The sequence below is a fragment of the Lemur catta genome, chromosome 2 (genome assembly GCF_020740605.2).
Source record: "Lemur catta isolate mLemCat1 chromosome 2, mLemCat1.pri, whole genome shotgun sequence".
In the NCBI taxonomy this organism is placed as follows: Eukaryota; Metazoa; Chordata; class Mammalia; order Primates; family Lemuridae; genus Lemur; species Lemur catta.
This window is the reverse complement of record NC_059129.1, coordinates 26,741,140-27,308,000: the sequence shown is the minus strand read 5'-3', so window position 1 is coordinate 27,308,000 and position 566,861 is coordinate 26,741,140. Positions and strand designations below refer to the sequence as shown.

Below are 566,861 nucleotides of genomic sequence, written 5' to 3'. Positions count from 1 at the left end.
AGCCGGGACCTCACCCTTGGGGGCACGAGGGCGAGGCCGGAAGGGGGGGGGGATGCTGGCTGGGTCCCAGCTGCCTGCCTCTGGGAGGTGCAAATGGCCCTGATGGGTTTATTATCCTGAGCAGACACATCCGGCTCCTGCCCTGGAGGAAATCCTCAAGTACCATGTGGGGCAGCCAGGTTGGGAGGTGCAGGCTGGGGACAGGGACAAACAGACTTCCAACCTCTGTGAGTTAAGCCGTGGCCTCTCCACAGCCTTTTCAGAGCAGCCATGAGCCCTGACTCTGGGGCTGGGTGTCCCTGGACAGGTCACTCACCCTCTCTGGGCCTCAGTTTTCCATTATGTAAAAAGCAAAGGTCAAATGAAGTGAACTCTAAGATCCTGCACTCCACAAACCTTCACCCACGCCCTGTGTGGGTCAGGCCCTGGCAGGAAACAGATGGCGAGCTGTCTCGCTGGGCAAACGAGAGCGTCTGCAGGGGTGTGGGCAGCGTCAGGGGAACCAAGGAGAGAGGGTGACCCAGGACTAGCTCTAATGGGGCCATAAGCACTCCCTGGGCTGCGGGGAGGAAGGGAGTGGTGTTTCCCAAACCAGCCAACAGCAGCCATGGGTGACGGTCCCCAGCAGGAGCGGGGACTGTAGGTAAAGGGATGAAGCCCCCCGAGGGGGTGGGCTCTGCCCTCCTGCCTTTGATCACGTGCTGGGGCCTCCGCCAGCCATACCTCACCAGAGGCCAGAGGGCAGGGCATCTGAGGGGTGCTGTCCGTGGAGCTCAGCCTCCTGGCCACAGAGCAGGACAGAGAAGGGTGAGAAATGGCTGCCTTTGTGCCCATCCTGTGGAATCAGACCCTTCCCGCCTTCTGCTCTCCTGACCGGAGGCGGCAGACAGGGCTGCAGAGCCTGGGTAGGGGCGTGCAGAGGGGACTCTGCAGGGGCCAACCCCTGAGTCTCAGAGGACAGGGTGATTGTGCCAGCTGGAGAGGGTAGGGCCCCCAAATGTCCCCTTCACTACCTCCCTGCCTCTCCCTTGAGAACACCTCCTCTCTGAAGCCCTCCCGGGAAGAACTGACCCACATGCTCCAGGACTTCAAAGTGGGGCGTGTGGAGTCCTTGCTCCTCACCCCATCTGGAGTAAACACCCTGTGCAGCGGAGCTTACCACTCCCCCCCACCCCCACCGTCCTACATCCTTGGCCCCTGGCAGTTTCTGACTGAACATCCCAGAGGCCCCTCGTGCCAGCATGCCACCCCCACAGCCGAGCCTGGAGCTGTCCCAGCCCCATCTGTCCTCCTGGTTCCCTGGTCTTCCTGTCCCTAGGACAGACCCAGCCACCCTCTCTCCCTGACCACAGGCCCCCACTGGTGACACATACCCCTTCCTCCGACAGACGCAGCCTGGCCACAGAGACATAAGCTGCCACCATGGGGCCTGCCCCATGCTGAGTCCAGAGCCCGCCACGGGGTGGGTGAGATTCTCCCCTGGCCTGAGTTCCCCATGGGAAGCCCGGCCATGCCAGGGCTGCCCGTCTGCACTCTTCGGGTCTGGGAGTCCAGGCCTGGCTGGAGGGAAGGGCCTGAGCCAGGGTGCAGGGCCCCTTAAAGCCACTGACCATTTTCCCCACGGAGTAGAGAGGGAGCCATGTCGTGGGACCTGCTCCCAGGGACGGTGGATGTCGGGGGCCCCAGTCCTGGCCCTGCCTGACCCGCCCTGGGCCTCAGCCTCCTCACCCATGAAAAGGATGGACGGGAGGGAAAAGGATGCCCAGCTCTGGCCCTCGGGTCACTCAGTCCCTCCCCATTCACTCACTCACTCAGCAGACAGTCGCAGACTCCAGCCAGCCATGCTGGGCACTGACACATGCAGTCCTGGCCCTCAAGGCCAGCCCATCTCAGTGGCAGCCAGATATGCACAGAGGTGACGGGGGCCCTCAGGGGACAGAAAGGCACACCTGTCTGCTGATCTTGTCTGGGGGTTGTTTGAAGGAGGACCATAGGGGTGGTCTTGAAGGATGGGCAAGAGGCCAGCGGGTGGAGGGGCGTGGGGGGCACTACAGGGTGGCAGGGGCTGGCAGGTGACGCTGGCTCTCTCCCACTGACCACAGGGAGTGGCCACACCAGCCCACTCAGCACTCCAACTCTCAAACAAATTCTCAGGACAAACCTGGGAAAACAGACTTGGGGACATGAACTTGGGCCATGAAATGACATCCAGTGTGCTATGCGTCACCAGACATCAGCCTGATAAATGGACAAACAATAGGGCGGGGGACCTGGTGCACTTCCATCTGTCTCTCTCTGTCCCCTCTCTTTGTCTCCCACTCTTTTCTTGTCCCTGTTTTTAGCTCTGAGAAGCCATGGGAACACGTCTCATATCCCGGGCGAAGCTGTCTGAGCTGGTCCAGACACGGGCACGACCTACCACCTCCCAAAAAGCACAAGATATAGTAGAATCAGGAAGCTGCTCTGCTCCGGGCCCCGCGGGGAAAGGGGCAAAATGAAGCAGGAATGAGAAGGGAGAAAGAACAGGTGTCAGGGACAGAAACCACCCATAGCTGTCCCCTGAAGCCGGCGGGTGCAGGGGAGTCACCCCTCTAGCCCCCTCCCCTGCAGGCCCTGTCCCCAGCCTCTCTCCAGACACCCCACTCCCCCCTGCAGCAGGAGCCAGGTACCCTGAGGGGGCCGCTGTGGGAAACTAGGCAACTCCCCACTTGTCCACACGGTGTGTGTGGGGGCCCCTCCCAGAACCCATTGATGACCCCTGGCTGAAATGCAGGCTGTCCTCGGGACCCCCCTGGGGACTTTCAGGGACGCTGGGACTTTGTTGTAGGGGCTGAAATGCCTGCCTGCTGGGCAGGTTTAAGCTGTGCAGTCAGACCCAGGGTTCCTGTGTCATGAGAATGACGGCCATTCTGTACCACCCTCCACCCACCTGCCACCCCCTTCGCTTGGAACCCAAGCTTCCTCGCCCTCCAAGCCCAGCTGAAATGCCCTCTCCTCCTCCTGCCCACGACCCTTCCACCTCAAGTGGTTTGTCCTCCTCTGAACCACGACTTCAAGAATATCTCCTGCTGCCCAAGACCCAGGCTTGAAATCTGTCCCTGGTGGGGCGAAGGGACTGAGACAGACAGGGAGCAGCGGACAGAGAGACGTGGAGACTCGGATGCCTTTGCCAGCCACCCTGGAAAATTCAGCCGAGCCTAGGCAGGTGAGGGTGACTCCGGTGACCGCAGCACAGCACATCCTGCGTGACAGGAGCTGGGCCACACAGTCCCCATGTGTGAGCCCTGAAGGCCTTGGGGCCATCACATGATTAACTTCCTTTCACAGATGACGAAAAGCAGGGGCGGGGTAAGTGCCATCAGGGTGGGGAACACAGGGAAGCCAGCTGGGGGCGGGGTGCTGAGGGGTCTCCAGGGGTCTCGGCGCCCAGCAAGTGGAGAAGGAAAGGAGGCCTGGAGGTGGCAGGAGCAGCCCAGACATGTGGACGCTGCTGAGGAACAAGTCCCAGAGCCTGCAGGAGCCTGCATGCAGGGGACCGAGGGGGCTGGGCAGGCGGGGGCCGCTATGGGAGGGGTCTGGGGGCCAGGATTGCACCCAGAGGGCTGCAGGGTGAGTCATGAGTGCACGCTGGGAGTTTGCAAAGCAGACTGAAGAACCGTGGTGTGGGGGGAACTGGCCGGGCTGTCCAGCCCTCCCCGCCTCGGCCCTGCAGACCTGCGGAGGCTCCCTGAGGACTGAGTCCCCACCCAGGACGGCACCCCCTGCCCGGGACCCTCAGATCTCTGGTCCCTAGCGGCAGCCTTGGGTGGTCCCCTGTTCCCCACTCCCACCCACAGCTTCCTCAGCAGGAGGAGGAGGCAGGGCATTTCCACTCCCTTTCTGGAAGGTTCAGAAGGTTAACGAGTGCAAAGCACGTAACTCCATTCCGGGGGACGAACTTCTGGGAAGAGAGGAACCTGGGTCTGGGCTGAAGGCCAAGGGCGGGGTGGGGGATGGCACCTCTGGCCACGGCGCCTGTCCACTGGCTGCCCCAGAGCCCTGCCTGGGCCCCTCTGACCAGCCACCGACTGCAGAGGGGTCTCTGTGAGTGTCGGAGACGCTGGCTGGGTCCTTCTCTGCCTCATACAGCGTGGGAGGCCCCTTCTCCCGCCGTGGGCCTGCTCCAGCTTGGAACACTCCGGAGGTGGACGCTCAGGGCAGGGGAGGGTGTGGCCGATGTGGCCTTGGTTGTCCCCAACTCACCTGCCTTGGCTCCAAGGCTCGGTGGCCAGGGTGAATGGAAGAACAGGTCCTGAGTCCCACCTGGAGCCTGGAGAGACGCCAGGCCCATACTAAGGTCCCAAGAAGTTAAAAGCTGCCCGGGCTCAAGCAGAGAGCCTGGACCTTGAGCCCACATCTCTAGACTCAGTCCCCAAAGTGGGGACATTTGTCCCTAAGCTGTTCTTTCCAGCCCACCTTTCTGTGAGTCCCAGGCTGCGTGTGGCCACTGGGTACAGGAAGAGCTTGGCCACAGTTCCTGTCCTGGGGTCAGGGTGGCCAGGCCACAGAGGAACAGACCCCAAGCCCTCAGCCCACAGGAAGTACGTTCTGTGTCCCCTTGGGGCAAAGGGCTCCCTCCTTGTTGGCCAAGCCAGTGGGCCCTTCAGCTGTGAGGGGTATGTCCAGGACACACAGGGGCAGGGGCAGAAAGCTGCCCTGCTTGCTAGACAAAGGCTGAAGGATCTGTAGTTTCTGTTACTGGACCCAGGAGGAGACGGAGGAGAGACCTGGTTGGTCCCTGGGGAGGGGATAGGGATAGGTGCGAAATGCTGGCCTGCTTAGGATTCGGTGTTCGTTCTTTTCTTTCTTTCTTTCTTTCTTTTCTTTCTTTCTTTTTCTTTCATTATTTTATTTTATTTTATTTTTTTAAGACAGAGTCTCACTCTGTTGCCCGGGCTAGAGTGCCGTGGCGTCAGCCTCGCTCACAGCAACCTCAAACTCCTGGGCTCAAGCAATCCTCCTGCCTCAGCCTCCCGAGTAGCTGGGACTACAGGCATGCGCCACCATGCCCGGCTCATTTTTTTCTATATATATATTTAGCTGTCCAGATAATTTCTTTCTTTCTTTCTTTCTTTTTTTTTTTTTAGTAGAGACGGGGGGGTCTCACTCTTGCTCAGGCTGGTCTCGAACTCCTGACCTTGAGCAATCCTCCTGCCTTGGCCTCCCAGAGTGCTAGGATTATAGGCGTGAGCCACCGCGCCTGGCCTGGATTCGGTGTTCTTGTGCCTGCCCTACGACCCAGCAATTCCCCAAGAGAAGCGAGTGTTTAGTGCCCCAAAAGGCATGTGGGAGAACATTCATGGCAGCCCCCAGTGGGAAACAGCACAAACATCCATCCGGGTGCATGGACAGGAAACTGCAGGACTTCCTCCCGCGTGGTGGGACACGCTTTGCAACAGAGAATGGATGGATTATCCGCACACGCCACAGCATGGATGGCTCTCCCGGGCGTTGTGCTGAGTAAGGGAGCCAGGTGAGAGGAAGGTGCACCGTGGGACTCCTTCCACACACACAGCAAAAGCAGGCGACAGTTCTCGAGTCAGGAAAGAGGCTATCCCTGGGGGTGGTGGCGACTGGACGAGGAAGTGTCCTGGGGCTGGGTGTTCTGGGTGGTCATCTGGGACATGGTGACCAGGTGTAGGCATGTGTAAAACTTCATCGAGCTGTTCACTTAAGACTCGTGCACTTTGCTGTATGCAGCAGAGCCCGCGTGTATCCAGCAAGCACCAGGGAACGGTCCAGAGAGCTGCAGGCCAGCAAGACACTGGGTGGCGTCCAGTGTGTGTCCTGCGACAGCCATGCAGAAGCGGGGGCAGAGATGCCAGGGGACAGTGAGGGTCCTATGGGGGCAGCTAGGGCAGGGGGACCCCAGTGAGCTGAGGGCTGAGAGCGTCCAGAGGCCAGGGCCACAGTTACTGCCGGGCACAGGAGCTGTGGGAGCAGCGGGGCGGGGGCCGGGGGTGGGGGGGTGGAGACGGTGCCTAGAGGGGCTGCTGGATGTGAGGGGTGCATGGGGACTCTCTGGGCGGGAGCCGCCACCTCCACCCCCCTGTGCCCCACTGTGGCTCCATCCTGAGTCCTGGTTCCTGTCTGCCGGGCCATGGCCCTGTCCCAGGCTGGGGGGTGGCCTCGGCGCCAGAAGCCATGACAGGTTTATGTTCCAGCCGCAGCCTCTCTGGCCCAGTCCCAAGTCCCCTAGCTCTAGCTCACACACACATTTTTCTTCCTGTGGAGCCAGGACAGGCCTGGCCAGGGCTCCATGAGGACTGGTCCCGCATGGGGTGCCGGACGCCAGGGTCTCCTTGGAATCAATGCTGGGCCATCTCTGCTCAGGGAGTGCCCTCAGAACCGTGTCTGCCTCGTCTGCCCCCACTTCCTAGCCCAGCCCTTCTCCTTCCAGCCTAGACTGGCACCACCTCCTCCAGGAAGCCCACTCGGAGCACCTCCAGTCTCTGTGGAAGGAAGGTGTCCTGGGTTGCACCCAGAGACTGTGGCAGAGATATGAACCCAAGACTTTAGATTCCCAGCTGTGGGCTGGCAGGCGACACACAGGACTCTTGGTTTTTTACTTGCCTTCCTATGCCTCAGTTTCCCACTTTGGGAAGGAGCAGTGGTTTTCACCCACAGGGGCTGGGGCTGAGTGGGTTGAAGGACTGCAGCTCCAGGAAGTCTCAGAGGAAGGGGCATCAGAGCCTAAGACCACACAGAAAATCTCTCTTTCTGGAAGGCTGAGCTCCTCTTGCCAGCCACGCCCTGCCCACGTTTAGGATCGCAGCTCCTCAGGGCACCTCCCTCAGGTGACACCTGTGACCTGCCTTGTGCCTGCCTCTGCCCACCTTGGCCTGTGCTGAAGACCCTTCTCAGCCACCCCAGGGGACAGTCAACCTGTTCCCACCCCCAACACAAGGGGTCCCTGGGGAGCACTGGGGACAACACTCCCTTTCCTCTGCCCCACCTCTGTATTTTGGCTTTCTGACTTCCTGTCTCTGCTTCTGACTGTCATCTGTCTCCCTCTCTGTGTCTCTGTCTTTCTCTCTGAGCAGGGTCTTTCTCTCCATCCTCCCAGGGAGGTTGGGGGGCCGTGCTAGGACTGGGTGACATCATCAATGTGACCTTACAGCTCCTTGGCTCTGAAGTGGAGGGGACAGCATTTAGCCCCGGGGTCCTTGGTGAGGCTCCAGGGCATCCAGGCATGGCAGGTGCAGAGTCGGGGCTCAGTCCTGGTTCCCACATTTATGAGGGGGACATGGTGAGAGCAGCCCTGCTCCTGCCAGGACAAATGAGAGGACATCCTGAAGCGCTTGCCTCCTCTGAGGTCTGGTGACCAAGCAGCTCCTGGCATGCTCTGTTCCCAGCCACCATTGCCCCACTTTACAGATTAGGCAAATGAGGCTCAGAGAGGGAGAGTAACTTGCCCACAGTCACACAGCAGGTCCTGTCATAGTAGTGGAGCCAGGATGTGAACTCAGTCATCTAGCTCCAGAGCCCACACTCTTCACTGTGGGCCTTGGTTTTAAAACCAGTATTCACTGCTGTCTGAACGGGGCGGGTGTCTAGATTGGTGGGGCAGGGGGAAGCCAGAGACAGCCCCTTGCAGCCAGTGAATGCCTCCTGGCCTGCCCCTCCAGATTTCCCACAGATGGCCAGGCTTCTTGACACGGCTGTCACTTGGCCAGCTGGGGGTCACTGTGCCCCTGGGTCCAGTCCAGACTCCCGTGCCCAGAATTTGCACATCCCATTCGTAGCTGGGGCCCTGTGGCCTTTGTAGGGGGCTGTGCCCCCCCCACCTTCTGCACCTGTCACCTAGCTTCCTCCCCACTCCCTGTTCCTCCTCTTATCCCCTCTTCTGGGCCTTCCCTCCCACAGCAATGCCCCTGGTCCCATCTTCCCAGGTCCTGCCTCCTCCCCTCTCAGACGTCCTCTCTGGGGGCCCTGGGCCAAGCCTGACAGGGGAGAAGGAAAGGTGGCCCAAGAAGGCCTTTCCTCTGGGCAGGGGCGGGCAGTTGTCTCCAGCAGGCCCCGTGGGCACAAGGCCTCCAGCCTCCAACTCATAAAAATCCTTGAGGTCTAAGAAAGGAAAATGCCCTGGCTCCAAAATATTAAAACCACAAAATTAAAAACTAGGAAATGTTTACTGAAACGTCTTCTAAATGTAACATCATGTCCGCTTCAGCCATTGCTGAAGGTCACATTTTCTCACTCCGGAAGAATCCCCAAGATTCCCAGGAATGCACGATGTTTGTAGAGAAACCAAGGCCAGCAGCAAAGCCAACGAGTTACTTGTCCCCAAATAGCTCCAAAAGCTACGTTATAAAATTCTTTCCAAATATTTTTACAGTCAGAATACGTGGATAAATTTGGGGTATTGGTGCACTTTTTATTGTGGTAAAAAACCACATAACATAAAATTTGCCATCATAATAGTTTTTAAGTGTATAGTAATGTTAATTATATGCACATTGTTGTGCAACAGATTTCTAGAACGTTTTCATCTCCCAAAACTGAAACCCTAAACCCCTTGGACGACTCCCTTTCCTCCTCCCTCCAGCCCATGGTAGTCACTAGTCCACGTTCTGCTCCTATGAATTTTACTATTCCAGATGCCTGACATAGCTGGGATCATGCAATATTTGTCTTTGTTTGTGACTCGCTTATTTCACTTAGTATAATGTCTTCAAGGATGGTCCATGTTGTCGCACGAGTCAGAACTTCCTTCCTTTTTAAGGCTGAATGATATTCCATTGCGTGTCTATATATACACCACATGTTGTTGATTCATTCATCTGTCGGCCATTTAGCTCGCTTCTACCACTCGCCTATTGTGATAACACTGTAATGAACATGGAAATACAAACCTCTCTTGGAGATCCTGTTTTCAGTTCTTTTGGATATAAACCCACTCAATTCAATTGTGATCAGACCCTCACCATTGCCTAAGGCTCTTTGCCCCAAGGGACCTAGGTGGGGGTGGGGAGCTGGTCCTGGAGGTTCTTCCAGGGCTCTCCCAGTGGGTGCTTGAAGTCCCAACTCTTGCAACTGAAACACTTTTTCTTTCAGCGTTGTTGATCTGCTTTGAATTGCAAAAGCATACATTGAAACTCAAGAGATGGCCCCTGTCCTGGGCCCTGGGTGCTCTGTGATTTTTGTGAGCCCTAAGCACTTTTGACTTGCATGTGTCAAGATATTCAAATTTATATTTTACGATTGCTTTGGTATAAAGAGAGATACCAGCCAGGCCGGATTCATTATTATATAGTCATTACAATTATATTCATTTTTTTCCTTCTGATCCTGAAAGAAATTAAAATGTTTTGTGGATCTGTAAAAATAAGTGGGTGGGGACACTCCAGTCAACTGCCCATGTGGGTGAGGGGCACAGGAAGTTGGGGTGGGAAGGAGACACACAGGGCAACACATCACAACGTGCCACCCACTGCAGTTCCCAAACCCAAGACCTCCACATCCCTCCGCGGTTCCAAACCCTTCCCTGGCAGAGGCCAAGCTCACCCTGGCAGCCAAGGCCACCACTGGCTGGGTCCTGTCTGCTTCTCCAGTCTCATGTTCCGTCAGCCTCCTGCACCTGCCTTTTGGATGTTTCCAGAACACCCCAGCCACCATCATGCCTGCACACGTTCCTCATGCTGTACATTCCCTCCCCATCGTGCACAGCTCCAATCCTTCCAGACCCAGCTCAAATGGCACCTTCCCTCTTAAAAGCCCCAAAGTCCCCTTCCTCCTCTACGTTCTCATTTATTTCCCTGCAGTAGCACTCACCCACCCTTTCATATCCATCCTTATGTTCAAGTTCAACCATGAACCCCCTTGAGGGCAGGGACCATGGCTGGTGCAAGGGTCCTGGCACACAGCAGGTGCCCAAGGAATGCTGAGTGAATGAATGAATGAAGAGGGGAAATAGCAAATGAGGGCAGTGGTCTGCTGAGCAAAGGAGTCTCCTCTGTGGCCCAACAGAGAAGGAGGGTCTGGACAGCATGGCAGAGCCAGGGCCGAGCTCCGGCTCCCTCCCCACCCTCTGACTCACCCCCTCCCCGGAGACCAGTTTCTGGGAACGCACTGAGAGCTTGGCTCATCTCCCTGGCTGGATCCTGTGTTGATGATATTCTGCCCCAGGAGTCCCCGCGCTCACACACAGGCTGTGCACCCAAGCCACAGGGGCGATGCCGAGGGAAGGGCCTCAAGTGTCAGCGGGGGCTGAGGAGGGCCGGCAGAATGGCAGGAGCCAAAGGCAGCCCCCAGGCATGGAGCCTCCCCCCTTCCTCCTGCAGGAGAGTGCAGCTGCAGGAGTCCGGGCATGTCAGGGAATCTCAAGGAAACGGGGTGATGATACCTACTGCACAGGTTGTCATGAGAATCAAATGAGGAAACTATTTGGGTGCCAAGAGTCCAGGTGACATCTAGTAGGTGTTAAAGGCTGTCATCTGGGGTGGTACATGCAGAAATTCCAGATCCTGCAGTGAATATTGTCACTCTGTGGGCTGCCCAGCAGAGGAACCCCTTCCTCCATGGGGGGGGGGGAGCGGGGGGCTCTCCCCTCCCCCTCCCAGCACAGATGCTGACAACTGGTCTCTGGCTGTCCCAGCCTCAGTGTGGCGTGGGATGCAGAATGCAGCAGTTGCAGCACCAGCACCCTGCATCCAGTGCTCATGTGAGATGGGGTCCTGGGGCCAGAGCCACCAGCAGCCACTTGTATAACAGGATTTAGGGCGTTGTTCTTGGCTACATACAGCCTCTGGGCCTGGTTATCTGGCCCTTCCAGAGAATCGGTGACACACCCGATAGCCATCTAATGAACCCTTCGGTGTTTATTCGGAGCTGGTTGGCTGCTTGGAACCAGAACCCAGGGAAGCATGGCCCAGCAAAGCAGGGGGCCGGGGCGGGGGTGGGGGGGGGCATGGCAGCCATCATTTAGACTCTAGTGCTCAGGAGAAGGGAGAATTCGGTTTGTTTATGTCACTTTGTGCAGCCCCGAGTACAGGGTGGGCTACACTCTGGGAGCTACACTCTAGAAGGGCTGGTGACCAGGTCAGGGTGGGGTCTAGAACTCCTGTCGGGGAAGGGGAGCCTGGCTTGGAACACAGGAGGCTGAAGAGTCTGGGGGGAGGGTGGGTTGTGCCAGCTGCACTATTCTGGGGAGACCAGCCATGGTTTGGGCCGCAGTGGCTGCTCTGGAGGCTCAGCAGGGTGGAAGGCCCAGCCTTGCCCCCAGCTGCCTCTGGAGGAGGAGGTGAGCCTCCCAGGACTGGGGGTGGGCAAGCAGGGGGCCTAAGGCAGACAGCAGAAGCCGTGGTGGGGAAGGAGCCTTCAGTGTGGGCTTCCCTGGGCCATCCTTGGGGTGTGCGTCTCTCACCTAGGTGAAGGGACTCACATGCAGCAGATCCTCACACTGGACTTGGCAGAGGCCGTCCCTGCCCACCCTCCACCAACCAGGCCTTGGAGAAAGCCCAAGCTTGGGGGAGTGAGCCCCCACTCTCCCAAGAAGCCAACATAGCATCTTCCCATCTCCCACTGGCCTGGCCCAAACCCAGGGGTGGGGAGGCGGGGGTGGGGACAGGCCTAGGGGATGATGAAGCCAGAGGGGGCAGTATCAAGGATGGCTGATGGCAGCCCTGATAAACCACCTAAAACGAGCCATAAGTACCCTGAGAAGAGATGATTTTCTACGTTCACATAAAGATCGCACAATTGATGAGGAGCGGGCCGGTAGGGCATGGGGGAGCTGGCACTCTCTGTATGCTGGTGGCCCCGTACATGGGAACAGCCAGCGCATCAAGAAACCTGGCAAATCCTACGGACATCCTGTATGCATGTCTTCTGGCCCGAAGAGTCCATTTCTAGGAATTTATCCTCAGCTCCATTCACTCACATGCAAAACGCCTGAGCCACGCTTTTGTCTGGTCAAAGCAAATGATGGCAACAACCTGCCCGGCCACTAACAGGGGACCGGGACCTGTCAAAGAGACGTCTGCACAATGGCAAAGAGAACGGGGTGCTTTTTGACGTATAGAGCTGCATGGTTCTCCAAGATAAAATAAATGAAGCTGTAAGTGTAAACAGTAAGCTACTATTTGTGTATAAAAGAAAAAATGTATATATCTGCTGATGAATTATAACCAAAGACTGTTACCAGAAGGCTTCACAAGGAACTGGGAACAGAAGATGCCTCGGGGGAGGGAATTAGTGTGGCTGGAAGACACTCTTCCTTGTAAGTGCTGCAAACATTCAATAGCTTTTGAATTTGGCAAAGTGTGCGTGTAGCGTACAAATAACAAAATAGAAAAAGAAAACAACGTAACGGAAACTGGAATCTGTGCGAGACACGCTCACACAGATTTTCCTGTGTACCTTTGGCAGGTGTTACTGCTCCCGTCACCTCTCTGCAGGAACCAGTTCATAGACTCTCAGGCAACCGGCCGGGGTCACCCTGCAAGGGCGTAGTGGGGCTGGGGCTGGGACCCAAGTATGCCCTCACGCTTAGGGCAGTGCCCTGGAGGGCGGGGTCCAGCTGCTCAGGGCCGGTCACTGCTGTGCCAGTCCCAAGACTGAACCACGGTGGCAGACAATTCTAGAGACTCGGCTCTGGACAGAGCCTGGGAGAGGGATTGTGCTCCAGTGGAAAGACCCGCCATCAGGGAGTCCTGGGGAGGCCTTGCCGGGGTCCACCTGTGTGACCTCCTGACCTCCAGCAGGTAATCTTCCCTCTGCGAACCTGAGCCCCTCACCCACGTTCCCACTGCGGTTGGGGGGGTGTTGAATGCAGAAGGAGTAAATGAGGTGACAATTGAGAAAGGCCCTTCCTCCCAAGCAGGTGCACAAAAACCAAAACCAAAACGGGTCTTTTAGACTTGAATGACAGCTCCCAAAGCCTCCGGGCTGCCTTGGCTGTCGCCCCCTCCCTCTGGATCCAGGTGGCTCCCGCACCAGCCCTCGCACTGCTGGCTGCGTCCGTCCGCTCGCTCACGCGTCCAGCTCACGCCTACGCAGCAGACTCGGGAGGCCCCGGCAGTCCCGGCTGCGGGGACCCGCCTCCTCGTCGCACGCCCCCCGACCCGCGTGTCCCCACCCACAAGGCAGACCCGCCCCCCGCGCGCTTCGGCACTGGCGCTCGGACCACGCCCGCTGCCCACCCGCACCCACGGCTCGGGCCACCGGGAATCCCGCGCCCACCCTCGCCCCGGTGGCGCCCCCTCCCTCGCCAGCGCCTCCGCGCAGGCCCCGCCCCTCACGCCCCAGGCGGCCAATGAGCGCCACTACTCGGCCCCGCCCCGCCCCAGCCCGGGGAACCCCGGCCGCTGATTGGCCTGCCGGGGCTCAGTGTCCCCCGCACGTGGGGAGGGGGCGGGGGTGAATGAAGTGGAAGCGATTCCCCCGCCCCCGCGCTCGCCTAGCTGCCCGGCTCGGCGCGTCCCCCGCGGCGCCCAGTCCAGCGCCCGCCGCCCGCCTTCCCGGACCCTGCCGTCCGGCTCCCCCGGGCCAGGACCCCGCGTCGCGAACCCGCGATGGCCAAGCGCAGCTCGCTGTCCATCCGCATCGTGGAGGGAAAGAACCTGCCCGCCAAGGACATGTGAGCGCGGCGGAGGGTGGGAGCCCCAACTTTCCCGGGAAGGGCGCTGCCACCCTTACGCCTGACTCTTCTGGGGTCTGCCCGCAAGTGGAGCAGCGGCGAGAGTGTGGGAGTGTGGCCGCGGTGGGGGACGGGCAGGGAAAATGGGGACAGTGAGATTTACTACGAGCTCCAGACAGCAAATGACAACGGGGGGGAGAGTGTCACAGAGGGCTGGGGACTGCGGAGGGGGCGGGGATCTGTCAGCGGGCTTAGTGAGGAAGCGCCGCGGCTCACAAGGAGAAGGGGCTTTGATGGGACAGGAGCTGGAGCGCGGGGAGATGTCGCAGGGGAGACGTCTTGATGAAGTGTCCCGGGTGTGGCTGGAGGGGGTGGGGTGCCCCCTTACAAACGAGGGTCTGCTTTAGTATTACGTACAGAGCCCTTAGTACCCTGGAGTGTGCACCTGAAACAGGCCCTGTGGCCCTGGGGCTGTCCCTGGGCTTCCTGCTGTGCACGTGGGCCGGGGAAGGTTCTGGCCTGAATAGTGGGTACAGGTCAGGTGCCAGACGGTGGGAGGGGGCTGGGCGGTAATTGTAACTTCAGCCCACTTGTGCCTGGGGCTTTATCTGAGATGTCCTGTTAATCCGCCAATGACCCGGCAGGCAGTGCTCATCCTTCCACTTTACAGATGAGGAAACTGAGGCTCAGAGACCTGAAATGCTGGCTCCGAGTGGCAGAGCAAGGTCTTGAATCTGGGGCTCCTAACAGGTGCTGACATCTAGGGATTACCCGGCCCCTGGCCAGATTTGAGAAGGTTTCAGGAGCCCCTTGTCCCACCCTTCTCAGTAGGTCCCAGGGCTAAGTCCCTGAGCTTTCCCATGTGCAGCCTCAGGCAGCTCAGTGTGCCCTAAACCTCAGTTTCCCCTTCTGTAAACTAGGGGCTGAAAGCTCTCTATAGGGAAGGGTGGAAAGCTCAAAGCTCCAGGGGCATTGGCTGCCTGGAGGAGTTGGGGAGGGGCGGGGAAGGGGAGCCCAGAGAAGGAGGAGGCATTGGGTCCAAAGTCTGCTGGGCTGGAGCCTTCCCACCCCTGGGGCTCCCGGATGCAGAGAAGTGGCCAGGAGGGGTGAGGGGGTGGGGTAGGGGTGGGTATCTGTCTCCCGGTACAGTGGCCGCTGTGAGCTTCCCCGCACTGCTCGCTCAGTGCCACCGCAAGCAGTTCCAGTTCAAGGCCCCCTGGGCCTGAGGAGGCCGAGCTCAGCAGTTGCCATGGCAATGGGTGAGGGAGGGGGGTGGGGGATCTCAAGGTGGGTTTCTGTGCTTGAGGAGAAGTGGGGTGGCAGCTGGGAATGAGTTTTGTGGGGCGGGAAGGCAGACTAGCTCTGAGAAGGGTCTCAGCCCCCAGGCCCAGCCTCTAAGCACCAGCCCACCCCACTGGCTCAGTAACTAGGTCATCTTGGCCTCCTCTGGCTGGTGGCGGCTGGGAGGAGCAGCCCCTCCGTCTGTCGCCTCCCTCCCCATCTCTGAAGCAGCTGGCCCTAGTGGCTGACTCCAGGCTCTCCCCAGCCCAGGGCAGTGAAAGTCTTGGGCTGTGCCTACCTGGGAGCCCAGGTGCCTGATTGCCTCCCCAGCCCTGCCTCTGCACAGCCCAGGGCCAGGGGCAAGGGGCCTCATCCCCCCCGGGGGAGGGGTGCCTCCTAATCTCTTTCCTCCCCCTGCCCCCTTGTCTGCCCTACTTGCCACCTCTCCCTTCCTTCCTCCTGGTGGCTGGTGGACACAGCCCTGACCTGTCAACCATCTCTTAAACTATCATAGACTCAGCCCCTCCCTCCCTCCCCTTTGGACAGCTGCGCTTCACAGCTCTGCCCCACATATGGGTGGGGCCAAATGTGGGGCCTCTGCCTTGCTACTCCCCTCCAGAGTTCTCCAGAAAACTCCTATTCATCCTTCAGGGCCCTTCTCAAACTTGTCCTCCTCCCCAGGGCTTTCCCTGGCGCCCTGGGCAGGGTTCATGGCTGTGGGTCGGCTGGAGGCAGCCCTTGGTGTGGCACTTCCTCCTTCGGGAGCTGCCTGACTGTGAGGACAGGGATGGTGGCTCATTCATTTTGGCACTCCCAGTACCCTGAGGGACCTGGTCTGTAGTAGGGGGAACGAGAGGTGTTGAGGACCGTCCCATTAATCCTCTTATTAGCTGTATACGGTAGATAGCCTCAGTTTGCAGATGAGGAAACTGAGGCTCGGGATGTAGAAATCGCTTGCCCAGGTGACACAGCAAGTAGGTAGAGGAGTCAGGATTCAAACGCCCTCTGTCTGCTGCGGACAGGCCAAGAATCCTAGCTCACCCAAGGCTGCGAGCTTGTCATGGGGCTCAAGGGGACTGACTGAGCCTCGGAAATCTCATGCAAAACATCTGGCTGCAGGGACAGCAGGGATTTGGGGATCACAGGAGGCTGTGACCAACTGCCAGAGCCTCGCTGTGCCTCACCAGCCCCCGGTCTGTCTCCTGAGCAGCATTCCCTCCCCCCAGGGCTGGCACACTTCTGAGGACGGGGAGCTCACCACCTCTCATTGTGGCCCATCTGAGGAGGGAGTCATCCTCACACGCCTGCCACCTGCCTCCCTACCACTTCCACTCATGGGTTTTTATTCTTCTTCAGGGTGCAGAGCTCAGCTGTGCGCCCCATCGCCAGCAGCTTCCAGCGCCTGCCTGCTCTGCTACACTCCTTCCCACTGCCTCCCATCCCTGGGCACCTGGGTCAGCTGGGCAGGAGCCAAGGCTCATGGTGACCAGTGGCCCCTGGCTCCCATGCCCAGTGGCCCTGGGGACAGGCCCAGGGCTATTTCAGGGTTTTCCCTGGTCCTCCCCCCTCCATAGCCTAGAAATTGCCAAGGCCCTAAATATAGAGGCCCTGCAAGGAGCCAGGCTGGGCCGGTGGCGACTGGCTTGCAGAAGGAGAAGTGGGAAAGGGGCCCAGCCCAGGGGCCTCACCAGGCAGAAGGCGCTAGGCAGACTTGGGTCCCAGCAGCTCAGTAAGGGACCATGGTTGGGCCTAGGTCTTTAAACTTGGCCTTGGCCCACTGTTGGCACTGGCCCCTTCCCACCCCTCTGATCCAGCCACCCAGCTCATCGCAGTCCTTGCACACCGGAGTTCTGTTCCTGGCTCCAGGCCTGTGCCCACTCCGGTGATGCTGCCTGCACCACGCCCCAGGCCTCACCATTCATTCGTGTGTTCATTCACCGCGTGAGAGCTGAGCGGCGGGCAGTGCTGGGGTGGACAAGAGTTTGCCTGGCCTAAGGGTCCCCCAGGTCAGGAAGCAGAAGCAGCCCAGTGGTGGGGGACAGCCCAGAGAGGTCCCCCATTGCTTCAGCCAGCACTGATCGCTCCCTGCTTCTTCTGAGCTCCTTGAACAAATACGCGTGTGGCTCCGGGGTCCTGCAGCCCAGCATCTGGGGGGCACAGGGGCCTCATCGCTTGAGCCCCGGAGTCCCCTGGCTTTGGGCCGGTGGGATGCAAGCTGGGGTGTTCACAGGAGACTTCCTGCAGAGGGGCTCTTGAATGATGGGGGTGGAGGTTACAGGCAGAGGACAGAGTCTCGGAAGTGTTAGCGTTTACTGAGCACCTCCAAGGGGCTGGCCCTGTCATGTCATCTAAGGGACCCAGGGCAGCTGCCTGTGAGCTGGCATTACAATTCCCACTTTATAGGCGGGAAAACAGCCTGGGCAGACATTTCCTGTCTATGTCGGGAGAGCCTCTGTGCCCCGAGTGGCTTCCTCTGCAGGAAGAGCCCCTTTTGAGAAGGGAAGCAGAACTTGGAGTTCCCCAATCTGGGACATAGAAATACACTTCCGTGTTATGGATGGAAGTAGGGAGGAACAGTTCTAGAGACAGTCGTCATTCCCCTTTTTGCCTAGTGTCAGCCCTGGGTCTGGCTGGAGGCCCCTCTCAACCCCAGGGACCTGCCACCAACCTGAGCAGTCCCCGTTCCTCCTTTCCCGGATGGCTGGGAGTTCTCCAGGGTGGACTGTTGTATTTGTTCATTCGATCACTCGTTCATTGATTCGTCCATTCACCCCTTTCTCGTGCCAAGCCCTGTCCTGGGCCCTGGGGACACAAAAGTGGTCCCCACCCTCAGGGAGTTCGTAGCAGGTGGGAGGCAGCTGATGACATACATCACTAACTGCACTGGGATGGAGGGGGAGGCAGTGTGAGCCCGGGGCAGACCCTTCCTCTTTGTCTTCAGGTCAGGGGAGGGGGCAGGGGAGGGCTGGCAGGAGGGTTGGCAGGAGCAAAGGCTGGGGGGAGAGCCAGGCGCTAGCCTTTGGTGTGGAGGGTAGGGGTGCAGGAGCTTGCCTGGGCCCGTTGCTTGGACTCTGTTTTCGGGCGGGGCAGGCATGGGGTGGGAGTGGGCAGGAAGTAGGGGCATCCTTTCCCAAGCATCCCCTCCCTCTCACCTCCTCCCTCTGTCCCCTCCCTTTCTCTCCCCTCCTCCTCTCTCTCCCCTTCCCTGTCTCTCCCCCCTCCTCCCAAACCCCTGCATATAGGGGTGCAGCTTCCTGCCTTTCCCTCACCACCCCCCCTCCCAGGCTGAGGGTGGGGGCACAGTGTTTTGGCCCGTGGAGCTTTGGGCTCCAGCCCAGGATGAGGCACCTCCTCCCCCTGCGCCCTGTCTTGGGGGCTCCCACCTCCCCTCCCCCCAGGGGAGGGAAGGGCACTGCTGGAGTCCCCATCCTTGGCCCCGCCCCTGCTGGCTTCCCTGCAGCCTCGCCCCCCGCCCATCTGTCTTGCAGCACTGGCAGCAGCGACCCCTACTGCATCGTGAAGGTGGACAATGAGCCCATCATCAGGTACCGCCCACGCCCCAGCCCCCCCACTCCCAAAGCGCTGTGCATTTTGCGGGAAGGGGTGAGGGCGGGGAGCGCCTATGCCCCTGGGTCCCCCCACAATGCCTGCCGCACCAGCTAGGACGTGAGAAAGAGCTGCCAGTAACTCAGTGGGGACTCAGCCGACTCCGTTCATCTTTACAATCCTTACAGCCCCCAAGAGAGACAGATGATGACGATGACAATTAGTAACCACAGCTATTGAGTATGGAGCGCTGTCTCTGCCAGGCCCCATGCTAACCCTTTCCCAGCCTGCTTCATTCTTACCCTGAGCTAGATACTATATCATCAGACCCCAATTTCAGATGAGGAAACTGAGGCTCAGGGACACTGAGTAACTTGCTCAAGGTTGCATACCTTGAGTGGCAAAGCCAGCCTGGAGCCCAAGTCTGGCTGATCCCAGAGCCTGATGTCTGGGCGGGGTCTTTGCTGTCCTGGCCCCTCCCCACCCAGACCCCTGCCTCCAAGTCCATGGCCAGAACCGCTCTGTTGTTCTGCCCACCTGAGTGCCCGTTGCCCACCCCTCACCGAGTCTGCAGACTTCCAATTCTTGCCCCTCTGAAGGCAAAGAGGCACTTTCTCGAGGGTCTCCAAACCAGGGTTGCCAAGGAGGGAGGGGTGTGATGGGTCTGATTATCCCAGTACATACACGGAAACTGAGGCCCCAGAGTTCAGGTGACCTGCCTGAGAAGTGGTTGGCATGAGAGTGGTCCCCTGAGCCTTCATCTGGGTCCTCCCCCACCCCCTGCTGAGTCCGGAGAGGCAAGACTGTGACCCTCAGTGGTGTGAGGCTGGGAGGCCAGGCTTGTGGTGCCAGCTACTGCCAGCTGTGGTCTCAGTTTCCCCAAATGTAAAATGGCACGTTAGAGGCAGCCCTGTGTCCCACCCAGGGCAGGGAGGGAGGCCAGGGACTGGCGGCTGGCGCTGGGCGGTGGGGTCTGATGAGGAAGCATCGGAGGCAGAGCCCATTGTTGCTGGGGTGGGGTGGGGAGATTCGAGGAAGGTGGGCTCACATCTTGCAGCCCTGCCTTGCCCCAACCCAGGGCCTGGGGGTGGCCTCGTGGGTGGCCCGGTGGGTGCTGAGGGTCCTCTCCTTCAGGACAGCCACCGTGTGGAAGACCCTGTGCCCCTTCTGGGGTGAGGAGTATCAGGTGCACTTGCCACCCACCTTCCACGCTGTGGCCTTCTACGTCATGGACGAGGACGCCCTCAGGTGGGTGCCGCCACTCTTCAGCTGGGGCCGGACGCCGCCATCTACCCGGATCCCCGGCCGTTTCCCTGCCAGGACCACTGGTCCCCTTGCAGCCTGGAGGGAGGCAGAGCCCCGAGGGCCTGGGAGGGGGCAGGGCAGGGATTCGTAGGGCACGAGCTGCATCACATGGTGCATGTGCAGGCTACAGGCACAGGTGCGTGTGGGGGCATGAGCTGTGAAATGGGCACTCAGCATGAGCTTGGCATGTGTGTGGGCACACATGTTGGTCCATGTACAGAAATACCACGTGCCCGTTCAGTGTCCGGAATCCAGAAGCCACAGGTCCCCCCTCCATTGAGCTACACTGCAAGTGACTGGAGTGTCTACCTCCCTGCTCCCCACAGGGGACCCTGAACTTGGTGGGTGGGGGTGCTTGGTTCTTGGGGAGCAGGTGCCACAGCCCTGCCCGGCTCTGGCTCCATCTCCACCCTCTAGCCGGGACGACGTCATCGGGAAGGTCTGCCTTACACGGGACACGCTGGCCTCTCACCCTAAGGGTAAGATCCCCGGGAGGGAGGCCACGGCTCACTCCTGCGTCTCCCCTGTCTCCCCGCCCCGGTGTGCGCACCCTCTGGCTTCTGTCCCCCTCAGAGACCTTCCCTCCCAGCTCCCTCGGTCCCATGCTCAGGGAAGGCCATCTCTACGCTCCCCAGAGCCTGGGCCTGTGTGTGTTCTGCCCACTTTGGGACTTTGCTTCCCTGGGTGGAGAGGGGCTGCTGCTGAGGGGTCTGAGGCCTGCCCCTCATTCCTCACTGCTGAGGTGTAGGGGCCCCTCCTCCAGTTGGGATAGCGCCTTCTGTACCCCATGGGGTCTGCCGGGGCCCCGGCGCCCCTCTGTCCTAAGTCTAAGGGGTTGGCCTGGAGCCAGTCAAGGCCGTAGAGCCCGTTGGATGTTTCCTGGGGATGCAGACATTGTTTTGAGGGCCGGCCCTGCCCCAGCCTCACTGTGTGACCTTGGGCAGGTCTTGTCTTCTCTGAGGGTTCAGATCAGGAGTTCCTGGATGCTTCAGGCACTGCGCCCGAGCCTCGGTGACCCTCTCACCGGCTTCCCCGGCACACACCTGCTCCTGTCTGTGAGGCTGGGGCAGGCACAGGGGTGGCGGCAGGCTTTGCTGACTCATGGAACCTCTCTGCCCCAGCCAGGCCAGAGGCCTCTCCTGCCTGCAGCCCCAGCCAGCCCCTCTGGGGTCCAGAGGCCCCAGTGAGGCCCTTCCTCAGGGTCCCATGCAGCTTCCCCACCTGGCCTCAGACCCTCCTCTCAGCCGCCCTAGGGGAGAGCCACTCTCCTCTTATTTTAAGATGGAGAAACTGAGGATAGTCCCATGATGAGATGGGGTCAGGACTGCTGAATGCATCGTGGCACAGTGGTTTAGGAGCAGACCCTCACTTAGATTCCAATCCCAGCTCCTCCACCTGCTGCTGTCCAGCCTCCGACCCCCAGTTTCCCCATCTGTCACTGGGGAAGGCAGCCCCTGCCTCGAGGGTGCTCGAGAGGATTCCGAGGCGATTATGGAGGGGCCACGTGGTGCCTGGCAGGGCTGAGGGTGAAGGGTTGGCGGGAAAGGGCCTGGCCCCTGGCTCAGCTGCAGCCCCACAGGTTTCAGCGGGTGGGCCCACCTGACGGAGGTTGACCCCGATGAGGAGGTGCAGGGCGAGATCCACCTGCGGCTGGAGGTGGTGCCAGGGCCCCGGGCTCGCCGGCTGCGCTGCTCCGTACTGGAGGCCAGGTGAGATGGGGGGCTGGGGCGTGGTATGGGGCCCATGAAACCAGCGAAAGCCCCTGAGGAGCCTCCGCTCCCCGCACCCCTGCCTCTTAGCCCAGGGCCTCCTCCCATCAAAGCGTGCTCCCAAGAGAGGGTCTGGGAGGGTTTCCTGACCTGGAGATGTTTCCTGGGTGATCTCTAGGAAACTCGGGGGACATGTCCCTTAAAGGAGTGGGTGATATTCTAACGGTGGAACTTTAGGCATCGTAGAGCAGTGGGGTTGGGGTGCAGGGGCACCCTGAACTGTGACCCCAGTGCCCCAGCACCAAGGCTGGGCTTCCCCCCGGTTTAACCCCAATGTGAACTTGGCCTGGTATGTGTGTGTGTGTAGGTCCTCGGTGGGGTTCAGGGGTGAAAAGAGTTGCTGAAAATCTCCAGATGGGCAGGGTAGGGGTTCTCTCCAGGAGGGACAGTGGCTTGGCTGGCTCAGTGGGCCTGAGTCACCTGTGCCAGGGCCACCCCCGCCCCACTTGCAGGGTATTTTTAGCTGCAGGCTCCACTCCCGTCTGGGCCTGGGTGTGAGTCACAGTCCGTGAGAAGTGCCTTCCTTTCTGGCTCCAAACCCACCTCCCTGGAGTCCCTCCCTGCCTCTGGGGCAGGAGGGCAGCCCCCCGCCAGCCAGGGCCTGTGGAGCACTGTGTCCCCCACCCGGGGGCGGTCAGCCTGGCTGGGAGGAAGATTTCTTTCTGGCAAATGAGGGGTGTGGGTTGGATGTGCACGGGGGCGCGTTCTGTGGCTGCCCCAGCTTTATTTTTGCCCTGGGAAAATGGGAATGGATGGAAAATGTCTGGAACTGGGCAGAGCCGCAGCCATGCCCCCACGCTCACTCATTCTCCCGCCCCCCTTCCACCCCTACTCCCCTGGCTCCTCCGCGCCCTCAGCCCTGCCTGGCACCAGGCTGTCTGGGACACGGGCATGCACAAGTGTGCACCCACTCACACGCATGGCCAGGCTCTGGGACTTCAGGGCTGCTTCTCCCAGGCGCGCATCCCCTCCCATGGACATGGCAACACCAAATCATTTCTCCCCGGCCGTCCCCTCCCTCCAGGAACCTCTCAGCCCTCTCCTTTCCAGACGGTTGGGGACACAGTGGCTGGGCCAGTCTGGCTGCCCCTTGGCAAGTCCCAGCAGAGGGAGGGGTGTGTCCAGGCCTCTCCGGGCTGTCCTCAGTGCCAAGACCCCTGCTGGAGTCCTGAGACATCCCCGGTTGCAGCAGAGGAAGAAAGAGCACGTTTTCCTTATGTTTCTGGGCACATTCTCTAGGCCAAACCTTGGAGTTCTATTGCACAGTTTCCAGGGGGAAAGGAAGGCAGGCACGAAAGGCTTAAAACTTAAAATATCGAGAGGAAACAGGCAGAATGATGATGTTTATAGTAAACAGGAGAAGCATGGGCTTTGCCGTTCCTCCGCAAAGGGTTCTGCGCTGGAGGTGACCGGACTTGGGCTTCGTGAAGCTCCATCTGTGGGGAGGGAAGGACGGTCTGTCAGTGCATTACTGACATACCCCGAGGAGGAGGACATTACTGGGCCTTCTGGAAGGCCATCATCGCACCTGGCCTCAGTGGGGTAGGGGAGGAAACTGAGGGTCAGAGAGGTCGCCCCGGCTGCAGGCTGCCCTGGGAACAGAGGGCAGGGGGCTCAGCCTGGGCTGTCCCCCGGTGGCACTTGCCTCCCTGCACCCCCAGAGCAAAGGGCAGCAGCTGCCTGATCAGATGGAGCCTCGGCCTCCACCTTGGGGGAGTCCTGGCCACATGGGGGACACTGGGGAGACGGCTGTGGGAACAGAGGCCCAGAGGGGGAGGGGCCAGGGTGCACCCAGGCCTTTTCCAGCCCGGTGTGGCTACCTCCCAGTGGAGACAAGCTGGGGGGGCTCAGGTGACAAGTGGGTGAACCTCTCCCCCCCAACCAGGGACCTAGCCCCCAAGGATCGGAATGGCGCATCTGACCCCTTCGTCCGAGTACGCTACAACGGCCGGACGCAGGAGACCTCGGTGAGAAGGCCAGTGGGCCGGGCGGGGACAGGAGGCTCAGGGCCGTGCCGGCCCTGTCCTCAGCATCACCTGGGAGGTCAGATTGGGACCGCAGTCTCACAGAGCAGGCCCAGAGAAGGGGGCGACCTCTCTGGGGGGACACAGCAGGTCTCAGCCCCGCTAATGCCAACCCCTTTCACCCCGGCCATACTGGGGGTAGGGCAGGGTTTGAGACAGGCCGAGTGGGGTTAACCTGGAAAGTCCAATGGCAGCCCACCCTGCCTTCCCCACCCCCCAGGAACAACCAGGGCCGTGGGCTCAGTCCTGAGGGAGGGTGCCACGGTCTGGGTTCTCAATGCCGTGGGGCCTTGGACAAGTCCCTTTGCTACCCTGGGCTTCAGTTTTCCCTGTCTGAGAAATGGGTGCGGACTTGGACAGGACATTTTGACCTCTGCTATTGCAAAGCCTCCAAGGCAAGGAGTCTGCGGGGAACCAGGGAGGTGTTTGGGGTGGCTCTGCCTTTGGCCTGGGGAGCCCTGTGGAGTCAGCCCCAACCCCTCCTTCCCTTCTCTGGGCAGATTGTGAAGAAATCATGCTACCCACGCTGGAACGAGACCTTTGAGTTTGAGCTGGAGGAGAGAGCAGCGGAGGTGCTGTGTGTGGAGGCCTGGGACTGGGACCTCGTCAGCCGAAACGACTTCCTGGGCAAAGTGAGCACTGCCCCAGGGTGCACCTGCTGCCTTCAGCACCTGGCCCCCCTTCCAGCCAACCCACCGTCAGGGACCTCCCTCCAGCTTCCCCAGAGAATGACACTCAGGAAGCCGGGCACTCCCTAGAACCAGCAACTGGCCCCCACTGCTGCCGGTGCTCAGGGACCCTTGGAAGGGACTCCTCCCCACTAACAGAACAGTAGTTTGCAAGGAAGAGACCCGAGTGTCCCAGCCCCAGCATGACACCCTCCCCCACCCGTCTGCCCTGCCCCAGGTGGTGTTCAATGTCCAGAGAATTCGGGTGGCCCAGCAGGAGGAGGGCTGGTTCCGGCTGCAGCCTGACCAGTCCAAGAGCCTCCGGGACAAGTGAGTGCTGGGGACTTGGCAGCAGGGCTGGGGGCTGAGATTCGAGAGTTGGCTTCAGGCAGGCAGGGCAGGTGGGGGCTCAGGGGTCAGGGGACAGAGCCCCAGGGTTCCTTCAGCCCTCAGCCTGCCAGGCCAGGATCCCTCTCCTCCAGGCTGCACCCACCTCCTGTCCCTTCCCACAGCCCTGCGCTCAGCCCTGTCCTCTGAGCTTGGAGGCAGTCCAGGTCCTCTGTTTTCTGCCTTCTGGCAGTTTCTAGAACACGTGCTCAGACCTTTTCCCGAGGGTTTCCCTGCAGATGTCAGAGCAGGGTTTAAGTCCCCAGAGCTGGTGTCCCTGAGCCATACCTCTGAGTCACTCCCCAAGATTCTCCAGGCATAGGGCTGCCAGGTAGAAGACAGCACACCCCGCTAAAGCTGAATTTCAGGTAAACAGCGAGTACTTCTTTAATATAAGAATGACCATGAAATATTCGAGACATACTCTAAAAATACTCAAATGTAACTGAGTGTCTTGGGTTTTTATTTCACCAAATCTGGCAGCCTAGCTGGGACCTGGCCTGCTTGCTGTGTCCCCACAGCCCTTGGGTGGCTCAGTGTTGTCTCCCTGCAGAAGGCCCCAGACCCCCCATGCCCACCCTTAGCAGGGCAGGTGGACGGATGTGCGTCCAGCATGAGGGCTTTTCCGATGAACCAGACAGGGGCCCGTTTTGATGCCTGTGGGTGTGTGAAACGTGTGCTGGGCGGGGGCAGGGGGGTCTTGGAGGATGTTAAGCCTCGGTCCACACACACCCCCCAGGAGGGGTCAGAACAAGAAAGCGTGGAAGTGAGATCTGATGTGGCGAGTTGCTTGAGCTGCTTGAGCCTTAGTTTCCCTGGCAGGTTGTTATGGGGTTGGGGATTTGCTTCCAGTGTAAAGTGTTCACAAGAAGCCGCTATTATCTGGGAGTTTATAGATTCGAGATCGGGGAGCCCTGTATGCACAAGTGGGTCAAGCTTGGGGGCCGCAGGAGCCTGGAGGTGGCAAGGAACCAGGCTTTGAAGACAGACGGAGGTTCCATGAGTACAGAGGCAGGAAGGGCTTTCAGACAGAAGAAATAAGCAGTAGGGGCAGCGCCTGGGAGAGCAGCGCAGGGAACCCACACAGGACAGATGGAGGGCAGGAGCAGAGAGGTGGGGAGGCTGGCCCCGAGGGGGGGACGGACACGTGGAGGGGGGCACAGCCGAGGACAGCCTGGGTCCCTCGTGGAGAGGTCACAGGCTGCACTTTCCAGGGGCAACCTGGGCTCCTTGCAGCTGGAGGTGCGGCTGCGGGACGAGACGGTGCTGCCCTCTGGCTGCTACCAGCCCCTGGTGCAGCTGCTGTGCCACGAGGTGAAGCTGGGCGCCCAGGTGAGGGGGCTCTGGGGGGAGGTGGGAGGGTCTGTCCTCCCTGTCCTTCTGAACCCATTCTGCAGAGCAGGACATGGAGTTCTCAGGATGTAAGGAGCTGGCCAGTGCCCAGGGCCCCACCCCCAGCCATTCCTTGGGATAAGTGCCCCCTTCTCCATGGTGCTCCAAGGTCCTCAGAGTGAAGGTTCGGGTTCCCCTGTGCCTCTCCCACCCCTGCCTCTCCCTGCCGCCTCCTGCAGGGCCCAGGGCAGCTGATCCCACTCATCGAGGAGACGACCAGCACTGAGTGCCGCCAGGATGTGGCCACCAACCTGCTCAAGCTCTTCCTGGGGCAGGGGCTGGCCAAGGACTTTCTGGACCTGCTGTTCCAGCTGGAGCTGCGGCGCACCAGTGAGGCCTGGGAGGGAGCCAGTCCCGGGGTGCGGGGTGGGGGCAGGGAGTGGGGAATCTGCAGGGGGCAGATGGGACAGGTGGGGGAGGGGAGAGATGGAGCAAAGGACAGAGGTGGGACCGTGGCAAGGAGGCCTTTTACTGAAGGGCTCGCTTACAGCCCCATCCCGAGGGTCCTCTGTCCTCCTCCCCACAAAGCCTTGTCCCAGCGCCCTCCACCCACTGGAACCTCTGCTTGTAGGTGAAGCCAACACCTTGTTCCGGAGCAATTCTCTGGCCTCAAAGTCCATGGAGTCTTTTCTGAAGGTGGGTCTGCATGGCATACTGTCCTCGTTTTATAGATGATAACCGTGAGGTTCAGAGAGGCCAAGAGACAGAGTTGGAGCCGAAACTCAAGTATTCTGTCTCAGTGTCCAGGGCCCTCTAAGGTTAAGAATTTCATTCATTCATTCATTCATTCATGGAGAAGCAGTGTGTAGAGCTGCCCTGCTTATGTAGCTGGCTCCTTTTGGGCAGATACCGCAGCAGAGGGTGCAGGGGTGGCTGCTGGGAAAGGGCCGCTGGAGGGGGGACGGGACCAATGCGGCTCGTGATGGCCCCCAGGTGGCTGGGATGCGGTACCTGCACGGCATCGTGGGCCCCATCATCGACAAGGTGTTTGAGGAGAAGAAGTACGTGGAGCTGGACCCCAGCAAAGTGGAAGTTAAGGATGTAGGGTGAGGTCGGGTAATCCCTGGGGGTGCCGTGGGTGGGGGGTGCGGGTTCAGGCCCTGTCTGTGAGTGTGTGTTCGTGGCTCTTTCTGCCTGGGTTTACCTGTCGCTTCTCTGCCCACCTGTGTGTCGTTTCTGTGTCCGTGTCTCGGCGGAGGCCTTCTGGCGCTTGTGTCTGCGGGATCCCTGTCCGCGTGGCGTGCGGGCGCTCACCGCACCCCTCTCTGCCGCCCCGCCCTGGCCCACGCAGGTGCTCGGGGCTGCACCGCCCGCAGACCGAGGCCGAGGTGCTGGAGCAGAGCGCGCAGACGCTGCGCGCCCACCTGGGGGCGCTGCTGAGCGCACTCAGTCGCTCGGTGCGCGCCTGTCCCGCCGTGGTGCGCGCTACCTTCCGCCAGCTCTTCCGGCGCGTGCGCGAGCGCTTCCCGGGCGCCCAGCACGAGGTGCGCCCTCTGCCGGCCGGGTTGGGGACAGAGCGGCGGGGAGGTGGGGGAAGGCGGGCAGAGGGGCGGGGATGCAGTCACAAGGGCGGGGGCCGCCGGGCACCCAGGCCCAGGGGAACTCATGCTCTCCCGCACCCCTCCAGAACGTGCCATTCATTGCCGTCACCAGCTTCCTGTGCCTGCGCTTCTTTTCTCCCGCCATCATGTCGCCCAAGCTCTTCCACCTGCGGGAGCGCCACGCGGACGCCCGCACCAGCCGCACCCTGCTCCTGCTGGCCAAGGTGCGGGCCTGCGGACCGGGGCGGGAGGCCCGGCCGGGTGTTGCAGCGGGGCCCCGCCTGGCCTGCACTACGTCCCCTACTGGCTTGGGGAAGGCCTTGCGACGAGGCTGCTGATACTCTCACACGGTTACTGTACCTGACAGTGTGCAAAGCTTTCTCGTGGTCGCCTCACCTGAGCCCCATCTCGTAGATAAGGGAACAGGCCGGCCAGGGGTCGGAGGCTGCCCAAGGGCGCACAGCCTTTCGGTGCTGAACTGGGGCCTTCCAACCCGAGTCTACATACTCCCAGGCTGGGGCACCCAGTGTAGCAGAGTCTGAGATTAAACTTGCAGAGAAGGTCACTAGATTGGGTCCAAATGGTCTCAATTATCAGGACCTCAGAGGCCATGATCCATCCCTGATCCCCCGGGGGGCTGAAGTGGGCCCGTGGGCAGGGCTTCTGCCGCCTTTGCCTCCATCGCTACAGCTGAAGCAGAGGCTTGCGAGGGTGTTGGGGGCCTGCAGTGGCCAGGGCCCTGTCCCAGCAGAGCCTGGTCCTTCGTGCTGTCACCCCCAGGCGGTCCAGAACGTGGGCAACATGGACACGCCAGCTTCCAGGGCCAAGGAGGCTTGGATGGAGCCGCTGCAGCCCACCGTACGCCAAGGCGTGGCGCAGCTGAAGGACTTCATCGCCAAGCTCGTGGACATCGAGGAGAAGGACGGTGGGCGCTTCCCCGCGCGGCCCCGCCCACAGCCTCCTGCTTGCGTTTGCCCCGCCCACCGCCTGCTACTGGCGTTTGCTCCGCCCCAGCCCCGCCCCCTCACTGGGCTCCCCTCTCCCCTCCCTCCCTGCCCCGCCCCCCTACAGAGCTGGACCTGCAGCGGACGCTGAGCTTGCAGGCGCCACCCGTGAAGGAGGGGCCGCTCTTCATCCACAGGACCAAGGGCAAGGGCCCCCTCACGTCGTCATCCTTCAAGAAGCTCCACTTCTCCCTCACCACCGAGGCCCTCAGCTTCGCCAAGACGCCCAGCTCCAAGGTGGGCAAGCAGGGAAGATGGCAAGAGGGGCTCCGGGAGATTATAGCACCCTAGAGGCACCTGTCCCCTTCCTGAGAGTGCACCTGAGGTCCACCAGGGTCAGAGAAGAAAGCCTGGCTAGGACCAGGTTTCTGGTGTCCTTACTGTTGGTCAGCTACCAGGCCACTCCAGACCAAGAGTATAAGGCCCCTCTGCCGCAAAGCACGTGGGGCAGGCAGTGACTGTGGCGTCCAGCCCTGGCTTCTTGGTCAGGTGCATGGGGTGTGGCACTGAGAGAGGCCAGGACAAGCATTGAGTCCTGGGTTCCAGCCCTGGATCAGCCATGTGTACTTAGAGAAAGTGTCTCAATCTGAGCGTTGGTTTCTTGGTCTGTAAGTTTAGGAAGACGGTCCTTACCTGGTTGTTGAGAGTTAGATGAGATGATGTCTCTAGGGTCCTAACCCGGGGCCTGGCGTAGTACAGTGCAGGCAGATGGTGTTAAAGACACTGTGTCACTTGGGTTGGTCTCCTGCAAGCTATGTTCTCCCAAGAAGGGCTAAGGACGCTTCCTCAATGTACCTGTTGACCCCTTGCTGGGCTGGCCACCCCCAGTCATCCAGGCTATGGGGCTGGTCTGCCAGGGGTGCCCAGCCCCAAGCAGGTGAAGGTGGGGCTGGGGTAGGTGAAGGAGTTTGTCACCCCCTGCTGTGAAGGAGCCAGCTGAGGGATCCCACCAGACGAGGGGCCCAGCCTTTGCCCCACCAAAGACCCCTCAGATTCTAATTACTACGCATCCCCATCCCCAGGATTGAAAGGTTTTCCCACATGGGTGTTATTTAATTCCGGTCCCCGTTTTTGCCCATTGTCAACCTCTGATAGTCAGTCAGGTGGCCTGTCAGTCTGAGACAGCTGGGGCCACCGTTGTGGCCTTCCCCGTGGTTGGCCTCTGCCCCAGCAGTAGAAGCCCCATCCCTCCCGAGGAGCTTGCAGAGGTGGGGAGCATTTGCAGTGTCCTGTTGGGGCCATTCTGAGTGTGCCTACTGCGGGTCAGGCACCTGTCATCTGCCACCTACTCTTCTCTCCGGCCTTGCCCGAGTGCTGGTGTCATTCTCATTTCACAGAAACCGAGACGCACAAGTGCAAAGGGACTTGTCCAAAGTCCCCCAGTAGGCTGTGGTGGAGCGGAGATGTGTGCCTGTGTCTGCCTCACTCTGCAGCCGGGTTCCCCCCATGGGAACCCCAAGACTGCACGGTAGCCAGTAGCTCCGACCCTCGGGAGTTATGGGGGGAACGTATGAGGCAGGAGTGAGCCATGGTGTGAACAGTGCTCGTGAAGACTAGGAGTGAGGAGGAGGCTGGGACAACCTGGGAAGGCTTCCTGGCAGAGGCAGGAGTGTAGAAGTGCCGAATCTTAGTCCTGGAAGGGATCTCACAGATCATCTTGTCCAGCCCTCTGTGGGTCATGGATCACCTCTCTAAGATCCCCCAAAGACTCGATTTGCATGTTACTGATGACAGGCAGCTCACTACCACTAAAGTAGCTTATTCTGTTTTTGCAGCTCTCTGCTAGAAAGTTTTTTGCCTGGAGTTGAAGCCCACTTTGCTGTGGCTTTCTTCTCTGATCCGTGCTCTGCTCCTCTGCTCTAATGCAGCAGAGACCGTAACTCTGTTTTCTAGAACCTAACCCCTGAGCTTTCTAGCCATTCCACAGGGAAATGGATGGCAAGTCTTTGCCTCTGTCTCCGTGGCATCTGTGCATCCCCCTGTGCAGTGCCACCCTGCTGCCCCCTTCCTGCCACCTCTCCAGTGGGCACGGCCCCAGCATGGGCAGCAAACCCTCTTGGCTGGGCAGAGGGTCCTGCCACCTCTTTTGTCCTTTGGCAGACCCCACACGAGGCAGCTCAAACGTGTGTCCCTGCTCCTCCCAAGTCATGGCATTGCCCCTGCTCTGTTTGTTCCTAAGGCCAGTGGGGGCGGTGGGCTTGGATGCCAAGCTGGGGAGTGTGGGTGTTATCCTGAGGGCCATGGGGACCTGCCATTCGGATGGCGAGGGGCCAAGGTGCCTTCTGGAGGGAGGATGCCAGAGGCAAGGGGGAGGGAGGCTGAGGGTGGGGGCTGGGGGCATAGATTCAGCATTAGCAGGTTAGGGGCTGTTCAGCAACATGTGTACTTTAGATTCGATAATGACAGGAGGGACGAGGGAAGAGATATGGCTTGCAGAGCCTAGGAAAACAAAGGTGGTTGGAGAATTAGTAAGTGCAAAGGCACAGGGCCTGGCCCGTCGCAGGCCTGACTTTGTAGCCCAAGGAATGCGGGGTGTCCAGACGCCGTTCCAGAGCCCAGAGCTCCCAGGCCTGCCGGGAGCCCCTGAGAGGCCCCCCTCCTTCCTTCCCAGTCACCGGGCACACGGTCACCATCAGTCCTGGCTCTGCCCTGGCTGAGGCCACTCACAGAGCAGGCTCCGGGGAGCAGTAGGCACTCCGGGTCCCCTCCACCACCCCTGGTGCTGCGGAAAGGGAGGCTGAGGCCCAGAGGCAGGGAGGGGAGTGGCCCCGGCCAGAAACCTGAGTCCCCCTTCCCTGCCTGCCCCAGAAAAGTGCCTTCATCAGGCTGGCGAACATCCGGGCGGCAGAGAAGGTGGAAGAGAAGAGCTTCGGCAGCTCGCACGTCATGCAGGTCATCTACACGGACGACGCGGGCAGGCCGCAGACCGCCTACCTGCAGTGCAAGGTGCGGCTCGGGCGGGTGGGCTGGCGTGAGGAGGGAGCGAGGCCATGGCCCGTGTCTTTCCACGGGCTCCCGCATGTAGGTCTGCGTGTGGTCCAGTGCGTGGACAGCTGTGTCCCTGTGATTCGGAGCTTGCACGTGGCACCCGTTTGTGGGAAACTGTATTTCCAGGAGTCTGAGTGGGTGCCCGTGTGTTTCGTGTGTGTATCACCGTGTGACAGTCACACATTATGCACGTGTTTGGCTGTGGGTACTGCCTGTCCGGTACCTTCCTCATCTGTTCATTTATTAGTCATTCGTTTATTTACAAAATACCTATGGAGCACCTACTAGGTCCCAGGTGCAACACAAGGTGATGGGACACGGTGGCAGACAGAGCAGAGTGCCCACCCTCATGGAGATTTTATCCCAGGGGAGAAGGTGGACCAATAAGTAAATATTGAAAGTGTCCAATGGCAATGTGCCTCGAGGGGAACCGCAGGAGGCTAAGCGAGAAGAGGAGGGAACAGAGGGGGTGCAGCGGGGAGGGGTGCTGCTTTATAAAGGGTGGTCAGGGAGGGCCTGTGACAGGTGGCATTGAGCAGTACCTTGTGAGGGGCCAACCAGACAAGTATCTGGGCAGGGACACACGGAACAGGGAACGGTTGAAGGGGCCTTGTATTCCTCCCGGGAGTGACTGTCCTTGGCTGGTGGGGAGGAGGTCACAGGCCATCCCCCAGGGCTGTACCCTTTAGGGGTTCCCTTTTGGGTCAGGCCACAGGGAAAAGTGGTGACAGCAGGGCCACCACATATGCTTGGCAGGTTCTGGGATACCCACAGGCATGGCGGAGGGGCCGGTGGTGGCTGGAATCCAGCCCACGCTCTGCTGAGCAGGCCACATGCCCAGCACACGCTGGAGCAAGGGCCACCTTTCCCAACTTATGGCTGCTGGGAACGTGGCGCTGGAGCAGTTCGAGAGCTACAGGGAAGGAGGGCTTCCTGGAGGAGGTGACTTCTCAATGGGCCACCCCCTTCCGTGTCCCCTGCAGTGTGTGAATGAGCTGAACCAGTGGCTGTCTGCGCTGCGGAAAGTGAGCATCAACAACTCTGGCCTGCTGGGCTCCTACCACCCCGGCATCTTCCGTGGGGACAAGTGGAGTTGCTGCCACCAGAAAGACAGGACAGGTGGGTGCGGAGGCCTGGGCCCCATGCTCTGCGTCAGTCCTGGCAGGCCTCAGGCCAGTGCATGGGGCCCTTGTGCCCTGCCTGTGTGCCTGGGGGACCCAGCCTGAGGAAAGCCCGCCCCTCCGCGTGCTCTGGGCAGAGACGGTTGGAGACCAGGTAGTTTGGGAAACGCCAAGCGATGTGTGGGATGCACGGGAGTGAGTATGTGGAAGGCTCCGAAGAGGCCTGAAAACCCATTAGAAGCCCGTTTCTAATGCTGTGTAACCCTGCTAGCACTTCCCAAACTTATCTGACAGGGAACCCTGGGGAACCCTCCTCTTGCCCAGTGAGCTCCTTGCAGACTCAGTGTCTCAAGGAACACGCTTTAGGCATTCCCTACTGAGGAGAACCAAAGAGAGCCCCAAGTCAGCACACTGCCACACTGGCAGCCTGATACCGGAGCTGTGGCTGGGGGTGGGGTGGCTGGGCCTTGGGTACTGGAGGGACACAGGCAGGAGCTTCTAGAAGGACTCTTGGTGATAATGGAAATGGTGTGTATTCACACTGTCCAATACTCCAGTCACTAGCACCTGTGGCTGTTGAGCATTTGAAGTATGGCTAGCGTAGCTGGAGAGCTGAGTTTTAATTTTTTTAAACCTTTTCTTAATTTTAACGAACTTAGCCTCATGTAGCTACCCTCTTGGACAGCACAGTTCTAGAACTTTTGAGATCTTCCCCCCCGCCCCTTATCCCCACCTGCTTATAGAGCAGTACATGGAGCCCCCTGGCCTTCAGGCTAGGCCAAGCCTCTGTCCCCAGGGCCCAGCGTGGCAGAGGCCACTGCTCTGGTCCTGCCCTGATTTGTGGTTGAGCAGTGGGTGGGGATGGCCTTTGGTGACTCTTTGCAAGGGCACTGCTGGCTGGTTGACTTGACCTGCAGCTTCTGGCTGTAACTGTCACAGACACACCCTTGTTATCGGTGAAGTGGGGCCTACCGTGGCCCAAGAGGCAGGACCTGTTATCCCATTTCATGGAGGAGAAACTGAGGCCTTAGAGAAGGCAGGTGACTCAACCAAGGTCATAAAGCCAGCAAGTGGCAGGGCCAGCTCATTCCAAGGCACAACCCCCCATGGCCCACCTCACCATGATCTCACAGTTCCAGGCTGCTCCCTGCCTCCTCCGAGGCAGGAAACCTTCCAGCAAGTTGTGTATCCTGCCCAACTCCCTGGCTCTGTAGTAACGTGTCCCGTGGTTCAGGAGCTGAATCTGAGATGAGCCTCTGTCCCCAGAAGGTGGGGAAAGTACCAGGCCATACTTTCTGCCCAGCTCTGTACTGGGGGCCCCTGAGTCCATACCTCTGCTTCCCTGGGCCTCAGTTTCCCCATATGTACTGCCAGGAAGTTGGACGTGGTGGTCCCATAGTGCCTGCTCATAACTCTGCCTTCTCTCTGCCACCAGATCGGGGCTGTGATAAGACCCGGTCTCGGGTGACCCTGCAGGAGTGGAACGATCCTCTTGACCATGACCTTGAGGCCCAGCTCATCTACCGACACCTGCTGGGTGTGGAGCCCGCCCTGCGGTGAGGAGGCTCGTGCAGGGGCTGCGAATCCCACGCAGGAGAGCCTGCGTGGCCCCGGGGATATGCACACCAGGGCTGGAACTGGGATTTAGGCTCGGGGCTGCTGCTCCCTGGTGGCTGGCCACCTCTCTGCTAATTGCGCCCAGCACCTTCCCACCCCACAGCCACGTTTGGCCGGGGCCCCAGAATACCTCTGCAACACAGGGCTCTCAGGTTAGGATGGAGAACCCAAGGGTCAGAGCCGGGGCTGCTTCCTGGCATGGGCTGAGCCTGTCTTCCGACCTGCCCAGCCAGCTCACAGGGCCCTCGGAGTGTAGGCCCTGCCCTCTGCCAGCTCCCGGGTTCCTTGGTCAGCTTGCTTAATCCAGTGGCTCTTGGCCCTGGCTGTAGCTTAGAAAAAACAGGATGCCTGGCCCCCGTCAGCTGGGAATCTCTAAGGGTGGGGCCCGGGCTTCCTGAGAGCTCAGCTTCCCTGAGCCTGCTGAGTGGGGCTCTTCTCCCCCACACCCCTGCATTCTGGGTCCTCCTGGCTCCTCATCAACTCCTCCAGGGTTTATCTCTTTCCTGAAAAACCTTTGAAGCTGGCGCCGTCTGTCTGGAAACATCTGCTCCCCTGTGAGCTGCAGCCACTTTGCGGCCACCTCCTCTCTGATGGTGTGGCCCTGGCTCGCTGCCCCGCCACGCCCCAGCACCTATTCCTGCCGCCTTGTTCCGTGACTTCATCCTCCGCTAGGGAATGCGTGCACCACCCCCACCTGGACCCTCACACCCACGGCCACGCCCTAGCACTTGCCCTCCTCCTCCTCCTCCTCTTCATTTGCAAGGCTCCATTTTAACTTCACATGTGAACTCATTTAATAGTCACAGTCACCGACCCAGGTCGCTGCTCTTATGATCCACGCTTAAGCCAGAAGTGGCAGAGTGGAGATTTGAACCCAAGTCCTCTGGCTCCGGTGCCCTTGGTCCTGACCACCTGTGCACCTGCCGTCCTGAGAACGTTCTCACCCCATCCCAGCTCACTTCCTCTGGATCCAGCCCACCAGGACCTCTGATCCACCAGCGCCCGCTTATACCCACTGTCTGTGGTCCCCGGCTGTGCTGGCTTCCTGTGGCTTCTTTAGCAAATGAGTACAAACTTGGTGGCTGAAAGCAACACAGATTTATTCCCTTACAGTTCTGGGTGTTGGCAGGGCTGGTTCCTCCTCTTGGTGACTGTAAGGGAGAATCTGTTTCCTGGCCGTTTGCAGCTTCTGGAAACCACTTACCTCCCTGGGCGCAGGATCTCCGAAGTGCATCACTCTTCTCTGCTTCCGTTCTCTTGTCATCTTCCTGTAACTTTCCTGCCTCCCTTTCATAGATGCTTGTGGTCACGTTTGCGGCCCACCTGGAGGATCCTCTGCCCAACTCAGGATCCTTAAGCACATCTGCAAAGTCCCTTTTGCCATGTCAGGTGACAGTCCCTACCATGTCAGGTTCCAGGGACTAGAGCCTGGTTATCCTGGGAGGCCACTGTCCAGCTTGGCCCCTGCCCGCCTGCTGCCCTCACGTCCCCAGCCTATACCCAGGCAGCTCATCGAAAATTGCGTTTCCTGGAGGAAACTGTTTTTGAGGGTCCCACTTTACGTTTTCTACCCACATCTTTGCCCAGTGCTCCTCCCGCCAGTCCTGTGGCCGGTTGCTCAGTTGGGTTGCCGTCTGTCACACTCTGTCCCTGCTCACCCCTTCGGCACATGGTCCCAGCCCCACATTGTCTGTGCCACTTTGTCCCTAAACACAGGCACGACCCACAGGTGAGTGCTCGTCTTCCCACAGCCTGGCCCACGCCCACCTTTGTCACCTGCACCTGCGTTTCCCGCCTGCTCGTTCTGTGGATGAGCCAGGTCATCCCCCAAGGCCCCTGCCCACTGCGTCCTTCACGCAGGGGCTGTGCTGCTGCTGGGGTCGCCCCTTCCACCTTCAGGGATTTTTCTGTCTCTCCTGGGTCATTTCCTCAGCCCCCAAACACTCTGTCCCCCGTCTTAAGAAACGAGCCCTCCCTTGACCTCACATTCCTTGCAAATATGGCTGCTTTTTCCATTTGCTTCCTTGAGGTCAAAACTTTTTTTTTTTTTTTTTTTGAGACAGGGTCTTGCTCTGTCACCCAGTGCAGTGGCTCACGCCTGTAATCCTAGCCCTTTGGGAGGCCAAGGCAGGAGGATTGCTTGAGCTTAGGGGTTCGAACATAACAAGACCTCACCTCTACAAAACATTTAAAAATTAAGGCCAGGCGCGGTGGCTCACGCCTGTAATCCTAGCCCGCTGGGAGGCCGAGGCAGGTGGATCGCTCAAGGTCAGGAGTTCGAGACCAGCCTGAGCAAGAGCGAGACCCTGTTTCTACTAAAAATAGAAAGAAATTATCTGGACAACTAAAAATATATATAGAAAAAATTAGCTGGGCATGGTGGCTCATGCCTGTAGTCCCAGCTACTCAGGAGGCTGAGGCAGGAGGTTCGCTTAAGCCCAGTAGTTTGAGGTTGCTGTGAGCTAGGCTGACGCCACGGCACTCACTCTAGCCCGGGCAACAAAGTGAGACTCTGTCTCAAAAAAAAAAAAAAAATTAGCCGGGCATGGTGGCACGCACCTGTATCACAGCTACTCGGGAGGCTGAGGCAGGAGGATCACTTGAGCCCAGGAATTGGAGGTTGCTGTGAGCTGTGATGATGCCACTGCACTCCAGCCTGGGCAACAGAGTGAGACCATATCTCTAAAAAGAAAAAAAAAAAGGCCAGGGAACAGTGAAAAGGACTGAGCCAGAATGCCTACACAAAGGACTTTGAGCAGAGATCCACCCAGCTCTCATCCTCCCTCCTGTAAACACACGGGGAACGCACCTGTAAGGGCCCGGGGTCTTTGGTGAGCCCTGTTAGGAAAATGTCATTGTCTCCTGTTCCGTAAGAAGGAAATTCACTCTGTGGCCAGCTAGGGGACTTTCAGGCCCCACTTGGCTATTTCCCACGGGCCCTGCAATGTGAGAGTGACGGGCCGAGCTTGGTTTTCAAGGGCCCCTCTGATTACCCACGGTGGCGGGGGAAGAGGAAGGAACTGGGAAGGTGACCAGGGGCTCCTGTTGCGTCTTTGGAGATTGAGAGTCAGTTCCTGCCCCTGGAGCCATCTGCAACTCAGGAGGCCCACGCTGGGTCACCAGCCTTCCTAGCAAGGGTGCCGGGAGCCCTGGCAGGGTGGGCTGTGGCCACAGGCCCTCACTCTGCCCTCCCCCACAGGGAGAAGCTCCAGGAACCAGGCAGGAGCACAGAGGCAGGCGTTGCACCCACGGGCCCTGGCCAAGGTAGGTCCCTCCCGTCTGGGACTCCCTCTTCGTCCCCAGCCACCTTCAGAGATGCGTGGGTGAGGAACCCCGGCCCACTCCCAGGGCCCTCTGGCCTCCGAGGCCCTGCCTGCCACCCTCACGGCCACATCTGCCTCCAGCTCCCGAGGACCCGCTGGCCCAGCTGCTCCGGGTGCTGCAGGACCTCCGGGAGGCCCACAGCTCCAGCCTGGCCGGCCTCCCACCCTCGGAGCCCACCCGCCTCCTGGAGCTGCAGACGTGAGGCCCACCCTGCATTCCCACGCCGAGCCCCCTGCCAGGCGCTTGGAGACCCCCGAGGAGCCCTGTGGATCCTCCCCCCAGGCCCCTCGCTGGGCAGGGCGAGTGGGGGGAGCCAAGTCCACAGCTGACAAGCTTGGGCCCGTCGTGGCTGACCTGACGTCTCGGGACTGCGGAGGCTCCCGCTCCTCTGTGAGGCCTGGCCGCTGCCTGTGTCCCCTACAGCCATCGCTGCCACTGGCCTGGACTCTCCAGGGACCCTCCTCTCCCGCCTAGGATAGACCCAGCCAGAAACCAGCCCTCGGAAGGTCCATGCCCGGGTGGGCAGGGAGGTGGGAGCACGGGCCCCAGGGGGCCAGGCCAAGACCTCAGCACCCCTCACTCCTGGCCACCACCCCACTCGCTCCCCTCTCCCTCCCGCTCACCTGCCACCGACAGTAAACCTGCTGAGACTGCTGAGGCTCCGGGGTCTTGTGAGGGGGTCTGGGGGGACAGTGGCCCTGGGGTAACCTCAGAGGCTGCCGGTGGGTGTGGCCGAGGATGGGTCCAACAGCGTGGCCTCTGGGCACCTCTGTCCCCCTTCTCTGGTTCCCACATCTGGGGCGGGGGCTCCTTTTCTCCCCCCCCCCATGCCCCTGGGTCCCGCCCCTCCCTCCCCACAGGCCACAGAGCCCCGTGTGTCCTGCCAGCCGTTCTCTCCTCAGGGCAGCCCCCTCCAGGCTGTCCCTGAAGATGGCACAGCAGGGGCGGGGCTGGGAACCTTGAATCTTGAGTGGTGGCCTGGCCCTGGCAGCGAGCATCCTTCCCTCTGGGCTGGGAGTGTTGGCCACGTGGGGGGTCCTGGCTTCCCCCAGTGGCGTCTTGCCAGGCTGAGCTCCCAGCAGCATCCACAGTGACCTGGCTCAGGGTGGGGAGAAGGCCGTGGACCTCCCCCCGCATCCACTGCTTCCCCGTAAGGCCCTCCCCTGCCTTGGTCATGCAGTCACCTCCCCCACCCTCTGACCCAGACCCCAAAGGTCCCCCGTTGCCCCATTCCTGGCCCCGAGAGGTTTGTCCGATGCCCCCATCAACAGAGGCCCCACTGGTCTGACTGTTGGCAAAGCTTGACTCTGGGCCAGTCCCCGCTCTTGGGGGACAGGGCGTGCTGGGGGCTAGTCTGCCTTTCCTGGTCAGTCCCCTCTGAGGCCCCCCAGCTGCCCACCAAGCCCTGCCCCCTGCCCAAGGGGAGCCTCCACTGCCTCTGTGGGGCAGGGGTGACGGGCCACTGGCTCACACCGCTGAAGTGGCCCTGGGGTGGCTGGAGCAGCAGGGGACGGGGGCAGGGCTTCCATCCCTCCTTACCCCGCCCCGTGGTGCCCCTCCTGTGGCCGACCTGCTGCCCACATACAGGGTGAGCAGCCTTTGTGCCTGTGAGGGCACGGAAGCCCCTGAGGCCTCCAGCCCCAGCCTCCTGCTGCCCCCACCTCCCAAAGCCTCTCTCCCTGCCCCGCCAGCGCCCCCTGGCTTCAGCCTCACTCCTGACCACAGCGGCTAATAGACAAAGCGGACCTCCAGGTGGGCCCTGTTCTAGCGTTTTGCTTCTGTGAATTCATTAATTCCTCACCTATTATCCTATTGTCATCTCCATTTATTGTAGCCCCTGGGAATATAAGGTGCGAGAGGTAATTTGCCCAAGATCACAAGGCTGTGACACATGGACAGAGGAGTTGGGCTTTGAACTTAGGCAGCCAGCTCAGAGCTCAAATGTGTTGTTTGAAATCACTTTCAGTTGTAAGATTTAGGATAGAAGGATGAACGTTATAGATTAAAAGAGACGTGAGATTTTGGAACTAGATAGTGGTGATGGTTGCGCATGGAGAATGTAATTAATGCCACTGAGCTGAAAACGTAAAAATGGGTAAAATGGCAAATTTTATGTTGTACTATTTTACTGCAATAAAAAAAAGACTTAAAAGACTTTTTAGCAACCATTTGCAACAAAAACAAAATGTTGAAGGCTGGGTGTGGTGGCACGCACCTGTAAGTCCCAGCTACTCTGGAGACGGAGGCAGGAGGATCACTTGAGCCCAGGAGTTCAAGGCTGCCGTGATCCTGCCTGTGAATAGCCACTGCACTCCAGCCTGGGGGACACAGGGAGACCTTGTCTCTAAAAAACAAATGAGGTGTGAAATGACATCTTTATGAGACCACTGGAAATTTTGACACTAATTGACTATAGGATGATAGGAATTATTGTTAATTTCTTAAAGGTGTGATAAGATATTTCAATTGTGAGTGATTGCCCAGGCTGGAGTGCAGTGGCCTCATCATAGTTCGTAGCAGCCTCAAACTCCTAGGCTGAAGTGATTCTCTTGCCTCTGCCTCCTGAGTAGCTGGGATTACAGGCGTGTGCCATCACCTCTGGCTAATTTTTTAAATTTTTTGTAGAGGTGGGGTCTTGCTATGTTGCCCAGGCTAGTCTTCAACTCCTAGCCTCAAACGATCTTCCTGCTTCAGCCTCCCAAAGTTGTAGGATTGCAGGCAACCAGCAGATTGTGAGTGTTTTAGGAGCCTTTATCTTTCAGAGATACACACTTGAATATTGATGGATAAATGATAGGAGTGTTTGGGATTTGCTTCAAAATAACCCAGAGGCAGGGGTGGTGGAGGTAGAGACGGGAAAACAGTGGCCATAAACTGATACTTACTAAAGTGGAAGTGAGGAGTGTGCGGGGCTTCATTATACCACAGTCTACCTCTGTGTATCTTTGAACATTTCAAGAATAAAAAGTTCAAAAAGCCCACATGCCCTAGTCCTACCAGAAACTTACCCGCTGCAGACCTTCAGCCAGCGAGGCCCAGGATCTGTGTTTAACACCAGGTATGCATATTCCACAGGCTGCAGGAAGAGCTGTGAGTCTTCACGAACAGTCCTAGCACATGCATATTGGACCAGCATGTAGCATATTGGACCCGCGTTCACCTTGGGGTGGAGACTTAATGTTTGAATGTGTGACAGTTAGGTCCTAAACATCAAAAGGTGAAGGAGGAACACAAAGTCACTCAAGTAAACCAGCCAGAACCAGTCTGTGGTGGGACATCTCTTATCAGGAGAAAGTTCCAGAAATCAGTCTTTTGTCCAGTGAAAGCTGTGGAATAAGGGGGTCAGTTAGCATCTGGTGGCAGATGAGCTGCAATGGTCTCTTTTTTTTTTTTTTTTTGCAATGGTTTGTATGTTGCTCATTGAGAAGCCAGTGCTTGTTTAGTTGCTAGAGGGAAAAACCTTGTGGCAGTTAGCACATAGCTCATTCTTTAAGTGCAGGGGTGCGTGACTTAACCCTCGCCTGGCACAGCTTTAGGCTGTGTTTATAATTTGGGATCTTGTAGCCACAGAGTCTACTCTTATGTCCATTCAGTCAAATGGTCTCTATTTTAACATTCCTGCTGGTCAGTTGTGTCTAAACCACATGGAGTGAGGGGTATAATGAGACATGTGTGACCTCCAGTCTTGTCATGGCCAGGAACTCAGGTTTAAGGTTTCTATGGTGTCCCATTGGCCAAGGAGGGGGTCCATTCAGTGGCTTGGGGGCTTAGGATTTTATTTTTAATTCTTACCTTGATACCACAATCCCACGGACTCCATGAGGCTTTTTGCAGGGCCGGGTCTCTCCCCTCCCTTCCTGGCCTAAGGCCTGGGTGCAGGGGTAGCTGAGCCTGCCATACCCCCGACCCTAACCCCAAATTACCAACACTCAGTTCTCTGGCTACTTCTTAGGGTTTCACAAACGTCCTCATGCCTTTTGGATGTTCTGGGGTTTCAAGGACCTAGCGTTGAAGGACTGGTGTTCACCACAGGGCGAGCACCCTGGGAATCCCTGGGTGGGTACCTGCTTCTCTCATCCTCTGGGCCCACCCCTTAGGAAACGAGCAAGTTCGCAACAATCACCTCCTGACAAAGCCTTGCCAAAGTATAATTTTCAAATATGTAAAAGAAAAAAGATTCATACAAATACAGAATGAACATACATCAAAAATCTATTACAGCTGGGTAAGGTGGCCACACCTGTAATCCCAGCACTTTAGGAGGCTAAGGCAGAAGGATCACTTGAGGCCAGGAGTTTGAGACCAGCCTGGGCAATATAGCTAGACCCCATCTCTACAAAAAAATTAAAAACTAGCCAGGTATGGTGTGTACCTGTAGTCCCAGCTACTTGGGAGGCTGAGGCAGGAGGGTCACTTAAGCCCAGGAGTTTGAGGTTGCAGTGAGCTATGATGAGGCCACTGCACTCTAGCACGGGTGACACAGTGAGACCCTGTCTCAAAAGAAAAAAAAGACCTATTGCACGTCAATTCAGAAGGTATTGTTTTGGAAAGCAGATTCATAGAACATTCTGAGAAGCTGAGTACATGTATTTGTAAGCATTTTGAGAGAAGAATGCTAGAATGAGATTGTGATGTTAGATATAAAACTGGTTAATGGAGTTTTCTTCTCTGTGGGATAGAAATCTACAGGTTAATAAATAACTTCAATGTCTGGGCTCTAATTAAACAATAAATAACAAAGTCAAGGCCAAGTACAGTGGCTCACACCTGTAATCCTAGCACTTTGGCAGGCTGAAGTGGGAAGATCACTGGAGGCCAGGAGTTCCAGACCAGCTTGAGCAAGAGTGAGATCCCATCTCTACAAAAAATAGAAAAATTACCTGGGCCTGGTGGCACGTGCCTGTAGTCCCAGCTACTCGGGAGGCTGAGGTAGGAGGATCGCTTGAGCCCAGAAATTTGAGGTTACAGTGAGCTATGATGAGGCTACTGCACTCCAGCCCAGGCAACAGCAAGACCTGTCTCAAAAAAAAAAAAGTCAAACACAGGCACAGTCCCCGCAATTAGGATCAGAAAACTTTCTCGAAAGGACCAGGCATGCAGGTCTCAGTCACAACCACTATGCCATGTAGCAGGAAAGCATCCACAGGTGATGTGCAAACACGTGGGCATGATGTACTCCAATAAAACTTTATTTACAAGCACAGGCAGGATTTGGTCCCTAGACCCCAGTAGTCTGCCAGCCTCTGCCCTAGATAATAAAATAACCTTGGGTCAGGCCTGTCCAACAATGTCTCCAGTATGACACTTTCAGAATGTGTCACACACTGCCCTTTCACTTTATGTCCAAGGCTGGATAATTTTACTTAACACCCCATGTTCCAGCAACCCTTTCTGCAGTTGTGCCAGGCAGACCCATCCTCCTTAGTCTCATAAGAGATGGGAATGGTCACTTCACCTTCTTTTGGATCAGCCCAGTATCGAGCCACCGAAGACTCTGCAGGTTGACAACTTCTGGGGCCCAGGGTCTCATGTTGGTGTGGGAAGGAAAGGGCAAGTGTCGTCACAACTCCCCAGGAGAGAACAGACTTCCACAGTGGCTGGGGGTGAAGCCCCTGGTAGATGAAAATCCTGTCCCCACTCTACCCTAGCCCAGGTAAGGGTGGCCAGCCTCATCACCTCCAGGCCTCTGCAATCCTCGTAAGAGTAGCATCCTTGACCCAAACTTTTCCAGGGTGACCCAGAGGGTGGGGGTTACAACCCCAGGGAATCATTTTCTATTCCGCATCAGTTAAAGAGGTGCCCGCCCACTTGGCCTGGAGAGTCAGGTTCTGGGTGGGGCCCTGGCAGAGTAACATTTCCTCACCCGGGGCTCAGGTGGGATTGGTCCTGCCCCATAAGTGGTGGTGGAAATTCCAGATTTCCTTGGAGGCTCCACAGCTGCTGCCCAGCCCTGGAGAAGCAGCTGCCAAGCCATTAGTTAGGGCTCCAATAGCTAATGAGCCCCTAGTTCCTGTCGCTTCAAACAACTCAGGTAGGGCCTTTATAGTCTGCAAAATATCAACCAACCAAACGGGATGATACACTTAGCCTTCCGAGCGCTTGTCTCACCCCTGTCTACTACACCTGCCTCCTCTGCCGGCCCTCACCCAATTGTCCCTCGTGACTAAGAAGCTAGTGACAACCCAGCTAGGGCTCGTGGCGCAGTGCGCGCAGGCAGCCTAGGCAGGAGGCGCATCCACACACCCGCCTCCAGCCTCTGACTTTCTGCAGCTGCCACCGCTGCCAGCCACAGCTGCTCACTACCCCACGCCTCCATTCTCTACTCAGGGGGTCTCCTGCTGGGTATTCCAGTGGCACATTTCCAAAGAGAGATCATGGGATATGGGCAGCGGAGAGAGACACAGCCTGGGGTTCCCGCTCAGCCTGGGCGAGAAAATCTGCCCCAGCAGAGCGGCTCTCCCAGCGCTCCGGGTATGCGCCGAAGGCTTCCTACGGCCGGAGGCACGAAGCGGGCCTTCGGTGACGACGCATGCGCAGAGCCACCGGCCTCCCTCGGGCTTCTCTCGCGCCTGCGCTAGATCCTCCAGTCCGATAGGGGGCGATGAGACAATCCTTACCCGGGTTTGGCACCGCCGCCGTGACCCGGAAGAGGTCACTTAATAGGACTCTGGAGGTCGTGGAAGCGGCTGTTGGGAGTCTGGACGCTGCTGCGGCGCTAGCATGAACGCTCCTCCAGCCTTCGAGTCGTTCCTGCTCTTCGAGGGCGAGAAGAAGTAAGTGGGGCCGGCCGGGGCCGGGGAAGGTCTGGCCGAGGCTCGCGAGCCCTCGACCGTCGGCTGTCTGCCCTGCGGGTCCTGTGGTTCTCCCGCCGGTCCTCCGGTCGGGGACGGAAGCGGCTTTTGCTTGAGCAACATGTTAGCCTGGGCCGGGAGCGGTGGCGCGCGCCTGTAATCCTAACACTCTTGTGAGGCCGAGGCAGGAGGATTGCTTGAGGTCAGGAGCTCGAGACCAGCCTGAGCAAGAGCGAGACCCCATCTCTACTAAAAGTAGAAAAAGTAGCCGGGCGTGGTGGTGTGAGCCTGTAGTCCCAGGTACTCCGGAGGCTGAGGCAGGAGGATCACTTGAGCCCAGGGGTTTGAAGTTGCAGTGAGCTACGATGACGCTACTGCACTTTACCGCGGTGACAGAGTGAGACTCAGTCTCAAAAATAAATAAGTAAATAAAAAGGTCGGCCTGTGTCTGCCAAGCTTAAGGCAGTCCTGCGCGGTTAGTGGCGAGTGTACTCATTTTGTAGAGGAGGAAACTGAGGCTCAGACAAGTTGAGTAACTTGCCCCAGGCACGCAGGAAGTGGCGGGGCTTGTATTCGAACCCAGATTGTCTGCCTCCAAAGTCCTTTTCCTCTGGGATCTGGCAGCCTCCCCACTGGTCTCCCACCACCTCCAACTTCCATGTGACAGCCGGAGTGATGTCTCTAAAGTCCACATCTGATCTGTCACTCGCTTGTTTAAAGCCTGCTGTGACTCCTCACCGCCGGCTGGTTGAAGGAGCCTAGTGCTCAGACAGCCTGGGCTTGCCTTCTGTATCCCCCACTTAATGAGACTCTTATTTTTGGGCAAGTGACGAGCTCTGTCTGAAGCCATTTCCTCACTGGGAAAATGGGTTTATTACTGTATTTGAACATGGGATTTTTTTCTGTTAGATGAGATTAAGTGAGGTAATTTGTGTAAAGTACTTACTCCAGAGCTAAGCACATAGAAGTCAGCTTAAATATTGTCTCTTGTTACTAATATTTGTAGTAGCCTGGAATGTAGAGTCTTATGACCTGCACTTCAGCCTCCCTTTAGAGCAGACTCTCAACTGGGGACCATCTTGCCCTCCAAGGGACATTTGGCAAAAATGGAAAGATTTTTGGTTGTCATAGGGGCTACTACTAGCATCTACTGGGTGGATCTTGAGATGCTGCTAATGTCCTACAGTGTACAAAACAGCTCCCCACAGAAAAGAATTATCTGGCCTAGAATGTCAGTGGTGTCAAGACTGAGAAACTCTGCTTTAGGAAAAAGGAGCAGTCCGGGGTGGGTGAGGGCACAAGAGTGGGGTTAGCTGGGGTCAGTGTAGACACAGTGCTGCTCTGAGTCAGAGAGGTCTTCGTGGGATGAACCGATTGAGACAATCCTGGAGGTGGCATGTGGAGGCAGCACGTGAGCCCGCCTCCAAGGGCAGGGTTTAGCCCCTGCCCCTTATCTGTGGCCTCTGCCTTTTTCTAGGATCACCATTAACAAGGACACCAAGGTACCCAATGCCTGTTTGTTCACCATCAACAAAGAAGACCACACACTAGGAAACATTATTAAATCGTAAGTTCCAGCCCAGGCTCTCAGGGGGTGTGTTTAATGGGGCTCTTTAGGGCAAGGCACAAGTTCCATAAGATTTTCTTTAGTCTCTCTGGGTGCTTGCTCTGGCATTTCACAATCCTGGTACCGTTTTTCCAAGGGGACACTGAACCGTATCTGTTCACCTAAGCCACATTTTTGTATTGGCTTATTGATCTAACTAAAGTGAGTGGGTGTGTAGCAAGTTACAGAAAAGTAGGCTACTTGTGTTGTCATGCTAGTGAGCACTGAGAAGCAGTCAAGGTTAGCTCTCCCTACCCTACCCGTTAGTGACCTGGCTGCCACAGAACAAGGGAGAGAATTGGAAGAGGTGTTCTGTGGCTGTCCAGGGCCCCTGCTGGGCCCCACACGTCGGCTGGTGGGTGTTTGCTCACACCAGTAAAGTCCTGGAAGGGGGTGCTCAGAGATGCAACTGCCACTCTGGCCCTGGAACTTGTTACTTCACTGCAGATGTGGCTCTTCCCTCAGGTGCCATTGGTGAAGCCAGGCCTTTCCCAGGCTTGCGTGTTGGAGGCCGAGGGTCTCCTGGTGCAGTAGGGTGTGGGGATGTCCATTGCTGCCCGGAGGACTCCTGCCCAGTGTCCCCACCCATGCAAAGGCCCCTCTCATGGTGCTCACACTTGACTCTGAGCTGCTCTAGAAGAGACCCCCGTGTGCCAGGGCACATACACGACGCAGCCTTGTAGAACAGGGCCCAGTGTGCGTGGACAGCCCCCGCCAGCCTGTGCTGCCTGGAGGACTTGTTTCCATCTCCCCGACTGCTCAGAGCCTCACCCTTCTCGCCGCCCCATTGATGTGCTGAGCAGATGCTCTTTTTGGGTTGGTTTACTGAACGCTGGCTGGACATGACTGCGCAGGGTCCCTCATTTCCACTGAGGGAAGAGGTTGCTGGAAACCCTATTCACAGCTAGGTCTTTGATCCTCATGGATGCAGGGGGCACGGGGGTGTGGGTGGGGTGGTATGTCTTCTTGAAAAGTGTTTTACTTGAAGATTTAGGGGAAGAGAAAACTCTTTGGCTGGAAAGCCTCAAGGCATGAGCTGGGGGCTGCCTGGTAGCCTTGAGGCCTGGCTTGGATCAGAGGCTCAGCCTCCCTCACACTGCCTGTCCCTGCATATCAGACAGCTGCTGAAGGACCCACAGGTGCTCTTTGCTGGCTACAAAGTCCCCCACCCCTTGGAGCACAAGATCATCATCCGCGTGCAGACCACACCGGACTACAGCCCCCAGGAGGCCTTCACCAATGCCATCACCGACCTCATCAGCGAGCTGTCCCTTCTGGAAGAGCGGTTCCGGGTAGGAGCCTGGGGTGCAGCTGAGGGGTGGGGGTGGGTGGCTGGAGGTGCCAGTGTGCCCAGAGCTGCAGTGTCCACAGGCCATGCCTAGGCTGCTTCTTTGGGGGCATTTTGGGGGAGGGGGTGGCAATGACAGAGCAGGGATGTATAGACTGAGGGTTTATGGAGTTAGGCCTATGGCCTGCCATGTCCCATGGGTGGGGACTTTACCTAATGCTCCAGAGTCCCTCGTGTGCTCTCATGGTCCCTGCAGAGACAGGAAACCTACTGCCCTTTGGGGCTGCTCTTCCAAGTCCCTCAGCTAGTGCTATAGGCTCTGGTTTGTAAGGCCTGGCTACTTCCAGGCATTCTTCTGTCTAGCAGGCAGCTCATCCCAGGGTGGTATTGTACCTGGTCAGGGGGCCTCAGAGTCTAGAACAATTTAGAGCGGGAAAGAGCCCTGGCTTGTGAGATGTTCAGTGTCGAAGCTGTGTGCGCACCAGGATGCGCCCCTGCTACACAACTCCAGCTCTAGGCTGTGGAGAATGGGGTGGGCTGGGCCAGCTCAGAGGCGCCCTTTGCCCAGCTCCCTCGAGCTGGCTGGGGCCTGGTTTGCTGCCTCGGCTTAGTGTCCTGTGGAGCATAGCCGATGGCTGCCCTCGGGAGGGCATGGCAGCAGCTTCTCCTTGGACTTTGGTTAGGGGATGCTGGGTTTTTTTCCACCATCCTTGCCCTGGCCGTGCAGCTAAGTCGCTGCCTTCTTCTCTCCTAGGTGGCCATTAAAGACAAGCAAGAAGGAATTGAGTAGTGGGGCTGCAAGGACTTTTGCCTGGCCTGTAAGCGCAGTTCCTACTTGGCACCAGGCAGAGGAGAGCGGCCAGTCATAGCTGTGGCGGCTGTGACCCTCCTTGGAGCCATCTGTGAGCCCCTCACCCCTGATGTACATACATTCTGTTTTATTTTCCTAATAAAGTATGGCAGGAAAAGACTCAGCCGTGGGCATAAGCACGTGGACTGTCAGGCTCGCTGGAGGCAGATGACCTGTTTCAGACACGTTCTGGGACATTTCAAAGAGTAGATTGGCCCAGAGACCTTGATTTCTGTCTGAGAGGTTGGCAGGGACAAACTCATGCTGGACCAAAACTTAGGAACCTGGGGGTGCTGCTGGGAGGCAGTCTTGGGCAGAAGGGAGAACTGTGAGAACCCTTGACCTTCCATGCATCTCTCTTCTAGAAGCCTCCGCTGCCAGGTTTGCCTGTCTTAAGGTGGGACCCACGCAGCTGCAGACAGCTCTCCACAGGCTCTCGTCCACAGAATTTAATACAAATATTCACTGATAAAAATACCACCCCTGCCCAAAAGCTGAATAAGTTAAGTTGTGTCCCTGGTACTTTGCAGTAGAGGCAGGAGCTCCCGTTGGAGGCTACTGTCTCTTCCAGATGGCGACAATGTTGGAGTCCGTCAGAGCCGTGAGGTAGGTAAAGGTGGGGTTGGCCACCACCATGTTCACCATGGTCTTGGTCACCGTCTGGCTGTGGGCCCAGGGCTGTGGCCACTTAAGGATCTGGTGGGAAGAAAGGGGGTTGGGCACCTGCCTCCCAGAGACCAGGCCTGCACGCTGCACAGCGCCAGCCCTGGCCTGAGGAGGGGTGAGCCGGGCAGTACCTGCGTAGGGGCCTGCGGGGCGGCTGGCAGAGGAGGCGGCTGCTTCAGGACGCTCCTGACATCGTAGATCCACACGCTGCCCTCCTCATCCCCGCACAGCACAATGCCCTCATCTGCCAGGACAAGGTGGGAGCCTAAGGTGGGGCGGAGCTCCAGGAGGAGTGGGTGGGAGGGGGCGGGCAGGGGGCTCACCAGGGCAGGCGCTGAGCGAGAAGTAGGCCAGCTCGGTGCGGGACCACTGCAGCCGGGCCAGGACGACCACTGCCACTGTGGACTGGCAGCCCCGGCCCACCCATGTCTGCCTCCAGCTCCAAAGGCAGATGGTGCCCAGGCCGTTCCCCTTGGAGGCTGTGGGGGAAAGAGAACTGTGTTGGGCCCCTCCCCAACACCTGTTCCCCGCTGGAGATGCCTCAGAAGCCCTTGGGCCTAAACCCTGGCCCAGGGAGAAGCCACCCATCTGGGTGCCCGGAAGCCAGGCTGTCCCCCGGGCTGGGCTCACTCACCCACAACATCGTCATTCACGAATGCCAGCCCGTCCACTCTCCGTGCAGATGCCTCGGAGCCCTCAGCGAAGACGAACTCCACCTCACACACCCTGCGGGCGGAAGACATGGGCTGCCTACTCCTTGCACGGGCAAAGAGCTGCCCTGGGCACATGCTCTGGGCCAGGTCCTGTGTGGAGGTTGGAAGATGTGACCAAAAGGACGTTTTCCTGGCACTGGAGGGGGTCAGCCTTGCCCTGGAAGGTGGGGCCAGCAGCTCTGTGTCCTGAGTCACAATAGTGGGAGCCCAGACGCGTGAGGGGTGGGCAGTGTAGTCAGGAAAGGTTCTGGAGCAAGCTGGTGCCTCTGGGACTGAGTGTGAGGTGAGCAGGGTGCACCAGGGTCCCAGCAGGGCAGGTGTCCCCAGGCCTGCGCTGGGGCTTGGCCAGTGTGGGTGGGGTTTGCTCTGCCTGGAGGCAGGGGGAGTGGCTGCTGAGCACGTTGGGGGCGGAGTATCACTTCTGCTTGGAAAGGCCACCAGGCAGCTGTCCGAGTGCTGAAGAGGCCAGCCTGGAGCCAGAAAAGCAGCCCAGCACCCAACTATGGGACAGGCACAAGCCATGGCAGCAGCAGGGGAGTAGGCGAATCAGATGTATCGGGCACGGGGGAGAAACTCCACAGGACATGGCAACCAGGCAGGCATACAGAGGGACAAAGGGGGCGAGGCCTGGCAGGACGCTGCCACCTCTCTGCCGAGGCTTTGCTGCTTTATTCCACGTTGTAACTACTTCACTCCTGCTACTCACTCTACCATCCCTCCTGGGCTGTTCATTATACTTCTTACCATGGCCAACAAAGCCCAGTGTGCCCGGGCTGCCTCGCCACCTCACTCTGGACAACTTGCAGCTGTCCTGCCAAGCAGTGGCCAAATAGCTGCATGGTCAGCCAGCTCTCCCCACCACTGGCCCTTTGCATATGCCGTTCTGTGAGCACCGTCCCTCCCTCTGCTCGGCTGACTCCCCGGCAGGGCCCCTTGGGAGGAAAGCGTGAGCCCTAGAACTTATACATTTGTCCCTGGTCACCTCAGCAGAGTCCCCTTGCCCCCGCCCCATCACTGTTTCCTCTGTAGCTGACATCACACTTTGTGGGGTTTTAACTGGCTTTGCTTAGTGCCTGTCTCTCCCACTAGGCTGGGGGGGCCCAGGAGGACGGGGACGCCAGGCCAGGCACTGTGTCAGGGGGTCACATGGTCCTTCTGAGAACCTAGCAGAAGGTGGGGACAGGCCAGCTCTGCAAAAAGGCCTCTGAAAACAGCCCATAGGGCAGAGGGTGTGGTGTGCCCTGGCTGATGTGAGCCCACCTTGGTGACAGCCGCCCAGCTTTCGAGACACTCTTGCCCGCAGCCTCACCTCTTCTTCTGGGGCTGGTCCAGCCGCACATCCCAGCAGCAGCAGCCCCCCTCGCAGCCAGCCATCAGATAGGCATCCGGGCAGGAGGCGACGGGGCAGAGGCGCAGCGGGATGGAGGTGGTGTCGAGAGTGAGCAGCTGGCTGGCGGCGGGCCAGGGGGAGAACGTGAGTCTGTGGACCCACACACCCCGCCCCCAGCCACTGGCCTCCCCAGGCCTGCCTGAAGCATCACCTGGCCTGGAATTCGTAGTCGTCGTTGGGCACCCCGATGTCCCAGAGGATGATCCGCTTGTCATACGAGGCCGCTGAGGACAGGGTGGGGAAGGCAAGGGGAGAGGTGGCCCTGAGGAGGCCCTGCTCTCTCCTGTAGGCTGAGCCCATGGTCCCAAGGCCAGCCCCTCGGGCAGGGAGGAAGGCCCGAGGCTAGGAGACAGGAAGACTCATAGGCCCAGGATCCTGGTCGTCCTGCTCTAACCTAACGTGCCTGGCACCGGCAGCCTCTCTTGCAGCTCATGCCTCACCCCTGGTTCGCCACACCTGGAGGGCCAGGGCTGTCCCCCCAGGTCACTGACAAGGGAAACTCCAAGACCACAGAGCAGACTGGGGACAAAGCCAGGATCCGAAGCCTGGCCAGCTGACTGAAGCCATGTCGCTTCCTACCAAAGCCAGAGCCAGACAGAGAGGCCCAGAATTGGGCCTAGCAGCCACCGAGCTCCCTACCGTCCCAGCGGGGAGCACTGTGCCATCACGGCAACGGGACAGTGGTGCTGGCGGAGCCCTGGGGTGAGGGGAGAGGGTCTTACTGAAGAGATGGGTCTCGTGGGTGGGGCTGAAACAGAGGGTGGCGATGGCCTTCTTGTGGGCCCGGATGACTCCGCAGCAGAAGCCGGCCCGCACGTGCAGCAGACGGACCTGGCCCCGCAGGCCCGCGGCCGCCAGCACACTCCAGCGCTTCTTGTGGCCGGTCTGCGTGACCACCATCAGGGCCGTCCAGGCCACGGAGAAGAACTCCTGGGCCGGGTAGGGGGTAGAGGAAGCAGTTACTAGGCGTGACTGCTAGAGCTACAGGTGTGACCACACATGCAGGCCTGGGCCCGGAGCAATGAGGCCCAGCACAAAATCAAAAGGTGGTGAGGAGAGGACTGAGCCTGGACCCCCACCCCAGCCTCCCATCCCGGGAGCAGGCGTGTACCCGCCACCCCTGCACTCACCTCGCCAGGCGCCTTGTACTTGTGCAGCACGATGCCCGTCTGGCAGTCTATCACGCACACGGCCTCCCCGCCACACGTGGCCACCGTCTGAGACATGGCCCCTGAATGTCCAGTTTGCAGGGGTCAGCTGAGTGGCAACGACATCTGTGAAGCTCCTCCCTGCAAACCCCTCCTCCCGGCCTTGAGGCGGCATCTTCACCTGTCTCTCCTAACTCCTCCATCATCCACGCTGTCCCCTCCGTTTCTGTGGCCCTTGCCCTTCCCGGTGCCCACCTGCCCAAGGACGTACCCTCCTCCCAGGCCGGCTCGAAGGCGCAGGCCCACAGCTGAGTCTTGAGGTCATCGGGGCTGTTGTTCTTACTGTGGCACTGCAGGAAGTGCAGGGGCTCCAGCTTCAGGGCAGGCTGTGGGGACAGAGTGGGGGTCATGGCTGCCCCAGTCCTGGCTTGCCCGCTACACACTCTCTGCCACCCCATTAGCTTACCTGGCCACCATCAGAGCCCATAAGGCTGCCCTCCACCTGGGCTGACAGGGAGGCGCACGCCCGCTTGTTGGGAGACAGGTTGAGGGGGACATCATCTGGCCGTTTCAAGGCCATCAGCCTGGCCTGTGGAGGGGGTGGTGTGACCATAGGCCCATCCGCCCAGGGCTTTCTTCCTTCGCATCTCAGGCTGGACCGCACCTTCCCATGAGGGCAAGAGGCCAGGGCTGGCCTGGGCTCACAGAGGGAGCTAACTCAGTCACTGGCAGCCACTTCCTGGGCTCATTTCCAGGACCCCCTGTTTGCTTCCCCAGACACAAGGGCTAAGGCAGGTCTCAGAGTCCTGGGGGCCACACTCACCCTGGGCTTCCGGGCAGCTGCAGCTTTTGGGCGCCTCTCTGGGTTGTCTGCCTCATGTACCAAGGTCCCACCGGAGGCCACCAGCTCCTCAGAGATCATCTGTACCTGGGGAGGGCCAAGCTGTCAGGGTCAGGAAGCCGGACACAGTCCTGGTGTCCCCAGTCCCTCCCCAGATGCCTGCTCAGAGGGAGCCTGTGCTTCCCAAGTTGCGGAAGGGTCTCCCCAGCCAATAGGGCTGCTTTCCCTGACCCACCCCACTCCCACAGCCCCTCAGCCCCTCATGATAAGGGACCTCCAGGGTAGCTTAGGGCCATGGGAGCCAGCAAGGGGCAGGAGAACTGACTCCCAGTCCAATGGGATGAAGACATACCCTCCACTGGGTGAACTCGCTGAGGGACTCGGGCCCGTAGCGGACATCCCTGACGGCAGACTTCACAAAGTCCGCCTGGGCCTTCTCAGCCTTCTCTTCAGGGCCCACTGCAGCCATGAACTTCTCCCAGTGAGCTGTGACCTGGCATGAGAGGGACCAGATCCAGGCCCAGCCCACCCCAGCTCTCCTGGACCCCTGTCGGCAGCCTCATGGCTGCAGGTATCTCAGTCTCACTGCCTGCTGGAAGCCTCCCTGAACCACAGCCTCTCCTCTGCAGGTTGCACAAACCTCAGCACCACACATGTCAGAAACATCCCAGGAAAAGGTACTTGGAGAGTGTCTCAGCCTCCCCTGCTGGGCCCTGCAAGGCAGGACCACAGCCAGGCTTAGAGCATGTCAGGCAAGGCACTGTCGGGGCAAAGAGCCCCTGTCAGTCACCCTCCTCAATATCCTCCAAATGTCCGATGCTGTCACTCCCTCCGTGACACCTCCTAGAGCTCCCAAGTACTCCACAACGAACTGCCTGTCCCCTTACCCTGTTGGCCAGTTCCCGGTTCAGATTCTCCACCTGAGAGCAAGTCAAAGACGCATCTTTGCCATTGACCTTACGGAGCTTGGGCAGGAGAAAGGAGACCTTCAGGTTGTCATTGACCTGGGGGGTGAAGGAGCAGGGGCTCAGGGGCTGATAAGCCTAAGCCCAAGGGTCCTGGCCCCTGGCTCAGGGCTGGTGGGGGCCCCCACTTACTGTCAGGAAGGGGTTGCCCTCCAGGCTGAGCTCCTCAAGCTGCAGGAACTGGCACAAGGCGGTGACATCCCTCAGCTGGTTGTTGCCACAGCGGAGGATGCGCAGGTGGGACAGGCCCAGGTTGTCAGGCAGAGTCTCCAGCTGGTTGTTGGAGAGGTCCAGCTCCTGCAGCTGCGTCAGGCGGCACATGAGCTTGGGGTCCAAGTGCTCTGAGATCAGCTTCAGCCCAGACAGGCTGGGCGGGGGCAGACAGGAAGGGCTCAGGGGTTGGCAGGCTGCTCAGCCCACACCAACCCCCGCCTCGGGAGGCTTTTCCACTTGAATGGCCTGTGCATGTGCAGTCTCCCCCCTACCCCCTTTGAAAAAAATCTTGTAGGTACTTTAGAACCAGGGGCCACATAGCCCCGTCCGGGATGCACTTCCTGATCCTCTGGGGATTCCTCTGGATTCCCTGTCCCTCAGTGATCTCTCTCGGCAAGACTATGTCCCCAGCTACCAGGAGCCCACCCAGCAAGCGGGTAGGGCAGCGATCTTGCGCATCTCATAACGAGAAGACGTCAGGCACTACTCTGGCAAACAAACAGGGCGACAACCGGGACGGGAAGAAAGTGGGGAAGGGTCCCAGCTTTGCTTCCCGATCGCCCGGCGACCCACGCCGCGGTGGCGGGAGTTGGGATCCCGGCTCCGCGGACACAGCCTCACCCCCGGCCGGCTCTTACTCCAGGATCCGGATCTTCCCCAGACGGTCGCTCCTGGGTCGCCCGCGCTGCATGAGCAGCCGCGCCGAGAGGGGGCCCATAGCGAGGAGGCACGACCCACGATGGCTCGGTCGGCGGCGCTGGCGTCTGGCAGAGCCCGCGTCTCCCGAGTCCGCCGCTGGCGTCTGCGAGTGGCTGAGCACCGGAGGTGATGCCGCGCCAAGTCCGCTAGTGACTGCGACCGGAAGGAAGCGGAGCCGAGACCTCGTTCCCCGCCTGCGGACTATAACTCCCAGCGGCCCCCGCGGCCCCGCGCCTGCGCTCTGGCCACCCAGACACAGCAATGGCGGCGGCGGCGGCTGCTGAGGCGCCAGAGGTCTTTCAGCAGTGCGGTTGCAAGGGCATCCGGACTTGTCTGATCTGCGAGCGGCTCCGTGGTGACCTGCCCTGGCAGGTCCCCCCGGGGGTAAGGGCCGGGAGAGGGACCGCGCTGACAGACTCCGTTTTTCATACGGCGAAACTGAGGCCCAGCCTGGTCGTGAGACAGGCTCGGGTTCAAAGCCTGTCAGGGGCTGTTGCGGTAAGGGTGTTGCGGGCTGAGTCTTGTGAGTGAGAAAGGGGCTGGCACGTGCGTGGGTCCGACCGCAGCTCGCCTGTGTGCCTTTGGGGGGCGTCTGTCAGCAAACCTCGACTTCGCCCCTCGGGTCAGGTGCTGGGGGAGGTCAGCGGCGCGAGGGGTAAACGACGGGGAAAGGGCGGAGGGTACTGGATACTGGACCACGGTGTCTAAAGGCCATAGACAGAAATGGGCACGGGGGCAATTAATTCCAGTTTACTAATGAAAAAGCTCGGAGCGTTTAGACTGACCTCAAAGTGTCGCGGTCGGTTGCAGGGGCGTGTCCGCCCGGGAACTGCGTGGCTGGAGGCCTTGGGTAGGAAGGCGGAGCGATGCCTCAAGTGAGGGAGGCGAGGCTGCAGAGGTCGAGGGGCTCTGACCACAGAGGGTCCCCCGTGTGTCAGCTGGACTTGTCCCGAAGGCCATGGAGAGCTCCTGAAGGGGTTTCAAAGGAGTGGCCAGGTCCAATGTGAATTTTAGACAGATTCCGGGAGAGGAGTGGGGCAGAAACCACGGTGTAGAAGCTGGGAGGCCGGCAAGGAAACCGCCCAGTGTTCGTGGTAAAAGTGCCCAAGATCCCGTGGAAAACAGGATGGGACGCCTCAGAAATTAAACATAAAATTACTTATAATCCTGCAATCCCACTTCTGGGTATATATCCAAGAGAACTGAAAGCAAAGTCGTGAAGAAATATTTTGACCTCCAGGTTCATAGCAACATTATCCACCTTAGCTAAAATATGGAAGCAACCCAGTGGCCTTGACTGACAGGGGAATGGATAAACGAAATGTGATACATTCACACAAAGGATTATTCAGCCTTAATAGGGAAGAAAATTCTGACACATGCTACAAACATGGATGAACCTTGAGGACACTATGCTAAGAGAAAGAAGCCAGTCACAAAAAGCAAGTACTATATGATTCCTGTCATATGGGTACCTAGAGTAGCCATAGTCACAGAGACAGAAAGTAGAAGGGTTGTTGCCAGGGGATGGGGACGGGGAGAGAGGAATTATTGTTTAATGGGGACAGAGTTTCAGTTTTACAGGATAAAAAAGTTCTGGAGGAGGATGGTGGTGCCGGCTGCACAACAATGTGAATGAGCTGATGAACTTTTTTTTTTTTTTTTAAATTATGGAATGTCTGAACTGTACCAGTGGTCATGGGTGTGAAGACACAGGACACTGTGTAGGGGACACCATCCCAGCCTGATAGCTGTGGGACAAGGAGAGTGAGATGTCCAGGATGCCTCCCTGGTTTTAACGTGCCCCATGGGAGGGGCCCAGGAGATGGAGGAGATAGTGGTCCAAAGCTCAGGAGGTGTCTGAGCTGCAGTCAGAGGCTGGTGATGAAGCTTTAGGAGGGAATGAAAGCCCCAGAGAGGAAAAAAAAAAAAACAGAGGGCCCACAGCTAGGGATGGGAGAGGAAGAAGAGCAAGGCCACAGAGGCCAGGCCTGAGTTCTGGAGGCTGCTGAGGTCCTTGCTGGGTGGCTCTGGCCAGAACCTGCAACATCTGTGCCTCTAGCTCACACACAGGGATGGTTATGGTACACTCCTCCTAGCATTGTCCTGAGGGTGAAACTATTAATAGATAATTCATATAAAACACTTAATGCTGTGGATGCAAATATTAGCTATTTCATTAACTCTTTTTAGTGCAGGGAGCCAGAAGAGGAGAGTGCAGCTGAAGCCAAAGGAGAGATTTAAGAAGTAGTCATTGGCAGCGTGATTTGGGGTCTGCCTGGAGGACAGAGTGAGGGGGAGAGGCTGGGGCGCTGAGGAGTTTGGCTGAAGGCTCAGCTCAGAGGGGAGAGCAGAGCGAGGCCCAGGAAAGGCAACACTCAGACTCGAGATAGGCCCGGGCCAGCCCCACCTAAAGAGGCTGGGTGCACAGATACGGGCCAGGGAAGGGCGGTTGGGTCCTCCTGGAAGCAGCTGTTGAGACAGTGAGGAGTGCAGGGGTGCACATGTGTGCGTGTGATGGGTACGAACAGGAAGAGGAAGAGGGCAGGGGCAGGGACAGATGCCTCCCCCTGGCCTCCCAACAGGTGCCACTCACCCCGTGGACAGCCTGGAGGCCCCAGCTCTAGGATGAGCAGGTTTCTCAACCCCCTGGCCTGGCTGGATGTTTTCACACAGGTGTGCTCCTTCAGTCCTCCTGAGGCTGGGGAGGACAGACGATGCCCCGCAGAAACAAGGAACAGTGCGGGTGTGCAGGCTGCTCCCTGGCTGTGCAGCCTTGGGCCAGCTCCTTAACTTTGCTGAGCCACCTTTGTAAAATGCAGAATGAAAATAGGATTGTGCAGAGGCTCTTCCTTTTACAGAGGCAGAGCCTGAGAAGGAAGCTGGAGTTGTTCACTCAAGAGGGCTGCAGGCCTTCCTTGGGGCAGCCTGGGGCAGGGGTTCTGCCTTCCAAGGTGGCTTCTGGGGAGGGCTGAGCCATCAGAAACCCACTCAGAGGCAGCCGGCCAGGCAGGGACTGTGCTCACAAGGGCCCTCTGGATGACACACGCGTGCCAGGTGAAGGAGGTTTGCCATGGCTTTAGGACCTGTGCTTCTTTTGCAGAAAACACACCGTTTCATTTACTGCTCGGACACTGGCTGGGCCGTGGGCGCCGAGGAGTCTGACTTTGAGGGCTGGGCCTTCCCCTTCCCGGGAGTGATGCTGATAGAGGACTTCGTGACCCGGGAGGAAGAAGCTGAGATGGTACGTCTCATGGACCTGGAGCCCTGGAAGCTCTCACAGTCTGGGCGGAGGAAGCAGGTAAGCCAGGCCCTAGCTGGGGGGCAGGGGAGAAGGCCGGGCCAGACTGAGGGACAGTCCCATTGCTCAGAGTCCTCTGTAGCCACACCCCACGCACCCCCAGGATTGGTAGTGGATACGCCTCCCCAACCTTGGGGCTGTGCGTAGTCAGGGTCGCTGCAGAGTGTGTTCTAGTTTTAGAACATTTTCATATGCAGAAATAAGCCCCATACCCATTAGCAGTCACTCCCCATTGCCCCCGCCCGTGGCAACCAGCAAGCTGCTTACTGTCTCCTTGGCGTCTGCCTCCTCCTGCCAGAACGTCCCATCCTTAAAGTCAGGGCTTTGCTTTGCCTTGGTCACTGTGATCGAATTCTTCAGACCTAGTCTGTGGTAGACATTCCTGTAAACTCAGACACTTCCTCACCTCCCTTTGTCTTCATCCTTCAGGACTACGGCCCCAAAGTCAACTTTCGGAAACAGAAGCTGAAGATCGAGGGCTTCCAAGGCCTCCCCAGCTTTAGCCGGGAGGTGGTGCGGAGGATGGGCCTCTACCCTGGGCTGGAGGGCTTCCGGCCGGTCGAGCAGTGCAACCTGGACTACTGCCCCGAGCGGGGCTCTGCCATCGACTCCCACTTGGATGACGCCTGGCTGTGGGGGGAGCGGCTGGTGAGCCTCAACCTCCTGTCCCCGACCGTGCTGTCCATGTGCCGCGAGGCACCCGGGAGCCTCCTGCTCTGCTCAGCCCCGTCAGCCGCCCCAGACGCCATGGTGGACAGCGTGATAGCCCCCAGCAGGTCCGTGCTGTGCCAGGAGGTGGAGGTGGCAATCCCCTTACCCCGCCGCTCCCTGCTGGTGCTCACGGGGGCCGCGCGGCACCAGTGGAAGCACGCCATCCACCGCAGACACATCAAGGCCCGCCGCGTCTGTGCCACCTTCAGGGAGCTGTCCGCCGAGTTCTGTCCCGGAGGGCGGCAGCAAGAACTGGGCCACGAACTCCTGCAAATCGCTCTCTCCTTCCAAGGAAGACCCGTGTGAGTTCCACCCTGGGGACAGGAGCAGGCGCTGGGCCTGGCCGGAGTCGCTGGCCCCCGAGTTGGCCATTCTTGGGATTGAAGTGGGGAGCCCAGCGCAGGGCTTTTTTCCAAGCTCGTTAGGTTTCAGGAGAAGACATCTGACCCCTGACACCACAGGCAGCGTGAGCCCTGCCCAGGCACTGGTTCTGGTGGGAATACACCTCAGTCAGTCCCCTCGACCTGTGCTGTGGCCACTCTGCTCCGGTTATTTGACTTGACACAGTTAGGGGAGAGTGGGATAGTTTGAACTTTAAAAACGTTGAGAACATTTAAAACCATTTTGTTCTTTATCTGTCTCTCTTACTGAGGCTTCCTGCTATCCCACCGTCCAGTCCCTTCATTTGGGGAGCGTTTTGGATTGCAGAATGGAATTGGTAGAGGATTTGAAGTTCAGAGTTGGGGACAGCTTTGAGCCAGGCTCAGCCTGGGTCATACTGGAGCCTTGGGGTGGGGGCTGTGACGAGGGCAGGGAAGTCTGAGAGCCTGGCCCCCCTCCCACAATGCTGTTAGCAAGCTGGGGAAAGGCGCCTACCTGCCAGGACACCACAAGGTGGTTCACTCTGTGGCTCTGGTGCGGTGTGGGGTGCTTACCTGGATGGACGGCTGCCCAGGTGCGCCAGCGGCCAGGTGAGGAGCAGGCTGAGGCGGCTGAAGGGGTGGCTGTGAGCTGGACCCTATGGCTAGCCCTCTGTCCTGCGCTCATGAAACAAACACACCCAGCTCACCGCCATGTGCCGGGAGCCGAATTTGGGGGAACAGAGCCTCATCACATGGTCATCACCGTGCAGCAAGGTCACTCCAGAACCTTCCCAGAGCTGTCTGGCAGGGGAGCTGCTGGCTGCCCAGCTACTGAGCCGCTGGTGAGGTCTGAAGAACCCTGTGAAGACCCAGTGGAGAGGCTGCCCAGCTGCTGGGGGCGGGTGGGGTGGGGTGGGCGCCTAGACCACCCTGGCTGGGAGCGCGGCTTCTTCCCAGTGTCAGGACCCCACGCAGGTCCCTCAGTGGCATGCAGATGCCAGCTGGGCCTGGGGGTCTACTCTAGAGGGGGTTGTACGGAGTCCCTGCCCCTGACAGCAGGCGCCCCCTGGGCAGAGCCTGCGAGCTGCTCTGCGGGAAACCCACACTCGGGGAACGCTGCACGCGGAGGCCAGGAGAGGCCTGGTGAGGCTTGGGGAGCCATTAAGCAAAGACAACTGTTTTCCCCAGCGTCCCTCAGATATACTTTGGGAAACATTTGTTGCATGATGGGTCGGTGGTGACCCCAGAGTTGAGTCTGTCCTGGAAGCCGTGACGTGAAGACCACTAGGCCCCACATGCCTGCTGTCTCCACAGTCACGCCTCGCCCGGCTGGATGGGGCAGGAGGGTGCCACGCTGGGATGCTTCCGCCACAGCCTGGCTCCTGGTGCGCCGCCCCGCACACTTCTGAAGGGCCGGGCCCTGCTGCCACCACCTGCGGGTACCACCACCTGCTTACCTCGCGTTGGCTAAGTGGCCTCACACATCCTCCAGCACGTTCCTGAGGCAGCAGGCCTGTGTTGTGCAACTGGGCTGTCTGCTCTGATGCTCCTGCAGTCTCAGCAAGGGGAAGGCAAGAGTCCCCTGTGGGGGACTCACTAATACAGAAGTGTCCACTCTAGGGCAGCTTCCTGTGGCGTCCTGCTCCCAAGTAAGCCGAGGGGTAGCTCAGCCGACCTCAGCCTGCCCTTTGCCAGAGCTTTGTTTGGAGTGGTGGGTGGTGAGGTCCGGGCTGGTCCTAACTCAGGAGCGGGAGGGGACAGAGCTCAGTCCCAGGAGCATTCTCTGGGGCTACTACTGCCTAGATTGGCATTGAATCTGCCTGTCCCATGTCCCACAGCAACCCCCAGGCGGCCAGCAGGTGGCCCAGAAAGAGGGCTTAGCAAGGAGCCTCTGGGCTTGGTCCTGTCCCAGCCCTGCCCTGCACTGCCGGGCCCCACTCAGGCTCTGTGGACTGTACCCGCTAACTTTCCAGAGCCATCAAGTCAAGACAAAAGCCTTCTCTCAATGGGTGTGCAGGGGAAAGTGGGTCCCACCACGGCAGGCTTGCTGGGCTCACTGCAGGAGTGGCCCACGGAGCCAACAGCAACTGTGCCCTGCCCTTGACAGGGGTGTGGGGCGGGATTTTCTCTAAGGAAGCTGCACCCCCACTTCAAGTGCTGCCTTGCTCGAGGCAGGGTGGGCCCCTGGACCGGCAGGCACAGGTGCTGCCGGTTGCTTTGCACACCTGATTCCCAGGAGCCTCTGGGTTAAAGTGCCAGAAAATTAAAACTATGGGGCAGAAATTCTTTCCTAGAAGGGGGGCCCTCAGCAGGTGACTGTTAGGAAACACAGCATGTCGGGGTGCTTCCTCGTCAGCGCCACCAGCCCGTGGGAGGACCTGCATGCACCTGGACAGCCTGGGCCCCGGCCCCAGAGCCACGGGGACCTGGGGCTGGAGAATGCCCCAAACAACCAGAACTTCAGTGGTTTTTCTGGACAGCTTCGGGGGTGGCTTAGGGGGACGTTCAAACCAACCCTGTTTAGATGGGCTCTGTTGGCACTCAGCCACCCACATGGGGCTGCCTTTTCCTGTTTCCGGAAAGAGAGGGCCCTGCCTGGGAATCGGCAGGCAGAGGCCCTCACTAACTGTTGGGGACAGTGTGTCTGGTGTGAGCACCCTGACTCTCCATTCTAGAGATGTCCACGTCCCTCACCAGGGCAGCCTGTTAAGGACACCAGCCAGTGACTGGACACAGGAGGTGGCAGGTGGGGTCCAGGAGAAGGGCCCTTGTGCCAAGTTGGGGGTCACCCATGCAGCAGACACGGGAGAAGGACCAGGGGTGCAGCATGTCCCCTGCCTGCAGGGTCCTGCCAAGAACTGAAAGCGCTTTCAACAGCTTTACTGGTTTATTCAGTTCAATCCAGGGCAACTGTTTTAAGAACCCACACACGGGACACGGGGTGTGTTCGCCACACATGATCTGCGTAATGTCATGCATAAACAATCAGCACGAGACAGTAACAGCTGCAGGTGAACTCTGACCCACTCAGGCTGCTGTGGTTTTGTCCTCAACAGACCTTCCTAGAAGACGCTAAAACACATTCTGCCTTCTAAGTTTCTAAAATAGAAACAGTTGCTTCTCGAGACTTGTGTCAGTGCTAAATCAGAGTGCGCTCCACATCGGAAGGGCCTCCGCGTGTCTGGAGCAACGGGACGGCTCTGCTGGAAACTAGGGCAAGCCCACGATGGCTCCAGCGCGGCCGGCGGCACCTCGCCACGGCAGAGGCTATGGTTCTTAGAACGCTCTTCGAAATCAGGCTAAACCTCCAAAAACCAAATTTCTAACCTGCAAGTGGCTTCTGCAGCTCCCGACGACAGCTCCCCCTCCGACTCCCCGCAAGCTCTGGGGTGACCCTGGGGCTTCACCTCCTGACAAGCACGGCCCGTGCCCACAGTCGGGTCTGCCCCACGCGGCAGAACCGGACAGGCCGGAGCTGGGAGAGCACTGTCTAGGTGAAACCAGAGAACGAGAAACTACAAGGCCGTCACTCTGATCAGAGCATTAAAGACGCGTACGTGGCATTGTCTCTACCCACAGGGCACCATCACTGGGCACCTGGTGTGTGGGGACCAGGTGTAACACTAGCCCCTGGCTGGCCCTGGAGGTGTCCTTTCCACAGACCGAGCCTGGCGCTCTGTGGGCTGGGGCACCAGATGGCCCGGGAAGGTGAGCAGCAGGAGAGGGCCCAGCACGGCCCTCTGAAAAGGCTCAGGCCTGCTGTCCCCAGCCTTGCAGAGCCACCACTCAGATGAGCCAGCCCGTCTTGTCCCTGCCAGGACACAAGGCAGCCGTCTTGGAGTGACACTGACATTCTTTACCGAAGCAAACACGTATCAAACCAGAAGAGCCTTTCGGCTCCAGGGAAGTACAGACATGCGCTAGAAGGCAAGCGAGTCACAGACCGATGTCTGCAGGGGCCAAAAAGGTCACACCCTTTGGAAGGCGCAGGGCTCTTGTCTGGCCCCACAGGGCACAATGTCCAGTCTCCCCAAAGATGCCACAACATACAATGGGGCTTCTCGGCACAGCTCCCTGAGGCCCCCGGCGCCTCTGAGCTGTGTATTAAGGTCTCTGTTCTCAACGGTACGTGACACCCCAGAGACCTCATCCGGGCCTTCCGGAATCCCACAGCCCAGATAGCCCAGACCCCGCAGAGATATTACAGTTACAAGAAATGTAATCAGAGCATGATCAAGCCCAATGACTATGAGAACAAAAGACAAAGTGTCCCTCTCCAGGTTACTGCTGGGGACTGGGGTCAACACAGTTTCTAACAGCGGCTCAGGGCGCAGCACGCTCCTACGTCAGCTGCTGCTGTGGCGTGTGCGCACGCATGTCCCAAGAACACAGGGGCAGGTCTCATAGGTACCTTAAGTGAAAATGCCAGACCCGACACCACACAGCTGGGTCAGCGAGTGTACGGGGACCCTGTGCTGGCCGAGAGGCCTGGAGGGCCCAGCAGGTGTGGGGCCTGCAGTTGGTGTCCTAGCAAGGAGGGCCTGCATTTGGCCCCTGGACCCACCACCCACAGGCTAGGCCAGGCCAAGCCAATGGCCTTGTCTAAACAGGAAGCCCCCAGGCTGTCCCCTCCTGCCACCTGGGGCCACGGGCAGCAGCAACCTGGGCAGACTTCCAGACTGCGGGTCCTTTCCCCAACCTGGTGGCTTTGCCGAGTCCATGTGGCCTGGGCTCCAGGCTGGCTGGGAAAAGAGAACCTGAGCCGAGTGCGCCTCGGATACCCCTCAATTAGTCTCCCTCAGTGGACACCTCACGCTGATGCCCACAGACATGCCTCCCTGACCCTGGCCAGGCCTCCCACCCTTGGGATCTCCCCAGGGCCTGGCAACTGATATTAACTGCAGCACCCACCCCACCTGCTGCGCTGTGTGCCCCAAGCTGCTGCCTCCCCCCAAAGCCAGGTACCCACCTCCCTCCAGGGCTAGAGGGAGGAAACACCAAGCTGTCCTCCTGCGCCCAGCTGACTGCCACAGTCCCCGCCTCATCACCATCGGACATGCTGCTCCCCTCTGAACTCACGCCCCTGCCCAGCCGCTCCCTTCCCCGGCCGGCTGCACGTTCCAGGTCCCAGAGAGTCCCTTGGCCACTGGGTACTGCTCACAGCCCTTCCTGAGACAGGGCCTGGGGATGGATCCCCTGGAGCCTCTTCCGCTTGCCCCGACCCAGGAAATCCCAGGGCCCAGGAATCAGCCTTTCTTTGCCCCCTAAGCTCTCAGCAACACAGTGTCTTGGTTAACTACCAGACGTTCCATCTCAGGGAAAATCATCCGGGTTGTTACATTAAGACAGGAGTAGAACTTTGGTCTTGAACCATCTGGCAGTGTCTAAGCAGCCTGGGGAGCGGTTTGCATTGTTGAGTCTCCCCAAAGCAAGCAGTTTTCATTTGGCTGCCAGGCACTGGCCCAGCCACTCACACGACCTGCAGGCTGCGCTCGTGCCCGTCCAGCTGCACCTTGAGCTTGTGCAGCTCCTCGATCTCGCGGTTGTGGCGCTCCGTCTTGTGGCGCACCAGCGAGCGGTAGAAGTGGATGGTGAAGACCACGAAGATGAGGCCCACGGGCACCATGATGATGGTGGACACCAGGGCGGCCTGCCAGCCCGTGTGGCTGCCGGGGCCAGGCGGGCGCCTGGCGTCCACGGGGAGGAACTTGATCCAGCAGAGCAGCACCACCTCGGCCAGGAAGAGCAGGATGCCCAGCACGGTGGAGAAGCCCCAGGCCAGCTCTATGTAGGGGTGCATGCGCTCGTGCGGCGACTCGCTGATGGAGTTGAGGTTGTGGATGTTGCTCACGGCCTCCACGTTGGGCAGGATGCACGTGCTGATGAGCAGGGCAAACAGGTGCACGGCCACCAGCACCGTGGTGCAGGCGCTGAAGGCGATGAGCAGCGGCCGCGGGTACTGGTACTGCGTCTCCAGCTGCACCTCCACCATGGCCACCTGCCAGGAAGAGCGGGGCTGGGCGGGGAGGGCAGGGCAGGCTGCACCCCCACCACGGCCACCTGCCAGGAAGAGCGGGGCTGGGCGGGGAGGGCAGGGCAGGCTGCACCCCCACCACGGCCACCTGCCAGGAAGAGCGGGGCTGGGCGGGGAGGGCAGGGCAGGCTGCACCTCCACCATGGCCACCTGCCAGGAAGAGCGGGGCTGGGCGGGGAGGGCAGGGCAGGCTGCACCCCCACCACGGCCACCTGCCAGGCAGTGTGGAGGGCTGCGGGCACCCACGGACTTACCTACCTGGGGACTCACCCATGTTCTGGGCCCTTGAAGACCAGAGAACCTGTTCTTGATACTTAAATATTTCAAACTTTCCTTTTTCTGTCTAGCTAAAGAAGATCACACTAAGGAAAAATCTAAAGTACAGAAGAAAGTAAGGACGCACAGGTGATCACCCCCAGGTGCCTTCCTAGACCCAGAAGCGGGGACGCCTCTGCGGTGCCAGCTAGCACCCAGGGCACAGGCCCACCGCCCTGGGCGTGGTCTGCGCAGCTTTGCTGATGTCACAGCTAGGCTGAAGCTGGCTTAGCTGCAAAAAAATGGCTGTTTTTCAAAAAATAAAAACTGACCTTTTGAAAGGTAAAAAGGGAGACTCTTAATGGTCCCCGGACTCGGAGCTGCACCCCCGGACGGCCTCGTACAGACCACACGGGGCATCTCGCAGCTGAGGCCAGAAGCTGGGGGAGAGCTGCGTCTCCGAAGGCCAGGAAAGCGGGGTGAGGCGAGGGGAGCAGCCGTGGGAAGGAGCCGGGGCTGGGCCGAGGGAGAGAAATCGGCAGCCGCGGGCAGGGGACACCAGCGGGTGAGGCCTGAAACGGACGCGCCGAGCACCGTGGCCTCTGTGTGTCATCTGGAACCCTGCAGCCGCAGCCCAGTGCCCTCCCTCCAGGGCTGCCAGGGTTTGTTATAAGCATTTTTAAAACTATGTTCCTGTACTACGCTTTGGTGAAATAAAAATTATTTTTAAATGAAAGGAAGAAAAAGCCCCAAAGAGGGAACCGGAAGCCCCAGCTTACCTCTGCGGCAGGCGGTGCCTACAGCCACTGCCGCCTGCTCACCATGCACCCAAGGGGTTTTCACAGCGTGCCCTTCCCGCACTCCCCCTGCAGTCAGACCAAGGCCACACCCAGTGGTGCCCTCCCGGGCCCCCACCTGCCCCCAGCACTGTGGATCCCCTCCCCGCCCCTCACCCCAGGGGAGGGTTTAGTCCAGGCCCAGCAAGGACTGCAGGGGAGCCAAGCACCTTCTCCCGGGCAGCCAAAGAAGCCAGACTAGTCAAAGAAGGGGGCAGGGAGGCAAAAAGAAAAAGACTGGGGAAGGTTTTTCCACCCACAGTGTTTGCCTCCTAGATCAGCCATCTCTGTTTTTAAATATATATAAGAGGATTTCATAACTTTTAGCAACTACTGCCTCTTGGGGAACCTTATCCCTTCACCTCACCTTCAATGATGATGGAATACTAGGTAGATAGAAGAGGATATGGCAGTCCTAGTGGACCAGAGCTGAATAGCAACTCAATAATGCTATGGCTGGGCCACTGTCAAAAATATCTAAAAGACAGTAGTCACAATACAACACTGAGGGGTGGTCTCTTCTCAGTGCCCCTGTGGCTCTGGGTGGGCTCTTACTACCACAAAGAATATGGCCCAACAAAAGAATATCACAAACTACACAGGGTTCCAAGAAGGAACTAAGTAGAATAAAAGGTAGGAGATGCAGTCTACAAAGAGTGGTTGTGTTCTACCTCCAGAGAAGAGGCCCAAAGGCCATTTTCACTGTGTTTACGCAGAGATTTTATGAGGGGCCTCGGATCACTGGTTCTCTGTTAGGGGAAGGCTAAACATGAGGAAATAAGCTAATGGCTAGGCCTAAGTGCTTGCTATCGAACAAAGGAACAGCTTTGCAATTCTAATTAGGGAATACATAATATAAACAAGGGGCCCCGCCTAGCAAACTGCGGTTTTTACTGCTCCGTGTCCCTGCCCCAATTCAGCTGGGATTTCTGATGATCTGCGTCTGTCACTTATTTCCCCCAAGCTGCCCCGAGTCTGAAGAACGATCTGATTGAATAGTGGTAGATTAATCTAATCAATTGAGGGGGCACACGCCGGCTTCCCCGTGCAGCCTTCATATCCACGGCTTCTGAATATGTAGATGCAACCAACCGCATAGCAAAAATACTGGGCGGGGGAAGGACCACTATAAAAAATAATACAAATAAGAAGTCAATACAGTATAACCACTCACACAGCATTTACACTGTATTAGGTGTTCTAAGTAATCTAGAGATGACTTAGAGTGTACAGGAGGCTGTGCGTAGGCTATGTGCAAATGCCACACGTGGACTCAAGCACCTGTGGATTTTGGTACCCCTGGGGGTCCTGGAACCCATCCCTCCAGGATGCCAAGGGATGGCTGCATACTCTGTGATGGCCAGTGCACGTCAGGCTGGGGCAGTCTCCAGGAGGAAACTTCTAGAAGAGAGAGCAAAGGCACTTCTGGAATGTGCCTCCAAACTGCTTAAGGAAGCACTTGCTGGTAGAGAGGAGATACTCATCAATGAGCAGGAAATGACTGATTACAGGAGAATGGGACTGCCCCCAGGCCAGGCCAAGCTGGGTGATCAGATTCCCACCTCTACTATTCTCATTCTAACACCACTGCATACCCCCAAGGGCAGTCATGAAGTCTCAAACTCATCCTCCAGGATTCACATGTCCTGTTTTATAGCTTTATTCACAGGGCTTGTTTTCAAATTTTATTTAGTGATCTTGAAGCCTCAGTCTTGGGGGAGCATTTTGCTGACTCAAAAACTGTAAAGCTGGGCCGGGCATGGTGGCTCACGCCTGTAATCCTTAGCCCTCTGGGAGGCCGAGGTGGGTGGATCGCTCGACGTCAGGAGTTCGAGACCAGCCTGAGCGAGACCCCGTCTCTACTAAAAATAGAAATAAAAATTATCTGGACAACTAAAAATATATAAAGAAAAAATTAGCCGGGCATGGTGGCGCATGCCTGTAGTCCCAGCTACTCAGGAGGCTGAGGCAGAAGGATCCCTTAAGCCCAGGAGTTTGAGGTTGCTGTGAGCTAGGCTGACGCCACGGCACTCACTCTAGCCCGGGCAACAGAGTGAGACTCTGTCTTAAAAAAAAACAAAACTGTAAAGCTGTCAAAAGTTTGCAAAGCCAAATATTTGCAAGGCCAAGGTCTAAAAAAGACAGCTGCAGCCAAGAAAGGATTTCCAAAACCCAGGCCCCACACAGAAAGGAAACCACCTGTGTTAAGTACTTAAGAGTTAATTTTTCAAAGGTGGGGGGTAGCACCAGCCAGAAAAATTTAATGCAATATAATTCTTCTGTCATGTAAAAAACAGCTTCAATTTAATAGTGACATCTAAACTTCTCACACATTCCTTAAAATTAAGATTGAGAAAATAGTCTTTTTTTTTTAATGGGATGAAAACCATGGAACAAAGTCATTCCGCGCCAAAGTTGTACACCCTATAACTATACACTTCGGCAATATGTTAAAAAATAAAACACAAAACCTAAATAAGCCTTGCTTTAAACTACAGACCTAAACACAAAACTAGGTGACCTCTGCCCCGCCTTGTACAAAGCCTCAGCCTGACTATGAAACGTCTCATTTGTCCAAGAGTGGCCCATACCGATGACTGAGCAGGCCCTTGTGGCCACAGTGGCTCGCTATCAGCTTATTATTTTCAATTGTCCTACCAGTTTAACAGCTGAGGCTCTGGGCTATAGAAAACAGTTGTTTTTACATAAAGAAAGAAATGGCTTCCGGCCCAACAAGACATCTGAGCACTCTGTTGCTTCTCACTCCCTCTCCTCAACCTCTGAAACGATTCCCCCAGGGGATGTGGGTTTGGAGTCAACAGGAGATAGGCTTTGCCCCCAGACTGATTTTTGTCCTAGGGGATGACACTTGGGGGATGACTCAGGGAAACTGACAGCTGGGAGCCAGGCCAGAGGTTCTGCTTCGTCACCCCGGAGGCCACATTCAGGGGACAAGTCTGCATCCCTAACTGGGCTAAACTGAGCAAGCCCCAATCTGCGAGTCCCGACTCAAATCTCTCAGATTTCCAAATTCTTGGGTGGTGCCTGAGATGGGGCAGACGTGGGTCCCTCTCCCCAGGAAACCCTGGACACGGAAACACTGAAGCTGTTTTAATTACCCTGCACCAACCTCCTTGCTAAGCAAATACTTTCCATGCACAGAAGGAGGGAACTTTCTGAGGACTCAGGGCCTTGGAATCCCACCCTCCATCCTCCCCGCACAGCCTCCCTCCACCCCACCGCCCAAAGAACAGCCCTCTTGGAGGAGCTGGGACACGGGCAGACACTTCCCAGTGGTCCGTCCTGGCTGCCAGGGGCCCGGAGGGAGCACTCTGCCCCATATGACCGGCTGAGCTCCCCCCACGGGCTGCACTCACCATAGCGAAGCCCGAAAGGAGGGCTGAGGTCCTGCTGGAGGCCTTGAGCTTGGCCCTGCTCAGGTACAGCTTCCTCCAGGACAGGGCCTGCACCGAGTGGTGATTGGAGGTGACCAGTTCCAGGTAGCTGCGGCGGACCCAGTCGCGGTAATCCATGCCCTTGTGGCCAGGCTCGGAGCAGGCAGGAGTGGAGGGGTCCACAGGCACGTTGAGCTCAGCGCTCATGGTTGGAGCCAGGCTAGGGAAGGGAGAGAGACACGCTCAGGCCGCCGAGAAGGTTTCTGTGGCCTTGAAAAGCCAGGCTCAGGCTGGGCTCGGTGGCTCACACCTGTAATCCTAGCACTCAGGGAGGCCGAGGTGGGAGGATCAGTTAAGGTCAGGAGTTCCAAACCAGCCTCAGCAAGAGCAAGACGCTGTCTCTACTAAAAATAGAAATAAAGTAGCCACGCAACTTAGCCAGAAAAATATAGCTGGGCGTGGTAGTGCACACCTGTAGTCCCAGCTACTTGGGAGGCTGAGGCAGGAGGATTGCTTGAGCCCAGGAGTCTGAGGTTGCTGTGAGCTAGGCTGACACCACAGCACTCCAGCCCGGGCAACAGAGCGAGACTGTGTCTCAAAAAAAAAAATAAATAAATAAAGCCAGACTCCAAGCCCATTTAATATTCCCCGGGCCCTGCCGTACAGGCCTCATGTCAGAGACGTAGGGGTTCAAAGCGAGTGTGGGTGTGGGGCCCTGGTCTCCAAAGCAGTCCCCAAACCAAACGTGGGGGCCACCTGCAGGAACGGAAGCTCAGGCGTGCATTCCCGGTGCCGCTGCAGCGAGGTCATCCGTCCGCAAAGCTGGAACCCAGCCTCCTGGTGGCCAGAAAGGCTCCAGTCAGGTGTGGCCAAAAGTCCCTACTGAATCCTGTGACTCGCACTTATCCTCACGGCACAGCAGCTGTGGCGTTTAGAAAGAGCCTGGCACCGAAGGTCAAAACACCTGGCTTTGAGTCGCCTGCGTGATTCTGAGCGTAACAGCTGACCTCGGACCTCACGCCCTCATGTTCAGAACCACTCCCACCTGCGGGACTTTTGAGCAAGATGGCACACCTGGGGACCCAAACCTGCTTTCAACGTCCAGGTGCCAACCATGGAATAAACACTTCCAAGTAGCTGCTAGTTTCTCAAATCTAACTTAAATTTTAATCAGTACAGATTACCTTCAAAAAATACTGGGTTTATAAGACTAAAGTAAAACCACATCCAGGCTGCAGTGGAACCATTCCACAAAATGAAAACTAAATCCACCAACTGACACGGTACATTTTAAGGAGAAACAGACGCTGGAGACGCCCGGACTCGTACCTGGTAGACCTCTGGTTTGATAGTAACAAGGACTGGATATCAGAAAGACTAATCTGTCAAGATCTGTGAATTTAAACCCAAATCTCCACTAATCCAAACAGGGGATTGGCAGTCTCATGTGGCCCAAGGGGCTGGCCTGGCAGCAACACGCCGGGATCCAGCGCTAATTAATCTGCAGGGCACACTCCAAGGGCACAGGCACCTTGCGGCGTACTTGGCATCAGAAAGTAACTTCTCTGTTCAGACCCCCACAGGCTCCATGGAGAGCCTACTTTAGCTACTGCAAACAGATCAGCGTTTCTAGGGCCCAGGGAGTGCGTGGATGGGTGGGACCGGGGGTGTTTACAAGGGTCAGCAGCTGAGGAAATGCCCCAGACTTCGTCCATCCATGCCAGCCTCCAGCAGGGCTTAACAAGAAGGTGCTGGAGGTGGGGAAAGGTGTCTCTTGCGGTGCCAGGCTGCAGGGCCACAGCTTCCACTGCCCGACAGTATTCCCGGGAACAGTTCTGTACTCTCTTATCTCTGCCAGGGGATGCCAATTACCAGGTCATTTGTAGGAATGCCAGCTCGGGTGCTCGGTCCCATCTCAGCCAGCAGCACTGCGTTCAAGCACTTCCATCCCCGGAACGTCCCTTCCCTTGGGGAGAATTCAGAGAAGTGCTGCTCATTAAACCAATCCGTTGGTTAGCTCCACATAACTGAAAATGTCACAATTTGGAAATGCATTTTCGCCTCTCCCCCCGCCTCCCCCATATAGGACGGAATTGAGCCTGCAGGTCTGAGGAAGACGGTACACAGAGTTAGGGGTCAGACGGTGAGGGGCTGACCTCTGCTACCCCTCAAGCATCTCTCCTTCCTCCCTCCTGCATCCCACGGACGCTTCCTGCACTTGGTTTGAAGGCAGCAAAGGTGAAAGAGGCAAGAATCTCACTGCCCAGTGCGGGAGCAGGATAAGGGGGCGACTCTCTTCCAAAGAGCTCAGTGCCACAGTGGATAGCTAGGGCGGCAGGGGAAAGGTCCCCCGCAGGCAACACCAGGGGGCAGGCAACACCAGGGAGGGTATGAGGACATAGCAGGTAGTGAAGGCAGTCTTGGCCAAGAGGGACCCCCCCCCTCAAAGACAAGGTGCTGCCCCCATGGAAGGGTCCTGAGAGGCAGGAAGACAAGCTCCAGGCACATTTGGGATGGCTCCGATCCTCCAGGGGACAGGGCGGGAAGGCTGGCTGCCTGAGGGGGGGTGCAGGGAGATGTGTGTGGAAGACACTTGGGGCTTAGGGCCAGTGGGCCCTGCAGCACGACTCTGCTGGCTTCTCTCCAGCGGCGTCCAGCTGTAGGGGGGCATGGAAGGAGCTGGTGATGCAACAGTCTGGGAACTGCTGGGTCAGTCTTGTTTGGGACCACAGCTCAACCCAGGGAATGTTCGGCAGGCTGGGAGGCAGGGGAGGGCCTGGTGGCCTCCAAAGGGACAAGGGTGAAGAAGAGGGATGTCCGGGGGCCATCAGTGAACGTAGGCCAGGCTCAAGTCTGAGAGTGGAGACGGAGCACTCAGACAATGAGGTCTGAGGGTGGCCTCCAGGGAGCGGCCAGGGCAGTGCTGGCTCTGCAGATGTCCCCAGAGTGGGCGGGGCTGGGAAGGAAGGGCTGGTTGTCTGCCTGGAGCTGGGTCTTGAGACAGGCCTGCAGGTCCTGAAGGTAAAGAAGCCGCCGCCTCCAGAGAGCGCATGCAGGGCAGGACGTGTTCAAATCCATCCTTTAGCTCCCAGCGGCCGACCTTGTGCCAGGCCTCACGGCCCAAGGGGAGGGGCAGAGTCTGGTCCCCACACCCTGGAGCTCAGGCAGCAGGTGGGGTGGGGCCAGAAGGAGCCCTGCATTTCTGCCAGGTGGCACAGGCTCCAAAGGATGCGCTCCTGGGTGAAGCTTGTGGGTTTGTTTCGTTGTTTTTATAACGAGCAGTCAGAGAAAAGAGTTCTTGTAGGATAGCGGTGACCGTCTCTCTAAAGATGAGTGATTCTCCCCGGCAGGTCTGTTAGAAATATTCCCAGTGGGGAGGTTTTGGAGTTGGCCTGTCTTGACTTCCTCTAAACATCTGGGGCACGGGCAATGGCGAGTGTCTGTCACACAGGCGCGCGGGGCGGGGGCCTCCCGGAGGTGACCACCTGCATCCCTGTCCCTTCCCCTGGGAAGCCCCAGCGGCTGCAGGACCCGCACTCGGCTGGGCCCCTGCCCTCCGAATCCTCTCGGCGCCGCACCCCGCCCGGGATCCCGCGGGCTGGGGACACCTGGCGGCCCCGCAACCCCGCGGCGGTCCTCTCTTCCTTCCGCTCCATCCCGAGCCTGCCCAGGAGGAAGCCGCGTCCCTCCCCTGGCGAGGGTCCCCGGTCCAATTCCGGCCCCCCCAGCTGCCCCCCGCCAACCCCCGCGGCCAAGGGAGGGGAAGGCGCGGGACGGCCGCGGAGCACTCACCGGAGCTGCCTTGCCCGCCCCGCCCGGCGCCGGCTCCCAGCTCGCGGCAGGCGGCGGTGGCGCGGCCGTGCGGCCCCGTGGCCGGGCCTGGGCGCCGAGCGCGGCCCCCTCCCTCCTTCCGCCGGTCGCCCGGAGTCCCCCCTCCCCCCGGCCCCGCCTCCGCCGGCCGCCGCAGCCGCTGCCATGGCAACGGCGCGCCGCCGTCACGTGACCGGCCCGCGGGGGTGCTGAGGCCACGTCACCCTCCGGGCCGGGAGGGGCGGAGCTCGAGGGGCCTCCTCGGGGAGAGCGGGGGGAGGGGGTCCCCGCCCTGCGGCCCCGCACCCGCCGGGACCACCCCAGGGCAGCGCGCGGGGGAGTGCGGGGCGCCGGGGGGACTGCGAGCCGCGCGCACCCCCCTGCCCCGGCCCGGGGTCACCGGGAGTGGCCTCACGGTGGCGACGGGGCGCGCGGGAGGACTGGGCCCGGCCCCCGCGACAGACCAGGAGCTGGGCTTCCTCTGCCCCTGGGTCTGAGCGCAGAATGGGAGCCGGGGTTGGCGGGGTGAGCCTCGAGGGCCGCCTGGCACCGGCGAGTGGCCGCGTGGAGGGCTGGGGCGTGGGCACAGGGCGGGCAGGCGAGGTGGGCAGGGTGGGGGACGGGTGGAAGGGGAGGCTCCGTCTGGCCGCCCGCGTCTGCCCAGGCGCACGATGGCACCAGGCAGGGCTGGCTGGGGGTCGCCCGGACCGCACCGGCCCAGCGACAGCAGCGGGGACCCAAGCCTGGCGCAGCGCGCTCGTTCTCCTGGCTGTTGGCAGATGGCCCTGAAGGGTTTGTGCCCAGCCCCTTGTGTTTGCTACTGCAGATAAACTCTGCGGTTTTACCACCGGGATGTTCAAACAGTAAAGTTCTTATCAGGAAGTGCACGAGTGATTCACCGAAGGCGAGACGGGTTCCTATCAGCCTTCGGTGCCACACGGCCCCCTGGTATCCTTCCTGCGAGCCTGGTAGGCTGCTGCGTGCCCTACATAGGATTTTTCCATCTGTCACACCAGCATTGGACCGTGACACATTTATCCAATCGCAAGAAAAATTCCACTCGTGTCAACCAATCCAAGTTTTCTGACATTTGGAAGAGTAGATGTTGCAGATGTCAGGCTAAATCCATTTACACTTCAAGCTGCACTGTTTTTTGAGCCGAGGCTGGAGTGCAGTGGCACTATCACACCTAACTGCAACCTCAAACTCGGGGCCTCAAATGATCCTCCCGCCTCAGCCTCCCAAAATGCTGGGATTACAGGTGTGAGCCACCGTAGTGGCCATTGCTGGGAGCTGGAATGATACTTTTTAATCCAGGAGGGCATTTAGAAACTAATAAACCAGGTTTCCCCCTCCTGGTTACTGATGTAACAGACAGGGTAGGCCCTAACAAGGGCATAAGAAAATCCCAGGTTGACTCCTGCCCCTCCCACCTTACCCCTATATATGGTTATGGGAAAGATACTGTTTGCATTTCAGGGGCAAAGTTCCCCAAATGCAGTCATACCGTGGCTTTCAAATGTGGAGCTCTTGGTAAAAGGAAATGGAAAACAGGAAGAAAACACTTTGCAAACTGCAGCAGTTGCATCATAGATGAACATCCTCTCGGCAAGGGAGGCCTTGGCTTGTTGAATGCTCACTCTTGCAGCCTGACTTAGCTCATCCTTGAGAAAGCTTCCCATGCCAGCGTGCCTCCGCCCCCAGGCACGTTTATCCAGCTTGCAGCGACAGAAGCAAAATGCAAGTCATAATTACCAGTGCTTTTCAGAGCTAGTTTCCTAACCAAACACGGAGAATGGCTTTTCCCTAAATGTTTTTTCCCTAAAAGACTGAGGAGGGTGACAGCACCATGTTGAAAGATCTTACAATTACAAAACTAATATTAATAGTAGGAGGGGCCCCCTCAGGTGCACAGGTAGTGGAGTGGGAGTTACACAGAGGGGAAGGAGGTTCAGGTCAAGGTGCACAAGTGCCAGCCACCCAGCCACCCAGCCCGGTTGTCCGGGCTGCAGTCTGGGCAATTTCCCTAATTGGCTGACCTGGGCAAGTCACTTCCTATCCTACGGCCTCAGCTACCCCACATTTGCAAAAGACCGGTTCTTAGTGGCACACGTGGAGGGTCAGCCACCTTCTAGTCCTGCCTGTGGATGCACATCCCCTCTGTTAGTGGACCGTGGTCCTTGCTTTCCTCTGGACCCCAGGTCTTACCACTGAGGATGGCCTCCCAGTTAGTGTGGCTTGTGTCCCCTGACGTGTTAGTTCTAGCCCCTTGGCCACTCACTCCTATGACCTAGCGCCTGTCCTCACCCAATGTCCACCTTCTGACCTTTGTCACTCCAGTCCCCACTACTCCCCCTCCCCCTCCCTCTTCCTCTGAGCCTGATGCCCCCCAGCCACCCTGCTGCCACTGTCTCACCTTCTTTAACCTCCTGTCACCACCTTTCTCCACTTCATGGCCAGCCTTCTCGAGACAGCTTCATTTGGCCATTTCCTCCTCAGCCCGCTGCAGTCTAGATGGTGTTGCCAACCCCAGAGGATGTTTAGCCGTCAGCCTTGTCTGCCACTGGGGGCCCCTCCCTCGTCAGGAAACACCCTCCTTGCTTAGCTCTGGTGACTCTGTTTGTCCCCTCTGCCATCTCCTGGATACACGTGTTCCTCAGGGTTGTCTGGGTCCCCTCTCTTCTCTACACTCCTGACTGGTCTCATCCACCCGTTGTTTCAAGGACCATGGCAGCCTGACGACCCCCAGTCATCGCCCCCAGCCCTGATCTCTCTTCCCAGCCTGGGGGACATCTCTGCAGCACCTGTCCCTGGGGCCCTCAACTTCATGGTGCCCACAAATGAGTCTGTCATCTTTCCCTCGCAGGCTTGCCCCACCTCCATCATCCCCTCAGCTGGTGACACTAAATCTCAAGTCATCCTGGACTCCTCCCCTCCCCAGCAGGTCCTGTGAATTCTTTCCTGGAGGTCTCTGGCGTCCACACTAACTCAGGCCCTCGCCACCTCTGGCCTGCACAACTGCAGGGCCCCCATCTGTCCCCTTCCAGTCTGTTCTCTGCACTGCACAGTCAAAGGTCCCCCTCGCGTCTCTCCATTCCAGCCCCACCCCTCAGAGGTTACTCGTGGCCTGGCTGATAAAGTCCAGTCCTGTAACAGGGTCTAGAGGCCACGGCAGGGTGTCTGCTGCCCCTCTGCTCTCTGGGGGCTCTGGCACTGCTGAGCCACCTCAGAGCTCAGCTCAGCCCCTCCCTGAGGCCTGGGTCAGGTGCCCACTCGGCACCCAGCGCCACACTCATCAGACCTTGTTCTTGATCAGACCTGGAGCTCGGTGTCTTGCTCGCCGTCCTCCCAGTGCCTAGAACTGGGCTTGGGAGCCCTCTGGGTTTGGCTCTTAGTGGGTGCTCAGTAAGCACCTGCTACATTCTGCGGAATAAGGACACTACAAACTGCCTCACGGGACTTGTTCCAGGATAATTTCTAAGAGAGTTCTCTTTACTGAAATATATGTTAATATATGGTAATTGCAGCTCACTTTAGTTAAGTATGCCAGATAGTAAACATACACTCCAAAGGGGAGGAGGAGAAAACATGCCTGTTCCCATGATGATTGCAAAGGAACTGGATTGTGTAATATTTCTATTTCCAAAAGTCAGTAGGATATCACTCCTCTAACTCAATTTAGTAATTTTTGTTTTTTCCAAAAGGTTATGTTGAAAACAGGGAAATAAATTTAAAACAGTAACAGTACTTAATATGCTGCAAACCAGTGTTTCTCAAGGCAAGGGGGTGGGGGGGTGAGGCTTGCGCAGTGGAACCGGGGCACCTGTTTAAAATGCGTATTTGGGTCTGAACTGTAAGGACTCGATCTCTGGGGCATCACCAGGGGATCTGGATTTTTAAGCAGTCTTTTCCTGCCATGCAAGCAGTTTTTCAGGTGGGAAGAACTTCCCTGTCTGCTTTCAGCCACTGGCATTGGCTCAATCACTTAGCGACATTCACGCTAAGCATCAGTTATGTCCTGAGCGCTGTGGTGGCACTAGGGATGCAGCAAGAACCGGGACGGGCAAGGTCCTTGCTCTCAGGGAGCTGAGGGCCGTGGGGTGCTGGGGTGGCAGGGGCTAGATGAACGAACGAGTGACAGGTCCAGACGGACAGTGGTGGGTGGATGGAAAGGCCTCTCCAAGGAGGAGACATTTGAGCTGAGGCCTTAGAGGAGGAGGCAGAACACGTGCGGAGTCCCTGAGGCAGGTATGAGTGTGGAGATGGGGCCATCGGGAGCAAGGGTAAAGGGCGGCTCAGGAGGAGGGATGAGAAAGAGGCAGGGGTGGACAGGGGGGCCTGGCACCTCTGTTTTATTCCAGGTGTGAGGGAAGCCAGCAGGGATTTAGCACAGAGGGTGACAAGATCTGGTGTCTGTTTTTAAAGGGTCACTCTGGCTGCTGTATAGGGAGCAGGCTGGGGGCACAGCACCCACCCAGGCCAGAGCTGCTGGTGGTGCGCACAGGGGACATGGGGGGGCGGACAGGGCAAAGGCGCGAGAGGCAGCAGCCCTGCCCTGCTGATGCGTGGCTGTGGGGAGGCGCTGAGACAAACAGGAACCAGGGATGACCCTGACTCCCGACTACTAGGTGAGGAGCCCAAGAACTGGACAGCACTGGTGCAACTTACCAAGGTGGGAGGCAGAGGAGGAAAAGGCTTAGGGACTGAGATGCGGGTTTTTCTTACACTGAGCTCTCAGGGCCCATGAGACATCGGAGGAGAAATGCCACATTGGCAGATGACACGAGTCTGGGGCTCCAAAGGGAAGTCGAAGCCACAGACAGACTCAGAAGGCACCAGTGAGGGTGGAAGCCAAAGCCACAGGCTCCTGGGGCCCGAGTGAACAGAGGACAGAAGGCAGCACTCCGGGTCACCCGCGCGTAGGAGTCTGAGCAGAGGAGCAGAAGGCAAGTTGGGAGGGGACAGTCAGGAATGCTGAGAGCCTGGAGAACTGCACAGAATGCCACTAGGGGGCTGGATTTGGCAAGACTAGGATGATAGGGATGCAAACTTGGAGTGGGATGAGGGGTGAAGGGGCAGAAGCAAGCAGAGAACTCTGGGAGTTTGGCTGAGGGGGGAGGAGAAAAATGGGGGGTGGCTGGAGGAGAACATGGAGACAGGGCGTTTGTTATTTCACACAGGGGACACCAGAGCTCATCTGTCTGCAGACGGGAGTGGGCCAGAGGTTCAGGAGATGAGGCAGGAACCGCCCTGCACTGGACCAGGAGGGAAGCAGAGCACGGCCCAGGTGCGGTGGGCTGGGAGGTGTGCGGTGGGCGGGGAGGGGTGGGCCCACGAGCTTAGGCCTTCTCTTGAGCTCTGACACAGTCACCTAGGAGGGGGGAGGACATGCAAAGACTTCACGTAGAAAGTGGGAGAGTTTAAGCATCAGCAGCCAGTGCTGGGTTCCTGTGACAGTTCTGGTCCTACTCAAAGTGGGACTGACTAGTACAGCTGCCGGATTCTCCAGGTTACCACGGCAGGAAGCAATAAAGCCCATTTCCTTGACTTAGGAAACACTTATCCCTGTAATTCCAGGCTTCCTCACACACGCTCCGGGCCTATGAACACACACACACACACACACACACGAGCCGATCTTCATTGTCTGCAGTAGTTATACTCTATAAAGTCACCATGAACAGCAAATACCGAACCACTGCTCCTAGGGGAAATACAGGGTTAGGTTCCTGTGAGCCACTGATCACATTTACAGCAAGCGATCAATACATAACCTTGTTTTATGTGTGTTTCTGCTTAAAGACACCTTATTTACTATCTATTGTTCATTCATTAACACTGGACTCAGGGCCAACAACACGTAACTCAAGCCTGAACAGAGCTTACCTAATGCACCTACTTTCTGCATAAGGCACGTCACAGCCTGCTCGCGCTTAGGGACAGAGCACAGCACTTTGGCACTATGCTCGGGGCCCATTTTAAACAGCAAAATCACGAAGGAAAAGCAAAAAAAAAAAATGCCCCAAACTGGACACTAAATAGACCATGACAAGGAGTATGAGCTGAAACAAGAAAGCAGAGTATCACCTCCTTCAACCTCAGCTGGGAACATAGATATGTCTCACTTGAATTTTTTGATAGTCTCCACATGTCTGCAGATGAGTGTGAAAGCACTGTATTGATTTTGGGGTTACAAATAAATTTTAGTGAATAGGCAGATTCACAAATATGGAATCTATGAATAATGAGGATCAACTATACTTGAAACTATTTTATGATATGCTATTATTACGCACACACACAACCCCCAATGCACCAGAGAGCTCATTAAAGGAGGGGCCTACAGCCCACAGCCCTGGCACCGAAAGAGCAGCACCCGGGCACCCCTCCCTGCCAAGCCCGGGCTGCACACAGCTTCCCCTCAGAGTAGCACACTGGTAAGCGAGACGCTGGAGTCACACGGCTGGGTTCAAATCCCAGCTCCACCACTTACTTGCTGGGTCTCCTGGGCAAGTTTCCATATCTCTGTGTGTTTATAAATCTTGTCTGGCCTATCCTAAGGGCAATCTAATTGAAGGGCAAAGAGTATTCTAATAGAAATAACGAGGCCTGACACAGGCTGTCTCTCGAAAAGCTCAGTGTATGTTTGTTGAGTAAGTGAATGAATGAGAGAAGGCTACCCTGTCCATTACATCAGCCTTCTTCTACATGAGGTTTTCTCGAATAACCAAGTCATGTTATATACACCTTTGTGCTCAATTCCAGACTTCTCCCCACCCTCGAGCCATCAACAAGGGCATTACTTCACAATTCTCCCCTAGTCATGGCTTTTGTTGGGGGGCAGGGGCTTTCAGTATCACCCACTCCCTTATCAGTGACATCTGTTTGTTCCTCTTTTCCCAAACAAATAACGTCTTGAACGAAGACTTAGAGTCATTCAACCTAAGGTACTGATGACCCCTTAAAAATGGTGAGAAACTGGCCAAGCACGGTGGCTCATGCCTGTAATCCTAAAGTTCTGGGAGGCTGAGATGGGAGGATCACTTGAGGACAGCCTGGGCAAAAGCGAGATCCTGTCTCTACAAAAAGTAGGAAAGTTAGCTGGGCATGGTGGCATGTGCCTGTAGTCCCAGCTACTTGGGAGGCTGAGGTGGGAGGATCGCTGGAGCCCAGGAGTTCGAGGCTGCAGTGAGCTATGATGAGGCCACTGCAGTCTAGCCTGGGTGACAGAGAGAGACCCTGTGTGAAAAAAAAAAAAAAGGCTGGGTGTGGTGGCTCAAGCCTGTAATCCTAGCACTTTGGGAGGCTGAGGTGTGAGGATTGCTTGAGGCCAAGAGTTCTGAGTCCAAACTGAGTGAGACCCCATTTCTACTGAAAACAAAAAAATTGCCAGGCGTGGTGTTGCACCTGTAGTCCCAGCTACTCTGGAGGACTGAGGCAGGAGGATTGCTTGGGCCCAGAGGTTTGAAGTTGCTATGAGCTATGATCACACCACTGCACTCTAGCCTGGGCAACAGAGCAAGACCCTGTCTCAAACAAACAACAACAAAAAAACAAAGGTCTGAAACTGCTACAGGCCATGCCCTGCCTAAATATCATCTTTTGAAATCTAGTAAGGGTATAAAACATCAGCCTCGGGCCGGGTGTGGTGGCTCACGCCTGTAATCCCAGCACTCTGGGAGGCCGAGGTAGGTGGATCGCTCGAGGTCAGGAGTTCGAGGCCAGGCTGAGCAAGAGCAAGACCCCGTCTCTACTAAAAAATAGAAACAAATTATCTGGCCAACTAAAAATATATACAGAAAAAATTAGCCAGGCATGGTGGCGCATACCTGTAGTCCCAGCTACTCGGGAGGCTGAGACAGTAGGATCGCTTAAGCCCAGGAGTTTGAGGTTGCTGTGAGCTAGGCTGATGCCACGGCACTCACTCTAGTCCGGGCAACAGAGCAAGACTCTGGCTCAAAAAAAAAAAAAAAAAAAAAAAATCAGCCTCTGTCCTGGCATCCTGCCCATCCTTTAGTCATTTGCCCACCCAGCCAACACACATCTGCCAAGTGAACTGGCAGAGGCAGGAGGGACCTGCCCACATCACCTGACTCGGCAGACACAGCGTCAGGACTCAAACCCAAGTCTCCGGGCTGTAGGCTCTGGCACCCCTGACATCCTAGGCTACGAGAGAATGCCCATGAGCTCCAGGTGCAGACTCAAAGTAAGAGTTGTGACACACAGGGGAGGTATAGAAACCAACAGTCCAAAGACAGGGGAACTAAGGACAAAACACAAAACTAACCAGCCGGTCCCTGACAAAAGAGAAACACAGGTTTCAACATGCACAGTCAGGGTGGGTGCTAATTTATTAGGGCTGAGTCTCCATTTCAGCTTCCTGGGGAAAAAAATTCCTGTGACTTGAACGTCTGAAGGGACAGAAGTTATATTACAGATGTTATTCAGAGTGAGTCCAGGGAAATCTATACTAGGGAAGTAAAAGTAAAATGTTTCTTGGTTTCCCTTCACTCAAAATCACTATTTCCTTAATTTCATCAAAGTGTATAAAAGGCACAAAATATAGTAATACTTAGGACCTTGGAGTTGGAGATAAATTATCCAAAAATGGAGAAAATATTCTAATTAGAGACTGTGTTTGTTGCCCCCGTTGGCCTGAAAGCACCTGAGGTCAAAGGTCAAAGGCTACCTGGCTCCACCCTGGCCTGTGGAAGTTGGTTTGGGGCTGCATTCACTCTAGGACACACAGCCCAAGTTCTGCACCCACATCCCCAGCTCTGGTGACCCAGTGGAAAGCCCCGAGGGCTTCAGTCATGCAGGTCCCATCGTCAAGTCTCTCTTGGCCGCTTTACTGTTTAGACCCCCTTTGACCTTGGCATGACAATGCAGCCTTTGGCTGACAGTCGCCCCAGCTGGGCTAGGAGTCCCTGTGCCCTCCACTCTGCCTCAGCCTGGCCGATTCTCCTCCTGCTTATTTTCCTAGCCACCGACTGTTTGCCCCGCAGCTCTGTTCACACACCAGGCTCCCTTCCTGTGGCCCAGCCTGGTGAGAGCCCCTGGCCCGCACCTCCCCGGCCACCACGCAGCGCTTCCCAGCACACACTGCGCGCTGGCGGCTGCAGGCGCTCCCTGCTGAAAGGAACAGGGGTCAGGGGCCGGCAGTGTGGTTCAGCCCCCAGGCCAAGGCCATTTCCTTCCCCAGGTCAGGGAATGGGTCCAGGTAACAGGGCCTGTTGACTCTTGAGGCCCCATTGCCACAGTGTCATTTCACAGCCTTCCCTGCAGCGTTTGTAATTCGTGATTCACATGTCTGAACAAAACCTAAAGGTTTTCTGTTCTTTACTAAGTAAATGTTCCCTTCACAGAAACCAGCCCCAAACTCATCACCGCTGAAATATGCGAGGACAGGCACCAGCTAGCAGCAGGTCAGGCACTGTCCCCTTTCAGCAGGCGCGTGGATGAGCTCCGGCAGGCGGTGCCCTCGAGTGTCCAGGAGCGCCGCGTCATCCACAGGCTCCAAGTCCTGCTCACAGGCAGGACTTCGAGCGGCTCAGAAGGGTCCCATTTGTTCTCTATCCAGGGGTCCTTGGGAGGGAAGCTGAGCCAAACAGGGCCTCCTTTCCCTCTGCGCACAGCACGAGCCAGGTGCTGGACAGCTGCGGCGGCAGACTTGGTCATCGCCCCATGATGAAGCTGGGCTCGTCTTCCTCTTCCTCCTCCTCCGTTCCAGACGCCTCCTCAGAGCTACTAGACTGCTGCTCCCAGGGCTGGCTGGATCCTGTAACCACACAACATTCAGATCACAGATGTACAGATCTGCTTGGAGAGTCAAGGGCGCTTTAAAGGAGGGGTGCTGACGGAGAATTAGGAACTACTTGTTCCTGGACAGAGGCAGCCTCATGCCCACCAGGCCCCAAAGCCTGGTCACAATTCTGGGTCACAGAATTGATCTACCGCTGCTCACAGGCGCACCCCATCCTTACCAAAAGGTCCAGCAGCACACACAAGTGACACCCCATAAATCAGGCCCTGCTGCGTTTTATATGGCTCCTACCACCTACAATGTCCGCCACCTTGGCAGGTGACTCCCCCCCAAGCTCTTCTGCATGTAATGCTTGGCTGACAGCACTCCTGAAGTCTCACGTTCTCACTGCAGTAGGCGAAAGGATTTTCAGGAATTGTGTAGAAGAGGACTCTGCCCACAGCAAATACGCCAGCTTCCTGGCTCTTCCCCAGAGTCCCAGAACCACACCCCCACCTCCACCCTCGCCACTCCACGGGCAGCTCTTGAGTGCAGCTGAGCTGGCCAAAAGCAGTGTATAAAGACAACTTGTCCCCAAATCCTCCTCTTCCCCTCTTCATGGGAACAGGGGAATGGGTGAGAGTTGGAAAGAGACAACATCAGAACTACAAAGCAGAAGGTGGCCCAGCTCAGGGGGTCCAGGCAGCCACCTGCAGGCAGAGTGGCCTCACCAACTCACAACCAGGTGGGCTCACCTGGGACAACCAGTGGCTCCTCCCTGCAAATGTGCAAAGCTCACTCCAGCCACCCCACACCCTCCCCACCAACACACCCAGAGCTTTGCTACTGCTGTGCTGCTACAGGGTCAAAGAGCTTCAAGGTGGGAGGCCTTGTGCCGCCTAGAATTCACTTTCATACCCTAGGATGGGGCAGTAAAAAGAACACTCACTGCAATGGGTAGAAATCATCTGTGAGATATAACTTAATTTGGGGTCTCCCTTCCTCTCAACCTCATGTCAGACAGAATGAGAAGTTTCTAAAGTTCAAATGGTGAGGATACTTTAATAGCTAATATTTGTTGAACACCTACTATGTGCCAGGCACTATGCTAAGTCTACATATAGTATCTTGTTTATTTCTAACAATAGCCTACGAGGTGAGGACCACTATCATATTAATAGATCCATTTTATAGATGAAGAAAATAAAGCCAAGACAGGTTAAATAGTTTGCTGCTTAAGATGCAGTAAGACAAAGACCCAGGATTCAAACCCAGACTGCCTGACTCTTTAGGTCTCTGCCTACATCACCTGCAGGAGCTGCATAAGGAAACTGAGGCAGAAGCAAAAGGTGGAGCCAGGGGCGAGGTGTGCATGCTATGGAGAGACTGAGTAGAAGACCAGAGAAGGATCAAAAGCCCCTCTGAGCTCCCTGGACAGGCAGGGCTGGGCTCACCAAGCTGTGGCACCTTGTGGCATGCATGGGAAAGGACAATGTTTCTATGGCACGTGGGGCACCCGGACAGGATGCTCACTGCCTGGGGCAAATGGTCCAAGGTCTTGGGCACTGTCTCCACCTTGAAGGCTGGGGGTGGGGAGGTAGGTCAGATATTCTGTCTCCTGGAGCCCACTCCCCATGCACTAGCTGGGGAGCTCTGCCCTAGAACTTGGGCTCCAAGGTGGAAACTGGCAAATACGTTCCACTTTGTTCCCAAGTCACATTCTGCCCATTTGAAGCCTAAGAACCACCACGCGCTCGCACAGGTCTGAACGCAGCAGGACAAGAGCACAGGATCTGATCTTTAATTCTGATCCTAATCAATCAGTAACACACCGATTGACTAGGATGTTCGTGGAATGCGGTGTGACAGAGGAGGGCTCAAAGCATTCCTTATGGCTGAAAAGCCTCCGAGAATGCAATACAGGCTCAGTATGCCTTATCTGAAATGCTTGGGACCAGAGATGTTCTGGATTTTGGATTTTTTCAGATTTTGGAATACTTGCATGTACATAATGAGATATCTTGGGGATGGGACCTAAATCTAAACACAAAATTCATTTATGTTTCATATATACCTTTTACACATAGCCTGAAGGTAATTTTACATAATATTTTTAAAGGTGCCTATCTCAGCCACCCATGTGGATGTCCTGTGGGTGTCTGGAGTCACCACCACTCCTGGCTCTGTGTTCAGAGTAACTAAGCAGCCCGGCAGCATCACCAGAGTCCCTGTCTCAGCTGTTAAACAGATGGCAACAGGCTTTTGGTCTCCACCTACGACGCTGTGTTTTGATTAAAGGTTACTGCATACTGTATTTTATTGTTTTAGTTGAGAAGAAACATCAGTAGTAGTCGAGGGACCAGGAAGCGTGTCCTCTAGGGATAAGGAGGCATTCTGCGGGATGGCTTTTTAAAATGTTTCCTCCAGAGTCATCTGCTTCTAACAAAGGTTTTTTTTTTTTTTTTTTTACAAGTCTCTCTTTGGTGCTATCAACTGACATGACTTCTTGTTCTGCATGAATGCACGCTGCTCTTGTCCTTTTAAGCCCATCACACATTTCTGCCATGTCATCTATAGGTACTTCCTCTGCAGCCTTAACATCATCATTGTCATTATCATGATCACCTTGAGTCAGAGCCATTTCAGCTGTTTCACTATTGATCAGTAAATGAATAACTGCAACCTCATTTTCGATGTTAAAAACTTCAATATTCACTTCTTCCAACTTGCTGATGGACTCTGAAGGTGTATGTTCTGCATATATAAGGAGGTCGGACATCATTTTTTCTCACTTGACATATGGAATCCTTCAGAGTTACCACCCTGTTCAACATCATCACTGCACACAGTTGCAGGCCAGCATGTGCCAGGCATGCATAATTGAGTCTTCAGTCACTGTGTTCCAAGTGTTGGCAACAGCACGTACAGCATCCTTCGTGGTAAGCTCCTTTTGAAAACTTACCCACGCCTTATTCACTGCTGCTAGTGTGCTGTTTAAGAAAGTGGTTTTATATTTAATTTTCATTGATCTAAGGACACTCTGGTCACATGGCTGAATTAATAAGTCACATTTGGGGGAAGTACATGGCATAAACATTATTTCTGATGAGAATTTTAGATGGAGCATGCACAGGACAGTTGTCAAGGAATAACAAAATCTTGTAGTTGTCATCCAGCCCAGCTTCCTTGCAGCGAGCTTGAGTCACTGCTATAAAATGTGAAACCAATCAGAAAGCATGTCCCTGGTGATCCACACCTTTTGCTAGCGCAATAACGGACTGGTAAGAAATTCACTCCTTGAAAACAATGAGGACACGAGCTTTTGCCTGTCACAGCAGGTTTACACGTACGTGTGCTTGCTGCATTAGCACACCCCAGAAGTTATATTCTGTCCTTGGCATCCTTCATTCCTGTAGGGGCTGTCTCAGCTGTAGGCAGTGTCTTTCAGGGACAATAATGCCAAATGTTTCATCAGCATCACGGACCTGTTCTGGTGTCAGATTTTCATCAGCAATGACCTTGGCAAACTCATCAATGAATTTCTCTACTGCTTTTGAGATCAGCATATGCTACCACATATATATGCTACCACATATACCACAAAGATATGGATAACCCCATATCTTTAAAAATTTAATGCCATGTCTTTTCTTAAATTTCTGCAACCAGCCTGTTGAATATTCACGGTTCTCTTCAATTTTCAGTTCATCATGATAGATCTTTGCTTCTTTTCTGATCAGCACACCATTAAGTGACGTGTGTTCACTGTGACACAAATTCACACTTTCAATACACAATCAAGATTTTCATTTTTAGCTTTATGCAGTACTTTTTATTTTTCATTAACTTCTTTTTTATTTTTAATTTATTTTTAGAGAACGGGTCTTGCTATGTTGCCCAGGTTGGACTCAAACTCCTAGGCTCGAGAGATCCTCCCACTTCAGCCTCCTGAGTAGGTGGGACTGTGGGTACTCACCATTGTGCCTGGCTATTTTTCATTAACTTGTTTGTCACTTTCAGTACAGAACTTCAATAGTTTATCCTTCTGTTTCTTCAGGTCATATATGTGGTCATACCAACACCATACTCTTCTATAAGATGTTTTACACTTACACCACTGTCTAGTTTCTTCAAGCACTTAACTTTCTATGCTATAAATAAATGCTTCCTCTTTTTCTTATCACTGTTAGCCCAGAGGGGTATCCACAGGCCTTTTCAACAATGTCTTCACACCACAGAGCAGAGAATAAGCAACAAGAAAACCCACAGTTGAATAATGCACATAGGTCTTGGGTCCATGTGGGGCATCATGGGGAACCTGTGCTGGCACATCTGGCCTGGACGTGTGTCATTTTATTACCGTGTGTAGGTGTGCCTGGATGGGGGAATCTGCACATGTGCAGAAAAGTCATGTCGCAGCTGAAGGGGGCTGGGAGGGTCTTTTTTCCCTTAGGGACACTGAATAAACTGTGTGTTGTGTGTCTGCATTTTGACTGTGACCCATCACATGAGATCAGGTGGGGAATTTTCCATTTGTGGTGTCATGTCGGTGCTCAAAAAGTTTTGAATTTTGGAGCATTCCAGATTCAGACTTTTGGGTTAGGGATGCTCAACCTGTACCTCACTGACAATAAACACAGGGGATTCACGTGTGTGTGGGAAACGTGTTGTCGGGGTCTAGAGGCACCACTCTCAAAGAGGAGAAACCTACAAACCTGGTGCGTATTCAAGTCACTTGGTAATTCAATAAAATTAATTCACCCAATTCAGTCTTTGAACATAATAAATAAATAGTAATAAATTATAAAGTGCTTACTTCTTGCCAGCTACTATGCTTAATGCTGACGATAAGAGAATTGAAAAGATACTGTCCCAAATTAAAACAACGAGATATAACACATATATTAGAGTGGCTAAAGTTCAAAGAAACTGAAAATATGAATTGCTGGTGAGGATGTCAAATAACAGGAACTTTCATTGCTGGTCAGAGTGCAAAATGTTACTGCCACTTTGGAAGACAGTTTGGCAGTATCTTACAAAGCTAAACAAGGTTAATCTTATCATACAATTCAGCAACCACACTCCTAGGTATTTACTAGATTGATTTGAAACTAATCACACAAAAATTAGCACACAAATGTTTGCTGCAGCTTTGATATTTATAATCATCAAAACCTGGATGTAAGCAAGATGTCCTTTAATAGGAGAATTAATAAACAACCTGTGGTAATCCAGACAATGGAATATTCAGTAACAGAAAGGAATGAGGTATTTAGCCACACAAAGACACAGATGAATCTGAAAGCACTCTACTAAGTGAAAGAAGGCAACCTGCAAAGGCTACAGTGTATACTATACAATTCTAACTATGCGACATTGTAGAAAAGGCAAAACTACAGAGATGGTAAACAGATGAGGGATTGCCAGGGGTTGGGAGTGGGGAGAAGGTTGAATAGGTGAAGCATGGGGGATTTTTTTAGGCCAGTGTCACTATTCTATATGATACTGTAACAGTGGATACTTGATACTATGCATTTGACAAAACCCATAGAACTTTATAGCACAAAGAATTCAACCTTAATTATGCAAATTTCAAAAAGTCATTTAGGAAGTCAGGAATCCCAGGGTAGAATGCAAAAGGTGACACACGAATCCAACTATATTACAACTGTATGAAATGGCCTCTATGAAGGGGGCACAGGGAAAAGTGCTGATCTAAGTAATTTTGGAAATGAGTGGGGTCTGTAAGGCTGAAGGCAAAAGGAACTGCACGCAGTGCTGTACTCTAGTTAATGAAGTCATTTTCCATTGGGTAACAGCAAACAGTTCTGAAGCCACTATCCATGCATACTAGAACTGAACCATTAAAGCAAATGGATGGCAGACAGTGGTAGCAAAGTTACTCACTGTTCGAGGAGGTGGTTATAGACAAACTAGTGGAGAGGCTAGAATGATCTATGTGGTAACAGTCAGAGTTGGAGATATCAGTATGAACTCATGTTTAGCTCAATATGGATATGGATGGTTACATATGTTGGTATTTACAGATACACATCTACAACACTGGTTAGTACACACACGTTTATTTCCTTGCTCTATCAGTTGTGAGAGCCTAAAAATAACATTGCAGTAGCAAAGAGGAAACCTAGTCCTGAGGTCTTGGTTTCTAATACCATTCTTCCAATAATAGGAGCCAGGGCTTCTTAGACAAATGGCTGATTTTAGTCCTAGGGCAGGGAATACAGAGGATGAGTCTGGAATATTTTGTAGTGCCAGACAGTAAGGAAGTTCTAAAAAAGAAAACAACAAAAAGCCAAAAAAAGCAATGATGGGACTTTGTCAAAGGGACACAGGAGCCAACTGAAAGAGCTCCCAACGGCCAAAGCTGGAATAATTTCAGCAATAAGATAAATAGCATAGTACTGATGATAACCTAAAGCATAAAATAAATATCTATGAGTCCATACTGATATAAAGAAATGATTAAATAAATAAATGCAGAGAAGTAAGTCTCATGTGCAGAATTTCGAATAATGTATTTGGACACTCTGCCGTCACAAGGAGGAGCACAGCTAACCTGCTCCTTAAGGGTGGGCTGCACAGTGACCTCCTTCCACAAAGTATGGGACATGGGGAAGGGTAAGTTCATAGTGGAGAAACCTGACAAACACTACCTCAGCCAGGTGATCAAGGTTAACATCAACGTTAGTAAGCCATCTTGACAGTCTACAGCCTTGATCTGTGACTGAGAATGGCACTTACCCTCTGTGGTCTTCCTCCCCAAAACACACAGCCCCAGTCCAATCATGAGAAACACAGAGAAACCCCCACGAGGGACATTTTACAGAATACCTGACCCAAGTAGAGTCTGAGAAGCCGTCACAGCCAACAGGAGCCAGGAACCCCAGAAGCTGCAACTAGGCTTCAGGCAGGATTGCCTCTTGGGTAAGTGCGGGTCCCAGGGATCAAATCCCAGCCTGCCACCCACACCCTCTGAATCTCTGCAGCCACCAGCACTTGGTGCCCAAGGTCTGTCATTCATAAAATGGGGATAACAGCACCACTGACTGCCTCACAGGGCTGCTATGAGGAATGGGTTAGCCAATGCATACAAAACACTTAGAACTAGGGCTACATAACAAATGCTCAATAAATGCTGGCTATTGTTGTTATATAAGCAGAAGAATGAATGACAGTTTATGCTTTATATTATAGAAGAGCTTTGGACACTATACATAGGTGGGTGGCATGGGGGGTGGGGTGGGAAGAGAGTAGAGGCTGCCACCATGGTCCAGCAAGGTCTCTAGCTATATATATATATATATATATATTTAAGACTAGTTAAGTGCAGTAGTGAGGAGGGGGAAAGTAGTAAAACAAGGTGTTGAATCTGTAACTGACTGTGAACAATCAAGTGAGATAACTCACTACCTTCGGACCAGCTCTCTATCTATATTTTAAAGTTTGTTTTTTCTAAATTCCCAATAAGACCTTGACTTCCTCTCACATACATCATTCTTACCCACGTGGAAGAAGAATAATTTTTAAAAGCCAGTGATGGCAAGAATATGGAAAACACAGTTGCACACCACTGATGGCAGTGAAAACTGGTGCTATTCCTTTGGAAAGTAACTCACAATACATTTCCAGAGCCTAAAGTTCTTTTTATGCTCTTGTGATCCAGTAATTCCTATTGTTGTAAATTTATTTTAATTCACTCCTCCCACCCCCCCCCCCGCCCAGAAAATGGGAAGAGAGGCAGGTACAGGGTTGTTCACCAAAGTGCCTCCTACAGAAGCCAAGAACCGGAATCAACCTACTGTCTCATAGAAGGAAAAGGGTCAGGTATACCACTGCATGCCAACTGCTGGATATTATGTCACTGAAAAAATTATGAAGAAATGGAAATGCTTACAATGTTAAAAATAAACAAAATGGAAAACCTCCTACAGTATGCTTGTAACTGTGTACAAACGAGTGTACAGGGGGAGACTAAAAGAAAATGGATAGAAAGAAAGGTCACCTATTCAGATGATGATATTTGAGCTTGTCCCATGATTTCCTTCCACTACTCTTATACTACTGTTTACACAATATTTTAAAATCCAGGAACCTGAGATTTTCTTCACAGATTACACGCATAATGGGTAAAATGCCAATGAGTGCAACAGAAGCAAATGCTAACTTTTTTTTTGTCGTGACAGCCTACCATTGAATAACTTTTTCCCCTACCAGATGAATGAATAGACTAGAAAAAAATCCTGTACTGTGGAAATGTAAAGACATGGGAACTTGTGATACATATTATGTGATAAAATTAGGATGACTATAAATATATAATAAACATCATAAACACCATATTATATTAATATATATTTGTTTAAATATTTATAAAATAGAAATAAGTTTACATATGAAAAAGTTAAAATCAAAGAAATAAAATGTTAAAGTTATTTTTAGTAGGAATTACGGATAACTTTTAGTTTTGACTTTGTTCTTTTCTACACATTCTAAAAATTTCTAAAATGATCATATAGTACCTTTATTCTCAAAAGACACAAAAGATATGGATAGTTTTCCAACATAGTATATTTAAGAATTTTGGCTTTGAAATAAACAGTTCGATCCAAAACACATATTAAGTACCCTCTAGACATCAGACACCTGCCTCTAGATTAGTAGTTCTCAGTTGGGGGCAATTCTGTCCCCCTCCACGACTAGGGGACATCTGGCAATGTCTGGAGGCATCCTTGACTGCCGATGACTGGGATGGAGGTGGGTGCTACGGGCATCTAGTGGGTAATGACTAGGATGCTGTTAAACATCCTGCAATGAACAGGACCGGCTGCCCCCTACCCGGCCCCTCCAACAATTATTCAGCCTAAAACATCAGTAGTGCTGAAGCTGAGAAACTCTGCCCTAGATATACCTAGTAACAAATCACCTTTAGTCACCCTGGATTTCTTTGGTAGGCAGGCCTATGTTAGGATAAGTAACGCTGGTGTTAGAATACATCATTTTGGGATTTTAAGGCTTTATAATAATCCCAATCAGCTCAGCGCCATCCAGTAGTATCATTCAGACATGAGTCCTACACTGCAGGGTGTCTTCCCTGAGTTACTGGGCCAGCACAGGAAAGAACTGGGGATACTTCCTCTCCAACAACAGAACAGAACTCCCAGCCAGCCCTTACTGCTTTGTATAACAGCCAAAAAAGCTTGCATGATCTACCCCCAAAACCCAACAGTGCGTGCGCCAAAGCCACCTTGTGGCACAACTCAGTATTACCACATTAATTTCCACTCATTTCAACTGGACAACTAGAAAATCTTATTTACTCTTTCTTTCACAAAATGAAATATAGGGAGGAAATTGAGAAGGCGAGATAAACGGCCTTCACACCATTTTTATGACAGTTATCCCTAGAACACTATTCTATCCTGCTCATTTGGTACACAGCATGTACAACCATGTAGTGTTAATCATTTTTTAATATGTTCAGGTGCTAACTTCCCAATTAAGTATAAGAACAGGGCCTGTGTACTTTAACAATGACTTCCAAATTGGTTAGACTGCAGCCCACAGCCCACACAGAAACTGAAAGAAAATTTCACAAAACAATACTTATTCAGAGTGTGATGCACTGTGACATTTTCTAGTCTTATTTTATTCATGTTTTAGAAAGGTTGCTGCAACCTCTAAACTGATTTCATGACCCAGAGATTAAAGGATCACACCTTCGGTTTGAAAACTGCCACCATGGTGCAACTCCATGATGGGACACGGGCACAGAATTTTACATTTGTGTTAGGACCGCGAAGCTCATGACAGAGGAAGACACAGGGCTGTTTTCAACAGGAGCGTCTGGATGAAGTCTATCTGAAAGTACTAAAACCAGCTATGGGCTCATAAACATTTTATAGCCTTGGACAAACTAGGGAACAGTAACTGAAAACTGCATTACTGCACGAATCTCATGTCTATGGGGAGTTAGAAAAGGGGATTTAAGAAACCTCAGATTTAGTTCAAAATAGGCACTGAAAAAAAATTAAAAAAAGAAAGAAAGAAACCCCAGCTCTTTCGTGGCTATGACACCAAAGGTACAGGCAACAAAAGGAAAAACAGAAAAATTGGACTTCGTGAAAATTAAGAAATTTTATGCATCAAAAGACAGTATCAACAGAGTAAAAAGGCAGCCCACAGAATGGGAGAAAATATTTGCAAATACACATCTGATGAGGGATTAACATGCAGAAAATATAGGGAACTCCTAAGACTCAAGAACATAAGAACAAATAACCCAAAATGGGCAACAGACTAAAATAGACATTTCTCCAAAGAAGATATACAAATGGCTGTTAAGCACATGAAAAGATGCTCAACATCACGAATCATTAGGGAAACACAAAGCAAAACTACAATGAGATACCACTTCACACCCATTAGGATAGTTAATTAAAAGAAAACAACAACAGAAAATAAGTGTTGGTAAGGATGTGAAGAGATGGAAACCCTTGTGCTCTGTTGGTGGGGATGTAAAATGGTTCAGTCACTATGAAAACAGCATGGTAGCACTTCAAAACTTAAAAACAGAAGCACCAGACTGGGCGCAGTGGCTCACGCCTGTAATCCTAGCACTCTGGAGGCCGAGGCGGGAGGATTGCTTGAGGTCAAGAGTTCCGAGACCAGCTCTGAGCAAGAGTGAGAGCCCGTCTCTACTAAAAATAGAAAGAAATTATTTGGACAGCTAAAAATATATATAGAAAAAAATTAGCTGGGCATGGTGGCACATGCCTGTAGTCCCAGCTACTTGGGAGGCTGAGGCAGGAGGATTGCTTGAGCCCAGGAGTCTGAGGTTGCTGTGAGCTAGGCTGATGCCACGGCACTCTAGCCAGGGCAAAAGAGCAAGACTCTGTCTCAAAACAAACAAACAAAAAACACAGAAGCACCAGATGATGCAGCAGTTCCACTTTGGGGTACATACCCAAAAGGACGTGGGCAGCTATTTGTGCACCCAGGCTCTCAGCAGCATCACTCACAATAATGAAAAGGTGCAAACAAGGCAGTGTCCATAGATGAATGAATGGGTAAACAAAATGTAGTATACACATATAATGGAATACTACTCAAGCCTTAAAAGGAAGAAAAATCTGACACACATTACAACATGAGTGAATCTTGAGGACGTTGTGAGAAGTGAAATAAGCCAGTCACAAAAAGACAACTCCTGTATGAGTCCAGTTATATAAGGTACTTAGAGTAATCAAATTCACAGAGACAGAATAGAATGGTAGTGGCCAGGGGCTGCGGGGAGGGAGGATGAGGAGTTGTTTGATGGGGAGAAAGTTTAAATTTGGGAAGATGATAAGAGTTCTGGAGATGGTGGTGATGGTAACACAACGTTATTGATGTACTTAATGCCACTAAACTGTACACTTAAATGGTTAAAGTAGTAAATTATGTTATGAATATTATACCGCAGTAAAAAAAAAATGCGGGGGCGAACCCCAGCTGTGTGATGCTGTCACTGTCCCCTTCAATTCTAGAATCCATTACTAAAAAGTTAATATATGATTTCAAAGAGCCAATACAGGTTCATTAAGTACAAACTCACAACAAAATGAGCTGAGTTTCTTGTTCTAAAAAGGTTCTTAGATTTACTGGTTAGGAATACCCCCAAATATGACATATCTTAATGACGGCAAGGCATGTGACAAAGTCATCAAAATGTAGAATTTTAGATCTAGAAGAGCTTATCATTTTGCAAGTTAAAAAAAAAAAAAAAATCCAAACAGAAGCCAGAAGCTTGAGGTCACCAAGAGAGCTAGAGTGAGAGCTGAGCCTCGAACGTAGGTCTGCTGTACTTATCTGATAGTCTCAAATAACCTCTACTGTCTCCTCTGACACCCCTGTGGGTGTGATGAAGGAAATGGTGAGTCTGGCTGACTATTAGCTGGAGAACCACTCTGCCCGCAGCGCTTTGGGTCAGCGTCAGCCTAGACAGAGATCTCCAGGAGCTGCCAGAGCGCTCTGTCCTCAGCCCCGTCTAGCTCAAAATTTTTACCAACAAAAAAGGAAGTATGTTGATCAAACTTTCCCAAGACAACACAGGAAAGATATGGTAACATGCTGGACTCCAGAATCAGAATTCAAAAGGTTTCTGGAAGCCTGAATTGATAGACCAATAAGACCAAGATGAGATGCAAAAGAGCTATATGTAAAGTCCTGTATTTAGACTGAAAAACCAATTAGAGGGTTCCAGTTCTATAAGCTGGAGCAAGCTTCAAATGTAATGGTATAGGGAGGTTGAAATTTAAAGGGATAGCTGGGCATGGTGGCTCACAACTGTAATCCCAGCACTTTGGGAGGCTGAGGTGGGAGGATCACTTGAGGCCAGGAGTTCAGGACCAGCCTGGGCAACATAGCAAGACCCCCTCTCTACAAAAAAAATTAAAAAAAAATTTTTTTTAAAGGATAGAAGCACTTCCACAAGAGCACAGTAAGGCTATCCAAAGATCTGCTCCTTCACCAAAGCAAGAAGAACACTGGTAAAAATTATAAAAATCAAGTTTTTCAGAACTCTGGGAATGCTCTCTGGATTGAGAAAAACACCTGAATCTCAGTAAGGACAGTGCACTCTGTGGCATTTTAATTTCCCCTTTCCTCTCCCCACCTCTGAGTAGCCCTGAAAACCAAGAGCCTCACAACCATAGTAGCTGGAAAAACCAGCAGCCACCGGAGGAGGCAGAGCCCGTTGGGAGCTCCTCAGAAGTTCCACCCCCAGAGCAATGTCCCTATTTGACCGGTCTGGCAGCTCCCTGGAAACTTGTACCCATGAGGCTTGTCTTCAACTGACCTGGCTCAGAGCTGGGCTCAGTGTGAACAGCTTTGTCCCCAGGGTGTTTGTCAAAACCAATCAGTGACAACTGTAGAACATCGTTGCTCGGAGGCAGCAATAACAGTCGAAGTAAACAACAAACTGACCAAAAAGCTCACAAGGAAAAGCTGGGACTCTAGAAGGCCACATGCATGTGCGCAGCAGTGCACGTGCCCAAGAAAGACCTGCAAAGGCCCTGCTCTGTCACTCCGCTGCCCCTGAGGCTTTGTGCAAGCAGGAAGGGAAGGCTGAAGCCAGTGGTAAACCGCCTGCAGGGCGCAGAAGGTGTGCGCCAACACACACAGAGCCCCCCGGCAAAGCCTGGGAGACTTACCGGTTCAAGGCATTTAAGGAAACCTCTAATCTTCAGCTGACCACTAAGACCAGACAAGTGCCACCTTGTTCCCCTTCCTCCTGCTCTGAACACAAGTGTGGTGCCAGGAGCTGTGGCAGCCACCTCACACCCTCATGGTGAAGGCCGAGAGAAGTGCGGGGTGAAGTGCAGGGCACTGGCCACACTGCTGAGCCACAGCAGGCTGCCACCTACCACCAGATTTCTCATCACGTAAAAAACCTAACTCTTCTTTGGCTAAGCACTGTTAGCCGAATTTTGTTTCTTTTAGCCAAAAGCATTCTTAACTAACCCAGCAAGTACCTCAATAACTCAATCAGAGGCAAAGAGATACAAAAAGACTTCTGCTAGGAAGCTGGGACAGCCTCTCAATCTTTCTTCCTGGACTAGAATGAGGCAGGATGCAGCCCTGGACAGCTACTATAGGTACCTCAAAACCACAACAAGGCACAAGCCTGCCTGCCAACAGGAGGCCAGGGGACAGAGGGAGAGACATCAATAACCAATGTCACCAAGTTCCCTTGCCAGCCATGCCTAAAGAAAGGTCTGTCCTGGACCTAACATGAGCCAGTATTTTTCTTTCTTTCTTTTTCTCAGAGACAGGGTCTTGCTCTGTCATCTAGGCTGGAGTGCAGTGGCCTAATCATAGCTCACTGCCAGCCTCGAACTCCTGGGCTCTAGGGATCCTCTCGCCTCCCTCGCTGGGATAACAGGTATGAGCCACTGTGCCTGGCCTATATCTTTCTTTTTTGCTTAAGCCAGTTTGGCTTCCTGACACTTGCAATTAAACAAGTTCTAACTAATACAAACAGGATGTTATTTCTTCAGTGGCCAGCCAACCAGCCCCAAACCCTAAATCTCAGTGTTTCTTAACAGTTCAGCTACTGTGACCAATACTAAGAGGCTAAGACAAAGAAAAGTGGGCACCGCTCACCTTCTTCTTGTTTCTTCTGATCAAGTTTCATCTTCTTTGCCAATAATTTCTTCTCTTTCAACTTCTGGCTACAAATGTAAAACAAATACATTGATCTTTTAACTGCCTAAAAATTTATATATTTTAGAAAATAAACATCTACTTATGGTATCTTTAAAAGCTATATTAACACAAACATTACGATAACAAAATAAAAGAAATACTTTCTCATGATTCTGCCACTCCAACATTATCAAGCAGCTTTCATCATGAATCAAGATCAAATCCCGGGAGTCCTCAGGCAATTAAAGCAATCTCAGAAATACTGGAGATGCTTTTTCACTCCAAGATATTTAGAAACTATTTTTACAATCCTGCCCAGCTCTCTAAAAGTTGTGGGACCATTTATGTAAAATCCGTATGCACATGTGTGTATACACAGACACACACACACACACACACACACACACACACACACACACACACACACACACACACACACACACAGAGTCTGTATAAACAGGCAGTCACTTAGGGAAGTCAAGGACCCTGATTTAAGGAACAAGCTAAATGGGAAGTGTGGGTACAGCACTTTGTTACACCTGATATTAAAATACAGAAGTGAAAGAAACACAGAAATCAACGTGATCACCGAAGTCCTGACTTCCAAGCTTTGGGAGATCTGTAACAAACTGGAGGGTGAAGAGGGACCTGCTCTCTGCTCGGGTACCGGAAGCAAAGTCATTCCTCTACTGGGCTGCGTCACTGTAGGTTGTTAACACCCACAATCTCTAATGATCACACAGGTGAGCTTTGGCCTGCAAGGACCCGGCTCATCCATCAACCACCCACTGTCCTATTCCCTGTCCTAAGTCTCACTTCGGGTATGGGAGGCCACGACCTCTTACCGCTTCTTCCGCCGCTTTGCAGTCTGCTCCTCCGCAGCAATTTTATTCTTTTCCAGTCTCTTCTGGAACTCTGCATCCAATTTTTGCTGCAGAACACCCACATTGTTTAGACACATTCTGGTCTGGGTGGACTTTAGGAGGTTTCACTAGGGCAAGGTATGAAGGCTCTAGAAGTCACACCACTGGGGGGGCTATGGGAACCACCCAGGTCCCCAGGGCCACTCAGGGCAGGTAATCAGTATATGGCTGATGGCAAAGTAACTCCTTCAGTTGACTGAGATACTGCTCAGGCACAACAAAACATAAAAGAGAAAGTGTGAGAGGGAACACAGAGGACTTCTTGAGGGCAGAGGCTGTTCTGATTGTCTGTTTAGCCAGGGCCTGGGACACTGATGGAGCTCATCAGACGGAATGGCCAGAGGGCCAGAACTATGTAATTTTCAAGCTCTGCAGTTACCTAATAACACACACCATCTGCTGCCAACACTGTCTACTAAACACACACATATGTGTTGTACTAATATTATTTGTTCTCAGCAGTTCTGTTTCCAGGCCTCAGTTTCCTCATCTATAAAATGGGGGCAATTATAACTCCTCTCTCCCAGAGGAAGAATAATAAGATCATCTACAGAAATGCACCTGTAAACTACAAAGACATCTAGTGCTATAAAGTGTCATTTCTCATTTCTTCCAGTCATAGCCATAAAGGCCAATGGGGTATAAAAGGAGACCGCAAAGAAAGGGCAAAAAATATCCCTTCAGGAAGGAATCAGCTTTAAATAGAGGACAACCAGAAAGCAAGCAACTTAAATCTAAACGCACTTGGTTTGTTTAGAAGCTAAGCTGTAAACGTCTTGCTCTGTGCTAAAGAAGATGAATTTACCAGCAAGTGAACTAAACAGAGATAAACAGACAGCCCCAGTTGGCTGCCGCACCTGGCAGAGGCAAGGTCTCAGGCAGGAGTAAGTCAGACCAGGCTGGCGGTGACAACTGCCTGGCAGTCACTGGAAAAAGATCAGGGTTGCTTGCCTCTTTGTATCTGTACGAATGTCAGGTTTCTGAAACATTTTTCTGTATTTTCTCTGGAGGGTAAACCAATATATAAAAACTTCAGACTAACTTATGGTGTTTGAGGCAACAACCTGCTTGATTTCCTCCCCTCTAAAGTAGTTTAAAAATAAAAGTTTCTCAAAAAGCAGTGCAGGATGTAGAAAAAAAGAAAAAAAAAAAAAGAAAAGTGTTTCTAAGTGTTTCTGATAGTTTCTATATGCAGATCATTATTTCTGACAGTGGCAAACTCACTACAGTGACCTGGCATAGCTGTGTGACAAGCCACCTGAACCTTCCCACTAAGATTGAGAATGTCACCACCAGAAGATGGCAGTAGCTACAGAACAACCACCAACATCTAGGGGCCAAGAAAGGCTTCAGGACAAGCAAATGTTAGTTGAAAACTAGCACAAAAATGACCTCATTCTGTTCCAAAACCAGAAGGATTTTTTCTAACTCAGTTTTGGTCATTCCAATAAATTCTTACATATTTTCTTCTGTATCTTGGCTGTCTCTTGGTTTAATATTTTCTCTAATGTCTTATTTTGAAAATGTCAAACACAGAAAAGTTAAAAAAAATTATGTGATACCTATACCCACTACTTTGATTCAACAATTACCATTTTGCTGTACTTTCTTTATCACACACCCATCTATGTATACTTCTATTTATCCATCAATCAATCTTATTTTTTTGGTGCATTCCAAAGTCAGCTGCAGACATCAGGACATTCCATTCTTAAACAATTAAGCATGCACATCATTAAAAAGGGCTTAGTATTTGTTGACGGTTCTTTTCGTTTTCCTTTTAAGGTAATACATAGAACAAAATGCCCAGATCTTGAGTGCACAGTTTGATCATCCCAGAAAGTCCCCTCATGCCTCTTCCTAGTCAACCCCTGATCTTACTCCCTAGAGACAACCACTGTCCTGACTTTTCCTCACACAGACTAGTTTTACCTGTTCTAGAACTCCAGTCACACAATATGGTCTCTTTTGTGCCAGACCTCTTTCACTTAGCCTGTTTTAAAGAATCATCCCAGTTGTTGCATGCATCAGTAGCTTGTTCCTTTTTATTGCTATGTAGTACTCTATTTTATGAATGTTTAATTTTTAAAAGCCTTTTGTTTCTTTATATAGGTAGAAATTCTCTAGAGTCTGATTTCCTTTTTCACCAAATTATTGGAAAGCCAAATGCTATTGGGCCAAGTGTCATCCTCTCTCATAAAAAGCTGACAAATAACTATCATTTTGAATGATCTGAATCTCTCTTGTATGTACAAATGTGCTCTATGAAATAACAGGCACCATGGCTATACCGAGGAAAAGGACTTTTTTGGTGCATGTTCTAGATTAATAACAAAGAGCGATTCCTCATGTAGTGCCGGGAGAAGTCAGACGTATATTTGGGAAATCAAAAGGAATTAGCCAAATAACATTTGATTTTTATTAATAATAATTTTATTAATGGATTTTTATCAATAATATTAATTATTGATTTTATGAAAAATGAGCAAATAATAGGAGCACCATACAAAAGTCAGCATATTTTCTCCTGACTCTCACAAATAATCAGTTAAAAAGTTTAAGGGGTCACCCAGCACCATGGCAGTCCAAAAACTTAGAACACCTTTGAACAAATGTGGGGAGAGGGAGTCAAAAATCTCTACGAATCATCATTGAGAGATACAAAAGGAGTTAAACAAATGAAAAAAAGATACAAAGATTCTAGATGAGATGGGTAAACACTATAGCATCCATTCTAATTCAAGGTAAATTACAGATTCAACTCAATTCTAGCCAAAAATCAAGTAAGATTTTTGGTGGGGATTAAATAGCTCCAAAATTCAATTACAAAAATAAAAGGAGTAAAATGCCCCGAGAGCACTTCTTTTACAGAGTATCAGGAGAGATGTTTCTGGCCCCTTCAGCCAAGTAATAGAAAGCTTAACAGCTCTTAGAGCACAATTTCTTAAGCAATTCTTGAGCTCTTAAAATAATTTATTATTTGACATCTATCATGAAAAATGCCAGCCCCAAAGTTAGAAAACCCAAATCCTCAAAGGAGGATTGAAAGCACACTACTTATTCACACCAAACACACAAGCTAAATGCATTTAGGCATTTAGCCAAAAAGAGAACAGAGAAGTAACAACCCAGGGAGTGGGAGACCCTGCTTGCTGTTTCCTGACATAGCAAATGGCCTAGCAGGGAGAGGGGATGCTGTCGTGCCCTGCCATACACAAGGAAGAGTCCCACCCTTGTCCCTCTCCTGGTGTGAGCATCCTGCTGTGATGAAGCTGACCTGGGTCACCTGGACCCTGCTTTCCAAGCCAACTGTAAGGGCAGACCTCACACAAGCCCCAGTCAGCGTATCTACTCTTCTTCAAACACTTTTCTCTAAAGGCTAAAAATACACGTTGTCCAAAAAGGGCTCAGCCAGCCTCTTGGCTCACTGACCTTTTCAGCCATGGCATCCATGTAGTCCTGGCGCTGGTATTCTCTCCGGCGCAAATGCCTGTACACATGGAACTCTCCACTGCCGGCCCCAGCACTTGAACCTACAGCCAGAACAGTCCAGAGTTCTAGATGAAATCCAGTCACCAACACAGGCTACCCTTAAACAAAAGGAAGAAACTGAAGTAATGGAAGAGACTAGGCCTTTCTCCCCCCGGCACCCCAGAACTAGCCCAGTGCCTGGCATGGTGCAGGCATCATTATTTGTTGCAGGAATACTGAATATAAAGTCACTAAAAATCCCACTTTAATGTAGTTTTTTTTTTTTTTTTTTGAGGCAGAGTCTCACTCTGTTGCCCGGGCTAGAGTGCCGTGGTGCCAGCCTAGCTCACAGCAACCTCAAACTCCTGAGCTCAAGCAATCCTTCTGCCTCAGCCTCCCAAGTAGCTGGGACTACAGGCATGCGCCACCATGCCTAGCTAATTTTTTCTATATATTTTTAGTTGGCCTGCTAATTTCTTTCTATTTTTTTTTTTTTTAGTAGAGACAGGGTCTCACTCTTGCTCAGGCTGGTCTCGAACTCCTGACCTCAAGCTATCCACCTGCCTCGGCCTCTCAGAGGGCTAGGATTACGGGCGTGAGCCACTGCGCCCCGGCCTTTAATGTAGTACTGAGAGGAGGAGCAGACCATGGTTCAGTGACCTCCTCCCTTTCCATGATTTCACATTTGACATGCTTGATTTCTAGTGAGCTGAAACCATGTTCATGTTACATTAAATGAAAAGAAGTGGGTTACAAAATAGTATGATTAGAACAGTCATATTTTTGTAAAAGCATTGCTATAGTGGGGATGTTTGGCTCCCCAACCTCATGTTAAAATTTGATCCCAGTGTTGGAGGTGGGGCCAAATGGGAGGTGTTTGGGTCATGGGGGTAGATCCCTCATGAATGGCTTAGACTTGTCCTCCTAATAATGAGTGAGTTCTTGCTCTATTAGTTCCCATGAGAGCTGGTTGTTCAAAAGAACCTTGTACCTCCCTTCCCTCTCTGCTTTCTTTCTCACCATGTGGTCTCTACACATGCCAGTTTCCCTTCCCCTTCTGCAATAAATGGAAGCAGCTTAAAGCCATCACAGATGCAGATGCTGGCACATGCTTCTGGTATAGCTTGTAGAACTGTGAGCCAAATAAACCTCTTTTCTTTATAAATCACCCAGCCTCAAGTACTCCTTTGTAGCTACACTAAAAGAACTAAGACAAGCATTTTCTCTTTTTTTCTTTTTTTTGAGACAGGGTCTCACTCTGTCACCCAGGCTGGAGTGCAGGGGTGCAATCACAGCTCACTGTAACTTTGAACTCCTGGGCTTAAGCAATCCTCCTGCCTCAGCCTCCAGAGTAGCTAGGATTACAGGTGCATGCCACCACACCTGGCTAATTTTTAAAATTTTTTTGTAGAGACAGGGTCTCACTATATTGCCCAGGCTGGTCTCAAACTCCTGGCCTCAAGCAATCTTCCTGCCTCAGTCTACCAAAATTACTGGGATTACAGCTGGGATTACAGGCTCAAGCCAACACATCTGACCCACTTTTTTCTAAAATGAGCAGTTTTGACTATAAAGAGGTTTGGAAGGCTATATCAGAATGTTACAAGTGGAACAATAGAATGACAGGTGGTTCTAACTTTTTATACCTCTATTTATTATTTTTTATTTACAATTACAGGCATACCTCATTTTATTGCACTATGCTTTATTGTGTTTTACAAATTGAAGGTCTGTGGCAACCCTGAATCAAGCAAGTCTATTGTTGCCATTTTTCCAACAGCATGTGTTCACTTCATGTCTGTGTCACATTTTGGTAATTCCCTCACAATATTTCAAACTTTTTCACTATTATATCTGTGATCTGTGATCTTTGATGTTATTATTGTAATTGTTTTGGGGTGCCACAAAGTGCATCCATATAAGACTGAATCCATAAATGTTACATGTGTTCTGACTGCACCACCAATGATTGTACCCCTTTCTCTCTTTCCTTAGGCCTCCCTATTCCCTGAGACACGACAATATTCAAATTAGGCCAACTGATAACCCTACAAAGGCCTCTAAGAGTTCAAGTGAAAGGAATAATCACAAGTCTCTCACCTTAAATCAAAAGCTAGCAATGATTAAGCTTAAATGAGGAAGGCATATCAAAAGCAACAGGCCAAAAGCTAGGCCTCTTGCACTAACAGTGAACCAAGTTGTGAATGCAAAGGAAGAGTTCTTGAAGGAAATCAAAATTGCTACTCCAGTAAACATACAAATAAGAAAATGAAACAGCCTTATTGCTAATGTGGAGAAAATTTTAGTGGTCTGGATAGAAGATCAAACTAGCTACAGTATTCCTTTAAGCTGAATCTTAATCCATAGCAAGTCCCTATCTTCAATTCTGTGAAGGCTGAGAGGGTAAGGAAGCTACGAGAGAGAAGTCTGAAGCTAGCAGAGGTTGGTTCATGGGGTTTAAGGAAAGAAACCATCTCTATAACATAAAAGCATATATAAGGCGGGGCAAGTGCAGTGGCTCACACCTGTACCTGTAATCCTAGCACTTTAGGAGGCTAAGGTGGGAGGACTGCTTGAAGCCACGAGTTTGAGACCAGCCTGGGCAACATATCAAGACCCCATCTCTACAAAAAACAAACAAAAAAACTAGCTGGGTGTGTGGTATGCACCTGTAGCCCTAGCTACTCAGGAAGCTGAGCTGGGAGGATCACTTGAGCCCAGGAGTTTGAGGTTGCAGTGAGCTACAATTGCACCACTGTGCTCCAGCCTGGGCAACAGAGTGAGGTCCTGCCTCAAAAAAAAAGTGTAAGGTGAAGCAGTAAGTGTGATATAGAAGCTGCAGCAAGTTATCCAGAAGATCTAGCTAAGATCATTAATGAAGGTGGGTAAACTAAACAACAGATTTTCAATGTAAGATGAAATAGCTTTATATTGGAAGATGCCATCTAGGACTTTCAAAGCTAGAGAGAAATCAATGCCTGGCTTCAAAGCTTCAAAGGACAGACTGACTCCTTTCTTAAAGGCTAATGCAGCTGATGACTTTAATTTGAAGGTAATGGTCATTTACCATTCAGAAAATCCTAGGGTAGGCCGGGCGCGGTGGCTCACGCCTGTAATCCTAGCCCTCTGGGAGGCCGAGGCGGGTGGATCGCTCGAGGTCGGGAGTTTGAGACCAGCCTGAGCAAGACCCCGTCTCTACTAAAAAATAGAAATAGAAAATTTATCTGGCCAACCAAAATATATATATAGAAAAAAATTAGCCGGGCATGGTGGCGCATGCCTGTAGTCCCAGCTACTCGGGAGGCTGAGGCAGTAGGATCGCTTAAGCCCAGGAGTTTGAGGTTGCTGTGAGCAAGGCTGACGCCACAGCACTCACTCTAGCCCGGGCAACAAAGTGACATTCTGTCTCAAAAAAAAAAAAAAAAAAAGAAAATCCTAGGGTCCTTAACAATTATGCTAAATCTACTCACCTGTGCTCCATAAATAGAACAACAAAGCCTGGATGACAGCACATGTTTGCTTTATTGAATATTTTAAGCCCACCATTGAGACCTACTGCTCAGAAAAAAGATTCCTTTCAAAATATTACTGCTCATTGACAATGCCACTTGGTCACTCCAAAGCTCTGGAGAGATGTACAAGGAGATAAATGTTACTTTCATGGCTGTGAACACAACATCTATTCTGCAGCTCATGGATCAAGGATTTTGACTTTTAAGTTCTACTCTTTAAGAAATAGATTTCAGGTCTATTTCTTATGGTGGCTCATGCCTATAATCCCAGCACTTTGGGAAATGAGGCAGGAGGATCACTTGAGGAATTCAAGACCAACCTGGGCAACACAGTGGAACCCCCTCTCTACAAAAAATATTTTTTTAATAAAAGAAATAGATTTTGTAATAGCTGCCATAGATAGTGATTCCTCTGATGGAATGGAAATGGAAAGCCATCTGGAAAGGATTCACCATTCTAGACACTATTAACAACATTTGTGATTCATGGGAGGAGGTCAAAATATCCATATTAACAGGAGTTTAGAAGAAGTTGATTCCAACCCTCATGGATGACCATGAGAGGACCAAGACTTCAGTGGAGAAAAGAATTGCAGATGTGGTGGAAATAGCAAGAGAACTAGAATTAGAAGCAGAGCCTGAAGATACGACTGAATTGCCACAATCTCACGATCAAACTTGAATATGTGAGGACTTGTTTCTTATAGATGAGCAAAGTGGTTTCTTGAGATAAAATCTACTCCTGGTGAAGTGATGCCATGACCATTGTTGAAGTGACAATAAAGGATTTAGAATATTCCATAAGCTTAGCTGATAAAGCAGTGGCAACAAAGTGTGAGAAGACTGACTCTAGATCTGAAAGTTCTACTGTAGGTAAAATACTATCAAACAGAATCACAAGCTACAAGGAAATCTTTTGTGAAGGGAATAGTCAATTGATATGTCAAACTTCATTGCTGTCTTATTGTAAGAAATTGCCACAGCCACCCTAACCTTCAATAACCATCACCTTGATCAGTCAGCAGCCATCAAGACTGAGGCAAGACCCTCCACCAGCAAAAAGATTATGACTTGCTCAAGGCTCACGTGATCATTAGCATTTTTCAGCAATAAAGTTTTTTTTTTTTTTTTTTTTTTGAGACAGATTGTCACTTTGTTGCCCTGGCTAGAGTGAGTGCCGTGGCGTCAGCCTAGCTCACAGCAACCTCAAACTCCTGGGCTTAAGCAATCCTACTGCCTCAGGCTCCCGAGTAGCTGGAACTACAGGCATGCGCCACCATGCCCGGCTAACTTTTTCTATATATATTTTAGTTGGCCAGATAATTTCTTTCTATTTTTAGTAGAGACGGGGGTCTCACTCTTGCTCAGGCTGGTCTCGAACTCCTGACCTCGAGTGATCCACCCGCCTCGGCCTCCCAGAGTGCTAGGATTACAGGCGTGAGCCACCACGCCCGGCCTGCAATAAAGTATTTTTAAATTATGGTACACATACTGTTTTTCAGGCATAATGCTACTGCACACTTAACAGACTACAGTATAGTGTAAACATAACTTTTATATGCACTGGGAAACCAAAAAATTTGTGACTCACTTTATTGTGGTGGTTGGGAACCCAACACATACTATCTGAGGTATGCCTGTAGTATATGCTAATTTATAATTCAACAAAATAATAAAACTATTTCCATTTGGAAAAAAATACAATTCATTAAGAACAGTGCAGAAGAAAATTCCCTAGTGCCAAACCATAAACAACCATACCCCTTCAGTGTAAAAGCAAAATATTGGACGAGTGAACATTTTTTTTCCTGTCAGAGATCTAATTAACAAATACTAACCGCAGGATTTTTATATCCACCTTTAAAAATTATATTTACACACACACAAATGACATTACCCATTACATCTCGGACAAATTCTGGGGGCGGTCGAGGTGCCCATTCACTCATTTTTTCTGGAATTGGAACTGCTTTGTCCTGAAACATTTAAACATGAAAGCATTTGTAAGTGTAAACCTGTTGACAAAGTTACACCTCTTATGACCAAAGATTTTTAATTCGATTAGTTAAGTAGGCTGCTTTGCTCCTTGGACCCAGAGCTGATTTTATGTTCTTTCCTCTGACTTGGCTTTACTTCACCCTGTATGCTCTGGGGTATAACAGCCCACACCTTCCCACAGCAGAACTCAGAAGCCTAAGCCACCGTTTATAGGTAGAAACCTCCAACCTTAACACTACTAGAGGAGAAAAGTCAAGCCTTTCCTTTCTACTGAAAGGTATAAGAGACCGTCTCACCAAATTGTTTTTATGATTGAGCGGACAGAGGCCAAGACCGGGGAAGGAAGGAGGAGAGGAGTGATTTGCTCCAAGTGTCTCGGCCAGTCTATCCCACAATCAGAAGAAATAAACCCTTTTGTTAACCCACAGATTCTATCTTTTCAGCCTAACGCTTTAGTTTACAGAAAGTTAAACTAGAAAGGGTCTTAGAGCACAGAAAGCCGCTCCACAGAGCCTCCATCCAAGGCTGGGGTCTAACAGAGGACAGACGCGAAGCTCACTATCTCCAGGACAGCCTACTCTTTCCCAAGAACTGCTCTAGGGCGCCGAATACTGAGTTTCTGAGTCTGGAGGCAGGAAAGGTGGGCCCGCGGCTCCGAGAGGCGCCGGAGCGGAAGGTGGTCAGCCTCGGACGGCCTGTGAAGCCCAGGCCTTGTCTCACCGGGTTCTTCATGAGCCGCTCCAGCTTGAGCCTCTGCTCCTCTGCCGCATTCTTGGGGATGATGAGCGCCTGCGGCTCTTTCTTCGGCCTCGGCGGTCGTACCGAGGAGGCTGCTGAGCTCGCCATGACAGCTTTCCAGCTTCGCCCCGCGAGCGACGGCGGCGGCGCGCACGTATGACGACAGAGCCGCGCGCCGGCAGCGCACGCGCAGTCTCCGAGCGGGGGGGCGGGGCTAGGGCGGAGTTACACGCCGGAAGCAGCCTGCTGAATATTCATGAGCCCGAGGCCGAAGTGAGTTATTTTGATAAAAGCTGCCTGGCTTCATTTCCTGTTTCCGAACAAATCAGTGCAACTCGAAGCCCTTGTCCCTGGGGGAGTGGGGGCCCTCAGTGCCTGAGAGACCCGGCCGTTGCCGACCTCTCCAGTCCCTGTGGGCGACGTCGCGCCACCGCACAGGGCTCTCAGCACCTCCTCCTGCTCTGCCTCTGGGCTTTGTCTTGGCGATTCCTTGAGTCTGGTCCCCTCCTCTATTTCTGACAATCTCCTGTTTATATTAGACAGCGCAAACATGTCACGGAGCTCCCCGAAGACTGGGGCCTGTCTCCTTTGTCCCCGCTGGATTACGCCGTACCTGGCCTCCAGCAAATACACCTCTGCGAGTGAGATGAGCCTTTCTTAGGAGAGAGAAAAGCCGCGCTCACATCTGGGAGCTGGCCAGGCATTCATTCACAGCTAGGCTTTGGTGTCTGCTGAACGTAAATAATTTACCAGGACACTAGCTAGCATCACTCAAGGCCATTCTGCAACCGTGATGGAGCAAGACATAGACCTCTGCGATCATGTTTAAACTCATAATTCATATGAAAACAAGAAATTGTTCGTATTAGAAAAAGACCAAACATCTCCCTATTCTAGCTAATAGGAGTGACTGCTGCTTCTTTACAGCTTTAGACATGACTCATTCCTCTCGTGTTAAATATTGTGGAGGTTGAGTTTAAATGTCAACTTGCCTGGGCCATGGAGAGCCCAAATACTTGGTCAAACACTATGCTGGGTGTATCTGGGAGGGTGTTTCCGGATGAGATTAACATTTAAATCGGTCACCTAAGTAAAGTAGATTCCCCTTTCTAACGTCAATGGTCCTCATGCAATCAGTTGAAGGCCTGAATAATTCAGAACAAAAAAGCTGATCCTCCTCCAAGTAAGAGAGAATTCTTACTGTCTTATGGCTTCAGAACTAAGATATTGGTGGAACTAAAACATTGGCTTTTCATGGGTCTCAAGGCTGCAAGCCTTCAGACTGGGACTGCGACATTGGCTCTCCTAGTTCCCAGGGCTTCCAATGTGAACTGGAGTTACACCCTTGGCTCTCTACCTTACCCTGCAGATCTTGGGACTTGTCAGCCTCTATAATCGCACAAACCAATTCCTTTTTAAATACATCCTGTTGGTTCCGTTTCTCTGGAGAACCCTAATACAAATATTTATTAAGATGTCTAATTATAGAATTGTCCTCACTTCCTGACAGCATCTAATCCAGAGTAAAAGCTCACTTACTTGAATCCTCCCCCAAATCTCCTAACAAGAGCCCAAATCCTATAATGAGCCCTTTCCAGCACCCTCTAACTGAGGTAAGTGTAGTCTCCCTTTTTGCAACAAGCAGTAAACCCAATTTGCTCAAATACGGGTTGTGTTCCTGGAAGTCTTCACAGTTGGTTTTCTTGTTTGTCATTTGTCATCCCCCAGATGTCTTGTTCACTGCTGTATCCCAGTGTCTGGGGCAAGGCCTGGCCCCACAGCAAGGCGCTCAATAAACATTTCCTGGGTGAACATGGGATCTTGGGAGCAGGCACCTCAGGTGCTGCTGCTGCCTGCTCAGCCCTGGACAGCACTCCCACTGGGTCCCCAGGGGGATGAACAGGTAGACAAGTGGATGGTACCCAAGGGCACTGTTAGTTCTCTAAAGGTCATTCCTGGCTGCCTAATAGTAGGTGGTTTTCTAGGGGCCAGGAGTGAGGAATTAGGGGAAGTTCTTGAGTGGCCCAGGTCTGCCATTGAAACCTGGGGAGGGCTTAGCCTGGGTGGCATCATGCACACAAACTCACCCAACATCACACTTCCTAGCAAACTGGTACCTCACCTTTCTCCAAGCACTCCACAAAACAGAGAATGTACCTGGAGTGTCTTTTCCTCCCTAGAGTATTCCCAAACAGCTTTCTTAAGTTGGTTTAAATGCTGCCTCCTCCTTGAAGCCTTCTCTGATTTCCCTTCTCCACCTCCCACCTCCAGGCAATAAGTTGCTCCCTTCTTGGTGCTCCCCCTGCTCTGGGTCCCAGTGGCCAGTGTGTTGGTTACCACAGCACCCTTACCATCTGCCTTCCCACAGGCCTTGGGGGAGGATTGGACCAGAATCCCAGCATCTAACCCTGGCCTGGCATAGAGTGGGTGCTTCCAGAATGCTTACAAACAGGGGAATAAAAAAATAAATGAAGAGTGAATGAATGAATGTGTCAATGAGATGACCAAGTGATGGACAAATGAATGAATAAGGAAGTTAACTGAGTGCAAGAAAGAATGAATCAACACTGAGTAAATAAATGGACATTCGGTGAATGAATGAACACACAAGTCAGTGGAAGAGCAGAGAGTTACAGAACCAGGAATGGGGGGCAGGCCAGGTGCAGCAACTCACGCCTGTAATCCTAGCTTTCCAGGAGGCCAAGGGGGGAAGATAGCTGCAGGTCAGGGGTTCCACACCAGCCTGAGCACAGTGACACCCGATCTCTTATCCGGAGAAACAAAAAACAAACAAACAAAAGAATAAAAAAACACTAAAAAACCAGGAATGCGGAGCAGAGTCTGGTTGGCAGGGGTCTCCCTGGCACCCCCAGCTCAGGGTCTGGCACAGAGCTGGTGCTTGGCAGATAGCTCTGGATGGAGGTTAAGCAATGAATGAATGCACAAAGGTGGGGGAGTTAAGGCATGTGGGTGCAAAAGAGCTGGTAATGTTTAAGTCTGGTCTAAGTTGTTGACATGTTTATCATCCCAATTTTAAGAGAAGGAACTGAGGCCCGGAGGAGAAAGTGACTGGCTCAGGGACACACAGGCTCAAACCCAGTGGTCTGGCCAAGGGTTCATGAGGGCCTGAGTGATTGTGTGGCTCAAGAGAGGATGGGACAAGGCCCCCAGTGGACCCTAGTGGGTGCTGTTCCTGTGGCACCTTCCTAGGGCTAAGGCTAGACTTGAGGTCCTGCTCCCTGAGATGAAGGTCACTTATCTCAACCACCGGATGCCCCACAAAAGGGGACTCAGACCCAGAGTGCCACCCTATCTGCCACCAGAGGGCAGTAAAGCCCCACCCAGGCCAGGCAGGTCCCAGCCATCGGGCGCCTTAAATCCACCTTCCCTGAAACCCAGAACTAGGCACCCAGGGAGCAAGGTCTACCCTCCAGAAGAAACTAGAACTTTGGAAACTGGCAGGCCTGGTGCCAAAGTCTGGCTTCACCTATCCTGGGCTTGGGCAAGCAACTTAACCTTTCTAAGGCTGTTTGCTTATGCACAAAATGGGCACAAGCGAACCTACCTTTGACACTGGCCTGTGGATAAAATGATGTGTGGATGTGCACAGCACAGTGCCTGATACTCAAAAGTAAGGTCACCACCTGTCCCAGTTTGGTCTCAGGACTGAGGGGGGTCCCAGGACATGGGACTTTCAGTGCTAAAACTAGGAGAGTCTCGGGCAAGCCAGGACAGTTGGTCACCCTGGAGGAGCAGACACTCCTACCTCAATCCTTTGGGTGGCAGTTGATAAGGTACTGAAACAGTAAAGCTTTTTACACATATCCCATAATTTGAGTTTCTCACTAAATAGTGAATCAATGGTCTTTCCACAATGGTCCTGCTGTTGATGATGAGAGAATAGATTCACCAATGGGATAAAAACAAAGATGGAATATACCCGCTTTGGAAGAGTTTGTCACTCGCTTATAAAGAAGAGCATACATTTACCATGCAACCCAACAATCTCACTCCTAGGCATGTACCCTAGAGAAATGAAAATACCTGTCCACTGAAAGACCTGTACGTGAATACATAAAGCAGCTTTATTCATAATTGCCAAGCACTGGAAAAAACCCATACGGCCAACAAATTGTGATCTGTCCATGCAGTGAAAGGCAGAAACTGTTGACATCTGCGACAACATGGATGAATCTCAAAAGCTTTTGAGTGAAGTTAGTTCTAAAAAGCTACATACAGCCTGGCCAGGCGCAGTGGCTCACACCTGTAATCCCAGCACTTTGGGAGGCTGAGGCAGGAGGATCACTTGAGGCCAGTAGTTTGGGGCCAGCCTGGACAACATACCAAGACCCCCATCTCTATAAAAATTTTTAAATAAATTCACCAGGTGTGGTGATGTGTGCCTATAGTCCCAGCTACTTGGGAGGCTGAGCCAGGAGGATCATTTGAGCCCAGGAGGTTTTGTGGTTGCAGTGAGCTATGATGATGCCAATGTGCTCTAGCCTGGGCAACAGAGCAAGACCCTGTCTCAAAATAAAAATAAAAAATAAAAGGCTACAACCTGAATGATTCCACTTACTTGACATTCTGGAAAAGCCAAAATGATAGGGACAGAAAACAGACCAGCTGTTACCAGGGGCCAAGGGTAGGAGGAGGGGATTGACTTCAAAGAGCCCAAGGGAACTTATTTGGGTGATGGGAATGTTCTAGATCTGGATTGTGGTGGTGTTTATGTGACCATATACGTTTGTCAAACTCATGGAACCATATAATTTAAAAGGGCGAATTTAATTGTATGAAAATTGTACCTCAATAAACTTGACCTAATAAAGAACGGTTGACTTGCCAGGTTGCCGGGGAGCGAAACCTCCATTGTCTGGGTGGCTTTGGGGCGAGGTCTAGCCTTTAGCCCACTGTGCCCACCCAAGGTCAGGCCCTGTAAATCTGCCCTGTCCAGTGTGGGGCCAAGGGTTGGGGCAATAAGCTCTCCAAAGCCCAGAGGCCAATGTGAATGAAGCCCCCACACTTCTACCTCCGGGCCCCACACACCCACGGAGCGGAGTCCAGGTTGCTCTGGCTGAGGCTGCCGACACCCCTCGGCAAGGCCCCCTCTGAGTCAGGCCACACCAAGCAATGGCAGGAGGTGCTTGGAGCTGCAGCTGGCATGATCGCCACCCTGCAGAGCTCCCAGTCTGAATCACTGAAACACCTCCCTATCTCTGAACTTGGACCCCCAAGGTTGGGGGACCCTGGGGTCTGCCGCTTGAAGGGTCCGGCAGGACAGACACATCACCCTGCCTGGGCTGGCCCATGCCTGTGCTGGTCCCTTCAGCTCTCTCAGCCCCTGACACTGCCTGTCCCACCTGTGCCCGCACACTCTCCCTGGGTGACCCACGAATACGTGGATCACACACAAATCCTCTGCTGAGTTCCACATACCTGAGCAGGCCACACTCAAAATGCCCCCAAATCCAGTGAGAATCAGAACCGCTAACCTTGTGGTCTAGCTTTTCGTAAACTGGGTCCTTATTATCTCATTAAATTATCACTAGAACCTTATGAGATAGATACTATATTTAACTTTTATATTGTGAAATAAAACATACACACAGAAAAATATACAAAAAGAAAACATATAGCTCAATGAATGATCACAAAGCAAATACCCACGTGATATTAAGTAGCACATTGCCTGTACCCAGTGCCCCACCCCCACCCTGCAAACCACACCTGTGTCCCTTTCCCCCAAAGGTAACTGTTCTCCTGACTTTAAAAGCAATTGCTCTCTTGCTTTCTCTTGTATTTTTATATGTTTACCACCTAAGCATCACCTCTAAAACCCTAGTTTAGTTTTTCCTGGTTTTGGAACTCTTCATACTTGGAATCAATCAGAAAGTATTTTAAATATCTTCTGTGTCTCACCTGTCGTATTAGTATTTTGTCAAAAAGAAGCTTTTCATTCTATGTAGTCAAATTTATCATTATTTCTTTTGTTGGAGGATTTTTGTGTCCTGTTTTTTAATTTTAATTTTAATTTTTTTCTTACCACAAGATTGTAAAGAAACTTCTATATTATCTTTCTGATGCTTCATTGCCTTGCCTTTCATGTATTGATCTACAATTCACTTAAAATTGCTTATTGGATTTGGTGTAAAGGCCTAATTTCATTTTTTCCATATCGATGTTGAATTTTCCCAGAACCGTTTATTTGAAGAGGCTGCCTTTTTTCATGGCCCTAGTGCTTCACCCCAAATCTTCTCGGCACAAATTTTACTGTGGCTTTTGCCGTTGGTGAGTAGCTTAGCTCAGGTGTGTCCTGACAGCGCCCGGCCTCAGGTGCACTGCATAACTCGTTTCACAGCCCGGGGCCCCCTTGGTAACTCACCCGTGTGAAGCTCTGAAATTGCGAGGGAGTTAACGTTACCCGGGCAGTGCCTAACCAATGGTGTGCAGGAGTTGGTGGGTAATTGGGTCTCTCTTCCTTCTCCTCTGTTTTAATCTTCCTGGTCTCCTACTGTCCAGCCCTTTGGGGTCACTGTCCAAAATAAACCGCTCACACTTCTGGAAGGAACCTGGGCACAGGACATTGGTTCTGGAAGTAGCTCAAACAAGCAGCCCCTCAGGATGGTACTGTGGAATTGGATCGTGCGCTGGCCGGGCCGCAGTAAGGACCCTTTGCCGGTGGTGAGTAGAAAGGTGGTCCCTGGTGTGGGCTAGCAGCGTGGTTGATAGTACTCCCGCTTGTGATAGATTGAGTTGAGATGTGGCTAGATGGTGAAGCATTCTTGGCTTATGTGCCAACCGGTGGCACTTACAAGGCACGGGAGCAAAGGCAAGTGTAGGGACCGTTCTGCTGGTTGCTTTCTGTTAACTGTTTTAGAAGCCTTGAAAGGAGAAGAAATGCAGGCCCAGGTTAGCCCACCGCCAACTCGAGACAGGCTGTGGCAGTCAGCAGGCCTCCAAGGTGGCAGTTGCCGCAGAGGAAGCATTTAACACCAGGGAGACAAGACAGCTTGTCTGTGGAGGTCGTCCAGTCTCTGTCCTAAGGCACTCGGTGATTGTGCGGTTGGTCCCTGAATGGAGTGGCCACGTGCAGGGCTGAAGGCTGCGCACGGGCGCTACCGCAGGGGCTCCCTCTCCCCAAGGCTGATATATTAATATTTACTGCTGCTGCTGCTGCTGCATGTCCACACTGAATGGCCCTTGATAATAGCACTACCCTATGAGGAGCCCAGCCAACCTCTTGGTGACAAGAGTATTACATTGGCCGCCTTTCATCCTGGAGGCGGCATTGATTTGTTTTCCTGTAACTGATATTGTACCGGATATGAGCTTGCCTTTCCTACCTGCAGTATCTCTGCCAGCACCGGCATTCAAGGGCTTGCAAAATGCATCCAATTTGCTGGCAAGGGGTTCTGCACATCATCTCTTCAGACCAAGGATCATTTTAGGGCAGAGAAGATGCAACATCATGAGAGGAATATATACCACAATACCAAAAGCAGCTGAACCAGTTGAGCATGGAGTGGACTATCAGGGGCAGTGCCCTGAGAGTTTGCAGTAATATTCTCCAGGATGCAAGGTGTGCGTGGAACCTACACTGATGTATGGCGCTGCAGCCCCTGTAGTTAGAAGTCACAGGTTAGGGAACCAAAGGGTGGAAGTAGGAGCGGCCCCTGTCACTACCAGTCCAGCGACTCCCTTGGGGAACTTACACTTCTCTTTAGACTCAGGCTCAGTGGGGTGAGAAATTGTGATTTCTGGGTGTGGAAGAAACACTGGAGAACAAGTGAGGGTCCCGGGGATTTAAAGCTGTGATTGCCACCTGCTCACTTGGGGTTCTTCATTCCAGTGAAACAGCAGCCAAAGGAAGGGGTGGGAATAATTGACATTGCTTTGCAGGAGGCACTAGCTTGCTGCTACACCACCAGGTTACGGAGGAGGACATCCAGTATGTGAGGGATTTGTCGGGGACCATTTCTTGAGGCTTCCACATCCAGGGATAACTGGAAATGGATAAATGACAAGGGTAAAGCAGCTTAGGGACCTGATTTCTCAGGAACGGGAGTCTAGGTGACTCCAGGATGTCAAGGTTCTGGCCATGGGAGAGGGAAATCTGGACTGGAGGGTGGAGCGGGAGGTTGATGCATCTCAGCTGTGGCTCCGGGACCAGGTAGAGCAGTGAGGACTACAGGCTGTCTCATCACCCCTCCGTTAGAAGGTCTTCCGTAGGGATTGTGGCCAGGCATCATCCAGGGCTCTGTGATGGAGAGGAATAAAGGGAAGATATGACTGGGTTGGAGAGCTGGGAGGGCTGGATTGTACTGGAAGCACCTGTGCCCACTGCACGTCTTTGGACCCCAACCAGCTTCCTAGAGGCTTAATCCGGGACATCTTGTCTTAGCCTGATTGCGTATCTCTTGCTTTCTGCCCTGTGGCTTGCTTGGCACTCAAGCATTTACAAACCTTGAAGTGCAAGGGCACAGCCCATGAGGCAATTCTTGAGTCGTTGGGGACAAGAAATGATGGAAAGTTACTCCCTTCCTCTATTTTTGGGCAGACAATTCTGAGGCACGTTCTACACAGCTCCTCAGAGCTCCATCACCATCACAGTGGGATCAAACCCAGTGACTCACACTGATGTCTAGCTCTGTGTGTTAGCTTTCCCCCCTTCCTTCTTTCAACCTTCTCAGTCATGTACTCCTGTTTCCTGGGACCACCCCCAGGATGAAATACCTGCACGCAAGCCCTTGTCTCAGCTCTGCTTCCTGTGGAACACAGGCGTAGGTAATTTAGAGGTGGGCAATTTAGAGGTGTATTTTTAAACTTCCACATGTATGGGGATTTCCTAGTTGTCTTTTTTGTGATTGACTTCTAGCTTATTTGAATTGTGGTCAGAGAACATGCTCAGATGACTTCAATCCTTTGAAAGGTGTTAAGACTACTTTATGGCCCAGTGTGTAATTTGTGTGAATGTTTTGTGTATCCTGGAAGAGAACTTGCAATCTGCAATTAGTTTTCCATGTGCAGGGATATCTGCCCATAAATGTTTAACAACTGGCTTCCTGGGGAAAGGGAATAAAACTCTGATTTGTAGCCCTTGCCTACCATGCTATAAATACTCCCATTATGGTCAACTGCAAGCTACCAGTGTGATAGCAACTGGCTTGCAAACATCTTGAAAATTTAAATTTGGCTCTCGCAAGAGGATACAAGCCAGCTCCAGCACACCACTGTGACTATATATGTCCATACATTTAAGTTGTTCAAATTTTCTATATCCTTCTAATTATTTGTTCTATCGGTTTCTGTTAAAAAGTCTGTTAAAATCTCCTACTGTTTGGGATTTTGCTATTTATCCTGGTAGATCTGTTAATTTTTGCTTTATTCATTTTAAGACAATATTAGTAGATACAAATGTAGACTTGTTATATTTTCCTGGTGAATTTAACTTTTTATTATAGTGAAGAGTTACCTTTATCTTGAGGAATGATTTCACCTTAAAGTTTTCTTTGTCTGATACTATCTCTGTATCAATTTACTCTCTGTTGTTGTTTGTGAGCTATGTCCTTTCGCCACCTTTTTACTTTTAACCTTTCTGTATTATTATGCTTCATATTTGTCTCATGGAAACACCAGATAATTAGGTTTAAAAAATATATATAAACAATAGCAATCTTCGTCTTTTAATTAGAAATTTTAGTCAACGTGTATTTAATATAAATTTATAGATTTAAAAATATGTTACTATGTGATTTTATTTGTCCTTATAGTTCATATTTCTTTTTTTCTTACCTTTCTTGCATGCTTTTTGATCATTTGAGTATTTTTACTTCATTTTGTGCCCCACCTTTAGTTTAGAATTTATACACACTTTTATGATTCTGTTAGCAGTTGCCCTAGAGATTGCAATATATTACAGACTTATGAAAATCTAAAGTTAAATGGTAGTTTTACCCTCTTCAAGGCAAGACCAGGCAAAGACCTTAGAAAGCCTTAACTTTTTGTTTATTCTGGTTGGAGTTTGTGAGGTTTCTTGAATTTGTGACTTGATGTCTTTCATCACTTTCTCTGCCATGGTGTTGCTTCAGATATTGCTTCTGTTTCATTCTTTCTTTATTCTCCTTCTGGGACTCCAATTTCACATATGTTAGAAGGTATATCACAGCTTATCACCTTCATATATTGTATCTTTGCTTTTGTATTTTCAGACTTTTGTTTCTTCATATTTCATTCTGTATATTTTCTTCTGATATGTTTTCCAGTTGACCAATACTTTCTTCATCTGTATATAATTTGTTATGAAACCCGTCCATTAAACCCTTAGGTTATTGTACTTTTAGTTCTACAATTTCTGTTCTTTTTAAAATCTGCTGTGCCCTTTTTATAGTTCCCAGTTCTCTGCTAAAGTTCTGAAACTTGTCTTTTATTTTCTTGAACATGATAAGCATATTAATATTTTTTTTGCTGATAACTCCAATATTTGAAAGCCCTGCATACCTGTTTTTATTATCTGTTGTTTCTGCTGGATTTCCTCCATGATATCCTGTCTTTTAGTGTGCTTGTTTATTTTAATTTTTAATGGGTATTTAGTGTTATATTAACTACCTCCAGAGAGGATTTAAATTTGCTTCTGCCAGGGTACACATTGCTAGTGCTTGAGCGTTCTAGCAGTCTGTGATTGCCTTCATTCAATTTCAGGAATTGAGATGATTAGAAGCTGGACTTCAGTCCATGTGACGGCTGCTCTATTTCTGGTTCACGCTGACTCCTAGGATGCAGCCTTTTGTGGTTTTCACTCCAAAGCACAGAGACTTTAATAGGGCCCCCAGCCTTGGCAGGTCTCATATTCAAATAATTGTTCACTAGCCCAATAAGGCTGTCAAAAGGCTGCTCAGCCTTTTAGACATTCGGCATCTCTTCCAAATTGGCAGGCAACTCCAGGAAAAGTCGTTTGAAATGCTGGGCTCACCTCTCCGGATTTCTGTCTGTTCCCAGACCTTAGCCTTATAATTCTTCACTGCCTTTGTAACATTCCAATGCCTTTAAGCAGATTTAAAATATTTGGACCAGCTTTCTAACTTACTCAGTGAGTGAGTGAGTTGGAGATACTTTAATGTGCCATTACCAGGAATGAAAGTCTTAGTAGACACTATTTTTTTAATCTCTATCTTTTTAGATAAGGAAACTGGGCTCAAAGAGGTTAAGTAACCTGCCCAAAGTCACATAGGAGTAAATGATGGTACTGGTTCGAACATAATATCTGACTCCAAAGCCTGTGTGCTGAATTATTATAGTATTAGTATAATGCCACTAGGCAGCCCACCTGCTTGGCTTAAAGTTCCTTGTGCATTGGTCTCTGCTTTCTCCCTGCAACTGGCCTCACCTTCCCCTTCTCTGTTCCCCAGGGACCCCATAGAACCCATCCATACCTCTGTGGCCTCTCCTTTAGCCTCATTCAACATCATGCAGGTCTCTCCCCAGGGACAGGGCAGAACTGTGCAGAAAACAGAAGTTCAGGTGCGATCAGGGCACAGTGAGATGGGGGTGGGATTAGACGTTGCCTCCCTTTACCGGGGCTTTGGGTAGCAGTTGAGTTCGCATGCTCTTTATTTGGAAACTCTCCACCCCTTGCTGACTCATATTTGGCTTGAGTCAACTCACACTCTCAGGATTTGCACCTTTATCTCCTGAGGCTGCTATAGAATGGGAGGGGCCACATGAAGCACCTGACAATTCTCTCTGCTGAATTTCCTTGTGTGAGGACACCTCTGTCTCACCAGCTGGCCCAGATGATCTTGGACCGGGAATGTGACTGGCTCCTCAGAGCTTCCTGGCAGCCCCAGTGTGAGCAGCAGGGTCACATCCTTGTCCTTAAGGGCTTCCCACACTTCGCCCCTTTCACAGGGAAAAGAGGCCATCAGTCATAAAGGCTGTGTCTGAAAAAAATATATGGCAATAACCTAAATGTCCCTTGGTGGATGAATGGATAAATAAAATGTGATATACATTAATATATGTTATATATTGCATTATATATATATATATATATATATATATATATACACACACACACACACACACACACCATGGAATATTATTCAGCCTTAAAAATGAAATCCTGCCAGGTGTGACAACATGGATGAACCTAGAGGGTATTATGCTAAGTGGAATAAACCAGACAGAAAAAGACAATTGCCGCAGGATCTCAGTTATACGTGGGATCTGGAATAGTCAACCTCAGGAAGCAGACAATAGGATGGTGGTTGCCAGCGGATGGCGAGAGGGGCATATGGGGCAAGGTTGTTCAGAGGGTACAAAGTTTCAGTTATGTAAGATGAAATAATTCTAGAGATCTAATGGTGACTAGAATCAACAACACTTTATTGTACACTTAAAATTTGCTAAGAGGATGGATCTTAAATGAAATTTTCTCACCACACACACAAACACACATAAATGGTAACTGTGTGAGGTGTTGGATATGTTAATTAGCTGGATTGTGGGGATCATTTCACAACATATATCAAAACATCACGTTATACACCTTAGATATACATAATTTTTTTTTGAGACAGGGTCTCACTCTGTTGCCCAGTAAGGAGAGCAGTGATGCAGTCAATTGTTCACTGTAACCTCAAACTGCTGGGCTCAAGAGATCCTCCTGCCTCAGCCTCCTGAGTAGCTGTGACTATAGGTGTACGTCCCATGCCCAGTAATTTTTTAAATTTTTTGTAGAGATGAGATCTTGCTATGTTGCCCAGCCTGGTCTCAAACTCCTGGCCTCAAGCGATCCTCCCACCTTGGGCTCCCAAAGCACTGGGATTACAGGTGTGAGCCAACTGTGCCCAACCTAGATATATACAATTTTTATATGTCAATGATTCCTCAAAGCTGTTAAAGAAATAACACCCAAGCACAGTAGTGTGCACCTGTAGTCCCAGTCACTCAGGAGGCGGAGGCAGGAGGGTTACTTGAGCCCAGGAGTTTGAAGCTAGCCTTAGCAACATAGTAAGATCTCATTTCTTCAAACTAAATAACAGTGTATACTGGTGTATCTAACATATGTAGAAATAAACTATATTACAACAAAAATGGCAGAGAGAGGGAGATGTAAATGAAATTATACTGTTGTATAGTTCTCACATTTTTCTCGAAGTGGTAAAACACTAATTCAGGATGCATTCATTGTAATACAGTCAAATATGTATTATAATCCCCAGATTAAGAATTAGAAAAAGTATGAAAAGGCATAAAGGATATAAAATAGAATAAAAATTATATTCAATTCATCCAAAAGATTAAAGGAAAGGAAAACCAGAAGGGCTGAATAGAAAACAGATAGCAAGATAATAGACAATCATATTAAATGTAGTCTCTTAAATTCTCCAATGGAAAGAGATTGTCAGACTGGATTAATGAAAAAACAAGAAAGCAATCATACTATTTTTTTTTACAAGCAACACACTTTAAATATAAGCACAGAGACAGATTGAAAATAAAAGGTTGCAGAAAGATATACCCTGCACACAGCAACTATGAGAAAGCTGGTGTGGCTACATTATTAACCAAGCAGGTTATAATACCAAGATCACTACCAAAGATAAAGAGGGACATTTCTCAATAATAAAAGGGTCAATTCATCAAAAAGACATAATCCTAAATGTGTATGGGTCTAATAACAGAACTGAACATACAAGGAGAACAAAAACCTGGCAGAACTAAAAGGAGAAGTAAGCAAACCCACAGTCATGGTTGTAAATTTTAATGCCGCTCCCTTGGCAATTGATTTTCTAAAAAGAACACAAAGGCACTGGTAAGGATATGGAAGAATTGAACAATACTCTCAACCATCTTGACCTAATTGACATATATAGAACATTCCACCCTACAACAGCAGAGTACACATTTTCTTCAAGAGTACTTGGAACAGTCACCAAGATAGACCATATTCTTGGGCCACAGAACAAATCTCAATTTATTTCAAAAGGTTGAAATCGTACAGAGTGTATTTTCAGACCACAATGGGCAGGTCCTCCTATTAGCCTGTTGTTTGGAGCCCTCTCTGCATGAGATGCATTCTACTGGGGACATTCTGTTCTGATGTGACTGTCCAGGACACCACATTACATTTCATTGTCATGTCTCCTTAGGCTCCTCTTGGCTGTGTGAGTTTCTCAGACTTTCCTTATTTTTGATGACTTTGGCAGTTCTGAGAAGTGCTGGTCAGGTATTTTGTGAGATGTCCCTCTGTTGGGATTTGTCTGATATTTTTTTCTTGATTAGACTGGGGTTACATTTGATGTGCCTCAATTCATTGCTGTCATTATTCTTTTTTTGAGGCTCAGATTGTTGCATTTTTGGCTGGCTGGAGCCTCTTCAAGTCAACTCCCGTGTCCTTTTAGAAAGACCTTGGTCGTCTTTGATTTCTTGGATTTCTGGCATGACTAGATTTTGTAGGCTCTTTCTCTGCATTTCTTGCCACAAACCTGGGATCAGCCATTTCTCCAGGGAGCCCTAATTCCTTTTAGAGAGAATGATTTAAAGACCATAGTCAGGCACGAGGGATGCTCTTGCCACTGGGTTGTTGCTGTCGTTCCTGAACATTTTCTGTGGACAGAGCTGGAAAAGAAATATTTTAGAAAGTAAAAAAGCAAATTATGAGTACATGCCAATATTTCCCCCTTAAAGTTAAAATCATACGGTTTTAACTTCTTTGGTTTAACATTTGTATCTCTTTTTTCTTCATCTTGGTTGCTAATAATGTGATCACTGTTATTTATTTGCTTTCCATTCCATATATAAAATAAATTGAAAATAGTAATGCCAGTGCTATTGCTAATAATATGATCACTGAGTGCCGTTTAAGATTTCTTTGCAGTTCTTTTGTCCTGAGGGGCTATTCCCCTAGGAAAGCGCTGTCAAACTGCTGTGTTTAATTGTGCCTCCGACTTGGCACACACTCGGGGTATTTGTTTCATGTTGGCACCCATTGTTAGGAATTGCTTTGTGGCGTTTTCTTTCTCATGGCTTGCCAAGAGAAGGGAAAACAGACTCCAACTGGTAGCCCTGGGTGCTTGCTCAAAGGAAGCCTTTTTACTCTCAGTTCACAAAGGAAAAACTCTTGAATCAATGTTGATCAGACTTCCACTGCGCCCTCGCCCAAGGCCCGAACTTCTGGAGAACAGGGTTCCCTCTGAGGTGGGAAGTCAGGGGAGCCGACGGGGTTCCAGGGAAGAGGTTGGTGTCAGCCAGCAGTTCAGCACAGATCTGAACAAAATCACTGTGCAAAACAGAACAAAACAGAATTACTATGCTTCATAGAAGATGCACTCTCTGAAACATTTACTATCATTTTCTTCTTTCAAGGAAAAAATCTAGTAGATTTGATAGCAAAGCGTTGCAAGATAAAAACTTATGCAGTGGATGATCTCCCCCTGCCACGGGATAAAAACTTAGGCAGGTGCCATTGTCCTTCTTGCTCCTGAAGGGGTATAAGTTCACTTTACGTCACAAAACACAGTCCCAAGTCAGAGCCAGTTATGAGTCCACCTCAGATTCACTCAGGAATGTCAACAGGGCTGACAGATTTGGCTGTTAAAGAGACAACGAACTCTTTTTAGTGTCAGGCGGTTTATTATTCACATAGACAGCAACAGCAAGGTCGGCAAAGGTGTCAGCCCCCTCTGTCCTTTGTTCAACAGGATGGGACCAGGTGACAATGTGGCACGGTTGTACCCTATGGCTGAGACACCAGTTTCGTGTTAGAGCTGAGCAGTTTGCTGGGCTGCAGCTACCCCGTAAGACAGGTGAGGCCGAAAGCCTCATGATGTGAAACGGCCTGAAGACGGTCCTCGTGGAAGAGAGGGGCACCTTCTCCGAATCTCCCTCTGTCCTCATGTTCTGGGAGGCCGCAGGGCACTCTGCCAAGGCGTGGGTCAGCGGTGGTCAGGCCTTGCCTGCATGGCCGATGTAGAGACACGCGTGGCCTCCAGGACACTGGGGAGAAAACATGCCCCTTGCGAGGGTTAACACTTCTTTTCCTCCCCCTCTAAGGCGAGCGTGCAGTCAGTCCAGGAAGGCGATTGTGGGTGGATTCAGCCTCCATGTCCCTGCTTGCATCCTTCCCTGCTTATAGCTGCTGTTTTGACCCCGACAGGGTCACAAGGGAGGAGGTGGAAGAGGTACGAGGGTGAGGGAGTCCCCGCATGGCTGATGCCTCCCCATTTTCTGATGCTGGCCAAAGTCCAGAGCTGATCCTCCTCTTTCGGGGGAACTCTCCAGTAGCCTTCAGAGGATCTGACGCTGGGTCTCTTTGATCCACAGCAAGTACTTGCGTCTGCCCTTCCCAGATAGACTCTAGAGGTGCAGCCTCCTCTGTGCTGAGGCCACAGGCTGCTTTAGCTTTTCCAGACACGAAATGGAGAACAGTTCACTCTCTTTTAAAAATTTCAATAGATTTGGGGGGTACAAATAGTTTTTGTTACATGGATAAATTGTGTCATGGTGAAGTCAGGGCTTTTAGTGTACCTGTCACCCGAATAGTGTTACTTTGTACCCAATAGGTAATTTTTCATCCCTCCCCCTCCCACACAGTCGCCCACGTCCATTACACCACTGTCCGTGGCCACACTTACCCGTCGCTTAGCTCTCGTGTAGAAGTGAGAACACGTGCTATTTGTTTTTCTGTTGCTGAGATACTTCACTTAGGATAATAGTCTCCAGTTCCATCCGAGTTGCTATAAAAGACATTATTTCATTCTTTTTTGATGGCTGAGAGTATTCCAGGGTGTGTGTGTCTGTGTCTTTATCCACTCATCAGCTGATGGGCACTTAGGTTGATGCCCTACCTTTGCAAATGTGAATCGTGCTGCAGTAAACATATGGGTGCAGGTGTCTTTTTGATACAACGGCTTCTTTTCCTTGGGGTAGATACCCAGTAGTGGGATTGCTGTGAATGGTAGGTCTACTTCTAGTTCTTCGAGGCATCTCCTCTGTTCTGTTTTTCATAGAGGTTGTACTAATTTACATTTGCACCAACAGTGCATAAATGTTCCCTTTTCACTGTGTCTGAGCCAACATCTATTGTTTTTTGACTTTTTAATGGTGGCCATTCTGACAGGGGTAAGGTGGTATCTCATTGTGGTTTTAATTTGCACTTCTCTGATGATTAATGATGTTGAGCATTTTTTCATATGTTTATTGGCCATTTGCATATTTTCTTTTGAAAACTGGCTATTCATGTCTTTTACCCATAGAACAGTTCCCTCTTGCTTGACTGCAGGGAGCATGTCTAGCTCTCCAGAGGGAAGAGCATAAGAAGCTCTGCCCACCATCCCACCTCCTTGGGAGAGACTGGGTTTCCCCTCCCTTTTCTCCCAAAACCTTTATACTTGAAGTGGGTGACTGGATTCAGGAGACACAGAATCAGCTGTGACTATCTCCTTTGTAAATTTTGCATTTGATGATCTAGCTCTGGAAGTTCACATCTTTTGCAATTTTGAGTTTCAGTGGAAAATTTTAATACCACATTATTCACATGCTAAAATATTTGTCCCTTTTGAGTATCATAGACTCATGGTCTTTCACAAACTGAGCTACTCCATTGATCATAATTTTATTTTTGTATTTATTTTTTTGAATTTTTAAATTTAAATTTTTAAATTTTATCATATTTCTTTTAGAGACAGGGTCTTGCTCTGTCCCCTAGGCTGGAGTTCAATGGCACCTCATTAGAACCTGGGAGGTGATGTGAAACATCCTAACAACTGCATAGCTCATAGCTCACTGCAGCTTCTAACTGGCCTCAAGCAATCCTCCCACCTCGGCCTCCCAGAATGCTAGGGTTATAGGTGCAAGCCACTGTGCCCAGCCTCTTCTTGTTTTTGATGCTCAGATTGCCACTCTTTGGCCAGTGGATGTCCCTTTAAGCTGGCTCTTTGTTTTTTATAGTGCTATATCTCCAATTAGCCTTTCAAAACACTCTTGCTTTTTGACAGCAAGATGTTCTAGGCCCATTTTAAGGTTCTCTGCCTCAAACATGGAATCTGTTACTCTTTGCAAGGAGCCTCGGCCCTGTATTATTCAAACATCCTATTAGAGACCAAAATATGGGCCATAGGAATACATATTTTTATGGTTTCACAAGAATATTGAGAGCATTGTGGGATGACAGAACAAAAAAAATTACTGGCCAGGCACAGCAGCTCACGCCTGTAATCCTAGCACTCTGGGAGGCCGAGGAGGGAGGATGGCTTGAGGTCAGGAGTTTGAGAACAGCCTGAGCAAAGAGTAAGACCCCATCTGTACTAAAAATAGAAAAGATTAGCTGGGTGTGGTGGCGCATGCCAGTAGTCCTAGCTACTTGGGAGGCTGAGGCAGGAGGATCACTTGAGCCCAGGACTTTGAGGTTGCTGCGAGCTAGGCTGACGCCACAGCACTCTACCCAGGGCAACAGAGGGAGGCTCTGTCTCAAAAAATCCAAAAATTATGTTTTATTTAAAAACAAAGCTCATAAAAAAAACCCCCAAAACAAAGCTCATGAATTTATGCAGATATTTTAAACTTAATTATAATTTACTAAGCCCTTTCTTATAATAATATGTCTTTTATTTTCCCTTTTCTGAGGTAGACTCTTTTCTCTGTAATATAGAACATCTTTTTACTACATTTTATGTATTTTGCTTTAAAATATTATAACAAGCCATGAGTTTAATAATGTTATCTAAAGCTTTGGAAGCTTTAATTTTCTAAAACAAAATTATCGAAGAATATTATAAAAAAATATCCATAATCCTTTAGTTGTTGTACTATTTCACTTTTTTTTTTTTTTTTTTTTGAGACAGAGCCTCACTCTGTCGCCCTGGGTGGGGGTACAGTGGTGTCATCATAGCTCACTGCAACCTCCAACTCCTGGGCTCAAGCAATCCTCTTCCTTCAGCCTCCCAAGTCGCTGGGACTACAGGCACATGCCACTGTGCCCGGCTACATTTTCTGTTTTTAGTAGAGACAGGGTCTCGCTCTTGCTCTGGCTGGTCTCGAACATCTGAGCTCAAGTGATCCTCCTGCCTCGGCCTCCCAGAGTGCTGGGATTACACTGCGCCCGGCCTACTATTTCACTTTAACAGCTTTATTGAGGTAAAATTGACATATAATAAGCTGCATGTTCCAAGTGTATAATTTGGTAAACTCTGACATGTATTAATACTACAATGTGAAACCATTACCACATGGAAGATGACGAACATCAGCGTTATCCCTCAGAAGTTTGTTCAGACCCTTTTATTTTTTTGTATTTGCTTTTATTGTTAATTTTTTTCACTCAGATGCTTCTTTCTAATGAATTGACCACTCTATTTCCGAGATGGCCAACAGACTATAGAAACGGAATTCAACAGGTTCTTGCTTGAAACCACCAACTTCAGCAAACTGCTGGCCTTGATCCAGGGCCAAATGTCAGACCCTGTTAAATCCCTTCCTTTTGCCCATTTCCTCCTCAGCCTCCCACCCCTTTCCCCAGGCAACCACTGATCTGCTTCCTCCTGCTACAGATTGCATTTTCTAGAATTTTGTATAAATGGCTTCGTACAGTATGTACTCTCTTTTTGTCTTGCTACTTTCACTCAAGAATTGAGATTCATCCAAGTTGTTATTTACATCAATAGTCCGTTCCTTATTATTGATGGGTAGTATTCCATTGCAAGGATATAGCATAATTTGTTTATCTGCTTACTTATTGATATGTGTCGTTTCCAAGTTTTGGTTGTTACAAACAAGACTGCTGAGAACATTCATGTGCAAGTTGTGTGGACATATGATTTCATTTATCTTAGTTAAATACCTAGGAGCGGAATGGCTGAATTTTATGGTATTTATATTTTTCACTTTTTAAGAAGCCACTACACTGTTTTCCAAACTGTTTTAAGCATTTTGCATTTTCACCAGGGGAAGGTGAGAAGTGTAGTTGTTCTATATCCTAACAATTGGGATGGTCAGTCTTCCTAATTTTAGATGTTATAACAGGTGTGTGTTGGTATCTCATGATTTAATTTGCATTTCTCTAATGACTAATAAGCATCCTTTCATGTGCTTATTGCCATCTATACATCTTTTTGTTTTGGTGAAGTGTCATTAAGTGTTTGGTAGAATTCACCAGTGAAACCATCTGGGCCTGGAGTTTTCTTTGTGGGAAGAGTTTTAAACTTTTCAATTTCTTTAATAAATATAGGGCTATTAGGTTATCTACTTTTTCCTAGAATGAGCTTGGGTAATTAATTTTTTCCAGAGAATTTGCCTGTTTTCTCTAAGTTGTTGAGTTTATTGGTGTAAGTTGTTCATAATATCCCCTTATTTATACATCTGTGGAATCTATAGTGACATTGTCTCTTTCATTCTTTATATTCATTATTTGTGTCATTTTTCGTTTGTTCTGATTAGTCTGAATAAAGGTTTATGAAGTTTGTTGATCTCCAAGAACCTGCTTTTTTAGGCTGGATGTGGTAGCTCACACCTGTGTAATCCTAGCACTCAGGGAGGCCGAGGTGGGAGGATCACTTGAGGTCAGGAGTTTGAGACCAGTCTCAGCAAGAACGAGACTCCATCTCTACTAAAAATAGAAAGAAATTAGCCAGGCAACTAACACAGAAAAATTAGCCAGGCGTGGTGGCACATACCTGTAGTCCCAGCTACTGGGGAGGCTGAGGCAGGAGGATCACTTGAGCCCAGGAGTTGGAGGTTGCTGTGAGCTAGGCTGATGCCATGACACTCTATCCTGGGCAACAGAGTGAGACTCTGTCTCAAAAACAAACAAACAAACAAACAAAAAAGAAAACACAACAAAAAAAACCTTGATGTCAGGAGTTTGAGACCAAGAACCTGCTTTTGGTTTCATTTATTTTTCTCTATTGATTTTCCCACTGATCTTTAGTATTTCCATTCTTCTACTTGCTTGGGGTTTTATTAGGTCTTCTTTTCTTAGTTTCTTAAACTTGAAGCTAAGATAATTGATTTTAGAACTTTGTTGTTTTCTAACATAGCATTTAGTGCTATAAATTTCTTCCTAAATACTGTTTTAGTGGCATCCCATATCTTCTGATATGCTGTGCTTTATTTTATTTTATTTTTTTTAAAGACAGGGTCTTGCTCTGTCACCCAGGCTAGAGTGCAGTGGTGTCATCATAGCTCACTTCAACCTCAAATTCCTGACCTCAAGTGACGATCCTTCTGCCTTAGCCTCCCTAGTAGGTGGGGCTACAGGTGAGAACCACCATACCTGGGTAATTTTTCTATTTTTTGTAGAGATGAGGTCTCACTCTTGCTCAGGCTGGTCTTGAACTCCTGGCCTCAAACAATCCTACCATCTTGGCCTCCCAAAATGCTAGCATTACAGGTGTGAGCCACCTCACCTGGCCTCTAATTTCCTTTTTAATTTATTCTTTGATCCATTGAGAAGTACATTATTTAATTTTCAAATATTTAGGGGCATTTTCTAAAGATCTTTCTGTTATTGGCTTCTAGTTTAATTACATGTGGTCATTTTGTATGACTTGAATTCTTTTGAATTTATTGAGACTTGTTTCATGGCCCAGAATATAGTCTGTCTTAGTAAATGTTCAGTGTGCACTTGGTAAAATTATTTATTGAAATCACCTCTTAATGGTCCTACCTCTTAATACCATCACAATAGCAATTAAATTTCAACATGTTTTGGAGGTGACATTCAAACCATAGCAATTGGTGAACAAATATCTGTTCAAATTTCTGCTTTCAATTCTTTTGGATACATATTAACAGGAGTGACATTACTGGCTTATGTGGTAGTTCTATGTTTATGTTTTTGTGAGGTTTTTTTTTTTTTTGTTTGTTTTTGAGACAGAGTCTCACTCTGTTGCCCAGACTAGAGTGCCATGGCGTCAGCCTAGCTCACAGCAACCTCAAACTCCTGGGCTCGAGCAATCCTACTGCCTCAGCCTCCTGAGTAGTTGGAACTACAGGCATGCGCCACCATGCCTGGCTAATTTTTTCTCCATATATTTTTTTGGTTGTCCAGCTAATTTCTTTCTATTTTTAGTAGAGAAGGGGTCTCGCTCTTGCTCAGGCTGGTCTTGAACTCCTGAGCTCAAACGATCCGCCCGCCTCAGTCTCCCAGAGTGCTATGTTTATGTTTTTGAAAAGCTGCCAAAATGTTTTGCACAGTGGCTGCACCATTTTACATTTCCACCAGCACTACAGAAGAGTTCCAATTTCTCCATATTCTCACCAACATTTGTCATTTTCCTTTTTTTTCCAAAACATTATAGCCATCCTAATAGACGTGAAGTGGTAGCTCATGGTGGTTTTGATTTGCATTTCCCTGATTATTAATAATATTGAGCATCTTTTCATGTGCTTATTTGCTATTTGTATATCTTTTTTGGAGAAATGTCTATTCAAGTCCTTTTCCCATTTTCAAATTGGATCATTTGTTTTTTATAGTTGAGTTGTGAGTATTCTTTTTTGAGACAGAGTCTCACTCTGTTGCCCCGGCTAGAGTGCTGTGGCGTCAGCTTAGCTCACAGCAACCTCAAACTCATGGGCTTAAGCAATCTTCCTGCCTCAGCCTCCTGAGTAGCTGAGACTACACGCATGTGCCATTATGCCCAGCTACTTTTTTCTATATTTAGTAGAGATGGGGTTTCGCTCTGGCTTAGGCTGGTCTTGAACTGAGCTCAAGTGATCCTCCCACCTCAGCCTCCCAGAGTGCTAGGCTTACAGGCATGAGCCACCACACCTGGCCCATGAGTGTTCTTTATATATTCTGGATATTAAGCCTTTGTTATAAATATAATTTACAAATATTTTATCCCATCCTGTAGATTGTCCTTTTGCTTTTTGATAGTATCCTTTGACGAACAAAAGTTCTTAATTTTGATGAACTCTAATTTATTTATTTATTTATTTTTGCCTGTGTTTTTGGTATCATAACCATTAAATTGTTGCCAAATTCAATGTCATGAATTTCCACAGTGTTTTCTTCAAAACTTTTATAGTTTTACCTTTTAAGTTTAGGTGTTTGATCCATTTGGAGTTAATTTTTATATATGGTGTAAGGTAAGGCTCCAACCTTATTTCTAATTTTAGTTATTTGTTTTTTTTTCTTTGCGAGTCTAGCTAAAAGTTTGTCAATTTTGTCTATTTTCCAAGAGCCAATTTTTTGTCATTAGTTTTCTATATATTTTGCCTCCATTTTTTTTCAAAATATTATTGCTGGGCATAGAAATTTCAGGTTGGCAGTTATAAAGATGTCAATCTACTGTCTTCATTATTTCTGATGAGAAAATTGTTGTCATCCTTATTTTTGTTCCCATATACCTAATGTGCCTTTTTTCTTTGGCAAATTTTAAGATTTTTCTCTTTATCACTGATTTTAAGCAATTTGATTATGATGTGTCTTGATGTAATTTTTTTTCATGTTTTGTGCACTTAAGACTTGTTGAGTTTCTTGGGTCTGTAGGTTTACAGTTTGCATCCAATTTGTTAAAAAAATGTTAGCTCTTATTTCTTCCATGTTTTGGTTTCTCTTTCTCTCTCCTCTCCCTACTTTTGGGAACTCCAGGTACACATATACTGGGTGCTTGGGGTTATCTCACAGTTCACCGATGCTCTATTCGGATTTTTTTTTTTTTTTTTGAGACAGAGTCTCACTCTGTTACCCAGGCTAGAGTGCCGTGGCATCAGCTTAGCTCACAGCAACCTCAAACTCCTGGGCTCAAGCGATCCTACTGCCTCAGCCTCCCAAGTAGCTAGGATTACAGGCGTGTGCCACCATGCCCGGCTAATTTTTTCTATATATATTTTTAGTTGGCCATATAATTTCTTTCTATTTTTAGTAGAGACGGGGTCTCACTCTTGCTCAGAGCTGGTCTCGAACTCCTGACCCCCAGCGATCCTCCTGCCTCAGCCTCCCAGAGTGCTAGAATTACAGGCGTGAGCCACCACACCCAGCCTTGTTCATTTTTTTTTAAACAGCTTGTTTTATGTAATTAATATTATGGTAAAATATATATAAATAAAATTTGACATTATAACCATTTTAAGTGTACAGCTTGATGGTATTAATTACAGTTACAATTGTATGCAATCATCACTGCTCTCCATTTCTAAAACATTTCATCACCCCAAATAGAAACTCTGTAGCCATTAGGCAACAGTTCCGCATTCCTTCCTCCATCCAGTCCCTGATAACCTCCAATCTGCTTTCTGTCTTTGTGTATTTGCCTGTTCTAGATAGTTTATGTAAGTGGAATCATACAATATTTGTTCTTTTGTGTCTGGTCTGTTCACTTTTATGCAGTCTTTTTTCTCTGTGTTTCATTCTGGATAGTTTCTATGGCTATGCCTTCAAGTTTGGTAATCTTTTCTTCTGCAGTGGCTACTCTGCCATTAAGCCCATCTTGTGTATTTTTCTTCTCAGTCATTGTGGTTTTCATCTCTAGACGTTTGATTTGGACCTTTGTTATATCTTCCACATTTCTACTTAATAAATTCAATCCTTAACATACTCAATTCCATATGTTCCTGAATAAATGGAATATAGTTATAACAGGTATTTTAATATCCTTGTCTACCAAGTCTATCATCAGTGTCATTTCTGGGTCAGTTTCAGTTGATTAATTTTTCTTCTCGTTATGAGTTGTATTTTCCTCTTTCTTCTCATGCCTGGTAATTTTAAATTGGACGCCAGACCTTGTGACTTTTACCTTGTTGGATGCTGGCTATTTTTGTATTTTTATGAATATTTGTGAGTGCTGTTTTGGGATTCAGTTAAGTTATTGAAAACAGTTTGTTCTTTTTAGGTCTTGCTTTCAAACTTTCTTAAGTGGAACCAGAGCTGTTTTGTCTAAGGTTAATTCTCCCTCCTACCAAGAAATGACCTCCTTCACACTTTAACCAATGTGCTTTGAATTTGGAGGTTTTCCACTCTGGCTATTGAAAGCATGCACTATGTTTGGCCTGTGTGGGCAATGGGCACTGTACGCTCCAATCCTTCCAGGTGGTTCTCTCCCTGGCCTCGGGGAGTTTCTTCATATGCATGTGGTGGTTAATACATTACTCAACTGAATACTCAGGGAGGGTCCTCTACAAGCCTCCAGAATTCCCTCAAAGTGCAGCTCTCTCCTTTCTGGTACTTGCCCTGTGTACTCTAGCCATTTTGGCTTTCTGAACTTCTGGCCCTGTTTATTCAACCTGGAGAGGCTGCTGGGCTCCTCCTTGGTCCCCCCTCTCTGTGTTGCAGCCTGAAAACTTTCTCCAGTCAGTGAGCTGGAGGAACTGCAGGGCTCACCTCATTCATTTCCTGTCTTTCAGTGATCGCTGCTCTTCATTGCATCATGTCCAGTGTCTCCAGTGCTCCTGTTTCAGGATGGAGGGCCAGTGTGTCCTGTGACCCCAGTTTTTTTTTTTTTTTTGAGACAGAGTCATACTCTGTTGCCTGGGCTAGAGTGCCATGGGGTCAGCTTAGCTCACAGAAACCTTAAACTCCTGGGCTCAAGCAATCCTCCTGCCTCAGCCTCCCGAGTAGCTGGGACTACTGGCATGGGCCACCATGCCCAGCTAATTTTTTCTATTTTTAGTTGTTTGGCTAATTTCTTTCTATTTTTAGTAGAGACGGGGTCTCACTCTTGCTGAGTCTGGTCTCGAACTCCTGAGCTCAAGTGTTCCTCCCACCTCTGCCTTCCAGAGTGCTAGGGCATGAGCCACCATGCCCAGCCATCCGTGACCCCATCTTGATAGAAGAAGACACCTACAACCTTAACTCTGTCCTTTCACGTATCTACCATTTCATCTTAAACTTTAGAAGAACTAGTGCGGTTTTCTAATCATCAGGTTGCATACATATGGGGTGCATGTGTGTGTGTGTGTTGGGGGGGTATTGATTATGAATTTTATTTTTGGCCTGAATGCCTTAGAATAAGATTTACAGCATACAGGTCTATAGGTTTGTTACTTGAAAAGAAAAATTCTAGTCTTCCCCTAAGAGGACACTAGGAAATCGAAGGAATAAGGCACCAAATATTTCAAATATTCTACTTGAGATATTAAGTGCCCAAATTAGTAAAGCAATAAAATAGAGAACAGTGATTAAAACTAAGGTATAAACTTTTGGAGGTATATTTAAGTCATCTTTTACCTCTTTATTTCCGTGGCAAGGTAGATACATACGTGTGTGTATATACGTACGTGTATACTGCTGTTTATCTTTTCTTAGACACTTTTGGTGTTTATAGTTAATGTTTTAGTGACCGTTAGATAAATACTGATGCAAATTTCTAAAAGTTAAACAACACTGTCAGAAAATCCAATTGTAATAATATTAAATAAAATTAAGTATCAGAAATATGTCAAATAGTACATTTTAAAAACTACATAAAGGCTGGGTCAAGGGGGCGGGAATAAGGAGTTCGTGTTTAATGTGTGTAGAGTATCAGTTTGGGATGATGGAAAAGTTCTGGAAATGGATAGTGGTAACGGCTGCTCAACAATGTGAATGTACCTAATGTCACTGAGTGTACAATCAAAAATGGTTAAAATGGTAACTTTTATTTTTTCTTGAGATGGAGTCTCACTCTGTTGCCTGGCCTAGAGTGCCACAGCATCAGCCTAGCTCACAGCAACCTCAAACTCCTGGGCTCAGGTGATCCTCCTGTCTCGGCCTCTCAAGTAGCTGAGGCTACAGGCGTGTGCCAGCACGCCTGGCTAAGTTTTTCTATTTTTTAGTAGAGATGGGTTCCCACTCTTGCTCAGGCTGGAAAATGGTAACTTTTATATCATGTACATTTTACCACATACACAAAAAAACTACAGCAAGAAAGTTTAGGTGAAACAATTTATGTAGGTCCATAGGATGTTTTTACTCTTATCTGAGTTCCTCAAGAGTCAATTCATAAAGATACCACCAGCATACTTGGTATACATTTTAGTTTCCAACCCATGCTTGTATTTTACTTATATACTCTCTAATGTCAATTTGGTTGGTGGTACACTTCACAGTTAAAAAAAAATTAGCATTCATATTTCAGCCCAGGTAACATAATGACATGGTCTCTAGAAAAAAAAAAAAAAGGCAGAGAAAAGTGAGATAGTTACGACCATGGGCACTGTGGCTGATGCTATCTTCCAAAGATAAATATCTACAAGAATAGTTACAAGAATCTCTTCCATCGCATAGGCTCTTTTAGAACCTTACCACTTCCTCATAAAGAGATGGAGTCTGATTCCCTTCCCCCTGAGGTCTGGGTAGGCTGCAACCAACTGTGCAGAAGTGACACCACTTCATTTTCAATCTTAGGTCATAACATAGTATCTCATTTCTGGCTGGAATACTTAAAACTTGTTCTTTTTTTTTTTTTGCCTGGGACAGGGTCTTGTTCTGTTTCCCAGGCTAGAGTGCAGTGGCATCATCATAGCTCACTGCAACCTCAAATTCCTGGCCTTAAGCGATCCTTCTGCCTTGGCCTCCCAAGTAGCTGGGACTACAGGTACATGCTACCATGCCTGGCTAATTTTTTTTATTTTTTTTAAATTTATTTTTATTTATTTATTTTTTTGAGACATTGTCTCACTCTGTTGCCCAGGTTAGACTGCTGTGGCATCAGCTTAGCTCACAGCAACCTCAAACTCCTAGGCTCAAGCAATCTTCCTGCCTCAGTCTCCCAAGTAGCTGGGACTACAGGTGCGCACCACCACACTTGGGTAATTTTTTCTATTTTTAGTAGAGACGGGGTCTCACTGTTGCTCAGGCTGGTCTTGAACTCCTGACCTCAAGTGATCCTCCCGTCTTGGCCTCCCAGAGTGCTAGGATTACAGGCGTGAGCCACCATACCTGGCCTGTGATGGTGCAGTTACTACGTATGCAACACTAGGAGTGCAGCACGACGTATTTAATTCATGAAAAGATTTTGATGTTTTCACCAAAGTTAAGATAGAAAGAAATTAGCTGGACAACTAAAAATAGAATAAATTAGCCGGGCATGGTGGCGCATGCCTGGTAGTCCCAGCTACTTGGGAGGCTGAGGCAGGAGGATCGATTGAGCCCAGGAGTTTGAGGTTGCTGTGAGCTATGATGACGCCACTGTACTCTAGCCTGGGGAGACAGTGTGAGACTATGTCTCAGAAATAAATTAAATAAATAAAAATAAAAAAAGATGCATCTGCCGTCCTGTCGGTAGGAGGCTTTTGCACTGCCCGCCTCTCCCCCAGAAAGCTCTAGGATCGGGGATTTCTAATCTCTTTTGTGCCTCAGGCCCCCAGCAGTCTGGGGAAGTCTATAATACGCTGCTCAGAATAATATTTAAAATGCATGAAATAAAATGCGTAGACTTGTGAAGGAAACCAATTATACTGAAATTCAGCCCAAATATTAAATACAATCAAAAAGGAATCAAAATATTTTTTAAAATTTGTGATATGGTAACGTACACGCATGCTTCTTTATTAACACTTTAAATAACACGCCCTAACAGCAGCTCTCATAACTACTATAATTTCGAAGGATGATGAGTATAAATGATACTTCAGAGTTTCTGCAGCAACCTAGACGTGCTGTGAAAAGATCCCCGATTTCTACTGGTGGCAAAGTGACAGCTGCTGCTGACACCGCTGCGGTTTCTCCTTACATGAAAGAAACATAATTTTTCAGTTAGAGGTTCATTAAAATACAGACATAATTTTATTCTCATCCAAGTTTATGAACTTACTGATTTTATCTGTGAACCATCCCAGGGCCTCAGGTCAACAGCCCTGCTCTCAAGAGTGGAGACACATAAAAGTATTTGAAATTAAGCATTCAGAAATGGCAGAGAGACAACAGTGTGATGTTGAATTCACCACCCACCATCAAAAAAGTCCTCAGCTGGACCCCAACTGTATAAGCTAACCTTCTGACTCTATGGGGGGTTTTTGTTTTTTTGAGTTTTCTTTATTTTTTTGAGATAGGTTCTCACTCTGTCACCCAGGCTGGAGTGCGGTGGCATAATCATAGCTCATTGTAAGCTCAAACTCTCCTGGGCTCAAGTGATCCTCCTGCCTCAGCCTCCTGAGTAGCTGGGACTACAGGCACCCACCACACTTGCCTAAAATACTTTTACCATTTCTAGGATAATCCATGGATCTCAATATTCAAAATTGAAATGGCTTTGCAAGACCCCAATAAAGTATAACTGTACATTAAGCTGATTTATAAATTGCTAATATTTATGTTTTAATAATGATATATTTTTGGCAAAAGACAGTCTTACTGGAGTTGAGCTAAACGAAATGAAATAGAAGGAGGGCAAGATCCCCAAAGCAGCTGTTATCAGCGAATTGTCCTCCAAGGCTGAGGTCAGATTGGGAGGGGGCATCTTTGTGGGTTGCTTTAAAATCTTATCTGGAAGTCATAGCTGCAGCCATGAGCCTCCAAGTTTGAAAGTCAAGGCCCAAAATTTTATAAGAAAACATGGCTTTTAAGAGTTTTGTCTGGTTATAAAAGATAATTAATAAATATATGCTATAATAGAACAGGCAATATAACATTTCTCAGCTTGAAGACCTCTTTATTTGAGGATGCTAAATACTTTTTATGTATTCATTAATGTTTCACTTATCTGTAGTAATTTTTATTTCCTCTCTGTGGTGATGGTGTAGTTACTTATTTTTACTGTTTTATTTTTAATTTTCTTTCTTTCTTTCTTTCTCTCTTTTTTTTTTTTTTGAGACATTATCTTGCTCTGGTTGCCTGGGCTAGACTGCAGTGGCGTCATCATAGCTCACAGCAACCTCAAACTCCTGGGCTCAATTGATCCTCCTGCCTCAGCCTCCTGAGTAGCTGGGACTTCAGGCACACGCCACCATGCCTGGCTAATTTTTTCTATTTTTAGTAGAGATGGGGTCTCACTCTTGCTCAGGCTGGTCTCGAACTCCTGAGCTCAAGAGATCCTCTTGCCTTGGCCTCCCAGTGTGCTAGGAGTACAGGCGTGAGCCACTGAGCCCGGCCTGTTTTTCTTTTTAAAGGATTTTGGGAGAATGATTGAAATTAATTACTCAAAATTTGCATTGATGCATCATTTTACTGTCACTTAATACTAGGCATATAAGAGCCCCTGTAGGTCCGAGGAAATTTATTTCTTCTACCCTCAAGGGGCTCGAACTTGCCTAGCTTAGAAGTACCCACCAGAGGCTAAGGTGAGCTCAGGGAGGACAGAAACCTCCATGGAGCAGACAGGTAAAACTTCTCCTGACCTTCATTTTCAGTAAGAATATAGGCTGTGGGAGTGGGGCCCCCCAATCCAAAAAAAAAAAAAAAAAAAAAAAACCACACACACACACAAAAAGAAAAGGAAGTATAAAAGAAATACCCACCAGTAGGAACTGTTTATTTCAATCATCCCTGATTCGCCAATTCCATTTCTGAAGGAACTTGCTGCCTTCAGAGCCAGAAAATGCCTGATTCTGTTTTGATGGGACAGGGACAGGTGTGGCCCTCTACCCTACTCCAGCAGACGTACCTCGATCCCGTGGGAATGAGCTACCTGGAGCAAGCTTAGCCTCATGTCGGGAGGCAGCATGTGGACATTTGTCCTGCTTTTGGTTTGGCTGGAGGACAACGGAGGCAGGATCCATGCAGTCAGGCCTGGGCGCCCTCCCAGGGAGACCCTGCACCCTTGGTTCAACTTGGAGTCCTCTGAGACTGGGGGCACCCTTGGTCCAGCTCAGTGGGCCCACCGCAGCCTCAGCCTGGACCTGCCTCTGGGGCCAGCACCCCCCTTCCCGCCCAGGAAAGCACAGCAGTGGTAGTGCCCGAGCTCTTCGCCTTGCCCCTCTGTGGCTCATGTAGGGAGACGCCTAACCCCATCTCTTCCCTGAGGGACAAGCCGTGAGCTCTGACGGCCAGGTGTGCACGGCTGTGATGCTGGGCTAGGAGGACACCAGACCCTGGGAGTCCCTTGCTGGAGACAGCAGGATGTCTCTTCCCCTCTTCTAGGCACAGTAATTAGATTCCATGTTCTCTGCAGCCCCTCTTGGTGGAGCTATCCAAGTGGGTCCTGCAGGGACAACCTGTCCACCAAGTGACATCCCCCGAGCCACCCTTCCCCACCCCACCCCACCCCCAGCCTCTCTACCGATGAGCTTTCCTCCATCGGTGTCCTCCTCTTCCTCCTCCTCTTCCTCTGCTACCCCGGCCCACCCCTCGCCCCTTGCCCACACTTATCGCAGCCACCGTGGCCCTCTGGCCCCCCTCTAGTCCATCCTCGCCCCACCCTCTGGCCTCCCACTTCTAACTGGCACTGGCTCCCTGGCACCTTCCATTTTAAACCAAACCACCTGGCCCGGCGTTCAAGGCTCTTACCACCTTGCTGCCCCTTGTACCTCATATCCCCCCACCAGCGCCATCGCAGTCAGCAAGGACACCTGCGGGCTCAGCCCTCCGCCCAGCCCTCTGTTGCTGGGTGTGCTTGGCTGCCCATCCAGTTACCCCACGGGCCTGGCCTGGCACTGAGTGGGCAGCTGAAATGCTTATTGAGGAGCAAATGAAACCACCCTGAAAATGCCACTGCCATTTGTGCAATTGCTGTGGTTCCACCAGGGCCCCCTACTACATCTGGGCTTTTGGAAGCACCGTGTTGAGTGACATGCCTATGGCTCTCGCCTTGGTGGCCACAATGGGAGGAGAGCTCCCTTTTCACTCACCTACTGCTGTGGCGCCTTCCTGCCACTCCCCTAGGGAGAACCCGGAGGGTCACCTTGTCACCTTCTCCTGCCATTCTCCCCTGAAGTCACTGTAACCTGGGAACATTGCAGGTACAGTGCCTGACCGCTGCCTCTGAGCCCCCCACTCAGTGAGGGCAACAGCCATCTGTCCCTTTTGTCTCCTTCTGTGCCCAGATTCCGTTTTGAGCACTCAGCATGTAGTGTCCTCTGAAGTGGCCACTGTATCATAAGGGACGGACAAAAGGGCCCGAAGGTTGGCACACTGGATTCAAATCATAAGTCCACCCTCGAAGCCACCTCTGAACCTTTCCACAGGGCACATCCCCTGAGCGGCGAGGATGAAGTGTCAGGCTTGGAGGCGGTGCCATCTGAACCAACGCAGCAAAACAGAGCTCCTGTTCTCTGCCCAGCCCACGCCTCACCCGAGGCCCCTCTGCTCCTGTTGGAGTGGGATGGGAGCTTGCAGTTGGCCTGGCACAGACCCTACACCACCAGGGCAAGGGGCAGGGGGGGCTCCTGCCACAACTGAATGGAGGTGCTGGAAGCCGAGGAAGCAGGATGTTCTCTTGAGCAGCAGGAGGTGTCGCTCCATCACTTGCTCGTAAGTTCGTACGTTGGGACAGTAGCTGGAGCAGTAAAGCCCTGGGAGGCACCTCAGGGTGCTACTGGCCCCTATTATGGGAAAGGGGCTATGGGTGCCTCTGTTGTAGCCCCGAGAGGTTTAGCTGTCTGGGAGTCTGAAACATACATCACTGGACCATGCCCTGAAAGGGCACTCCTGGGCAGGGGGACAGTGGGTCTGTGGCCCTAGGGTGGGGGTAGAGTTGGACTGGCGGAGGGGCAGGTGGGCTTTGGCTCAGCAGGAACAAGATCGTTCTCAGATGGAGCTCCGCCTGCAGGTTGGACAGCTGGGAAGGTGAGCAGGCCATGTCTCCAGAGCCTGGGGACGCTGGCGCTCTGCCTGCGGGCAGGCAGGGGGGCGGGTGGGGAGGTCTAGGTCACTTCTAAGTTTGAGTCCATGTCAGAGCTGGGAACCCCAGCCTTTCCCATTACCCAATCTCCCCAGGGGCGCATGTGGAGACATCCTGCCCCTCCTCCCTGTCCACACCGCCAGATTCACTGATCTGCCCAAGGACACCCTAATTGTCCCAGCCAGGGCCCAGCTCCTCATCTGGGCATTCAAGGCCCCATGACTCGGGCCCTCTCCGCAACCCTGACCCCTGGGCAGCCTGCCCGTGCTGTTGGGCCCTCATTCAGGTGCTGTCTGATGCCCAGCAGGCGGCCCCTCGGCAGTCCCCCCACATCTGAGCTGGGTGGGGGCCGGGCAGACGCCAGGCCACGCTGGGCTCGAGGGGCCCCTGCAGGGCCTGAACGGGAGGAGCTGCCTTCCCCGCGGTGCCCGAGGCCAGGGCGGGAGCAAGGACGACAGGAGGGCGGGGTGCAGTCCCTAAAACAGGCTCTTTAATAACATTATGTCTTCACTGAAGAGCTTGGCGCCTCCCCCCAGCGCGGCGGGCGCTAGTAGAAGGAGTACTGGTTCTCGACGGCGCGCGCGCGGCCCCCCGCCGCCTCCGGGGGCTCCTCGGCGCCCCCGGCCGTGGCCTCCAGCAGGCGCTCGGCGCTGTCGCTGCGGCCGCGCGCGCTGAGCGGGCCGTCGGCGGGGCGCGGGGGTCCGGACGCGGCCGAGGACGACGAGGCGGACGACGAGGAGGCAGTGGCGGCGGCGTCGGAGGGCGAGGCTGGCGGGCAGGGGGCGGCGGCGAGGCTGGCGAAGTAGTGCTGGCCGGCCGGCTCGCTCCAGCAGGCGGGGGGGCGCGGGCGCGGCGCTGGGCGCGGGCCCCGGCTCTGCAACGGAGGCAGCAGGGCATCGGCACGGGGTGCGGGGTCGGGGTCGGGGAGGCAGGACGGTACAGAGCCCGGAGTCCCACCGGGAGGCAGGGCCGGAGGTGAGGGTTCCTGGTGGCAGTCTACCCCCTCGGGTGCCTAATGACGTGGCCGCGTGCACATGCCACACACGCATGCACGTGCGCATCTGTCCCCGTGCTGTGCCGGACAGCCTCACCCACCCGCCCACACCGCCTTTCCCCGGCAGCTCCGCACTGAGCCCGGCGCTGCTCGAGAGCGCCCCCTCCCCGTGCCAGGAACCACTGGCTGTGGGCGCTACTTCGGCCCCCATTCCTGACGCCCGATTGCGGGGCTGGGGAAAGGGAGGGCACACCTGAGGCCGTGGGCCAGGACACCTGGTGCCCACCCCACCCAGCTGGCGCTGCTGGATCACACCCGCCAGGCAGGGGCGTCTTACCAGGCGGGGGGCCCTGGGCCCGCACATAGCTGCGCAGGGTGATGTCAGCGGAGCCCCCCGACTCCAGCGGGATGGGGTGCGTGTGGAAGTGGCGGAGCATGTCAAGCACGGACTGGAACCACAGGTGTTGCACGTGGCACTGGCCGTGGCCATTCAGGGACAGGCGCAGGTGCTGTGGGCACAGATAGGCATGGTCAGTGGTGGGGTTTTTGGGATGAGGGAGTCTCATAGAGGCCACAGGGGGCTGAGTCAGCTCTGGGCCCCTTACCTGTGAAACCCACCTGTGGGGGGGGGGGGGGGACAGAGGCAGGACAGAAGGGAGCATGCATTTGTCCTGACACTGGGAACACACACACTGTGGGCCTATGTCCTTCACACCCCTCATCTGTAGCCCCCAACACCCCAGAAGATAGGAATTACTGTTCCCATATTAGAGATGAGGAAACCAAGGCCCGGGGATGGGGAGTGACTCGCCTATCAGCACAGAGCTGGGAAGAGAACTCCTGTTGTGATTCCCCAGCCGGGGAGGCCAGGGCTCTGCCCTCTGACCCTGCAGAGCCAAAGCCCAGAGGGGTGGGAAGCACACGGCTGGCGGGGGGAGGAGTGACTGCACATGCTCCTTACCTGTGCAGCTATGGAGCACCTGGAGCAAGTTCCTCCCTGGGGCTCCAGGGCCCACATGAGGCACGCCCCCCCGCAGAGCAAGAGGCCACAGGCTTGTGGTCTCTAGTGGTGACCTACTGGCCTCTGGCTCAGCCCTGTTTTGCTCAACAGGCATCCCACACGAGGAAAGGTGACTATCTCAGGTGTGTGTGGCAATAGGGAAGGTAGTGGGAGGGGTTTGAGGGTGTGCACATGGTCTCAAGCCCAGAAGGGGAGCTGGCCTCATTGCCTACAACATAAAGGACACAGGAGCCCTGGGGTGGGGGCAGTGGTCCCAGAGTGAGTTCTGCCACCCAGCAGGGGGAGAAGCTGCCAGGAACACTCAGAGCTGTGCTGGGGGCATCACCTGCGGCCCAGGGCAGGGACTTAGCCTGAGAAGAGCAGCCACGCAGGGTCCTGCCACAGCCTTGTATCTGGGCCCAGGGCAGAGCTGGGACCCAGGGGTGGGTGGAAACAAGGACGGTACATCCCAATCTTCTGGAAAACCTCCCAGACATTCTGAAAGCGAAAAGAGCTGCCTCTGGAAGGCAGTGATCTTCCTTCCCAGGAGGTGTGGAAGCAGGACGTTGCAGTTCCTGCTTTACCCTACCACTGACTTATTGGGCCTTGGGCGGTCACCTCCACGCTGGGAGAAGAGCAGCCAGGCTGAGAGGTGAGGTTCAAGGCTGGGTCTTGTCCCAGGAAGGAGAGGCGCCTCTGCCCACACTGTGTTCCCTCGTGCACCATGGTGGGCTGGCTGGCCACCATCCCAGCCTCTGGCTTGGGCACGAGTCAGATCCAAGCCCTCCAGGAGAGGCTGCCTGGGGCGGTGCTGGCCAAGAAGTAAAGTGTGAGCCACCAGGGATGGCGTTAAGTGCCTGGTTGTTGGAAGAACTGGTAAGGGTGGCTGAGTGCCAAGGAGGTGTCCTGGGGGAGGTGCTACCTGCTCCACGGTGGGGCAACACTGCCAAGGAGACACCCAGGGAGCCACCAGAGGGCCTGTGCTGGGGGGCTAGGGGAGCTGGGAGCCCCCAGACAGACACTGGATATCAGCTGCAGGCCCAGAGCGGGAGTCCTGGGGTGCCCCCTCCAGCCTGGGCTGACGGGAAAGTGAGTCCTGGGAGGAGCCAGGGCTGGGTCTGTTTCCTTAGCGGAAACATGGCATGGCCGGGGGGGGGGGGGGGGGCCACTGAGGTTCCTGCCCTCTCTGGCCACACCGTCCCCCCGTAATCGTTTGACTTTTCTGTCATATTTTCCTTTACACTTTAGGTCATTGTAGCACGCGATTCCCTTCCTTGAGAGTTTGCCATTTGGGCACACTGTTGTACCTCTGCTCAGGCTGATCTTGTCCGGGTCACCCTTTCCTCTTGTCTTCAACAATTCTCCCTCCCCTGCACGTCTCAGATCAGGGTCCCTTTCCAACACTGACCCCCCAGGCCCTGCCCACCTGTGTGTGCTTCCCATCCATGTCCCTGGCTGAGCACAGAGGGTTTGGTGGCTTGACCTTAGCAGGGAAGAAGAGGGGTTCCCAGGGGTGGGTAGGGCTCTGAAGGCCTTGGCTGAGCCCAGCCTGGCATTGAGGTGGTTCTGGGTGGAAACTCAGAAGCTCCAGAGCTATAGGACCCCTGAGGCATAAGGCCCAAAGGACTTGCAAAGTCAGGTTAGTAGAGGGGCCCGGCCTCCTGTGGGCTTGGGCGCCAGCAGGTGGCTTCCTGCAGCCCCTCAGAAAGGTGTGGGAGGGCCACAGCCTCAGGACCAGAGTCACCTCAGCCCTTGCCCCCCAGGACTAGCTGCTCCACCCCCGTGCCTGGCCCCCCATGCATACTTGCCTTGGCCTTGCCCTGGAAGTTGAAGGTCAGCACATACTCCCCGGGCCGCGTCTCGCTTTGGCGGATCACGAAGAGGCCGTGGTTTCGGGGCCCACCTGCCAGCACCAGCTGCGCTGCCTTGACCCGTGACAGCGTCCCGTGGAACCAGGGGTAGTCGGAGAGCTCCAGCTCAGGCTCAACCTCAGGATCTGGCTCTGTCCCCTCCTCCCCTGGGGGGTGACAGTGTGAGGGGCGAGGGGGACAAATAAGCAAATGAGAAAAGGGAAGGAACATCTTGCTGGTATTTTACACGTCAAACACGGTTTGAATACTTCCGTAACTAGGCAGGGAGCTGACCCAACTCACTAGTTAAGCACATGAGGTAAAGTGAGGCACAGAGTGGGGCTGGACTATCCTGGGTCACTCTGTAAGTCAGCAACAAACCTGGGAACAAATCCAGTCACCTGGTACTAACCCTTGGCTTCACCCCCTTGCACCCCCTTCTGGGAGCATTTTCTATTGAAACCAGGTCCAGCGGGAAGGGCCGGGTTCCCAGCTGGCCTCCGAAAGCCAAAACTGTGGAGTCCAGTGAAGGACCTGGTCGGATGAGATGTCACAGCTTCTGAGGCTTAGCAAGGACTTTGGAGGGAGGCCAGGGGCTGGGGTGAGGGCCCAGGAGAGGAGGACAGGGGGAGTTAGTCTGCCCCCCACCAGCACCTGCATTATTGCTGTCACTGCTGCCGCCGCCCGGGGATTCTAGAGTCTGTAGGAAGGTCTCTAGTGGGACGTGGATCAGGGATTCTCCAACGGCATCTCGAGCTCGGCTGTGGGGGGCTGTCACCACGGCACCCATGGCTGCTGTTGTCTCTGGGGGCCGGGGCACGTCTGCTGCTGAGGAAGTGGCAGGTAAGCAGCATGTCCCTGTATCTGTCTACCACCTCCAACCCCGTCCCCCACTGCTCTGTCCAGCTCTGCCACCACCTACCATCTGTCAGGAGCTCACAGCTGCAGGAGGCCACGCGGCTGGCTAGACAGCCTCCCCGGGCACAGGAGAGTTCGGCGTCTTCCTCACTGTCACTGTGGAGGTGAGAAGGCACAACCACGTCCTGCCATGGGACTTGGACCCAGGACCCAGGCTGCTTACGGAGCCAGGCGGTGGCTGGTGGTCTCACGACCAGCATCAGCCCTATACTGCCCTCTGCTCACCTGGGGTCCCTCTGCCTTCATGCTGCTGTGGCTACCATGCGAGTGATGAGCCACCAAGTGGGAACAGTTCCCCTGGAAGCCACATGAGCCCTGCCCACTAACCCCAAGGAACGGGCCGCATCCTGGGATCCCACGGAGACCTTCAAATTCGGGGAAGGCATGGTGGGGAGCAAGGCCTGGGCAGCTCCCTTCCCTGCCTGGGGACTTTGTCTCCCCATCTGTGACACAAGGTGCCTGGCACCCTGCCAGCTCTAAAATTCTGCAAAGTGAGGTTCACCTTCACAGGGGCCGGGGAAAGCGTTTGCAGCGCAGATGGTAGGGAGGGTGGCAGAGGAGGGATTACAGCCACTTTGGGGACCCAGGCCTGGGAGGCGCTCGGGATCTTAATTGTGCTTCCTTAAATGAAGCTGTTAATTAGGAAGCAGAGGCCCCTCCCCCGGGGCTTGGCTCACCCCATTAGCCCGAAGAACTGCTGCCAATGCTCAGCCTGCTGGCCATCCTGTTCCTGCAACTCTCGGCCTGGGATCGCTCCTGGACCGTGGCGCCGGCCTCCCTGCTGCTCTTCCTGTACACTGCTGACCGTAACTGCCCTCTGCTTATTACCAGCCATGGCTCCCACGGCCCGACCAACAGCTTCCTGGGCTCTCACCAAAAGCCCTCCTCGCCAGCTACTGCGAAGGCCTTGATGTTCCCTGCAAGTCCCCGGCCCTTGTACACTTCCACACCATTTGTTAAGCTGTTCTCTCTGCCCTCCCCTCCCCCTTTGCCTGGCTCAGGTCCACTCTTTATATTTAAGCCTCAGGTTAGGTGAGCCCCTCTACCAGCAAGCCTTCCCTGAGCCAGGCGTTGGGATAGGGGCCTGGCCCCAGCCCCTTGGACTCACCCCCATCACTGCCCATCTCCCAGTGGTCTGAGGTTCCCCTGGGGTGAGGACAAGACTTGGTTCAACTTCTTTCCAGGTCCTCAGGCCCTGGCCCTGCAGAGCAGGCCTTATAGAGCCTGGTGGGGGTGGGGGTGGGGGTGACCCTGGCTGGCACCAACCTTGCTTGGACTGTGATGAGAAAAGCCCATTTCTCAAGGTCAGCACCTGCCCTGCCAGTGAAGGCTGGACCAAGGGCACAGCCAGCCTGTCCACCCATCCTAGGGCCACCTGGATACTCACCCGGGGTCCACACAGCCCTGGATGTCAGCTACCCACGAGTGCTTCTGCAGCGAGTCGATGGTCTCCAGGATGTACTCGGCCCCGTTCTCCACCTGGGGAGGAGGGTGGCAGGGTGTCCAGATCACAGTTGGCCCTCCAACCTCCTCTACCCTCAGCAGGGGTCTCTAGCCCCCAGGGCAAAGGGCCAGAATGGCTCATGCTAGCCCTTTCCCACCAGGGCTTGCAGGCATGAGCAAAGGGAAGACAGGTGAGTCATCATTAGGCACTACTCCAAACTCGGGCCAGGGTCCCAGGGGCACACCCTACAGCTTAGCTCGCATCCTCAGCAGCCCCTCCCTCCTGGACCCCCCAGGGGTGAGGTCCAGCCCACTGAGCTCAGGTCCTCAGGCCCTGGAGACCACCTCTAACCCCTCTCTGAATGGATGGGGAAGCTGAGGCCCAGGACAGGGCTGGCAGGTGGGCCCTCTGCCTCAGGGCTCCTGAGCATGATGCACAGCTCAGTGGCCACCCAGCAGGTGAGTGCCAGGTGGCCAGGGGCTGTGTCCTCAGCTGCCGGTCTGGGCGACTCAGGGTATGGGGTGGGCAAATGTTTGCTAAATGAATAAGTGAGCTCATGACTAAACAAATAGGATAAAAACACAAACCCAGTCGGGAGCCTGGAAGAGGGTGGGGGCCTCACACAGCTTCAAGTGGCAGAACCAGGCCTCCCGGGGGACAGTGCCTCACAAACACTCTCTGATCCTTTGAGGAAGCACGGGGACCACAGCCCTAGCAGCCTGGAGCCCTGTCCTCAGTAAGCCCAGCAGGCCACCCCAGTGACGTGGGGCCTGGGAAAAGGACGGGCTGCCCCTAGACCCACCAGGGTGCCTCCCTGCCCACCCTCGGTGCCTTTGTGCCCTCCCTGGGACCGGGCCGGTTCCCACACTCCAGTGCCCTGCGATGACGGGAACATTTGCATAACTGCTGCAGGCTGGCCACTAGTGGGATGGGCGTGTGCTGGCTCCAGAAGGGGAGCAGGGAAGTGAAACTCTGAAGAGCTTCACCCAGGCCCAGGAGGAGGGAACAAGGGGCCCAGATGTTGGGCAACTGCAGGGGCACCTGGGTCTGGAGCCCAGACCTGGGTTCAAGTCCTAGCTGCGTGCCAGACATCTGTGTAGGGCCCTGGGCCTCCCCCTTCCCCATCAGGGCACCTTCCCCCTTCCCCTGCCCGGCTCCTGGCCGGGCTCTGGGGCCTGGCATTAGCCCCCTTACCCTCACTCCCCCTGTGGTAACCTCAAGTTGTACCACCTACGAGGGAGGTGGCCTGGGGTAGCCAGAGGCCCTTCAGGGCTGGGTGGGGCCTCACCTTGAGCACGAACGTGTTGTCCTTCTCTGGCATCTCCAGGGGCATGGTGGTACGGACCTCGATGATGGCCGAGAGAGGGATGCTGACCTTGGGCCTGGAGGCCTGGGAGGCCAGAGGAAGGGCAGTGAGAGAGTGGCCCCATGGCCCCCTGACACCCCCTCTGATCCCCTTCCCACTCCCAGGGACCAGAGCGGCCCTCAGCTCAGCCTGCTGTGGCCGCCCTGGCACAGAGGTGTTCCAGTCCCATTTTACAGACTGAAGTTGAGGGAGGAGTTCCTGAAACCCAAAGGGACACCTCCTGTTGTCACATAGCAAGTCAGGGACAGAACTGGGATTGACACGAGTCTCCTGCTTCCAAGACCCGAGTGGTGACACCCTATCCCCGGCTGCCCTCTGCCCAGTACACCCACCAGATCTGTGGTTTTCACACTTTTGACCTTGACCCATAGTAAGAAATGTATTTGACATTGTGGCCCAGTACACACATGTATAGGCAAAAATACCCCTGAAACAAATGTTTCACCAGACAGTATTTACCCTTCCTGTGTGTGATGGAGTGTGATATTTTCTATTCTATTCTCGTTCATTAAAAAAACATGCTGGTCTCCTACTTCAGACTAGACTTTCCAGAGCAGGGCCCTGAACCTCTGACTCAGAACAGGGCTTGTCGTTTCCAGGTGTGGGTAAAAGGGACAAGGCTGTGGGCTTTCGCCAAGGTGAGCTGGCAGGGCTCCCTGGGACAGCCACTCTGGGCCTGGCCTACGTGTTCTGCCCCAAAACTCCTGGCCATGGCCCTGAGGCCACTGGGGCTGGCCTGAGACTGGGATTCCTGGCAGGGCTCGGGCTCTGGGACAGGGACTTTCTTAGGAGGAAAGGGAAGCGGCCACACATTTGGTGGGCAGGCGGAAGGGAATTCCTGGCAGCACTGGCCACTGGCCAGTGGGTGCAGGGCTGAGCTTGGAGCAGTGACTGAGGGGCCTGGCTGACCCCTTGTGAGGCCACACCAGCCAGGGAGCTTGGGGGCAGGGCAGACAGAGGTCTGCAGGGAAGGCCTGCACTGGGGGTGCTGTGGCTCCTCAGCCTGGTGTCCGAGGCCCGTCTGTCCTGGTCCAGCTGCCTCCCTCCTGCTCCGGCCACAAGTCACTGTACCCCCTTCCCTGAGTGGTCAGCCGATTGCACAACTCTAGGCTTTGCTCACTCACCTTGTGCCTCCAGAGGTGCCTGTCCCCGGGCCCCTGCCACCTGGAGAGCACTTAGGCAGCCCAAGCTTCGCCTGCTTGGGGCCCCAGAACACCTAGCGCTCACCCCATCAACTGCTCCTGCAAATACCGGTTTCCTGGTGGCTCCCCAAAGGCAGGGGCCAGCCTCTTCGCTCCTTGGGTCCCCAGGGTTGGCATGGCATGGGGATATGAGGGGAGCTGGGGTTCAGAGACTCTTCCTGCAGAGGTGAGGGGGCAGGGAGCCAGAGACCTGACTCACAGCTGTGACATCAAGGACTGCGTGACAAGGAAGTCTCAGGGTCCGGAAAATGGCCCCTGAGCCAGCAGATCCCAAGCTCCTGACTGCTCCAAAGGTGCAGCTGGGCCTTCCAGGGTGAGAGGAGATCTGGACTGTGGGTGGGTGACAGCAGGGGACGCCAGCAAGGCTGCCCTGTGGGGCTCGCTCACCTGGGAAGCTCATCTCCTGGGACCAGATACATTTGGGAAACACAATTGCAGCTCTTACCCGTGGTACGATCCACCTTCCCACCGGGACCACTCCTGAACACCCCAAAATACCCCCCATTTGCATGACAAAAAGGAGAAGGGCCCAGTGACCCCTCAAGAACCCTGCCCTCTGCCAGCAGTGACGGTGAGGGGCTCTGTAGGGAGGAAGGGAGAGGGCGCCAGCTGCTGCATCCCCTCCCCCTCGGGCAGCAGAGCGGCTATTTACAGACAGGCAGCTGTGACTGCCACTCGGGCTGAGGCAGTGAAGCCCTGGGCCTCTGCCCCTGCCCTTCGGGTGACCCCAAGCAAGCCCCACCCCTTGCTGGGCCTCGGTCTCCCTGCCGACAAGGAGTGGAGTTGGGCTTGGTGGTCTATGATCTCTCTCAGGGACCTAAACGGGGAGCCTGGGCGGGCAAAAAGCCCTTGGGAAGTCTAGGGGTCCTGGGACTTGGGGAGAAAGCTCTTCAGAGAGTAAGAGTGTTTCTGGGAAGTCACCTCTCCAGGCCCATGTGGCTCATTGGCACCCCACCTTGGGGAGCCCACACTCCTGCACCTGCAGGCAACGAGGCAGGGAGGGGCACCCAGAGTCACCCACAGACTGAGACATGGAAAGTGAGCCAAGGGTTTAAGGGTGACTAAGAGGGCACCTGGGGACAGAGTGGGCCCTGAAGAGGGCAGGTGCCTGGGCGGTGCCCGGGGTGCTGCCAGTGGCTATACCAGCACGACCTCCCACCTGCCTGAACCTCCCAGTGTGCAAGGAGCTCCCACCTCCATGCTCCTTCCATTCGCAGGACCCCAGGCTGGTGGGTATAATTAGCCCAGCTCTGCCACCCACTGGCTGTGTGACTTTGGATAGGTCATATCCCCAGTTTGTACTCTGTGACCTGGGTGGGGACCACGTGCTCAGCTTGCCTGGGTACCGGGAGGACGAGGGCTGGACAGCAGGTGGGCTCTCAGAAAGTGGGCACTATTGTTAACAATCATTCCCACCTTCCAAACAAGGCAGGTGTGCCAACCCAGACAGACGCCTTGGGGGCTGCCCTCAAGGGGGGGACGGGCTGGTGCTCCCAGGTGAGCAGTGACACTGGTGACAGCCAGAAAGAAGCCGACCTTTCCCCTGGCCAGAAAAGGGTGTCCCGCGTAGGGGCTGGGCTGGAGACTGACAGCTGAGCTGGGGATGTGCAGATCCCCTCGGAGTCAGACACGGACCTCCCGGGGAGTCCTCCCTGGGTGTGCTGTCATTCCCTGCCCTCGTCCCTGCAGGCCTCAGCTCTGGGAGGTGCCAGCCGTCCTGGGGCCGCAGGTGAGGAGCAAAGGAGGGCCGGCAGCCGGGCTTTTCAACACCACTGCCAACAGTGCCCTAGAACCGCTCGTGTAGCCAGAGGGCCTTTCTTCCACTCAGAGAGAAACGGGCCTGAGGGGCGACTTGTCCAAGAGGCAGCACTGGGCCCACGTCCCAGGCTCCTGCACCAAATACCGCATCCTGGCAACCAGACCAGGCCATGGGGTCCCCGGAGCCAGTCCCTGGTGCCCTCAGCTGCTGCCCACGCGCCTCCTCGGTCCCCCTCGGGGTGGGGTACTAACCTTGGGTGGCACGAAGAACTCGAGGCGGAAGCGCTCCCCGGCGACGGCCCTACGCAGGAGCAGGCGGCACTTCTGCCACTGGGCGGCGCCCCCGGGGCCCGCGGCCGCGTCGTCGGCCACCATGAAGCGCAGCGCGCCCTCGCGCTGGATGTCCACCAGCTCCACCTTGGCCGCCAGCGTCCGCGACAGCCGCAAGCGCCGCGTCCACTTGTCACGCGGCTCGGCTGGGGGCTCGGCGGCCCGTGGGGCAGCGCCAGCGTCGGGCTCGGGCGAGGCGCGCCGGTGCCACATGTCGCGCACGCCGTCCACCACGCACAGGCTCATGTTGCGCAGAGAGAAGCCCTTGCGGACGCGGGCCTTGGTCGCCGCGTGCGTGGACACGTCCTCCGAGCTCCGCGAGTGGCCGTAGGCCGCCGCCTTGAGGGCCGGGGTCTCCGCCGCCTCGGGCTCCATGGCGTCGGCGCGCCCGGCCACCAGCACGCGGCGCACCTCCTCGCCAAACACGTCCAGGAAGTTGGCGGCGAAGTGGCGGGAGAAGGAGGCCCCAGCGTCGGGCGTGTCGTAGGCCGGGTTGTCCCGCAGGAAGCGGCAGAACTTGTGCGCGAAGTCCACGGCGGCCGCCTGCGCGTGCAGCTCGCAGAACTGCCGCCAGTCCGGGACCGGCACCGGGACCGGGGCAGCTGCGGCGGGGCCGGGGGCGGCACCATTCATGGCTCCCGTCCCATCGCAGCCACCTGTGGCTGCGGGCGAGAAAAGCGCCCAGTGACTTTCGGGTCTCTCACCAGCGCCTGTCCTCCCCCTGCGGTTCCCCTGCCCGCAAGGACGCCCTGTGACCGTGCGCGCACGCGTGTGCTGGGGGCTACGCACGCAGCCTCCAAGCCACGTGGATGCGTGAAAAGACAAGATACACCTGGGGAGGCCCAAGGTGGCGTCTGCAGGAGCGGAGCCCCTGCACTCACTCGCTCCCCCTACAGCAGTCTCAGGGAACTTCAGGGTCACTTGTGGCCTGGCAGAGGAGCCTGGGATGACAGATGCCTTCAAGTTGGGTCCCTGGGAGCCTCCAGTGACCTCATTTCCCTCGATAACCTCTTTTGGGAGTCCCCAAAGCTGGGTGGACAGGAAGAGTCTTATGCAGTCCTGTTGGCTCTACCTTTGAAATATGCCAAGAGCCCAACTCCTCCTCCTCCTTCCCCATCCAGGCTGCTGTCCTGGCCTCCCCACAACCCCTTCTCTTGCCTGCAGTACTTCCTTCACCTACTTCTTCACTGGCACCCGGATCCTGATTTCATCCCCCTAAAGTCTGTTCTCCACCCAGGAGCCCGGTCATCACTCCTAAAACACAAGACAGATCAGGTCCCTCCTCTGCTCAAAATCCTGCAATAGCTCCCATTATGCTCAGAGTAAAAGCCAAAGCCCTACCCACGGCCCCCGAGGCCTGACATAATCTGCCTCCATTTACCTTTCTGGGCAAATCTCCTGCCACTCTCCCCTGGCTGCACTGCCTCCTTGCCATTCCAGGCACACGCCAGCCACATTCCCACCTCAGGGCCTTTGCACGTGCCTGGAATGTTCTTTCTTCCATACTTCCTCCCCTCCTTTGGGGTTCTGTTCAAGTGTCTTGCCCGCTAGCTTTCCCTGACCACTCTTTTGAGAACAGTAGATGCCCCACGCCCTTTGGCACTCTCTGTGCCCTCTGCTTGCCTCTTTTCTCCATTGTGCTTATTGCCATCTGACATACCGTATATTTATTAATAGTTTTGCTTGGTCGTGTGTCCTCCTCTGCCCCCACCTTCCCCTGGGAATGCCACTTTCACAAGGCAGGGATTCTGACAGTCCTATAAATGGCTGTGTCTCCAGTGCTGGGCATATGGCAGTCACTCAGGAAACACTGACTGAATGAATGAACAAGTGAATGTGTTCAGCACACCAGGCATGTCACAGCTGTCACCGTCTAAGCCCCCACACCAGGCCTGAAGACACTCAGCTTGTTAGTGACAGGACAGGTCCAGGATTCCTACCCAGGTCTCTATCACTGTGGGACTCAGGGGTCACCTCCCAGTGTAGATCAAATACAGTAGTCCCCCCCTTATCCAAGGGGGATACCTGAAACTGTAGATAGTATGGAATCCTATATACACTAGAATTTGGGGTTTTTTTTTGATACAGGGTCTCACTCTGCTGCCCAGGCTGGAGTGCAGGCACAATCATAGCTCACTCCAGCCTTGAACTCCTGGGCTCAAGTGGTCCTGTTTCAGCCTCCCTAGTAGCTAGGACTACAAGCGTGTGACACCATGCTGGCTAATTTCTTTGTTTTGCTATTTATTGTAGAAACTGCAACTTGTTATGTTGCTCAGGCTGGTCTTGAACTTCTGGCCTCAAGTGATCCTCCCACCTTGGCCTCCCAAAGTGCTAGGATTACAGGCACAGCACAAGCCACCACACCCGTCCCACTATGGATTTTTGATCTAATAACCGAGACAGCTCCTAAGTGACTAATGGGCAGGTGGCATATACAGCGTGGATACACTGGACAAAGGGATGATTCATGTCACAGGCACGAAGGAGTGGGATGGTGCAAGATTTCATCTTGCTACTCAGAACGGTGTACAATTTAAAACTTATGAATGTTTACTTCTAGAATTTTCTATTTAATATTTTGAGACCTCAGTTTAACACAGGTAAATGTAACGCCAGAAAGCAAACCCTCAGATAAGGGGAAATTACTGTATGGCAATTTTTTTTTTTTGCCTTTTAAGGACCTGGTGTCTACAACAAGCATGACCAATTTTTTGTGCTGGCTTTGTTTGAAGGCCCTGCCACCTCGAGACTTTTTAATTCTTTCCACCACAGTGGCCTGCATGCTTCTACTTGAATTCTCGCATTCCGGAATCCTTTTCCCTCCAGAGTTCCTGTCCAAATCTGACCTTGAAGAGGCCCCAATCCAGGAACCCCAGCTGTCTACTCACCCCAGCTTCCTCCTCCTTGTTCCAGGCCTTTCCGTCCTTCACTACTCTGGATCGCCAAACTATGTGGTGTGGGTCTAGTCAATCGCTTGGGGCCTTGCCTACTTGTTCCCCAATGTGGCCATCAGCCCTGGGGGCACAGGCCCAGCCCGCAGTGTGCAAAACACCCCTCTGTCCAGGCCAGAGTGAACAATACCAATGGCAAATAAGTGGGGTGATGTGGCCCTGCCCTGGGGAGCCCCTGTGTGAGGGGGCCAGCCTAGTGTTAGGGAGAAGGGACCGCCCTTTCGAAGAACTGCGATGGAGGGTCATGCCCTCACCTGCCCTCCCAGGATCCTCAGTTCCCGGCATGCCCCTCCTTTGCAGCTGCTGGGAGCACCATCTCATCTCTCCTCTGGGATCGAAACCCTGTAATTAAATGCCAGGTAAAAATAGCTGCCCTACTTCTATGAGATCATTTTCAGGGCCTCTGGGCCATAGGGCACTGTGGGAATTCCCTCTCTCCTCGGGGCAGCCTTGGCCATCGACCTGCAGTCAATAACCACAGGCAGCCCCAGGGAGGAAGCAGGGCCTCCTGACGGAGCTGCTTAGCACCTGGACAGGTTTCCAAACCAGTGGTCTCCTGGGAGCCTCCTGCCTTGGTACCGGGGGGAGGGGAGCAGGGAGTTAGGAAGGTTTCCTTCAAGAGGTGGGGCCTGCATTGGGCCTCATGCCCGCAAAAAGGGCGAGGAGGGCACTGCAGGCCTTTTAAGCAACGACTTGGAGGCAGGACTTATCAGGACATTGGGAGTGGGGTGGTGGCGGTGGTGGTGTTCAGAGCCCATAAGGGTTGCGGTAGAGTGGGGGCTGAGACACCCATGAGCTTTGCTCATGCCTGGTCTTTTTCCTGCCCTGCTCTTCTTTTTTCACCTGGCTAACTCCTAATCACCCTTCAATAACTAATCCAGAAGCCACCGCCTCCAGGAAGCCTTCCCTGACACTACCACCCCTGTCTCCCCAACCCAGGTTGGCACAAGTGTTTCCTCTGAGCTCCCACAGTCCTCTCCAATATGTCCCTCTAGCATGGTGCCAGCTGTAGGGTGCTCCAAGTATCTGTTTCCATGTCTCTCTCCCCATCTGGCATAGGCAGTCCTCAGGGACAGAAGGTAGGCCTGAGTCATATCCCAGGCTCCTGGCACTTGCTCCTTCCCCTGGGGGTAGAGGCAGAAATGCACCTGCCACCACCACCATGGCCTCCAGGGATTATGGTGAGCCCAGGCTGAGGCCTTGGTCTGACCCTTGGGGGTGGCATTTCCTGGGGTGGAGGTGGGGCTGCAGCTGAGCCCAGGAGGCCCTGTTCCTGTGTGCCAAGCCCATCCATTTACCCAGCAGGCCAGTGCTCCCCAGGGTCACCTCTTTCCTGTACCACTGGGACTAGCGGGGTTGGGGGAGGGCAGAGCAGGTGACATGGTAGCCTGGGAAGGGTAGACGTGCCTATGTGAGATAATTAAGCCCTATGTGGGGCCGGCAGGAAGTCAGCACCAGTGCAGTGTTCTCAGGCATCAATCTCTGTCTCTCCCAGCTCTTCCCACCAGCTGGCAAAACCCTTGGCAGGGAGAAGGCACAGAGTTGGGGGACAAGGCCCTGGGGGAGGCTCTCACAGGTGGGTCTCAACTAGCCCTCACTGGAGGTGGGGGTGGAACTCAGAGAGGAATCTGCCAAGGGTATGGGAGATACGGCCACGTGCTAGGCAGGGACTGGCCTGGGAGGCACTAGGAGGTTGGGATGCCCTGCCCTGCCCTGCAGGCTGACTAGGAGCACGTGGGGCAATGCTTGGCACAGCAGCCCTGTGTCCCCTGGGACCAGTCTGGGCTACACAGAAGTAGCAGGGGTTGACTAGCCAGAGGCCAAAGTCACCAAGCAGCAGGGCCAGCAGGGAGCCCCCCACTTGGTTACAGACAGGGAGAGGAAGCCCAGACATGGCTCTCTGCAGAGGGGAGGCTGCAAGCCACAAGGAAGAGAGCCTGGCCATGGGAGGGGCAGGGATGTGCCATCCCCAGCTGCCCTTGGGACCAGAACTGGGGAGGAGACCAGGTGCAGGGACCTCCGCTGACTTGGGCTCAAGACCTGACCCCACTGCTCCCAGAGTGAGTGACGTTGACCACACCCCTAGTCTCTGAGCCTCACTTTCCTCACTTAAATGGAAAGGAGAGACTGCCCCTCCCTGGAAGGATGGCACAGGCAGTGGTCCCTGCAATGCTATAATCCATGTGCAGTCATGGGCAAGGCCGGGGCTTCCCGAACCTCTGGGTGGGGCCAGGAAGTGTTTCAGCTTTCTCTAGGGACCAGGCATTGTGACATTCAATCAATCAGACAGAGCCCTCTGTCACTGTGTAAGTGACCTCAGATCCAGATGCAGGGAAAGCAGGGCCTGAGGGGGAGGGGAACCAGACGCCTGAAGCTGGGTGGCCCACCTTGCTCCTGCCCCGACTGCCCGACTGCCCGGAGGCTGTGAATGGAATCCAGCCAGCCTTGGGCTCTCCCCGTCCTTAGAAGTTCCCACCTCCCAACCTCCCGTGACCACTCTTCTGCCTACACTGCCTTACTCAGTCCTCCTGGGCCTTTAGACTGTGTCAAACCCTTTCTTCTTCCAGGAAGCCTTCCCCTGCACTGCCCACCCCCACTTCCTGAGCTCCTATTGTCTCTGTGCCCCTTGACTCCCTTGTTTCTGTGGTCAGGGTCCCATTTCTGTCCTTGTGGCCCCAGGATGCCAGAAAAGACCAGCTGAGCCAGTGTGGGGCAGTGCTGGACTGGGCACTGGGAGATCTATCTTGGCCCCTGTGTCTTCCAGGGCCTCAGCTTCCCCATCAGGGAAAGGGGGTGCTGGAGCAGTGGCCCCTATTCTGATGCACTAGTGATGGCCCTTAGACACTGAAGACTGGGAGTCTGCTGTCATCCCACTGGGACTGGGGCCAGGTAAGGGGTTGCCTCACACCTTCCTAGGCTTCTCTTGAGGATGGGGGTTGGAGACAAAGGGAGCCCAGCTGGGTCCCCTACGCTGCTGGCCCCCATGGGGCACTGGGTGGGCAGACCACCCTTCCCCAACTCATCAGCCCATGGTTTTTCTAGGCTCAGCTGGGCATCTGGCTTCTCCTGAAAAATGTTTTTTGTTCCCGTCTCGGATGGGATAGGGCTTCGGAGGGTCGGTGCAGGGGATGGAGGGAGGGAAGGGCGAGCCTAGTCGAGTCCCTGCTCATCGCCTTTCCAAGCCATGGCCTCTCCTTACCCCATGACCAGGAAGCCAGGCGGGAGACCCCCGCCCCCAACCCGGCTAGACGTGGTCCAGCCGATGCAGGCTCGGCAGGGGGAGGGGGCAGCCGGCTTTCCGGTGGTAAAAATAGCACTGACAATTGGAGATGGCAAAAAAAAAGGGCCGATCTTCAGCCCCCGCCGGCGCACAGTTCCGGACCCCACGGCCCGGTCATTCCTTAAAATATTGATGAGTTCGTCTCGCCGCCCCCGGCTAATGGGCCGACGACGACCAATCGATGCGCCGCGCAGTGGGCAGCGGCCCTGGGGGCGGAGCGAGGCCCGAGCCCCGCCCACACCCAGCCGGGCACCCCCTGTACCCTCCTCACCACAGGAGGCTGCGGAGCCCCCGGGAGAGGAAGGACCGTCTGCGGTGTCGCAGCGCAGACTAGCGACCCAGCACCCTGAAAGGCTGCCCGGGCAGGGGGTAGGCAGCATCCCGCACGCCAAGATGCCCCCTTCCTCCTGCGCCCTCCCTCAGCTCCGTGCTCAGAGCAGCACCCAGACAGCCAAGAGCGCGCAGGGGGGATGATCAGAACTAAGGGTCCTCTGTTCTGGGCTGGGGTGGCCAGCACCGCCCACCGCCAATGAACCATTCACAATGCGGGAAACTGAGGCTTTCTTGCGTTGGGGCTCCAGAACACAACTCACTCTGCTCTCCTCCACCCTCTGGGAAGCTGGCCCCACCATGCCTGCTATGTCCTCTACCCTCCCGGCTCCTCAGGACCCTGGGAGCACTGGCCTGGCCTGGCCCACCAGCCTCACACTTTACAACGCAGGCTCCTTCCATCCTGCTGTCCCTCCAGCTGCCCCCCTGGTCTCTGTGGGGCAGTCCCTTCCACCCCTCCCCATGCAGGACAAAGATAACCTTTGGGCAGGCCATCCCTCCAGCCTGGAGTGACTTCCACCCACTGACTGAGTACGAGTCTTCCTCTCCCCTGAGGATGAAGGGACAGAACACACAGGGCACATTCTGTTTCACTGCTGGGTATGTGGGCGTTGTTCTCAGGTCCGCCCTGCTCATCACCTCCCTGGAGACCAAGTCCCCCACAAGGCAGGCTCTGAACCAGGGCCTCCAGCCAGGACAAGGATGTGGCTGAATTTCCCAGCCCTTCCCCCCCAGAATAACTGTGCTCACCCCACGACCCTGGCAGAAGGCAGCAGTGGGCATGATTTCTGGTCTTAACACCCTTGCATCTACTGGGACTTTGCTGCAGAGTGGCAGTGTCCGAGCAGTGACAGGGACAGGTATGGATTAAGAGCCTTTGGAACCTATAGCCCTGTATGGGTGGGTGGGGCACCCAGTTGTCCTGGCTTTCTGAACATCAGTTTCCATGGCTGCTCTTCCATACAGGACACCCTCATGCCTCTCACATAACTCTCAGCCTTTGCCACCATGGGAGGGTGGGGCCCTTCTGCTGAGCCCCTAGCTTTTACTGACACCCCAACCTTGACAAGCCCGGCTGGCTCTGGGGCCTGCAGACCCTCAGTCCCAGGGGTCCCCCAGCTATAACTGACAGCTGCTCCCCATCACAGGGAACCCCACTGCCTCAGCATCTCCCGATGTCCACATCTGGTCATTTGACACGATGGGACAGTGGAGTGGTTAAAAGCCTGAGATCTGGAGCCAGACTGTCTGGGTTTGAATCCCAGCTCCCCTGCTTCCTAGCCATGTGAACTGTTGGCCTCCTGGAGCCTCAGTTTCCCTATTTGGTAAGAGCAGCATCAACCTCACGGGGCTGTCATGAAGACAAATAAGTAGTCTGCTGAAAAATTAAAGCTCCTCTGCTTCTACTTCCTAAGTATCTTGCGTGCATTCCCTCCTTCCCTCTGACTGCTCTGGGCAGACGGCTGCGGAACCCCCTCCCTGCCCCCAGCACACGAACCCAGGCTCCACAGTGTGGCCAAGGTCAGCTTTCTGGAACCCACATCTAACTGGGCCATGCCCCTGTTTAAAACCCTTCTCCCCTCACATCTTTCCCGCAAGGAAGAGAGGATTCTCTGCCGCACAGATGAAGAAATGGGGTCCTGGCAAGGGAGGCGACTAGCCCATCAACCGCTGCATCTGCACTGGCTCCCACACTGCGTCAGGCCCCTTGCAGGTGGGTCCCGGGCTGCGGAACAGGCAGAGGGGAGTGTGCAGCCACATTCCAGATTTGTCCCTTTCTGAAGCATATGCCACTCTTAGCAGGGACCTGTTCTTGGGGAGCTTCCCCTCTAAGGGCACAGTGGGGGGACCCAGTCCTTGCTTCAGGAAGGGAGGTGCCCACCCTTAGAGGAGGGGCACTCTGAGGGGCTGTGGGGTAGGGGAACCAAGAGCTGGGCCCTGCAGGAAGTAGGGGTCAGATGAGAAGGGAGTGGGGGCTAGGGTGACGAGCTAAGCTAGGGCCTAGGGGCTCAGCAGGTAGGCCCACCCTCCTTCAGGAGCGGCCCGTGCTGGACAGTTCCTGGATGGGCTCTGTAGGTGGAGAGCAGGCTGGGCTGGCTCCAGCTGCACTGGTTCTGCTTTCTCCCACCCCAACCTGCCCTCCTGGGGTTGCCCCCTCTCCAGCCTTGGCCTGAGCCTCTCTGCTTCTTCTCTTCCAATGTCATGGACCTCACCTAGGCCCTGGCCCAGCCCCCCAAAACTGCAGGATGTGCCCCCCTCAATCCCTACCACTCAGCCTACCAGTCTGCCTTCCGGCTTCTTCATGACACGTATACCAGTGACTCTTAACTGAGACCCCCGGTGGCTCCCCTCAGCTCTGAGCATCCCAGAACTCTGGGGACTGCAGGGTCATAAGGGTCCCTGGGCCCTTTGAGCTCCTCAACTCCCAGCCTGGCTGATCTCCAGGTACCTCAGACTCACCACATCCAAGTTCTAATACATCCTCTTCCTCCAACCCCTGCTTTTCCTCTGCTCGGAGTTCCAGCATCCTGCCCAGCATTGTCCCACCTATTGCCACTCCTCTGCCCCAATACCTGGCAGGCCTCAAGCCTGTGGAGGCCTCAGAAATGCCCCTCCTCTATCCTGTCCCCACCTCCACCCTTGCTCTCTGCCCCTCCGCTACACCACATGGCTGTGGCCTGTCTCCGGCACCAGACTGTGAGTCCCTGGCTGGCTGTTCTACCTACCCTGTCCTCAGAGGGTTGGAAGTGTCTGGAGAATGGAGCACAAACCCTGCTTCACCCAGAGGAACCAAAACATGCTGTGCTTTCACACGGCGATGCCCGGCCTGCTCTGCCCCAACAGTGTGGGCTGTGGCCTCATGTTGAGGAGTCACACCTGCTATCCTCTAAGACACCACAAAAACAGACCCAACCAGGTGAGCAGGGAAGAGAAACCACCTCAGGGCCCTCTGACCCCACATGGACAGTGTGAATCAACAGGCTGCAAGACTGGACCACAGCCCCATGGCGCCAGCAGCCAGGAGGCTGGAGGCACCTAACCCCCTAATTCCCTACAACCCAGGCTGGGCAGACAGTTCAAGGAGTAAGACCCAGGCTCTTGTCAGAGAGAAGTGGTTTGGAGCCCTGGCTCGTTGGCCAAGGGACACTGGGCAAGTCATTTCACACCCCTCAATTTGTTTCTATGAAATGGGGATAATAATAGTACCAAACCCACAGGGTTGTTGTGAAGATCACAAGAGAAACGACACTGATGCCCCTAGCCTGGCACGAGTCAGGTCGAAACTGAACGCTCACCCCTGGGAGGCCTAGGCTCCATGTGGGTGGGGGCCCTGCTTCGAACACCCTGGAGGGAAGCCCCCCATGGGGTGTGTGTTCAGTTCTCCCTAGGAGATCCACGCTGTGTAGGCAGGAGGAGTTCAGAAACTTTAGACAGGATTTTCGCAACAAGGATAAGAATTAACGCATGTGCATTAACCCTCCGTTACCTAGAAGCTTTCAACTAAGCAGCATCAGAAGCTCTTGCCACCTGCATTCACACCCTCCAGGCGGTGGGGGTGTTCCTGGACGTCGGTGGGCCAGACTTCTAGGGAGAACAGTAGAAGGAAGCAGCTGGTAGGAAATTCTGCTTCCAAGACCCCCCAAAATGTCCTGATTCAAGGTAGCCTAAAAGTATTGCCTCAGCGGCTGCCAGACCTCTCCCAAAGTTCCTGGAGCTGAAAAGTTCTAGGTCATTCCCCAAATCAGTGGCTTCCTGCATGAAGCAGGGGGGCAGGAGGGAAGAGATTTGTTCAAGGTGGGGCAGAGTAGGGGGGCTTCATTCAGATCAAGAGGCAGCCAAAGTCTCCTGGGGAAACCACGCCCCTCCGCCCCCCCCCCGCCCCGCCCTCCCAGAGGAGTTCGCTTACTCCAGGCTCCGGGATCTGTGTTGGAGGGAGGCAACTCTTGCCAGCACCGGCCCTACTTTACAGGGTAGATAATGTCTCAGAGATCATTGGTAGGGTTCAACCCAGATCTGACAGCCGACCCTGAGGCTCTCCCGCACCGACATCGATGTGAACGTAGATTAGGGCTTATTCATGTTCACGGTCTCGCCTGAGGCTGCCCGGTCTGCCTTGCCTGGCTCCTGAGAGCCCCAGTCACTGCAGACTTCTCTTCCTGAAGGCCCCACTTCGGGGATGCTGGGGGCCCCGATGGGTCCCCTGACTCTGCTGGTTTCAGCCCGCTGGGCTGGCGCGGTTCCGGCCTCGCTAGGTTCATCAATGCCCACAGGTTCATCAATGGCCGAGGCCGAAGGGCCTGAATGGAGGGCACGAATCCGCCTCTTCTTAAAGGCGCCGGCTTCTCGGTCACCCTCGGCGATCCTCCCCACTATCGGGGGCTGCAGGAGAGCTCCCCGGGTGGGCGGGTCGAGAAAGGGGGCCTGGGCCAAACGGAGGGCGTGCCAGCCCAGAGACCGTGGCCCGAATGGGGTCCTTCCCGACCCGCCCCCCGCAGTAGCTCTCACTCTCATTCTAGGTTGACCCCCCTCCTCTAGGGAAGAGACCTGGGAGACCCCTCCCCAAGCCAGAGACCCCTTCTCCAGGGGGCCCGCGGCGCTCGCCCCACCGCCCGGCCGGGGCCCTAGGAGGGGGCGGGGGTGCAGCTGCTACGGAGGCAGCTCAGCCGCTCCCGCCCCTCCAGGGATGGGGGTCGGGGAGCCGATTCCAGCCGGGGACGCATCCCCTCTCTCGCTCGCCCTCCTCCCTCCCACCCGCGCACACAAAGACGACACGCGCGGACCGGGGCGCGTGCGGCCGCTCTCCCCCGGGCAGCGGTGCGCGCACACACGCACGTCCTCGGGGACGGACCGGGTCCGGCGTGAGGGACCAGGGGACGGGGAACTGAGGACAAGCAGGCCATACCTACAGGCGCGCAGCTGCGGCCGCGCGGGCCGGGGCGCCGGCGGAGCGCTGCCCGGACCGCGGCCGGGTTCCCGGGGCCCGGCGGCTCATGGCCCGCGGCGGGCTGAGCTCCCTCCAGGCGGGAGCCGGGGGCGGCGGCTGCTCCCTCCCGCGTCCACAACCTCCAAGGCTCGTGCGCTCCTCGCGGTCCCGGCGCGGCCCCCGCGCGGCTCTCCTGCTGCCGAGCCCAGCCCCGCGCGGCGCGCGCCCCGCCCGCGCCCCCTCCCGCCCCCCGCCCGAGCCGCGCGCGCCTCCGGCCCCGCCCCCGCCTCGAGCCCCGCCCCCGCCCGCCCGCCTCGCGCCGCGCCGGCCCCGCCCTCGCCGCGCCCCCCCGCCTTCCGCGGAGCCCGAGCGGCGCCCGCGGCCGAAGCGCGCTCACTCCCGGCGACTGCGGGGCGGAGACTGGCCGGCCCCGGGGCCCAGAGGGGTTAGGAACGGGCCCGGAGCCGCCCATGTGGAGCGGGGGTCCGCGTGTCGCAGAGCCAGCCTCAGGCAGGCGCTGGAATCCCCTCGGCGCGGAGGCGACCCCCGGAGCCAGGGGTAGTGGCCGCGGGGGCGTGGCGGGTGCGGCCGGGTGGGTGTCCTGCGTGGTGGGGTTTGCAGGACGTGGACGCCCTCGGAGCGCCCCTCGGTGACGGGCACTCCGCGGGGGCCATCGCCAGACCCTCCGCCGGGGACAATGGGAGCCTCGAGGAGGCCTAGATGTCGCAACGGGGGAAGTCGGCGTCTGGTTCTCATAAATCCCGAGGACAAGCACCACGCCCCCTCCCTCCAGTCCTCCCGAGGCGGGAAATCGCCGGGGACCACAGGGCGGGGCAGACCTCATGAGTGCGGCGCACCGACCACCCAACTTTCACAGTGTTGGGGATACTGGTGCCACCGGAGAGGTGTCAGAGGTCATAGTGGGGTGGGGTGAAGGGGGACCACAGCCCTGGCTTCCTCACCCCTGCTTGGATCCAGAACCCGGCCTAAGTTAGGTTAGAGATGAGTCGGGCTAAGAAAACCGAGTCCTGCTGGGCTCTGCAGGCACTTGTGGTGTGACCCCTGGTGCTGCGTTGGGGCAGGGGCTCCAGCAGGCCGGGAAGGGGTCTGAGGAGATGGGGGAGGGCATCCGTGTGAACAGAGGAGTGGAAGGGGCCGCTTAGGGAAAGACCTGTTCCTTGCTCCTGGGGAGAGCTGGGGAAGCCCCCCGAGTGCCTTCTTCCCTCCTCTCCTCCTTGCCCTCAGCCCCCACAGGCGGTTAGGCCCGCTTCTCCCTGCCCCCGCCTCCGGCAGCTCTGTGGTCTGCCATGGTCTCCCTGCTAGCTGGGACTTCCTCCATCTGTTGTCCTCCCTGACCCATACTGACCTTTGACCTTTGTGGAGAGCCCTTTAACCTTTCCTCCATTTCACATCTCTCATTTCCCAGGAAGCAGAGCGGCCAGGATTTTTACCCCCTTCTTATGCATGGAAAGGGTGGGGTCTCGAGGGTCGAAGGTGGGGACTGGCCCAGAGCCCTCACCTGCTGCCCCAAGCCCTGCCTGCTGCCCTCCACCGGGCACTGAAACACGGTCAGCCCCGTCCCTGTCACACACACCCCCGCGGCTCCCTCGGCAAGACCTGGCAAACAAACACTTAATGAAAGCTTAGGCAGTGGTCCAGCCTTCGATCCGAGCTGCACGCGGGCCTGGATACCCGGCTGGGAACCAGGACACCTATGAATGAGGCTGGGAAGGGAGGGGGGGTGAAGGGTTGACTGCCCACAGTGGGAGAGAGGGAGGCTCCACACCCTGGGCCGCCTGGCCCCCACCCTCCCCAGAGAGGGGAGAGCCTAGGGCACAGTGGACTAACCTGGTTCCCAGTGGGGGGCTGAGCTCTGCTGCTGGGCTGCCAGTGGCCAGAGAGGGTCCTCGGATGGGAAGCCCTGGGCAGGACAGTAGCTCTGATCCATCCTCAGGGAGGAGGAAGTGAGGAGGGGATGGCTTCAGAGTGACTTGGACCTGCAATGAGGAACTGATGGGAGATGTGGAAGTGGTGGTGGGGGTGGAGGGGGCGTGGTTGGCCAAGAACAGCTGTCATAGGGGACAGGAATGAGGGTCAGGGAGGACAGGTTCATCCTGGGTCCCCGAGGGCAGGAGGCTCTTGGGCCTTGGAGGAAGTTCTGACCAGATGATGAGGGGTGCTGGGGGTGGGATCCCAAAGAGGGACTCCTGGGTGCACAAGCTCTAGACTGTTCAGGACAAAAACTGAGACAAAGCTAGCACAGGGGACCCTGGCCTGGTGGGCTGCAGGGTAGGAACTGGGTTTGGAGCCAGTCTCGTGGGCCACGTGGATGGTGGGGTAATGCCAACCAATACAGACCAAGAGGAAGTGCTCCTCCAACTGAGGCTGAAGGGACTGACACAGTGGGACTGGGCTGGGTGTGAGGTCACTTGTGCAAAGCTGGTGCTCGGGGACTTGGTAGGCACAGAGTCTGCAGAGCCTAGCAAGCAGGGGCCCAAGAGAAAGGGGCGCGCTTCAGACATGGCTCCAGGGCACCCAGAAGGGAAGCAGGGATTCCCCAGGAACTGACGTGGATCCCCAAGACGCGTCATACGCCCAACCACAGCATGACGGGTGGCTTTTGAGAAAAGCAATGGATTTCCCTTTTTGACGGTGCTGCTTGCTTGCTCAGGAAAACTCAGACATTGTGGGTTTGGGTTTCAGCAAAGCTCTGGACCCACTCACGGAATTCCTGGGAACAGGAAGCGGGGGAGAGATGTCCTGTGTGCCAGGGCCATGCCCCACATCAGCACACCAGCTGCGAGGTCAGCCCCTGGTCTGACGCTGGGGGTGCTGCAGGCGCCTACCAGCCCCCGGTATCCCCAGCGTCCCGGGGCTCCAGGACCACAGAGCACAGGGCACGAGTGTGACTGCAACAATGGTTTATTCCGAATGTGCAAAGCTGAGCATGCAAGCGCAAATCTAACTTAGGAAGACCTGCCAGTGGCCCTGAGAGGTGGCCGTGCTAGGGTGGCCCACGGCCAGTTCTGCTTGGTCCAGAAGTGCTTGGGCCCTCAGCCCAGTCCCTGGGTCTGAAAAGCCTGGGGCATGGGGGGCTCACTGGAGACTCTCCCTCACCTAGAAACCAGCATATCTTGCTAAAGAAAAAAGCAGAAATCATAGGCTGGGGGCAGGGAGGGGTAACAGAAACTGCGCCCCCTGCTGGGGCTCCTCCTCTTGGGGTGGGGGTGGTGGGCAGACTAGGTCTTGTCAAACCTTATGTCCTCTTGGGGGTATGGCCGATGACAAAGGCAGGCCAGGGGGACTGAAAGCCTGCTGGCCTAGAAGGCAGGGCCTTCCATCTCTTGGGGGAGGGGGCCGGGATCCTGGGGAGCCCCAGGGGACCCGAGAGCCCTGCTGCAGGCAGGCCCAGGGAATCCAAACCGGATTAACCACAGCCAGAATTGGTGGTAACTCGATCAGCGTCACAGCTGGGGGTCTCTGCCACCAGGGCTAGAGATCAGGCTGTGAGCAGAGCCCAGGCTGGTCGCCAGCCTGAGGTGGGGCCCTTGGCTCTGCCTGGAGGCTGTCTGGAACTAGGGGCCCTGATGTGGTTGACACATTTTTTCAGGGGGCCCACGGGGACCCGGGACTTCTGGCAGCTGTTGGGCAGAGGACAAGGGCAGTTTCTGTGGGGGGTCTTCAGGGGAGTCTAAGTCATTAGAAGCAGCTGAGCAAGCAGGGGAGGGGCATGCAGCCGTCACTGTCGTGGGGAAGGCCCAGGGGTCACTGCCACAAGTCACCAGCTGCCGCCCCGTTGTCATTCTCGTGGAACTTGTGCAGGTGGTCGGCGAACCTGGGGGGCAGAGAAACCTTTGCTGAGGGCGAGTGTAAAAGGAAAGAAATGTGTATGGGGGGCTGGACGGGTACAGTGTGACAGGGTGGGGGTGGGGGAGGGGGTGTGGTAAGGGTAGGGGAAGAGCAGAATGGGGGGCAGGGTGGGGCGCTGAGGAGCAGGGGACACGATAGAGGGGCTCGGGGTGCCATAGGGTGGCGCTGAGGGGCTTGGTGTGGGTGGGCCCAGGTGGGTGTGCTCACTTCTTGGCACAGAAGGTGGCGCAGTCCCTCTCCATGCTCTCGCTCCACGCCAGCTTGTAGAGCACCTGGGTAGGCGGAGACACCGTGAGCTGTGGACCCTGCCTCACGGCCACTCCTGCGGCCCCCCTGTGGGCCCTGGGCCTGGCCTCTGGGGACATAAAGGTTCTCGAGGCCCAGTCCCCAGGGCGGGTGGGCCTTACAGACATTTCACAGATGGTCAGACAGGCCCAGACAAGCACACAACATCCCTAACATGGTGGGTGGACCCTTGGCAGGGCCAGGACCCGCTGGGCCGGGGGTCAGAGCTGGGGCCCAGGCTAGCCCTGCTTGGCTGGGGGTGGGGGTCCCTGAGGCTGGAGGCTGTCACAGACGCAGCCCTCCCCTCTCCTCCCCACACTTGGCAGACATGGAGGCGTCACCAGGCCTCTGCGTGTTCTCTGCCCCCAAACCACATGCTCCCCTGCAGCGAAGACGTCCCTTTTCTGTGCAGCCAACCTGGCTGTGCCTTGGTGGAGCTCATTACCCTGCTCCCACCTGCCTCTCGGGCTCCCACCGCAAGCAACCCTTCTTTCCACCAAGCCCTCCAGGACCAGGTCCCTGGGTGTGGCCAGCCAGGCCTCTTCCACACAGCACAGGGCCAGTGCCCTCATCCCCAGGGTGGGCCAAGGCCCTTGAAGGGGAGAGGAGTGGCCCAGGGCTGGGGGTTTCGGCTTGGGGAAGGCCCAGGGGCCAGGCCACGGCAACAGGGTTCCTGCTGCCCTGGAGGTCAGGGGTCGGTGTCTGCAGTCCTGGCCCGCTGTCTGGACACTCACCAGGAAGACCAAGCAGTGCAGGAACAGCGTGTAGAAGAAGCCGATGGTGCGGGCCATCTTGTTGGAGAGAACCAGGCGCCCCTGGGGAGCAGCAAGGGGTGGGTGGGGAGGGGCTGGCCTCACCCACCCCAAAGGGCTGCCTCGGCTCCCCCAGAGAGAGCCCAGGGCAGCGAGGGGCAGGCAGCTGGGCGCCCACTCTGCCTTACAGGCGAGGAGCTCCTGCTATGGGAATTCTGAGGAATGGTGCCCCCTGCAGCCCAATTCCAGAACCTACTGGGACTCCCACTGTCGGAGTTGCTGTCTGGGAGGGGGAGAGACCCTGTCCTGGGTCACACAGCCACCCTTGGCAGGGCCTGTGAGGGGACACTGGGGTCCCTCGGGCTTCTCCAGCCTGGGCTGGAGGGCAGGTGACAAGGTGCCCAGAGACAGAGGCTCAGGCCTGTCCCAGGTGGCACAGGGAGGGACTCACCATGCTGAGTGTGGCCTTGTCCCAGGGGCTCAGGCTCAGGTACTTCCTCTGCCGCTCCTGAAGGGGGAGGGACGATGAGAAAAGGACCCCAAAGGACCCCTGGGGCCCTGGCTGGGTGCAGAGAGGGGTCCTGCCGATCCACAGGCTGCCCTGCTCCGCTGTTCCCGCAGAACCCTGGGGCTGCCGGGCCTCACTGGGTGCCCAGTCCCACTCAGCGTGACACTCTTGGCTCCCCTGACACTTGTGTGAGCCCCTCCTCCCCTCTGCCTTGGCCCATGCTGCCTGTGGGAAAGTTCTTCTGCAGGGGAGGGAAGCTGGGGGGTCCCACCACCCATCCCTTGACACTGGGAGCTGAAACCGGGTCTTTGCCTGCCTGCTCCCCCAATGCACCCCAGGTTAACTCATTCACTGCCGTACACCCTTGGGTAGCCATGAGTAGGCGCTCCTGGCTGGGAGCCGTGAGTGAACAGGTGAGGGCAGGTGGGGCGGAGAACAGGGGGGGCCAGATGCCAAGTGTCAGAGGCCAGGTGAGAGCAGGGGTCTCACGGGCTTCCCTGGGCGGCCCACCCCCCGCCGGGCTGGGTTCACAGACCCGCTTGCTGAAGGAGGAGAAGGGGTCCAGGCGCTCCTCGTACTGGGACGAGTACCGCAGCTCGGTGTCATCGCTGCCACCACCCTGCACAGAGAGGGAAGGAGAGAGACCCAGTCTGTCATCTGGGGCCCAGCAGAAGGCCCAGTGCCTGAAGGAAGGCAAGTTGACGGAATCACCGCACAGCCTCAGTTCCCTCATCTGCAAAAGGGAGGGAGGTAAGGGAGGAAGTACCAGATCCCAGAGCTGGGAGAGGGTGCCAGGGTGACAATGTGAATGCGGCTGGTGCCTTGTGCCACGGGGCATCAAGTTCTCCCACCAGGGTTGGTGCCACAGCACCCCTGGGCACATACGGGGAACTAAGGCCCTAACAGGGGCTGGAAGGTACAAGAAAGACAGGGCTGGGCAGCAGTGCAGGCGGCTACGGAGGTGGACAGGCACTGGGGACGGGAAAGGGCCCAGTTTGCAGAGTCTGGGCGCCCTCTGGTGGCCCATGCGCAGCGCAGAACGGTGTGGAAGGGGCTCCTGGCTGGGTGGCTCTGCCCTGGTGGCCCTGCCAGGACAGTGAGCTCCAGGCCCTTCTGCTGCCCACCCTGTCTCCCCTCAGTCCCAGAAAGGGTGTCCTTGCATGACGTGGTCCTGGGGGCTGAGGGAAGCTGCAGACAGGCCTTCCTGGCCCAGAACGCAGTGGGTAAGTTTCTGCTCCATTCTCTTGATTGGTTTTTGGGGCATTAGACAAAATTCTGTTTTTTATAATTTTTTGCATACCGATTCCCCAGAGTCTGTCCTGCACGCTCAACACTCAGATCCTGGGGTCAGCTAGTGGGTCACCCCCATTTCACAGAGGGGCTGCTGCCGCTCATGGGCCTGGGGCTCTATGGCCTCCGCCTCTTGCTGTACTTTGCACCTCCCGGTCTGGCTTCACTCTGGCAGCCTCTCCCAGCTTAGGGAGGACAGCTGGGGGTGGGGGTCATAGACCCCCAGGTGACAGTTGGGGGGTTGCATGGGCCTCTGGGGGTCTGGTGCTACCCAGCAGGTCATGGCCCCCAATGCTCCTGCCTCGAGTGCCCTGACCAGCCTCTCCCTGCCTGGTCCGCCCGGGGTTGACACTGGGGAGGGCGCTCACCCGGCCAGGGTAGCTCTGCAGGAACTTGATCTTCTCAAAGAGCTTGATGTTGTCGGCTCGCAGGCTGTCCAGCTCGCTCTGCAGGGCCTGGAGTGTGTGCTGGGCCAGGCGGTTCTCCTGTGGGGGCCGGGCAGGGGGCAGGGGTTGGGGAGAGGCCTCAGGCACAGGTACTGCTCGGTCTGCCTGGAGGCCCTCCTGTGCCCACGGCCTCCTCCTTGCCCTGCCAGACTCTGCTCACAGCTGCCCGCTCTGAGAAGTCCCCCTTCCCCTCCTGTGGCCCCACCCCAGGCAGAAGTCACAGTTCCTGGTTCAGCCTTCTTCATATTTTGTTTGTTTTGGTATTGTCAGCCTTTTAAAAAATTATTATTGATATATAACCTATATAACATAAACGTCACCATTTTAAAGTGTACAATTCAGTCATTTTTAGTATTATCGTGATGTTACACAACCATCCCCACAACCTAATTCCAGAACATTTTTATCACCCCAATAGGAAACCCCAAACCCGCTGGCAGTCCCTCCCCATTCCTTGGCAACCACGAGTCTACCTTCTGTCTCCGTGCATTTGCCTATTCTGGACATTTCACACGCAGGGAATCACACACTGCGTGGTTTTAATGTTTACCAATCTCGGGGCAAGGGGAAATGCGATCTCATTTTGCAATTGCTTCAAATGCTTGAATAGGTGTTTCCTTCACACTATTCAAAATTGAAGCAGTACAGAAAAAGTACATAAGAGTATGGCAGTTTACTGCCAAATTAAACATAATTACCACATGCTCCAGTAATCCCACTTCTGGGTATATATCCAAAGGAACTGAAAGCAGGGTCATGACGAAATATTTGTGCCCCCACGTTCACGGTAGCGTTATGCACATTAGCTACGAGGTGGAAGCAACCCCAGTGTCTGTGGACAAGTGAGTGGATAAGCAAAGTGTGTAGATACACACAAGAGCATGTTACTCAGCCTTAGTAAGCAGGGACATGCTGACACGTGCTGCAACGTGGACTAACCAGGAGGAATCATCATGCTGAGTGAATCAAGCCAGTCGTAAAAAGACAAACACTGTGTGATTCCACTCATGTGAGGTGCTTAAAGTAGTCTAATTCGCAGAGACAGAAAGAATGGGGGTTGCCAGGGGTATGGGGAGGCATTGGGAATTGTTGCTTAGTGGGTCTGGAGTTTCAGTTTTGCAAGAGGAGAAGCGTTCTGGGGTGGGACGGCGGTGATGGCTGTAAAGGATGTGATGGACCTATGACCACTATTCGGTTAAGGATGGCCGAAGATGGTTAAGATAGCAAATTTTATGTTATGTTAGTTTATTTTACCATAATTTAAAAACAAGTGCTTGGTAAAAAGTCTAGATTTTTAAAGCAAAAAAAAAAAAAATTATTTCACCTACTTAATCTAACCTGAAGGGTTTCTTTTAAGGGCTGCATAGTATTCCACAATGTGGCTGTCCCCAGAAGGGGTGTTCCCTGTCCACTGCTCATACAGGCAGCCCCGAGGGGGACAGTCCTGTTGGTCCCTCTTGCTCCGGAGCCCAGATCACAGAGGGTCCCACTGGATCTGACTCCCCCTTGTCACTGCACCAGTCCTGGGCCCAGCCTGTGGGAGGAGTGAAAACTCCCTGGCTCTGTTCCCACTGGGAGAGCATTCCGGGGCAGGGGCCTTGGCTGGCTCTGAATGATTGAGGGGGGGTCTGCAGAGTCCCCAAGGGCAGGACAGAGCCACCTCCAGGTGCTCCTGTGGTCTGTCACCCAGAAGCTCTGCACTTCTGGATCTAGTGTCTATGCCCTCTGGGGATGGCCTGGCCTTGGCATCCCCGAAACCCTTTACTGCTGCTCCTTTCACTCTCTGTCCCCGACCCTCTAGCTTCTGTCCACTGTTCCATCTTCTTCCGGGGACCACATCCATCCTGCTGGCGCTGCAGCTGCCATCCATGTGTCAACAGCGCCCACATGGCGGCACCCCTCTGCGGTCTACAGGTGCCTCACTGGTGTCAAACGTCGGAACTGGTCATCTGCAAAGACCAGCTCCTTCTTCACGGTGCCCCTCTAGGGAGGCCACCAGCAGGCGCTCAGCAGCCAGCAGGGTCTATGTGCACCTCCCTCTCCCGACCCCGCACGGCTCTCCTGACATCCTGTGCTGTTCATCTTTCTAGGGCTTCACAGACCATCCTCTCTCCAGTACCCCCCTACCCCGGTTCTCCACTCTGTCACCCGATTTAGATGTTCCTCCCTGGATGATGGTCACCACTCCCTGGTCCTCTTCCTGGGCAGCCTTCTCTCTTGAGCTGGCTGCCCAAGTGACCCTTCCTACCCTGCATTTGTGCAATGTCACTGCCCTACTTATAGCCTTTGTTGGGGCCCCTGCCTGCAGGGGGAGGCCACACGCTCCACCCTGGCGGGATGGCACAGGATGACACTTGCCTAGAGACTCCATGTCTTGTTTCCTATGACTCCTTCCTGCAGCCCTGGAATGACCTGCACTTCCTTCTGGCTCATTGGCCCCTGTCTCCTCTGCCCTGAGTGTCAGATTCTTCTTTCAAAGCCCAGCATGGCACAGCCTCCTCCAGGAAGCCCTCCCTGACTGCACAGAATAAATCTCATCCCACGGCGGCGTACGGTTTACACATATCTTTGTCCCCCAAGCCCATGTCTTTCCCCATTGTGTCCTCAGGTCCAAGGGGCTTCGGGGAGACAAGGACATGACTCACAGCCTCCAGCTCCTGGTTCCGGGCACGGAAGCGCTCCCTCTGGCTGGAGATGATGGAAAGCAACGAATCCACCTGGCCCTCTGGGAGGGTGCCACTGGCTGGGGCCATGGGTCCTAGCAGGTAGAGGAAAGTGTCTTGAAGTGGCAGGAGGCAGAGCCCAGCAGGAGGCCCTTGGGTTGGGTGGCCCCAGCCAAGTGCCATGGGGTAGAGGCCACGTGGTGTCTGACCACTTGGTGCTGAGCAGCTCAGGGAAGAGGCGGGACAGTTGGGGTGATCTGGGAGGGGTGACGATGGGATGGGTGGGCTGACCCGACCTGACAATTGGGGCCTGGGGAGGGCCCAGCTCTCCCATCTGCACTATCAGAGGACCAGGCCCAGGGCTCCCGTCCCCATCCCTCTGTCCTCAGATCTGTGACCCTGCAGCTGTCAGCCTGGGCCCCCAGGCCCTGGGGAAGCAGAGGGACACAGAGGGAACTGGGAGCCACGGGACACCCCCCACCCCATATCCTGCCCTTAGTCCCTGAGGGGCTGCCTCCCCTGCAGCGCTGTGCGCCAGTCTGGCTGCACTTCCGCACCAGGCCTCAGCTCACCACCTCCCAGCAGCCTTTTCAAAAAATGTATTTTATTTTAATTAATTCAATCAATTTTTAAATTAAATTTATTTACAGGCAAGACCCCTGTCACCCAGGAGTGGCTGCTATTCACAGGCATGATCATGCACACTGCATCCTTGAACTCATGAGCTCAAGTGAGCCTCCCCTCTCAGCCTCCTGAGTAGCTGGGGCTACAGGTATGTGCCATCACGCTCAGCTAATTTTTAAAAATGTTTCTCAGAGATGACAGGGTCTCACTATGTTGCCCAGGCTGGTCCTGAACTCCTGGCCTCAAGTGATCTTCCTGTCTCAGCCTCCCAAGTTGCTGGGACTACAGGTGTGAGCCAGCAAGCCTGGGTGCCACTTGCCAGCCTTTAATAGGCCACTGGCAGGGGGTCAGCCCCCAAGTTGGGGGGGGGTGTCAGGCTACGGCCCAGAGCGGGCAGGTGGGGGACTCACCCACCTTTTGAAGGTTGCTGCTGCATTGCTGCGGTGGGGGGCCCTGGCCTTCTCTGGGGGAGGGGGTGCTCTTTGGGGATCCGGCTCTCGGGCTGCACCACCTGGTCCCTCTTCCCCTCCCGACCCTGCCCCTCACCATAGAATAGGGCGGTGGCCTCTTTGATGGGCTCCGGGATCTTCTCCAGGCTGTGCTCGGCGGCACCCTACACGTGAGAGGAAGCAACTGGGGCTGGTGCCTCCACACGGTGGGCACAGACTACACCCTTTCAGGGTGGCCGTGCAAAATGGCAGGGGCAGGTGGGTGGCAGGAGCAGGGGGGGCTGTCTGGCCGTGGGGCCTGGATCTGACACCGGAGTGGGCTACCCAGGAGAGAAGGCTGGGTCTGAGTCACTCCCGAGGCCAGAGCTCAGCAGCAGGGCTGTCCTCCGCCGCTGCGCCCTGACAGGCATCAGATGGCTGGGTGACCCCGACCTGCAGCCAGCCTGCTGTGTGACCTGGGGACCCCGCTTCTCCCCCTGAGCCCAGTTCCTCATCTGTAGAATGAGCAGTGGGTGAGCTGATGCCCCTGAGGGTCCTTTAGCTGTGGCATGGGTGTGGAATCCCGGCCTTGCAGCTGCCCAGGCTCTCAGGGCAGAGGTCCCAGCCTGTACCTGGACACAGGGTGCTTTGTGCCAGCTTGAGGAAGCCCTGTGGCCTATGCCCTGTGGCCCTGGCACCGCAAACTGGGGGGAAGGTGGCCTGCATGGAGTGAGCAGGCAAAACCCAGTGGTTGTGGGTGACAGCCCTTCCGGGTCTTGGCGAGGGGCAAGCTGACCCCAGCTGCCTGAGACATGCCGGCTTGCCTGGTAAGTCGGGCTTTGCTGAGGCTGAAAGGACACTGGGCAGGAGGCGGTGCTCAAGGGGGTGGGGTGGGCTCACCTCGGCGTCGGGCCGCTGGATGGACTGGACGGTGCTGAGGTCCTGCTCCAAGCGGGCGATCAGCTCTCTCTGTTCAGCGGCTGTGGCCACAGCCTCGGTGACGTGGACCTGCAGCTCCGCACAGCGCCCTGTGGCCAGAGGAAGACGTGGTTGTCAGAGGGCGCCTGGTGGGACCCTGGTGGGACCCTTGGTGCCTCCCCCCTCGGCCTCTCAGACCCATGGTCCGGAAGCAGGACCGCCGCGGTGCTGTGGGAGCACTGGCTGTTCCCTCCCCACCCGCCACTGCCTGGAAGACCCGATTAGACCCAGTCGTCATGGTCTCAGAGGCACTCCTGGCCCAGGCACGCTCTGCATTCAGGAAATTTCCTGGGTCGGGGAAGGAGCTCAGGGTGGGGATCGGGAGAAACAGGTGCACCTGGCTCTGTCCATGACCGGCTGGGTGACAGTGGCAGCCCCTTGCCCTCTCCAGGTCTCCCTTTGCCTCTGTGACGCAAGGCAAGGAGCCCCACGCTTCTGCCAGGGCTGATGCCCAGGATAGTGTCCGGAGGGAGGCCGGGGGCGGGAGAGGCAGAGAAAGGCTTGGGAGGTGCAGTGGGCCACCTCTGGGCCGGCTGCAGAACTGGGTCCAGCCGCAATAGTGGGGACACTGGCAGGGGTGGGGATGGGGTGGCTCCCAGGAGTCCCCTGACCCACAGCTCTGTCCCCCATCCAAGTGACCAGGTCGTCTTTGCAACAAGGGAAATCCAAATGGATTCCATCTGGAGACTTCCCCGCCCTGTAGGGGGGTGGGAGGTGTGGGGTTAGTTCTCCAAACCCAGGCCTTTGGGTGCCTTCTGCAGCCATTGCCAGGGACAGCAGCAGCGGCCTGGGAGCCAGGCAGCCCCAAGGGTGAGGTCTGGCTCGACTTCTGGTGGACTGTGTGGCTCTGGGCAGGTTGATCACCCTTGCTGGCCCCCCTTTGGAAAATGGTGACAAAAGCCTTGCTCAGGGTGAGCTATTGGGGCTGCAGAAAGGACAACCGAGGCCCAGGCAAGGCAGACTGCACAGCCACCAGGGGGCACTGTGGCCTCAGAAATGCCCAGAGGCTCTAGGCTGTGGACAGTGCCAGGGACATGGCTGCTGTGGCCTCCTTAGCCGACTTGCCCCTCACCCCATGGCCCGCTGGCCAGGTGCCCACCTGGCCCTGGCTGGACTTGGCACCCTGGGCCAGGGTGGGGCAGCCCCGCTCACCCCCACCTGCTCCATCTCGTGGGTGCCTGTGGCACACCAAGCCCTTAGCTCAGTGAGGATGATCCCATTTTACAGACGGAGAACTGAGGCTTCCAAACCCAAGGGTGTCCGGCCCAAGCTACATCTAAGCCCATCTGCACACAAGAGTCTCTCCTCCTCCCCGAATGGATTTCTTCCTTCAGAGGTTCGCTACACCTGGCGGGTAGGTGGTGTCCTGGGAGTGAGGTGGGAAGTGCGGGAGGGGCTGGCAGGACTGCGGAGCCAGGGCTGGGGTCTGGCCCTGCGTCACCGACAGGGGAGCCCTCGCTGGGGAGAGGCCCAGAGAGACCACAAATGCCATGACCCACTGGTCTGGGCGTAGGGTCCTTGGGCCCAGGCTGGCAGGACCGGACGGCAGAGCTGGCACACACGCTTAGGACGGGGGCTGGACGGAAGCTGGGGTGAGACGTAGGGAGAGGAAACCGCCAGAAAGCTATCAGGACCTTGGGTGATATTAATGGGGGCAAAGAGCCTGGATTGAAGGAGGGGACGGGTGTCCACAGGAACAGGCACGAACAGGAACACATCCGAGAACAGTGCCGGGACCGATCCCATGGGGTGGGGGTGGACAGACTTCTGGGACAAGTGGAGGGTGCTGGGCCCAGGGAAGGCTCAGGGAAGCAGAACCCCATCAGGGATGAGGACCCAGGGGACAGAGGGACAGGGCTGAGGTGGGAACCCATGGAGAGGTGGCTGCTGCCCAGCCAGAGTGAGCCTTGGCCCTGGAGGTGTGCACGTGGCATGAGGGTCAGATAAAATGCAGGTGAGGTGATCCCTTGGACTGCCTGTTTCCTCTGCCATGGGTCTGTGGCCTCCCGGCGTGGTCTCGGCCAGAGCCACCCATGGGCACAGGGAGGATGACAGGGTGCCTAGGCCTGCTGCTGCGGGGGTGGGCACACGGTGTCATGTGCACACGTGACACTCTGTGCAGGTGCCAGGGCCCTGGGAACAAACTGTCCATCCCTAGGCTGCCCCCGCCTGGCTGGTGCCCAGCCACTCTGGCCAGGGCCGGTGTGTTAAGCTGGCCTGGGGGGCAGCCACTGCCACTGCTGCAAGTGCTCTGGGCACTGGGTCAGCCACTGAGGGGGTCTCAGGGTGCAGAGCTGAGTGGCTGGGGAAGCCATCCCTGAAGAGGTAGCTCAGGGTGATCCTAAGGGCTGGCAGGGTGTGTGGGCAGAAGTGGGGGACAGCTGCCTGTGTGACACAGGGCAGAGGCTGGGCAAGGAGGGCAGCGGAGGCCCCAGAGTGAGGCTGAAGTGAAGGCCCTGGGTGGGGACGATGGAGAACTCGAGTCTGCAGGGGCAGGGGCTGGGCACTGTCCTGGAGCCCAGCTGGGTCCCAGCAGGGACCATCACTTCACCCTGAGGGGGTGAGGAGGCCAGGAGACCGGCTGTGTGGGCTTCCTGGAGGGAGGGGCCTCAGTGACAGATCCTACTCAGAGAAGACATGGGCCACACCTGCATGGGAGGGGCCCCCGGCCACCACCCCTGCCTCCCTCTGCCTCATCTGCTGGAGTTCAGAACACGCAGACCAAGCACTTGGGGTCACATCTCTGGGTGGCCATTTGGTGTCAAGGTCTGGAATCTTCTAGAACTAGGCCTGAATTCTGGCCCTGCCTTAGGAATTTCATGACCTTGGGCAAGTTCTTCAACCTGGGCAGCACAGGGCCCTGGGCAAGGCGGTAGACGGTACAGGTGAGAGTCACAGACCCCATCACCGCACAGAGCCCAGAGGGGAGGCCCAGGCTGGATCCGGCCTCCTGAATGGGCTGGGGGTGGGCGGCAGCGTGGAGTGGCTCTGCTGAGTGTGAAGTGGGACAGCTCAGGGGACGTGTGCGGTGGGCTGGACCTGTGGGCCTGGAGCTCGAGAAGCAGGCCAGCGGGACCCAGGCCCAGGGGTGGTGGCAGCAGACAGGGAAGCCCAGGGAGACTGCCATAGTGAGTGGCCAGAACCGCCTGTGGGGACCCCCAAAGGGGTCTCACAAGGACCCTAAGAAGAGGTGGCAGGAAGCAGGGGAGAAACCAGGCCTGGGGGCGTGTGCTCAAGGGAGGGGACCTCGAGAAGTGCAGAGCACGTGGACTAGAGCAGGTGCTGCTGGGAAAAAGGCTGATGGGGGGCAAAGGCGGCATCTCGAGGGTGACGGGGGCGTGCACGGAAAGGTGGCTGAGTGAGGAGGGCCCAAGGCTGGCCCCCTCCCCTTAGGAAAGTCTGTGGAAGCTTCTGGGAGAATCTGGAAAGGCTCCCCAGAGCACGCACTGCTCAGGGGAAGACGAAATCAAAGCACTATCAAGTAGGACTTCCGGAAGCTGCGCTTGCACCTCTCCAAGTCCAGGCATGATTTCTGACTGTGGGTGGATTAAATCGCAATTGGAACCGGATGGCAAGGCCTGGGGGCGTCACACCTATGGTTTTCCCAGAGGCAGGGGCCTGTCAGTGCCATCGTTTCTCTGCTTGGAGAGTGCTGAGGGGAGCCGGGCTGCTCCCACACCTGCCCCTCCCTGCCTCTGCACCTGTGTGTCCCCACAGATCACCAGAGGTGACCCTGAGCCCTGCCCCTGCCTGCCCGGGCCAGCCCCTCACTGCTACACAAGGGTGTCCCCAGCCAATCGCCACACTCTGTGGCAGCACCAGCTCTTGCTCCTTGTTTGCGCAGCATGCAGGCGTGTTGTTCTCCCAGCAGGAACACGCGCACACACACACACATGCACACACACGCACACACACACACACACACGCACACACACACGCACATACACACACACGCGCGCGCACACACACACACCCCTTCTCCTGACCCCACCGCTCCCTCCAGCAAAACTCCTTGGAGTTGCCTGTTGTCAAGTGTCCAGTTCCTCTCCTCCAACTCCTTCAGCCCTTCCCATCAGACTCTGACACCCCCCCATCCCAATTGTCCTTGCCCAGGTCCCCGACGACCTCCGCACATTATCACGTCCTCATTTCTCAGCTCTCATCTCAGCTGCTGCGTTGGCAGCTGGTTTCCAGGTCACTGACCCTCTGGGCCTCCTCCCGGCTGGCCGCTCCTTCTCCGATTCCTTGGCTGCTTCCTCCCCCTCTTCACCCTGCCTCCCCGCCAAGCTCTGGCCACTGCTGCATGGGCCATCCCGCGATGCCTCCATCCTTCCTCTCACCCACTCTGGCCCCCTTGAACACCACCGACAACCCTCCAGTGTGGATCTCCAGTCCACACCGCTCCTGGGACCCCTCCTCTGCTTGATGTCTAACTGGCATTTCAACCTTAGCAGATCCGAATTTAAGCCTGGCCGCCTCTCCCCAAGTCTGCCTCCCCCAGGCACGACCCCCTGTTGCCCAGCCACAGGAGGGGCGCCCTTGGACCTGACCCAGCTCTCTGGGGAGGCCCAGCTAAACTTTGGGGGCTCAGACCAAACCCTCGGGACGGCCTCGCTCTTCTCTCTCACGCCTTGCACTGAACCTGTCTTGTGTCCCATTTTTGGCTCTGCCTTCAAAACACACCCAGAATCCAATCCCTTTTCACCACTGCCAGCTGCCTCTCACCTCCGTGATGGCAGCAGCCTCCTCGCTGGCCTCCCTCCTTCACCTGAGGTCTAGTCACCAAGCAGCAGCCGGAGAGAGCCTTTTAAAGAGCGACCTTGCAGGGGCCTGGCATGCAGTGGCCGTAAACAGCAGCCTTCTCAGTAGTGCACACAATTTGTTGTTTGTCTGAGTCGCCCTAAGGGACCTCGGAGACAGCCCTTTCCAATGGACATTCATGTCTCTGACCTCGTGCTGTCCCCAGTCTAGGCTCCAGGGCACCATGGCCAGGGTTTAACCTGGCCAAGTTGTCATGTCCACCTGCACCAAGTTGCAAAACAAGGAGCATGTGATTAAAGCCCTGTGCAAGGCCAAGTTCAAGATCCCTGGCCACCAGAAGATCCACATCTCAAAGAAGTGAGGCTTTACCAAGTTTAATGCGAATGAATCTTAAGACGTGGTGGCTGAGAGGTGGCTCATCCCAGACGGTTGTGGGGTCAAATGCATCCCCACTTGTGGCCCCCTGGACAAGTAGCAGCCCCTGCCCCTCCTTACTCATGCCCCCCAATAAATCCTACTTCCTGTCCAAAAAAAAAGTGAGACCAGACCATCCTCTGTTCACATCCTCCAACGACTCACACATTGCTCAGAGTGGAAGCCGAAGCCCCTATGGTGGCCCCCCTCCCCCTCATCTCCTTGACCTCATCTCCTCCCACTCTTGCCTGTGGTCACAGTGCTGCCTGCAGCCACGCTGGCTTCCAGGAACATTTGCACCACAGGACCTTTGCACCTGCTATCCCTGCTGCCTAGAATGTTCTTCCTGCAGACATCTGCACGGCTTATTCCCTCGCCTCTGTCAAGACTGTTCAGGTGCTAGCTTTTCAGGGAGGCCTATTCTGACCACCCAATTTAAAACTCTGACCCCTCTACTTCCTCTTCCAATCCTCCTTACTCTATTTTTCTTCCATAACATTTATCACCTTCTAAACGACTATCTGAGTCACTTATTTATCATGTCTCCTGTCTGTCTCCTCCCCCTGGCAGGTAAGCTCCTTGTCTGTCCTGTTTATAACCTGAGCGCTAAGGCAGCAGCACGTGGTCAGCCCTCGGGATGTACTGGCTGACGGCTCAGTGGATTCTACCCAGCAGGGAAGCATCTGTCTCCTGCAGGTGGAAGGTTGCACAGGGATTCCCAGGGCTGCAGGGTCTCCCAGGTTGGGGCACAGCTGGCTGGGCACAGGCAGCAAGAGCCAGGCAGGGCCAGCTGGTCCTCTATGGGTCCCGCCATCTATAACTGCTTAGGCCTCACTTGGACCCTTCCAGGCCCTGTCCTGGCGTTGGGGCTGCAGCCCAAGGGTGACCCTACACCCACGTGCTGATTATATATTTGTTGGAGGGGCGTGGGGGGCACTTTTTCCCCGGCTGGGACCCCCTTACCCCAAGCATGGCTGCAGACATTCTCAAGGACACTGGAGTCCCAGACGTCCAGATATCAAGCCTCACCCGGACAGCTGCCCTCCTCCCTCCAGACCTGGCTTTGTTTTTATCAACGACGCGGTGGAGTTGGCCTGAGAGGACATTGCGTGCTCCCACCTGCACTGTCCTTCCCCAGCGCAGCTGCGGTGGCTCCATGCTGCTTCCTTGCCCCTGCACACGCTGCCCTGGTGTGGCCTGTGTCGCCTGCCTGGCAAATGCCTCTCCCTCTTTCCAGGCCACTGCCCCACGGGGTTCTCCAGGCCTTCCCCAAGTCGGTGCTCAGTGGCTCCCCCACCAATACAAACAACAGGACCTGGGCCTTGGTGTTCTGCACCCTGTTCTGTCGCCCCTGTCTTGAGTTGCATGTGAGCAACTCGAGGCCACCGGACACCCAGCCTGGAGCAGGTCCCCAGCACAGAGCAGAAGGAGCTACAAGAGGGAGGTGGCCTTAGCGGGCTGGGCGTTGCTGCCGTGTGTGCCCTGCTCCACCCTGGACCTCAGCTCTGCTGACACTTGGGGCCAGGTCATTCTTTGCTTTAGGGCCTGTCCCATGCTGGTAGGAAGTCTGGCAGCATTCCTGGCCTCTACTTTCTAGGTGCCAGTAGCACCTTCCAGTTGTAACAACCAAAAAATGTCTCCAGACATTGCCAAGTGTCCTGAGGGGCAAAGTCTCCCCCAGCTGCCCCAGAGACTCTCTTAGGGGCTCTAGTCTCCTTGTAATAGGGCAGGGGCGAGCCATGAGAGATGCTGAATCAGCCGGATCTCAAAGAGGAAACTGGCTACCATGGCAGGCACAGCCCCTGCCCACCAAAGTGAGGAGCAGGGAGGGTCCTCCCTCAGCTGGTGGCTGAGTCCAGGGGTGGCAGCCTCAGCCACCAAGGAACCAGAAACGTTAGTTTCCTGACCTGGGCCAGGGTCTTGGCCCAGAGCCTGCAGGGGGCTGAAGAGAGGGCTGTGGGTGAGGACTCAGCTGCCCCACCCGAGTGCCCATCAGTCCCTCATGGGTCTCACTGGGGCGACAGGCCTGGCCGCCGCCCGTCCTCTGGGTGACCCTTGAGGAGCGCCTGGTTCCGAGTAGGCTGAGTCAGAGACTGGCCAGGAGCCGGGGACGACTCCTGCCCTAGCACAAGGTGCAAACGACTTTGACCGGAGGCAGCTGCTCCCGCCACCAGCAGACGATGGAAATCACGCTCTCGCAGACAACCACCTCAACTCACGCGTACTTAGGCGCTGTGCGGACACTCGGTCCTCCCAGCAGCCCTGTGAGTCTGACACTTTATATCCCCTTTACAGAGACGGAAATGGAAGCACAAGGAAGTTAAATCCATTCACTCTTTCAGAGCGATTTCCTGAGTGTCGACTAAGACTTGCCCAAGGTCACTCGCTAGCCGGTAAGACATTGCTGGGTCCCTGGTGCTGCACCGTCCGACCACAGAGACGCCTGGTGCCTCCCTGAGCAATGCGGGGTGTCCTCAAACCCTGCTCCCTGGAGGCCCCACCACTGCCCCAAGCAGAGCAGCCCTGCTACTACTTGCCCACAAACCATTTTGCATGGGGGGGAAGGCTCTTCCTACTGACATTCTGAGTCTGAGCTTGGGAAAGGCAGGAACCGCAGAAATTTCTGCCCAAGCCTGGGCCCAGACTGTATCTCCCACTTCTATTGAGGTAGGTAACCCCACACCGGTGAGTCAGGAGCGGATTGATGGCCTGTCCACCAGCCAGGAGTCCTGCCAACATAACAACAGTTCTCGGGAGCCCTTCGAGTCCCCAGGTTGGCTCCCCACACGCAGGCCCAGGCCTCTGCCACCTTCTGGGGACCAGTGATGAGCTGAAGCAGAGACCAGCGAGCTGCATGGCTCCCAAAGCTGGCATGCCAGGGCCATGGGGGACGTGTAACACCCCCAGGGCCACCACTCGGAGGGCCTTTTAAACCCAAGCAGACAGGATTGTTGCGGACGACTCATAGGTTCTGATATATTTTAAAGTCACATAGCATCACCCTGTACATGTGCAACTGTACTCCTAAGAGCATCGATAAGGGCACACAATTTTGTTCAGACCCACTTACCCTCGGGGAAGGGAGAAAGGCCAGGCAAGGGGAGGCTGGCGGGTTGCCTGGCGTGGGGGCACCACCCAGCCACAGGTGGCGTATAAGATCTCGTTCCCTTTCTCTGGCCCTGCAAAACCACGTGCAATTGTAGTTTTGCACAATGAAATCTCACTTTAAAGGCACCTGAGGAGACTTTTTGGGTAAAAAGACTTTGTGCTAAGTGGGGTTTTTTTTTTTTTTACATCTTCTATTTTAATTTGGTTAACTGATCTTTAAAAAGTGGGGGCATACCTAAACTAGCCAACAGAAAAGTTAGCTGAGTTAGATTAAGTTTGTCAAATGCCCGACTGGCAGAGCTCTTACAATTTTATGTGAATTTCTCCCATGGGAGGGGGCTGGCATTTGGGCACAACGCTCTCGCAACACCATGTCTCTGAGCGACTGGATGAGACGCTGGCCTGCGGGGGCACTTGGCACCTGGGGGCATCTCCACCCCAGGCTCTGGGGGTCTCCCGCTGGAGGGACGATCAAAGGTGGCTTAACTCACTGAGGGGCTCACACTTCAGTGGCGCATGCGGGAGCTTCGCATACTGAAATCTTCAAATCAATGCACGACCAAGTAATACTCCCGCCACCCCTACAAACTAATCACACATCGGAAGACAACAATGCTTTTCCAACCCGGTAGATCTCACGACGGGAACACCCCGAGTCACAAGCGTGCGCAGCAGCCCAGCAGCCGGCCCCGCAGAGCTCTCCCTCCTCCAGCGAGCGCTGTCTGGAGAGGCCCCTTCTTAGCAGCCTTGTCATTCCAGAGACCCACAAGCCACTGTCCCCTCTTCCCCTTCCCACTCACTTGCCGGCGTTCACCAGCTCATCCTTCACCTCAGGACTTGGGGACAGAGCAAGACCCCCCCCAAAGGCGGCGGAGGCCAGGCCCTGGCCATCTGCAGGCCACTCACAGAGGTACCTGGCTGTGGTCCTGGTTGCCCAAGCACCACTTGCTGGGCTGCTACCACGAGCCGGGTGCAGCACCCAGCACCACCGGCCACCACTCCTGGCCCTCACGACAAACCTGTGACACAGGTGACGGTGTCTCCATTTTACAAACAAGGAAGCAGATGACGGGTGGGTAAGTGCTGGGTTCAAGGGTACACAAACAGTGAGGGTGACAACGGCAGGTGGGAATGCAGGCCCCGATGGAGCACTGACTGTGCGCTGAGTGGAGAACCGAGAGTGGCGCCTGTCGGTGCCCCAGCACCTGCGCCGCCTACCCCAGGTTTCTGCCCGGAAGCCACGTGCCAGAGGAAGCTCTGGAAGGTGGAAGGACAGCTACCTCGGGTAGTGGCAATTCTCGAGGTGCCCTTTGGACCCGGCATGACAGTGTTTGCTGCTTTTCCTCAGGCCAGAGCCCTTGAAATAAACACAACCCACACATTCTTGTGTTTGTATAAAAGATATTTACTTCAATTATCACACCTAGGGTGCTAGTGAATAATAATAATACATGGTGTGAGTTTCATACAGTGATATTGCTTCTCCATATCATATAGGGACCGTTGTACAGTGCTGAGAACAAACATCGTATGGCTAACCAAAGACAGAAGGGACAGCGCCGAGCGGCCGACGGGTGCCTCCCCCACCCCCACGCCAGCCAGATCAACTTTGACTCTTAATGTTGAAAACAAATAGCAAGAAATAAAATGTTATCAGAGATGAGTCACAGCAACACAACAGAGGCTTCTCAAAGCTATTTGTACAAAAATGACGCCTTTTTTCTTTTTTCTTTTTGGTCAATTGGGGGGTCTCTGTGAGGATTAAAAAAAAAATCTGTGATTGTGAGTATTAACAAACGAGCTCTAAAAACACCTAAGACTTAGTGCGTTACAGAAAATATAAAATACTGCTAAAATGTAAGACACCACAATCCACTAGGGGGAGCTGAGCTTATTAAGAGCTGTCCGGAAGATTCGGCCACCCTGTGCGCGCGTCTTGTGCTGTTAGTAGTCTGGACAGGAGCGTGGCGCTGCCCGCTGTCACGGCAAGTAGTTATTGCACAAACGCAAAGAGCTAGGTCTCTTACTCAATGGAAAGGGACGTGGGGAAAACCATCTTTTTTTTTTTCTCCATTTTCATTTTATAATAAGCTATTCTCAAATGCTTTAAGAATTTTGAATGAATTCTCACGTCTCCAAAATGCACAGCATTTTCTGAGGGGGTCTCAGATCGGGGGGACATGAGATGCCCATTTTCTCAAGGAAAGAGGTGGAAAATGGTTCGAGAGAGAGAGAGAGAGAGAGAGAGAGAGAGAGAGAAATGCATAGACTAATTAGAAAAAATGGAAACCCTTTGGCGGGTTAGGGGCAGGTGTTTCATTGGAGGGCTTTCTTTCGAAGAAGAGAACAAAATCGGGACCCCCCCCCAACAATGTCAGGGAAGGGGAAGAGTCATGGCCTGGAAGGAAGTGCTCTGCCGAGTGATTCAGGGGTCGGTGGGTCCTTTGCCAGGGGAGCCAGCTGTCTGGCCCCACCTGGGGGTGCGCAGGGCCCCTGCCTTGGCCCGGTGGGAGCTTCCTTCTGCTGGGCCCGGGGGGCTCAAGGCGGCCCCACCTCACCCTCACACTCGATCAGCAAGCATCTGGATGTCTCCCTGGCCATGCCACTGGCCATAGAAAGCTTTGTCCACATCCAACCTTCTTCCACATTTAACCACATTACAAGGGAAAGGGGCTCCCCGCCCATGACCTCCCAGGTGAGTCCTCAAGCCACAGCCGGTACTAAGAAACACTGTTGCTTCGAAAGATGGTTTTGACCAACTTTGTATGCAAGAAAAAGAACAACAACAACAACAACAACAACAACAACAAAAACCAACCAAAACATATCAACCCATGTGAACCTTGCAAGGAAACACTCTCTCACTTGGACGGGACCGTCTGCACCAGGCCGCTGTGCCCTCTCCGACCAGGGCTCGCCACAACTTCATGAACCCAGAAGTCTTACCAGAGGCTCTAGGAGGCTTTGGGGAACTGAACTTGGCTTTTCTAAGTTTCCTCTGCAGCTCCTTGCGAGAGTGTCCTTGACCCCGGCACTCCCTTCCATTGGTAGATTTTTGTTCATAAACTCTCTCGTGTGAAAAGTTAGACACATAGAGACCACCAGTTTTTGAGTGGCTACTCTGGCGACAGGTGTTTGACTCTGCTGGAGAAAGCCCCTCTGCCCCCCTCAGACAATTCCCCAGACGCTTCAGTTCTCTCAGGCAGAGGACAGTAACCACTGGAGTGATAGCAAAAAGCATTTATAACAACAACAACACAAAACAACAATACACTCCTGATACGTACTTAAATGATTAACCTAATAATAAATAGAAGAGGATAGAAATAATTTTTTTTTTTCCCTCAAAGAAACATCCTTTTATAATTATCCTCATGCACACTGGCAGGTCAGTAGCAGTCAGTCCATCTCAACGAGACAAGGTTAAGTGCTGGAAGGGACGGCTGTAGTCTCAGACACTCAGGAAGGGTCTCAGCTGCGGAATCACGAGCCCCCGCCACCCTGCCTCACCGGGCCAGCGCTTCCGGCCAGAGCCCGTGGCCCCCGCACGCCCAGCTCAGTGGTCAGCGACAGGCAGGCTGGGAGACTGAGGTGGGTGGGGGGGGCGGCCTGTTTTCCCTTCGGTTCATGAACAAACGGAACTACAGTGAACATACTCATCCACAACCTGAATCGTCCTGGTCTAAAGCTTACTTTGAGTTCATTTGGTGTGCAATACGTTATCTTTTAAAAATGAAGAAAAATGATTTCTATTGCACAGAGCTTTTACACATAGTCATGCATTTAAGTGCTTTCTGTTTAAAGCAAACTACAAAAAAAAAAAAAAAAAAAAAAGAAGAAAAAGGAGGAAAAAGGAATTTATAAAACAAAAGCAGCTCCGCGCCACTTCAATGCGTCTTGCTGAATGGTGTCTGGTTTCACCAACGGAAGTCCCAAGGCTTCCGCACACACTGTGCTTCTGATTATTTCCATAGGGATGTAGCCGTGACATTGGGATATAAGGCACCTTTCCTTTCTGATCACAGAAAGCTTGATACATAGCATACAGCATATTTTGTGGTAGAAATTAAAGCCTAAACACTACAGAAATTACAGTAACGCAGACTACACTTCTTAACAATTATTGAATAAACTAAAATGATCCATGAAAAGGAACTCAAAGGCATTTTAAAAGTTTAATAACAGGGGGATGGGGAAGTGCACATTTATGCATAGCCTCACGTCTTTCTCTCACCAGCCTTTTTTCAGGATTTTTTCGCCTACAATGCCCAACTTTTAAAGTTAGCATTTTGGAGTAGACTAGGCGCTTTGGAAATGTCTTGTTAAAGCTAAATGTCACTTCATCCAAAAATGAAAACTCGAGATGATGCCACTGACAGCGTGGACATGGTCGGTATCTTTGGAGGGGAGGTGGCGGTGGGTGAGGCCGGGGCAGGAGGGGCGGTTCCCAGGAGTGGGGTGCACAGGAGAAAGTCGCATTTCCTTCTACGCGCCCTCCCATCCCCGGCCAGGGGTGAGGTGCACAGGCCGTCAGGGCTTCTGGGGTGAGGAAGACTCCGGGCTGGGGCTCAGTTTACATTTGGCTTCCTGCACCCCACACTCCGGCTTCTGTCCTGACGGACCCCGAGGGTCCTGGCCTTAGCTTCTAGCCCATCTCTAAGGGTTTCACAGCCTGAATCTTCTTTAATTTTATTGGGAACTCATGTTCCCTTTCCCCCAGTGGTTTTCATCTACAAAAAAAGCAAAACCTGAAGGGACTGGAAATAGAATTGTCAAACTGGTGCACCCTCCTAGCACGCAAGTGTGCCGGCCAAACCGGCACTGCACACCGGGAGATGAAACCATGTCACTTTAGAGTCCCAGGCCGCTACCTCACCACTTTGGGGACGAGCCCTGCCCTGGTGGTCACAAAGGCTTCCTTAATGTTGTCGAGGCCCAAATGAAACTGCAGAAGTGCTGGCAGGGATTTCTAAATGTGAGCTTTTCCTGGTAGATGCCCAAGTACACGATGACAGCACAAATCCTCAGGATGCCACTTCCAAATTTTCTCCCTCAGGAGAACACTTTGGCCACCAGAGTGGGTGGACCCGTATCCAACCAGCAGCCCTGGGAGCTGGTTTTCTGCAGCACTGGATGGAAACTGGCAATGTTCTTCTGGGGAGAAAGGGTCGTGTGACTGTAGGCTGGGCCTGCAGGCTGGAGAGAGCCATCTACCCCTTTCTGTCCTTGAGATATTTGATGTTTGCAAAAGTGAGCTTCCAGCGAAGCCAAAACCATGACCCCCAGTGCCAGACACAATTGACACTAGACAGCTACAGCATCCCCCAGTGCCAGGTAGGATCCTGGGGACGCGTCCTCATGTGGCCACGCTGGGGCAGCCCAGGGTGAGGAAAATGGCTGTGATAGATCTTAACAGCTGAGCAGGAAAGCAAAGGCAGACCAAAGACAAGGCCCTCTGAGGCCTGAGACCACCTCCCTGCTTGCAAAGGAAACAGCTGCTGGAGCTTTAGGAACAGGTGGAAGTCAAGAGAAAAATCCATGTGCCTTGCAGAGCACAGCTGTCTGTCCATGTTGTGCTCACAGAAGAGACAAAAAGCCTGCCCACCAGGCCAAGAGATGCTCACGTGTGCCATGCGGTAGCTCTCCCACCCACCCCCAAGCCCACGTGCCTCACAGCTCTGCGGGGTGTGGTTCTGAGTGACATCACATGGCAAGCACAGGCCAGTGAGGTAGAAGGGGATGATGAGTGTGAAGATGAGGGAGGGCATCCAAGGAGGGATGCCCCCCCCACCACCGAGGCGTGGCAGGAGCCAAGCCTCCAGCCTAAAGTACCATAGCTAACAGCTCTCCCTGCACAGCTGGCCTGAGGCCCCAGAAAGCTGGGCCTTGGAAGGACTGAGGGCAGACTTCGGATTTTACTGGGCTGCCGAGAAGTGCACGTCATAGTGCATTTAAGGCAAAGGCCATTGTCCCTCAGCTCAAGATCCAGTAGGTCACTATCACCACTTTACTTTGTGCTAGTCCCCGAGGGACATGTGTGTTTTTCCCCTGGCCCTGCTGCTATTCTTCAGGGAGATCTGTTTTTCTAAAATCAGATGAATGAGAAACATTGCACAGAGTGTCAACAGAGTTCATCAATCACCCCTGTATAAAAGGACATGAGTTCAGGAGAAACAAAGAAATCCAGTCCAACTTCAGTCAGGAAGGCACCTGCCTGTGACTGAGCTCATCTGGTGACTCCTGTTCCCATCTCTCTTCAGGCACAACTGTGGCACATGGTCTTAGGATCGTTAGCCACTTTTCTGGATTACAGCACGACCTGCTTCCTGCTCAGTTTTCTCGTGAGCTGCATGCCTGACCTTAGCACTGGCCAAGAAGGCAGATGGGGTGCGCAAGAGCTTGCCATCTGGTCCTGGGGGGGGGGGGGGGCCACAGAGAGAGCACAGAGGAACACTCAGCCCAGAGCTCTGTCACACTCTGGGCCTTGACCACCAACCAGCAGACCTGCACGGCCACGTCAGACAGGATGGTTTTTAAGTGGGGAGGAAACAAAGACGCCAACAGGAAGGAAACCGGGCAGGGAGGCATTTGTGCTTTGGAAGGACAAGGGAACTGTCCCAGCGAGGCCGGGAACTGTTATCTTTGCCTCAATTACTTTCATAGACAGAGCAGTGGGGTTTGATAGCCGTCCTATGAGTCATGATCCTGGCATTTCTCGGAGATTTCTCCCAAGCCTGCATCCTGCCCTGATCCTGCCCCTGCAGACCCTGCCCTGGAGATGACCAAAGCCACCTCACAGGGTCATGCTTCTCGGGCAGGGCGGCGAGGAGAACAGAGTTGAGCTACAACGGCCTTGATGAGCCTTTCTAAAGAAGAGAGATCTGGTGAACAGAAACCACAGACATCTTGACGGATCCAGAAGTTCAAGAGGGGAGGTCACCTGGGAGCTAGGTGGGGACAGAAGACTCTCTTTCCTGGGGTGGAAATGAGTGGGCCACAGGTCTAGGACAGAACCTACATGCCTGCCACCTCGGATACCACAAAGGAACGTGGGCAGGAACCAAGGGCCAAGAGGCTAAATGTGAACACTGATTTTATGCTGAGCCTCCACTTAGCCTGCTAAGTAATGGCAAAAACCTTAAGTTATGAACACTGCCTCCAATTAACAAAAAGAAGCCATTTCAAATGGTATAATGGAGCTTGTAATTAAGTGTTAGTGTTTTATATGGAACCGTTTCCCCCAGGGGAGAGGTACAAATCAGCTTTTTAAACTGATAGAGCGTAAAGAGGAGGAGGGTCGGCTGCCTGCTACTGCTTGGAACGCCAGCCAGCGGAAGGGAGACCACACCAAGAGGACACTGTTCAAGGCACTTGAATATTGCTTATCAAGATGAAAGATTAACCCTTAGACTCAGACTGAGGGGCCCAAAGAGGAGGGGGTGCGCCCCCCTCCACAGGTTGCTGTGTTATTTAGTGGCAGCTCTTAGAAGTATTACAGACAGTGCTAGCTTAACACAAAAGATTGTAAGGTTTGAATCTCAAAAGAAAAATAAATAATACAGGAAAAAATAAAACCACAGAACTGCAAGCAAAATTTAACCAACTGATTGTATCGAGCACCCAGATGTAAGTCTGGCAAAAAAGACAGAATGGAAATCAACAATAACCTAGTTAGAAATTAAAATAAAAAAAAATAAAAATAACAAAAATGACTAAATTGCTTGGAAGGGCCAAAGTGGCTGTTTTAGACTGTTACTATTTGGCCACTAGGATGGAGAAATCTATGTTTTTTTCAATTTCCTCGGATTTAACACCTTTGTAAATAACAGTCATGCCTTTAAAACTAAAACACTAGCCTACGATTTCCTGTTAACTCCCTGCTTTTCATTCTAACGAAAATTAGATGATATTTAGAGATTCATCACACATGATGACAAAAGTCCCTCGAGGTTTTCGTGGAGAGGACACCACAGTTCTGTCGGCGGCTCTGCTTCTCACTGTCCTAAGGGTCACTGATGCAAACTCACTCTTCTGAATGCACCTGAATCGAGCCAGATGTGGATCCATTTCCCCTTAAGCTCCTCCATTTTGAATTCTCTCCTCACTGAACCGATTTCAAGTTCAGAAATGATGCAACCATCAAAAGACAAACAAAACAAATGGCCTGCCTCCCAGCCTCCTAGAGCCTTCTGAAAACTTCTCATTCATGAAAAGGCATTGTCTTTAGTGTAGTGACTCTTAAAATTTGTGAAAACTTGAACTAAGTGCTGCAGTTGCAGGTTAAAAGACTGTAAATGAAATACATAATCTCTAAAACATCATGCAAGAAATGTGGTTGCACATCTTACAGTCAAAGTCCTACAAGTTAATTAATAACAAGCACACTGAGGTGTAATAGCGGGAGCATACCTTTAAAATTATAACTCCCTCCCACCCCCCCAAATCAAAAAAAGTAATATTAATTAAACTTAAGAAATAATGAATGCACCATTAAAAATGTCATCCAAAGATGTTGACCTAAGACAAAGGTTTCAATGATACACAATACGGTCAAAAAGTTTTCAATCAGTAATATACAGTATGACAACTACATCTTGTAAATTATACCCAATACTGCCGGCAGTCTATCCCTCTAAAGAATATTTGCCCCTTTCATCCCTTCCTAACAATCAGATAATAAAATACAGCACCTATAAATAAGCAAAAAAAAATATATATATATATACCGAAATCATCTATTGTTAGTTTAAAGATATGGCAATAAAGGAGTCTAAATTAGCAAACTTGTAGAAGCCATAACTGATAAAACAGCTTATTGAAAAAAGGTGGCAGTAATGCACTCTATGTGTGCACAGGTACTTAAGAAAATACACAGACGTATAAAATTGCACACACACACACGCACGCACACACTCATCCACCTCTATTCTCACGCATATACACATAGACAACAGGAGGAATCAGAGACAAGTTAGACTTCTGATTTGTACTTAGACTGCCTTAAACTGTGCATAAAAGAACTTTCTAAGAGGTGAACTGAATGCAGGGCAAACGGTCTGGCATGGAAGTGAAGAGCATCAACGAGTTGGTGTGAGTTTGGGCCATCTCTACAGGGGTGGGAGCGGAGCCCAGAGTGCCACGTTCTCTCTTCTGCAGGGAAGGAAGCTTCCCACGAGTTCAACAGGGTCATCAGTGCTTGTGGTGGGAAGAAAGGGGAAGAGAGAGTGCGCAAGAGCCCTGCCCAGGCCCAGAGAGCATCTTCCCTGGGAAGGCTCAGTCCATCAGGTGCCCAGAAGAGTGGTGTGAGGTGAGGTGCCTTCTGTGCCCAGGAAAGACTCGTAGACCGCTGTCTACACAGAACTGCCCGCTGTGACCTTGCTGGCCTACTCTTTCCTCCTTTCTTTCAATGCTCACACATGTGCAGACGCATGGACACAGACAGACACCATAAATTAAACAAAATGAACAGGTACATGCTACAGTTCTAACTTGTCTCCTAAACCTCCGAGATATGAGGTCTGATCAGCGTGCTCTGCGGTTAGAGGTTAAAAAGCAGATTATAAAATACCTAGATTCGGATCTTTTCTTTTTGTCCTGATTTGGCCTAGAATGGAGTGTATTAAACAAACTCTGGTCAGCAAAAGCCCAGAGTCAGTTAAAGCTATGGATCAATGTGCACTACATGTCAGGATTCTATTCACGTACAAGAAAACACTACATCAGCTACCACAAAATCAGATATTTTCCTGATGTGACTTTTCTTTTTGTTAAAAAATATGTGGAGTAAATGTGTTTTATTTTAATTCAAAGTTTCAAACGAGAAGATTCTTTTCTTGAAAATATTTAGGAATCCAAACTAGTGTGTTTAGAGTCGGTTTGACTGTGCAATCTCTTAGTGGCAACTGAACAGCTACAAAAACTTTCTTTTTTAATTTTTCTGAAAAATCCCCCCCCCCTTTTTTTCCTGGTTTAAGAAGATAATAGTGTATTATCGCTCTGAAGCCATTAGATGGCAGATAAAAAGCCCCCTTTTAATATGTGGGTTTGACTTTTTTTTTTTTAAAGCCCACACGAAAGAGGAGGGCGCAAGGCAAAGCTGTAAGAGTTATTCCAGAACCTGTGGAAATCACTTAGGGCAATAAAAAAAACACTTCAGGGTACAAAAAAGCTCGACTACACATTTCCGTTTTCTTCCTTGAAAACACGACATAGATTGGGCTTAATGCTCCTTTGTTTTCTATATGCACCTTGGCCTATGGCGATTTTGCCCTGTGGCCCGCAGGGCGTAAGTGCGCAACACGGTCCCGGCCGCGGAGTCGGCGCCCGCCCCGGCCCGGCTCGGCCCGGCTCGGCCCAACTCGGCCCGGCTCGGCCGGATCCGGCTTGGCCCGGCTGGCGGGGCGGGCGGCGCCCTCTCAGAACTCCCATTCGATGGGCTCCTCCCGGCTGGCGGCCTTCTCCAGGCGGTGGATTATGCTGTTCAAGTTCGCGGCCTTCTTCTTCCTCAGGGGGTTGTCTCGCGAGTCCCTGGCGCCCGCCGCCTCGGGCAGGCCGAAGAGGCTCTGCAGGGAGCTGGGCCTGCGGGCGGCCGCGGGCGCGCTGGTGCTTGGCAAGGCGGAACTCCTCGGGGCGCCGTCCCGGGCCGCGCCGGGGCCCTCCCCGGGCGGGGCGGCTGAGGTAGCGGCGTCCTCCCCGGCCGCGGGCGCGGCGGGGTTTGGCAGGGGCCCCGGGCCGTCGGCGGGGCCCTCGGGCGGCGGCCGGGGCCGGCCCTCCTCGTCCGCGTCTTCCGGACCCGGGGTCCCCGAGGGCGGCGGCTCGGCCTTCTCCGCGGGCCGCGGCGCCTCCTCCCGCTGCGCCTCGGCCGGTCCTCCCTGAGACTTGGCGGCGGCCCCGGGGCCGCCCGGCTCCTCGGCGTCCGCGGCGCCCGGGCCGTCGGCGGCTTCCACGCCGGCCTCCACGCCGTCGCAGCTGTCGCCCTCCGAGCTGGGCGCTGCCCGGCCGCTCCGGGCCGACGGCGAGTCGCTGGCGCCGGCCTGGCCCTGGCTCCCGGCTTGAATTTCTTCAATGAACAGTTCTCTGCGGATCCGAGACCTACGAGACAGAAGTGGCGAGAACCCGTGAGGGGGCCGCTGCGCACCGGCGGGCAAGAGGCCCCTTCCCTCCGCTGCAGGCAAGCTTGTGCTCACACTCCCCCCCTCGACCTGGAAGGCCATTCCCCTCTTCTCCACTGGCACAAAGCGCCAGCGGCATTCATTGAATGGCACATTTCCTCCATCCCATCCCATCCCGCCTCCAGCTAGACTGTGAAAGGCCAGCTCCCATTTATTCTTTGCTCACTGGGCCTAGCATAGTGCCCGGTATACAGTAATACATGCTGGCTGAATGCATAAATGAAGCTGCTTGATAACCTCTGTGTCCTCATCGGGACTTCTTAGAGAGAACCGATGATTGAACAGTGGCCAAAGTGAAAATCTTCAGCTTCCAGCCCTGAGCCACGGAAGTCAGGGGCTTGTGGTCCAGGCTGGGGTGGGATTCCACCAGATTGTGTATTTTCAAGCAATTCCCTCCTCTGAAGGGAGAAGACCAGGGAAGGGTCACTTGATCAAGCAGGTAGGAGACCAAATGTGTAATTTGACACATCAAGTGAGTTTTAATGCAGCCGAGTTCAACCTACAGTGGACAATGTGCTCAATAGAGCCTTCCCCATTGTGAAGCCATTAGTGTCACCATGAAACGGCTCTTGTTAAATTTGCTCCAAAGTTTCTCCTCCCATCATGTGAAGAGTACTAAGGCTCAGTCCCACCTCTCTCCGTTTCTTCCTTAGGGCTGAAAAAGCCCCTAAGAACATGCAGACCATTAGTGGAAAAGCATCTTCAGGTGAATTAGCACCAGCGCCAGGCCCAGTGTCTTGCAGAAAGTCCTGGGGTAAGCAAACCATTTTCTGCAGTACATATAACTCAAAGTTTTCTGAGAGCCTACTCTTTGCCAGGTCCTGTGCTGGCTTAGGGACTCCCCTGGGGAGAATACTGCTGCAGTTTAGTCTATGACCTAGACTAGGTTAGCAGAACTCTGGGGGTGGTGGTTAATCTGTTGCATAGTTATTTGCTTCCTGCAGAGAGTGAGTTCCAATCCTTGTCCTGAAGATTTTTGAGCTCTGGTTCAGAAAGGTGAGGTGCTGAGAAGGCCCCCAGAAATTCCCAGGGGTAGCACAAGACTTTCCTTCTTCTCTGGGGCTTTGGGAGCCTGGGAAATGGCAGCTCCCATGAACAGCTTCCTGGACACTATGTTTCCATGCCCCTTGGCAGCAACATTGCCAGTTGGGGTGAACCCAGTCCAGCCCACCCCAGTGGGGGAGGTGAGAGGCTAAACAGATAGTTAAGGTTTGGTCCTAGTCAGGCCCAGAACAGAGTACAGGCTTTTTGGAACCAGCCGAAGCTGGGTTAGAAACCTGGCTTTGCCACTTACTAGCTGTGCAACTTGGACAAGTTAACCTTTTTGAGCTTCAGTTTTCTTATTTGAAGAATGTAGAGAACAGTATCTTCCTTGCCAAGATGTTATTAAGATCAAACAAAATGTTAAACGTATAATACAGAGTACAAAGTGACACCGAAAAAAATGGTCACTATCCTTCCTATCCTGCTGCCGTGTGTGTGCTGTGATAAGCACTAAAGCTGAGGAAAAGGGCTGGGACATGGGTTTCCACACTTGCCAGCGTGGTTGATGTGAGCAGCAATTGTCTGTAAAATGGGGCCATCAGGTGCGGATTGGAGGATTTTATAAGATGACACATTTATAAAATTCTTGGCTCAGTGCTTGGCCAATACTATGTGCTCAACAGATATGAGACATCCCTCTTAGCCTAGATTTGTCTCTATGTTCAAAAGGAATACTATCTTCTGGTTTAGAAAGATGAGGTACCAGGAGCAGTTCTGGCTTTTAGGCAAGTCACTCAAGGCTCACAGAATGCCATGGCTTTTAGGGCTCAGAAGTTTCTGCTGGGTGAACCAGTTCTTCCAGCAGACCAGCGTCCTGTGGCGTGATGTTCTGGCACCCCTGGCTGCATTCCTGAACAAATGGTCAGCCTGAGATACTTCTAATTCCCTTAAGGTGAAAGCATAAGAGGAGGTAAAGCCTTATTTGTTTGATGGGGGCAAAAATTGACCCCAGGTGTTATTCCCTGAAGGTTCCAGTGGGGCAAGAGAAAATAAAATCAACTTTTCCTATTTAACCCCAGAGGAAAGAATGTAAAAAACTGCCTTCTTAGTTAGGAATTTACAAATCCACTGCATGGGGGCTGAGTGGTGAGTGTTAGTTCTTGTAGGAAGCTTTGTGGGGTATCAGGGCAAGTTGGTTTGTACTGAGCATTTAATGGAAGAACTAAAACCAGGGAGAGAGCGCTCAGTTTGAATCTCCACTCTGCACTTGACCTGTTGGGTGACCTTAGGCAAGTGACTTCAATTCTCTGAACTTCATGCCAGTTCTAAGTGACCTGATGCTCACTTCTCCTTCAACTTGTTTTGTGGCTTATAAAATTCTCCTCTAGTTCAATCCTTCCTTCAAGAGCCTGCTCATTTCCTACCTCTTCCATGATATTTTTCTAGATGTCTGCAGCTGAAATTAATCTGTCCTTGGTTTTCCTGTTAGCCCAGCCTGCTTTGTTGTGCAGTTATTTTTGAAAGAAAGCCTTTATTGAGCATCTACTCTGGACCCAGACCTGGGCTCATTTAATAAGTTTTGAGGTCCTACTGCTATTCTTCCTTTCTCCCTCCTCTCAACCTTTGCCAGGGGTGAATTCTGCTTGGATTACATGCACCAAAGTCATCTCCACAGTGATCATACCATGTGACAAGCATTACCATGGCTGTCAGGAGACCAGCAAGACAAGTGACAGTAGCTAAGAAGCCCCAGGGAGTGTGTTCTAGCCAGGAGACAGTGACTGCCACTCAACTGAGGTAGGGGTGGGGGTTGGGGGTGTGGGGTGCCTGAGGAAAAAGGTGGCCCCATCAGGGCCAGGGGAAATGTTTTGGGGGACATTTTGTATAACCGGTAGTACCTATGTTCAGATACTCAGTAATCTTAGAGCTACACACATTAAAACAGACATAACTTTCAGGAGACTTGAAAGTGCACATTCTAATGCACTTTTGTGTCGAGAAAGTGAAAATGGGATTGCATAACTCCTGGCAAGGAGAAACTCCAGTAAACCTCTGCCCACGTTTCCATTCATTCTCCTTCATTTCACTTATTACTCTTGAAGCTTCCTTCCATGTACAGGGAGCTCCATTATTGTCACTGCTGGCCTCCCTCTGCCTCTCTTTTTATCAGATTGGTAGATCTGGGATGAATAAGCCAGTTGTGCTCAGCTCCTGGACTTTCTCTGTCCCCGTGGGTGTCAACACATGGGGAGGCCTCCCCGGGGCCAGTCTGCCATCATGGGGAAGTGCCTGGTTCTGGGTTTGGGTAGCAGGTCTACTCAGCTCTCCTCACTTCACCTGTATTGGCAATAAAGGTGTGATTTTGGCTTCCTTCTAATATTTTAAAATTTTCTAATTTATTCAGAACCTGGGTGGTTTATTGGGTCCCTTCAGAAACTCCAGTAGAACTTATGGATGAGGGAGGGCCCAGTCAGAGATACAATTTCCCTCTCCATGGGCTACATGTGTGTACTGTCACCTTGGTTTAGCCAGAAGCACCTACCTCAATTTCACTAAGCCCTAAAGAAAACTATGTTCTGATGAGAAGCAGCAACTGAGGCATTAATTTGGGAATTTCCATCAGGCTACTGGCATTCTTGGTTTCTGACAGTCGGGAGTATGGTTATAGCTATGACCAACAATTCGTTGTCTTTCAGAGGATTTCCGTTATCTACTCCAGAACGTTTCTTCCCAGTCCACTTTGTTCTACCAAGAGGGCACCGGGCCTTTACCTGCTTAGGCAAGTTACTCAGTCCCTCTGAGTTTTATATTTTCCATGTGTAGAATGAGCATAATGCTGTATCCCTTCTACAGTTGTGAGGAACAAGTGATACAACATTGTTTAAAACACTTGAGATCTAAGAGATGCTCAGGAAATCTTCATTAACTCATGAACTTTCCCAAAAGAAAGGGTCTTAAATGATTTATTTAACTACAAAATTAATCAAACTAATTTGGAAGGTGATACTGTAAAAGACCCCAAGAAACAAAAAAAATCACCAGGAAATAAATGTTCACTACTGGGAACCACAAATGCCTACACTCTCCCTTATTAAATGGTGCAACCAAAAGGTGACGTTTTTTCCTGGTCCCGGTGGATGTGCATTGTCTCTAACTACGTGATGGTGACTGGAAGGGATTTGGCTCTACATCTTTGGAGGCAAAAACTCCAATAAAACAACATGAAGAACCAATGAAACGACCAAACCCCTGGTTCTCAGTTCCCAGAGCATCATTCCCGTGCGCCATGGATGGCCCCTCTCCTCAGTGCAGACCAGCCCCTTCCTGAGGGCTGACCAGCTGCTCTCTCTTGGAGCTGGGCCTTCCTGGGCTGAGGGCAAGGGCTGTACCTGTAGTTGTGGAACCAGTTGATGACAGTGCTGGTTTTCAGGTTGAGTTGGGTGGCGAGGTCTTCGATGGTTTTTGGTGATGGGTATGGCTTTTGCTGATACGCTCGTTTCAGGGCTTCTTTTTCTTCGGGAGCCAGCACCACTCGGGGTTTCTTCAGCTGGTGCTGGGGCTGGGGGCTGGCGCCCTGGCTGTAGTCAGTGCCGACAGAGGGGGGCTCGCAGGGCTGGCTGTCACTGACTGAGCTGTGCCGCCGCTTCATGTAGGCTGGGGAGGGAGAGACACCAGACTGAGGTCAAGGCCCAGCTGTGAGACCAGCCCAAGTCCCTGATCCCCACTACTAGCATGACAGCACAGTGTCGCCTGTAGTGACCTTTGTGTAGAGAATCTCAGAACACTTGGACTAGAACCATTCTGTCACCTAGCACAAGCTCACCGAGGACCTGGTCTGATGGAATATGAGGTCCCCACGTGTCCCTGCACAACTTAACAGTTCAGTGGGGGACGCAGAGAAGTATTCAGATGGATGCCCACTGTAGAAAGCAATAGGGGAGGCCAGACGTGGTGGCTCACGCCTGTAATCCTAGCACTCTGGGAGGCTGAGGAGAGAGGATTCCTTGAGGTCAGGAGTTCGAGACCAGCCTGAGCAAGAGCAAGACCCTGTCTCTACTAAAAAAAATAGAAAGAAATTAGCTGGACAACTAAAAAAAGTATGTAAAAAAATTAGCTGGGTATGGTGGCGCACGCCTGTAGTTCCAGCTACTCGGGAGGCTGAGGCAGGAGGATCACTTGAGCCCAGGAGTTTGAGGTTGCTGTGAGCTAGGCTGACACCATGGCACTCTAGCCTGGGCAACAGTGAGACTCTGTCTCAAAAAAAAAAAAGAAAGCAATAGGGGAGAGGCCAGCAGGGGGGCTAGAGAGGAGGCTCAGAGGGAGGCGGATTGAGGGAGGGTCCTTGAGGGAGGGAGGATGCTCAACTTGGCCTGGGGAGGGGGTTGGTGAGTCTTCCCAGAAGAGATGACGTTTAAACTAAACCTTGAAGGATGAGGACGAGTTAACCCGAAAAAACAGGCAACGAGGTAGAAGATGGCAAGAGGCTGTTTAGAAAGTGGGAACAGCATATGGAGGCCAAAGGCACAGAACAGCATGGTTAAAGCGGGCACGTGTGCGTGTGTGTGTGTGTGCATGTATGTGTGCACAGAGTGGGATAATGGCAGGACCTGTTGTTAGACATGAAGCTGGAGAGACAGGCAGAGCCAGGGCAGGACAAAAAGCAAGAGAATAAATGGAAAGATTTTATTCAAGGAGCTCAGGAGGAGGGTCTGGGCCAGAGAGAGGAATGTGGGAACCACTAGGATAGAAACTGGCTGAAGTCGATGATAGATGGGAAGCCGGGAAAACACCAGCATACCAGGAATGATCCCAGGGAGAAGCAGCCACAAAGGCTCCAGAGAGATGGGAAGAACACAGGGAACGATGTCACAGAAGGGATGAGTGAGTCTCAGGGAGCCGGTGGCCAACAGAAAGGAGAGTGAAGAGGACCCAGGAAGTCCTTTGGATTTCAGCTGGAGACTGGGAGACCTGAGAGCACAGACCCAGGCTGCGGCAGGCTGGCAGTGAATGGAAGGTGAGGAAGTGATGGCGAGTGTGACGCCTAACTGTAGAAGAAAAGCAAGAGACAGGATGGTTTCTAGAAGGGAAATCCTGAGTGGGTTTTTAAAGACAAGAGAGCTGGATAGGTTGGTGGGTCTTCAGAGCGGGCATGAAAATCCCCCTGGATGGGGCAGGACGCAGGGTATGGAGGAAGGCAGTGACCGCAGGGCCTAAGTCTCAAGATAAACAGAGAGTGACCAGGGGGCTGGTTGGAGATGAGGAGGGGTGGGGAAGTGGCTGGAGCAGGGTGTGGGCGTGGGAAGCACGTGGCTGGCCAGGAGGGACAGAAGAACACCTGAGGCCTGGGCTCGCAGTCTGTCTCTGTGCTGGGGAGTGAGGGGTTAGGGGACGCCGTGGAGGCAGAGACAGGCTGGGAGTCTCAGCGTGTGGGGCCTGCCACTCGAGCTGTGCCTGGGTGGCCTGGTGAGCCAGGGCAGGAGAGTGCTGGGTCTCAGGTTCTGGGGTGCTCAGTGCTGCACCTGCTCCTCTCTGCTGTGTGCAGCAACTGCCAGCTGTGCTTCCAGATAAAAACCACTCTGACTTCCTTAGTAAATGAATCATTCATATGGGTCTTTCTAGTGAGCTAGTTTGGAATATGGTCTGAAAATTCTTTAAAAGTTCTTATAACTGATAGAAGATGAGAAATATTATTATTTCCTTCAAATGGCGTGTCATAGAGCAGCAGCGTCATCAGCAACAGCTGCAGCTGACAGTTATCATTTAGTCCTGAAGAAACTGAAGCTCAGAGAGGTTAAATGATTCACCTGAGGTCACACAGCCAGTTAATTGAGGGAACTGAGGTCTGATGTCAGTCTGTTGAGGGCAGTGCAGTCTGCCCTGCCAGCTGGTGGCTGGTCCCCCTATGTCTGCCCACCCTGCTGGGCTATAGCTGTGAACATGCACTGAGACAGCATCTGTGTGAGCCACAGCAAGCTAAGGAGACAGCAGCAGCACTGATACTCGGGTCTCAAATGTCAAGGGAGAAGACTACTGATGGGCAGCGTGCACCTGTAGCCTCCAGAGCCAAGGCACTGGGGTGTGTGTGTGTTTGTCCATCCATGTGTCCATCCATGTGTTTGTGCAGAGATTGGTTCAAGGGCCATCTCATGAAAGGAACAGAAAAACAGAGGGCAGACTAAGGTAGAGAAGAAGGTTTATAAGAAAGAAAGAAAGAAAGAAAGAAAAAAAAGAAAAGAAAAGAAAAGAAAAGAAAAGAAAAGAAAAGAAAAGAAAAGAAAAGAAAAGAAAAGAAAGAAAAGGGCAGGAATGACAGACAAAGGATGAGAGCGAACGGGAGAAGAAACAGAAGCTCTGTGGGGAGCAGGAAGCGCAGTGCACACGTGGACCATACAGTCTGGATGACCTGCTGCTGCATTTTTTACCGAGGCTAGACTGGGGGGGCATAATTTAAGTTACAGGAATACAAGTTATTTTAAAAACCCTCATTTACTGAGCACTTATGTGTGCAGCTATTATACTAAGTACCTTCTTTCTAGTCCTCCCAACCCAAAGAAGTTACTATTACTATCCTCATTTTACAGAAGAAATAACTTAGGTGAGGAAGTTATTTAACTAACTGGTCATTTTATCATTAGAAGTAGGCAACAGCTGAGAAGCTAAGTCTTCTTCACAGAAAACTAACACAGCATCCTGAGAGGCCAGGAAGGAATGACTGTGCAGTGCTTGAGATTCCTTCCAGCCCCTCCTGCTGGTGTGCACGGGCACCGTGGAGAGATTGCGCTGTGGGTACCGGTCATCACGTCTGACAGGCTGGGTTGGGCCAGTGACAACTTCTCCAGGGACCAGCTCCTGGGAACACCCCCACTAGCGGAGAGAAGGCAGTGCCTTCCCTTTGGGGACCTCGGCAGAAACAGTAACTCTTTTGTAACACAAGATGGCGCCCAGAGCCCATGTGGGGGGCAGAGTGGAGGCCTGGGAGGTCCCTGAAGATGGATTTGGGGGACTAAGGTCCATTTTTCTGGACTGGGATGAGAAATACACCAGGGAGTGGTAAAGTCAGGGCCGCCTCTCTCCTGACGCCCAGGTACTGAGGGCAGCAGCCCCACCAGGCTTAAAGGGGCAGGGCTGCCTCTTGAGAGAGTGTAGGAGACGTTTAAAGTGCTTGGGCAAGTACTGACAATGGTGGAAACTCAGCAGTGGATACACTGGGTTCATGACACTTTTGTTTATGTTTAAAATTTCCCATAGTAGGAAGGTGAAAAATCTTTTTGGGCCTGATGTGGCACCAGGCCTCTGAAGCTTGTAGCACTGCCTGGAGCTGCCCAAGAGGCATGGCCTGTGTCAGACCCATGGTTTCCAGGGCAGGCCAGGGCCCTTTGGAGCAGCTCTCAAGGGGCAGAAGGCCACCGCCTGGGCCCATCGCCAGTGGGCAGCAGCAGTGCCCTTGGATCCCCGTGTGGCAGGCTCTCAGAACAAAGGCAGCAGCTTTGAAGTCAGACAGCCCTGAGTTCTGCTCCCTACTTATACCAGCTGTTGAAATCAGGGAGGTTCCATGAGTGCCTGAACTTCACCATTACCAGATAATGACATTGACACGGGGATACAGTCGTGTGGACTGAGTGGTCTCAGTACAATGCCTGGCAAGTAGCAAGTACAGTACCCAGAAAATGCAAGTCTCCATATTACATAAGGGCCCAGGCCCACACGTTCCTGGAGGAGATGTCGGAGACTCTTGCTCCTTGCTCCTTCTCCAGCCCTTTCCTGGCTGGGTGAGACCAGTGATGGTCAGCTGGAACCTCCTGGTGACCTGAGAGGACTGGCTCAGCTACCCTGTGGGTGGGGCCAGGCCGAGCCACCCAGGTGCTTATGACGCCTTAGTTAAGGGCCTCTGCTTCATTTGATCAAAGGGGGTGGTCAAAGCTTCTTAGGGTCAGGCTAGCAGCTGTGTCCAGTCTCCACACCTACGGGATTCAGTTCAGTGCCCAGTGAACCCAGAGCACTGCAGGTAACCCGAGGTCTGTGGGCCCCCGAGGGACAGACTCACTGAGGAGGACCAGCACTAGGAACTGCAAACATGAGGCAAAGTGGACTCAGCTTTCCGCCACCAAGGCGCTGCCCCTTTGGGTTTTTTCCTATGTTGCAGTCTACAGGCTGCAAGAAGAATGCTAATCAACATTCAAGGTGGCATTTGGATGCATTTGGAGTTACTCCTCTGGGGAGGCTGTACCTCTAGAGGCTAGAAAATAACAGCAAGACAGAGATCTGTTCTGGTAGGAATTTGCTCTGCCACTTTCCATGCTGGGTGATGTTGGTGGAGGCACCTAACCTCTCTGAACCTAAGTTTCCTGATCTACAAAATGCATTTCTTAATTCTCTCTCTGATAAGATAATACACGAGAGCCTCTAGCACATGGTACATATGCAGTAAATGTCGTAATACCCCACCCAGCCACCCACAAGACAAAAGATAGCAACCGAATGAACCGCCACCCAGTGCTGTGCTGCACTCCCCTTGGTTAAAAGCACTCCCAATGCTAAAAAAATCTTTAGATTCAGGCTGCCGGAAGGAAAACGTTACAGATCTTCCCAGTCCTCTTAGGTACTCATTAGCTGATGACTGTCTAAACATCTTTTGTCCTGCCTTACTGTCCCTGGTCATGGGTCACTCCCTCCTCAGCTGTGTGTGAAGGATTGAAAAGAAACAGCCTGTTTGTAAATGAGAAAGCAGCTTATGGGGCAGAGTGGGGAGAAGGTACCTTTCTTCTCCATCCGTTTCATGTCCATCAGCTTCTCCACATTGTTGGGGTCATTCAGCCACAGCTGCATCCGGACAAAGGGCTCCCGTCCCTTCAGACTGAGCTTATGCCAGGGCTTCGGGCGGGCAAGGAGGTCAGAGACGGAGCCTTGGGTGAGCCCTAAGATGGTCTCCCCAAATAAGCGCTGACCTAGAGAGAAAACAGAACGGAGAGAGAGGTGTCACCAAGAGCCAGGGATCTAATATAAGCATGTCAAGGTTAAGATCAGACACAGGAGTTTAAAGGCCCAGAGTCAGGCTAGCTGGGTCCTGGCTTAGAGCAAGCACTTTGCAGAAACAGTCCTTCAACCAGACTTCTACCAAATTTCACTGGCAAGGGAGCTGGTACTGCTCTTGCATGCTGCTTATACACAACAAACCATGTTTCTCTCCAAAGCCTGAAGGCTTTGGGTGAACTGAGACCTGGATACACTTGTAGCATTTCTCAGAGGCCATAAAATTCCTAAACCCAAGCTCTGGAGGCCAAGTAGCAAAGGGAGACCTTTCTTGTACAACCTCGAACCAGGGGGCTGTCTGCATGTCCTTTCACAATTAGCAAGGCCGTCAGGTCTTGCTGAGAAAACAGGGCACTTGACCCAGGGTCACAGCAGGAAGGGAGGAGAGGGCGCCCCTCAGCTCTGTGGTTTTGAAAGGCAGGCCACTGCCATTTCGAGTGCTGCAAGCTTCAGAGGCCTGGTGCCACATCACCCCCAAAAAGATTTTTCATCTGCTCCTGCAGTCTAAGCTGCCTTTGCTAAATGTGGCTCAAAGTGGATCAAAACCCCTTCCCTGATAAGCTTTTCTTCTCCTAGGCAGGGGGGGCAGCCGGCTTCACAGGCTGACCAGAGGGCATTTCGCTCTGGAGAGCACAGCAGCGCGAAGTTGGCCATGTTTGTCAGGGGCTTAAAAAGAAAGGTTCACTTCCCTGAGAGCCATTCAGCTGCCAGTTAAGAGGGCCACCACTTTTAAAGACACAAATTAGACTCAGTCGTAACCTGACTGACCTGACGGGAGAACTAGCTAGAATAAGCAGGACTTACTAGGTGGAAACAGAGGTTGGGATCGGAGAGGCCAGCGTTTGGTCCCACAGAGTGCACAGAACACGGAAACCCAGGGCGGGGAGCACCTCGCACCCTCAGTGGCAGGGGGACCAGTGGACTGGCCTGTTGCGGGGCTCACGTGTGCCATTGGTGACACAGAAACATCCTGCCTGTGTTCCCAGGGAAGATGTAGAAGGACATGACATAACTGCCTTATAAAAAGCAGGCCTCCAAGTAAAAGTTTACTGCGTGTAAAGCTTCAGATTTGAGAAATTAATTTTTTTTATCAGTCATTTTAACTTAAAGATAAATTTACTGATTTTGTAAACCTGTGGTTTCCCTGCTTTCCAAATACTTAGTTTAGCCTATAAGTGACCCAAGTCCTTACTAGTTTTCTGTTGTGGTTGTTTTAAATAAATTTTATTTAATTCCAACCTGGCAAACTAATCTCTTTTTATTGCAAGGAGCTCTTTGTGCTCAGGAAAGCAACATATGTGAACAGCTAGTTACTATTACTTGCCACAATCCCAGTTGTGTGGGGGAAAAAAAATCAAGCAATTATTATTGGAAATTTAAGTGTATTCCTAGCTGTGGCTCTCAGTTGTTTTTTGGTTACAGACCTATTTAAGAACCTGAAGAAAGCTACAGACCCTTACCCAGCAAAACCATCTCCAGTGACAGTGGAGACATGCACGGTAAAGCCAAGGATGAGATTTCACTGTTCATAATCTCTTAAGTGCAATCTTGCAACTTATCAGTGTTTAAAATGAGAATTTTCTTTGGCTGATTTTCAACATTTACATGAAATGGCACTTGCTGTAATGGAGTGGGCAGCAATAATGTATCCGGCCTGCTTCCTTGGACTAGTGACAAGACTGTAAAACAGGGATGCCTCAAGTCTAGGAATCCCTGCACATGTCAATAATTGATGAACATATGGGACTTAGCTGTTTTTTAAAAATCAACAGCTACGTTTTTATTTTTATGAATTAACTTCATTACAAATGTTCTCAGTTGATACTACTTTTTCTCTTGTTCTGTTTTGTACAATGCCTTGTCCAGAGAGTGAGTTAGAAGCCTCAACTGGCCAAGTTGGTCTAACCCCTAGGCTGTTAGGTCACTGGCAAACTTTACTGGAACTCAGCTGCTCCCTTCTCTTCTCTTCTCTGGGAGAAACAAGACACACAAGGCCCCTCCTGAAGGCGATGGACAAATTCCAGCCACTCTTTAGGGCTGTCTTAGCATGCACTGCAGAGGAGCCTGTTGCTCCTTTACCTGACTTTCACACTTGGAAAATGAGAAGGACACAGGGGTTTGGGGAGTGACTGCTTCCATTCTCTATGTGCTTAAACCAGGAGAACCCTGCCTGGTCGATTCCACAGCACAGGATCACAGTAGTTTAAAATGATAAAACACCCTAATATTCTTACAGCCACAGCTGCTGACCAGCAGGACACAGCCCTCAGAGAGCCACCTTGGGTCTGACGCCCAGGGGCAAGGGTGATGGACTTGGTTCCCTAGGGCTGCCCATCCCAGTGGAGGGGAAGCAGAATGGAGGTGGCTTTGGTGGGCAGTGGGACAGCAACAATAATAGATTATATTTAGCTGCCAGGCACAGTGCTGGGAATTGCTGCTACCCACGACCCTACGGCGGGCATTTTTGCTCTAGTTTGGCTGAGGGGATCAGAGTAGAAGTGGCTTGCCTGGCATCACAGACAAAGGCTCTTGCACTGAGCCATCCGGTTACTGTTGGGCTGATGTTGATTTTGCCCAGCTCTGGTGCCTACCAAGGATCTGGGACTCTCCTGGGGATGTCTCAATAAAGACAGTCTGAGGGGCTCGCCCGAGTCTGCCCTGACCTGCACCCACACCTTCCAAAGGGTCTCAGTGGGGGTGGCGCAGGGGCTGACCGCAGAATCCGAGCACCTTATGGGCCCCTCAGTGTTCCCGGCTATGGGACGTCTTGTGTTCTTAGTGGCAGCTTACGAAAGTTTAAACCCTTTGGCTGGCTCAGCCCAAGGCCCTTTGCCTACTGTTCATGAGAACTCAAACAGGGAGCACCCTGCCGCCTTCCGACTTGGCATTTGAGACAAGCACCTACCGAGGTTGTTGTCTGTCAGCACCTCCTTGACCCTCTTGGTTATGCCGTAGGTGTCCAGCTCTGGAGACATGGCTACCAGTTCTTGGATGCTGAGGGCTGAGTGTCCCGAGAGAGGCAGCGGGGTTGCGGGCTGGGAGTCTGGTGCTGGCGGGTCGCTGGGTTCTGATGGCTTCCCATCCTTACTGGTGTCGATGGGGGGACAGGGCTGCTGGACCAGCTCGGTCAGACTCTTCACTGACTCGCTGGAGCTCATGGGGGACTCGGGGGCAGGGCTGCAGCTGGCGGAGGTCTTTGGAGTGCTTTCTGTAATCAAAGCACATGGAAAACCGTGCCTGAAAATAGCTGTCTTGCACCATGTACATCGACTCTCCTCATCTAGGAGATACTAATTAAATGCTCTGTACAAGGAGTATACAGTATGGTATTCTATGGATCTTAATTAATTGTTCCATAGTTTTTTAACTGAGAGTAACCTCTAATTTTCTGTATTAGAAAACAAAAATAACATCAATAGAAGAAAAACTAGGGGTTTAAATGAGAGGTTTCTGAAGGCTTAATATAGGGGCATTCTGCTAAAAAATATCTGTCATATTAATCATGTGTTATCACTGTCATGATTTCTTCTGATGAAACCCTGTAATTCTGTAATTCAGGAATACCTTGGTGAGATTATAATTTATGAGGTTATTTTGTCCATGTTTTCCAGAACAAAAAGAATGGACAGACAGGTTATTTTATTTTATTTTTTTGAGACAGAGTCTCACTCTGTTGCCCAGGCTAGAGTGAGTGCCGTGGCGTCAGCCTAGCTCACAGCAACCTCAAACTCCTGGGCTCAAGCGATCCTCCTGCCTCAGCCTCCCAAGTAGCTGGGACTACAGGCACGCACCACCATGCCTGGGTAATTTTTTCTATATACATTTTTAGCTGTCCATATAATTCCTTTCTATTTTTAGTAGAGACAGGGTCTCGCTCTTGCTCAGACTGGTCTCGAACTCCTGAGCTCAAACAATCCGCCCGCCTCGCCCTCCCAGAGTGCTAGGATTACAGGCCTGAGCCACTGCACCCGGCCTGGACAGGTTATTTTAAATGAGGGCTGCCATGATGTGTGGTCACTGCAGTTATGAAGCTGCTGGCCCCATGGTGGCCCAGTTCTGGGTCTCAGGATCCCGGGTTGGTTTTTACTGTTACTCCCAGAGGGCTCCACAGCACCCAGCTCTAGAGGATGGAGGGAACCAAACAGGCGGAGCACCTGCTCTACTCTCTGGCTCATCCATTTTAGAATTTTGCACTGAAGTGCTTGCTTCTGAAAACCAAGCTCTTTGTTTGTCTACACCACGCTGTAACCAACACTGGAAGCAACTGGGTCAATGTGGACACACAGGGGTCCACACTCTCTCAAGAAGGCCCTCTGCCTGGCTGGTGTCACTGCAGGTGCCCAGTGGGAAATGCCACCCCGTGCTCCATTACTGAGTCCCTTCTGGCCCCTCTGCTAGCAGCACCCATAAAACCTGACAAGATAGGCTTGATCCCAGTTTGGAGACATCTGGAATAAAGACTTTGGCCATTTTCAAATGTCTAAATACAGAGTAAGGCTGTCCAGGAGTAAAATGTGAAGTGACTTAGTACCGAGGTCCTACCCACAAGGCAAAAATCTGCCTTTGGTCCAGCTCAATGTCTTGACACAATCTCTCTCCCCCATCCCACCAAGGCTGACATATGGTAAGACCCCACAGTGCCATGTCATGCATGTCACAGAGGGCAGGGCAGGGTCTTCCTCTTGCCACTTTTCCCTAGCAGGGGTCACTCAGTCAATGTCAGCACATGTAGCAGGTACCCCAAAATACTAGTTACCTGACTATAAAGTAAACGTAACACTGAGTAGGAGCTTAATTTCAATTTACTGTGTAACATTTTATATTCAGGATAACAATCTATTGCCAGTGTATTCCAAATACAAGGAGTATCTTGTATTAATACCCAGAAAGAGCAAAACCCCAAATAAAATAACAGCACTTCAAGTGATAAACCTGTTTATTGTCCTCAACTGGTACAAATTTCCACCATCATATAAAGCTGTGTCCTCAACCTAGGAAATCAGGTTAAAAAAAAAAGAACTCAAACTGGTTTGTGAAAGATGTAAAAGAGACAGACGTAAAAGGCAGAAGTGGTCTATATAAATCTTTAAGGCAGTATGAATCCTACAAATCGGATTTCTTCTCTCTGCTCACCCCCAGGTCACCATACAACTGAATATAAAACCCAGCAAATGTTATTTTTGTATCCGAAGCAGCAAAAGGATTGTACTGTAAATTCGCCCTGATTCACCCATGCGAGGGACTGATTTGGCAGATCATCCATCTTGCTCACTGTATACTGTCAAGGATGGCATGAATTCCCCACATGATAAACAGATTCCTTCTCAGGTTTGTGTCCTTTAACCCACAGCAAGGTCAAAATCATGGCTGCCTGGCTAATAAACCACACAGCGCTGGCTGCTGGAGCGCCTCCCTGTTTTGTTCTGGGTGTCGGTGCAGGCAGATCTCGCCCAGGAACCGAGCAGCCGTGCAGTTCTGCCTTCCAGGCATCCTCCGTGAGCCACTCACATGTATTTTTGCCACGATGAACCCCCGTAAGAACTAAACAGAGGTGCTCACCACCCATTACCAGTGTCCCTCTGTGTTGCCGACCCTGACTACAGACAAAGGCAGAACCCCTGAGAGCAAAACGCTGTCTGGGCCCCGAAACGTACAGGCGTGTGGAAGTGACACACTGCAGCAGGTTGCTGGAGTTACCTGGTATCTGCTTCTGCACCCTCAGCCTGAGTCTGAAATGCAGAGAACTAGAAGCCGAGCACTCTTCCTGGAGATGATTTCCTCACCAGCAGACGCATGCATGCATAGGTCGATGTGCCTGTGGTCTCGGGTCTCAGAAAGCAGGATTGGGCCCACGTTCTTTGGACAGGCATGGCCAGATGCAACGGCAAATGGACCCGGTGGAGACACTATGAATCCACACGCTCAGAACATCGTGTTGGAAAGAAAGTCATTCCTTAGACAGCTATTTCCAGGAAGCACCGCAGCCCCAGCGGCATGGCCAGCACGACAAAACCAAACCCATTAGCAGAGCAGCCCTGCTGGGGTGGCCAGGGTGGGGGGTGCCGTCAGTGCAGGGGGGACAGTTGGTTGCCCATATGACTCACTGTCTTGACAGAACGAGAAAGGTGGTCAACAGGGAAGAAACGTTGCTTTTTCTTTTCCACAAATTAGCAAATGGAGCTCTCTGATTAAACTAATACTCTTTCAAAGAACAAGGCTTTGCTCCATTCTATGTAATTAAAAATAATAATAAAAAAAAGGTGTCCTGAGCATGGCATGAAGGTACTGAACTTGGGGACAGGAGCTCGCTGTACTAGCCAGCTGTGTTAACTTGAATGTGATTCTTGACTTCTTACAACACCCTGGTGACCTCATCTGAAAACTGCAGACAGGGTTGTCGTGAGGAAGGAAGCTGCCACATAGCTGGGGCTAGGTAAACACAATCTGAATTTTATGGTTTTTTTTTTTTTTTTTTAAAGAGTAGTTACTAAATTGTATGGAAATGTGTTTATTTCTCTAAAGGCCTACATGCAACGTACACCTGGGGATTGACACCTTGCTCTTCCACAGTGCCCAGCACATGATGGGGACACTGGTGCAACTCAAAGGGCTGCATCCTGTGTGATGCATTTGGATGACAGTCCAGAAAGGGTAAAACTATAGGGACAGAAAACAGACCAGGGTTGCTAAGGGGTGGGGGTGGGGGAGCCTGAAGTGACTACGAAGGGACATGAGGGAATAGTTGGGGGACGATGGAATTATTCTATATCTTGACTGGGAAGACTCACAGAACAGTTCTGAGTGAAGAGTGAATGTTACTACATGTAAATTATACTTTAGTAAAAATGTACTTAGGAATAAAGTGCTAGTGGAAAGAATGAATGAAGGCCATGTCATTAGGCCACTGGGAACACGGCACAGAACAGATCAGAGGTGGCCCTGTCCCCTGGAGCTCGCAGCTAGCAGGGAAGACAGCTATGAAACAGCAAATACCTACAGGCTGATGGATATTCTGGTGGGAGACAGATGGGGGTACACAGCAGGGGCGCAGGGACATCTGCCTAGGGATGAGAGAGATGTCCTGGAAAAGGGACATTACAGGCATGAGCAGGAAATTAGCCAGGTAAGTTAAGAGGGGTAGGAATGGTAAGAAGAGAGGTAGATTGTTCCAGACGTTTTGGAGTTACCAAACCTGGGGTAGCTGGTGGGTTTGAGGCATGAATGGAACTCAGTGTGGTGAGAGAGGCCCCAGTGGCTGGGTGGTCAGGGCCTTGGAATTGGCTGTGTCTGGTGTCTGTGTTTTAATCCCAGTGCAATGGGAGCCGGGAAAAGGCCCGCTCCAAGATGGGGCTGCCCTGCACCTAGCACTGCTTCTCTTTTGCAGACTTGAAGTGGGCACTGAGAGTTTATTGAGGTCTTGTCTGAAATAGGAAAAAACTGGGAACAGTGTCCATCACCAGGAGACGAGGTATCTCAACTGTGGCACGCTCACACAGTACGCTGTTATGCTGCGGGCAGCAGCGAGAATGTAAGAACTGCAGCCACGTGTGTCCACATCAGAGGCCTAATGAGGAGTCCCCAAAGCAAGACGCTGACAAGAAACAGAGCATGACATTTGCATAAAGCCTGAAAGCTTGCATACACTACGTATGGTGTGTGGCTACTGAGGTAAGTAGTGAGGGTCTGTCACCACGCACGCGAATGATAAAAAGCACATCCAAGGTAGACAGCAGTCTACTCCTAGGAGGAATAAAATTAGGGAGGGGGCTTCAACTCTATCTTTAATGTCTTATTTCTATTAAAAACATAGGATTAAATTATGACCAAAAGTTAATGCTAAAGTTGGATGATGGGTAGGTATGTGTTTACTACATTATTCTAGAGTTTTCTTTATGTTTGGAGTAGTGTTGACCTAATATTAAAAAGTAAGAAAGTAAGTAAGTTCACTGTTGCTTCCGCACAGAGAAGGAGCTTGAGAACACACAGCAGGGTGGTAAGAACTGGAGGGCTGGAAGAGTGGGAGGCAGGTATGGAGAGAGATGCAGGTTTAAGAGCAGTTTAGGAGAGGGAGGGGTGGGGAGAGGAAGGGGAGAGGCCTGGGTGGCAGGTGCCCAGTGAGCCACTCACGGAGGGGCACGTGGCAGCAGGGCATCATGGGGCTAGGAGGAAGACCATGGAAAGAAAGCCCACCACCTTGCCATTTGTAAGAGCAGCCACTGTTTAGGCTGACATTCATCGTGCCCTTACTGTGTGCAGGCACTGAGTGAAGTGTATAGGAGGAACAAAGTCAACCCTCACAGCCGCCTCCCAATGTGAAATAGACACAGTCACTTCCCACATTTGACAGAAGATACGGTGCAATGGCTGGATGGTCCAGCTCTAGATAGCCCTCCGTACAGTCAGTGGGGCCTGCCCTGCACCCCGAGTGTCTGCTAGAGGTGGGAGTGACGGGGCCTGCTTTCCAGGACACGGCTTCTCTACCATCCACCTGTCAGCACGTGCAAAGCTCAAAAACATAACCACGAGTCACAAAAGAGCCAATCCCTTCGTGGGATCAGGGAAGGGAACCAGAGCACATTTCACACCAAGTGTGAGTGGGGCGTGTGTTGAGGGCGTTTACACATGGTTTCCTTCACTCCTAACGGCCCTGCGGTAGGAACACACCCCACATTCTCCAGCGAGGAAACTGAGGCTCAGACAGGCAACTCGGCTTGGCCAAAGTCACATGGATGGAACACGGATTGGAAACAGGTCAGGAGTGGAAAGGCTCGATGCTTCTGTCCATGCGGCCACCTGCCCACACCCATGGGGGTTCTGGATCACAGCCTGCCTTCATTCATTCCCTCACTCACACATTTTTAAAGCATCTACTCTGTCATGTACTCTGTTAGGCCTTGGGATAATGGAGAAATTAGACAAAACCTTGCTTTCAAGGAGTCTGCAGCTTACAAGACTGAGACAATAGAAAACGGGTAATTTGCATATTTGAAAATCCCCTACCCAGTCCCATCCATCCAGTTTTGACAGCAATAGTAAGGTGTTACATTTAAAAAGTGATCTATGTGAATTAATTTTTTGCCAGGTGTTGAATCTTGCAGAAGAGGAGCTTGGTTAGTGAGCTACAGAAAGCAGAGACAGTGACTCGAGGCCCTCTGAGATACAGAAGGCATTCAGGAACTATAAAAGGATTATGAAAAATATTACATTCCAAAAACAGCAGGCAAACAACAGCTGCCTTAGGTTTTCAATAGGAGCCAACTGGAAACACGCACCCACCATAATTTTCAGAGACAAATCTCTCTGCAGTTTATCCGAGCCACTGTTTAAATTTCCATACCCAGCTCTCTATCTGCAGTAATAATAACCCAAATTCCATTTAGTGTTCATTTGAGCAGTCAGGATAAAGTCATTTCTTATTATCTCCCCACTGTGTAAAAAACAGCTTGAAGGTAGGAAGTCAGCAAGCATTTTCACCAAAAAGTAATTATTGTAAGTGACATTTTTACTGCTGGCATGCCATAAGGCGAACTGTACGTTCAGAAGGACAAGTTGCTGAAACAAAATGACAGGGTACTCCGTGACATTCTGACAAGAACCCAAACATTATTTAACTGGCGGCTGGTCTGATGCACCACTTTTCATTATGTCCATAGTTTAGGCTTTGAGCCCGTGCCAAGCCAGGAAATTCCATGTGCCTATAAAGACAGACGGGCACGGCAAGGCGGGAGAAAGGAAGAAGGTTAGCAGGGAGAAGGGGGTGGTTGTGGCCTGGCACATTTAAGTGTGAATGAGTGAGGACGCCAGGGGGAGGGCTGGGGCCTCGGCGCGGTGGTGAGCGGCGCAGGGTGCGAGGACGGGCGGCAAGCTCTCGGGTGCGCACGGCAGACATCCCAGGTCCAGCAGGAGCCCTAGGGGCCTGGAAGGACCCTGCCCGGCCTGAGGGCCTTGGCAGTGGTGACCCCACCAGTCCAGAACGCTTCCCAGCCGAGTTCAGATGGACAGATCCTGACGTGGACGCCAAACCTGCCCTGAACATGGGGACTCACTCGAGTGCTCACCCTGTGCTCCGAAGAGACCTGCCACCTGGCGGTTACGGCCGGAGTCTGTTTAGATAGAATGAGCTTCTGTGCATCAAAGGTGAACAGCCACGCTACTCTGACCTCTTGTACCTTCATCACCCGTGGGTGAGGCCTGTACCACACAGTGACATGAGACCTGCTTGCATGACCAGCTCTGAAATTTCTCACCAAGTCCCTCCTCGGTGGCGGTGGTGCTGACGGGCTTGTCGGTTCCCGAGGCTTGGCTCTGACTTGAGCAGCAGACACTCACAGCCCTTGTCGGAGCGCTACCATAGTCCTCTAGTCACGTGTCACCCTTAGACACGGCCAATACAGGAACGTGGCGTTTTCTTGAGTACGAGTGGTATTTAATATTTTGACCCATTAATGAGAGCTTGACACAAAGCAGGTGGCTACTGTATTTAACAGGTGTCACAGAGACACTCAGGAGCTTCCCCCACCGCTTACTGTGCTGTTTTCCTACTGAGAAGGAAACGAGTGCAATCCAGCCACGTACTGAGGAGTATCAGAGACGCACCCAAAGGGGCCACATTGCAAACGGGCTTCTCTCCAAGGTGAGCGCCTGCGTCTACACTGGCGGGGGAGCGTGCAGGTGCAACTCCTGAGGTCTACTCCCACACGGCGGCATCAAGCAGTAGCATGGCCCTCTGCAGCCCCAGGTTGCCATAAATCACTGAAAATCTCAGCAGCAAACTTAACAAATCTCTTTTTTCTTTTTTCAATCACATAAAGGAGTAACCTGAGAAATGGTTGGGAGTGGGACGGTCAAGCCAGGAACTGGGGCCAAGCTGGGTGGCACCTCTGTCCCCCTGTCGGCACTAGTTTCTTCTGTAAGATGGAAGAGCAATGATTCCTCTCTCACCCTTCTGCCAGGACTGGAGTAAGACAAGAGGAGCTAAAAGTCCCTGGCACCTAGTGGGTGCTGGGGGGGCAGGGGTGTGTGTGAACAATTTATTTTCTTAACTCTGCCTAAGTAACTGTTACAATGACATAGGAGCCAAAATACTTTATTTATTAACAAAGGAAACTTGTTTAATAAAGTCAAGGTTATTTAACTTGTGCTGTTTATATCTTACCTGCCCAAACGTAATTTCTCAGCCTCTTAAAGATGCGTCCTGTGCCTTTCAGGGAATAAGGGGGCTTTCTATGCACTGCGGGGTGCCAGAGGACCCGGGGGTCCAGATGGCAGCAAGGCAGCCCCTGTGCTCCCAGAACTTGCAGCCAAAGGGGGGGAAGACCGACCTCTGTAAGCAGGTCACTGTAACAAGGAGCCTGGGGCAGTGGTTGCTCACAGCACCTGTCACACCGGAGCTGGGGACGAGAATGGATGAGGGTGGACCTGGGGGGAGGGGCACCTGCACGAGAGGAGGTGGGGAAAGAAGAATCTGAAGACAGGCCGAGTTGTGGACTAAGCAAGTGGCACTTGAACCCGAGGGAGGCTGGACAGCAGAGTGACCAGTCAGATGTGCATTGTGTAAAGATGGAGCTGGCCTGAGCGAGGGGACACTTGCCTGAAGACGGGGTGCTCAGCGGGCACAGAGCTGTGCACACGTGGAGTGGGGAGCCAAAGGCCGTCTGCCAGGCTGGCTCAGGAGCCCTGGGGTGGGTAGGCCACTCACCTCGAGAAGGAGCTCTGGGGGGACGAGGCCCAGGGTCAGGCGGTCTCTGGCCCTGCAGGCAGTTGGTCCTCCCCATGGCCTGGCCACAGCCCAGGGGAGCGAGATGCTCACTGCCCCTGCCAGGGAGTCAACTCGCTCAGCTCTTCTAATGAGACACCACGTCCGTGTGTGACCCAGGACCTCCCTCCCACCTGGGATGCTTCTTCACGCTCTTTCCTTCTCCCCATGCTGGGAGGCCACACTGGGGAAAGCTACCTTAGAAATCCTGTGTTGACTGGAGACGCGCGAGGAGAAGCCGCAGAGGTGACATGGTCCTGTGGTGGGCTAGAGCCCACCCATGGGCCGGGAGGGGACCCTGCCAGGGACTCGGAGTTAAGTCTGCTTTCCCTCAGGGCTCATTTTTCTTGTGTATCTTTTATAAGCTCTTAAGGAAATATGCACATCAAAAGCAGAGCTTGGAGATATTAAAAATTAAAAACCCTGCTTAAATTACAATTCAATTTTTGTAGGGAACTCACAGTCTGGCAAGACTGCTGAAGTGACACTGGGTGACACAGTTGGCCCCGCTTCAGGAGCACAGTGCTTGCCCTGCTCCAGCTTTTCTCCAGATCCACGCTGATTTAGAAATAATGCTTGCCAATTACCTTCAATAACCTTATTAACCGAGCCAGCTGTGCGTATGAACACTTATCAATGCATCCCTGTGCATTAAGAGAAAATGTATGTCATACAAACAGTCTAAATATATAATACCGAGATGGGAAAAAACAAACCCTCTAGTTAAATTGCTTTGCTGTAATCAAAGATTAATCACTGCGTGAGCGTGCGTGTGTGAGTGTGTGCGTCCTCTCTTTTTCTCCAGGGTTCATTTCTGGCCTTGGGCAAACCTGCCCATCCCTCACCAAGCCACTCTCTCCACCAGGCAGCTCACACGGCTGTTCTGATGGTGGAATTAATTTTCCCAGATTTCTGAGAGTTGGAGGAGCTAAATGGTGGTCTTAAATGTTGTTTTCTTTCTGAGTCTTGTAGGCCTGTAGCTCACAAACACTCCTTTCCCCCAGGTGCGTGGTGGGCAGCAGGCTTGGAAGTGTCCATCTGTGCCTGTCCTGAGAGCAGCCTGTCCCTTTCTCGATGATGCTGCCAGGCAGCCTGGTGAGCGGGTGGTGACGTTTGGGCTGTGATGGAATGTTCCTTCGAGAATCCATGGCTGACCACAGCCAATGGCGTGGAGGGCTGCTCCCTGCCTTGAGCCCGACGCGCAGGTGAGTGAACTCATCTGGCCCCACGAGGGCCTGGGGCCACGCTGAGTGGGACCAAGTGACATTCTCCTTATATGAGATGGTATTAGAAAAGCCATTAAGGTACATTATTTTACACATCCTCCTAATCTCTCCACACTGCTTTACTTAATTTGTGATGAAATTGTTGAGAAAGGGTACTTAATGTAGGACAGTCAGTAAAAGTAATTTATCATCTTCCCGCTTCAGTGCTCACGTTATCAGAGAACTCATTTTCTGCATTCATCATGCAATCAGCCTATTATTTGCATATTAATCAGGCAGTGGACCATGAAAGAACTGCATCCCAGCCAAATGCTGCACTATCTCAGGAGAAACACTCGGTAATTATCATACATCAGTGTTATGATGTGGTAATTGATTAGAACATCTCTCTGCTGCCCCCGGGGAGTCCCTCTGCTAACCCAGCTCCAGGCACTCTGGACAGATTTTCCTTTTCCTGCAAAAAATCAGAGTAACCACTGCTGTTCTCTCAGAGTGCTATTTCTGTGGAGTATTGATCCTCTTTGCCAAATTCATGAGGTATTTTAAACCATGTGAAACAAAACCGACCTTAACTCAGGAACGAGAAGGTCTGACAGTGACTCGGGAATGTCCCTCTGGGCCCATGTGCCCTCTCTCCTCAGCATTTTGGGTTCAGAGGTGTTGCTTCGGCTTCCATAAACATTTCCTTATCAAATAAAATGTTGCAACTTCAGTCCCTCCTAATTGCAAAGCTGGTACAAAGGCAGTTTGGCTGCTTTATTTAGGTGCCAAATGACAGACTAATTTTGGCCTTCCTGTAAAGGACAAACCCGACCTCTGCCAATTCAGACTCCGGCTATATTTAGGAGCCCAGTTCCAAAGGGAAGAGCAAAACACGAAATCAAGATGAAGCCAGTGACGGAAGCTTCCCGGTTGGCCCCTGTGCTATGCAGGACAGTGCCAGGAGGGACTCCCCTCCTTCCTCCTTGTGGGCAGCTGAGCACGGCCCATGAGCCAGTCTGCGTGGGGCTGGGGCTGGGGCACTGGTGAGGGAAGCCACGACAGCTGTATGGTCAGGCTGCCCTGCAGCGAGGAAGGGACCTCGGGCCACTATCTGTATGTTCATTGAATTTAGACTGGAAGGGGTTTCAAGAAGCACGGATCCTCCATCTTAGGCAAGATGGATTGTCACTTGTCCACGGCCAAACTTCATAAACCCAGGTCCAACGCCACCATTGACTTGTCGATCATCCCTCCCCTTCCCCTGCATAGGTCCCTGGTGAAACACACGGGACAGATCCCAAGGTAACCAAGGTGTCTGTTTTTCTACCAGTTGTTTGTTTTGTCATGGATCTTTTTTTTTAATATTTGTCTATTTATAATCTGAAGCCAATTCTGTCCCTTGTTTTGAAGTGTGGCTTTGCCTTTTCTCTGAGTGTGGTTCCAGGACCTGGGGACCAGGTTCGTAGGGCCCTGGCACTTGCTCCTGCAGACACTTCTGCCAACACACATCAGTTCTGTCATTTCATTCCCATACCTTTCTAAAATCACCTGAGGATTACTAGGCATTTAAACTTCTTCATTCCTTCTCTGGAACTGAACCACTGGAAACTGAAGTCCTCACTTGCTCCTCTGACCTACTTTAGCCTCTTGTACTGAATGTGCAGTGTGCTGTAAATTCTGTTTTCCAAGGAAAGCCTCATGGCGAGAGAAAGGAGACGTGTCCACAGGCCTGGCTGTGCCTGCCGGGGCTTCTCCAAAAGGGGAGGTACGGAGCGCCAGGATGGAGGGTGCAGGCAAAGCCACCAAAAGAATGACAACAGTTGTGTTATCATTCACCGTTGCCAAGAGCCACCCCGTTTCCAGCCCAGGTTGCCTGGTTCCATGCTAGCTTGCCCCAAAGGCCTGAGTGACAACCTGTAGTCTTACTCCTGAAGCTCAAGGTTTTGTGTCAACTTTAAGGAATGGTTGATGGACAGGTAACTTTCAGAGATGGAAATGGCATTTCATAGCAGCCAAGAGTCCAGAGAGCCATACGCAGGTCGCCCCTCGGTAGACCAGTGGTGTCGCCAACGCCCGGCAACAACTACACTTGACCATCTCCACCAAAGAGGTCAGCAAGCGACTGGACTTCCGTTTTCAAGCCACACGTCTCATGTGTCGCGTGTGCGTGTCTGTTATTCTACAGTGTTTTGTGCACACAGAAAACAACATACAATAGTAGTGGCGACAGAAAAGCAAGCATTTAAATAGCACTCACTCTGTGCCAGCCTTGCTGTTCTAGAAGCTCTTATACATGAACATATTTAAATTTCCCAACAGCCTAGGAGGTAGGTGCTTTATTTTTCCCATTTTATAGAAGACACCGAGGCACAGAGAGGTTAAGTGACTTGCACAAAGCCACACAGTCACTAAGTGGCAGAGACAGGACGGGCCCTTGGCAGCTGGCTATGAGCCCACCACGCTGCACACGGGCTCATGGGTGGTCACTGCAGGGCAGTTTCTTAAGTTTTACTATTAAAAATCAATCTCAAATATCTCTCAGTAGTGGCTGGTTAAATAAAACATGGTACAGCCAGGTACAGGAATTCCCCATAGCTGCAAAAAGAGGGGAAAATTCTTCACGTACTGATGGAGGAAGGTCTCCAGGATAAACGCTTAAGTGAGAAAAGCAAGGCACATGGGAGGGGGGAGGAGGAGATGGGGATATTCACACCAAATGGGTGCGGTGCGCACCATCTGGGGGATGGACACGCTTCACGCTCTGACTCAGGTGGGGCAAAGGCAATATACGTAACCTAAACATTTGTACCCCTGTAATGTGCTGAAAAAAAAAAAAAAAAAAAAAAAAAAAGGCACAGGGCCTTGGAATTTTGCACAGCCCCGATCCGTGGAACAAACATGTAGCTGCATTGACTGTCCTGAAGGATGCGTGAAAAGCTGGGGACAGGAGCCCCTGGGGGAGTGACTGATTTCTTAAAAGGAGTGTAACCCTTTTAAAGCTTGCATTTTGTAACCATGGTGCATTTTACTTACTAAAAAAACTCTACAAATCATATATTTTTTAAAAAAGTCAAACAAATCTGTGACTCTGCGCTACTGCTTCTGCACACTCTGGTGAGGCACAGTGACAAATCCTGCTCTAGGAACAGAGAACCTCGGGGCTGAGTTTGCCAGAGTGCTCTTTCCCAGGGCATGGCGGGTGACAGTGCCAGGAGCTGGGGCTCCAGGACGTGTGGCGGGCGCGGGAAGCCTCTGTAGGGCGCTTTCCTCACTGGACAATGATGTTTGTTGCTTTGGAACAAAACATCAAGTGGGCTGTGGCGCTCAGTGGCTGACTGCCCCAGGATGCCCGTTGGGGACCTGCAGGTGCGGTGTCCTCTGAGCGGGGACAGGCCAGGCTGCCCAGGAGTGAAATGCCTCCCTGCATTACCATGGCGGGCCGTGTTTTCAGGATCACATCCCACAATGTGTGGAGGGTTGGAGAGCTGAGAGAGCAGGGCCCACGTGGCGATGATGGGACATTCCACTGAAGTCATGGCAGCCATCCTGACAAGTCACACGTTGAGGGAAATTTCCAAGCAGCACGTCCTCCTTCCCTGTGGCTTTCAGGGGCCATCCACAGACCCGCCTGGCCTTCCCTCTGCACAGCCTGCCTCAAAGTCTCGGCATGAGCACAGCCCTTTCTGCCTTAGCTCAGCTGAGAAGGCTGAAATCTTTTGAATGGAAGTTGATTAGAGGTAACTTCACAGAGCACCGTTTCCGTACCTGAGTCCATCTTGGTGGGCCTTGGGGAGTCTCCTCACCCCTGGGGGCTGCCCCCAGGTCCCTGGCTGGCTCTGGGGCTCACATTCCTTGTGTCCGAAGCCTCCTCACCGCTGCCCCGTGGGCTCTGGGCTGTCTGCAGTCCTCCGGCTAACGCCCCTAGGAAGGTTCTCTGAGCCCCATAGGCCCCACCCTGTGGCCCCAGACAACTCCTGCGCTGTCTGGCTTGCCTGGGGTGCATTCGGCAGCAGCCGAAGCCGTCTCTGGGTGTTCCTGGTGGTCCCTGCTCTCCATGCACTGGGGCTACGTAGGCCCCACCCCGCCTGCTCCATGGTCAGGAGAGAGCTCTTTCCCTTGCTCATGAACTTGTGGCCCCTGTTGTCCTTGGTTCGTAGATGAGGGTGTCTTCCCTGAACTCCAAACACCCTCCCTGGCCTCCACCCTGTGAGCTCCTGACGTGAGCGGCGAGAACCGCAGCGCACGGGGAAGGGTGCTTGGAGCTGAGGGGGCAGGTACAGTACCCAGCTGGGGGTGGGGCACCTGCGGGAGCTGGCAGCCCCCATCCTGTCCTGCCAGTCTGCCCGGTTCTTCTTACTGGAGCCCTAAGGCAGCGATATCAACAGTGTTCTACACCGAGAGGCTCTTCCATCACCTACTTTCCTAAAAAGAAAGAGGCCTCCGAATCAGGGGCTTCTAATGTTTCTTCTTTTCTCGAAGGCTCCATACAGGCTGCGATCTTCTCCGTCTCCGAACCTGTGCACCCGCAGGGCTCGCCACCTGCAGCGTCCTGCTCCCTCACCCCTCTGCCCTCCTCAGCCCCCTCAGGGCCGGGGTCTCCCCGCAGCCCGAGCCCACACACGCCGGACGGCAGCTGCCAGGAAGGCAGGCTGGGTCTGAATCCAGACACCTGCCTTTTCTGACATCCGAGTGGAGAGTTCTTTCCTGTGCCACTCTTGATAAAACCAAAATGTCCCAATGCAGTCTACAACCAAGAGAGAAAGAAACCACAATGACAGGGGTGGCACAGAGGGTGACATCCTGGGCCAGGTGACGCGCGGCAGCCACCTGCTCAGGAAAGGGCGCTTTCTAGTCTGTGTTTCTCTTTGTTTTTGATCAGTTGTCTGTGGCAGCTTGTAAATCAGTTACATACAAATCTTTTCAGTTACTCAAACAAATGTTGAAATAATTCTGTTTGAAGCGAACCAATAGTTACTGTCACTGATTTATTGCAATGAAATAGGAAAAAAAATCAAATCAAATCTATGTAAGGCACTGAGTGAAGAGTTCTGCCTGCTTTAGAAAGTGCTATGAAATTTTCAGGGGGTGCAATCGGCCCCTCCTTTTCCTGTTAACACGCTATCCAAATGTGCCACACCCTGACCTTCGTCACTGACGTAGGGGAGCTTATTCAAGGACACTGAATCCTATCACAGAGTTCAAAGCCCTGGAACCCTGGACATAGTTTCCTGGCTGTCTGGTGGGCACTAAGCGAACTGCCACGATGCACATTAATGAAAAAGGAATGAGGCCCTGTCCACGGTGGGGGCTGTGGCCACGGGGACCTCCCAGCTGTGTGAGGCCACAACGGCCCACAGCCCCGTCGGACCACCCACGTTAGAGACAGACCGTAGCAGCTGTCCTCTCAAAGAGGCAGCTGATACTCTGCTGACTGAGAACGGCGACATGCACTGTGGAATTCTCCATGGGCAGAGAAGGCTTGGAACCCACAGTTCCTGACTAACACCACACCGCAGAAAAGCTGGATATTTTATGGTTAATCTGAGGGGACCAGGCCACCCTTCTGCTTGGACAGCTCGCCACAACACACCTGAAGCCAGCGTGAAAGCGGAGAAGTAGGAGCTTTTTAGCTCCAGCAAAAAACACTCCCATATTAAATAGGCACCAAGCCGCGGGTGCTGGGTGGCTCTTCTCTTCCTTCTATGTGTTGTACGACTGGTGTCACATCCAGGATAATCTCTTTCCTTTCCCTAATTTTCCTACCCCCCAGGGTAAAAAGCTTAATCACCCCAAGGAAGTGTGAAGAGAAAATGAGTTTTAAGAAATGAGAAAGAAAAAAAGAGATGATCCAGTGGCTTACTAGGTCATGTCTGTCCACCTTGTACCTGCCACTGACACATATACACCTTCGTTGGACCTCAAAGTTCGCGTCCCTTAAAAAAACCTGCCAGCTGACAAGCGGACCACACTCTGAGAAAACACATCTTAACGGGCTCCCCCTCCTCTCTAGGGGCCCTGCGACGGCAGAGCAGTGCGGGGCCGGGAGTGATGGACGATGTCGGCAATGACAGACAAAGAAGGAGACACAGAATCGATTCCCAAGGACCACCTGCAACCGCATCTTCAAATGTAGTTGTCCCAGTTAGATCAAAGATGACCCTGGTTAGAACCACTCACCTCCCCCGACCAAGGCACTTAGTATTGTTAAAGAAATCGGCACAAAAATGTTCGTAGAAAATTAAGACTTATCAGGAAATATATTAAAAGGTAACTGATTTGGAGATTAGTCCTTTAAAAACCTCTTTTCTTAAAAAAAAAAAGTTACTTCTATGACTGGCGTGGAAGCTAGTGCTCACCTCACTCTTTACTGAGGCCTCAACAGCTTCCAAGAAAAAGCCACGGGTCACTAGTGACACTGGTGGTTCAAAATGGCATCAGGTTTTCTTCATGCCCAAGGCTGTCACCTCAGTGTTCTCAAAGGAACATTCAGAGGTGTTTATATCCACCAAGAGGAAAAAAGAGATGATGCAACTGAGAACGTGGTTTCTCTCTCCTCATTGTAAAACTGATCAGCAAGTTTGACACATAAATCCCCAAAGCAAATGGCGGCACTGGGGGACGACAGAGCTGGGCAGGAGGAGGTGCCAGGGATCTGCAGTGAGGGAAACGGATCCTGGGTCAGCGTCTTGCTGCTCAGGTTAGGGAGGCCACCCTGGCACCTGGCACCTGATCGCCATGGCAACCACACACAGAGCCACCTCGTTCAGCCCCCACCACCTCTGCTGTGAGCAGCCCTTACTCAAGGGCTGCAACTGGCCGAGGGGACAGAAGGCAAGCCTTCCGAAGTCCCTGCCCACCTGGGAGGGAGGCCAGGCCAGCTCAGAGGCCAGATTCTCAGATACTAAGTGTTTCTCACAGTATTCAGGAACGAACCAAGCCAGGTGTACAGTTACCTGCCTGCAGCCATCTGGGTCTGCCACGCTGAGCTGTTTCAGGCAGAGGGTGGATGGGGCCACCGCTGAGGACAGAGCATCTTTCTGGGTCTAGGGACCACTTGGGAAGGACTCTGTGGTAGCCATGGTGAGAGCAGGAACCAGAATCCTGTGGCAATCTTAGGGACAGAGGGCTTCTCCCCCTGCCAGCAGGGTGAACACTGCTGAAAGCTCCCCCAGAGACACTGTCAGAGAAGATTCCAGAGTCTCCTATAGTCATTCATCCCAAGGATTTATCCCACAATCTTTTCAGCTGCTCAAACAAAGGTTAGAATAATTGTCTGGAGAGCACCTACAGTTACTTTGACTGACTTATTCTGATAAAAGAGAAAAAAATAAAATCAAATCTAGGCTAAGGCACTGAATGAAGAGTTTTACCCGATGGTGGGGGCCTTTCTCACTTTCAGAAAATAATTCTAATTTTCTAATCTAAATTCTATATACTGAAAGTATAGCTACTTTAATTTTTAGAAACCCTCTTGAAAAGATATGATGATAAAGACATTTCAAACAAGGAAAACTACCACCCATAATCTTGCCATCATACGGTAATCTTGCTTTTTATCTTGACAAGTACCTTCCAGTCTTTCTGGCCCAGAGAAACATTTTTGCTTAGCTGTTACCATGATGTACAAAATTTTTAAAATTGTATTATTATATAAGAAATATTTTTCCATTTTTCTCCAAGGTCACCATAATGATTGCTTCTACCGGGGGCTTCCCTGCGGCTGACAGATCGGAGGGGCTTGGGGTAAGTGACCTGTGCTCAACCTCCTCCCTTGCTGGGGTGAGCAGGGACAGGCCCACCTGCCGCCTCTTCTTAAATGCCACTGGCAAGTTCTGCTGCGTTTGGTCTTCTCCCGGGGCTCACTGCTTGTTTCTCCCTCCTCTAATCTGCAGGCTCCCCAAGAGTTTTAAGTGACTTTATTCTATAAAGTAATTTGATATTTTACAAATATCATTGACATTCCTCTTAGGAGCCCAGTGTGTTTTTCCTACGTTGGAAATGTGACTGTCTTATGAGTGACGATCTACTACAATAAAAAGTGAAAAGCCATTCTTTAAGGATTTGTTCCGACAAGTAGGTGGTTCTGGCATGGATCATAACAGACCTGGCCTCCAGGGAAACTTCCTGTTTTATTTAGGAAAAAGGGGTTTTGATCTAGAAAACATTAGTCTCATTCTGCCAAGTCCAGTCCTGCCTCGGATGGGGCAGCAAATACTCTTGGGAGTTTAGGGGAGGCCAACCTTCCACGAGGGCAGGAGGCAAGGCTAATTTTTCATGCAAATGTCCGCAAAACTCGAGCGCAAACAGCTACGTCCATTGTTTCCCCTGGAGTATTTTGAACGCAAGCCAGTGCAGGGCGAGTTCTCTGGTGCTTGCTAACTAAATTGGCCAACCCAGAAACGAAGTGATCCTTCTTCTGATGGACGCTCGCTCCATCTAGATGTCTAGCCAAGAACCTGCGGCGCGGGTGAGACACAGCTTTCTGCCCTCCGCTTTGGTCCAAATCAAATCAGAACGCTGAAAACATACAAAGATCTCCACCGGGAACTCTGATGCCACTGCCGCGCTCCGGCTGCATCTGCGCGTGGGCGGGGGCTCCTGCAGCAGCAGCCGCTGCTGCCAACCAGCTGTTCCCCGCGCTACACATGTTTCCCCTCGTAAAGCTTCCAGCAAGCTGGCGGGCTTTGTGCTCCTCACTTAGCTTTGTTTGTGTTTTCAATGAATCAATGGGATATGGAGACTAAGCAACATGTTTAGAAAAATAGAGAAAGGAAAAAAGAGCAACGGCTCATGATGGTGGCGGCTCCGAAAAGCTGGGTGAGAAAAACTCTGCTACAATGTTGGGCGCAGAAATGAGGGAACATATGAGGGAGCCCAGGAGCCACGGCCAAGGGTCAGCCTTGGTGGGCTCAGGCTGTGTTCAGGCACCACGCTGGGAGGCCTGGCAGCAGAGAGGACAGGTCCAGCCGGAGGCCTCAGGTGCCTCCAAGACCTCCGGGCTCTCAAATGCTGCCAGGGGGCACCCGAACTTCTCAGCCTGCACCACGCCCCCGCCCCAGCCTGCACCCACGCTCCGTTTCCAGCCTCGGCCACTCTCTTGGGCGTCCCCAGCTCACCAGCCACTCACACCTGAGCTGTTCCCGGGGCCTTCCTGGCCACATCCTTCCTGCTGCCCCACCCAGCGCCTGCCTCAGGCTCCGACCTTCCCCACCCTCCTGCCTGGAGGCCTCCCAGATGGACCGGAGTCCCCCTGACACGACCCCACTGGGAGAGCGACACCTACCTGTACCTGTCGCTTCCTATCAGACCATGAGCCACTGAGCGAGGAATCTGTCTCTGACTTAGACCCCAGCCCTGCACGAGGCTCCGTGCCTGGAAACCAACAGGCTGCAGCAGGACTAGAGCGAGCGAGGAAACATTATATAGGAGCCTCTTCACGCGGCTGCCCATGTGCTCTCCAGTAGAAAATGGGACCTCGAGGGACCCAGTTTGCCAAGAGGACACTGTATTTTCAGCTCATCAAATCCAGAATGAGGGGTCCCTGTCCCTTTGAGTCTCCCCGGGATGGACCGGAGAACAGGAAAACATAAAATGTATTTATATTTCATATAAAACCAACAGAAATCAGCTGGTTACCTGAGCTCACACAGCCCTGCGGCAGGGGGTCCTGTAGCGATGTCACAGAGTGCAGGACTGAGGAAAAAGAAGGGTCACGATTAGAGGAGGAAATGAAGCCCCGGATTTAAAGCCTCCTAACTGAGCAGCATCGGCTGAGGTAGGCCCCACTCCTCACAGGGCGGGGCTGGCACGGGGGCCGCAGGCCTGCACCGCGAGCTGCGACAGAGCCAGGCCCGGGCTGGAAGCAGGCGGAAGCCAGAGCCCGATCCTTTTTGCGTCTGTGCCTTTGGCTGATTTTCCTTCCCGACTCCCTGATTTAGCTACTTGACTTTTACCTATATTTATGTATAAATAGCATTTTCTTAATTGGTAACTCATTTTCTGCTGCTTATAAAATTAGCCAGGCATAATCTTCTCTCTCCTAAAAACTAAAGTCAGTCCCATGGCAACAGGTTGTGGAAGAAGGGGGCAGCTGTCTTCCTCCCTGCGCCAGCCAACAGGGGAGGGTGGCTGGGTGTATCCCTGAGCAGAGTCCCCTCCTCCCTCCCTGCGGTGGCCCAGGTGGAGCTGCTGTGGCCAGGCCCTTCCAGGGTGGTGGCCGGCTCCTCCACAGATCTTTCCTTCCCCAGCCCCGTTCCCAGGCGGGGCTGCCGTTACCTGGCCCTTGCTGCTGCCCTTGAACGGGCAGGACACCCTGGCCCAGCTCGCCGTTCAGCCAGAGCTGCATCCGGATGAAGGGTTCTCGGCCTTTCTGGGTCAGCTTGCTCCATGGCTTTGGCCGGGATAGCATGTCACTGACGCTGCCCTGGGACAAGCCCAGCACCTGGAGTGGCAACCAAAGACACACGGCTGTCAGTGCCCAGGTATCAGCGTGATGCCACAGAATGCTTCAGTGACGCGCGCACGGCCGTGTGGAGGCCTGGCACAGGTGAACGACACCCAGGAGAGCTTCTAGGGCTGACGTCTGAGTACAGACCCACAGCCCGGGGCTGGTGACAGCTTGAGGTGTGGAAATAAGCTTTCCAAGATTACCGGTGTGCTGAGGCCCGGGCACGGGAGGAGTTTTGGGTGAGCCAGGGCTGTGGCTGCAGGTTTCAGCTCCCAGGGAGGGGAGGGGCTTGCACCCCGGGTCTCAATCCTGCCAAGGTTGCAGGACTGTCATCCTGAAGGCCTGAGGAGCAAGGCTGTGGAGCACCTTGCTCTTTGCTGGTGGCACCAGGAAAGGCCGAGGTGCTGGGCCAAGAACCCCTCCAGAGGCAGGGGCAGTAGGTGCCAGGGGGACGTGGGAAGCCAGTCTCCTTTGCTGGTGCCAAGCCAGGGTGGCATTTAGAAAGATGTGCTCCCTGTCATCACATCCTGCTCACAGGTGAGGGCCCAGAGGTGAGCTGGTGGGACAGGGCAGGCAGTCTGGGAGTGACATTCAGCTGCAGACAATTGACAAGTTGCGTGTACACACCCGAGTTTTCTTACGCTCACATATGGCCATACATATGTATAGGCACAAACACCCCCCACGGGACACAGATGCAGCCCAGAGATATTTAGGGGCTGCATCCGATCACTCTTTTGAAAAGTTCTCAAGTTCCAGAATAAACTGCACTCATGGGCCAAACAAGTTCAACGCTATTAAGTCTCTGCTAAATTTAAGGCATGAGCACAAATGTCTATTTAAATGTTCTCAAATGATATTTTTACAACACTGAACTGAAATTTCAAGGGACTTTAAATGCTCATCCTCAGTTCTATTCACCCCCATCACCTTTTGCAAAATCAGGACAAAGAGTTCACAATCGAATATTGTGAGGATTCGGAGCGCGGCGAAGCGCAAACGCTGACGGCAGGACAGTGCGGGCGGGAGGGACGGCTGTGTGTGGCCCCCGCCGCCCCAGCCATGTGCTCCCTCAGGAAGGTGCCTTTCAGGGCAGGAGGTGGCTCCCATTGTGCCTACCGACCCATTACTTAATCCAAAAGGATGCATACGGGGAACTGTGTTTATTTTAGATTTTACAGGCGTGGCTAGTCCCCACCATCCGGAGTCTGTCTCAGTTACCGGCAAAGAACAGAAAGGGTCGGGAGCTCGTGCGAGAAAGATCACACTTTCCTGAGCCGAGGAAGGCCAACGTGGAAACAGGGGCAGACGTGCCTGGGCTGCCCCGAGCTGCATGTTCCCCAGGCAGGTCGCATCACCTCTCTGGCCAGACGACACCCAAGGCCGTCTGAGTTACAGAGAAAGGCACAGTTACGCTTCATGGAGCTTTTCCTAGCAAGTCCCTTTTGGGTCTCTGCATGGCAGCCCCTCTGTGTGATCAGATCAGATGGTTTTTGGCCCAAACAGTCTGCAGAGGTGCCTCTCACTCCACTTGGCAGCGGAGGCTGGACTTGGACTCAGTCACCTGCTGGTTTGGGGCAGGCAGTGAACGTCCCTGAGCCTTAGCATCCTTCTCTGTCAAATGGCGATTTTACCGTCCACCCCTCAGCGTGACTGAGGTCGAAAGGGCAGCGCAGGGGTGAGAGGCCGAGCCCTGAGCCTGGCCGCGATGGGTCAGCAAATGCGATCAGGGAGCGGGAACACTCACTGGCCGGCCTCCCCGGAAGCTGGGGAGTGGATGACACCTTATGCTCTTGGGTAATTAACATGGGTGATGGCCACATGCTCCAGGATGGATACTCGGTCCTAAGCAATGAAGAGGGATGGGAGAACTCAAATCGAACCCCTACCTTCTCCCCGAAGATCCTTTGGCAGATGCCGTTCTTGGCCAGCTTCTCTTTGACCTGCCGGGTGAGCTCAATGGTGTCCACCTCCTGGTACATGTAGACCTCATACTGCTCAGGGGTCAGCGGGGGCACCGAGGGCTTGGTGGGCTTCGACATGGGCACGATTGGGGAGGAAGGCAGAGGGCTGTTCTGGGGTGTCTCGCTGCGGCTGGCTCCGGTCAGACTCAGCTCCGAGCTCTGGGAGTACGGGGACTCGGCGTTGGGCCACTCCTTCCAGTACTCTGCCGACGAGGGTCCCTGGAGCTGGCTGCGCTCAGGCCGTGGCTGGCCGCTGCTCACCTTGTCCTTCCCGCTGCTGGCTTCTTCGACCTTGGCTTCCTCACAGGCGGCCGTGTTTCTCCTCTCCGGCTGGACCGTGCTCCACCAGTGGTCCTTCCACGCGCCGCTGCGGCCCACCTCGTTTTTCACGTGTCTCAGAACTCCTTGTGCAGACTCGGCCGCTCCCTGGGGGTCCAGTCCGGGGGCGTCCTGGGCCTCCTTTTTGAGGGCCGGGGGGTTCGGCAGAGCAGAGGCGCTGGCCTCGGGAGCCGCGGGGGCCTTCTTCAGGGAGAGCGCGAGGGGAGAGTAGCTGGGAACGGTCGACATGGGCGAGGAGGACAGCAGCTTGGGGGTCAGGATGGTGATGTCAGTCTGGGACAGCGGCGCTTGTTTTAAGGCTGGGTCGAGGGCGGCCTGCTGGGCCTCCATCTCGCGGCGGGCTTGCTGCAGGATGGAGCGGATGGCATCGTCGGAGTTCCCGCTGCTGGAGGTGGAAGAAGGCTGGGCCGGCTCTGCTGCACGAGGCAAACACAGGGGTGAGACTGTGGCGGAACCACCCTGTCAGCCGGGGATGCTTCTCCCAGTCCAGCCTCCTCCCCCTGGCCTCCTGCAAAACGTGGGTTACTTGGGAGAACCACACTGCACTATATTCCCAGCACTTCTGCCAGTCAAGGAAACAGTCACGCATCTTGTCTGAGCGTGAGGACAGGACTACTGCTACTGTTCGATGGCCTGATGGCCCCTGGCACACGCCAGCTGAGAGGGTGACAAAGAGGAAGCATGAAGATGCTCCCTGACATGCCCTCCTGGCCTCCCTTCTAAGAACTTTAAACTTAATGTCAATTCCCCTGTGCTATAGTCCAAACTCCTAGTGGTTCTGTTAAAGTTTAGAAGCTAATTGCAACACGAGACTGGAGTCTCGGTAACTGGCCACGTGTGAGCTGGCTTCAAGTGTTTGCAGTGGCGTGACTAGCAGCAGGGAGCCTCCCCCACGGGAAGAGGGAAGAGGAGCCACAATGAGGTTCAAGTCCCTGGCCTGGGACTCCAGGATCTGTGGGCTTGGGAAGTCACAGGCATCTCTGGGCCTCAGTATTCCCGTCTGTACACTGGGAGGGTAATGGACCACATCGCTGCTTGTTTGCTATTAAAAAGCACATGGCCAGGCCCCCGGCTGTGTCTGACTGAAGAGAAGCAGGGATTGGCCCAGCATGTGCATCTGTCACCAGTTTTCAGGTGACTGTGGAGAGTGGCCCTTCAGGAAGCCCCGGCTCTGATGTGACATTTCAGGGGTCGATGCGACTCCTGGCTCTGTCCCTTGTTCTCCAAATCATACGCCTTCGCAGCCAGGGGAGGAAAACATATAAACTAGCTCTTCGTGTGCGTTAAATGATGCCCCAAAATGCCTAAAATAACACCAACAACCCATAATTCTTCTCCAGTGCCTTCCTACTTTACAGAGGGGCTTCCTTCCTCAATCTCACATGCCCTGTGCCATCCCTGGGTGCAGGCAGTGCCACCACCCCTTTGCAGATGAAGGAACCAAGGCTCAGGGAGGAGACAGGCCATGAAGGGAGCCAGACCTCAAGCGGTTCTTTCCACTCTCAATTCCTGCCGGGCCGCCCACTAAGGCCTCTGGTTGTTCAGACACCCGTGGGCAGTGCCGGCTTAAACCTCCATTCTGGCCAACGAGGGCAAGAACCACGCTGGACTGAAAGCTCCATCCACTGCCAGGCATGAGGTCCCACAAGTACTAGCACCAAGTACCCTGGGGCCTGCAGGAGGAGGCATATGGCGGCAGAAGGGAAAGTGCGGGGACCAGAGCTGGGAGGCTGGGCTTTCTACCCAATGACTAGCATTGAATGAGTTTGGGTGAATTATTTTAACTCTGAGACTGAGTTGGATAACCAGGAATAACAGGATAATAAAACCCATCTTCCAGGTTATGAGGACTCAGCTGCAGCAGAGTGAGCGAGGTGAAAGTGCCCAGCCCAGGCCCGGGACCCAGAAGGGAGCACTGAGCTCCCGAGACCCCCACTGAATAAGGCACGTAGGAGGCGGGAGAAGAATGAGTGACCAGGGTGGTGGCCAGCTGGTGGCTCATGCTCGGCTGTCACGGCTGCCAGGCCAGGCAGGTGCCTGTGGCCAGGTCTGTGGCGCGGGGCTCTGCGGAACAGGGGCTGCAAGGGTACGGGGCAGGCGTGGTGTGTCTGTGTGCTGAACCCCAGGAAGAAGAGAACCGAGACCACTGGCTTCCGCTCCTGCAGAGAGTCTGAGTCTGCAGCGCGGTGCTCCTCGCAGGCAATCAGAGCTCGGACAGAGAGAGGCAGAAACGTGGGAGTTCTTTCCTCTCGGAAAACGCAGCTGTCAGGGAGTGTGGAGCCCCGACTCCCAAGATGGGCTGCAGAGGTGGGCACCTAACCACTAACGCTGCCCGTTCCTTTTCAGTTGTGTTTGGTCAAGTATGATAACAACCAAATAACGGAAGCCTGTATTGCATTTTAAGAAAGGATATTTGACACAAACTACTTGGTAGTTTAAGTTCAGTTAAGGAGATTCTAGGGGAGAGGTACAATCCTGAGTCAATGCTAGGGAATGACATTATAAGAAGAAAGGTAACTGGTAGCAAAACTACAAATCACACAGACCTGCTCCTCTCTGTGCGACTTTTTGCTTGAAAACAAAACCTTCCTTATTGTTTAAAAAAAAAAAAAAAAGTTAATTACTGCTGACCCGAACACTCATGACAATTCTTTTAATTAAGTTTGGAAGACAGCGGTTGAAGAAACAGAAGCCATACCAGTTTTCTGCACTTGGAGCTCCCGCTTGGCTTGTTCCAGGATGGACTTGATTGCTTCGTCGGAGCCAGTGTCTGAGGCTCGGATGCGGGTGGTGATGTTACCTGCAGGGAGAAGTCACAGCAATGACATCAAACCCAAACCTTGAATGAAAATCAGCGCTGCACGAAGATGTCATTCTGATAAAGAGCCCTGAGCCAAGGCTGGTGATGGTGAGGAGGCAGGTGTGGCCTCCCCAAGGCCTGTACTGAGACACTGGGCAGGAGGGGCTTCCGGCTGCGTCTACCTTACAGTAAACGTCACTCTGCCAGGGGAGACGCTCTCACATTGACCCGAGCTGGACACTGCCCATGGGTTAGTACCAGGGAGAACAAATCATTTCATCCAGGATAAAAAAAGATGAAAGATTAAAAGGCATTGTTTTTCATGAGCCATTTAAAAGTAACTCCGATGAATAGTTTTGCCTGGGACTCTGTTCAGCTCTGCCCAGTTACTGGAAGCTGGCAGCCCACGCAGGGCGAGCGGGAAAGGAGGGCCGGGGCGGGGGGTGAGGACGATTGCCTGTTAATCATTTGCATGTACGAGGTGAAGAGGCACAGGCTTAACTTAGAAGTTCTGAATCTACTATCACATAATGTCTTTTTAAAATTTATGCACAAGGAGAGAAGCCTGCAGAAATTCCTAAAGGACAAGAATTCACTCTTAATGGTCATACGGTGATGCTCTGCGGAGCAGCCCCACGTGTGGACGCAAGGAAGCCACCATGCCCAGGGCTGGCCCCAGCTCTTCCTGGAAGCCGTCCAGGTATTTTAATTTTTCACTACCTTACTAAATATGAACCACCACACCAAACCATTTCAAAACAAGTATACCACTGGGATGAAGCCCCATTAAAGATGCAACTCCAAGGAGTGCAGTGGGAGTTGGCTTGCCAAGGCCCCCGGGAGAACCGACTGGGTTTGGAATCTGTCCACTCCGGAGGACCTTGAACACACTTCAGAGTTAAAAGTATGAGGAAGCAGCAGTATCTGATTAGACTCGGTCCCCTGATTTTTCTCAGAGCAACAACTCTAATTCTTTCACCTGCTTCTGAGAAAATGGGAAAAGTGTAATTGGAATCTGAAGGGGGTTGGATTTGGACTTCAGGGCTGTATCTTAGTGATACCTGTTTGCGCCTTGTCTGCACTCGGGAGAGCGCGGGCAGCTCAGCGGGGAGGGGCTGGGTGAACTTGAACCCGTGCCTTGTTTTATACTTACTAGCTCTGTTTTTCCATCAGGTTCCAGGCCAGAATCACACTGTACAGTTTTAACCCAAATACACAGCTAAGGACATGCTGCTTCCTAGGTTACTGACTGCAAAGAAAAACACCTGCCTGCAACATACCTTCAGACCCACTTCTTCGTTTCGGTACTTCCTGAAATAGTCTGTTCAGGCTCTGGCCTGGATTCTCTGTTGAAAAACAAGTGTGGTAAGAACAAAACAATCAGGGGAACGGTGGTGTTGACGATATGGGCTGTGTGACATGAAATCTGAGCTGCCTGTTGCTAGAGAAAGGGCTCAGGGCTTCCTGTGCAACTTGGCAGTTAACTAGAAGCTTCGGAGAGGCCCTTCGCTGGCTGGCCGGCCCGCACGGGCCATGGCTCTACCGCAGGAGGAGATTGGACAGACCCAAGGAGCGGCCTAGGGCAGCAACGCCGGGAGGGCGCGAGGGAGGGAGAACTGCCTCGAAGCAAATCACCCGCCAGCCCCCAGCTCCCATTAATCATCCGGAGACATTCAATCTCGGTTAACATCACTATGAATCGCCCCGTGTTCCTGGTGCAAATTGATGCTGTTCAAAACATTGCCTTTCTCCATTTGAGTCTAAATTTCAGGGTGTTCCAAATGTGTCTGCTAAAATGACCTCTCTATATCCCCATTGATTTAGCAGACTGATCCCCTGTTCTTAAAGAGGGAAGGAATTCTTTCAATTATGAATGTGACTGATGTTTTGTCTTTTTATGGAGGGTGGAGGAGGAAGGGTGTTTGAATAAAACTTGTGTGTACTTTGCTCAAGCCAGGCCCGTTTTGCTCATAATGCTAAACAAATCACTGACGGAACATAATCGTTGTAGGTAAGGTGACCATGGGACGCACCCTCTTCTGTGGGTGGGGGAAAGTGGGGGGAACGTGTCTGGGATATGCTCCCCTCACCAGCTCCGAGCACCAGCTCTGACGGAGCCCCAGCTGACACTGTTGCTGCAGGGCTGTGTGGGGTCTCCTCCCAGCTGGAGGCCAGCACCCAAGGCCACCTGGACCCCTGGACACTACACATGCCGGGATGCTGTGCGTCATGTAATTCCCTCCAATTTGATACGCAGTATTAAAACTCTGAGTTTCCTAAGTGCAGGGTGCTGAGTGTTTCAAAGGCCGGATCTCCCACATCTAACAGCCTTAGCTCAGGCCGGCCCACCCTTGAGCTCTGGATGAGATAGAACTAGAGAGAATTTTACCTGATGTGATGTACAAATGTTTCATCACACTCGCACACACACAGACACAGATACACACAACTCTGTGACGGGCTCACGTGCCGGCACCAGCCCGCGCCAGTCTCTCACCTCTTTGTCTGCCTTGGATGCTGCGGAGGGCCAGGATGTTCTGCTCGTCGGAGAGGAACTGCTTCATCTTGTGAAATGGCTCCTTGCCGCGAACGGTCAGTTTATTCCATGGCTTGGGCCGGGCCAGAATCTCGCTCACGGACCCTTGAGACAGTCCCAAGACGTAATGTCCGAAAATGCGCTGTCCGATATTGTGCTTGATCAGCTGCTCTTTGACCTGCCGGGCGATTTCTGCAGTGTCCATCTCCTCGCCCTCGGAGACGCTCCCAGCACTTTCTGACTGGCTGGGGGACGGGGCCATGCCATTTACATCTGGGCTTTGTTGTAATGGACTTTGGGAAGATATGGAGTTTGTGCTGTATGGACCTGTTGAAAAAATCATGCTTGTGCTTCCTGCTTCCTGCATGGCCTTGGAGTAGAAGGACTGCATTAGCTGTCGCTGGAGGAGAGAGTTTAGTGCAAATTTTCCTGTAGAAGCCAGGGGTAGGCTGGGGCTTGCCAGGGATGAGCTGAAAAAGTCTTGACTTAACCCCGCTGGTGAGAACTGGTGTGTACCGTTAGTATTGGAAGCCTGCTCCCCCGTGTTGCGGGGCAACTGAGGAGGAGGGGAGGCCGGCAAAGGTCCAGGGCGCCGACTCTCAGGCTGGTCTTTCCCTTTTCTCCTGGCTGACCCTACAAGGAAGGGCAAACAGAATGCATTATGGGGGATTCCAAAGGGAAAAAAAACCAAGACCAAAATGCAAAGTTTGCTCCACAAAAGGGAAAAAAAAAGTGCAGATTTTACAAGGGCCAATGAGGTGTGTTGGTTTGTTTTTCGATTGAATTTGTAAATCAGCCAAACAAGGCCCCCCAACACAAGCAACATGCATTCATGTTTGCGCCTTTCTTGTACGTTGCAGCCTGGAGAATCCCCTAGACATAGATTCAAACTCCTAATGTGGCAAGGAGCCGGTGACACACACAGGGAAGAGTCGGCAGGTCGCAGGCCTGGCATCAGGCCTCTGGCCTTCACGCTATTACCAGAAGGGCCCGCCTGAGGAGCAGCAAACACTGACATGTTAGGACCAATGGGTTCGCTCACACCTCTTGCTCTGAGTCCACTCGATCGGAGGCGCGCACGTTTTAAGAATGCAATATCATCGAAGCCCGAGACACCTTTAAACGGTTTACCAGCTGCCAAAACCAGAAGCACAGTCAGTGACGCCACCATTTTGGGATGAGCAAAGAAAGGCTAAGGATGGGGGACGCGGCCCCACGGAAAACCTGACAAAGGAAGAAAAGCTCCACTGAGCCCAGAGGGGCACGGGCTGGCCCTCTAAGCAGCCCCTGGAAACACCACCAGAGAGAGGCCGAGCTCGCATGTGCCCCCGGCCTACGTGCGCACAACCAGACACAGATCAGAACAGCCAACGTCCTCCGCTCGTCCCTCCTGGGATCTCCGGCCACACTGCCCCTAACTGACCTCCGCAGACTTTCTGCGGCTCACGAATCTCGGTGTCCGGCTTTAAGCAGGGTGGATAGGGGAGGGAGAGTGGTGAGGAGGAGGAGACCCAACACTCGTTAGTCAAGGTTCTCGTCAACCGGCGATGCTCCCGCCATGCGTCAGCCCAGACTCACGGTTCACCTTCCTCTTCCTCGACCCCTGGAAGCGAACCAAGCACCGCGCGCGAGGCCTGGCCAACCTACCGCTCAGGTCGCTGTTGGAGATGCGCAGCGCGGCGTTCTCGGACTGCAGCGAGCGGTTCTTCTCCAGCAGCAGCACCTCCAGGGGCTTGGCCGCGTCCTAGACAGGGCAGAGTGGGGCTCACCACGGGGCCCACCGTGGGGCCGGCCACCCACCACTCCCCGGGCCACCAGGCCCTGTCCTCTGTCTGCCCACCTTCCCTCCCAGTTCTGCATCCGACTCCGATGGGGACAGATTTCCCCCATGTATGTGTAACACACATGGGGACAACATTCAGGTGCCTTTTAAAAAGCATTAATTTCAGCTGAAGTCTTTTCTCTTTCTTCTGCTTAGACTTGCATCGCTTCTCTAGACAGTTCATTACTCTCTAATCTGTCCCCAAACTCAAGCAGTTGAAACCTGCGTCTTGTTTGGCAACGGGACCAACTGCCGAGCCACAGACTTGTGTCAGGAAGTGACTGTGGCGGTAACCCCTTTCTGCCAGCCATGGAGTGTGTGCTGCCTTCCAGGCGTCAGGAGTGACAAGCCACTTGTGACGGAAATTCTAGCTGGCCACCAGATGACCCTGCCCCTGTGTCATCCTGCCCCTGTGCCCTCTCCACTGAGGTGGCGTGTAAAGTTCCTAAGCCAGTCCTTTTCTGGCTACTCCTTAACACGATCCGAAATTGTTTTTGATCCACGTTCTTTGTATCTGCCCAAGTGAAATCACAATTTCACTTCAGTGGAGTCACCAATTTGGAAAACACTAACTTTTCTCTTTTTGCCTCTTTTTAAAGATAATTTGCTTTCACTTGGTTAAATGTTCTTGACGAATAACTCATCAGCTGTAAACGTGAGGCCTCAAATATTGAGACAGAGAAGCACGCCTGCCCAAGGGACCAGCGGTGACCAGCAGCGCTGACGCTGAAAGCAAAGTGAGACCATGTACCTGTGTCCCAGCTCCCTCAGACGGTGCAAACTCCATGGACTTCAGAATACTGAAAGAGCAAGACAGAGCGGTTACTTTCTACTTATACCTTTGTTAACAGCCACTTTAATAAGCATTAACATCACAATTTCCTGCTCTCCAGGAACTGAGGAACTGACAACTTTAACAACTTCCCTGGCAATAATATAATTTGATAACGTCTCTAGAATAACTATTCAACTAGCAGTTGGCTGGCAAAAGTTTCTTGCCCAGCATGTAAATCATTCCATATGGAATCACACCAGGTCTGTTCAGAGTATAATTTTAAAGTTTAATACAGACATAACATTGTTGCAAAAGGAATGTATTTGTAAAGCTTAAAGGGAACGAAAAAGTTGTAACAAGGAAGCTAGAGAGAGAGGAACTCATCGGCTCTGGGCTCACTTGGTAACGGGCACCCACCGGAGACCAGGGGAACCGGGCATAGAGTGATGTCCCACATGTGGGTGGCTCAAAAGCGCAGCGGGCAGACCCTCTCTGCAGCCCCAGGCTGGGGAAGGAGGGCAAAGACCAGGGTGTGGCGAGACAAGCTGATTTCTCAGTCCTTTGTTACCGAAAGGGGCTGCATCCTAATCACTAGAGTCTCTGGACTATTTCAACAAGTCCAAGAGCTGAGCAAGTCCATATCCTTAGAACTCCTGTTTTTCAAGCTCCTTTTGCTGTGGATGCTCCTTCCTTTCTGTGAGTCTATGTGGCCCTCAGGAGCTGCAAGTGTTCCTTTTAGATACAGCAAGACCCAGAAGGGGCTGGCTGCACAGTGCCAGCTGCACCTTCCCTGCGTTCCTGCAGCCATGACTTCAGCCTCTGTCCTCCTGTGAGCTCCATGGAGTGTCATCAAGACACTATGAAGTGTAAAGATGCCATCACAGGCAAAGGGGCCTGAGCCCCAGGAGGTCGCTGTGCTGGGTAAGCTCAGGAACTGACCTCCTATCGTTTATCTGTGGTTGTACCTTTGCAGGGGTCCTCATGATATAAACTAACAAATATAGGAACAAACAGGAGCTAATATGGGTAAAACATAACTTTACAGTTGCTGTTGAAAGTAAAGACATAAGTCTGGACCCCTTCGCATCAGACAGGAGAGATATGATGAGCCGTCTGCACAAACTTGTCTTTTCTTAGTGGGCCTCATATTTGCTATTATACTCTTGCCCCTTGTTTGATACCTTTTATACTAAAAACACAAGTGTCTCATTTATTCAACAAATCTTCACCAATGACCTGGGACGTGCCTGGCCCCCGGAGCAGAACCACTCCTGACCCTCGCCCCATGAAACTGACAGGTCACAGAGGAGCATCCAGATGGTCTGCAGACAGAGAACCTGCTGGGGACCCTTGGCAGGGGATCTCCTTGGGCTGGAGACGGGGGTCTCAGTTTCGTGAGGAGGAAGCATCTGAGAGGCTCTGCAGAAGCAAGATGCTTATAGACCACCATGGCAGGCGAGGACCCTAATACAGCACAGCCTGTCGGGGACAGGGAGGGGACATGGGTGTGTCCCAGAGGACACTTGGTTCACTGGGAAGTGGGAAGCCAGGAACACATTCTTTTTTAAGAATGTGTCTCGCTGCATTGCCCAGGCTGGACACAAACTCCTGGGCTCAAGTGCTTCTCCTGCCTCAGCCTCCCAAGTAGCTGGGGCTATAGGTGTGTAACACCACACTTGGCTTTCAGGAACACATTTTGGCAGAAAAGCCACCTGAGTGGAGCTTTCAGATGTCTCTGTAGTTGGGGTGGGGGTTGCGCTGTATACAGACGCAACAGAGAGGCCAGCAGGAATGTGGGCAAGGGGCTGGCGAAGCCGCCCTGTGGGAAGCGAGGGCTGAGGGCCAGCCTGCGGCACAGCAAGTGACAGATAGGAGGTAACAGACAGGTGCAGGTCGTAGGCAGGAGCCCAGAAGCCCTGGCTCCTGGGGAAAGAGGCGAGCTTGGTGGAGGAAGAGGAGGATGACCAAGCCCTAGGGCAGGAGGGAGGCACTGGGTGAAGGCTTCATGGTGGAGTTTCTCTGGCTCAAGACTAGGAGAAGGCCCTGTTTCTATTTCTTTCTTTCTTTCTTTTTTTTTTGAAGGGGGAAGATGAGGGAAAGACTGGGAGAGGGGAGGCAGGTAGAGAAGGTCAACCAGATAAAAATAAGCTGCAGAGGCTGGAACCACCAGCGAGGGTTGGGGTCCCTCCACAGAGGTGCTGGCAGAGGCTGCAGCCAGAGGGGGTGGCTGCTCGGGGAGAGAGCACAGTGGCCAGGGAGGTCACGGCCAGGCGGAGGCTGAGGATGAGAACGTAAGAAGTTCAAAGAAGCCATCCGGGGAGCTTTGTCAGCAGGCCCCAGGGAACGGAAGTAAGAATATGAAGAACAGCGTGGCCAGTGGGTGTCGGCTTGTCTTAAAAGGAGAAACTGAAAATATCAGCAAGAGAGAAAGTGGCTGATGGAACAGCAGGAGGAGCAGGAAGGAGGGCAGCTGGGGTCTGGGGTGAGGGGTCGCCCGGAGAGACAGGGTAGAGCCGAAGACCAGAGGAGGGACCCCAGGCATAGGGGGAGCCGTGTGCATGTGCAGGGCTGACTGCGGGCTCCAGGCTGGGGGAGGGGGTCGGCGAGTGTGGAGCACAATGGACTTGGGGACAGGTAGGGACCAGGCTAGAGAAGGAGGCAGAGGTGGCAGGGGCCGGGCTGGGGCCTGAGAAGGGAACTTCCAAGCCTGAGAATGTCAGCGTCAGCCCTACAGGCTGGACAAGCTTTCAGCTGTGGCCCCCCACGTGGGGAACGGAGGGTGGGAGGAAGCGGCCGGGGTGTAGGAGGCCAGGTGCACGCCTGCAATCACAAAATGTCTCCCTCCTCTGCTCTGCTTCTGCTTGAGTAATTTATTGCTGAAAAACAACCGATTTTATCATTTTTGTAAAGGCAATGGTTCTGTGCATATTGGCATACTTTTTATTTTTTTTATTTTTTGAGTTAGAGTCTCGCGCCCGGGCATCAGCCCAGCTCACAGCAACCTCAAACTCCTGGGCTCAAGCGATCCTCCTGCCTCAGCCTCCCGGGTAGCTGGGACTACAGGCATGCGCTACCATGCCTGGCTAATTTTTCTATATATATTTTTAGCTGTCCATATAATTTCTTTCTATTTTTAGTAGAGACGGGGTCTCGCTCTTGCTCAGGCTGGTCTTGAACTCCTGAGCTCAAACAATCCGCCCGCCTCGGCCTCCGAGAGTGCTAGGATTACAGGCGTGAGCCACTGCACCCGGCCCATATTGGAATACTTTAAATGCACAAACTTTTATAAGAAAGTCCATAGAATTCAGGGACAGGCCTGAGTGCAAACACCCAAGTGTGGGATAGCTTGGGATGCCATTGCAGCGGCCGAGCACATGCTGAATTTATGTGCCTCTGCCAGGACTGAGTGCCAGGGGCCGAGGCTGCCCTGTCGCCGGTGTGGCATGTGGTAGCGACTGCCCTGATGAACCCCAGCAGCTTGCGGGGGCCACAGGCGTCTCTGTACTTACTTCAGCTCTTTCTTCACCTCTTCATAGTCAGCCTGGCCTTTGAGTTTTTCTTCCAGTTGCTGAAAACAGAGAGGAATTTTATTAGTGGCCGTGTCGGACAACAGGACTTCTCTGACTACCTTCGCTGCAGAACACACAGCCATCCCCGAGAGGGGAAGGCCGCTCGAGCAAGCGGAAGTGGGCACTGTCGGGCCACCACTCCTCCTCCCTGCTCGGGCCTGGCCAGCGAGCGTGTGCACGCACAGCAACGCAAGGTTATGACACAGAACTTAACAAAAGCAGAAGGAAAAAGCTTTATGGAGGTAAAGCGTTCCTCGAAAATGGACGAGGAAAAGTCCACTTGGCATGGAATGCCGCGAAACAGCAGACGGAGGAAGAGCTGGCCTGGAGTCTGAAAGCAGCGTGGAGTTTTTCACAAGTACATCAGGCTAACTGACTCGTACAGCTGGCTGTCAACACCTTCGGGGAAGCCCCTGCTAACGGGACACACACGCCCTCTGTTGAGCGAGGGCACCGTGCAGGCCTCAGGAAATGTGCATGTGCACTTGCGAACCCCGGATGCTGGGATTTTCGGGATGGAGGCCTGTTCAGGTGGGTGCTGGGTGGTTTCCCAGACAGCCGGTGAGCCCGGCAGCGAGGGCCCTGCCCGAGAGCTGCTGCTCCTCCCGGGGACCCTGCCCGACGGGGCTGCAGCAGGCACAGGGGCTCCTGGGCACACACTGGTCCTCGGGGAGCAGTGGCCGTTTCCGAAGTATGATGGTGCTCTGATGTGCTCCAGAACAGCTTGGGTGTTTGTGTGGCCGTTTCCGCCCACAGCTCTGCAGGGCCTTCATCCTGGGAAGCGCCGTGGGGGTGGGGTAGTCAGTAGGGGGTGCTTTCTTCTGCGAAGGGGTTTTGGGCCAGTTTGCTGTGACCTTTTCCAAAGGGAGCTCCTTGAGGGAAACCAGGCAGCTCCACAAGGAACACGAAGGCCCAGGAGAGGGCCCTGGCGATTCAGCGTATTTCCAAGCTCGAGGTGAACAAATGCCACTCCCGGCGTCGCAGGCACCTTCCCCTCCACAGGGCTTCCAGGTGCACTTTTATAATAGCTGCTGCTTGACCAGCCACGAGCAGGCCCAGAGCTTAAAGCCAACTGAGAACACCCTTGAGTTTGGGGAGGAGATGCCCATCTGAATCCCCATCTGCCCACGGTTGCAAGAATTCAGGTGTTCTGTAAACTAAATTCACTGAGCACGTCTTTTTCTGTTGCCTTTGCTGGCAATTTCTTGTGTGTGCATTTTCCATTGCATACAATTGCTCTGCCCTAGTTCCTTTTTAAAACCTCTCGCCAACTTTAGATGTTATAATGGTTTTCTCAGTCATAATCAAACAGGGGGTAGTAGGTACTCATTTTCCTACAAAAGATTCTCAGAAGGTGCTCGTAAGAAAGTGATTATTTCATTCTCTTCCCTATAGTCAAATAGCAGGAAGCACCGATGTGCCGGCCTCCCTCGCACAAGATTACCCAGTGTTTCCAGGGTGGAAAACGCCTGCCAGACTGTGGAACTCACTGGTGCTGGATACAGAACACTCATGAACTTGGTCGTATCCACAGAACAGGAGAAAGCTGGGAAGAAGGGTGGGGAGAGGAACACATGGAAGACTCTACAACCTGGCGTGGCACAGGCCAAGAAGGCTGATGGCCTGAATCTGGAGTCCAAGTCTGTCACCTATGAGCTGGGTGCCTTGGGCAAGTTAACAACCTTCTCATCTGTAAAATGGGAATAACAGCAGTTACCTCAAAGGGTGACACAAAGCAAAGAACCGGTGCAGATGTTGGCACCTCCGGGCCCTCGCTCAATATTGGGACTCTCATCCCTGCTAAGTCCCACTACAGCCCCCCAAGGGCAGGGCTGCAGGTCTTCTCTGAAGACCTGTGGTCGGCCCTGATCAGAGGCTTTAGGATGGAAATCTGTGTAGAGTTGTTCACCAGATGATGACATTTCGGTCAACAACCGGCCACATAGATGACAGTGGTCCTAGGAGATTATGATGGACAGGGCACATACAGAAACCTGATATAGCGCCCTTGATATTAGCACAGCAGATCAAGTAGGGGAAATGACTGATATTCAGTAATGGTGCGGGGACATTTGGTTTTCCATATGAAAAAATATATAAAAAATCTATATGCCATCTAGGTTTGTGTATGTATACTCCGAGATGTTCGCACAAGGATGAATTCACCTAACAATGCATTTCTTAGAACAGAGCCTGGTCGTTAAGCAACGCAGTTTTCATTGACAGCTAAACAGCTCCCCCTGAAATATGTCGTCTACCTGGGGGCGCTTTAATCAAGAAGGACCCAAGATCTCTTTTGTAAACTTCAGATGACATTTTTTGTCTTGGACAGACGAGCCGGAGGGAGCCTGGTGGAGGCTCAACTTGACCTGCCTTAACCCGGCCCTGTTGAAATCCCCTTACAAATGGCCCTGCTGTGAGCGCCACGTCTCAAAACTGCAGTGGCAGGAGGGGGCAGCGAATCTTGTGACATGAAACTGCACACGGGCCTCTGAGGCTGAACATGCCCATCGTGGAAAAGAGACCAAACGTCCTCAGCTTGGTTCTTTGATCAGACACTCCTTGTGAGGCTCTAGAAAGTCCAGTTTCAAAGAATTTCAATCTGAAACGGGCGACAGGCGCTCTGGACTCCCATCCTCTCTGAAGACACGCGCTTCCCTCCTGTGCTCAGTCCCACTACCTCATACACCGATCTAATGATCACAGCACTTGTGCAGACGTGTCTGCCCAAGGGGAGAAAAAGTATCTCCAGGTTCCTACAGTGCAGCCCCTGACCTCAGGCGCCTGCCCGCCCGCAGCGGTTCAGAGAGGACAGGGACACCCGTGAGCCTGGGCCCTGGGGTCCAGTGGTTCCTGGCTCTGCCACATTCTTGCAGGGTAACCCTGGACAAGACTTAACTTCTCCAAGCCTCAGTTTCTTCATCTATAAAACGGGGGTAATGGCACATATGCCACAGTGCTTTCGAGAGGATTAAATGAGATGCTGCACATTTAGTGCTTAGCACAGAGCTGGGTGCTAGGGGCAGCACCCCACAAACGGTGCTTGTTATTGCTGTTGTGGCTGTCCTATTTTTTTTTTTTTTTTTGAGACAGGGTCTTATTCTTCCAGGGGCAGAGTGGCACTCACGACAGAGGAACAGGGCCAGGCTCTCCATGGTGATGGCTGAAGACCCACTGGCTCAGGTTAGGGGTGTCGGTGTGGGAATGTTTGGCCTCACCTGGACCCCCTGGCCCAGGACAGGGGTCCGAGGCACAGACCTCTGGCTGACACCGCATCCCTGGGGTCCAGGCCCGGGCAGCCTGTACAGGCAGTACGAGGACGCTCCCCAGATGCAGACACCTGACCTCCACGGTTCCTCGGGGAGAGGCAGCCGCTATGTAAATTTAAGACCTAGTGAGGCTGCGCCTAGGGGAGGAGCCCAGACACCCCTGGTGACTGGATCTTCCCAGAACCCGTCGAAGCACCAGGCTGCTGTCGGGATGCTCAGAATGCAACACCAAGAGAGACTTCCCAAGGCCAGAGGGTGGGCGACAGTGAGGGTCACAGCTTGGGCTTGCTCTTTGCCCTAAAATCCAGGGTCCTGGCACCTAACAGACTGGAAGTTAGGGCAGGAAGAGCTGCAGGGCTGACGCAGTGTGGCTCTGCATAGAAGAGGAGGGATGTCTGCATGGCACATGTGCCAGCGGTCACCTCCCATTTCCAGGAACTGGGATCAGGTATGACCCAGACACAAGGCAGACAGGAGCCAATCCCTCCCGGAACAGGGCCACCACAGGCTGTGAGGGACCTGGCTCACATTTAGGCCACTAGGATTATGCATGTCACAGTCAGTGAAGTGTGCTGGAACCTGGGGGCTGTCTGCACTGAAATATCTGGATTTATTTACCAAGTGATGGCTGCAAGTGTGCTTTTTCCAAGAGGATTCTCCATAGATTACTAGAGATTACATAGAGACCCATTTATGACCTCCTACTGCCAGCCAGATGGCATCTCAGCCCTAAGAAGGCACCTGAGGCCTCCAGCAAAGGGCCCCTCAGTTTTGGTTTTGGCGGGATGGCCCCCAGGGTCTCGCCACTGCCCCCAGGGGGGTCTACCTCTGCTTCCCACTCCGGGACTGCACTCGCCCTCCCCTCCTCAAACCCGTGCTCACAGAGCCTTCAAGACTCTGCCAGGACAACACTATGCTAGGGAGTCTCATCCCCTGGGCGCTGCTGTGACAGCTCATGCCGTCCCCGGGGATGAGCCTCCTCCCCTGCTGGCTCCCAGTGGCAGCAGGCTGCCCTGGAGGGACATGCACGGGCCTCGGTGTCAGACGGGGCTGAGCCTCTACAGCCCCAGGCAGGACAGCCCTGGGCCTGACCTCCACGAGATAATGTCCTGCCCACTCACGTGGGGGATGGACACCAGAGCTTTAGGAACTCTTTATAGATGCTTTATAATGTCCTTAAAGGCCAAGGGAAGCAGCATGGCAGCAGGCCCAGCACAGGTGACAGGCAGGGACACAGCAGGACAAGGGGACTTCACCACCACAGAGTCAGAGTCTAGAGGCGTGTTTACCTAGTCCAGAATCCCAGGCACGGAATGAGTGCGAAGAAGTGCTTATCAGTCCTGCGGCGCCCCAGCGCCCCCGAGGGACACAGCATCCTCCCACAGTGGCTCGAGGGGACCCATCAGAACCCCGGGAGGTGGGGGAGGTGTGGGGAAACGTGCCATTTGAAAGAAGACCCCTGGGTGATTCTAATACGTGAGCCCACCCACCCGGTGGGAAGTCCTGATCTTTAAAGCATCTTTAGAAAACATAACTTCTCCCTACGGGACTGGCGTTCTTTTAGCTAGCCTTTCTTATAAATACCGTTTTAAACTGAAGCTATTGGTAGCATTATTTCCCGTGCTAATGGCAAGTATAACGCAGGTGACTGCCTAATTACACTGCCTCTGTACTAAAGTGTTCCAACAGAGGACCACAGAATAGTTAGTTCTCAAAAATAGCAGCCTTGTCACGGCAGTCGGGTTATTTCATTAATTACGAATATAGAATTATCCTTTACAAGTGGCGCTGCGCCTGAGCACTTGTCAGATCAGGCAGGAAGCAACATCTCCCACTTCTGCGTCTGTCTCCACGTCTATTTAAAGGTTAGAGGATGCGCTGCGCTATGTGGATGGTGCTGCGTTTACTGTGGACTCTGCTTGAAAAAGTGCGAGCCAGGCAAGGAGAGACTGGTCAACACGCAGCTGTCACGGTCCCCACGGAGTGACAGTCCAGTCTCAGTGCAGGGAAGAAACCTTAGTGGCAGAGGGATAGAGAGGTTCATGGGCTGGAGAAAGCAAACCAATTAATTAGTTCCCAAGCACATCCCGTTCCAGGGACTACCGATAATCTCAAGGCTAAAGACTGCTCATTAAGCCTTCTGCCTGCGGGAGACGCCCTCTCCCCAAGTGACTGTCATCAAACACATTGGCATTTGTCTTAAAGATCAAGGACACATTGTCAAATGCTCATGGCAAAACCACCCACCACTCTAAAAGGCTGAGAGCTGAGCTGGAAGCTGCAGCCTCCTCTCCCAAACAGCAACCCAGTTCAGGGCCCCACCATGGGTCCCAGAGTCCCCTAGAGCTGAAAAACATGGCCCAAGAAGGGAAAACAGGAGGGAAGGGGAGGAGAGTGGGGGCAGGAAGCAGGAAGACAGACGAAGACCATGGTAAGGGGAGTCTGAACTTGCCCCTCGTTGTGTCTGAGTAGCCGCCACTTTGGGGCCAGGGTTCCCTGTCACAAAAGCATCCAGGCCTCATTCATAAAGTGTTTTCCTAATCGTCATATTCTTACTCAGTTTAGATTTGAGACTATAAATTATACACATTAGGAAACAAAAAAAGCCCTAAGAAGGTATATCATTCAATTAGCTTTATTCCTTTGGGGCGAGAGAGGACACACTCATTTGGGGGCGTCTGATGCCTTTTGCATGTGGGCTCGATATCGGAGCTATCTCTACTCCTGGCGACAAGGGGTTAAGATAATTAAAATTAGAGAAGTCTTGTTACTAGAGGATATGTTTTGATTATTAGATCAGATGAAGATAGGGGAGCAATAATTTTGGAAGAAGTATTGCCGAATTGTTTCATTAACTGCACAGTATTAAAGAATTCCCCCAAGATACGGATAAAGAACATTAATTTGTGAAACTGCGTTTCATTTTTTGTGAAGGCAAACATTAAAACCTTAACTGATTTAGAAGAAATTGTTCTATAATAAAAAATGTGAGGTCTCCGGCCTTCCTCTCTTGCAGCCACATGCACGATGTATCCGAGCCGTGCCCTTTAACGGCAACAGAGGAGAGGAAGGCAAATTATCTAATCATAATGCCACCGCTAGGGTCACAAATGGCTATAACATGAGAAAATTAGATTTAATCTGGAAATAAAAAATGAGTACCAGTACTCATCGGGCAGTAGGACACGCTGGAGAAATAAATGGCCCGGCTGTGACAGATGTGACCATGCTTCAACCATCTCCCCAAAGTCAGCGGGGCAGTTTCCGCACAGGGATCCAGAACCGGGCAGTTTCTCTGAAAGCGGATGAAATGCACCCCAAAGATGTAGGGAAGAAACTAGCAGGGGAGGGTTGTGGGGGCCGCCAGGGTCAGCAACAGACTTGTTGGAAGTTTAGTTCTGGGTTAACTTTGGTCATGTTTCAAGAAGAAAATCTCGATTAAAAAAAAATCAAAATGAGCCTAACCACATTCTAGAATTACTTTAAATCAGAAAAAAATTTTCTTTCAATTTTTACAACTAACCCTAACCCACTTCATTTTGCAGCTGCATGTTCATTCACGCACACAGCCCGGAGACAGCCGGTGGGGAGGGGGGCGGATGTGGGTGGGAGGCCCACGGCAGAGTGGGGGGCTGTGACCCCTGCTGGTCCTGCCTAAGGCACCTCTCAGAGTCCCTCCTGGCTCTGACACCTATGAATCTAGGGTTCCAGAACCCGCTTCAAATTATACTTGCTTCAACAGAGTGCAAACGCTTTAAAGTGTAATAATCATTTTTTAATATACGAAAAAGTTCCGAGTTCTGCATTTGAGATACATATTTACTGCAAAGCCCAGAAGACCTAGCTTCTGCCTAATGAGTCCATGTGGGAGGGAGACCGAGTGTGTGGCTTCCTGCACTGAAGCGACACTGAACTTCGGGGCCACAGAGAGAAAAGCGCTTGAATAAGGGAACATCCCCTTAGCTCAGGAGCTCAGACGTGACCTGAGTGGACCTCTGGGCTTTCATTTAGTTCAGGCACAGGAAGAGCCAGAGTTTCAGTGGGCTGGGTCCTCCCGCTGGGGGCATCCTCTGAAAGCCAGGGACGCCCAGTAGAACCGGGCTAAAGGGCTGGCTACATAGACGACCTCTGACTTTGACACCCCCCCGCCCCTGAACCCCAAACGAGAAAGCCCAGACTCTGCCTGAGCACCAGACATGGGCAGACACCAGGGACGGGACTTTGGGCTTCAGGACTCTGCTTTGAGCGACCTCAAAGGGAGGTTCAAGGCTGCCGTAACTGCTAGCAATTCCAGGAAGGCGGAGGATGTGTGTGTGGGTGCGTGCACGCGTGTCCAGCTGCCCGTCCCTCCCTCCCTCCCTGGGGGTGGCTCGCCGGCCCCCAAGATGCCCTTACTTTGAGTGTGCTGTTCTTGGCACTCAGCTGCTGCTCGAGCTGGGAGATCTGGCTGGCCGAGTTCTCCCGCAGCTTGGTGAGGCTGGCCTGGAGTCTCTGCACGTCCTCCACCAGCTGGGCGATCTCCCGCTCTTTGGCGGCCAACTCAACTTCCAGGCTGGAGCGCGTCAGTACCTCTATGGCCTGCTCCTGGGGAGGAGAAAACAAATGACACAACTGCACTGGCTTTGGGGCAGGTGCTTGGGGTTACCTGTGCGGGCAACTAACTGAAGCAGAAACCTCCGATTTCAGGGTGTGGACGGTGAGCTCATGGCGGGAGGCTGCTTCGTGCCTTTGTCTGGACATGACTTACCCTTTGCCCCACCCCCCACGCCACCTTCCTGTCCACGTGGTAGCTGCCACCTGGATTTGTTCTCTGGACAAATACGAGTACCCACCATGTCCCAGGCACACAGCAGTGAGTCTTCACAGGGCTCACAGGGTAGTGGGGCTGGGGTGGGGTGGGTGACACGCAGTATATGCACTTATCAGTAACAAAAAGTGTGCAACGAGATGACAAGTGCTAAGAAAACCTAAAGCAGGGGAGGCCGTGGGAGTCAGAGTTGAGAGAGGCAGGGTTTTAACAAGATGGTCAGGAAAAGTCACCGAGGCAGTGCCACATGAGCGAGGATCTGGAGGGGAGGGCACCTGCTGAGAGCCAGGGGGGGAATGGCAGGCCGGGTGGCTCAGAGGGGGGCCCCTGCAGTGCTACTGGGGCACCCAGATTTTCTCCCACAAGGTGGATTCAGGCCTTTGGATTCATTGTTAAATTATCCAAAACCTGAGACATTGTTTGACAAATCAATTCTCAGAATCAGCTTTAGAGAGAAAAAAAGTTAAAAGACGTGGAAGATGTATATTTGACGTTCCTTTGCTTAGGAACTCTGATGGCAACTGATTTTTTTTAAAAACTAATTTTTTCTGCTCTCCTCATGCTGACTGGAGAAAATATGCACAACAGAAAAGGTATTCAAACAAAAGAAAAAGTCAAATCCATAACTGTACTTCCCAACAACTCAAGCAGTATTCTTTTCAAGCTTTAAAAGTAATCATAAGGCCGGGCGCGGTGGCTCACGCCTGTAATCCTAGCTCTGGGAGGCCGAGGCGGGTGGATCGCTCGAGGTCAGGAGTTCGAGACCAGCCTGAGCAAGAGTGAGACCCCGTCTCTACTAAAAATAGAAAGAAATTATCTGGCCAACTAAAAATATATATACAAAAAAAAATTAGCTGGGCATGGTGGCTCATGCCTGTAGTCCCAGCTACTGGGGAGGCTGAGGCAGTAGGATCCCTTAAGCCCAGGAGTCTGAGGTTGCTGTGAGCTAGGCTGATGCCACGGCACTCACTCTAGCCCGGGCAACAAAGTAACACTCTGTCTCAAAAAAAAAAATAAAATAAAATAAAAGTAATCATAGCTCCTGAAGATTCTGGAAGCTTTTCTGCAGGGCAGATGCACTTCAGGGCGTGACAGACAGGAAGGTGGGTAGAGGGGAGGGCTGCACAGCATCTGTGACAGCAGAGACCTGGGGGCAGCACGGAAAGCCACCATCCTTGCCGTGGCCCCCTCTCTGCAGCCCTGGCTAGCAGGTGGAGCTAGGCCACTCCATGAACCATGTGCTTGTCACCGGTTTGCACATTTGGGGACAGTCAGTCACCAAAGGAAGTGATTTTTCACATGTCCTTCCTGGGAAGTTAAGGTCTTTGCCATTTAAGTCTGCAAAGTTTTGTGTACCAAAGAAGTGACTTCTGCTTCTTTGATTTGTATGATCCCGTAAACTAGGTGGCTCATGTCCCCCGATCCCTGGCAGATGTGCACGTGGCCCTGGGGAGCGCCTCCACCAGCTTATTTACAAGGCACATGCTGTCCAGACCGGTTCTGCTCAGCGTGTGCTCCACGGACTGGTGCTAAGTCAGTGCTGGTCGGTGCACAGTGAGGCAAGCACAGAAACCGAGGGTGTTTAGAAGCTTTTATAGCGACTTGACATTTCAGTGACATTTCAATTGTCTTTTATAAAACTATCAGTCTGCAACAGATTGGAAATTTAAAAAACAAAACAAAATTGTCCTTCATTGCAGAGAGTTTGGAAAGCGCCACCTTGGGCAACACCAGCCGGGCCCAGCGTCGGGAGCCCTGGGATGAGTCACGCAAGCAGTGCCAGGAAGTGAGAGCCTCACGGAGGGCCAGGTGGAGGTGAGCCCCGAGGGCGGGGAGACGGGCAGAGCTCGGAGGGCTGGCAGGGCCTCGTCAGAGCACAGGGACCCCATTTCAGGGCGGGTGAGGGGAAGGGCAGGAGACACCACAGGCGGGCACAGGGGTGGCGGGGAGCAGGGTCTGAGCAGCGGCCAGCGTGGAGGGGTAGCTTGCAAGGGCGTGAGCACGGGGGCCCCTGATGGTGGGCGGCCAGCCACAGGGAGCCTGGAGGCTCAGGGGCAGGGAGGGGACACGATGGAGGTGACATGCAGGGAGATGAATCTGATGGTGGCACAAACTGAACCACAGACCTCAGGTCACTCATCTTATCAATGTCCCGCCCTGAGGGGTGTGGCCATAAATGCTGCCTAAAGGGGTCTTAGGAAAAGAGCCTGTGACATTAGCAGGAAGTCACCTGGGCTTTACAACAGGCAAGTACAACTTAATGTACTAGGGACGAGTGGTTCAAATAAACGTGTCAAAAGTGCAGCTCCCAGTGCTGGCCCCGAACCCAACCAGGGGACCTGGGAGAGGACAGGCCTCTCAGGGCTCAACCCCTGGGGCCCAGTCGGGCACGGCCACAAGCCCAAACCCCATCATCTAACTCTCAGGAAACCGAGCAACAAGCTCCTTGTTCATTATGGAGCAAAAATCACTGCTGTCTTGAATGAACTAAATGAGATGAGAAAATTATCCCAAAGCACTAAGACCTTGGAGAAAGAGCCCAAAGCACGGCTCACTCCCACCTCAAACTCGGGGGCCACTCCTGGTTGTCCTGCTGTAAGGTGGCAACAGAGAACTAAGAAACAAATGGAGAATGGCTCGGGGAATGGTCCAGGGGCTGGGGGTGAAGGGAGAGGGACCCACAGAGCAGGGCGGGCGAGAACAGATGGCAGCTGTACAAGCTCCAGGGCGGGGGGTGTCAGGCAGGGAAGAAGCCGGGGAGCTCGTTAGCCGGGACGCGGGGGATGTGCTGGAGCAGGTGTGGGCTCAGAGAGGGCTGGGACAGACAGACGCGCAACTCGGCTGCACCCGCCGGAGCTTTAGAAAACGCGCGGGTCCTGGCCCTCACCCTGGAGCCTGGGATTCGGGGCCTGGGGCAGGGGCCAGGGTCAGACCCTGGCTCAGACGGTGAACGTGACAACAGGCCACCGTGGGCACCACTGCTGGGGTGCTGACCTAGGAGTCCGGCCCAGCACAGACATCCACGAGGCTCCAGGCCTCCAGGACCGAGAAGGCGTCCTACGTTCCTTCTGAGCTGGTGGCACAGGAGCCAGGAGACGACACGTCGGAACGCTCGGCACAATCCAAGAATCGTGTAAAGAATCGAAGGGCTTAAGGCCATGGTGGTGGCAGAGTATGTTTCCAAAGGGGAAGATGAACGTAACACAGAAGTAACTGACGTAGTATTCTGTCAACTTTTGTCCCTTTGAACGCACTCACCTCCCCTTACTCTCAACCTGCTCCGTGACATACCCTAAGCTGCACAGCTGACCCCTAAGCCCTCCTGCTGACACCAGAGAATTGAGGCTGATCCCAGCGAGATGAGGATCTGTCCCGCAGCTGCTGTGAGCCGCGGGAGAGCCACCCCGTACAAGAACTGAACTGTGCTGGATGTTGAGCCAGAGACCCGCCCGAGGGGGATGAGACTAACACTTGGAGTCTGGGCTGCTCTACTTCTTTTTTAGAGACAGGGTCTCACTCTGTCACCCAGGCTGGAGTGCAGTGGTGAGATCATAGCTCACTGCAGCCTCAAACTCCTGGGCTCAAGCGAACCTCCTGCCTTGGCCTCCCAAAGGGCTGGGATCACAGGCGTGAGCCAGTGCACCGGCCTGCTCTTAGTGTATTTACTGCCCTGGGGAGATGAGGGGATGGGACTCAGCCTTCTCTTTCTTGTTGCCACCTCTGTCTCTGCCACCACCATGAGCAAAGTCGGCTAGATGCTACCTGGTGTTTTCATCTGCTAGATTCACCTGATAGGTGTGTTTTCCAATGTTACAGTTTGTTTGGGTTCAAACGGTGGCCTGGTGCGCTGCACCAGGGCCCTGAACTAATATTCGTCTGCAAACACTTTACAAAGGACCGTCACACGGCCCGTCTCATTCAGTGCCCATGAAGGAGGGATCGGTTGATGTAGGGGAAAAAGAAGCGACTTTGGAGTAGGATAAACTTAGCTTCACATTCCAGCGTGACCACTTTCTAGCTGCATGATCTTGGGTGAATTGCTTACACTTGCCTGAGCCTCAGTTTCCCTACCTGTAAAACGACAGTGACAGCAAGACTTTGCTCTGACGACCGTGGTGTCAAGAGGAGGAAACGAATTAACTACGTAAAGCCCAGTGCGGCCGCTGAGTCAGAGCGGGAGGCTGCTGAGCGCTCACCTTCTAGAACTGGTGATTCCGCCGAGACACCCCTTGGATCGGCTCCGGCCTTTGCTAGATCTATAGACTCTACTGTTTCTCCGCCGCCTTCTGCCAGCCAAGCTCAACAGACCATTTTTCCGCTGGCGCGTTTCCTATGTTTGCTCCCCAACTGGCTGGAGCTGCAGCTCGCGGGCTGTTTGGGAACACACACCCGGGGAGAGCCCCGCAGGGCCGCGCTTGGCAGACGGAGCCAGTGCCATGTAAACACTGCACTTAGCCGATGATGAAGTGTTTAAGCACCCCTAGGATCCACAACTGAGTCTACCTGCAAAAACATTCATTTCCTTCTGAAATGCTTTGGTGGCTGCAGTCCAGGATGGTGCCAGAATTTGTTTCAACCAAAACATTGAGCTCAGGAGCCCTGTGTGGACACGTCAGAACGGATGGCTTCCTTTATAGGACCAAGGGGGACCCCAGAGGCCAGGAGAAGCTGTGACCCAATGCCGAAGGCTTCCTCCCACCTGGCCTTGGTGCAGTAGCCACTCCAGCTAACACGGAGGAGGGAACAGGAGGAGCTATGGGGACACCTCGGTTAAAACTAAGTACCAGAGTCCATGAAGTACGAAGGACGTGACGGCCTCTTAAATGGAAATCTTTTTTCTATATCCTGAAACACTTAAATCATGTTTTAATGTTAATTAAAAAAAAAAAAACTAAAACTGGCTGGGTACGGTGGCTCAGGCCTGTAATCCTAGCACTCTGGGAGGCCGAGGCGGGTGGATTGCTCCAGGTCAGGAGTTCGAGGCCAGCCTGAGCAAGAGTGAGACCCCGTCTCTACTAAAAATAGAAAGAAATTATATGGACAGCTAAAAATATATATACAAAAAATTAGCAGGGCATGGTGGCGCATGCCTGTAGTCCCAGCTACTCGGGAGGCTGAGGCAGTAGGATGGCTTAAGCCCAGGAGTTTGAGGTTGCTGTGAGCTAGGCTGACGCCACGGCACTCACTCTAGCCCGGGCAACAAAGTGAGACTCTGTTTCAAAAAAAAAAAAAAAAAAAGAAAGAAAGAAAAAACTAAAACCCATTCTTCAAAGAGAGTCCTAACACCATGCTCGAGGCTCATACCCAGGGAATAACTGAAAAGCTCTGGGCTCGAGGGTGAGATGGCCCCACCGGCCCTGGCTGGGCCGTTGACCGACCTGCTTGGGGCGAGGGGTTTACCCTCAGTGAGCTTCCGTGTCCTCGTCCACATAAGGAAATAACTACGCCCTGTGTTATGGATTGGGTAGAACGATGGCTGTCAAACTGACAGCTGAAGTTTCAACAGCAGCGAGTTTTCCCCGATGAGACCCCCCTCTCTCTGTGACGGACCCTGTCCCCATCCTCACGGCTCTCCCAGTGTCCACACAGGTCCTGGCCACAGCAAGGACTCAACGAATCTTTGTTCAATAAAAGGACCCCCCCCAAGTGCCAGGTACCCATCACAGCCTGTTAGAGCTAAAGGGACCTTAGGATGACTGAATCCTGTTTCCCATGTGGGGAAAGGAAGGCTCAGAAGTGAATGAGTGAGGAGCGAGTGCCTAGAAACTGGGGGATTAGCGACAATGGCGCTGACCACAGTGGGAGTAACTGCCAGGGTTTGCCGAGGTCTCCCCGTGTGTGCCAAGTCTTACTCTTAGAGCTTTGCTCGCAATAACCTCCTGAGCCCCCATGAAACCCCCTTTTTATTGACGATGGAGCTGAGACTCAGGCAAGGTCAGCCCCCGGCCCAGGTCTGCAGCTAACAGATTGGACAGCTGGGGCGTAACCCTGGGGCTGCGGCCCCAACCGCCGGCTCTCCGCTCCCTGGCTGCTCCATGCCACCACACGGCACTGAAGGAAAGAGCTGGAAACCGTCGTTCAAAGCTACCTTGAGCAGGCTGGGAGAAGTCTGGCTGGGAGCTATTTGTGTTAATTTTAGACAAATCGAGCTGCCTCCCTCCTCCTGGATGCTTGTATTTTGGGTGCGATTCTGGCTATCATGTAAACTCAGAGCAGGTGATTTTATTACCTCTTCGCCCTCCCAGCTCGTCACGGACTGGTCTTCCCCCCGGACAGACACACCCGGGAGGATAAGCGCTCAGCTTCCCCGTGTGACTCTGACTCGGCTCCAGGTTCAGGTCTCCACCCACACGCGGTGACAGCCCCCCGCCCAGGCCCGGCTGGAAGACGTCCTTGGCGCGATGGCATCTCACCAGCCTCCGCGCGGCTCCGGGTGACGCCACGCCGGCCGCGGAGCGCCCATGCGTGACCAGCAAAGCTCTCCCTTCCACCGCACAAGTTCCAGCCCCGAGTTACTTGCTGGAAGCACTCCCCACCAAGAAAGCAGTGCTGGTTACAGTGTTACTCCAGAAAGAGACGTTGCACAAAAAGCAGCGGCGACGCGAAGGAGGAGATGCCAGGCGGGCAGAGTCCCGCAGGGCCGGGCTACCCACCACGTCCGGCGCCTTCTGGATCTGCGAGGCCAGCTGCAGGGAGTGATTGGCCGACGAGAGCTGCTCCCTCAAGGTCTCCGCCTCTCTCTGCGCCACCTCTGCCCTCTGAAGGAAATGAAAAGGCGTGGAAAGAGAAAGTACATTCAGTTTAACAACTGACAATTATTACAAGAACATTCATCAATTCATGCCTGACTGACTATAATTGATTTTCCTAAACACTCAACCTAATAAATGCGAGAAAAAAAACACAGAATGTGATGGATTCTTATTTTAAACAGTACAAGGAAGAAATAATTGAGCGATTATGACAGTAATTTAACGCTAGGAGCAAGGAATCCCCTGCTGGTACTAATGCTCCGGCCCACTGCATTTCCCAGACTGAATAAATACGAGTGGAAATAGAGTCTTTTTGATTCAATTTCTTTCTATTCTCACAGACCAAGAAGATTTTATTGCGGGATTACTCCTGGGAGTAATTCTCACGGGTAAACAGTGAATTAAAGACACTTTGGCCATTCTCTTCCTAAAAACATGCACAATGTTGTGGTTGTTTGCCTTTAACAAGTATTTCCATGAACGTGCAGGGTGTACATGCTGCTTCTCTGGTAAGGGCCCGGCTTATTGCAACACAGTTAACCCTTCACCCAACAAAGTTTTCAAATGTCGATGCTGTCATTTTCAGCCAATCAGGCCGGTCTGGGGCCATGGAAAGGAGGGGACCCTTCTGTCACATGCCTGTAATTCTTGCACAAGGAAACCACTGCCCCTGGGGGGCATCCAAGGATTCCTCACTGGGTGGTGGGGACAGGCTGCTCCAGAGCCCACCCACCAAGAGAGCATCTGGGAACAGAGGAATCAGGGCAAGTCACCTAAGCTCACCCAGCCTCCACCTGCCCATGTGTCAAATGGGAGCACCACCCCTTCTCAGAGACCTTGCGAGGATTCCCACCCACAAAAGTGCCTGGGACACAGAGCTCATGCAGACGCCGTTTATGAACGGCCTTATCTCGGCTTTACTCTCACAGCTGAGACAAATCCCTGAGACAAGTGGGCATGCAGCCTGAGAGCAAGGTTCTTTCTACCAGATGCACATTCCACTAACAGAAAAGATTGACGAGGAAAGCCTGGCTGGGCAGGTCCCCACCGTGTGTTTCCTTATTCCGTGGTGTGACTGCATGTGTCTACTAATCGCTGAGAAAGAACTCACGAAGAGAAACAAGAAGTTAGGAAGTCAGCCTGCCCGGGAACTTGCTGATGAGTCTAGCTATGAGGAATGGGCTTGGCGACCGTGAGCAACCCTGTGGCAGCGACACTGATCTATCTGCTCTGCACGCGGACGGATTAGGATACGTCTCACGGCAGTTCCTGCTGCCCAGGAAGGTGCTGGTGGCAGTCTGCCCTGCCTCTCGGGGAGCTCTTGGAACCAACATGTGATATAACTCATGCAGTGCCTGGCCAGGCCTGTCTACGCCCAAGCGGTCATCTCCCACCGTCTCTGCTCCACACGGGATCTAGAACCAGCGGCAGGAGAGGCAGCAATGTGACCGGCGTGGCTAGGCAGGCGGGGCTGATTTCTGCTTCGTGCCAACCGCTCAAATATTAAGGCTGCAGAAAACTTCCCTCTTCCGTGAAAAGGGTTTCCCCCAGTTTATTTCCAGATGTGCCGCTCAACGTTTTTCTGATAATCATGCCATATTACTTCAGTTTACTCTTCCCTCGATAGTCAGCTAAACCCTTGAGCGTAAAATCCTCATGACTGCCAGTACAAGGTATATTTTGACATATTTTTCCTAGTTTCTTTGATGAGGAAACTCTCTCTCATCCCAGTGGAGAAGCTGTTCTGCTAGCGGCCAATAAGGCAGCATCGCCACCCCAACTTGTGACGCTGGCTCTGAAGTTTTCTGGACTAACCAGAGCTGGGGAGGGCCTGGGCAGCTGGCTCACGAGGGGTCCCCAGGAGCCTTGGGGGATCTCAGGCCGGCGCTGAGCTGTGCAGAGCAGACACTGTCCCACCAAACGGCCACAGCTCACAGAATCAGGGATCTAGCTGTTGAGGATTTCATCTTCAATTTGCATGATTTCTCCAGACCACTTGCACTTGGTTTCCAAGTTCATCTGCAGACTCATCTCTGGCCTGGCCCTTTTACCACATTTGGCTTGACTTGGTCACTCTACTGAGTCTTTTTGATTACATATTTATTTAGGATTTATATCCTGCACACATCCAAAAAATGCAAAACAAAGAGCTGAGGTGGTTCTTACAGTTGAACATGCACACAGCAGAAGAATTAAAACTAAAAGACAGGCCTTGGAGCAATTAAAGGAGGGAGCCGGGCAGGGAAGCAGACGCTGCCGTGCAGCTGCGACGATTCGCTTCTGTAGCTGGTGACTACATTTAGCCATCGCTGGCAGTCGCGGCAGAGAGGAAGGGGCACTCCGTAGGGTCGGCGTGCGGTGTCACTTGTTTCGAGGCTCTCCCGAAGACCACCTTGACCAGCTGCTGCCGTGTTCCTAGATGCGGGACCCCAGACACAAGAGCTGCGGCTGCCCCGAGACGCCCACCTGGCTCCTGTGCTCGCCGAGGCTGCGGAGCCACGGGGACTCGGCCACGGCCATGCCCGCTCCGCCACGGCAGGCTGGACGCAGCCCTCCTTGCCATTTTGTGGCCGCCCCACCGCGAGCAGGGCACCTTGCCAAGCCCGAGCGGCTCTCCTGGGAAATGAGTAACCGCTGGGAACACAGGGGAAGGTCAGGACAGGGGGGACAAGAGGGAAGGAGGGCACTGCTGGCACTGGGGAGGTGACTCTGACCACAGTGATAGGAAAACAGCCCCCTGGCCGGGGGACTGAGGACCACCGACCCACACAAGCCAAGGCCTCACAGGGCCCGCACATGGTGACAGTGCCCAGCAAATGTTATTACGATGAAGGCCCCGGTGTGTGCTGCCTCGGCAGTCAGTCCCTTTCCTCGTCACAAACGGAAGGCTTTTACAGGGGACGTTACTAGAGGCTGCAAGCCAGTCCTCAGATTAAACTCTGCCTCCCCTCCGTAGTCACCTGGAGGGTGGCACGCAGGTAGCGACACCTCAATTCAAGAATTCTTCCTGCAAGAGCCAAGCCAGCAGATAGGCGAGATGATTCCCACCACGAGACACAGGCCAGCCCAAGTGTCGCTTTTCTAGGGCAGGTGAGGGAGGCTGTTCTGCTCCCTGGCCTGGTGTCACACTGGTCACTAGGTCACATTCAGGGACAGGAAACCTCAACCATGGGCCCATAATGTCACTCATCCCTGTCCCACCCCTCAAGGGCTCCCAGGAGCCCCCGGGAAGGGCGGTAGAGGATTGCTCTTCCAAACTCAGCCCCTGAAGGCGCACACATTAGGACACAAACACAGGATGTGGACAGCTGCTTTTAGGCCTTGAAGTCTGAACAATTTGACTCAGAAAACGTGGAGGAGTGTGGCAGGCAGGACACACAGGGGAGCAAAGGCAGGGCCTCGAGGCAGTAGCAGCTCGGCGGGTGTAGATTTGAGGAAAGGGCTGGGAGGCCAGTCTCGGCCCGGTGCAAAACACGGCAGCCCCGTGGAGAGGTGGCAGTGGCAGGAAGCACTCTTGGGAGACACATTTTCTTCTCCTCCGGGAACCAAGGCTGAGACCCAAGAACCTCACTGTCTCTCCTGTGAGGCAGGCCCCCTCGGCCCCACCGGTTTGCCCCTTTCAAGTTTGGCCTATGAGGGCTCTGGTTTTATATGGCTGGGGGCGGTGTCTGATCCAATCTTCTGTCCTTCTTGGCCTAGGATTTGTCTCTCGTCCTCTGCAAGCACAGCCATTAAAACCTAGACTTGGACAAGCAAGTGCCCCCAGGGACACAGCAGCCGCGAGAACTGGCAACAGGCTGACCCCACGCCCTCCCTATGACTATAGAGAACACCCAGACTCCCAGAGGGAGCCCCAGTCAGGGATTCTGCAGGCAGGAGGCCAGAAAGGTCTACACTGGCTGGAGACAGGAAATTTACTGCCATGCTGCGCTGGCAGCCAAAGCCCCCCTGTAGACTTGTCGTGTTTCCGGGGGATGCGGAGGATATTGACCGGGATTTCTTTCATCAGTTCAGCCAGGCTGCAAGCTGGAACTGTGACAACACACCCATGTAAACACTGCTTGTCACAGACTGAGTCATGACTTCAGAAAAGCCAGAGAGCAAATTTCCCTACCTCCTCCTGCTGTAAAGTCCTTCCACGCATGGCCCGGGGCTCCCTCCAGGCCTCGCTAAGGCGCAGACCTGAGAGATCAAGGTTCCCAGGAGACTCAGGAGTAACCGGCCACTGGCCCAGCAGAAAAGGCCCAGACTCAGCCACATGACAACAGCATTTCCTGGGCAGCCCCAGCAGGGCCTGCAGGGACGGGTGCCCTGGCTGAGGCGGGAATCACTAGCCCCGGGCTACAGATGGAGACTCGGAGGTGCTGGGAGACCAGGGCTTTGCTACGGCCACGTGAGTAGGAAACGGTAGATCTGAGATTCCAACTTAGGTTTCCTGACTCCAAACACAAAAACCTTGGCCAAGGAACACACCACACCTTTCTCTGAGCTACTTTCACTCCTTGCATTTCTCTCTACACTTGGCTCCTTCTCCTCGGTGAGGTTCAATTGTGGTTTCCAACCCTAACCTCAGCCTGAAGGATCTTCCATTAGGGCAGTCTCGCGCAGTAACAATCAGGCAGGTTAACAGGAGGAGGACAGCCCGACTCGAATGACTTCCTCCTGGCCCCGCTGCTGTGGTTTTGTGCCACCAGCAGCTCCAATCAGCGCTGGTCTAAAAGGAGGGGCCGGAGGGTCAGGTGAGGGCACAGCCGGCAGACAGACCGCTGCAGGAAGCTGGTATGTCACTGAAGCTCCCAGACAGGGTTTCGCACGCAGTTCGAAGCGCAAAGTTGTGGCCACTCGTGTACCATGAAGTCTCGGCAGTCTGAACCTTTATTTCCACCAATTAGGGTGGCGAGTTTTCATGCCAGTGCCTTGAAATTTAAGAAACGGCTGCACGTGAGAGGCAGACTTAATTGACAGATGCTTAAAGTACTTTAAGGAGAGCTTCAGGTCTCAGTAGAACGTTCTGACTATAAACCTAGTGCAAAAATAATGTCGTATGCCAATGAACTAGTAAATTGCTCCTCCTGGGGGCTTCCCAGCGGGGAAGGCAGTTGGTTCAGATGTCTCCGCGCCGGCACTGGTGCCCGGCTGCCTGCATGCCCCTCCTCCTGCCCCGCCACCTCCTGCTCATCTCTGCGGGGACCACCTCGTCCCAAGCCCGTGTCATCTCGCCCTGTCCTCGCACCATAGCTGACCCTGCTCTGCTGGCTTCTCACCCTTCTACTCCCTTCATTCTCCAACGTTCATCCTTCTAGAACTCAGTCTCAATCCTGCCAGGACTCCCCACTGCTCCTGGGATGAATCCATCACGCCTGGGCCCTCCCAGACCCGTCGGGTTCCCTCCTATAAGCTCGGGTCTAGCTTTCCTGCACGGCCCGACCCGTCTGCCTGGGTCGCCCATCCTCCTGCTGCCCACCCGGGAGCTTTAGTCCTGGTTGAAGGCCAGGCCACAGTTGTCTTTTGTAGCTTTCCCTTAGACTTCCGCTTTTCCTCCTGTCTTTTCCCTGGGAAACATTCTTTCAACATCCCAGGGCTTACATCTTTCCTACTAAGATTCTCCCTTGCACCAGTAGGTTCACTTATATCTTCACAGAATCCTAGACTTCGGGATCAAAAGGGACCCATGGAGTCAGCAGCTTAATCCCTCTTTCTGTCCTCAATGTGCCCAATTCTGCATCTCAAACTCTCTGAGAGGCCTGGTCCATACCTGCTTGCATAGCTCCGGTGACAGGGAGCTCACTCCCTTAAGAGTGAGCATTGTTCAGAGTGGCACTTCTGGAGCCAGGCTGAGGGGAAGCTTCTCTTCCTTGGGAGTAAATTTCCTGCCACCAGCCATGGTCCTCCACACTTGGCCATGGTCATCTGGGATCTTTCAGAAAAAGCCTAACCCCGTTCCCTAGCTGGCCCTTGAGAGCTACGGCAGAATCCACAAAGTTCCCACCCTAAACCTTCCCTTTTGCAATCTTTTAGCATCCCAAGTTCCTAAAATTATTCCTCTTGCGCTTGGTGTCCAGTCCTTCTGCCTTCTTTCCCTGCCTCCCAAAGATCAGGAATGCCCCCAACTCTCCTAATTTCTTTTGTGTTAGGGTTCCTTCCCTGTCCTGGCCACGGTGGATTCTGAATGCACCTCAGAGAGCTGTTTTCCCTACAGCGTGGCTTCTAGTCTGAAATGGAGTTTCTCCGACATGGACTGAAGACAGCAGAATCACCACTTCCTTCATTCTAGAAAGTGTTTCTATTAATGCAGCTGTATCAGGCTATCGACACAGGCCGAGTGGTTGGTTAGAGCTCGCCCACTTCTACCAGGCTGCCGCCAGTACCTCCTGAGGGCAGGACTTGACGACTCTCCGCATCAAACCCATGCTGCTTTGGCAGCTATAGAATGACATTTATTGTTGCATCTACTTCTTACTCCAGCATTTTATCTCTAGTCCTCAAAACAGTGTGGCAACAGAAGTACTGGCTGTTGCTCCCTCCCTCCCTTCCTTTCAAAAAAATGTAAAGGCTTTAACTTTGATAAGATATGCAAAGCATAAAATTTACCATCTTAACCATTTTTAAGTGTACAGTTCAGTAGTGTCAAGGACACTCACACTGTTGTACAACCAATCTCCAGAACTTGTACCCCTGGGAAAACCGAAACTCTGTACCCATTTAACAACCAGTTCACACTCCCCCTCCCCCAGCCCCTGGCACCCACCATTCTGCTTCCTGCCTCTATGACTCGGTCAACTCACGTGACCTTGTGCAGGGAATCATATCGCATTTCTTTTTTGTGCCTGGCCATTTCCCCTGGCATGATGTCCTCACGGTTCACCTGTCTCTTGTTTTTTTAAGTTTAAGAAATTTAAAAGGTTAAGAGACCTGTCAAGGCCACACAGTAAGGAAGTTGGGACCTGAATCAAGTGTCACCTTGGAGTTGGCACCTTTCCCTACAGGCGTCTCCTAAGACAGGGATCCACTGAGTGACTTCAGGGCATCGAGACGGGCACCGACTCTGCCAAACTTCCTCAGTCCCTGGGGGCTGCCCCTAAGACCACAGAGAATTGGCTCCGAGGTGCGTGTGACATTCACAGAATACGCCCAACAAACGTGAGCTCCTGCAAAGTGTCATGGGAAGGGGGCAAGCCCAGGACGGGCCTGGGGGGCCGGAGGGGGAGTAGGTGGAAATGTAAGAAATGCAAATGGCGATCATGTGACAAGGAAGGCCAACGCCTTCCGGTAACCACTTCTGACTTGGTCTCTGCTGAGCTGGGCAGGACAGACCGAGCCAGACAAAGGGCCTGAGCGAACCAGCTCCGCAAACCACCAGCTGTGGGGGCTGACGTGCTTGGGACTCAGTTTGAGAGAAAGGCCGAGCTGGCGGGTGTGCTGTGTGGGACTTTTCACGAATTTTCCTACTTCTGACAGCATCGGAAAAAGCGGCGATGTGGACATTTTAAGCAAAAAGCACAAGAATAACCGGCCCGCTAACTAGGAGTGGCGCCTCTCCCGAATGGCAGCGGCGGCCGCTGGCGTGGCTTCAGGCCTCCAGCCCCCGGCACCCTACCTGGTTCGCTCTCTCCAGGTCCGTCATGATCATTTCAATCTCGTCGGCCCTGGGGGGGGAGGAGAGGGAGACAGCGCGTTAGTCACAGGAGGTGGCCCAGAGCGCGGCAGAGGGACCGCTCATACGGGGGAGGCCATCCCAGCGCAGGGGGGACAAGGGCCGTGCAGACCCCTGGGGGGGTCACCACTGCCCGCTGTTGCAGGGAGGCACTTTGATAATCACGTGTCTGGGACCCCGGGCCGCCTGCCCTTCAGGGGCTCCCAATCCCGTTGGGGAGACAGAGCCATAAAAAAGATAAAATGCAGCGTTTCCCGCCAAGGTTCAGAGAGAGCTCAGAACAGAGTGTACCAGAAGAGAAGAGAGGTGAATTCTCCTTGGGGGAGGGGTCAGGGAAGGCTTCACAGGAGGTGATGGGTGAGCAGGGTTTTGAAGGATGAGTAGAAGTTTACCAGGCAGGGGGTGGGAGAAGGAGCTGGGGACAAGACACTTGGCAGTGAAGGCCTCGCCGGGACTGAGGGAACTGAGAGAAGGTGGCTGGCTGGGGGGGCGGCAGGCAGGTGCGAATGGAGATGGAGGTCGGGTGACCCTGCAGTGTGCAGCGCACACCCCCTGCGTTCCCCGTTGTCACCAGGCCTGCCCAGAAAAGCACATGTCCCAGTCCCGTCCTGTTTTGCTTTTTTCTCTTTTAAAAGTACTTCCTTGAGCAATCTGAGGGCAAATACATGGTTCCAACACAACATCACGCTAGAGGAACGCTCAGAGTCCTCCTGAGAAGGGCATGGCCAATTCCAAAAGTACTTGGAAGGTCAGGTTAGGACCCGGGGCAAATCACCATCCCAATGTCTACGAGCCCAGTCCTGAGGACGGCTCCTGTTAGGAGGCCACAGGCTGGGACTGTCTGTGACCCAAGGGAGGTTTTAGCCCACGGCCGTGGGGCGGGACGTTACGGCCACAGAGACCTGCCTGGCGCTCTGGGCCCTCCTGCCGCCCTGCTCCAAGTCCACGGCACCCGCTCCCTCCGCGGCCTGCAGGCGCATGGCCTCCTACAGCAGCCTCCTGTTCTCAGGGCTGTACCCACCGCTCAGCCGTGTGCTCCAGCAGCCCCCTCCACGTGCGGGACCTGAAGGGCCAGGCTCCTCCTGTGCCCCTGCTCTGCCAGCCCCTCCCGGCCCCTCCCGGTGGCTCCATCTCCGGGAGGGGCACGATCCCTTCTCCCTAGTTTGCAGGTTTGAGTTTTCATTTGATGCCCCCTATACTCGGTGAGCTCTCTGAAGGCCAGGCAGGGTGTCCCCTTTGCCCTATACCTACAGGACTTCAAGCCAGACTAGAGGCCAGAGTCCCCAGTGTGGCCTGTCCTGCCAGCAATAGCCCAGGGCACCTGGACAGGCCTATGGGAGTCCTTCCATCCTCCTGAAACCTGCTTCACTGGTCCCGAGAGGGCACAGGCTGAATAGGTGTGCCTGCTCCACCCCTCCGCTGTGGTTTGCATGTGGTATGTTTGTCCCTGTCAAGGCTCATGTTGATACTGATCCTCATTGTGGCCCAGTGGGAGGCGTTCGGGTCCCTCATGAATGGCTTGGTGCTGTCTTCCTGCTCTGATGACACTGGGTTCGTTCTGGAAGGAAGGGGTTAGTGCCCCCAGGTGCAGGTTGTTATAAAGCCAGGGCGCCCGTTGGGTTTCCCTCTTGGCACGTGTCCGCTTCCCCTTTGTCCTTCTCGGTCGTGTTATGACGTGGTAGGACCCACTCACCAGAAGCCAGGGCCATGCCCTTGAACTTCCGAGCTTGTACAACCGTGAGCTAAATACACCTCTTTTCTTTGTAAATCACCCAGCCTCAGACATTCTGTTACAGCGACACAAAGTGGACCAAGGCACATCCTCAGTCCTGAGAGGTGGGAAAACTGTCTTCAGGCCCCAGGGCTGGTCTGTTTTTGTGGCCTGAGGCTTCCCCAGCCTTTAACGGCACGCTGTGATTTGAGGCCATCTTATCAACTCCCAGCAGCACGAACAGGGTACCAGACGCCTTGTGATCAGGTTCAACGCTCATTGTATCTGTTTGAAATAATATCCGGCTTTCAGGCTGGTCTGAGAAAAAAGTCTGGAACAGCTCATCAAATGGCCTAGTTAAACGAAGCTATTTTTAGGACGATTTCATGAAGAAGGCAGTGTTTCTCTAAGATAAATACCCACGCTGGGCCTCTGCAGTGAAGTGCTGGGTGCAAGGGGACGGGGATGGGGGGGTTGGGGGTGGCTTAAACTGCGAAACATCTCACCAAACTGGAACCCCCAAGATCTTACAGAAAAACTGCTCTGCAAAGATAATCTAAAAACGACAAAGGGTTAAAAAAAAGTCATTAAAGTGTTAAGGGTCTTAACCACACAGAAAAGACTAATCAACAGTCAATACAGACAGCGGCTTGGCTTGCCGTGACAACCTGTTATTGAAGGACTCAGAGAGTGTGAACTCTCTCTGATACAAAATGAAACTAAAAGCTTCTCAACTTTCCTTAAGGCAAATCACAAGTTTGAACTTTAATCAGACGGTTATTCATCGAGTATTTACAAAGTCCAGGTGCACATGGAGCACTTCGCTGGCTATCGGCGCCACCGCTCATTTGCTGGCTCATCTGCGAGCGTTTCTGAGTGTTTCGGACACCTGCGGGTCTTCCGGTGCTGGGACCGGCACATGCAGACACAGACATCACTCCTGAGTATCGTGGCAGTGCCGCAGATTTAGAAGAAAAAGATGGAAATATGTAGCTGCCGAGTACCCAAAACGAGATGTGCAGGGGAAAGGAGGTGAGGACGTCCAGCTCCTCCCGCGAGCTCGTCAGCAGAGCTGGCGGCAGAACAAGGGAGGTGGACGGGTCTAGGTGAGGACTTTGCCTAACTAACCCCTCCTGTTTGCTCCCCACAAAGCCCTACTATCTCTCTTTAATTCTGGCTAATTTATTTCCATTCAAACAGTTGTTCTGCTCTGTTAGGGGCTCCTATTATTTGGATATCGTTGGCACACCTGCTTCTGTCTTCCACATCATTCAATCTTTCTTTTACGTTTTGCTATTTCTTTATCCTTTCTTGCCGCCTTCTGGAAGTTTCTTGAACTTGATCTAACTGGTCTTTAGCTGCACCCACAGTGCAATTTATCCTTTCTTTTCTGCTCCTTAGTTATTTGATTTTTCATACCTGTTATTTCCACTTGGTTCACTGGAAAGTTACTCCTGGTTTTTGCTTTACATTGCTAACATCTTCCCTTATTTCCCTGAGTGCATTTCTCATGCTTATTTCGTTTCTGAGGCTCATCTGTCTTGCTTCAGATCACAAACACTGTTGGGTTGGGGTCTGTCTTTCAGAGAGGCTGTTCTCCTCTGGGGCCACAGCAGAAAAGACTAATCGACAGTTAATAACCAAAGGTGTTTCTGCTGTGTGCTCAGCCCCTAGGGGTACCAGCTACCCTTTCTGGCAACATATCTGGGGAGAGGACAGAGAAGCCTGCCCTGATGTGTGTGTCTCAAGACAGACTGAAGCAGGAAAGCACACAATAGGTGCTCGATACATTTTTGCTGAATGAAGGAAGAGGGGAGGGGATGACCCCAGGGCTCCAGACCCCTCACTGGTGACCCCCTTCTGCTGCTCCTCCACCAGGAAAACCCTTGGAGCTTAACCCTCTGGGAGAAGCAGCACCAGGATGGGGCAGTTCCCCTGAGTGCTGGCCTACTCCGCTGTTTTCATCCACTGGGCTGGCTGTTGCCAGTGTCCAGGGGATCAGGGCCCAGACCCACCCCAGGCCTGGAGATGAGAGGGGTTCTACAGAGGCCAGATGGTGGGGGGTAGGGATCCCCCGGAGCTGGGAAGTGGTATCTGGATCCTGCCAGGTTTGTGGGGCCTGGGAGCCCCCTGGCAAATCCCGGCACAGACTCTGGATTTCTTCTCAGACAGCAAATGGCTTTGGATATTCATTAGGGAACCTAATATCCAGAAAACCATGCCTCACCTCCGAAAGATTCCAACTCACTTATAAAAAGTTAGTCACATTTAAACAGGAAGGTGCAGCCTCGGCAGTTTGAGGCAATCCCTGGAAATGAATCTCAAGTTTTCCATCTACTGGTCAGTTTCACTTTGGTTACTAAGCAACTGATAAACCGACCAAAATATTTAATGTGATAACAACGGCTGTACTTACCTTTCATTACGAGAGCCACTCTCGTCTTTCCCAACCTTTCAAATGACAGTGACAACCCTGAGCTCTGCTGCTGCAGGGCAGGCCTATTCAGCACCAGGGCTCCTGGTGACAGCTGGGCCCGGCAATTCCCACTCACAGAAGGGACCAGAAACCACAGGAGGAGACAACGGGAGGACCCAGGGATGCAGTTGGCGAGAAATAGTTCAGATTGTTATTTTCATTATTCTTAGGGGCATCATGCTTTTTAAAGGCTCCCCGCCCCCCGCCAAAAAAAAAAAACCCAAACAAGGTAACGCGGTATTTAAACACAACTGGGGTTTTGGAGATGGGAAGCGTGGCCATCAGCACCTGCGGACCAGGACCACGACGGCGGCTCTGGCCTCGGAGCGCGCCTGTGCCGAGTTTTCACAATCCACTCGTCCTCCAGATGGCTGCCCACATCCAACAAAACTCATCCTGCCAAACCATCCCGAATAAGTAATAGGAAGACGCCCAGGGGTTAACACCACAACTATAAATGCTATCTCAGAAGTACGGTAATGAATTAAATTGCGCAAACTCTCGCAGTGGGAGCGTCAACAATATTGCAGGGGCTTTCATTCTTTCCGTTCTGAAGGCTCAACTACCCCGTCAGTATCTGGAGCCTGACATTAGCCTAAAATCATTTATTTTCCAAAGTCTGTAATAATCACACATATTGTTTGCTCAGCAAAACGATTTATTATAAAAATTTAGTTCTCACCTTTTTACGAGCTGACAAAACAGCTTCCACTGATCTATTAACCTGCACGGCATTATGCGCCGCTCCGACTTCGAACAGCAGATAATTTCAGTTTGGCCTAGAATATGTAGTTCATTCAATCAGTTCCCCACAGATCATTCCAGGGTATTCTCTGGGCTAACACACAATTTTTATGAGGAACTGAAAAGGACACGGTCAAGGTCGATGGGAGGGAAATTGTATCCACAAGAGCCTCCGGAGCGCTAACGTGTGGCACGAGGGCAAGGCCTGTGTGTATTTCAATACCCAAAAACCACGCCAACGTCAGGAGCTGCTAAAACAAAGTATGTCCACGAGGCAGTCAAAAACATCTGTCCAGGACAGCCCTCAAAGATCAGTGTATCTTCTTGGACTCAAAGTCGAAAGCCAACGGTCTCAATACTAGATTGTAAAGATCGCGGGCACTGTCCCTCCCTGACAGGTCTAAGTCCAGCCCACTCTGCAGGAGGGCAGGCTCCGATCGACAATGCCTGCGGAGCACCTGCCGGGCACCACACCCGAGAGGAACAAGTGTCCCAGGGGCTGAGCCGGCCGTGGCACACAGGTACACCCTGCACGTCCGAGGAGCACAGGTACCGCTGGCGGGAAGGTGGGCAGGACCCTCTTCCGCCAACTCAGAGGGAGACACAGGTGATTCAGTCCAGGGACACCCCAGAAAGGGGTACACAGGGCTCTGCAGACACGAGCAGGAACAGTCCAGGGGAGGAGAGGACGCCCGGTCTGGATCCCGGAAGACGAGGACGAGCTCACTGAGCGGAGGGAGGTACAACCTTCCAGAGAGAGGAGAGAACCACAACGTGGTCGGCCCCAGTCTGTGCCAACTTTCCCGCTGCTGTCTTGTGTTTTCATGGCACCCCATGACTTGTCTGCACCTAAGACAGCGCGGTCTCTCCCGCTCCCTCCTCACACCTCTCATTTCCTTCTCTTGGATAACCGCGCCGACCGCTGCTTCCAGAACTACGTTAAACACTAGGACGGCAGCGGAGACCCTCGCCCAGGGTCTGACTTGGAGGGTCCCGTGTCTAAGCACATTGCTGAATTTTGGCTCCAAATATATTATTTTGTTAATGAAATACTCAACTGTTCCTATTTTATTAAGGCTTTTTAATAAAAGACGGATATTGATTTCATTAAGAATCTTTTACGCGTTTATGGAGCTAATGAAATGGATTTTCTCCTGTGACCTGCTAACACGGTAAATTATACCGACAGCCACCTGCCTCCTTTGGTTGTGGTGCAGCACCTGTTTCATATGCTTGTGAATGCTATTTGCTAATATTTTATTTAGTATTTTTTCCATAAATATTTATATATGAGATTGGCCTTTCGTTTCTCTTGTCTTATCTTGGTCGGGCAAAAATCCTTCTCTTTGTAGACAAGGTGAGCTGTCGCACACTGGACGATACTGCTCTGGGCAGCCTAAGCCTGCTCCCCACTAGGACAGGCTGGACGGTCCTGGCTCCCCTCAGCGGCCCCCGCTGCTGCCCCCACGAGGGCCCTTCCCTCCAGCCTTGCCCAGGAAGCCTGTTCAACACCGCGGCTTCCCGCACGGCATCCCCACGGGCGCCGTGTTCAAATCCAGCCTGCCGCCGGTCTGTCCTGGACGGCGCAGCTGACCCCAGGAGTTCCTTCGTGGCTCACCGGCAGGGTGTCCTCAGCCCCTGTGGGCCCAGACTCTGACGATTACGAAACCACCTCCTATAATCACCTCTGCTCCCTTTCTAGCTTCATTTTCTACTTTTCAAACAACATCTAGTCTTCCCAACAAAGGAGCCTAAATGGAGAACTGTTTCCTCGATAGGGCCCTCGTGCTGGAGTTAGTCCCTGCTTCTTGTAGGCTTCTTTTCTACCATCTATCCAGACACCCATTCCACGTAAACTTCCCTCTGCAGCTCAATCAACACTTCCCCGGTTTCTTTTTATTTTGAGACAGAGTGTCACTCTGTTGCCTGGGCTAGAGTGCCCTGGCGTCAGCCTAGCTCACAGCAACCTCAAACTCCTGGGCTCAAGCAATCCTCCTGCCTCAGCCTCCCAAGTAGCTGGGACTACAGGCATGCGCCACCATGCCCGGCTAATTTTTTCTATATTTTTAGTTGTCCAGCTAATTTCAATTTTTTTTTTTTCAGTAGAGACAGCGTCTCTCTCGTTCTTGCTCAGGCTGGTCTCAAACTCCTGAGCTCAAACGATCCGCCCGCCTCGGCCTCCCAGAGTGCTAGGATTACAGGCATGAGCCACCACGCCCGGCCTCCCCCGGTTTCTTTAGTCCTATTCTGTTCCTAGAAACCACCATGCTTGTCCCACCTTCAGGCCTCTGCAGCCATCCAGTCTCAGCTCCCGGGGTCCTGCTATGAGAGGCCCCCGCTCTTCTCCGTCCACTCGCTGTTTGCACGGTGCTTATTCCCGTTTGGAAGTATCTTGCTCACGTAATGGTTACTTGCTTACTCATCACCATGATTCCAGAGAACACAGCAGGTGCTCACTAAATACTTGTTGACTAAATATGCAAATGAGCAACATCTGTGCTACCTGAAGTCCACTCTGCTCCTGACAGGCAACAATTCGGTGCCTGGTATTCTAAAGAGAGGGGAGTATAGAACTATTTTGCCAAATTGTAAGAACGACTTTTAAAGAAAGTGTACAAGCTCTCTTTGCAGAAGGAAAACAGTTTACTTTTCACAGCTTTTGACAAACAAGGCATAACAGCCTTGGGAAAAAACACATAAAGACCCAGAGTTGGGCTTCCCTTTGACCCCCAGAGGCCTGGCTCCCTGCTGAAGCTTGTGCCCAACCCAGTGCTGGGCCCAGACTGAAGACAGAGGGGCGGAGGGAGCGGGGGAGGGAAGAGTGTGTTTTGGGGAAAGGTTTTCCTGACAGCTGTCTTTGTACTGGCCCTTTCTTTCATTTCCCACCTGAGTTTAAGCCACCTCTGCTTTGGCAGGAGGGGAGGGAGGGTGAAGCCATCTGGCGTCCTTCCAAGCTGCAGATCAAATGTGTCACTCCAGAGTGGCCCCACCCCTCCCCGATCAGGGGCTGGGACTGAGACCGTCCTGTCCATAGAGCTGGATCCCTAGGGATAACTTTCTAGAAATAGTGGTTTTAATTTTTGTTGAAAATGAAACCATGTGGAAAGACTTACATGGCCAGAACGTCACCCCTGCCTGCTCAGAAATCAACTATAATTTGTTCTTTTTTATGACCATTATATTAAATTTAAATGATACAACAGTAACAATTAAAAATAATTTTAGCTAAGTCTCATCTTTTCAATCCCAAATGGGCACAAAATCTCCATTCTTGCCCCACTATTTAGTTAAGTTGTTTACAGGGAACAATTTAAATGGAATCTTCCTTTCGTTCTTTGGTTCGATCCAAGTCTAGCTGACGAATGAGGCGACCTATGGCCCACGTGGGGTTCATCTTCCACCTGTGCCAAACCTACAGGATGGCCCCAGCAGGCTGGACACCCACCAGGGTATGACCCTCAGTGTGACCAGGAGCAGCCTGTGACTATCACTCACGCTCCAGTCTCCTCCAGGCAGGGAACACGGGACAGCTGCAGCCCAGGGAACTGGGTTATGATATTGCATAATTCATCCTGCTTCTGCTCCTGAGACCATCCGAAGCCTCCAGAGACAGCATCTGGATTAATCTCTGGACGCTTCCTGTCATTTCTCTGGAGTTCCAGCCGCTGCGTTCCACCAAAAGCAATGGGGAGCAGGTTGGATGCGAAAATCCCTTCCTTAAATCAAGTACCCTGCCAGAGCCACCAGAGGTGAAACTAGGAAGATCTGGTCTACGGAACAGAATGTGGCTGGCGGCGCAAAGGGATTTGCATTCTTCCCCAGTGCCTTTCAGCTGCTCAGCCTTGGCAGACCTTTGAGCCAGGCAGTCCCGTGCCCAGGAGGGGCCAGGCCGCTCCCCAAGAAACTGGCCTGAGGGTGAAATGAGAACACCTGGGGGTGGGGGTGGAAAAGGGCTTTGGAAATCACCAAGGCGTCTGCGCATATTCATTATTACTGCATTATTACTGTGCGTGAAAATCAGGATCTTTGACTTCTGGTTAGAGCTAATTTCTAATACCTGAGACCCTTGGGGGATAATCACAACCACCCGTAAATAGTTTTGATTCCAGCCTGAATCTCATGGAGGGCCAACTACAAAGTCACATGAAAGAGAGGATGGGGGACTCGATGAACCACACCTGGGGGTGCCATCAGCAACACTCAGACCAGGGTGAGGGGGAACTTTTCCCAACAAAGGACCCCATTTCTTGCACAAATAAGTTGCAAGGAAAAAAAAAAAGAGATGGGGTTGGGGGAATCTATAAAATGACCAAGACTTAAAGGTACAACAACCACTTGCAGCATGTTGACCTTATTTGGATCCTGATTCAAACAACTTCTGAAAATAAAACCATTTATGACATTTAGGGGCAACTAGAAACTGAAACATTGACTAGATCTATCTGGTAATATGAAGAAATTATTTTTTCGTGTGATAATAGTATTGTGGCTGTCTTAAAAAAGAAGAGTGACCGTGAGGACATAGGTGTTAAAGTGCTTAGGGATGAAGGGAAAGGATTCTAGAAGTAGCTTCACAACAGAACAGGAGCAGGTGAGACAAGATCAGTCCCTGGTACTGAGGGGTCCCTTCTACAAGGGGTCCCTTCTACGAGTCTGCCCTCTTTTGAAAGTGGGAAAATCAACATATAAAAAGTTAACAAAAAGCCCCTAAGACGATAACAAAGCCAAGATGATCACAGTAGTTTTATATTCCTCCATCACCACTTGTTAACCATAAAGGCTACACCGATGCTGACCGCGATTCCATTTGCATGGAAATGAGGTGGTAGGTGCGACATGAGAACACTGGCGAAGGAGTGTCCAGGAGGACACTGTGGCGTGGCAGTGGGAAAGAACACAGATCAAGAGGTGGCCGTCCCTCCACTGCGGGAAGCCCGGTCCACCCGATGCCAGACTTTGCCTTATTTAGTCAAGACAGTTGCCCTGTCAGAATGTCAATTTCCTCACTTACCAATGGGGAGAAAACGTCTGAGAAAAGCTCATCTCTATAAGAACGTGATTTAAAAAATCATGTACTGTATGTACCTTTGTTTTGACATAGAAAAAGGATGTTAGCTGACAACAGAGACGGGGAAGAAAATGAATTCTGGAAGGGATGGCCCAGTCCTGTGGGCATGGGCCTCATCAACCGGGCAGGGGGCTCCCATACTGAGCTTCCCCCACTCAGGTAATGGGGGAAACTGAGGCACAAGGTACTACTGTCAACGTCGTGCCCCTTGGTGCCCTGCCCGCCACCTTATATTGAACCCCTGGTCATGGGGCAGTTAAAAAGATGCAGGTGACACGGCTTCTGTCCTCCAGGGCTTGCGGAGTGGCTGGGACCACCCAGGAACCACAGGCAGAGAGCAACAGTGGCAGGAATGGAGACCAGGTTGCTGCTTCTTCAGTTTCAAGTTTTTAAAAGATGTTCTGGAAGGGGCTGCTGTTCTGTCATCTATGCACATGATTTAACTTTTTTCTTTTGTAGCAATAATCTCACCTCAGATAAACCTCACTGGCTACAATACCGCCACTGTGCAGATTTTTAAAACAAAGTCTCCTTTACACATTTAGTGTAAAACTTTCTCAGCAAACCTTTCTAGGGGCTGAACACGCACGGCTTGCCCCACGTGAGTGCTCTCTTGCAGAACTGCCTCTCGGTTGTTTCCTCTTCCTCGTCCCCAAAACCCATGAACATCCTGCCTATGGCCACCCACAGGGGCTGGTCCCGCTGCTTGGCAACCTGAGAGAAAACCCTGTTTGGGGGCACAGGAACTACCGGCTCTCATGGGCCTCCTGCACTGCACAGAGAAGAAGACTGCTTGGATGTCACAGGTGGGGAAACTGAGGCCCAGGGCAGCGCTGTGACACATGAGCTCTGAGGCCTGGTGAGCAGTCTATGGTAAAAGCTGCCTTTACGCCCAAATGTGTGGGCTTCTAATTACCTCCTTCCTCCCCCTAAGTACTACTTGGTAGGGACTGTTAAGAAAAGGTTTGGTGGCAGAGAAGCTAAAACTGAGAATAAAAAAAGATTTCCAGTTGCATACTAGTTATTACTCTCAGCTTCCTCCGCTTCTTCACCTCCAAGGCCAAGGCCAAGGCCAAGGCCAGGTTGACTTTCAGGGCCCACCTCCCAGGCTCTGGCTGTCTCCTCAGACCACACCCACTCTCTGGGGCCTTCTGACTACACAGCTCATCCTGAACCTTCCTCCACCTGGTTTTTCCACAGCAAATTAAATGCTCAGCTCGCCTGCGGCCGCAAAGTCACTCAAGGGTCTGTCCACGTTCCCTTCCCCACATAACTGCCCTGCACTTTGGTCGGCTGGTGAGTGAAGCCAAACTGCAGAGCCGGCCGCGAGGCAGCAGAACCCTCGTAGGAAAGACAGCGTCCTTCCTCTTCCTCTCACACTGGCACCAAAAGTCTGCATTTTGGAGGCGTAAGTGCCTTTTTTAGGGCAACTTGAAAATGAATAATTCAGCGGTTCCTATTCTACTCGTGAAGTGTTAGACAAACAATTCAAACGGGGCCAGACTTGCTGGCCCCATGAAGACCATCCCTTCCCTTCATTCTGACATCATCGGATTTGGCCATGAATCTTTAAGAACACCCTCCATCCTGTCTAATCACTAAAATACCACAAAGGAAGTCCACAATACTCAGACACGGGGAAAAAAATAGAAAGGTTAATTGCAACATAAAGTTTTCCCGTGTAGCCAAGCAAACAGTGTATCAGGGTGTCGTGGCAATAATGAACGCTTAAAAAAATACCTTATGGTGGGAATTTCTTAGTCATATCAGGTTATTGAATAGTTGAGCTTTTTTTATTCAAAGCCAAGCCTTAAAAGTGATTTTTCTCACTGAGTTCTACCCCATTTAATTCCCAGACTCTATATTAAGAGCCTTACTGATTCTGTGTCTTGTATTAAAGCTACCCCAGATACTTGGTGGAGGTCGGTGTGATGATCATTTTAAGTTAAAAAGCAAAATGTTATAGAATTCATTTTGGAAGGGATTCTTATGGGACAAGCCAAGCCGTCTTTCATACGTCCCTGGCTGGATAACTTCAGTTGACATAATCTTCCCGTCGGGAAGACACATATATCAAATAACTGGCCTTATAGCTTAGCTATGCTTTTGATCATCAATGGACAATGTCATTGTATTTCTGGACAGGAAATTGAATTCAGTCACTTTTCAAATGACAGGTGTAACTTACAGAAGGACATTGGATATCCAGCTGATACATCTCTGAGTTTAGTGAAACTTAGCTGCTTGCTTGATTGTTTAAAACAATGCAGTCAAAAGAACATCTCTGCCTACGTACGTCACCTCTTGGGATCTGCGTGGCACACGTCAAGTTTGTGAAAAATATTTACCATGCACTGGGGAATAAACGATTTTTATCCCTAACCGAGACTTCTGCCAAACTGCAGCTGCTTTGTGAAGGCAGCAGAAAATTGTTGGAAAATCCAAATACCTTTAAAGAGTTCAGGAGGAATTTGTCCAGGGTATTTTATGAAAGACTGGGTCTCACTGCAGAGGGAGGTGGTGAGGTTAATGTCACGAAGGATAACTGCTGCTGTGCTAGACATGCTGTGTAATAACAGTACAGCAAGAAAATTTAACGTATAGTTTTTAAAAGGTTTCATAAGGGCTCGCTGGTTCTGCATCTGCAAGTGAATTTCAGCAACAGGAGACCAAGAGCGGGGCTGACCGGCAGACTCACGGGACACTGACAGTCAATTAGGCCCTTCAGCCCATCTGCCTTAAATACATCACAAAGTTTATGGCATACATACAGTGAGTTAGAAAAACAGAAAAGAATCAACAGTAAAGAAAAACTGAAAGAGTTCTATCAGTACATTAATTAGGCCACATTCACCCATAACAATAAAATATTTGAAGAAAATCCAAAATCTAATAAAATGTAGGAGAAACACACTTTGAGGGGAAAAAAGCAAAGATTGAGTAGATTTTTTAAAAAAGCTAGTTAAGGTAAGGTTTTAAGCGGCATTAACCAACATCATATGTGCCGTAATGATGCTAAGGAGAAATAAGAAATGCTAAGGCACAGTAAATAAAAATATAAGCTTGAACTTGTCTTAAATAATAAGAAAATCTATAAAATCCATAAAATAAAAATGGAATGAAACACAATATAAAGAAGTGCAATCCTACTAGAAAACTTACTATCCTCCTAGGAAAACAGAAGACAGTTGAGGGGGTCTCATCGCCTAGAATCTAAAAACCAGGTCACAGCTGAATTTATGGAGAGGAAATCATTGGAGCATTTGGTTAACATGAAACCATTATTCTTCACAGAGACATAACAGAGATGCTCCTTTTGAAGACAGGAATGAGAGAAGAGGAACAGATGTTCTGGCTGTCACAAAACGGTACAAATTTACTACTTGTAGGTGATATGGTCACGTGCTCACAAAATCCAAGGGACTCACTTGAGCAAATGGGCAGAGTCTCCTGTTTTTTGGTAAAGAAAAGAATAAACTCCCATATACAGGTAATAAACATCAAGAAAATGAAATAAAAGATCTTCCTCATCCACAACAGGGATATAAATATTAAACATGTGGGAATTAAAATAATATAGTATAAATTCCATCTATAGAACATTGAATTACAAAATGTTAGTGGCAAAGGAAGCCATGATGACATTTCTTATCTTCAGTTGCATTAAATAGAAGTATAAATTTATCCCCTAATTTATAAAACTTGGTAAAATGAAAAGATACCTACAGAAACATTAGGTGACCAAAATACTAAAGGTTTTCTTTAAAATAAAGACAACAACAGTAAACTGGTTGTGCAAGACATCAAAATAGAAAACAAGGAGATATTATCAAGATGGCATGGTACTTATTAAAGTGAAAATTTAGACCGAGGGAATAAAATTATAGACAGAAACCCAGAGCTACATGTAATTATGTCTGATTTGTCAGATGTTAAATATTGGAGGCAGGACTTGTCAATACTATTGGGCAAACTGGGTATTAATATAAAGAATAATGACCAACACATATATTACCCCATGTGCTATGATAAATTCCAGACAGGTTAAAGATGCAATAAATCATAAAAAGATAAGAAAATGGATTGGGGAGAAAAGACTATTTTCTATTACTGAAACCATATTAGAAATGATTGATGGGCCCTATCCTACTCGTGTACAATCTTATTTATGTGCACACGAACACACACAGTTGACCCTTGAACAACACAGGCTTGAACTGTGCGGTGCACTTACACGAGATTTTTCTCTGCCTCTGCCATCCCTGAGACGGACGGCAAGAGCAACCCTTCCTCTTCCTCCTCAGCCTACTCAACGTGAAGACGAGGAGAATGAAAACCTTTACGATGAGCCAATTCCACTTAATGAACAGTAATACAGTTTCTCTTCCTTAATGATCTTCTTAATAACATTGTCTTTTTTCTAGCATACTTTACTGTAAGAATACAGTATATATAATACATATAACGTACAAAATATGTGTTAATCAACTATGTACGTAATTGGTGAGGGTTCTGGTCAACAGTAGGCTTTTAGCAGTTAAGTTTTGGAGGAGTCAAAAGTTATACATGAATTTTTGACTGTGGGGGCGGGGGGGGGGGTGGAGCCTGTATACAGTTCTTCTGGGCAATGAAAATCACTTAAGTGACAATAAAAGCAATTAACTGATAGTTACAAGTAAGCATAACTGTGAGTAGCTAAAACCCAGAATACAAGTAGAATTACTGCCCAGTTCATAGAAAATAAGGAAATATTAGGAAACAGAGTACATAAACAGGAGGGAAAATGTCGAGCTTTGTGCTAAAAGATACAAAGTCAAGCCATGTCCACCAGGCCCCAGAGCTTTTTGGGAAAAGCCACACTGGAGTGGGCTCTGGGTTTAGCCCCCTGAAAAGGGGTGGGGGACAGGAGGGCCCAGGGAGGGACCCTAGCACTCACTGCTGCGACTGTGGACAAGCTCACCCGTCTGCAGAGCAACATGTGAAGGCACCTAATCTCTGAAAAATCGTTTGTGCCCATGTAAAATATGTACAGACCTGTGTGTTCGCGGTAACAGGACCGTTTATATAGTGACTGACAAAATCCACATCTCAGACTTGACCTTTTTGTACTACAAAGATGGCTCATAATTTAATAGCAAACAACAGATATGGCTCCAGTGGACGTCCACTTGGCACCCTTGGTGGCCGCTGGCTTTGGAGCCAGAACAGGGGGTGTCTGAACGTGCACGAGGAGGACGGTGGCTCACACTGACTGACTACACCCTGGCACAGGGACCACAGAGCAGCTGAGCCATAAAATGAAGGCCACAGCACGGACTACACAGGTTAAAATTCTGCAAAGGTTACAGCGAAAGGGCGCCTCTCACCTCATCCCCCTAAGCTCCTTCCAGAGATGTTCTATGTATCTGCTAGCAAACGTAGATGTGTCTTCCCCTTTGGGTAGCGTACTGAACACACGGTTCTGATCCTTGCTTTTCTCACTTAATTACACGTATTCAAGATCTTTCCATACCATGACATAAGGAGCATCCTCATTCATTTTTAAGAAGTTATTAAAGAAGACTAACTTAGCAATCCAAGCTCAGGTGAATTCTCAAAGACCAAAGCAGGACTTTAGCTGGTCTCTACCCAGCCCTGCCCCTTGCAATGTCCTGGAGACACTCAAGACACTGGGACTCTCAGCGGTCACTCCGCCAGGGTTGAGCCAGCAACCTGGCTGCGTATGTCCTAAGAATTATGAATCTTAGGAAATTATGAGTGTTATGAAAACCCTTAATTTGGTAATTTTACATCTGGCACTGGGACTCTCAGGGGAGAGGTTCAAGGAAAGTAGCTATTACCTGACGCCCTGAGCGCGTACCCTGCCCTCCCCTTTGTTGGCTCTTTGAAGACATATACTAATGTTCTAACCAACTGGCTCTTTGGACCTTTTCATAAGGGGTGGAATGGTGGCCGTGAGAGTCCGAAAGGCAATAACATCAGATGCTGTGGGGCAGGTGCCGCCCGTGACTGGCACATCCACTCACAGATTGTTCAGCACCTCGTCCTGCTGGGTGCTGGGTGTGGCTGCAGACCCGCGGAACCCAGAGGTGAGCCCTGGAGGAGCTCACAGTCTGGTGGGGCGGATGCGACACACGGGGTAGGCCCTGACCGAGGCAAGCGCCTTCGTACTGAGGCAGAGCGAAGAGCTCCAGAAGCGCCATCCCCATGTCCTCATTTGGACAACTCTTTCCTTAAGCCAAGAATCAAGGATCAAATGGGAATAAGTGGATCAGAGTTCTCCAAAGTGTGGTCAGCAGACCTCACACATGCACAGGGCTGCAGAGTCCTGGGTCCCTGCTCAGGGTGACTAAGACTGTGGAGTGTAGCCCAGGGATCTGCATTTTAACCAACCCTCCGAGGAATTCTACTCGAGTTCAGGAGGCAATGCCGGTGTGCCCGCCTTGATTCCAGTGCGGCTGGGGCTGGGCTGGGGCGAGGCAAACGGAGCACTGTCCACAGTGCCAGGAGTCACAGACGTGTGCAGCTTCCGCCAGGCACTGCACATCCTCGCCCTGCTAGAGGATACCCAAAACTACTGTATATTTTATGATCTGGGCTGGAAACATAAATTGTGCAGTCGCAGCACATAGATGGAGCTAAAGTCACGGCAGGTAAGTCCCCCTTCTAGGGAGTGAGACTAGCAAGAAAAGTTCAGAGACTCAGCCCCAAGGCACTGTGGCGCCACCAGTGCCCGGAACACTGTCTAGTAGGTAGCAGGCACTCGATCCTTATCGAGTAAAGGAATTAATGAATTTTCAAATTACCTCCTCACAGAAGTGGTGTTGCCTTCATTTTATAAAAAAAGATATGTCCCTTAGCTTAGCCTGAAAATACACCTGGGCCCTCTGTTCATTATCAGAATCTGCCACGGGTTCTTACTCATGTTAGTTTCTGTACTGTGGCCTGTCCCACGCTGCACCGATGGCATAGGCTGCCGAACAAAACAGGCCTCTCCGGTGCTTCCTGCCACAGCCTCAACGTCCTGTGCTGCGCCGCAGGTGCCTAGGTGTGTGGGGTGCAGGCCCAAAGGGGCACGCAGCTGCTTCTGCCCCTGGAGGACGGTCCATCCGGCCCTGGGCTGAGGCGCAAACAGCAGTGACCAAGTGCCTCAGTGCTTGTACTCATCTTGACAACACCTGCCCCTGCGGTTAAACACCTGGAAGAGGTGGGTCTTATGCAAATCACATGAACAAACTATAATAATAGAAGCTGGTGTCAGGTGGGGCAAAGTGCTAGCACAAAGATCAAGGAGGGTCCCGTCCCTGCCCTCAAGACTCCATCAATCCGATGCACGTGCCTAACCCTTCTTGTGCCACGGTGCCAGCCAGATCTAGAGAGGAATGTGGACCTCCTCTCAGAATGAAGTTTTAAATACACAAGCTTACCAAAGAAAACAAGTATGTTGACATGCAGTTATAGCAATATTTAAAAAACCCAAATTTGTGATACGGTAACAACTATTCTTTATCGGAGCACTAAATAACAAATCTAGCAGCGGCAGGTCTAAGAACTACTGACATTTTGAAGGGGTGACGGCTATAAACAGCATTTGCAGTATCTGTGACAACTGGAATGTAACATGAAAATATCTGTGATTTCCACTTGCAAAAGGTTATAGGCCTACAATGGCTGCGGTTTGTTGACTTAATTTGCAATGGAAGGAAATGCTATGTTACAATTAGACATCACAGAAAATAAAGATGTGTTTTTTCTGAGCCCAGGTCATGAGGCCCCCTGACTCTTTCCATGGATCTCGAGTTAAGGGCCCCTAGAATAGGGTGGGACCAGAGCTCCTTTAATGTGCACGCAGAGGGTTGGTGCAGGTCCAGGTGGGAGCGGGAGGAGGGCAGGGCAGGGATCTGCTCGGGAAGGAAGGTGAACTAGGGTGTAAGAACACGTGAGCTTGGGCAAGGCCTGGAATTCTGTGAGCGAGTTAGATTTTGTACAAGAGGCGGCTGCAAAGGCAGAGCCGCACCACGAAGCGCCTTGTGCACCACGCTGATTCTGGACTCTTCCTTAGGGGCGAGAGAGCGCGTGTGCAACTTGGAAACATTTCAGGCAGGACAGGTTTTAACAGGATCAGATTTATGTTTTAGAAAGACGCTTTCAGCAGATACTCGGAGGATGGATTAGTCTGGGGAGAAAGCAGCAACGGAGCGGCAGGTTGGGGAGATAGTGAAGAAGTGAGATCAAGAGACAAAAAAGCCAGAATGATAGTGGTGAGTGGAGAGGAAGAAGTGAGAAGAGCGTCACGTTGCACGAGGCAGAACTGACACAGATCAGATGGGGAGTGGTGTGGGGGATTAACAGGGTCAGGAAGGACCCTCAGTTTCCGGAATGGAGGAGAACCACGCATGCCTCAGCAGAGGAGGAGAGAACGGAAGGGAAGCTGTCTGCAGGGTAGAAAGAAGTCCCAGGATAATGTGTTAACCTGAGTCTGAGATGCCGACAGTAGAATTGCCTAGTCAGGAGTTGACAACAGAACTTTCTCGATTGGGGAATCAAACTTTTCCCTTTGTGATTTCTACTTTTGGCCTTGTGCTTCAAAAGACCCATTCCACCCCATATATAAACATCCACCTAAAACACTTCCCCTAGTGTTTGCATGGGCTTTTTTCACATTTAAATATTTAAAACATCCAGAGTTGACTTTGCACGGGGCTCAGCTCTGGCTCCATCACCTTCTCCAAGCCTGTCATCCCAGCCCTTCCTGCAGACTCCATCCTCTCACCTACTGAAACCCAAGGGACTTTCAAGTATGACTTTTTCGTCTTAATTTTGAAATCTCCAAAAGTACAGAGAGTTCACAGATGAAAATAACAACGAACCATATGCCTACAAAGAGAATTAGCCACTTAGCACAATTGGCCCCTTTTCCATCGGAATAATCCATTAGAAATTGGATTTCTAATTACATCTGGGATTTCCATGGGAATTGGGAAGAATCCGGTAGTCTACGTATTCGGTAAATCCTACAAATCGCAAAGCTCTTTTACGGGTGGAAAGATCACAGAAATGCATCACAGTAAAAATAAACAAACTTTAAAAAAATGAGTGAAAAAGTATAAATATGTGCTATCCAGTAAGATTTCAGGAATAGGCTTCTGCTTTTGCACTCTGGGCTATTTTGATAACATCCCAAATACTGCGTAACTTTTAATTATTTTCTCCCAACTGCTTAGGTTTACTTTTAGGGACGCTAGAGGGTACAGATGTGGTCGTTTGGGGGTTAATTCTCGATGATGCTGAGGGCCCAAGTCTTCGCTCTGTTCATCGGAGCATTAAACCTGGAGGCTCCGGGGAGCAATGCAGCCCTGCTGCAAGAGTGATGCCATAAAGTTCTGCATTAAAAATTCATATTGCAGGCTCGCCTCGGAACTCGGCTCTGGCTGAAAGGAAGGCTGGCGGGGGAAATATGAGACACCCCACTGTCTTTCTGGCAATTGGAGACATTCCTCAACAAACAGCACCTCAGGAAGAGAATGAAAGGGCAAACAAGCCGTGAAGGAAATCAATGAGTTCAATTATCCAGCTCGCTCTCGCTTTCCTGTAGGAAACTTTTCATTCTCTAAAGGCTGGTTCCAAAAAGTTTTTTTTAACGAAGTCCCAGAACAAGAGCCCTAGACGTCCTCGCTGGGTGCCCAGCTGTTTGGCACCTCTCGTAATTTGTTTTACACCGTCCCAGAGTGGCCCAGATTCTCCGAGCCAGATGGAACCAGACCTCTTCTGCGCTCTGCAGTCTCTCCAATGTGTAGCCGCCACCTTGGTGTCACAGTTGGCTGGGAGGGGACCACACACTGGACAGCTTGTTCTCACTTTAAAACATGGGGCTTGCAAAAATGTGGCATTTATATCTTAGAAGACAGTTACTACGTGGTTATTAACCTCCAGGGTTGATTTTTTAGGGACACGTCTATTAAAGCATTAACAGCTATGCAAAGGTTCAAACTTAGAACTTTCTCTTCCATATTAGCAGCACCTAAATGGTAACTAATTAAGATTTTAAAATTCGGAGTCCTTTAGGAAGATGATGTGACACAAAACTGTACTTCACTGGCCCAGCTGTGGCTAATACAGGCAACGAGCAGGTCTTGCAGAGATACTGTCACAAATTCCACACGGAAAGTGTCAGTATTCTTCAGAGTGGTAAGAGACCTTGAGCAGGGGGAGGTAAAACTGACATTTTTTAAATGTGCCAGGCTGTGCTGGGTGCCTTGCAGACAACATTGGCAATGGAGCCACCATGTTGAGGGTGCGTGCACCGATGCTGCGCCTGGCATTTGGCGTGGCACCGTGTCATTTTACTTAAGAGGAAACTGTGTGCCCAGTAAGGAGAACAACTGCCCTGCCCGAGGTTACTGGATTCATGGAGTCAGGAATGAAACCCAGGTCTTTCTGACCCTGAGACCCGGGCTCTTCCCACCATGGCTGTGCCATCCCCTGGACACAGATAGGCCCTGCCGGGGGACAGTACCCAAGATCCAGGCCTGTGGGAAGAAACTGCGTAAGAGCAAGAGGCTGAAAAATAATCGGCTCCTCAAACCCTGCTCTCCATCCCATCCAATCCTAAGTACGAACAAGGTCGGTGCTGCAGCCCAGGGAGGAAACTCTGTTAGGCCATCCCCTGCGACAGAGCTGGGACCAGAACTTGGGTCTCTCGACTCCGAGCCTTGTGCACCGTCCACTGACTTTTCACCAGACCAGTCTACAGATGTCATAGAGCAGGAGTCTAGCACCAGCAGCCTCGGACCAGCACTGCTGCGAGCCCTTGCAGAATGCTGGGGTTCCAAACGCTCTCATCTGGTGATGGCACAGGGAAGCCACTTAAAGGTGCCACAGCCACTCGCAGAATATAAAGGCATGAAAAGAGCACGAGCAAAGCCTCCTCGTTTCAAACCTGTAGGGCAGTGAAAGTGGTAAAATGCATCGGGCTCCCCAAAACAGGGAAATAAATGGGTAACCATCCTAGGGCACACTCATTTAATGGGATGTTACCCGGCATGCATTGTGTTTCCGAAGAACATTTAGAAATCAAAACTATATATCAATCTGATGCCGTTGGTAAATAAATAAAAAAAAATAAAGCACTACACAGACAACCTCCAATTTAGGATTTTTCAGCTTTATGATTGCATGAAAGTGATATGTATTCAGTAGAAACCACACTTCAGTACAGTGTTCAATAAATTACATGAGATATAACACTTTATTATAAAGCAGGCTTTGTGTTAGATGATTTTGCCCAAGCGTAGGCCAATGTTAAGTGTTCTGAGCACGGTTAAGGTAGGCTAGCTAAGCTATGATGTTTGGTAGATAAACTGTTTTCAGTGCATTTTCAACTTTTGATATTTTTCCATTTACAATGGCTTTATGAGGACATAGCCCCACTGGAAGTCGAGGGGCATCTTTAGAAAAAAAAGGCTGTTAGGAAATAAGCCAAAATGTTAACAACCAGCCCTGCACTGTGGGATTGTGAGAGATGATCTGTTTTCTTTTAAAAAAATCTTTTAAAAATTTCCAAATTTTTAATAATAAACATGTATGACTTTTTTTACTTAAAATAATACATGGCATAAAAGAGGAATTACTCTTCACTGGTCGGGAGTGCTCCACGGGAAGGATGGGTGCTCCCCTCTGCCCGCCTCCCACCTCCCTTCTCAAGGGCCCTTGGTGGGACTTGGTCAGCGTGAGCTGAGTCGCTTTCTCCTCTGCCACTTGTGAAGCAAAGACGACGTGCTATGCCACCACGACCTGCGTGGCCAGGATCCCCTCAGCGCAGGGAGGGACTCCCCGTGGTGAGTCAGAACGTCAAGGCCTTGAGGAGTTTCACTGGCGGCAGAAGGTGGCATGAACGTTCCAGGCTGGGCCTCCACCCTCACGCTTCATGCTTGAAGCACTTAGAGTGTGAAGACTCCTGCTTCCGTCTTAGAAGCCAAGAGCTTCCTTAGTTTGCCTTTCTAGAGAGCAAACGTCCTCGCTGGCCAGGCTGCAGGCTGCACGTCGTGGAGACTGTTCAGCTCTGTGGTCCCTCAACCTGCCCATCAGCACAGGTTGGCACAGGAAAGGCTCGTGGCAACCTACTGATTCAACAAGAGTCTGTATGCGTTGATGAAGTACCAGCCCCGTGCTGAGCACCTGGTATCCAGAGACTAGCATGAAGGACCTCCTCTGAAGCAGCTTTTGGTCTGCTTTTTTTTTTTTGTTTGTTTTAATTTTTCTAACCATACTATCCATTCATTCATTCATTGCAGTATATAGTCATTACCCACAGTCACCATGCTGTATGACAGATCTCTTGCACTCATTCCTCCTGCCTGACAGTAAATATGTAGCCTTTGACCGACCTCGCCCCACCCCTCCTCCCCACTACCCTCCCTCCCCTGCCTCTGGTAGCCACCGTCCTGCGCTCTGCTTCTCTGTGGTCAACTTTATTAGAAGCCACGTGTGACTAAGATCACAGTGTTTGTCTTTCTGTGCCTGGCTTATTTTATTTAACATAATGCCCTCTAGATGCATCCACATTGTTGCAAATGTCAGGATTTCCTTCTTTTGCAAAACTGAACGGTATTCCATTATGCATACATTCCGCATTTCTTTATCCATCCGATGCTGATGGGTACTGCGGTTGTCTCCGTATCTTGGCGTTGTGAGCAGTGCTGTGCTGAGCACGGCAGTGCAGACGTTCCTTTGACACAGTGGTTTCCTTTCCTGTGGATGCAAACCCAGCAGTGGGACCGTAGATCTGTCTGGTGACATGGTGCAGGCTGCAGGAACACACCTGTCCTCTTACTGGGCCCCCATGATTCTGAGGTGCAGGAGGGCCCATGCCATGATGCTCATTCCACAGATTACTAGAAGTGCTATGACCACCCACAAATTGATGTGTTCACTCAACAGTCCCTTACCCATTTCCTGTAGCTTTTAACTGTGAGTTCGCCAAAATTCACCTCAATAGTGAATCAGAAAAACTTCAAGGATCTCTAAAAAAGGTTAAGATTTTTAGGAAAGCACACCAAACCCAGGTGACTGTTTATGAATAATGGTTTTCTCTGCAACACCCTGCCCCAAATAATGCTCGGTGAATATGATTACTTCATGTATATTCATAAACATGTTTCTATACATGCAACATAGCGCACCCCTACGCACACGCATATGTATGTGTTTTTGTGGGCAGAGTATGTGAGCCTCTGTGTTTGTGTGCACATCACATCCACAACTGCCCCGGCTCTGTAGTTCTAGCGCCTGACCCCCCACCTGCTGTGTGAAAGTCGGCCTAGAGTACAGATGAGTGAGGAGGGAGGTTGCCAATTCTCACCCGTGCTTCGTAATTTCCAGACTTGTCTGGGGTCCACAGAACAGGAAGAATCTTTGGCATTCAGAGCAATTGCTACCTGGATTTGGAAAGGTGGAGCCACCCCCTTCTTCCCGCCCAGTCCCGGGGCCTGGGGAGCTGCCAGGTCACCTCTGTCCTGTTCGGAGGAGACCAAGGTGGCCACTGTCCATGTAAGAGCCAAGGAAAGCCCTTAGGGGCTCACTCAGGCACTGAATTTTAGGTGTGATGCAAAATACTTGGATAGGGATGGAAAAATCTCAGGAATTCTCCAAAATCCACAAACTCTTTTGCAGATAAAACATAGAAGAAAAAAAAAAGCCATCGGTTTTCCCTCCAAGTCTGATTCAGCGCTCTGTAAGGTTCAGGCGACAGTAGGTTCTTTATTCAAGTCTAGATCCTCAAAACCATAAAAGAAGCTGTTTCTCTATTTTTAGGGAAATTAATCCAACCAGGATAATTACAGCAACCCGTACTAGAAATTGATGACTCATCAAAAAGACAGGAAAGAGAAAATGTTACATTCTTAATGTTACATTCTTAAAGGTACAGCAGAGAGACTCCATTTCGGGGCACATAATTCAGTCTTTTCAAATTCCATCAGGGGACAAAAATACTGTCTAACATGATTATCAAAATAGTTGTGGGAGTCTCAGGGCTTAGTCAACTGGGCTCTACCTGGCACGATTTCTTGAGCCTTTCATGTGGAACTACAGATATAAAAAAAAGCAAAATCAATCCACCAGGGTAAGCACAACAGAGGATGGTAGGGCGGGGAAGAAGGGCTAAAACCCTCAGGAGCACCTGCCTCACCTGGACAGCCCTCACACAAAGGCAGCACCAACTAGGGTCTTGAAAGACCACCACGGCAGTGTGCACACAGCACTGGAATTTGAGCCCAAAGGACGACCTCTGGGGCCTGACTCTGTGTGTTTCTGGAAGGGCAAATGAGATAACACGTGCGAAACCACCGAGAAACAGTCCAGAAGGATCCACGTGGAAGGTCTCTGTCCCGTCCACGTCTGCCACGCAGGGCTGTGTCTTAAGTGCGCTCATTGGTTTCCTTTCTGGTTTCCTCCCTTCATCAAATCCTCTGTCCCCTGCTGGGGCGTGGCGTTCCCTACACTCCCGATGCAGGGTATGGGCTGCCCTAGACAATGTCAGCAAAGCCCTAAGCTGAGTCAGCGAAGGGAAACGTTTTCTGCTTTTCTCAGAGCATGTTGTATGTTGTGATATGACGCTGGTCAAACGCACAATATAAAGAAAACACTCTAAAATCAACCCCAGTGACGTTCCTCATAAATGTCTCTTTTATAACGTGACTATGTAAGCATGTGTATATACAATGCCGTTCTTTGAAAAAAGCATACAGGCAGGGGATACAATGTGAGTAACCTTAGGAACTATGAATTTTAGTGGCAGGAAAGGTTTGGGAGGTGCAAATTCTCCTAAGACTAACATGAGTTATAAAATATGTAGTATTTCAGTGCAATTCAATATTTTCTTTCATCAAGGCTCAGAGCCTCAGCCCACGTGTTAGGAGGAATGCAAGAAGCTGACTGCATGTGTTACAAATGGAACTCCTTTTCCACCCCGGATTTGGGGGACAGAGCAAAGGGGTGGCCATGGACTTCAGCAAAAGTGGGAATTCCTGCAATTTTGCCCAGAACACTAGTCACTTGGCTGGGAGCATGACATTCCTGCCGAAGTGCAGAGCAGCAACCAAAACCTAAGCACAAGTGAAGACAGGCACAGGAATGAGGGACAGTGTGAGCTCAAAGGGGTCCCTCTGGCCACCTCCAAGGCCACCTCAGGGAACCATTTACAAGTTAAAAGCCACACCATGCTGCTTTGCTAGACTCTCCAAGGTAAACTCAATTAGGACACTAAATCTCTCCTTGCTAAGAGAGGCGGGAAGATCTGTTACACAGGGTGACATTAGAGAAGTAGGTACAGTTTTAACTGTTAAAAAAAGAGCAGAAATAATTCATTTATTTAACCCAGAAACGGTTATAATCTGAAACCTTGCAATCCTCTTACACAACAACTGTTTTGGCAAAACCCCCATGTTCCAACAAATATTAAACTGTGCTTGCCATTTGTCTAAGGAATCCTGCATTAATAAACATGAAGAAGAACACTTTTACCTCCCACTCCCAAGGACAGGACAAAACAAAGACCAGCTGTATTCATCAATGGGCCCTTGTTCTGCACATAAAGGCTAATTACATTTTGCTTCAAGCCTACACATGGAAAACTTTACTGCCGCCATCCCCGTCACAGTGAGCCCGCGCTGTCCCAGCTGACGCACAGCGACGAGTGCACACAATGGACCGGAGCCTCGGAGCAGCCTCGGTGCCTTCAACCTGCAGGCTGCTTTCCAGCACGGGGGTGAGGGGTGTCACCCCAGTGGCATCTCCCCGCAATGGCCAGGCAACGTACGCCCCCAAATCCCACGGGAGGTGATGCCATTGAGGTCAATCTTCTCCAAGGCTGTGAATTTCAGAAACACACAGCAAGCCCTGTTGTGGCTTGCTGGGAACAGCTTCTGTCTGTTGACAGTGCCTCGGACCGTCACCGTGCTACGTGCCGTACACGTGCACCTCACTGTTCTTCACGTCCACCCAGGGACTCGATGATTATTATGCCCATTGCACAGGTGAGAAAAGGAAGGTGCAGAGGTCATAGCTTGGCCGAGGTCACACAGAGAGTGAGCAGTGTAGACTAGTCAGTTTCCAAAGCGCATCTTCCACCACACCTCCCCAATCCCCTGCCTACGCTCCCCGTTGACAAATGTGTAAGAATCCCTCCTTTCGAAGAGAGAAAAGAAACCGTTTTGAAATGTTATAAGACCATTTGTGAAAAGATTTGCCCCCAAGGGACTAATATTCGTATGTATTAGTGAAAACATGTCTGGTCTAAATAAAATATATGTAGGTTAGACCTGCAGCGGAAGGTAAAGCGACAAACCTTTCCTGGAACATAAAAGGGGACAGGAATGCGGATGCGGACTCTGTATGGGAGCTCTAGGATGGAGGCAAATGCTGCCAATGTTAAAAGAAAGTAGCCAAGGTCTAAGCATCCCAGGCCATTCTCGGCGTTTTTCGTGGATTCCTCACTCTGGGAACCACTCACAGCGAGCGTTCGGCCCTCGGCCGCCTTCTGGCAGCATCCTGTCCATTTCTGACATGGGCAACGCCCACCCCATGCGCCATCCTGCCCCTATAGGTATTTCGTTTGGAATTTCTAGCAGGCCCCAAAACACTGGCCTCGCCTGACCTGGCGTTTTCCCAAACCTCCTGCAAACCTTGACTTAACTCAAATCCAATCTCAAAGCCTATGTCCTCCTCTTCAGGGAGGCTTCCCTCTCGCTTATATCCCTTCGGTCCTGCTGTGCTGGGGACCTTCCACTCCCCTACGGCCCCCACCCCCCAGGCTGGTGGGAGCAGGGAGCAGGTCGGGTAGGGGGTTCTTGGTGCTTCCCTGGACCCCCTCCCCTCCCAAAGGCCACGGCTGCCCTCAAAGGATCCCCTTTGGGATCCTTCTGGGTTCCAGCTACCTCTCCATCCTGTTGTCTGTCCAAGCCCAGGCACGGGAGCAGCCCTGCAAGCACAGCCTCCGGGAAGTGTTACCCTTGGTGGCTTCCCTGCTCCCTGCCCAAATCTCGGCACACAGGCCCAATACTGAACTCTCTTCCGGTCCTCCCAGCGGGAGCGCGCTGCCTGCCTCCTGCGGAGACCCAGTTGGGCACGCTGGATTGCAAGGGCCAGTCTCTGCACGGAGCCCAGCACGGGGCAGGGCACAGAGGCGGCTTCTACAAACACGTGTTGAATCAATGAATGGGCTGCATCCATCATTCACCGGAGTGAGGCTCCCCTCCAGGAGCACCACACCCCTTGGTGGTGCTCCCCACTGCGGAGACGAGACTGTTGCTCACTACGAGCATGGGACGCTGTACAGCCGAGAGAGCCCAGGCCTCTCAGCAGTGAGGGGACAGCAGTCCCGGGGGAAGGCATTTTTACATGATAGAACGATCCCTCAAATATTTTGATTCTATTTTCCATTTATTGTAGTTTGATGAAACTGAGCAAGCAATGTGAAGATTTTTATGTATGTATTTGGATTTTGAAGGGAAAACCATTTTGGCCTTTAAATACACTGATATGGTGGGAAATACTAGTCTAGAAATGTTTCTCACTGAGCCACACCAATCGACACTTGTGTGACGCCAGGGGTCAGCGTCACGTGACTGGTCCAGAGCTTAAGAGGACCAGCCTCTGGTATTCCCTGGGTGACTTTGCTCAACCAGGTGACCATCCCAAGATTTAACGTTCTTACCTGTAAAGGGACAGAGGTGACTGCTAAAGAATAATAGCCCAGGAGTCAGTGGGTCTCTAAACAGCAACTAGGAGAATCCTGGAGACCAAAACCCCTCCCCCATCTCTAGAGGTAGCGCTGACACCTTCCCATGGAGCAGGGACCCAACAGGTGGCTGGGCTGTCAGGTGGCTGGGCTGTCAGCTGCCGGCTCTGATTGAGAAAAGTGAATCATTCACCAGCACTAGCCAGGCCAGGAGACGGTATGTCCCCATAGCTAACCAAGTCACCACAGTCCCTCCCTAGAGAAGACAAAACCTCCGTGAGTGGAGGAAAACTTCAGTCCTTCCACATCCCTGTGCCCCCCTCCACCCCCAAGAGCTGTTCTCTGATGCCTCCTCGACCTCAACCCCTAGAACAAACCAAGAGAACAGACACACATTTTCCTTATAGAGACCCAGTAAGAAAACCAGAAGTTATGAATCTAAACCATGGACCAGTGATCATGTGACACGTGGCCTACTTGGCTGCCACTGCCGAATAGTCTTATGTTATCTGCAAGTTTCCCTTCCCTAAGCGGGTTGACGCCCATGGCTAACGGACCCTCTCTAGTGCGGTTCTCGGAGACAGTGACAGCAGACGCTGGCTCCTGGGAATCAAGCTCTCATGACTCTCTCTGAGCAGCGGTTTTCAAAACGAGATGGAGAACTGTGGAAATGCTACTTTCACATTGCAACCCAGTAACTGTGCTTCTATTTTTTAGATTTTATCCATCATTTTAAAAGTATCACAAAAAATAATCAGCTTTGCTGTGAGCCACAGGCCATGACATTTTCTGTTCCATCAGCTTGTTTTCTATTCTATTTTATTACCAACTCACTAAACTGATTTCATGATTGTGACTCACAGTTTGAAAAACACTAGCTTAGAGGGGCTTTGGAGGCTGGTTGCAAAAAGTTTTTTGTTTTTTAAAAAATATTATTTTAAATTGACAAATTATAATTGTACACATTTATGGGATACCACGTGATATTTTGATATATGCATACAATGTGGAATGATTAAATCAAGCCAGTTAACATATATGTAACTTCACTTACCTATCATTTAAGACGAGACATTTGAAATTTACTCTTGGTTATTTTGAAATGTACATTATATTGATTATAGTCACCCCACTGTACAACAGATCTCAAAACTTATTTCTCCTGCTTGAAACTCTGTACCCTTTGACCAACATGTCCCCATTCCCTCTCCCCACCCCAGCCTCTAGGAACCACTGCCCTTCTCTCTGCTTTGGGAAGTTTGACTGTTTTAGATTTACGTGAGTGAGATCACACAGTTACTTTTCTCTCTGTGCCTGGCTTATTTCGCTTCACATAACGCCCTCTAGGTTCATGCACAGTGTCGCAAATGACAGGATTTCCTTATTTTTAAAAGCTGACTAGTATCTATTGTGTGTGTACCACGCTTCCTTTATCTGCTCATCCACGGCTGCGATGAACATGGAAATGCAGATACTGCTTCGACATACTGATTTCCATTCCTCTGGAAATACACCTGGCAGTGGGATTACTGGATCCTATGGTAGTTCTGTTTGTAGGTTTCTGAGGAACCTCCACACCGCTTTCCCTGATGGGTGTATTAATTTATGTTCCCATCAACAACGGACAAGAGCTCCCTTTCCTCTGCAACACTCGTTACCACAAAACTTTTTTAAAAAATGCACAATAAAGCAAACTTTGTTTAATAATAGATACGCAATTATAGACTCACAAGATATATCTATGCCTTACAGAAAGAGGTGAAGTTGAATAGAAATAAAAGTAAACTAATGAAAACCAGCAAAATGATCAAATATACCACCACCAAAGTCACTAGGAATTATGTCAGCCAGGAAAAGATGTGGACGGTAGCGAATGGACCATGGCATTAGCATATTGTCTCCCGATCAAACTGTTTTAGAAAAGAAAGACTACAAAATGGAGCATAAAGCAATTTACAACAAATATTGCATGTGATGTACCGGATTGAAACATTAATATATATATTTTTAAAGAGATGGAGTCTCACTCTGTGGCCCAGGCTGGAGTGCAGTGATGTTATCGTAGCTCACTGCAGCCTCGAATTCCTGGGCTCAAGCGATCCTCCTGCCTCAGCCTCCTGAGTAGCCAGGACTCTAGGCATGTGCCACTATGCCCAGGGACACAGAATAATTTTAAAAAATAAGATTTGCTGAGAAAAGCAATCTACCTAATAGAATTAAGTCCAAGCAGAAATAATCGAAAAACAAAGATGACACACTGGCAGCAAAGGGGACATAGACACGAATGGTGAGGTGTGTCAAGGGCACTGAGGCTGCATCCTGGCAGCTAGTGTGGCTGCCGTGGACACATCTTGGAGGGACTCTTAGGCTGCACATCTGCCATCCCGTTGACAGACCACGGCAGTGTTCTCAAATAGCAATGCCCCCAGGATGGAAGGAGTTAATACCAGAGCCACTGCTTTTCAAAGAGAAATGTTCCCAGTGACCACACCTTAGAGCTAGCTCATTCTGTACTGAGAAAGTCACATTTCAGCACCTGAGAGAAGAGGGTGAACCATCTGGTGGTGATATTTTAGTCTTTGTGCCCAAGTTTCATGTTCATGTCAATACCGGTTCTGACCACCTGGGCCGCGCAGCTCTCAGGGTCTTGGGCCACTAAACCACCCAGAGCAAAGGGCCAACAGCCCACTCCCACAAGTGTCCTGAAAGAGGGGACCCAGTAGCCTCAAAGCCCAACGGCAAATGTGACAGGGAAGAGGGACGCTGAGCACCAGCACCCCCTCAGTACAGAGCCTGGGTGGAGGCACCCCTTTCTCTCCAGGGCCCTCGGAGGCACCACGCCAGCACAGCGGGGGACCTTTATTACTGGACTAGGACAGCCTGCCAGATACAGCTGCTGGTGGGCACACAGGTTTCTGTGTAAGACGGGAAGAGCCTTCCAGAACAGGAGGAAGTGGCTCAAGCTCTAGCCTGGTATTGCCTGCCTGCACTTCAACAGAGCAGGTTGTGGCTGTTGTCACTCTCTGTTGCTCCTTCATCTTTTCATGATTTTAGTCAACACTACTTCTTCCTTCCCTGTGTTCTGCACGGGGGATGGGCTGGTAAGAAGGGTACTTGCAGTGGGTCCCTCTGATTTCCTTCTGACAAGGGTCAGGTAGGAAGTAAGCCTTGAGTGACTCTGCCTGCCCTAACATGTGTGTCCCCACAGGTATGCCCAACGCTGTGGGTGGGACGTGCTTATTCTGACTCGGGCCTTCCTAAGGGGCCCTGGGAGAAATGCAGAACTTAGACCTTACCTCTGGCTCAGGTAAAAGGTGACGTGATTCGCCTAGACCAAGCTCCACAAAAAAACAGTCCCATGTGTCACATCTTTTATAAGCTGACTCTACCCTGAACTTTCTTAGAATAATGCAGAGTTGACCAGGCTGCGCAATAACGAAGGAAAGAACTTTCACCTGGACGATCTGTTCGGCCAGTGCTAGAACTTGCAGTGAACCGATGCGAGTAACTTGTGGGAATGACACTGTGTCCCTGCAGCCGAACAGAGCTCGGGCACCTTCCAAAACCTGCCCTGCTTTGCAAAGCCAATCTCTGGACTGGCGGAGTCAGGGGAGACCTGAGCAAACGCACGCAGCGGGTGGGAGCCCGGCAGAGACTTACTTTGCAGTAGTTTCTTCATCGTATTTGGTTTTCAGGTCAAATAATTCTGTTCGAGTTTTTTCCAGGGCTAAAAGGCAGAGGACATAAAACCATGATATGAGACACTAATGGTTTAAATTAAATTAAAAAGGGGAACATATACAAGTAATATATTCTAATTCCAAAAGGGGCAGAGGTGATGAAAGTACCATGAATGGAACAGGAAACCCCCTCCACATCTGCCTCACCCACTCCCAAGCACCTCCGCAGACAACCGCTGTTCATGGTTTAGTGTGTAGATTTCAGGTTGTAAAGTATATTTTATCATTTAAAAATATTTGCATAAACAATCGCATATATTATATACACGCACACATTTTCTCTCCCCTCGGTTCACGGGATGATGCGACCCTTTGCCGAGACTCGCCCTTCACCCTCGGCAGTGTGGCCTGGTCACAGGACACAGGCGGCAGTAATGACCCTCAGTGCTCCCATCAGGGGATCTAGAAAGGATGCCACTGAGCGAGGAGCTCAGACGTTCAAACTTGACATCTGGACATCCATCCCGGTCCCTACCACGGGTGTGACTGTTCCCTACACCCTCACTAACACCGGGCATCGTCAAGTTAAAAAAATTGGGCTGATTAAGTCTGATCAGGCAAAACAATCCTGCACTGATTTAATCTGCATTTCCCTCACTGTGAAGAATTGTTAGTGTTTTTTCATCTGCGTGTTTGCCATTTGCCTTTTCTCTGCGAATCGCCTGTTCATATCCTTTGCTTGCTGTTCTACTGGCGTTTCTCTATTTTTATGGATTTGTAGGCGGACTTTATGTTTGTTGGATATTATTCATTTGCCTGTTAAATCTGTTGTGTTTTCTCCCACTGTATCCTTTGTGTTTGAACTTGGATTATGACGTCTTCTGATGCTCTTTCCACATTTAAATGAAATACACAGGGCTGCCTCGCTTTCAGAAAACCAGAAGAGACAAAAAGGAAAAAAAAAAAGACGTTTAAAGAAACTATAAAAACTTGAGCATAACCTTTTTTGGTATCTTTTAAATTTAAAGGTCTGCAATTACTGTTCTCCCTAACTTCACTTAGGGTAGAAATAAGGTTTTTTTTTTTTTCTATTATTGTTCCAAAATGAAAATGTCAGTCGTTGACAGTTTGGTGATTTAGATGTGTTTGTTGGAGAAAGAGCAGGAAGAGAGGATGGCGTGTGGAGGGGATGAAAATGGAATTCAGATCCTCCCACTTGTGCATTAGCAGCTCGGTGTCGGTGAGTAATGAGGCACGGCGGTGCGGGCTCCCTAAGGAATGCGTGAGCGTGGGCTCCCTGCAGCTCCCACGGGCCCCCCAGGGGCGACAGGCCTCAGAGGGGACCTGGCGGGCCAAGGGACTGACCAAACTGTCCCCTTTCAGCCTTCCCCGCATCAAACCGACTAGGAAGAAGAATGTCAAACCTGTTTGCAGAGTTTGAACTTTATGTTCCGCTTCCTCCAGCTTTGAGGTGGTGGACATCTGTGTCTCTTGCAGCTTTCTGAAAAGGAAGAGGATGAAGCCAAATCGGTCACCCCATTTACCAGCTGAAACGTACTGTGTGTGCCTTTGTGCCACGCTCAGCTCTCTTCCCTGCGAGGCCGAGCGGGCAGCAGGCGCACCACGGGTTGTCCCTCCCAAGGCCACGTGTGCCGAGGGGCCTGGAGCCTCCGCACCCCTAGGTTTGTAACCACATGTCACATCCTGGGAAGCACGCACCCTACAGGACTTGTCGTGTGGTAATTGGCATAGACGGTTATCCTAAATGTAACTTGTTCTTGAAATGCCAGATATTAAGAAGAAAAAAAAATATCATCACGCCCTCATTGTCTTCTGAAGTTAGCCCAAGAAGAATGATCCATTTACATTCTGCTGACACGATGAAGGAATCTGTTCGAATAAAGGCTGTGCTAACTAGATGGGGCAGCTGTTCCGTCTCTGCTATAATGGAATGCAAATGCCGCTGCCATACCTAATGGGGAAATTCTGAGCGTCCTAAACGGCATTCCACGTACTTATACTCACTCCCATGGTCTCTACACGAATTCCCTGGTCAATAAATAGCATTCCTTCCTTCTAATCTGCAGAAAATCTCTAAAAATAAGTTTATTATTTTTACATTGTATGAATATAACACATGTTCTCATAATAATAAACCTGGGAATACAGAAAAGTAGAAAGGGCACAATTGAAAAAAAACTCACCCAAATTCCCATCACCTATTGTAAAGCATTGCTAATATTTTCATGTATTTCAATTATAAAACTAATGTATGCTTGGAGTTAAAAAACAACAACAACGAATATTACAAGAGCATGGAAAGTATGATGCTCTTTCTCTTCCTTCGCTCCATTTCTGCTCGTCATGGTTCTTCTGTATCTTTCTAAAATGTTTCTGCATGTATGAAAATACAATGCGATATGTAACATACTCTACTGTAATGTGAACTAGCATGTAATATACCATAGTGAAATATAACCTAATATGTAACACACTACAGTGTAATATAAACTAATACGCAATGCATTGCAGTGAAATATAAACTCCCTGTTCCTCCCACCCCTTTTTTTAATACAAGACATCACAACACACACTGTATTCTGCAGCTTGCGTTTTCAATTATCTCCATATTTTGGAAATGTCCTACTTCAGCAAACATATTTCTCCCTTATTCTTATTAAATAATTAACTTAATCAAGCCTCTGTGGACACTTAGATTGTTTATGGTTTCTTTCTATTAAACATTTCCTCAATGATCATTATGTAGATATTGTTGCGTAATTTTGAGAGTGAATCTATTGGATGAAATTCTAACAGAGGAGTTACGATGGTCAAAGGGTACGTGCAGTTCTTTGTTTCTTTTGATAGATATTGAGAAACTTCCCAGCAAAAAAAATTGAACAATTTAAACTCCTGCCAATAATATATGAGAGTGTTTTCGTATACTCTGCCAACACAGGATAAAATAAAATGTCATTTTTTACTGCTGAGTAAATCTAAGCATTTCTCTTTGTATAAAATATCTGTTTATCTCCTTTGCCCATTTTTGTAGAGTTGCTTTTTTCTTATTAATTTGTAAGAGCTCTTTGTATATACAGAAAATTAGCCCTTTGTCTTACGTGGTGCAAATACTTCTTCCCAGTTCGGTGATGCTTTAAAAACTTTGTTTAGGCCGGGCGCGGTGGCTCACGCCTGTAATCCTAGCTCTGGGAGGCCGAGGCGGGTGGATCGCTCGAGGTCAGGAGTTCGAGACCAGCCTGAGCAAGAGTGAGACCCCGTCTCTACTAAAAATAGAAAGAAATTATCTGGCCAACTAAAAATATATATACAAAAAAATTAGCCGGGCATGGTGGCTCATGCCTGTAGTCCCACCTACTCGGGAGGCTGAGGCAGTAGGATCGCTTAAGCCCAGGAGTCTGAGGTTGCTGTGAGCTAGGCTGATGCCACGGCACTCACTCTAGCCCGGGCAACAAAGTGAGACTCTGTCTCAAAAAAAAAAAAAAAAAAAAAAAAAAAAAACTTTGTTTACTGTTATTTGTTTTTAAAAACCTGTTTTAAATTTTAGATAGTCATATTTACATAATTTTTCTTGTATGCTTAGAAAGATTCTACACTCCAAAATTTGCCCAAGTTTTCTTCCAGTATGCTGTGATTTAATTATTAATATTTAAATTTTAGATCCATTTCAATTTTTTGGTGTAAGGAATGAGGTAAAGTTCCATCCACTTCCCCTAATAATTACTCCTATCTTTTAACATAATTAATCCTTTTACTTCATTTGAAAAGTCAACTTAATAATATTCAATTCCCGTATGAGTTTATTTCCCCACTTTTGTAACACATGAGCTTGCTGCAGGAAGACGTAATCACACTGTGTATAATTTCGTATCATGCATTTTCTACTTCATATCATGCTAGATACATTTCTCATGTTACTGTGAATTCTACATAACTATTATTTTAATGGCTACATGACGTCCTGGTTAGGAATGGCTCGTCTTTTACTAACCCATTTCTCACTGGTAGGACATTTAGATTGTTTGCATTTTCTCCCATTGTTAATAACGTGGTGAGAAATCTCTTCGGTCATAAAGTGCTTCCCTAAGAGGCACTTACTTAGGGCTGGTTTCCCATCAGCTGGGGCCAAGCCCTGCCCATCTTGCAGAGCCCTGACTCTGTGCTGCGCACTCCCTTCCTGGAGGCTGTGCCCTGCCACATCCTCCCAGCAGGGTGGGATGCAGAGTCAGGACTGGCCTCGAGGGATGGGTTTGGTCCAACAGTGAGGACGTCAGGAGGCTCATCTGAGCAGAGAGACAAGGGCTGCAGAGGTGGGGTGGCCCCAGTCTGGAGTCGCACAGTCCCACCTCTGGCCCTGATTAGCCAAGAAAGCTGGAGCAGGCACCTCCTCCGTGGCCTGGTTTCTCCCTCTGTAAAACCAGGTAGCCTGCGCTGCTGATCCACCGTGGCACTCAGTGACAGGATGCCCTGAGAGTGCCTGGCAAAGTTCTGATGCACAGAGGGCACTGGGTGAGTGGCAGCTGGCAGTTTCCTTCTTTTTAAGTGAAGCCAGCTTAATGGTACTCCCGAGAGGTGACGTCTTTACGCAGCTGCCTTAAAGAAGTCCAAGTAGCAGCACATGAAGTCAACAGGAAACAACGCAACAAAACCCCACGTCACCCATGATCCAACCTGGCCCCTTCCTTATAACCATAAATTTTGTGCCTCTTGTTAATGGATATGCACATTTCTTCACGCTAGGGTTAAAATTTAATTTCTTAATTTAACCCAAGAATTTTTAAAAGTCCGATGTAGACAGCTGGGATTGCTAAACTCAATAGTCCTTACTGTGTTTTGTTTTTTTTTTTAAATAAGAAATGTAACTTTCATGAATGCATCACACTAGGGAAAAATCAACTCATTATTTGGGGGAAAAGTTTTGGATAAAGTAAGCTATTAGAATTTTTTTATTTTTAAGAGACCGGGTCTTGCTCTGTTGCCCAGACTGGAGTGCAGTGGCATCATCATAGCTCACTGCAGCCTCAAACTCCTGGGCTCAAGCGATCCTCCCGCCTCAGCCTCCTGAGTAGCTGGGACCACAGGTGTGAGCCACCATACCCAGCTAATTTTTAAGTTTTTTGTAGAGACAGGGTCTCAGTATGTTGCCCAGGCTGGTTTTGAACTCTTGGCCTCCAGCAATCCTCCCACCTTGGCCTCCCAAAGTGCTGGGATTACAGGCGTGAGCCACTGTGCCCCATCCCCAACTTGTTACCTATGCATGCCTTGTGCTCACCTCGGGACTCGCAGGGCTCCAGCAGACATCTGCGGGCCCACTGGCTGCTTGCCACCATCTACTGATAGGTAAAGACTTACATATCTTATTCAAGGAAATCTCACAAATGTAGAATAAAGGAGACGCCTTCATTTTTCAGACAACATTTTGCCCAGAGCCCTCAGAAATTTTAGTCACAACCTGGGCTTATTTCACAGGTCAGTTTTTTTCAAAACATCTTGTAACGTGAAGCTCAGAGGTAAAATGCCAGGTCAGACCATGTGACCTGGACACATGCTCACCTCTCCTTTTCTGCAAAGTCATTCTGTAACTTCTGTTCTTTCTCAAGAGCGATAGTTTCAGCTTGGTTCTTCAGAGTCTGTTCATATTCTCGGATTTTTTCTTTAAGTGCTTTTATCGTAACCTCTGCAAAAAGGGGAAAAAAAAAAAAACCTACAGTCAGAGAAGCACAATGCCATGTGGCTATATATACAAGGCTGGTAGGATCGGTGTGTTTTAAACTTTAGCTCTTCAACTCTGATGCAAAATCAATGGTTATGAGTCCCTTCGGAGACCTTTTACTCCCTAAATGTTAAATTGAACTTTAAACGTTTAGGTTGAGGAGGATCAATGAATTTTGCTGGGAAGAAGAGCTATGGTTTTTCTAGTACAACTTTAAAAAAAAAGTGGGGGGGGGGAGGAAAATCAATAGCAAAACATAATATCATCTTATTGATGAGTCTTAAATTGGTCCTCTACTGAGGGAAGATTAATAAAGTTTTAGTGTAGGTTTAAGTACTTTCTTATAAAGAAAATAGTTCATAATGGTGTGCACGTTTTGGAAGAAGCTGTCTTAGTGGAGTCAGGTCATTCTACAGAGTCCCTGGCCCTGGGCCGCAGCTCTGCTGGTTCACAAATGCCGAGAAGTGCAGGGTGCTAAGTGGATAAAGCTCACATGTCCTCAGCGCCCTCCGCCCAGGTGGCTGCGGGCAGTGATCCAGCCCTGCCTATGGGGCCCAGGGCTGCACAGCATAGGGTGACTCAGGAGGCAGGGCCATGCCTGGAAAGCCCAGGCCAGGTGGCTCTTGTGAGGGGCTCCCTGCACCAACTGCACGTTTATGGCCCTCACCTCGATTACCCACACTGGGAACATCAAAGTGGACGTGACGAAGGGAACAGGATCCTTGCTCAAATCTGCAGGTGGCTCTAGGGCAGATCTGCACCCTCCTACAGACACCCCTACGTTGCTCTGCGGGCCAGCTGAGCCCTGGGGGAGCACTGTGGCTCCAGCCCCAAGGGGAGCGGAGCTCTTGGGGAACGTCACCTGCTGCTTACAGATCCACCTCTAGAAAGGTAAGGCTAAGTTTCTTTTCCCAGTACCTGGCACAGGTGGGTGCTCAGGAAAGGGTTGTGGCATGAATGAACGAAGGAGCCAAGGCCCAGACAGGGCTTGTGGCAATGGGGCTCCAGCTCATGGGACAAGGCTGTCTGCCAGGTGTGTCACTCACGGCCACTCCTGTTCCCTGGCCTGCAGAGACACATGCTGGCCAGGGCAGGAGCACAGCAAAGATCCAATTAATGCCCACGTGACTTAGTGGATACAAGCTACAGGCTCCTTTGTTAAGAGAAGAAATTGGCCCTTTTCATTGGGTAGAACCCAGCAAGCTCTCCTTAGAGAGAGAGAGATGGAACTCAAAAATGACCCTGTCTGGGGATTTGAGAGAAGAATGGGCATCTTCATGCCTTTTGGCTTGGCTGTTTTGGGCACGGAAGAAATGCTCTGTGAGCACAATGGTTGGTGACATGTTACTGTCAAGCCACATTAACAGGGCCAGAGTTAGGCAAGAGCAGGACACTTTCAAGATCGACACCAGACGGGTCAACTCTGAAAAAGCTGGCATCGCTCTTCTATGTCAGTGGTCTACGTGACCATGTAAACATACAGCATTTTTGCCTTTGATGATGGTTTGGAAACATCTGTCCAGCACCTGGACCCCAGCGCTCCTTCCAATGGGGCTCCGCAGGACGACACATATACTGGGACACTGTCGTGTGCTTCCGCTCTGTGCCCAAGGTGGGGGCTCTCTGCCACCCCCCACCCTGGGTGGGCTGCTCACTGACTGGCCTAGCCTAGGCCAACTTGTCCTGGAGGCTCTGGCCCTCCTCTGTGCCCCGGCCTCGCCCGGCCAGCATGCCAGGAAGGGCACCGACATGCTCGGCACTAATTAGCTGTGCCCAGAGCCTCGGTTCACGCACCTTTAACAGGAGTGGGGGGACTGTAGCGTATGATACAGAGGTTCCCTTTCTGTGCTGATGTTTTAACCACGTGATGATTAAAACAAGCGACATGCACCCCTCACCCTTCCACACTATGATCATTTCTCTGCCGGGAAGAGGAGAGGGAAATGACATTTTTCTGGAGGTTGGGAAAATTTGTTATCAATAAATAAAGGGGGAGGAATTTCTCGCAAAACCAACAATGCTCAATAAATAGCTGATACTCAGTGAGTGCTAAATGCTCTGCACACATACTCTCTACAACCACACACAGCAAGAATGAGAACTGACCCCCAAGAAAGAGAGGCTTTTAACAAAGTGAGATGAGTGGCCCAAGGTCACGCAGCTAGGCAGTGGCAACGAAGGGACCCAAACCAGGTCTGTCTGTCTGCCTCCAGAGCCTTTCTTAACTCTTGGGTTATATATCTTAAAAAGCCCACGAGGCTGGGCGCGGTGGCTCACACCTGCAATGCTAGCAGCACTCTGGGAGGCTGAGGCTTGAGGACCGCTGGAGCTCAGGAGTTTGAGATCAGCCTGAGCAAGAGTGAGACCCCGTCTCTACTAAAAACAGAAAAGTTAGCTGGGCATGGCAGCACGTGTCTGTAGTCTCAGCTACTCGGGAGGCTGAGACAGGAGGATTGCTTGAGGCCAGGAGTTGGAGGCTACAGTGAGCTATGATCTTGCCACTGCACTCCAGCCTGGGTGACACAGCAATGTGTCTCAAAAAAAAGGAAAGAAAAGGAAAGGAGAGGGGAAAGGGGCTGTGATTTTTCTTCAAGACCAGGAAGCCACGAGGCTCCCGGGTCCTGAATCCCTCTGGATTTTAGGTACAAGGAGAGATTTCTTTGTTCTTCCCCAACAGGAAAAGCCAGGCGACCTTTGCCCTTTCTGTCTTGTTGAAGGTGGGGCAGCCACACCAAGAGGCTGTTTTCGTTCATTAAATTTGTAATGAGTAGGCCACGCTGACAAGGAAACAGCAGCGCTTAAGTGTGCAGCCTTCAAGGATGGGTCTGAAGCCTTAATGTATCGGCAGCGACTATGAAATGACTTACTGTGTGAGCCTCTTTGATCATGAGCTGGCTCTCTGACAGGTGTCGCCCGCAGGCCACCCATCAGTCTTCTGAAAGGCAGATCCTATCACATGATGACACAGGAAGCATTTTCAAAAAATCCCGATCAGTCCCGTCAGAAGGCAATAAACTCATACAGTTATTGTGCAGAGGAAGAGTTTTTCTTGTAAATAGCTAAGCATTGTTGTCATTATACCTCTTTAATGATGCTGATACCTGCCCCACCCTGACTGTATGACACGTACTCTATAATTAGAGCTAGTCCCGACAGTCCAGGGAAGGCAATTTAAACAAAAAAAGGAAGAAAGAAAAAGCAAAGAATGCATTTTCCACCAACCTTGATTTTTCACTTCGGCAAATTCCTTGTTGTATTCTTCGAGAGTTTCCCTAAGTTTCTGATTCTCTGTTTCAATATCGTGCAGGCGCTGCACTTTGAGCTGGAGCTGCTGCCCGAGATCCAGAGCCGGCACCGGATCTGCATGACAGGAGAAGACACGTCACCCCACTCTGGACCCAAACGTGCCCCCTCCCCGGCGCAGGCTTCCCGGGGCTGTCTCAAGTCCCCCGTGGCCTTGCCTGGAGCCCCCTTGCTGGAGGGAGGCTTCTCTGCTGCTTTGCAAAGGAAGGACCCACCCCAGGGTCCTCGACGCGTGAAAATGGGGTGGGAATAGCCCTGGGATTCACTAGCATTTGCACCACTTTCTGATTTTTATTCTTTTATCTGTCAAGAAGAAAAATACACAAGGCAGCGGCAGGAGCGCCAGAAAGATCAACCACACGCCCAGAGCTGAGCCTGGAGGACAGACAGGCCGTGGAAGTGCCTGAGTTTAAAGTTTCCAATAACTGTATGAAGTTGGAAATGACAGCTGAGAGCCTGAGAGTGTCACAGACTTCACAGGACACGTTTATGGACATTTTCTCCTTTGAGCCCTACAACGATCTCTCTTACGAGAGCCATGGGAAACCGAAGCTCAGGGAAGCTGAGTGACTTGCCCGCGGTCACCCGGCTGGTTAGTGGGCACGCAGAACACGCGCCCCAGTCTGTCAACTCCAAGTGACGGTTCTTTACAACCCGGAGGAGCGGAGGAAACAGAAGCCACCCTATTCCAGGAGATGATCGCTTTTCATCGCCGCCCCCCTTCACCGACGAGGGATGTTCAGAAGAGTCAGGGGTTAGCAGCTACACATCCGAAGGCTGCAGAACCCGACAGAAGCACAGCTGGTGACCCAGTGTGACCCCTGCCGTGGGCGGCCAGCCAGAAGGCCACCGCACTCCTGATCACAATACAAAGAACTGAACAGCATCCGGGCCAGTGACGCGAAGTCTTGTGGCCAAGTTGATGTGCTATCTGCCATCAGATTTACTTACAGCAATCTGGATTTTAACCCCAAGTTAGAGATGGCAGACATGACATTTACAGTACTGACTCTTGGACTTGGTTTTAACCATTAATTCAGCACAAGACGGAGAGAAATTAAATGTTCTTCTGCATTGGTTCCATCTCTAGTTTTCCCTCTGCTGTCCAAGAGGCAATTATAATCCACCTGCTGGGCGCCCACAGAGTGACTTCCTTTGGAATTCTCAGGCTCTGTCAGAGTGGAAGAATACCCAAGTCCACTGGGCTTAGGAAGATTATTGAATATATTTCTGGTATGGGCGCCAGCGTCACTTGTGAGATGGCTGCAGAGATTTAGTCTCCTGTTGCGGAATGCTAAACACCAGGCACAGCGGATCAACAAGGGTATATATTCAAGAGCTCACTTAGTTTGCAAATGCCAGAGTCATTAATTTTTCAGACCACCCTTGGTTCCTGGAATTGAGGGCTGGGTCCATCATGCCTCAGTCAACGCATCCGCCAGGAGCCAGGAGCTCCGTGGGATGCCAATGTCTGTGCAGAGTTTACAGAAGGCGGGCACTGGGCTATGTTGGGCGCAGCGCTGGCAGCCCAGACTCCGCACGCCGGGGTTTAGCACCAACACTGTCCATCACGCAGAACCCCGGCCGCCAGGCATTTACCCTGAGTGTAGGTACGGTTTATGGCCGCATCGCTTTCTCATTTACAGCTTTTCACTATTATTTTAATCAGCACTAAAATATTTATGTTAAAGTCGATTTCAAAAGCTATTTTGGGGAGATGGTTCTTTGTGAGCAGGAGTAGTGATAACACGAAAAATGGAATCCTCAGAACATTCCAGATTTTTTTTTTTTCAACTGTCTTCCCAGAGTACTGTCTCAACCTGCACCCTCCCCCACCTCCATGGCCTCAGGCTGGGCGAATGGCCTGCAGGAAATGAACAGTCTGCCCATAGTCCCCTGGCACAGAACTACACCCTGAACTTGGCACAGAGGTCATGGAAGGAGTGGCAGGGGGGGAGCCACTGCACTTGTATAAAGTTCTATTAACAGTCTCTCATGTAGGCTTTCCAGCACAACTGCCAGCACAAATTATATTTTTCAAGAACTCAGCTAGTATACCGCCCTCTATCCCTAACATTTCTGTTGATAATGTTTCCAGTTCATTCTTTTTAAAAGGCCAGGACCCCATCGTATCTGCTTCGAATAAAAAGTAGCTTCTCTCATGCGATTCAGCAAGGAATCCAGTGACATATAAAAATAACAAGCACATTATCAAGTGAATAGTAACTAGACCTTTACGCACATTTTCAGAGTGTTATATTGTAAATGAAAATTCAGGCAATCTCATAATTATTCATTATGGCATGTATATTTAATTTAACACTATTAAAGGTTAATGCCTAAGTAGCAAAACTGGTCACAGAATAAAGGATGAACTGAATGTTCAAACATCTCTCTGCATTAAACTCCAAACTTTACTACAGCACAGCTGATGACTAAATGCCTACAGCATCTGAATACTGTTTTGGGATATGTAAAAGGCATTTCTAAAGTACCTCTTAGGCTTAATTTTTATTACTTGTATTAAAGGAACAGCTAATTACCACATGACAATATAATGACTCTAGCATGTTTGGGCTAGAGACCAAAACAATGAATTTTGGCAGGCCAAACCCCAACCTGCATGTTAATCTGGGGAAATCATAGCTTTTTGTCTCGTTAATGATTTCCAATGCCATTTAAACCCCACACAAGTATTGTTAGGTCTTATTCTGAATGTCAGAAGCCTCCGATCTCAGCAGCTCAATTAGAGAATTGTCTGGGGGAGGCGAGAGAACACACCCATACGTACAACAGGAACTCACAGAATCCGGTAACCAGTCCTCCCAGCCTCTTCCAATTCTACGTGCCTGCCAGGTCCACCCACCCGGCATGACAGACTCGCAAAGTGCTTTACAATCATCTAATGGTTAATTCCTAAAACACTCTTCGAGGTATTATATAGCTCATTACCCAACACAGGACTCTAAGAACATATTAATAATTATGACAAACAATAATAATACTGCCGTTTGTATTTATCCAGCTCTTTTCCTAAGTGCATGTAGCATCCTCTTGTTAATTCCAGCCATCACACGGTTGGTGGCCGGGGGAGGGAGCGCTGCCGTGTTCCAGGCACTGGTGGCATCTCACCCAGGGACAGGGGGTGGGGTGGGGTGGGGGAAGGAGCCGGCCAGGCAACCGGGTATGCAAAATTCTAATTAAGATTTCTGCTTCCTGAACCAGCAGCCAACTAAATTATACCGTCTTCTTCAAGTACTCATTTAACAAGTATTTCCAAAGCAACTACCTGCTCTGGGAAAGGCCCGGGACGGGCACCAGCAGGGGCACTTGGCCGAGTCGGCAGGGATCTATCTCACGGAGCAGATAAATCACGTAGGTCACCCGAGATCGGGTACACAGAAGACCACTCCTGGATGCAGAGACTGGGAAAAAAATTGTTTTTTTTTTTTTTATTAAGAAGAAGAGGTGACACTTGACCAGCTCCCCGAAAGGACACACGGAATTCAGACCTGTGAGGACCAGGAGGGGGCGTCAGTCCACGCGGGCGACACAGCGGGTGAGAGCAAGGAGTGGGGAGTAGGAGGCACAGGCCGAAAGGACAGTTCAGTGTGACGCCACAGCTGAGATGCACACTCTGTGACGTCGGGCTGTTCTTGGGTGCAGAAGGGACACACGGTGAACAGGACACAATCTTTGCTCCCAAAGGCCTGAACTTCTAGTGATATGAGGGAGACAGACGAGAAGAAAAGCCAAACAAAACAGACCAGTTTCAGGTACAGACAGTCACCGACTTACGATGGTTCAACTTAAGATTTTTTTTGACTTTAAAATGGCGTGAAAGCGACACACATTCAGTAGAAACTATACTTCGAGTACCCATCGACCCTTCTGTTTTTCACTTTCAGTACAGTATTCAGTAAATTACAGTAGATGTGAAACACTGATTACAAAATAGGCTTGATGTTAGATGACTGTGCCCAAACGACAGCCTAACGGAAGTGTTCTGGGCACATTTAAGGTAGGCGAGGCTAAGCTATGATGCTCGGTAAGTTATGGATCAAATGCATTTTTGATTTATGCAATTTTCAATGTATGATGGGTTTACTGGGACACAGCCCCATCGTAAGTCCTGGAGCATCTGTACTGCCCAGCATGAAGAAAGGACAGTCACAGGGAGGTGGGGGAAGGGGTCCCGCAGACAGGTGGACACGGAGGGCCTCTCTTAGGAGGTGAGCTGGGATGGAGATCTGGATGGTGACGAGGGGACGCTGTGAGGATTCACTCTCGGCAGAGGCAGCAGCCGGTGCAAAGATCCTGGGGTAGGTGCGAATGTGGCACATCCAAGAACAGGACCCTTACAAGCAGAGCCGCTGCGGCACAAGAAGAAAACTGCCGTACTTAAAGCCACAAAAAGGTTTGTTGGTTTTCTCTCTTGGCAAAAATATGTAAGACTCTTAGGCTTAAAGATGAGCTGTACAATTTTCTTTAAAAAAGCTAAGTGATCCAAATTAGCCACTTGCCACCGCGATGGCAAGTGGCTGTCGTATCAGGAACACGCTGCCTGCCAGACGTTATTGAAAAAATAAATGCAAACTCTATGTCTCTGAAGTAAACGTGGTGCTTCAATACTTAGTGAGGAGTAAAACTGCTTCTTGAAAGAAACTCACGTAGAGACAGCGTTCTGAAAATGGCAACGCTCCCATCATCATATACACTTATGGGAAAAGACAACATCCTCTAGAGAAATGTCTCAACGTCTCATATTCTCAATGTCTCTTGTCACACAAGAGGGAGTGTGGCGTATGGTTTAGAGTGTGGGCCAGACTGCATGTGTTCAAATCCCACCTTGGCCACTTCCTGGCTGTGCAAATTGGACAAGTCGCTGAACTTCTCTGAACCCTTAGTGTCTTCATTTATAAACCGGGCATAATAATTGTGCCTATAACAAGATGTTGTTATGAGAATTAACTTTGAAAACTGCCAGCCACAGAGTTAACTGAGTCAATAAATGTACCTATTATTATTTAGTAACTCAAACGTACTTAAGTATTTGCCAAAAGGAGTTTCAAACCATGGTTAACAATATAAAAAATGCAACATCTTCTGACAAGTTAGCAAAAAAACTGAGTATAAAGGAAAAAAGAAAATTTACTAGCCAAGTTTCCAAAAACACCTTCTCATGATTAGTACAGGTTGAGTATACCTAATTCGAAAATCCCAAATCCAAAACACTTCTGGTCCAAAGCATTTTGGATAAAGGATATTCAACCTGTACACAGGTTTCAAAAATATGTATCATATTTTTTGTAAAGATAGCCAATAATGCGCTTCTTCAGTGTGAGTCTATGTATCTTTGTGAGTTATCTTTTCCAGCCACTTACAATAGCCATGAAAACCAAGAATCAAAATGAACAAAACTTGGAAACTTTGCTTCTGGCCATGATAGGTTTACTGGTACTGGGCTTGCCCTTTTGCCACATATAACCAGAAAACTGGGCAAAATATATGAAACAATTGTTTACAGACATTGGACAATGGGTAGAGCAGGACGGTGATCTCTGAAAGAAGGGAAGCAAATGAGGTGAGCCCTACGATCACACTGACTTTATAGCAGGAAGAACTCTCTGGACTGCATCCCAGGGAAGGGGAAACCCAAGCAGAGCATGATGGTCTTCTTGGGTTGAGAAGACAGAGATGAGAAGACTGAGAGGCTGCAGCAACTGGAGTTTGCAGGGCAGAGCACTGAAAAGAAGGACATAGAGAAAGAGAAAAAGAAATTTGCAGAGGGGTGATCTAGAGTCTGCTGCCAAAAGCTCAGGTGCATATGCTGGGGTGAAAGGCCACAAGGATGGGCAAGAACTACAAGGAAGGTCTAAGGTGAACGACTCCCAGAGTCTAAGGTTTGGGAGACTTTCGAGTTAACAACCAGCCAGAGAGTAGAGACTTGCTGAAGAGCAAGGACATTCATTCAATAAAGACGCCAGGAGGGTCACACTGCAGTGGAGGGGGCTCTTAATCTTAGAATAAAGGCTAGTCCACATCCACCCCAAAAGCTAAAAATAGCCTCAGAATGATCAAGCTGATCTGCAAGTAATTTAAACTCCAGCACAAACAAACTTCAACACTCATAAATAAGACCACAAAATCCAGTTAACATTCATGATGTCCAACATCTGACCAAAACTTACTAGACATGCAAAGCAGGATAATCAGGGGAATAATAAAAACAGAACCAGAAATGACGAGACACAGTGGAACTTAGTAGACTAAAACAGCTATTAAGAGCAGGCATAAGTGTGTGAAGAAAACTATGACTACCTACAATAAGGAGAGAAATAGATGATATAAAGAATCAAATGGAATTCTGAAACTTCAATACACTATCTGAAATGAAAAAAATTCGCTCGATTGGCTTAACAATAGATTAGACACAGCAGGAGAAAAATGTTCAGTGAATTCAAAGATACAGTATTAGAAATTGTCCAAACAGAAGTACAGAACAAAAAGAATGAAAAAAAGTTACTAACACCTCAGCAAGCTATGAAACAAAATTAAACAACCTAACATACACATCCCAGAAAGGAGTAAGAGGTGTATGGGAAGAAACAGTGGCAAAATTTTCCAAATTTGGCAAAAGCAAAATACTAAAAAATTTAAGAAACACAGAACACCATGCAGGATAAACAAAAGGAACATCAATGAGCATAATCAAATTTCTGAAAACGATAACAAAAACTTAAAATCATAAAAGGCAGATAAAAAAAAGATTCATTACGTGCAGGAAAACAAAGATACAAATGATTGGAGATCTGCCAGCAACAGTCAGTCCTGAGAGAAAAAAATCAAAACCAGCAACAATTTTATACTCAACAAAAAGTATTCTTTAAAATGAGGGCAAGGTAGAGGATTTTTTTTTTTCAGAGGAACAAAAGCTTACAGAATTCACTGCTAGTAACCTACACTATAAAAAACGTTAAAGGAAATTCTACAGACCGAAAGAAAATTGTGCCATTTGGAAACCTGGATCTATACAAAGGAATAAACAACACTGGAAATGGTATTAATAAATAGATGGGTAAAAATAAAATGCTATTATTTCATTTTTAATTTCTTTAAAACATAATTGACCATTTGAAACAAAATAGTAACAATGTATCATAGGGTTACAACATAGGCAGAAGTAAAATGAGTAACAATACACTAAGAATAAGAAGGAGAAAATAAAAGTATATTGTAAGATTCTTGTGTCATATGTGAAATGGTATATTATTTGAAAATATAGTGTGATAAGTCAAAAATACTTACTTTACACCCTAAACTAATCACTAAGAAAATCGAAAGTTAGAGCTAATAAGGTAGTTAGGAAGATTAAAGAAAATAAAAAATACACAATCCAAAGAAAGCAGTAAAAATACAGCAAAAAAACCGGTGAGACACATAGAAACAATAAGATGGCAGACCAACAAATAGTAAGACTCAAACCCAACTCCATACATAATTACATTAAATATAAATGATCTAACATTCCACTGAAGAGGCAGGTTGTCAGACTGGATAAAAAAAAGCAAGACATAGCTATTCTACGCAACTTAAATATAAAGATACAGATATGTTAACAGTTAAAAAAAATAGAAAAAGACGTTAACATGAAAACACTAATCAAAAGAAAGCTTAAGTGCCTATATTAAAGTCAGACAAAGAAAACTTCAAGGAATATTGCCAGGAATAAAGAAGATCATTGTATAAATGTAACAGAATCAAATCATTGACAGCATGTAACAATCCTAAAAGTATATAAACCCTCAAACAAGGCTTCAAAATATGCAAACCAAAAACTGAACTAAAAGGAGAAAAAGAAAAACCCACGAGAACAGTTGAAGATTTCAAAATTTCTTTCACATTAATTAATAGTACAATTAAATACAAAATCATTATGGATACAAAAGACTCGAACACTATGAACCAACTTGACCTTTTATAGAACACTCCACTCAACAGCTACAGAGTATGATTCTTTTCCAGTGCACATGGGACATTCATCAACGTAGAACATATACAGGACCATAAACCAAGTCTCAATACATTCAAAAGAACAGAAATCACACAAAGCATGTTCTCTGACCACAATGAAATAACATAGTGCCTGAAGACTCCATTTTGAAAAACTCCAAAAAGAACAAATTAAACCCAAAGTAAGAAGTATTATTAGCAAATAATAACAGAAAGCAACAAAATTGAAAACAAGAAAAATGAGTAAAATCCATGCAAACAAAAACTCTTTTTTTGAAAAAGCATTAAAATTGATAAGCCTCTAGCTAGACTGATAAAAACAAACAAACAAACAAACAAAAAAAACGGAGAATTCACAAGAGCCAAGATCAGGAAATGAAAGAAAGGATATCACTACATGTTCTACAGGTATTTAAAAGATAACAAAATATTTTGAACAAGACTATGCTAATAAATTTCGTAATTTAGACGAAATGGATCATTCCTTTAAAAAATTCCAAATTAGTAAAATTGACTCAGGAAGAAATTTAAAAATCTTAATACTCTATCTCTGTTAAAGTAAAGTTAGATTTATAATTAAAAACCTTAGTAACAAAGAAAATCCCAAGCCCAGATGGCATCATGGGTGAACCAGAGTTTTGGGGAGCAATAACTGCAATCTTACACAAACTCTTTTAGTAAGGAGAGGAAGAGGGAGCGCTTCCCACTCATTTATGAGACCAGCACTACCTTATTATCAAAACCCAATAAAGACATTAAAAGGAAAAACCCAAAACACTACAGTTCTATATTCCTCATGAATTTAAAGGCAAAACTCCTTAGCAAAAAACATTGGCAAAGTGAATCCAACAAATTTTAGAAACTATAATACATCATAACAAAGGAAGCTTTATTCTAGCAACGTAAGATTGGCTTAGCATTTGGAAATCAAACTATTTCACCATGTTAAGAGAATAAAGGAGAAAAATCGTATGATCATCTCCATGGAGGCAGGGAGAAAAGCAGACAAAATTCAATACCCATTCATGACAAAAACTTTTAGCAAGCTAGGAAAAGAAGGGAACTTCTACCTTACAAAGGGTGTCTACAAAAGAATCTATAGCTAACATTATCCTGAATCGTGTTGTGAAAGCCTGAATGCTTTCCCTAATGTTGGAACTGATGCAAGGATGTCTGCTTTCTCCACTGCTATTCAACACTGTACTACAGAACAATGTTGGCTAATGCAAACAAAACAAAACAAACAAACAAACAAAAAAAACCAAGGAAAATAAATATACAGCATTATAGATTTGGAAGTCAATATGAATATAGGAAACTTGAACAGCACTATCAACCAACTTGACATAAATGCCATTCATAGAAAATTCCACCCCACAACGATAAAGTACATGTCCTCTTCAAGGGCACATTCTAGAGAAACTCCAAAAAGAAAACTTCTAGAAAATATAAGTGAGTATTAAAGGCCACAGATATAATATTGTTATATAAAAATTAGTTACATTTCTATATAAAGCAATAAAAAATTCGAAAATAAAATTAAATACTCTTTAATACAGTATTCAAAAACATGACCTACTTAGGGATAAATTGAACATAACATGTGCCAGACTTACACATTAAAACTGTAGAATATCACTCGGAGAAATTAAAGATGACCTAAATAAATATACCATGTTTAGACTGGACGAATAAATTGACAATTCAATTTTCCTCAAATTGATCTACAGATACTACAATGGAATCCCGACCAAAGTCATAGAAGTCTTGTTTGTAAAAACAGACAAGCCGAATCTAAAATGTATGTAGAAGCTCAATGAACCAAAACAACTTTGAAAAAGATGACCAAAGATGAAGAACTGATTTCAAGACTGACTACAAAGCTACAGTAATCAAGACAGTGTGATATTACATAAGGGTAGATATATTAATATACGGATCAACAAAATACAAAGTGGGTCCAGAGAAAGACTTCCACATACAGCATCCACTGATTTTCAATAAAACTCCACCTTTACCTCATACCGCATGTAAAAATTAACTCAAAATGCATGAGGCCTAAAGGTAAAAAAATAAAACTATACATCTTAAAAAAAAAAACACAACAAAACCAAAAAACAGGAGAAAATAATTACCACCTTGGGGGCAGGCAATGATTTCTTAACACATAAAAAGCAAGAACCCCCAAAAAGGGGGGAAAAATAGACTTTACTAAAATAAAAAACTTCTGCTCTTCAAATGACAAGAAACTGGAAGAGAATATATGCAACGGATGTATTTGACAACAGACTTACATGCAGAATATATAACAAATTTACCACTCCTGCGTGGTGGCACACGTCTGTAGTCCCAGCCACTCAGGAGGCTGAGTACAGAGGATCTCCTGAGCCTGGGAGTTTAAGGTAACAGTGAACTATGATTGCATCACTACATTCCAGCTTGGGTGGAAGAGCAAGATCCTGTCTTAAAAAATAAATGAAATAAAATTTAAAAATAAAGCTATTATAAATTTACAACTCGATAATAAGACAAACAACCCATTTAAGAAATGGACAGAAGATGGAAACACTTTATAAATGAAGATCTATGGAAGAAGAAAACACACATGAAAAATATGCAGCATCAGTAGTCATCAGGAAAAGCAAATGAAAACCACAGTGAAATATGTCATGCACTCACTGGAATGTCTAAAATTAGACAATACCAAATGATGGTGAGGACATGGAGCAACCGGAACTCTCCCCTGTTTCTTTTGGGGGACAAAATGATACATCTACTTTGAAAAACAGCTTGGCATTTCTTACCAAGTTAAATGTGGAGCTACCCTATGACCCAGCAATTCTAGCTGTAGGTATTGGCATAAGAGAAATGAAAACAATGTCTAGAAACAACTGTCTGTGAATGTTTATAGCAGATTTATTCATAACAGCTACAAACTGGAAACAATCCAAATGGGCACCAACAGGTGAAGGGACAGGCAAATCGGCACACAGCCCTACAAAGGAGTATCACTCTTCAATGAAAACGAAAGGATTACTGATCCCAGCAACAAGATGAATCCCTGAAACACTATACTAAGTAAAAGAAGCCACATGACAGAGTACATATGGAATGATTCCATTATATGAAACTCCAGGAATGACCTGACTGATGGTAACAGACAGCAGATCAGCGATTGCTGGGGTTGAGTCAGAAGGGAACTTGTGAGGTGACAGAGACGTTCTAGATCTTGATTGTGAAGGTGGTCACACTGTCACTGCACACTTTAAATGGGTGAATTTTATTGCATATATTTATACCTAAAATAAAGTTGACTTAAAAACATAATTTTTAGGGAGAGAAAGAAGTTTCTTGTACTGCAACTAAAATTAAAATTTTAAGTCCTTTATATTCTTCATCACATCTTTTTATTCTATTTTTAGTATATGATTTACAGTGTAATTATACATGTACATCACACTGATAACTAAGACTCTATTGTGGGTACAAATTCAAACTTTTGTACTTTTGGGGCACATGAGCAGAAGTAGTCTGGAGACCACCAACGTAGACAGACCCACCTCCTGCCGTGCAGGCATCAAGGAAAGGTGTGAGCCCGGGGGCAAGAGAGGACAGCGTGGTGGTTGAAGTGACAAGAAGGGGTTGAATTCAGGATACTCGGGAGGCCGGATCACTAGGACTCACTGACAGATGGGCTGTCAGGGTGAGGGAAAGAACAGAGTCCAGGCTGACTCGTGCAATCGTGCCAAAGCAGGGATGGTGACTCCACTCACTGTCCTGGGAGGGCTCGGGGCAGGGGGAGGAGGAATTGATTGTTTTCTGGTGGCCATGTGGGGCTCTAGGAGTCACCCAGGGAGAGAATGTGGGGGAAGAGGCTAAGAACAGGGTCCTGGAGGAGAAGGTGGCGGCCGCAGAAGTCTGAGGAGGAGGAGTGGAAATAGGTGAAGCAGAGCCAGCAGGCGCTCACCTCTCACGGAGTTTGGCTGTGATGGGGAACCGAGAACTGGCCGGGAGCAGGATGACGCCATGTGTGTGTTTTCTCAGTGAACAGGAGGTGCGTTAGAGATCGGGGCAGAAAGAAGGCATGAAATGTACATGGGGCACAAGTGGGCAATGAGGTTGGGGCCCATGGATGGCTGTTTGTATGTTCTTACAAACTAACTCATGCTGGGCCTCCCCAGACTTGAATACAAACACTTTGTTTTGAATTCCCTGATCACTACAAAGGAAGCGCTGGCATGCCCTGGCAAAGCCCACTAGCCCTGGTGCGAGGGGTGGGGGGTCCGGGAAGAGGGAAGAGCACACTGCTGGGCCTCACGCAGGGCTGCAGAGGGCGCGGGGTGGCAGGGGAGGCTGCTGGTGAGCTGCTTCTCCACAGATCGTGAGGACGAAAAAGACCGATCTCAATAAACCCGAGGCCCGTGTTTGCACAGAGCGCTCTGCGGGCGACAGGCCGTCCCCTGCCATCAGCCCGAGGATGAATGTACCCCTTGTGAACACCACCCCGCGACGACATCACAGCGCGGCAGACGCTACTTTTCGCCAGGGCACTCCAGGCTAATGTAATCATACGATTACATAATTAACCCAGCTGTCTCATTAAGAAAATCAACTGGAATTCAGGGCATAATTAGTCATACAGCAATTAGCATGCCGATGAGCACCTTATGAAAAGCTGTCTAGATACCCAGTGTGCCAGGACCACCCCAGTCATGGCAGAGGGGAAACCAGGCAACACACCTCTCCACTCAGGCACACCAGGAGGATTCCCCGAGTCACATCCAGGGAGTTCCCACACTCCGGCGCTGTGTCAGGGGACCGGGGGAGGACGGATGGAGAGAGGAAGCCCTGGGAATGAGAGCGGCATGCAGAAGCTGGCGGCGACAGGCTCGGGCACCCATCTTGTCACCCCTGCTTTTCTTTAAAGTTTGTAGCTAATTCCTCAGCCTGCAAACATGCTGCGCACCAAACGGAGGGGTGGACCAGGCCCCCAGAATTGCTCGAGGAGGATGGAGAAGCTGCCACCTCGTCTGGTTTCCGATCCCCTGAGCACTGAGACAGTGCACCACTGGCCCTTGTCCCCTGAGGTGCTTCAGGACCAGCTCTGGGTTGGGGACCTGCAGCCCAGGCAGGACGCACATGATGTTGGCAACAGACAGGGCTTCATTCCTCCGGCCTCACTTCTGCTTTCTGTCCTGCTTTGGTGCCTGTGGTTGATTCTTAATAATATGAATGAAGATGTTTCAAGACAGCAAAGTGAAGCTGGGTACAGGGGCTCCCACACGTCTCAGGCTACTGAAGTTCCAGAGACCTCTCTGGAGCGGCCATGGGCACCCGGGCTCCTTTGCCAACACCAGGAGACCCGGAATACACGGTCTGGAGTCTCCTTCCAGAATGGGCTGGAACAGCCACTCTCCCGTAGCCGTTAAGAATGCCACCAGGGAGCACACCAATTAAAATCTTGGCATGAAAAACAGGGGCTATTTCTAACTAAATCTCAAGATTTCGTCACTTTTTTCCAGAAGTCCTACTCTGGGATCCTTGAGTGAGGGGCGGGCAGGGAAGAGAAAAGAATGGAAGCACCAGTGTTTTCTAATTTTAACCTATAATGTGTCCTCACTTGAAAGTTAACAGGCACACAAAAACCAGATTGCTATTTTATTCTTACGGAGGATTAAAAAGCAATTCTCGAGAACGATGACGTGCCTCTTCATTTCCAGAGCCTCAAAGGCTGGGCCGACGGGGATGTTCACCAGGAGGGAAGGTTTTCCTAAATCCAGACTGAAGCCTCCCCTAGGAGCTCCCGGGAGCAGGGGCGCGTTGGAGCAGGCTCTGAAAATGGAATGGCTCACAAATAGGCTCTTTTCAGCCAGTCCTCGTTGAGGACTTCCAAAAACCTACAACATCTACTTTGCACAATTATAGGCCAGTTATCCTATGGAAATAAAGTGAGACGAGTCAGTCATGAAACGCCGAGTTCTAGCAGTGTTTCATGAGTCAATGAATATTTTATATCACTGGTAATGTGCTTCCTAAGATTTAAATCTTAAAATAAACCCTTCTAGGCATTGCCTTTATGTGTGAAGGGTTTGTATTTGTAGGAGCTAAACCACATCTCAGCAAGGAGTAAAATATGATTCTTATCCGTGGTGGGGGGCCACAGATGGAGGCAAGGACAACTTGCAAAGAGATTCTTCCCTTGAACTTTGCAGCTAAAGCAGAGAAGTTCTGCAGTACCAGGGCACAGGTGCTAGCTGCACTGACTTTGAATCTCCTATCTAGGAAACTCTTTAAAAAGTGCCTTATACAAATGTATAAGTATCCTACAAATCCTTGACTAATTTCTTATCTGTAATACATTAAGAAGGGCTATTCAGAAACGAAGATTGCAAGTTGATTATTTTACTGATTTATGCTTCCCTGCATTGTAGAAATAAATACATGCTCATTGTAAAAAAGTATGAAAAGTACCAAGAAGCAAGAGCAAGTCACCCACGCAAGGTTAATTACTGGCAGACTATGCATACCACCATAATTTTGCTCAGCACACAGTAAAATTCTAGCTACATAAAAGCCTTTAAGAGGAGGTCATTCCAGAATTTTCCCAGCCATCTGAGAGCTGAGACATTTATTTCTCCTTTCCTTATAGCAAGGGATAGAGGCTGCCTATTTCATCCATTTAATTGTGGAATATTTTTTCAAGGGTACTGAATACTCTCCCACAACCAGGATGGGGGTCCTGGGCAGAGCTCTGCTTGCATTCGTATCTTTTTAGGCTCGTGGTCTGGGGCCTGCATGCGGTGGGCTGCCAGGAGACGCTGGCTGGGTGTAAGCATGAATGTGACCTTTTCAACAGCACACTCTAAGCCTTCCTTGCACACTGAGAGTCACTGTTGTTGACGGATAGCCACCGAACTCTGCTCTCACCTACAGACACAGACTCTGATGCATGAGGACGCTGGCCTCCCAAGGAGGGAGCCTGCCACAGAGGAACCTCCCGTCCTCGGGGGCTCGCTCTGCCCAGGTGGTCCTTACCAGGTTGTGAGGCCGGCAGACAGCTGTGATGCTTTTCCTCATGTGGCTAATCATTAGCAAATTAATAAACATAAATCTCAATTACAGGTGTGTTAGAATTTTAAAAATTAAGCATTTTGAAATTTGAGATAATCCCTATGTATTGATCATACATGTTATGACATAAAATCTGTCCATGAGAAAATTGACAGATGAAAGCCAATTAAATTAATGACATAAAATTGTAACTTGCTTGTGAATCTAAATGTAAAACCTCCATCCTACGGCTACGATGCTGACAGTAACGGCAACTAGAACCATTTTCAACTAGAACCACAAAGAGGGATAATAATAGAATCAGGGACAGGAGACTCATCCACCAAATGTTTTGTTGGTCTTTCTTTTAATTTTGTAAAGTAGATGGAACCACACACACAGTATTGTTTTCCAGATAAAAGTCCCAAGACAGAGCTGTCCTACTTGCCTTCCTTACCCCCACCTCCCATCCCACCAAGAGTCAAATCCATTCTACCTCCTAAATACAGCAGGTTATCTGTCCATTCCTCTCCAATTTCACTCCCACCATCTGACACCAACAGACCTGTCTCCCCCCCCCATCACTTTGGACCCCTTTCCAATCTGTTGTCCACACTGCAGCCAGGAAGACCTTCCCGATACACAAATCTGATCATACCATTTCACTGCGTAAAGCCCATTAATGGCTTCTCTGTCGGCTGAAGTCCAGAAGCCTTCACATAACCGCCCAGGCCCTGCCTCCCTTGGCAGCCAGGTGACCCACGCCCCTGGAGGGGAAGCCTCTACCCAGAGTGACTCCTAACAGCGGCCCTGTGACCACTGCAAGCACCTCGGTCTTGCTTGGTGGGTTTTGCTGTGGAAGCCCTCACCACGCCTAAAACTCAGCCATTATTCGGGTAATTACTTTTTAATGCCCACCAGACTCTAAAGTCCACAAGGGCAGGAACCTTGCTGGCTGCTGTGTCCCTGGTCAGGGTCTTAGGCACTGACCAAGTAATGACCAGGAAGATGAGGGTGACAGCAGTTTGAAGAAGAGCACGGTTTGGCTAAAGGAAGATATTTCCAATGAAAAGCATCTGAAAATACTCTCAGAATTGCCTAAGGAATGAGGAGCAAGCTGGTGGCGAATGAAAAGAATGGAAACATCAGGTCTTAACTGTTTTAACTGCCCAGAGGACCCCTCAGGACCACGGTGGTTCAATTCTACTATGTACCTAAATGTTTATCTAGTGTCTCGGACAGGAAGGAGATTTTGGAAGGAGAAATAACATTAGCTGGGACTTCTGATGTGGAAGATGAAGAGGGGGGTCCGGAATGACTCAGCTTTCCCACTCCCAGCTAGGCCGGACCATTGGAGGGGAAGTGGGCAGAAGGGGGGGCTGGCGTGGAGGGAGATCCCAGCTTGGTGCCAGGCCCGCAGGACAGCTGACACACCACACAGATCATGGACATCACACACTGGCCACAAAACCGAAGCCCTCAGAAGCGCAGGCACTGGTTTGATGAACCCCGAATGCTAAGTGCGATATAAATGTCTATGCAGGCATGTAAATCTTTATAGAGTGACACCAAAGCAAAATGAGAGTTCAGAGAGCTATTAAACTGCTGCAACTCCATAAAAGATACGTTCTGTTCTCTTGCAACTGACGTGTCTAATGCTCGGGAGCGCTCGCCCTCAGTGGGAAGCGTCAATCTCACGAGGACGGTTCAGTGTGAACAATTAAAGCCTGAGACCCAAAAACTCAGAGAGCATTTTGAAGAAATAATTTGATCCACTAATTTATTCATTCATTTGACAAACACTTATGAAGTTTCTGCTACATGACAGGCACTGGGGTAGACTCTAGGGAAATAATTAAGGATAAGATCACATTGTCCCCATCTCTCTGCCTTGCCAGAAAGGACATAGACTTAGCAAGTAGTCGTGATGGGGGTGGGCAGGTGTGTGTGTGAGAAGGGCACACCCCAGCCAGACCTGGGGGGTCAGCAGAGAAGGGGTCTGGCCACCCTGCAAGTGCAAAGACTCTTGTGTCAACCTGAATTGCACAAGGTGGGGTAGAGAGAAGCGGATGGAATCGAGACACATTTGGAGGTGGGATGGCCAGGACCTGGGGATCAAGGGCTCTGGCACAGGCAGCTGGGTGGGAGATCGTGCCTTTGCGAAGAGCAGGAATGCAGGAAGAAGAACAGCTTCCGTCAGACACACCCAGTGGTCGCAGGGTGCCCATCAGTCACTCCTGCGGGAAGTCCCAGAGGCAGCTGGACATGCAGGTTGGCACTCAGGAGTGACAACTGGGCCAGAGACAAAGCTTTAGGAGTCGCCAGTATGACCCTTTGTGAACTCTGCTGCTGAGGACTTGGGGGTGGGGCTTTGGGTCAACCGACTTCTTCAGTCACTCCCCATGTCACCCCTGTTGTGTGCCACGTGCTGGGCAGAAGGCAACAAAGCAAAGCCCTGTCCTCAAGGAGCTTTCATTGCAGTGAGACCAATATGTAAGTAACAAGAAAACGCACAAATAAATAAAATTTCAGGAAGGGGCAGAGTGGTGGGAGCTAGTTTGGTCAGGTGCCTCTGCCAGTTTCAGGCTGGGTGGGACTCTGGCTCCACCTCTTCCTGGGGCCGGCCTCGGCAGCCCTTCCTGGAGCTGGGCCACATGGCACGTAGCTAAAATACCTGCCATGTTATTCCCGAGAGCTTCCTCCATTTTTCTAAGATGGCGTGAGTTGCTATCTCTTGCAACTAGGAGAACTTAACACACCCCCCAAGTGTTTCTGGATTCTGCTGGATTAAAGCCCGAAGCACGCAGACAGGGATGGCACCCTGACTCCCCCAATGGTGTAACTGTCAGTAAATGCACCGTCGCTATTGACCAGGCCCTTCCTGTAAGCCTCAGCCACACGATTACTTCACCCAGGCAATAATCAGACTTCAAAACACAGGTAGAGTGCGCTGAGCCCCGTTCCTGCTTTTTAAGTAACTTGCTAGATCTGTCAGACCACAGCATTTTTAAGAAATAGCCGGGAGGCGGCGTGTGAAAGTGATCTACGTGGAATGTAGATGTATTTTGATCGACTTTTATTATTAGAGAGAACATCAGACATTATGTTGCTCCCACCATTTTGAATCTAAACTGCAAACATTTATTCTCCAGCCAAAAATGATAATTATAAAGATTATCACCACTATAGGAAAAACACTTATGATAGTAGTAATAATAATGATATTGAGTGAAAAAAGCAGAATATAAATATATACCCATGTTATGATCGAAATTCCATAAAATTTGTATATGTACATGAAGGCCTGCTCAGGCAAAGAGGAACACTGATGAGAAAAATGGTCTCTTTTCTGTAATTGTAGAAAAAGAAACCTAACAGCTTGTTAAAGTGGCTGCCCAGTTGGGAAATTTCACTAGGGGAAAATCCAGGTAGAAATCTGACTTTGAAAAACGAGATTCTAGGTTATATAGAAAACAGGAGCAAAGGCTCTCTGGGTCTTTGGCAAAGATGGAATAAGCCAGCCCCTTCTCAACTGAGTCACCAACACGACAGATGCAGAGTTCTTGGCTAGAAAGCACTCCCTTCCCGGACCCTGCTCCGTGGTGGCAGGAGCTTCTGGGAACAGGATGGGCAGGACCCTCCTGAGCATGAAGAACAGAAAACTTAAAAGAAGGAACTCTATGGAAATTGAAAGTTATATTTATCAAAGTTCAGGTCTCACTGTTTCTGTAAATGCTTTATCCCTGAGTCAGTATGGACACAACACGGGCCAGAGAGAATTCTCAGCCACCACCTCAAGCCTGCCAAGTTGCTGATACCTGCGGAACAGTGGGACATCGGATGATCCATGTACTTACAAAGGACCCACCTTCTGGGGCTTGTCAGTCTTCGGGGAACCCCTAGTCACATACAAACTCTTACAGAAACTCAAAGGGCACCACTTGGAAACTAAGAGTTAGATAAGCTCCCAAGATAGCAAAAGGTTAGAAGAAAGCAAATCATTCTCTGCCGCCAGGCTGTTCCCCAGAGAGGAAAAGGAATGTGATCAAGACTTCACAACAAGCCTGTGGCAAGAGAATCTGACCTTCCCACTCCCTGTCCGAAGTGCTTTCTGATGCCCCTTAATAATCCCAACTCCAAGAAGGAACAGGAAAGCTATGGTGGACTTGAACTAGAACATAAGGGCAGGTACAAAGGAGACCTGTTTCTGCCTTGCTTTGTTGAAGTAGCTCTAGTAACGTCAGTGATATTCAGAGCTTAGTAATACGGGCAAGCAGGTGACTCTCGTGGGTGGGGAGGGTTGGTGGTGGTAATTAGGTTTCCTTGGCTGGCAGAGGAAGACATCTAAGTGGCTTTCCTAATTTTCTGATCAGTCTCTCCAGGACTGAGCTGGGACCCATGTGGTCACGTCCGTCGCCTCCCTACAGATTCTAAGTCACTGGGGAGCAGAGGACCGACAACAGGACCAGTGGGTCTAGGTGCTGTAAAGTCCACCTCATTTTTCTAAAATAAGAAATCGGAAGCTATCAATGCTCAGAATGCCTAACAAACATCATTTAAATTTTAACTCTTTAGTTCCTTTAAAAGAAGAAACAACCCACATATTTAGTTGTGGCTAAAGGAATTATCAGTTACCCTCTCTGCCTGTAACCCTTTAGTGAAGGACTAGTCCGGAGGTCACTAATCCTGACGACCTGGTGGGGGGGAGGAGACAGGCATTCCAGACGTCCAGTATGGGCCATTCCTGAAGTCCTGAAGGTGGTGCCCGGCACCTCAGGAGACTGGTGCACAGCATATAGACATTGATCCTATGTCTTCTCTGTGGTACGCGCACCATTTTATACTGTAGTCCCAGAGGTTTGGGTTTCTGCGTTTACTAGCAATTACACAGGTACTTTAACAAGTGCATCAAATTTCCATCCCTATCTGAAGACTGGGTGATGGAGAATTCACATTTCCTGGAACTCCCTGGTTTCCTGGGGGAAGCTGCCACCGAGGGCTTACGTTCCTTGGAAAGCTGAGAAGGAGCCCAACACCCACCACTCTGCCGCGGAGCCCCGCCGGGGGCTATCCGTGCCAGGGCTTACCTGGGACGTCAATCAATCTCTTGTAGACGTTCAAGAAGGCTGCCTCAGCCTCTTTGCTTCTCTTGCTCAGTGCGTCAATCTGAGAGGGGAGGAAGGAAAGAAGAGAAAAACAAAGAGCTCAAAATTTGTCAAGAGGTAATTTAAAAATCATTATACATCTAGTAAGTTTCTACAGCAAACGGAAGTCTGATTTCTCCGGGTAGATGCTTGACAACTGGGCCTTCAGCCCCTCAGAGGACAGCCCGCAGGCACGCAAGAGGGGGACAGTCTCCGTGGCCCAGGCAATCAGGGTGAAGGCGGCCACTCACCACACTGAGCGGGGACCACTGGGTGGGCTTTCCACCCAGAGAAAATGGTCTGGCATGCCCTTCCTGGCCTCTTTCCTTCTTCTGCAAGTGCTGCTAAGAGCTGACCGTGCACTAGACGTTGTGCTTGGGAAGGTGGGGGGAGGGGTAGGCAGGGAGAGATGATAGCTTTTACTTTTAGGAGCTGGGGTCTAGTGGGGGAAACACATATGTCAACAAGTAATTAAATTCCAGCCAGAAAAGTGCCCTGGGGACATGGAGAAAGGGACCTCAGGCAGGAAAGCTGTCACACTGGAGCAGAGTCTTCAAGAGCAGCTCCCAGGGTAGACAGGCAAGGCAATGCATGTAAGAATACATGCAAACACCCAGAGCAAAGTTCTGAAATTTGGAGGGTCACAGATCCTCTTTAAGAATTTTATGAAGCCAAGGGCCGCCCCTGCCCCACATCCTACAGCCACATACACACATACGGAGTTATGCATTCTATTTGAGGACCTCACACGTCGGTTTGTGCTCCATCCATGAAATCCAGATTAAGACCCATGGTTGGGGCTGGGAGATGAGCAAGCCTGCTGGGGTGGGAACACAGACACACGTGCAGGGGCTGTGGGTGACAACACTGGACAGGCAAGCGGGGTGTATCCCAACCTGTGTCACCTGAGCATCAGCCAGAGTAGAAGGAGCACAGGAGGGGCAGGGAGGAGACCCCCGGGAGGTGCTGCCCTCGTCCCGGTGAGAAATAGGTGGGGCAGGGCTGTGGGTGCTGAGCAGGAGACGCAGGTGGGAGATCTGGGGCCCAGAAGAACAAGGCACCCAGCTCTCTAGCTTAGGCAATGGATGAGGTTCTGCGTCACTGGCCAGGATTGGTTTATCTTGTGAACTCACCCAGCTGAGTTCGTTCCCCCAGTGTAGACATCTATTACTCAAAGAAAGGTGAAGTTCGAAATCCCCAAGTACACCAGACACATCCAAAGAGCTTCCAAATGCCGGATCGACTTGTTACAGTACTTAGCTCACACACACAATCGCTGAGACAACAGCTGACTTTGTACACCTGAAGCATGCAAGACAGTACATGCACGAAGTTCATATTGGCTCAGGAAAAGGACACTAAATTATATATTCCTTCTGTCCCCTCATAGAATTATGTTCTCTGTCTCCAATGTTATTAAAGAGGCAAAGGATGTGGTTTAATTATAGGGCCTCTTGCCTGAGCCAACTGACAATTTGTTAAGGGCTGAGAGGTCACCTGATTAAGGATGGTTAGACATTAAGGGACAGGGGACAGGGTGACCAGGACGGTCTGGGAAATCTGACGTAGACCAAACTAATGCAGCGCGAGCATTTCCAACTTCTGACACCTTGTGCTCCAAAATTCCAATTTGAAGTCAGTCGTTTGGAACTCAAACATCCCCCCCCACGACGAAATAAGGTTGTGATCGAGGTGTTGAGGGGGGTTTCAGAATAATCCACAAGGACTATTAATATGACAAGACAGCTCTTTTTAAAAAAAAAAATACCCCCCCATTTTTAGCAATACATGCTCATTGTATAATTAGAAAAATATAAAAAATATAGAGAAGGAAATTAAAATCATAATTCTGCTATTCACTGGTGGGAGTCATACTGTCTAGTCTGTAATTCTCTTCCATTTTTTTCTAATTAAAATACACAGTTGAATTTAATGCAGGCACATAGGAAACAAGAGACAGAAGGTAGATCAGGGTTATCTAGGGCCAGGGGTGGGGAACAGGGAGGGCTGGTGGATGCCGGCTAAGGGGTGTGTGGTTTCTTTCTGCGGATGATGAAAATTTCTACAATTGTGGTGACGGTTGCACAACTTTGTGAATATACTAAAAGTTAATAAACTGCAGGCCTTAAATGTGTAAATTATATGATATGTGAATTATATCTCAATAAAGCTTTTTAAAAACGTGTATTTGAAGTCAAACCATATGCAAAATTTTGTATTGTGCTTTCTTCTACTACCATACATCTTTTTAAATATCTATTACAAATTTTGGGAAATGCCTTAATGGCATTATTTCAGCTGCACCTAACCACCACGTAGAGATGCTTGGAGGAAACGTGGATTTGCAGCTGCCTCTCCCGTTGCCTGGGAGGCTCCCCGGCCCCTCCTAAGAGCCGCGTGGCCGTGGGCAGCAGCTACTCCAGAAAGCCGGGCGGACACTTCTCAGGTGTTCCCACGGGGGCACGAAGGGTGGCTGCCTCTCTGGAGGCAGAGGACAGGCCCTGGAAGGATCCTGAACGTTGTCCTTCTCTCTCCTGCCTGGGTTGTTCATGGGGACGTGGAGGTGGGGGCTGGTGATCTGCACGTCGCACTTGGGGACTGTAATGGGTTGAACTGTGTGTGTCTCCCAAAAGATGCCAAAGTCCTGACCCCCAATATGGTGAAGGTGACCTCATTTAGAGATAGGGGCTTTGCAGGTGATCACGTTAAGACAAGGCCCTAATCCAGTATGACTAGACAAAAAGGAGACGTCTGGACATGGTCACAGACACGTACCCAGGGAAAACGTCACGTGGAGATGAAGGCAGAGACTGGGGTGATGTGTCTGTTAAGAACGCACAAGATCACCAGCAAACCCCTGGCAGCCGGAGACAGGCACAGAGCAGACTCCCCCTCACTGTGCCCAGAAGGAACCAACCCTGCGGACACCTGGATCTTGGCTTTCCAGCCTCCAGACCATGAGGCTAAAATTGTGCTGTTGAAGCTGCTCAGTTTGTGGTCTTTGTTAGGCAGCTCCGGGAACCACGACTCCGAGTGCTCTCCCCCTCCCTCTTCCACGAAGCCCAGGGAATCCAAGCCAGTGCCGGGAACAAGGCCAGGCCAATGAGTTTAATCCATTCATTAAGCAACTGGACCATGAGGTTCCTGAAGGAGATGAGAGTATTTCGTGCCTGGCTGAGCTACGTGATGAGGTCCCCTCACACCCTTATGAGATTTCTAGAACTGTCTGGAAGAATTTACTGATTCTGGGAATGTGGGTACTTTCTATGCTTCTTCACTCTTTGGACTCCTCCCATGGCCACTGGCCTAGACTGAGGGTGGCCCCAGAGTCTGAGCCTGCGTCTATCCTCTCCCTTGCCCAGCCCGGCCTGCCCAGGGCGGGCCGCCCTCTGGCCACCGCCACTCGTGAATTCCTCGCTGCAGCCTGTGACTTGCTAGTTCCGTGGTTTTGCTTACATGGAATGCCCTTCGCTGGGCTCTCTGTCCACTCCAGACCTATCTATGCTGCAAGACTCAGTGCAAGTGCCACTCTCTTCAGGCTGTGTGCTGGGCTCCCTTGGCGGGCAGCGTGCTGAGTCTGGAAGGGGCCGGCGCCACCGTATCTGGACAGGGGTGAGTCAGCATGAGCTGCTATGGGGAAGGCGCACACCACAGTGACTCTGCTACGAGGAGGAGCTTCCCTCCAGGTGTCCGTGCGGCCACTGCCCAGGAAGGGGGCCCTCCTGTGAGGGAGGGAGGGAAGGCACAGGGTCCTGCTCATCCTCATGCCCTCCACCCGCCACACCCGCCTGACACCGGTATGCGGCCTCCGCTGCAGGCCTTGGAGGTGGCGAGCCACAGCTTGGCTCCCTACAAGAGGGAATGGATTTGTGATGACAAGAGGTTTGGGGGAAGGTCTTAAGACAAGGACTGCTGAAGTTAGGATCCTGGCTATTTCATGCACCCACGTCAGCTGCGGTAGAGATTCCCACGCCCTTAAAACCATTGGTGAGAAGCACGGCTGTAAAGGCAGGACGGGGGCAGATCTAGAGGCCGTTCGGGCCTCGGGTAGAACCTGCCCTGCTCCAAGGGATCAGCCTACTTTTCAAGCTCACCTCCTGCCACGCCTCACACTCCAGCCACACCCGGTCACTCCCTGTTCCCTGAATACATGAGCAATTTCCCTTCAGCCTGGAAGGCGCCTCCCTGGAATGCTCCCCTGATCCGCGGCTCAGCACTGATCCGTCTCCGGCTGCGGCCACTCCCACTGCTGCGGGGACTGCCCTGGAGTCCCAGGACTACAGATAAGGCTCCTCCCTCGGGGGTTTCTGAATTCCTGGAAAGCCCAAACTGTGCCGTAGGGTCAACTGCCTTTCCTCCCAGCCGCTGGCACGCAGGTGTTTAGTACAGTTTTACCTTGTGAATGAAAGTCTACCTCCATTGTCCAACTGTTGCATCTGCACAAGTGAGCAAACAGGAAATCCAGTTTCAAGTCTTTATAAAAATGCTTAACATGCAAAGAGTTCTCTGTTCAGTAAGCGTGTGTCTCCTACGCTGCAATATGACAGCAGCCACTTGGCTGGTGGCAGCCCACTGGCGTGTCTTTCCCACGGCACACTCCCAAGAGCACTCTCCAGGCATCTTCCTGCAGGGAGCCACACGTCCTTGCTGTGGCAACACGCTCGATGGCTTCTACTGGATCCGACCGTTATCCTTTCAGCAACATTGCTTTCATAATGTTGGGTTCGGTTTTTTACGTAATAAGTATTACATTGATAGACAAATGTCTACACGAAGGTATTTTTATTCTAACTCTCAATCAACCAATGTCTGCTTACAGTAGTAGAGAAACTCAGAGTCCAGGTTGGAGAGCAAGTTCACAGAATCCATTGGTGACCCCCGAGATTCAGAAGGGGTGAGAAGTGCCCAGGTGTTTGGTGCTAGCAGAGGGGTGCTGCGGGGTTCCGGGAGTCTCTGCATATGGTGCTACTGCTCCCAACCGCCGTCCCTGCAGGAGGCAGCACACAGCTCTGCCCACTGCACCTGGTGTGTGGTGTGATAGCACCTGCCAGGTAGGTGCTTCCCCACCCCAGACCTCAGGTGTGGCCACATGAATTGCTTTGACCAATGGCATGTACGTGGCAGTGCCATGTGCCATGTCTGAGCATAAGACTTAAGAGCCATGACATGGTTCAGCCATTGCACTTGCGTCCTCTGCCGTGAGACTTGACAGGAGCTGCTTCTTCCACTGAGATCTCAAATGAAGACCACCCAGGGTGCCAGGGCAGAGTCACAGGCAACATATCATATCAACAAGGAACAGTCTTTTGTTGCCAAAGGCCACTGAGATTGGGAGTTGTCTGTTACTGTGGCACCATCTAGTAAAAGCCGACTATCACGGGTCTTAACAGGTGGCCACATCTCTAGGAAAGTAGCAAGAAGTAAAAACAAGGACTAAACAACCAATATCTTGAGAGCTAAAGGATTTTGGTTTATTTGATTTGAAGCTTGATTGTTTATTTTTGTCAAGAGATTGGGGGGAAATCATGGTACGATATATTAATAGTAGAAAGGGCACTAAATTTGAAATCAGAAGACTAGATTTAAGACATGGCTCCAGGATGCGTTCTGGAATACTGAGCCAGCTATGGAGCCTCTGGCTCTCTGCACCCCACTTTCCATGGCTAGGAAAGGGGAATGATGGAAATGCCCATCTTGCAGGAACCCTGGCGGGATTGCACGAGGCAGATAGGGCAACAGCATGGAGCGACCCACGAGCTAGTTTCCAGGGGGGGGGGGGGGAGCACCTCTGAGCCACAAGAACTGCCTGCCATGCAAATAGCAACTCATTGTGTCCAAGTCTCAGAGGGTCAGCGAGTGGAGAAGTCTCATGCTCAGAGCATTAGTTAAGTGCACAGAAGAAGAAAGGCCACCTTAAAAAGAATTCACCTGTTATGATAGCCTCTCGTTTTCTTTTTTTACCCTAGATGAAAGATGTTCTCTTAAATAGCATCTACAATGGGTTCCTACAACTCCTCAGGGGTTAGCTTATGCCTTAAAATAACATTCCCTGCAGGACATCCCGAACCCGTCTGTGATGGAAATCAATTTCGGAGCTATAATCTCATTTCCACCTTTGGCATTTCAGCCTTAACAGAAGCCGCCTCATGACTTCTAGTGGGGACAGTGCAGACCAGCAGCCGGTGATCACACTAACTGCAGCCTCTCCTCTCCACCGAGCGTGATGCGTCCTCCACAGTGGCCCGGGGTCACTGTCCCACAGCCTGGGGGTAACTAGGTGGCCACCCTACCTTAATGGCCTGTCTTTATCCCCAAGGGATTCCTTAAAACTCACTCCTGAGTCCAGCAACATGGATTACTTGGGAAGACCAGTGTCGGGGAAGCGGCTTCCCGTAATGAAAAGCTTCAAGAAAGCTTTTACTATCCACCATGGTGTATCTCGCCTAGACAGTGGGAAGTGCCGAGACAGAACAAGAACCAAGCTGTTCTCTACTTTGGGGAAGAGCAAACCGCCCTTGTGGGAACCAGAAGACCCTGGTGAGGCAGTGTTAGCAGAGTAGAAAAAGACGGAGGTGCTTTGGGGTTGAGATCGACTAGCTGCGTGAGGTCTCTAAGATGGAGAAAAGAAGACCTCTTCACGGCTCCCCATAAGCATTAAGAAGGAATGGGTGCAAAGTGGCTACACTGGGCCTGGCACTTGGTGGGCCCAGAATACTCTGCAGCTGTTACTATTACACAATGCTCTGTTTGCACAGGGTGAGCCAGAACCCCACCCGAGGGCAGGCTACACACCGCAAGTGTTGCACCCCCAGCTCACAGGGAAAAGGATGATACCCTTTTGCACGATGGGCGGTGGCAGACTTTGGGAACATACCGGGGGACGTGGGGGCCCTAGGATCCCGGTGCTGCCCTGCTAGGGCCGCCACGTGCCACACATCGGGGTGCCTTGGCGCACAGAGACAGAGACGATGATGTGGACTTTTACAAAGGCCCTGGTATCATCAAAGTAGCACAAAACAGAAAAATGGGCCTTTAGATGATCTGTGGGAATGGTAACTGGAGCTTAAGTAGTGCTGTGTATACTGGAACAAGAAAGGTTCGCCTTTCCTGGATGCTGCCTAGGCTGGCCACACGTGGGAGGCAGGCAGGACAGTGCCCCCAGGCTCAAGGGCCAGGATATGTTGCTGGCACACCATGGTGGGGGGTCCAGCTCCAACACCAAAATGGCAGCACTACCTGAGCCACTGAATTAACCTGTCTGGGCCTCGGCTTCTTCATCTGGAAAGTGGGGAGGCTACCTTTTGGATGCTGTGAAGGTCAAAGCCATGGCAGCAACTTGGTGAACAGTGAAGGAGCTGCCATGTTACCACCTCCACTTCTCAGAGGCAGGAAAACGACCATGTCACTCAAATCTGGCCCCTAACCAACCCCCCCCCCAGCACATGACAACATCCCAGCACTGCGCACGGGGGCCGCGTTTGGTGAGTGGGCCCACGTAGTCGGTGGAAGCAGTGTGTGCTTTGAAGAAAAGACATACTTGGGGTTTGAGTCTCGGCTCTGGTACGCACTGGCTGGGTGATTTGTAGGCAGGATACTTAAATATTGAAGCCTTGGTTTCTTCATCTGTTAAGTGAGAGAAAAAAACTCCTCCTTATTGAGTTGCTACAGCAAAACAGGAGAACCTTCTACATCAAGTTTCTGGCAAAGTCTGGACAGAAACCAAGTCAACATCAGTAACTTTCCCTAATAAACCCAAACTTAGCACCTTCTTTCCACTATACCACAGTTGCCCCCTTCACTACCAAACCAAGCAGAAAGCCAAAATGCTCCGAGTCCTCGGGGACCAGGACACATAAACAACATTTAAGACACCACAGGGGCAATGGCACGCCCAGGAACAATCCACTAGCCTGCACACCCTGGGAGCTTACAAGCTAATGATTTAGAAATAAACACAGACCATTAAAAGGATTTTCAAATCGATGGGCTCTGCTGGACTACAGGCCAATACGAATCAACGAGAGTGGCAGGGACATGACAGAATAGTTTTGTCTCACTCTAAGTTTGGCTGCAGAATGTTTTCAAGAGCAAACATATTTTGAAGAGCCACATGGAATACCAGACGTCAACTGCGAATGACCAAGGTCCTGTCCAAAACAGGCATGTACACAAGCCAAAGCGTCAGGTCTGATTTTACCTCAACACGGCCATGTAAAAGGAACATACATGTTTTCTGAAAAAAGATGAAAGTGGCAGACAGCCCAGTAGTTCCCCTCTAAGTACACTTCATGTTTGGCAAAGGACCAGGCCTGCCATTGCCACGAGAGCTCTACAGGGAGATGAGAGACCCTGGAGCGTGGGGAGGCTCTCTCCCAGCACGCTGGCAGATCCTGGGGACACGTGGAGAGAAGAGAAATTGGAGACAGGTGTGGGAGCCCAGCTGCCACCACGAGCTTTGTTTCTCAAGGTCACGTTCCTTCATGACTTCCAATGCTCAGCATGGGAGTTCCATGAGGCTGGATCACGCCTACATCACTTCTCGTCCCAGGGCACTGAACAGGGTTTCCTGTACGTCCCTGCACTGCTTGGAGCAGGGTGGATGGGTCCCACCGGGCAGTGTTGGCTGTAAAGACGACGTACTGCAGACCTGGCTGATGACACAAAACTGCTTCTTACAGAAATTGATGGGGCCAGGCGTGGTGGCTCACGCCTGTAATCCTAGCACTCTGGGAGGCTGAGGCGGGTGGATCGCTCGAGGTCAGGAGTTCGAGACCAGCCTGAGCAAGAGTGAGACCCCGTTTCTACTAAAAATAGAAAGAAATTATCTGGCCAATTAAAAATATATATAGAAAAAATTAGCCAGGCATGGTGGCACATGCCCGCAGTCCCAGCTACTCAGGAGGCTGAGGCAGGAGGATCGCTTAAGCCCAGGAGTGTGAGGTTGCTGTGAGCTAGGCTGACGCCACGGCACTCACTCTAGCCCAGGCAACAAAGCGACACTCTGTCTCAAAAATAAAAAAAAAAAAAAGAAATTGATGGAAGTGTTCCTTAGTTATTCCCCACACTCTGCAAAGTTTCTAACATAAGAAAGCCAGAGGAGCCGTGGAGAAGGAGCGTGGGAACGAGGGTGTGAGGCCACGGAGAGGAGACGTGTGGCAGAGGACAGTGCAGGAATAATAGCGAAGATGGTAAGACTAGCAGCGAGGACGTCCACCCCCCTTTACAGTGTACAGAGCTCTTCCACGCACATCTGACATTCCGCCTGTCAACATATCTCTGAAAGGCTGTCTCGGGGAAGAAGGATTAGCTGTCTTCTCTCTCCCCGGAGTGCAAAACCAGAACCAACAGGTAAAAGCTGCAGGAAGGCAGATCAAAGCCCAGATAGCAGGCAACTTCAGAGGAGGAAGGTGCCGGCTGCCTTTCTCACCCACTAGTGCATTCATTCCTGCACCCCGTCCATAAAATTGTTCAAGGAAGCTACGATGTGCTTGGCGGTGTTCTATCCCATGTCGTGGAGGTCAGAGGTTCCTACTTCTACCCACCAAGTGTTCAGGATGGGACGGTGTTCCCCAACTCTGGCCCTCCAGGGGTAAATCACAGCAGCTGGGGGAAAATTTCCCAGAGGATGAATGTCTACCTGAGATTTTTAACACTCTTATCTTTGTGAGTAGATGATATACGTGTAGAGGAAAAAAATTTAATGGTATAAAAACGTATACATTGCTTAGCAAGACTGCATGATACAAAATGGGCACACTCCAAGGTACTGTGGGTTTGGCCCCAAAACACCACGATAAAGTGAATGAGACAAAAGCAAATATCACAATAAAGTGAGTCACATGAATTTTTTCTTTTCCCAGTGCATACAAAAGTTATGTTTGCACAATACTATTGTCTACTTAGTGTGCAACAGCTTTATGTCTCAAAGAAAATTAATGTGCACAGCTTAATTTAAAAATAGTTTATTGCTAAAAAATGCTAATGATCATCTGAACCTTCAGGGAGTCATAATCTTTTTGCTGAGGGAGGGTCGTGGCTGCTGACGGGTTGGGGGGTGGGGTGGTCACGGCTGCTGAAGGCTGGGGTGGCTGCGGCAATTCCTTACAATCAGACAACAATGAAGTTTGCTGCATCAATTGACTCTTCCATGTAAGATTTTTCTGCAGCATGTGATGCTGTTTGATTACATTTTACCCACAGCACAACTTTGTTCAAAGTTGGAGTCAGTCCTCTCAAACCCTGCTGCTGCTTTATCGACTAAGTTTATGTATCTTCTCATCCTTTGTTGTTATTTCAACAGTGTACCCAGCATCTTCACCAGGAGTAGATTTCAGCTCAAGAAACCACTTTCTTTGCTCATCCACAAGAAGCAAGTCCTCATCTGTTCAAGTTTTATCACGAGATTGCCGCAATTTAGTGACATTTTTCAAGTTCCATTACTAATTATAGTTTTCTTGGTATTTTACCGCATCTGCAGTTACTTCCTCCACTGGAGTCTTGAACCCCTCAAAGTCTTCCATGAGGGTTGGAATCAACTTCTTCCAAACTTCTGTTAATGTTGCTATTTTGCCCTCCTCCCACGAATGACGAATGTTCTCAATGGCATCTAGAATGGTGAATCTTTTCTAGAAGGTTTTCAATCTCCTTTGCCCAGATCCATCAGAGGAATCACTATCTACGGCAGTTAAGCCTTATGAGATATATCTCTTAAATAATAAAACTTGAAAGTTGAAATGACTCTGATCCGTGGGCTGCAGAATGGATGCTGTGTTAGCAGGCACGAAGACAACACCCACATCCTTGTACATCTCCATCACAATTCCTGGGCGACCAGGTACACTGCCAACGAGCAGGGATATTTTCAAGGGAATCTGTTTTCCTGAGCAGTGGCTCTCAACAGTGGACTTCAGACAGTCAGCCTGTCTTCTGAAGCTTTGAAGCCAAGCACTGACCCTCCTCTCTAGCTATAAAAGTCCTAGATGGCTTCTTCTTTCAATAGAAGGGTGTCTGATCTACACTGAAAATCCACTGTTTGGTGTGGCCACCTTCATCAACGACTAGCCAGATCCTCTGGATAACTTGCTGCAGCTTCTATATCAGCCCTTGCTGCTTCACCTTCTACTTTCCTGTTACGGAGACGGCTTCTTTCTTAAACCTCATGAACCAACCTCTGCTAGCTTCCAGCTTTTCTTCTGCAGCTTCCTCACCTCTCTCAGCCTTCACAGAAATGAAAAGAGTTAGGCCCTTGCTCTGGATTAGGATCTGGCTTAAGGGAATGTTGTGGCTGGTGTGATTTTCTATTCAGACCACAAAAACTTTCTCCCTATCTGCTGATAAGGCAGTTTTGCTTTCGTATTATCCATGTGTTCACTGGAGTAGCACTTTCAATTTCCTTCAAGAACTTTTGTTTTGAATTCACAACCTAAGTGGCACAAGAGGCCCAGCTTTTGCCGTGCCTTCCGCACTAAGCTTAATCATTTCTAGCTTTTGATTTAAAGTGAGAGACATGTGACTCTTCCTTCCACTAGAACACCTAGAAGTCATTGTAGGGTTATTAATTAGCCTAACTTCAACACTGTTATGTCTCAGGGAATAGGGAGGCCCAAGGAGAGGGAGAGAGACGGGGGGACGGCTAGTCAGAAATGCAGTCGGAACACACAAGACATTTATTAAGTTCGCTGTCTTATATGAGCACAGTTCGTGGTGTCCTCAAACAATTCTAATAGTAACATCAAAGATCACTGACAACAGGTCACCACAACAGATACAGTAATAGTGCAGAAGTTTGAAATATTGTGAGAATGACCAAAACATGGCACAGAGATACGAAGTGAGCACATGCTGTTGGAAGAATGGCATTGACACAGGGTTGTCACAAATCTTCAATTTGTGAAAAAAATCACAATATCTGCAAACCACAATACAGTGAAGCACAATGAAACACAATGAAACATGCCTGTACAAAAGTCAACTGTCTTTTTATACTTCTGCAAGAAACTGACAGTGAAAATTTTTTAAAAATTCCTTTTATAACAGCATCCAAAAAAAGAATAAAATACTTAGAAGTAAATTTAGCAAAAGAAGTACAAAACTTGTACTCTGAAAATCATAAAACATTGTAGAAAAAAACTAAACTAAATGGAAAGATACCCAACATTCATGGATTAGAAGACTTAATACTATCAAAATGGCAATAGTCACCAAGCTGATTTGCAGATGCGGTACAATGCCTATCGAAATTCCAGCTGGCTTCTTCGCAGAAATTGACAAGTTGATTCTAAGATTCATATGGAAATGCAAAGGACCCCAAATAACCAAAGTAATTTTGAAAAAGAAAAACATTGTTGGAGGATTCACAATTCCCAACATCAAAAACTCAACACAAAGCTACATCAACCAAGACCAGCAGTAGCACGAGGATAAGCACACAGAAAAATGGAATTGAACTGAGGGCGTGAAGTGCACGCTCACATTATGGTCAACTGATGTTTGACACGAGTGACAAGACAAACCAATGGCAAAGCACAGTCTTTCAACAAATGGTGCTGGGACAACTGGATATCCATATGCAAACGAACAAAGCTGGATGCCTACTTTACACCATATATAGAAATTAACTCAAAATAAATCAAAGGCCAAAATGGAAGAGCTAAAACTATAAAACTTCTTAAAAGAAAACACAGGTGTAAATCTTCATGACCTTGGATTAAGCAATGGTTTCTTAGATATGACTCAAAACAGAAATAACAAAAGAAAAATAAATAGGATTTCATCAAATTTATAACTTTAGTGCTTCAAAGGACATTATTAAGAAAGTGAAAAAACAACCCATAGAATGGAAGAAAAGTTTTGTAAATCATATATCTGATAAAGTACTCCAGAATACGTAGAGGTCTCTTACCACTCAATAATAAAAACATAATTAACTGGATTAGAAAATGGGCAAAGGATCTGAATAGACCTTTCTCCAAAGGCATATAAACAGCCAAGGAGCATGTGAAAAGAGAGTCAACATCAATAGTCTTTAGGAAAACACAAATTAAAACCACGGTGTGATACCACTTCACACCCACTATCATGACCATAATAAAAAGGATACTGGTAAGTGTTGGAAAGGACGTGGAGAAACTGGAGCTCTCCCACATTATTGATGGAAATGTTACATGGTGCGGCAGCTATTTGGGAAACATTCTGGCAGTTCCTCAAGATGTTATTCATAGTCACCATATTATTACCCCAGCAATCTGACTCCTAGGTACATAACCAAGAGAAATGAAAATGTATACCTACACAAAAACTTTTGTATGAATGCTCACAGCAACATTATTCATAATAGCTAAAAAGTGGAAAAAGCCCAAATGGCCATCAGCTGATGAATGGATAAATAAAACGTGGCACATCCAATGGAATATTATTTAGCCATAAGAAGTAATGAAGTACTAACACATGCTACAACATAGATCGATCTTGAAAACATGCTAAGTGAAAGAAGCCAAGAACCAAGGCTTATGTATGATTCCATTTATATGAAAAGTTAAAAATGGCCAAATCTATAGAGGCAGAAAGTGGTTGCCAGGGCTTGGGGTGGGTAAATGGGGAGTGACTGCTAATGGCTATGAGGTTTCTTTCCAAGTTGATGAGAATGTTCTGGAATTAGATAGGGTGATGGTTGCACAATGTTACGAATATGCTACGAATCATTTAATCATAAAAAGAAAAGAAAAGGAAAGCAAAACAAAGTTTATATTATAGTAAAAAGCAGGCCTCCCTCCCATCCATGCCCACCTGCCACCCAGCGGCCTGGCATGGAGATGAGAGTTCTCTTGTGCATCTTTCCAGAGATATTTTATGCATTTACAAGCACCTACACACACATTGTCTTCCTTTTCTCCCCCCAAACACAAATGGTAGGATATGACAGATATTGCTCCACATCTTGTGTTTTGCGCACTTAAGGTGAGTTTTAAAGACGATGGAGAACAGCTTCCTGTGCGGTGGGAGGGCTGTGCAAAGACGCAGAGACACAGAAAGGGAAGGGCCTGTTCAGAGAAGGTCAGGGATCTGTTGGGCCTTGGAGCAGAGGTGGGTGGGGAGACAGGAGAGGAAGCAGCAGGCAGAGACGAGGCTGCACAGGGAGGTGCAGGGCACTGTGTCAGGCGTGGCACTTCATGCTGAAAGGCACAGGGAGCTCCTGAGGATGTCAACCAGGGCGTGCCATGGAGCGATCATTTGGAATGTGATGGCAACACCACAGGAGGCAGAGACTGGTCCAGGACAGAGACGGAGGGAACTGTGCGTTGGGAAGGGGAGCCAATCCCAGCGAGGTTGGGGAACAGAATCCACAGGGTCTGATGGTGGGTGTGGCTCCTCCCGAGTTCTGGCCAGGGCAACTGGGACTGGTTACCCCTGTGACGGGGAATATGGAGGTGACTGTGTCTGGTAATCACAGTGTGTGGGGGGAGGTGACGGGGGTGCTCCAGGGAGGCCTGATGGGTGAAGAGAGGCCCAGGCCAGATCTGGAACCATCGGCCCCCGGACGAGGTTGCTCAGGGAGCACGGGGAGGACAGGAATGCAGCGGGAGCCCCAGAGGCTGGGGCTGGCTCCTGGGGGACGCTGGTATTTAAGAGGTCAGAGGACCCAGGGCATTCTGTGACCATCATTCTGTGATCATGACAGCCATCGTGTACCCAGCACTGCTGCTATGCCACGATCTTAAGTATATACAAATAAGTCTCTACCCTGTAAGGTAGATTTTCTGTCATATGAATAAAACAGAGAAGCTGAAATGACATATTCAAGGTCACGTTAGTAAATGATGACGTCAGGACTCAAATCCAGATCCGTTTTGACCCCCAAATCCGCCATTTGTTTAATTGGTTTTCTCTGCTCCTCTAAGCGGGAACCCAGGAAGAAGCCAGGAGACAGTGTGGAAAGGGAAGCCGTGTCCACACCCAGGAGGCTGCTTCTGCGCCTGCAGACGTGTCCTGTTCTATAATGGCAGCTCCTTAACAGGGACGCTAGGAACGCTCCCAGCCAGACCTGAGTCCTCATGTGCCCGTGGCAGGACGCAACTGCTCCCAGGGTGATGGCACTTGTCTGCCATGTTTGCCCCGGGAGGATGCCCAGCCCCTTGTCTCTGGGTCAGACTTGCTGTCCTGAGTCCCCCAACACCAGTGGTCTCAGGAGACGAATGGGGTTTGAGAGCTGGGGGTGAGGAGTGGAGCATAGCTGTGTCCTTTCCCCCCACACCCCTGGGAGCTGGTCTCTCTCTTTCTATGCCCCGCAGATAACCTGGTACGTGTCTCTCTTCTTATGCTGGAGAACAAAGTGTAATTTCACAGGTTTTTCCATTTTCTCCTACTTCTGAGGCAATTTTGAGACACCTCTCAAGCTTTATGGAATAAGCATGGGCTTTGGAGTCAGAGGTTGGAGTCCACGTTGCAGCTCTAAGGCTGACAAGCTCTGTGGCTTCGAGCAAGTTACTCGACCTCTCTGGGCCCATTTGCTCCTCTCTACAGCTCAGGGCTGAGCTGCTATGCAAATGAAAGGAGCTAACACACGTGAGGCTTTGGCACACAGCTGGCGCTGCAGAGACGCTCTACTCCCTCCCCTCCGGCTACCCCAGGGCTGCGCTAATTGTCTGCTCTGTTTCAGAGAAGCTGGCCTCCAGGTGAGTCTTCAGTTCCTACCAGCAGTGGGCCAAGGCGGGCCCTGTCCTTCTAGATCCGTGTTTATGGCCTGGGACAGAGGGCAGGACGTGATGTCAAGGAGCACCCCCGCGCAGTGCAGTTAAGGAAGGAGGGAAGAGGCCTCTTCAATCTCCTAGTGAGGAGAGCGCTTGGTGACCGCCGTCCCACCTGGCTGGAACTTAGAAGGCTCAGGAAGTTCATACTTAGAGGGACACAGACGAAATAGACAGAGGCTTGTCTGTGCAGGTGGCCAGACAAGCCTGCGACTCTTTGAGTCCGGAAGCACTTGCTGGAGGTGGAGAATATGCAGTGACAAGAGGGTGGCGCTGGGCTGGGCACGACGAGGCTCAAGGAGCCACAGAGTCCAGGAGAGGTCTGGAGCTGGGGGCCACAGACCACACCTCCAGGCCCCTGCTCTGCCCCTCAAACTCCCTTCTAACCTCCTGCCTCGTCACTTGGGTTGGTGATGATGCCCCCAGCATGGGGTAGCGGGGAGGGCTGCAAGACAGCACAGAAACGGTGCTTTGTAGACGTACAACTCTGTGCAAATAATATTAGCAGAGAGAGCCATGGCACAGCTGAAGGGAGACTGGTGGAGGGGCAGAACGTGGGATGTGCTTGAACTCCACGTTCAAGCAACAAAACTTCTCGGGGCTCTCAGTTGTCATCAAACAGCACCTTGTGCTCCTGCCTCAGAACCGCACACAAATGAACATGGCCCTCCATCTGGCCGTCTGGTCCTTGGTGTCAGTTTCATTTAAGGAATTACTGCATTAAATTGATGGAACATTAGTAAAACCTAATTAACATCCAGACTGAGTTTTTCCAAGGGAAGAGAGATCTGCAGAAAATAAAATACCCTGCTAATTTAAATTGCACAATATTCAAATAAATACTATAGGACTGAATATTACAAGTTGGATTATTCTAGACCAATTAAAAAAAAAACTATTAAGGGGGTCAGTCTACTCTTACAGATAAATACAACATCAAATCCTCATTCAAATCTATCCACATTCATCATGTGAGGTGATAGAGGCCCTGAGTGGTCGGTCAGCTGACTTGGTAAAGGTCAGAGCAGGGCAGGCCTCAAACCCAGGCCTCAATGCTCTAGGGCCAGTGCTCCTACGGTCATGTCCCTGAATAGGGTTAGGATTGGAAGGAGACAGAACACAAAGCCCCCCCCCCTTTTTACCAGCAGGGAATGCTTTTGATTTTTATACCAGGGATGTTAACTCTCTATGCATCCACACACGTGTGTGTTCATTTATCTCTCCCTCTCTCCTTCCCTCCATCCACCCATCCATTCATTCCTCTATCCAATCATCTATTCAGCCCTCCAATCATCCATCCATCCACCCACCCATCCCCTCTATCTAATTATCCATCCATCCATCTTCATCCCCATCCATCCATCCATCCATCCATCCATCTCTCCATCCAATCATCTATCCATCCCTCCATCCATCCCATCATCCATCATCCCTCCATCCCATCATCCATCCCTCCATCCCATCATCCATCCTTCCATCCCATCATCCATCCCTCCATCCCATCATCCATCCCTCCATCCCATCATCTATCCATCCAATCATCCATCCCTCCATCCCATCATCTATCCGTCCATCACTTACTGAGGGCCTACCACATGCCAAGCACTGTGCCACATGAGCATACAGATCCTACTGAAATGTTTTAAGCAGTGTTTGCATTGATTTACCCAGGGTTTAGTTCAGGTCTAGCTTAGCACATGGATGTTCAGTAAATACTTACTGAATGAAAGAAAGAACAAGCAGACCCTGTCCTCAAGGAGCTCATGGTCTGGGAGGGGACACCGACATAAGGAGTTACAATCTCGCGACGGTAGGAACTGAGGGTTACAGCCCCCTGTGAGCAAGGCCGGGCAGCAACCTGGGCAGAGCCCACTCAGCTGGCAACACGCTCATTCTGGTGGCTCCTCCTGTGTGGCTTCCCTGGCAAAGACATCTGTTTGCCAGGTTGTCAGGAACAGAAGTGAAACGGGCAGGTTCTGGGGAGTCCTGGAGTGCCAGGTCTGCTCCAGCCCCCCAGGTGCTGACATCAGTCTCTTCATCACATGGGACCTCGATTTCCTTACCCGTGGCCCACTGTTCTGAGTCAGCTTTGCCACCATGTCATTTTCCTGAGCTATTGTAGAGCCCTTTGAGCTTCCTTTTCTTGTATTAACTCAGTTCAGGTAAATTCGATAAACATTTCCAGGCACCTACTCTGTGCCAGGCACTGGAAGACTCTAGAAGCCCTGTGCACCCTTCCTTTGGAGCCTGTCACCCTTTAGCCCCAGGTCTGTCCTGAGCCCCCGCATTTGGGGACCCATCCCAGCAGCTGGGTGCCTGGCGCAGGTCCCTCGGCTGGGAGGGCCGGCCCCCCTCGCATTTGAGCTGTAAACATCCAAGAAATCTACCGGCGGTTACTGAGAGGATGTTAAAAATAATTATCCGCTGAAAATATTAGATTTGCTCTGGATTGTTCATTACATACAATGGTTTAATAGGACTTTTATTGAATAGCTGCAGAGCTCTGGGCCGAAATCAATTTGCCCTGCACGCGGAATTTTGATGTCTGCTGTTGACTTCCCCAACACAGAGCAATTTGTAATAGCTTTGGCTCGCTGTTGTTTTCAAAGCTCCTGCTACATCACAAGCATTTATTTCTGACCACAAAATTACATTTATTCAACAGAAAGCAGCTCCGGGTCTTTAAGAGGTTAACTTCTGGAGTGCTTGGCTGCGCTCCAGCCCGCGGCCAGGGGCGCGCTGGCGCGGTGGCACCCGGGGCGGCGGCAGCGCCGGGCGGGCGGCCGGCCGTGATTAATAGACTGCTGAGTGCGCGCCTTTCCACATGCGCACGGCTCCTGCCCCTGCGCCCATAGATCACGGCTTAGCCTCAACATATCTGACTGAAATTGAATTTGGCTTCTCTCTCAACCGTTCATTTCCTATGTTATGCAAGGTTATATCCTTTTCTGCATGAGCAGAACCAAACCAGCTGCAGCTTTGGGGGAGAAAATATGCTTTCAATTATGCAGCTGGCCTGAGTGCTGTGCCGCAGTCCTGCTGCCCCTAATTGAGCCATCATGGAGCGAAGCTACAGGAAGACACTGTATTCGTTGGGCCAGGATTTTATCATAAGATAATTATAATGCACCATCCCCGTCACTACCGCCATGGCCACTGTCACCTCCACCGCCACGGAAGGCCCAACAGCTTGAGGGTGGCTGCGCTGGGTGAGAAGGAAGTCCCTCTTAAGGAGCCAGGACAGAGGGCTGTACTGGGGTCCTTGCCAAGCCCTCCTGGGTCCTCCAGCCAGAACTCAACAGCCTGTGCTCAGGGTGCCTGGCCCCCTCCAGTCACCTGCAGGGACGCTGGGGCCCAAACTTGAAGATGGCTTTGGCACCCACCCACCCCCACCCCTAGACAGGGAACTAACCTGTTTTTTCTTGTGGGTCTGTAGGAACCTAGGCAGAGTCTTGCACGTAGCACTTAGGAAGTACTAACAGGGGGGAAGGCAACAGGGAAGGAGAAATTCAACTAAGAATAAATACCTTACAAAGTCAGCTCTGCAAGGCAAAGGAGGTGATATGAAATCTAAGACAAGATACAGGCCTTCAAAGCATATAAAATCTCATATAAGAGTGGGCTGGAAAGAGGGGAGAAGTCAGCAACAAGAAAACAAACAACCTGGCTAAAAAATGGGCTAAGGACTGAATAGACATTTCTCAAAAGAAGACAGAGAATTGGCCAACAGGTACAATCATCAGGGAAACACAAAGCAAAACCGCAGTGAGCTATTACCTCACACGTTAGAGTGGCGATTACCAAAAAGACAGATAACAAGAGCGAGTGAGGGCGTGGAGGGAGGGAACCCTCGTGCGCTGTCGGTGAGAGTGCAGATGGGTAGGGCCATCATGGAAACAGTATGGAGGCTCCTTACAAAGTCAAAAATAGAACTACCATGTGATCCTGCAACCCCACTTCTGGGTGTGCACCCAAAGGAATTGAAACCAGTATCTTGAAGAGGTATCTGCACTGCCATGTTCTCCGCAGCACTGTTCACAAGAGCCAAGACACATAAACAGCCTAAATACCCGACGACAGACGAATGAAGAAAGTGTGAGATGTGTACACTCACACTCACACACACACACAGAGTCATCCCTTGGTATACTTGGGGGATTGTCCCGGGACCCCCAACCCCAAAGTATACCAAAATTGGTACGTACTCAAGTCCCCTAGTCAAAAGGTATAAAGTCTTAGCTACACAAGATGAATAGTTTTGGGGGCCTAAGGTATAGCATAGTGACTATACTTAATAATACTGCATTGTATACATGAAATTTGCTAAGGCAGTAGACCTGAAGTGTTCTCATCTCTCTCTCTCTCTCTCTCTCTCACACACACACACACATACACACCCCGTTAACTATATGAGGTAATGGATCCATTAATTAGCTTGCAGGGATCATTTCATAATGTATACATACATCAAGTCATCACACCTTAAAGATACATAACTTTTATTTGTCAATTATACCTTAATATAGCTGTGGGGGGGGAGTGGGGAAGGTCAGGAGCAGACTGAGACGGTCAGAAAAATGAGGGAGGTGGACCTCCTGTTAGGTCTTACAGGATGGAAATGCATTTTACAGGTGGGGAAGAGTAAAAGGTACTAATAACACAGGCAGTGGCTTCAGGAAACCAAAAAGTACGTTCAGATGACACACAAAGACCAGTCTGGTCAGAGCAGAAGCCCAGGACTCTGAGGACTGGAAAAATGTTTTTAAAGCCAAATCCTAGAGCTCCTCACACACTATCTAAGCCACGCAGGCAGGCACGGAATCACGGAACTTCACCTATGGAAAGAGCCCTTTGCGGGAAGCTAGCCGGCGATTCCTGCAACTAGTGATGCGAGAGAACCAGATGTGGACTTCGAAGTACTAGAGATTCTGGGGTCCCGCCCATGTCTGCTAAACCAGCATCTCAGGGAGAAAAGCCAGGGGAGCTGTATTGCTGGAAACACACGGGCAATTCTCATCTGAGGACCAGCTTTAGGAGCCACTGATGGGGTCCAACCTTCTCTAATACCGTCTTAACACACGATACTTGATTCAGTACTGGCTAAGTACAGGCATGACATAAATAGGCACACACACGCACACACAGTATCTAACCTCTAGATTTTAGAGGCATAAGGCTTAGTACAGGGCAAATTAAACTTTATCCCAATAAGTAAAATACAAAGGCAGAATGTTTTCAGGTTCAAAATCAAAAGGGAGACGCAAATGAAGCCCTTCCAGAGATGAGAAGGGGAAGAGCTTATTTCTGGCGGGGGCATCTTGGGCCGGGAGGATCTGGCATTTGGGCTGGGCCTTGACAGATGGGTGAGAACTGACAACATCCCTGGCAGGCGGTCATCGGGCCTGGGGTGGAGACTCCCAGAGACAGGAAGCTCACTGCCTCCGACGGCAGTTTATTCGGTTTTTGAAGAGATCTGAATCGCTGGGAAATGTTGCCTTCTGTCCTGCTGATGAGAGTCAACCCCAGCAGTGGTCCACTGAGTCCCATTGGACTTCAGGGCGCCGGGCGATGTCCCTCACCAGCTCACTTTACAGATGAGCAAAGTTGGACAGGAAGAGGCCCAGGGAGTTGCCCCAGGTCACAGGGACGGCGGCTGGCAGCGCCCAGACTGGCCCCTGGTCTTCTAGTTCCCTGAGAGATGCTCTTTGGGGTAAACCACGCGGACACCACAGGAACACTTAAATATGCGACAGCTCAACAGAAACGGGCTGCAGGACGTGCTGGAAACTCTTAGTCACTTTTCACTAATTCATAGAATATTTACCCAACTTTCTCCATTTCACCCATTATTTGATTAAAATCTGTCAAATCGCCCTGCCAGTGCACACAGGGTCTTTGCTTTCCCCTGCACTGAGACGTCCCCTTTGGACTACACCCTTCGCCTACACCTGCCACGGCAGTCTCAGGGCCCCAGCATGACCAGGCCCCGCTGGCATCCCTGGTCTGCTTCCTGCGGAGCCAGCCTGCACCCCCGGAGCCCGGGTGCTCGCTCTTCTCTTCCGGATGCTCTGCCCCAGCTCCAAGCGCAGCCCTCAGGCGTCCCATCCTCAGAGAGGCCTTCCGGATCAACCCTGTGAAGAGCCCACCCTCTCCTCCTGCTCTGCCCCACGGCCCGGCATATCTCCCTCTGAGCGGCCATCACCATCTAACTTTGCTTTGTGTGTTCACCATCTGCTTCCCTTCATTAGAACAGCAAGGACTTGTCAACTGTATTCACTGCTACTTCCTTAGTTCCTATTTGGCCCATAGCTGGAAGTAGTGAGCTCACAAAAAGGTTTTGTTAAATGAATAAATGAGTGACTACCAGATGGTAAAAACCACCATCAGAGAGCATGGCCTGCCCACCTCTCTGAATGGTGGCGTTAAAAAGCAACGTGTACAGACCAGACCTTCAGTATGAAGGAAAGTTTCAGGTTATTCCTTCGGTCCCTTTGCTGGGCCATGTCAGCAGGTGATTCTGTGATGAAATCGCAGCCTGCAGTTCACCTGGGCCCTGATCCTCCTAGCGGCGCACATCAGGGTTGCAGCGAAGCGGGTGGACACAGTTGTGGATGTTTATGTACGTACGGGACAACACTCTGAGCTCCAGAATTCACGGCGGAGGGGCTGGCCAGAAGGGGAGGAGTTGAAGCAGTTCTGCAGAGCCCTTCACACAAGATGAACATCAAGCTCCTTACCAAAGACTGGGCGGGGGCTGGCAGAGACCAGGGAGGGGCTGAAGGCACGGCCCCCTCCCTGCCCAGGCCGTATCAGAGAGCACCAACGTCAGAGAGCATCGCGGGGCTGCCAGATGGCCCCAGGCCAGGGGTCCTGTCCTGCCATCGTGAATTGTGTCAGTCGGGGTCACTTACTCACCCTCTCTCAGGCTTGGTTTCCTCATCTGCTTCCGTCCGCCCATCCAATGGACACACTTAGTGCACACCAGGGCCAGGCCCCGGCGCACCCAGGCGGCTAATACAGACACAGGAAACCTCAAGAGAATGGGGACATCAACCAAACACACAAACACACTGAGAAAAGTTGTTCTCAAACAAAAGAACAAGGTACTACACGAGAATTATTAAGAGGGCCTTAATTTAGATGGATGGTCAGAGAAGACCTTTTTGAGGACGTGACACTGAGTTGGGTCCTAATGGCTGAGTACCAGAGGGCCAGCCAGGGAGCTGGGGGAAGCGGGCTGGGCAGAGGGGACGGATGCAGGCTGGGGCGGCCTGCAGGCCCTGCTCAGGTCTTGGGGCTCTGCATTTACCTTCAGGGCACTGCGGAGCCACTGGAAGTTTCTAAGTGAGGAACTGACCTGGCCCTGCTGAAAGGAGAAAAAGTGTGTGTGGGGAACCCGTTGGGAAACCATCACAGGGGTTGCAGTGACACACAATGGTGGGGACAGAAAGAACTGGGCAGATCCGAGCCACACGGGCAGCAGGGTGTCCTAGATTTCCGGATTAGGCAAGTAGATGGGCTGGGGAGCTACCTCCCAGGGAGGGCAAGAAACGACAAGGAAATTTAAGCAGGTGTGGAAGTCAGAGCCAGGGAACGTGGCTGTGGGTTGAGTGTCTTTCCTCTGGAGTATCTTAGCGGTACCATCCGGCAGGCAGGCTCGTAGGAGCCCGGCACTCAAAAAGACGGGGTTAGACAGAAGTTTGCGTATTCGGCATCTAGACACTGAGAGACTACACAGTAAAGAGTGCCGCAGTCACAGGTCTGACGGAACAGAAGAAATTGTCCCAGGAGACTCGATAGCAATAGCCAGAGAAGCGAAAAGAACCCAGAGGGCATAATGTCACGGGACGTCAAGAGGGGAGACCATGTCAGCGAAGGACATCGGGTGGGCTGAATGTCACTGCGGTAAGAAAGCTGAGGACGAGAGGGTCACGGGAGCGTGGGGCAGCTGCAGGCTGAGGAGGTTTTGTCTCTCGAGAGAACACACTAAAGCTTGCAGGAATGCTGATGGGACGGATCCGGTAATTAGCGGAATGACGACAGGGAAAGAGACAAGAGGTGCGAGCACAGTGGCTCCTCACAAAGCAGGAGCAGGCGGGCTCCGGGCACCTGCAGCGGGACGTGGGTTTGAGGAAGGGGCACTTCCTCCTCCAGAGAAAGAAGGAAGCTGAAGTCGGGAGGGACACGGCTTTGGACATCTGGTGACAGGAAGAGAAAGGCAGAAGCTACTTTCAGAACTGTGAGGACCGGGCGAGTGTATGCTGGCACCACGCTTGGACTTGCTGAGTGTCTGTCGGGGTTCAGGATGTGATACCCCAAAATGTGGCCCCTAGGCATTTCAGAAACACCAGAAGTAGGAAGGTCTCTCTGACCTTCTCCCTCCCTTCTCCCCTAGAGACCCTCATGTGACAGGTGACCTGGAGGAAAGGAATGTCACCCAGGGAGGCAGGAAAAAATCTGAACAAGCAGGCCCTGCTCGGTCCCCCAGGTTATTCCATGAGACCACACCCCTTTGTCCTCCAATCCTACTTCTATGTGACTGCCCATAAAAATATCATTTCCCTGTTACTTCAAATCTTCATTTCTGAAGGCTCTTGTGTCGCACAAAACTTTATTAAATAAATGTGTATGCTTTTCTCCTGTTAATCTGTCTTCTGTTATCGGGGTCTCAGCCATGAACCCTGCTATGGGTGAGGGGAAGATACTACTTCCCCCCTACCTGCCCCACAAATGGTATTCCAGTGGGGTGCCCCTTTGAACATTATTGTACATGCACCTGCCCTACCTATCCGGTCTCACCTGAAGCATCCATTTACCTGGGAGATTAAAATTGATCATAGATGAAATGCAAAGAAATGGAAAAGAGAATATTCAGTTTCTGACATGCAAAAAAGAATTATGTAGCTATGGCCTTGTAAGCATTTTCTTAAAGAAACATTTCATATATACTAAGTGTGAACTGTAAGTAACAAATTCAACAGTTGTGAGACTATTCCCAAGACTTTTGAAACCTTTTTTGTGCCCTTCTGTGAAAACCTGAATTTCCTATTTATCCTTTTCTTACTTTTCTTTACAGCTTTCTTATGTATGCATCCCTAAATAGTATCAGTTAAATTTTGCACACTCTTGAATTTCACTTACTTTTCCCTGCGATATTGCATTCTATCACATGAATATCTAACTCTTTACTTGGGTCTTTATTTCTGAAGGCTCCTGCATCATGCAAAACTTTTATTAATAAATCTGTATGCTTTTCTCTTGCTAATCTTTAGTTACAGGGCTTATAACAAAATGTTATAGCATTCTTTCTATTGTTGATGGACATCTGGCTTGTTTTCACTCGTTAACTATTTGCAAACTTTCTGAATTTGTTTTCTGGGGCAAACAAGCTGTGTCAAGGTACATGTCCCTCTTTATCGCCTGATGCCAAATTGGTTTTAAAAGAGGTTAAACCAATTTACACTCCAACCTTGACTTTTTAATTTTGGCCAACCTGGTAGGTATAAATACTCTGCATGTGAATTTATTTATTTACTTACTTCCTTACAGAGTCTCACTTTGTCACCCTTGCTAGAGTGCAGTGGTGTCATCATAGCACACAGTAAACTCAAACTCCTAGGCTCAAATGACCCTCCTACCTCAGCCTCCTGAGTAGCTGGGACTACAAGCACTTGCCACCACACCCAGCTAATTTTTGTACTTTTAGTAGAGATGGGGTCTCTCTCTTGCTCAGGCTGGTCTCAAACAAGCAATCCTCCCACCTCGGCCTCCCAGCGTGCTAGGATTATAGGCATGAGCCACCGCAACCCAGCCCAGGTGAAATTATTTTAATTTGCAGTTCCCTGATTATTACTGAGCTTGAACATCTTTTCATATATGTATTGACCATTCTGATTTTTTTCTTCTGAGAATTATGTTCATGACTTTTACTCATTTTCTCATTGGGATTTTTTTTCCTATTGATATGTAAGAGTTTTTAAATATTTTGTGATCAATCTTTTACTAATTATGGGTGTGACAGCTACCTTCTCTGGGTTTGTAGCTTGTGGCCAAGGCTACCCCACATGTGACTGTGCACGGCGCAACTCTAGGAGGTGTCATTCACATCACAGGCATTTGAATCTTCATCATGATAAATGATCGGGTAAATCTGAATCTTTATTATGACAGGTTTGCAACAGATGATATGAAATGTCTTGAAAAAGGCAGAACCTTTTTCTAGTTCACAGGAAAGTACAAGGGAACTAGTGGTGCCTTGGGCTTATCTTTTCATGGAAAAAATAAAAAAGCTCTTACTTGAAAAATTTAATATAGTTGATTGCAATAATGTATTCCTTTAAGGTCTTCCATTTAAGAAATCCTACTTAACCCAAAGTCATCACATTCTATATGTTCTTCTAAAAGGTTTAAAGCTTTGCGGTATGCCTTGCCCGATAATTTGTATTTGCATATGGTGTGAGGTAGGGCTCTAATATGATTTAATTCCATAAGGATTAACCAATTTGTCAGAGGACTATGAAAAGTGCCCCTTTTCCTCACTGATCTGTAACACTATCTTTGTGACACATTTGGCTTCTATTTATACATGCAGGGTCAGTTTCTGGTTTCTTCATTATGTTTCATTGGTGTATTTATCTCTCTGTTTGCCAATTACTATAGTTTTGACAACCAGGTAGGGCAAATCCTCCAATTGGTTCTTATTCAATGTTATCTTCACTATTGCCACTTGCTCTTGCATATATTTAAATTTTGGAATCACCTTTTAACATTTTATAAAAAATCCTGTTGGGATTTTGACTGGACTACAATGACTGACTCTATGATCAATTTGGAGAAAACTGACCTCTTTAATAATAGTGGAAATTTCTATCCTTGAATTCCTTCTCTCTCTCCATTTAAATCTTCAACTCCCTTCAATTTAAATGTTATATTTTTCTCCAGAAAGAGTTCTTATGTGTTGTTGTATTTATTTCTAGGTATCCTTTTTTTGCTATTGCTATTTCCAGTGGTATCCTTTTTTAAAATTATATTTTTGGTTTGCTGCCGATGTAGAGTGTGTAATTACTTTTGTATATTGATTTTGTTTCTAGCAATCTTGTTAAATAATTGAGGCTCACTTGAAAAACGACAGTTTTATTTCTTCTGTTACAATACTTACACAGATGCTCCTGGACCTATGATGGGGTTACGTCCCAATAAATTCATGTTAAGTTTAAAATATCCTAAGTTGAAAATGCATTTAATCAACTAAACTACCAAACATCATAGCTTAGCCTAGCTTACCACATATGTGTTCAAAATACTTACGTTAGCCTACAGTTGGGCAAAATCATCTCACGCAAGGCCTACTTTATAATAAAGTGTTTAATATCTCATGTGATTTATTGAATACTGTACTGAAGTACAGTTTCTACTGAAGATGTATCACTTTCACACAATCATAAAGTTGAAAAATCCTAAGTTGCACCATTGTAAGTTGGGCACTGTCTGTCTATACTTTATTTTTTTCTCGTTTTCTCTGCTAGCTAAGACTTCCAGTAGTACAATGTTAAATAAAAGTAGTAACAGTAGGTATTCCTGTTTTGTTCTTGGTTCTAAAGGAAATGTTTTTAACACCAGTGGGTCTGATGATTGATGTAGGATTTTGATAAATACCTTTTACCAGATCCAAGAAGTTTCCTTCTATTCCTAGTTTGCTGGTAGTTTTTATCATGAATGAATTTGAATTTTAGCAAATTCTTTTCTTACAACTATTGAAATGATTTCATTTCTTCTTTAATCTGCTAATGACATGGATTTACATTTTTCTAATTCTGAACCAAACAGCATTCTTGGGATACACCAAGCTTGACAGATTCAATCCACCCACATCTTCTTAAAGACTTCTGAGTATTGATTCATAAATAAGACTGACTTTTAATTTTCCTGTCTTGTACTGTTCTTATCTGGTTTTGGTATCAAGGTAGACCAGCCTTATAAAATAAGTTCAGAAGTGTTCCTTCTATTTTCTGAAAGCGTGTGCTATATATTAGAACTATCTGCTTCATGGCTGATTGATAGAACTCTCCCAGAAAATTGTCTCGACCTTGAGGAAATATTTCTGTATTAGTTACAAGGCTATTCAAGTTTTCTACTTGTTATTAAACAGTTTTGGTAGTTACAGTATTCTAGAAATTTGTCCATTTTAAAATGTATTGGCATAAAATTGCTTACAGTATTCACTTGGTATCTTTTAAATCTCTGCCACAGCTGCAGGGCTGTCCCTGTTTTTATTCCTACTAGGTTTTTTTCCTGATTAGTAGGGTGGTTTGTTCACCGTGGCAGTCTTTTCAAAGAACCAACTTTTGGGATGTTTCTTTCTCAGATCTTTGATTTCTTTTTCATACATTTCTGTTCTTATATTTACTCCTATTATTAAGTATATTTATTATTTCCTTCTTCCTATGTGAACTTATTCTGTTGTATTTTATTTTTTTAAATATTTGACATATTTTGAGATATTGTTGTTTTTAAAAGTTGATGCTTAGTACATAGATTTTTCAGTCTTTTATCTCCTCTTGAATTCTTTGGTTATTTCTTAAGAGGATTTTCCTCCCTGGGGACACTTGGTCCCCAACTACCAAGAGGTTGTCTGAGCCAGCCCCTCACCCCTTCCACCTTCCACACCAGGACCCTGCCTAGGGAGAGAAGAGGTGGACAGGAGGGATGAGAGAATTGGAAGGACTTAGCAGTAGCATTTTCCTAAAGGGTGTGAGTATTACTTTACTGAAGGGATTGTTCAAATTATTGGACTAGAATAAGCTTTAAGTTGGATTGAACATTTAGGGTACCTCTTTCCCCTCCATCATCTGGCTGGCTTGTGAAACACAAAATTAGGTAGAACAATCAATCAATCAATCAATCAGTGATAAATAATTTCAGTGTGAGTTAAATTTGATGACTTTGCTGCAATAACTATAAACAATTCTTATGATTCCAATATTTCAAACTTCTTAATCAAAGACAATATAGTTATTTGCTAGCTTCTTCTAAAGGTATTCCCAAGTATTCCCAAGCATATCTTATGGGATGTCTTCCACCTTATTAATAGCAACACATCACAACGAAAGGACAGAGACAAAGTATGTTTAAAACCACCTCAAGAGGAACTTCACTGTTCAATCACTTATTTAATAACCATTTTTGAGTGCCCAAATATTTTTCAGTTCCAGGAGCTGTGCCAGGTGCTGGGAGGGCAGTGGTGAACAAGACAAGACATAGTGGCTGGGTTCACACATCTTATGACCGATAGGGAATGCAGACAGAGTGACGGGGTGGCTCTCAGACATGGGGACAAACACTGTCACAAGTAGTGCAGGGTGCAATGGGAGTACACGGTACAGGGAACTTAGCCTATCATTTAGGGGAGAGGGGAGACCTTTGTTGAGAAAGAGATACCTAAGCTGCCGGGAGCCTGGGGAAGTAGAAGGAGGGAGGAGTGTTTCCGGAAGCAGGCCGGCTGACGCAGAGCCTGCAGGCAGGTAAGGAGGCTCAGAACATTCCGAGGCCTGGCAGCAATTCCGAAGGGCTGGTGTATCGAGTGACTGGAGATGGGTGAGAGGAGTCTAGAAACGTCGGCAGTTACAGGATCACGCTGGGTCTCGCAGGTCCCAGGAGGGAAGGGGTCTGGACTTTTGCACTGAGAACCTTGGGAAACCACTAAAGGCATTAAGAGATACCCGGCCCAGGTTAATGTTTTTCTGTAACATTATAACATGCTACAAATACATGTTCTTGCAGGAACCCTAAAGTCCAATGTGAATTTCTTGCTGTCAGAAAAACATCTTTTGTTGTTTTTATTTTGTTGTTTTTTCTTTTGGGGGGACTCAAAGAAGGAAGTAATCTATATAAATTCTGGGGCAAAGATTCTTTCACTAACACGGTACGTTTTTGCGGAAGGAACTTATGTACCTTGCGACAAGCTCAAAGAATACACCTAATAAATAAAATCCCATTTGGCAGACACCCATGAGGGGTAAGGAGCCTCTGATTAGAGGCGCAGCTCTAAAAACAATGGAGCTGAACAGATCCTGCCCCGAGTAGGCCCGGAACACGCTGCCCTCTGGCCTCGCTCATAAGAAAACGGACCCTGCACCCGTGGTCCCCTCACAGTCACGCTCTGCCACGTCAGTGCATCCTTCAGACGCACGTGGGATCTCACTCCTGTACTGAAGTCAGGTTACCAGACTGCACATATTATTTAACATAAATAGAGCATTTGGGGAAGGAGGAGGAAATGGAGAGATGTAAGTCAGAGCACATAAAGTTGTGGACATGTAGGATGAACACGTCTAGACGTCTAATGTATAGCAAGAGGACTCCAGTAAATAAAACCGCACCATATTAGGGATTTCTGCTAAATGAGATTTTTGCTGCTCTTGACACACACACACACACACACACACACACACACACACACACACACACGTAAAGGGTGACTACGTGAGATTGTGTGAGATGATGGATATGTTAATTTGCTTCACTCTAATAACCACTTTATTACCTATATGTATCCCATAACATCATGTTGTATACTTTAAATATACACAATAAAATTTATTTTAAAAATGTAGCAATTAGCAGAGGCTTGATAAATATTAACTAATGGTGCTAAAAAAATATTAGCCTTTCAAATAGTCTTTAAAATAGGCAAATGGGAAGCCTAGATGCCTCTTAGGTGTAATACACCCAGAAGCAAGCCCGTTACCCTGCTGAGAACGTGGGCTAATCTGTGAGATAACTGGCTTAGATCCCTGCAAAAAAAAAAAAAAAAATCAATGTAATAGAAAACAAAAACAGAGGTGAGGGAGATGAAGAGGCTGTAACATATATTTCCAAAGGCAACGTGTAAACCTGATTGGACCCTACGAGGGGAGAAGGCAGTTAAAAAAAGACATTTTGGAGATAACTGGGAAAATCTGATTTTGGACCGAATATTAGATAACTTAGAATTACTGTTAATTTTCGCAGGTGTGACATCTGTGGTTACTGTGGTAATGCCGGGGAAGGTTAATGCCTCCTTAATTTTAAGTGCCACACACACGTGTTTAAGGGTACAGGGCCTGCTGTCTGCGACTTGCTTTTGAATATTCAGCCAAAGGGGTGGGGGATTTGAGGCAAAGTGTGAATCCGGGTAAAGAGTGTACAGGTGGCTCGTTGTACTAATCTTTCTACTTTTATGTCGCTTTGACATTTTTCAAAAAGAAAGAAAAACAAGCCAATCACAAGAAGAGCACTGAACCCTTTCAGCTACAGAAATACTAAGCCCGTGGGTTTCTCAAAAGTTGCTGACAGGTGACAGAACAGGTAAGATCAAACGTGGACAGGTGTAAGGTAACAGTTTCCCTCCTAACGTGAGGGTGTGGGGGCACAGGGCGGAGGGCAGCCTTCTGTGCCTTCCCACACTAAGTACACGGGGGCCTGGCGAGTAGGACTTATAAACAAAAAGAAAAGCACTGTTCTACCTCCTAAAATACTCAGCATTCACCCGCAGCCACTGCTGTGTCCTTTCCACATGGGTCCCTTAGCTGTCCTGGAATCTCCTCTCTGGCCTCGGCTACAGTCTTCCCAAGTCACCTCCTCCTCTCCCTCACCCTCCGCTAACACGTGTCTGCAGCAGAATCTGCTGCCAGCGGCCACACCGCTTCCTCTGCAGCTCTGGGCCCGGGAATCCAGCCCTCTTAGACCTGTGTCCAACTAAGGCACTGCCGTACATCACCTGTGTCCCAGGTGGAACCTACCGTGTCTCACTTCCCCTAATTCTGCCCCTTCCCCGTGTGACCTGGGTAGCTGTAAGAAAATAAAATTCCTAAGACAGTCCCAACATGCGCACTTTCAGGGGCTTTGGAAACATCTTGCTCCCTCCTGTTCGCCTGGTATTATTCCTACTTCCGTTCTTCTAACGGGAGAAGCTAAAGAGGTGACAGTGAATAATTCCACAACGATGACACAATTTCTGGCTTTCTAAACTTCACTGAATCTCTACACAAAGGGTTGGCAAGGAGTGTCACCCACTTGGACCCCCAGTACCCACTGTGGGTCCACTAACAGGTAGCCCGTTGGACGTCCCAGGTGACTTGTCGCCCACGTGCCATCCGCCAGATGGCTCCGTCCTTCTCTGGAAGGATCCGTTAGAAACCACTTCCTCATACTGAGCCCAAATTCGGTCTTTGTAGCTTCTGCCTGACGCTCTGTGTTTCAAGCCTTGGATCAAGTGACATTCCTCCCCCCTACCCCAGCCTCTGTCAAAGCAGGCTGCTGGCTCAGTCCTTCCCTCATTGACGCCTCAGGGTAGTGGCAGCCCCAGGCCAGCCCGGGGGGGAAAAGGTGGCTCCCTTGAGGGGTTCTTGAGCTCCCACAGGCTGTGGCCTGAACAACCTCAGTCCACCGCGGGAAGTGCAACCACACGGGTCCTTCTCCCCTGAATCTACTGCACTTTTTTCTTTTTAATTTTTTTTTTTTTTTTTGAGACAGAGTCTGGCTCTGTTGCCCAGGTTAGAGTGCCGTGGTGTCAGCCTAGCTCACAGCAACCTCAAACTCTTGGGCTTAAGCAATCCTACTGCCTCAGCCTCCTAAGTAGCTGGGACTACAGGCATGGGCCACCATTCCCGGCTAATTTTTTTCTACATATATTTTTAGTTGTCCAGATCATTTCTTTCTATTTTTAGTTGAGACAGGGTCTCGCTCTTGTTCAGGCTGGTCTCGAACTCCTGAGCTCAATCTGCCCGCCTCGGCCTCCCAGAGTGCTAGGATTACAGGCGTGAGCCACCGCACCCGGCTTACTGCACTTTTTATACTGCAAATCTGGCTTCCCTTTCCGGGAAGGCTTTAACTGAGGACCCAGTAGAAAATTCACATCGCAGAGCACAAAATCTGCACGGCGCTGGGTCAGAGCAGCCACGAAGGCTCCACCTGGGTGAGTGCCTTCTGCCCACGGCATTTATTTGATGTGAATAAAAAGAACGACCGATTAACTACCAAGGGAGGCTCGGGATATAAAATAAGTATAAATGCTTACCTCCCCTTGGAAGCTCTTCAGCAGCGGCGCTACCTGCTTGCGCAAATCCTGGAGCAAGAGGGTGGGTCAGGAAACAGCCGTTTGAGAAGGAGAGAGAAGGGAAACATTGGTTAAGGCTTCCTAAAGGCAGCTTCGCTGATGATCATTACACACAGCAATCCTGGTACCTCTCCTGTCCCTCCATCCCTAAAAACACCAATGACGCCACCTGGCACGCCAGGATTCAAACCGGCTTCCTTGAGAACACAACTAGGCCTTATTTCTACTAAATCCTGGTTATACGGACCTCATTTTGAACGTGCTACGGACTGAAGCTTTTGCTGATGTCAGTGAAGTGAGATAACTTGCTTAGAATAAAATATGTCATAATGTAGGTTTGGTTGTTGTTTTTACACAAAATGGATTTGGGCCACCTCGCTGTTTTAGCTGCTATTTTTGTGAACTGTTAATGGGAGATATGGCCTGTGTTGAATCCGTATCTGATAAAGTCACTGGAAATTTCATCTCAAGCCATCAGTACCTGTTTTGTAATGTTCTGACATCCTATAGGTATGTGTGTATGATCTCCTTGAGAGCATTTTATTTAAAATGAAGTAATGGAGAAAGTGTTTCGAATACTGCAAAAAGACCCAAATACAGCAACTCTGTCTTTACTAAGGGTTTAGGCTAGTAGCTGTTTTTCTAAGCATTGTCTATGTGCCAGGTCAGATTTAATAGGTCTGGGACAAGGCCTGGCCATGTATAAAAATGGTTTAAGTCCCCAGGCCGACCCTGATGCACACACCCAATTGAATCTGACTAATATTGGTAATGACGGACATGTACCCATCAAACCATAGTATTATTTCAGAAAAATACACCCAAGGCTACAGGAGACTGTAAGAGGAAGGAGATGAGCAATTTCGCAGAGGATGTGGCACGAGAGCGTGGCAGACAGGCAGGACTCCCACAGGTTCAAACAGGACAGGGCCGCAGCACTCTGTCCTCGGGCACATCTGTGTATCCCTGCCTTGAATCCCCAAGAACAGCTGCCACCAAATGCCCGAATGCTACTGGGCAAATGACCGTCGGGAATTCTCTCCAGAGCTCCTGGGTCAGAATAGGGAGGAGTAGGGGCCGGGTGGAAGTTCAGAATACAGGAGGGAGCGGGCACAGCAGGGCAGCCCTGATCCCAAATTCTGGCTCAGCCACTCCCTAACTGTGGGGACACAGGAAGTCACCTCCTTCCTGAGCCTCTGCCCCTATCTCTAATGTGCTTAAGGATAATCATGGCTTCCTGGTAGGAGAAGGAATAAAAATGTGATTAACACATTAACTGCCATGTAAGTTGTATTTAACTCACACTAGTTTTGAGCCCGGGGCATCATGAAGCACATGTAACTCACGTCTCTTTACCTTGGGAGCTGCGTGAACTATTTTTCAAGTTGCATATAACTCACTCACGGAAACCAGTAAAAAATAACAAAGTTTTCATTAAATTAGAAAGGATCACTTTGTTTTCAAAGTTTTTATTCTATTTTCATAGCAAAACACGGTTGCCCCATGGAAAAAAATTTCATTCTAGTGTGGCAGTGAATGTGTTAACGTGGGTTGCACGGTTCCTGGCACATAGTGAGCGCTCAATGACTTTTACTCCTGGGGACCACAGAAGGCAGAATGACACCGAGATTGTCGAGCATCACATGAAAGCGTGTGAGGAGAGAACTCCAGCACCCCAGAGGGGGTGGGGGAAGGACCCCTCGGCCTCTCCCTTCCCTGGGATGCTGCAGGTCTCTAAGTAGCCTGCCCCGGCCTGCTCTGCCCCCGTGGAGAGCCGCCCTGGCCAGCAGCTCCTGCACACGGGCCCTCTTGGCAAGAGACTGACAGGCAGCATTTTGTATTCCTTTAGCCAAACACCTAAATCAAAGGCCCCTCCATCCTAAGCTCCCCCAAACCAGCTCACTCACCTCACTCAAGACCCTGCAGGCCCTTAGGGAGAATGGTTCTGGGCATTTTGTGTGAGCCAGTGCTCTTTGGGGTTTGAACCTGAACCTGAACTTTTTGGGGTCATGAAACCTAGGAATCTGAGGAAAGCTACCCCTTCCCCTCAGGGATAAAACTCCGCAAACTGTTTCTTCGGGGCCTCCCTGCGGCCTATCCAGAGACTAAGGGGAGGAAATTTTGCTCTAGCCTATGCTATGCAATACCATGGCCACCAGCGCATGTGGCTCTTTATATTTAAATGTAACTCAATGAAAATTAAATACAGTTGAAACATGTGGTCACACCAGCTACATTTCAAACTCCCAGTAGCTACATGAGGCTGGTGGCTACTGCTTGGGACAGCACAGGAATGAACGTTTCCAGCATCACAGAGTGAACAGCTGGTCAGTTCTGTACCGTAAGTCCTTTGCCAAAATGTAACCAGCCCGAGTTATTTCATATTGTAACCCTGAAAAACAGTTGGTCAAGAAGCATCACAATCTCTCTTTTAATTATACATTTTTCTAAAGGATCCTAAACATGATGATAACTATTTTGTTGCAGAAATCAATATTTTTTGTTCCTCCAGTGGATGATGTTCTATATTTTCACAGCAAGTTCACACAAAAAACAATCAAACTCTTTCCCAATCTCTTCTTAAATAAATGAGGCTATCTGTGGCGGGCACAATAACGGTCCCCCCGAAAGATGTCCACGTCCTAATCCCTGGAACCTGTGACCACATTAGGTTAAACAGTGAAAGGGCCTTTGCAGATGGGATTACGTTAGGGATCGGGAGTTGGGAGATCATCCCGGATTATCCAGGTGGGCCGCGGTGACACAGCAGCGGTCCCTAGAGGGAGGCATCAGGGTCAGAGTCAGAGGAGGAGATTCGAGAACAGAAGCAGAGGCCGGGATGCCGCTGGGAACAGCAGGGAACATTCTCTCTCGGAGCTTCTCCCAGGACACGACTCTGGCTGATACCTTGACTCCAGCCCGGCAAACCCCACTCTGGACTCCCGACCCGCAGCGTGGGCAGAGGATACATTTCTGTTGTTTTAAACCTCCAAGTCCGCGGTCATTTGCTGCGGCAGCAATAGGGAACCAGCACACTACCTTGCTTCACCTACTGCACTTTTCAGAAAGACAGAGGACTAAATACAACACTGGAAGGGAAATGAGGAGAAAGAGGATGAAAAGGGCGAAGAATGACGGAAGAATGACGGAAGAATGATGTCTGCGCGAGCCCAGCCGGGGCCAGTGTGAAGTCTACGTTTTAATCCTGAAGAATAAGCCACCTGTGGGCAGCACAGGAAGGATGCGGGATGCGGGAGGCGCAAGTAAGCGCCCTGTGTGTGCCTGGGGGGCACAGGGGCATGGAGCAGGGGAGAGTGGGGACAGAACCTTCCAGATGCTCTGGGAGGGTGGCCCATTCCCCTCCCCAAGGCAAGAACAAACCGGCAGGATGATCACACCAAGGTACTTCTGCCACAAACTACAAACACAGGATGATGGCTGGCGTTTGTTTATTGTTTGTTTTCCAAAAAGGCTGGCTTTGTATGAAGGCAACTTGTTAATGAGGCATCGCTGTGTTATCCAGTGCTCTCCCCACCCAGCAGGTGCCAAGGCAGGCGCCAGGGGCTGCAGAAGAGACAGACCAGCCTGCGCCGAGTTGGTGCTGGCAGAGTGCACAGCGCGGAGGCCCAGCGGACACAGGGTTGTCTCTGTTCTAAAAACAGACACGTGCAGTGAATCTTCCTTTCAAACTGGAAAAGGCTGCAAACTCATATTAATCTTATTTTTAAAAATAAGACATGAAAAATTCAAGGAAAATAACCTCAATGGAATAGTTGTCTTCCAATTGTCAGTGAAAACCGTGGCTCCTTCCAATCCTGGGCTTTGGGACAGGCCCTTTGCTGTGCAGGGAACTGTGCCTGAGCCCCCAGGCCACCTCGGGAGGGCTGGGAGCTGCTGCTCCTGCCCCACCCCAGACTGGAGCATGCCCTGGGGCTGGGCCTTGGGCTAGTAACAACTGATGGCCCCTGAGCTCTTGAAAGGGGACCTCTAGGCCTTCCAATGTGCCCTGCACTGGGGATTGCAGAACTGGAAGCAGCCAGCCCTGCACGTCCCACCTAGAGCTCCGTAAACGTGGGTGTGGATATGGCCAGGAGTGCATCCTCTTCCCTGACACGCTGGGGGCTGCTGTCCAGTGCACACCAGGCCCCATGTCCTCTTCCCTCCCCCACCTTCCTGCCAACCCCACCCCATGGTAGCCCAAGCTCCACCCTGTGCAGCAGGGAGGGCTGCAGGTGTGGCCTGTGGCCTGGTGCCAAAAGACCGACTGGAGCCATCCATGGGGAAGTGCTGCCAAGAGAGTGGGCGTGACCTGGGGCTGCATCTGTGAGTGTTTGCCTCTGTCACCTCCCTGCCTATGAGGGGCCTGGCACACGGGGGGCCTCAAAAGACATAGGATGGGTGCATGAGGGAATACATGAAAGAATGGATGAACAGTCTCTCAAAGTGTGTTAAGAACCGGCAAGTGGGAGATGGCCCTTGGGGCTGGGGGCCATGTTCCAGGACAGCTCTGTCCAACAAAGACACCGTGCCAGCCACATATGTAACTTAAATTGTTCTAGCAGCTATATTAGAAAAGCTAAAAAGAAACAGATGAAATTAATTTTAATTTCATTTAATCCAGTATGTCCCAAATCTTACCCTTTCACATGCAATCAACATAAAAGTTATTAACAAGGCATTTTACATTCTTTTTCTGGTATCAGGTCTTTGAAGTCTGGGTTGTACTGTACACCTCAGCTCATCTCTTTGGATTGGCCACATGTCGAGTGTCCCTCGGCCCCCATACCAGCTCAGGACTAAAGACACATTCACAAACCAGCAGCCTTCTGGGAGAGGGTGGAAGATGGCGAGACTCGGGGCTCACAGAGGAGGGAGCGTCAGGAGGAGGCGGCAGAGGTGAGGGTGGAGGAGACACTATTGGCTCTGGCCTCTGATGGGCCCCTTTGAACTCTGAGAGCAGCCTGCGCAGAGCTGTGGGATGGAAACCAACAGTGAGTAGGGACCTTGTGACAACTCTATGGTCCTGGGGAAGAAGAGGGCAGCCGGTAGCCAAGGTCGGGGGGGCACCGTGGGGAGAGAATCCCAGGCTGGGTCTGCTATGTGCAGAGCATAGGACTCAATCGTCACAACGACCCTGCCCACCGAAGGGACTGAGAGTGATGTGTTACAAGAAAGACGCCTGAGGCTAAGAAAGGGAAGGAAATCTGTCTAAGGTCAAGGGCTGGAAGACTTGGGATTTGAACCCAGTGCTCCCTCCAAGGCCCATGCCGCAGTGGGATTTTGTAAATGACTCATTGACCGTGGCGACCTACGTGAGCCGCCCAGACAGCAACGTGGTGGGGGCCGGGGGATGTGTGTATCACCCAAATGGCTTATAAAGGGCCTCAATTCAGGGGAAATGCGAAGTTGGATGGAGTCAGGGAACGAGGAAGCTGGCAGGGCCGAGGGATTTGCGAGCACAGCAGAGAGAAGGAAGAGCAGAGAGCTTGATGGAGAAACTCAGCGGCCTCAGGCGCAGGTGCCAGGCCGGGTGCCCCGAGCCCCAGTGCCTCTCACCAGGCATGCCCTGGGCTACGCCAACCCCACCGACCTGGCACAGGGTCAGCCTCATGAGAACACCAGCTCTGAGAAGCACCGGAGATGGCAAAATTATTTCTACATTCTATTACAGAATTTCAGGAAGGCAGAGAGCTATGCTCTCATAATGTCCTTAAATAAAGCCAACTCCTCTTAACCAACCTGCTGTATTTTAAAAATCATTCCTTTGAGCCTATTCGTGTCTCATAACAGACCTACTAAAATAACCTTTCTGATATTAAAGCTGGATGTGTTTGTACACACATGCATATTTAAAGACAGCTGAAGATGGAAAAAAGCACTATATATTCACATGCGTCATACACAAACGGATACATATGTACTTCGAGTCACCAGCCAAAAACCACTCATCCTAATTTCATTTTTGGCAGTTTGAGAAATTCCTTACCCAATTCTGCTGCCTGCAAATGTGATCCGGTTTTGTACTAAACTAAGGAGATAGATACAAAGATGCTCGATTCTGACCCAGGGGACTCTCCGTCGCTGGGCGGTGAGGACATGATATAATTTATTATCTTTTCAGAACAGAGCGCGCTTTGCCGTCCGGCAGCACCAGGAGCCGCAGACTCTGCCACTTGGGGTCCTCACGCAGACCCCTGCACCCTTTCCTACAATCGCAAACTGAAGAAAGTAGGCTTCAGGCTGATCAAAACCACGTTGAAATGAATAATTAGGTAATGAACATGTTTAAAAACGTAGCAATAACTTTGGGTTACTACACACTTAATTCAGCTATAGGTTTTTCAGTGGTGGTTTCAATTTTCTTTGATCCTGTATCCTCTCTACTGAGCAAAAAACAACAAACACCTTAATGCACAGAAAATGATGTCCTTGAGATTATTAATATCAGATGTCTGTTAGCAAAAGCCAAAATAGCCCATTTCGACCGTCTCTCCTTTGAGTACACAGCAAATAACAAGCAATGTTTACACAGAGATGCTTCTATGTGAAAACGATTTTCATCAGTCTCTAAAACCTCTGATTCACAACACACTTTTTAGGTCAAAAAACTGAACAGCAGAATGCTATTAAGGAATTTTGGGGGGTGGGGGTGGGTAATGACAATTGCTAGAGAAAACTTCAGATTTAAGAGCAAAATGGAGACAGAAACACAAAATCGTCATGCAGTGTTCAGTGGCACCGGGATGATACAAGCAGGAGTTGCAAAACACACGTTCCCTAGACCCTCTCTGGAAAGCCTCGAGCTGCCAATCCCCTGTGACATCTCTCCCGTCCCCCACTCACATGTCAAGCCAGGGTAGGGCAGGGGGCCCCACAGCCCAGAGTCACACGCCACAGACTCAGAGCTGGCGACACACCAAGCTGCTGTGCCGAGGTCCGCCTCTGTGTGCAGGAGACAGCGGCTCCTCGGTGCCGTCTATGCCGGAAGGAGAAGCAGCCCGAGAAGGGCTCAGACACCTGCATCAACCAAAGGAGGCTGGGAATGACAGGTGCATCTTCAAAGTCGTGAAATGATCTTCATTTTTAAAAGACTTGATAGTCCAGATTTTCCCAGATGTTTTACTAAGTTTTATTGTCTTTGTACTTTTATTCCACAGTAACTTAGATGAGTTTCTGGGGAACAACTCTGACTATATATAAGACTCACCATGTCTCCTGGTGGCACCTTGTCCTTTATGGTGACAGACCAGGAGTGGGGGCCTTTCTTCTTTGGTGACAACATAGTCTTTCCAAGAGCAGTGGGGGCAGCTGGGGTGGGGGCAGAACTGGGTCACTTCTGAAAGGCTGGACTCTGACTCTTGAGGAGTCACCAACAACCCCCCTGGTGTTGGAAGCAGGAACTGTTAGGGACCTGGCCCTGTGGCATCAGCAGGGGTGACCCGGCCTGTTCAGTTGTCACCTGTTTCAGACCTCATCCAGCCCAAGGTAATGCTCAGCTCCCCTCTTTCCCCTGGTCTCAGGTCCCATGTTCTTCATTGTGTTTGGGTGGTGAAGGGTCGGGACAGGGTTTAACCCTTGATATGCACTGGGCAAAAATATAAGACTGACTAGCACTTAAAACTCCAGGAAATGCTCGGGCCTGAGGAGGGGACACGTCACACACCCACCCAGACTGAAAAACATGATCTCCGAGTGAGTTTACTGACCCTCACCTTCCCTCATTACTCAGACCTAAAAGCAAGAAAACTCACACTTGAAAATGTTTTAGGTATATATTCAAAGAAAATTGTTAACGTAGCATATTTCATTAAATCCAATACCAAAAGTAAGTTGTACCACTATTTTATACTACACTGAGAAAAAATGCTGCTTTTTAAATTCTGATGGCACTGATTCTAACACTCACCCTGATTTGGAAGGTGGTCAAACATATAAAAGTGCATGTGCTGTAACTGATCAAATAGGGCACACACAAAATGAAATAAGGTTGAAAACAGTAAGTCCCCAGTTTTGTTTTTTTTTTAAATACACTATGGTAGCCTATATTTTAAGCAGGTATTACAGTTATGTTTTTTAAAAGGGTCCTTGTCTTTTAGAGATACATACTAAAATATTTATGGATAAAATACGATTTTTGCTTCAAACTGACTTATGGGGGAAGGGTAATGGGTGAGACAAGAGTGCTGATGGCTGTTACAGATGGATGATGAGAAGCAGGGACTTGTGGCCCTATTCCCCCTATCTGTGTATGTTTGAAATATAAAATGCTTTTAAAAAACACTATTTCTCTCTGAGACACACTAAGCTTTCAGCTGACTGAGCACACAGAACAGGCAAAAAGAACCATGCGTCTGGGTGAGGGACCGCCTGAGATTGTACACTAGGGACTAGGGAACTAAAACTGCCATCTTCGTCAGTCCTCCTTGAACCCTCAGAGTCCTCTGGTCCCATCTCCTGCCTGGGGCAGAGACCTTGGCAGCGTCCTGGCTGCCCTGTCCCTCCTGGGACAGTCCTGGCCATCAGAGACGTGCTTCCTGGCAGGATGAGGAGTTTTCAAGCACTGCGTGGGGAACGCTGAGGAGGGAGCAATGATGCTGTCACTGGTAACAGCTCACCTCCCTCCACTCACCCTCCCAGCCACCCCGGCTCCTCCCTAGACCGTTCCTGGGCGCCAGCTCAGCAAAGCCCTCCTGCCCGGGCCTCGCTCCTGGGGCTGCTCCAGGTCCTCACGTCCCTCTCCTATTATGGACAGTGGCTGTTTGCTAACTGTCCCAAGTCCTGGTCAGTGTCTCTAATGCCATCAGCTCCCGTGATGCACACTGTTCGCTCGTGCTGAACGAAGTCCTAGAGAAGAACGGGCTGGGATTCCAACCACAGCCACTGAAAACACCCAATACGTCTACAATACGGCTACCCCCAAATAAAGAATTCTGAAGATCTCTAAAAATACAAAACACAAATACTCAGATTCCAGATCACACAGATACTAGAGAGGGGCAATTTGAATATTTTTTAAAGAAAAATGCAAAAAAGTTCAAATTCGGAAATCGAGTTCACCATTTACAAACGTAAGAAAACACAGTAAATACAACATTAGACGTAAGTGCAGCAGTTTAACAAAACCACTTCTCTAAAAACTAACACAAATTGGTGATTTTTTTTGACCAGGATATTTCATCAGACTGAAATGGGAAGATGACCCCTTTGCTATAATTAAAGCCACAATACTGAAGACATATTGTTCAAAAGCATCGGGATACTGATTCTTCATTCTGATGTCTTCAGGATTCTAAAATATTCTAATGGCTGAATTATCCTTATCCATGATGAAAAACCTACACGGTGCACAGTATCTGAGGCTAGTCTTATCGACTATAATCAATAATCTGCCTTCTTATTGATAAGCCATCTATCTCTTCTAACAGTGACTTTTATGTATGTTTGTCTAATGTAATTTTTTAAGGTCCTGCTAGCACCAATGAGAGAATCGTCATTATCTGTGAAAGAAAAATTGCTCTTAGTATTATTTCCCTGGATGTCATTTAATATTGCTGCAATGCCTTCTTACCAACGTACACAAGAGCTCAGACCAGGTATGGAATTTTTTCAAACAGGACAATATATATTGTGTGATATACCAATCGTAGAGCTCAACTTAAAATACAGCTCAGGGGAAAAAGAAGTTTCTCTTTGTTCCGGTTCTGAAACCTTCACTTCCCACCTTATCACCTGCAGACGAATCGTGCGGCTATCAATGGGGCATCACACCTTTGGTTACTTTTACAGACGAACACGTGCTCCTTCCCATCGCTGTGACAGAAAAGGGTAATTTTCAATGGCATTTAAGCTGAAGTATTAAATAAAAAATATCTTTCTATACAACAGCAGACACTATGTCCTGGCAATTTCTCAAAGATTTTAGTTCACAGGTTTGAGAAAATTCCATTAGCTTTAATTATTTATCAGCAGTCAATTTAGATTACTGTTCTTGACCTATTTTTACAGTGTATGGGCCACCCGGCAATGAAATAAATGAATAGTCTTTTTTTACAATGGTGGATTTTCTGAAATAATAGAAATCTAGTTTAAAGAAGGAATGAAACCCCAAACATGTAATTACCACAATATATAACCCGCCACGCTGCTTTTGTAGCTGGATGAAATGCACATCTTTTTGAGTTTTTTGGTTATTAAATAAGATTATCTTGAAAGGGATAAACTCACTCATGCTGCAATTTCTTCCCATTTAAATTTCTTTGCGCCATTTAAAACATGTTCCGTGTCTTGGCAGAAAAAGTCTCTAACGCTGATGATGTGGCTCTTGCACTGTGCCCAACAAAACTGCGTGGCAGGAGGGATGGGCTTTGTGGGGCTGGAAGGGACCAGCAGCAAAGAGGAGAGGTGTGCAGAGGGTGCCCAGGCTGAGCCGCTAGGGCCAGAGAGGGGCACCCAAGTTCCTGAGCAAGAGGGAGTGTGCAAAACTCCTTTCATGGTGAAAAGTGGCATGTTTACCAAATTGGTAATGCCCGCATTTGGACCTAAGGTGATAAAGGCTGAGGATGGTGCCAAGGACACAGAAGAAAGGCAGATTCGAGAAGCACAGAGGCCACGATCTAATGGAAGACCTGGCGGCACATGGCGGCAGCTTAGTGGCATGGCATATGATAGAGTGTTCTAGAAGCCTGTGACATGATGATGGCCTCACTCTGATGCCATGGGCACGTGTGCTTGTATATTCTTGTGCCCTGCAGACCCCTCAGTGTCACCTCTAACACGGTCAACATTGGCAGACACAACACATGTACACACAAGCTCTCTGGAGTCCTCAGCTGTCAGAGACCAAAACTGAGAAATGGCTGCTCTAAGGTTTCTGGTCTCGGAGCTGAGAGCTGCGGCTGTCAGGACGGCAAGGCCGTCTGTCCACTCTGGGACCTGTGTGCAGCCTGGGAGGTGGCCTGAACAGCACAGCCAGCTGCCCCCACCCAGGGGGGCGTGCATGCGCCAGCTGTCACAGCCTGGCTGGCATCCACCCCGCCCGACCCCCACAGCCGCGTGTCCTGGGCCAGCCCACCTGGCACAGGGACTTCCTGCAGGGCTCTTGGTGGCCAGGGGACAAGCAGTGGCAAAGGGGAGGAGGAAACCTCAGGAAATCACCCTTTGAGCAATTCTCTTAAATTAAGTCTGATTTGCCTTTAGGTCTGATTTCAAAATATTCTCCCATGTTGCTTTCTGAATAACTGCTCATGTCTAACCCTCTAGTTCTATTTCAGAGCTTTGAAAATATTGCTGTGATTTGTTGACATATCTATATATCAATAGATTTTGAGTATGTCAGAGAGAAACCACATTATCCATATATTTTAATTTATTAAAAAACCATTTGAGCACTTACTACGTGCAGTGAATGAGAGAATCATGGTCCCTACCCTCCTAGGTAGGTCCGTCCTAACAAGAGTGGTGACCCAGGTCTGGATTTCTGGTGGACTATTGAGGGGGTGCACATACCTCAACTCTACTCGTGGAGCTTCTGCTGGTGCCAGGCAGATGCTCAGTGAATACTTGTGGATTGAACAAACGAACAAAGAGATGCTCTTCCCAGACTCCTCACCAAGCTAACCCTTACCGGGCACTGCTGCAGAGTGGATTCATGTGCCAGACAGGGGGTGGGCCCCAAAGGCACCTTTTTACCCTGGGACTCTCTGAAGCCAACCAGGAAGTGTGACTCCTACTTTCACCAGACATAGCCACTGTGCGCTTTATTCCAGATCTTAGGCCCTGCTAACATTTAGACAAATGGGCTACTTAAAATTAGGACGCAGGTTTAAATCCTCAACAATCTATCCGTAAGAATAATAAGAGATGTAGGCAGAGATTGTGCACAATGTTTAGCAGACCTGGCCCGGGATAGCAGGCAGGGCTCTGCTGACGAAGGGGCACCTGGGCCCAGACCTGGGTGGGGGAGTAGGGGCTAAATGGGGATAAGAGGAGCCACAAACTATAAAATGTGTTTACAGTCTGACCCCAACATTACCAAAATGAATAAACATACACATATGCGTTTGGAAAAGAATGCCAAGAACGACATCAGTGTGAAATGGTAGATATCTCTAATCGTATGGAATTATGGTTTATTTTTCATTTGTCTTTAAACAAATTGTATCCTTTCAACATCAAAAGCAATCTTTTGAAAACTCAGCATGGGAAGCAAGTGATATTTTTTAAAAAGTAAAAGGACTTCTTAAGGCTTAAAGAGCACAGGGTGACGTGCCCTGTTGTTCCTCATGGGCGGAATCTGCAGGCATGGGCACGGTGGCCAGGCGTCACCCCAGGCTGTGCACGCCCCTCAAAGGAAGCACACGCCGCACCCACTAACGCACAGCCACACCGTACGTATTTCTCCAAAGTGGAATTATTTATAAGTACAATGGGTGTTAATAGGAGGCCTACTGGTCCATGATGTGTTTTACATTTTTTTCATTTACATAAAACACTACGGTTGGTTGGGGGTAAACCATGCTACAAAATGGTACGTACTGCATAATCCTAATTGTTTTAAAATATGTAATATTTATGAGCAAGAAGAGATAAGAAAGACCTAATGCAACACGCTAACACACTCATGTCTAGAATTACAGGTGATTTATTACTATTAGTACCTTCTTCTATATGCTTTACACCACACACAAATTTCTATAATGAACATCAATACCTTTCACAGGCACAGATCTCAGAGAATATGGGGGAGACTTAAAACGTCATCTCACACTAACACGCAAGGGGCAGAGACAGCCACATAGCCCCCCGTGTGAGCCAGGGGTTTCCCTGGACCATAGACAGGAGATGCCGGTACTCCGGAGACAAAGCACCAACAGGGAGACACACAGGACTTAAAATCAGATGTACCCCTTTCCCAGTTCTCGTCTCGGTTTTGTTTCCTCGCCTGAATACCTTACTTCGAGTTTATTCGTAATTTGTGTGCAGCTAGCTTACCTAAAATTAAGCAGCATGAGAAAGATATCCTTTCGTCTTAGCTTAATAATCAGAACATATTGTTTATTAATATTTACTAGCTTGGCAGAGCTGCTCAGAGGAATAATTAATAATGAACGCCGGGCAAATCTACTTGTAGACACAAAACATGCTACACACGCTTTCCCAGACACACAAACGGAAATAGAGGCAGGATCCTAACAAGGTGCCTAGTGACCCACATGCAACCAGAAAGTCACACAGACATGGGATCTAAACCAGGACCTCACAATTTTTACTTATCTTTTTTGGGGGGAGGGGGAGCGGGGGGAGGATCTACTACAGAGCCACTGGCATAGGAAATGCAGATCAAAATTACTTAATTTCTAAATGGAATTATTTATACCGTATGGATGGAAACCAAGTCTAAGAAACATATGTAACTCAGTGGGCAACTAGGGAATTTAAAGCTTTGAAAGCAGATTTTTATGTTTAAGGATGCTCAGAGGCTTCCCAGTGGATTACCTCGACCTAGCAAGTCAGGAGAAACAAAAGGTTCCCGGGCAAAAAAAGGCTTCCAAGCCCTCCTGGCTGCAGCACGCTGCTAGGAAAGGGACCCAGCTTCACTCCGCCAAAGAAAGTCCATTTGATGGCACCAAAGAAGCACCTCCTTAGTTTCATCTGGTTTTATCCAGCAGGTCCCAGCCCTCAGAGACCCCGAGGTCTCTGCACAGCTTGGAGAGTGTGCCTAAAAAGAAGTCTTCGAGGTATTAACCTGTCTGCCCGGCTCTGCAGTTCCTAAGGACGCATGCCATTCAGCATGAGCACACCTCCTGGGAAATTCTGGGCAGGAACGGTGGCTATGTCGTGGGAGTGAGCAGTGTACTGAGTGTCCCTGACCCCTGTCCTTTGAGATGCCATAAATGTGGCTTCCAAAGGCAAGTCTAAGAGCCACCCACTGCGAAAGCCATAGGAGTTGGCATTTTCTGTGCCTGGCACCCGGGGCAGTACCAGGGAGCTGGACAGCAAGAACCAGACACAGCTTGGAAGCTGCTGGACTTGAAGGGAACACACGGCTTGGTACTCATCTTGCACCCTGTCCCTGCACGTGGAGCCATGGATCACACCCAGCTCAATAACAGATTAAAATGAGAAGAGCTTGCATATGAGTCCATCAGTCAAAAAGGCACAGACTCCTTATTTCTGCAGTAGGAGAGAGAGTGACCAGCCTCAGAAAACACATCGTACATGTAAACCTGGGTCTATGGAAAACAGCTAACGCTTTGAGAACTATTAAGTGTTTTGGTAAACAAATGGCTTTAAAATACTTTCTTGGGATTCCTCTGGCCATCTTTCTCAGGCCTGTTACTAAATAGTAACTTTTACCCAGTCCTGGAATTTTCTTTTGAATACACAGCATAGCTTCCTTGTAGTGAAACAACTTAGGAAAGAAATACAGTTTAAGACATTCTATATCTCTTGGCTGGAGCCGCTGGCCCTGCTAGATGAATCATGGAGAAGTCCATAAATGTCGAGAGCATTAGCACAGACTTTTCTTTTATTACCATATATGGCAAATATAGATCTATTTATCTCTAACCATCTAGGCTTTAGCTGTAGCAATTTTCCTACCTTACTCTCTTTCTCAAAAATTTTTCTTGAGCTATGACTTAGCCACACAAGACACCACACCCAACGACAGTAATGACATTCATAACCCTGGGCCGGTTTTGTTTTTTTTCCGGGAGCATGGCAGAAATGTTTACATTGGTAGGTATTTGAGATAGGTCAAAGTACCCAGCTATTTACATTCTTGCTACATCTTAGGTGAACAACACAGGGCTACAAGGATTTCTGCAGGAATTTCACCTGAACAAGCTTCTTCCCCCAAGGAATCCTGTGTTTCTTATCATACGTTCAGAAATTGGCTGGAAAACAGTGGTCGGTGTGGATTCTTTTTGATATATTCCTTCAAGAGATAAATACTGAAAATATTTTCAGGCTTCTAAAAGCTGACGGCTGGGAAATTCCACGAATGGCTAAGACAATTTCAGAATTCTCTGCGGGAACACTTATCGCATTCATTCATTTATTCATCTGTACCAAGAGATGAAGATGCAAAGGTACAACGGTGAACAGTCCCAGGCCTGCCCCGCCCCCAGGACACAGAGGGGACACCAAACACACAGGTCCACACCTGCTGGGGGCAGCCAGAGCCATTTCCTTTGCAAGTCCCCATGGCACCTTAAGGGAGTCCAGCCAGAGAGGATATAGGGGAAAGTACAATTATCGGTCTATCTTTTGCTTTTATTTTTATATTCCCCCATGACAACTGCATTATTTTTATATTCCCCCATGACAACTGCAAAATCTTCAGCCACTACCTTTAAGAGCTACTGAAGGCCCACAGGGCAAGTGAAGAACCTGGCTGTACAGTGCGTGGCCCAACATTCAGCTGTCCAACCTGAGATGTCCGTCACTCCACTCAGGTAAGTGCCACAACCTGACATGCTCCACAGAGGGCTCCTGGGGACTCTATGGAAAAGGCGTGTCTGTTGGGAACGTTTGTATACCTGGAAGACCACTGGAAGGTCTGTTTGTAAGAGCAAATAATGTAAAATCAACAATATGGCAATCTGTTCTTAAAAACTTAACTGGGTGAAATTACTTTAGAATATCCTTTACAAGAGTCCTTTCTGTAGTCTAAAATTACCTGGAAAAAAATATTTTTAGCAAATTCAAGTGTCTAGGTAAAATAATAAAAATCCCCTCCCCACCCCCAAAATGAGGGGGTATATATACCTCAGTGTCCTGACCAGCTGGATGCCAAGCCATGTGATAGTTCTCTTACACAGAGAGGGAGTTAACAAAAAAAGGCAGGAGAGGCTGCGTTCGTCTCCAAAATCCCATCGCTAGCCTAGGAGAACGGCAAACCTGACCAGAAAGTCATTTCTTGGTGGTCTTAGGAAAAAAAGGGCTTTAGGGGCTGAGTGGCTTCTGCCAGGCAGAGGATCAAAAAATCAGAATGTGTCTTTCTCCAAATGTCCCCTGCACTCCACATGCTGGACTTGGCCGAGATTGGAGCGTCACCCTGTCGTGATTCTTAATTCGTCACGTGAAGCTCTTATCGGATCCTACTGATATGGGGGGAGGAGCAGGAGACTCGAGGGCAGCATGGATACACTCTACAGCGATACATTCAGAGGGGGCTTCTTCCAAACACACAGACCTTCTGAGGGGTTGTAGAAAGAAAGTTTGATAATGAAAATGCAATTTTATTTTTATACAATTAATCCACGCTTTGGGTTGAGCAACAGAGCAAGACCCAGCATCCTTCAGAGCAGTCCCAGACCAGCAAAGCACTGGCGCTCACACGCACGGCCCTCGGAGCTCCATCAGCAATTTACCTGACCCTCTTTTAGACTCTCTTCATCATTTAAATACTAAATATAGTTTATATGCATACTCACATAAATACGCATATATACACCTTAAATATGCACGTATGCAAACAAGTGAACAGACAGTTCCATCTCTACTTATTTCCTTCTCCCTGCAGACTACAAGCTACAGGTGTGAACATCACCTGTGTGTGGCCTGATATGAAACAGAGGCCGAATAACTGCAGTACATGACAAAGATTTGAGAAATGCTATGCACGGTTCAGTCACTCAGTAACTCTCCCTTTCTTATGTAAGCACACATGCAAGTCCTTCCTGCAGAAAAATCCCAGTTTACCTGAATTTAAATCCTAGCTCTTGCATTTAACAGCTGTGTGAAATTATGCCACTTATTGAATTTTCACCTTTCAGTTTTCTCTCCCATTAGGACTGATGTTATTTGCCTTCTAAAGGCCCCTCTCTGATGATCAGAGAGGGTTTGGCACACGGGAGGCACCCGGCAAATATTTTTGAATGAATGAATGAACACAGTAGGCACTCAATGTGGCTGTTATGCCGATGACAGTGATGACAACAACCACCAAACATTATCCTCTTCCCACATCTGCACCACGCAGAGTCCCCTGAGCCTCCCTGTCTTTTACCCCTCTGGTCTGCAAAGTGCTTCTTTGTCACAGGTGGGTATGCAGGCAGTCTGACCCTGAGTGACCGCAAGTTTCTCTCAGACGGGACGCAGTGGTCACTTCTTCCCAAGCACTTAGTCGTGGGCCTGGTATTTACCAGGAACTCACTAGAACCTGCTGACTTCGGGCAGCCAGAGGGCTCTTCCCAAACAGAAGCTTCCAGAGGCGATCTCTGCCTGCTAGCTTGTGACCAGGGAAGTTGCGTTAAAATGTCACCACTTTCCTTCTTTTCCCAGCTGGATCTGGGACTGACTTCACACACCCATCCCATGGGCACGTAGCATTTTTATCTCAGGGAGCCCAGCAGGGGCTGCAAGGGAAGCCACTGGCTCCGATTTTTTTAAGAAGTTCGCGGTTCTGAGAGGTCAGACCGACCTTCCGTCTCCAAGCTCCCCATGTGAGCTGGAGAGTCTCTCTCTCTCTGTTTTAACATGTACCAGGGAGAGATTAAGCTAAGTGAGGCATGCCGTTCACGAAGGCTCACTGAAATTATGCTGCTAATCTTTTAAACAGCAAGAACATTATGCAACACAAAAGGAATTTTAGTAATTCTAAAGCTTTTACCCAACTGAGAAAGTTTAAATTTACAGAAACATGCACTAGAGATAAAGAAACTTAAGGCGGTTGGCCCACCTGTCTGCCACCTCTGGCGGAGAAGTACTAAGATGCTGAAGGCAAGAGAAGTCGGAGGGTGGGCCGAGGGCAGAGGGCCAGGGTTCGAGCCCTGGCTTGGGTCTGAATTCACCTGAATCGCTGCCCTTGCAGAAGAGGCTTGGCCCCCTGGTCTGCACTAAGCGATTCCTTTGGTCCTCTCAGATCTGAGCGGCTCTGCAGCCCCCACAGCCTTTTTGTTGCATGTGCATTAGGGGCCTACCCTAGCCAGGTCAGGGGTGTGACCTGACCACATCCCTGGAGGGGTCCTAAGAGCATCATTCATTCGGCCAGGACTATGACAGTCCCTGCACGCAGCTAGCTCGCGGATGCTCCTGAACAACCCGTCAGGCGTGTAGAATTATCCTCCTTGTGTAAATAGGGAATGTGCGGCTCTGAGAGGTTGTGCATCTCACCCGAGGCCATCTGGCTGCAGTGCAAACTCGGGGGCTGGCTGGCGCCACAGCTACTACGCCACGCTGCCTCCTGAGCTGTATTTCATCTGGAACCGCCACAACTGGCAGCCCAAGCCTCTGAACGCCACAACTCAGGTTACTCACTCGGACCTGCCGGAGCACGCGTGTCCGAGTGTTCCCTCCTTTCTTTCCCCGCCGTCTGGATCTCTGACCTCACCCCTGGCGAGCCTGAGCTGCAGTGAGTGATCGAGAACCCAAGGTGCCTCGACACATGTACCTGTGCCTGCCCAGAGCAACCGAAACCCTGATAAAAGGGCCTGCGGTGCAAGCTGTGATTCACCACGACCAAACCTAGTCTCTCCTCTTGAAAAGAAAAGACATTTTGTTCACCTTAAATATGTAACTTGGTAGTTGCTAAATGTTAAGTGCCTACGTATGTCTGGTGCTACTCAAGGTTAGAGAAGGAAAGAGGCCTTGTCCCAGGTTGTGAGTCTGTGAGTCCACAGCAAAGCAGGACAGGGTGGGGACTGTCACTCACGGGTTCATTCAATGGGGGCTGAGCTCCGACCCCCCGAGAGAGCAGAGGTGGACGGGCGCATACTCTGCCCCTCAAAGTTTACGCAAGGAGAATAAAGACACACACGAGCAGCAACACAGGGCAGGGTGTGAAATGTGCCAAGAGAAGGTGCAGCTAAAACACAGTTGGGGCCCCAGGAGAGAAAACCCTTCTTGCCGGGTCAGAGAAGGATGGGAGGGGGTAGGGGGAGTGTCGCACCTGAGCTGGGCAAAGTCTGGACACAGAGGGGTGATCAGGGAGGGAGAGCTTTCTAGAAGGAGACAAGACGCAAACAGGAGGAAGAAAGAGCTGAAGGTACGCACAAGGAAGAGCCCACGAGGAGTGAGCCATGTGGCAGGGGCTGAGCCGGGCCCTGAGGGCCAGCAGGGCCGCTGGAGGGACCCAGGCATGGCCTAGGAGGCGATTGGTGGCCACCAACCTCATGAGAAGGATGCTGGGACCGGCCAGGGTCTGCCTAAGGAAGATGAATCTGAGCGCAGTTTAGTGGACGGGCAAGAGGGGAAAGCCCAGAGATGAAGACACGAGCCGCGAAATAAAAGTCTGTGCAAAGGTAATAAAACCAGCAATGGGTGGAGGCCACAGAGGGGGAAGGAAGATATTCCCAGGACTAAAATGCACAGGCCTTGGCACGGGGGCTGACGGGAAGAGGAAAGGGAGACTCGGGAGATGAAGTCAGGAGCCTGCTCCAGTCTGCGGGAGGGTGGCCCCCCAGCCAGAGAGGAAGGGCACAGGCCGGGAGGGACGGGTGGGGTGAGGAGGGGCTGTGGCCAGGGCCTTGGGACCCACTGAAAGGAAAGGGAAAGAGGACAGACGCGTTGCAGATACTAGAGGGGCAAAGGGCCTATGAGAAAGCCCAGGGCCTCAGTGGGTGTCTGACCAAGACCGAGCAGAGGGGAGGTCAGAGCGGCCGAGGTAAAGACTGCAGGGCAGGGTCCGTTCCTGGAAAAGGTCAGCAGCAAAGATCCAGGGCGATCCCGCCCAAGGCCACTCGCAGAGAGCTACAGCGGTGGGGGGAAGAGGACCATGACGGCAAAATCTAAAGGAAATACATTTCTGAGCGGAAAGTCTGGAAAATCAAAGGCTGTGCATGGCACCTCGCTCCTCTCGGGCCCAGAACCCAGCAGCTCCTGGCCCCGACACCTGGTGTGTCCAGTGGTTTATTCCACTTGCCAGTCACAAGTTGTTCTAGATTAAATCACTTAGTTTCCGAGTATGAAGGAACAAACCCATTTACTGAGAGCCTCATTCTCCTTGGGGAAGACAAACTATCCTATCTGGATTCTAACAGCGACAGGCATCCAGAGCTCTCCTTTGAGGGAACGGCGTGGTGCGGTCAGCGCTTCAACATTCAAACAAGGCTGCTCTGTTTAAACGGTACCTAGATGATCAGCCTGTGACCAGCTGGAGGCTCCAGCCCGAAGGAGACTGGCGTCCATGCCAGTCAACCCTGCAGCCCCTTCCTCTCCCTTCCCAGCTTAAAAGGAGGGAGACCCTGCAGCGAAACATCAGGGGGCTTTCCTTCCAAAGGGCCACAGCCCCTCCCGGGGCCATACTTCTTCCCTGTAACTAAGAACAACAGACAAACTCTGGTGGCCTTAACCGTGCACGCGAATCCTCCATCCCCTCCAAAAACAAGCCGCCTGCTCTGGCCAACCTCAGCCACGTGCCCACTTGCTCCTTTTCTCTTCAGATCCTCCAGTTTGCTCAGAGCAAAGGGTTTTAGGTAACACCTCGGGACGCCGGGGAGCTGCTCTTTCTTCAGGGAAAGGGCCTAACAGAAGCAGTAGCACTTAAGCCTCCAGAACCAAGTTCCAGAAAGGGCGTGATCCTTCCAGATTTTCCTGCACTGTTGACTGTCTCTTCAAGAGCCCCAGCCTCAGCCAGAGGGTGAGCTGGGGGTCCACAGAGGACAGAGGAGAGAGGAGAGAAGCCCAGAACCAGTGGGGCAGAGCTTTGGGAACTACCCGGGCAGGAAAACTGGCCTCATGAAGAAAGAGACCAGCAGGCCAGACTCAGGCCTTACTTGAGCACCTGCTGTATGCAAAGGTGGCTCCACAGTTGAGGGCCTGAATCAGCCTCTGCTCCTCTGAGCCTCAGGGGTGGGCAACACCGAGCTTAGAAGAGAACTACAGACTGGGAAGGCAAGAGCAGGCGGGTACCCGCAAATGGTCCAAAATAATGTTTCTAGAAGAAACGCACACACTGGACACAGGGCGGCAGACCTGGGGCCCAGCACATGCTGCAGGGCAGTCAGGCTTGGTGACGAGAGACCAGTGACATCAGCCTGTGCTGGAAAAGGATCAGAGGAAGATTTTTTTCATGCATCTGTGGAGTTTTCCTAGAATTCCTTTCCGACTCTACGGAAAGTCACATTCCCTGTGACACAGCGAAAGCCCCGACTCCAAGGTACTTCTGGAAGATGCCTTCTGCAGGAGATGAGCAGGTGCACGAGGGCGCGGCCTGCAGGACCTGCCTGCACAGGGACAGGGGATCCCACCCAGGGCCGGCAGCTGCGCCAGACGGCCACGTCCAGCCAGCCGCCGCGACTTTCACCGCCCATGAGCTAAGAATGGTTTTTACACTTTTAAGTGATTACATTTAAAACGATTGTGTAAGTGCCTCCATAATCTTCTGATTTTGCCTCTTACCCAGCCAGGCCTAAAATGTTCAGTGCCAGGCCCTGTAGGACACGGTGTGCGCGCCCTGAGCTGTCACCTCGTTCCTCCTGGTTACCTGCCTCCCCCGTCCCGTTGGAGGTGCCCGTGCCTGTGAGGAAGGCTGCGTCCCCTCCCAGAAACCAGGCCACGTGGAAGCGGCTGGAGCCAGGACACCAGAGCCCCAGTGTCTGGGCCCTGCCACTCTCCACCTGCGTAACCCAGGCAGGCATGATCCTCAAGCCTCAGTTTCCCCACCTGGAAACAACTCTAGCTAAATGGCTGCTGTGAATATCAAATGAGATGTGAGATATGAACATACTTTTTAAAAGCTCAGAACGCTTCTGGAATGAAAGTTTATTGTTAATTGTGGTTACTTATGAATTGATTTGTCACCAAACTGTATTTTTTTTCTCTTAAGTGTTGAAACCTGACATGCTGTCCTAGTTCCTGTAAATGTATGTGGGGAGAGGGAGAGATCTGATCGATCACCAAAGGGATGGTCTGATAGCACGACCTGTGCTCCAGGGTCCAATTCCAACAGGTAGAGGTAATCTCCTCATTCCGGGTCAGCTCCCTCTGCCCCCCACCACACCCATCTGGGGCTAGGGGGAAGGCTCCCCGAGCTCACGCTGAAAAGCAGAGGTGTGTGCACCTGTCAGAGAGGCTGCTGCACAGCCCGGAATCAGGCCACGCGGAAGGAGCCCGGAACCCAGAGCCCCAGCCTCAGCCCCGTCAGGTGAGCCTGGCTCACCGTCTACCTTGTGCTGTTGGAAAAATCTTTCCCACCCTGAGTTCAGATGTGGCTGAAGGGAGACAAGGGATTAAGCCACACTTTTTAGGAAACCCAGAATAACTAAACACCTTATAACACGAGGCAAACTGAGGATCTGAGTAATTCAAGAAGGGCAATATTTAATATCCCTTGTCATTCTAAAGCTCACTGCGATCTAAGTTTCATGTAAGTGACATCTTGATTACCTCACTACCTCGTGAATCCATCTCATTTAATGTCCGTAACAGCCTACCAGGGGGCAAACACGCCATTCTGAGGATGAGACATCTGAGGCTGAGGGAGCCCGGAGTGACCTGACCAATGGCGGGGCTGGCACAAACCCCAGACCCCTGACCCCACCCGGGAGCCCAGGGCTCTGTCCACTGTGCCAGAGTCCCTTCCTTCCACCAGCTCAGACCTGATTCTGGGAGCCCCTCCCATTCTAAGGAGTCTTTTAATGAAGCAAATGGAGGAGTGAGAAGGAGTGAAGGCAGGGCCCCTCTGGGTCACCTCCTGGGCAGCAGAGAAGTAACCGCCCTTTGTTATGATATAAGAAAACAATTAGAACATTCAGGCAGCAAAACAGCCTGCTGGGACGGGCTGGCCAGAACAGAGACAGTCCCCGTGCTCCCATGCAGGATCCAGGACCCTCTCTAGAGCCCCTCAGTGGGCAGCAGCTAAGATTTCCCTTCCAAGGAGCGGAAGGCTGTTACCCAAGACGCAGGCCATGGCTTTTTATCACGCAGACAGGGACGGATGACGCTAGAGGTGGCGGGTGGCCCTGCTGCTCTCAGATGTGCAGAGAGCACGCGCTCTCAGGGTGGCCTAGAAACACGCTGTGATGCTTTGACAACAAGGAGCCCAATCCAAACACTCAAGCAGAACTCGGGGCCTTGCTTCAGGCTCGAGCAAACAGGGGAGCTGAGCTCTCACAGGACTGCGGCCCAACAGCAAGGTGTCCTTGGACCAACGCAGCTCCTTCTCCAGGGCAGGGGACACACGCACTACCTGGCACTGTGCTCCATGCTCTTAAGTGCCAGATGAGACCTGAAAGCCCCAATCTCTACAGACAGCCCCAATGGGGCAAAACCTTTGAGAAAACCGGGGGTGAAACATACTGTGGAGCAAAACAATGAACCCAAATCCCACCACCATCCACGACAGAGGGGACAGACCAAGCCCAATCCTGCCCCACCCTCATCCAGAACTCAAGGCTGTGTGCAAAAGTCGAGACCACACATTGTCTTGTTTTGTAGAACAATTCTCTAAATACCCTTTTAGTCGAATTGTTGTAAATCAATCACATTTTCCCAATGACAGAACTAAAGAATGAACACTGATGTCTCAAACTTCAGTGCCTTTGGCAAAAACAGCTAATTAGTAATTAAGCACTTCTGAGCAGGGGTAAGTTCTTGCTACTTCAAGTAAACCTGTGATGAATCTCTCCAGAAGGAAGGAGTGATTTTTGCTCAGCACACACTTATTGAGCACCTGCTGCGTGCCCTGCACGTACTTGCATGGCTAGGAAGATCGTCCTGGCCTCTTGAAGTTCCGTAAAAAGGATAAACATGCAAATAATGGCAATATAGCATTTTTACAAAGTGGAAAACAGGAGCATGTCCAAGATACAGAGAGGAGAACAGGCCTTAGAACACACCTGTGCTGCTCTAGACCTTCACCTGCTGGGTCACCTCCTGCATAAGCCCACCCAACCCCCTCAGGGAGAACTGGCTGCCCTGCCTGGTAGCCCCTTTGCATCAGCTGCAAACTCCACCCATCACCCAAGACAACCTACCAACAGGTCTGAGAGCCCCCAGAGCCCCCTGAGGGCAGGACCGTGCCTACTGATTGTTTATATTCCCGGCACAGCATCCGGCAAAGGGGACACATTTAACATAAACATTTACTGAATGACCTTAAAGGTAGAGAAAGAGCATCACCACGCCCCACCATTTCCCCCCAACTCACAGCTAAATAAACAAGGGCTTTTCAGCTAAAAGACAAGGAACACAAGAATTAAACATAATTTTCTGGGGGGTGGGGGTGGGAGGACTGTAAGTCAGCCCACGTTACCTGGAGCTACTGGGAGTGCCCAGGAGGAATGTTCACGGGAGGCCTCCAGCCTGAGTCTGGGGGTAGGTGGGCTCGGTCATTTTTAGAAGACCCTGAGCTATCCAGGGAAATCTCCAAGTGATGGGATGCAGGACGCTGGTCCAAAGTAAACCATGTTTAAAAATATCTTCCCCTAAATACTAACACTCACTCACCCAACCCATCTGCATGACGGGGAACGGCACCCAGCCAGTTCGCTAAAGTACCAACAAATGTCTGATGGAGAAAAATCAGGTGTGTGTAAAGCAATACTGTGTGGTGCACTGTGGCCTCAACGTGCCCACAATCCGGCTATTTCTAGAGGAGTCTAATGCAAGGACAAGGTGACTGATTATACAAGATGTTTCCAAATTGCAGCAGTTGGGAAATATTAATACGTGTTGCTCTGCTCTCCAGGTACGACATTATTTAAAAATCTTTAGAACTGAAAAACTATCTTCCATACAAGGTGGTGAGAAAGAAGCCTGGGTCCAACGCACGTGCCTGGGAGAACATTTGGAAGCGGTTTCCTTGACGAGTTGCCTGTGAGAGACATGCAGAGTCCGATTTCTATTTTAGTGCTAACATCGGGAAACAGCTTAAGACACATGTGTCTCAATTCAGGGCAGCTGCTTTCCCAACAGCTCAAAATAGGGACTCTTCAGATCACACTCACACACACACACACACACACTCTCTCTCTCACACACTCATACACTCTCTTCTCTCATGACACTGACAAAACCAACAGGCGCTGGTTTGGAACAAAGGGTTTCATTTTCTTACTGAACCTGAAAACTTCAAAACCTATATATTTTTAAAGTAGATCCAATTCAATGCGTTTGTCAGTAATCTCAAACCAGGCAGCCTGACCATGCACAGAACCGCCTTGGGAAAGTTTAATCTTGGAAGCGATCGGGCCACAAGTGGCCCTGCTGCAGATGAACCCGTCATACTCTACTCTGTCAGGGGGTCCTCTCAGGCAATTTGTCACGGGCCTCGGCAGAGCAGAAACCGTGCTCACGCTCTAATTGTGGGGTGCTCCCGAGGAGCGGCGGAAGCCGGCTTTTGAGACGGAGCCAATGTAAAGCAAAGGAAAGGCAGCTGGACCGAGTTGGTGTACCTGCTGGAGAATTGAGATTACAAAGGAATCTTCCAATGCTTACTGTCAATAAAGGTCAAAGGGCCACGCTTGGGTGAGGCCATCAGGAAAGAGGAAAATCCTTAGAGAGAAGAGGCGAGAGCCGCTGCTTCTGGAAGCACACCCAGGCCACAGAGGAAGACTGCAGAGCTAGCGCCACCCGCTCCCCAATGATCAGACCGCCTCTCCTTGTGCTGGCCCGGGGACAGGATGAGGTGGGTCCCCTGCTCTGTGCGTCCAGGAGCCAAAAGGAAACCCACTTCAAAGGCCAGCCACAAACCTGAGTGGTCAGGGGCTGGTTTTGATCATGCCCTCGACATATGACTCCCTCAACTCAAGAAAGCAAGGAAGAGAGCTGGACGCTGCCATTCAGACATAGGAAGCAGTGTCCTGTGCAGCGCCCTGGCAAGCGGCCCTCCACCCCTGCCAGGACCTGCTCGGGCACCAGAGGCTAAGGCAGCTTTCGTGGTTCCAAAAAGCCAATTTGTTCCACCAGTGACGGATTCACCTTCAGGAAGACTAAAGTTGGGAAAGCCAAAAGCCTCCCCTTCTCTCCTTCCTGAAAACCTATCAGCCTGAGCAGTGTGTGGAAATACTACTTTCCCCAAAACAGGCAGTGCTGGCAGCAGATTAAGATGACAGATGCTTTTCAGGCAGTCCTGCTGACCCCATAGCTGGGGGTACGTCCCACGCTGGGAAAAATGCCCAGGGCTTTAGATGGTCACCCCCACCCAATGCCCAGGGCAGGGCAGGAACTGGCTGCCTCATCCCTGTCCCAGGTACAGCTCTGCAGTCTGCACCGCAGACACCCAGTACGTGTGTACCCGTGTCCCAGGTACAGCTCTGCAGTCTGCACTGTGGACGTCCAGAGTAGCCTTTCCTGGGGCTTTTTATCACACATACCTGGCTCTGTGTTAAGTCCTGGGTTGCGGGCAGGAGGGTACACAACGCTGAGCTGGACTCCCGCTAAAGGTGCCCAGTTTAAGATACAGTAACTTAGCTGAGTAACTGAACACGTGGGGAGCTCATTCCCTTTTGGCCCAGCAGTGCCATGGCGGGGCTGGGGCTAGCCGTCAGGGGTGGCCTTAGCACTGGGTGCTGTGATCCAACAGTGAACACTCCTTGAGATCCTGGTCCCGGGAAGGGAGAATCCCAAGGGCTGTTGGCAAAGGCCCCGTCCCACAGCACCGGGCTCTGATCGGCACAGGGCCAGCCTCCCCACTCACGGCTGTGCTGGGTGGAGCAGCTTCCTAAGCCTGCGTCTGTCCTCTCATCTGTACAATGGGCACATCAGCCACACACAACTGCAATGAGGCCAGGGGACACAGCAGGTATTACTGTTGGCAAACTGAAAACTTACGGAAATGTCTGCAGAGATTTCCAAGGAACCAAAGGCTCTGCTCCTCGTACCTGCAGATGATGTGCCAGGCACGGGCCTTGTACTCATTTAACCTTCACGGGGACCCGACGGAGGCCCACACTGCTGTTGTACCACTTCAGGAGCAGGGAAGCCGAGGGGCTGAGATGAAAGGAATTGATCTTCGGACCACAGCTCGTAAGCAGAAGGGCCCAATTCAGATCCAGACCTGGGTGCTGCCCGGGTGTGGGCTCGGGGGATGTGGCCCCAGGTAAAGGGCATGACGCGAGCCCAGATAAGGAAGATTCAGGACAGGGCTGGGGAGTGCACAAGTGCCAAGAAGCAGTTCCTGGGAGGGCCACCCTGCAAGGTGACTGTGCTGGAAGTTTCCTAACAGAGGCAGGAAGCCTGGAAGGGGTGCAAGATTTTTACAGGTGGACACAGGATGGAAAGGTAAGGCCATAGCAGAGGACAAAGAAAAGACAGCAAGGGGGTTGTTTTTGACAAGTCACAAAAAGAAAGAAGGAAGGAAGGATGGCAGGGAGGGAAGGAGGGAAGAAGGGAGGCATAATTAAAGTTTTGCATTTTTGGATCATCGCCGCATTTTCTCCCTTGGAAACCACTGGGCGCCTACATTTGCCTTGGTACTTCCACCTCCAGATCTGCTTGGGGCCCTTCCAGGCGTGGTCATGCCAGGCTGGGCAGAGACAAACCAGAAAAACACGACTTGCTGCAATGTGCCCGGGTGGTGGGGCCCAGCCACCTGGAGGCACAGGCTCTGTCCACTCCGAAGGTCAGGGGCTGGGGATTCCGAGAAGGAGAGCAGTGGACTTGACTCTGGGCAGCCCTCCGCCCTGGGGCAGAGGACAGCTAAACAGGAGGCATTGAGTCACCTTCCTGCCATCCCCACGTGCGTGGCCTCCCAGGGTCCACGGGGTGGGGGTGGGAAGTTTCCCTCCACCAACAGGTCAAAGATCTCCACCAAAACGTAAAGCAGGCAGAGGGCCTTGCATCTCTTGGGTAAATTGAACAAGTGTTGCCACGCCTCCTGCAGACCACCCACCAATCTGCTACGTCCTCGTAAACACAAATCTCTGTTCACAGGGTGTTCGTGGTATCGTGTCTACGGGACATGGCCCAGGCCAGTGGATGCTCTCAAACATCAACAACAGTTTTGTACGAGTAAATACAATCCTGCAACTACCATCTAAAGACATTTTATGAAGGTCTGCAGGGTTATTTTTTGTGCTTGTTCTTTTATTTTGTGACCAAAATTACTACCTAGTAAACTGCTAACTAAAGTTCTGACAATGTTTAAAATAAATGGCTCCTACCTTAGAGATATTTGACTCAGGTCCTTTAATCGAAAGGTTTCAAGACCAGAATTTAAGCCAAGCAGGTTCAGATGGTATTGTTTTGTAAGAAGAAGAGATGGAGACACATTAATTTTTAAAAGAATGACAGAAAGAGCAGGATGCACCTGCGTGCTGTGTGACCGCATGGTTTCCGTGGGTTTATATGAAGAATGCTTTCTGGAGTCCATGTGGCACTGTAAGTAACCAGGGTGGCTTGGAGGGGGCCCTCTCAGGACAAGGTGGGGAGGGGTCCCAGGCAGTCCAGGAAAAATGGCTGGAGCCAGAGAGGTGCTTGGAGAAATAACGGCAATGATTACAGTGTGACAGGGAGAGAATGACTTGGTGACTGTGGTGAGAGAAAAGGAGGGGCTCACACGTGGCCAACCCAGGCTTCGGGCTGGAAGGCTTGGTGGGCAACGTGGCCACCCCCAGGGCAGGGGATCAGGTGCTGGGTGGGCTTGGGTTTGGGGCACAGAGGGAGTAACCGGAGCTCAGGGAACAGCCTGGGCCCGGACAGACTGCAGGTGTAAGGGGCCAGCGCGGAGCTCCCAGGAGCACCGTGCGAGGGGGAGAGGACAGCCCAGGAAGCTGGGGAGGAGAGCGGCAGAGGAAGGGGCGACTCAAACAAGGCCTGGGAACGTCCCCATCTGCCCCGGGAGATGCGGCACAGGGACGGTGGCCAATGCTGGATGGAAGGGGCTGCGGAAAGAGTGAGCGGTGGGGAGGAGGAAAGGCAGCCCTGTCCAACCTGCTCAGAGAGGCTAAGAAACCCGTATGGCCCACACAGCGTGGCAGCGGAGGAGCTGCTCCTATCTGCCGCAGGGGTGCAGAAGGACGCATAAATTAATGAGAGCACAAATGGCAGCGCGCTGAGGGGCAGTTTGCTTCTTTCTTGCATCAGCATTTCTTGGACACACTATGAAATGGAAAGGTAAATGCCTCCCTGGGGGGCCTCAGCCACCCCCAGAGGGTCCTGACACCCCCCTCCCTGCCTCCCTCCCTGCCTCCACCTCCCCGACAGGCGCGGGTACGGCCGTCTCAGCGTCCTCGATATCTGTGCTGGACCAGCCAACTGCACTCTTGGGTTGTGAGTGCTTTCCTCTAAGCCATGGCCAAAGACAGAAATCAGAGAGTGTTGGGAAAGGCAAGGACTGAGGGCCAAGCCCTTCTTTTTATGAAAGCAAACGCTGAAGCCCAGGGAGGCCGGACGCTGGCCTGTCGCCCAGGCCCGGCAGGACCAGCAGGGAGCCCCAGCCCTCTTCGGGGTGCTCAGAGGCCCCCAGCTCTGAAGACTGTAGGTATTAATATTATAGATATATTTATTATTCTCTATCACAAACGGAACTATTTTATTTTCTAGTAGCATATACTTACCATGAACAAAAACAAAAATAATAATAATTAAAAGAATCAAAGTTCTGGTAGCCTCATACCCCAAATTTAACCCTTGTTAACAGTTTAGTGTATTGTCTTTCAGAAAGGGTCAGACTTCTGCTCATTAGTGTCTGAGTTTATCTATCTAAAGAAGCTGAAATAAGATTTAAGTCACCGTCACCCTCTAGGCGACACAGCCGGTTGGGAAACATCTTTCTTTATCTTACAAGCACGTCCTGGGCCCCCTTGCTGGGCACACAGACGGGACACTGCCCAGGCCTCGGAAACTCGACCGCCCACGGCGGCACCTGCGCTCGTGCTGACGGTGAGGGGACGGTCTCACTAGCTGGTCACCTGAGTTTCCCAAATCAAAAAACCAAGAGGATGGAATTTAAGTTAGTGATTTTCAAACTTTTTTGTATTTTTAATTGTAGAAGACTATTTTCAAATGAAACTTTACACAGATGCACAATATTGTAGAACATAAAAACAGGGCGGCTCTGCTTGGACACAGGTCAGGGTGGGTTTCAGGCCGGCCCCCTCCCATTTCCCCTTGAACTTCGGGAGCTCAGGATGAAAGCTCTGGCCAGAGGAACTGGCCCCTGGCATCCTTCCAGGCTGACCCACTGTGCCTGCAGCCGCACTTACCTACCACACAGGCCACAACTCTAACAAGTGACTTTGGCCACTTGGCCTATGTCACGAAGTGTGGATTAACCAATATTTTTAAAAGCAGAAATAACAAATAAAAATCTAACAGACACAGACTATATGGTTATGAATTCTAGCAAAACTTGATCAACAAAACAGAGATGTGCACTTCAGTCCTATAAAGACACACACGTCTGCTCTGCGCCCTGGCTTCTCCCGGGCACACATTTCAGCCGGTACCTAGAACTCTACAGCTATTCTGTCCACGGTGGTTGTTGGGGCGGGAGGCGGGGGTGGTTATAATGTTTTATTTCAAACACTGCTTGTATTTTGACAGCCATTTTCTTTTATCTAGTGTTTGTTACAAAGTGAAACTAGAAGCACTGGGTCTTGTGAGCCACCCAGGGGACGTGCATCCCTTCTGAACCCGGGGGGTGAGGGGCCAGGGATGGCAGCTGCCTCAGTATCCCCTGCGTGGCCCGATAAGCCCCCTGTGTCTGTGGGTGCTGGGTCACATGGGAGCTTTAACGAGCATTGACTAGGCTCAGTAAAGATGAAAAATACATATACTGGAAAAGAAAAGAGAATTTCTAAACCCTCCTGTGGGCCTTTATCCAGACTGCACCCAGCCTCTCCCTCCGTCAGCGCATCACCACCGGGGAGCTCGGCCGCAGGGACATCAGTGGCAGCGAGCTCAGAGCCGGGAGTCCTCCCCGCCACACAAGGGCACACAGGGAAAGCCTGGGTTCAAGTCACTTTGTGCTCAGCAGCTACTGTGCTTTCGTGGCCATGTCTCAATGTCATTTTCTCCATTTATCCCACTGTGTGTCTTACTCGCATGCAGATGCTATTCTAACACGAAACCTTTTACTCAAATATTTATCTACAGTGGGAACATTTATGAAAGTTTCTCTCCGACTATATGGCCCTTGGCCACACTGAGCCTTAGGGTTCCTCCTCTGTCACTGGTGGGCGAAGCTGAGGGAAGATCAGCGGGAACCTGTGCATGATGGAATTTACATGATTGTTCCTCACACCGGCTCTTCCTGGTGGGGCTGAGGCTGTAAGAATCTACCGCTGGGACAGCTGCCGCCACCTCCCAGCCTCTCCCCAGCCAAGCTGCGTCTCCCCGGCGGCAAGGCCATCTTTTCCCTTAAAGTCACTCCCGGGAGCATAAGCCGCACCCACACACAAGTGGTAGCCAGAGCGAGTGTGTGCAGACAGATGTCACACTTGGAGCGTCTTCTACCGGGCCGGTTCCTGCTCTGGCCCCGCCTCATCCCTGCAGCTACCCAGGGCTGGTGCGGCATGTGCCCTCCCTGTCCGCAGAAGGCTGGGGGTTGGGGCGGGAGCCTGAGCACGTGGACCGGCTGGGGGTCAGCACAGCACACCCACACCCACCTCAATCTTCACCCCAACCCCCTTTGACAGCCTAGGTGGTCACCTTGCCAGTCTCAGCTTCCAACAAACCATGGGGCTGACAGAGTCACCTCCCAAGTGCCTCTGAGCCCTTAAATGCCAGGACCTACAGTTAAAATTAACGCAGAGCCCAGCGCAGCGGTGGGAGCTCAGGTTTGGGTTTGAGTTTGGGCTTGGTGACCTTCTTTGGGAGCTTTGAAACTTCCCTAGCATTTCTGAGCCTGTGTTTTCCCGTGTGTGAAATCAAGAGATCATTACCTACCCCCTGCCCGGGAGGCTGGACGGTGAGATGAAGCGACGGCCGGGCAGTGCCGCGCACCTGGCCCCCGCATACACTCAGCCGCTCCTGCTACTGCTGTGAGCATGACCGCTGCCCGGCACAACGTCCCAGGCCAGGTGCCAGCGGGAACAGTGTGTGGAATCAGACACCACCTGGGGTCTCCAGTTCCGTGGGTTCCAAAGTCGAGTGGAGAGTGAGGCCAGCATGCCACAGGTGGGCCCGGGTGGGGTGACAGCTGTGCTGCTGGAAGGGGGCAGGAGGAGCGAGGGCTAGGAAGGGTGGCCAAGGGACAGGCACCTGAGCTGGGCCTTGGAGGGTGAGCAGGACCTGAGTGGCAGAAAGACAAGGGGAGAGCCCGGCGGGGCCAGCAGGGGCTCCAAGGCCACGCAGGGTGCAGAGGCCGCATTCCAAATGCCTGGGAAGCCCGGAGACCCCTGAAGATGACGGTGACAGGGAGGACTGGCCAGGCTGAGTCGTAGAGAAGGTGAGAAGTCTGCCCAGGGCCGGGGACCTGGGAATGAAGGGAAAAGAGCAGCAAAGAGACCCAGGAGCTTGGGGAGCAGATCCGCGGAAGGAGTTCTCAGGAAAGTGAAGAGCCACCATGGCACGGACACCACAAATAGAGCTAGGAGTTCTCGCTGCCAGGGAGAGGTGACGCCTTCTTCACAGCTCACGGAGAACTTCGGGGTTCAGTCTGGGTTTCCCACCTCCCACCGCAGCCCCCGAGGTGGGCTGACTCGAGCTGTGGGCGATGCACTGGCGACTCGCGTTAGACATCAGAGCCGACCAACAGAGAACAGCTTCTGACACCAACGCCGTCACCTCTGACCTTGGCGCTTCTTGTCAAGAATTAATTTGTATTTATTTCCAGAGTGGAAAATAGTGTATATTTGTTTGTAGTGTGTGTAAGGAATGACATGGAGCCAGGCTGATTCCATTAATTTGCTGCCTCCTGCCAGCCCAGGCTCCAGCGCCCGATGCAGCCTCGGGCACGTCCTCTGCGCCAGGACACCACGACAACGGACAGAGACACCGTCTCTGCCCCGTTCTGGTGAGGGACCTCCACCGCCACCTGAAGTAACCAGGACACAGGCCCCCAACGGTCAACTCGCCAAACAAATTTTTTAATTAAAAAAAAAAAATTCAAAACCTTTGAAACATGACTCCCAATCTACAACAGACTTCAAAACAAGTAGTGTGTCTGGCCTCGCCATTCCTCCCGGAGATGTGGAAACCCATTAGTCACCACTACCAATAAATGATGGCGCTTATGAAGTCCCCGCGAGGTCGCAGAGCAGTGGCTCATGCACACCCCTCCCCGTAATGCTCAGTGTCCCGACCAGGACGAGAGAAGCACTGTCAGTTTACCACTGCGGCGCACACACCTGTCCCGCACCATCGATGCCTGCCGTGTGCCGGGCACTGACCTAGCAAAGGAAACTGATGATCGTGACCCACACAGGGGCCACCCGAGTGGGTGTCTCATCCAGACAGAGGGAGTCAGAGCTCTGAGTTGGTGACATCTGAGCTGAGCTACGATGAAGGAAGCACAGTGGGGGCGGGTGGGGACAGACAGTCCTGGGATGTCACAGATGTCAGCAACGTGGGAGTACAGACTAGGGTCATGTCACAGTGGCTTCCCAGGAAGGAGCTGGCTTGTCCTTCAGGCCACAGGGGGACACTGCAGGGCCCTGACAGGATCAGCTCAGTGTTGGAGAAGGAGCACTCCTTCCCCAACGTTACAGCTGGGAGAGGTCCAGAAAGCCTCTCTCCAGCAGGGTCCAGAGTCTGGTCTCCTTATGCCAACCCAGTGACCCCCAGTCCGCGTCCTCTTGTCTCCAAACCACCACCTGTTAACGCTTGGTTCTTGCAAGAGCCAGAAGCCGAGCTGAGGCAGCTTCCAGGGAATAAAGCCAACAGGGACGGGCTCTAGAGCTCAGCCCGGTTTCCCATGCAAAGGCCACCAAGGCACAGCGTGCAGCTCAGTCACCCACCAACACAGTGACGGTCCCGGGCGGGCGCGTCCCTCGCCCCTCATCCCCGCTGGGAAGAGCAAGGGAAAGGACAAAGTTCGGCAGGTAATAGGCATTCGAGAAGTGCTGCCAGCTCACTCTCAGGTGAGTCATGAGATGAACGGGTTTCTCATTCAATTAGCCCAGAGCTCATTTCTCTAACGTTTTCCTTCCTGAGGGAAAAGGGCCTGCATTCTAAATAAACAGATGTCTTGAAAACAAGCTCTTGGGACATAACCTAAAGAAGCAAAAATACTAAATTCAACACTCTGCTTAGAGAAGACAGAACCACTGATCTCGCCGATGAAATTTTACAAAAACATTAACCTCCAACCCCAGCGCATCACCAGTACTGTCTCTGCTGTTATCACTCGTGCACAATTACACCTTGAAACCATTGTCTATCTGCAAGTGTTCCTGAATTGTCTAGCAGGGCCCTTCACACTGGTGTTGAATTTCACCAGTTTAACAACTTCCAGCTTCTGGCAGTCAGACCTGCCACGGCCCAGGTCCCTCCAGGCAGGGGGGGATCTCAAAGGCCAACACAACAGAGACGCTCTGGAAGGGTTACGGTTTCAGATGCTTCGCCGCCATGGAAGCCGTGCTCCTTTAAAACGCTCTGGAAAGTAAATTTCTGCAACCCTAATGCGCTGCTGTTTAAAGAACCCCTGTGGGAACTCCCTCTGAAAAACAAGGCAGCTTTTGTAATGTCAGGAATCACACCACATCGGTCTACTTTGTCATTTCCACCACCATTATTTGCTGGGCAGTGACTGTACCCAGCAGTGTGCTAAGTGATAGTTTTACAGGGATCATCTCATTTAATCCTTATAACGAGGCGGCGGCTTTGGCTATTACTCATGTTTTACAGATGAGGAAACTGAGAGGGGGAATTTGGAAACTTCCCCATGGTCCCCTGGCCACCTGGGCCCAGAGTCCAAGCTCTTAACCGCTCCATGCAGGGGACCTGCAGAACACAACACCTGCATCTCCAGTGCATCTCTCTGCCTATTCTAGAAGGATGTCAGGCTTGCAGGGGTTGTAGTATCAGACGGCCACATGCAGCAGTTGCCAGGGGCAGCACCCCACAGCTGCCACTGTGACCTTCAACAGAATGCTCCTCTCAGCCCTGGCTCCTGATGCTGGGGCCCAGTGCAGGTTCTGGCTACATCCTGGGCAGGCCACACTTCCCCACGTTCCCGAGACCCCTGGGGCCTGGCTGTGTCTCCCGCAGGGCAGGAGGCCCCTTCCTGGAGAGGCTGGTGTCCCCCCCTCCCCCCGCCGTCGGCCAGCGGCCGGGCAGCTCAGAACCGAAGGTGAAAGTATCTGAAAGCCAAGACTATAGACTGTATACACATAGCAATTTGTTACTGTGAAAAACCATCTGTTTCTCGGTATTACAATCCTCAGAGGGCAAATTATAGCTAGCGTTCAACATAAAACATCAATTTAAACCATCAACTATTCATAATTTCAATTCTTTATTGGAAACCAAGGACATAAATGTCAGGGAATAAAGCAATATTTCTTTTATTAACTGTTCCATTCATCTGGCTATTAAATAAAACCAGGGCCCCAATAAATGGCAGGAGTCCTTGCCTGACAGCCACACTAAATAGCTCTATAATTCTCAGATGTTTTAAAACAACGAAAACTGCATTATTTGAAAAGTTAAAAACTTTAATATATAATAAAATTAAGATTAATGCAATCTTAATACCTTACAAAACTGTTTGCAGTGCCCTCATATTCAAATATATTTCTTCTTGCACGTTTTATTTTTAACAGTGCTCATTTTGTACTGAGAACGCGCTGGTTTTATGACCAGGTTTTGTGAATGCCAACCACCTCCAGCATTTTTCACTGACATCTAGTCTTCCAAGGCCGAGCCACCTCCCCACAGCACCTCTGGGCCTGTGCCAGGAGGGATGCCATTTGAAAGGGCATCCCAGGGAGCGTGTGGCCTTCAGAACTCAGTCCTGTGGGACGCTCACGCAACAGTTATGTAAAAATAGCCTGATAAAGTGCAGGGCAGGTTCTTGTTACAAGCAATTTCTTTTCTTCACAAAACAATCTGAGCATTCAAAAAAGAAATCCACAAAGGACGGAAGAGAATATTCACAGCACCCTTTGCATACAACACCTGAAACTGAGATTTTTAGATGCATTGTCTCACGACAATCCTGCAGCTGGGTATGCTTCGCAGATCAGGAAACAGGTTTGCAAAGGTGAATGACCCGCTCATCCCATGCATAAGAGGCACACCTCTGTGCCAACCAACCAGGAAATAAAGATAAGTAAGACTCAGGGCCCAGTTAAATGGCCGTGATGGACACATAAATAATTGTTCATTGTCATCTGCAGCAGCAGGGTCCAGGGCATCACAGGGTGGGGGGCCCAGAGGAAAAGGGATGAAACCCTAATGCCACCAAGGGCGGAATGACTGGGGGACAGGGAGGCGGGGATGGTGATGGTGAGGATGGCTCCTCGGTCAGGAGACCACACCTGGGCTGAGTTTTATGCAAATACCTGTTTTTCACTTTCTTTTTCAAGGTTTAATTTCTGATACAGAAGCTGTCACCCTAAGAACAATTATTTTAAGGAGATCAAATACAACAACATTAAGAAAAAATTTATATTCAAAATGCCTATAATCCGTCCCACTCATGCAGCACAGCCCACAGTCCTTGGAGCTCCTGCCAACGGCACGAACATCTCCACGCTTCTAAACAGCATTCATGACTTCAGCCTTTAGTGGCTGCATAATATTCCATCGACAGGTGAGCTGTCGGTGACTGCTGGTTGAAAGAACAAATGCACTAACTGACAATGCTTTCCTCGGGCACAGCACACTGTCACCACCACCTCTGTGGGTGCCCTGTCACTACCTAGGGAGGGGATTAAGATTGTCCCTGTTTGGCAGGCGAGGAAACTCAAGAGGCCCTGGGATGTGTCCTCCTGTGTCCTGACACTAACCCTAGGGCTGCTGCCTCCCCAGCTCTGCCTCCCCCACCAACCCACAGCACCTCAGTGAGAACAAGGAGGCGCAGGGCACCCCCAGCTTTCCCCGCGTGCTACGGAGCTGCCAGCACTCACAGCTACGGAGGAAGACAGAGCTCTAAGGATAAACTACTTTTTATTGGTGCATTATTGGCCGGAGCTGAGTCATACCTTTTAGCCTGAAACGCAGGTAGAGAGAAACCCTAGCAATCAACAGGCAAGAAAATACCTGCCGAGGTAGAGTGGTACAACCTCACAGGCCTGGTTTTCTTTCTTTCCTTTGCTACTTTCTTATTTCAGGTCATCGTGGTGAACACAGAAAATAATAGCGAACTTTCCCTCCTGCTTACGTGACCAAGCGAAACCTCCCTGGTTTTACTAGAGTCAAGACGAAACTTCACAGTCTCTGTCATTTGCATTCACAAGTTAAATACCACTCGGAACCCTTCGGACGTCATTTCAACAAGCACAGATCTGTAAAACAGTCACCAGAGTCCCTTCTGGGAATGGCTTGCCACTCTCATTCGGCCACTGATTGGCTATTCCATGGAGCCCAGGCCACACTGAGTGCTGTGAACTAATATGTGTCACTCATTATGCAAATATTTCAGCACCTACTAGGTGCCAGTCACTATTTCATTCACAAAAAATGGAACAAACTTTCGAATTCATGTACCTTATATCCTACTGGGGCAAGAGAGGTGACCAACCTATATACTATGACACAAACTGTGCCAAGAGACAGTGAGCGCAGTGGAGAAAGTCCAGCAAAGGGCGTGGGGGCTCGTACTGGGTGAGGGTTCATGTCAGTACCTACCCCTGCTCAGCTGCTACTTCAGGTGAGGCTGTGTGTCAGCTCCCTGGGGCGAGCCTGATGTTCACACATTAATTTTCCATTTATTTTCAAAATTCCACAAGATATAGTGTGTTGTGGTAGCTAAAGAAAAAGAAAATCTCTGGAGTTAAGTACCCAGGACGTCCACCATGAAGGCTGGATTCAGAGAGAAGTGGGAAGGACGCAGGCGCTGTCTTTGGGAGAAAATCCTTCAGGGCACAGGGTGCTGTGCCCTCCAGGCGATCTGTGGGGTTCCCAGGACCTTGAGTCCCCCACCTTGGCATGGGCCACAGGGTCAGGAGAGGCCTGGGTGGCGAGGGGACTGCACAGTCCAGAGCTGACTGAGAGAGGAGGGGACTGTTCACATCTCAGCGTCTTCCTTGAGTCATGGGGGGCGGGGGGCAGTCTCCAGGGACCACCTGGGAAGGGATCTGCCACCTATTCTGTCTCGTACCACTTTCCACTCAAGTGCCAGGTAGAGAAACTGGTCAGGTTCTTTGACACAGAGCATTCTGCAGGATCTTGGTGCTGGGAGGCAGCACCGCTGCCCCGGGCGGCCCTCTGCTGATCACAATATTAATCACAGCTCCCTGGCTGGAACCATGCTGCGGGTCCCTGCTCCCCGAGCCCAGCGCAGGCTGGGGGCCCTTCCAGAAATGGCTGGCCAGTCGGGCCGGCTTCCTGCACTCCAGCACCCACCGCTGGGTCTGCAAACACAGCACCAGGAACACAGTCCCGGAATGAACAGATGAACGAAGAAACATTACAGAAATCCCGAGCCCAGTGACGGGGCCTCTTCCCCAACTCAAGGACTTCGTAAGAGCAGCTGTGAGCTAATCCCACAGGCTCTGGCTTTGGGCTGATTTTTGAGTTACTTTTATGAGTAAGCCCCTAGAAGTGATCCTTCAACCCAATGTTTGATTTATAATGTTATATTGATAATTAATTACGTGGTTTATCTAATTATAGTTGAAAATCTAATAACATCAATTTTTCATGCTATTTCATTAACTTTGGCTTTTGCCAAAAATTCGAACATTTAAGCATGGCCAAGTTCAAACTTGGCTCCACTAGTGTGTGTGATGACTTGCTCCAGGGCGAGGGTCCCAGCGGCCTCCCCGCGGCCCACAGACTGGCCCTAGGGAGCCGCTCTGCCAGCCCAGAACCCATCTCCTAGCCTCACAGGCTGGGGCACGTTTGTCTCCTTCCAGTCACCTCCTGGAACATTTTCTGACTAGTAAAAACACTTCTGAGAGCTCACATGTGTATGATTTGTCCGGGAGTCCTGCTCCTTGCCCATTAAATGGAGACTCTTGGCTTTGTGGAAAGGGCATGCAGTGGGTGGCAATGCTGGGCATCCCCTGGCAACTTGTTACCACCGGGTATGACACCGCTTCATGCACGTATCCAGCTGGCCGGTCAACAGATGTTTAACTGAGCAGGTATCACACCCCAGGCTCTGTGAAGTGGCCAAAAAAGATCCCTGCTCTCATGGGACTAGCATTCTAGTAGGAAAAGGCAGAGAAGGGGAAACAATAGACGGGACAATGTGTGACAGGAGCAGCATGACAGCCTCAGATGGGAACACGAGCCACTGGGATTCCTGAACATGCCAGGTGGAAGGAACCAAAGGGCACAGACTGCACAGGAAGGTGGCCAGGCAAGTTCCAGGAACGATGGCTTGGCTGGAGCGGCCTTGGCACAGCGAGTGAGGGTGGTGCGGGGCCCCAGAGACTGCAGAAGGTCGGCCGGGAAGGCAGCAGGGGGCCTAAGCAGGGAGGCCATATGAGCTGAATTGCATTAGTTAAAAATAAAACTGGGGCCGCTGGGTAAAGAGAACGGACAGAAGGTGGCTAAGAATGGAAGCAGTGGTGGAGCTGGCCATGATGGTGGCTTGGGCCAAGGTGACAGCAGTGGAGTGAGGAGAAGCTACTGGAGCCAGGTGTATCAGGAGGAAGGACAGGCTTCCTTCACCAGTGGACAGGTGTGAGGAGCCGGGGGACAGCAGGCCAGGAGCACACCTGGGCTGCAGCCTGAGCAGCTCGTGGGTGGCGCAATCACTGGGGTCTGGTGGGGGAGGCGATGGGGGGGGTCAACAGCTCTCTTTCTAAGCCGTGTTAAGTAGAGATGCTGAGCAGGGCAGGCCGTTGAATATTCAGTTGAACATTTGGGTTAATATAAATTTAGACGCCATCCTTCTATGGGTGATATTTAAAGCCAAGACAGTGGATGGGATCCCCTAGGGACAGGGACAGGAGATACTGAAGGGCAGGGCCCCAGCACTCGCAGGCACCCCAACCGAGAGGTGAGGCGGGAGTGGGGCCCCAGCAGAGTGACTGGCAGGTGGCATAAGCCAGGAGAGTCCCCAGCAGTCAGGGGAAGAACAGTGTTTTAAAAAGGAGAGAGTAAGTGGTCAGCTACAGAGAGCTAGGAAAGATCTCACCCTTACACACACACGCACCGCCAACCCCACGCATGATCATGCCAAAAAGGCAAGATTTCAGCTAGAAATTCTTAGTTCTTGGCTCTTGGAGGAGGAATTTTTAAATTTTAAGATAATAGTACTTCTTCAAAAAATAGCCTCCGCTTGGACCAAACCACTCTCACAGGCTGAGCAGGGACAAGAAGGTATCGCAGCAGGCACGGGGCAGGCCAGGGCTGGGGGAACAGCGATGCCTGAGTAGGGGCTGGGAAGAAGCTCCTTGTGGGTCGGCATCTTCAGGAGAGGAGAGACGTAAAGAGAAATAAAAATCAGAAAAGGGAAAGAATATTCAAATTCTGGTTTCGGTATCAACTAAATGGAATAAAGTTCGATTTAAATAATTCTCTGTAAATTATAGTTACTTTTGTTTCCCCTGAACTGTGCTATAGCAGGACAATTGTACAAAGAGGCACATGGAATTTTTACACCTCCAGGATAATGAGACACTGTAGATCAACCGATGTAAATTTAGAGTTTTTCAATATGTGCAATTATGCCACCATCCTAAATGCCAAAATGCTGCCACGTTCACACTAGTCATCAGATCTTTAATGGCTGCTCAAAAAAGTACAGGAAAGAAGAGGCAGGCTGGTGGTAGAGACGTTCCCTTACAGCTCTCCGGAAAGCCCTCGGGCTACCACTTCTACAAGTTTTGGCTTTTAGGGGAAACTCATTTCAAACTCCTGCTCCCCATCTGGGTTTTTAAATAAAAATTGCTTATGCGTATTTTTGGTTCACAATCCCCATCTCTCAAAACCAGGTTTTGTATTCTCTTTTATTCAGAGTATTTAAAAGAATATTGTATTGGGAAAATTAGCTATCTGCCTGTGGGGGAAGCGGGAATAGATCCCTGCACCTCACACCATATACGCAAAACTGCTGTCAGATTCAAAAACCAAGTGAAAAACCAAAACTCTACAATTATTTTAAGAGAATATAGAAAGACACATTAATATTATAATTATAAGACAAAGGGTAGATTTAGGGAAAATATACGCAATGCGTAAGAGAGAAAGAATACCATACTCATGGACATCCAAAGGTAATTTATGTAAGAGATACTACTGGCTCATAAACACACTGAAAGATGGCCAGCCTCTCTGTTGACTGAAGAAATGTGAGTTTAAAGCAAGATATTTTTTGATCAGTGGAAGATTTATAACAATTGACATTATCCAGTATTGGTGAAGTTGTCAGGAAGAAGACAGCCCCATGCCCTGCTGGTGAGGGGTGATAGCTGAGGCAGCCGTTTCTGACTCCAAATTGGCAGGGCCAGTGAAAGAGGAAGATGAATATCCCTCTGGCCCAGCCAACACCACTCCCAGGCCCCCCTGCGTGCATGCCATGACAGCCTTCTCCACCAAAAACACTCCTCTGAGATGCCGTCCCTCCTGTCTTTTCCATGTGTTGCTTGTGTATTATATGTTTATTGCACAAGTTAAAAATAATACATGCATATCATACACAAGTATTATTATAAAATTTAAGAAAATAAAGGCAACTAAGGAATACAATGGGAAAGTCCCTCATGCCAAGCTCCCCCCGTTCCTCAGCTGTTATCACAGCTAGCCGCTCTCTTCTGTAACACAAAAGGTACTTTTAGAGTGAATGATACTCTCCCCAGCTGAAGGCCAACCTGTAATATATCTACATCTATATTTAGATTATAGAATTAGACCTCAATTTAGCTGACTTTCATCTCATAGCGTGTGATGTTTCCCAGTGCTGCCTGAATTAGATTTCCTACTAGTTAGAATTTCCTGTAAGCTACAATTAAAAGCTCTCGTTTCTCCTTTCTATCTTAATCATTATACAACACTTCAAATTTCCTAAGAAGTTTTGAAAATATTGATATGTTATTTCACTTCCTATAATCTATAAAAGACAGGGAGAGAATGAAACTCAACAGTGTGGTTTAGATGAGAGAGTGCTGCATTGAGACTTTAGGATCGAGACTTTTAGGCTCTGTGGCCTTGGCCGTGGTCAAGTAACTTGTCCTTTTTGCATCTGATTCTTAATTTTTAAAATGAGAATTTGGAGCAAGGTGAATAGCATGCGAAGTGCCTGCCCTAATGTAATCAGTAAATGTTATTTTGTTTCTTTCCTCCTTCCTTTAAAATTCTCTCCAATTCAGGGGGCCAGGAGAGGGCTGCTGAGGGCACTGTGGGGTTCTCAACCTGGGTGTTGGGGACAGGGATGTGCTCAGTTTATGCAAATTAAATTAAAAATGTACACTTAGTGATGTGCACATTTTTCTGTATGGGTAACTTTTTCTGTATGCATGACTGCAATTTAAATGGTCAAAGCAAAAAGTAAAACTTGTTCCCTCCAGTCCCCAGTGCCCCTGTCAGCAGACTGATAAAACAGATGCCTACACCCTAGGGGCTGAGACGAGCCTCTCATCAAAAACAGGTGCCTTCTGCAGGCTGGGAGGGATGTGAGTGTGAGATATATCCCGCTGAGGTCACAGAGCCGTCGGATGAGGGTCACTGTGACCTAGTGGGCCGCAGGCGCTGAGCTGGCCAGGGCTGGGAGGTGCGTTCAGGCTACAGGGAGAATCCAGAGGGGTCCAGCCTCTGCCTGGCTTTGCTGGAACCCCAAAGGCACCCTGACGGAGTCCAGGACCTGGGCAGCAGTCAAGCAGGCGACTTGATTCTGCTCTCCTGAAATGTACCAGGACATGCAGGCAGTGATTTCAGCTGCCTGAAAAGCAACGCTCTCAAACCCAAGGATCATTTTTAGAATCAAAAAGAAAGGCAGTGGTTGGCTGTGTTGGTCAGGAATAAGATCTGGAGCTTTCCACCTTAAGGTCAGTGGTTATAACCCTGTCCGGGTCAGTGGTGACAGCAAGTCACGGCCCCTTGGCAGGCAGCGGGACACATCTGGATGCACGAAGGGCTGTGTCTATTGGTTACCATGCAACAGGACCCAGGAACCCCTGACACCACCACAGACAGTGCCTGGGAGGTCCCCAGCCCACCACAGCAGGCTGACTGCAACAGGCTGGCCTAGGGGAGGCACAAGACCACACTGGGCCAGCGTCCTTCCGTGACATCTGGACCCAGAGCCAAGGGCTGTGAAGAGAGAGGAGTCTCTCTTCCTCTCAATGGAATAACCCAGGAACACAAATACACAGGAGATGGTGAGGCCATGTGCCACCACTGAATGCAGCAGTAAAGGCCCCTGGCAGAGCGATGGCCAAAGGAGAATCAGAGAGCAGATGCGCCCAGCAGTCAGGGCCTCCCTGGGGCCCCCACAACACTGTCGAAGGCCGGGGCTCCACCCTTCTCCCTCCACAGCGCCCCGCAACCAAGTCAGGTCAGATGCTGTACCTGAAGCCAAGAAAACTCTTACAGATCTCTTTGTCCCCAAACAGTATGTACCTAAAAAGAAGGAACCAGGCAGATCTGAGAGAGAGACAGACAGACAGAGTCCGTTCTTCTCTACTTCTAATGATGAGCGCTTTACGCACACATTTTGCTCTATACCTGAAATCAAAGCGTGGCACCCATACCTCATGTTCCTCTATCTTTAGAAATAGGTATATGCTCCCAAAAGTGGGCCTGTAATTCTCTTTTCTTCCTTTCAATAAATGTAATGCTGCCTCTATTAACCTGTTAGATACGTGACGGTGGCACTTGGTTGCCAGAGACTTGTAATCAGCAATGAACTGAGTGAATGCTCTTTAAGAGGATCCTGGGGGAGAAATTTTACCAACACCAGAGGAGCTGTGCTCTTCCTAAACAAGGGCTTAGTTTTTAGCTCATGGATAGTGAGAGTCACATGACTCATCCAGTTGCCTTCTTTGCATTAGTTGCTGGGAAGCTCACAATCAAGTCTGTGTCTCACCTTTATGACATGTGCAGAGCCTAGGGAACATACTTTGGGTAGTAGCCTAATTCTGGGTTTAACTGCCTTTCCCCGCCTCACTTTATTTCCTCTTCCTTCCCACTAGCTTCCAGCCTCACTGCCTTGTTTGTCCTACTGTGCTAACTGTACCTTTGTAAGCCACTGGAAACCTTTTTTGGAAGTAGGCAGAACACAACCAGCCAACAAAGCAGGAATGGCATAGGGGCAACAGCATGGCTTCAGGGTCAGATGAACCCAGACCCGCATCAGCTCTACCATTTGCTGGCAGCAAAACACCCTGGGCAGGCCAGTGACCTCTCTGAGCCATGGTCTCCCAAGATGCAAAACGGGAAAAGTATCTTTTCAGGGTTGTTGTATGGATTAAATTAGCTAATGTATATGAACACGCTCAGCTCCATGCCTTGCACAAGGAGGTGCTTAAGATAAGTCATGCCGCTGTCCTTCCACTGCAGGCAAAAGCAGCAGAGAACCCAGCCAGAATCCCCAGACCACCCAGGCACCTCTACGGCCCAAGGAGGTCAGCTGACCCCAGGGTCCATCCTGGCCGGGAATGTGAAGGTCACAGATGCTCAGCAGGGGCCTGGGGAGGTCGTGTCTCCCTCTTGGAGTCTTGGCTCTGCATTCCTGGGGTGTGGCCCATAGGCCACGGTCCTGAACCCCACTTGGGTGGGGTCTGGCTGGTCCACATGAAGCCAGTACCAGACGTAGCTTGTCCCTCAGCAACTGCAGGGGACAGCAGCCTCCACCACGCTCCCCACGGCCAAGCAAGTATGGCAAGAAGCTCTGTCTCTAAAGCACCTAGAATGGAAGTACTCAAAGTCAAGTGCAACCACTTCGCTGTGATCGCTGTCGCAAGTTTTCTACCCCAGGCTGCCCGGCCCCCATCACTCAGCGTGATTCTGGGCTACTTTCTGCAACTGTCAGTCAACATTTGCTAAGAGAGTAAAGCCTAATTTGAATTTTAACAAGCACAGCAATTAGAAAGGCCGATCTGCCACAAAGAGCATCTTATAACACATTTGAAACCCAAATACAAATATTTCAGATCAGGCCCCGAGTAGGAACATCCATTTTCATCTATGACATGTAAACTCAAAGTTTCATCCCCTGCCTCTTTATCTTGGTTTTCAAAAGTGTGATTTCTTTTGTACCACGACTAACGGCAGCAAGAAGACAAAGAGGAATTCAGAAGAAAAAGGAAGGTGACTGAGTCCGTACTGTGGAATCTGGCGTGGGTTTGGAGGGGGTGAAGGCCAGAGAAAGTTACTTAATTATTACCGTGGGCCAGAAGCCTCATTTTTCAAGGTAAATGCTCATTTCAATGGATACATTTAAGTAGGTTCCAGGAGCACACACTGCACACATTTTCAACTAAAGATAGAAACTATGCTTAAAAAGCTAATTTGGTATTTTTAGAAGTTTGGGTTTCTTTGATCTGGCCAAAAGAGGCTTAAAATTCAGCTTCAAACTATTTTAGTCTATGCTTCACAACTTTGAAATAACTGGTACATCTTAAGTTGCTTTCAACCACCGAAAGTACGTGCTTCTATAAACCCACAGGCTGGAAAAGCTGCAGCTGGGGGGCTGACGCGACATCAGAGCTTTCTTTATCACGAGGATTCCGGTTTTGCAAAAAGGAGGTGAATTTCAAAAAGTATGGTTTGGTCACTTTTGTTTGTAACAGGGTTGGACACGGGGAAATCTGGGTGCCTGTGTGTTTGACTCTCAGTCCGGGGAGGCTGGGGACAGCCAGCGCCTGCTGGGTGCTCACTGTGACAGACCAGACTCTACCCCTGTCAATCCCTCCACCGGCCCCCCTCCCGAGGAGGAGAGAGGAGCTCAGGGAGCCCAGTGCTCAGCCCAAGGCCACAGAGCTGATCAGCTGCAGACCCAAGGCCACCTTCCAGAGCTGCACCCCCACAGCACAGTCTCCTCCCCCCAACTCTCCCCTGCCTCCCACTCAGGCAGCGGGGGCCCCAGGGAAAGGGCTGGGGAATTCCAGACTCTCCCTGTGCCCTCACCCAACACGTGCTCAGGATCCGCAGCCACTGTACAAGCAAAGGCAAGTCTGGGGAGCGTTGATCAGGGGACCCACGTGGGCCCCAGCCTTGATCTCCTGATTCCTATATTTGAATATGTACTTAATATGGGAGCCCACCCCACCACCATTTGTATGTGAAGAAAGAGAAAGGCAGTGGATAAAACCCTAGAGCATTACGATTACTCCAAGTGACAGCCCCTGTGAACGGCATGACTCCAAGGATCTTGGGGATGTCCTGGCCCCACTGCCTCATTTTATAGATGAGGGAACAGATCTGGGCAGAGGAAATGATTTCTCTAGGATAAATTCTGATTATCTGTTTCTGGGGACCCTTTACATATCTTTTCAGAAAGTGTGGTACACGTATCGTCCCTTCCTATTGTGCAGATCGTTTCCAAGGATGTGGTTTAATTAAACGATTCAGCTAATAGAATGTGTGTTTGTGGTTTTCTACCATTGACAGATACATGCCCAGGCTGAGCAAGTCGAGTTTATTTCTTTAAGGCAGTTGCAGACCATTATTTGCAAAAGAATTTGCGTTCAATGAACATTACACAAACAAGAAGCCTTTAAAAGCTTCTAAAACCTGCAGTTCTGAATCTTTCCCACTGGAGCCGGAATCCAGATTGTCAGCTACTATCAGGTCTAGTGTGGTGTTTCAGAAGCTGTTAAGGCTTTATTAGTTTTTGCAAAAGACACTTGGCTAAGACACAAATGTGTTAAATGGGAAAAGATTCCAAATAATCCCTTTCCAAAGGCAGCTAGGACCCAAGTTATGGGGCTGGGTGTCGGTGCTGGGATGGATTTGTCAAATCCCTCTCGGGTGGGGACGTGGAAGTAGGCCCAGCATGTGGTAGAAGCCCCATCGCTCGGTCCATCCAACTGGTTCTAGAGCATTATCCTGGCTCAGCCCAGAGGATCACTCTGCCCTGAATGGGGGGCTGTGTCACCTGCTCAGAGGGACTAACACACTACAGAGCTGTGGCCAGTGGGTCACGAGCCCTTGGAGAATTCCCTGCGGGCCACCCCACCCGTTAGGGGCAGCAGGCCCCTGCTGCATGCTTCCCATACTTCCCTCCACCTGGCCCTGGGACATCCCCTCCCAGCTAAAGCTCCAGCAGCCAGGAGGGACCTGCAACCACCAGACCTTCCAACTTTTCCCCAAAAATCAGAAGGCTGAGTTTTTGTGTGAAATACAGTCTTACTGTGAAAATTTCAACAACAAACCCAAGAACCAACCCCCATGTGCCCATCATCCACTTTCAAGGATGATCAATTCTCAGCCAGTCTGGTTTCATTTACAATCCTTCCTCCCCCTCACTGTGATATTTGTAGCAAATCTCAGATATGACATCATGTTATCCATAAATATTTCAGTGTGAATCTCTAAAAGATAAGGACCCTTAAAAAAAAGATCATCACATACCATTATTGCTTCTAAAACTAACAACAGTTAACTCCTCAATATCATCAAATATCCAGAGATCCAGTGTCCGAATTTCCCCAGTTGTATCAGAAACAAGTATTTACTGTTGGTTTGTTTCAAATCAAGACCCAAACAAGAGGCCGGGCGCGGTGGCTCACGCCTGTAATCCTAGCACTCTGGGAGGCCGAGGATAGGCGGATGGTTTGAGCTCAGGAGTTCAAGACCAGCCTGAGCAAGAGTGAGATCCCATCTCTACTAAAAATAGAAAGAAATTAGCTGGACAACTAAAAAATATATAGAAAAAATTAGCCGGGCATGGTGGCGCATGTCTGTAGTCCCAGCTACTCGGGAGGCTGAGGCAGGAGGATTGCTTGAGCCCAGGAGTTTGAGGTTGCTGTGAGCTAGGCTGACGCCACGGCACTCTAGCCCGGGCAACAGAGTGAGACTCTGTCTCAAAAACATAAACAAAAAACAAGACCCAAACGAGGTTCACACACTGTACTTGACTCTTATCTCCTTGGAGTCTTTCAATATACAAGTCCTCAGTTTTAAATGTTGACAGCAAATTCCATTTTTCTGGGACCCGCGTGGCAGTCGACCCGACTGCAGGACGTGGCCAGGCCACACCCTCTGCTGGCCCTGCGCTCCCCCTGCCTCCCCAGGCTGGGAGACCAAACAGCCACTTCCTAGAGCTCTCCCGGCTCGTCTCCCTTTCGGATCACGGAAGGGGAACTGGTCTGGGAAGGAGACACCAGGGGCGCCAAGGCCAGCCCAGCCCGGGCACCTGAGGCTCGTGAGTTTCGTCCACATCACCCACCGCTCGGCACTGGGGAGGAGCACAGGAAGGAAGCCCCGGGCACAGGGCCTCGTCCACATCAAGGACCTGATCAACGTCCGCCAAAGCCACAAAACTGCAGTCAGCACCTACGAACACACCTACAGCCTGAGTGGGCTCCTAAGAGGTCCCGAGGCTTCGCTGCCTTTGTCGGGGCGACAGTGTCCAGTGCTACAATGTGAATCTCAGTACAGAGTGTGAGGACACTCCCGTCACGTTGGTGAAATCACACACGAGGACTAGGCAAAAGAGACTGCAAGAACTAAACCAGACCTATTTCTAAGACTGCCCTTCAGAAAATCACTGCAGAAGAAACGACCCTTCCCAACAAATGGTTCCTGATGCTGACGACGCGCCAGGCCGGCGCCGCCACCCCTGGAGCGAGGACAGGTAAGAGGCCGCAGGAGAGGCTGCCGCCTGGGGAGCAGGCCAGGTGCTGCTGGCTGGTCCTGCTGGCGCCCACGCCACGGGGCAGCCACAGAGCACAACCCGGGCCTCCCCCTCCCCCTCGCCTAAGGGGGACTTGATAACCCCAGGACTGGGGCACGCAGCAGCACCAAGGGGTCCCACAAGACAGCAAGAAAGGATGTGGGCGTTGGCCAGCTGGGCTTGCTGTCTACCAGCCCTGTGACGTCATGCTAGTCCCTCACCACTGGGTCTCTACCTACCCTTCTCCGTACAGCAGCCAGAGGGGCCTTTCTAGAAGACAGATCTGACCGTGCCACCACCATTCCTGGGAGAGATACCAGGACTGAATGCAGAGGCCCTCGTCACCCAGCACAGCCTCTGGTCACTGAAGACACTCAGCACAAAGGGTGCGCGTGCAGGTGTGGCAGGATAGCGACTGTGACCGTGACTGGGTGACAGCTCTCAGGGCAAGAGCGTCTATGAGACTCCCCCTCATGGCTTCTCCCTTTCACTCCAGCTTCCTCCACGGATGCAAACTCTGCCTGACCCCCGTGTCACCTGGGCAGGGGCCCCGCCATCCAGGGCCAGTGGGGGCCTCGTCCATCCACACGGCCAGCCCACAAAAGGCCTTCCCCCTCCAGCCCCACACACGTTCCCACGCCCCAGCCCCTCCTCTCCCCCCTCCCTTGCCCCTTGATTACTGTAAATGATAAAGGCGTTGGCGCGCATGACTTCATGTCTCCCCCACGTCCCAGCAACCTGGCAACACAGGAGGACGCACCCCTCCCTGAAGACCATTCCCCTTTCTCTAGACTGTTTCCCGCTGTCAATGCCACGAGCAAATGACACAAAGGAACAGGGTGAGACAGCCCTAAAATGTGGCAGGTAAGTTTACCCTCTAAGAATAAAACTATGGGAAAAATATGAGTGAGATTAGCCACCCTAAACCATAATCTAAGAGTGGGTGGCTGAGAAATTCCAGAAGTCCTGCAGGCCAGCTGTGGTGAAGCAGACAGAGCCTGCAAGGCATGGTGGGAAGGCAGGCACGGCCCTCGGGCCCCGGCCCCCACCTTGTCTCTGGCTCACCAGGCGCCAGCTGGCCTGCGCCAACTCCCCCCAAGATCTGCCTGCACACAGGGAAAGCCAGCCGGAGGCCATCAAGGGAGGACAGGGTCACCAGCAAAAGCCCTGAGTCACAAGGCCAAGGGAGGCTCCCTTCTGGGTCTGGACAGCATGAATCCACTCCCTGGTTAGTATCTCTAGGCGACACCCCCATCCCCAATAGGCCCCCCATATCTGGGGCACCATCCACTGGGGTGGCCCACCCTGTAAGGTGTCATAACTCAAACATCCTATTCTCGGGGACATTTTCTCAGATCTTCCAGTTGAAATCAACCTCTCACTTTGGGGTGTGAATCCTGTTCTGCCACTCCCTACGTTATAATGGCCTTCATTTGTGCCACGGTAATAAAAACACTTGTTCTAAAAGCACCTGCCTGTTTTGAGGCCTTCCCTCTGCCCAGCATGGTGGGCACCTCAAGAGGAGGGACCAACTCTGGACCCAGAGCTCCCAGCGTCCGGCATGGGACACCATCGCCGTCCACAAGAGTGAGCCCGTGTGGCTTCTGAAAACACAGAAACGTCCGCCAGGCTCCTGGCTTGCTCCTGAGTCTCAACGGCAAGTGGTGCGTCTTCCACGCACATCCTTCCAGCCTCCTCTCAGTGACCAGGAAGCTATTCTGTATGCCAAGCCAGCGTCACATGAGTGACCAATGTCGACTTGCCCTTACTCTGTGCCAGGCTGGTCTAAATGCTCACAACAAGGTACCAGTTACTCCATTTTTCAGATGAAAATACTGAGGCGCAATGACTTGCCCCAAGTCAGTGTGGGTGGAAGTCTTGGTGCTGGTAGGCAGACCCAGGTGCTGGCTCGTCATGCTGTGGCACAGTGGTCACCAGGTGCCCTGGGATGTCAGGTTCGTGCCCCTCTGCAGCACCCAGAACATGCCACCACCACCATGGCCTCAGAAAGACACTTTTGAAAAGAAAGATTCCAGTTTTGTGAGCCTGTTAAAAACCAGAAGAATTATCTTGCATCTTGATTGCTGGAGGAATACAGAAGGCTTTCTCCTTCCAGAGATTTGAGACTACTAAGACTTCAACACTCTAGGAACGCCTACAGCATGATTCAGTGTCTAATTTTCATTATGTTTCCACAGATTCATTTTAGACAGGTCACATTTGTGAGGCGCTCTCGGTGTGTTCATTACGACACCGTTTATAATGGACAGCTCGTCAGGGCCCCTGCACGATCACTGGGGACAGAGCACGATGCTCGCTGTCGTGAACCTAGAACATGAGTTGATGATCTCAGGCCACTGCTGAGGTTTGGTGTGTGTCGCAGCTCGGCTCCTTGCCGTATTTTTTGGCAAGACCCGCGAAGCTGAGTTAGGAAAAGCAACACAACCCTCATGTGGCTGCTTGAGGAAGACACAGTTCCTCGGGTACAGATCTCCTGTTTCTGAGGACATGAGGGGCCAAAAGCACGGGAACGACTTTTCCATCAGGCTAGGACAGGTCCATCATTGTCAGGTGCTCTTGATACAGAACAAAAGGCATAAATGAAGGCAAAGGTGGCGAGGTCCTGCTGAACTCCACCATCACCATTAAACCCTTCTCTCTCTCTCTCTCTCCCTCTCTCTCTCTCTCTCTCTCTCTCTCTCTCTCTCTCTCTCTCACTGGCAAGGGAAAGGCCTCCTCTGCTCCTTGGAAATGAATCAGGCTCCTGAGATCTGGTGCAGATTAGATAAGATGCCTATTGCACAAGCCCTTCTATTTCATCTCTAGGCTCGTAGGAACGAGCTATCCACCTCTGCTCTGGTCCAAATGAAACTGTCCTCCAAGTGAGGCCTGCACTGGGCAGGGTGGGCAGACTGACAGCTGTAATCCCTTCCAACTCCAAAGTGACAACAGTCCAGCTGATGGGGACAGTTTGGAGGCATTGAGGTTTGCCTGCTGAGTTCTAAATCTGCACAAAACCACCCAAATAAGTGAACCGGTATTCCCCAATGTGACCAATGGAGCTGTGGTTTCTAAGGCACAGGGGGGTGTTTTGTGCTCAAAGAGCATGCTGGCAAAAGAGAATAGCAAACTCCAAATGAAACGAAGGTAGCTTGCTTTCTTCTTGGCTTCCTTCTTAGAACCTGGAAGTGTTTTGCACACCATTGTGTTCCCTAAGCCAACAACAGCAGTAACAATGGCAGTAATAATAATAGCTAACAGCAACAAAGCACTTACCATGCGCTAGGTACTGTTCTGAGTACTCTTTCATTACTCATCTAATTCTCAGTAACAACCTGATAAGGTAGGTTCTTCACAGCTGAGAAAGCTAATACACAGAGCGGTCAAGTGGCTTGCTCGAGGTCACACAGTAAGTGCTGGAGCCAGAATCCACACCTGGGTGGTCTGTCCTCCAGTTTGCGCCCTTAACACTATGCATGGCCTCCCAGGTGTTTAGGAAATGTGGGACGAATGGATGAAGATGTACTGGACACTCAGGGCACGCTGTTTCCTGACATCAACTGGTCACTAAACCTTTCTCCTGAGGAAAACTTTCTGCACGGTGTACTCTTCGCAATACACTTTGCAAAACGATCATTTAAGGCAATTTGCTCTTTAGTATAATTTTTTTTTTAAAACGGGAAGCTTTGGTCACCAAACCTGGGATCCAAATTCCTGCTCTGTCATTTGCTGATACATCTTTGAGCTTCAGTGTCTTTGTATAAGAAACAGAGGCAAGAACACCCAACCTGCCCCATGGGGTTCTAGGAAGGGGAAGTGAAACTACAGAAGGGCCTGGTGGTGACAGGTAATAAATAACTGGTAACTATTCCAGCTTCAGATGGGGAAACTGGCCAGCGAGTGACCAGACCTCGGAGTCAGGTCTGCAGTCTGTCCACTGCCCCTCTGCCTCTTTCTTCCACGACATGCCCTCCTGCCTCTGCTTCCAGCCCGCTAACCAGCCGCAATCACCTCTCTGAGAGTGAGAAGAGGTGAGTGTGGGCAAAGGCAGATCCCTGGATCCAGGGATGAACTGTTGGGCCCAGCACAGGGGCAGAAACCACGTCTACCTTGCTCAGTGTTACATCCCAGCATCCGGCATGGGGGCCGCCATAGGTAGGCACTGAATAAATGAATGAATGAATGGGTGGATGAGCAACTAACCCACATGATCCCTCTCCCACCCACTCAGCAGTGAAGTGTCAGTGAGAAGGAAGACAGGCTAGCCAAGTATGGGAAGGACAGCACGTTTTCTGGCCCTAAAACTGGTCGTAGTTGGGTAAAGGCTATCTGGATATTTTTCCTATGAGGTGAGAGAAGGGGATGGTTTTGGAGAAAGGCGGCAGGTGGCACCAGAGGAGGCACTGGCAGGGAGAACCAGAAGATGCAGAAAACGTAGGTGCCAAAAGCCGACGCGGGGGCGAGAGTCCTGGGAGGGCAGAGTAAGGGGACAGCAAAGGAAGAAAAGCACAAATCGTCACTACACCTTAAGAGTGAATCCCTCAGGCCAAACCAGAAATCCGAGACTGATGAAACACAGTGAGATGGCTTTTCCTCAGAGTGCAGGGCAGGAGCTGGGCATGTGAAAAGCACTGCAGAACGTCTTTTCTCCCAGGAAAGAGTATTCGGCACGCTTCTATCATCCCCCTAGACATTACCGGGACACACAGAAGCACATCCGTTTATATATGCCTACTACCAAAATCCACGGCACTGGAGGGCAAGACAGACGACAAACGACACTTCCCTATCTCTGGTCTCCGTGGACTGCTTAAAACATTCACTAAATAGAAGTGTGAGCTTAATACACAATAGCTTTAGTCAAAATCAAGATCAAATTTTCATCATCGAGAAATTTAAACAGGGGATCCCAAAAGGGCAGAGCAATTTGAGACCCTGTGGAAGGACATCTTGGTTTCGCTCATACAGTTTCCATGTTGTCAGATTCCTGCTTCCACTGCCAGACAGAAAAGGGGGTGTGAGGCAAGAGGAACCGTAAGAAAATATTTAAAAGATGAAATCAACACATCTGTCTTTTCAGTTCTTCAGACATCTAAGCCCCACCTACCTATATTTAGGGACAGGGATAGTCTGTTGTTATTGTTAATTGATTTATTTTATCTGATTATAGAAGTAACCTATGCCACGGCAGAGTATGTTTAAAGCATAGAAGAGCATAAAGTAGAAGAAAAATTACTCCAGGTCCTACCCGCTAAGGTACTCAATATTTTGGCATGGTTCCTTCTAGCATTTTTTCCTGTGTGTTTCTTTTGTTTTGTTAATCTCTACATACTTTCTAAGTTGCCTTTTTTTTTTTTTTTTTGCTTCAGCCTGCACGACAAACTCTCTGTAAACATAATTTTTAGTGGCTGTAAAACACTTCAAAGAATGGCTGTTTCTCATTGCTTTTTAAAATATACCGCTTTAGTTGCTCTATGCCAGTCAATATTGTGACTAAATGAACAAACAGATAATAACATGCACTGCAAATCCCCATGCGAGCTGCAGTATGCAGTGCTTCCCAAATGATTTTGGCAAATTATATTTTAACATAAGAACGATAACAATAATAACCAATATTTATAGCTACTTTAGAGTTTACAGAGCATTTTCATGTGCATTAAGCTCATTCAATCCTCACAGCAGCCTTGTATAGATCTTATTATGTCTACTTTACAGACAGAGAAGGGCAAGGACTAGAGGTGAAACAGTAATCCCGAGATCACACTGCCCAGAGACAAGGGACTCATAGACAGGACCTGCCTCCGGGTCACTGGCTCCCAAATCTGCACCTAGTCAACACCGCTCTCCCGAGGGCCAGCCTGTCTCCTGGGCAGCTCTGCTTGGAGGTCCCACTAGTATCTCAAACTTTCCAAATACCAAGCTCATTCTTTTGGATTCTCATTAATGACACCACCCACCATGGCCCAAGCCAGAAGGCTGAGTCCTCCCTCCCCTACCCCCCATCCAGCTGTTCCCAAGGCTCTATCCCAGTTACACCAGGAGGCCTCGGTCAAGCTCCCTTTGTAATCCCAGGGCAGGGCATGGCACCTGGCAAAGAAGAGACCTTTAATGACACCTGCTGAGAGGGAGGGAGGGTCTTCCGACTCCATACACCCTGCTCTGTTAGGATAGCACGCTGCCTCACCATGAATCAAGTTGTGACAAATGCACAGAAACAAAAACACAAAACCTTCCATCTCATGAATTCTCTTTACATGGCCAAGCTCTTAAGGTTTACAACTAAAAAACGTGTATTAAGAGCTCACTGTGAATTTTATTCAAAGCCACAACTTCTACAGCATTCCTTGTAAGAATAAGATTCTCACAATTAATCATCCAATTAATTTCCAATTCTCCTCTACATGAGAATCTCATTAGCGAAACCTGGAGTGGGGCGAGACAAATACAATGAACCTTGCTATAAGCTAAAAAGATAGATTGCAAAGAAATTTTGGAATGATGAGATTGAAAACATCAGGGCAATCACAGTGCGCAGAGGGTGAAGAAGCGCCTCACCAAGGCAGTCCTGAACAGCCAGGCTGCCGCAAAATGCTGTTATTTTAAGGGACCGTGCTATTACAAAGCAACTGTGCCGAGGTAAGGCGTCTTGATGGCATTAAAGTCTTATTAAAACAGCAAACCAGTCTTTTAAAAAGAACAATGGTGTTCTGAAAAAGCATTGCAAAATTAATCTAGTTATTGCCCTATAAAGAGTCAAGCATGTAACTACGTTTAAAAGGGTCCACAGGTTGTACCATGTTCAAACAGAGAACACGGACACAATGAAATCCTGAACAGAACATCTTCCCATTAATTAGGCAGTGAAATCAGCAGCCTCCCCGAATAGAGCAGGAACAAACAGGAAAGAAAAGAATATACTTCTTGTGAAAGAAAAAAAAAAAAAAATACACGCACACAAAGAAATTAAAGGCAATGCACTCCACCCTCGATATAATCAGTTTCAACAGAAATAATTAGAGATCTCGCTCGGGCTGCCTTCGTCACACGGCTGCGAGAGCGGAAGGAGCCTCCCGGTCTGCACCTGAGGAGGTAGGACATGGGGGCCTCGGAGCCCGTCATCGGAGGGGAGGGCTCTCTGGTCTGCAGTAGAGTGACCAGCAAAACAGATCACCCAGGAGAAAAGAATACAAACCTTCTCATCCCAGATGGGGGTGAACAGAAATACCAAATTGTTCTGGGTGGTGAGTTAAGAGAAAAAGAGAAAGAGGACTACTGGCAACTCCAAAACACACACACACACGTACATACATACATACATACCTACACACACACATACAGAAAAGGCTGTTTTTCCTTAAAATAAAGGTATTATCCCCTTATGATGTACAAAGAACTTTCTCTTGGTTAGATGCCCCAGGGAAAGCCTCAGTGCCACCCTAGCGTCCCCTCTTTGGTCACTCCTCCCACTGAACCAAGCCCTGTCTCCTAAATCTTCTCAAGTCTTGCTGCTGCTCCAGCCTCAGCCCAGGCCCTCGGCCTGGCTCCCAGGGGAGGCCCCGTGCACACACCACCCCCGCCGTCATCCTTCCTGAACATCCTCAGGGCTCAGCACCCACCAGACCTCCAGGCCGTCATCTTTTCACCTGTGCACCCCCTTCTCACCTCCGGGTTGGAAGCTCCTGGGGCAAGGGGGATATTTTTACCCACTTAACACTCCTCGTAATTCACAGGGAGTCTGGCACATGGCACAATGACAACAGCCCCACTAATAATAGCAAGTGCTCCAGAAACGTGTGCCACCAAAGGGCTTCGAGTACTTTGTCCCATTTAATCGCCCTGACGACTGCTTGAGACGGGAGCTAGAGCTCCCCCATTTCACAGGTAGGGACACTGAAACTTAGTGGGGTCGGATGACTCACCCAGGCACCGCAGTAAGTCGTGGGCAGGCTGGGATTCTGGTCTGCCAGACTTCAGAGCTCTGGTGCTTAACCACTGTTTCCACTTAAAAGTGCCTGGAGAATGAATTAATAAACACCAGAGTCCTACAAAAAGACTCTTCTATTTTGCAACGTTGAACATTTTCTTAGTTATTGTTTACAAATTAAAAAGCAACATCCTCCCTAGAGAAAATATCGAAAACACAGAAAAGCGTAACAAAGAAATCTTTCTTAAAATTCAGTCTCACACCATCCAGAAATAATCTCTGCTAAGACTTTGAATTCTTTCCTTCCAGTCTTTTCTCTATGTCCTCATGTTCACCAGTCCTTTTATGAGATATCAGTATTTGTAAATGTTACACTATATGCGCATTTATTCACGTTGTCTTTATATTTTGTACTTTTTTCTGTCATAAAACTAGGGTGATACAGCATCTGTAATTCCTAGTTTAGATTATATCATGATCATTTTCCATGTTACTAAGCACTCATGAAAAACAGTATCAATTACATAATAATTGGAATGACTTTAATATAATTTAACCACTCCCCTCTACTGGACGTCAGACTATTTCCCCTCTCCCCGTTTTTTAGTATTATAAATACTACTATGATGAACATTCTTGTTCATAAAGCTTTGACCACGTTTGCAGTTTTTCCCCTTAGGATAGATTCTCAAAAATAGGATTGCTGGGTCAATGGAATGTAACATTCTTCAGGCAACCGTTTTCAGAACGGTTTGAGCTGACGTTCCTTTTATACCAGTTCACCCTTCACAAAGTTTTCTGAGGGAAAAGTTGATTCCATAATCCATTTGATTTTTTTAAAAACTGACCTGCTTTACCATCAAGTCATGAACTATATATCCTTTCATGAGTCAGGTTACAATTTTGCATATCTGGTGTCATATGCTAATAAATTAGCCGGTGATAAATATAACCAGTCTCTCTCTGCAAAGGGCCGATCCCAACACAGAAATGGAAATGACCTCAGCTTGGCATCCAGGGAGGCCGCAGTCTCCCTGCGACAACTGCAATTCCCATTTCAAACGGTGGCGCGAGTGCTTCATCCCTCACGCCACAAGACGTAGGGAGATGACAATGTTGATTTTCCCTCTTCCAAAGCTGCCTAAAGAAGCTTTCTTTTTGACCTTAGAGCTTTGCAAGTATTCCACTGCTCTAGGGTAGGAGGATAAAAGCCGCGACTCTTAGCTGTCACCCACCTCCCTGTGGGAGGCAGCTACAAATCCCCAGGTCCACACCTTGGGGCCCAGCATTCTCTGGTAAGTTCCCACACAGGATTTCTCTGTAGTGGGGAAGGTCACTGTCAAAGATCTTCACCCCACAGCGCCATCCACAGGCCCATCTGCCAGAGGGGCCAGTGACAGGCCAGCAGGTGGGATGCAGTCTGGACTTCTGAGCTGACCCAGGAAAGGCCCAAGCCAGGAGAGGGGCCCCAACCATGCACTCCCTGCGACACACCAAGCCATGGAGCAGGGTGGCACAAGGGTCAGAGAAGACAGACCCAGGAGGATCCCAGCTCTGCCATTCACGGGCCGAGTGGCTTGGGTCTCAGTTTCCTCAAGTCTAGAAAATGTGCACAATATTATGCCTTCTTCATAGGGGAGGCATACAGACTGAATGAGAATAAACATAAAGTGTTCAGCACAGGAGTATGAGCAGCAGATGTCTGCTGGTATCATCACTGAAAAGTAAGAGGTTCCTCTTCCTTGGGACTCAGATCATCCTGCCTCAAGCAACAGTCTGACCGGGAGAAGGGGACGGACCAGGGAAGAGGCACAGAGGGGACCACAAGTCATTCTCTCCTTCCTTGACCCTGCACTTCAATAGCTTCCAAGTTCAAGTATGTCTAAGTCATACATCCAGTCCTCAGCACCAGGGAAAGCAGAATGGCGTGGAGTCTGTCACTGCTGAGCAGTGAGCACAGTGACATCACCTGGGAGCAGAAGCAAGTGATTCTGGAAGTCGGTCTAAGCCACAGCTTCCTCGTCTCTGCCAGGGGGACAGTATGGTACCTGCGTCATAAGCTGCTAGCAGATTAAAAGGTAATACATACAAGTACATAAGACGATAGGGATTGTGCCCAGCAAATAGCAAGACAGCAATAATAAAATAATTACAATGGCTAACATTTACTGAGCTCTTACTTTGGGTTACAATTTGAAAAGACGTTGATTTTACTGGCAAGTCTTCCAGAACCAAGAGCTTAAAACATTTAGGATGCGCTGCACATGAAAAGAATTAAAATCCAAATGTAAAACTCCAAGCTATAATTTCAATATTACAATGACAAGTGAACTGATGTCTTCCTTCCCCCCCCCCCCCCCCCGGAGAAGACCCTTAAAAGCAAAGGCCAGGCATCCACTTACGTGCTCAATGTCGTGAGACAAAACAGACATCGCCAGACTCCACTGCGTTTTGGCACCAGCGGGAGCCCCAGGCCTGGAGTCCAGCTGATCCAGTACTTATCTATATTTGGTACGTGATGTCAACCTAGAACATCTTATTCTTTCACATCTAATAAACCAGCTTAAGACATCACTACTCACCGCCCCAGTGGACTCATCCTGAAACTCTGAAGCTGGAGAGGCTACTCCTCGCCTTTCTTACTAACAGAGAAGTGGCCTTAACTCTGCGCTTGGATGACAGGAGCTGCCACGAATACCTTTCAAAGGGGGCGGGGCAAGCTCATAGCCAACTCACTTTATCATTTCACAAATGAGAAGGCTGAAAACAAATACACAGGGACGGCTGTTTCTTCTAATAAGTACCCTTCTGCAAGAAGCTACCAATTATGAAAACCAGAAATGTACTTAAATGCTTCTTATTGCACCGAGTGGAACACCAGCCACCTGTATTTATTACTTATTTGAAACGGAGGGAAAACGAGGAGAATAAAATTTCCTTTTCCTTCTCTAACAAGATGAGTCACAATTTCCAAACATTAATCAATCAGTGAGTCAGAGTGGGGGAGAAGAGGAAGTGGCTGGGAGGCCGCTACCGAGAGCTCTTCCCAGAAGCACAGAGAATCGGGAACCCCGGGGACTGACTCGATGTCCCCAGTCCTGCTCACACCCGAAAACCGGGCCCGCCAGCCAGGAACCAGGCTTCACGTCCTGAGCTGCCAGCCCAGGGCGGTGCTGCTCTGCTCACACACCTAACCACTCCAAAGACATTTTGGGGGTGCTCAATTTGTAAACACAGGGATGAGCAAAATGCCCCTAAGAGTCCACATCCGACTGGGAAAGGCAGGCAGGCAAGCAGCTGATGTAGGGCACGCGGGCAGCCGCTGAGGAGGAAAACCCAGAAGGCTGGGTGGGCGGTGGAGGGTTCCAAACATACCCAGACAAGGTAACATCCAAGCTGAGACCAGCAACTGTCATGGCGGGGGAGGTGGTGGCAGAAAAGGGAGCCATTCCACACAGGAACACATCTGTGCAAACACGCGGGTAGGGGAAACGATGGTATATTCCAGAACCTCCAGGTAGTTCGGCCTTGATACAGTATCCACTGAATGAGGGAGGGACACCAGTCAGAGACCAGATGGCAAAGGATCTGTGATCCCAGCTAAAGCTGGTATTTATTCTTGAGGTCCACATTCTCTAAAATGCATGCTGGTTCTGCAGCCGGGTTCTCACACCTGAAGCCGGTAAGGCTGGTTAAGGCACAGACTGCTGGGCCTGTCCCCAGAGTGTCTGCTTCAGCAAGTCTGGAGGAGACCCAGGAATTTGCATTTCTAACAAGTTCCCAGGTGATGTGATGCCCCTGGTCTAGGACCACACCTTGGGAACCACTGTTCTACAGGACAGGAGTCAGAGAACTATAATTCATGGGCCAAGTCTGGCCCCTGGCCTGTTTGGTTTTTTTTTTAATAAAGTTTTATTGGACCATAGCCACACCCGCCATTTATGTATTGTCTATGGCTACTTTATAGCAGAGCTGAGTAGTTGCAACAGAGACATATGGCTCACAAAGCCTACAGTACTCTACCACCTGGCTCTGCACAGTAAAAGTTTGCCAAACCCTGCTGTAGGCTATGAGAATAGATGACAAGAAAGGAAAAAACAAAAGACTTCTACAGTCAATGAGTTTCAGAAGGTACTGGATTAACCAATGTTCAGCAGGCTTCTCTTCTGCAAGACTCTTCAGAGCCTTTAATGACTGGTGTAACTATTCTAGAACCGGTGTTTCCAGGAACAGAACGCAGTAGGGAACACTACACGCTAGTCTGCGGGATGCTACCAAGGAAGTTAACCCATCAGAACTGTATCTTAGAAAAACCACCCTGGAGCCAGACAGAATGAAAAGGAATGAAACCAGAGGCAGCGAAACCAGATAGATGGTTGCTATGGTAACTCCCCAAGAAGAGAGGAGAGTGCCCTGGGGCAGGGGTCAGCACCCTTCTCCTGGAAAGGGCCAGAGAGTAAATATTTTAGGCTTTGTGGGCCACACGGTCTCTGTTGCAAAGACTCAGCTCTGCCACTGTAGCCCCCAAAACAGCCACAGACAACAGGTAAACCAATGAGCACGGCTGTGTTCCAACCAAACCTGATTCACAGAGTTGCAGTTTGGGGTGATGAAAAAGTTCTGGGGATGGATGGGGGTGATGGTTGCACAACAACACGAATGTGCTTGATGCCGCTGAACTGTGCATTTAACGGCTGAAGTTGTTAAGTTTTATGTTAGGTGTACTTTACCACAATTAAAAAAAAAAACAACTATGGGCACTGAAATTTGAATTCCATATAATTTTCATGTATCATAAAACAGTATTCTTCTTTTGTTTGCTTTTGTCCACTTAAGAAGTAAATGCCATTCTTCGATCAAGGGGCACACAAACACAGGCGGTGGGAGGGTGGGGCCTGACCCGGTTGCAGCATGCAGACCCCTGCTCCAGGCAATGGGAACAAAGAGGAAACAGGCGAGATCTCTGGGCTGCTGCTCCCTGCCAGGGCCCGCCCAGGAATAGAGGAAGGGACACAGGACAGCAGGCAGGTGGGCACTCCAGGGAGGAGCCTGTGCTAGAACTCTCAGGAGACACCAGCCCCACCAGAGGCCCCAGCTCCCGGCGGCCAGCCACTGAGAGTCCAGGCCAAGGCCCCTGCCTGCCTCGGGGGCACTCCTGCCTCCTTCTCCTTTCAGAAGCCCCTCCTTCAGAGACTGAGCCTGCAGATCACTGCCTAGCAGCGGAAGAAAGCACTCTGCCTTATCCTAAATAAATGATTCCTACAAAATCCAAGCAGAGATTAGGACATTAAATAATGACCACTGATTCTTAATCTGTGGGGAAGGACACACTATGGATTTTTTAAATTTCCAATCTAGTATGGATTTTTTAAAAAGCATAATAAAAATGTCACTTGGATATCCCTGAAATGTAAACTGTTATCACAGTTTCTGGACACCCATTCTGAATTTCTGTGCTGATGTTGCTGCAGACCAGTAATGACCAGTGTGCTGGGCCACGGACCACACCCTGACACACTTTTGAGTGGCACAGTGGCCTGGATCGGACCCCCTGGAGTTCCTTGGCTGAAGGCAGAACAAAATGTACAACCCAACCAGGCCAGCCAGTCCCACACTAAGGGACTCGGGCAGATGATTCCTCAGGGAGAAGACTCTGGAAAACTGGGAACTTTGCTGTGCTGCCAGGGCACCAGGGCAGGCTGGGGCCACAGCTCGGAAGCCCCTGGCGGTTTGGCTGTTTGTTACAGGGCAGAGGGGACGAGGGGCCCAGCCATGCAACCAGTGGCCCAGCCTCAGGGAACTGAGAGAGACAGAAGGGCGGGAGCACTGCTCCACTTGTGTAAAGAAACCAGACAATTTTAACACTGAAAATCTACAAAGCAAGCTCCATTCCAAGGTACCCCTTATTTTAAAGTCTCCCCTTTATTATACAATCCCAAGGCACCGTGCTGCCCTGCGAAAGGCTGATTCCTACGTGTAGCCAGAGCTCAGAGGGACCGCGCTGCTCACTCCGTCAGAGCAGACAGGAGTTTCCCGTCTAAGAGATGTAATTGCAAATCATTTTAGAAAATGCTCAACATCTAATTGTCGTTATAATACCAAGTTTACATAGCCCCAATAATGGACAAATATCACCATGTAATAGAATAGTACAAAAATGGTAATTTTACTATGGAAAGTTGGAACTTGCCATTTCAAATTAGCAGAAGCTGTGAAGTGGGCATTACTGACAATGTGAATATAGTAATTGGGGCTGATTTCTTGGCGCCTGGCCGAATCTGGCTGCCTGGCGTCCTGTGAGTTAATTATAGCTCTGTTAACAGAGCGGGGACAGGGAACACTCAGCAGTGACGCAGAGATAAAAACTCAGCTCAGGTCTGCAGATGAGGCAGAGCACGAGTGTTCTGGCTACAGGCCAGGTGCGACAGACATTATTCCCGATTCATTTCTGGAGCACAAGCCCTACGAAAATACAGACATTTATTGCCGGGGTCAACCACCCTCGGAAGCCGAACTTTCTGAAGGTGTCCTTGCTAACTCAAAACTGATCTCCGTCCTTCCCACGTTGCCAGTGGAATGGCTAAGTAAGTCATTTTCGTCTACATCCCAAAATATTTCATTTACTGTTTTAAAAGTTTCCTTTTAAAAAAATCCCAGAAATCAAAATATGTCATTCTAGCTAAATTAGCTCCCTCCACAGACTGAGACAATTATCTCACTGTGGGCTTTTTGAAAATAAATCTTTCTTTTCTTTAATTTTAGAGATGTTACTGTGCACGTTGAGGTTGAAGATCGCATTCTCTTCTTCCCTGTGTTTAAGTCACTGCTGGTGTGACGCACCAGCCTGCCCCGAGCCGAGCAGGCCCTTTCTTTAGGAAATCAGCGAGGATATTCACGGCATTAGCTGATGGTTGGGCAGGGAAAAACATTCAAGCTCTGGCTTGTGCCTGGGATAGTGAGGTTATTTTGGAGCAAAGTTAGTCAAGTTTTAAATTCGTCACCAAAATGTTTGAAAGAAAGCTTGGTCATTGCTCTCTTGCTCTGTGGACCTGCTTCCACTCTCCTTCCGACCGGCGCTGTCCTTTCCACTGGGATCCTGGATAACATAGCTCAGGCTTCCTGGGGTTCCCTTCGCCCTGGGAGACTGGCTTGGGAGTGCCACCTCTTTGGTCTCGCTGAACGCTGGCCCCTCGGGCCTCCCCAGTGCTAGTGTGGAGTTAGTCTGGATTCCCTGGGCAAGTCTTAACCGCTTGTGCCTTTCCCCATCTGTAAAATTGGCATAGCAAGGCCCACCTCGATGACCATGGAAATTGCATCTAACAGGCTTGGCACAGCCCTTGCCTTTGGCACTCGATTAGCAAATCATCATTCTTTTTTCCCCTGCCCCCTTCCCTCGCCACCCTGGCCTCATGCCCCACCTGCCTCTCAAAGCCCTCCAAATCCAACCCAACGTTCCTGCCTTTAAGCTAGGCTGCCACTGACTGTCCCTCCTGCTGGAAAGCTCTTTCTAAGCAGCCCTGACCCTGAGTCCTGAGAGCTGCCACCTGGCTTGCCTGTCACTTCAAGACTGGCTTTGGTTCTCGTGCTCTCCTGGTCTACGTAGCATGCTGAAGAAGGCTGATACCTCCTTAGTCCCTGATCACGGGCTTCCGGTGGGACCTCCCTCTAAGCCCCACCATCTACATACAACTCCTTCTTTAAATAAGCAGATGCCTAATCTTGACCCCTAAACCAAGCCCTTTGCCTCTGGTGTTGCCAGCCTTGGATGACAGAGCCAGGCTCTTCCTGCCAACCCAGACCCATGGGGTGGACGGAAGGAAAAGAGACGCAGGCCCCAGAGTCGGAAGTGGGCTCCCGTGCACAGGAGGTCCAGGACCCCAGACCTGGGGCCTTCAGACATGCTCAGCTCCCTGAGGCCAGCCCCGACTCCTCGTGCACAATCTAGTGGTTTCTGTCCCTACCCGCCCCCCACCATCTGGCCCTCACTGCTCACAGCCCTGACTTGAGTCCGGCTGAGGACGCCCCACTGGGGACTCCACTCCGGTTCAGAACATCAGCTCCACAAAGGCAGGACCCTGACCTGCATCCTGGCCCCCAGCGCAGTGCCCAGCACAGAGAGGAGACGTTGATAGACACAGGGATTCCGTGAGTCCTTGTGCAAGTGTAAATAACAGTAAATTAACTCCCAGCTATAAAGGACAAAATGTAACAGAGAGGGAATTTACTCTCAATTTAAATAAAAGTATTAGTGACTGCTTTAATTTATTTTCCTGGCAATAGACTCTAATTCCAGCACATGGTTTCAGTGGTGGTGTGCTTTGTATCTAAATGAGTGAATGCATCAAAAGCAAATGTATCCCGTAGCTAAAGGCCCAGAGCCAGAGCCCAGCCTGGTGGGAGCCCACTGCTGTCCAGGGACATCAGCGGCTCTGCCCTGCATTTGTAGGTCACCCCACACAATCCCAACTCCCACCACACACCTCATACCTGCCCTGCAGGCTTGTTAGTCACTGGGTGACTGTGTGATAAAGGAGGGGGTCCCAACGTAGGTTTTGGGGGGTGCACCCCAGGTTACAGTGTTTTGGAAAGGCGTAATGCTGACCTGTTTTCTCACCCTTGTGGCATCTGGTCTTAACTCTGGGTATCAGAAGCAGGTTGCCCCAACCCACATGCTCTTCCCCAGGCTGAGCCACAGCACCTCGCTTCAGAGAAGAGGCCCTCTGATCTCACACCACGCGGGACCAACCCGGCGGGCAGGGGTGCGGAACACAGCCTGCACCAGCACGGCAGTGTGGGGCGCTGGCTGTCCCAGGGGCAACCTGGACATGCTCACCTGCTCTCTGGATGGCCCAAAGTGACTACTGCAGGTCAGTGGGACCCTCACGGGGTAGAAGACCAAGAGGCAGCCGGTTTAAAAAGAAAAACAGCATCACAGCAGACATGCTGTGGCAGAGGACATGGACAACCCCGAGGAGATAAACCGGGTCTCTCAACAGCAGCTTGGTAGCAAGATTCAGAGCGCTGGCTCCTGGGCTCAGTCTGGTAACTAGCTGAAGTGTAACCTTGAGCAGGTGCCTTCTTCCCTCATCTGTGAGTGAGAGGGGCAGAGGGCTGGATTGCTGGTCTCACTGGTAGCTCACGGGTGCCAGTGGGAAGCAGAGGAAGGCCTAAGCGCCTCGCGGGTCACTCTCCCCTCTCATGATCCACCTGCCAGGGCACCCATCTCCGGGATGGGCGATACCTGATACCCAGAGCTTCCCCAGGCCTTGGTGGGTTTATGTGATACTGTGAACTGCAGGAGCCATCACTGACCCGCTGAATGCTGCCCTACAAACTCACCAACATCCCCCTTGGGGAAAGCAGCAGTTCTGCCTCCACTGTGTGGGGCAGATGAAAAGCTGGCGGGCAGAGCAGTGTGGCTGGAGGGCCCGTTCCACGCCATCTCTGCAGGACTCCTGGACACGTCTGCCCTGGCTGACCCAGGCACCTCTTCCGGGAGGAGCCACTGGGAGGGGCTGGGACCGCCCATTTCGGCAGGGACAGGACTCCCTAAGGATCCATTACCTGTTCTCAAGGCCTGGGTCACCCACACCTGGGATGGCTGAGCCCAGTCAACTGAAGAAAAAACAAGTTTACCTTCCTGAGTCACAGCACTAATGGAGGGTTTGGCAGGAACCTGTGCATGGCTCAAGTTGTCATGTTGTTTGATTAGAAATGGTTTACTTAAAATAACAAGCAACCTGAACTCCCATTGATAGGGGATTGGCTAAACACATCAGAATGAGCCAAACGCTGGCAAACTGCAGCCACTAATAGGCCACTTCAACACAGACTGAGTGTGGGAAGATGTCACAACACACCAGCTTGCAAAAGAACATGGCCCCAAAGTCCCTGGCACATAGTAGGTACTTTTCAAAACTATTGAGCAGAAATGAGCCTATATGTACATTTAAGCATACAGAGGTATCTGAAGTGTTTGTAAAACATTAATGGTGATCTCAGGATGGCAGAATTTGGGGTGATTTTGTGCTTCTTCATTAACTAAACTAGCCCTTATCATCCTAACAATGAGGGGAAAAAACAAAGTTTCCCCCTCCTTATTTAAAAAAAAATATTCTCTATAAAGATTTTACATAGCATTGCAGGATAATACAATAATACCTAAGTACAATAAAGATCTAATCAACAAAAAGTTCCCATTAAGTCTGTCTCTATGCGAACGCAAGAGCATCAACAATATTTTCATAAGTTACTAATTCATTTATTTAGCAATATTTATTGAATACCTATGTGGTAGGTATATTGTGCTGTGTATATGGCAGTGACCAAAATTATATCACGAACCTCCGAAAATCAAAAGGTCCCAAAAACCTAATCGATGCCCTTTTCTTTCTTTTTTTACCAAAAACTCAACCTATGATGCCCACTTGAGAGCAAACATTAAGACTGGGCAAAAAGATGCCCAAAGAAGGGCTGACGTCGGCCACGTCGGAGCAGGAAAGCATCTGCCTACCAGCTCAAGAGTTTTAGATGAATTGCTCATTTTTCTACAACTCAACATGAGCACTTACCAGGACAAGAAGGAAAGCTAACATCCACTGGGTAGCTGTGTGCAGGGCACTAAGCCACAACGAACACGGGTGTAGCACTAGTTATTCATCACAGACATTCTAGGAGGGACAGATTTCCATCCAAGCTCAGTGGAGGTACGGAGAAGGGAAGTGACGTACCAGCAGCCAGTGGAGCCGAGATCTGAGCCCAGGTCTGTGTTGCTCCGAAGCCAACGCTGCTGTCACCGCCCCAGCACTGAGAGCTGGAGCACACGCTTGGGGGCCGCACAAGGGAGCACGAGCTGCCCTTGCCACATGAAAAGCCTGCAGTGGCTCTCAGAGGGTGGGGATGCCTCGCTGGCTGCTAAAGGACCCAGGAGAAAGAACAAAAAGGAGGGGAAGCCTGGACAAGCGGGTCCTGGAGGGAAAATCTCTGCCCTAAGACGGACAGTGGGCAGAGGGATGGGGCGACAGCACGTCTCCCTTTCTCAGCCAGCTTTCTGGTTTGGAGTAGACGTTGCCTAAAATGAAAATCATCTGAAATAATACTGAACACAAGGTGAGACGTAAAGACACACCTGCAGAAACCGGGCCTCTTGGAAGGAGAATCCAAAGAAAACTTTTGTTCCATTTCACTTGTTCTGTAAAGCAAATCTATGACCCAATGTGTCTGCGTTACAGACGGGCTGTTTCCCTGCTGGGAATTTGCCTGTCCTGGCCGTGGTACTCCACCCTGTTAGCTGTGGGAGTACTCTTTTTCTCCCTTAGTCATACTTTTCGGGAAGTCCTCCAACCCTTGAGCTGAACCTGCAATACCCTAAAAAGGTAGGTGAGTGGTGCTTCTAGGATTTAAGCATCTTTCTCCACCTACTGGAACAGAAGTTGGGTAGGTTTCTACCCAAATTAATGCAAAAACAGACCTGGGAAACAATGTGTACTGGCATGTTTGATAATACTGCAGTTATACCTCCGACTGAAAAGATTTAAAAACAGGGACAGAGAGGGAGAGAGGGAAAAGGAGGAGAGGGAGAAACCTCTCCTTGTCTGTAGTTTAACAAACTGTTCTTAGCAGTTTCTGCTCTTTTAAGGTTTGCAATCAACTCTGGAATTTAGCAGTGTAAAACGCCCCTCAGAACCCATGTGTCCAAAGGCTTGAGGAGGGTAGTTAAAAACTCGGAATTCTTCAAAGAATGACTACTTAATATAATAAAGGCTTCATTACTAAGCTGTGATCCCAGCCTGAAATAAAGCAGACCGAGCTCAGTAATGCCAAGACACGAACACTGCTGGACGAGAGAGGAGACAAATCGACTCTCACGATCAGGTTATCAAACTGCAACTGCAGAACTGCAATCTCAGCAGGACAGAAAATCTGGTAGCTTGATGAAATTAATTTCAAGATGTAGATTCCATCGACATATTTCGTTTTTCAAAGAGCTTGTTTGCAGCACAAAACAAAGATGCAAGCTACTTCTCCTATTTTCATCTTCAAGATTCTCCAGGAATGGTGAGGACAGCTCTACAGGGATAGCTCACTAAACACTAAGCAGGGCCCCCAAAGGAGTGCCACCCAGTGCAGTGACAAAGGCCACCCCTATGCAAGTTTGGGGGAAAGTGCAGGCTGGGATTAGCGATTCACTAACTTTCTCTTCAAACTAACCTCTTATAGCAAAAAGTAAGCAGGAGAGACTCCGGCAGGGCTCCTGCCCCCCTCCCCACCCCAGTGGGTTGGCGAACTCCCTGAGGAGCCTGTCCGGGCTGAGGCTCCACCAGGGCTCACGTTGATAGGAACAAGCTGCCCCTGCTGGCTGCGTCCATGGAAACAAGGTCAGATTGGCAACAACAAGCCCCGGCTTTAAAAGAGCCACCTGCCCCAGGGAAGCCCGGCTCACTGCCCTTTTCCCTCTGGCTTCTCAGATTTACAGTAGGAAAATGAAATGTGCACAGCTGTTGACTACAGGGGGAAATCGGACCCTTCCGATGGATCCTGGCCCCGCTAATGGATTGCTGTGTGGCTCTGGGCAAGTCACTGTCCCTCTCTGGGCCTGAATTTTCTCCTGAAGAACGGTGACAGGCTGGGCTACTGGTTGCTAAGACAGCTGTGACAGCATTCCCATACTGAGGCATCCCTGGCCAGGCAGGAGTCTGAGTCACTCAGTGAACACCAGCATTATAGCACTGAATCAATCAACCAAGCAACAAATGCTCACTGAGCAATGATGTGCCCAACCAAGGATTTAGGAGGATCTGAGGTATTGGTCTTACCTTCTCAGAGTTTACACTCTAAGGAGAAAACATATTCACACAGAGAGTTAAAGGATGAAGGAATTAAATGGCAATATAAGGAAATACCAGAGGAGTGTCTACAAAGGGAGCAAGGTGTCTGGCTTCCCTGCAGAGCAGCTCCTCTGGGTAACTCACAACTGCGCCCTCTCATCCCACCTGTGCGCTCACGCAGGCTCCACCTCCTGCCCTCACCACCACCTGCATCACTAGCAGGGCCACTGACTGTATGGGCAGGTCTCTGGGTGAGCTTCTCTGGCCAAGAACACTCAAATCCTATTCTCCCTGGCGACACAAGACCAGAAATTGGTCAGCCTTACCAACACTAGGACCACCTTCTTTAACAAAGGCCACTCGCGTTCAGAACGCCGGTGAGCGCGCCGTGGGAACAGAGACCACACTGCAGACCCGCCACACAGGGCTGTTCTTGGTGAGGACCGGCAGTGACACTGCCAATCAGGGCGTGAGCCCGGGTCAGGTGTGGGGCTGTGCGCGACCTTAAACGACCCAGGGGACTGGATGCAGGAAACGCTCAGGTAACTACTGCCTGGCCGGTCTTAAAAACCTCTCCCCACCGTAGTGCATCCGTACAGTGCGACACCACTCGGCACTCACAACAACCGTGTTCAACAAGCCGGCTGAGCTGCACACGCGTTATGCTAAATGAAAGCAGCGGGACTCACAGGCTGCATGTCGTATGATCCACTTATATGACCCTCTGGAAAATGCAAAACTACACGAACAGAAGACAGATGGGTGGTCACCATGGGCTGAGGGTGGGGGAAGGGGGTGACAGAAGAGGCACAGAACTGGGGAGGAGGCCGGGAGCGGTGGCTCATGCCTGTAATCCTAGCACTCTGGGAGGCCGAGGCGGGTGGATCGCTCGAGGTCAGGAGTTCGAGACCAGCCTGAGCAACAGTGAGACCCCGTCTCTACTAAAAATAGAAAGAAATTATCTGGCCAACTAAAAATATATATACAAAAAAAAAAAATTAGCCGGGCATGGTGGCTCATGCCTGTAGTCCCACCTACTCGGGAGGCTGAGGCAGTAGGATCGCTTAAGCCCAGGAGTGTGAGGTTGCTGTGAGCTAGGCTGACGCCACGGCACTCACTCTAGCCCAGGCAACAAAGTGAGACTCTGTCTCAAAAAAAAAAAAAAAGAACTGGGGAGGAGAGTGGAGCTGCCCTGCATCTTAATTGTGGAAGTGGCACGTGACTGTACACAGCTGTCAAAATTCATCGAAGGGGACACCTGAAAGGGGTGGATTTTACTGAGTGTAAACCTGACTTTTAAAAGACTCTCTCCCCAAGTGAAGAACTGATTTATAGCAGTATCTCAAGCGAGCAGACAAGGAATTAGAGTGCAACCGAAAAGAGGGTCAGAACACGGAACTCAACCTTTCTTACCAATATCGTTAAGGCCCCATGAGCAGCTAGACCAGGATATTTGCTGCTATAATGCGGTTACTTACCCCTCTCTTGGGTTGTTCTGGGGGTGTGGAAGTGCTAAGAGCACAGGTGGAAGAGATGAGTTAACACAATCTTCTCAACTTAAGATTGTCTCCCATTACTTAGAACAATCTCTGGTGTCTGCGGGACTCAGATTTGCTAGCAAGTGCTAGGGATGGTGTAGTGAGTAAGTAGAAAACTGCTAACATCGATGATGGAGAAACAGGACCCTGGCTGTGCTGGGGGCTCAGAGGTGCTATGTGCCACCCTGCAGGAGCCACTCGGACCCCGACTTGGCCACTGCTCAGCCGGGAGGCCTCAAGCAAGTCAAATCTCCATCTCCTGCCCTGCAAGAGGAGGCAGTGACAGCCCAACTCAGGTGTGTCGCGAGAGGTTCACAGAACACACGGCCGAGCTGCACCTGGTGGGCTGTAGTTCGGAGTGTGAGCGTCTAGGACTATTAGTCACGCGTTCTGCTTGTAACACGGCTTTAATTCGCACAAAGAACACACACACATGAACACCTCAAGGCACTGTGCTCAGAACACTACAGAAACCGCTACCACTAAACTCTACTCTGGGCAAGGGCCAGATTTCTCCCCCTCCCCACTCCGAAGGCAGCTGTCTGTCATCTCTCTGCACAACCTGCCACAAGCCCACAGACAGTAGGGGCCGAGGCAGCAAGGCTTCCGGCCGCTCCGGGCACCCCCACAACCCCCTCACACCCCACTCCCAGGGGCTCAAACATCTGAATAACCCTGTCCTAAGTCAAAGCTTGATTAATCTTTGCTCAAAAATAATCCTACAGTCACCCCGTGCTGTCTCTCACCGTGCCGTGGCCTCAGGAAAGACACAGATCTCAATTTCCTCGTGTATGAAATAAGGAGATTGGACTCGATAACCCGGAGAACACTGCTAAGGTCTACACAACATGGCAACATTCGTCTCCACACCTGAACCCAGGGTGGTTCCCAGCCGCCCTGCAGGATGTAACAACACCCCCAGGAGTAACATCTGTTCCCAGGGGGGCTCCGCTCTGGGAGCTGCCCTGACACCCCAGGGCTGGATCTCAAGTGGCCACTCAGCACACACTCCCCGGGCATCTACTTTGCAGGGGAGACAGAGAAATGCAAACCACAGCCCCAGCGGGGGACACATCCTAAATCAACACCCCGAGGAAGAAGTCATCCCATCCTGGTCACTGGAGCAGACAGGGAGAAGGCTGGGCAGGGTGGGCCCTGGAGAGAGGCCAGAGGAGGGAGACCAGTGGGCACCTTAGGTCCAGAGGGAGCCTGTTGCCCCAAACTAGCCTCTGAGTTAGAATTTCAGGTGCTGATTCTAAATGCAGGTCCCCAGGCCCTTCCTGGGGGATTATGTCTCACTAAGTCCAGGGTGAGGCCCAGGGACAGTATTTTTAACAAGCACACACCCCGGGGGATCTTTCTGATTAGCTAAGTTAGGAAGATGCTGACGTGGGGTAGCTCCTGCATGGCTGGGATGAAGTTGCTTTCTTAACTGTGACAGGTCTGAGTTTCGTGAAGCCTGATCTGGTGACCTCTAGGTGGCTGGTCCTAGATGGTTTCAAAAGTGTCCGGGCCAGGGCAAGTAGGAAAAGTGACAGGAAGCCCTGATGGGGTGAAGGAAGCAAAACCCCAAAGCAAGGTGGTCAGTGGGGACTGCAGGGCTGGTGTTGACTAGCATCTTCCCCTGGCCTCCCAGCACCCTCCCACACACCCATGGCGGCAGGACATGCCCATCACCCCCCACCCCAACTGCCATCGAGCTGTGCTTTCCTCTCCTTGTCCTCTCTCCATGTACCTGGCCCCCACTCACCCTGAAAGACCCTTTCTCCCACTTCCCCAGTAAACCCACACCACACCTGGAAGGGCCTGACCTTCTGGCCCTCGTGCCATTACTACCTCCCTGAGCTCACTCCTGCCCACCAGCTAGACGGCCCGACCCCGTCTCCTCCCAGACCCTGAGACCTTGACCTTGCTCTGGAAAGACACGGCTGCCTCTCTTCAGATGCTCCGTTTCTCCCCACCCCCTACCTGGAAACAAGCTCAGGGCTGCTCCCCCCAGGGAGGGGAAACCCACCCTTTCAAACCTGGTCCTTCCCCAGCTGCACCCTGCCTCTTCCCCGTCCTTCTCAGCCAGGCATTTCCCAAATTCACAATCTGTACGTCCCCAGGTCCGCAGTCAGCACCCCACCCCGCAGCCCGGGAACAGCACTTCCCTGCCTGCTGCGTTACTGTCTGTCTCCCCCACCAGAACGTCAGCACCACCAGGGCAGGGACCTGGGCACCCTGCTCCCTGCTGCAGCCTCAGGGACTGGAACTGCCTGGCACACAGTTGGTCCACTACAAATATTTGTTGAACGGATAAGACATAACTCCCGATTCCTTATTTTAAGAGTGTGTGTCTCGCCAAGTCCACTATGACAGTGTCCAAGCTGTCCTGGCTCCACCTCTGTTCCCTGAACATCCATGCTGCAGCATGTGACATCAACCCAAAACGTAAGCCTGGCCATGTCACTGCCACGTGTACCCTCTGACCCTTGGCAAGGCCTTAGACAGAGGGAGGTCCAAGCTCTTCACCCTTGCTGTCCAACATCACCACCATGCGCCACCCCCCCCCCCCCCCCGCACCACACTGTTCGCACCTGGTGACAGCCCCACTCCGGCGCCACACCAGGTCCTGCCCGTGCACATCCCCCAGCGCCCTGTCTCTTGCTCCAAACACACACTGGGTGCTGCCCTCTCAATATTTTCATTTACTACTTTATATGGGAACAGTCCATCCCCATGCCAACCTCCCCGGCCGGGCCAGGAGTGAGTGCCCGGCACCCACAGCAGATGTGCCAGCGTGTCAACTGCAGGACATGAGCTGCGCAAGGCCGGATGGGGCCATGCCTAGTCCGTTCATGAGCTGCGGTCCCTGCGGCCGATTGCCCCGGCAGCCGTCACACAGACCCCCACTGCCCGCTTCACTGAGCGCACCGTTATTCCTCCTCCTCCTCCTTGCCCAGGGTGATGCTGTTTTCGCCTCTACTCCTAGAGAACACGACAAACCCAACTGTACTTTGGCCAGAACTGACTTGAAACAAACCTGCAAGTTTACTTTGGAAAGGAGTTAATAATAAAAGTTGGAAGGCATCTGCAGGGCGATAAACACCTCCTTTTTCCCTTCTCCCAGCTTCTGGCGCGGCACCATCCCCTCGTGGAAGCGCTTTCTGGGACACAACCACAAGTCCCATGACAAAGGGGCCAGGGAGTCCAGACACAGGGAAGGAGGAAGAGGATGAGGAGGTGGAAGGAGCGGGGGAAGAAAACCTCACAAAGAGCCATAAAATGTGTTTCTCATCTACCAAAAGCTGCGCTGCCATGAGAGGCTCTCGGCTGAGAGCTGAGTTTTTTAAAGTAGGATAGATTCTTGAAACCCTGCACCTTGCCAGGAAGAATGGGTAACAACCACCCCGCAAAGGTTCTAGAAACAAACACAGAAATAGAAGAGGCACTTTCTGAATCCAAACAAAATTGTTCTGCAAGTGCAGAAGATCATCAGAGCAATACAACCAGAATAAACATCTCTAATAACAAAATAACATTGAAAATAAGGCACTCTAAAAAATGTCAAATAAGCTATCTTTAAAATTAACGATCATAAAATTGTCATTGCTTTTAATCCCCAAGTTAGGTGGGAGGAAGTCAGAGGGAGATTTTCAAAGGTATCTTACACAACTTGACTTTTAGATCATAGTTAGAACATGTTAATGTCTGAATTTTTAACATACTACTATCCTTTTGCACAATAACAGGCATTCTATCTCACAAAGAGACCGAAGACATGACAGACTTCCTTGCAACTGTATTAAGGCTCCTCGGGATAGAAACAGTTCCTCTTCTGACCGACCACAGTGATTTCAATGGGCAGAGATACATATTTCATATTGAGAACATCATTAACTGGCTGATGAGGGTGAGGGGAGAGACAGGAGGAACGATCCAATACAGCGAACTTCACCAGCACACCATAAATGGCCCCCTTCTGGCTTTTTAACGACTGAACATCGCTTTTTAAAACTTTTACGACAGAAAACAGAAATAACTTTTTTTCATCATTTCAAAGTAATGCTCTAAAAGCTTTTCTCACTTAGGGCTAAAAGACATAATAGTTATTTTTAAATGTCTGGTTAAAAATTAGAAAGTCTCAAAGGTAAGCCACAAGTATGCGAACAAACCCTGGACATTTCTATTTCTGCCCAAATACCAAAGGGTACAGTAAATGAATGAATATATTCATCTTCACTCTGTAATCAAAACAGGCAAGTGTAGTTAAGAAATTTAAAAATGACCAAAACAGAAATTTTTATTTTCTATGTAACAGGAAACCTGCTGAAAGTTATATAGAAATTTGTACAATCTTAACATCAAAATCATTTTCTTTTTCCCAGTTTTAATTTAAAAAAGAAAAGAAAGGAAAACCATAAAATCCATTAAGAAATTCATGACAACAGATAGTGTGGCAATATAGATTTAATATTGCTTGTCTACCAAAAATGTAAAGAACTAGCTCCAAATTATTTTTTAAAAATCTTATTCTTTTTTAAGAAAAAGGAGTGTCCACTTAAGTATAAATACTAACAAAAGGTCTGTATTTTTTTTTAACTCCTCAGAATCCTTGGAATAATGCCTGCCAACTAAAACACCTACTATGAATTTAGTAATGGGTTATGCAAACATAAATTACAAGGCCAGACATTTTAAAAGGAAAAAAAAAAGTGATTTATTGACGCACTGGAGACACAGCAGGATAGAAGCACTATTTCAATTTTCCATATATTCCTCAACACTACAGATGTGTTAATGCAAAAAGAATTTAAAAATAAAAATGACTCTCCAGCTCTTCTGGTTCTAATATATATCAGCTCATTTACTTCAAAAGGGTTATCAACAAATTCATTTCCTGTACTTATAATCAAGAAAATTAATATACAGTCCAACATTTTATCTTGTTTCCAGTGTGAATGAAAAGTACATCTCAAAATCTGATTTCAGTAAAAATAAAAATATCACATCCCCTTATAATAGCAAAAAGTGTTAAACCACATGTCTTATTCTTCACTTATTAGCCCAACCTACCCTGATCATATTTTTTGACTTTAATTTGTTCGTCTCTAGCTGTGTAATCACAGATCACTTCCTTGTCTTATTTCACTGTTGGAACCAGTATTTTTTTCTTTACTGTGGCCAAACAATCGTTTAAATAGATGCGAGATATTTTTCATAGGTTGTTTATATCTAAACAAAATAAATAAAAATATACTTGTCTTCAACGTTTAATTCAAGGAAACAGAAGCTATCAACCCTTCTCTGACTAGGTCATGGGAATGGTACCGGGCCCGGGAAAATCCCTGAGCACACATCAACAGAGAAGGAACCTTCATTTTTCTTCACTTTGCCCACAGCTGACAGCTTCACAAATGGTCATCTTCAAAAGCACATGTAACTGTGGCTGAACGAGCCTATCTCAAAAATAAGCTTGAAAACACTCCACTACTAACACGTGTTTTTAAGATGCAGAGCTGCAAAAGAACATCTCTGTGCGTGCTGCTGGCACTGTGAACTCCTCCCCGGAGAAGGCTAATTGGAACGCACACCCGCACACGGTACGGGTTCCTGGCACTTTGATTATGTGAACACATCTGACCCCAGGGAAATAGGCTGAGACCAGCCCCATATTTCAGACAAACCAAACAGCCAATAGACAGTAATGGCTTTAAGCTACTGATGACCTGGGCCAAAAATGAAGACGCACTTAATCTTCTGAAGGAAACTGTCAATGTTGGGAGGCCCTGAGCCGACCTTTCCCTCGATCTTAATCACAGCCACCTATGATAACAGAGTGGGGTTTATTTTTATGCCTCGCTCCAGACTACAATGATCAATCCTTCAATTTTGACTATTTTGTGTCCACACAATGAACCAGAGTAAGTTAAGTCCGTGTAGTTTTCATGGATCCCTCGAGCCATGCAGGGAATGAAATTCGCCTAAGAATGAGACCTAAAATAATCCCGTCAAAACTCTAAAACACCTCATAAAGCCCCTCCAAATCCGCATAGTCAATGAAATCCCAATAAAAAAGTCCACTTAAAATTTCTATTTAAAAAATGGGAATTTTTTTTTAATGGAGCTGAATAAATGATTCTAAGAACCATATGGAAGGATAAAGCACCAAGCTGGGTCTAGACAGTGTTGTGGAGCGGTGAGGACAGCACCCTCCCTCCCAGACACCAAGACTTCCTAACAGCACGGTAATAAGACAGTAAGAATTATCAAAACACAGTGGGGCCAGGACAGACGACGGGGACAGGCCAGGGAGCCGAGAAGCTGAGCATGTACCTGGTGGAGCTGCTGAGAGCAGCTCGCTGGGGACAGGTGTTCTGGGACGGAGGAGTGGCTCCCAAGGGAAAAAGATAAAATGAGTCCCCAGCCACAGGAAGGCACTCCAGGCCTGCAAGGGAAAGCAAAACCAAAAACCTGCTGCAAGGAAACACAGGAGATTCTTTGCAACATGAGTGTGGGAAAGATTTCCCAAGTAAGATGCGAAAAACACATAAACCTTACAGGGAAAAATGGGGGGGGACACTCAGCTGCATGAAAATGAACATCTTCTACATGACAAATGGCACCATAAACACAGGGAAAAGACAGGCTGTGGCCTGGGAGGAGATATCAGCAATGTACACGCTCAACAAAAGATTCAGATTCAGAATATTAAAATTTCCTACTAATTGGCAAGAAAATAGCAAACAGCCCAGTAGGAAAATGGAAGAATGATATCATCTGGGAAGAAACAAAAGAGGACACGGTATACAGGCTGGTCATGGTACAAAAAGATGTTTACCTACATTAGAAATAAGGAAATGCAAAGTAAACAAAGTACCATTGCACACTCGTCGAACGAGAAAAATTGGCTAACACTGAGTGTCAGTAAGGATGTGGCCAAAACAGGTGCTGGGAGCTGGCCAGAGGGATGACAGCATTCAACTACCTGGAGAGCAACGACTGGCCACACCTAGCCAAGCTGATGAGGGCACACCCTGTAACCAGCGATCGTACTTCCGAGAGTTGCTCAAGGGGAGGCGGAGGTGGCTGTACCTTTTGGGTCCACCTGTGTGGCCACCCCTCAGACAAGAAATTCTTGGAAGAAACGTGCGCAGGGTCAGTTTGATGTAAAACTTGCTTAGAGCAGAAGTGTAACCTGTGCCTTACGGATGCGGCGTTCTCATCCCACAGCGTGGTGGCTGCTGGGGGAAGTGTCAGGAGCTAAGTGTGCCCCACCCCCGGCCCCCACCAGGCATCCCCAGCAAGAGTCGAGCTGTCAGAGAGTTGTCAAATCTGGGACACTTTGTCACAGACTGCTTTGTAGCAGGCCCTCTTTGAAAGCATCCCAAGTGCAGAGTCAGAGAATGGGTCAAACTGGGGCTCCCACCGGCCTTCTGAGCTAAAAATGGTGACCTCTCAAATGTGAAGTAGGGAACCACCAAGCGGGGGGTCCTCAAGCTTGAAACTGCCTCCAGATGCAAATGACCCACTTGAGAAGCAGTTCAATCTCTCTCGCCCCTGAACACAGGGGAAAGGCTGTCTGCTGGCGAGCCCAGTGGGGGGAAGGTAGCTGCAGGGGCTCTAGGGACACTCCCCAGGGACCTGGTCTGGCACAGACCTGTCATCAGTCTGCCTGGATTCAGAACCTCCAGGCAACTTTGCCAGGTGACTTACTCCTCCTCTCTGGGCCTCAGTTTCCCTCTCTTTGAAATAGATAAGCATTCTGTGAGAGCTAAATCAGTCAATGCATTTAAAGTGTTTAGGATAGTGCTTGGCACATAGTAAGTGTTCAATAAATGCCGGCTGTTGTTAAAAGCTATTATTACTGCGCCCCTCAAGTTACCAGAGCCCTTAAAACAAAGTCTGCCTGGTGCACCGCACTCCACACACGGTGGGATTGCCATGCACGCCTGCTCCACACAGGAATGAATTCTGGGCAGGAAAACCTCACTCTTAGGTAGGCGATGCCTAACGAGAAGAAAGGGCTGGGCCTGGGTCTGGGCCCACAGGGAGCAAACAGAACAAGGGAACCTTCGGAAGCAGGAGGAGGCCCTGCTCCAGAGGCCTGTGCGGTTTTCTGCCACACGAAACTTTGCCCACACCTCCTTTCTCAGGGCAAACAACAGAGGTGACATGGCCTGCTCAGATCTCTAGTTGGTGGCAGAGTCAGAATGAGCACGTAAGTGTCCTGATTCCCAACTAAATGCTCCTTCAGCTACACCGACTAGACCACAGTGTCTTCCTGTTAAAAACTGGGCCGCAAACAAAATTACTACACTCTGCACAACAGGCTGGTAATGCTCCTTGTAAATTCACTTTTTATGCAAGTCACACTTGCAAGTTAAAACCGAGAGCCGACATTAGTCAGCAATCAAAGGTCAGGGATTAGCCCACCCACCCCACTCCTGGCCAAAGAAAGAAAACCCCAAGACAGCAGCTCTCAGAGTCAGTGGGACTCGACATCCCACTGCCTCTTTCTCCACTGGCACAATCTCAAAACGGAAGGGAAGATCTTCCTGTGCTTTGATTTACAGTCGATTCCTTAAGTTAAGAAGCATTCTCCGGCCAGTGTCAAATTTTAGCCTGTAGCTGACTGCTCCTCCCTGGATGTGCTTCCACAAAATGCACCCCCCACACCCCTTTAAATGAGCATACCACTTAGAGGCAATCCTCAAAGCAGTTTTCTTTTTTAAAAAACAGAAGAGGAATCGCTTACAATTAAGTGACTAGAAACTTGACTTCTGGAACCTAACAAACAGTTTGCTCTGCGGTTATGTCTCATTCTCGGGGCCTGTCCGCCTGGGTAAATCCTGGCAGGCGGGGGCTTACGGCAGTGATGATACCCACCCACCTCCCTCAGGTGACTTCGAGGAGCAGAGACAAGGCAGCAACGCATTTAGCATATTGCTTGGCTACTACTAAGGGCTCGATAAATAATAATAGTTCACCATGATTTTAACCACATCTCACAGCTTTCACATTTAGCCATTATACCTTAAAAATTGTGCTCAACAAGGAGATTTATTGAGAAAAGGCAGAGAACGCTTTTTTCTACCCAAGTTTTTACTGCATCCTATACAGAAAGATGTTCTCCATTCCAAATGCATTTCAGGTGAGGTTACTGACCAGAACGACAAGTTATGGGCTATTCTCAAAGAACAGCTTCCAAGAAGAGCGCCCAGCAGTGAATATCTCCACTCTTTGAACAGTAAAACTAGTGCAAGGGGAAAGAAAACTATCTGGACACATATGGAAAAAGAAAATATCATATTTTACCAAATCTATTCAAGTCTGCAGTAGAAATTAGGGTCCACCCTATGATTTAAGTGTTGGGTTTTTTTTTTCTTTTTTGGTGTTCATTTATAGCTTTAAAACCCACTCCTAAACACAATTTCTCCTTTTAAAAGAGTAGATTTTAATGACGTACACATGGCACATCATTTATTGAACTTCTACTACTTGCCAGGGCTGTTCCAGATATTCCACTGCAGCTTGTCTGACCAGTAACAACTGCAAGGTCACTGTCATCACTCCCATTTTTTGGATGAGAGAATGGAGGCTCAGAGGTGATATAACTCAGCATAGTTTCAACTAAAATTCCACACATGAATCCAATGACGGACTTTTCCTTTTGACAGTTATTAAACTCTCAGATAATTTGTCTGCTGTCCTTAAAATAGCCCTTTAAAAGCCATCGGGCACAGGGAAGCGGCCACGCAGGGCTGAGGAAGGAAAAGGAATGCTGGCCCTGCAGGCGTTTCCGCGAGTGAGGCTGGACTGTCCGTCTGTCCTGAGATGCTCCCGGGATGAAAGCCCGGCTGCTGTGGTCTTCGGATGCCACCCAGCTGCCCCTGGGCCAAACACACAGCTCTGGCTGCTCCCGGTGACACCAAACGGAGAACCTGAGGGGTTAACTCCCCACTGACTACCTGAGGATACACAATCAGGTCTCCCTCAAACTCTGGCATTCACTGATGGAACTTTCTAACGCCCAAATTAAATGGCATCCCTGGTCTTAGGGGGTAGAGACACAGAATCTGATGTCTAAAAGTACCCAAGTGCCAAGAGCCAATGAAGATGCTCAGGCCTTAGATGAAAGAAATTTGGGAGACCCCAATGCTAACTGACCAGCCCCAATTCATCAATGGTTGTTTCAAAGTCTCCACTAACGGCCCTGAGTGTGTGTGAGACAGAGAGAGTGCGGGAACTTTCTCTGACTCCCTCAAGTACCTTCCCCCATCCAGCTCGCTCACAGCCACCTGTCCTCTTTTCGTCCTTATCACCAGCTGAAATCCTCTGCTGTCACCTGCTTGCCTGCCCCTGCTGGGGCAGAGACTGTGAGAGCTGGAACCTGCTCTCTCTGTCCCTGCCGTACCTCAGACTGTCCTGGCCCTCGGAAGGGGCTTGGCGCTACTTTATAAGAAAGGAAGGGAAGGGAAAGAGAGAGGAAGGAAAGTACATATTGAGCAACTATTAAAATGCACTGGACATTTTAATTCATGTCACCCTCCTAGCAGCTAGGATATTATCAGTCTTTCCGTTGACAGATAAGGGTCCAAGTCTCAGAACCGTTAGTGACCTTGCTCAAGGCCACTGCCTCTCACCACTAACTAGTTATCCAGTCCACTCCTGGCCTGAGACTAGACATTTACCTCCCAGGACCCCTTGAAGCTGGCAGAATACTATTTTCACAGATGAAGGAACTGAGGTGAGTGTCTGTCCCAAGGCTGCTGAGGTCACGACATTGAGCAATGAAGCCAGGTCTCGACTACCACACGATGCGCCAACTGCGCCAGAGCCCAGGCTAATTCCTCTGCTCCATCAGGCCTCCCCTGGTGCCCTGAGCATGCTGTAGGGTCTTTCTGGAATGCAGCGGAATAACGTGGCCACCAGCCATTCCTGACCTGGGGCCGAATGAGGCTGACGTGCATTCATTACTCAAGGCAGCTTTTCTTCCCTAGGGACCCAAAAGACATGAGAAAATAACTTCTTGAGTTGATAAACTGGCTTCAAGAGTTCTTAATTGGTAACAGTTAAAAAGTTCACTTTTAATTTTTAAACTTTTTCTAGTTAAAGTCTTATTATAACTCAACAGTGGGTGATTCTAGAATGATTAAACGCCCAAGTTGATTATTTGGGATTTATAAGTTTGCAAAATACTGGAGTGGCCTTTTTTAAACTAAGTCGTCACTGCAAAGATGAAAATTCACAGGATACTTTCATGTGGGGAGTTTCTTCAGAGGACCAGGAGAGAACGGCTGAATAAAAACCTGTTTGGGGATTCGCACACCCCCATGAAGAGAGGAATTTTTTAAAAAAAAATAACAACTTTATTGAAATATAATTTACATGCCATAAAACTCACCCTTTTAAAGTATACAATTCGGTGGTATTTAGCACGTTCACAAAGTTGTGCAACTATCACCACTGTCTACTTACCAGAACTTTTTTTTTTTCCTGAGACAGTCTCGCTTTGTCACCTAGGCTGGAGTGTAGTGGCCTCATCATAGCTCACTGCAACCTCCAACTCCTGGGCTCAAGCCATCCTCCTGCTTCAGCCTCCCAAGTAGCTGGGCCTACAAGGACGTGCCACCACATCCAGCTAATTTTTCTACTTTTTGTAAAGACGGGGTCTTGCAATGTTGCCCAGGCTGGTCTCAAACTCCTAGCCTCAAGCGATCCTCCCATCTCAGCCTCCCAAAATGCTAGGATTACAGGCATGAGACACCACACCTGACCTATTTTTATATTCCCAAAAGAAACCCCACACTCATCATCAGTCACTCCCCATTTCCCCTTCCCCAGCCACTGGCAACCACTAATTTACTTTCTGTCCCTATGGATTTGCTTGTTCCAGTCACTTCATATAAATGGAATCACGTGATATTTTGTGTCTGGTTTCTTCCACTCACCATGTTTCCAAGGTCCACCCATGCCGTAGCATGTACCAAGTACTTTACTCCTTTTTCTGGCTGAATAGTATTCTATTGTATGGGTATACTACTTTTTTAAATCAGTTCATCCATTGATAGACATCAGGATTCTTTCTACTTTTTGGCTATTTTGAATAATTTTGCTATGAACATTCATGTACAAGGTTTTGTGAGTTCATGTTTTCATTTCTTGGGGTACAGGCCTAGGAGTGGAAGTACTAGCCACATGGTAACTCCAGGTTTAACTTTTTTTTTTTTTTTTGAGACAGAGTCTTGGTCTGTCACCCAGGCTAGAGTGCTGTGGCGTCAGCCTAGCTCACAGCAACCTCAAACTCCCAGGGGCTCAAGCAATCCTCCTGCCTCAGCCTCCCGAGTAGCCGGGAATACAGGCATGAGCCACCATGCTCAGCTAATTTTTTCTATTTTTGGTAGAGAACAGGTCTCCCTCTTGCTCAGGCTGGTCTCAAAACTCCTGACTTCAAGTGATCCTCCCACCTCAGCCTCCCAGAGTGCTAGGATTATGGGCGTGAGCTGCCTTGCCCAACCCAGCTTTAACTTTTCGAGGAATTGCCAAAGAAAGGCAAATCTTAAAAATCTTTTTTTCAGTTTTGCACAAAAAATTAAATGAAACTGAATCATCAAATAAAATTTTATATATCTACCTGTTTGAGAAATAAATCTTATAGAGTGAGGTAATTAACATTTTAAAAAAATGTTGTGGAAAGAAAAGATTTCTACGTGAATGCTATAAACGCCATAGAACCTTTCAACTGTAGTCATCAGTTGCCATGGTGTTCGAGGTACAGGGCTGAATATAAACAGGGTGGACACACACAGCTCCTGCCCCGCAGGCCCTTGGGCTTTAGAAGTGGGACAAAGTACTTGTGCTGTGGATTCAGAGCTGCTGCAGTGAGAAGTCCCCAAGATCTGCTGCCCGCTGTGTGGTGGGAGGTGTTCACATCCCCAGTGTGTGACCACCCTGGGCCCCAAGTCTTTCTTCCCAGTTCAGAGACCTCCTTCTCCGTCACTGTCCTTCCTGCCAGGACGGGCCTGGTGTGCCCTCCTCTCTAAAAGCCGTGGTTTGTCAAATCAGTGCTGCAGGCCTTTGATCACTCCAACTCAACACGTGCCCAACGTGATACAAGGAAAATGAGGGTGGGTGAGTGGCTTTAGACTCTAATGAGGGCTGATGCAAAATCTGTTATAAACAAGAGAGGAGGTGAGAGTCCAGTGGCTACCTCGAACCTGCCAAGCAGTTGCTGACAAAGTCTGGACACTGTTTTGGGTTTAAAAAGCACTGGGGAGCACACGTGACCTCACTGAATCCTCATACCAGTTCCATGATGGGGTCATCCCGACTGCCCTCACCTTAGTTATCTGAGGACGCCAGGCCCTGGCGACGCCATCCGGGGGCAGCCTGCACACACGTGTCCGTGGAGTCGCAACTTTATTTTTAAGTGACTCTCTCTTTCCAGGCTGAGTCACTCCTGCAGTGTCTATATAAAGGCTGTTGAGGCAGTGACTAAATGCATCTGGGCCGAGGCCACAACTATATATTACTACCCTCCGCCACCCCCACCCTTCTGACTCCCTTTCTCACAGGGAGTGAAAGTGAGTCGTCAAGTTCGCGTCTTCCATTCTTTTGTCTTCCTCACCTCGGCAAGAAGGGAGCAGCTGAGGTGTCAAAAAGACAGGACTCACATCGTTTCCAGCTCACCTCAGAAACAGCACGTCCTGATCCAGAACGAGAGGAGAGAGACCCCTCCCCTCACCCCACCTGCCAGAGCCCAGAGGGAGTTGACAAATCTACCCCATGTCAACGACGGCGCGAGATTTCTGTCCAGGTCACATCTCAAGACAGCCCCCAAGTCTGGTTTCTCACCAGTCATCCAGGAACGTAAAGATCAGAAGACATTCTGGGTCTGAGGTAGAAAAGGCAAATTAAGATGCCGGGAGACTCAGAACATGAAACCCAGTGGATGGCAGTTACATGAGCAGCAGAGAGGGTGTCCCTTGTCACAAACTGGGCATGCTGAGTCAGCTGTCACTGCCAAAGGGGCTGCTCCTGGCATCACGCCCAAGACCCCTCTATGGGGCAGACAGCGAGTGAGGAAGAGGTGGTTCCCTGACCACAGGGAACTGGGCCCCCAAGTCAGGCCCAGAGACAGGGGAGAGACGTCACAGCACTTGGGCAGGACAGATGCAGAAAGCACAGACGCAGACGGCTAGCATGGTGGACCGGGTGTCATTAGGATTAACGCTCTAGCGATCCAGAAATGTTCAGGCAAAAATACATCGGGGGGAACAATGACCCACGAGAGCCCTTCAGCTGCAGTTCAACTTGCCCCACAGAGCGATGGGGCCTGATTAACTTATCGAAGTCCTCCACACCAACCGAGAAACATTCTGGGGTAGGACTGGGCCCGCTGAAGTGACAAGGATGAGCCCTGAGGCTGGTTTATTATACAATCGCTGCATCTCAGGAATGCGGTTCCCTCCTCTCTTGCCCCCATAAAGGATGGCTCTTCCCAAACCGAAAAGCAGCAGAGCAGAACAAAACAAAACGGCCCCTGTGCTCTTCCTGGAAGCAAGTCTGACACTGAAGACCACCCTCCTGACGGGCAAGTGTCGCATTAAATGGCACAGTCCTGAAGCAAGGCCTTTGCCGCAGGTTCCTCCAGCGAGGACCCCACCCTGGCTTACTCAGCTCAAATCTGCCTAGCCACGCCCCCCACCCCGGGCCCCTGAACCCCCCCAGGGCAGGGCCTGCGAGCTGGGACTGCAAGTCACAGGCAGCACATTGCCTACAACCTCCCATGACCTCACCTTAAGGGCCTCGGCTGCACAAAGCCCATCTGGGTTAGCTCTGGATGCTCGTCTTGTCAGGAGCCGGTAAGGCACAGGCTCAGCAGCCAGACTGCTCAGGTTCATGTCCCGGCTTGGCCAAGAAGTAGCTGTGGGATTCTCAGACAAACATTTGCCCCAGGAGCAAACTTACAACTTAACCGAACAGATGAGCAATTCCCAGGCAGAATCATGAAGCCCTGCAGTGACCCTTCTTGCAGAGCCAGATGAGAAATAACTCAGTTTCCAGGTGCTTTCGGCCTCACCCATCCCCCAGGCACCTGGGACCAGGCAAGACCTCTGGAATCACACGCGGGAGATTGAGAATTCGACCTCTGATCAAAGCAACAGAACAGCAAAGGGCGAATGAGAAGGCTAAGACATTTCACAGCTCTACCACCACCAGGCCTCCAGAAAGCTGCTGCCAGTCCACAGAGCCCCACGCCACCCTCTACGCACCTCCCAGTCCCCAGCACCCAGCCCAGGGCCAGGGCACAGCTGGTCCCTGCTCAGCACCGGCCACCTCCCTCTTTGATCCCCCCTTGCCCTGGGGCACAAGGAGGAAGAGGAGAGAGGAGACCCATGCAGTGTTGCTGGCATAGCAAACTGAAACCGCACTGTGGCCCAGGGAAATGTGTCCCAAACCAAGGGCACAGGATGCGTGCTAAGGGGTCCGCCAGTAACTGTGTGCAAACACGTGCATTTCTCAGGGGAGCGGAACCTTAACATTCATCGATATTTTAAAGGTTAAGAACCAACGCTCAAAAAGCAGAACTGTTTATCTACAATAAGGGTTACTGAGCCATATGTGGCTTATCCAGAGAACTTTTATCACCACTGACCTAAGAGCGTTTCTGTGGGGAAAGTCTACAGCGGGAAGATTCCAGGCATACCATCCCAGCACTCCACATGCTATACGACTGTGTTCTATTCGCTTCATAAGAAAGATAAGAAACTGTTCAAGAACAGTGAAAGAATTTTGTCCCCAAACTATCTAGCACATGGAAGGTGTTCAATAAATATTTGTAAAATGATTAACTTTTTACAAACCAACTCTTGAAACACTTTAAGCCAAAACTACCTATAGCTATTCTTTTTTTTTTTTTTTTTTTTTTTTTTAAGTTCCCCAAGCTAGCTTTGAGGAGCAGGAATCAACTGCATCTAGTAGGTTACCTAGTGATTGCTCCAAGTCACCACTGAACAACAGACTGGACTGGACTCTCGGTGCCCGGCCTCTGTGGAGCCATTCATTGCATGCACACACACACATACGTATACACATGCACACACAGCAACCCTGTGAGCTGGGCCCTGTCATTACTTTTTTTATAGATGATGAAACTAAGACTTTGGGAGGTAAGTAATTTGCCCAAATGCACACGGCCAGTAAGTCACCTGCAGTAATAACCATGGAAAGAAGACGCCCTAGAAATACCCACTGTCTACGATGTGCAACCGCTGATTCTTAATTCAATGGGGAATGGATGTTCAGTTAGAATATTTAAAAACATTTTTCTTTCTAAAAGGACTCTTGATTGACTCAAACAAAATGCATAGAATTTTATTCACAGGATAACTGCAATCTCCTTCAAATTAACTACAATTTTGGATCAAAAAGACATAAGCGGCCGGGCGCGGTGGCTCACACCTGTAATCCCAGCACTTTGGGAGACTGAGGCAGGACCATCGCTTGAGCCCAGGAGTTCAAGGCTGCAGAAAGCTATGATCAGGCCACTGTACTCCAGCCTAGGCAAAAGAGCAAGTCCCTGTCTCTAAAAATTATAATAATAATATCAAGTAACTACAAATGCATTCGTCTAATGACATGACACTGAAACTTTAAAAAATTCATTCGAAACAAAAAGCACTCAAGGCTTCCAGCCACCTCGGTGCCCACCTCCTGATGTTCCTGTGGCTGCTCCCACCACGCAGCACCCCTCCCCGCCTTCCCAGACACCTCCCCATCGCAGCCCACCTTTTTTTCCCAGTAGCTTCTGGTAAGAGCTAGTCTAGGAAAATATGAATTCCCTGATGGGGAGACTAAACCGTAGTGACCTCTGAATTCTCTCGGGTGGTGCCTAATCCTACATGTTAGACATGTCAGACACTCTACGGACACCAGGAGGAAATTTTCTCCCTTCTCATAACAAAGAGGTACTCGGGCATTTTCATCGAGAACCAACACACTTGGTGCGATGCCAGCGAGAACACCACCAGCCCTGGCTCCACCACACGTGAGGCCTCAGGACCCTGGGCCTTGTTCCTAGGGAAGAGGAGGTCTTCCCTGCCGACAAGCCAGGTTTTTTTTTACCCTGCAGAATGAAGCTCTAGGCAACTTTCTTTTCACATGTGCAACTTCTAGAAGTGTTACCTCCATGGCGAGTGTTAATCCACTTCTTGGTTACGTAATAACCCGTCTAGTGGTATAGCCAAAGGAAGTGACCGATGTCGGGGCTCCTCAAGACTGACACCCCAAACAAGCGATGATTCAATACCCCCTCTTGGCCCAGGCCGGGCACTCGCCTGAGGCTCCACACATGCTGTCAGATCCCCCCAGCCACACGCATGTACTGACAGAGCACTGTCCCACACGTGCTATCATAGCTACACACACACACACACACGTGCTATCAGAGCCCTGCCCCACACATACATGTATGGTCAAAGCTACTCACACACACACACCCCTGTGTACCCCGGAGGACTCTGCCTGCAGCTACCCACTCTCACCACCAACTCTGACTTTAAGTGGCTTCAAAATTTCCGGCAGAAGATTCTGGCCCGCAGAAAAAGTGAACTGGGTCACTTTTGGGTCAGGCTTCCCATGGGGCCCCACAGAGATTCCAGGATGATCCTCAGACAGGCAAGTGCAAAGGAAGCCCCACCCCCCGGCCTCCCCAGACACTCGTGCCACAGCAAGACCCTCCTCACTGCAGCAAAAGCAGAGGAAACAGGTGCTGGCTGTGACCACCTGGCAGTAGTCAGGCCGGGAACAAGCACGATGGCCTCCTTCTACCCCCTCCATCCCTTCCAGGTGGGGTTCCGGCCCCCACGGAAGACAATGTCTATCCGGGTACCCTGAAAAGAAATGCCCCAAATGCCATTTACCAACCAGGCTGCCTCCTCCCTGAGCCTCTTCCGTTTATTGGGGTTACAAGGAAATAAAAAGGCAAAGTTTGAGGCCAGGTTTTTTTTTGAGTAACTGATGTGGGATTCAACACGAGCCACATGAGCTGCCCGCTAGCTCCTGCAGGACAGGCCTGTTGGGCGCCCACAGAGGGACAGGGCTCGGTGCAGCTCGATCAACACCCACCAGCCTCGCTAGGGTTGAGGCAGCCGGAGGGGAGGACGCTCCTCCTCCACGGGCACTGCCATTCGCGGCTGAGGAGCCTGGGATTTCTGGGGCCTACCCGGGACCCAGTTCTCTGCTCCACCCCGCCCCCGACTGTATGACAGACTGTATTTATTTATTTGTTGCCCATCGCCTCAAAAGGATGGCCTTGTTCTTCTTCAGGATTTTCTAGGGAAACCCCAGGACATCTGGTCACCAAGGGAAGGGCAGAGAGAACACAGGACAGCGGCCACAGCTAGATACAGGAACGGCGCCAAGAGCGGCTCCAGAGATGGGCGGGAAGCGGGTCAGCCTAGGGAAACAGAGGCAAGGCCGAGAGCTCTGGAAATGCCACAACTGGGGCCTCCAGGAGGGTCTGCTCTGCAGCAGCTGAGAGACGGGAGCAGAGGCTGCCGCTGGCTCCTGCCTTTACTCACCAGGCTGAACAGAGAGAACAGGGCCCCCCACCCTCCGACAGCCGCAGAGGGCGGCAGCGCCCCAGCAGCAGTGACTCCGACCGAGTTTCTGCTCTGAGCAGACGGGAAGACCCACAGCCCAGGGCAGGCGGAGGCGGAGGGTAGGCAGTGGTCTGAGAGCTGAACCTCTTAGGTGCGTCTACTGCTGGAGCCTTCTTTCTTCCTACCCTGTTTTCTTCCAAAATGTTTATTCTAAAATACAGGGTTCATAATTTGTTTTCCAAAATGATTCAAGATAGCACTCCCTTCAATAGCAAAGCTCCTTCGAAACATTTTAAATGAGTCCACTTTTAAAAATTCAGTTCACACCTAATGTTTCAGAAATATCATATTATACGAGTTAGGGGCATCTCTCCCAGAAAGTGGCTTTGCTTCCAGGCCTGTTCCTTTGTCCTACGTGGAAGAACTGAGAGCTGTGGGAAGATTCCCAAGGCCTGGGAGCCCTCCCGTCCGAGGGGAAGTGCAGAGGCTGGGGGCCGAGCCCACGGCAAGAGAACCATCGGGGACTGACTGACAGAAGATAATACCCCCCATCCCACCCCCGCCAAAGCAAAGCCCCGGTCTGCTCATCCTTCTGTGACACTTCGCTTCTTTTTTATTTCTCACTATACACTTGACAGAGACAGAAGAGAAAAAGAGACCTAGAAACAGACTAGGAAAATGTAGCCCCAGTGACTCTCAACATTGGCCCTCCTAATGCACACATGCAAGAAAAAAAAGGGAGCAGGTGACAAGGTCATTCCCAGTGCCTTACAGATTATTTCAAGAAACACAGAGGTATTAAAAAGGTCCTTGCAGATTCTATGTCTGTCTTACAAGAAGTATCGGCATGTGGCTACTCTCAGATGTGTGCAGCCTCCAGTACCGGGGAGGCAGGCCCTGAGGCCCCTCTGCCCCACAGTGTCCTTCGTAGATTTTGGTGGCATGCTACCAACGTGGGGCCAGAGGCTGGGCTGGGCTCGAGGGTCTGAGACATCCACACACCTGCCCACAAATTTTCACCTACCCAGCTTGTTCAGTATCTGCACTTGGAATTAGCTCAGACTTTATTATTTCCAGACAACCTATCAATTGCCATGTCCCCCCAGCCTGCTGGGATGGGGCTGAGGACATCGGAGAAAGGAGCAGGCTGTTTCCCACACGTTTGATGAAGATGAAATGCCTACGACACGTCGTCTGAATGTGTACCAGAATAATAAGACCCCTTAAAAGAGATCTCGAGGGCAGCCCCACCTCACCTCTGGAGTGTTCTTCTTGAACTCTCGGCTCTGCTCGATAAGCCGCTTTCTGGACTGTTCACTTTCATCTTGCCGGTTCGCCAATACTGTTGCGGTGGCATCGAGTTCTCTCTGTTGAGAAAGACAAAAAAGGAAAAGCAAGATTGTAATTGTGCCTTGTACCAGAGGAGATCATATTTGCATTTGACCAGAACATCAAGTAGAGACCCTGGTGGCTCCAGGGATTTTTAACTCATTGGCAGAGGAGGGGCTGCAATTAACAGAATCCATCCACCCCATGCGCATTGGTCTGAGAAAACCAAACTTGCCCAGCTTGGTGCGTCGTGCATCTACATGCATTCCACAGACGACTCTGATCCTGTAACAGAACACGCAGAAACACCTTCCTGCTAAAACCAGTCGGGCCAACGCACGCCCCTCCCTGGCACTGCTCCTGTCTGTTCTTCCAGCTATCCCGGAGGGCGCTGGTCGCTCTGCTGAGCTCTGCCCACTTATCGGGGCACTCAGCCTGGCTGTCCTTCAACGTGTGGGCCCAGGACCGTGTGTAGTAATACTGGATTTGGTTTGTTTTGTTTCTTTTTTTTTTTCCAATTGAGACAGAGTCTCACTCTGTCACCCCAACTACAGTGCAGTGAGGTTATTCTAGCTCACCACGACCTCAAAATCTTGGGCTCAAGTGGTCCTTCTGCCTCAGCCTCCTGAATATCTGGGACCACAGGCATGCACCACCATACCTTGCTAATTTTTCTTTTTGTTGGTAGAGACAGCGTCTTGCTGATGCCCAGGCTGCTCTTGAACTCATGGCCTCAAGTGGTCCTCCCCCCTCCCAGAGTGGTAGGATTATAGGCGTGAGCCACCACACCCAGCCTTGATTTGTTTTCATTCAACAAATACTTATTCTGAGCTTCCTCTAGGCCAACCATCCTGTTTGGGACCATTAACCTATTACTAGTTTTCAAGAGGGACCTTTAAGAGATAAATACCAAGAATAATTATTTCCAATATCTTGTAAACTTTTTGGAAATGAGGCACCTGGAAGCCACAGTTTTTCTCAAATTATGTTACTTGCACAGGAACCCCAAGGACCACAGGAACCCCAAGGACCACAGGAGTGGGTGTCATAAGAGAGGACCTGCAGGGCCTGAGGGCTTTGGCCCCTGCTACGCACGACCAACTGACACTCGGCGCATCCAAGAACTCGTGCCCTGGCCTCCGAAATTCTGGGAGGAGCTGCCAAGAGAATCTGTTTCAAACAAGCCTGCAGCAGATGGGCCCAGAATGGTGCTCCAGGCTGACAGCAGGAGGACAAGGACACGTTGCCGTAGCCACCAAAAGGCCTGTTTTCTTGCTGAGTCGTTTCAGTGACTAAAGACACACGGCAGCACATTCTGCTTAGACTCAAGGTGGCTGCTCCGAGTGGTTTCTCAATGGCAGGGAACACTACCCTGAGACGAGCTGAGCAGAAACCCCACAAAGCAAGGGCAGAAAGGCGCGCGTGGTCAAAGCTGAAGATCATCACCAGACCTCCAAGAAGCGAGTAGAGTCTCTCCACCCCTCTCCGCCCACCTCACCGAGTCCCACCTGCCTTCCTTCTCAGTGGAAATAACCCAGCAAGTCTGTAAGCCCTGCTGTAAACGCTTCGTTGGTGCCACTACGGGGTGGGCCGCTGCCAGACAGGATGACAGAGTGCTGGAACACACATCCAGAGTGCTGTCAGCTCAGAAATCAGAGAGAGTTTAAAAAGGAGGGGAGAGGGGGAAAAAACCCTAACAAACCAGCGATGGGGGTAGAAACCACCGCACCAAACTCTCCCCTTAGTATTTCTGGCATTAAAGTAAACCTTGGGCAAACAAGTCCTAAAGAATAACGTGGGCTAGGATTCAAGAACAGATGTCAAAGCTATTGCAGAAAAGAGGGAAACACTGAACATTTTGATAGACCACATTTGAAACGCATCCCAGTCAAGGGAAGGCAGGGAAAAAAGAGCAACGGAGACCAATGTGGTAGAGCGGGGAGGAGAGAAGAGCAGTCCCAGACGAGCAGAAGGCTCCGCAGAAATATAAACAATCTGGGAAGGAGGAGGACTTCGACATCTATATTTAAGCAGCAGCAGAAGAAGTTATAAAAGGAGACTTCGAGAAGGGGGAGAAAAAGCCAATATTGAAATATGACAAAAAAGAAAAAAAGTCGATGTTTCGTTCCAATCGCACACAGACACAGAAAACTTAGAGAAAAACAAAAGAATACGGACTGCTTTCCACAGGGTCCCTGCTTCCTCCACTGCGTGGAAGGCTTGGGCGGGGGTCACCCAGGCAGTGGGCGTCTGCTGACTCCTCCAGCCGGCCAGGTGCAGGATGCTGCACGTACCAAGGTGACTGTGGGTCCCAGCCCCGGCCCCTGCCTTCCCATCAGGTGGGGAGAGGGGAGACATTTTATGGGGGATGCCAGAAGGGCACGGGGTCTATAGGCCCCTCTGTTCCCCCTGGCTCCCCCCCAATCTGTCCCTCCCTAGGCAGATGGGTCCGGAAGCCAGACGGAGCCGGGCTGAGCCGAAACAGGTGGCCCAACTCGAGGCAGATCCACCTTGATTACGGGGCTGCAGAACCAGCTCACCGGAGGCAACTTGCTGTCAGCAGGCGGGGACTCAACAGGGGTCCACCACACTCCCTGCCCCAGGCTCACAGACATATGCAGGTCGGCCTGGGAAACCAATGGGGGTCTCCAAATTTAACACTGTGCTGCCACCCGCCACCATGGAAACAGATTGGCACAGCGAGGAGGAGAGGCTGAGCTGCCATCGCTTCATGGAGCTTCCACCGTCCCAGATCGGGCTGGTCAGATTTAAGGCTCACAATTTTGACCGAGTCCCTTGGGGCGGGGGGGTAGGGAACCCATCACCAAATCGCTTTGAAGGACGCTAAGGCGCTCTCAGGCACACGGAGGAGACGGCTATTAAACATAAGCCAAATACTGTTTTATTATCTACCAAGCCTGCCTATACTCAAAGTGTCAAATATAATGACACATTAACAGGGGAATGTAATGCATTCAAGGAGGTGGGGGAGGGGACTCAAATACAGACCCCTTGGCCCATGAGTCATGGGACACATTTAAGAAGGGAAAAACAGAGAGCCCCCACATTTGAACGGCTTTAAAAAGTCATAAAGAGCAAAAACCCTAGAACCAACCTACACGTCCAGCAACTCCCTGTTGGCAAAGCCGCTCACGGATTATTCTGCAATGCTTAAAAAACCCACAGTCCTACGTGTATTATATGATCGTCAAGATATAGTCAACCCAAAAAGCAAAGTGCAAACGATGTTTATCTATACATATGCTTGCATAGGCTGAGATTATCTCCAAAAAGACACACAAGAAATTTGTAACCGTGCTTGGCTCTCAGGAGGGACCCATGAGGAGGGGTCTGATGACTTTGCCATATGCATGTATTGTCTAGTTGGAAAAACTGCAACATAGATTAACTTTTAAAATCCTGCTAATGTGAAATAACACACATATAGTTACGGAAACACAGGTTACGTAATGTGTCTAACACACAACCTCGTGACACGGGAACCTCTGTGCTCGTCGGCAGTGTGTCCACCTGCAGGGGGCAGAGGCCTGGGAACAACGGCCTCTTGGTCCCGGGATTCAGAGTGAGGTGAGCACGTCCCTTGTCAGACAACAGCTGCTTCTTGTACAACGGACTGCTCGCTGGCCAGTCTCAGGCGTGTTAACGAGCTGGCGGCAGAGGCGGCGGCTGCCACGGAAAACACCCCCAGCCCAGCCGGAACTCTCCCAGGGAAAGGCAAAGGAGGACGTCCCCTCAGTACCATCTAGAAGTTCTCTCCTGCTGGAAACACCCGAGGGCTCCAGATCCCAGGTCATGGGTGGTCGGCAGGCTGACAACAGGCTCAGGACCTGGCACTTCCAATGAGGCTAAAAGAGCCAGAAATTTTACTGAGAAAATATCTGGCAAGGGCCTGAATGCACAAAGTGTGTTTTTATCTTTCCGAGTGATCGTGGTGACTCACATCAGGATAGGTGGGGTCCGGTGAAAAACCTTGCTCTGGACCTGCACGGCCCAGGTTCCAGCCCCAACCCGGCCCCCGGCACTCACTGGGCCTCGTCCAGCCCCCACCCGAGTCGTCGGGCCGCAGTAGCCCAGGTGCAGACTCTGTCAGTGGCATCCCTCTGTCCATTCCGTAAAGGCTGCGACACGACAGGAGCCCCAGAGGGCAGTGCCCCTCCTCAGGAGAGCTTCCGGTCCGGGGCCAAGGCCAAGGCCCGCGATCGTCCACCGTGGGAGCCGCCGGGCCTATCCGCGATCGTCCACCGTGGGAGCCGCCGGGCCTATCACCACGCGGCCTCGCTGCTGGCATCTCCTCTCATCTCTGACACCGAGGGCTGTGTGCACACAGGCAGCCAGCCTCATTCCGGGACGCTGGTGTCCTGCCCGAGAACGGTGGATGGCTGGAATCCTGTTTTCCTCACTGATTATAACTTCTGGGATGTTTTTCTCTCCATTTCTGACAGATCCTCAAAGGGCAAAGCCCTTAACATAGTAAGTTTCTCTCTGCCTGAATTCCAGCCTTTCAGCCAAGTATTAAAGATGTATTAAAAACAAAAAATGAAAAAAAACTACCATATAACTTGCTGCCTATTTAAAGGAAATTGTGGAAACTTTTTACCCAAATAGAATAAGTCTCGTAACAACGTCAGTGATCAGTTTGGAACTGCTCCTCTTTAAAGTATGCAAGCCAGCTGTTTGTTGGTTTTGAACTGGGGGGTACCTGCAGCACCCCTATCATGTTCACTGAGATTCTGTCTTTCTCAAGCCCCTGGGCCAGCCCGCACGGGCTCCCTGCAGATGCCCAGGCTCCGCAGGGTGGGCTCCTTCCAGGCCTGCGAAGGAGGTGGCCTCTCTGCAGCACCCCAATTGTGGTGGGGAAAACATGCCTGGGCCAACCACATCAGCAACACTAGTATCCTCATTTTATTATCTCAAACTTTAACCCAAAGAATTAATTCATCTGATGTTTCTTTAGGGATTAGCTGTCAAACTAATCAAGCAGCACATTCTATATAAAAATTGTGAATGGTTTTGTTAGTGAAAAAAATAGATCAGTTGTGCAAACAGGGAAAGGCCAGTGTGGTTCCTGCACTGGGTAGTCCTGAGAGCATTTTTTGTTTTGTTTCCAACAACAGAATCATTTGACGAATGGCAGGTGCTCTGGCTTGAAAGGGGTGGTGGGCCCAAACCCACCCACCAGCCTCCTGCCATCACCGTCCCAGCCCCCTGCTCAAAATATCTGAAGACCCTTCATTCAATGACGTCACAAAACCCTGGACTGGGATCCAGGCTCCATCCCTACTGTGACCTGTGTGGTTGTGGGCAGGTGACCTCCCCTCTCTGGAGATAATTAAGACAATGCATCTCAAGTTCCTGGCACAGTCAACACCTCATCCAGGTGCACTTTCTGTACCATCAAAGCCACATACTTGACCTCGGATCCCAATTCATTCTACCACCAGCAACCCACACCAGGCTGGGGGTTCCAGCAATTGCACAGAGGAACTGGAGGCCGACTCTGACCTCCAGGTGCCCAGAGTCCAGCAGAGGGAACGAGGCAGGCATGAAAGAACAAGAGGACACAGGGGCCAGGCCGTGGAACACAACAGAGGAAGAGGTTAGAAAAGGGAGAAAATGCTTCCAGCAAGAGACAACTCTGAGTTTTCATGAGAGACGCCTGTCTTAGCTGGGGCCTGTGGGGAGAGGGACTTACTCTCCGTCACCCTCTTCCCCATCAGGGCTCGCCCAGCACCCAGGACTACACTCCACACGACACAGTGGGGCCTCGGAACAAGGACAAGCCTCAGCACAGTCACCCAGGCAGAACAGGGGGACAGGAAAGTGCTGTCAGGGAGCAGAAGCCAGGCTGGCTTTGGCATGTAAGTGGTTAAAGGGGCTGGGGGGGGGCGGGGTGCTGTGCGAAAATAACTGTGCTCAGTTAGAAATGTAAAACTACCTCCCCAAAATATGTTCACAAGCGATCCACTGCAGATACACAGACACACATTTACGTATATAACTTGCTTCTATATACAGAGTCGTCTCTGGAAGGCTACACAAGCACAAGATGCTGGTAATTTAACAGAGGGGCACTCAGCAAGAGGTGGGGGTCCTTTAAGGGCTACACCTGGGTACCTTTCGCATTTTGTGCATGTAAATGTAATGTCTACTCCTAAAAGTAAACATTTCTCCCTTAAAATCTCATTTTTCCCCTACAGTGAGACCTAAGCTTTGAAGGACTGACAGGTACGTAGGATCCCTCCTTCCCAGAAGGGTGCCCCAGAAGTTCACTCTGTCCTCTTCGTGGGTGTGTGGACGGACAGTGGGCTCCATTTAAAAGAAAGCCCTGTAGGATTCCCAAATTGACCGTTAATGACTTCACTTATTTTGTAAGTTTACGCTGAGAGCCAGGTCGGACCTCCTGTTTCCCAAATGCTTTTCCGACACTTAATCCTTCCCCCTCACTGTCCCCCTCACAACCTTTGACTCACACCACGTGATACGAAAGTCTGAATTACGGCTTCGTTATTCTGTGCTGTGACATCAGACCTGTGGGCCAGAGTGGGTGTCCTGACGCAGAACACCCCCCTCTAGGAAAGGGGACATGCTATTCCCTGCTCACGAGACTTCTGTGACTTCCTAGGGGGCTGGAATAAGACCACTGAGGTCCCCCAGGACCCTGAACCAGCAAGCTGGCCTTCTCCTTATGACCCCCAAAGGCTGGGTCCCCTCCTTTCCCCCTGGACGCTGGCATAGGCTATTCCCTAGGCTTGGAGGCTTTTCCTTTCTCTATTCTATGAGATGCTCAAATACCACTTCCCCACCCCCTCCCACCTCACTGCAGAAGGCAGTACCGTGTGTGCCTGCTCCCCAGGCCCTTCCTGCTACACCTGTCCTCATCGCATCGCTCTGCCTGAGCACGTGACGAACACCGGCCCCCCCTGGGCTGGGAGCTGCAGTGAGGCCTGCGCTCTGCTCGCCATAAGATCCCCGGGGCATGTCACAGGCAGGTGGTCAGTGCTGGCTGAGAGAATAAGCTTGGAAAAGAAAAGAAAAAGAAAGGAAAACTGCACTAACTGCTATAACAGAAGTTCAGAAAAAAGTGCAGAAAGGGTTCGGAGGAAAAAATCAGAAACAGTGTCATGAAGACGACAGCATCGGCAAGGGACCCGGAGGAAGAGAGCCAGCAGGCGGGGGACCCAGAGGAGGGGAGAGGGGACAAACTTGGGGACTCTGCAGACTGGCAAGGCTTCCAGGAAGTTGTGGGGGCTGAAGGGGGGGCCGGGAGAGACCCACACCCTCCTCGAGCTCAGTCTCGGAGGATTCCGGCTCACACCCCAGAGTGGCACAATTTTTATAAGGGCCCCCCACCGCTGAAGCCAGGCTGGCCAAGCCCTCCCTGCAGCCTGGAGAGTCACCTTCATCAGAGCTCCACCGTAAGAATGGGGACAGGAAATACGGGGCCAGGAAAAGTGGCAAAGTCGATTCTGGCAGTGGGACCGCTAACCGTCCTCCCCAGGGCAGGGCGAGCCCACTGCCGGCGGCCCCCAGCACAGAGCCCGAGAGCCCGGCACGGAGAAAGTGCTCCACGAACGTTGGCTGAATCGTCTGGATGAACGATGAGCTTTCTAGGTCGGTTTCTCCCTGCCGTTGTCCAACTCAGGGAACAAAAAATCGAGCAACAGCAGGCGTGTGAAGGAGCAAGCGCTTGCCTATAGATCCACTTTCTAGTTATCTGGGGGCTTAATAAATCGACATGCTGTGAGTTTCAGCCCTGTTGGGAATCTCTGCAGCACAGCCGGCCCTCCTCTCCCATCTTGGAGGTCAGGGCTGAGTGAACAGAACAAAACCTCCTGGCCAGATCTCACAGCTCGCGGTGGCTGTGTTTATGGGGTGGTTTTCCCACCACAAGAGTGGATCCTGTTCCCAGTACCCCAGAGAAAGAAGAGAGAACGTCTTGGCTCCAGGAGTGGAGAGGAGGCGCCAGCAGGGTGGTGTGGAAGGAAGGGCACCAATTTCTGATCCGAGGGACCAGTGTGAACATGGACTCCCACTGCCAGTAAGGTGAACGGCTTTCAGCAAGCCAGCGGATCTGTAAAATGGGTGCAATGCCACCCACCCTGCTACTTCCCACAGGATTAGCAAGAAGGCACATAAGAACCTGGAGGGTGTCCGTTGTGGTTGACACCCCTGCTCCCTTGTCGCACAGACATCAGCAGGGTAGCAACAGTTCCCAAATTGGGAGGAGAGTGAGCACGCTTAGAAAATAGCTTCACGAAGATAAACTCCTAATACCATCTTGCTTTCCCAGTTGTGCTGCATCTTTCTCTCAAAATCACAGAGCAGGACAAGATCCAGTTCATTTCTAGTTACTACAGATTTTACTAGACCACGTCTGGCTTTTGCTCTCTATTGGGGAAAGACGGAGAGAGGTTCTGAGCCCCCGACCCAGGGACAGCCGAGGGCGGGGCTCCTGGCTCTCCTCCTTCCCAGCTCTGCGACCCAGGCAAGCTATTTACCCTAAAATGGGGACACACTGACACACCTCATAGAACTGTGATGAGGATTAAGATAAAATGTCCAGGATCATGAGTGAAGGCTTTCTTGAAGACAGTTTCTCTTTTCCTCTTGCTATTCAACCTGACCTTGCCTCACATACAGATGATTTTCCCATGCTCCTTTAACTCTTAAAATGGTATTACACATCTAATATGCACTCGGTATTTCCTGATTATGAGAGATGACTCCTAATCTCAGAAATTCAAGGAAAACACTTTAATCCAGTACACACTTACTACCTGTGGCCTGCACTGTAAAGGTTCACTGCTGAATCTGCTCATCACACCCCCAGGAAACTAGCAAGCACAGTGCTTGCCTGGGTGATCGTAGGGTGGGAAGAATGGGGCGGAAAGGGACAGAAGTGGGACAGGATTTCTCAATGTGTGTGTGTTTATATACAAACACATTTATATAATTTTGATTCTAGACCAAGTGCGTACATTACCTATTCATTAAATTGAATAAAAATAAATTGGTCTAACAAAAGCTGAGTACAAACTTTTCATATAAGCCTTTTTGTGAATTCCTCAGGATTGAGAAGATTTCAAAAGGGAACCAACATTTTGGTTTTTATATTTCACCCCATCAAAAACCCACTCCGCAAAGACAAAAATGCCAGATGTATCCCACAAGCATTGCACTACATGCGATACTTGCTAGACTCTCATTTAAACGGTGAGACGTGAGAGACAGTGTCTCGGGGACAAATAATGAAATAGGAGGCGGCACGAGCCATGTGGCTGGGGCACCGTGGCAGGGAGACGGAGGATGCCTCTCAACCCGAAAAAAAAGGACTCTGCTGTACAGATTAGTTGAACCATATGAAATTACTGGTATTTGACCATTTTTGAGCTACAAAAATGTCCATTTTATAAGCAGTATTCTTTACTGCTTTCTTTAGGCTGTATCTCAAAACAACATGAAATTCTGTCTGCCAGCCTCAGCCCTGCAGACACACTGGGCTCCAAATGGCAGAGTTCACCCCCTCCAAGCTTCACCTTCTCCGAGGAGCCCTCCGCAGAGCCATCTGGGGCGTGGTTCGCGGTGCGGGATGATCTCCATCTGCCTGGGTTCTCCACTGCACTCTCCCTGGTCATCTTGTTCCTGGGTTAAAGTGGGACTCCCCTGAGTGGGGCCCGTGTTTTCTGCCTCCTGTGTTTCCCCAAGCTACAGTACCCCCTTCCCCTGAAGGAGCTGCACTGGCAGATTAGGGGGCCTGTTGAGGCCGGGCCCATTGTTGACACTGCGCCTCCTGTGGGCCTCAGGGTCAGCTGCGGAGAGAAGTGGCCACAGGAGCTTTGCTGATCTGGTCTGACAACTAAAGAAACCGAGGTGCCACACGTATGTGACTCGCCTTTGCTAATAGATGCTCAGGGGACAGACCCCTTGACTTCGTGGATTCTTTTTTTGTTTGTTTGTTTTTTGTTTTATACTTAGTATATATTATGAGACAAATGGGAACTTGTTAAAATTAAGCAATGTCAGCCGGGTGCAGTGGTGTGAGCCTGTTGCCCCAGCTACCTTGGAGGCTGAGGCAGGAGGATCTCTTGAGCCCAGGAGTTTGAGTCTGGCCTGGGCAACATAGCAAGACCCCCATTTCTAGAAAGAAAAAAAAGAAAAGAAAAGAAAAGAAAAGAAAAGAAAAGAAAAGAAAAGAAAAGAAAAGAAAAGAAAAGAAAAGGAAAGAAAAGAAAAGGAGAAGAGAAGAGAAGAGAAGAGAAGAGAAGAGAAGAGAAGAGAAGAAGGAAAGAAAGGAAGGAAAGGAAAAGAAAAGAAAAGAGAAAAGACAAGAAAAGACAAGAAAAAAGAAAAGAAAAGAAAAGAAAAGAAAAGAAAAGAAAAGAAAAGAAAAGAAAAGAAAAGAAAAGAAAAGAAAAGAAAAGAAAAGAAAAGAAAAAGAAAAGAACTGTCTGTGAAGGGTTAGTGGCTAAGACATTCATTCCTCTGCCAAGTTTGACAGAAGTGCCCCGCTACTCTGGCTGCAGGACAGAGGTTGAACATCAGCGAGAACATACAGGCCCAAACTCTGCAGCTGCATCCAGAACCGAGAAAGAGACAGAGCTGAGCGATCTTCAGTAGGTTGACCCAACAACCAGTTGGAACCCAGGGACCAACTACTCCGGTGAGGTGGATAAATTGGAACTGCACTATCCAAAGTGGTAGCCACTAGCCACAAATTCATTTCTCAATTGCAGATGCTTCACTTCGAGGGCTCAACAGTCACATGTGGCTAGTGGCGATTATATGTGGCGGCACAGGTACAGACCATGCAGCCAACACAGAAAGTTCTGGTGGACAGTGCTGGCCTTGAGTGCCCCGCAGGTCCTGAGGGCAACGTTATTAACCACTGCAAAGCAGACATTGCCACCCCACTTCACTGGCTGAGGAAACTGAGGATTAGATGACCAACTGGCTTTGCCCAGGAGAGGACGGGGCCAAGATTTGAATACAGATCTGGGCGACCCCACAGGGGAGGCTCTCTGCAATAAACCACACCACCACCTCGTCCCCACGCTCCAGCTGAATGCACTTTCCTTTCTCCAGCAAATAAGGTGCAAGTTCATCCTTGAAAAACGAGACAGGGATGGGGAAACTGCTGTGTTTTAATCTCTAAATAATTACACCACTGCCAAAACGAGTGACTGATCTCATCTACACTGGTAAAAATGTTTTCCTCCTAAAGTATTTGTTTCAGAAATAAGCCTTTAATTTGAATCCTTTAGGAGCCAAAATTTCTGTTGAAAATATTTATTTCTATTGTTTGGCAGGAATCAATTTGTTAAGGCACCAGCCACCCTGGCAAAGGCTCCCTTCCACTGCTCGGGGGCTGTGCTGGCGGCGGAGCCCGCCCGTGGCTCACGCGCCCTGTTTGGGCTGCACGGCCATGAACATCTGCCAGGGCGGACACGGGCATCAGCACGAACCACCCAGCGCGTCTGTGCGGGGACAGCTATGCTTTGGGGGGGGGGGTCACTAAGGATACATAACTGGGCTTGGTGGGCAACTGGCTGCTTATGACTTTCAGAATTAAAGCAGATTTTACTTAATTATTTTATGAGTGGAAGAAGGCACGTAACCCAGTACTGGGTGATTTTCCACGCAGCCCTGTTTCTCATGGAGCAGGGGCCGCCCCGGCCAGGTGCATCGCTGACGTCTGGGAAGCAGCAGGGGCGTTTTGGGCAGCCCGGGCTCCTTCGGGGACACAGCTGTCCTCACCAAGGGAACGTGGGCAAGTCACCAGGGCTTCCTGAGCCTCAGTTTTCTCAACTGTAAAACATACCACCTACCTTATTTCCCAGGATTATTGGAAACTACATGACATAGAGAACAAGAAAAACTCTTTTACAAGTTAAAAAAGTTTCATAGAAATGATAGTTCTTACTATTATCTTCCTCAAGGATTAGTGACTCCAACTTCCACACTTAGCTCCCTTTTCGTAGACTCCAGGGGTGGGGTGGGGGGGTGCTTAAGAGACAGATCATGAAAGTTAAAAGCTATCACAGTTACAGGTGAAGTGCTAATAACTTCATTTTGAAACTGTCGGGCTTGGTTGTGTTTTTTTTTTTTTTAAATCACAGCTGTGGCTTGCACTAGAACTCTACCTGTGGCTGTGTTCCCTTCTCACATTTTAATTAGCAAATAAAAACTCCAGAAAGCTCTCAAAATGTTTTTGCCTGGATTTTATAAGTAAAAGTTAAAAGATGCCAACTGGCTCCTGGGAAAAACCAAACTAGTAACAGGCATCTATCAACACGGCAGAGCAAGTTCATCCGAACAGCTTACGCCAGGCCAAGAAATACCACCTCTGCACCAGCTTTGATTTTATTTTTGCAGTTAATTTTCAAGATTTTCGGTGCCGTGTTCAGCAAGCAAGGTTTACAACATCCTGCCATTGGCTGAGAGCTGCTGCCAGCCAGATGGCCCCGCAGAATGACACTCGTACGGCAGAGAAAGGGAGTGTCGCAGGTGATTCCTCTACTCCCTCCTGGCACCGCTACTGCTGGCTGCCATCCGGGAACCTGGGCTCTGGGCACCAACAGGTGACTCTGCATGACAGCTCCCAGTGCCAAGAGCAGAGGTGGGACTTTAAAGCGGCCATTTAAATCCTCAAGGAGTTTCCCCCTTGGCTATGTTAGATGTGACAGACACCCAGGGAGGCAAAGGGCTGCTGCATGAGCTGTCCCGGAAGTGCTGCTGCCAGTCTGCCCACTCTGGGCGCCAGAACAGTGATTCCAGTTGTCAGTGGCATCCTCTCCAGGGGGCCTTTCGAAAAAACAGCTGGAGGAGTGCTTTGACTCAGACTCTACAAAGCTAACTAAAGAGCTATTGCTAACTATCTGAACTCGCACTGAAGGATGAGGACACACAATTATAAAGCATCGTCACGACAAACTACTACCACCACCTAATGCCCACCACCCACAGTCAGCACAGTTCCCAACACTCTGAGCTGTAACCAGCTCTGGTGGCCCCCTCTTTGTCCAGGCTCTGTCGGCCAGGCCACTTGTGGTAGGAAATTAATGCCAGTTACAAAGTGTTCCCAATCTCTGTGTGATTGCTCCAAGACCAAGTCCTCATCACCAGTCTGTCTCTAACTCTGTATGTCAGTTCTTAATTACACAGACATCAAGGAGATTTTTCTCTACCAAACCTGGCAAAATGGCACCACTTGTTTTGGCCCAGGAATGGCATCTCTCTATACACCATGTCCTCTGTGTGCTGTGCTTCTTCTGACTTCCTGAGGGTCAGCAGGGAGGAGAGAATTCTGATCCGGTTTAGGGGGCAAAAGGCAGCTCCCAAGGACAGTGTGATCTATGCAAAGGAGCCCTCCCACCCCAACCCGTCACCACCAGCCAGAGCCCAGACACCAGAACACCACCCACACAGAACCAGGGACCAACGCAGTCACACTCTCCAGCCACTTCCCCGCCATGTCATTGCATCACAGACTGGAAGCCACAGGCAGTGACGCATGAGCAGCAGCCAATAGATGTGGACTCTGGGGCACTGGGCCCATGGGCACCGCTGCCTCCTATGCCAGGGAGCGTGGTGTCTGACCGAGCCAATGTGAAAAGGAAATATGCCATAGATCCGAAATGAAGATCAAGATCTTCAATCATCAAAAACAAAAACAATTATCTTTGGTACGCTCTACTTAATAATTCTGGAATGCACACCAATGTAATTTTTTTACCAAGATTTTCAACAAGAGCTAAAACAAAAGAATATTTCCCAGTTTACTCCTGGCTACACCCCTATCCCTAAGGGGGTCTGCTTGATGGGTTTCCCTGGATTTCCACACATCGGTACGACACTTGGACACCACACACAGCTGCCAGGAGCAAAGCCTCAGTCCGTGCGGTGGGAACACCAGAGCTGGACAGGTCCAACGGGATCATCAAGAATCTGTCTCAGAAGAATGAGTCCGGTTTCAGAGACACGTTTGCAAGGGCGCACTGCTGTAAAACAAGAGCCAATGAAGCCCAGAGCATGGCTTCCACGGGACAGCCCTATGGCAATACCCCACGAAACCGCCCTCCTGCCACCCCGCCCCTCTGCCAACCTAGTATCCACTGATCCAAATTGCTCCTGAGCACCTGCTGGGCCCACAGTGGAGGGCAGAGAAGGACAAGAAGTAAAATGGCCAACAAGCTGCGCTGGTGCTCAAAGAGCTCACGACTTAGTAAAACTGGACAAGTGTAAGGCGGACTCCTCCAGAAGAGGCACCAAGACTGCTTGGGAGTTGAGAAGATCAGGGAAGGCTTCGTAGGAAAGGTGGCAGGAGGTGGCCTCCAGGATGGGCGAGATTTCATGTGGGGCAAGGAGCGGGGGAGGGACGATTCCAGAAGGCACAGAATGGGCAGAGGTTATAAAAATAGCTGCAGTTACAGTTTACAGACTCATGCTGTGCATCCCCCGTCGTTTTTCATCCCCACGACAATCCAACACGACGTTACTGTGCCCACTCCACCAACGGGGACTCTGGTGTTCAGAGGTAAAAGTAACCTGACCAGGACCACATAGCTGTTACGTAGCCGGGTGAGACTTAGAAAGCAGTTATTTTCTGCACCTAAATCTGCTCCTTCCGCTGCAGCAGAACACCCGCAGAAGTGGGACCCGCCTACGGCTGACAGGCGGCCAGCGGGCTCCAGGGGCACGAGAGGGAACGAACTCGAGGGCTTCTTGTTATTCTAAGTTCTGTGGTTGTGCCTTCCATGTGCAGTGACGTCTGTCTCCCTGTCCTCCAGCTCCCTGTCTCTGCACTCCCCGTGCCGTCACTCCCACCAGGAGGAGAGCAGCTGCCTCAGGTTGCTGGTGCCTGGGCTGCTTTTCAACAAGGCAAGATACCGGGGTCTCTGGCGCCATCGTGACTCATTACCTATTGGGTCACTAAGGAAGGCGGGCGGTGGATACAGGAAGACAGTCTGGGGGCGCCTACAGGAGGCCTTGAACATGGACTTGACTCTCTAGGTGGTTGCTGAACAGGCCACTGCTGTCCTCTGGAGCGATCCTCCTGGCAGTGGTGGGAAGAATGGATCGGCGGAAAGAGCGGCTAAAAGCCACTGCAGCTCAGCAGAGAGGCCACGGGACAGGACGGGGTCGCAACGGTGCATGACGCCCAGCTCTAACTCCTGGTGAAAAGGCAGCCACCAAGTAAAACTTGCAATGACATCAAGACATAGGAAAGGAAAGGAACAAGAATTGTCTCTAAAAGAATCCTGAACCAGCTTCAGTGAATAAAGTGAATTCAGGAAGCAGCCCCAAGAAGAGAAAATAGGATACACTAAAATGGAATTATGACCTGGCACCCAAACACGGCTGAGACTTCCCCAGCCCGGCTGCTGCCAGCTTCCTCCTTGTCCCTCCCGCTTTAACCGCGCATGGGGATCCCAGAGCCAGCCAGCCGCTGGCCTGTCAAATCTGACTTCTGGAATAAAAATGGAAAGGCCGAGTGGCAGCCGTAACATGGAATTTCCTTGTTTTTATTAGTTTAAGGCTCTTAAAGACTAACTTTTACATTGGGGAAAACTTCTCAAATATGTACTACTTGAAACTTAGATCCAGTTACCTCTCACATGTTTTCAATCATTCCGCTTGCCAATTTTACTAGTTATCAAAAGACATTTGCGGTTTAAAGCAGGGGAACGGGCTCCCCCTCCAAGTGCATCTGCCCTTCCCGACGTGACCTCATCCCGTGCTGGATCCCCGACCCCTCGGGGCTGCCAGAAGGCCCGGAGGGAGGGCTGGGGTGCTACTGCATCAGCACCAGCTGGGTGGGGGCAAGAGGGCGGTGTATCTCAAACACTGGTACTGTAGTGACACCGGGGCATTTCTTTTTCTTTACAAAATCAGTTGATAACATCCAGCATTTTGGCCGGGCGCAGTGGCTCACACCTGTAATCCTAGCTCTCTGGGAGGCTGAGGCGGGTAGATCGTTTGAGCTCAGGAGTTCGAGACCAGCCTGAGCAAGAGCAAGACCCTGTGTCTACTAAAAAGAAATAGAAAGAAATTAGCTGGACAACTAAAAATATATATAAAAAATTAGCCGGGGATGGTGGCACATGCCTGTAGTCCCAGCTACTCAGGAGGCTGAGGCAGAAGGATTGCTTGAGCCCAGGAGTTTGAGGTTGCTGTGAGCTAGGCTGACGCCACAGCACTCTAGTCTGGGCAACAGAGTGAGACTCTGTCTCAAAAAAAAAAAAAAAAAAACCATCCAGTGTTTTGCATTATTGTTGCCACTTGACATTGAGTCCAGGAACACAGGTTCCTCTTGAAACACACACACACAAATAAACAAAACCCCAAGACTACCACATTGGAAATAAATTTGGCTATTCAATTTTCCATCCCTACAGCTAAACCTATGAAGATTTGGGCAGGATAACATCAGACTAGTCATACTACATTCTGGGGGTTATTCAACATTGAAGCTCGGCGTGAAAATTGTGAACTGTTCACCGTGACCCACGCCGTGATACTCACACCAGCAGAAATAAGAAAGCTTGACTTATTCTTCATTATTAGAAATCTTCTATCTAACCAAGATAGAATCTCTGAGTTCTTAATAGAGCACCCCTTCTGCTTTCCTTGCTGTATTAACCCCCGACACCCAGGGGAGGCTGAGCCTTCGAGGATGTCAAACCACACGATGTCTAATAGCAAATGACACAAGACTCTACGCTGTCATCCAGAGGACAGAGATGGACAGAGATAGTTTGAAATCTCATTAAAAACAAAATGAAACACACCTTCTGCTTCATATACGTGTCTTAAATAGTTTGCTCTATATAAATTCAGAGGAAGGTGTAATAAGGAAATGAGTGCTGGCTGAAAGGAGGGTGCCCTTTAAGGCAGTGTGACTTTCTTGCATAGCAAGCAGGCTCAGGGGGCCACCAATGAGACAGGTTTGTGCCTTATTCTTCATAGGGACTGACAGCCGGCCTTACGCGGACAGGATAATACCGGCTATGCATAAGGAATTGCCGGGAATGGGTAGCAGCTAATGGCCTGCCAATTTCTGGTACGAATGTATACGTTCCCCATAAATGCAAAAAGGCAAACAAAGCCGCTAAGACAAAAAAACTTTGTATTTAGTTTGTTAGGGACAGACAGGCTCCAAATTTCCAGCATAAACATTTATTTTTAATCAAGCTAATGTTTTTCTTTTGAAACCTGTTAATTCCATGACTGAGAATTCATCAAGTTTCAGACTGGAATTAATTTTAGCAACTGATTTATACCAAAAATATTAGTAGATGTAGCTGCATACTGGCCTCACTTCACACACTGTCACTGGGAAGTCGGAATGTTCGCGTTCCTTCCAGAGAGTCTAGTTGGAACTGACAAAGGAGAGTTCTGAAGTGAGTTCACCACTTCTCCCCGAGGAGCAGAGCTGTCGGAAGCAATACCGGCAATCTGTTCACTGGTCCTGTTTGCACAAGGCTGACTGTAGTGTTTGTTCCTGCCTTCTCTTGCACACCCGTTTACCTTTGCACAAATGCACACTGATTATACGCCTACTGTGTCCGGCCACTGTCCCCACAGCGGCTGGTGTTTCTCTCTTACCCCTGCTCCCTCACCTGCCTGCCTCTCAGACTTCACCTGTGACAATAAGTCTGCCTACTGACCGCTGGCTGCAGTCTGCTCTTCTGAGACCTGGATTCTGCTTCATTTTACTGGTGATACAAGAAAATGTGGTCCCCAAATCATCACTAATCCACCTCCTTATACATTGCCCCCATTTCACCTTAAGCCAACAAGCTGCAAACTCAGCTCTGTGATATCTTTTGGAGGGTAGGGTATGACTCGCAGACTATGCAGGCACCACTGAATTCCACCCTGCGGCGTTCAGAATTTCAGCCACACTCTTAAGTCTTTCTTCCCCTAGAATTCTTAAGAATGCAGGTCCTTTTGCTGCTGAGACACTGAGCGGAGCCCTTTCTATGGGACAGCCACCAGCAAAGCTTACTGACATCCCACCCTTGTGGACACGTAAGACATCCCTGTCACAGCAATTTCAAAGTTCCTTTATTCCCAATATTGTCCAAGCCACGCAGCCCGACAAAAGTCTTCACACCCAGTCTCTTCTCCTGCCCAGGGTCTCAGGCCAGAATCCCCCAATGTTAGTAGATTACGGCTTCCCAATGGCCCTTGCCAACAGGATTCCCACGGTGGCTATAATGGGGCGGCCTGGCTGATTAGTTCCACCTTCTGGAGGATGTGCATATCTCCAGGAAAAGCATTTCCCATGTGGTTTCTAAAACGTCCAGTGTCTGAGGAGGAAGCTGACTAGCACTCAGCCTGGGATGGGAGCTCGGGACACAAGGTTCAGCAGGGCCACCCTCCCAGCACTCGGGTGGCCAGCCACTCCCCAAGTATGAAGAGCATCCAGATGGGACAGCCCAGTGAAGCCCTCTGTAGCCCAGGGCTACCAAAACTACGCTTTAGTTCAACAGTCAAACCTGGTACTCATCTCCAGGGCTGTCATGTCAGTTCAAGCAACATCTTTCGGGAGGCTTCCAAATGCTCAAATGGTCCCCTTCCCCAGCAGTGCCACCTCTGCCGAATGATTTATTTACTTCATGAGAGTTTTATTTAAGATCAGCATTAAAGCATACCATTATGAATCTGAGGGGCTGCAAAAGTCTACAAACTGCTTTGCACTAGATATTGATTGCAATGCCAGAGTACTTCCATTCCTTCAAACCTGGGCCATAATTCATGTAGTTCTGCAGGTTTGAATGAAATTCTGGTCACACCTTGTATTAACTTTCTGAGGAATTACAATAGTTCTAAACTTGTTAGCTAATTAAAATTTTTTAAAAAACCAACACGATCCCCACATAAGACATTTTCCTACCTGGCAACCTTGCCATGGTGATGAGACCCCAGACCCGTGCAACGTTCCAAGTGTGCACGGCAGAGACGTGGGCCCAGACGGCAGCGCAGACTTTGGGGCAAAGGACTGTCACTTATTTACAACATCTCCAAAGCATTCCTAACTTGAATATATATTTCACACAGTACCAAAACTTTTAAATATCCACAAGAAGATTTCATTTTTATAGGCAATAAACATTAAATCTAAAGGACTGGAACATAAAAAGTGTTTTAATACCATATAAATCACCTTTCCCTAGACAGACTAAATCTCCGAAGGTTTTAAGGACTGCAATATAAATTTTTATGGCAAATTATCTACATAGAAATTATCTGCATGAGATGCACTTTCACTTCTTCTCATTTACATAGTGCTGACAATCTTTTCAATCACAACAGCCAATCCAATTTGGGAAATCAAACGCAGGAGAGAAACACAAGAGCTCAAGCCAGACAGAGATCTGCCCTTCTCTCTTTCTGCCCTTAACATCAATGTCGGGACGCAACTGGGTCTGTCCACTTTTCTACATGAGAATCTTCAGAAACCCTCAGCCCAAAAGGGATGCCTGGCTGCTCAAATGATGAAAAGAATGTCACAAGAGAGAGGCATCGTGACAGGCCGTGCCCAAAACACACTTCTTACCAGGCTTCTTTTGGGCCACGAGCCAGCCAGCTTGATTCCACAGCCCTGGAAGGGGGGGGCGGGGGGGTTGAAGAACTTTCCATTTATAAGGCAAATATTTCGTACATGGCTTTGTTTTCTAGATTAGAATTTTAAGAGGAATCCCAATGAAAGTAGAAATTAGGACTGCTCTATCAAAAAAGCAAAACATGTTATCAACAAACATTTTATTATATGGGTGAGTTATAAAATTTACAGCTTGCCAGAAAAATACAAGGAGATTAAGCATTTCTAGTCCCTCTTAAAGAGTTATTTTCTAGTAACAGAACAAGAAAAACTAGCAAACATGCCTGCTTTCAGTCCTGCAATTAATCTTAGCCAGCAGTCTGAAGAAGGAGAAAGAGAAAGGGTTTCTGGAAATGTCCTCCCTATCGGTTTTATTCATACAATAAATATTAAAGCTAATTTTTTTGTGTCTTTCATCTGAGATAGTTTTAGGCCCTTTAATGGTCTAAAAATTTAAATACAACTCTCCCTCATTTTCTTGCAGGGCCTAATTAAACAAAAATAGATGTAGCATCACAGAATTCTGCACAAAAATGAAAAGTATTTTGGCAAAGGGGCACCAATTGTAACTGACTCTAGCTTGGATGTATAAGCATTAACAACACACTGATGGGAAGGGAAAACACATTTTAACAACATTTTTCAATTAAACAGTTGCATTCTTGCAAAATAAAAATCCACATAGATTTTTAGGCTGCATATAACATAGTAATGATGAGCCCATTTCCTCCGGCTCATTACAAAATTTTCTTGTTGAAGTGGCAATTTCTGTCCTGGACGTCTAAATGAGGGTAATTAGAGGCCCACAGTAAGTTTTGAAAAACGGAACAACCAGAAGACACTCTGGGATATGGTGCCAGAAACACTCTGTTTTGCAAATGAAGGAGGTAACATTTTCTCTCCAGATTAAAAGACACTTGATGCCAACTAACAGCAGCTTGTGTAATCTTATTTAAAATGTGCTAAAGCATTACACCACTTCACCAAATGGGAGAAAAAGGAGCAACATTAAACCTAAAATTGGAAGAATCTGACCAGCATATTGCTTCTAGATGCAGTTTTCCGAAGTCCAACTGTCTCCAGGTTGCCATTGGTCAACGTATAGCAAGGAGCCGTGCGAGACACAGACTAACGCTCCATTCTAACACAAAAGAGATGCTCCCGGGACCTGATTCATTCAACAAGCAATCAGGGAGTCAATTTGTGGGGACAAAAGGCTAGAACAGGCACCACCCATACCCACACAGGGCTTCCAGTCTACATTCTACGTAAAACAAAGTAAAATTAACAACAAAGCCTTACAAATAATTCCACTTAACATTTATTGACACTATGCAATGGAGGAAATGAGGAAAAAAATGAGCAGACGTTCTCTCCACACGGAGATCCAACATCCACACCAATTGATTTTAAAAAGTCACCATTTCTTTGATTTTAGAGGGTCCCCAAATGATAATATTTGAAACCTACAACCCCAAATTTGGAATTCAAATGCCACTGTCTCCATGAACTATCCCCTGTTCTCCCTGGCCTGAGGTCTGTGGAGCACACGCTGGGTGGTTTCTAGTGACTTCTTGATCTTCCAGAACACAGCTCCGAGGAGGCAGAGGCTGTCTTGCTCTCTGTGGATCCCCACAGCACCTGGCGCAGGCTAGCAGTGCACCCCGATAGTTGAGTGAGCCAGGAGATCCGGTCCAAGCCCACAAACAGCCAACTCCCTGGACTGAAGTTCCAAATGAAATGATTAACACATTAACTGCCATGCGAGTTATATTTAACTTAATTTGAGCCCAGGGCCTCGTGAAGCATATATAACTCACACGTCTCTTTACATCAGGAGCCGCGTGGTGTGCAGCCAACTCACGCTGCCATGCTGTAGCATATGTGTTACATGATGGGTGGCCCCCAGGAAAAATACTGCAGTTGGTTCATGAAAATCTTACTTGATGTTCTTATTGTTACAATTAATATTGACAATTTAATTCTAAACATGTGGATTAAATGAATAAAGTCAATAAATTTTGTTTTTCTATTTATGTTTACCTTTAAATTACACTTAAGCCTGTCAAGACAAGAAAAACACTTTACCCTTATTAATTATTTTTCAAGTTTTCACATAACTTTTTACATTACTAATTTTCAAGTTTTGTATTTTTTTTACTGATGTTATATTTTAGGAAAAAGCATTCTGCACAAAATTACACATTACATCTGCTGCCTTTGTTTTCAAAGTTTTTATTCTATTTTCATAATAAAACACTGTGGCCCCAAGGAAAAATTTTTTGTTCTAGTGTGGCAGTCAACGTGTTAAACAGAGTGTTTTTCATGTCTGTATCTAATGGTTAAACGTCTTTGAGAACAAAATTATAGGATTCATAATAATTCTGAAAGACACCACCCTAGGAAAGTGTTCAAAACTCAACACAAAATCATATTAAAAAAAATTCTGCTAACACTAAATAAGAAGACATCCTACTTAAGTGACAAAAGAAGAGTTAAAAATAAGAAGCAAGCAACAGCCTAAACAATGTCAAACCACACTTCAGAAATAAAAAAGATCTCATGTTAGCGTGGAAAGTGAGAAGCGGTGGATGGGGCAACAGCACAGCCATGAAAGTTCAAGGTTAACCTGTCCTGTGTATTAAGTAAATAATGATTAAATGATAGTTAGAATAAATACAATTCCGAAAACCGGAAGGCAGATCTGTGTTCTAGCAGGGAGTAGAACTGAGAGGCTATTTTTTTTGTCTTGTTTTTCCTTCCCATACTTCCCACTTCACAGAATATTTACAAAAGAAGTCTCAGAGTTTTCCCCCACGCCAACCTCAAAACCAACAGCTTAAAAACGCAATGTTCGTGTTTCACTCTGATCCCAAGAACACTCTCCGGCCAGCTCTGACCCACGGTGGGGGCGGCAAGGGGTGATGCCCTTTCTTCCAGTGGGCTCTGACCCCCAAGCTCTCGTGTCCCCATTTTGATCACAGTCTGGGATTTCAGCACCTCTGGACCTGGCGCCCTGCCCTTCTCTGACCTGTACCCTCTGATCCCAGGGTGCAGGCTGGGGTTGCTGCTGTGAGTGGACAGACAGGCTTCCCCAGGGTCCCTGAACACTGCCAGCCTGAACACACCCAAGCCCATCTGTCAAGCCACCAGTTACCACATGTCAGCCCTTCACATCATGAAGAAGGTGCCTCGGTTACATGAATGAATGAATGAATGAATGAATGAATGAATGAATGAGTACTAAACCCGTTCATCTGTGAGCCGGTGTTTTCCTAGCATCCTCTTCCTCCAATCAGCCCCCACCGTTGGCCTTCTCTCTCCAAATCCTTGGGGACGTCCTCCGCATTCCAGCGGGGACGGTTCCCCTTCCAGGGCAGCCACGTCTCCTGGTGCCCCGTCTACACTGAGTGAAAGTGGAAAGGCTCAGATTTCCAGCAACAGAGCATCTATAGCTGGGATTACAGGGCAGCTCCAGCCCCTGCATGCCACTGCAGAGCTCCTTCTTTTGAGACATGACTTCTGGAACACTTCACATGCACTGGATGTGTTTAAAGGAGAAAAGTGGGTTTGCTCTTTAAGGCCATTTTATGAATCCTTTTAAGCTTGAAGTAAAAAACTAAAGGAGGGGGAAAAAACCCAAAGGTCAAAGTGTACCTGGAATAGGAAAAGGGGACACTGGGTTTTAGGAGGGAGCGGATGGTTCTTGCACAAGCCATCTGAAGACCCTCAGGGAAAACATTTTCTCACCCTTAGCGTCAATTTTCTGACCTGCAACATACGGGTGATGCCAACTTTGTAGGGTCTTTGTGAGGACTGACTAAACTCAGCAAACTTTAACCACCATCTCCTATGTACCGCGTCCTGGGGAGAAAGGAACGAATGAGCTGTATTCGCTCATTCCTTCATTCGTGTAACTGAGGCATCTAAATGACCACAGCGAACAGGTATCAAGCTGACAGTGTAGACATGGAGAAACACACTAAACCAACAGTGTTAAGTGAATCTACTTAGAAGTAAATATGAATACACGGATATATATACACCTAGGAACAAATCTGAATTCAATTTATTATGCAGTAGAATCAAATGAGATAAAGCACAGTGCCAGGCACAAGGAAGACACTCAAGAATGTTTATTGTACTCACTGACCCTCAGTGCATTTTTACCTTGGAAATCCCTAAATTCAAACTCACGCACCATGGGGTTCCCTGATGAGTGTGTTCTCCTGGAGTGAGCCCGCGAAGGAACCCACAGGTGCTGAGCTGCACATAAACCACGAGGACCTGAGAAACTGTACAATGCTTCTAAACAAAATAAATGTCACCATCATCACCCGATACGGTTGTAGGCTTTGGTTTTTCAATCCAATGGCACTAAGAGCAAGAAATATCATATGAGAACAAGTCCCAGAGGCTGACGCTGTTTACTGACGGGTACCAAAGCAGTTGTGGATTCTGCCCCAGCCACCAGCTCCTCCTGGATGTCCCCATCAGGGCCAGGACATCAGCAGTTTGGGGCTCCTCCAGATGCCCCCAATGCTGACACCAGTGTCGTGGGGAGCACTCACTCTCTATGAATTCCCAATTCATAAAAGGAGAGGACAGGGGCGTGGTTAACAAGGGTAGTAAGCTTCTGCCCCTGCTGGGAAAAGGGCAGGATACGCCACCCTGGTTAGGGGCTGCCACTCCCAGAAACCCCCACTAGTGGAGCCCCTTCCAAAGCTTCACTGCAAAAGTGTCCTGCCACCTGAAATTCAGTGACACCCATCAGCACCCATTACTGACTGCAATTGTAACAAAATCGGTTCTTGGGTCCAACTGCTTTGCCTGATCTGTCCTCAGGACAATGGTGTGTGTCACTTGTGCTGCAGGGAGACAGACGGTGGGGGCTGCCTGCAGGTGAGACCTGAGGACTCCTTTTGCCGCCTGTGGAGCAGCATGCCCCCCTCAGCAGACCCAGGTGGGCCACAAAACAGCCACAAGCTCTCACGCACCTCCAAATCACAACAAAGCCAACATGCCCCAAGCCTGTGGGAGGGAAGAGGGCCAGGTGGCCGTGCAGGCCATCTCCAAAGGCCAGGGCCTGCCTGACCACCGCAGGGCCTGCAGCCCCTGCTCTGCACACTTTCCCACAGCATAATCTGACACCAGCTGGGCTGGCGAGAGACTTAAAAGAATAGGTTTCTCCAAAAGTGCACTGCACACGTGGGTCCTTACACGGGACCCTGAGGTTGCAGCGAGCAGGGGAGCCTGTCTGGCTTCTCCTCAATGAGCACCATGTGTGGTGCCAAAAGCCTGCACCTTGCCAGGTGCCAAGTCCACAGAAAAGTCCACAGAAAGCTAGGCACCGCGTCAAGGGCAATCCCTGCAGGGTCACCGGGACACCTAGGAAGGTGCTAACAGCACCCTGGAGGGTTATACCCACATTCAGGTCCACCAGGACATCCAGAGAGGCCTGAGAAACTCCTCACTTGTCACTCCCAGAATGGCCTCCCCCAGAGGCACAGAATTCCAGACCTGCCACCTGCTCCTGAGGGCCAGTCCAGGAACGGCCCTGTGCCTCAGTTTCCTCCCCTGTAAATGGTGGTGACCACAGCATCTGCCCTACGAGCTTGAGAGGAGGAGTGACTGAATTAGCACCTGTGAAGAGCTCACGAGAGTCCCGGGCACAGAGTTAATATTCCGTAAGTGTAAGCTAGTGTCGTTATTCCTTTAAGCCAACAGCCTCATCAGGAAAAGCTAGGCAAGATATCTTTGGAAAACATTAATATTTATTAACTAGTCCAGGAGACACAAAGAGGAAGCTGTTCTGAGGCCATGCCTGCCCTGTGCTTGGAGGGCTGGGGCAAGGGGGCCTGCAGTCCTGAGCTGGACCTTACTGGACAAGGGGACCCTGAGCCCTGGGGCTTCCTGGGGAGAATCCCCCATCTGTGGTTCCTCTCTCTTCCCGCTTCCCCCTCTGAGCCTGGGGAAGAACTTGCTTCTCCAATAGCTTCAATCCAAAGGCCTTCCCTGTTGGACTGTCACCACTTACCAGGGACACTCACCTCCACATAGACACTGCAGAGGGGTATCTGGGCACTTGCCTCCTTCCCCTCCTGGCTGGAGACCTTCCCAGCAAGAGACAGGGCCACATCCAGCCCTGGTCAGGAAGATTCCTCCCAGCCTCCAGCCAAAGGAAACAGACCACAAAATGTTCGCCACATGAAAGGCTCATGTGTAAAAATAATTCAGTTCAACAAATATTTCCGCTACATGCAAATCACAGAATAGGCGCTGCAGAGGACGCACAGAGAGAGAGGCGAGGAGGCAGGCGCTTCAAAACGCCTGCAACCCAGCAAGGAAATGAGAGGGAGACGGAGCGCAGGCTCACTGTCAAGGCCTGCAGCCCCTCTGCTGCTGCAGTGCCAAAACCAGCAGAACCAGAGCCCCGGATTCCAGGAGGCAAGGAGGAAAACGGCTTCAAATCACTGAAGATCTCATTAAAACAAATCCCCTGTTTATCCAACATGTGTGGTGTCACTGTGTAAATATCCATTAAAGCGCCAAATCAAGTATTAAGCACTTTCTATGCTAAAGTCAATGTTCTATAATGCATAGGAATTTGCAAAAAGGAAAAAAAAGGACATTAAACGGAATTATCTGTAATCCATGAAATTGACGATCACATGTATTTTTGTCTAGCGCACCGCCTATTAGCTAGTCCACGCTCTTGGAAAGGCCTGTTTCCCAGACTCTCCGGGACAGCATTGAGAGAGTGAGTAGAACACTCACCCACCCCGCAGCGGATTTTAAAAAATCACCTGGTCCGAAACAGCACAGGATCTTTGGGATGAGGCCCCCACGGGCACATGGCCTTCCCCACTCCATCTAATAAAGCAAACACTGCAACAATTACCAGAGAGAAAAGCATGTATCCAATAATGGGAGAACAGCAAGGAGTTCTTTCTGGGAATATATCAGGGAGATTCTAAACTAACTACAGACATATATCCTAATTGCCCTGATAGGATCATTACACACTGCATGTTTGTATATGGGCGGGGTGAGGTGGTCACGCCTATAATCCCAGCATTTGGGGAGGCTGAGGTGGGAGGATCGCTTGAGCCCAGGAGTGAAAAGCTGCAGTGAGCTATGATGACACCCCTGCACTCTAGTCTGGGTGACATAGTGTGACCCTGTCTCCAAAAAAGAAAAATAGGTACCCCATGAAGATGTATAACTTTAACATATCCATAATTAAAAACTGAAGATTTAAAAAACAAGAAAAAGGAAAAAAATTAACTGCAGATGACAGGTTGCAAGATTCATGACCAGGGACTCCATTCCCTCTACCCTCTCCCGCTCTGGCACGCTGTGGGGCTCCATGACACCAGCTAACAGAGAAATAGAAATGGCTTTACGAACTAAAGCCAAGTTTTCTCTATACGTACATATTACAAAAATCTCAGGGAAGTCAACAATTTCTGTCTTATGCTAGTTTCATCCCAATATATAATAATTTCAACACTTGTATTGTAAACAGAAATCACCAGCAGGCTCCTGATTGAAAGGATGGCAACATTCCACATTCAGACTGTGTGACAGACTCACCCCATAATATAAATAACTTGATTGTTTAAAAAAAAATAATAATCAGGGTAAATGAGCACCACTCCTACATATGAAAAAAATCGGTCAGATATGAAGACAACAAAACGAGCAACCATCCCTTTCACAGCCTAAAATTTTAAAACTGAGCCAACAACGTTAGAGTCTGAAATTAGTCATCGATCTGGACTCCCCAGATCCGTTCCCAGTGACTCAGGGCTACGCATAAATTAAACAAAGGTGACACACCACCACACAGAGGTGCTGTTACTCAGAACACGCGCCAGCAGGGCCTCAGGGGCCTGCAGAGGATTTATCCCCGATTTCCAAATCCCAGGACAGCTAAAGCTGGGTGAGACAGGGAACAAGGAGACAGGGTCACTGTGCTCAGCAGGGACATATAGGTCTCCAATGACCCCTGAGGTCACCAGGCACCAAGAAAGGATAATACCATCCCACACCTGCTGAGAAGGGCCAGGGACCCACACATGCAGATTCCTGTGTTGGTTCCTCCTGGAACACGGCGTCAACAGCTGCCACATTCTGAGCACCTGCTGTGTGCAGCGCACCTACTGTGTGCACAGCACCTACTGTGTGAGCTGCTCCCCTGCTGAGTGAGCAAGGCCCTGCCTGCCAAAGTAAAAAGGTGATGAGAGATGCCACCAAACACAGTGGCACCTGAACGGAAACCAAAAGGAGTACTCGAGCTTTATTTCTGTGGGTGTTTTAATGCACAACTGCCTTTAGGGTAGTCTTTTTAAAAATAATAATAATAATAATAATTTTATTTCAATTCCAGGAGAACAGGTCTCTGACTCTGAAAAGAGACACTTGCCAACTAAGCTAAACCAGCCACTCTGTGGCGGGTGGCTCCAAGGTGCTCCTGTGGGATGGCCACCACCCTTGCAGCAGGAAACACTCAGCAACTGTAACCACAATTAATTCAACAAATTAGTGGATTACTTACCTACGCATTATGCTTATTTATTTACCAGCCTTATCTGCCTCTTTCTACTAGGAGCCAAGTTCCTTTTTTTAAAGCAATGGTGCAAAATTCACTGTAGCAGGCCTTGCCAACCCTCTCATCCAACTCTGCCAACTGAGGCAACACAGGCTGAGCCTCCCCCGTCCGAAATGCTCTAAAGTCCAAAGCTTTTTGAGCACCAGCATGATGCCACAAGTGGCAAATTCCACATATAAGTATTTAACACAAACTTTGTTTCATGCACAAAATGACTGAAAATATTGTATAAAAGTTATCTTCAAGCTATGTGTATAACGTATATATGAAACATAAATGAATTTCAAGTTTAGACTTCGGTCCCATCCCCAAGATATCTCATGATGTATATGCAAACATTCCAAAATCCAAAAAAATCCAAAATCTGAAACACTTGTGGCCCCAAGCACTCCTCGGATAAGGGATGCTCACACTGCAACAATTAGGCTACCGCAGACTGGGCCCTGCCACTTGCCAAGCATTGTGCTAAGCACCACTGCGATGAGCCCTCCCTCGTGCAAACCTCAAATGGCCCCGTGCGGTCACTGCCCTTTCCCAGATAAGGAATCAGGGTCAGAGATGCTGAGAGCCGTGCCCTTGGCCCCACAGCCAGCAGGTGCTAGAGCCATGGCCACAGCCCAGCTCTGCCGGGCTTCAGAGCCAACCACTCTACTCCCAGTTATCAGCCTCTCCAGAGGGCAGGGACAGGGCTGTCATAGAAGATACTAGGCTGCACTTGGCAACTTTGGCCACTGTGCCTCCCTCACCCCCTGTCCAGGTACCATATCCAGCTCTCCCCGTTGCAGGTGGCCTCACCCTCCAGCACAGAGTGTGGTGCCAAGGGGACCCATGCACACAGGTGCACAGTCAGGGGCAGCAAGGCCACACTAATTATTGATGTGACCCCTTCTCTGACAAGTGCACTGCTCAGAGAACAGAGGCGCTGGGTCCCTTTTTTTGGAACTGAATTTCAATAAGAGATTCAGATTCTTGCAGACTAGGATTTGGTTTTATTATGACAAAATGGCTCGGCTGTTCTGCAAAAGTGTAGGAACAAACCAGTATCATTTGTCCACCCCCTCGTTCCTCAAAAATCTCCACCTTCAAGGAGGTTTCCGGATGCGCAAGTGACAAAGAGGTGTCGGTTCCCTTTTCTTTGCAGGTGAGACACCCAACCACAGGATCCTGCAGCCCAACAGGTTCTGTCAAATCACTGAAAAGGCAGAAGAAATTCTCGACAAATCTGCAGCGTCAGAAAATCAATTCCCAAATACCAGGTAATTCACTGACAAGCCCACCAGGGTATTAGTATTGAAGGGAAGCGGATTTCTTTTCTTATAAAGGACCAAGATAAGAGCGAGAAACATATTTACACTTTGTCTGTAGCTCGATCCCAAGCCGAGCCAACAGCGGCCACAAACAACCCGGCCTGCTAGCGCCGAGAATTAATGGGAAGGTGGAAAGCTGCTTTTGACGCTGGAAAGACTCCAGTAAAAACTGGTCTGTACACGGGAACACGGTGTCAGACTCACAGAGAATCAGCTTGTCTGACTTGTGGTTTTCTTGACAACATTCATCTTCTCTTGGCCTGATATAGGGCAATTAGTGCTTGTCAGCTGAATCATGTGTTATTAAGATCATTCAGGCATTTTTTAATTACGGTAAGCGAGACAGACAGTAATGAGAGCTCCAGCAACTTTAACTTTCCACTTCCTTTTCAGATAAATCTTAAGCTGCCTTTTTTTTTTTTCCTACTGATGTTTCAAAAGAATTGTTTATTCCCGCAGGTAGATACTTGCAACTCTGCCCCAGTTTCCCCCACCTCCACTCCGAACATCAGACTGCTGGGGGGCTCCTCTGAAATCAATCAGACAAAGACACCTTTCTTAAAGGTATGCTCGCTCCGGTCGGACAAGGGATGGGCAACTTCTGTTTCAAAAACTTCCCTTAACAGAGAATTCTGTTTTGGAGGCCTGGCTGGGACCGTGGAGCCCGCCCGCTTCTCTGCAGTTCCGAAAGGGTCACAGCCTGTGATTTGACGGCTGTGAGCCCCACTGTCCTTCCAAAATCTGCTCTTCTTCCTGTTAACTCTTCCTATCACGTGACACCAAAGAACCCAGGAAGCATAAAAATGATTTAATCTGCCTTTATAGTCTTTATTTCATTCTATTTGCTTTTAAATTAACAATTCTCAAAAAGGTTAAGGTACAGAACCAGGTTCGACCTGACTCTGGTTCATAATTTTCGTCTTTTTAAATGCTCCCCTTATGTCGATATTTCATTGAGGGAATAATTTCCTTTTCCTGGGAGATTTCACATTTTTATGGTCCCAATCCTTCCTCTTTATACAGCCAGGAGCCAACGTGATTTCTGAGCTATTTCTGGCGCACCATCTGTTTCTTTATGAGGCCTGCGAGAGGGGTCTGGGGGGCAGTGATAAGGAGGGAAGCCCCCCAGCCCGTCCTTGCCAGGAATGCAGACCCCCCCCTCCCCTCCTAACTGGATGCGAACCGTCACTCCTAAGGCACCGTTTCTAAAGAATATGAACGTCTGCAACAAGCTTCAATCAACAGTCAGCACACCGGAACAGAACTTTCTGAAGGCAAGTTCTCCAAACCCAAGGACCCATGCCTAGGAGTATTTTTATGAGAGCAATTTTTAAAAATCTCTTTCCTAAGGTTCTTCAAAATGTTCCCTTCAATCGGGCACGTTATATAATGAGTTCTGGATTCTTGCACTTGGAGTTTTGTGTGCACTGAGTTGGTTTTTAAAGCCAGCCTTTGCCTGTCAGCTTTTATACAATTCTGGACAAGGTATACACTGCAATCCAAAAACACGTCCTCCCCTAACCCCAGCAAAGTCACCTTTCCCTTCCACAGACCCAGCTGACTCCTGTTTGTCACCACCCACCGCCGAAGTCCACAAGCTGAGAGGTGAGAGAAAAATCAGAGCATGACTCTACAGTCCCCCTCATGCACCCTACTGCAGAAGCAGGCCACCCTGCACTGAGTGATCAGGGCTCACCCACCTGGGTACCGTCGGAGGAGCTGCCCTGCTGCCTCTGGGCCAGAGCCGAACCCACAGGCAAATGGCAAATTGATGCCCACATCTGGAACTCCACCAAGGACCCTGCAGGCAGCCCACACAGCACCCAGAGAATCCACTTTTATCTCCCAGGAAGGCTAGACCAGACCACCCGGGATCTCAGGACAAAGCAAACAACCCCTCGGGCCAGCCAGGAGAGCCCACAGTGGGTGGCCACATGACCCCAGGCCTTTGTGCGTGCAGCAAGCCCCAGAACCCTGAAGACACAGCCTCATCCAAAGAAAGGGACTCACAGCCCCAGGAAAGAAACTTTGAAACACCAATGGTTAGAATGTATTGCTTTAGAAAAATAAAGCAAAGTTACATTATTTTAAAGAGCTAGGAACTAGGCAAAATGGAAGAGAGGGCAGGATCCACCCTAATTTCAAAGTGATTTTTGTGTAGACCACTCTTGCACAGGGTAGATCTGATAGAGATTTTATGTGAAAGCTATCTGAAGGGGACAGGGCAAGGAGGCAAGGCCACCCACCAGGTGGGTGCTCAGCACCCCCACTGCCCCAGCCCCTCCCCAAGGGGCAGCCCCAGGGGCTTCCTCCTAGGCTCAGCTCAACCCCTGGTGACCCTGTCCCCAAGACAAGCTGGACAAGGCTTTGAAATGCAGTAACTCCAGGTACTTAGGCACATTGGTTTACGTTCCTGCAAAGAATGGATAGGGCCAGGATAGTTCCAGCACAACACAAACAGGCTTCGCATCCTAAGGGAACTCTTGAAGAAAATACTGTAGTTCCTTCTACTTAAAGAACTTGCAAGCCAAATCTTTTTTCTCTATATTAATACAATTTTTTAATCACACTGTATTGAAAAGGATCAGTTTGTTTTTGTGGCTTGGAAACCACACAGTTTTGGACAAAACTGCAACAAGGCGGGCTTTCCTAGTCCATCCAAACCCTGGCCAACTCTCCCGGCCCTGCCAGACCCCGGTGGGCGGTAACTGTGGGTTTCTAAAGTGAACGCCACTGGCCTCTGCTGCGACTTTTCTTCATCTGGCACCGCCTACATTTTGCCAGCCTTAGCAGCAGGGATTTCAGTTCCCCAAACTTTTCATTTAGCTAAGCCAAGGCCTGTTGCTGGCTAACTGTGAGGTCAGTCTCTAAAAGGACACACTGCTTTTCTGGGCACATACACTGAGAGTCACTGCCTGTTTCGTACAAGGAAGTGACATTATTTCAGGTTAGTGAGGAGGGGAGGAGGGCAGAGGAGAAGGAGGGGAGGGAAGGAGGAAGGGAGGGTGCCCAGGGTGAAGGGTCATATCCCATAGTAACCGGTTTTATTTTATCCTCTCTTCTGTTCCTTGCTTCATTGTGCACTTACACACCTACAACACAAGGTTGTTTGGTTTGTTTTTTGCATTCTTTATTGTGCATACTATTTGCACACACATCCACGGAAGAATAAGAACTTTAGGGCCTCAGGAGGGGGTTCTCCCCAACTACACTGGGGCAGGGAGAGGGTTCTAAATTGCTTTGTGAGGGTATAAGATGGCAGTACCTACCACATTCACCAATGCATATGTCTGTGGACCCCACCACTCTCCCTGTGGGAATGAATCCTGCAAATCTGCTTGCAACTGTATCAAAGGGTGTATGTACAAAGTTCTTCAAGGTGTGAAGCAACCCAAATGTCCATCGATGGGGAACTGCACACAGAAAATATGGCCATCCAAATCATCGAACACGGTGCAGCCTCTACACACAAGCATGCACACACGTGTGTGTGTCCACATACACTTCAGGCAGGTCTGTAAGTTTTCACATACTGATTTTGAAAGTCTAAAAAACGCTGTTAATTTTAAAAAATAAAAAACCAAGATGCGGAAGAGTATGCATAGCAAGCTAGACTATATGTACATAAGGAGAAAAATAAAATTCGTATTTGTTTCTGGGTACATAATGAAACGCTGGAAGGATATATACAAAAAATCAGCAACAGCAGGAGGGGGACACAGGCAGACAGAGCCCTCTTTCTGTGCTTCTTTTTTTTTTTTTTTTGAACCATGAGATTATGTTACTTGCTTAAAAATAAGTAATACAAGGAATTTAGTGCAGTTGCTACTATGCATTGGTCCAACTTTTCTGGAAAGTAACATAATAATATGTACCCGAAGTCTTAAAAATGTGCACACACTGTTCGCACAGCACTGCTACTTTTAGAAATTCAACTGGAGGAAATAACCAGACATTTAAAAAATAATCAGAGAAGATGCATGGATGTACAAGGATATTCATCCCACTGTGGTGCAGAACAGTAAGAAGGTGGGAAACAGAGTAGGAAAAAGTTGAAAAGGAGAAGCTCTATTTAATGAAATAGGGGAAATCATACAATGTTACGCTCTGTAACATGTCACTTCAACACCCAGTACATGTAAAGATATTCTTAATAAACTAGTCTAGGGGACAAAATTGTTACAAAACAGTATCTGTGATAAAGTGCTACTCTGCTTACCTAGCTTTATGTTTTCATAAGCCCACAGAGGAGAAATGTCTAGAAGAACATATACCAAAGCACCAAAAGTAATAGGCTCAGTGGTGATTTCTATTTCCTTCGCCATATTTTTTTGTAGTTTCTTAATGTTTTCTAGCAGTTTTTACTTTTTAAAATCAGAGATAGGCTGGGCACAGTGGCTCATGCCTGTAATCCCAGCACTTTGAGAGGGTAAGGCAAGAGGATCACTTGAGGCCAAGAATTCCAGGCCAGCCTGGGTAACATAGCGAGACCCCATCTCTATAAAAACAAAAATAGAAAACTTAGCAGGGTGTGATGTTGGGTGCCTATAGTCCTAGCAACTCGGAAGGCTGGGGCAGGAGGATTGCTTAAGCCCCCGAGTTCGAGGTTATAATGAGCTACGATTGTACCACTGCACTCGGGCGTGGGTGACAGAGCAAGACCCTGTATCTAAAAATAAATAAGTAAATAACAAAATAAAATCAGAGACAAAGTCATTTTTATTATGAACAAAAAAAAGGTGCCAAATAAAGGGTTGTTTTTCCTCTATTAGGCAAAATGAAAGACCTACACAAGAGAGAATGAAAGAAATCTCTAAGGCCAGAAAAAGCAGCACTCCCTGCTAAGGCACAGAGATCAGTGCACCTGCTCGGCACACCTACCCCGGGGGCACAATGGGGAGGTCTCGCCCCCTCTCAGGTCCTGACCAGCATCCAGACCAGGTGTTCTCTCTGTAAAAGGTAGAAGTGGTAAACAGAAACTAGAACCAAAATAGCAAACAGAACACTGCAGGCTCAAACGGGGAGCTGGAGGAGCAGAATGGTTTTCATCCTCCCTTTTCTTCCCTTCTATGTTTGGCACAAACAGTTCTTTGGCTTATTATAGGGCAGTGTGACAAAAATACATTCTAACAGCAATTAAACACCATGTCTAACAGCCAAGTGTTTTCAGTTAATAAAGAGTTCTGCTTATAATAAGAGAAATCATTGTCTAATTCAAAGCAGCTGAAGGCTAAGCCCTTGTCCCTGTTTGTCATGAGTGATTAGCAATATTTTTTAAAAACAACAAAAAACATCACCCCTCCAAAGGCATGGCACATGGTTTATTGTACCTGAAAGACCATGAACTTTGTAATCCAAGAGGTCTGGTTTGGATCCTAGATCTGCACTTAATGAAAAGTGATCTTGGACAAGGCAATCTCCCTAAACCCCACTTTCCTTACCTGTGAAACAGAATGTGCGTACAGGAGGCCCCGGCAAGACACTGAGACACAGCAGCAAGAAGAGCCCCAATTAGCTTTATTTCCCCCTTTTGGCTTTTCCCTGTCATCAATCAGAATTGTTAGAAATTAGAGCAGTCTAGCTGCCGGCACGCGGCGGGGCTCCAGTATCGCGGCGGAATGAAGTCTAACAATAGACGTCATGAGGCAGCGTCTGTCCCTGTCGCTCTGGGGCAGGCAGCCCTGCCCAGTGTCAGAAGGTGCGAGTTCAAGCGCTCTGGACCTCTACTCGCTGACATCAAATTATCTCACTCAGGTAGAAGTGTTTTCAGTGGTATCAACCATGTGACACCCACCACAACTCAGTTTGTCGATTTTGCTTCGAATCCTTTCACTGTTTGTCTGCTACAACAGCTGCCCCCATTCTGTTTCTTGTGACTTCACACCAGGCTGGAGGGAAAGCCTGGAGGAAAAGGCAGGAACCTCAGAGTCAGAGCCTGGCCACAATGACCAGCTCGGGGTCTTGGGCCAGTGACTCTACATCTCTGTGCAAACCTAGGATGACACCACCTGCCACCTGGAAGAACGGGTCCAAGAATTAGAAGAGATCACGATCCTCAGAGTTCCCAACAGTGCCTGGCACCAAGGTGACGCACCACAAACATTTCCTTCCTCCGTGCACGAGTCTTGTGCTCTCAGCTACCGGTGGAGTTTAGAGAAAAGTCCAAGGGCTCCCGGGGAGCTCAGATTCACCGTGTTTCAGCTGCTCTTTAAGTAAAATGGAGCTAATACTATCTGCCTTCTAGTCACCTTTAAGGATGTTGTGAGGATTAATTGAATGGGACATATTAAGCCCTTATTTCCTCAGAGAGAGACACCAAGTAAGTACAGGATATTACTCTATCAACGGCCTGCTTTAGGATCATCCCCCACAACTGGCTCGAGAGGAATGCACCGCTTCACTCCCACCCTGACGCCAATAATCCTAATTCAATTAAGCCTGAAATCTCATTCGGAGAAGCGTCTCTTGTTTCAGGGGCAACAAGAAACCATTCCAGACTCACGGCCTGGGTAATATGAAATATAATTTACAGTTTACTCTTTTCAGGGCCTCCTGAGTCGTCGACGGGCTGTGTGAGACGAGGGAACATGGACATCAGCGGTCTCTTCCTTCCATTAGCTCCCCTGTCCTCATGTTTCTGTGACAATTCGCTGATAACTGAACAGAAACACAGGCAAGGACCTATTTTTTCTATCAAAAGGAAGAACCTAAAAGAAAATATACATCTTAAACCCGTTTTCTTAAAATGTAGAGAAACCTAAAATGTTTCACCTATCTCCCAACGTTTAAAACAAAGAACGAGAACATAGAAGTTCTTCAGTAAATACAATTAAGCCAACAGAACTTTTAGTATTCTATAAGAGAGCAAAAAGACAGAGATAAACACCCTCATCCTGAAAAGTTCAAGCTAGAAGTGCAAAAACAGCCTAAATCCTGTTCACATGTACAAACACACACAGAGGTAGTATATATTGCTTTATTTTTTCCTAATGTTATATTTCAAGCATACAGAAAAGTGTAAGTTCCTACTACCCAGCTTTATCAAACTTTAACGTTCTGCCACATTTGCTATTTTTAAAGGAATAAAACATTACAGTTGAAGCCCCCATTATACCCTCTCCAGCCCCATTTTCTCCCCTTTCCCCAAAATAATCACTTTCCAGAATTTGGCATTTGTCTCCCCCCCCAAAAAAAATCCTTCTATATTTACTAGATCTTTACGGTTCCATAGCACATATGTTATTATTCTGCATATTTAGCTCCCTATCCATGGGATCACACACTGCACACAACCTTCAACAGCCCTTATCTGCTCAAGGCCACAGCGGCGAGGTGATGCCATGTGTAGCCTGTGTCACCACGACCCTTTCTTCTACTAGAATCTACCTGATGGTGGCCAGTCTCCCCCGCGGACATCTGTGTTCTTTCCAGTCTTGTACTCCCACGGAACACACGGCAGTGAATGTTCTCACTCACATCTCTACGTACATACGCACATGCCCAAGAACATCTTTAAGATGCCTGTTTCATCTAGGAAGGAGACTGCGCCATCGTGCCCTGGCACCTTCAGCAAGCGGCTCTCAGGGGGCCTTTCATCTGCTCTCCCACCAACACGACACAGAGCCCACATCGTTCCACCACCCTTGCCAACCCTCCCTACACGCTGACTTAAAGTTCTGCCACTCTGATGGGTGTAAAACAATAAAAGGCTTTTATTTTTTAAAGCTATCATGTAACTGAGAACACCATCTCTCAGTCCCGGCTATAGGATCAAATTCAGTGGAGCAGGGGCCTGCGTTCTGCTGCTGAGCCGGGCCCTCCCCGGCAGTGCAGGCAAGTCAGGAAAATGCAGAAGCATTCACGGCACCGTCTCCTGAACCACGGATGTGAGGATCACACGATAAAATGCATCAGAGAAAGGGCCACAGAGAGCAGGTTTTGGAGAAGGAGACATCAGAGAGAGGAGAGGAGTGTCCGCCCTGCTCTGAGGACACCGGCTCGCACACCACGCGGTGCCCCTGGCTGCTAAGCCCCTCGAAGGAAGCCCAGACAGGTGAGCTCAGCTTCGGGAAATAGCCATGGGACTGACAAGTGCATTGTATTATTTGTACAGACTTCATAAGCATCTATTCTAAAATTAGCCCCTACCAATTTAAAAAAGCAAAACTCTATACTATCCTCACAGCTTTATCTGAACAACTTCAAAAGGAGAAAAATGTACCACAAAGGGTTGGAAAAATCTTGTGGAACCAGCTCTGCCACTTAAGGTTAAGGTATTTTCCAGCCTACAGTCCACATCGAGATAGCCATGATATTTCCCTTTAAATTCATACTCTTGAGGTTTTCTCAAGAAATAATCTGACAAGAGTCCCTAGCTTCCCCCGTGCATTAATTTTTAGACAAGAGTTTTATGAAAGGCAGGAAAGAAACAGCCCTGAGCGGACTATTGCAGATCCCAAGGAGAACGCACGGCGTGATCTCAGGATCTACAGAGGGTGACATGCCTGCAAGGAGCGAAGGGGACCAGGACACCAGGACACCGGATTGAGGCACTGCAGGGTGCTCAAGTGGGCCACAGGGTCACATCACAGTGTCTGGGGAGGGCGGGTAGGGGGCAGTGGATTTTGAGAGCACACATGATGGGGGCGGGGCAGATCAGGGGCTGGGCACAAAGCACTAGCCCTAAACAGAAGTGGGAGATGAGGCTGTGCTGGGAGAAGAACTGGGGGGCGGGGGCGGGAGCGGCGAGCGGGGGCGGGGGGGGGGGGCGGTGTCTTATCGAGACTGTGTAGATTTGAGACTTCACGGAAGGAAGCTTTGAGAAAGCTGAAGGCGGGTTCACACTCCTGGGAAAAGCCAAAGCTCGAGCTCCCTCCAGCCCACCCTGCTGCCGCCCACCTCCTCCAAGGTGCCCACCTTCAAGGTGCGTGCTAACCGGCGCTGATCACCTCCTCCCGACCTTGTCCCATGCTGCTTTCCCTCTCACCCCTGCTACTCCCCCGCAACCCCCACTGCAGCCTCAACCCTGGGCCTTCTGCTTCTGCCTTTAAATTCTATCCCTCAGGCACACATTCACGTTTGTGCCAGGCATTAGGAAGACCTGTGGCCAATTCTGACTTTGCCCCAACCTCTCATGTCTATTGTGTGCCAGGCACCGTCCCAGGCACAGGGAACTCGGCCCAGTCAGGACAGGCCCACCCTCTCTCTTATTCAAAAGGTCTGAAAGGCACTGTGTCCTCCCCGCACACAATGTTCTCCCACCACCTCGGATGTTGACCAAGCCCTCGAAGTCTCCCAATCACGTGCATACGGGGCTCACCCTGGTCTGCCCCTGTCCCGTCCCCACCAGCTGTTCCCATGTCCCATGTGGAGCGTCCACAGCACTTTACCTGCACCCAAGGCCCTCCCCTCCCACTCCAGCCCAGGCCGCCAGCCTTCCCTCCAGGACTCCCTTCAGATGTAGCCCTCAAAGACATCGAGTGCACATGCTCCTGCTCACATGCTGTTCCCCCATGACAAGCAGCCCCCGTCCTTTAACTCCCACTTCAGAGGGTACTTCCCCCCAGGGCCTCTCGCCATCCCACCTGTGCAACAATGGCCTCTGCCCTGTCGATCCCAAATCACTTCGCTGTCCATTCTGAGTTCTGTGCTGCTGGTGGCACTTCTTACACACTTAACTGAGACCAACTCCTATATTAATAACTCCCCCTTAAATAATCCCATCGCCAAGTTAGGAGCTCCCCAAAAGCAGGTGCAGGTTTGCAGTCACCACAGAGCATAGAGCTGGGTGCCCAGTGAATGCTTCACCCCAGAGCACTAAGGGCTCACACATCTGCCCTGGGTGCGTCAGACGGACGGGGGGGGGGGGGGGTGTCTGCCACACACAGACACTGCCTGGTCCCCAGCAAAGCTGCATGGCCTGGGGGGCAAGAGATGAGAGAAAGGAACAAATGTAAGACTATGCCCAGGAAACACCAACAGACCTGGCAGCCCACTAGACGTGGCACCCACCCAAGACAATGCCAAGGTTCCTCAGGGCAAGCGGAGGACAAAAGCCAGCTCCACCACGAGCCTGGGCCAGTGCCACAGAGGGGCTGCGGGTGGGTGAGACATTTAACTCAGCTGCAGGAAACTCAGGCTAGCAAGTGACCGAGTCTGGCAGGCCTGGCCTTTGGACTCCTTGACATGGAAGCATTAGAGCCACGAGTGAATAATTCTGCAAACAAGTTGGCTTAAAGGAGAAAAGCAAATTATCTGAAGTCTGAGCTTTAAGGAAAGGTCTGGAAGGGAAAGGAGCAGCTGGGATAACTGTTGATTAACCGATGTACTCACCCCTCCTCGCCCCGGGGATCCTGCCAGAGTCCCACCTGCTGTCCCCACCCCTGTGTCTCCTCCAGTTCTCCCCCTCGCAGCAGCCACAAGCTGCATGCAGGCATTAGGTCTGCCACGGCTGTGGGTGCCTCAGGACATTGTGTGTGGCTTCAGCCAGGGGGGCAGGACTTCATGTAGCTTTGGTTGTGGGACTCACTGCTTGGTGGCCAGAGCCACTAAACAGTCTGCCATTAAAACTGAGCACTGAAAGAGCCTCTGAACAGCCAGGGGGCTGCCGCCAGGGCTGGCTCCACCACTCATTCTGGAAAGTACCTCCAGGTAAGGAGCCTGATGTTTCGTCTATTGCTGTTAACGATTTTCTACTTTGTAAAATTAAGCATACAGAAGAACACAGAAGTTAAATGCTGTGGAAATACAGAGCACATTAATTACCCCCATGGAAAATCCAATCAACTGAAAATCCAAACGTAACTTTTATGAAACTTTTTCAACCTTTTTATTCTTATATGTCAATTTCTCCAAAGACCTCAGTGGTGCCTTCTTTGTAAGCTTTGAAGTCAACCAAGTGCTTAGAGGGCAAAGTAGAGCCACCTTTAGCTCCAAGTTGCATGGCCTGTGCTGTTTAGACTGCCTCAGGACTGAAGCTCTCCTGATTTCATTTGTTACCAACAATTTAACGAGTTGTTCATTGTATCAACTATGAATGATCAGCAAACTATGGCTGCACATTTATCTACTCTAGTTTATTTTGAGTTCTCGAAATAAATGTTCACGTCTGCAATAAAGGGTCCCCTATGATTCTTGTGTCTGGAGACTGTAAAACAAGCATTCCAAATCTCTCCTCCTTTGGTAGATGTCAAGGTCACCTACTTCGACAAGGTCTCTCAAAGGCAAGTCCTGCTTTCCCTTGAATCCACTAAAATGTAAGTCCCATGAGGGCAGGGGCTGTTGTTTTTTCCAGCATTAATCCCCCAGTATGCACTCTTGTGCCTTAGCTCCTACTAAACAAACAATAAAATATTAGCTTAACGAATGAGCGAATGAATCTACCATCGCGGACGTCACAAACAGCATGCAACGTATCTCTGCACTCGTAAGGTATATGCACACACTTCCGCATTCGTAAGCATCTCGTAACAGACTACATGCAAATGTGCAAACAAATGAATGATGGTTGTCCCCGGACACACACTCTGCATGACTGCTCTCTGCCAAGGAGCTCTTCTGCCATTTGACAATAATATACTAAATTATACAGGATCACTAATAGACATTTAACAGCATGAGAAACACAGTAACTCCACAAAGTGAAATTCTTAAAGGAACAGCTAGGCAATTTCAGCTGAAAGAAATAAAGATTTAACTTAGCTAATCTGCATGAACATCAGTGCCTCCACAGCATCCAGAAATATGTTCTCAAAAGGTCATGTGCATAAACATCCACTGTAAAGAATAAAAACAGTTGTTCTGGGTTTCTTGGCAAATAAGAATAACCACTCTATAATAAGAGCAACTGCTGATGGGCATCTGTAGCCAAACAAACAGGGCTTTGTGCACCTGGCCTCCCCACCAGAGGACCACAAGGGGGGCCTCGAAACGGGCAGGGGAAGGACCAGGCAGGCAGGGCAGGGGGACCCGGCCCCAGCCTCCTCTTCTGTCTCACAGGGCTGAGGCCACAGGCAAAGCCTCATACTCTGGGTTTCAGTTTCTTCGTGATAAACTAAGAGGACGGTTCAACTTTGGTGACTCTACAAAACATTTTTAAAAATTACATACATTATAAATACTATGTGAAAGATGGTATTTCCCCCACAATTTTTTTACAAGATGGCTCACTAAATATCTTCCCCATTTTGAAGCACCCCAAGTTGAAATATGAAGTTTAAATAATCATTAAAAATAACTGTCGTCTATTAGGGAAATGCAAATCAAAACCACAATGAGATATCACTATTCCTATTAGGATGTCTACTATCAAAAAGAAAAAAAAACAGAAAATAACAAATGCTGGCGAGAATGCGGAGAGATGGAACCCTGTTGCGCTGCTGGTGAGGATCTAAAATGGTACAGCCCCTCAAAAAATTAAAAATAGAATTACCATATACCTAGCAATTCCATTTCTGGGTATATATATACTCAGAGAATTGACAGCAGGGCCTGGAAGAGCTGTTTGCCCACCCATGTTCATAGCAGCATTACGTGCAATAGCCAAAAGGGAGAGGCAACCAAGTGTCCACAGCGGGCGAACAGAAAAACAAAATGTAGTACACACAGTGGAATATTATTCAGCCTTAAAAAGGAAGGAAACTCTGACACATGCTGTAATACAGATGAACCTTTGCAGATATTATCTAAGTGAAATAAGTCAGTCACAGAAAGACAAATACTGCATTATTCCACTTCTGTGAGGCACCTAGAGGTGCCAAAATCACAGGGACAGAAAGTGGAATAGTGGTTGGCAGGGGATAGGGGAGGGAGGAGAGGAGTGTTATTGTTTAACAAGTACAGAGTTTCAGTTTTGCAAGATAAAGAGTTCTGTGGCTGGATGGTGGTGATGGGTACACAACAAGGTACTTACTGCCACTCAACTGTACACTTAAAAATGGTTAAGACAGTAAATTTTATGTGATGTGTACTTTACCACAATAAAAAATTGGAAACAAAACAACATACCATCACACATACAGTAAGTGCCTCCTGACCTCTCGTGATGGAAACACATGCCACCACCCAGGAAGTGATCCAGCCAAAAAACAAAAACAAAAACAGACCAGTTCTGATCATCTTCAGGTTCAGAGAGCGATTACAAGGGGGCAGGGGGCAACAAAGGGGGGAAGTGGTTGGTTAAAAATCTTAAAAGACATGAACCAATCACAACAGGAAGGTCTCACTTCAATTCTTGGATCTTGCTTGTATTTGCTTGTTTTGATTCAAACTAATGTTTTAAAAATTATGACACTTGTGGGAAAATGGCAGTTTGAACACTGAATGGCTGACACTAATGAATTTTTGTCATTTTGGAGGGGGTAGCAATGTTATTGTGGTTGCATTTTTTTTAAGTCCTCTTACAGAGATAGACACTGAAATATTCATGGATGAAATAAGATATGATGTCTGGGATTTGTTTCGAAATTAAGTCAGGGTGAGGGATGAGAGAGAACAGATATGACAGGACTGAAGCTGGTAAGGGGCACAGAAGCATGCGTGATACTCTTCTGTTTTGGTAACTATTTGAAATTTTCTATAATAAGAAGCAAAAAATAAGTAAAATGAAATTGCTGCTGTGAATAAAAAACAATCTGGAGCTAAATTTTCCGGATAAAATTAATAATACGGGTCTTTATCCTTTCTGAGTTCTAAACTTCAGGTGTGACAGTTCCACACACACACCCAATCGTCAGGAAAGGGACACAACTGCCCCCATAACAAGCCTGATAATGAAACAATTTCAGTGCATACTTGGGTTGCAAATCATACCAGGATTAAATGTGTCCCTCAATGTAAATTAGGTCGGTGTAACTGCTCAAAAAGAGGAAAAACCACCCTTTTATAGGCAAGTCAGAGGCAAGGGGGGAGTTCTGAGCCAGCACCCCCGGGCCTGCCTTGGGACTGGAGTGGGGAGGACGCCTTTCCCCGGCAGCTGTTCTCTGTCAAGCTGAAGGGCGGTCTCGGGCCGCAAGGGCAGGCGAACGAGTCCACAGATGGCCTGGTGGAGGCTGTGACGCTAACTAAGAGGAATACAGACTTCACCTACTACACGACACGACTTGTTACATAATCCCACCACAGCGTAAGCGCCCTAAAGGCAAGAACTACCCCGACCTCCCCTGCCATGCAGCCCACCCCCCTCAGAGCCAAGAAGAGTATCTGGCATGTGGCCAGATGTTCAGTAAATGTTTCTGGACTGACTACATGAATAGATATCATAAATCCATTTGTTTGGAGAAAAAAATCCAGAGGCAATGAATCACGACGTCAGTGGTGATTATTATAACTCTGGTAGTGGGATTACAGGTGGCTGATAAAATGCCTGCCCGGGCATGTGGAAATCTCGTTAGGCTTCAAGGCCCAGCACCATCACCACCAAATCAGGGCTGGTCAGGACCTGTTCGCCACCCCACCCCAGCCCAGCCCTGCCCCACAGCACTGAGCCCCCAGCCCTGCCCCTGCCCCTTCCCTGTGAGACAGGGGCTCCTGGGGGTGCCACCAGCACAGCTTTGCAGCCCAGCATCTGGTGCATGCCCAGCAGGCAATTCGTTACATTCAAATGACTGAACCATTTCAATTCCAAGAGATGGGGGCAAAAGATTTGGGGTTGCAAATTTGACACCTGTTACTGGGCTCTTAACAGCTAACTGCTAAATGTGGAAATAGATCTTCCAGCCAGTAAGCTCTGTTCTTTAGAGAATCAACTATTGCACAGAGGTTCAGAGGAACAGCATGAGCAACAGCAGAACCTCTACTGCACACGAAACCAGCTGCCGGGACAAAAAGATGACCAGGAGCTCGAGTCCAACTATTGGCGGATGCAGCTAAAGGTAGACATTCAAAATGCCCACAACCTGCCGTGACAGGCGAGATCACAGCTTCACCAGAGCTGGGTGGCTGGGAACAGGGCTAAAGCAGACGCGAGATCTCCAGAGTCAGAAGAACTAGTGCAGCTCCCTAGATGAAGAAACTGAGGCTCAAAAATGAGCAGGAGCTACCCCAGCCGTGGGGCCAGCGAAGGCAGGTGCAGCACTGAACCCAGCTCACCCTCCCTGGGACGCCTGGGACCAGCTCCCTGCTGTGCCCCACCGCAGACACTCAGCCTTCACTGTCTGTTTATGTTTTAGGTGTGATCATGGCATTAGGGCTTTTTTTTTTTAAGAGACATTATCTCCCAGAGATACACATTGAAATATTTATGGAGAAAATACACGAAGTCCTTTCAAATTCCCAGGAGTGGGCGGGAGTGCAGATGAAGCCAGACTGGCCAAAAGCTGGTGCCTGGCAAACCCGGGGGTGGCACGTTATTCTCACCTCGTGTGTGTCTCAAATTATCCATAAGGAGAAATTTCCTTAAGTATCGTTCAAAATACCAAACAGCAGCAATGCCATCCTCTTCAAGGACAGTATTTGTTACCAACTTAGGTCTTCAAAAAAAGGAAGAAGGAAGAGAGGGAGAAAGAGAGAGGGAGAGAGAGAAAAGGGGGAAAAAAACACAACCTTCTGTAAAGACACTGCCCGTAAAGCCGTGTGGCTGGGAAAATTTGAAAAGAGCAGCATTCCTTGCTCAATAAGATGAGGGAGCTTATTCAACAAGTTATCAAGTTAGCAGAGAAAACAAGCCGTGTCAGTATTAGATCATTAAATCAACATTCTGGCAAAAAACAGGATTTCCAAATGGTCTGATGACAGCTGGATCAAACCCGCCAATACCTGATGGTAATAAATACAGTTATTTGGGAAGAAAAATAGGGAGTGACCTTACAGTTCCACTGAAATATGCCAAATAAGGAGAGCTTGAAGCTGTAGGACATGGAAAAGAACAGCTAATATTTGGCAAGCTTCCTTCACGATCAACAAATTAAAATGTTAAGGAAGCAATTTGTTGAGAAAAGATATTTTTAAAAGGAGCTGAATCATGCAGGTTCAGCCCCGGATATGGTCAATTGGTAATTTTAAATCATTTTTTAAAAGTTAATGTTTTCAGCCTCCAGAAATGGCATTTAAGACATCACTGAGTTAATCATAAGCTGCCTCTCCCCCGGCTCAGGTGGAGGGAGGGGTGCCTTAATTTAGTTTCCACAGCTCTTAACCCCCGGCTCAGCAGGGACAGCAGGGACAGCAGACTGGGCTCCCAGGAGCAGTCACTTTAATGACAAGGGTATGGACAAAAATATAGCTTCAAGTCCAGATTAAGTTTCCAAAGACCCTCTCGTTGCCAATCCATTTTCAATCATTAGCCATGTGACCTACTTCAGATCTAGAAAGCCGAACACTACTGGATTCCTTCAATTAAAACAAGTACCAGTGTACTACTGGCTTTCAGGATCCATGAAGAGGGAGATAAAAAAGCCATCCCCATTCTAAAGGCCTCTAACCTGCCGCAATTCACCACCAGTCAGCCAACACAGTGCTCAGCGAGTGCCTGGGGCCATGGAGGTTGAGGACAGAGTCACTATTTCCAGGTTCATACATTGGGGGAGGGGAGGAGACAGGTTTTATAAATAGTGGGTCATGTGAGGATAAGTCATCGAAGAAGAAAAAGTCGGGGGGGGTGCTGAGGTGCTATTTTAGACGGGGTCCTCTGAGAAGGGGACATCTGAGCTGAGACCTGAGGATGTAAAACCAGCACAAAGTCAGCCTCTAAAATGGGATCCGCCCCCCACCCCAAAAACCATAATCTGAAATGCTCTTGGCCGTTTTTGTCCATTTGCTTGGTTTCCAGCTGCCTTAGCTTTGTCATGACCTTGAGGAATCTAGATAATGCGGGTTTTTTTTTTTTTAATCAAGTTCCCTGGTAATGAGCCCTGCTCCTCAGTAACAAGCGAAATACAGTGTTCTGTTTTCAAAATACTTTGTCCTTGCATAAAAATCATACTGGGCAGAGCACCTTGGGTTTCCTGTGTTCTCGGCATGAATATGTCAGACTGGGGTCTCAGGTGTGTGATGTCACTCAGCACGGGACCCCACTATCTGGGATGGCCGTCCCGACAGCACCCAGGGAGTGGGTGGTCTAATGTGAGCACAAAGTGGCCACCTGCCCACGGAGGAGAGAGGGCTGTGAGTGGGCTTTCTTTCCAAGCCCGGCCAGAGCAGACAGATTCGGCTACATGCTGTCCGCACGATTCGCTACAAGTCAGCAGACCTGGAAGCCCCAGAATTTCCCGGGGTTAGTTCCATCAGCTGGCCAGAGGCAAGGCCTGGTCCTGTCCCTCACCGGTTGGGAAGTTTACTAGTCAGCACAGGAGAATCACCATTGCTGCCTTCGTAGTCAGACTTGGGGGGTCCTGCTGCCCCTGTGAGACAGACGTCAGTTCAGTGAGTCTTCTCAGGACTCAGTGCATTTGTTTCATATTCAGTTTCAGTAACCTGTTTCCATACGGCTAGCGGAACACACCGTCTCTGAGCAAAGCCGGGGGCTGCCGGATGGGGACATCCAAACCACCGCGTGTGCCGTGGAGCAGGCAGGACATTCCTCATGAACCAGGCCGGTGGCACAAGCCACAGAGCAGGCGCCCGGCCCTGCCATCAAAGCACGTGCTCTCTGGCCACAGTGTCCTCACTGTTAAGTCAGCACAAGGAAACTGATCTCCACAAATCACCAGGAAGAAGAGCTAAGAAAAAAAAAAAACTTGCAATTATGCAAAGCCATAAGAGGGCTAAGTCACTCTGAGCTAAGTCGACCCAGTGAGGGTGACAGCCTTGTGAGGGACGTCACACACCAGATCCCGGCCAGACAAGCCCTGTCCTTCCCTTCCTGCCTCACTTACTTATGGAAAGATGGTCCCTCGGCGTTTAAAGGAGCCCAGCATATTAATCCTCAACCGGTTCAATCCCATCCTCTCGCTTCACCTGATTCAAACCTCACTCTGCTTTATTTAATTCAAAACAGCTGATTTCAGAGGTATCGCGCCCTTGGTTTTCATTCCAGCCCCCATCGCACCGAGAGCTGGCTGCTAAGTAAGAGCAGTGAAAGGCTTCTCTGTGTTGAAAACATCTTTTATGTGTTGAGAAGTGGATGACAGCCATGCATTTTAACTCCTGAAGAAAAAAAAGTTATTTCTTTTTATTTCTACAGATATTTCAAAACTATGACATCTGCTGAATGCCATGCCTATGACGCGCAAGGCACGGCAGCTCTGCCGGGGTCTCAGAGGCGAGGACCAGCCGTGGCCCGGAAGGGAACCACGCAAGGACCCGGGTGACCCCAATACCAGGTGGGGTGAGGGCAGAAACACAGGGCAGGCCCAAAGTGGCCCAGGGGCCACCTGCTGGAGGGGACCTTCCTCACCCCGAAACAGGAACTCCAGCTGCGCCAGGCTCCGGCGCTGAAGCAGGGAGGGATGGATGGGGCCCCAGGGAGGAGCAGGGCCTGCGGGCAGCGCGGGGGCCTGACCCAGACCCAGGAGGTGACTTCAGCCCCCCAGGGCTGTGGAATGGCCGGCAGGCGTGGGAGCGTCAAGGACACAGAGGGCTGAGAGGGCCAGGCTGAAAAGGGACCGCAGAATTAATGTGGCTTCCAGACGGCAGTTTCGGTTTAACGACCACGAGGGAAGCAGAGGGAAGAGGAACCTGTCAGCTCCTCCTGGGAGCCGGCAGGAGGCTTTCCACAGAGAAAGCCAGAGCGGGCCGCGTCAGCACAGTCGGCTGCAGCGACGTCGTCAGAAATGGAGGAACAGCGGAACTTCGTCTCATGGGGGCAGCTTTTGAAGTCACTAACCGCAAGGAGGAAGCATTCCCTTCTGGGCCTGCAGGAAACAGATTGTGCTGCTGTGTCTGTCCTGGCTGGGAACACATGCAGGACACTCCGAAGGGTTTCCCAGCTACAGGGAATAAAATTCATCACCCTTGTCACCTCTCTGTACAGCCCACTTCATCTTTCATCTCTACCAGGCTTCTTGACCGGCTGTTTTCAGAACCTTCAGTTCAAGAATGGAAACACCAACTCGGGTAAACAGTTAGGGTTGGGGAGGAGAATGCGTGAAGACGCTGCTCTAATGAAGTGAACAAACTGCAACTGTGGAGTCACATTCTGGTCACTATGGGTTGTGATCAAGGACTCCTCACGGTGATGACTTAAAACATGTGCTTCACTTGCACACTTCCAGCGACCTAAGCTACTGCTTGAACACACAGGAAGAACACAAAGAAAGTACCAGACCGAACATTGTAACTTAAATTATAAAATACCTGCAGAACTGCCAATGGCTCTCTATAAATTCATGTTAAATCATACCTAACCCAGCCGGGCACGGTGGCTCACACCTGTAATCCTAGCCTTTGGGAGGTCAAGATGGGAGAATTGTTTGAGACCAAGAGTTCAAGACCAGCCTGAGCAACAGCAAGACCCTGTTTCTAAAAAAAAAAAAAAAAAAATAGAAAAATTAGCTGGGCATGGTGATGCACACCTATAGTCCCAGCTACTGGGGAGGCTGAGGCAGGAGGATCGCTTGAGCCCAGGAGTTTGAGGTTGCAGTGAGCTATGATGACGCCACCACACTCTAGCCTGGGTGACAAAGCAAGATAGTCTCAAGAAAAAGAAAAAGAAGAAAAACCCTACCTATGCCTCATTTCCTTCTCAACCTATGAGAAATGACCAGGCATTTCCTGGGTCGCCGGCGCCATGGAGAAAGAGATCACACGTGAGGCATGGTCCCTGGCCTTACGATTCTCCCTGGCAGGCAAGACCACCAGGCCAATTAATGGGATGCAGGGTCCTGGAGGAGCTGGAGCCTCTGAGCCTGGGAAAGCAGAAAGGGAAAGGGTCCGCCTGGCACAGCACCAGCACTCACTGCAGCAGGAAGGAAGATGCCAGGGTGTCAGCGGAGGAGTTAACAGGGAGGGAGGCCGACTCCAAGCTGAGTTCCGTTTTAGTCCTTATGAGTATGCGTGTGTGAATTAAAAACAGGTGGAAGCACCACTGTTGAGAGGGGGTGTGACTTTTCAGTCCCGCAAGCAAAGGGGCAACAGTCAACACCAGTTCCCCTTTACTGAGCAGTGACCAAGAGGCCCCTCATTCATGGAGGGAGGGGCTCCCCTGCAGGACACCTGGTCTAACAGCTCAGTGAGGAAGGTCTCGCCTCCCCCAAGAGGGGATGGAGACACCCAACCACTAAATGACGGAGGCAGAATTGGAAACCAGGCCTCTAACTCCAAAGCCCACACTGCTTCCCTATGAGCAACGGGAAGCTAATGAGCCTGTTTTTCTTAGCATTTCATAAAGTTGCTCTGAAGACAATCCCCAAACAGGAGTTTATCATGTGTTACTCACTGGCCTCTTGGTTGGAAGGTATTTCCAAAAGACTATTTCCAAATACAATGTGTTTCCTATAACTGGTGTCATCATATACAGCCTGTCCCATATACAAATTAGGTATCGTGACTTCCAGTTCAACGTGGCAGATTAGCTCTGCATACAATAGAAACTCACTACACAAAGAGAATGGGATGGGGGAGAGCAAATGAAAAGTGCCCAAATCTCAGAAGCTGGAAAGCTTTGGACAAGCTGGAGTTCACTGGAGCTGCTCAGGAAAGGGGGTGGCAGGGGGGCACAATGCCAGTGGCAGGAACAGTCAGGCTCCTGTCCCGCTGTCGGCAGAAAGCCAGGGTTTCTGACAGCCACGTGCAGAGGACTGAGGGAATGAATGTCCCATCCCCTTCCTCAGGTCAGACCAAGAGCTCCCAACCACCCTACCTGGCAGGAAAACCAAGGGCTCCTCACTGGAGAAACTGATCAGACCAAGAGAAATGAGCCACCAATACTGACACTTGGGCGACTCCCCCCAACAAGACTCCTTGGGTTGATCACTTACAGTGAAGGCCACCAAACTGCCCCTTACTCTGATACAGACACACACACAGCTTCTAGAGCCTGCTGTTATATATGAACAGAAATCGAAATGTCACTAGACATTTGTGGAAACCTGTAACTGGGACCAAAACAGAGAGGAACAAGGAACAGAGACAAATCAACAGGAGAAAGGATACCTTTGGGCCTTGTCACACAACTGCGTTTAAACATCAGAGAAAATACATAGACCACACTTATGACAACCTCACAGATGAATCTCAGTCCGATAACTAAAGTCAAAAAAGCAAGTTCTGCAAGTTCACATGCAGAATGATAATACCATGTTACAGAGCTCACGCCCAAGCAAGCGTCAAGATGTACCCCATAAGCACATACACATCTGTGATAAAAATACATTATTTTAAGGCTACAGCTTAATAAATAAAAAACTCAGGACAGTGGTCACCTGTCCTGGGCAGAGAGGCAGGGAAACAGGCGGGGAGTACACAGGTGGATGTCAGTGATTAGTCAAGTTCTGGTTCTGGGATTGGGTGGGGGGGTTCATGGGTGTTCATTATGTTATACTTTGTAACCAAAATGCATGACGTACAGCATGTACTGTTTGCATGTATTAAATATGTTTTTAAAAGATTTTACAAAGTAAAAACAAAAACAAATAGAAATCAATGCACAAAAGAAAATGTTTTTAAAAGCCTGATGAACGTACACAGTGAGATAAAAGACAACGCTGCACCCATGAAACGAGAGCAGACCGTAAGAATGAAGCATGCAGAGAACAAGGAAGAAAACTCAGAAATTTAAAATAGGATGGTTGAAAAATTCTCACAGGAAGCACATCAGAAAAAACAGAGATGTGAAAAATGAAAGAAAATGAGCAGATCAGCCCATGAGGTGCAACGTCTGAGTAACACGGGCCCTGGAGGACGGAAAACAGGACGTGAGAGCCCCGCCACGGCACACTCTCCTAAAACCTGACAATGACAACAAAAAGATGACGCTACAAGGCGTTAGAGAAACAGCAAAAGACAAGAATTCAGAACCCCCTCGACATGCTACGAAACGTGGAGCCACATCTTTCCAGTTCTTTCCAGCACAGGACAAAGACCCTGTTGGATCGCAGAAATGGACACCCCCTTAACAGGAAGCTACTGGAGAAGGTCCCCCCCAAATGAAGAGATTAACGAAGGACGAAGGCACAGAGCTCAGAAGACAGAGGATCAAAGCAGGAGACAGGGAGCGGAGGCCCCAAGATGATATGGGGAGACCCAGGAGGGCAGCTGGACCTGGCAGCAGCCAGTCAGGCTAGAGCAGAATGGGGGGGCCAAGGGGTGTCACCAAGAAAGAAGAAACCCTACCTATGTGACAGGCTTCCATGCTTTAAGAGATTTATATTACTTGAAAAAAGTTTAGGGATACATTAGGCAGTGTACACAGAAAACTAATATTTACGTAGTCACAGCTATCTAAACATCAAATAGCTGAAAATCGATTGAGCCAAAAAGAGAAATACAACTATTCTGAGAAGGGGAGAGAGGAGGAGGGGACCTTTCTTGAGGCCTAAATCCTCATCCGTGTCTCATAAAGCATGTCAGTAAGTAAATACCTAACACTGAAATGCCAAGGACAAGTGCCTGCTACTCGGAATACCAGAGGCCACCCTGGGGTGCAAGAAATGAGGGAGGGGAGAAGTGGGACTGGGGCTTGTTCTTTTTTAATACTAAGCCTTATAAAATCTTGATTTAGGCTGGGTGCACTGGCTCATACCTGTAACCCCAGCACCTCGGGAGGCTTAGGCCAGGAGTTCAAGACCAGCCTTCACAACATAGCGAGACCCTGTCTCCACAAAAGAACAGAAAAAAATTAGCCAAGTGCTGTGATACGCACCTGCAGTCCCAGCTACTCAGGAGGCTGAGGCAGGAGGATCGCTTGAGCCCAGGAGTTTGAGGTTGTAATGAGCTATGACTGCCCCACTGCACTCTAACCCAGGCTACAGTGCAAGACCCTGTCTCAAAAAAAAAGTGATTTAAAAAATGATTTGGGAAAAAAAAAAAAACACACAATGACTACCTTTAGAAAAATTTTATTTTAAGAGATGAAGCTTCCTTTTCTTTTTTTTTTTTTTTGGTTCCTTAAACAATTCCAAACTGTGATAACGATAATGACTCACTTGGGAAAGTGTTAATTCTGCCTTATAGCTCTTTTTACTCCCAAGCTTCTTTCAACCATGGCCTACTATCTAATGGCTGTACCTGGGGGTTTTGCCCTGACTGAGGTTCCACGGTTCCCAATGTCAGGTGGAGGAGGCTGCCTGGCGCAGCTGGACTGAAAGTGCAGCCCAGGAGGCCCAGGCACACCTGGGCCACCTGTGCCCTCTGCCTCCCAAAGTCCCGGAGGTCCTGGCCTGCCCGGCAACCTAGATACACCCGTGCTGCAGGGGACCACTGAGCCACTCCTAGGAGTTGAGTTCTTTTTTCCTTCTTATCAAGGATTTTTTAACAATGAACTTTCCTCTGACTTTGCTTCTGAAATCTTCCCTAATCCATATTATGAACAACTATCTTACCATTTTCTCCAAATTTCATGTGTCTACTAAAAGATAAACATGTCTTTTTTGTTTGTTTGCTTTTTGTTCTGGGGGGTGTTTTTGAGACAGGGTCTCACTCCATCGCCAGAGCTAGAGTGCAAAGGCTTCATCTTAGCTCACCACAACCTCAAACTCCTGGGCTCAAGCGATCCTCCTGCCTCAGCCTCCCGAGTAGCTGGAACTCCAGGCACACACCACGCCTGGCTAATTTTTTTTTTTTTTTTTTTTTTTTTTGACACAGAGTCTCGCTCTGTTGCCCGGGCTAGAGTGAGTGCCGTGGCATCAGCCTGGCTCACAGCAACCTCAGACTCCTGGGCTTAAGCGATCCTCCTGCCTCAGCCTCCCAAGTAGCTGGGACTACAGGCATGAGCCACCATGCCCGGCTAATTTTTTGTATATATATTTTTAGTTGGCCAGATAATTTCTTTCTATTTTTAGTAGAGACGGAGTCTCACTCTTGCTCAGGCTGGTCTCGAACTCCTGACCTCGAGCAATCCACCCGCCTCGGCCTCCCAGAGCTAGGATTACAGGCGTGAGCCACCGCGCCCGGCCTTAATTTTTTTTATTTTTTTGTAGAGACACGGGGTAGCTATGTTGCTTGGGCTGGTCTCCAATCTTGGCCTTAAACGATCCTCCTGCTTCAGCCTCCAAAAGTGCTAGGATTATAGGCATGAGCCATCGTGTCCAGCCTCAACGCATGTCTTATATAAATTTCCTATGTTTGTAATTCGGGTAACAGCATCACTCCATTCAAACTTACATAATATAGGAGCGGGTGCCCATATTCGCCACTCTATAGCCTCTCTCACACCCCTAACTCAACTCCCCTTCAGGGAAGGACAGGGCTGAGTACACAACAGCCCAAACCTGCCACCAAGTAAAAAACACCTACTTGGAAACAGTCTTCAGGATCTTGGCCAAGAAAACAAAACTCAGAGCCCGATACATAAGTCACGTGGCACAACGTCTGTCTTCTGCTCCCTGCAGTCAGGAATCGCTAGACAGAGTGAACCCAAGCTCTCCACGTGGTCAGAAAAATGCCTTGCAAGTGTTGTTAGTCTACATACTTTTTTGTCTTCTAATTGCTATGCATTTAAGAAGCTATTAGAAATTGTCCTTATCCTTATGGTTACGCACATTCTATAAGTGGAGCCTCCCTGCCCAAAAGTGGTAAATTCTGAACTAAATGCGGCCCCCATGGAGGCCAAGCAGGCTGAGAAAATAGGAGGCGGAGAAAATTCCAACATTACTAGTCCCCATCAACATTAAGCCTCAAGTTCTTTCATCTAAAGAATTCTTTTGCCATCTGGATCTGAAAGGACTTCCGCTTCGAAAGTTTCTCCTCTCTGTAGGAAGTTTGCCACCAAATATTAAAAGCCACAAAGGTGCCAAGTGTTATGTGACTCACATTCTTCATTGGCCCACTGAGCATTTGATGTGGAAGCTGCTCACACCCAGGAAGCAAGCTTATGCCTTAAAAATACATTGCACAAACCGAGCTGGGTTTAACATGTAAGCAGATATTTTTAATCATATAAGGGAGAAAAAAAATCATCTCTGGGAAAATGTATAAAAGAAATAAAAATTGTAAACAACACAACATCAATACGTGCCCAGTGACCCAGACGATCCAGGCCTTGGTGCTGACACTGACATCTCAGGCTGAGTTACGACCATTATTACTCTTTTAATATAAGGCAGGCTCTGTTGGCAAGCTGCCAACGCCACAATCCTTTGGCTTTTTCATTTTGAGGCCAAAAAATATTTAGGATAGTACACCAGGCACTGCCCTGAGTTGAGTCTTATTGAATCCTCTACAAAGTAGATAGTTTTATCGTCACCATTTTACAAAGCAAGCAGGTTAAGTGCCCAAATGTAGGGGCAAAGATTCTAAATCGGATGGGCTGTCTGCTGCCCAAGCCAGAGTGCCCTCGGCCACTGCCTAGACCTCCCCAGCAAGGACAGTGGGGGGCAGCTGCTGGTGGGCTCTGGGCACATGCAAAGGCAGGCCATCTAGAAAACCGTGGATTCTCATACACACACACAGCTGCCATTTCCAGGTGACAGAGCATGACAGACCCAGCGCAACTGGGAAAGAAGTTCTCCAAAAGTTGATTTTCCAAACAAGTGTTTGTCTTTAGCCTTGGCCTTGATGTTTGCTATAGCGTTGGTAAAAACACTACCTTCTTGACGTTGAGAAGCTGGTCATTTCATAGGGGCCCAGGCTCAGCACGATAAAGGCTGATACTGAAGACTGCAGTGGAGCCCTACATCCCTCAATAGGCCACGTGTCAGGGAGCCGACCTCTCTAGTCTTCCTGGTCTCCTGCTATCCAGCTGATGGGGGTCCTAACTGCTACTGCCCGTGGGCCTGCCACCAGCCTCTCCTTGGCCTGCTTCCAATTTTCTGTTTTAATGTGCTAGCAGATCATCAGGACTGTTAGAACTGTGTGTAAAGAAGGGGATAGGTTTAAAAGAGGCTTGGGGAAGGGCTCGGGAACCTCCCTGTTTATGCACTGACTGTGTGCGTCATCCCCGGCAGCTCAGCCACCTATGTTTGGAGAGCTCAACTTAGAAGATAAGGGAGGAGTCACTCTGTTAAAATAGGAATTAAATAAAACCGACCATCCCTTTCAAGAGGATCTAGACCAGTGCCATCAAACTTTAATGTATGTATGAATCACCAGGCGATCTCATGAAAATACAGATTCTGACTCAGTGGGTCTGGGGTGCGGCCTGGGATTCTGCATTTCTAACAAGTTCCCAGGTGATACGACGCTGCTGGTTCATGGATCACTTTGAGTAGCAAGGGTCTAGATCAGCACAGCACTGTCCCTTAGAAATGTAGTATGTGCCACAGGAGTCATTTTAAATGTTCCGGCAGCCCACCCCAGGCCTATCTAGCTACCTTCATTCTCTCCCCACCTCGGTCCCCACCCCACAGGCTAAGGCCAATGGGTCTCAGCCAGGAGGTAAGTCAGAATTTTAGCTGTGCACAGACAATATTTCACATGTACACGAACAGTATAATGAACCCTTAACTACCTATCTCCCAGTTCCAACAATTATCAACTCATGGCCAGTCTACACTGTAGCCACTCCCATCATGTTCAAGAATGAGGCTCAAATTGAGAGATAGGGAGAAAAGAAGTAGGAGGACCAATATCTGCACGGCGAGAGTCCCAGAAAGAAGGAAAGGTAAAGAGAAGGACAAAACATTTGAAGAGATAAATGTATGAGAATTATCTAAAAATATGACATCAGAATAAAAGGGTCTGGCTGGGACCAATGGCTAATACCTGTAATCCTAGCACTCTGGGAGGCAGAGATGGGAGGATTGCTTTAGCTCAGGAGTTCGAGACCAGCCTGAGCCAAGAAGGTGACCCCATCTCTACCGAAAATAGAAACAAAATTAGCCAGGTGCAGTGGCGCACACCTGTAGTCCCAGTTACTCGGGAGGCTGAGGCAGGAGGATCGTGTGAGCCCAGGAGTTCAAGGTTGCAGTGAGCTATGATGACCAGGCCAGGGCAACAGACTGAGACTGTCTCAAAAAAGAGAAAGAATAAAAGGATCCATAAAGCACCAGAGAAAATAGGTGAGGGGGAAAAAAATCTATCTTTAGATGCATTAGGGTGACATTTAAGAACAAAGATAAAGATAAAAAGAAAAATCAGACAAAGAACAATCAAACAAAGCAATAACAACAGCAATTTAAAAAAAAATCACATTATCCAAATATTTCTCAACTGTGACTCTCTAAGCAAAGAGAAAACAGGAATAATCTCAGTATTGAAGAAAAAGAATTCTGACCTAGAATTTTATATCCAGCTAAATTAACATTTAAATGTGAGGGTGGAATAAGTATATTCTCAGACTTTAAAGTCTCTGGAAGTTTATCATAGGAAGACTTCTTTAAATGCACTATCATTACAGATACTCTAACAAAGAGAGAAAATAACACTCTTAAGTCCAAAATGACATATGGGAAGAGTGAGAATACCTGGGGGAAAGTTTACTATTCTTTAAAAAAAAAAGTAACAAGAAAAAAACAAACACTAAAAGCAAATATAATACATAATACAGAGAAACCAGACAATGAAGAACTAAAATTCTAGCCCAGGGATTCTCAAGCGTGAGTGTATACCGTCACCTCCTGGGAGGCGTTCACTGTGCCCACCCCGACCTGGAGCTGCTTCTGATCCAGGACCAGGTGATTCTGCCCGCCTGGACCACAGCTCTAGATCGTGCCACAAGGCAAGAGGGAGGGAGGCAAGGGGGGAGAGAGGGAGGGAAACAGGTACTTATCACTTAACTTGTTTGATAGAAACACAAAGATATTGATAAGCTTTAAACTGTCAGCAGAAATGGACAGTAATCTTTTACTCCAGGTAACTGAAACAAATATGTGAATTTAAAAAATCAATTCTATTCTAAAAAAGAAGAAACTGTTAGGAAAAAATAAACATAATGGGTCTTAGAAATTTGAAGAATAGGCCAGGCATGGTGGCTCACGCCTGTAATACTAGCACTCCGGGAGGCCGAGGCAGGAGGATCACTCGAGGTCAGGAGTTCGAGACCAGCCTGGGCAAGAGCGAGACCCCGTCTCTACTAAAAGTAGAAAGAAATTAGCTGGACAACTAAAAATATATATAAAACAAAATTAGCTGGGCACAGTGGCACATGCCTGTAGTTGCAGCTACTTGGGAGGCTGAGGCAGAAGGATTGCTTAAGCCCAGGAGTTTGAGGTTGCTGTGAGCTAGGCTGATGCCATGGCAGTCTAGCCCGGGCAACACAGGAAGACTCTGTCTCTAAAAAAAAAAAAAAAACTGAAGAATAATCCAGATTCTGAATTCCAAAAGGAAAAATAAAGTGCACAATTTTAAAATCCAGCAGAGGAAAATTCAATCCAATAAAGTATTACAAGAAAAGTTTTTTTTTTAAGTAATGATAAATATCAAACACAAAATAAAATAGAAGTCCTAATATAATCACAATGGCCAGAAATGTCTATCAGTTTAATTCACTAATGAAAGGCAGACTCTCAACCTGGGTTTAACAAACAAGACCTTGCATCATGTATCTGCAACAGCCACATATAAAGCAAAACGATCTGGACTGTAAATAATGAAAGAGAAAAAGCTCTATTAAACAAATAGAAACCAAAAACAAAATGCAAAAACAGGAGAATAATTAATTTTAACATCAAAACAAATAGAATTTAAGGTGAAAAACATCATAAAAGATGAAGTCTATCTATACCCCAGAAAAAGAAACAAATCAGGAAGATCTAAAGATCATGATCATATATGCATCTAATGATACAGCCTTAACATAATATCAGATAACTGTAGAAACTATAGAAAGAAAATTATCAAAGACGTAGAATAACATATGTTATAAATATTGAGCAAACTATATGAATATATATGCCTATTGTATAAAGTTTTCTCTACTCAAACAAAAAACACATTCTTTTTGAGGACATATAAAACATTCACAAAAATCCAGCACGTACAATGCAGCAAAAAGGTCTCATATTATTCCAAAGAACCAGGATCATGTGGACTGCGTTCTATGACCATATGTAATAAAAACAGACATCAATAACATACGAAAAGTCATTAAAGAAAAATACCAAAAACCTAAAAAACAAATACTATTAAATAACTCTTGGGATAAAGAGGAAATTGTAAGAGAAATTACAAAATGAATAGAAAATCACATAATGAATAAAAATGAAAGCACTTCATGTCAAAATTTGTGGAACATAAAGTAGTACTTAGAAGAAATGTTCTGGCCTTGAAAACATTTATCAGGAAACAAGAAAGAATTCAAATTAAAAAGCTGAGCATTCAAAAAAAGAAGTTAGGAAAAGAGAGTGAACTCAAAGAGACAAAAGTGAAATAATTGTAAGAAATCAGCCACATAAACGAAAAACAAAAGACAGAAGATTAATGAGACCAAAAGCTATTTTTATAAAGATTAATAATACAAACAAAACTCTATGCACAATTGTAAATAAAGAAAAAAAATGTTGTAAATACAGAATGTAGAAAGAAAATGGGAAAAACCTAGAGCTAAAATCAGATTTACAAAAATAACAAAAATATTATGAAAAATCATACAAGTTTTAAAACCTAGGTGAAATGGAAACATTTCTAGAAAATTATAAAATGCCAAAATTGGTATAAGAAAATTTGAATACATCACTAACAAAAAGAGTGAAATGTTAAAGGTCTCCCAGCCAACCCTCTAAACATTCAAGCCATGATGGTTTTACAAGTGACCCCAATCAAATTTAAGATGCAGATAATCTTCATCTTATATAAATTGTTCCAAAACAGTTTTAACCCATTTTATGAGACTAGTAACCTCAGTTTCAACTGGATAAGGATAAGAAAATTATAGTCCAATTTCATTTAACAGATTTAAATACTGTAAAGCAAATGCAACAATATTTTAGAAATATAAGAAGAAGAGTTAGTTTATCCTAGAAAGCAACAAATGATTCAACATCAGATGGTCAATGTAATTCACCATATTCATGGACTAAGGAACATAAATTGCATGGATATGAATAGACTTGTAAGGAAAAGTATTTGCTAAAAATCAATACTTATGACAAAAATTCTCCAAAAACAGAGAAAAGGAAGTTAAGGTAGTTTCTTCACCTGGTTAAAGCTCCCAAAAATCTCCATTAGGCACATTCCTTTTAACACCAGGAAAGAAAAGAACAGCCATGGTCACCACTGCTATGCAACTGAGTCCTTGAGAGTCTAGCCAACAAGATACTCCAGTATAAGAATTGGAGAATTGGAAGGAAAGGAATAAATAAATCTGTCATTTTTTTGCATATGATATTATCTCCAGACAAAAATATTAGGTCATTAAATATGAAATGTCCGATTTCAAATCAAAAGTTAAGTTTATTGTATCTCAAACAAGAAGCAGTACAATCAATTAAAGTATGCACCTAAACTATCCACACAGTTTTGTCATCTTCATGGTAGCTTGTTTATGCCAGCAGTGAAGAAGCCTGGAGAGTAAGTGGCAATGAAATCACAAAAGGCGTTTTCCACAGCTTGTTGAGAACTGAGTATTTTTCCTTGCAAGAAGTAGACCAAAGCCTGGAAGAAGTGGTAGTCAGTTGGTGCAAGGCCTGGTGAATACGGTGGATGACAGAGAGTTTCCAAGTCCAGCCGCTGTAGTTTAAGCAGTGTTGTTTGTGCAACATGTGGTCTAATGTTGTCTAGCAAGAGGATTGGCCTGTCTCTATTGACAAATCTTGGGGGCCTTAATCGCATGCATCCTCATTTCATCCAGTTGGCTGCAGCAGACATCCGCTGTAATCGACTGACCAGATTTCACAAAGCTGTAGTGGATAATACCAGTGCTGCACTACCAAGCAGAACAATTAGCTTTTTTTGATGAATATTCAGTTTTGGACTGTGTATTAGCACTTCATCTTTATCCAACCATTGTACCAAACACTTGCGATTGACAAAAAGAATCCACTTTTCATCACATGTAACAATATGGTATAGAAATGATTCACCTTTATGTCATGACAGCAAAGAAAGGCAAGCTTCGAGACGATTTCTCTTCTGATGTTGGTTTGATTCATGCGGAACCCATCTATCCAGATTCTTTATCTTGCCTGTTTGCATCAAATGGTCCAATATTGTTAGAATAGTAACGTCAAACCTTGCTGCTAATTCACGTGTAGGTTGAGATGGATTCACTTCCACTACAGCTTTCAGCTCATCATTATCTACCTTGGTCTCAGGTTGCCCACGTGGCTCATTTTCAAGATTAAAATCACCAGAATGGAACTTCTCAAACCATCAACGTACTGTGCGTTCATTAGCCACATCCTTCCCAAACACTTCATTGATATTTCAAGCTGTCTGCACTGTGTTGGTTCTACAACAGAACTCATATTCAAAAATAACACAAATTTTTTACTTATCCATGGTTTCACAAAAATTGCTCTAAAAAATAATTTGAAAAATAATAACAAGCCAAAATGTGCATTTGAAAGATTGAGGATGTACCTTCACAATAAAAATAAGAGGTGTCAAAGTGAAATGTCAGAGATATCAACTGTCAAACTTAGTACTTAAGGAAATTGGACATTTTATACTTAATAACCTAAATACAACAGAATCATGTTAACTAGTAAAACAAAAAAATATATATGTGTTTTTTTCTTGTCACCCAGGCTGGAGTGCAGTGGCTCTTTCATACCTCACTGTAACCTCAAACTCCTGGGCTCAAGCGATCCTCCTACCTCAGGCTCCTCCGTAGCTGGGACTATAGGCATGTGCCACCATGCCTGGCTAATTTTTTTATTTTTTTGCAGAGACAGGGTCTTGCTATGTTGTCTGGGCTGGTTTTGAACTCCTGGCCTCAAGCAATCCTCCCACCTTGGCCTTCTAAAGTGTGGGGATCACAGTCATGAGCCACCTAGTAAAAATATTAAGAGCAAGCTTGCCAGTCTCAAAATCAATAAACAAAAACCAATTGTTTTCCTCTATACCACAGTAATCAATAGAAAATTTATTTTAATAACAAACACATGACCTTTATGGAGAAAGAAAACCTAAATAGAAAAATATCTTTGTTTAAGGATGGGACAACTTAGTTATTAATTTGCCCCAAATTAATTTACATATTTAATACAAATCCAATAAAAACTCCAGCAGAACTTAGGCAGAACTTGAAAGAAATGTGCATGAAAGAATAACATACCTTGAATAGCTAAAGTATTTTGAAAAAGAAGAGTAAAGAGGATAAATTCACCCAATCAGAAATTAAGACATGGTTTAAAGCCACAGTAATTAAAATGGTGTGGTATCAGTGCAAAAAAAAAAACAACAAACAAACAAAAAACCCCACCAAATAGGATAGTAGAACAGAAGAATGACCCCAGAAACATACCCACATATATATGGACTTGGAGCATAAGGGGCAACTTCCCAAATCAGGCAAAGAAGAAGAAGCCTAGTATTTGAAAAATGGACTCCCTCTGTAAGCTGGATAACTACTTCACACTCTATACAAAAATCAACACCAACCTAAATTAAAGATCTGAATGTGAAAGATAAATCTATGGCACTAGAGAAATATGAACAACTTTGTGATCTTGAGTGGGGAAAGATTTCTCAAGACTAAAATAAGACAAAACATGCTGGTCAAAAATTGACAGATTTGGCTTCAACGAAATTAAGTTTTCCTACATTATTTTCTGCATGATTTCCTATAGGACTCTACAGACAAATCAAACAATGGAAATCAACAAAGTGCTAGCAGGTGAAATATACAAGGAACTCTTGCAAATCAACAGAAAGATGGTAAACCATTAAAAGCAAAAAGAAAACACATGACCAGGCAATTTACAAAAGGGGAACTCTAAAAAACAAGTATAAAATGACACTTATAGTAAGTATAAACTTTCCTAGTAATCAGAAAAAAATGACACAACACTGAAGTACCACTTTAAAACTATCAGAATGGCAAAAAGTATACATATCTCTACAAAGTGATGATGGGATTGTGGAGAAAAGAAACCCTGGACAGCGAGTAGGAGAGTAGAGTTGGAGCATCCGGTCAGAGGAGCAACCTGGCAGCTCTTGGTGAACTTAAGAACACTTTCACCCTGGACCCAGCAATGCGGCTCCCTGACACCAGTCAAGGGACGTGTGTACAGATGTTCACAGCTGTGCTCTGTGTGGAGCTGGGGGATCAGACACTACTGAAGGGGACCAGCCCCAGGGAAATGGACACGTGAACTAAGATAGTGCTATGGACCGAATTGTGTCCCCCCCCCCCCCCAAATTCATACTGAAGCCCCAGCCTCCAATGTGATGGTACTTCGAGGTGGGGCCTTTGGAAGGTGATCAGGGTTAGATGAAGTCACGAGGATGAAGCCCTATGAATTGATCAGTGCCCTCATAAGACAGGACACCAGAGAGCTTGCTGGCTTATACACGCATGCGCGCGCTCTCTCTCTCTCTCTGCCATGTAAGGACACAGAGAAAAGGTGGCCATCTGCAACTCAGGAAAAGGACCCTCACCAGGAACCAAATCAGCTGGTACCTTTGATCTTGGACTTCGCAGCCTGCAGAACTGTGGGAAATAAATGTCTGTTGTTTAAGCCACCCAGTCTACAGAATCCTGTTATGGCAGCCTCAGCACCCTAAGACAGGTGGACTCTGACATGGAACCTGATGCAGCCACTGTTCGTAAAGAACAAAATTCACAGGGAACAACATGGACAGATCTCAAAAAGTATAAATTAAAACTACTTATACACACAAAATAGTCCACATAGTTTACAAGGATGCATCCATATAAAGGTATATTTAACACATGAGAATGTGAATTGAGCATAAAGGAAAAAAAATTAATGAAATGAGTCATGATGTGCTATGAATGAAGGTGTGATGAACACAACTCATGGAGGGTGCAACACACGCATGTGCACACACCCACATGTATGCATGCACTCACGTGCACACACACATGCCCTGAAGGCAGGCGGAAAGCAGTGATTTGATTTTTCTCGCACATGGTGTAGAAATGGGAGTGTTAAACGCTTGCAATTTGATTTTGGTATCTTTAACACAATACAACTGATAAGATGTTCTTAAACATTCAAAATTATAGAGAACTGAACTGGTAATGACCCTTCACTTCTACTCCAGGAAGGAGGTAAGATGATACAGCCATCTGAACTGACAGACCCACAGAGAGACACATACACAGCTAAAAAAGATTTGGAATTTTGCTGTAACTTATGGAACCTGCCAATTTCATTCTCAATTTACACCAGCTTCTAATTATACTCTACTGAATATTAACCATTCTAATTGCTTAATGTTTTATTGGCTGTATCTAACGTATTGAGGGACATCTGGCTTTGCAAATGGAATTCTGCTGCCATTAGAAAAGAGAGCTGAGAGGACATATGTCCTCCTCACACGCTCAAATCCACCTTCACCCAGGACCAGTGCATCTCAAAGGCATTACTCTTAAGTCCACACCAAGCCCAAGCCACCATGAGCAACTTTCTAGGATCTGGATTTTAATTGCACTGTCTTGTTTCAGAAGCCTTTCCAGCTGCAAGTAACAGAAGAGCTACAAGTAACAAGAAATGAGGAGGAAATTTCACTTTCTCACGTCACAGAAAGCTGGTGGCAAGGTGACAGCAGGGCTGGCTTATTGGGCCACTCAGAACCATTGAGGGCCCAGGTTCCTTCCATCTTCCTGCTCTGTGGTCTTTGTGATTTTCACTTTGTCTTGCTCCCGCCCCACTGCCTCATGCTGACATGGCAGTGGGAGATCTGGGTAGGCCTTTCTTGAACAGGCCTGTGCACAGGCAGAAAACGGCAGTCCACCCTGGCTCATCTCCACAGATCAGAGAAGAATCGCTTTCCCAGAGCAATGCCATTGGATGTTCCCTGTTCCTCTGGCCAAGACAAAGTGAAATACCCACCACACCTGAACCAGCTCCTGGCCAGAGGGAGGGCACGTCCAGGACTAATTAAATAAGCTTTAAGTGTCATCCCCAGGGGGGTGCAGCGGGGCGTGTAGTTGGGGTGGACAACCAACAGTACCTGCTCTCATCTCAAACTGCTCCATGGCCATTTCCACAAAACCCTCTTGTCCACAGCAGTGGTTCCAAGGGGAGCAACTGCACCACATGAGGACTCTGCGGAGGAGTCAGCAGCACCACCAGGGCAGAAGAGAACAAAATGGAATGGCCTGGGCCTTAAAAGGGGCATTCTTGAGAACAAACAGGAGTTATACACAGGAGGTCAAAAAGTAACAGATGCAAAAAATTAAACGCAGAGTTACCACATATGACCCAGCAATTCCACTCTTAAGTCTATATAACTAAGAAAATGGAAAACTATGTTCACAAAAAGCTTGGACATTAATGTTCACAGCAGCATTACTCACAATAGTCGAAAAAGTGGAAACAACCCAAGTGATTATCAGTTGGTGGAGGATAAACAAAACATGGTATGCCCATGCCATGGGTACCACCCAGCCATAAAAAGGAATGAAGCACTGACACGCGATGATTCAACACCGACGAACCCTGAAAACATTACATCAGTGAAAGAAGCCAGACACAAGAGGTCACATATGGTATCACTCTGTTTATATGTGAATTACCCAGAACAGGCAAATCCAATCCAGGGAGACAGAGAGTAGATTATGCAGAGGGTGGGGGGTAACGTCTCACAAGTACGGGGGTTTCTTATTGAGGTGTTGGAAATGTCTGGAACTAGACAGTGGTGATGGTTGCACAACATTGTGAATATACTGAAAACCAATGAATTTTAAACTTTAAAAAGGTGAATTTTATGTTATGTGAATTTTATCTTAAAAGAAAATAAAAGGCAACAGGACGAAGGCATTGTGTCAAAGGAACCGCTCTCTGCACCAGGACAGCAAGCAGCGTGTTCAGAACAGAAAAAACATTTTTTTTTAAATTTTTACCATCTTGACTCTCCCCAATAAAAAAGAACTTTCTAAAACTAGTTGTGCACTTGAATGTTTTCAAGTCCCACTCTCCCTTAAGAAAATAGAAAATAATCTATAAGATATTTGGGCATCCTAATGGACCTAACCCAAATATCCGCCTTGACTAGAGCTTTGAAATGAGAGCCTGAAATGAGGGCCCCCTGTCAGCACAGTACACTCTGCACATTAAACAGTGACACACACTGGAAAACCCAGATGACGGCATAACAATACCTCTGTACTTTAAGACATTAAAGAATCAGCTTTTTGAAAAAATGCCCTAAGCCTCTCAATACATACGACGCACCTCTCAGAAACAGAACACTGGGCACTGAATGCCACACCTGGGCGTTGCCCATCACAGTCAATTTTGAGACTCTTCCCTGGAGGAAATGTGACAGCAGGTACGTCTGGGGACTGAGGAAAGGCAGGCCTATATGCAGGGACAGGACAGGGTCAGAGAGGCCAGCCCCGTGCCCTGAACTCTCGATGCTTGTATGAACACTGTGCCTCTCATCCTAGGGAGATGCCAAGAGACCAGCTTCAGGGGGACAGTCAGTCGAGGTGACAGTTTCTCGGCAGCATCCCCTCTTCCTAACGCAAAATAAAACTACCTTGATTTGCAAAAAGGATTCAGACTTTCTGGGAAATCTGCAAACACAGAGAACACAGAGCTCCGTTTTAGGGTCTGCTGGCTCAGTCTACAGGTCCCGGAGCCCTGGAAATACCACGGCACAGCAACATTTTTTAACCTTACTTCCATCTTCCCCTTTACCACGCCCCATGGTGGTTCTCACACTTTATCCCTTCTCCATAAACTGCCTTTCCAATTTCTGAATCCTTCACGTTCACTTGAACGCACCCACCCTCACATTTCCCAGGAAAATAGGAGACTCACAGAATGCCCTCAGCTTCCTCCAGCCAGTCCCAAACTTACTTTGCTAGCAGACAAGCCCGAGGCGCCCCATCCTAAAGCAGCCCTTCCCTGCACGCCATCACCCTCCCTCCTTCCCCCCTGCACGCCCGTGGAGCTGCTTGTGGCAAGGCAGGGACCAGAGGCACCTGAGCAGGCCACCGGCAGCCAACAGAAAGAAGCTGTCCTAACACCAAGCAGGCACGAACCCCTCGCCAGTAGGTACCTGACTTGCCACCAGGTATCACTATAATCAGTCATTGTAACTGAAGCCGAACGCAATTAATTACATAATTTTGAAGTGTTCAAGTTTAATTCCATTAGAATTACATCATGAAACCGGGGAATTACAAAGGATTACCGACAAAAAGCAAAGAAGGATGAATAAAGAAACTCCAGGCTGACTCCCGCGCATCGGAGTCACATCCAATGCTCAGCTCGGGTCCCGTCACCCGACCTGTGTTTCACAAACTTGAGGGGCCCAGCTGGGTAGACGTCTACACGGGGTCTGCGTCTGCAAGTGCCAGCAACCTGCACCCTGGGCACCAGGGACACCGGCCTGCGGGATGCTCAGGGTCGACGGGACACTGAAGACCACTCCCTCCATGGGCTGTTCCCTGCCCTTCCTTAGCTGCCCCAGTTTCTCAGCCCCACTGGAGGCCATGGAAATGCCACTCACCTGGCACCATCTCCGCCATCGTCATCATCCCCCCAGCAGCCCTCATCCGAAATGCCAGGGCCTGGGCACACTCAGTCTGGCACAGCCGCCGCCCAGCATCCTCTCTTGGGACCCTGACGGCCACACCCTCCTGGTTCCACTCTTCATCACCCACCCCTCCTTCCTCAGTCTGGTCTGCCTTTCATCTGGGGCTTCCAGAAGGGTCCTCCTAAACACAGGTCTGAGCACTGAGCAATCCCTCCTCGATTTAACACTCAGTTACTTCTCGGGGCCTTCGGAAACAGAAAGGACCCGGTGGGGCTTAGCGCACCGGTGATGCTCTGGCCCCAGGGCACTTGGGCACTTGGGCACTCAGGCCGTACAATTCACTTATTCCTTACATTTGTTTTCTGTCTCCCCTTCGAGAACATAAGTTCCTTGAGGGCAAGGATTCCCTACTGTTCTGGTCACTGGGTCCCCGGGCTGTAACGTGGCCTGGCACACAGAGGACACTCAATAAATTCTGAAGAAGTGACTACATAAGTCACTGGAACAAGATGGCCTGAACCCATCTCTCCAAACCCCTGCCCCACCCACACATCAGACACCCAGTGCCTCACAGTCTGTGCCTGCAGGTCCCTCACCAGCAGGCTGGGGACTTGTCCCTCTTGGAACCCCGGGGCTTGAACAGGATCCAGTGCTGCAATCAGGTACCACATTGAGATGCTCAATAAATGAACAGATGAACAGTACCAAGAGTCTATGGAAAAAATGAGCCGCTCCAAAAACACACAAAACTGCAAGCAATGTCACTCAAATGTGCGACATTATTTCCAAGACCAGTACACATCTTTGTGTATTTTCTCTTTAAATTTATAATTTCTTAACAAAACAAATTGTATCATCACAAAAAAATCAGGCATGCAAAAAAAGTCATCTAAATCCAGAGTGGACTAAAAGCTCAGTTTTCCAGCTCAGTTTTCCTATTCCCTCACGAAAATAAGCTAAGATCTAAGGGGTGTCACTGTGACCAGACTGCTTCTCTGAGGACAGATGGCCACCACATATGAAGTCAATCTCTTTCTGAACACATGCTCAACATCATGTGTAGCTGAGAACAGAATCCTATGTGGTGGTGTGTCCTCACAACGTCGGGGTCCGCATGGATTTGAGTCCAATATCACCGTAGGGACCAAATCAGCCAGTCTCCCAGGGGCTTGGAGAGTGGGGACTTGGCCTTGGCCATCACAGGGCTAAATACAAATATCAGTATCGAAGGGCAACTTGCATCAGGCCCAGCAGCTCAGAGAAACGTCCTGGTTAGGAGACGCCCCGGTGCAGCGCTCACAGAACTGCCCACTGGACAGGGCAGGCCTCTCCTCCAGGCCCCTCAGGCCCCACGATTAGGCCTCTCTCCTGCCTAACACTTCCCTAAAACTCAACAACAGATTTGCTTAATCACAGACAGGGCATCTGAGGATGTCAAGTGACACAACAAGGAGGGTTCCCTGCAGCCTGACACCGTGACTGCCCCCAGCTGTCAGATGAGGTTTGCTAAGGGGCCGTGGCAGCTGTGGTTCTAGTGGTTCTGTCCATCAGATGGTCCTCTGGACTCCAGCCAGGGAGGCTCCCCCAGAAGGAGCTGCCCACCAGACCCCCCACCTGGCCCCGTCTCCACCCCAAGCTGCTCACAGCTAATTGACCCAGACCCACCTGGACAGGGACCTCCTCCTCCCGAGTCCCCAGATGACCCCACTGCTTCAAATGAGCGTCATCGAGGGCTGTGGTCCTCAACCTTTGTGGCACCAGGGACCCATTTCATGGAAGACAATTTTTCCACAGACCGGAGAGGGTGATAGTTTCATTCACGTTATATTTATTATGCACTGAAACGTCTCTGCTAATGAGAATCTGTATTTGCAGCCTCTCCCCAGCGCCAGCATCACCACCTCAGCGCCACACAGATCACCAGGCATTAGATTCTCATACGGACAGCGCAACCTACATCCCGCGCATGCACAGTTGACAGTAGGGTTTGTGCTCCTATGCAAATCGAATGCCCCCCACTGTCTGACAGGAGGCAGAGCTCATGCAGTGACGCCAGCAATGGGGAGCGGCTGTAAACACAGATGAATCTTCAGATGAACGTGGCTCACTTGCTTGCCTGCTACTCACCTCCCACTGGGCAGCCCAGTTCCTAACGGGCCACGGACTGGTACCGGTCCTCAGCCCGGGGGTCTGGGGACCACAGACCTAGGGGACAGCAGGAGTTGGCAGAAAAGCAGGCCCTGGAGCTCAGCAGACACAGGTGTGCGTCTCCCACTGGCCAGCTTCTCACCTACAGCTGTCATGGCATCCTCTCCACAGGGCCGTCGTGTGGATAACATGAGATAAACCGGGAGCCTAAACCAGTGCCTGCCCGCCGTCCATCCTCAGGAGATGAGCTATCAGTGTACAAATAAACAAAAAATAAAAACTAAAAGCTCCTGTCTCTTCATCAGTGGACATAAAACCGGCTGCAGAACCGGTGTTCTGCAGAATGTACAGAACCCAGTCCTACGAGCGCTGCTTTTCTCTTCTTCTGCAGGCCTCTTACTGAAACTCACAGCAGTCCTCACTCCAGAACTGTGAAAGGTAAAACGAGAGGGGGAGGTTGCCCAGTTAAAATTAATTCCTCACCCCACTCCACCTCAAACCATTTAAAACCCTCGCGCTCCAACCAAAACAAAATCCTCCCAGGGCTTCAAACTCCAGGTTTCAACCCATCTTCCAGACTTGAGTGCCAAGGTCTCCATTGAGCTTAAATACTCCTTTCCCCATAGGCTCAACTCTTGGATTTCCTATCAGTCCCCCAAAATCCCCCATATCCCAAAAGGAGCACACCTTCTCCCTCTGCCAGGGGTGGCCAGACACCAGGCCCAGCCCCCATGGGCCACCCACACCGGACCCGGCACCCTGGCTCTCTCAGCCCCCCTCTCCTAGCCCTCACTTCCCCAAATCCGTGCAAACGCCGTGCAGCCAGACAGTGACGTCACCTCTACAAAAATATCCTAGGTACTTTCTTTGACTAAACGAAGAGACAGCAAAAGCATGCAGGCTATGAGGGCCACTGCTCTGAAACCGGTTGGCCCAGAGCGGGCCATGCCTTTGCCCAGCCGTAGGCCAGACCCAAGGGACAGCGCCTGGGGGACAAGCAGACGTGAGACATTCCTCCAGCGCTGACACCCAACCCTCCGTGTTTCTTGCTCCCGGCTTTCTCGCATATTTGTTGGGTTCTGACAACCACAATATGCGCTTTCCCTGTTCTTATGGGGAAGAGTTTCCTCCCATTCAGGCTGTGAGCAAAGTCAAAGAATCAATCTCTGTCGGAGAATTGTTCTGCCCAATTCTATTTTTAAAAACGTGGGGTTTTTTTGTTTTATGTGCCACAAGTACAATTATGTATATAGTTGACCCTTGAATAACACAGGTTTGAATTGCATGGATCCAATCATATGCAGATTTTTTTCAATAAGTTATACCAAGTGTGCCTGCCTCTCCTCCACCTCTTCCGGCTCTGCCATCCCTGAGACGGCAAAACCAACCCCTCCTCTTCCTCTTCTGCCTACTCAACGTGAAGATGACGAAGATGAAGACCTTTATGATGATCCACTTCCACTTAATGAATAGTAAACAGTTTCTCTTCCTTATGATTTTCCTAATAACTTTTTTCTAATGTACTTTACTATAAGAATACAGTACATAATACATATATAAAATATGTATTAATCAACTATTTGCTATTGGTAAGGCTTCCATTCAACAGGAGACCATTAGTCGTTAAGTTTTGGAGGCGTCAAAACTCACACACTGATTTTCAACTGTGCAGGGGAGTCAGTACCCCTAACCTCCACATTGTTCAAGGGTTAACTGTATATTAACCAATGTATGTGTTACTTTGCAGAGAAAGAGTTCAATAAATGAGAATAAAAAGACATATTCTGTAGATGTACCTATCAGATTTCAAAGCAGCCATTTAAAATTAATCTACCTACTTTTCACAATATTAAAAAGAATTAAGTTTGTATTCTGAACTAGCTAATGAGTCCTAAATCAGAATGCACAGGACCTGCCCCCTTAAAAGAGGCCCACAGTTGTCACACAGCAGTTACTTCCAGGTGCCAACAACTGTGGCGGGCCAAGACAGCAGGCACACACGGCACCAGGCGGACAGCAGGGGAGTAGGGGGTGCTGCAATGGGTGCTGAGTGGGCAGTCAAGGGCAATGAAGGAGGGAGCCCCCGGCCACCCCACGCTGTCCTGCTGGGAAGCGCTGTCTCTCTCCCACGCCTCCCCAGGCCCACAGAACTCAGATCAAGTGTCACCTCTCCTCCAGGGGTCTTTCCTGCCCACGCCCCACCATCTGGCTTCAATGCCCTTCCTGCAGCTCGCGGCTCGATCACGGCCTTGTCCTGGCTGTCCCGTCCACTCCTCCAGGCGGAAAGCCACTGCCATCCTAACTCCCCACTGCCATCCTAACTCCCCACTGCCATCCTAACTCCCCACTGCCATCCTAACTCCCCACTGCCTGCGCCGCAGGGGGCAAGGTTAAGAAGGAAGGCATGAAATAGGCCTGAGGCTTGAACGAGCAGAGGGAGGGGGAAGGAGCTTCCCCAAACGGGCAACATTCTGGGGTCATTCACCCTGGGACAAAAAGGTTTAGGTAAGGTGGAGACAACCATCAGGAAATCTGTCTGCCAGCCTGAGGAATGTGGTCTCCCTTCTGTGCCAAAGTGAGTCACTGTGAATGTTTCAGGAGAGGGACGACATGATGAAATCCATGGTTTGGGAAGATTAATCTGGCAGCCACATCTATAATGGATTGCAACCTGTTTCAAGTGGACAATTTTGAAACAAGAAAAGACTACGCACTTAGCCTGTGTGTTAGAAAGACTTGGTTCCAACATACAGTAAGCAGTCCCCAAAACTCACTGCATACACACACAAAAAGATTTCATGAAAGTATCAGCACGTTTTAAGATGACAGCATAATTATATACCAACGCAGAGCCACGTAAAACAATCTCAAACCACTTCGTACACTCCCGACAATGACATCCAACCATAACTGGCAATATCCTTCCTCTCCCAATCCCACATCAATACTGACAAACTGTGGTACCAGGGCTGATGACCCGCTGGAGAAGAGATGACTAGTGTTCCTCTGGGACAGCCAGCTCCACATGATGGCTTTATGATTGCGTAGCACAGCTCTGCAAGGCCCCCAGCCACCTCATGGTCCCCGGGCCGGCCAGTGACTGCAAAGACTGTGGTACACACAGTCACCTGGTGCCTTGCAGCAGCCTTGGCCTCCTGTCTGGCTTCTGGACCCCACACATGCCCACAGAGCAGAAACATGACTCCAAACTTGAACTTGTCTCTCACCTGGCTGAATGATACGACCGCACATGTCACTGTGAAAGCAAACAGTAGAGGTACAGCAGAAATGAAGCAACTGCAGTAAATTAATGTTTCTGCACTGGTTTAAATGAATGCTCCTGTGTTCACAATTTTCCGTCTCCAAACTATACGACTTATAACATCTCTGCCATGTGAATAGGAAAGGAAGATGGAATTTGATTTATAGCTCTAGTAGTAATTTTACTTGTAATTTCTGTATATTGAGGACTCAAATCCTTTTCCTTTTGAAAGGTTTGTGTTCCACGGGCAGTTGCTATCTAAACTCTCGGTGAGCGTATGAAACAGAAATAATTCACAGTACACAGACTGCACAGGTTCAAGTTCTGGGTTAACTACCGTAAGGGAAAAAACAGAAAATAAAGAACGTGTGTGTTTCCCATTATCTGCCACACCTTTCAGAATGATGCAAAAACAGTGATAGGAGCCACAAAATGTTCCTATTTGCAGGGGAAAAACAGAAGTCTTTTCCAAACCGCATCAAAATCATTAAATGTACAATTCCCTCCAGCAAGAATTTTATTTTTAATTTTCATTTACATAGTATCTTTCTCCCAAGAATCTCAAAATAATGAAGCGCCACAAATATTTAAAAAAAAAAAAAAAACAGTTGTCACAACACGGGATAGGACAGGCTTGGCAGGGCAGAAACGCAGGAGAAGGGCAAGAAGTGACAGGCAGTATTGATAGCAGGGCAGCACTGGCACCGCGCAGGCCGAGGGCGGCTCCACCGCGGCCCTCCCTTCACCAGCTGCCCACGGCCCAGATGATGTTTGCAGCTGCAGGTTCTTCAAGACAAAGATTTGCCTTCGGTGTGATTTACTAGCTTTTATCAAGTTACTTTTATCTAAATAACCATTTCTTCCCTAAAAACAGAAGCGAAGGTGGCAATAAACCAAAGAACCTCGCAGGTCCAAAATACCAACTGAACAAAAACTGCCTAGAATGAGTTTATATTCCTTCTGGTCTTAAAAAACATAGAACTACATTTGAAAACAAAACAGTAACAATTTATTAGAGAGAAAGACCCAATCTAAGAAAGACTATCTTGTTTTGGGGGGGCAAATGGAAAGAAGTTTTGGGGATTGTATTTTGTTTTTTGGGTTTTTATTTTCATACGGTGGGTGGACAGGATCTGAATGTCTCACATTTAGCAAAAAGCTGTCAACACCCAAATAAATTTTTAATGACAGTAAGCCTGGCATTCTATTTCTCACAATTTCACAATATTCACTTAAGAAAGAGCTAATTTGTCAATTTGTTTTTCCCTTAACCAGACTTGGAACACCTCACAACCACAGATAACTTTTTAAAAAATGTTAACTACATTTACTTATTGATTAAACACAGCCAAATAGAAAGATGTAAGAAAACAGTCCCCTTGCCGGTATACTAAGAAAGAACAAGCTATTTCCCTGGCATTTCAGAGTAAGCTCTGGTAATTTCCTCCTACGTTGACTGCATAAATCACAAATGGTCAGGAGCATCCAAGATTTCACCTGTCAGCTGATGGGGTCGGCCTTGCAGGAGACCCGGCAGGCCCAGTCCACTCCAGTGGACTCTCCTATTTTGTAAAGCTGTGGGCCCCTTTGTTGACATTCTCAACTCATTTTCACAGACCCTTTAATGAAAGGAAGCAGAACCTGGTCAGTTTCACTTAATGTGAATTTCCTACCTGGCTATTTTTTCAGTTCCTCCGCAGTGTCAGTAAATCCCCGGGAGGGATATTCCCATCCAGGTTCCCATCCTGGCACCTGAGACTGTGTTCCTCCCTGGAGGAAGACCCCTGAGGGTGGAATCTGTAAAAATCTCACTTGAGGGGCAGCAGCAGGGTGGGGAGGGGTGTTGGGTTCCCTGTGGCCACAGAACTGCTCGGGCTTCCCATGGCCCAGGGCTCTAACAAACACAAAAATTCTGACAACTGCCTTGAATCTCCTGCAGTAAGGAAAAATCATCGGATTGAAATAAAGAAGTTAACCTTTATTTTGTATGATATCATCTTCCTATTGGAATCTAATTACAGAAAGAATTAAAATTATTTTTGTTAAAGAGTTCTTTGCTTTTTAAAGGAAAGGTTCTTGATGGGTTTTGCAACAAATGTGATGTCTTTTAAAGAGAGCTGTTCACCCTCATTATGTTTTTCAACTGTGTCATATGTGAACAGGGTAGCACAAGCACTTTTGAAAAATCTTTAAGTCACAACCCAGGTGCTTTGAAGCTGCTTCTGGCGTAGCACAGATGAGGGCAACAACAGCATAGGGCCCCCTCAGTCCCAGTTAACTTCCTGCAGGGATACCTCTTCCCCTCCAAAGACTACTCTCCTCCACCAACTTTCTCAGAACACAGCTGAAAAGCAAGACTGTTTACAGGTCGGCAAATCCACAACCCAGGCAGGAGTAGCTCAGTACAAACCTTTACTGTCCTCTTCAGTAAAATCCAACACCTACACACAAACCAAAACTTGGTTCTGAAACACATACCAAAACCAGGGCTGCCAACTGGTTTTCAGGAACACAACTTGAAAACTAGAATGGATAAAATGACTCAGACAATTCAGAGGGCCCCATTATTAATATTTTATTGAAACAGCCCCCTAACCCAGTTCCTATTTTTTTGGTTGGTAGTGAAGCTCACATCTCTAAATGCAGAATTTCTCGGGAAAATTGTAACTTCTCCCTGAATTCTAAATCATTATTAGGGTATAATAAAATGTACCTAAATGCTCAAATCAATAAATCTTTATCAAATCCAAAATCACAAATGAATTCACAACTTCTTTGCTATAAAAGTTATATATAATACAGATACTAAATCACTTGTCTAATTATGCCAGTAGATTCCTTTTTCACTCCATTATCAGCACACAAATTCTCTCCACGTCTAAGCATACACAGGCTTTCAGTTCCTAAACACCCAGGTAAACAGTAGTGGGCACAACAAGGAGCTGTGGGGCCCCTCTTCAAATAGCTTCGACAGAGTGAATGGCCACAAGTAAAAAGTGTCCCTACGTTTTGCTATAATAAGACTCAAACACAGGATTCCAAGAATTCCACCTGTTTCCAATTAGATACCAGAATTGCTTGAGTGTTTAAACTACATTCACTAGCTACTTACACAAAACAATTCTTCCGGGTTCTATGGACATTTTAAATATGTTAAAATAAGATTAAGGGTCTGGTTTAAACAATCAGAGGCAGAGAAATTTCAGTTGAAACCAAAACTATCTATCTCTCTGCAGCGATAACACAGAGCTTCAGACAAAACAAAAGGAACCAGATAGACGAATTTTTGTCTTTGACAATTACTAATAAAAGTCAGACTTTTCATAGGGAGAGCAATTACATTTTTAAAAGTTATATAATAAATAATTTTAAATACGTTTTAAATAATTTCTACAATACCTTATGATCCTTGTATATTAGAATAACTGTTATAGTAACTTTTACATAACATTTATGTTGCAATCCATCAGATATGCTTGTCTTTTAATGTGAATTTTACATGAGCCAAGCACAGGTATGAATTGAACCTAGCTCTGCAGGATTTTCATTCAAGATGAAATTTCTCTTTTTAAAAAATTTGCAAGTTTTTCCCTAACAAATGTGCCCTTCCTTAATTTCCCTACAGATGTTCCTGGGGCTTTATAAATGGGCTGAAACACAAATGGATTTTCTACTTCTAGCTTTGTTTTCTCTACTAAGACACAGAATGTGCGCACAGCCTCAGGAATGGTTTTGATTGCTCACTGCTACAGGTAGACCCAGAGGGGACCACGGAGCACAAACTATGGTTTCTGCACAGCTCCCACGTAAACCCTGCTGGGTTTGTCTTAACTGTGCAGCAACAGGAGAAAAGACTTTAAATGACCATTAAAGATCTTGGACTCAATGGGTTCATCAGACAACATTTTTAAGGTTAGTTCAGTGCATGAGGAGAGAATAATTCCAGCGGGGACTAGGCTATTTGTCCCAACTTTCTCATGTGAGCTAACTACTGAGAGAAGACACATGAAATTGGGGACGCAAGCATGGGGGCTCTGTGAACCCAACTGTACCAGCAGGTGTTGCCTTAACACTATCCCTTCACTGACTTAAAAAAAAATAGTTTCACACAGGAAAGAACTATAATCAGCTGAAAATGACCCCTTTCCATACCAAATCTCAAAGTCACTGATATTAAAAGAACCATGAAAACAAAAACAGGAGTGGCACCATTGTAAGTTGTTTATTCATTATTTTATAAAGGGTACTAGATGGAGCATTTTAATCAAAATAATATACTTATTATGGGGAACGGTACTGGACAGGCAGTAACATACACACTTCCAAAACAGAAGAAAACAAAAGCAACCAGAAAATGGAATTTCAGCAAAACCGAAATTGTCTTCTAATTTTGAAAAAGACGACAACTTTTAAAGTTTACTTTTGCAAAGGCTCCTTAAAGGAGAACACTGGTCACCACGTGGGAATAATGCCCCAAAGGGAAGCTGTTCACTGGCAGGCCCCATCCCCAAAAGTTTAAAGCTCCACTAACACGCAGGGCTACATGAGCTTGTTTTAGAAAGTGTCCTCTTTTCAAACCTGTATTTAAAAGATAAATTTATACAATGGTGTTTTTCTTATTTAAAAAAAAACCCTGGTTTTTACAAGTCTAGGATAGCATAAAAACTTGTCCAACTAGTCTCAGCAAGGCCAAAGCACTAAAGCTTCCACACCACAAGCCTCTGGGACTAAAAAGGAAGGGAAATAAAGAAGAAACATCAGAAACTCTCCCTGGGCTCTCACTCCCATCCCAAGGCAGCAGCTTCCAGACCCACAAAGCAGGACAAGGACCCAGCCCCGGCTCACTGGGTCACTGAAGAGGTGCAGAACTGCCCCACCTCACCCCGGACCCTCAGAACTCTCCAACCTGGATCTGCCTCGCCGAGACCCAGCCTCTTTACCTGCAGGTGGCAATGCCACAGCCTAGCCTGGGCTCTGCAGGCAACCCGATCTCAGTATAAAGAGGACTGGAAAGATGAGAAGAGTCTGAAACTAATGAATTCCCTCTCAAACTGCAGTCTCATTGGCTCACTTACTGTCTGTGGGAATACACAGGACACTCCACCAGATACCAACTCAAAAGGCCTCCTCAGGGCCCACAGAAAGAACCAGTTTGGCCTTATACTTGAACTTTGGCATTCCGCATTCAACTGAAGTTTTCAAACATGGGATGAAGCGGCCACATGAAATCATCTAAGGCCAAATCGTGAGCTACCACCAAAAGAGAATAGATGCTCAGTAAAGAGAATGATGCTCAGATAAGGGATTTTGGTTTGCGTTTTTTTTTTTCTTTCCCTTCTCGAGATCTACATAAAGTTCAAGTAAAATAAGAAGGAAACTTTCAATCAAATCCTAGAGCCACGATCCCCTAAAGAAGTAGCTAATCACTTGGGGAGAGGGGGCAGGGTTATAGACTTCATAAAACTTAATAATGCTCTAGAAACCAAATCCATTTCCCAGACAGTTTTGCCAGGATGCTTAAAAAAGAGACTTCATTGATAATTAAGCTAGCATGTCACATTTAGGAAAACAAGACAAAAAAAAATAATAACGTTTGTCTCTTAAAACTCCACAACGGGTTTTACAGTAAGCACAGGAATTAAATTATGGTAAAAGAGAGCTATTTTTACTAAAACAGGGTAGACCAATTTATCAAAAATGCCATTCGGCTGTGTTCATTACATTCAGGAATCTAATTTACACAATAGACACTTTGGAGTAATCTATTTTAGTCAATAAATACTCAAACTCCTTTAAGTTTTAATCTTATCGGAAATACATATTTCACATAGTCTTCTTCCTAGTTAAGCGAGAAATTTGAGGAAATTTCATAACGACTGTGAGTCTGCTTTATCGTTCTGACGTAGGCAGGAGCAGAAAACAAGCATATACAATTAAAGTTGTCAGACTCCATTTATGTATGTTTTAATCCAATTCGCTTCATTTCATACAAGCCTGCATCTGGAGTTCATTTGCTTTGCTCCTGCAGGTACTGCAGGTCACTATCACCAGCCCTCCCGATTACGAAAGTTCAGCCAAGTTCACCTTCACGCACACCTTAGAGCTGGGAGCAGTAGCTAGTCCCCACGGACTCTAGGGGACACCCCCCTCCTCAGCGCCAGGCTGCCCTGGGCCATCCTAAGCCGCAGGGCACCCCCACTTCCCCTCGCGCCAGCACTCACGGAGCTTCTTGCCCACACGCCGCTCACCTTCAACTTGGCTCCGGCTACGCACAACATCCACCTGGCAGAGTCCCGGGGCTGTCCAGGCGCCGCGGGCGCGGAACTGGCACGTGCGGGGCGGACCCTAAGGGCGCGCCGCTCCTCCGGGTGAGGGGTGGCAGGCAGGAACTCACCCCCGGGGCACGGCGGCAGCTCGGGCGCCGGATGGGGAGCCCCGGCACTTTCCCCCGGCGGCGCCCGGGACTCTGCGCTCCGACCACCGCCCGGCACACCACAGTCCAACCCGGCCTTCCAGGCTTTGCTTTCGAGAACCGGGCCGGAGAGGGCATGTCCGAGCGGACCCGCCGCGCGCTCCATTGCGCCTGCGGACCCTGCACACAGGGCAGGCTCCCAGAGGAGAGGGCCGGAGTGGAGCGGGCGGCGGGTGACCGGGGGCGGCCGGAGTCCCGGGGCGCGCGGCTAGAGCCGCCCGGACCGGCGGCAGGGAGGAAGCGTCCCCCGCCCGGGCAGCCGGCGCGCCGGGGCGCAGCGCGGGGCCTGCGCTCGGGGAAAGTTGCAGCCCTCCTCCCGCTCCCGCCGGGAGGTCCCGGGCGCAGCGATCCACCCGCACCGCGTGCGGGCAGCCCCGCCGCCCCTCGCCAAGTTTCCCCAAAGCGCCCCAAGGGGGTCCCCCGCCGCGGGGGGCCAGGTCGGCGCCACTGGCGCAGGAACACAAAAGAGCGGGGCGGCTGCGGGGTTTGCGGGTGGTCCCGGGGCGCTCCCGGGACGTAAACAAACCCTAGGGTTAGCACCGGCAGCAGCGCCGGGTGCCCGAGCGGCGGCGCGACCCGGCTCGCTGACAGCCGGGGACGGCGGCCGGGGCCCGGGCCGGCCCGGGCAGGGAGCGCGGGCGCCCGCCCGGCCACCCGCCCGCCTGGCCGGAGCCGGGCCGCGCCGCCGCCGCCGCCGGTGGCCGCTCTGACCCTCCCCCGAGCCGGCGGCACCACAGCGCCACCAGCCCCAGCTCCGCCGCGCCGGCGGCAGTGGCGGCGGCTCCTCCTGGAGAGGCAGGCGCTTCACCCCCACAGCAACTCCCCACAAACTTTCCCCGGGAATACGGCGGGCCGGGGGCGCAGGGCGCGCGGGCGGGCGCCGCCGCCGGGCCGCAGCCCCCTCCCGGCGCCCGCCGCCGCCCGCCGCCCGCTCCTCGCTCGCGCGCGCGCCCCGCGGGCCGCCGGGGCCGCCCCCTCCCCGGTCCCGCGGCGGCGGCGGCGGCGCTGGCGGCGGCGGCGCAGGGCCGGGGGGGCGCCCGGGGTGGGGGCAGACACCGGGGGCAGCGGTGGCGGCGGCGGCTCCCGGCGCCATCTTGGGCTGATCGATGAATTGAACAAAGAGGATCAATTTCTGATCAAGCGAGTTATCAATGGGGGCCGGGGAGCGAGAGGGACTTGTCCCCGACTCGGCCCCGCTTTCCCCGGCACCCCCCTCCTCCCCGCCGCCGCGGCCCCCCGGCGGCCGGGCAGCCCGGGGCCCCGGGGGAGCCCGCGACCGCCCGCAGCCCCCACCCCCGGGCGAGAGGCCGAGCGAGGAGAAGCCTGACCTGCAGCTGCTGTAAATCAAAGCGCTTCCAATATTGAAACATCGATCCCACATTGGCCGCCATCTTGAGACATATTGAGACGGAGTGAGAGGCTGATAGAGAGGGGGCTGGAGTTCAGGAGCCGCCAGGAGGCAGCAGGCGGGCGGCGCCAAAACCCGGCCTGGAGCCGGCCGCCGCCGCCGCCACGGAGGACGCGGACTCCTCCTCACGGCGCCGCCGCAGCCATGGCGAGCCCGAGCCGGAGCCGGAGTCGGAGCCCGAGGGCGCGGCGGCCGACGGCCGACCTCGCGCGCGCGGCCCCGGTTCCCTCCCCCCGGCAGGCGGGCTGGCGGGCGCCGGGCCCGCGACCCCCGCCAGCCCTCTCGGGCCCCCAGCCCCAGCTGCGGCGGCCCCGGGCCCGGCCCCGAGGGGGCGCTGGAGGGCAGCGGGAGGGGCGCCGGGCCCCCGCGCGAGGCCCCGGGCCCGGCTCACCTGGGGCGGGCTTCGGGCCCCGGGGGTCGCGGGCGGCGGCCGAGCGCAGTCCCTCAGGGCCTCGGCCGGGGTGCTGTCCGCCGCCTTGGGGCGGGCGCCCGCGCAGTGCTCCTTTTGCTCTCCGAGCCGCCGCGACCACCTGCCCGAACCCCGACCCCGCGCGGGCCAGACCACGGCAGGAGCGCGTGTGGGAGGCGCAATGGCCGCGGGCGGTGGCACACCGACCCCTCAGCGTCCAGCGGGGACTCGGAGACCGAGGCGGCCAGAAACAGCGTTCTGTGTTTAGGAGAGTGGAGTTTGGGGAAACCAGCCCTGACCTTCAGGTCGCTGTACCCGTTAATGCCCCACACCCGGGCCGCGCGGCCCCCGTGTCGCTCCCGAACGCACCGCAACGGCAGTGGCACTGGGGTCCCGGCGGCCCCCATCCGCCCGAGCCACTCCAGCTCAGGCCACGACAGGAAAAGTCTTGAAGCACAGTTCTGTGTCCCCCCGCAGTGCTTCAGCGGAACAGCCCGAGAAACTTCCTGTGGTTTAGACACCTCGGTTTTTATTCCTTTGGGTGCAGAAACTTGGAAAGTGTGGGTACATTCACTCAACACAGAAAGCATGGTTCCAAGTTTACAGAAATGCTAAGATTTAAACCAAAAAATAAATTCTCTTTTGATTTCTTTCCTCGCAGAAACCTGGCAAAAGCACGTTTTATGAGCGTCATCTTTAATTGATTATACACACGTGTGAGTTGGAGATTCCAGTAGGAATACTGTACTTTGACTCCCGCACTTCATTTAACGTGTAATTAGTTAAAACAAATCCCCAAATTCCTTAATCTTGAAAACTATACGTAAATAAAATCTGTCTGGAATACAAAATAAAACATTTAACTGCAAAATAATTGCTTTTCAACTGAGTTCGAAGGTTTAGCGCTGATCAGCGGAATGAATTCAGCATTTTTAAAGGAAGGGACTGGAAATGAAAGTCCTAAGAGTTGGGGAACGCACGTGTCCCCAGGTCTCACACTGCTGGCCAGGGGCCTCAGTTTCATCAAGAGGAGGCTCCTGAGGTCGGGAGCGGGGTTCACTGCGTTCCCGTCGCAGCCTTGACTCACGGAGGGGCAGGAAGCAGGTGAGTGGGAGCGCGCAGGCGTTGGGGGGGCGCGTCGCGAGCCTCAGCCCCAGATGCGGTGACGCCGCGCTGGGCAGGGCACTGCGGACCTGGGGTGGCCGAGGGTTGCCTCGGTGTGGGGCGCCCGAGCCCGCGCGCGCAGTCGGCCGGTGGCCGCGCTGCAGCTTCGACCGCGCCGCCCGGTAGAGGGCAGCGGCGCCCCGACACTCGGGTCCTCGGGTCCCGGCGCACGTGCCCACCGGCGCGCCCCGGCCCCTGCGCCTGGCCACGCCCTGTCCCGGAGTCACGCTCCTGGCGGGAAGCGGCAATGCCACCTCAGGCCATTCCTGTCTGGACGAAATACCACTTCTGAGGATTCGTCCACCCGTTGGGGTCTTCTGCCCTCCCCTTCGAATTTGCATTTGTGCGGTGGCACGCAGGCGAGACCTAGGAATTGCTCTAAAAGTGGCTAGACAAATAAAACGAGCAGGGGCTTTGAAAAAAAATAAAAATCCCTCTCGTGGGGAAGGCTCAAGGAAGGATCAGGGAAATGGTTTGGATTTAGTGCAGATGTTCTCAATCTAATTATCGTGTAGGTCCCCTGGGTTTGAACCAAAAAAGTAAAATATATATGACCTGTGTAATACTCCAGAAGTACATCTGGTTGGAATTCAGGGTTCTGAATCCACGGCAATATTTTAGAAATAAATTTGATGACTATTAAATACCCTTGTTTCTGGTCATATTTATAACCTGACTTAGTAGAAAAACAGGACATTGGCTGGTCCAGAGGTTAAGCTCTATTTAAATAAAATTTAGATGTCTTCTACCAAAGTTTTGGGTTATTCAAGCCTTATTGCTCCCTGGGGGTTGGGGGTGGGTTATATAACTTTGCCAGCACCACAACATGTCACCTTTTAAAAAGAAAATCATTCAAAATAAACCACTCATCAAAAATGATCTTAGCTGAATGAAGTGGACCTAAAAAAACTTTTGAAAATACATTTTATTTTTCTTATGCAAGTATAGACATAAAATAAGAGCAAATTATATCTATTTCTAAAGACTTTTTTTTTTCAGATTGACTTTCTCACCATTGTAAAAGCTACTGGGACTCCTTGGCATTCAAATACAGTGGATCTACAAAGCTGCACACTGTATAAAATATTTAGAAAATGGGAAGGTTTTAGGACCTGGATCTCCACTGGCACCTACAAAGATAATACAACGATGGCTATGGCTCCCCCAAAACACACTGTGAGGAAGAAGTGGATTAGCAAGATAACTGGCCCAGGACCAAGAAAAGCACCTTGAACACCTTGACTCGTAATTGGTATTACTTAAAATGAAGCACAAGAAAAACAATCCACAGACATTTGGTCACTGTTTGACATGCAGGCTCTCCCTTTAGGGGAAGAAAGCTCACAGTTCCCAAGTATATGACTAATTTGCCACCCCAAGCTTTCAGAATCAGCCCCCAGTAATCAGATGGGGGTACTGACCACAATGATGTTTGTTCTTGACACCTTTAAATGAAATATAACTTAGCACCAAATAAGGCAACTAAATAACTAATACATGAGCTCAGAATTCCTAAATAACTTTTCTGACCCATTTTATTTTGCCTAAAAAACCTGAGTGGCCACATTGGGGATGTGATAACATGAACTAATGTAACGTACAGAAAATCAGAAAGCACTTTTAGGAGTTCATTCTTCCCTGTCCTTCTAGCATTGGTGGATTCTCCTCTCCCCAACATCTACAAATACTGCATTAAATTCATGAGGGTAAAAACTGGCAAATTTTCCAAAGTCCCGTATGGTGGCCCCAAGAAATGAAAATGCATTGTGATGTTTTGTAAAGATTCAAATTTAGTGATTGTTTTGATGTATTTAACCTAATTCCTTGAAGGAATTAACTCAAGAATTTCTCCAAACTGAAAAAATGTCTTACACTACAGAGCATTATAAAAAAGCCATACTCTCTATCCTAAGAAGTCTTTCTGTTCTGATATCTTACTTATTATGAACTCATAAAATTAAATTTCACCTAAAGTTAAGAAGTATTATCCCCAGAAAAAGTTAGGGAATAATCTAGAGTTTTTACCAAACTACAAGAAAAATGAATAAATTCAGAAATCTTCTATGTGATATGCTTCAAAGGAAAAATCAAGAGATTCATTCTAAAACCTTAACTCTGAATTTTCTGAATTTTTTGCATCCAAATTAGAACTAATTTTTAATAATTTTCAACAGGAAATATTTCAAATAATCAGAAACAATACATAATGCTAAATGCATACATCATAATTTATTCACAAATAAAGATATGGCTTTTTTGATGTACGGTAAAAATGAATCATACTGTTAAGAAGTCATGTGGGGAAATCTCAGTTTTACAAATAAAGAAGTTCATAATTATATCAAGGTATTCATTCTAGGTGACTGAATTTGTAAGTGTTTTAAATTTAGGAATATCTAAGGCCAGACAGAAGTTTTGAGACACTTTAAATTTGAAAAGGCCTTTTCCTTAAATCAAAAGATTATGAATAATGGAGGGAAATTATTCTTCCTTTTGGCTATGGGGACTGCCTTACAGAACAATTTGGCATAGACGACTGGAATAAATAAAAAGAAGATTCCAGATTCTTTTATTTTTTTTTGAGCTTCAGGAAATCAAACTACTTTTAATTGTTTTGTTTTTTAAATAATATTTTATGTTAATTATTTCTAAGTACACCATTGACCTTACTATGTAAATACCCACCAAATAAAAGTGCACATTTTGCTACATGTAATTACACGCATAGTACATAATTTATCTCTATACACTGAATGTATGTATAGTTATATAATTGTACCAAGAACCTGCCAAACTTGTAAGAACAAACTATAATGATTTCTAAACAGTAGACTCTCCTGTCCACCACCCTCCCAGCCTGACTCTGGCGACAGCATTTCTCAGTTTCCAAGACCCTTTTTGGAATCTTTGAAGACTTAATTTCTAGCTTACCATTTGCCCCTGCCTTCCACTCTGGACAGTGTATGTTGATGACACTTGGCTCTAGGTATCTTTCTACACCTCTAATAATTATGTTCTGTTCCCTTTCGCTTGTCTTAAACAAGAAAGCTCACAGCTTGGTCCTTCAGCTGGAAGTGGCTTGCACGTTGAAAATACATCCAGCTTAATGGACTCAGCTAACTGCTCCTTGCTTTGAAACTTCCAAATTCCTAAGAGGTGACCTGGAGCTTCTCTTTATCCTACAACCTTCCAAACCCCTGGCCACTAATCCCTGGCTCCAGTCACTTTTTTACCAAACTTATATTCTAAGATAAATTTTCTTGATATTTAGAGTTTTTTAGAATGTAGCTTCTCAACTTTTCCCTTTTTACCTCTTCCTCATCATGAGACACCCACGTAAATGTCATAGTACAGATTTCTTGTACACTATTGAAATAAACGCCACCCTATATGACTCTCACTGATGTCATTGCTGAATCACTAGAAATTAATAGTGTATATAGTAGCTTGAAAGGGTTTGAAATATGTAAAGTGCTATATAAATATTATTATCTTGCTTAATGTAAAGTTCAAGTTCTGTGCTAAGACCTTATATTAATTCCTTTTCTTCCCTCCTGGGAGATATGAGCCATGTGTATTCTATTTATATTGAGCTTTCATTATTAATGTTGCTCTTATAATAACAGTTTGCCATCCAATATTTTAAACAACAAATATGTTTCCTGGGTGCCAGAACATATAGGGCATAGACATGGGCTGGTTTGTTTTTTTTTAGTTGTATTCACGATACAAAGTATTGTTTTGTTTCTGTACATACTCCTTTATAGCACATCTGCAGTTATACAGTTGGCATTGAAAGATTTGTTTTCATGAAATGTAATTAGATTTTCTTTTGTCACAAGCCCTGTGAGACTGTATATTATTATTTTCCTGGGTAAGTGTGGTTTGTAAGATTTTGAAAGCTTGCTCCAGTGGAACCCAGAGAAGCTGATATTTCTAGCAGGAGTAGAAAACTTCTTTCATTCCCTCAAGCTCCATTCACATTAAATATTTGATCTAGTGTCAGTTTTTGAGAGTCTATATTATAATATCTTTAGAGGTTTAGGTTGCTAGCTTTAACCAGGGCAGAATCTCAGAGGATGTCAAAATTTTGTTTTTGTGTAACCGAGGTAGGTGGTAGAAGGAAGAAGTCAGGAAAGTGGGCCTTGAATCTAGCCCACTTTAATTTTTCCTTATTAAAATAGCTACAAGACACACATACGTGTATAATCTGAAAAGCATAAATGTTAAAGAAAAAAAAATAAATGCAAATATTTTCATCACAGATGTATTTCCAGTAACAAAACAAACCCAAAAACAACAAAATGGAAAAGCCTATATGCAACAATATGGGAATTATTAAATAAATGAGGACATATTATGTAGCCATTAAGCATTATGTTCAGTAAAATATGTAGTAACATGAGGAAATGCTTATTACATGATAAGAAGAAAACAGGATGTAGTTTGACCTCAACTACAAAGAATAGCACATTCTATGTACATATAGAATGCCAGGGGAAAAAAAACAAGCAGGGTATACCCTAACAGTTGGTGTCTCTGAATGATGAATAGGTAACTTCTTTTTCTTTAATATTTCTGTATTTTATATATTTTCTACACGAGCATATACTAACTTTATAACGCGGGGAAATAGCAAATATTATTTAAAACAAGACTACAACAGAGACTATGTCATTTATTTAACCAGTAATTTAACTCTGACCTAGAAAGGGTAGTGTGATCTAGCCATTATAGTAAACAATTGAAAACAGAGAAGGAAAATCATGTCCTAATTTTGCCATTGAGTCACTGTTTGACTGCCTCAGGTTTCCTGCCTGTAAAATGGGAATAATTAACACTTTCTTGTAAAATGCTTTTGAGCTTTCCAAGGAAAGATCCTATAAAGGTGCAAAGTGTTGTTCTATTAGTGCTAATTGAAGCGAATATAAAATACAAAGGCATTTGAGTGAAATTGAAGTCATTAAGGTCTAGTGGAGAAAGGCACAGAGGACACATGCCAAATGCCAAGCAGTGGCTGTGCGGGATCCTTGTGTTCTTTAAAAAGCTTTTGTGGGGGGCAGGTAAAGATAAAGATGTCACCAGCAATGCTGGAAGGCCCGTTGTCCAATCACCAAACACTATCTGTTGAGCAAAGCACTGTAAAGAAACACAGAAACAGTGGACGAGGTCCCTTCCCTTAGAAGCTTACAATTTATTTGGGAGCAGCAATAGGAAAACAACACGAGAAAAAGAAACTAATGATGCTACCTTAAGCACAAGACACACGATATCCAGAAAAGGAACTGGTTAAATGCTAATGTGTCGTTGATCTGAGCAGGGAACTGAGAATTCATTAGGTGAGCAAAAGATTTCAGAAACGGTGGGATCTTGGACAGGGCGGGATTTAAGGGAGGGAGAGAAAGATGAGGATATTTGGGGTCAGGAGAAGTGTGCACGATGTGGCACAGACTGGACCCACGCGAGGAGGCAGAACTGTGGGATGTTAAGCTGGGAGCCTCGGAGGTGGAGCCCAGGCTGGGCTCTTAAAGGCCAGCTACACGGGAAGATGCTGGTGGCATCTCTGAAGGGGTGAACAGGGAAACTGCCATTTCGGACGATGTTCCACAGTGCTGCGAGCCATGTGCGCTTCCTGTGAATGACCCATTCCCACACGAGGGCCCTTGCCAGCTCACTGTGTCAGAAAGGGCTCTCTCCTTAGGAGCCCGAGAAGCATTTAAACAGCAGAGCTAAGGAGAGGCACTTTACTGTTAAGACACACCAATCACTGAGTCCAATTCTGGCCAAGAACTATTTGACCTTAAACGTGTCATCTAACCTCCCTGAGTCTCAGTTTCCACAACAGAAGGGCACACCTCATTGTATGCAGTGGGATTAAATGAGAAAATCCGTATAAAATGCACCATTTTATAGACAAGCAGACTGAGATCTAGAGCACCAAAAAGCTGTTGTTTGATAGAGATCAGATTTCTCAGGCAGGCTCCCAGGGACCTGCTCAATATTCTGGCCACCTTTCAATGACACGATCTCAGCTACCTTCTCCCAAAGCCTTTATTTATCCCTCCAACCAATATTTATTGAGGGCCTACTGAGTGCCAGCTCTGAAGCCTAAGCTAGGATAATGAGTCCCAGTTCTCTGTGCCTTTTCCACCCATCAGAGGGCTAAGTGCTGTGGGAAGAAACCCCAGAGTGAGAGAGGACCACCCCCCCCGAACCCCGCCACCTCATTCTGCGGCATGTCATTCCTGAGTATTAAATGCCTTCACTTTCCCGCCATACAGAGCATTGTAATCCTTCAGCCTTCTTTGTTTTGGCAATGTAACCACTCATTACAAGAATGAAATGTGAGTTTGGTAAGTCTGACCTTGGCAAAGCCTATTCTAATATTTAGCTTCAAGGCCTGTTTACCCAGGACCTTTCAGTTCAGAACTCAGGGCTGAGACCACAACCATATACAGAGAAGCCAAATTTCCTGCTTTCTCAAATGTGATGTGAAATAGAATCAACTCAATTCCACAACTGCTCACGAAGCCTATATAGGGCTGCTGGTGGTGGTGGCAGTGGGGTGTGTGTGTGTGTGTGTGTGTGTGTGTGTGTGTTTGTGCTGGGGCTAGTAGGAAGGCAGGGTGGCAGGGATGGATATAAAGCCACAGGAAATGCAGTAGCTCCTGCCCTGGAGAGAGCTTAAAACCTAGCTGGGAAGATCTCAGAGATGTGTAATTGGTTTATTCCTATAGGTTATTTGATGTGCACAAGAAAATAATATCTGATGCAGTAAAGACTCCACAAAGCCCAACCCCACACAGGTTCATTGCTGTAGCAGGCAGATCATGCTTCTAGACTTCTTTCTCTTTGGGGGACTTCTGAGGTCAGGCCTCCCCCAAATAAAATGTTTATGGGAACTCTTGGCAGGGGACTGGGAATAGAGCCATGTAGGACATCACTATTACCTACTGACCTCCAGAGGTTGGAAAGGCCACATGGGAAGTCATAAGCCTGGAAGAGTCATCTTTGCCTGTAAAACCACCTAATCACAACAGTTATTATCCACTGAGCTTTACACAAGCTTATCTCTAATCCTCAAAGCAGGTTTGCAAGGTAGGAAGCATTCGCCCCCTTTTACATGTAAGAAAACTGAGGCTCAGAGAGGTCGTACCTCCCCAGACCTACCTGCAGCTGCTCTGCCACACCTGGGCCACATCCTGGTCAGAACCTACCCGGGATGTCCAAAAGGGAGCCTCCCTCTCACCCCTGCAGGAAGTCCTGGGTGTTGCCCACCCAGGAGGGATCCCTTCCTCTTACCTTGCAACAGCCGGCTTGCCAGCAGTCCTGCCCGATGGGAGTTTTGTCTCCAGACATCTCGCCGTGGCAGTGGAGGCTCCAGACACCCTGGTCCAGGGCATCTATAATAAAGATTGATAACTTGACCTTGGTCTTGAATGAGACATCGATTGCAGATGAGAGACAATGGGGAGAGTCAAAAGTCCCCCTTAAGTACAGCAAGACTGGATGTTTGGCAATCTAAGCTGCTGGAAGAGGGTGTGTTTTCCTAGTCATCATTGGGAATCTACTTGCTAATTGCCTATGCTTCTTACTTCTTCACTTTAGGGGAGTCTGGTTTAATGGACTGTCTGGGGAAGTATCTGATTAACAATCCCATTCTGGCTTCAACTATGGCTAGGAGGGTGGGGTCATGGATATGCTATTAGAGTCCAAGGCGTGCAGTTTAGTAAAGCAATTGCAAGTCTTTCCAAGTCGGTATCTTAGCCTCTCTCATTCCTAAATTTAATACTGACTTGTGAGTGGGAGGTGGGATTAGTTTACACAAGCTCCGTTTATCCGATAGCATTTTATTACCAACCAAGTCAGACCAGGTGGTGGGGTTTTGTTTTGTTTTCTTTTGGAACTGGTCTATGGTTTACTGTTGAGCTGGTTGCGTCCCACCCCCACCTTTGATTGCTATGTTTTCCTTCAAAAAACAGGCTCCCTTAGGGGGAAAAAAAAAGAGAGAGAGAAATGACCCTCTGCCCCCCACCCCTTGATGTCCTCCGTAGCCTGATCTATTTAAGACCCGTTCTCTTCAAACAAATCCTGCCCCAGTTTCAGCCAGGGCCGCCTCTTCCCCTGTGCCCTCTGCCTCGCGCATTTGACACCAGCTCAAGAATCCTGTAGCTTCTCGCCTTTCCACTCCCGGCGGAATTTGTTATTCAGCACTTCAAAGCGGGGACTTGTTTGCACCTCTTGTTTCAAACAATAGACCAAATTTCCTGTTGCTGCTTCTCTTAAAAACTGCCTCCCTCCTGCTCACTGGAACAATTGCTGTGGCTACTACAGACGAAGAAAAGAGCTAAATCCTCACCCGCTCTGCATCTCAGAGGAGGCAGAGCCATGGGGCAGAGACAGTCACGGGCGTGGACATCAGACGGACAGACCTGTGTGCAAAGCCTCTCTGCATTGCAGCTTTTTAGCTGGACAGCTTTGAGCTGGTCACTTAACCTCTCTGAGTCACTGTGTCCTCACCTGTAATATCTGAACCATAACTAACCCATCTCATAGGGCTGTGGTGAAGAGGAAATCCAAATGATGGAGGTTGAGATAATTATAGAAATGAGTTAATACACGGAAAGCATTAGGCCTGGGCACATGGTCATCATTCAGTGACAGGTTTATTTTTCTTCCTCCGTATTCCTCATTCCATAAGGGCTCTTGGGCCCCACACTGTTTCACACTCTTCTGTCTCTTTTCATAGCTTCACGGCATTTTGTTCACTAGCCCAGATCCATGTTCTGTGATGTTCGCAGCACATCGGGGGTGTCATATTTGTTCTTACTCCCTTGGTCAGGAGTGGTGTTTTTGCTTAACTTCAGAAGGATAGAAACGCCTGAGGAATGGACCCATAGCATTGCAGTTTTAGGGCAGGGAAGCTATTCTGTACGATGCTGTAATGGTAGGTACGTGACATTATGCATTTGTTACAACCCATAGAACTGTACAACACAGAGTGAACCTTAATATAAACTGCAGAGTTTAGTTAATAGTAAGGTAACAACAATGCATCCGTATGGTTCATTAATTGTAACAAATGTACCAAGATGTTAGTGGAAGCGGAAACTGTGCAGAGAGGGCTTTGTACTATCTGTTCAATTTTTCTGTAAACCCAAAACTGTTCTAAAAAATAAAGCTTATTAATTAAAAAAAAAAAAAAGGAAAAAAAGAAACATTAGCCTCCAAAGTCAAGCAGGTGCTCTTGCCTGTCCCCGCCCCTCCCAACCACTCCCAAATAATGACCAGCAGCCAGGAAAGGACCCATGGCTTCACAGATCAAGCTGAAATTGATGCCATCTTGTCCCCAGGTGATATGCTAATGACCCACAGTGAGCCAGGAGGTAGCAAACCAAGAAAAAGAATCAGACAGGAGACAATCTCAGGTCACAGTTTACTTTTGGTCTGACCAGAGATCTCTGGATCAAGGTCCCTCCAACTCTCGTATGTTATCCCCCACACCTTTATCTCCTTGTTTATGAGTTCACAGAGCAGAAGGGACTGTCTGTCATTCCTCACTCCCCATTCACACACATACAACCTTTAGAGTCCCGGGCCCTGCTGTAACCATGGTAATGGACTTGCCTTTCTCAGGCTCCCGCCTCTACCCCTGAGCCACTGGCCTCATCATCCTGCCTTGCTAGAAAGCCTGGTTGAGTGAGCCACCAAAGCTTCTCCCTAAATCCAAAGGCTCCAAAGGCCAAATTAAATGAAAGAAGCAATGGGTGGCATGGCATGAAAACAGCCTTTCCACCCCGCTCAAATCCACTGAGCGACTGAGGTCTCCTTGTTTGGTGTCCCGAGGCCAAGATTGCAAGAACCATTGAGTAGAAAGCAACCACAATAGGGCCAACAGAAACTTCAAAACGTATTTTAAACATAGACAGAAATTTCCCCGGCACATCCTGTCTGGTCGTCTAGTCTCTAAACTCTGACTCTGGGAGATTGAATTTCCATGGTGTGTCATTGATTAATGAAACCATCAGTTTAGATACAACTCCCAAAGTGTGTCATGGGTGAGGCCAGCCCGATTGTCGTTAGCAGGCTTTAAGGTTGCTCGTGATGGGACAAAAACCAAATCATAAGGCCATGGAATTTGGTGTGAACAGCAATATTGGGAATTAAATCAGCAGGTCATTGTTACAAGTTGCCTTAGCAGTGTGATTTAGTAGAAAAAAGCCCAAAATGGTGAAGCAAAACATGTGGTTTCAAATTGGACACTGCTGTGTACTAGCTATGTGACCTCCTTAAGCCTCTCTTTTCCCATCTGTACAATGGGAGCAATAAAACTTGTAAGGAGTAATGAAGACAGCATATGTCTGGTGTCTGTGAGGTACCCACACATGTAAAGACTAGTTTCCTGTCTTCAAACATTATTGTGAATTTTTATGATTTACATTTCTTTAACATTTGCAGGAGCCTAAGAAGATAGAGTAGGTGAAAATTAAACATGAAGTGATGTATTGGTGACATCGTCTGTGTTTTGCTTTGTGTTTCCAAGCATCTGATATAAATAATTTACAGTGTTAAAAATGAGTTAACAGCAGGTCTTTGAGGGACAGAAGAAAATTCATTCTCAAATGAGGAATAGTCTTCATATGGAGGGACTACGGAGTGGAGGAAAATTTAGAATTTAGACAAGCATCTTCTACATAGTTATTAATCCGGTTGGATAGGATTTTTAATAATTAAATGATATTACTGCAAAATAAGTGATATTTTATTAAACTTAAATGAAATGTACACTTAGGAACTTCATTTGAAACATTGCCTACTTTGTTATTCTATTTTTCATAATTGCATATGTTTGGAAATTATGTTTTCCTTTCTGCATTGCATTATCTGCCTACGTACTTAGCCTTTTGCTTTATTTATAGGAATGTTTGTTTCTTACATTTTAAGGAAATTGATATGAAAGCTCTAAATGACAAACTCCGAAGCTAGCTTCAAAAGTTTCTGACTAATCGCTAATGAAATATCCACAATAGATGAGGAAGAAGGCATAAATTGCAATAAAATATAACTTCATTTCATAAGCGTCTCATGTTTGTTTGACAGCTTTTGAAATTTTCTTTGTCATTTTGAAAATCAATACAAACTACAGCTAAACACCAGACTTAGCTGCTCAGCCTGAGACAAAATAAAAGATTGGAAGCTCCTGTATCACCAGCTGTCGATTGCTGAAGATCATATTGCTTAATGCAATCATTTTTTTTCTCTGCCCAAACATTACTCAGCCTCCATGATCTCTTGTTAAGACCCAGATGCACACACATTATGTCTGTGAATTCACAGCACAAAGGGGAGGGACTGACGGCAGTTATCAGTGTAGTCGATCAATATAGACAGCATAGTGATGAACCAACACCATCGCCACTCCCCCCTACCCTTTCCCATTTTGAGAGTAAATTGTGCACACTGGCTACCTAAAAAAAAGCATGAATTAACCAGCTGACCTAACTGTCCTTTTTCTTCTGTGTGAAGACTCTTTCTTCTTCAATACTTCCCCCTTCTCAGCAATATTCAACTTTGAGGAATGATTTTATGCTGGTGCAGTAGGTCCTGGACAGTAGGCTCCCTGAGGGCAGACACCTTAGTTTATTTTCCTTAGGAGTTCCTCCTGCACTCTTGGCACAGTGCAGCCCATGGTTATTCTCAATTACCTCCTCTTGCCCCTACATGTATTCTGCACCCCCCTTTCTTTTAGAGACAGGGTCTCACTCTGTCACCCTAGCTAGAGTGCAGTGGCATCATCATAGCTCACTGCAACCTCAAACTCTGGTGCTCAACCTGCCTCAGCCTCCCAAGTAGCTGGGACTACAGGTGCACCCTACCATGCCTGGCTAATTTTTCTATTTTTTGTAGAGATGGGGTCTTGCTCTTGCTTAGGCTGGTCTCGAACTCCTGGCCTCAAGTGATCCTCCCGCCTCGGCCTCCCACAGTGCTGGGATTACATGCACGAGCCACTGTACCCAGCCCATTCTGCACCCTGTAATACACCCTGTCCTGTGCCCCTGGCAGGCTACGTTGCCAGGTTCCCTTGCACTCTGGTTTCCCATTGGGTTGGGCTAACAGAAGGTCCCTGCTGGAGATTGCAGAGTGGGAAGAATGGCACCTGGGACTTTGTTTCCCCACCCCTCCCTGCTTTGCTCCTGGAGTTTGGACAGTAGCCCACAAGCATGGCCCCCACCTGGCCGTGCTCTCACCTTATGTCCAGGAACACCATTTCCTCCCCCTGCACCTTCTGGCCTGGGAGTGGTAACAGCTTCCTACTGTTGCTAATCTCAGGGGTCTCAACACCCCTTGCAGGCTGCCTTCATTTTGCCCCCACCTTGTAACTAGTCTCTTTGTAACTTCTCTTGAATCATCTTCATTGGAGTCTGTTTCCTGCTAGTCTCCTGATACAGCAGGAATTTTTAAATATATATTTAATTTATACATAAGTGAATGGAAATGAATAAAGAAAACCTGTATGCAACTCAGCAAAGTGGAATTCAGTGAAGAGCTGGTTCATTTTTCACTGTTGTCATTATGCATAATGCCAAGCTTCTAAAGCTTCCCTCTAAACACGGGGAGGCAGGACTGGGTCTGTCTTCCTCCTTCTCACTGTTCTGTCGCAGGCCCTGGCTTTGTCAATAACCAATGATGTGTTGAGGAATGAAGAAGGCATTCGTAGCTGATCTTACTCAACAATAGCATCTTTTGCCCGGACAGGGGCAAGAGTCCTTTGCTGTTCTGATCTGATAGCCCTTAGCTCTAGGATTAAGTGAGGAGCCACTGAGGCCACGTGCTCAAAGGGTGGGACAGTGTGACCCCTGTTTCCTGCAGCACAGAGCAGTGAGTTAAAGATAATACGCTCTCTTGCTCGAGAGGTACCCTGGGAAGTCTCAGGGGAAGACTTGTGGTTTCTGGCCTGGGTGAAGATTGGGAAAGATAGTTTTGCAAAGTGCTGCTGTCGCTGAGACGAACGGAGGCCCAGGGCTGGAGAGCATGGCCGTCCCCCATTGCCAGGGAACTGTGACAGGAAGAAGCAAGCCCAGCCTCTGGCTGGGTGACCTCTAGCTTTTCCATTGCTTTTAGTAATAACGCTTAGCCCTGAAGCTTGGATCTGAAGATAGGCGTGTGAGAGTGCCCAGATGGTGGAAAAAACTTGGTCAAGTCTGACTTTAACAGTCTCTCTTGGAGGAAAAGGGAAAGTAGCAACTCTGAGCCCAAATGGGATTTCATGCACCTTAAATCTCAGTCATTGAGATCACTTGGGGACAGTCATTCCCAAAAGGACAAGGGCAGGGAAGTGAAAACAGCACAAGCTTAGAGCGGAGCATGACTGGGTTTGAATCCTGGCTCCACCGCTGTCTAGCTGGGCGACCGCGGGCAGTCGCTGACTCACTGGGTGTCAGTTTCCTCATCTCTAAGGTGTCCGTAATTCCATAGACTCTCAGCACCAGCGGACTTCACGTTTGCAGGTTCCAGGATTTAGGATCAACCCCTAAGGTCTGTGATCTGTGCTGATTTGCAGTTTTACTGGGTGGCAGCAGGCACCTGCATGAGGGCTGGTTATTTTGCGGAGGAGTTGTCTAGCTTATGGTCCAACCACCTCCTGTGGGTCCAGTTATCACCTATACCCATTTTGAGGGGTAGACCTATGCTACGGTATATTTTGTGACTTTGTTATTTGGAGGAGAAACTTCTTAAAACCTGCGGTCGGGAATAACTTGGGTAATGCATGTAAAGTGTCTAATACAGAGCTTGGCACAGAGTTGCTGCTCAAATTCTTGGGAGCGAGCACTCATCACTGTGGTTCCACTTCGGTGTCATTAGCCTGCCCACAGTGCACTAAGGCCACCTCCAGTCCTCTGGCTAAAAACTCTTAAAGGAGGCAGGCTCCATGGGTACACAGCTTGGTGAAAGCGGCACCCCCCACGGGGCACGGAAAGTGTGGACTTCTCCTCCAGGCTGGGCTGGGCTGTCCCAGGCCAGCATCCCCGACCTGCATGGTGTTAAGCAGAGCTGGAAAAAAGGGAGGAGTCGAAGGTGATGCGGAAGCAAGTCTGCACGGCCTAATTCCCGCTTTTGGCAGCTTCTAGGTCATGCACGGTGGAGACGTGATAGAAGTAGACACCAAGCGACTGGACCTAGGCTGTGCATCGGAAAGAGAGGAAGACTGGCAGCGACGGCCCAGACTCTTCTATTTCTCCCACCCGTACATTCCCTCCAGCTCGGCCTCTGTATTCTCCAGTTTGCATGATCTAGGGAACAAATCGTCTACCAGCCACTCCACAGGGCCACCTGGGGGAGCCTCCTGAAATGCTCTCATCTGGCCACTCTCCCCCGTGTTCTGGGGGGTAAAGCTCTGAGCTCTCACCATCTCAGCCTCTGTCCTTCAGTCAATGCTCCGGCCCACCAGACTCCTCCCGGCTCCCAGACACCCCGCACACACCAATAGGGCCCGGGGGCCTTTAAAGGCCAGCATCTACCCTGACTGGTCTCTTACAATTAGACAGTTGTTAGAGTTTTCTAACATCATCCCTACCTGAACATACCAGGCACCAGACTGACTGATTTCTTTCTTTGCTCAGAGTTTAACCGCCCCATGCAAGGGGTAGGCATGTCTTCTGTCCCCTTCATAAGGCTGTCCGGAATCTCTAGGCCAAGGCCATCCTCTGGCCCTCAGCACACATTTCATGGATTCCATCCCAGAAATGAACATTTCCTGCAATCCATTGGTCTCACCATATCTCAGTAATTTCCCCGTTTGTCCCACTGGACTGAGCTCTTTGAGGGTGGGGACCTTGTCTTGTATCTCTACAGGCTGGGCACATAGTAGGTGTTTAATAAATGTCTGCTAAATGCAGGAAGGAAGGAAAGAGGCAGGCTCATCCCTCAGGGAAGAGTCCAAGGTCGGGGTCCATCCCTTGATGCTGTTCATTTTCAGGGTCTCTCTTTGTATTTAAGAATGGGAGAGCGATACCAGCCCAATCTCGGGTTGTCTACAAGTTCCTGAACGCTTCCCAAACATCTGGCGCCAGTGTGAAAAGAACCGGGTGAGGCCTGGAGCCAGCATGAAGCCGTCAGTGAGCTCTGAACCTGATAAAATCCTAACCGTCCCAGAAGCCAAGCCGGACTGGGGTGTGAGATCATCAGATGCCTGAGATACTTGAATCAACTTGTTCACAGCTTTCCCGGGTCATGTTTTTCATAATTCATGATTCACATGAGATTTTTAACAACAAAAACATTCAGATTAAATTTTTATATGAGATGTTTTTCACTCCTTATACAAGCGTTATCACCAATTTCGATCACAAAAAAAACCTCTGCCCACCTCCGTAATTATTTAAGGATTTTTTTTTTTTACTTGTTTTTCTACTTAATTTGATTCAGAGATAGGAACTCTGAGGATTGGAAGGTGGCATTAAATTGTGGTTTCTCAGGTGACTCAGGCAATTTGATGATCCAATTTGTTTTCATTTGTGGGACAGAACATTATGTATTATTTTAAAAAAAAGAAAGCTGTAGCAATACTTTTAATGTCAGTTTCCCCCCTTGTCTGCGGGAGGAATACTCAAAGGAATGGCCTGTCTCTTTTTATTTCACATCAGTGTTTTTCAGTGATCTAAGCATATAACCAATAAGGGACACATCGGATCTTTGCTGGAAATTCCATCTCTTTAAATAAAGACTGACTTCACCAATTCCCCAGTAAGTAGCAAGGCAGCTCGTTACCGTCGTTATTTTTGCCATTTTAAAACTCGCCATTGAGAGTTATTTATTTTTCTGCTATCAGGGTTGGCTGCCACTTCAAGGGTGAGACTTGTGCCTTCGAACAGCAGAAGGGGAGGGGGGAAAGATTAACAAACAAGAGGGAATGAGTTTCATGTTAGGTGGATTTTATCTCAATTTTTAAGAGGGAGACAATTCAAGGATTGGGTTCTTCCTCTTTGTGCCAGAAATGTCCTATCATGCAGCTATTTTAAAGAATATCTGACCATGGTCTCTCTGAAACAAGTTTGCCTGCTCTTGTTTGCTCTGTGCTGAGACTAAGAGCACAGGGCAATTCCTCAGAGGCGAGGCTCCTCTCTCTGATTGGGTAGGGAGTGGGTCCAGCTAGCCTTTTGGAAAGGCCGCACAGCGAAGAATGGGGGACTGCCTGTCATCCTCCCAGGACTGACACCCTCCGTGCCCCGCTGCTGGGAATGCAGGTGGCTGAGTCCTTTTCCATGGATGGTCCTTCCCAAAGACAGCCACCTTGTTCAAGGTCATGTCCCTCCCTGGGGGCAGCCAATAAGCCACAGCTGGTCAATGCAGGGAAATAAAGGCCCAGTCCCCATGCCTCAAGTTGGGACAGCTCTGATGGGTGATCCCAGTTCCAGAGGACCCCACGGGATTGGCCAAGGCCTTTGGTTATGACTTCATTGCAGCTCAACCCTCCCCCTGCTCAAGCCTCCCTCACTTCCCCAAAAATATTGATCTGGAAGTACTGGTCCATTCCCAAATAAGCTTCCTGCACTCAAAGCTCTGCTCAGAGTCTGCTTCCTAACACAAGGAAGGAAACCTAATACAAACAGGGAGGCAGGAGGGGACCTGCCCGGGCAGAGGCTGCTGAGGGGACGGGGTGCTGGTCGGGGTTAAGCTTTGAGAACATGACTGAGGACTCTCGGGCCAAGACCTCCCCTCATGCTTCTCCTTTTCTTTCTGAACAGCTTTATGGAGACACAATTCCCATGCTATACAACCCCACCCATGTAAATTGCACCATTCAGTAGTTTGTGGTATACTCACCAAGTTGTGCAACCATCACCTCCATCAGTTTTAGAACATTTTTCATCACTCCCAAAAAGAAGCCCTCTACCCGTCACTCCACAACCCTCTCCTGCCCCAGGCCCTGGCATTTGCAAATCTTCTTTCTGCCTCTACAGGTCTGCCTGTTCTGGACATTTCATACAAACAGAACCATCCAATACATGGTCCTTTGTGACTGGTTTCTTGCATTTAGCACAATACTGTCCAGTTTCATTCATGGTGTAGCATGTATCAGGGCTCAATTCCTTTTGATGGCTGGATAATATTCCATTGTATGGATATACCACAATTTGCTTATCCATTCTTCAGTTGGTGAACAGTTGGGTTGTTTCCACTCTTTGGCTGTTGTAAATAAAGCTGCTATGAGCATATGTGTGCAAGTTTCTGGGGGAACATATGTTTTCATTTCTCTCGGGTATGTACCTAAGAGTGGGATTGCTGGGTCACAGGGTGACTCTCTGTTCAACCTTTTGAAGAACTGCAGACTGTTTTCCAAAGCGGCTACATTTGACATTTTACCACCAGTGGTGTGACCCTCATGCTTGCTGTATGGGCTTTTCCTGTGGGGTCTTCCTGTGCATTCATCACCCCCTCCCCATCCTCACCTCTGACTTGTTTCTAATGATCTATCATAACTTAATGCCCATCTGAAATCTCACCTCCCCTAAGAAGCCCGCCCTGAGTGTCCCAGTCCACAGGGGTCTTTCCCCCTCTCTTCGTGTACTGACTGCTTTGCTTTCATGGCACAACATGAGGAGATGCCCTGTGCCTGGCCCAGCTCTGTGTCTCCAGCACCAGATCTGGTGCCTGGCAAAGGAAGGGAAACCTCTGGAATACGCCTGCTTGACTCAGTGTGACCTGTTTGCAGGAGCAGATCGGGTTGGGGGATGCAAGAGAGCTGCACCAGCAAAGGACAACTGGACAGAGACAAGGTCTCGTGCACAGAGACAAGGCTGAGTTTTCCAGTGTAGTCTGACTCCAAGATTTCCCAAATGGCCTCGGGGAGGAGGGGCAGAAGCAGCCGGGCTTGCTCTCCCTTTATCACAAAACAGAAAAACATTTGTCCACGAGGATAAAAGCCAAGGAATGCCCTGTGGAGGGAGGTTCTCTAACTCCTGTTGCTGCTTCCCCTTGCCCAAGCCAACAGGACTGGCCCCCATGGAAGTAACTCAGTGGCCACCTGATCATAGGATCACAGAAGGACGGGAACTCGGGGCTGGGAGAGATGTCAAAGACCAGCCAGTCCTAAGTGTGGCCTGGGGCCGGCAGCAGCACTTGGGAGCTGGCTGGAGATGCCCCATCCCAAGCCTGCCGAGTCAGTCTGCACTTGAGCAAGGTCCCCAGGTGGCTCCTGAGAGCTGCTCCCTGCAGCACCCTAACCAACCAGCCACCATGCTTCCACCCTCCTCTTTCCCGGGTAGCCTGGTCCGTCCTTCAGGCACTACCAGAAAACTCCTCCCTCTAAGGAGCTAAAATTGGATTCACTACAGCGTCCACTCATGGGTCCTGACTCCACACCTTGGATCCCTTCCCATAGGTTTAATATCCCTCCCAGATGCCTCCTGCCTTTTTTTTTTTTTTTTTTAAGACAGTCTCTCTCTGTCCCCTGGGTAGAGTGCAGTAGCATCAGCTGTGGCTCACTGCAACCTCAAACTCCTGGACTCAAGTGATCCTCGTGCCTCAGCCTCCTGAGTAGGTTGGACTAGAGGTGCATGCCACTGTGCCTGGCTAATTTTTCTATTTTTAGTACAGATGGGGTCTTGCTCTTCCTCAGGGTGGTCTCGAACTTCTGACCTAGAGCAATACTCCCGCCTCGGCCTCCCAGAGTGCTGGGGTTACAGGTGTGAGCCACCGTACCCAGCCCCTCCTGCCATTTCTGAGATGAACTAGAAAGGCAGTTCGCAAAGAGTGCAGTATGCCTCCCAGCAATGTGGTGTCAATACAGTGTCCAGAGGCTGCCTGGAAGCCCTGGGATTAGACGGTGTGGGGAAGGAGACAGCCCCTGAGCTGCACGTACCTGTGCAGACCCGGCAAGGTGCTGGGGGCCGCACAAACACGGCTGGAATCCTTTGCAGGCAAGTTTGGCCTCATGCAGGGATTTGGAAGAAACTGTAAACACACTTGGCTTTCATAATTATTATGCAAATGAAAGAAACATAATTATACCCATTTTACAGATCAGAAAAGGAACACATAGAGGCCTATGTGTCGCACTGAGAAGCGACAGACCTCGAATTGCAACCTGGGAGCGTGGCCTCCGAGTCTGCTGCTCTGGCCAGCAGGGACAGGTAGCGAAGCTGTTTGTCGTCAATCAGCCGAGACTGAATCTGAAACTGAGCAGTGCCCAGAGAAGGCAGTTTAGATAAACTCCAACATGCGCACGAGATGGAAATAGAGACGGAGCGGGAGCGTACACCACACTTTGCCCACAAGAGACGCAACACATTTTCATAGTTGAAATTTACATAGTTCTTTATTCATGAAATTATGAACAGCTGCTATTTTGCTGCATTCCCAAGAAGAGTTGAAAAGGCAGCAAAGAAGAGAACAGACACGTTAGGCAAACTCCATCTGCCCTCGTGTCTAACACTTTCTTCCCTGCACATAGCAGACAATGGGGTTACCAGATGTCATTGCCTACTCGGGAAGGGCCCAGAAATTTGTGTGACCGTGAGCCAGCCAGCGCGGACGGCCGCCTCTTTTTCCCCTTGGAAAATTATAAATGCGCTCACTCTTGTCCGCGTCCCAGTGGCTGTCCTGAGACAGAGGCTCTTCCCAGCAGAATATGGATGGTGGTGGATTCTCAGAGGAATTTCAGAAATGTCACTTGGATCTAGACCAATGTCCACTCCCGCTGGCTTCCTCCTGACTTTTGAAGGGGCTTTATAGCGTGTGAGGCTCCTGTATGCCCCCCGGCACACGGGGGCCTTACAGCGAATCTGAGGGGTCAGTTGTCATCTCTTATGACGAGCAGGAATCTGAGGCCAGACACCTGAAGTCACCACCTGAGGTCACCCAGCCAGTGGTGCTCAGGCCCTCGATGTGGCCTTTTCCCCATCATGTTATGTCCCTGGAGGGGTGCCCTGCTGCCTAAATGTTCTGAGAGGTCCTCCCGCCCTCCCAGCCACTTTGAAGCACTCCTTTCCCCACTGAGCCCCGCAGGAAGCTCGCCCTGTACCCCGAGTCCTGCCGATGCCCCCACTGCTCTCGTGGCAAACATCCATTGCACTCCTGCGTGCCTGCTTCCCTAGGCGTCAGCCAAAGTTCCCTTTGGAAGTGAAGAGGGGTTTCTTTCTCCCATCACAGGGGGTACTGAATGCCAGAGACACAGAGACCCTCCCCGGCCCACCCCATAACTGACTTTCCCTGCCTATGCAGTTGTCTCTGGACCTGTCTCAGCTCGACTTCCCATGGCCACCCAGAACCCTCTGGAAGGTCATCCAAACCCACCTCTTCCAGTAGGAGGTGGCTGGGACAGATTCAGTTACAAAGGCTCCTCGACAACCTCGGGGGCCCTTTCGGGTTGTAGGTGTGAGAAAGGCCGGCGGCCATCTCGAACCCTGGTTAACGGAAAGATGTGTTTTTCTCGGTTTTTTCGGAAAGCAGCCTGCTTCTCCACACCTTAAGGCGGAAATTAAAGCAGGGAGGGGCACATTCTGAAAGGTGTCGCAAGGTAGATCAATTACCCCACCTTCTTTGCCAGTGCAAGCACTGGGCTGTCATCTCTGGACGTTAAAATACCAGGACGGTGGCAAGAGAGTCTCGTCTTATCTCCCTGCAGTTTGTTTGTGCTCTGGGCCCCGTGATTTTTTTTTTTTTTTTTTAAGAGGAGCTGGAAATCAAGAGTGACCTGGGAAGACTTGTCTGCCTTTTGCCTGGCCAGAGACCTCATAGGGTTGGGGTCAACCCCAAATCCAGGATGCCGGCTGTGGGGAGCGGTTGATATCTTTCACTTTTACCTTTGGGGCTCTGATTTTTATCGAGGCAAGAAAGGAAAGTTAGACATTATTTTGTCTCAGCGTCGGGTTCTGATGGTTAAAGAGATGGAAGAGACAGGCAATACGGCTAAGCAGGAGAGTCCGCTCTCTGATCGGGAGCTAGCAGGTACCCGGATAGCACCCACTGTGCAAGGAAGGAAGATGGGACCCGCTCTTTGGCTTTTCAATATAAAAGTCAAGATTTCCCCATTTGGGGTCTTCCGGGGACAGAGGGACCCATGCACGGGCCAGGAGACAGGGCACGATGTTTGCAGTTCTGGGTCCTGTCCCTACCATCCACCAACCGTGTGGCCCCAGACCCGTCACTTCAATTCTCTGATTCTCAGTTTCCTCCCACGTAAGAAGGTGACGGTCGGGAAGCCTCCGTCCCCGGGCAGCTGCACACCTCAACAGTGACAGTGTGAAGCACTTTGCACACTGCGTGTCCGGGTGCAGCCGGGAGCAGCCTCCTGAGCAGGAGGTCAGTGAATTAGTTTCCTCCTTTCTGTGTAAGGCTGAGACCTGGTGTTGTTCTTCAGTGGGCACTGTGGGGACCTGGCCAGGGGTCCACAGTCTACCCCAGGCCGCCAATTGACACATAGGACACCACAGCAGAACATGTCATCAGAGTGCACCTGGAAAGCTGCCAGCAGGAAGAATCGATGGAGGCTCCCAGTTCCAGAGTGGCCCGGTTACCCCTCGCTGCCGCCTCAGGCTGTGATCGTGTCACCTGAGAGCAAGACAGCCTTGCTCAGCCCTGGACAAGGGAACCCAAAGGCCCACAGACCCCCACACCAGAAGAGCCCTGCGTGGCAGCCAGCGTGTTTGTGCAATGGCGACAGTGCTCCAACTTGCTACCAGGAATATGGCTTTTTACTCGCATCCCCTATCTCTCAATTAGGAGAGACCCCAATCAGATGACAGAGGGCCAGCCCCAGGCCTGACTCTGCAAGGCGCTGAGGGTCTAGTACCTCTGTGCTTGATGTTCGTGCAATGACACGAGCAGGTCTGCTGCGAAGCCCTCGTCCCACGGGCACCACGGCCACGTGGCAAGTTCTTCGCATCACCCTTTGGGATGGTCTCTGGCTTAGGAGGAAGTTGAAAGCCCACCTGGCCTCTTCTCAAAGACACGGAGGATCAAAGTAACTCAAAGCATATTTTTTAATTGTTTCATCTAAACCGTAACTCACCCTGGGCCAGTGGCAATTTCCAAGCCTGGCTTGTTCTTTCGAAGCAATTCAGAGTGACCAGCATGTCCCTGAGCACGGCTCCACGCCATGTGCTGGCTGGAGCAATCAGTGTAGGGCCCATGTACGGGCCTGGGACTGCCCTAGCTGCCAAGTCAAGGCCAAGATAGTGTGGAGGATACGTTCCGGGACCTACTGACTGTCAGAACGTCCAGTTGGTGAGGGTAGTCTGGCAGTCTTGGCAGGTACCTTGGCAATCTTGCCTGGGTCTGCCACCCCTGGCAACGCCGCCCAGCACCAGCATGAGGGGTTGGCCCCGTGAGCAGGACCCCATGTGACCTGGAACCACAAACGCTCCTTTAAGGGAAAAGAGAACTGATCCTGACTTTAGGCGGGGTCATGGGGAAGACGCAGCCACAGGGACACTTGGTTGCCGGTTCCAGGTAGAAGCTGATGACAGCCCTACCCTGAGACCCCATCAAAGTTCCATTGTGGGCTGCAGGGCGCAGAATGACTCGACTCGGTTCTGCTGGGGCCGGAGGTGGGAGAAAAGAACCGGGAGAGCCTCCTCTTGCTCCCAACTCCTGACACCCATCTGCTTCTCAGAGGTGGAAAGAGAAGAAAATGAGGGAAGAAAGAAGGAGGGTGGCTGCGGGGCAGGGGGCTGCCTCGGAGGGTCCCGGGTGAATGACTATGCCATGTGTGCACGCCGTCCTGCCCCTCGGCGGGCCTTCTGCTGAAGCCACCAGCCCCGGCCAGGGACAGACCCTCGGGCTTCCCTGCAGCCCTGCCAGCCAGCCCCTGCGACAGCCTTTTTCTCGGTCTGCTCTTTTCTGAAGCTTCTCTTCCAACGCTTTTCGCACAGATGCCTCGTGCATCAGTCCAATGCTAAAAAGATGCAGTAAGTGAAATTCTTGCCATATGTTAATACACATGTTTGAATTTCCATAAATGCTCAATGTGGTTTTTATGGTACTCAGGATGGTGGTGTTTATACTGTTTTGAGGGGCTTTGAATTCAAATGTGCAAATGATTTTTTACAAGATGGGATTCAAGGACGAGCCACAGTTGGGGTCGCCTGCCACCCAGATGGAGGAGGCTTTCGTCTGCCTTGAGTCTGCCACTTGTGACTCTGGGCAAAGCCCTTCTGTCTCCGGCACGCTCTCCCTCTCCCTCTCCCTCTTCCTGCTCCTGGCGCTGCGTGGATGGGCCGGGGCTGGTTGGGGGAGCCGAGCAGGACCAGGCTATGGGGGATCAGTGTGTGTAAACCCTGACGGGGAACCATCCGGGCCCTCACGTACCAAGTGTGACTGGACAAGCAGGTGGGACCAGGAGGGGGGGTGTCACAGAGGAGGGCCCAGGGCTGAGTTGATGGGAAGAGGAAGGAGGAGGTGCTGGGGGAGCCTAAGGGGAGCAATGGGGACACCCAGGCTGAGCGCGGGTTTGGATGGGGAAGAGCAGACAGGCTGGGTGGGGCCTGGCCGGACACAGCCTCCCTCCCCGCTGTGCCCGGCTTGCCCGTGAGTACTGCAGGCACGCGCACTACAGCATGAACATCCCAGCCCGCTGCATCCCCCATCCCTGAATGAGGGGGTCTTCTCACCTTACAGAATCTCTGACTCCAATCTGCCCATCTGGAGAATCCCCACTGATCTCTCAAATCCCAGCTTCCTGCCCTTCCTGCCCAGGGCCACCCCTCCCTCTTGTCCTGCCCCGAGTGCTGCCCAGGTGCTCTGCTGTCCCATCCATGGCAGGGGAGGTGCTCCTCCGGCCACGGGCCCCTCTCTCTGACCCCCTAAAGATGGGGCTGGCCCTTTTCCTGACGGCTCCCAGAGCCTGGCTCAGAGCTGCAGGGCAGCCCGAAGAAGGTGAGAAGAAAGGAGCGGATGGCTGGCCGGCTCCAGCACCCAGTGGGGGCTGGGGTCGTCCTGTCCTCTTCCTGCACCAGGCCACTGTCTCCCTCCAGCCCAGGGGTCCCATGAAGAACTGAGCCGAGCTCAGCAACTCACAGCTCCCTGGCATCAGCTGAGGGGCTGGGACGACCCACAGCCCATCTCAGCCAGGTCCGGCCCTCTGGGCCACCCTGCGGACGGTGCAAGGTGTGGGTGTTGCTAAACCACTGCCGGGCACAGGGAAGTGTCCCCGGGGAGTGAGGACATGTCTGAGGGCATCAATGCTCAGCCAGTCCTGGGAGGCAGAGGTGTCCTTGAGAGTGTCCTCTGAGGCCCAAGGTGGGCAACAGGCCTCCCGGCTGCACACAGCCCTGGTATCCTGGGGCCCCTTCCCCCTGGCACTCCTGGAGCCGGAGTGCTCTGCCCTGGGTCTCCCCCCAAGAGTTTGTCCTCACATGTCCAGATTTGCTCCTGCCAAAGTCTCAGGCTTTGTGCGTGCTGGGGGGTGAGCTGGTCCGTCCTGGGGGAGCCCCGGGGTGTGTATGCAGGAGGGTGGGAGGGGGCGTCTCTGTTGTTTTAACACAGCGTCTGTGATATTTGGAAATCGGTAACCTCCCCTCTCGCAACGGGCTTTTTCCCAAGGGACCGAGGGGTGAAAGTACGTAATCTCGGAGCCTCAATCTCCTTCAGGGGGATTCGTATACGTGTTGCCTGTAATTATAGGTCGATAATGATATAATTTATAGTATGTATATCATCGTTCATGAGTGACTGGACAAGCTGGCAGGCGAGAAGGGTGCAACCATGTCATAAGCTCGTAAAAAGGTAATTATATTTCTTTCTGATCTAGCTTTCGCCTACCCGGTCAGATTGGGATATTGTGAAATGAGTTGAGGATGGGTAAATGCCAGAATCGTTGGAGGTTCAATCAACACGGGAGAGCGCCGAGGCCAAGCGGCCTTCTTCTTTTTGGTCTGAAAACAAGGTCTGACTTGGGGCCAGGGAAATTATGGGATGGGCCCCCCTGTGGGTTTCACATAAAGAGGACCCCCCAAAAAGAGAGAGTCTGGCCAGATGACTTGCCTGTGGGGGGCGGCCTCTGGATGAAGTCAGGGTCCCCCCCAATCCCCCGTGACCCCGGGACTGTTGCTCCCAGGAGGAAGTTCAGAAGACATTCGTTCTTGATGTCTGGCTGCCCCTGGGGAGTTCTGGGGCCGGAGACGCTTGTCATGTCTTCCCAGCGTGATGGAATCTCCCCGAGTTTAGATCTGGATGGAGATGGGCCAGCGTTGGGAGCGATGGTTGGGGGAGATTGGGTTTTATCTACACGGCATCACCCTTCGCAGTAATAAGCGAAGCTGCAGAAAGCCCTTGGCCCGAGATATAATAGTGTAATGTAATTGCAGTAATGATACTTTGTAGTTCCACAGAGCCTTTCATCTGTGGATCTCCAAGTCCTTTATAAACATTAATTAATTCTCATAACTCGGCGATGAGGTAGGTAAGTATCATCACCCCCATTTTACGGATGAGAAAGCCAAGACACAAAGAAAGTAAGTGATTCGCTCCAAGTCACCAGGAGAGCCCACTGGCTCTGCTGGCAGGAGGTGGGACATCTGGGCTCCCGTGCTGGGTCCCCTACTCTGCAGACAGGACTGACTGCAAATGCCCGGGGTGGCCCTTGCGGGCGCTCCAGGGATTCGGGCATTTCCCTTCCCCATCTCGCTGTGTGGCCACACCTGGGCCCTGTGGATCCTGGGGGTGGGGGTTCCTCAGCACCTCGATCCCAGAGGGGACCCTCTTATGCAGCACCTCTGGGAATGAGCTCACCTGTACCAGACAACCCTGCGAGACCTCCTCTGGCTGCCGTCCCTCTGTAATGGAGGGCCAGGCCCTCGACCCCTCCCCCACTGCCCCAAACCGCCATCTGTCCCCAAGCCCTGTCATTCACATTTGTTATGCCTCCTTATGCCACCCACCTAAGCCAGGCAGCACCTGAAACCAAGCCAACCTTTATTGTTTGAACACCTGCTGGGTACCGTGGGCTGGGTTGCCCCTTGGAGGGTCTTGTGTGACAGAAAGACATTTGGGGCTGGAAATTTAAAAAAAAATCCAGCACTGGTTCAGGAACAGAGGTGCCTTGGAAGCTGTGTGACCTTGGGCAAGTCACTTTCCCTCTCTGGAGCCCAATTTTCTCCCCTGTGGATGAGCGGGCTGATGTCCCAGGGGGACGTTCTACGATTCCTCCTCCTCTGCTAGGATGCCGGTGTGGACTCTCGTACTCCTCTGGCCACCCCCACAGTCCATCCATAAACGTTCTGAATCACGGGTCCTCCTGCCACTCTGCTGAGGAACGTCAGTTGTGTCCCTGGGCCTGTGAGGAGTCCAAATCCCTGAACCTTTCATTCAAGTCTTCGCATGAGCTGTCTCAACTCCCCTGTTCAATCCAGGACTCCCATAGTGAACCCTTGGTTCCACCAGACCTACTTTTCCTCTAAATGGGCCACAATCATTCCCAGCTTCCCTGCTTTGGCCATGCCACCCTCCCTCCTTAAATACTCTCCTCCCTGCCTATTTTCGGCAGAAAGCCACATGCCAACCACTGTGCTGGAGGCTGGATTAAAATCCTCTCATTCTGCAAAGCTCAGCTCACACCTTTCCTGTTCTAGGAGATGGCTGTAGATTTAGGCTGCATTACTAGAGGCCTAGTGCTCATAAAAAGGGAGGTGACACTTCTTCTGTTTTCTAAAATATTTAAATGTTTTCAAAGAAGGAACAGGCTGGCAAGAGAGCTGCCATATGTGGAACAGGTAGAGAGAAAACGAGGCAGGAGACTCCCCTTCGGGTGAAGAGATTGTTTTGTGAGGCCTGGAAGGGCCTGTGGGGACAGAGTCCATGAAGGAGGATTTCAGCTCAATATAAGGAAGAATATTCTTTCCCATCAGAGCTGTTGGGAAATGTGGCTGGGTCATTAGTTTTCTGTAACTGCCGACCCCCACTGAGGCTGAGGACAGGTTTGTCCTGCTGGTCTGGTGGGACCCACGGCGTGGGTGGGTCCTCAAGCCCTGCCTCTGGCTAAGGCAGAGGGTGACAGAGGGGCTGCTCAGGGTGGCCAGGCCTTGGGCTGCTCCCCTGCCCCTGTCTGGGTTGCTGGTGACCTGCCCAGCCCCTTCTGTTCCCGGCCCTGGAATCATCTGCAGAAACCAGAGGGGCAGGGGCAGTGCCAGTGCAGGTGTGACCTCACCGCCTCCCACCAGCGCCTCTGTGGGTCCAACATGCTCCTGGTGGGTGTTCTCTAAAAGGGACCAAAGAGGGAGGGCTGCCGGACCCGTTTGACAACATTCCAAGAGAACAGACTCCAGGAGCACAGCCCTGTCTGGGATCTCAGGCCCTCACTGAGCGCCAACCACTTACTAGGCATTTCACATGTATTACCCCAGTGGTGACCCCATGTTGGCATTGTTCCCTCCGTGCGGGACCACAGAGCTGGCGTAGACAAAGGCAGATGACAGAATTCCGAATCGGGGGACTGGGGGTTGAGTCTCTGCTCTGCTCCTTCACTAGCTGTGTGGCCTCCGGAAAGCTACTTAACGTCTCTGAGCCTGGGGGATTGAGGATTCTGAGTGCGACTGTGTCTGCCTCCCTGGGTGCTTGTGAGGATCACAAGGAGACAGGATTACAAACTGTCTGCCACTGGGCCTGGAGGGTGGAAGAGGCCATTCTAAGATGGGTAACTGGAAGGCCCCAGGGCAGGATGGTGGCTGGGGGTCAGGGCTGTGTGGAAGGGAAAGAGCGGCCGTCCAAGGGCGAGATGAAGATGAGGCCTGTCTGCCCCCTGCAATCCCTGGGAAGAAAGAAGTAAAATGCAGAGGACACGGAGTGGGGAAACAGGGTTGTGTTCACTGGTCTCCGGGCACGATGGTGAGGGAGTGTCTCGCTACCCTCAGACCCTAAAAGCCTGAGCTGGCTGCATCCATTCGTGCAACAAGCATTTAGTGAGCATGTCTTAAATGTGCTTGACGTTGGAGATACGGCAATGAAGAAAGTTGCTGCCACTCTGGCTTTTATATTGAGGCCAGGGAAAGACAGAAAGTAAACAAAATAAAACAATTAATATAGAACATCATATCAGGGAATGTCCCAAGCTGTGAAGAGCAGAGCGACACAACAGGGTGAGGGGCTGTTTTACAGAGGAAGGGCCGGGAGGGCCTCTCCAAGGGGCTGCTTTGTGAGCAGAGCCCTGCATGTCCCGAGAACCGGAGCTGCAGTGCGTTGAGGGGATGGGTCTCCCAGATAGAGCAGGCGGCGAGTGCAAGGGCCCCGAGGGGGGTGTAGCTGGGGCAAGGCTCTGGCTGTGCCCAGGTTGGGGCACACAGTGCACAAGCAGGCTGAAGCCCTGAATAGGGAAAGCATGGATGCCAGGCTGGCTCTGCCTCTGGCTTGCTGTGTGGCAAAAGCAGCTGCTTTTCCCTCTCTGGGCCCCCTTTCTCTCTCTGCACAGTGAAGAGTAGGTCTGAGCTCCAAGGGTGGGCTCTGACCTGTGTGAGCTGGAAATGTGGAGGCAGTGGATGGGCCTGTGGTGCACGGGTTGGAGTCGAGTGGAGGGCAGGAAGCAGCCCTCCCTGGGGCTGGAAGTGAACTCTTGCAGGAGAGCAGCAGCTGAGAGGCCCCCCACAGCCCCTGCAGACTCAGGCCCCTCACGCTCCCTGGTTTCAGCTGCTGCAGGGACAGGCTTTGAAGTGGGCACCAGTGGCTGAAGTAAAGCTCTCCCTGGCCCCCTGCACATCCAGGTGACAGGCACAGCCGTCTGTGCAGTTCTCTCGGATCAGATGCCTGGAAGGCTCCTCAGTGGGCGTGGCAGGGAGCTGCCCTGGTGTTCCTGGAACTCAAACCAGTCGGGAGCAGGACACTCAGGCAAGCAAGGCCTCCAAGCCTGGGTGGCCCCTCCTCCCAGGGCACGCCTTCAGAGGGTGAGGAGGCCACCGAGCCCACGCTCGGGTCTACCGACAGGCTGTTGGGAGCAGAGCTCCAGGGCGCCCTGCCTCGGCCGTCTTGGGGAAGTCTCCAACGCTGAGCTGAAGCTTATTGTCTGTGCAATGTAGATGAGGCTCCTTCTGATCTTGCAGGACTAAGACTTGAACGAGACCACACGCAGGGAAAGCCCCTGGTGAATCACATGGCTCTATGACCCGGTTGGTTTTCACTGGGGAGGTGACCAGGACCCAAATCAGGGCCCTGGACTCCTGGCTTTGCCTTTCTGTGTGACTAGCCTGCTGCCTAAGACTGGCCACTCCACCTCCTGGGTAGGCCTCCCACCCAGGACATCCCTTTCGCTTTGCTTGTGGCCTTAAACTTTCACAGCTGTGTGCACTTCCTTTCACGGAGCCATTTCCAGCCCCTTAAGTCAGCGCTTCTCGAACCTGGGGGACTTATGAACGTGCACATTCTGCTTCAGCCGGCCTGGGATGGCACCTAAGGTCCTGCTTTTCCAACACGCTCTGGTGTTAAAGAAAAAATTAACACCTTGAATAAAGTGAGGACTATTGCAATAGACACAGCGACCACTGCAATGGGGTTTGTGGTGGGGGAGAGAGCTTGGGCTCAGCCACGGATACAACAAGGAAAAGTGGGAATTTACAGGCAAGGAGTGGGGGGCGGGGGGGGGAGGTCAGTGGATGGAAAATGACTAAGAGGGGACATCAGGGGTAAGGGGGATTCTGGCTAAACCCACCTGGCAGGATTCTAGCTGAAGGTAGCCAGGGTGACCGGACATTGCCCGGGGGATGGAGGAGGACGAGGAGCCTGATCAGACCTCCAGGGTAACTCTCAAAGGCAGGGGATGCTGATTAAACTGACTTAGCAGGATTTTTGCTAAGGACAATGCCAGAGATAAGCACAGAAGTCCAAAAGTCAAGACCTAGTTGAAAAAGAGGTCAGAAGAGCCTGGGTGGAGTTCAGTCAAGGGGAGACTCTTTTGTCACTAGGTGACACAGATGCTGCAGGCCCAGGGACCACACTTTTAGTTGAAGACCATGAACACCTGAGACTCGACACATTTTGAGCTGAGTTCAGTGTCTGTCCTTCCACACTGTGCCCTGTCCTTGCTCTGTGTTGCCCACAGCCCTAGTCAGCCCCACCGTCATCTTCTTCCTCTCAAGGACTGAAAAAGTCAACTTTATTGAGGTACAATTTACATACAATAAAATGTATCCGTTTTAACTGCATTTTGACAATTGTTAAGGCTCATGTAACCATCACATAGATCGAGTTCTAGAACTTTCCATTGAGTTCTAGAACTTTCTACGACCCTCAAAAAGTTCCCTTGTGCCCTTTTGCTGTTGATCTCTCCCACTCCCAGCCGACCTTCATGAGGATTTTGCTCCTATACTTCTTTCCCATCTCTCCCACCTCATCCCCCTTGCTGCCAGGCCCTTCTCCCTGGTGGGCAAACACGTTCCTGCACCCCTCCCTTGACACACTTTCCTGCTGGAAGAATGGGTGCTGGGGTTGCCTGTTGTCCCGCAGTGGCTTGGAAGGCAGGGATTGAGTTTTTTGTTTTCTCCTCACATCCTTGGCAGTCAAGAGGCACTTGTTGAAGGAACGAATGTTGAGTTTCACAGCTCCGGCTTTTGTGTTGATTGCGCATTGTTAAACGGATAGATGATTACCTATTTTGAGCGTGATCATACAGTTGTTTCCATAGATACCTGATCATAATGACTAATTAAACAAAAAAGGGTTTCTATCTTATTATCTCTCTGGCATATGAAAAAAAGTCCAACCTTTTATTCCATTCAAATTTTCTTCTTTCTGGAAATTTTAATAGTCTTTTATGGCTTTAAGAAAGATTGCATAAATAAAAATCAAGTTTCTTCTTTATAATGTGGTTTTTAGTGTTTATTCCTAAAGATGGTACTAGGTAAAAATCTCCTACTATCACCATTTCTGAAAGTTCATTCAGTCATTCATCAAACTGGTCCTGTGGGCACTGGGGATGGGTAAGTGGGACACAGTCTAGTCGCAGAGACAGAGAAACAAGGGGACTCAGAGCTCAGTGTGACATGTGCTGGGATCGAGTTCACTCAGAAGGTGGAGAGAACAAGAGAGGATACATCCCAGAGGAGTCAGTGGGCTCCATAGCTAGACTTTGGTTTTGTTTTGAAGGAAGAATAGGAGTTCAGATGGGCATGTAGGTAGAAGGAACAGTTTGAGCAAAGACACAATAATAATAGCAAATATTTTTAAGGTACTTATCGCATGCTAGGTACACTTTCAAGGGCTTTGCACCTGTTAAATATTTTAGCTCTCACATAACCCCATGAAGTCCATATTTTTATCCCCATTTTACAGACATGGAGACTGGGGCACAGTCAATTTAAGCAACTCGCTCAAACTCATGTGCCCCAAAACTTGCCCTTGGCATTGCCGGGATCTTTACCTGAGCAGTCTGGCTGCAGAGCCCGAGTTCCTAACCACTGTACTCCACTGCACCAGCGGAGCCCGCATGTGCTGTGATGAGGGGGCAGGTAGGGAGGGGGTGGGTGCAGAAATGGGACTATTCAGAGGCAAGGAAAGAAAGTCTTTTGGAATTCTGAAAGGTCTCAAATGCCCGGTGGATGAGTTTGGACATTTCCTTGTAGACAATGGGGAGTCATTTAAGAATTTAAACAGGGGGGAAATTAGATCAGTTTGCATTCGTGGATGATTGCCCAGGCTGCAGGATGGCGTATGGATGGCAGGGGCAGAGACCAGAGGAAGAGGGACCATGGAGGAAGCTGTCCTAGCAGGAGCTGATGAGGCCTGGCCGAGGCAGTGTCGTGGGGCATGGGGAGGAGGGGCGGCTGCGAGCACAGGGAAAGGACAAAGCGGGGAAGGGTCCCCGAGTGCCCAGCTGCTGGCAGCACCCAGACATGGTGTTTGGTTTGCTTCCTCCCCATTGGTTGGCTTTCTTGGGGGTCAGGTTGGCCTGATGGAGGACAGAGCCAAGGTCACAACCAGGGAGGCTTTTCCATTCCAAGGGATGCCTTCGTATGGTCATCACTGACCCTGGCGGTCCCTGGGCTGTGGCATCCCAGGGAATCCCTCCAACCTTTTTGAAACAAAAGGTTAATGCAGTGGTTCTCAAGCTCTGGTCTGTATAACAGGAGATCGGGCAGCTGTTTAAAGTGCAGACACCCAGGCCCCGTGCCCAGAGGTTCTGCGCGGTGTCTGACTCGGCCCAGGCACCGGCGTTTGTTACATCTGCCCCATTGCGGGTCAGACAAGGCCTCCTTTGGGGCTGGAGACAGCAGAGTCCTCCCTGGACGTGAAGGGTGGCATCAGCTAACACCTGCATCCTCCTAGTGCCGGCGGAGGAGGCTGTCTCTCCCCAAAGGTAGGCAAAGTTCCCTAGAAACTCCCCCTGTGCCTGCATTTATATTTGGAGGAGGTTTGAGGGTCAAAATCAGCTTGGGCATAGAAACGAGGAACTAGTCTTAAAGCTGAATTTGCACACTCTCTTTACTTAGGTCGTATGTTTTCTAGGGGTTGGATTGGGGTGTTGGCGGGGTTTAGGGGTGGTCACAAGTCACTCTCTGTCCCTGCCACTGCCAGTCATTTCTTCTGGGAAGCCTTCGCTCATTGTTCCTTCCTCACTCCAGCCCGGGAAGAAATGAACCACTGGTCTCCTGCGGTTATCACATTGTTACTTTGTGATACAGTAAAGATTATGTATCTATTTGGTCTTTGTCCCTGGCTCCAGGCACTGAGCTCCTGGGAACTTCCGGAGTGATAGGAGTGTCTTCTGTTGTTCATAATAAACTCCTTTTGAACATACCTGAGTTTATGCTAATGAGGTGACTCTTGCTGGGTCCCTGGTGACTTGCTGGGTCCCTGGACAGCTTCAAGATGGGGGCTGGTGGCCAGAGGAACCAACCACATGATTAGATGGTTAGAACTTTCAGCCCCACCCCTGACCTCCAGGGAGGGGAGAGAGACTAGAGATTGAATTAATTACCAGCGGGCAATAATTTAATCAATCACGCCCATTTAATGGAACCTCTATAAAAATCCTGAAATGACTGGCTTCAGAGAGCTTCCGGGTTGGGGAGCACACCAAGGTTCTAGGAGGGTGGCACAGACCCGGGAGAGGGCATGGAAGCTCCACCAGCCCCCCACACCCACGCCTTGTCCTCAGTGTCACTTCCTGCGCCTGCGAGTCTGTACCCCTTATAATATCCTTTATAATAAACAGTAATGGTAAGTACAGTGTGTCCTTGGGTTCTATGTGCCATTTTAGCAAGTCATTGAATCTGAGGAGGGGCTTGTGGGGCCCCCATCTTTGTAGCCCAGTCCGTCAGAAATGTGGGTCCCCAGGGCCCCCAGTCCTTGCAATTGGCATCTGAAGTGGGAGGAAATCTTGTGGGACTGAGTCCTTAACCACAGGATCTGCCCTAACTTCATGTAGTGAGTGTCAGAACTGAATTAAATTGCACGACACCCAGTTAGTGTCTGGCAAGTTGGAGAATTGGTTCGTGAGGGAAATAAAACCTCACCCATTTGGTGCTTGAAGCGTTATAAGTAAAAACAGTTTAGAATCATCAACATCTGTCTTGCCCTCTGCCATATGAGCTTTCCAGGGCATGGAGTGGAGCATTTACCTGGGTGCCCTGGGCTCAGCTTGTGCACCTGGCACCAAACTGTCCCTTGAAAGTCCCAGGAGTCGGAGAATGAATGGAGCTTCCCAGGGGCTACCTCAATTTCCCAAAGAGACAGGGAAGAAAAAAAACCACGTTAATTGTCAAAAAGGTGACAGAAAAGAGTCAAAAGACATGGAATTAGCTACATCCACGTGAAACATAATTCATCCTTCTCTTTACATTGCAGTAGTATAAAACACAGCCATCTCCTCATCGAGCTAGAGAATGGACGCTAACACCACGCGCACCGTAGTGGGACCCATCAATTTTGCACCCTCAGCTGACAAATACTCTGTCTGCTCACCCAAGTAAACCTCCTGTTCACGTTGACAAGTGCATACCTTTGTGTTGCCGGGAAGACAAATGTCTTACTCTCCTTCAATTATTGGATATATTGGTCACGGTCAGCTATGGTTTCTTTCTTGGTAAGTGCCATTATTGGAAAAAGATGTGAAAATCAAAGTCTGTGTTCATATTTCTAGGAGTTTGGCTCAGCCGATCTAAAAATCATGTGTATAGTCGAAATGTGGGGGTATTTTGAGAACAGGACAGTGTGACCCTGCAGGTATGGACCCATGCTTGGGAACACCAACAATGTGTCATTTATTTGTTTCTTATTCTTTAATGATTTTGTCAAAATTGTGGGATCCACTGCTTCAAGTATTTACTTATCCCCAATAATTAATCTGTATAGAAATGATGCCCACGTGGAATAAGAAAATAATATGGTTTCCAGCCAAGATATGCATAGTTTGAAATACGTGATGGATGAGCTAAAATTTACTATTTTTAATGTGCAAGGAGTTTAAGGCAAATCTGGAAATGTTGAGGACACTTAGAGCAAGATTTGCAGGTTATGAAATGGGGTAAAAAATTATGCTCCTTCATTATCTGTGCCGGCGTTTTGCAGAGGAGAATCATTCACACAGCACAAACAAGGAGTTTTTGCTTTGGAAAAACAAAAATCTCTGTAAAAATTCCGAAAACACAGAAGAAATAAAATGCATCTGAAATCATTGCAATTGTGGGGAGTGGGGGGAGAAGATATTGATTTCTTAGTAAAACCGTCACTAACAAATTATTATCTGCTCACTTATAACAGCTTGAGGAAACGAGAACATACCTGAACTTCAGAGTTAAACATATTTTATTTCTTGAAAAACAGTGTTTATCGTTAAGGAGTCATGACAAGTATATTTCATCTGTGAACAAAGGCAATTTGGAGGGAGTTGCTGGAAGCCATATTCTAACTTATGAATCTGTTGATGTCTGTAGAAGTCAACAAATTCAGAATAAAATCAGCAGAAAAATAAAACCTGAAACATTGCAGAGCATGGCAGGTGAAGTCAATGTTTCCTGATCCAATGACATGTGACATGGGCATCGCTGGGCAGTGAGAGAGTCCCTGAAGTTTATGTAGGAAAATCTCAGTCACCATCTCAGTTATAGAGACTCTTGGATTCTGCTGATATTGGAAAGATGACTGAGACCAGCTCATATATGGTCGTAAAGGCAACTGCAGGAAATCAAGGTGGACTTCATCACATGGGTGGCCAAATCCACAACGGAAGGGTTGACAAATGTGCAGTGTACTTTAAAGAGGAAGAACCAACACTATGCAGGCAGACTGTGTTGCATTCTTTGCACTTTGTGATGCTAAAGCTTTTGGAGAAAAATTAAAAAGCTGCGATGTGCTTTCGTTGCATTCAAGTCTTTGTTCAATGCTGTCCATTCATCTGTGAAAAGATTGGCGATCACCCAAAACACACGTAACAGGAGTGGCGAGGCAACACACGGGACGCTGGGTAGTTTGCCGAAAACACATTGGGCTGTAGGTGCATCACCAGGCTTGATCTGCTCTGAGCGAGCGGCTTCCGGCGATTATTGAAACTTGGGAAGCGGCATTAAACGATGATCAGACACACAGGTGGCCCATGAATGGAGAATCCCTTTACACGTGCTAAATGTTACAGGAGTTTTTTTTTTCCCCCCGATGTGCTTCAATGTGAAACCATAGACATGTTTTCATTGCCTTCCAAAGTAAAAGCGATCTTTCACTATCATCTCAGAGAAATGATGACGATTTCAAAACCATTTGGTGGAGAGCAAAGGAAACTTGCCAAAAACTAATCTCAGGGGCTCAAAGGAAAAACAAAACAACAAAAGAACCTAAAAATTCTGGTGTGGGGCAGAGTGCGTGTGTGTCTGTGGGTGGAGGGAGATGATGGAAATTCAGATAGTGAATTTTTCCAGCAATATCCAACCTAGAAAGATTTGGTTGCTGTTATTACTAAATTTAAATGCCCACTTTTCAGTGAATGATTAGAGCAAAAGAAAGTACATTTTAAAGCCACTGTTTAAATGCAATGAACCAATAGGTGAAGCAGTAGCCAAATGTACAGGGTAAATTTGCAGACTTGTTGTAAAAGATCCTAGAACTTCAGCTTCACCCGAACTCCACGAAGCTCAGCCTCTGCCAGGATCGCTGGTCTTGGCTGGTGTCTCCGCACCGTCACCCAGCAAGTGCTCACCTCTCAGTACTGCACATGGCCCTGACTTGGCCAAGCCCCATGGTGGGTGAAGAGGTTCATTTTCCACCCTGTGTCAGACCTGGTGACTGACGTTGAAAATAGCTTGGCAGGTGCTGGTGCCAAAGCAGGGGACACGACACGGCTCGGTGGTACCGCAGAGAACTTTCAGGCACTGAGAGGTGGGTGGGCTCCACGGATCCCATCTCACCTGAATCAGGTGTAGT

The 566,861-nt window shown here is 50.5% G+C and overlaps 8 protein-coding genes, 1 non-coding gene and 1 pseudogene across 26 annotated transcripts; 4 read left to right on the top strand and 6 right to left on the bottom strand.

Moving 5' to 3' along the window:
* The first annotated feature begins 13,447 nt into the window (after positions 1-13,447).
* On the top strand, positions 13,448-39,392 carry RASA4B (RAS p21 protein activator 4B). The gene is made up of 21 exons (XM_045543067.1): positions 13,448-13,618; positions 18,388-18,444; positions 19,580-19,693; positions 20,168-20,229; positions 21,330-21,459; positions 23,405-23,486; positions 24,044-24,175; positions 24,450-24,541; positions 25,813-25,930; positions 26,170-26,320; positions 26,562-26,626; positions 26,924-27,036; positions 27,282-27,474; positions 27,618-27,755; positions 28,312-28,456; positions 28,603-28,772; positions 31,344-31,481; positions 32,507-32,642; positions 34,080-34,200; positions 37,461-37,525; positions 37,666-39,392. Exons 1-21 carry the CDS (start codon positions 13,554-13,556, stop codon positions 37,785-37,787), a joined length of 2,409 nt encoding a protein of 802 aa, XP_045399023.1. The 5' UTR covers positions 13,448-13,553; the 3' UTR covers positions 37,788-39,392.
* Positions 39,393-44,166: 4,774 nt separating this feature from the next.
* POLR2J (RNA polymerase II subunit J) lies at positions 44,167-48,240 on the top strand. The gene is made up of 4 exons (XM_045543066.1): positions 44,167-44,358; positions 45,854-45,943; positions 47,100-47,274; positions 48,025-48,240. Exons 1-4 carry the CDS (start codon positions 44,306-44,308, stop codon positions 48,058-48,060), a joined length of 354 nt encoding a protein of 117 aa, XP_045399022.1. The 5' UTR covers positions 44,167-44,305; the 3' UTR covers positions 48,061-48,240.
* A 314-nt stretch (positions 48,241-48,554) lies between these two features.
* LRWD1 (leucine rich repeats and WD repeat domain containing 1) lies at positions 48,555-58,621 on the bottom strand. Of its 4 annotated transcripts, none has more exons than XM_045543050.1 (17): positions 58,324-58,621; positions 57,352-58,072; positions 54,695-55,724; positions 53,976-54,210; positions 53,766-53,882; positions 53,231-53,371; positions 52,861-52,965; positions 52,504-52,626; positions 52,309-52,423; positions 52,020-52,120; positions 51,612-51,819; positions 51,041-51,113; positions 50,809-50,949; positions 49,421-49,512; positions 49,110-49,265; positions 48,918-49,030; positions 48,555-48,816 (listed from the first exon to the last, which is right to left on the bottom strand). In XM_045543050.1, the coding sequence occupies exons 3-17, from the start codon at positions 54,772-54,774 to the stop codon at positions 48,676-48,678; spliced, it is 1,941 nt and encodes a 646-aa protein (XP_045399006.1). In that variant the 5' UTR covers positions 54,775-55,724; positions 57,352-58,072; positions 58,324-58,621; the 3' UTR covers positions 48,555-48,675. The 4 variants fall into 4 exon arrangements, with proteins under 4 accessions (XP_045399006.1, XP_045399007.1, XP_045399008.1 ...); XM_045543051.1 differs by having other exon boundaries at positions 57,352-57,562; XM_045543052.1 differs by lacking the exons at positions 57,352-58,072; positions 58,324-58,621 and having other exon boundaries at positions 53,976-54,146; positions 54,695-54,889.
* On the top strand, positions 54,981-59,389 carry ALKBH4 (alkB homolog 4, lysine demethylase). The gene is made up of 3 exons (XM_045543054.1): positions 54,981-55,139; positions 57,859-58,056; positions 58,486-59,389. The coding sequence occupies exons 1-3, from the start codon at positions 55,017-55,019 to the stop codon at positions 59,071-59,073; spliced, it is 909 nt and encodes a 302-aa protein (XP_045399010.1). The 5' UTR covers positions 54,981-55,016; the 3' UTR covers positions 59,074-59,389.
* A 5,023-nt stretch (positions 59,390-64,412) lies between these two features.
* ORAI2 (ORAI calcium release-activated calcium modulator 2) lies at positions 64,413-75,976 on the bottom strand. 10 transcript variants are annotated; one of them, XM_045543060.1, is made up of 5 exons: positions 73,442-73,577; positions 71,522-71,615; positions 70,406-70,486; positions 69,632-69,869; positions 64,413-65,127 (listed from the first exon to the last, which is right to left on the bottom strand). In XM_045543060.1, exons 4-5 carry the CDS (start codon positions 69,854-69,856, stop codon positions 64,600-64,602), a joined length of 753 nt encoding a protein of 250 aa, XP_045399016.1. In that variant the 5' UTR covers positions 69,857-69,869; positions 70,406-70,486; positions 71,522-71,615; positions 73,442-73,577; the 3' UTR covers positions 64,413-64,599. The 10 variants fall into 10 exon arrangements, with proteins under 10 accessions (XP_045399016.1, XP_045399020.1, XP_045399014.1 ...); XM_045543064.1 differs by lacking the exons at positions 70,406-70,486; positions 71,522-71,615; positions 73,442-73,577 and adding exons at positions 65,190-65,251; positions 65,376-67,380; positions 67,605-67,655 and having other exon boundaries at positions 69,632-69,718; XM_045543058.1 differs by lacking the exons at positions 70,406-70,486; positions 73,442-73,577 and adding an exon at positions 75,876-75,976.
* A 6,805-nt stretch (positions 75,977-82,781) lies between these two features.
* Positions 82,782-108,216, bottom strand: PRKRIP1 (PRKR interacting protein 1). Its single transcript, XM_045543049.1, has 6 exons — positions 108,031-108,216; positions 107,210-107,288; positions 101,762-101,862; positions 98,252-98,337; positions 97,365-97,432; positions 82,782-83,237 (listed from the first exon to the last, which is right to left on the bottom strand). The coding sequence occupies exons 1-6, from the start codon at positions 108,154-108,156 to the stop codon at positions 83,134-83,136; spliced, it is 564 nt and encodes a 187-aa protein (XP_045399005.1). The 5' UTR covers positions 108,157-108,216; the 3' UTR covers positions 82,782-83,133.
* A 19,155-nt stretch (positions 108,217-127,371) lies between these two features.
* Positions 127,372-127,500, bottom strand: LOC123633767. The gene has a single exon (XR_006733773.1). It is a non-coding gene; the product is annotated as a small nucleolar RNA SNORA2/SNORA34 family (small nucleolar RNA).
* Positions 127,501-141,212: 13,712 nt separating this feature from the next.
* SH2B2 (SH2B adaptor protein 2) lies at positions 141,213-165,116 on the bottom strand. The gene is given in 10 exon segments (XM_045543047.1): positions 141,213-141,585; positions 141,587-141,618; positions 142,076-142,247; positions 144,547-144,755; positions 145,243-145,413; positions 145,511-145,602; positions 146,894-146,985; positions 148,239-148,340; positions 151,529-152,268; positions 164,940-165,116. Coding segments are annotated over 10 exon segments (2,004 nt in total). The 5' UTR covers positions 165,040-165,116; the 3' UTR covers positions 141,213-141,291.
* Positions 165,117-165,997: 881 nt separating this feature from the next.
* On the bottom strand, positions 165,998-529,105 carry CUX1 (cut like homeobox 1). 6 transcript variants are annotated; one of them, XM_045543043.1, is made up of 24 exons: positions 528,876-529,105; positions 448,458-448,568; positions 357,557-357,604; positions 324,701-324,779; positions 304,470-304,607; positions 301,088-301,211; positions 296,941-297,017; positions 295,497-295,563; positions 264,044-264,092; positions 256,348-256,452; positions 249,283-249,471; positions 241,559-241,617; positions 238,026-238,074; positions 237,100-237,196; positions 235,414-236,085; positions 234,197-234,262; positions 232,815-232,916; positions 229,703-230,532; positions 227,642-227,807; positions 227,003-227,059; positions 207,309-207,611; positions 204,130-204,318; positions 198,763-199,027; positions 193,620-194,309 (listed from the first exon to the last, which is right to left on the bottom strand). In XM_045543043.1, exons 1-24 carry the CDS (start codon positions 528,936-528,938, stop codon positions 193,634-193,636), a joined length of 4,581 nt encoding a protein of 1,526 aa, XP_045398999.1. In that variant the 5' UTR covers positions 528,939-529,105; the 3' UTR covers positions 193,620-193,633. The 6 variants fall into 6 exon arrangements, with proteins under 6 accessions (XP_045399001.1, XP_045399002.1, XP_045399000.1 ...); XM_045543041.1 differs by lacking the exon at positions 528,876-529,105 and adding an exon at positions 527,324-527,773; XM_045543042.1 differs by lacking the exon at positions 528,876-529,105 and adding an exon at positions 527,324-527,773 and having other exon boundaries at positions 249,283-249,465.
* LOC123633744 lies at positions 179,756-179,857 on the top strand (annotated as a pseudogene).
* Positions 529,106-566,861: the final 37,756 nt, after the last annotated feature.

Bases quoted from the DNA above. Each gene is read 5' to 3' on its own strand.
- RASA4B (XM_045543067.1), top strand. From the start codon at position 13,554: ATGGCCAAGCGCAGCTCGCTGTCCATCCGCATCGTGGAGGGAAAGAAC. The intron at 27,475-27,617 runs GTGCGCCCTCTG...GCACCCCTCCAG, and splicing joins TCCCGGGCGCCCAGCACGAG to AACGTGCCATTCATTGCCGT. The intron at 34,201-37,460 runs GTGAGGAGGCTC...CCTCCCCCACAG, and splicing joins GGTGTGGAGCCCGCCCTGCG to GGAGAAGCTCCAGGAACCAG.
- POLR2J (XM_045543066.1), top strand. From the start codon at position 44,306: ATGAACGCTCCTCCAGCCTTCGAGTCGTTCCTGCTCTTCGAGGGCGAG. The intron at 44,359-45,853 runs GTAAGTGGGGCC...GCCTTTTTCTAG, and splicing joins CTCTTCGAGGGCGAGAAGAA to GATCACCATTAACAAGGACA. The intron at 47,275-48,024 runs GTAGGAGCCTGG...CTTCTCTCCTAG, and splicing joins TTCTGGAAGAGCGGTTCCGG to GTGGCCATTAAAGACAAGCA.
- LRWD1 (XM_045543050.1), bottom strand. From the start codon at position 54,774: ATGGGCCCCCTCTCGGCGCGGCTGCTCATGCAGCGCGGGCGACCCAGG. The intron at 52,627-52,860 runs GTGAGTGTGGCC...CCCCCTCCACAG, and splicing joins CAGCTGCCCGGAAGCCCAGG to GCCAGGCTGATGGCCTTGAA. The intron at 48,817-48,917 runs GTACTGCCCGGC...TCTTCCCACCAG, and splicing joins CCCCGCAGGCCCCTACGCAG to ATCCTTAAGTGGCCACAGCC.
- ALKBH4 (XM_045543054.1), top strand. From the start codon at position 55,017: ATGGCGGCGGCGGCGGCTGCTGAGGCGCCAGAGGTCTTTCAGCAGTGC. The intron at 55,140-57,858 runs GTAAGGGCCGGG...CTTCTTTTGCAG, and splicing joins CCTGGCAGGTCCCCCCGGGG to AAAACACACCGTTTCATTTA. The intron at 58,057-58,485 runs GTAAGCCAGGCC...TTCATCCTTCAG, and splicing joins AGTCTGGGCGGAGGAAGCAG to GACTACGGCCCCAAAGTCAA.
- ORAI2 (XM_045543058.1), bottom strand. The intron at 65,128-69,631 runs GTGAGTGCAGCC...TCTTCCTGGCAG, and splicing joins TCCTTTCGGGCTTCGCTATG to GTGGCCATGGTGGAGGTGCA.
- PRKRIP1 (XM_045543049.1), bottom strand. From the start codon at position 108,156: ATGGCGAGCTCAGCAGCCTCCTCGGTACGACCGCCGAGGCCGAAGAAA. The intron at 101,863-107,209 runs GTAATGTCATTT...TTCTGGCTGTAG, and splicing joins ATTTGTCCGAGATGTAATGG to GTTCAAGTGCTGGGGCCGGC. The intron at 83,238-97,364 runs GTGAGCGGTGCC...GTGTGGTTACAG, and splicing joins TCAGAAGAAACAAGAAGAAG to GATCCAGCCAGCCCTGGGAG.
- CUX1 (XM_045543041.1), bottom strand. From the start codon at position 527,653: ATGGAGCGCGCGGCGGGTCCGCTCGGACATGCCCTCTCCGGCCCGGTT. The intron at 238,075-241,558 runs GTAAGTACAGAG...TTGCTCTTTCAG, and splicing joins GAGGTGAAGAAAGAGCTGAA to TATTCTGAAGTCCATGGAGT. The intron at 236,086-237,099 runs GTAGGTTGGCCA...CCTTCCTTGTAG, and splicing joins CTCCAACAGCGACCTGAGCG to GGTCAGCCAGGAGAAAAGGG.